General features: G+C 36.1%; 18 protein-coding genes and 4 long non-coding RNA genes across 25 annotated transcripts in view; 12 read left to right on the top strand and 10 right to left on the bottom strand.

Moving 5' to 3' along the window:
* Positions 1 to 6,425, top strand: part of LOC117327563 (2-oxoglutarate-dependent dioxygenase htyE-like) — a 12,024-nt gene extending 5,599 nt beyond the window's left edge. The window contains exons 4-8 of the mRNA XM_033884621.1: positions 1,549 to 1,894; positions 2,117 to 2,216; positions 2,447 to 2,535; positions 4,253 to 4,363; positions 4,662 to 6,425. Of these exons, the coding sequence (XP_033740512.1) occupies positions 1,817 to 1,894; positions 2,117 to 2,216; positions 2,447 to 2,535; positions 4,253 to 4,363; positions 4,662 to 4,838 (555 nt within the window). The 5' untranslated portion in view covers positions 1,549 to 1,816 and the 3' untranslated portion in view covers positions 4,839 to 6,425. The remainder of the gene's footprint in view (positions 1 to 1,548; positions 1,895 to 2,116; positions 2,217 to 2,446; positions 2,536 to 4,252; positions 4,364 to 4,661) is intronic.
* Positions 6,426 to 21,274: 14,849 nt separating this feature from the next.
* Positions 21,275 to 37,092, top strand: LOC117328366 (2-oxoglutarate-dependent dioxygenase ecdK-like). The gene is made up of 10 exons (XM_033885892.1): positions 21,275 to 21,586; positions 22,953 to 23,074; positions 23,453 to 23,519; positions 23,968 to 24,078; positions 25,353 to 25,452; positions 26,620 to 26,708; positions 27,061 to 27,171; positions 30,349 to 30,514; positions 32,080 to 32,083; positions 36,960 to 37,092. Exons 1-10 carry the CDS (start codon positions 21,413 to 21,415, stop codon positions 37,090 to 37,092), a joined length of 1,077 nt encoding a protein of 358 aa, XP_033741783.1. The 5' UTR covers positions 21,275 to 21,412.
* Positions 37,093 to 39,023: 1,931 nt separating this feature from the next.
* LOC117327564 (E3 UFM1-protein ligase 1-like) lies at positions 39,024 to 52,268 on the bottom strand. The gene is made up of 16 exons (XM_033884622.1): positions 52,184 to 52,268; positions 50,722 to 50,994; positions 49,651 to 49,765; positions 47,639 to 47,769; positions 47,209 to 47,267; positions 46,633 to 46,779; positions 46,154 to 46,329; positions 45,492 to 45,662; positions 45,090 to 45,231; positions 43,373 to 43,622; positions 43,020 to 43,186; positions 42,608 to 42,738; positions 41,761 to 41,841; positions 41,344 to 41,435; positions 40,792 to 41,003; positions 39,024 to 39,548 (listed from the first exon to the last, which is right to left on the bottom strand). The coding sequence occupies exons 1-16, from the start codon at positions 52,258 to 52,260 to the stop codon at positions 39,397 to 39,399; spliced, it is 2,376 nt and encodes a 791-aa protein (XP_033740513.1). The 5' UTR covers positions 52,261 to 52,268; the 3' UTR covers positions 39,024 to 39,396.
* A 10,667-nt stretch (positions 52,269 to 62,935) lies between these two features.
* LOC117327566 (trophoblast glycoprotein-like) lies at positions 62,936 to 68,225 on the bottom strand. Its single transcript, XM_033884623.1, has one exon. The coding sequence runs from the start codon at positions 67,953 to 67,955 to the stop codon at positions 66,771 to 66,773; it is 1,185 nt and encodes a 394-aa protein (XP_033740514.1). The 5' UTR covers positions 67,956 to 68,225; the 3' UTR covers positions 62,936 to 66,770.
* Positions 68,226 to 70,767: 2,542 nt separating this feature from the next.
* Positions 70,768 to 83,846, top strand: LOC117327567. The gene is made up of 8 exons (XM_033884624.1): positions 70,768 to 70,786; positions 73,272 to 74,281; positions 74,708 to 74,780; positions 75,713 to 75,942; positions 76,621 to 77,675; positions 78,636 to 78,744; positions 80,283 to 80,452; positions 80,944 to 83,846. The coding sequence occupies exons 2-8, from the start codon at positions 73,285 to 73,287 to the stop codon at positions 82,810 to 82,812; spliced, it is 4,503 nt and encodes a 1,500-aa protein (XP_033740515.1). The 5' UTR covers positions 70,768 to 70,786; positions 73,272 to 73,284; the 3' UTR covers positions 82,813 to 83,846.
* A 350-nt stretch (positions 83,847 to 84,196) lies between these two features.
* Positions 84,197 to 181,822, bottom strand: LOC117327569 (vacuolar protein sorting-associated protein 13D-like). The gene is given in 77 exon segments (XM_033884627.1): positions 84,197 to 89,656; positions 90,328 to 90,443; positions 90,807 to 90,970; positions 91,268 to 91,521; positions 92,294 to 92,497; positions 92,753 to 92,920; positions 93,320 to 93,393; positions 93,942 to 94,123; positions 94,265 to 94,413; positions 94,870 to 95,016; positions 98,196 to 98,345; positions 98,986 to 99,108; positions 99,708 to 99,868; positions 100,211 to 100,274; positions 100,424 to 100,645; positions 100,913 to 100,988; positions 101,232 to 101,388; positions 103,472 to 103,668; positions 104,033 to 104,211; positions 104,690 to 104,834; positions 108,186 to 108,329; positions 108,760 to 108,813; positions 108,931 to 109,097; positions 109,464 to 109,643; positions 111,650 to 111,848; positions 112,157 to 112,361; positions 112,536 to 112,710; positions 113,506 to 113,646; positions 114,186 to 114,321; positions 118,196 to 118,345; positions 118,643 to 118,736; positions 118,916 to 118,980; positions 119,121 to 119,320; positions 119,996 to 120,168; positions 120,409 to 120,544; positions 120,735 to 120,974; positions 121,362 to 121,460; positions 142,192 to 142,343; positions 143,383 to 143,610; positions 144,163 to 144,394; positions 144,615 to 144,854; positions 145,420 to 146,262; positions 146,598 to 146,778; positions 147,011 to 147,269; positions 150,581 to 150,749; positions 151,191 to 151,338; positions 151,937 to 152,914; positions 152,916 to 153,768; positions 154,162 to 154,306; positions 154,570 to 154,721; positions 160,077 to 160,259; positions 160,432 to 160,607; positions 160,941 to 161,106; positions 162,361 to 162,473; positions 162,803 to 162,966; positions 163,277 to 163,367; positions 164,367 to 164,501; positions 164,965 to 165,094; positions 165,843 to 166,023; positions 168,875 to 168,966; positions 169,141 to 169,262; positions 169,433 to 169,593; positions 172,291 to 172,466; positions 173,203 to 173,358; positions 174,246 to 174,513; positions 175,057 to 175,158; positions 175,481 to 175,649; positions 175,986 to 176,227; positions 176,870 to 176,920; positions 177,543 to 177,668; positions 177,916 to 178,032; positions 178,456 to 178,548; positions 178,901 to 178,978; positions 179,095 to 179,207; positions 179,699 to 179,776; positions 180,252 to 180,387; positions 181,718 to 181,822. Coding segments are annotated over 76 exon segments (13,740 nt in total). The 5' UTR covers positions 180,349 to 180,387; positions 181,718 to 181,822; the 3' UTR covers positions 84,197 to 89,566.
* Positions 122,240 to 125,122, bottom strand: LOC117327570. Its single transcript, XR_004532680.1, has 3 exons — positions 123,923 to 125,122; positions 123,691 to 123,776; positions 122,240 to 123,520 (listed from the first exon to the last, which is right to left on the bottom strand). It is a non-coding gene; the product is annotated as an uncharacterized LOC117327570 (long non-coding RNA).
* A 427-nt stretch (positions 181,823 to 182,249) lies between the features above and the next one.
* Positions 182,250 to 211,428, top strand: LOC117327568 (polyphosphoinositide phosphatase-like). Its single transcript, XM_033884625.1, has 23 exons — positions 182,250 to 182,405; positions 183,124 to 183,222; positions 183,535 to 183,664; positions 184,195 to 184,360; positions 184,766 to 184,816; positions 185,217 to 185,422; positions 185,922 to 186,053; positions 186,261 to 186,361; positions 187,068 to 187,230; positions 187,532 to 187,629; positions 188,206 to 188,339; positions 190,888 to 190,998; positions 192,300 to 192,435; positions 192,676 to 192,734; positions 193,192 to 193,358; positions 196,067 to 196,208; positions 196,931 to 196,989; positions 197,317 to 197,458; positions 197,818 to 197,892; positions 201,617 to 201,776; positions 204,076 to 204,167; positions 205,350 to 205,451; positions 208,811 to 211,428. The coding sequence occupies exons 1-23, from the start codon at positions 182,349 to 182,351 to the stop codon at positions 208,986 to 208,988; spliced, it is 2,760 nt and encodes a 919-aa protein (XP_033740516.1). The 5' UTR covers positions 182,250 to 182,348; the 3' UTR covers positions 208,989 to 211,428.
* An 18,906-nt stretch (positions 211,429 to 230,334) lies between these two features.
* On the bottom strand, positions 230,335 to 238,850 carry LOC117327571. Its single transcript, XM_033884628.1, has 3 exons — positions 238,835 to 238,850; positions 236,512 to 236,571; positions 230,335 to 234,279 (listed from the first exon to the last, which is right to left on the bottom strand). The coding sequence occupies exon 3, from the start codon at positions 234,116 to 234,118 to the stop codon at positions 232,136 to 232,138; it is 1,983 nt and encodes a 660-aa protein (XP_033740519.1). The 5' UTR covers positions 234,119 to 234,279; positions 236,512 to 236,571; positions 238,835 to 238,850; the 3' UTR covers positions 230,335 to 232,135.
* A 973-nt stretch (positions 238,851 to 239,823) lies between these two features.
* LOC117327572 lies at positions 239,824 to 252,728 on the top strand. Its single transcript, XM_033884629.1, has 3 exons — positions 239,824 to 240,178; positions 244,981 to 245,277; positions 248,654 to 252,728. Exons 2-3 carry the CDS (start codon positions 245,011 to 245,013, stop codon positions 248,942 to 248,944), a joined length of 558 nt encoding a protein of 185 aa, XP_033740520.1. The 5' UTR covers positions 239,824 to 240,178; positions 244,981 to 245,010; the 3' UTR covers positions 248,945 to 252,728.
* A 10,901-nt stretch (positions 252,729 to 263,629) lies between these two features.
* On the top strand, positions 263,630 to 284,420 carry LOC117328367 (X-linked retinitis pigmentosa GTPase regulator-like; the record flags this gene model as incomplete). Its single annotated transcript, XM_033885893.1, has 16 exons — positions 263,630 to 263,680; positions 267,693 to 267,818; positions 268,473 to 268,565; positions 269,071 to 269,133; positions 270,537 to 270,698; positions 271,243 to 271,392; positions 272,826 to 272,975; positions 273,437 to 273,589; positions 273,955 to 274,079; positions 274,669 to 274,872; positions 275,124 to 275,271; positions 275,977 to 276,104; positions 280,758 to 280,871; positions 281,940 to 281,993; positions 282,682 to 282,850; positions 283,726 to 284,420. Coding segments are annotated over exons 1-16 (2,565 nt in total), but the record flags the coding sequence as incomplete, so codon positions are not given.
* Positions 284,421 to 284,470: 50 nt separating this feature from the next.
* LOC117327574 lies at positions 284,471 to 293,066 on the top strand. The gene is made up of 4 exons (XR_004532681.1): positions 284,471 to 285,107; positions 285,524 to 285,628; positions 288,012 to 288,278; positions 288,315 to 293,066. It is a non-coding gene; the product is annotated as an uncharacterized LOC117327574 (long non-coding RNA).
* Positions 293,067 to 293,743: 677 nt separating this feature from the next.
* LOC117327573 lies at positions 293,744 to 297,034 on the bottom strand. Its single transcript, XM_033884630.1, has 2 exons — positions 296,886 to 297,034; positions 293,744 to 295,401 (listed from the first exon to the last, which is right to left on the bottom strand). The coding sequence occupies exon 2, from the start codon at positions 295,336 to 295,338 to the stop codon at positions 293,905 to 293,907; it is 1,434 nt and encodes a 477-aa protein (XP_033740521.1). The 5' UTR covers positions 295,339 to 295,401; positions 296,886 to 297,034; the 3' UTR covers positions 293,744 to 293,904.
* A 4,756-nt stretch (positions 297,035 to 301,790) lies between these two features.
* On the bottom strand, positions 301,791 to 305,682 carry LOC117327575. The gene is made up of 2 exons (XM_033884631.1): positions 305,519 to 305,682; positions 301,791 to 303,879 (listed from the first exon to the last, which is right to left on the bottom strand). Exon 2 carries the CDS (start codon positions 303,811 to 303,813, stop codon positions 302,539 to 302,541), a length of 1,275 nt encoding a protein of 424 aa, XP_033740522.1. The 5' UTR covers positions 303,814 to 303,879; positions 305,519 to 305,682; the 3' UTR covers positions 301,791 to 302,538.
* Positions 305,683 to 307,572: 1,890 nt separating this feature from the next.
* On the top strand, positions 307,573 to 358,502 carry LOC117327577 (popeye domain-containing protein 3-like). The gene is made up of 8 exons (XM_033884632.1): positions 307,573 to 309,137; positions 309,477 to 309,717; positions 310,039 to 310,228; positions 311,796 to 311,918; positions 325,600 to 325,705; positions 331,157 to 331,309; positions 338,863 to 339,094; positions 356,738 to 358,502. The coding sequence occupies exons 1-8, from the start codon at positions 309,102 to 309,104 to the stop codon at positions 356,881 to 356,883; spliced, it is 1,227 nt and encodes a 408-aa protein (XP_033740523.1). The 5' UTR covers positions 307,573 to 309,101; the 3' UTR covers positions 356,884 to 358,502.
* Positions 358,503 to 450,275: 91,773 nt separating this feature from the next.
* LOC117327578 (blood vessel epicardial substance-A-like) lies at positions 450,276 to 459,508 on the top strand. Its single transcript, XM_033884633.1, is given in 5 exon segments — positions 450,276 to 450,879; positions 450,882 to 451,023; positions 451,542 to 451,656; positions 456,367 to 456,655; positions 457,537 to 459,508. Coding segments are annotated over 5 exon segments (1,203 nt in total). The 5' UTR covers positions 450,276 to 450,305; the 3' UTR covers positions 457,620 to 459,508.
* A 4,329-nt stretch (positions 459,509 to 463,837) lies between these two features.
* LOC117327579 lies at positions 463,838 to 469,561 on the top strand. 3 transcript variants are annotated; one of them, XR_004532683.1, is made up of 3 exons: positions 463,848 to 467,215; positions 467,269 to 467,697; positions 467,751 to 469,561. It is a non-coding gene; the product is annotated as an uncharacterized LOC117327579 (long non-coding RNA). The 3 variants fall into 3 exon arrangements; XR_004532682.1 differs by having other exon boundaries at positions 463,838 to 467,697; XR_004532684.1 differs by having other exon boundaries at positions 463,838 to 467,648.
* A 5,939-nt stretch (positions 469,562 to 475,500) lies between these two features.
* On the top strand, positions 475,501 to 483,124 carry LOC117327580. Its single transcript, XM_033884635.1, has 9 exons — positions 475,501 to 476,025; positions 476,853 to 476,960; positions 478,862 to 479,010; positions 479,925 to 480,083; positions 480,403 to 480,512; positions 480,878 to 480,989; positions 481,824 to 481,951; positions 482,423 to 482,570; positions 482,752 to 483,124. Exons 1-9 carry the CDS (start codon positions 475,753 to 475,755, stop codon positions 482,780 to 482,782), a joined length of 1,218 nt encoding a protein of 405 aa, XP_033740526.1. The 5' UTR covers positions 475,501 to 475,752; the 3' UTR covers positions 482,783 to 483,124.
* Positions 483,125 to 484,572: 1,448 nt separating this feature from the next.
* On the top strand, positions 484,573 to 504,782 carry LOC117327581 (probable ATP-dependent RNA helicase DDX10; the record flags this gene model as incomplete). Its single annotated transcript, XM_033884636.1, has 19 exons — positions 484,573 to 484,725; positions 488,906 to 488,966; positions 491,247 to 491,377; positions 492,019 to 492,177; positions 492,960 to 493,080; positions 493,330 to 493,444; positions 493,671 to 493,767; positions 495,379 to 495,483; positions 495,798 to 495,960; positions 496,125 to 496,209; positions 496,445 to 496,546; positions 497,505 to 497,592; positions 499,674 to 499,762; positions 500,166 to 500,592; positions 502,325 to 502,456; positions 503,004 to 503,156; positions 503,399 to 503,458; positions 504,120 to 504,262; positions 504,528 to 504,782. Coding segments are annotated over 19 exons (2,589 nt in total), but the record flags the coding sequence as incomplete, so codon positions are not given.
* A 2,135-nt stretch (positions 504,783 to 506,917) lies between these two features.
* On the bottom strand, positions 506,918 to 510,357 carry LOC117327583. Its single transcript, XR_004532686.1, has 2 exons — positions 509,065 to 510,357; positions 506,918 to 509,010 (listed from the first exon to the last, which is right to left on the bottom strand). It is a non-coding gene; the product is annotated as an uncharacterized LOC117327583 (long non-coding RNA).
* A 161-nt stretch (positions 510,358 to 510,518) lies between these two features.
* Positions 510,519 to 516,194, bottom strand: LOC117327582 (achaete-scute homolog 3-like). 2 transcript variants are annotated; one of them, XR_004532685.1, is made up of 3 exons: positions 515,513 to 516,194; positions 511,175 to 512,619; positions 511,102 to 511,120 (listed from the first exon to the last, which is right to left on the bottom strand). XR_004532685.1 is itself a non-coding variant. In XM_033884637.1 (2 exons), exon 2 carries the CDS (start codon positions 512,582 to 512,584, stop codon positions 511,922 to 511,924), a length of 663 nt encoding a protein of 220 aa, XP_033740528.1. In that variant the 5' UTR covers positions 512,585 to 512,619; positions 515,513 to 516,194; the 3' UTR covers positions 510,519 to 511,921. The 2 variants fall into 2 exon arrangements, 1 of the variants encoding a protein (XP_033740528.1); XM_033884637.1 differs by having other exon boundaries at positions 510,519 to 512,619.
* A 21,408-nt stretch (positions 516,195 to 537,602) lies between these two features.
* LOC117327584 (steroid 17-alpha-hydroxylase/17,20 lyase-like) lies at positions 537,603 to 545,026 on the bottom strand. Its single transcript, XM_033884638.1, has 6 exons — positions 544,184 to 545,026; positions 542,381 to 542,467; positions 541,979 to 542,185; positions 541,608 to 541,777; positions 541,337 to 541,440; positions 537,603 to 540,249 (listed from the first exon to the last, which is right to left on the bottom strand). The coding sequence occupies exons 1-6, from the start codon at positions 544,889 to 544,891 to the stop codon at positions 540,014 to 540,016; spliced, it is 1,512 nt and encodes a 503-aa protein (XP_033740529.1). The 5' UTR covers positions 544,892 to 545,026; the 3' UTR covers positions 537,603 to 540,013.
* Positions 545,027 to 576,716: the final 31,690 nt, after the last annotated feature.

The following is a 576,716-nucleotide window of genomic DNA, read 5'->3' on the forward strand; positions in this document are numbered from 1 at the left end:
TGCTCGAATATAGAATCTACAATAAAACATATTTATTTCAAACATTTTTTTTTATTTTTTTTTTTTTATGGAAATCGTGAAATATGCTGGACATGGCGCGTCTGTAATTGTCTGATTTTAAGTTGTCGGAACAGAAATTCCCCTATTTACTCATCATCACATCAGTTGCCAATATTTGCGACATGTATGTTTGAGAGAACAATATCCCCACGGTGGTGATATTGACCTTTCCATAACCTCCCGGCAAATTTCATTAGTTAAAACTTCGTCACCGTACTTAGCATAGTCAGGCAGACTGTAGAAGGCGTTAAATAGACAGCTATATTCAGGGCCTAGGCTGAAACGTGTACTGACATAGTGTGTTGGTGTAACTTAGATCAATACATTATCATGTATGTATGTGTGAATGTTGATGAAAGTTTGATGTGAACAACACCTGTCCAAACCCTGTCCAAACCAAGGATGACATTCTCATAAATCCATTCAAACAGAGACAGATTGGTTTGTAAAAATAACGATATTCAAATTCAAACATATACAGCAATCATAAAGGACATGTACTATACATAAATATGATTTTTACAAAAGTAGAAAACAAAGAATGCAGTAGCCACTTCATTATAGTAAATTTATGATTATGACCTCACCTATACCAGCAGTTCAGAAACAATGCTGCTTACCACGTGTCTATATTTACCATTGTATGGCACTGCCACTATATAACCCTACCAATTCAGTTGCGAGTTCACCAGCTTATGAACTGAAATTTGAATTTGAAAATTTCAAAAAAATAGCATGACAAATAAAAAATCGCAGATGGTAAATATAAGCATTGAACGGTAGCGCGCTTCATGGAATTTGCCTCTGTCCAGTTGGCATTCATATTGACTATGAATGCCAACTGAAAGCCGTTCAATGCTTAAATATATTTTGTCTTATGTAAAACAAAACATTAAACAAAGCTCTCCAAGGAGGACAGAGCACTACAGAACAGTTTTGTGTCTGTTATACAACATTTAAACGACATAAACAAACACTTTGGCGGCATAGTAGGTAACTTGTTAATTAATCATTTAATGACCGTATATGTTCATTTCACCATTCTCATCTGTGGCGTAACTAGTCGAAAATATACATGGATGCTCTCCGGAAATGTGGATGTTTTAGCATGCAACCTACATGGCAGCTACGCCATAATACAAACACTTTAGGATAGTAACTGGTTAATTAATCATTCAATTCACCATTCCCATCAGTGGCGTAGCTAGGCGAACATATCATGTATGGATGCTCTCCGGAAATGTGGATGTTTTAGCATGCAACCATAGCTACGGCATTGCTCATTGTAATCACAATCTAATTGCAGACATGGTAATTCCTACCATTAGGAGATCATTAGACTGTAAGTTGTACCTAGCTCATTGTATCATATGTTTTTGATATCCTAAACCCGAACATATTTCTTGTCCATTTCTCAATTATTCTGCTGATTATTCAATCTTGTCATTAACTTTTTATAGATAATCACATCCTAACCTTTTTTGATAGTTTGAACCCAGAGAGACCAGGGGACTACAAAGAGGCCTTCAACTTCAACCCCAGTGAGGACAACTAAGGTGATAAAAACCTATATAGTGTAAACAAAGTGTTAAAGGATATATGGAACAGACTAAACTACTACAGTTTATAAGAATGTTTACTTCAGTGGGTCAACGTATGTATTCCTTGAACTTTTTATCCAAATTAGTTACCAAGTACTAGACGTGTTATATTTTTTTTACAGAACTGGCCAGATATTGATAACTTTGAGACAACTATGAAAGATTTCTATGCGTCTAGTCAAGCATTGGCTTTGAGGATATTTGACTTGGTGTCGATAGGACTTGACTTGGGAGTAAGTGCGTGTAACAATAGATACATAGTTTTGTTTCTTAGAGAAAAGCGGATAATGTTTGTATATACATGTAGGTTAATTCTGGAGAAATTAAATATTGACTATTTAAGATTTAGGACAAGGAATATTTAGTTCGTTTTCAAATTTATAGTAATGGAACTGAGAATCTAAGCGATTGTTTCAATAGCACAATTATTGAAATGTTTTTAAATTAAATTTCAGGATAACAAGTTCATGAGAAAATGTCACAGTTTGATTGGTCAGAAGGGGAACTGCACGGCAGTGCGAAGTTTATACTACCCTGCCTTATCACCAGATACAAGTAAGCCTATTTATCTTAGTACCAACAACACAAACAAAATTATGTAAAACATCGCTACCAGGGAAGCCTGATTTGCATATAAATGTATATTATTTGCTCATTTCATAAATTACCTTTCGCTACCAGCAATCAAAGTTAATAAATTAGATAACCATCTTACCTGTGAAATAAGGGTTAAATATGATGATCCACCTGGGTAACCTGTTAGAGTATTTGTTTTATATTTTTAGACATAAAGGCGAATCAGGTACGATGTGGAGAACATTCCGACTACGGGTCACTTACACTGTTGTTTCAGGACGATGTGGGGGGTCTGGAGGTATGTTCATCAGAGCAATGCTTTGTTGTTACCATAATGTACTTTATGTTATGGAAATCGAATTAAAAAACATGAATGCCATTAATTAAAACAATAAATAAAATGTACTTGTCTTGAAATTGACACCCAAATGGTATTTCAACTGAAACAGTTTCTGTCCGTTTTCTGGCTTTGCCGACTGCAACATATATACTTAATTCTAATTGCTAGATAAGCTTCCTGGGAATTCGTATAGGTATTCACAAACTTAACAGTTCGTCTCAAGAAAATCAATTGATAGACAACGAAAAGAAAATGAAAAATCAATATGACAAATAAACGAAATCATTGCATCGCATTGAACCAACTCGATTTCAATCTGATTTTAAATACCGTTGAATCATACAGAGTGAAAGGCGTTATTGACATCTAGTAGAATCTATCTTTTAAACCTACAGAGTAGAAGGCGTTATTGACATCTAGTAGAATCTATCTTTTAGACCTACAGAGTAGAAGGCGTTATTGACATCTAGTAGAATCTATCTTTTAAACCTACAGAGTAGAAGGCGCTCTTGACATCTAGTAGAATTTATCTTTTAAACCTACAGAGTAGAAGGCGTTATTGACATCTAGTAGAATTTATCTTTTAAACCTACAGAGTAGATGGCGTCATTTACATCTAGTAGAATTTATCTTTTAAACCTACAGAGTAGAAGGCGTTATTGACATCTAGTAGAATATATCTTTTAAACCTACAGAGTAGAAGGCGTTATTGACATCTAGTAGAATTTATCTTTTAAACCTACAGAGTAGAAGGCGTTATTGACATCTAGTAGAATATATCTTTTAAACCTACAGAGTAGAAGGCGTTATTGACATCTAGTAGAATATATCTTTTAAACCTACAGAGTAGAAGGCGTTATTGACATCTAGTAGAATATATCTTTTAAACCTACAGAGTAGAAGGCGCTATTGACATCTAGTAGAATTTATCTTTTAGACCTACAGAGTAGAAGGCGTTATTGACATCTAGTAGAATATATCTTTTAAACCTACAGAGTAGATGGCGTTATTGGCATCTAATGGAAGATACATTTTTTGCCTTCAGAGAAGATGGCGTTATTGACATCTAGTAGAATATATCTTTTAAACCTACAGAGTAGATGGCGTTATTGACATCTAATAGAAGATATATTTTTGACCTACAGAGAAGATGGCGTTATTGACATCTTTATATAGTCTTTGATTCCATAGCTATCTGGATTTTGTTATTTCCAAACATCCAACTTCTTGAATTACAGTCTTTCATGGCATCTCATTCGTCGGTTTTCATTTTACCAGCCTCTTATCCAATCACGAATATTTTCTCTTCAATTGGTCTGCCATCCCTTGTTATGTTTGTTAACACTTCCATACTCCGCAAAGACGACGTATGCTCAGATCTGTTGTCATTGTGTGAATGAAAGCGTTCGACAACCTACCTGAAAATAGGACAGTTTAGTGCTTATATAGTATTTTAAAGAATACACTACTTTCCTCACTTCATTTTGAAGACTAAGTCAATTTACTAACATGTCGAATGATGTTAAACTGCAGTGGGTTATTGGGCATGCCCTAACGATGCCTCTAAACCAATTAAGGACGAACGCTGACATACAAAATGTTCTCGTTTATTCTCGTAACCCTTCATATGCTGATATTTAAACTTATTGTAACAACAAACTGTTTCCCTGAATAGGTACGTAACCTTCACGGCGAGTACATTCCAGCTTCTCCAATCTCTGACACTATATTGATCAACATTGGAGATCTGATGCAGAGATGGACCGCCGATCGTCTCACAGCCACAGTAAGCTATAAACCAACTTCACCAGGTCTTATTGTCATGACTGTATATGCACGGTTGTTAAGTGTCATAACAAATGTAAACAATTTTTTTTTTAAAAACACACAAAAACAAAAATATTGTAATAGTGAAATAGATTTTCCTTTGAATGTTATCTTTTAGATACATAATTTATATGAAAAAGCGACTCTGCAATACAACACTGTTGTAATATCAGTACTCGCTGTAGTGATATATTCACTGCAATGCTACCATAGATTGCGATGACAGTTCTAAAATTTATCACTTTTTCTTTTTTTAGAAACACCGCGTGTTGATTCCTGAAGAGGACTTGGTGAGATGTAAGAGTCGACAATCTGTCGCGTTCTTTATACAACCCGACGATGAAGTAATGATAGAGTGCTTGGATAAATCTGATAAATACAAACCCATCTCAAGCTATGACTATCTACAGGAACGATTTGCAGCCACGTATTAACTGTATGCAATATTCGAACAAATTAACCAATTAATGGTATCTATGGAAACAAGTCCAATAGAAACAACAATATTTCTTATGTATGTCCAGTTAATCTATGAATGAGTGTCAATGAAATGAAAGCAGTGAAGATTTTAATTTCTCTAAATCAGTTCGTTATAGAAAATATAAAAAATAATTGTGTTTTTGGAAATTATTTAGCATTATGAAATGGCAGTGAGCGAATGACATTGCGTAAAAGAATTTGTAATCATTTGTTATCATAAATTTATAGTGGAAACTGGGAGATAGAATAATATTGAATATCAAAATAGAATTTCGTCCTTGTTGTAAAACATGAAATCGGTGATGAATTACCAAATGTTATCAGTTTTCAGAAATTATGGACACAAACTATATCAAAAAGTTGAGTAATTTGTGTAGATTTATCAAAACTATTTTTCAAAAATTCTCATAATTTGTCCTCCATTTATATCAAATTTGCTTTGTTTGCGTATTGTTGTAAATATGCTTTTTCTCTGTATATCTAAGTTTGTGGAGAGAAATAAAATATAGTTGAAGTTACACACTATTTTGTACGAGTCCTTCCGCCACCCAGGTGGGATTCCCTCATGACCATGCTGGCTACTCGGGCCAGGCAGTAAGTTGCCCATCCTCCTGCCACCCAGGTGGGATGTCCATATGACCTTGATGGTCAGTCGGGCGAGGCAGTGAGCTGCCGTCCTCCAGTCAACCAAGTGGGGTGCTGACATTACCTAGCTGGTCAGTCGGGCCAGGCAGTGATCATGAGCGACCTCTGTTCTCCCGCCACCCAGCGTGAATCGTCACGCAGGTAACTGTCAAGTAGTGCCCTATATTATTCTTTTCTTTTCGTCTTTTAGTAGGCGATTTCCCATATACATAGAAAGTGTACTTTTATAATTGTTTCACAGATTCACCATTGAGTATCGATTTCAGTCTCTCCTGATTTATCCTGGTCTGATCTTTTAACACAAATGCCTTTGTTTTTCAGGGTTCTCCTTGCTCGAATAATCTGTTTTACGTCTGTGTGAACTTCAAGTTTTATTCATAACTTTAGGCCGTTGGTCCATCAGCATAACATCTAAAATACCACAGAAATACAATGTAAATTAATGTATAGAAAAGCAATTTGTTATAACATACATATGAATCTAAATACCCTGAGAATTTTCCTCTTATTCCTGTTTTTTAATTTTTATACCAGAGTTTGAGCATGTTAATTCTTTCGAATGCATTTCTGAAATCAACTAAAGAAGTCGTTGATTTCGACTAAACGATTTTGTTATAACAGTATGTAAACAAACATTGAGTCAAATGTGCTAAGGCCTTGTCTGAACCCAAACTGGGTATTAGACGTAAATTATGACCATTGTAATAGTCTGTTATTTAACACTGAAGTGAACAATTTTTTCCAATCACCTTACAATAATTATTCCCTTATAATTATTAGGATCTGATATATCATCCTTTTTAGCTCGTCTCTTCGAAGAAGAGGGAGAGCTTATGTTGTCACTCCGGCGTCGGCGTTGGTTTTTCAAATGTTAAGTTTTTGGTGAAAGTGTTGAAAGGCATAGTACATTATGGTAACATGGTCCCTGTGGGGGTTAAACTATCCCCTGCTCTGGGGTTAAACTAAAAGATTTTTTTTGGGAAAAAAACAGATTTTTGAAATTTTTTGGACTTAAGTTTTTGGTGCAAGTGTTGAAAGGTATTAATACATCACTCTATAGTTATACTAGGTTGCTGATATTTGGCATTAGAGTCCCTCTGGAGTTAAACTATCCCCTGCCGGAGTTAAACTAATATATTTTTTTGGGGGGGGGGGGGGGGGGGGGGGGGGGGGATCCAGATTTTTCAAATTTTTGGACTTAGAAAATTTCTGGGTTAAGTTTTTGGTGCAAGTGTTTAAAGGTTTCAATACATCACTTTATAATTATACTAGGGTGCTGATAATTGGTAATTGAGTCCCTATAGAGTAAGGCTATTTCTTCCTGGAGTTAAACTAAAAAAGTTGGATTTTTTCTTTTTAAATCTGTTTCTTTTTTTTTTTTAAATCTTTGGACTTTTTTTTTAGTTTATGTTGTGAGTGTTGAAAGGCATAGTAATACATGGTATTATGTTCCCTTTGGGGGTAAAACTATCTTTTTCTGGAGTTAAACTGAGTTACATTGTCTTGAAAAAATGAATTTTAAAATGTATGATTTTTATCATTATCCCACTTTTACAATATAATCAGACAAAATACATATGCGACTACTGAAGTCACCAACTAACATACTATCCCATGAGGGGTTGTATTTACCAATATTGTTTTCATGTTAAAAAAAGGTCAACATTATACATATTGTTATTTACAGTTTGTGGAAGTCAGATATATCTCATCTTATCAACCACATTCTTCGTTGTTTTTATTCATATTATTTGAATAAAAGGGGAGAATCCCTCAATTGTAACAGAACAATCTTTGCTTATCCTTCATTCATTTAAATAAACTATAAGATAAAATATAGTTTAAAATTCAGTAGAATTTATTTTAGAGCTTAGTCCACCATTAATATTCCATGATAGAAGTTTAATGTAAGAAATCTCATTCTCCACATTGTCCTAACGACGGTTTCCTCTGTTTCCCTGATCGCCTCGCCCCTTTGCACGATTTCCACCACCACGAGTAGAAGTTGATGATTTATTGGAGGACGAAGAAGCTGACGCTTGGCAAACAACCGATGTGACTCTTTATATAGATGGCCATCAATATACTGCTTGTCGCGAAAGAAGAGAGCTTTATTCTCTGCATCCCTGGCTTTCTTACAGACAGGCCATAGATTTTTCTTGTGTCATGTACTTTCTAAAGGAATTGTTCGGTGATCCGGAAAGACGAATCTTTTAATTTGGTGGTGCTAGTTTTGTCTTGATTATTTTTCCTTTTCATTTCCGTTTCGAAATTTAGCAGCGATTGGTCTGCTTTTCCCTGGGATTGGGGCCCGATTCTGTGTGCTCTCTCCTGCTGCTCAATGAGCGCTATCAAACATGTTTTAATGACTTCGTAAAAAAACTATCACTTACTGTATTTATTATATTGTATTATTATTTTGAATTTAGATGAAATGCATTTTCTAATTGAGCTTATACTCTTTGATTTTGCAGAGCATTTTATACTTATGGTCAGAAAAAGGAATTGGCGGAAAACATCATGGATAAATATTATTGTTATGAATACATACTATTCCTTTTAGGGAGTTGATAACAATTCGAGTTTGTCCGACAACCTAGCACTTTTTAATTTCCATGTGCAATATTAAACGTGGTTAATAAGAGTTATTTCCCCTGTTCCTCGCCTACATGTAAACTAAAAATATTAAAATTCGGGCACATTTTTGGGCGTTTCTTATTTTTGGCATTTCTTCAGGGTTATCATATCTCTTGGTATGGTATTATCAGATTTGAAATCAAAGAGGTAAGCATTTTAGTTGACCTGTAAAGGCTTATATAATTTTATGATTGTTTAGTTAGCTGGTATTCCAACTTCAGAATGATATCTATTGTGTAACAACTTTCATACCAATGCGATTTTAAATGACCACTTATCAATTCTGGCCCATTAATTATTGTAAACTGTATGCGAATCCAGTTATCCAGTAAAGATTCTTGTATATGTTTCCAAACTCAAAAAAATATACCATTTAGGTGAAATGCAATGACGTGTTTGCAAATTGAGTATAATAAATTAAAATGTAAAATCTTGGTTTTAACTCCATTTTATTTATTTTTTATTTGTTCGTCTCCACCTGTTCCGTACATGTAAGTACCATACGTACCACAAAAATAAATTACAAAATATGCGTGGGGGTAATTTTCACGGCCGAATGGAATGTCTTTAGCTTAAAGCCCGTCCTGGAAATTGTAAGGAAAAGAAACGATTATTTGAACCGTATAATCTGTGACGAGCTAAAATTGATAGCTGAAGTAAACGCATAACAACCAAAATGACACAATAAACAACACATAAGCATAAAATAATTGTAATATCAGTCGGAAATATTCTATTTCCTTTTTCGATGTGAAATCAAACGTGCTCGGTGTGAAAGCAGACGATGTTCGATGTGAAATCAGACCTGTTCGATGTGAAGTCGGACGTGTTCGATGTGAAATAAGACGTGATCGATGTGAAATCAGACCTGTTCGATGTGAAGTCGGACGTGTTCGATGCGAAGTCGGACGTGTTCAATGTGAAATCAGACGTGATCGATGTGAAATCAGACGTATTCGATATGAAATCATTCGTGTTTAATGTGAAATCAGACGTAGTCAGACCTGTTAGATGTGAAGTCACACGTGTTCGATTTGAAATCAGACGTTCGATGTGAAATCAGACGCGTTCGATGTGAAAGAAGACGATGTTCGATGTAAAATCAGACATGTTCGATGTGAATTCGGACGTGTTCGATGTGAAGTCAGACGTGTTCGATGTGAAATCAGACGTGTTCGGTGTGAAATCAGACGTGTTCGATGTGAAGTCACACATGTTCTATGTGAAATCACACGTGTTTGATGTGAAATCAGACATGTTCCATGTAAAATTAGACGTGTTCGATGTGAATTCAGACTTGTTCGATGTGAAATAAGACATGTTCCATGTGAAATCAGACGTGTTTGATGTGAAGTCACACGTGTTCTATGTGAAATCAGACATGTTCCATGTAAAATTAGACGTGTTCGATGTGAATTCAGACATGTTCTATGTGAAATCAGACATGTTCCATGTAAAATCAGACGTGTTCGATGTGAATAAGACGTGATCGATGTGAAATCAGACGTGTTCGATGTGAAATAAGACGTGTTTAATGTGAAATCAGACGTGTTCAATGTGAAATCAGGCGTGTTTAATGTGATATCAGACGTGGTCGTTGTGAAATCCGACGTATTCGATGTGAAGTCGGACGTGTTCGATGTGAAATCAGACATGTTCCATGTAAAATCAGACATGTTCCATGTAAAATCAGACGTCTTCGATGTGAAATCAGACATGTTCGACGTAAAATCTGACATGTTTGATGTGAAGTCAGACGTGTTCGATGTTAAAGCAGTCGTGATCGATGTGAAATCAGACGTGTGCGATGAGAAATCAAGCGTGTTCGATGTGAAATAAGACGCATTCGATGTGAAATCAGACGTGTTTTATGTGAAATCAGACATGTTCCATGTGAAATCAGACGTTCGATGTGAAAGCAGACGGGTTCTATGTGAAATCAGACGTGTTCGATGTGAAGTCGGACGTGTTCGATGCTAGTTTATATGCCTAGTGTTTCCGTTGTCACCACCTTAGTTCTCATTTTGTGACCCACATTTTACCTTGATCTGTATGGCGGTTGGAGTTAAAGTGGCTTCGTTAATACGTCGGTTTTCTCTAATATTATTGTACAAATGACACTTAATAGTATAATCACGTTTCCCTTCAAACAAGAAAAAGGAGCTGCATCATATGTGTATTTCTTACGCCTAGGACTTGTTACTAGGGGCCTTAAAGTATTTATAAATGTGAGGCAACGGTGAAACCACAAATAAGGTTGACAAAAATGTCAAAATCTTAATGGGGATGAGCAATAGCCCCATGATTAAATAGACAATATAATATTCTTTAACTATGTTCAAAACAGATTGCAATAGCATGTTTATGCTTTGAAGTATTGACCATAGAGACAAATCATAGTTGATATTTTTGTAATAAGTTAAAAAAAAAAAACATCAGTAATGTGTCTGTACAGTAATAGATTGTTGTGTAAATACCACACTGATTATAGTTTTTATATTATGTTTACGAACCAATACAATGATATAATTCTTAGTAGTTTGTACAACAACGATTTAGTTGAATTCATTGACTTGATTTTAGGTAATCATCTCGTCGATAGTAAGAACATATGATAGTACATAACTAACATGTGCAGTAAGCAACCTTCTGAACAGATATGTATGTGTATCTAAACGTCCAAAGAACAATTGTTACGATACTGCATAAGTTATTTATATTGATATACAATATACGTCTACGCTCAGACGGTATATCCTGCATCGCTACTCAGTTTCACACTTTATTTGTTTGTTTATATACTCTGGGGGTTTTCATAATGTTTATATCTATACCCTGGTTGGTGTTATGATGGGTTTATATCTATACCCTGGTTGGTGTTATGATGGGTTTATATCTATACCCCGGTTGGTGTTATGATGGGTTTATATCTATACCCTGGTTGGTGTTATGATGGGTTTATATCTATACCCCGGTTGGTGTTATGATGGGTTTATATCTATACCCCGGTTGGTGTTATGATGGGTTTATATCTATACCCCGGTTGGTGTTATGATGGGTTTATATCTATACCCTGGTTGGTGTTATGATGGGTTTATATCTATACCCTGGTTGGTGTTATGATGGGTTTATATCTATACCCTGGTTGGTGTTATGATGGGTTTATATCTATACCCCGGTTGGTGTTATGATGGGTTTATATCTATACCCTGGTTGGTGTTATGATGGGTTTATATCTATACCCTGGTTGGTGTTATGATGGGTTTATATCTATACCCTGGTTGGTGTTATGATGGGTTTATATCTATACCCCGGTTGGTGTTATGATGGGTTTTTATCTATACCCCGGTTGGTGTTATGATGGGTTTATATCTATACCCTGGTTGGTGTTATGATGGGTTTATATCTATACCCTGGTTGGTGTTATGATGGGTTTATATCTATACCCCGGTTGGTGTTATGATGGGGTTTTATCTATACCCCGGTTGGTGTTATGATGGGTTTATATCTATACCCTGGTTGGTGTTATGATGGGTTTATATCTATACCCCGGTTGGTGTTATGATGGGTTTATATCTATACCCCGGTTGGTGTTATGATGGGTTTATATCTATACCCTGGTTGGTGTTATGATGGGTTTATATCTATACCCCGGTTGGTGTTATGATGGGTTTATATCTATACCCTGGTTGGTGTTATGATGGGTTTATATCTATACCCTGGTTGGTGTTATGATGGGTTTATATCTATACCCCGGTTGGTGTTATGATGGGTTTATATCTATACCCCGGTTGGTGTTATGATGGGTTTATATCTATACCCCGGTTGGTGTTATGATGGGTTTATATCTATACCCCGGTTGGTGTTATGATGGGTTTATATCTATACCCTGGTTGGTGTTATGATGGGTTTATATCTATACCCTGGTTGGTGTTATGATGGGTTTATATCTATACCCCGGTTGGTGTTATGATGGGTTTATATCTATACCCCGGTTGGTGTTATGATGGGTTTATATCTATACCCTGGTTGGTGTTATGATGGGTTTATATCTATACCCTGGTTGGTGTTATGATGGGTTTATATCTATACCCCGGTTGGTGTTATGATGGGTTTATATCTATACCCCGGTTGGTGTTATGATGGGTTTATATCTATACCCCGGTTGGTGTTATGATGGGTTTATATCTATACCCTGGTTGGTGTTATGATGGGTTTATATCTATACCCCGGTTGGTGTTATGATGGGTTTATATCTATACCCCGGTTGGTGTTATGATGGGTTTATATCTATACCCCGGTTGGTGTTATGATGGGTTTATATCTATACCCCGGTTGGTGTTATGATGGGTTTATATCTATACCCTGGTTGGTGTTATGATGGGTTTATATCTATACCCTGGTTGGTGTTATGATGGGTTTATATCTATACCCCGGTTGGTGTTATGATGGGTTTTTATCTATACCCCGGTTGGTGTTATGATGGGTTTATATCTATACCCTGGTTGGTGTTATGATGGGTTTATATCTATACCCTGGTTGGTGTTATGATGGGTTTATATCTATACCCCGGTTGGTGTTATGATGGGTTTATATCTATACCCCGGTTGGTGTTATGATGGGTTTATATCTATACCCCGGTTGGTGTTATGATGGGTTTATATCTATACCCTGGTTGGTGTTATGATGGGTTTATATCTATACCCCGGTTGGTGTTATGATGGGTTTATATCTATACCCTGGTTGGTGTTATGATGGGTTTATATCTATACCCCGGTTGGTGTTATGATGGGTTTATATCTATACCCTGGTTGGTGTTATGATGGGTTTATATCTATACCCCGGTTGGTGTTATGATGGGTTTATATCTATACCCTGGTTGGTGTTATGATGGGTTTATATCTATACCCCGGTTGGTGTTATGATGGGTTTATATCTATACCCCGGTTGGTGTTATGATGGGTTTATATCTATACCCCGGTTGGTGTTATGATGGGTTTATATCTATACCCCGGTTGGTGTTATGATGGGTTTATATCTATACCCCGGTTGGTGTTATGATGGGTTTATATCTATACCCCGGTTGGTGTTATGATGGGTTTATATCTATACCCCGGTTGGTGTTATGATGGGTTTATATCTATACCCCGGTTGGTGTTATGATGGGTTTATATCTATACCCCGGTTGGTGTTATGATGGGTTTATATCTATACCCCGGTTGGTGTTATGATGGGGTTTTATCTATACCCCGGTTGGTGTTATGATGGGTTTATATCTATACCCTGGTTGGTGTTATGATGGGTTTATATCTATACCCCGGTTGGTGTTATGATGGGTTTATATCTATACCCCGGTTGGTGTTATGATGGGTTTATATCTATACCCCGGTTGGTGTTATGATGGGTTTATATCTATACCCCGGTTGGTGTTATGATGGGTTTATATCTATACCCCGGTTGGTGTTATGATGGGTTTATATCTATACCCCGGTTGGTGTTATGATGGGTTTATATCTATACCCGGTTGGTGTTATGATGGGTTTATATCTATACCCTGGTTGGTGTTATGATGGGTTTATATCTATACCCCGGTTGGTGTTATGATGGGTTTATATCTATACCCTGGTTGGTGTTATGATGGGGTTTTATCTATACCCCGGTTGGTGTTATGATGGGTTTATATCTATACCCTGGTTGGTGTTATGATGGGTTTATATCTATACCCCGGTCGGTGTTATGATGGGTTTTATCTATACCCCGGTTGGTGTTATGATGGGTTTATATCTATACCCTGGTTGGTGTTATGATGGGTTTATATCTATACCCCGGTTGGTGTTATGATGGGTTTATATCTATACCCCGGTTGGTGTTATGATGGGTTTATATCTATACCCTGGTTGGTGTTATGATGGGTTTATATCTATACCCCGGTTGGTGTTATGATGGGTTTATATCTATACCCCGGTTGGTGTTATGATGGGTTTATATCTATACCCCGGTTGGTGTTATGATGGGTTTATATCTATACCCCGGTTGGTGTTATGATTGGTTTATATCTATACCCCGGTTGGTGTTATGATGGGTTTATATCTATACCCTGGTTGGTGTTATGATGGGTTTATATCTATACCCCGGTTGGTGTTATGATGGGTTTATATCTATACCCCGGTTGGTGTTATGATGGGTTTATATCTATACCCTGGTTGGTGTTATGATTGGTTTATATCTATACCCCGGTTGGTGTTATGATGGGTTTATATCTATACCCTGGTTGGTGTTATGATGGTTTTATATCTATACCCTGGTTGGTGTTATGATGGGTTTATATCTATACCCCGGTTGGTGTTATGATGGGTTTATATCTATACCCTGGTTGGTGTTATGATGGGTTTATATCTATACCCTGGTTGGTGTTATGATGGGTTTATATCTATACCCTGGTTGGTGTTATGATGGGTTTATATCTATACCCTGGTTGGTGTTATGATGGGTTTATATCTATACCCTGGTTGGTGTTATGATGGGTTTATATCTATACCCCGGTTGGTGTTATGATGGGTTTATATCTATACCCCGGTTGGTGTTATGATGGGTTTATATCTATACCCTGGTTGGTGTTATGATGGGTTTATATCTATACCCTGGTTGGTGTTATGATGGGTTTATATCTATACCCCGGTTGGTGTTATGATGGGTTTATATCTATACCCTGGTTGGTGTTATGATGGGTTTATATCTATACCCCGGTTGGTGTTATGATGGGTTTATATCTATACCCCGGTTGGTGTTATGATGGGTTTATATCTATACCCTGGTTGGTGTTATGATGGGTTTATATCTATACCCCGGTTGGTGTTATGATGGGTTTATATCTATACCCCGGTTGGTGTTATGATGGGTTTATATCTATACCCTGGTTGGTGTTATGATGGGTTTATATCTATACCCTGGTTGGTGTTATGATGGGTTTATATCTATACCCTGGTTGGTGTTATGATTGGTTTATATCTATACCCCGGTTGGTGTTATGATGGGTTTATATCTATACCCCGGTTGGTGTTATGATGGGTTTTTATCTATACCCCGGTTGGTGTTATGATGGGTTTATATCTATACCCCGGTTGGTGTTATGATGGGTTTATATCTATACCCTGGTTGGTGTTATGATGGGGTTTTATCTATACCCTGGTTGGTGTTATGATGGGTTTATATCTATACCCTGGTTGGTGTTATGATGGGTTTATATCTATACCCTGGTTGGTGTTATGATGGGTTTATATCTATACCCTGGTTGGTGTTATGATGGGTTTATATCTATACCCCGGTTGGTGTTATGATGGGTTTATATCTATACCCCGGTTGGTGTTATGATGGGTTTATATCTATACCCCGGTTGGTGTTATGATGGGTTTATATTATATCTATACCCCGGTTGGTGTTATGATGGGTTTATATCTATACCCCGGTTGGTGTTATGATGGGTTTATATCTATACCCCGGTTGGTGTTATGATGGGTTTATATCTATACCCTGGTTGGTGTTATGATGGGTTTATATCTATACCCCGGTTGGTGTTATGATGGGTTTATATCTATACCCCGGTTGGTGTTATGATGGGTTTATATCTATACCCCGGTTGGTGTTATGATGGGTTTATATCTATACCCCGGTTGGTGTTATGATGGGTTTATATCTATACCCTGGTTGGTGTTATGATGGGGTTTTATCTATACCCTGGTTGGTGTTATGATGGGTTTATATCTATACCCCGGTTGGTGTTATGATGGGTTTATATCTATACCCTGGTTGGTGTTATGATGGGTTTATATCTATACCCCGGTTGGTGTTATGATGGGTTTATATCTATACCCCGGTTGGTGTTATGATTGGTTTATATCTATACCCCGGTTGGTGTTATGATGGGTTTATATCTATACCCTGGTTGGTGTTATGATGGGTTTATATCTATACCCCGGTTGGTGTTATGATGGGTTTATATCTATACCCCGGTTGGTGTTATGATGGGTTTATATCTATACCCTGGTTGGTGTTATGATGGGTTTATATCTATACCCCGGTTGGTGTTATGATGGGTTTATATCTATACCCCGGTTGGTGTTATGATGGGTTTATATCTATACCCCGGTTGGTGTTATGATTGGTTTATATCTATACCCTGGTTGGTGTTATGATGGGTTTATTTCTATACCCCGGTTGGTGTTATGATGGGTTTATATCTATACCCCGGTTGGTGTTATGATGGGTTTATATCTATACCCCGGTTGGTGTTATGATGGGTTTATATCTATACCCCGGTTGGTGTTATGATGGGTTTATATCTATACCCCGGTTGGTGTTATGATGGGTTTATATCTATACCCCGGTTGGTGTTATGATGGGTTTATATCTATACCCCGGTTGGTGTTATGATGGGTTTATATCTATACCCCGGTTGGTGTTATGATGGGTTTATATCTATACCCCGGTTGGTGTTATGATGGGTTTATATCTATACCCCGGTTGGTGTTATGATGGGTTTTATCTATACCCTGGTTGGTGTTATGATGGGTTTATATCTATACCCTGGTTGGTGTTATGATGGGTTTATATCTATACCCCGGTTGGTGTTATGATGGGTTTATATCTATACCCCGGTTGGTGTTATGATGGGTTTATATCTATACCCTGGTTGGTGTTATGATGGGTTTATATCTATACCCCGGTTGGTGTTATGATGGGGTTTTATCTGTACCCCGGTTGGTGTTATGATGGGGTTTTATCTATACCCTGGTTGGTGTTATGATGGGTTTATATCTATACCCCGGTTGGTGTTATGATGGGTTTATATCTATACCCTGGTTGGTGTTATGATGGGTTTATATCTATACCCCGGTTGGTGTTATGATGGGTTTATATCTATACCCCGGTTGGTGTTATGATGGGTTTATATCTATACCCCGGTTGGTGTTATGATGGGTTTATATCTATACCCCGGTTGGTGTTATGATGGGTTTATATCTATACCCCGATTGGTGTTATGATGGGTTTATATCTATACCCTGGTTGGTGTTATGATGGGTTTATATCTATACCCCGGTTGGTGTTATGATGGGTTTATATCTATACCCCGGTTGGTGTTATGATGGGTTTTATCTGTACCCCGGTTGGTGTTATGATGGGGTTTTATCTATACCCTGCGTGCGGTTATGTTCTCCTCTATACCATGGGTAATTATCATTATAATTCTATCTATACCTTGGGTGTCATTTCATGTATTTTAGGTCACCAGAGACGAAGTGAACTATTCTAATCGCCTTTTGTCCGACGTCGTCCGTACGTAATCAGTTTATATTTTCGACTTCTTCTTAAAAACAAAGAGGCATGGAAACCTGATATTGGGCCTTAAGCATGCTGGGGAGGGGGAAAGGACTATCAAGATTGTTCAAATGAATGACATTGAACTTCATTCAATGTCACTGGGGTCAGATATGCTAACATCTTTAAACGACTTTTTCTCATTAAGCAAGATGCTCAGATACCTGATATTAGCATTTAGCTATCAAGATTGTCGAAATTGTTGACCTTGAACTTCAATGAAAGTCACAGGGGTCAAATATGCTAAAATCATATAAAACATTTCATCAATTACCCAAGGGCTACATGCCTGATATTGGGCCTTTAGCATACATCTACTTGGTTAAACGGCTACGAATTTTGTTCAAATGAATGACTCTGACGTTCATTCAAGACCACCAGTCTCAAATATGTTAAAATCTTAGTCTTCTTCTCAAGGACCAACATATTATAGTCTAAAACTCTGTTGTTGATCAGGCACTTGTCTCTCACCTGCATAGTAAAGAAGTTCTCATACATATTTAACAATGATTTGAAAATTATTATAAAGAAAAAGAAAATACATAAGATTATCATTATATATTATTCACAAATACTCTTTCTATATATATACTGTAATTTCCATTCTTGACTAATAACCTGATACTAATTATTTGAAATAAATGTAATATGTTATGGAGAGAACTTTAGGCTTAGCCTGATGTTCAATCCATTTGATTTCCAATAAAATATGTTGAAATGAAAAAAATGAGGACCAACATACTGATATTTGACCTGTACCATTGTGGGGTGAACGATATTGACCTCAAATGGAAGGTTACGGATACCAAATCTGCCAAAATGTGTCAAAACTCAGGTGACCGTCAAAGCCCATTGGCCTCAAGATCTGAGAAACAGTGCATACTCTTTCGGTGATGTAGCATCTTTAAAATTGACGGCAATAATTATTTGTTTATCAGGATCATAACACGATGTTCTAAAACACACATTGCTTAAATGGTCAGTAGTAGTTCTAAAATTGACGTACTAGTACTTGCTATCAAAAGTATAAAATCCTAACTCTGTCTATTACAAAGTCCAGATTTCGTGACGTTATTGTTTATATTTTTACATCTGCCTTCAAAATATTGAATTATAAATGCTTATAGGTATAAAGCCAAAGCAAGTACGATGTGGGGAGCACTCTGACTACGGGACCCTTACACTGTTGTTTCAGGACGACGCGGGGGTCTGGAAGTAGACTGATTTTTAACATTTAAAATGTTCAGCAATCTTTAAAAAAAAAAACACTAGAGGAATTACATCATATGCAATTGATAGAAATAAAAATCAAACACATATGATTCTGGAATGATTTTACCTTTCTCCGCAACCGATCGTTTGCTTATGATGATCTTGTGTAGTTATTAATGGTTAAATAGATATTTATTCCAAACGTCAAATGCATTCCGAGAATATATTAAACATGAAATCAAAACATCAAATCATGTAAATATGTTGAATCTCACGGTTTCAATATTAGGAATGTACTGTATCAATGTCTTTGTCATTTACTTTGGCGTCGATCAATAGGTGTGTGATCAGCGAGGTGAGTATGTTCCAGCCTCCCCGATTCCTGGTACAATACTTATCAATATTTGGGATTTGATGCAGCGTTGGACTTCTCATAAACTCATTGCAACAGTAATTTATTGTATAAATAACGCAAATAGTTAATTATTGATTTATTTTTTTTTTTTTTTTTTTTTTGCATGACTATCTGTTTTAAGATGGTAAAACCCGTTTGAAAAAAGGTGAACATGCTCATTACTTTTAAATATCTACTCCGTCACATGTCATGAATAGGTATATTTTCAAACTGCTAAAATTCGTCTGGACCTAATTTCAGAAACATCGTGTTTTGATACCCGAGGAGGAGGTGATGAAGAGAAGACTTCACCAATATGTTGCTTTCTTTATCCAGCCAGATGATGATGGAGTCTTGACCACTCCGACAAATACGAAGTTTGAAGTACTTACAGGAGAGACCTGCACCAACATATTATAATTTAATCGTTTATATATCGATATGTTTTTTGAAAGAACCTGTTCACTTCTAAAAGCAAATGCCGTTTTTATTCTGAATCGAGAAAACAAAAACAAAAATTACACAGACAAAGCTTATCAGTAGGGAGCGCTCGAATGATATTATATCAAACATGTCTTAAGACTTTATCAAAATTGGAACGAAAAGAACTCAACAATTTAAGTAATTTTGTATCTGGGATTACTTTCATTTGTATAAAAAGACAAAAACTATGTAGTTACAGGCAAGGTCATTGCTTATCAATCTGATTACATAACGATGTTATTATAGTCAGTGTACATAGGTCATATTCTTTGTTATTACATTTTTGCTCGTTTGAAAAATCCGAGTCAAACAATACCACTACAATCTGTTTTGAACAGCTTTTTTAGATGTTTTATTTTCATCACGATTAATGAGGTTATAATATACATATGCAATCTCTGCACTCTCTCAGCTTTGTTTGCAATGTATGTTACAAAGCATAATTGAGAATTTGCTTTATGAATCAAATTACTTATTTACTAGGTAAATGAAATATGTTTAATTGTCTTGCTATACTTATTGTGCTTTTGTTTATATCCCGTTATTCCTCACCAGAGCCAGCAATACTGTCAGAGCTAAATATCGTAGTATTTAATTAATAAGAGACGGCCAATTGTACGTGATATATTTAGGTATTTATCAAGCAATGCTTGTCGGAGCAAAGCTACGAAAAGCAACCGGTTCTTTTTTCCAATTTCGAAATGAGCTACGGGTATGTAAAATTCAATGTAAAATAATGATACATCAATATAAAGAACTGCAAACGACGATTAATATTTCATTTTATTCAATATCATTGTCAATATAAATTATTCTTTCTGTAGTGTTGAGTGGTCTGTGTTTTTCATACGTAAAGTTGCAGGAAAGAAATGAAAAGAAAAGTTATACATATCTGATTAATTGAGGGGAATATTAGGCATTACATATGAAATACAAATATGTCATTAAAATGTACAATTACACCTCTTAAAACACGCCATGTTTAAACACCTAAGATGTGTAATGAACAGTCATGATATTTCATTAATAGGATCACGCCCCATTTCATTTGTCACACAGAATAAACAAAAAAGTAATAAAAAGTTACAGGTACTATAAATATATTACCTCTATTTATGTTTAGCGAGTGGAAATATTATAGATCATATAATTGTGTCTAGTGTTCCATTTACATTCCACTCAGAAGAAAGAGTAAGTTATTATGCTTATTATATGATTGACAGCGTAATAGCATCAATGAATATATCACATTTCTTTGTTTCTGAAACATTAACATACTGACCTTTATATATGGAAAAATATTGAATGAATGCGTTGCTAGGTTTGCCGTGAACTTGCAAATGAAGCACTTTATCTAGAAACATAGGTATATGGTACAAGAATTGTTGTGTAAAGCAGTGATAGATATGCCAACATGAAAAAATAACTTCTAAGCTATTTCAACATCACTATATATAATACGATAAAGCTTGGATTCAAACGACGGAGAAATGTTGCCCTATTTCATAGCCTGCATAAAGTCCATTTGACTCGTACAGATTTAGATAGACATCTTTATCTGCAAAACAGGACTAGGACGTGTCCTTGCATTACTGACATGTATGACTTTGTAACTGTTACGTCACCAGACACGTTCATCCTACATTACATGTATACAGATAATTTGCTGGTTTTTATCAGGTCCGATAGAGTGTTGTATTGTTTGTGTCTAGTTCCTATATCAACTACACCCTGTCGAATAAAAGCTTGGCAAGACAAACGCTCTGGATTGTTTTGGTAGTCATGACCATGATGGCAGGGATTCCGGTAGTGGATATGTCCCCCTATAGAATTGATACTGTCAGAGAAGACGAAGTGGACATGGAAACTCTCCATTCTGTAGGGAACTCCATTTGCGCGGCCTTCAGGGACCTCGGCTTCTGTTATATAAAAAATCATGGCATTCAAAAATCTCTGGTATGTACAAAATGTCTGATAAGTCAGTCTTTACTGTGTAAACGGATTTAAGTTAGGAGAACGCTGTGGGTTGTTTTGGTCCAAATCGATTGAATGTTCAAATCACTGGATTTGTACTTTCCTGACACTATTTAGAAACCTGAACTACAGTTGAAGTCCAAGGTTGATATAGTTTAAGGTTGATACAACCACGTATTGACCGAAATCAAAAGGCTGTTATAGTTTTATTATAAAAAAAAAAGGACTGTTTGATTTTCAATAATCTTTAAACGAATGCAAGTAACACTGTACATGTAATGAGTGAGACTGATATTTGAAACATTAAAATGATTACGATGAAGCATCTTTCTGATCATGATTTGTAAACAGCATCCCTAGAAATGCCTTGTGATGATGCGAATTCGAAGTCATAAAGGTTTTGGAGATATCTCCGACCAGGGTTTGTTTAATCTAATTGCAAAAATGGATTCGGCTAGCGCAAAGAATGTTATAAAAAGGTCTGAAAAATTTCTAACAGCGTACTGCAAAGCTAAAGGAAAGTCAACCTTGGAGTTCTTAATTGCACCAAAGCCAGAATAAGATGTTTACAGAAGACTTTTTAGGCAGAGCTCAGGACACAAAAAGTGTGATATATGCAGCAAGAAATCAATACTGTATATCAGGTATGGATTACAAAATCATTTTTCTAAAGAAAAGGATTGGTTAAGATCCCAACATCATCCATAACTTACAGAGTCAAAGTGAGTTTGTTAGATAGAATTAAAAGAAAAGTTAAAGGCGAAAAGCAACCATGAATTGATAGTGGAACTTGCGGGAGTGTAACTCGCCGCGCGAAAGGTTGGTTCACGTTCTATTTTAAGTTGTTTATAGATATTTTTTGACGTAATTGTTTACGTAACTGGGCAGATTTGACGTAACTAAAATGAATATAAACCCACAAGGGATTATACAGTTTGATAAAATCTATATACAAAAACATATAGAGGCTTTATGTATTATAAACGGTGATCATTACTACGACTCTGCTGTAGCATCTTTAACAGATTGATATAATACTCCATCTATAAGTATTAGACATATTTGTAGCAAAACGACATACCCTTTGTAGCACAAAGGAATAATTTGTCTGTTGCATTAGTAGCATTAACAGCATACCATCGTGGGAACAACCTCATGTACAGATTTTAGATATTCAGATATTAAGCCATAGGACTGAATATATTTTGGCATTACACGAAAAGCATAAAATATCATATATATGATTTATATGATTTTTTGTTTCATTATCTGTTTGTAATGTTGGTTTTTAAATGCTTTCTCACTGTAATATTTATTTGATTATCACGTCAAGTGTTTTATTTTCAAGATTGATTCAATGTTTGCTACGAGTAAGACCTTCTTTGAAATGCCACTGGAGTACAAGAAGAAATACCGACGGGAACCCCATGTAAATTCTCTCTATGGATGGATACCACGAGAAGCTGAAAGGTATTGCCACCAATCCGATCCAAACTAATCATGAATCATATTATTCAGTTTACACTTTATTATAACTTCAACTTGTATTTACAAGTGCAAATAACGAATACAGGGTCTCCTAAAGAATAAGAGATTTTCTTCTGTGTCTGATATATAGGGACATTGAAAAGAGCATTATAGATTTGCATAACAAATGCTTAAATGGGTGTGGTTTCCCATTATTACTGAAATACCAGGTGATCGATGCAGGCCATTTGAGCATCTTGTTATCATGGTGTTGCTATGCATATAATATACTACTTAAACCTATACCTATTGATGATGTATGGTAATGCTCATATCTTAGTCAATTTGCTGAATTCCTAATAATTTGTTTTATTTTTAAAGTTTAAACCCAGAGCGTCCTGGTGACTACAAGGAAGCTTACAACTATACGCCCTGGGATGGGGATGAGGTATGATCATGTGTGATTAATGCTTCAAATCTACCACTTGGAAAACTATTACTGATCATTTTAAGAAAGGGCCCTTTAAGAAAATGTTACTGTGTTATATTGATCTCAAATGTTATTTTTTAATCAAAATATCAACTCTTACACAACTTCACCTTACGACGATCGTTAAGATTTTTTAACCTTAGATTTTAAATAATTTTGAAAATTGCTTGCTGAAAAAGCTGACATTGATATAGGTGTTTAAAATTTCACATGTATGTACATGACTTCTTGGTGTTTACAACACATCACTCTCAGTAGTCCGTTCAATACTATAGTGAAGGAACTGTTTACACAACGTAAAAACTTACAATGTCCCGATAGCATATAGTAACAGATGATGTTATTACACAAGAGTATTTCCAATGCACATTATGTGGTGCAAAAACATTGCCCTATTTTATTTCAGGTTCTTCCGGATTTGGACGGTTTCGAGGAAACTATGAAAAATTTCCGTGTCTCTTGTGAAACTTTGTCTCTGCGGATCCTTGACCTGATGTCATTAGGACTCGATCTGGAGGTTAGTTTCATTATGTTTTCTGTTTGTAATTCCGGCTGGTTTTATCGCAATGTAACAATGTTTATTTTGGATGCCAATGACGTCTGATTTCTCTGCATTATAAATGTGTTCTCTCATAAAAGTACAATCCGCGTAATTACTATTAGTTAGACCCCGCTGATATCATCCGAAAAGGACAAAGCATGAAAAGCCGTAGCTGCTACTAACACGCGATATATACTTGTATATTGATGTGGTGGACGATTGCTTTTAACAATTACTAACTATATGTCACAGATTATTTTCGTGTCAAATATCGACATGTTCTGCCGTCATTTGGGACATGATGTTCTCCGAAACTTTGACATTGCACAATGACAAGATAATTTACATATGTATCTGTGGAGACCCGTGTCTCTCCTCGAGTGAAATGTCGATAGAAAAACTCGAATTGTGGCGTTTATTATTATTTACGTTTACTTCAATTTTGGTAACAAATGAAAATATGATTAAATTTTTATCAATTTTGAAAGTAGATCAGTGACTGGTGAACGCTTAATCGTTAAAGGTATCGCCTAGTGTAGTATTATAATAATAATTATAAATACAGATTTATCTTAGCTGAACTGACTGATAATCAAAACCACCGCAATTTTGGTGGGGTGACCCATGGCAACTGTGAGTCTCTGGTAAAAACTCCTGGTTCTATTTCGAATGTTCATGTGAACATTTGTTAGCAAAATCAACCATGTACCTCCCAGATGTGAAACTTATTTAGGGACCATATATTTTTCGATACCTATTGTTATTGTAAGGAAGAATACCCTGTCTAACATATTCATATTTAAGTATGGTACATTCTAATGATATGAGGTTCGTTATCTAATGATCAACTGAAAGATTGGGTGCTAATACAAAACAAGAGGTCTTCTCTAAATAATCAACCTTTAGTCATGCAACAAAAATGAAGTGTACTGTAGCCAATTAGTGTTATGATTAAACGGACTGTTTCCTCTGGGGAATGACTACACAGCCCTTCAAATTCTAGTCAGTAAAAATCTAATCTAATAAGTTCAGAAAATGACCTTTGTTATATTACTTGATGACCTTATTTTGTGATCAATCTATATCCGCTAGTTGTGTTTACTTACAATTAGTCCATGTTTGAAAACTGTAACTGCTGCTTTTAACGATTTGTCTTAAATTATCCGTGTTTTTGTGTGGTAACTTCATTATTGTATAAATTAACACACTTATTCTTCAGAGGTAGTATTGCATCTTATCTTATTTTGCAGGACAAACAGTTCTTAAGGAAATGTCATGCATACTTTGGACAAAGAGGAAATTCTTCAGTACTAAAGACAATATTCTACCCAGCATTACCTCAAAATACAGGTAAGATTCAAAAAAGAAAATATTCGCCTGTTAGGCCTATCTCTCTATAATGGTTTTAACAACTTATTTATTTTTTATATTCACTATAATTTTCCTTTTTCACTCAATCACGGCCCAAGACTTGGCATGGATTCAATACCGCTGACCATACATACAAATATATATGCAAAATAATTAAATAGTTGTCGCCGGCCTATATGAGTTATTGCTAGTAGGAGCTTTATATCGCACTAGATTGTTTCAACCCATATGCAGTATCGCTTATCTGTGACATGACCGCCACCAACTACCATTAGTGTGGGTGTCTGACCTATATTGCTGGCCGTCAAATTTAGACTGTCAGCGTGATATCACCATAACCTGGTGCTTAAGTTTCTAAGTTATGATAACTATGATAGTATCTACCAAACATTGTTTTATTTAGGGGCCGCGGTGGCCGAGTGGTTAAGGTGTCCCGACACTTTAACACTAGCCCTCCACCTCTGAGTTCGAAACCTAAGTGGGGCAGTTGCCAGGTACTGACCGTAGGCCGGTGGTTTTTCTCCGGGTACTCCGGCTTTCCTCCACCTCCAAAACCTGGCACGTCTTTAAATGACCCTGGCTGTTAATAGGACGTTAAACAAAAACAAACCAAATGTTTTATCAGGTTTTACTAATATATTAGTGCAGACCACCAGTCACATCTTTCTTTCAGTACAAACTACTTTTTATTTCCCTTAAATCTTGGATCTGTACAACTTTTTATAAGCTATTGAAATTTCTTAAAGTTCTTGAAATAAATGTCATCAATTGGTTGATTGGTAGGCTACAGGTTGTGTGCAAACGAAAATCATCTTATTGCTAGCTGTACATACAATCAGCCTTTTTTATACGCATTGATATGCCGGTCCGATTGAATCCTGTATTAAAAATGTACAATTGTCTTTATAAACGCATCAGCTTTATCCTCGTGAATAATTATACCAAAAATGAGATTCGTTTTAAATCGGCAAATAAAATTGATATTCCGAATTCATAATGCAGACGGCAATTTCATGCTGCTTTGATCGGCTCGTTAGTTTGGGAAACATATAGACTTCAAGATTCAATCGAGTTACTACTATTGCTCATATATTAAACTTGCAGGGAAAAAACGAGTCTATCTTTATAGATTGAATTTACTTACAGATATCAAACCCAATCAATTACGGTGTGGAGAACACTCCGATTACGGGTCTCTAACACTACTGTTTCAGGACGACGCAGGGGGTCTAGAGGTATGTGACGAATAATGACATAATATCATAAGGTAACTATCACAGAATAGTGTATAAATTGTTCCTGATTAAAAACAAAAGAAAGAAATACTTCCAAAAACGATATAGGCCTACTGTGCTTATTGAGAATATTCTATGAAAAACGTTTGTGATCGAATTAACTATCGGCTATCAACATACAAATTTCAACATATAAAAGAAAGTCTCGTGCGTTTTTTAATAATATATAGTAATATGAATTAAAATAGACGTGATCATGAATAAATATCGTAGATCCTATGCTTTAATATGTTTGCAATGGAACACGTCATCCTATTAGTTTTGCTTTGGTTTTCCTTACTTGGTTTATTAGGTAAGAGACCTAAATGGTAAGTACATACCAGCGACCCCGATCCCAGACACTGTACTGATCAACATTGGAGATCTGATGCAGAGATGGACAGCCGATCGTCTCACCGCCACAGTGAGTTACCCGTTTGTTGTTGTATCAAGCCCAATAACCTATGTTATACGTTCATTATGTTTCTGTATCCTTTCATTTTGAGGATGTTACATTATTTATTTGTGCTGTAACTTAACGTCACGGATTGGTTTAACGTCCTTTCAACAGCTTGTGTGAAATACACACGTATCACGTTACAATCTCCTTTTGAGATATTTGTCCGTTTGGAAGTCCATTAACTTCACTTTATTGTGGTATTTGTTCGTTGGTAAGTCCATTTTAACATAATGTCAACACTTTATTGTATTATTGGTCCGTGTGTAAGTCTTTTGTAACATAATGTTTAATTATCATCCTTATGAAGAAACCATTGTTCGGGAAGGGATCAATGCAGAATGATACATTACTTTACGATTAGAGGTTGTTTAACATATCCATAAAATTAAATGTAACAGTTCACGCGGAGTATTCAAACCCAATCGAAATTACTTCAGAAAACGGGATATAGCATGATGATGCTTAAAAGTTGACAATGACAATCATGTCTGCACATTCACGTATACAAAATTAAACTCATATCATATGTATTCTTGTCATCATAAGCCGTGGAAAAGATATAAAGATATATATATTCTTTTTTTTTTTTCGGACGAGGAGTATCAGTCTAATAACAATTAACACTAATTTCGAAATACAAGGAAATGTACGAAAGCCGGTTGGGACCATTTTTGTAGAAGAAAATAAAAAAAAAATCGCGTTATTACGCGAAACTAACGCGTTATATCGCGAAACTTTCGCGTAATTACGCGAAACTAACGCGTTATATCGCGAAACTTTCGCGTTATTACGCGAAACTAACGCGTTATTACGCGAAACTAACGCGTTATATCGCGAAACTTTCGCGTAATTACGCGAAACTTTCGCGTTATTACGCGAAACTAACGCGTTATATCGCGAAACTTTCGCGTAATTACGCGAAACTTTCGCGTTATTACGCGAAACTAACGCGTTATATCGCGAAACTTTCGCGTTATTTCGCGAAACTTACGCGTTATTACGCGAAACTAACGCGTTATTACGCGAAACTTTCGCGTTATTTCTAGAAACTTACGCGTTATATCACGAATATATATTGATAGTTATAAGAAGTATCGGCTACTTTTGAAGAGTATTGACATGAGGCACGACAGTTTAGTGAGTTTTTATTCTGAGCTTAGCCTCCTATCCCAAGCTGAAATTTTGAGTTTTTTTAACAATAGTGGATAGTGCTGTTTTAAGCAATTCAACACGTAAACGAACTTTGAAACGATAGTGTTTAACAATAAGGAAATTAGTTCTCGGATATATACGATGTTGCATTATTCATTCTCAAAGAATTACAAAATTCTGGACAGAAAAAAAATCTTGGTTCTCGCCCTCCATCTTTACAGTCAGTATCTGATACTCTGAAACCATTTCATCGTCTGATATAACCTGCTGCGCATTATAACGCAAAAGTTTCGTGATATTATACAATTATCGACCTGTTTTCAGGTAAATATGATGATTTATAAACAACTCGAGAAAATGATATTTCCCGAGGCCGAAGGTCATCGTATTCACCTGAAAACAGGTTGATAACTGCTTTATCATATGACAAAACTGCAACATTTTCATATTACAGAATGATTATCATTACCTGTCATAGGATTGAAAAAATAATAGTGATCGACTGGAGAAAGGTTCAAAATGACATTTAAAAAGTCAAAGTCAACAATGAATTTAAACTTCATTATTTATTATTGCTTAAAATTCAACAAAATGTAAATGCTAAAACATCTAAAAATTCAGTCTATTAAACTCTGTCCGGGAGTACATACCTACACGTACATGTAAGTATACATTTGTGACGACACGGATAGTTGGACATTCCCTTGTTACTATATTTGGGTGTGTAATCGAGTTGTTGGATTGTTATGTCACCCTGGATTTGACGTCACGGATTGCGGGAGAGTCTCTGTTATTATATTTGGGTGCGTATTCGAGTTATTGGGTGGTTGTATCACTCTGTAGCGAGAGAGGGTACGGCCAAAGTCCCCCCCCCCCCCCCCCCCCCCCCCCCCCCCCCCCCCCCCCCCCCCCCCCCCCCCCCCCCACCCCCCTAGACATTAGCCCCTAGGACAAAAGCCCCTTCATACTAATCAAAAAGTGGACAAAAGCTCCTTTATATAAAAAAAAAATTAATTTCAATATATGTACATTTTCATTGATGTTGTATTCTTATGAAAAGAAATATATCATTAATGTCTTCATGTGTATCAACAGTGAAATGTCTTTATTTGCACAGGTATCAATTTGTTTTTTTATATGATTTCTTTGATTTTAATCATTCCTAAAATTAAAATGATTACAAGACAGAGCAACATGTTTGGTAAGGCAGTCATTATATTATAACTTGAGACACAGATACTGAAAAAGGAGATGTTTTAGGAACCTGATGGCACCATGTAATCGATGATTATTGATAAAATACTATTAAAAAATACAGATTTACTAATAGTATATAACGTACATGTATACCAACTAAATTTATATAGAAGGGGCTTTTGTCCGGGGGATGGGGGTAAGGGACGGGGGTGTTTTGTCCTACACTGAGGCACGGATTCGGGATTGATAATAATATTTGATCAAAGGGATAATGTTTAGAATTGCCCAATCTGGAAAGGGGGGAAATCACAGTCATATAATAATATTTCGCGTAATTACGCGTTAGTTTCGCGTAATAACGCGTTAGTTTCGCGTAATAACGCGTAAGTTTCGCGATATTACGCGTTAGTTTCGCGTAATAACGCGTTAGTTTCGCGAAATAACGCGTTAGTTTCGCGTAATAACGCGAAAGTTTCGCGATATTACGCGATAGTTTCGCGTAATAACGCGTTAGTTTCGCGTAATAACGCGTTAGTTTCGCGAAATAACGCGTTAGTTTCGCGTAATAACGCGAAAGTTTCGCGATATTACGCGATAGTTTCGCGTAAAAACACGATAGTTTCGCGTAATTACGCGAAAGTTTCGCGATATAACGCGTTAGTTTCGCGATATAACGCGATAGTTTCGCGTTATTACGCGAAAAAAAAAAAAAAAAAATTCTACGAAAATGGTCCCAACCGGCTTTCGTAGAAATGTCTTGGATCCACTAACGTAAACATGGTTTTGTTTCAGAAACACAGAGTGGTGATTCCTAAGGAGGAATTAAGGAAGATGATGAATCGACAATCTATCGCGTTCTTTATCCAACCAGACGATGAAGTGATGATTCGAAGTTTGGATAAATCTGATAAATTTGAACCCATTCAAAGTTTGCAGTACCTTCTGGACCGCCTGGGACGTACATACTAACAGTTGCTTCGTTTATCAGTAGATCAATGTAAAAGCATACTGGTGGTATTATAATAATGATAATATATATATATACATGATAAAACAGGAAAGCATTGTCATCAATGTAAGATATTCTAATCAGTTTGCATGTTGGATCAAATAAAATGGGAACTTATAATCACGGTATCTCCGTTGAGAAACTATCATAGCAAAAACGCTAAGATGCATGTTAGTCTGTATATTTTTATAAAGACGTTTTACTGTAATATGATGATTTCGCATTTAAGAAGTATATCATTATAGTGAGATTGCATATAAATTAACACTGTTATCAATGAATATTACAAGACGCGTTTAGTGATTTCAATATCGATTAAGAACAAAGAAATATATAGAAAATACACTACGATTCAATTTCATTATATTAATTCAAAAAGAGGCGTGTGTCTAAATTTCTGAAAACAAGAAAATGCAAATACTTTAATCAAACATCAAATATGTATATCAAGTAAGAAATGTTTTAGATGAATAGTAAGCAGAGAATGCCTACATGCCTTATTTTGACAGGAAGTTGAAGTATTGAAAGGATTAAATATGTATAACACAGACACACGTAGAACGTAGATGATTATTTGGTCTTGTTCCTTCATCGAACTTATTTTAAGAATCAAATTGTATCGCACAAACGCATCATTGGCTGCTACCGTTTACGTATCCATACTTATCCAAACGGAAGGTTGAGTTGAAGCAATACTCTCGACATAGCAATGGCAGATTTATAGAAGTGTTTCCTTTTTTCGATCAAAAAGTACAATCCATGGAGCTTGAAACCGATAATAGAGTTTTTATTCATATGTAAAATAACTAGATGTTATTAAGTTCTACCACTAAACAACTGTAGATTCGCTTCTCACGCGGATACTGATGTGTTGCCATACAACGTGGCTATTCAGCATTTGGCCTCAAAAACAGGACGTCAATACGTTGCATCAACTTAAACTTTATCAAGGGTAATTCGGTGAATTACTTTCTACAAGATATCGGTATACACCACCAACTTGCGAGGGCATCATCACTTCTGAATTGTATTTACTCAGGTAAGCTTATATCCAAACATTACGAACCTTTGTCCAGAAATGATACTAGAGGTAGGTGATATGTGCGAGCTGACGTGGTATTCCCAAGACGTAACCATAACATTTTATGATTTCATATTACGCTATAATCGAAACGTTGAATATTTTGCCTATTTAGAAATTGAAATGCTATCAAACGAGTGAGTTTTCAAAATGAAAATGCTATGTATGAGCTGTTAGCGCTGAAATGGCAGCTCCTGCTGTATGCTTCCCAGGTCGTTGAGAAAGACATTAAGTTTAAGGTCTTATTTGAAGAAAGACAAAAGTGTACATACCAGAAAGCTGTCTGTTTTACTGATTACGGGATTTTTCTTACCTTATGTGTGGTACATGAACGTTTTCTTTTGTATTCGTTTCCATTAAAAGAAACTGTTACAGGCTTTGTCATTGTCGTATCATTTGTCTCACTGTTTTTTATGATAACATGTCTACTCAGTTGCGTAGGCCGTGTCACTTTTAAATTACTCCATTACTAGGCATGCGGATAATCAAAGTTGGATTAACTTTTACAGACACCGTATGTTACCAATCAAAGTATCACTGAAAATATACTTTAGAAAAAAAAAATTGGGATTACACAGTATCTTTCATCATCACACAAATTCTGTCCCAGGTGCGATATTGGACTATAATATGACCCTGAATGATAACAATTATCAATTCAACAAACAAAAGGGTTATTGACATCAGCAGTGGGCGTTATATAAGGATGCTCAATAACTGGGGTCATGACATTTCACCACTTCTTATGAAGGTATCATACAATCAAGCTTGTGTTTTTTTATAATGGTAATTTGTCTGCCGTAAAGCACGTCAAATTAATATCTTAATTAATGATAGAATGTTATATTTCTAATATATGTAGTGATTTAATTTCCGATTTTTGTCTTTCCCAAAAGTCTAAACTGAAAAAAAATATGTTCATAGAAATTAAGAAATGTATCTTATCATTTTCTCTATTGTTCGCCATTTTAGTAAGGTGTTCCGACACTTTATCACTAGCCCTCCACCACTGGGTTGCAAATTCGAAACCTACGTGGGGCAGTTGCAAAGTACTGATCGTAGGCCGGTGGTTTTTCTCCGGGTACTCCGGCTTTCCTCCACCTCCAAAACCTGGCACGTCCTTAAATGACCCTGGCTGTTAATAGGACGTTAAACAAAAACAAACCAAACCAGTTTAGTATCGAAAATACCTAAACCCTTGTAATTAACAATCTTTTCACTGATCTACAGTAACGGAAAAACTTATAAAAAGCATATCCAATTATGTAATCAATGTGAAGTTTCATGTAGTTTCATTTTTCTGTTAGATGGAAATGGAATAGATGATTTAGTGACACTTGATATTTCTTCTAACCAGAAGTTTTGATTGATTTAAGTTAAATCCCATGACAAAATGTGAGGTAAATTACATTCGTTGTCGCATTATGATACTGGAGTATCCTGTATAATCATGCGACAAATTTATAGCAAATTTTATCGGATCACGTACACTCGCTCTGGTTATGAAGTAGTTATCAGGACAGAACCCAAAAGAAGAGATTACATTTTCCAAAACATCCTAAAAATGCGATATACTAACAAGCAATATTTTTTATATTACCCTCAAAACAACCTTATTTTACATCAAATGTAATCCCCGCTTATACATTGATTTATGTTGCATCGACATTTATAAACAAATGTTTAACTAAGGAGATCAATGTATGAACTGTGCATGTCGAAACTGATATTTCTTATGCCACTGGATTATTTATTTCCAATATCTGACAGCATTATGCCATCAAACATGAAACTTCCATTCGAAAGGCCTTTGTCGTACACCACATCCTGGTTTAAACGAAATAAAATGTATCATAACTGAACTGTGTTGTGAAATGGTTGCTCGCTTAAATATCAATTCAAAATATGTTTTTAATATAGTGTGTAATATCAAAAAAAGATAATAATATATATATCAGGGTAGTGACAGCGGAACCACGAGGCATACCGATATGTTTGATGCCAGTTTTTATTGTGAATTCTGAAATTAATTGGCAATGCAACTTTTCATGAAAATTAACACCGGTGACATTAAAAAAGTAGTTAAAAAGATGTCGCCGGATATAACACGACATTTTGACTACATCTCAAATCCATCTTTTTTTCTCTGCCTTCCTCTCTGAAGAAATCTTATTTGCTTTGCGCTTAAACTATTGATAAAGTATATCCATATGATCTGAATAATGTTAACTCGGTTCTATGACAAAATTATATTCCCTTAACTTTTCATACGAACCAAATCAAATTTATGTGACAAACAAACCTAGCGAGGTTTGTATTTCAAAAGCATGTGTTAATGTTGAAAGGACTAATAGTATCAATGAATTCAGCCGAAACATATGGGGCTCAAATTTCATTATTTTCACAATGACTGAAAAATGATATCAGAAATGATATTGCGCTAAAATAAAATAAAACTGCATGGTAATTAATTATCATTGCCCTCAAATGAAATATTATTGCTCGGCAACAAATTATTATAGCATCGAAATGAACCATCATGATGTTCGAACACGTGTCCGCGCAACATCGTTCCCTATTTGTAACGCATTCAGAACAAAGGATAATACTATTTTTGGCACACATTATTATTTGAATGCAATATCTGTATGATGTCCATACTCAAACACCAAGGTTTTCGGATAATCATCAGGAAAAAAACATCTCAAATGGACAAAGCTTTTATTCTAACACAATTGTCACGTGAAGTCATTATAGCTAGTTAAGGTAAACGTGCAGAAAAAGCGATCGTGTGACCAAATCTCATTGTACAATCGTTATACGTATATCCTTTCAGTCATATTTTTGAACAAATGAAACCATCTCATCTCGTAACATTCCATTGATTTGTACAACTCATATTCCATAGAAATAAAAGATGGCGCGAAACTTTTGATAATACTATAGGCCTATACAATGCTGGAATGTATTCTAACTTCAGTTTTGGCCTGATGTTATATTATAACTGTAGCTTTGGCCTGATGTTGATTCTAATTGTAACTTTGGCCTGATGTATTCTAATTGTAACTTTGGCCTGATGTTGTATTCTAACTGTAGCTTTGGCCTGATGTTGAGCACCTTGAATCAAGTGTAAAAAGAAGTCTACACAAATTCTCACAAGCTGTCCTTGAGGATACTGGACTTGGTGTCGATAGGATTAGAGGTAGGTTTTCCGCAATACATGTGCATGTTAATATTATAGAGAGAAAGGTATCACCTCTTAATATCACTTAAATGTGTCACCTCTTAATATGACTTAAAGGTATCACCTTTTAATATCACTTATAGATGTCACCTCTTAATATCACTTATAGATGTCACCTCTTAATATCACTTATAGATGTCACCTTTTGATATCACTTATAGATGTCACCTCTTAATATCACTTATAGATGTCACCCTTTGATATCACTTATAGATGTCACCTCTTAATATCACTTATAGATGTCACCTTTTAATATCACTTATAGATGTCACCTCTTAATATCACTTAAAGGTGCCGCCTCTTAATATCACTTATAGATGTCACCTCTTGATATCACTTAAAGGTGCCGCCTCTTGATATCACTTATAGATGTCACCTCTTAATATCACTTATAGATGTCACCTCTTGATATCACTTATAGATGTCACCCTTTGATATCACTTATAGATGTCACCTCTTGATATCACTTATAGATGTCGCTTCTTGATATCACTTATAGATGTCACCCTTTGATATCACTTATAGATGTCACCTCTTGATATCACTTATAGATGTCACCTCTTAATATCACTTATAGATGTCACCTCTTAATATCACTTATAGATGTCACCTCTTAATATCACTTATAGATGTCACCCTTTGATATCACTTATAGATGTCACCTCTTAATATCACTTATAGATGTCGCCTCTTAATATCACTTATAGATGTCACCTCTTGATATCACTTATAGATGTCACCTCTTGATATCACTTATAGATGTCACCACTTGATATCACTTATAGATGTCACCTTTTAATATCACTTATAGATGTCACCTCTTAATATCACTTATAGATGTCGCCTCTTAATATCACTCAAAGGTATCACCTTATTATGTCACTCTCAATATTTACATCATTTCTTTATTGTGGATTGTAGTTAAATAATAATTGAAGTCATAATACATCACTGCAATACATCCATTTATAGTAACACATGATATACTTATCCATTGTTAAGTCAATAAAAGACAATCATTTGAAACGGCCATTTCCTTGGATTTTTCGCCCCCAGGAAAAGAAGAGTTCGGCCTATAGATAATAAAAATACAGTGTATACCCATAATAAAGGGATACACAAGCCTTTACCTACAGCCTATTTCCAGGTTAAAACTCTTGACGGAGTATATGTTTCTGTCACTTCTGATGCCTTTGTAAGTTAAGACTATATATACCTATATGTTTCAAATCGCAAGATTTGTTGCCACTGCTAACAAAACTTTGGTGTTTTTGAATCAATCCCAAGAAAAGGTTCCTTTTTAAAGTTAACCAAATGAAGATGGAATTTAGTTTTGTTTAGTTGCAATTTGACACAACTATTTCATTGTATGATTTTTTAAAAAAAATTTTTAGATGCGCAAGAGACGTCCAGAATTTTTTTCAAAGTTCGGATCAAAGTACCGTGAAGAACATTTGAGATCTAGTAAGATCTAACGCGATATCATCTAAAATAAATTTAAATTCACGTTTAACTTGATGTAATGCCGCACACAGAAAGAATATAGAGTGATATTAGTATCACAAGTTGAAGGAAGCAGTTGAATGAATTAACACCAGTCAAAATGTACATGTATGAAAATTTGCTAAGCTGCATTCCCTACCTAGTATGTGCCCCAATTAATTTGATATTCAAAGGCTTATTCCCATTATCAGGTTGTCCGTGACAGATGTTGACTACCACGGAAATATACGTTGATGAAGACCATCGGGGAAGTTATCATCTCATTATATGAAGGTATTGCGTGTTTGATACTTGCTGATATACCAAGTGGTTCCATTATTGTGACAAAACCCGAATTTGATTTAGATTTAGAAGATTTAGAAGACGCTGACCCTGTCAGAGCACCTGGTCTTATTTTCCTTGTATTTTTCCTGGAGTCTCCATGCAAATCTGTATCTTTTATATTTTACCTCATTTAATCAATTTCGAGTTTAATTATGGTTTCATTATTATGTCGTTATTTAAAAAAACATGTTTAATGTAACAGAAACACATTGGGTGCTATTTCCCGATGATGGTGCCTGAAGAAGAAAACTTCGCCAATCCACTGCCTTCTTCATCCTGCCTGATGAAGAAGCCATGATCAAGTGCCTGGACAACTCCAACAAACATGACCCTGTCTCTAGTAAGGACATGACCCTGTCTCTAGTAAGGACATGACCCTGTCTCTAGTAAGGACATGACCTGTCTGTAGTAAGGACATGACCCTGTCTAGTAAGGACATGACCCTGTCTGTAGTAAGGACATGACCCTGTCTCTAGTAAGGACATGACCCTGTCTCTAGTAAGGACATGACCCTGTCTCTAGTAAGGACATGACCCTGTCTCTAGTAAGGACATGACCCTGTCTAGTAAGGACATGACCCTGTCTAGTAAGGACATGACCCTGTCTCTAGTAAGGACATGGGACCCTGTTCTAGTAAGGACAGACCCCTGTCTCTAGTAAGGACATGACCCTGTCTCTAGTAAGGACATGACCCTGTCTTTAGTAAGGACATGACCCTGTCTGTAGTAAGGACATGACCCTGTCTAGTAAGGACATGACCCTGTCTGTAGTAAGGACATGACCCTGTCTCTAGTAAGGACATTGACCCTGTCTAGTAAGGACATGACCCTGTCTCTAGTAAGGACATGACCCTGTCTCTAGTAAGGACATGACCCTGTCTAGTAAGGACATGACCCTGTCTGTAGTAAGGACATGACCTGTTCGTAGTAAGGACATGACCCTGTCTAGTAAGGACATGACCCTGTCTCTAGTAAGGACATGACCCTGTCTAGTAAGGACATGACCCTGTCTCTAGTAAGGACATGACCCTGTCTCTAGTAAGGACATGACCCTGTCTAGTAAGGACATGACCCTGTCTCTAGTAAGGACATGACCCTGTCTCTAGTAAGGACATGACCCTGTCTGTAGTAAGGACATGACCCTGTCTAGTAAGGACATGACCCTGTCTGTAGTAAGGACATGACCCTGTCTAGTAGGACATGACACCTTAGTAGGACATGACCCTGTTCTCTAGTTAAGGGACATGACCCTGTGCTCTAGTAAGGACATGACCCTGTCTAGTAAGGACATGACCCTGTCTCTAGTAAGGACATGACCCTGTCTAGTAAGGACATGACCCTGTCTCTAGTAAGGACATGACCCTGTCTCTAGTAAGGACATGACCCTGTCTAGTAAGGACATGACCCTGTCTAGTAAGGACATGACCCTGTCTAGTAAGGACATGACCCTGTCTCTAGTAAGGACATGACCCTGTCTAGTAAGGACATGACCCTGTCTCTAGTAAGGACATGACCCTGTCTCTAGTAAGGACATGACCCTGTCTCTAGTAAGGACATGACCCTGTCTCTAGTAAGGACATGACCCTGTCTCTAGTAAGGACATGACCCTGTCTCTAGTAAGGACATGACCCTGTCTCTAGTAAGGACTATCTCATCATGATAGCCCAAACTAACATACTAACTATGTTTGTCATAAAAATATTACAATTTGTGAAATGTGTTTCTTGATAAAATGATTAAAAAAACAAAAATCTTAGAAAGCTTCTTAACCATGATATCAAGAATTATATTCTTCAGAACAATTAACACACAGAAATATGTTGATTAATACTGTGCAAGAAAACCTGTTGCAAGTTATGTGAATATCCTAAATTATACAGTAAAGCCCATTATCATAGAACCTGGTTGCTATTTATTGTTTACAAATACATTGTATCACAATTAGAGTAAAAAATAACTAACTTTCAAAAAAGTACCCCACCAATAAAAAATGCCAACCAATTGTTCTACTGTGAACTGCTTCTTCAGTGTCAAATAATTCGTGATAAGACACTTCTGTCTACATTCTGTGGTACATGTACATAGAAGTTGTGATTTTCATGAGCAATGTTTCAGAGACTGATATGAGGACCTAGATGTCTAAACTATGCATAGTTTTGTTTATGTTACAAGGATTTTCCGGAATTTGTTCCATAAGCATAAATTAAACAGAAGTATTTAAGATACAATAAACAGTGGATTCTGTGGCTAAAGTATTTGTTGTTCTTCTGATTGAAAAAAATTGCTAAAATGATAATTTCAAAACTCTTTTTTCCTTTAGACAAAATAGATTTTATTACCAAATCAACCATTATGTTTGCATATGGTATTGCAATATACCATATATTACACATTCAGAAGTGTACAAATTTGAAAATCACGAAAATGCAACTTAAGAAGATTACCTCCACATAAGTAAATAAATAGAAATCAAGATTTAATGTTTGTTAAGATCTAGAAGTAGTTTATCACTTTCAGGTCTCCGTTAATACCATAGTGCTCCAGTCCTGATTTATACTTCAGGTCTCCGTTAATACCATAGTGCTCCAGTCCTGATTTATACTTCACAATGTGTTCTTTGTTAATTATGCACAAATACCTGATAATATCCATTAGTCAGTAACTCGTTTTTGGGTTTTTTTTATGAGGTTGTATCACTCTGTGCAGTTGTTTTCTTTGTCTTAGAAGCAATATCCTTTACTTTTGGGAGGAGTTCTTTCATTTCAGTAGTTAATTTTGCTTTTTCTTCTTCTGTATCTTCACCTTGCAGTTTCAAATGTTTTACCACTAAATCTGAAAAACAATTAACCACAACCAATGACAAGAATTACAGGTAATTATATGCTTCGCCCATCACGCTTAGCTTGTAAGTATAGCACCAGTAAGTTTAAAGTAAAGTCCAAAATTCACTAAAATTTCAATACTTTTTTCCAAAAAGCAACCAATACCCCCACACTATAACTGGATGTTTGTTTACTATCAAGCTGAAGTATTTTGGTTGCTTTTGGAAAAAAATAGTAAAATCTTAGTGAATTTTGGAGTTAAATTGAACCTTACTAGTGAAATATTAGTTAAGTTAGGAGTTTGTTTAAAACATAAAGTAAATTCCAAATGTAATTACTCCAGGAATTTACCTAAGCCTTCCAACCCTGGTTTTTTCCTTGCGAAGATTTTAGTTATCTGACCCACACAAACATATCAGGTGGTCTTTGTTACTGAGGCCGAGACCCCTATCAAAACTTGAGCATTTTAATATACATGTACATATTTGTAATTCATAAAACCACAAAGTACTGCATTATATTTGGATAGAAAAACAACCAATAATACCAGGTGGCCAGCCTTCAGATAAAGTTTAGTTAGATAGGGCCATAAAGGGTCATAACTCTGTATATGTATAGTGTAACACAAGGACATCCCATGAGGAACCAGGCAATTATAAATGATAAACTATCATTAGATGTACCATAAAAAAACCTAGCTCATAGTGAACATCCAGCCATAACACTGTATAAAGTGTGACACAAGACTCAAATATAACCTACACATTGTCAAGATGGTTAAATTAACCCATGGTTGATTACAGACTATAACACTGTATAAGACATGCATGCATATTCAATATTTAGTAACTGTAAGCATAGGAATACTGTACATGATATGGTCCGAAAATGACAGACAGAATAAAGTACACCCCTACAGTTCCCTCAGTAGTACTGATATGAGACTGCCAAACTTAATATAAAGACAAACTATATACATGTATATGGCTTGTTAAGCAATGATCATTTAAAGACTAATGGTATTAACACGTGTGCATCTGACTGATTCCGAAATGTAGCAAATCACCTATCTGAGCATGTAAAATCAATTCCTGAATTCATCTTCATGTGTGTTACAATGCCATATTTAATCATGGTTTGTTTAATAAATACGGTCAAAAAAAAGATCTTTACATAAAAAGGTCTGCATGATACATCAGTCCACCCAGTAACATTTACAGTAGCTAGGAAAAATCAGTACTCTCCATACATACCTTGAAGCGTGACCAATACTTTATGTTGTTCTGTGTCCATGTGCTCTTTGAGGAAGACAATGATCTGGGGCACAGATTTGCCAGGAGCATGAATCAGACATTGTGTGTAGGTCTGGAAGAGTAGGACAGCAGCCAAATGGAGGGCCATGGCAGGATCCGACTCCTCGTTCATCTGCTCCAGCAATACTTGGCGGTGGTTAAACACAAGTTGTCTATAACACCAGAAATATTAAAAATATAGGGTTAATATAATTGTACTTCAAATCATTAATTGTCTGCAACCAGATATGTTTCTGTCAATGTAGAGATGAGATAGCTTACAAATATTTTAAAATTATATCAGAGCGAGACTAAGTTAGTTTAGTAATGTGTTGAATGTGTGACAATTTATTTTAAAAATCATTAGTGATGAGGTCATCTAGATTCTTAAATCACTTCAAAGAGAGTGGTGACATATCAATGGACCTCTATCCACCCGATATCATTAACGTGGGCATAGCTCTTATTGAATCAACTCTCTCCATATACCCAACAGTGATAATAATATCATACCTTTCCTTCCTTTTGTCTGGTTTCTTGAGAATAATACTTAAATTTTCTGGTCCACAGAGTTTCTCAAGGAGCGAAAAGAAGTCTTCAAGACACTGTAAGATTAGAATAGAAGATTTGTTTGGTTATATGTGAACTTGGACTGGGATGGATTTGTAGATCCTATATTTGCAGGCATAGATGACAGTAGATAGACTTTTGTGAACTGGAGATATCTGACAGGTTGTCAGTTACATATTAGCTTTAATCATTATATACATGTACATAAATGCATGGCAGCAATCAATGAAATAAATGTTCTTAAACTAGGGCATGCAGCAATCTGATAAAAACAATGAAAGACGGATGAAAATCTGTGGAAATTATTCCAGTAATGACATAACAGCTGTTCTACAATAGGATTAGACAGCAGAAACTTACTTTTCCATTTAAGGAAGCGTGCAGCTTCGTTAGCGGGGGTTGTACACTTTCTGGCATTTTGCTGATTAATTTAGCTCGGCCCTAGAAAATAGAGACACATGATTCTTGTAGCCATACACCCATATGGAAATTATGTATTGCTATACCATTTGCTAAATGAAATATATATTAAATATTTCTAAGTGAAAAGTTACAAGAAATACTTTTATATAAAAAGGAAAGGATGTTGGGCTGTATCACACATCATAACATAGAATTTATTTTACAATAGACATAAATATGCAGAACAAGCATTAAAGGTTTGCAGAAAAATAATCTACCGTATAAAGGGAAATTTTAGCATTCATAAAATTTGGCGATTTGGTCATGAAAACTAAAAGTTAAATTTTGGCGGGTAAAATTTAGCTATTTTCCTTAAATCTAGGGTTTTGCTTTGAGTATATATATTACTTATGGGTATATTTAGATAATTATGCTAAGTACATACATCCTTTCCATGTTGATTAAGTGTGTTGTGTAATATCGATCCTCTGTTTCAAAACCGGAAACTATTACCAAAAATCATCAGACGAACACATACATGTAGATACTCATATGTACCAACCAGCATTTTGGCCGACAGTTGCCAGGCAACAACCAATATTACACACCACTCATTACTCTCGGGAGTTATCGGAGGTAAATGACAGTCGGAACGGAAACTATTGGCCAAAGTGAAATTTTCCCGTCTTTTTAATTAGCAGTGTTAAAATGACGAGTTAAATTTTGGCGATCTATATACGGACCCGCCAAATTAAAACCCCTCTAAAAGTTCCTGTTATGCAGTAAATAAGAAGGTGTTTCTCACATCAGGGGTTATTTCTGTTTCCTCCAGTACGGATACCATGTGATCAGTGGCAAAAGAGTTGATCACCATATTGGCTATGTCACTGCAGAGTGTCTTTAGTAAGTGTTTAATAAGTTGTGCCTGGCCCTCATCTACAAAATAATACAGTGTACTTTGATTATTGTTGTAACTATATTAAAGGCTACATGCAACCTAACCATAAAATCCATTCTGAAAGAGTTATAAACATACAGCCCATACAACTTATTTTGTGAATAGTATTTGAACTTGAAGTAGAGTTCAAGTTAATGGCTTAGAGATTTCTTATCCAAGGGAAATAACTCTAAAATTCAAAGTTCCCATTAATAAAGATATGATCACAACTGTGGCCTAATATACCCCACTATTGTGCACGATTTAATCAGCTGATCACCTTGAAAAAGAATTATTCCTTTCTCAAACAGTTTACAGTTAGTCCAAAGTCCAGACAGTTTCTCCTGTAATTCTCCGTGTGTCTTTTTACGACTGGCTCCAGATCCTGATCCAGACTGTGAGAGAAATATAGACTTTGCCAGCTCATGAAACTGCTTTGTTAATGGTCTGAAAAATGAAATGACTTGCGTAAGTTTAAAAAACACAATATAGAGCACAATGACAGGAGATACACATGGTGAAAAAATCCCTTGTCTGGATTCAGGGCAGCTGAGAAGACCCTACAACGTTTACCACTATTGACCACTTTGTAGTGGGGTGTAATTTAGCAAACAAAGAATGTAGTATATTTACCTATGAAGGTGTCGAGCAATCTCTGTGAGGAACTCGTCTGGACAGTCCCGTAGTTCTGTCTGTTTTCGTAAAACATCTTCCATTTCCTCTATAGACATAAAAGAAGATTCTATCTGTTTCCCTTTCCCTCCCATCGTGTCATCATCATCAGAATCTTCATGTGTGTCTCCTCGTCCTCTAGCCCCTTTCTTCTTCAGTGACTTGGTTTTCACTTCCCGACCCTGTGTTCCTCCTCCACTCTTGTTGCTACCTACAATAGTATACTCACTTAAACATACTCCCTCTAACAATCAACTTCATTCTTCTTGAACACCATATTTTTCATTGCCATACAATGAAATTCAAGGTGTAATTAAAGATTTTTAGTTTAGATCTGTTGATAAATGGTCAAAGGAAATCTTCTATATTTTCATCTTAAACAAGTTAGTTTTTTTCTGTACATGAAAGCTATACAGTTAATTGGTTAGTTTTGATTTGTGTTCAATGTCCAATCAACAGCTATGGTCATTTAAGGATGTCCTCCACCTTGTGCCATATGCATGCATGATGCGAGTATGCCTGTTTTGGGAGCTACAATATGTTCATCTCCTTGTGACAGCACAAAATTAATGTCAAAAGTATAGTGTTACCCCACTGAAACATGCTGCTGGAGACACCCATCAGACATCCCACACAGTCCCATTATAATGACAACGGGCAAATCAGTCATCCCACTCCAAAAATACTGAGCACTACAAACCAATATTTCTGGTATAAATCATACCGGTTCGCAAAGGAAAAATCTTATATTGGTACCTTTTGCATAATTGTTATTTTTATCACATGGCATTTAATAAAGCTTGAATAAGGCATCCACAATGGTGCTTTAAATATACAAATATAACCATGAAATTGTACAAAGTATGCTGCATGCAAACATACCAGTGAAGTTTTGTTGGACATTGAATACAATAGCTGGAGTAATGATATTGAACGTAACAGCCAAATAATTCTGTTTTGGGAAGTAGCTTCGAACTTGGATTCATCAAACCCATATCCAAACTTGTCACTAGTCTGTTAAATCAATGTAAAAAGACAAGACTTTTTACCCAAATATTAGTAACATTAATACTAGAGGCCCAGAAGGTATGTATTACTCACCTGGATATTTAAGTGATTATGGAAAACACTCTCATATATATATATATAATAAGTTACATTACAAACATTTCCTGCCTATCAGTATGTACCATGCATAAACATTGCTTTTAAAACTTTCCTTTAAATACTAGTAACATTTAGTTTTCAGACAATATAGCCAAATTGCCCCTTTTGGCCTCATTCCTCAGCTCTCTACTAGTCAGGTAAGGTTAAATTCCAAAGAGCAGTTAAAAAGGAGGCATTTGAAGAAATTGTTGATGGACATAGGAGAGGTCACCTTGGTCCAGCCCCAACATTTGTACAATTTTGAATCTCCACCATCTAGGGTGCTTCTAGTCAAGTAAGGATAAATCCAATCAGCAGTTGATAAGAAGTCATTTGAAGAAATTGTTGATGGACAGATAAATGACACAAAAGTACAGCATAGGTAAGCTAACCTTGCCCTTTGGGCCAGGTGAGATGATAATCAATTGGCTATAAGTCTGGTCCTTTTATATAAAACTTTAGATAAGATAAGTCTAGTCCAATATAGAACTTCTTTGGGCCATTATGTAAGGAACCAAGAGAGTATAATTACTTTGTGCTTTCTTCTTCCTCTGATCTTTCCTCTCCTCACGGCCAGTTCCTCCATCGTCCATGCCAGACAGTTTGGTTGAAGACTTTTTACCAGTCTGGGAATCACCAGTCTGTTTGAAGACATTGGGATTGTTTCTTGATTCCTACAAAACAAAAGGGTCCATTTGGAAAATTTTACTGTAAGCATGCTTAAAATGAATGTATGCAAAAAGACTTCAATTATGTTACCGAAAATTAAGCACATAAAGTGGCAAGATTTCAATGAAGGCTATCTCTCTTCAAACAACCTGAATAATCGGGATAAATATATGTCTCAGCTTCATCAAGGAAGCCAGGTACTATGTATGTAAAGACTATTATCATCTAATATTCTCTTATTGTAGAAGTGACAATATATTCCAACCTTTTCAGCTCTAGAAGCCACAATATCCTTGAAGTGTTCAGCAAAGCCTGTGATAAATTGCTGACTTGATACTATGGTGTCACAGCTGACCACAGCCAACTGGAACCGTTTGGTACACTCTGTCAAAAGCTGGTTAGCATCTTTCTCACTAAATATGGATGGAAGCAGGGGCTGAAACAAAGATATCCTTTTTTACAAATTTCATATTTTGATATGAAAGTTAAATCAGTATGAAATATTCTGCATATGCCTAATGAAAGATATACAATTTGGTAGCTGACACAGTAATAAAACTTGTTTCTAAGACACTTGGTTAAGACTTTCATTACATACAGCTAATGTGATTAAATATTAAGACTTGGCTATAAAGTTATGCATTCCCTGTAGAACCTCTTAGATACTAGTGACCATTTCTTTTTCTTATTTTATCAAAAAGCTTATTCTTAATATAATGATGAGTTTATAAGCTAACTTTTTGCAATACCAGTATCGAATACACATTTGTCATAAAGTTACTCCTTTATGTATGGGAGGTTTTATTCCACCAAATTGCATGTCAAATGTTTCTCCCTATGTTGAACCTCTGACATTGTTGGAGTATCATAAAGTGTGATACATAACTCTGGGAGTATCTCAAGACCTCATATTGATGTACAACATACCATGATGTTGACCCAGGAATTGTCCTGGAGAGCTTCCTCTACACTAGCCTCAATCTGTTCCTTGATTCCAACTCCAGCACAGCAGGTGCTTAGATATGTCAGAGGCTCAGACTTGAACCTTTTCTTGATGAATCCTTTTGGGTCTGAGATTCCAAGACGAGACAAGGAATCATATTCTACGGAGAACAGAAAATTAATTTGAAATATAAATAAATAAATAAATGTCAAGCAAACATGAATGAAATCATGGTACTTATATAATTAGATGAAATGAGAATACCTACCCTGCAAATCCCTTCTTCATTTAGCTGAATCAACAATTTTAAAACAGTAAGCTAACATTGGTTCACAAATATGCCCTCCCCTGATTTTAATACTGAACTTAAATCACTAGGGAGAGTTTTTTTAGAGTAAATATGGCATACTGTTGCCAATTATTCATCATCAGTCAACTATTTTTCCAGTGTCATATTTCTTACCTAAATAGCCATTTTGTTTGTAGAATGCATCAACCCATTGGTTCTGTGTCTTTGTATAGATATCAGGGATGTAGGCAGCATTTTCCTGTCTGACCCCACTCACAGTTCCTGCCAGTCGTCCTGTTTTAACCAGCTCTTCCATGATAGCTGCATGAAACGCCATTATTTCTATTACTTACTGGTATCTCAAACTAACAGACACACAAAATCAATCTGTCCCATGATATAAGTGATGTTGTGATATATGGTTACACCATTTTCAGATTGGTACCCTTTTCACAAAATAAAAGCACCAAGATGCAGAAAGAAAACGACTGAAGAAGTATTACATTATTTTTATCGCTAAAATTTGGGATCAAGTAAATCTCTGACCTGATTTTATAAGTTCTGTCTGGAAAAAAAAAGCATGTACTTTGTAATTCTCTTTTGATTTCATTGTCAATTACCAACATATTTATGATGTCTTTATAAATATTTTGATATTTTATAACATGGTATATAACTATGCAATTGAGGACAATAATAATTCCAATCAACAAGAAGCAAGAAATCCACCACTAAGATAAAGATACTCACTGAAGAAAAGTCTGTCCTGAAATCCATATCTGTGTAGTACAGTACCAACTGTAGTAGGCCTACAATATCATGTCATTGTTAATAAGTGTTAACAGAATGATCAAGTGTTTTAAGTGTATGTATCATCACACTGTCATTATAAATACATTGTATATCATTTTACTATTATTCACATTTAATTTGATGCAAATGTCTCCCCAACATCTCATGAACTAAAGACATTCTACTTGTAATGGAGATTAAATATACATGATATTAATTACTAGGTTATTTTTATTTCATCATTTGAAGTAAGGTAAGTTAGGAGACAATATCCCTGGTCGGTGTTTTGACACTATAAAACAACCTCTACCTTGTACCATCCAAAATAAATAAAATCAAAGGAAAAAATATCTTAATTGATAACAATTCAGCAAAAACTACAGCCAACCTTGTAATGGCACTGAACGCTCCCCTGATGTGAGCTTTCATTCTTGTGATGAAGGCATCTGTGAAAATGACATCTGGGTCATGTGTATCCACTTTCCCTTTAATGATTTTCCCCATTCGTTCATGTATATGCTGTAAACATGAATAAATTGACAGTCACTGTAGAGATAAGACAAACAAAAAGCAGAATTTGTTATTTATGATTTTGAACATTCCTTTCACAACAATTTCAAAATTCTGATGTGAAAAAGTTTATTGCAGATGTATAATGCAGTTTAAACAGTTACATATTTACTTTCAAGTGATTCCTAATCTTCTCGTTTCCTTCCACAATAAACGCCTCATATGTTTTCACTTGGGAATATGTTGATATAACTTGTTTCCCAGTTGTTGTAAGTTAAACATTATAGTACTAGTAAGTTTATTATTCTTTGTTCTGACAAGCAGATATACATCAACCAGAAGAATTAAAGCATCTCTATTCATGACATTTATGTATACTGAAAGGAAAAGGAAATGAAATTATAAATTGCCTGGCTCAAGGGAAACTAGAACACTGACACGTCAGAAAGGGCCCCGCTATGTGTCTGACCCTTCAGGGTAAATGTAATAATTATTGTCAGTGTTTTTCCTGCCTATATAACTGGGTGCGCCAAACGACCCCATTCTCAATGCATTTTAGCCTGATTTTTTCCCAAAATCAACTCGAAAATTCCCAATAATTTCAACCAATCAGAAACCTCCATTTGTTACCATGGCAACAGACGGTTTCATAAGTGGTACCATTGTGTTTGGCTTCCCTAAAAACCACTATGTACCAATTTTCACCGAAATCGAACAATATAGAAATTTCAACCAATCAGAAACCTCCATTTGTTACCATGGCAACAGACGGTTTTGTAAGTGGTACCAATTTTCACCGAAATCCTTCAACTCTTGTCAATAATTTGGCGCAAAAGAAAAAAACTGACAGACGGACGGACAGACAGACAGACAACCTGATTACTATAGGGCACCACATCTTCGATACGGGGCCCTAATAAACCAGGTTATTTATTAAACAAAATTACAGTTAACCTGGTTATTGCTACAAATTAAAATCAATCAGGTTATAAGATTAACCAGGTTATAAGTACAAACTTCAATAAGTTATATAATATTATATTCAACTTAGGTTATTAGTATAGGAGCAGTTGATGGTGATATCACGTCGGAAAACTAAGTAAGCACAAACATTTCATGTTATTAGATGATTTGTGCTGAATAAAGCCTTTTGAATAATGATAGGATTACATTCCTTTTCTAAAAAAAAAAGTAAATGACAATTTTAGACCTTTTAAATCCTTCAAACGAATTTAAATTGTTGAAGCAATCAAAGTTTCCAATTGAGAACAAGATCATTCATTGATAAGAAAATGTCAAAATTGTTTTGACTGCTAAAATCCAAAAGGGTCGATTACCTGGCATTTTGAAGCCGACCCAGGATGACCTTGACCGTTGACCTTTGAACTTGTGACCTTGAACTATGAGTTTGATCATTCTGTCAGTTAACTCTTGGTTTATTTCTTGACAATTTTGCATAATCGAATAGTGAACAGTTAAAAACAACAAAGATCCAGTATTTTCATGTTAGTGTTAAAATCCAATATGGCCGCCTAACAGCCATTTTGAATCCGATTTGCATGAAATACTACACATCTGATCTAGGATGCATGAGGAATCATCAGTTCCAATTTGATACAAATCCTTTATCTCCTTCAATCATTTTTGTGCAGAAGAAAAAAAACGGACAGACGGACTTACAGACAGACGGACGGACGGACAACCTGATTACTATAGGGCACCCGCATCTCTCGATGCGGGGCCCTAATAAATATTTGTTATGGAATGTGATAATGGTATAATTGAAAATTAGGGAACCACTCTGTCATCGGTTAAAATTTCATCCGTGTATGCCTGGTACCCACATAAAACTTTAGTATATTATCTATGCTAATATATTAAACCACCAACCTCTGACAGGAAATCAGCAGGAAGGTCATACAAGGTCGTCAGTTCTGCTATAGTCACATGACCCTGGTCCTGGAGTTTGTCATTTACTTCCTCAGCTAGGTTGTCGAGGTAACTTCTACAATCAAAAACAATGTTTTCTTTATTCAAATGCTTAAATTACTTGCAGAAAGTACAGATGTAAGCTAAAACTTCACATTGCTATATATACATGTACATTGAGTTAGTTGCTGAAGACTATTCCACTGGATCTTATAATATTCAAACTATCACATACTATATTGTTGTTCAGTTACAAATAATAGCAAAAGTAATCTCTGGATTGAAATGTAGATGGAACATACAGCTACACTCATTTCCTTTCTATAGTTACAAATATTTAATATTAATGAAGATAAAAATGTTTATTTTCAATTTCACAAGATTGAATAAAGTGCAAAATAAAGTACTGGGTATGGTAAGAGGGTAATTCATCATAATATCTCTGTTAAAAAGTACACCTATGGTTTAAAATGTTTGATTTTTTTCATTTCACACACACAAAAAAAACACTTTATTTGTGCTTACATCATTAAGAAGACATAGTGAATGTGCTCTAAAAGCACTTATAAAATCCTATATAGTATACTGAATACTTATTATTGATGGTGTAATTTGTTATAGTATGTATATATCTATATATATGATCTATGCTATTTGGGAGGTTGTTAAAGGCAATAGGCACTAACATATAATTAACTAAAAATGTCTGTAAGACATAAAAGCCCCCACTGCCACTTGACATCGACATCCCCAAAATACAGTTTGGTGAGGATCACATCAGGAGTTCCTGAGATTATAGCTACAAATGTAGTTATATTTCATTGGGACAGGACGGTGAGCGACATGGGTAACACTATGTCCCCCTACCCCCATTTCATGAGGAGGCATCAAAATCAAACATACATAATAAATTTTATAATTTTGATTAAGTCTAGGATTATACTTTTATTACACTAATGGTACAGAATGTATGTTCTACATTATGATTCACTTAATTGTCTCTGATAAATATATAAGAGTAATGCACTGTACCTGGAAATAAGCTGACCAAGGACCGTCAACAAATTATGGTCATGTTTGATCATCTCATTGACCTGACTTTCCACATGTCTGAAGTCAACATTCAGGATTTGCTGTAGTTCCACCAAATTAATTCTTCCACCATGAACCATAACTTCATCCTTGATTTCTTTAGCCAGCTCCTGAGGGGTGAGGTATTCTTTGCCATCGATGGTATATATCACTTCAATTAACTTCAACTCCACCAATTTGTTTACAATCTCAACAACATTTCTTTCTGATAGTCTGTAACACAATTATATTAGGGTAAAGCGAGAGAAAAACAACTAAATGGTTAACAGATTAAGATATTATACTGCAAAAGGAATTGGTCAGTGTGGCTTGTACATAGTGTTGAATATGGTCTCTGTCACTAAGCTGACACAGCATGCTTCTTCAGCTCAGCAGGTACTGGTAGTGCCAAGGATTATTATACTAGAGACCCAGGTTTGATTCCTATCAGGGCACTTGGCAGGAAAGTGTTTTCCCTGTTCTTTAACAATACACTTGAGAGTCAAATGATGTGTCTGAATGTAATTATATATAAGCTATATAAAGCTAGTTGCCATAATAAAATACGAGAGGTTACCAGAATGTTCTAAGTGTCATAAGGTGAAGGAGTCTCATTTGGTGAAGCAGAGACATATAAAAATGTTTATATATTGTTGGTTGTTCTACCTGTTACTTCTTTAGACCCATTAATATTGTTGATATGTGTTTTAGGCAATATGTATATATATCCACTTTAAAATACTGTATATTAAGCTGATAGAATCATTCGGACTAGGCTGAAGAATAAATGAAATTCAGTCTTTTTGATCCATTGCATTCATTGCACTGTCACTTACACAATGGCAGGTCAAGCGAGTGTCTATACTAACGGAATAGATACACTGATATGGGACTAAATGGGTGTTTTGGTGTAAATAATATTTCATTTATCTATGTATGTAAGGTAAGTGTTATGTCAGTGCCTTACGCCCGATTTTATTTTATATGTACCCTCAAGAAGAATCACTTGATTTTCATATAGTAGGGCGCGTTGGTCCTACACAGACATGGTGTCAGGACCAGAGAAAACTCGGGCTAAATTTACATTTTCACAACGTTGCGCAACACTTCTCTGGTTAAGTTACACCAGGCAATTATTTTACTGCTTCTTGATTTCTTAAATTATTTCAGACATGTATCCAACTTCTGTTTAAGTTTATTTTAGTCACACATTTAATGATATTTAAGCCTTTCTATCGATCAATGTTCGTAATAGGCCTAATTCGTACGTAATAAAATAAATGACAGCTCACCAGCATTTTTGTTCTTCCTGAGTGGGCGACATAATTTATGTAATTATTCACAAACAACAACATTATATGTATTGACATTAAATAAGCGGTAAAAGTAATCATTATGTTTTCTTTATGTAACCATTTCATACTTCTGTTTTGCACTTGTTAGCTGCGCTCGCTGGAAATCTGCTTGTAGACGTTTCACTTCTTGCCACAAGTCTGCCATGTTGACACTTTTCGTAAAAGAGTTCCAATGGGGGCAGATAACTCTGCGGAATTGTGTTGACGTTAGGAAAGAGTACCTGGTGAGGCATCGATTTTTGGAGTTCAAATATTGGGCAATCACTGCACTGTAATGCACTGTGATTGTCATTCAATTATATGATGCACTCATTAAAATAAATACCACGCCACTGCATACAAAAGCCTAACTACAGCCTCATACAGATACATAAAAGTATTGAGATTTTAACATGAACATTTCCAAGACGACAATAGGAGAGAAAAACATGCCTGCAATGGAACCAAATATACACTGTAACAAAAAATATTGCTTACATAACAATTTATTTCCAGACACAGTCAGATTATGATTTAATTGATGCGCAGACGCCACTTTTAATGAAATTTTAAAAACATATCCATTTGATCAGAGACATATATATGTCTCTGATTTGATTTATCGCTATAGGATTGGTGGCTCCAAAGAAACGCGTAGAATTTCTTATTTTGCAATTATTATTTTTAAAAATAAGAGAATATCGCTAACTCGACGGTTTTTTTTGTTTTTGTTTTGTTTTTTTGGGGGGTTTTTGTTGTTGTTGTTTTTCAAAACGGGAATCCGCTTATTTTTTAACGTACTTTCAAAAACCGATTAGCATTGCAATATATTCCAATGAAAACTCTTTAATTGTGAACGCTTTGGTACGCAGTGCTGAATTATGGAGTCTAGGGCGTAACTACTTCAACAATGTTAGAGGATTACATTGTGAAAAGCTTATGACGGACGCCATGTCAGAAAAAAAAATAGCCAGAGACCCTTTAGCTATATCTGAAGTAGGGCAGAACTACAGGTCGATGCATATCAGCATAATTATCAAAAAAGGGGAACTGAAAAGGCGAACCTCCCTTATACGATTCCCTTATACAATTAATATAAAAACATAACGCCATCAACATAATAATGCATAGCTCAATGCATGTAACAGGAGAAAATGATTTAATGATAATTAGATATCAGTTAATATGCAAGTAAAGAGACTATGAAATAATGCACGACATATCCGACGTTTACAGAATGCATTGAAAGGAAGGGCGATCCCCATTCCTAAATATCTGTGACAATATCATGAATTTTGGAGCACCGGTGTGTAAGCTTAATAATGATATGCATTTTAGGACGGACCATTAAATAAAATAATGACACCAATTTTACACCGACATCAATTTCCACCATAATACATGCCAATTTGTGTTGTGTATTAGGCATTATTCCTAATTGATTCCAAAATACATCGTCTGTTATTTTATATACCAGTTACAGATGACCGTGCGAACCAGTCGTACTCGTCATTTCTTATGTTTGCCCTACAAAAAGAACTTTCAAATTGGGAAGACTCCTTCATTAAGTACTGATTGACAATGTTCTTTGCATTACATAGAACAAAGGTTATTTTTTTACGTGAAGAAAATCGGCGACAAGACGATGTACTTGAAAGGTTGCGAAAATTATATACATCTTGTAGTCTATTTGAAAAATATTCTTTGTGCGACATCTGCGGGACAGAACCTTAATATTGAAAGTATGCAGATTTTGTGCCACTAGCTTAAAGCTGAAAGGCAAAGACCTCCGAATCTGCATTTCAATGTTGAAAGAGTGCCGACTACTTGGCAATCTAATTAAAATAAAGATGGTCATTCTCACTAAGTTAACGTAATGAGAATGACCATCTATATTTTAATTAGATTGACTACTTGGCATATGTTATACTTCTTTTTTATCTAGAGTGTGGTTGGTCGAGACTACAATCAACAATGTATACCAATGTAATGTCCACTATCCGATGTGTCTTTTACAGGAGGACAAAGAATGTGAATCTGAATGTACCATTCCTCCAATGAACGTCCGGTCTAACGTCCGGTCTAATATTTAAGTTGTTATTCAATAACAGGGGAAAAAATAATAGTAATGTACCAGTTAGGTTCCCAAACCTTGAACCGAAAAGATCTGGCGAAGAACAAAATCAAAGTGACAAGGCCACTAATAGGTGTTGTGCATGAGGTATCGAAATACAGGAGAAAAGTAAGTTCTAGTATATAAATCTGAAATGGCAGGAAATAAGACATTTTAATTGTTTTTAAGTGCATTCCTGAATGTTTTACTGATGATTATCCTATGTCATTTCAAGGAATTTTATTTACTTTATAATGGCTGTGGTTGTGTTAAAGTTGTGATGATCGTTGAATATATGATTAAGTCATCGTCAGAAACACACGGTTGATTGCACTACGCTACGTTACACTTACCACGTGATAAGTGAAGCGAAGCGTAGTGCAATCAACCGTGGGTTTCCGACGATGTGATTAAGTTTAATCCGTGATGTCCATCTTGTTTCTTGATTTCCCTACGTATAAGATTTCTCCCAGGTCCTTTTTCTCTCCGTGTATATTTGACAAATTTCGTTAGAAGAAACTCGTCTCAGAAATTTAATTTGGTCCCAATCAATAGGCCTACCTCATCTGTTCCGACGATATACTTTGTACAAGGGTGATTCTCCCGAAAAGGGAGTTTTGTCCTTGATTTGTCACGGTCAATATGTGATTAAAACAATTAAAATTCATTAAGGAAAATTACAAGTTTGACAAAATAAGGTAAACACTCTATAAATATGTTAAAATGTTACGGCTTGTCTAATATTTACGGGATGGCAAAAGTTGGATGACTATAAAAATCCGTAACGGTAAAATGTCCATTCCCTTAATATCAAAATGATACATGATTTTGTGTACCGTTATCGCACAGAAAAGAAACTTGTATTGGTCAATATGTTTAAACCAGATCCAGTTGTTTGTGTCTTAAACCCCTATAATTAATCCAGACGTGTATAAATTTACAGAAAAATGGTTTTAAACGATGTCCGTGAGTGGTATGTCCGCTACCGTTACGACGGCTAAAATTCCGGAATTTTTAAAGCCGTTTATAAGTATTGAAATATCGCGCCTTTTAAACTTTTAGAGGACACCCTTTCTTTTAAAATGGCGCCCAGTGTTGAGTGAAGATAGCTGCCGTGGTCTGCAATCGAACTGGATAAGTTCAGATTTTACTTTGTAACACTTTGTATGTGTCCGCACCGTTAACCATTGTTTCATAACATTTATAGCGGTAATAGAATTGCATTATACACTATTTATACACTTAACGCATGTAACTTTTATACACGCTTACATACATGATAAAGACCACGTGATTAAGTATATCGAGTGACAAAACACATGGAATTGTCCGTTCCGTTACGGGTGTCCGTTCCGTTATAGTTGATAATGCATTAATTTTCTTAATTATAAGTTGTGTTGACCAAAAACGACAAGAAATTCCACATGTTGGAGATATTATTCACAAACATTATGCATAAATTCTTGTTTTTAATGTGTTTCTTGTAATTAAATTGTTTTTCTATCAATGGAGAGTTTTTATTGTTTATGTATTTCCTATATAATTGTGATGCAAAACCGTAACGGGAGAGGACATATTGTTATGACATGGATATAATGACGTCATAATCATGACGTCATCCACGCGCGGAAAGCTTGGCACGTGCTATCACCAACTCATTTGGGTATCCTACTTTACAATCATACATGGTAAAATATATAGAGGATATTGAATGGTTTCCCGTTTAATATAACATATATTTCACGAGTATGACAGAATATCGATATTTTCACGACTGTGGAGTGCGAAGCACCAGTGAAAAATATCGAAATATTCTGTCATACGAGTGAAATATATGTTATATTTAACGGGAAACCATTCAATTGTCTTTTTATTGCATTTCATAAACTTAAAAACAAAGTTAAAAACATCGAAAAATTAATAGCGTCAAAAAGTGCGGGAATTAGTAATGACGTCATCTCTTTGTGACGTTACTCCACGTCAACTTGACGGCGCCATTTTGGAAGGACTGATCTACGCAATTTAAGCGTTTTCTGCTGTTATCGGAGAACCTGTGCATGAATAACTAACGTCAAGTGAGTATTTTGTCAAAAACTAGTCTGAAAATTTCAGAAATACAGCAAAATAACCAATTTATCTATCTCCGCTTCGGTTGGAAAACATCGGCAAGTTTCAACGAGGTGAATACAAAGTTCCGCTCTGATTGGTCAAAACGGAAAACTTATATTTTCACTGCAAAATCTTATATTTTCACTGCTCATCGCTGCAGTGAAAATATAAGTTTTATTAGTTTGATAAATTTCTTTATCCTGCAACTGCCACCGCATTGTCGGAATACACCCACCGTATATATTTTTGCTGACGGAAAACAGCTGTATTTTGGAATCTTAGCGCGTGCGTCAGTTCGACTGACCTACTTCAAAGTGAAACTACGTTTAAAAGGCGAACATATTTCTGTCATTTTTGACACCGTTTCACTTTAAAATGACTATTTTTGATGATTTTGTTTTTATTGTTACAGGATAAATAGAATACATGGTGAGTGTCTTAAAATATAAGCTGTATTTTTGGCTCGGGACAGAAAGACAAAAGTGGCTCGCCACTTTTGTCTTTCTTTACCCTCGCCACAATACAGCTTATATTTTAAGACAATCACCATGTATTCTCTATATATTTCACTGGCAAAAATGTAATAAAATTTGATCCTTTTCTTTTTTCGTAATTTAACCTTCCTTAATATCCCTTTTCGGGAGAATCACCCACAAACGTTTCACTATCGATTTAAAACATGCAACCTCCTTATTGCTATCGGAATCTCTGCTGTGGAAACAAGCTAACGTTAGGTTTCGCCTCATACTCACTTTGACAACTAGCTCAACCAGCAAGGTCATTTTTGTGTGGCCTAGTATTTCTTGGAAATGACGAACCAATCAGAAGTATTCTACTTTCATTTTAAGTATCAAATGTAAAAACAGTCGGAGATTTCATTTATCGATTTCCAAATCGAAAATCCGAGACTAAAAACAGTATTCGACGGTCGGGGGCCATTTTTACCAACCCATGAGCTCGAAATGACTTTCCAATGTCACATCAACTAGAGTGTATAAGAGTTACCTCCCCTCGCACAAACCAGGAAGCAAGGGTAATTGCACAGAAAATACTTCGGAATACTCAGGGATATAAAATTGTGTACGATTTTAACTGTGTTTCTACAGTGTTCTATAATTTATTTATCTTAAACATATGTCTTCAAACATATAAAAAGCGTGATTCACATTACTTTGTCACAAACAAATACTTCGCGGAAGGAGATAAGATTGTCTAGTGTGTTGTTAGCGATATTTTTTGGAAAATTATTTCCGGTCCCATTTTAAACTCATCCAGATTTATTATAAAATAAGAGATAATTTGATTCCGTCGAGCGTTCCGAATGAATTTGTTCTGGCGAAATTTGGCAATGGTCGCCTAAGGTGGCTGTTTCACCGCTGAGGACGACATGCTGACATCAGGGTACCGTAAAAACACACTAAACTATTTGGAACCTGTCCGTGTTTTGATTCACCGATGGGTCCCTCACAGGCAAGATTCTGACAACATGGAGTGATGTCAGCGCGACATACCAATTATAGAAAGTTCCAACACAGACGTGCAATTAAAATGATGTATACTTCATACCGCTCATAATATACAAGTGTGGTAGTACACCACTTATTAACAAATCCCATTTCACAGAACTCTAACCCATTCATGGATTAACATGATCAAACAGTGCAGTGGAGTGTAAGAATTACAGTAAACTTATGATATAATGGAAAGGATACATTAAATAGATGCAATAACACGTTCCACACATCAGGGACATATAATAAGATTAAGTTATATATGTCCCTGCACACGTAGAGCGAACATAATATTCAGAACATCTTTATTTTAATATGGTCTAATAAAGAGTCAACGAAAGTCATGGGATTGCTTCATTAGTATTGTCGCTGTAATTAAGCTATGCAAGGAGACAAAACTGTCTTATTAGGTATTTCTGCTGTCTCATGATTTTGTATCGATGTAGATTTGGATGCTGTTCAGCAGAATCCCTAGAGCAACCGCGTATAGTTAAAATAACGACAATAGTCACATGTACTTTGATCGGAACCCGTTATCTAGAATTAGGGGTCAGGCTGTGGTAGAATAGTAGGTTAGCGCGAAATAAGATGGCGTCGGCACTTCGTCGTATGTTTTCAATTATTCTCTACCGTCGTGTGGATAGAACACACATATATCGAAACACCGAACATTTTTCGACAAACCTGACAATACATAAACAGATTAATCTACTCATTTTATGATCCAACTCTGAGTTTCCTAACATTTTATCAGGGTGCTTTTAACACATTTTAACCCTGTTACCTTGAACAATGTCAAGGTCGTTCATTTGAACAAACTTGGCAGTCCTTCATCCCAGCATGCTACTGGCCCAATATCATGACCACGGACCACTTGTTTATTGAAAAAAGTCATGCAAAGATTTTACACATTTTACTTATATGAGACCTTCAAAGTGGGTCTAGTGGTTCATTTGAACAAACTTGGAAGCAACCTATTCCGCACACTTTTGGCCAAATATGACACCGGACCTCTTTGCCATTGACTTTCACATAGACTATTGGCTGTTGAGAAGTTGTTAAAAAGTGTTAACACATTTGGCCATTGTAATCTTGAAAGTAGGTCAAGGTTGTTCATTTGAGAAAACTTGGTAGCCATTAAGCCAAACATCCTACTTGCCCAATACCATGACCCTGGGGTAAATAAATAGCACACATCCAGACGTTACATTTGAAATCATTTCGTACATCTTAAGCAGCTCGATCCTCTTTCATTGGCCCCTAAGAGATCAAATAACTTCACTGTAGTCAACTGATCAGGTAATTGTATGTCAGTTTTCGTCAGGAGCAATATAAACTTCCGGTGTCAGTCTGTTCCAGTTTATATGCACTACTTGGTTTATTGATACAAAGATATCACCGAGAACCGATAACAGCTGTGTAGTTCACAAGAGACACTATTTTGGTTTTGTAGACACTTGATCGTCACCACGCACGGATAACGTAAACTAATGATGTACAATAGGACAAAAATCTTGATGCTTGTTTTCAGAACCCAACACAAATTGTACGTGTTAAATAACTCAAAACCTCTGTGAGGTCCTATCATTATTCCCTGTGGCGTGGTCAACCAGGCACACATGGTCGATGTCAATAGCCATTTACTCCAATTACATACCGGACAATACAAGTGTCACGTTTGACCTTTCCCGGTAAATTTGTGCCCTAAAGGTCGTATCAAAAGTATGTAAATTGTATAGGGTATCAGTCACTGTTCACAATATCATCATGTCTGGTCGGGAACGTTAAGAATGAGTTTACTTTTTCTTTGACGCACCTCATATGACCATGTTTAAACGCACACCTTGTCCTATGCGAAATGTGCACATATTGAAATGCAGCGGTCGAGTGAATCACGTTTATTTTATAGTTGAAGCATGGGGAAGCTATTGTGAAGTTATACAAGTCAGAATTTCAGTATAGACCTTCTAAAGATTAGACAGAACTCATCCTGGATGTCTCCGTTTATCCTTCAATAAGATTTTCGCAATGGCAGCCAAAAGGATTGCGTCCAATGCTTCATAAAGAATCAATTATTCACTATAGTAAAAGAACTGAAACAGTATTATCATTCATTCAAAAGTAATAGTGTTAAACTCTATTTCAAAATGGATGACGTGTATGCCATCTTGGTGCCCTTCGATTTCTTCGTGACATCCCAGGGTCCAAATATCAAGAAGTACCGTTTGTGAACCATGCATGTGTCAATAGTTTAGTATATTATACCTCATTCGTGTTTGTGTCTATATGATTCTAGTAGTTGATCCGGTCTCTATTTTTGTAAATAGGTCCAGAGTCGAGGACAACGGGCCAACGCTATATTAGACAGAATAACCTCCCTTTGCGATTTCGTTCCCGGTGAATGTCCTCCAATCGATTGCATATGTGGTCATGTTTGGTAGATTCGGTATAATATAACACAGGCGTATGCTTCTGTTTAGTAATTACAGAAGAAAAAAATAGCCCCTACTCTTACTATATCAACAAGAGTTTATATAATATCAGACGGGGCTAATATTTTGTTTACTAACCCGGAGCAGACGCCTGTAAATATAACAAATAATATTGCCATCAGTGTTATGCAATATTCGTTAAATATGGAAGCGTCATGGCTTTCTGTTCACGAAAAGTAGCGACATCTAGTAATGTCCACCCCACTAGATGAGACGTCTGAATCTGTCTCATAACGTGTAGCGATCAAAATAATTGGTCACAAACGGAGAGACACCAGACGTGTCGTGATTAAGCTCGTCTTCGACCAATAAAAATATATAGGTTCGTCGCCAAAAGATTCTTGCATATAAGGTTTTTTACTGTCATATCAACGCTGTTTTAAACTTATTGTTGAATTCCTCCCCTGGTTCTTTGCACAAGATGGTGGGGTGGGGTGGGGTAGTGGGATGGGGGTACAAGCAATCACATGTGGGACAATATGGGACCGTAATGATCAGCAGGCTTTTCAAATTTCATCAGCAATTATATACAGCAAATTGGATAAACTTGACCCCTAGCCCATTACAAAAGGAAAGTGTTTGCATTCTTCATTTTATTCTGTCACGCTGGCTAACGTCCTTTAATTAAATTACGCGTGTAGTATTACTGTAACAGAGTTAAGAGGAGTACTGTTATTATGGTCCAGACAGTTCACCATATAACGTATTACCGGTATAAACAAAATCCCGTGTTCTGAAACCTAGAAACTTGCAGGTCGTCGAGTTTGTAGACGAGACCAGACTTTTATTCAGTCCGCCCAGGTTGATCAGTCTAGACTCTACTAGTATGTTTATATAAATTTCCACCCGTCCATGATGTTTTCATAATACAGGTGTCATAATAGTCCCCTTCTAGTTCACATTACCTCGGCGATATCAAATTACTACCCACCCAAAACTACGGCGTCGTTGGTCTATGTAGACTATATATAGCCTTTATGTATGTATATCTTTTGTGTCGCTGTCAGAAAACGAGAATCGGGGGTTTGTCAGACAAGAGCTGTCTGGACAGACTGCATGTACCATACACGCTAGTTCCCTTATAACTGAAGCTATGCTTCAACATCAAAAGAAAACGGAAATGTCATCAAATCTGATTAAAATCATAAACGTAGAGTATGAGGATCTGTATTTTAATCAAGTTGTCCTCTGAAAATACGTAACTTGGACCTACCCTAAAGTAGTGTATACACCGCACTGTTGTACACTGGTTCAGGAATCTGGAATGGTCTTTTCAAGATGGCTGAACAAGACGATCACAGCTATAAAATCTTTCTTTTTTTTTTAAAGAAAAAATCAGAGAAAAGTATGAAGTCTAACTCAGAAACAGTTAAAAAATATATTTCAATGTATATCGGATGTACATAAGTGAGTTTAACTCCGTAACAAAAAAGAATATCCTTTTGGAAACAATCCGCAAAATTTTCGGCTGAACTTGCTAGATTTTTGTGAAACCAATCCGTTATGTAATAAAAAAAAAATATATGAAATATAACCAGCATCCGATAAATATTGTAATGTAAAGTTTACCTATTTCTGAGTTCTAATTTGTACTTGTCTCAGTCAGATTGTACTGATAAAGAAGTGGTTTTGTAGCTGTGAATGTCTTTGTTAGCTATCTGGAAAAAGGCCATTCCCTAACGGGCACACGACGGTGTATCCGTTTAGGTGAAAACGTCCCTCGGTGTTCATAATATAGTGGACATCCATCGGTGTCATGTTTACTGAATGCCCCCCCCCCCCAAAATAAAATGAATAATAAAAAAAAACCACTCTAAAAATAATCTATATACCATCTTAGGTTAAGTCAAAACACACAGACTTAACTAATTCCCATGTCCCTATGAGATGTAGACTAATTCCCATGTCCCTATGAGATGTAGACTAATTCCCATGTCCCTATGAGATGTAGACTAATTCCCATGTCCCTATGAGATGTAGACTAATTCCCATGTCCCTATGAGATGTAGACTAATTCCCATGTCCCTATGAGATGTAGACTAATTCCCATGTCCCTATGAGATGTAGACTAATTCCCATGTCCCTACGAGATGTAGAATAACTAATTCCAAATGTAGACCAACTAATTCCCATTTCCCTATGGTATGAAGACTAGCTTATTCCAATTTCCCTATGGGATGTAGACTGTAGACTTCCCATGTCCCTATGAGATGTAGACTAATTTCCATGTCCCTATGAGATGTAGACCAACTAATTCCCATTTCCCTATGGTATGAAGACTAGCTTATTCCAATTTCCCTATGGGATGTAGACTGTAGACTTCCCATGTCCCTAACATGACACTAGCACGGTGTACATAACATTGAAGACAATGTTTGTTTAGATTAAATTATTACTTGAAAATTGAAATATATACAAGCATTGTTTATTTTCCCAAATGGCAACATAAGATTGTTTTAATCTGAATGTATGCATCTCTTTCGCTCTCGTATACCGAAATTTCAAACGTAATTTTAGTTCACATATTACGTAATTGGAAGAATACAATTATCAAAGGTGTGGATTGGATTATTGTTATATATGGAATTGATTTATCAAATATCAACAAAGACATTATGAAAATGCATAGCAAGTTTTAATACAATGACTGGTCAGCGGCCTTTCATATGACAAACGTCCCCCGATCGTAACATATACAAAGAATGTACCACACTTATGGTGATCACCGACAGCATATTTGGAGAACTTCACCCTTATATGCCGCCAAGGTTATACAAGTCATTTCATCAGACTAATAGTGGCGTTATAGCGATAATAGATGTAAACTTACAAGCAACTACATTTGAAAACCCTGTACCGGAAATCCCTCTGAAATGGCACATTCAAAACAGTGTTATAATGATGATCTAAATAAACAGAGATAAAGGAACCAAACAAAATGCAGATTATAGGAACACAACCATGGAATGAAGAGACTTGTATATGAAAATATATGTTGGTACATACCGAATACAAAAGAAATCTAAATGTGTAAGGTCACAAAAAAGTGAAATTAATATACATGTATATAAAAATAACAAAAAAGTCCATTTAACAATACATATAAGTAAGTACATGTACAAAAATCAATGTCTGCATTCTAGAAATCAAAACAAATTTTGATTTCATACAAACTACTTTCAAAAAAAAAAAAAAAATACACAGTAATATTCAGTAGAATAATTTGTCTTGATTGGAACTAATGGCTGTACTGAGTGATGACCTCCAGTGAAAATGAAGCCGATTACACACACTGCTGTTTACAGACGTGTCCATATATGGAGAATGGGTGAATCTAACATCACCAGCAATAAGTATGGAATATCTTTGGTTAGCGAAGTTCGAGGTACAGTCGGGAGGATGAACAGATACCACTTGGATCTGGTATCTCCCCATAGCCTCAGTACAATAGGATATCCTGTTCTGAAGACCATATCTGGATTTATCCCAGAAAACCCCTAATCCAAGTGTACACGCATTAAGGGTAATGCTCTTTGGATAAGCCATTATCAAATAAGAACCCAAACGGGTTTGTTTAATCATTTGATTACTACAAGTATTTAAATATCACAAGTATCAAATTTACGCCGTACGTAAAATTAATCTGATCCCATACTACAAACAGGGCGGTGGACAACAAGTATCTCACCTGGTCATAGGTAGCGTTAGGTGTGTGTTTACATTATCTCACCTGGTCATAGGTAGCGTTAGGTGTGTGTTTACATCTATACATGATTTATATGAGTAATAAATGAAGTAAATTTATCATACTAGTGTTCCTGTCCATTACGGTTTGTTCATGAATTTGCCAGGGAATGGCTTGTTGCTGTAACCCACTTTGAAATGTCACATTTATAAACTAGCATACATACTTTTTAGGAGTGGGCAACTTGCCAATTATTTTATATAAAAATAACACGTAAATAGTGTAATATTTCATTGTCTTCATAGGCTTATACACATTCTCAAATTCTTTAGTGCGAGTGTGTGAAAAGGGCAGCTGCATGTAACTTTTAACAGTTGACGAGTTTCCCTTACTTGAATTCTACCAACAAAGAAAAGGGTAATACTCGAGAAATAGCAGCGGATTCCTTATGACGAGATCACACTCAACCATCTCCCCCAACTTTGCCAGCCAAGGTGTTCAATACCATACTCTCCTTTTCACTAGAGTATCGTATTGAACACCCTTGGCTGGCCAAGTTGCATCTCGATCCGACCCCTATAATAATTTATCGTATATATCGGTAATACGCATTGATCAATGGCCGTCTAGTGGTGTGCCGTTTATACCATAATGAATGTGATCTATTAACTTGCTGACACTCACAGTAGTATAGCTATACCACTCTGTATTGCAACTGCATACACACAGGTGTGCTCTTATTTTACAGTATTATACTCGCTACATCCAAAATATCAAAAACTCAATTGAACTGAAACGTAATATCGTTGTTTCATATCGCATATACAATTGTACTTATAAGAAAAACAATTCTACTAACCTAAAGCAGTCGCCTGCAAATTCCATTACCCTTTTTATAATGACGCCCTTTTAATAAACATAAATTGTACAGACGTAAATTTCCACATTCCTATCTACTGCATCAGCAAATTGCTCTTATCTCGTGATATTCGCTTATCAACCCAGTAAACAGTACATACAGTATGTAGACTGATATAGGAATTGATATAAATCCGTCTGAACATCTTACCAACCAATAAAATCGCTTTTTAGGGAAATCTATAAATTTATGCTTTTGTTGTCAGTGAAATTTTAATTTTGATACATAGATATGCGAGTTTTTTAAATTTAACTCCAAAAACAAGTTGTATACAGAGGTAATGTCAAACAAATACACAATACATGTACAGAGTAATGGTAAACTTCGGTTAGCTAAATACAAGTATTGGTTGGCAGACGAAACAATTGGCCCCTGTGTCAACCCGGTATACACATTCTACAATGGTTATACATACTATATAACTGCCATCTCGTAAAATAAGGTCGTGTTCGTTTTAACCGATCGTTGGTAACTTGGGCAGTTCTAAAACGATTATGTACAGACTCCGGTTAAGTTCTGTACAACGGGGATGTTTATTTAAACAGTGAACAATGTATTGATTGGTTTGATAGCGATTTCTCCAAAAGATTTAAGCTTTCATAAACTGATAGTACGATTCGTGTTGTGTACGTATGTGTTAGATTCTCACGTCTAGACCACCCACACATACAGCACGACTGAATCACGTTAACGTACATGTAGGACCTACGGTACCAACAAGCCCTAGCTAGGCTAGCTATAGGCCAATGTTACAATTTATATAGTAAATAATATACGTATACATATGTACGTAATTCGTGAATACTAAAGTAACACCGCTAACGTCACGAAAACTTCTTTTAAGATTATAAAATATCTATATAGGGCTGTGTATAGTACACAGAACAATTACAGGCGGCTGCATCTGGTTAGGATTATAGAAAAAAAATCTCTACACGTACTGTATCAACTATGCAGAGTATGGTTTATTTTTTTCTCTAACACAAACTAGATGCAGACGCCTATGGTACAATTAATGCAATGATACAATTGTAGTTGTATTTTACTGCACTCGTCAAAATGTATATAGACATCGCTTGATACCACAACCCGCATACCTGGCATAAATCTAGCACACGACCTAAAACATTAGCTCCGTAATGCTGATATTTATCAATAGTTAAGCTGATTATATAGTATATTGTACCATGGATATGTGTGAACCAGTGACACGCAACGCAGGGTCGCCGATTTCTCCCGTGTCCTTTATTATAAACCCGTCAAATCTGTTATCATAAATCTTATCGCCTAATTCTTAATCCAGTAGGCGTAGTGATCACGAAATACGAACTGTAAATCTAGATATAAAATATTACACTAAAATACTGCATAATTATACACTAACATTATACAATATAGCACCACTCAACACACTTGCTTTAAAGTATAAGGATCCCATGACATTCGAGGATGGATAATACGGCTACAACAGACATGCGATACTGAAAGTACCATAGCCTCAGCTTACCGCTGTGTTTTGCCATTATATGTACTCTATACCTGTAACTGATGATTGAAGAAAAAAGTGTGATATTAACATCAAATATGTTGACGTATGTCATGTTTTACAGCTCAGATCATTGTTTTCTTTTCACTAACCAGATAACGACACAACTTTGGACCAAAACCACGTCATAATACGTAACCGACAATTGCACTGCCTTTTGTTTTGACAGAGAAAAGCGTAGGTTTCTGTTGTTGAATCTCAATATAATTTGGGAAGACTTCTGCACTAACTAGATAACGGCGACATTGACCTATAAAACCGCCAAATCCTATCACCGAGTGATGCCATAAACTATGTTTTCTCAAACGTCAACGTTGCTATTGTTGACCGAAGCATAGCTGAATTGCACGTCTTTTGCGAAGTAGGATTTCTTAAATCCGGAATATGCCGCCTTGATGGAATCTCGCTTAATGATCACAACACCGATGACAACACAGCAGATGATAGCTAGAAGGACACTTATGACGATGACCCCTGTGTTGGCGGTTTGTGCAACTGCTACATCTACACACACCAAGTCACTGGGCGGTATATCCCACAAGTACTTGCCAAAGTTCTGACCATCATGACAAGTCATGTTTTGCTTGCCTCTGATAGTGACTTTAGTAGTCTTGACCCATTTAACGAAATCAACCAGGTTACAATCACAATCCCACTGGTTCTCGCGGAAATCGACAATAAAATTATTATTGTTTTCGTAAAGCTGGTCGAATATTTCAATCGTCTTCCTGGTAACTCCGATGAAGCTGTTGTTTCTCAGGTTGATAAGTTGAATTTTCTTCAATTGTCCAAAGCAAGAATCAAACACCAATTTTGCCAAATTGTTCGAATGCAAGTCTAAGATTCGAAGGTTCTTTGTTACCTGACATAGTGTTGATGACGCGTCTGAGGAAAAAGTCCAAAGATCGTTTTTTCCGAGATAGAGCTCCTCTAACGCTGACAAATGTGAATTGTTGAAAACAGCAGAAAGGCGCCTCATGTGTCGCTTACCAGAATAATGGTCTCTCATTGAATCAGTCAACTCCAGTTTCTCCAGTTTCTGGACACCAGAGAAGATGGCTGCATGCTTCACGTTACTGACGACCCAGCTATTTAGAGAAAGGTCTAAGTGCACAACATTTGGAACACAATGGAACGCCTGACCATGTATTGTATGGATGTTATTGTTTCTCAACACAATTTCTTTCAAAGAAGGGTGACTTTTGGAAGAGTCCCCTGCACATACCCCAAATGAGTTTTTATTTAGCTCTGATATGTTACCACCAGAAACTATCACTTGGGTTGTAGTGTTAAGGATAAAGTCAGGAAGCTGCTGGAAAAACTCCTGGTTGAGTCTTGTAGTCGCAAGTGGCTCGTTACTGTGGCATTTAATCGTGGTTTCATTGCAGTAGCACTCATCAAGTTCAAAACATCGTAGTTTGACAGCTGCTCCATGGCCAAATAAGATGACCAGCACGAGACAGAAGAATCGATGTACGGAGTTCATTGTCACGGTCTAGTGGTTTGTCTAGTGCAACAAAAGCTTACCTGTATAAGTCACCTGCGATTTATGAATGGGGCATCTTTTCCACGTGAAACTATCGAAGTTCCTTTTAGCATACACCACACACAATTAAAAAATCAGATAGTGTCACTAAATTTCGATGTGATTCCTTTTCTTTTTAACTCTGAAGCATACAATTTTTGATATTGAGTCATATCCCCGTCTCCCCCGCTCATGTGCCCTCGCTGGAATGAAACTTTGTAAACTTTTCCGAAGCGGTGCGCCGGTAAAATGAACACCCACATAAAGGTCCGCCTTGGTTCAATTCATTTATATACATGTATATACACAGGTTGGTGCACTCAAGCATGTGGTTTGTGTGAACAATATATCTATAGGTTTAAATGACTGGGTGAAGAGGAAGATAATGTAAACATGCTTTAGTTGACATAGGTTCTCATCATAAAACAGCCACGCGGACCGCCCTTCAGTTCTACATTTTTATAGTATGAAATCTAAGAATTTCTGAATCTATTTCCCTCGTTTTCCTGTGACTGCAATAAATAAACACCTGTACACATAATTTATTACATAAATTCACATCATCAACACATGGACAATCGTGACATGTATCTACTGGTAAGTGAACCCGTAGTTTGGTAACCATCTAGCAAAATAAAACCTTATAGTCTAATACGGCGCCGTGCATGTCAATAAAAAGTATACGACGGGACTGGTATACAACTAAATAGTAATGTATTGTTAGAATAAGTTATATACAGAATTACATTTCAATTAAAATCCGGTTTCCACACCATTGAATTGTTCTGACACCTTTCTCATCCGGAGTTAGTGTACCCAGTGATGGTTTCCCAACCAAGATGGCCGGCTATGATCTCTGGTTGGTCTATCATAAGGTATATATTATATTCTATCATTTAACACATTTTTTGTAATTTTGTCAAAATGTATATGTTACGAAAGCAGAGAGGCTTTATATGGACGGGACTACCTACGTATAAAACATGTTCGGTGTACCTGTGTATCACTGAGTAGAGCTAAGTATAGAGATAAATTACAAGACTCAACTCTTATTGATTAGTACCCGTGGAAACTAGAAATACGAACTGAAAACAAACTCTAATAGCGCTCGAATAACCAATTAAGTGTGAAGGTTTCCTGTCTTTATTTCAAGCATAACAAAATCACATTATTATCGCTTAAACATGACACGTAAGATAACTCTCAGGGACCTGATAATTTGTTAATTACAGTCTACGTGTATTTGGATCTTCACTAGTGTGTGTATATCACAGGGACCTGAGAATTAATTACAGTCTACGTGTATTTGGACCTTCACTAGTGTGTGTTATCATAGGGACCTGAGAATTTGTTAATTACAGTCTATATATACGTGTAATTGAACCTTCACTTGTGTGTGTATATCACAGGGACCTGAGAATTAGTTACAGTCTACGTGTATTTGGACCTTCACTAGTGTGTGTATATCACAGGGACGTGAGAATTAGTTACAGTCTACGTGTATTTGGACCTTCACTAGTGTGTGTATATCACAGGGACACGAGAATTTATTACAGTCTACATGTGTTTGAACCTTCCCTAGTGTGTGTATATCACAGGGACACGAGAATTTGTTAATTACAGTCTGCGTGTATTTGGACCTTCACTAGTGTGTATATCGCAGGGACGTGATAATTTGTTACAGCCTACGTGTATTTGAACCTTCACTAGTGTGTGTGTGTATCACAGGGACACGAGAATTTGTTGATTACAGTCTACGTGTATTTGGACCTTCACTAGTGTGTATATCACAGGGACGTGGTAAGTTACAGTCTACGTGTATTTGGACCTTCACTAGTGTGTATATCACAGGGACCTGAGAATTTGTTGATTACAGTCTACGTGTATTTGGACCTTCACTAGTGTGTGTATATCACAGGGTCACGAGAATTAATTACAGTCTACGTGTATTTGGACCTTCACTAGTGTGTGTATATCACAGGGACCTGAGAATTTGTTACAGTCTACGTGTATTTGGACCTTCACTAGTGTGTGTATATCACAGGGACCTGAGAATTTGTTACAGTCTACGTGTATTTGGACCTTCACTAGTGTATGTAGCACATTTTCAGACGCGTTGGGGTAAAATTACACTCCTGTGTTCATTAAATGGCCTACCCCTCCACCTCCACCGGACTAAGTATTGCTACTTAAAAAGTTCTATATACCAGGTATATTAGTTGAACAATGAGCTAATTTTATTTATAATGTACAAGTTAATCAATTAACAGTATATTTATCAAGTGGCGTGATTCTAACCAATGATAAGACAACAGACAATATAACATCACATATAACGTTACTCAGTTGCAGCGTTGTGAAATACAAATAATTGGCAGATTGTGAATTGATTACAACCTGCTGCTAATTATTTGTATAGGGACCCCGGATTGCTGGTACCTGTATAGCAGCAGTATATAGGGGTACCGATGGGTTCGCAGACGGAGGATAGTCTGGTTCCCTGACCCTTATTTCCGTTTCCGTTGGCCTACAATATAGGGGCCCTGCCCTATGACCCTTATTTCCGTTTCCGTTGGCCTACAATATAGGGGCCCTTAGGGCAGGGCCCCTATATTGTAGTCCAACGGAAACGGAAATAAGGGTCAGTTATTTCCGTTTCCGTTGGCCTACAATGTAGGACAGGGCCCCTATATTGTAGGCCAACGGAAACGGAAATAAGGGTCAGGGAACCAGACTACAAGACTAAGACGGAGGAAACCAGGCGTTCCGATTGGCAGACGGAGGAAAGCGAGGTACGTGTTCCGATTAATCTAAGTACCTATGGGCCTGATATGGGTTTATCAAGTACCATGTGTAATAAAACAACAGCATTTTGTCAACATATACATGTAGAGGATTTAAGTGGGAAATAACTTGTCTGTTATCAATGAATATATAATATCGGTGCATATATTTAAATGTTTTTATTTTCTTTCAAATTTTGACCCCCCCCCCCCCCCCCCCCCCCTTTCCCTGAATCCGCCACTGCATTTGAATATGCTGTGACCAATGAGTTAATTGTTTGACGCGTTAGTTCGACTTCATTTGGAACACGCTGTGGTCAAAGTGTTCTTCAAGCGTTAGTTCGACTCCATATTGAATACGATGTGAGGAAAGTGTTGTTTATCTAGCGTTAGTTCGACTTCGCTGAAAGCGTACATGTAATCCATACAAAATAGCAAGGATGAGGATGGAGATGATTGAAAAATTGCAGAGAAGAGAAACAAAACTAATTCCCGGGCTTAATAACCTTGATATTATAATCGTTTCGAGAGACTGAATCGTAATTACAACTTTTATGCACCGAAGGACAAGAGGAGACATGGTCAGCGTTTTCAAAATATTGAATAATATAATCTAATAGCAGAGTTACGAGAAACTGATTCCAGATAGAAAATATTCATAAAACCAGAGACCACTCTATGAAAATACTTTTATAATGATGTCGTTTGGAAGGAACAACGCGTTTCTTCGGCTTTTAGATTAGTATATCGTCGGATGCGGACACTGTTTAAAATGAAATACTGATTAGAATACTGGAAAGGCAGTTGCTTATATAATAATTTATGAAAACTAACTGGATACATTGCACCGAACTGATTAATGAAAACTTTATTGTGATACAATCCGGCTGTGCCCATAATGTATGGAACTGGGCGGAACTTCATACATGGAGCATGAATTTAGTGTAACACCGATAAGAAGTAAACATTTATCAAACTCTAGAATAAATAAACTCTAAATTTACCGAACATATAAGTTTAAGTTGTCCATATTTTAAAAACAAGAGAACTATGCCTTTATTATTTAGATAAATTCATATTATTTATTTTTGCTACAAGATTTTGACCAATCAAAATCACCCTTCAAATTCACTTCACATCCGATTGCACAGCACAGCTATTCCCGCGTCACTAAAGAAGATAGCAGGTTCAACAGTTAAAATACCGTGATGTAGATGCTTAATATTTGTAAAAATACATAATAACTGTACGACAAAAAGCTGACAGTTAAAAATATCAGGGTAGGTACAAAGGCGTCTGCTTCGTATTGTCAATCTCCTTACATGGAAAGCACAATCGGTCGTCCATATTGAATTTTCTTCCTCCCCACAGAAGATTTCCGCACCGACCAACAAGTTTACATTTTGAGTATAAACGTGATAGCTCCAGCCTATGGAATGCCACCTTTCTGTATTATATTAATAAAACGATGTTGTGGACATGTATTTGAGTGAACAAAAGAAATCCTTCAATAACTTTGATCCTGAGCGAATAGATCTGATTCCGTCCGTCGATATTATGTATATTGACAGTTTGTTTATCAATAATAAGACTGTAACAGGTTTACATCGCTCTGTATAAAATATCTAGATCCCCGCAGACAATTGTACCCGAACTAATAGTTGCCCTACGCTGGCTACATTGAAGTACTGTACGCGGCCTATAGCTACTGTACGTAGAGTTACCTTTCGAAGTTTACCAATTTATTCAGCGAATCGTTTCGTGATGACAGGCGCATACCAAATCTAAATTGTTTCTTTAAAAATGTACGTAACATAAGTAATTACATTGTTTTCCCACTTTACAATTGTAACAGAGTGTATTGTTAATTGAATATAATTCACTACCTCCACTAGGATTGAACCCGGAACTTGGGACCTCTGGCTTACTAGTCTTATATTCAACCGATCGAGCTAGAGAGAAGATTTCTCTAGCCGAGCAATGTTAATTGCAGTGTGTACATATTTACCAGGATTACATACCCCCACCCCTTCCAGGAAAGAACTTGTCTTCAAGTTTTCCAGGGGGTAACAACAATGTTTGTGGAACAAGGCTGAGTATTTCCCCTGGTTCCTTACATGGGCGCCAATGTAACAGAGGGCATGCACTTGATTAATTAAATTTGAATCTCTGTCTCTGCTGGGGATCAAACCAAGGACTTCTGGCTTACTAGCCTTACGCTAAACTGATCAAGCTAAGGAGAAGATCTCTCTAGCTGAGCAAGTGTTTACCAGGATAACATACTCTCCCTTCCAGGAAAGAACTAGTACTCTTTGAGTTTCCAGGTGTTACAGCGAAATATCAATGCTTTCACAAGTTTTAATATTAATGCTATTATAATTCCAGAGTCCCTATAGCTACATGGGTGCCAATGTAACAGAGCACATGAAATTCAAAATGAAAATACTTGGAAAGTGCTTTAAAAGATTTAATGCTTTTATTTTGTCTTTTGTAGGGTTTGTAATACAATGCCTGCCACAAGGAACCAGTCTCCTCAAGTTAAAGGGAGACTGACTAGAAATGCATCTCCACGACAGTTCGACCATAGTTTCCAAGACAACAGGACCAGGCAGGCTTCACCAAGAGGAACTGGAAAAACGGAATCCAAGGCTCCACGAGTGCAAGGGAATGAAAAATCTGCTGAGGTCCAGTCAAGGTCATCACTAAGGAAAGTGGGCAAATTTGAGCAAGAGAGTAATGCAAAATTGTCAAATGAAAAATCTGTGCTAAAATGTAATGATGCCACGGCCAGTGTCAAATCATCAAAATTTCAAAGGTCACAAGATGATAATAGTACAGTCGGGTCAAAAGAAATAGAAAAGGAGGTAAAAGGAACCGAGGACAGGACAGGGAGGCGGTTAACAAGACAGTGCAACGATGTTCCAGAATTGCCTGTAGCAGATACAAAATCAAAAGTAGTTGAACGGCCAACAAGTAGACGGTCAATCAGAGTTACAAAAGAAGTTGGCCATTCCGAAGTTGAGTCGCCAAAGGACAAACTTAACAGTACAGCAAATAAGGAACCTGTGCTTGATGATGAAAGTAATGAGTCCAGCCTGACCACAAAAAACAGGATAACGAGTAAGACAAAAGATGCCATGCAGAAGACAAGATCGGGGAAAGATCAAATTTGTGAGAAATATACTTCAGAAGTGTCACGAGTAGTGGAAAATTCAGTTTCAAATGAATATGGAGAAGAAAATGTTGCCCAGAGGAGAGGACAAAAAAGAGGAAATGATGATGACACGACCAACAAAGAGGAGAAAAAGAGGAAAAAGGTCAAGGAAGAATTTGGTATGGAGACTGAAGGAAAGAAAGGATCAGGGAAAACTACAGCTTTAGTCACTGCCCCTGGTGATGATACATTTGCACCTAGAAGAAGTGGCAGAGGTGTGGTTCCTAACCGGCGCTTCAAAGATATGGAAATGAACTTTAGTCCTGCAAGCAAGCGACGTCAAAGTGCTGGTAAGACATAGAACTTACTTTGTTATGATGCACAACATGTGCATTTATCAATAAACTTCATAAGTCAGATTTATGATACAAATTATTTGATAATTATTCTGTTTAGAATTAACCATGTAGCATTCCTCTTTTCATTCTTATCAGGTTAAGACGTACCAGGTACATATTTCTGCTTATTCCTATGTTAACTTTAATTTGTAATACATGCAAATCTGTTGTGATTTATAATATAATTACAGGGTTACAATGAAAGCAATTGATGTCAAAGAGTTGTTCCTGAATGTTTTGATAATTTAACTTTGCATTGCTTCACTGGTATGAAAACTTAATACAGAATTGTTTCAAAATTCTCATATATATGATTATGAGATAAAGATTGAAATGTTTTATATCTGTACAACATACCAACTGTTTTTACTATTTTAGATGATGGTGAAAAATCCAAAACAAGTTCTTCAATCAAGAAAAAAACTGACAAGTCTAAAGCCAAGGAAAAATAGTAAGTCTAGTCAAGATCAGGGAATGCATTACTCCCAACAATTTTAAAGGTTGACACGATGATAGGAGCCTTGTGACTTTTAACTTGGTGATTTACCCAATGCTGACTATAACATTTTCAAAACGTTTGGATTTTTTTTGTGTTTTTGCATAAACGTGAATCAAAGGAATCAGTTTCCACCACAAAGATAAAATCTTAATTATTTTGCGGAAAAATGGATGATTATTTTTTTCTCCTCCAACGTTAAGATGATGGAACATCAGTACTCACTGAAGAGATAATATAGGTCAAATTCGTGTAAAAATGGAATGCGTTTGATTTGAGGTATTAAATGGGATAATTAATGCATACACTGTCAGTACACATATTTGTCATCAAGGTTTAAGCTAAAGCAATTAAGTAGAGATATAATAAAATCTTTCTTTCTGCCCTTATTTGAGGGCGGAACATGCTTCAAACATATACTGTAGTGCTTGGGAAATAAGAGGTCGCAGTCTGCACAATATGTAAATACATGTATATATAAACGTCAGATAATAAATCGATGGACCTGTGATCGTTTATGTTATAGGTGTAGGAGTTCATTAATTTTGTTGATAGTCATTCTGCCCAAAAAGTAGAAGAAGAAAATAAAATAAAACTAGAATAATTAAGGTTATAGAGAAGTTGGCATTATTTCTGTTTATAAGACAGCTGAGCATGACTATCCATAGATCTAGACATGTATTTAAGGAATGATTATCAGATTTAACTTTTGATAACATGTAAATGTTGAAAATATTCAAAACATGTTAATTTTTATATGATTTTGGACAGGTCACTGTACTCGTATTTGTTGGACATTGGCTATAAATTAGAGTCTTTCTATTGCTACACTCTAAAAATTCACTGTGAAATATTTATCTACTTTAATGTTGATGTTGATTTTATAGCACAAATTCAGAGCCCCTGACATTACCTAACTGTGAAAATGAATTCCACAATAACAATCCCGAGCAGAAAGATGATAACAACAGTGATCAGAAAGGTAACCTCCACAGTGTTGAAGTGGACAAGACTGACCATCAGGATGTGGTGATGGAGACAGTGAACACTAACTGGGTGGAGGAGGAGGAGGAGGAGGAGGAGGAGGTTGTTGCTGGCAGTAGAGAACTTGTCATAGGTATCCTCATGACCAGCCGTTATCTTTTAATTCCTTCAGCCTTTTATTATATATAATTAGGTCACCTGAGACAAAGTCTCAGTTGACTTGTTGCGATCGCCTTTTATCCAGCGTCGTGTGACGTAAACAATTTACATTTTCAACTTCTTCTCAATTACCAACAGGCCCAGAGACCTGATATTAGGTCTGTAGCATGCTGGGATGAAGGCTGCGAAGTTTGTTCAAATAGATGACCTTGACCTTCATTCAAGGTCACATGGGGTCAAATATGCTAAAATCTTTTAATGACTTCTTCTTGATAACCAAAAGGCCCACAGACCCAATATTAGCTCTGTTGCATGCTGGGATGAGGGGCTAACAAGTTGGTTCAAATGGATGACATTGAACTTCATTCAAGATCACAAAGGTCAAATATGCTAAAATATATCAAAACTCAGGTGACCTAAAGGCCCATAGCTATAGGCCTCTTGTTAGTTATATATATTTTGTTCATTTTTTGTATGTTCGAAAAACGATATTTGGTGAAAAGTTCTATCTTGTTTACTTATTTATACTTCTAGATCTTCAAAAACAAAATGTTTCTGAAGGAAAAATTCTGTTAATAAAAGGGAAATATGATAGTGTATCCTACATATGTTATGCTTCCAGCAAATTGAAGTGAAGAAAATTTTATTGTAGAACATATGGAGGATAATACAACCACAACCACTGTAATTTTTGAATCAGCAAGTGAGGAACAAGCTACTGAGGGGAATACTGTCTCAGAGGAGCATAACACACCTGTCCTGGAAGGTGCTGAAGAGTTCGTGAGTGAAGATAACATGGGAGATATTGCCCAGCAAACAATGACTCTGCTTATGAGAGAAAATGTGTTAGGTAGTTCTGGAGAAAATTTTGTGGTAACAACTTCATCTGAAGCAATCGATGAATCCCAAATGACTATGGATGTTAAAACGATTAAAGAATCTGAACAAGTCAAAGAAACAATTGTTGTAGAAGGTACTGTAGAGGCGATCGGAGAGGATACTATGGAAACACTTGTGAAAGAAACTTTGACAACTACCAGTGAAGAGACGGATGCTCCTATAGAAACCAATAAAGACATTCTGGCAGAAACAGAACAAAATCTAGAGAATAATGTCACTACTACCAGTGGTGATAAAGTTACTGAAACAAACCATGGTGACGAGACAATTAAGAATCTGGAAAATTACAAAGTTATACGATTAGAAGACATGGTTCAGGGATTAGGTGGAAATTCTAAAGCATCCCAACTTACTGCAACAGCAGTCACCAATGTAGAGAAAGACGTTGATGAGGAAATCATACGTAAAATTCTGTTATCCAACAAGACTTTTAAAGATACTGACGAAATAGAAATTCAGTTCATCGGAGGTGATGATTCCCAGGGTGAAGTTGATGAGGCAAACATATTGTCAGAGAAAATTGTTGCAATGAGAAATATAACAAAGAGCAATATGTCATCAAGCTCAACACAGACACCAATTATTTCAAGCCGAGTTGCCAACCTGCCTGGGAAAGGGAAAAAGCCAGTTACACCAGTAGAGCCATCCCGGATGAAGACAATTCGAGTAAACATACAACGTCCTGATGGGATAGAAGAGACCAAAGAGCTGGAAACAGAGGAGGGAAAGCCACAAGAGTTTGTCATTGTCCACCTTCCTGAAGGCACAAAGGTTACAAGGCCACAGGTGAAGGAGGAAAAAGGCGAGGTAATTAAAACCTATAGCTAACACATATAACAATTCTTGTTGGTTGCTAGTTTACAGGTACAGTGTATATTGAATTGGCCCTCACATGCATGGAGACCAGATGGGTACTAGTATGGGCATATTATGATCATGCTGCATTATAAGCTGCTCTCTAAGGCATGGTTGCCAAATCCCTCTTTCAGATGTGAAATGTGATTGATATGGGGGTGTCACTAGACCATGTGGGTTTTACTAAAGGTTACTTCCACATTCAAATTGTTTTGAATTAATCTGCTGTACCTGATCATGAATGACTGAACTATGAGGTCTTTCAAGGGTTGGGAGATCAAGTGTTGTCCTAGTCATGTAACCTCATGAAATATATCTCTACCATATAATAGTAACAGTTGGGATAGGTTCAATTTTTGTACACGTCAAAATTTGACAGGAGTATTATATGATTGGGCTAGCTTCATCAGTCCTTTTATCAAATTTTGATTTTACTATTACTATCTTTGTGAAAGTTTTTCCCCTTTGTTTATTTCAGTTTTTGACATTTTTTCTGATACCTCATTCCCCTGCTACAATCAATTTTCAATCAATATTTTTGAAACTTATTAATAATAATAATGTTTTATATTTAAGACCAATTTCCAAAATTTGCAGTTTACTCTTCAAAAAAAGTTTTCTTCCAAAAAAGAGAGAAAAATGCCATTTAATTTCCAACCATTGAGAAAAAGCCCTGTGTATATATATATATTATAAATATAATCATGATATGTAGTGTTGTTTCCCTCAACAAGATTTTGATTGGACTTGTACTTGTATTGTTGCAAACATGCAGTTGTAATAACTTATATTTTATTCCATCTGCAGGTGCAGTATAATTTTGAAAAGTAAAATTATACAGATCTTGTGTCAAGTTCAAATACATGAGTTTTTGCATCTCTTTAGGACAAGTTGTTTTTTTATTTTGACAAGGAGACTGTGCCTTTTGACCTGAATGACGATGGGGATTTTGTCTGCGGTGTCTGCGACTACATAACACCAAAAAAGGCTAATTGGTACAAACACAAGAAAAAACACATGGGTAAGTTATAAGATTTAAGTGTCAATATTTACTGTGTAAGTTATAAGATTTAAGTGTCAATATCAACTGTAACTTGGGTAAGTTATAAGATTTAAGTGTCAATATTTACTGTGAAGTTGTAAGATTTAAGTGTCAATATAGACTGTAACCTGTGAAAATTACCTGGTAACGATGCTCTAATCAGTCACTATACTACCATATATAAATTCTCATGTTCACAGATTTCAGAAACAAATGTATGGAATATCATATATACATCCAGAATGTCCAATGACTGGAAATTAGGGATGCTGGAATTCTGGACTGTTTTGTGTTTTAACATACTTTATCAAAAAGTATCAATGTAATTTCAACCAAACCAGCCAGAATATAGTTCCATTGTTACCGTATAGTTTCTGAACGTACACACATGTACACCCTACAGAATTGTTCCCGCTACCAGTCTTAACTTTATTGTTGATGACGTCATTTGATTGTAATTTATGTATTACGTCATACATAATAAGTTGTTGTTACTGTTGCCAGGCTAGGCACCACATTTTGCACCTCATACCCGAATGTTTTTATTTTAAACTTGTTCTGATGATGACATGCCTTAGGGTCGAAACTAGTAAACATTTGGATTTTAGTCGAGAACCCAGCTAGACGTTGTCATGGTCATTTTTTTTACCTCTGACATCTTTCAAATTGTTTGAATTTCATAACTTTTTTTTTTTTTTTTTTGAGATTGCTTGAAACTTAATATACTGACAATTTAGTGACAAAATGAGGCAAACCTGGGAGAGACTTATGATTACATGTAGTTCTTTTGACCAGAAGACTATAACTATAATCACAGGTGGATACATGTATATGTTAAGCTATGTTAGATTATTATAATATATATAGAACATCTTACATTTGGACCTTGTTTACAGTTTATAAGTTACTTAGAAGCCACATTGCTGTGCCAGTAACATGTCTAGTGGACCACTCTTGATATAAGTTTATATACCTGTTTTTCCACAATTTATAGCAGCTGGTTTCCCTTTTGTTGGGGCCATTCTATCTCCTACAACTTCTAGTAGTATCAGGGTTTTGGGTCAAGGACAAGGTCATTTTTAGTGGGGGCTGGCCATAGTAGAGGACATATATTGCTGTAGCAATACATAGTATACTTGTTAGAAGTTCTTAATTATAATTGCTGTAGCAATACATAGTATACTTGTTAGAAGTTCTTAATTATAATTGCTGTAGCAATACATAGTATACTTGTTAGAAGTTCTTAATTATAGTTGTAACCTGTTTGTGGTAGCAGTCAAATCAATCTAATCAAAATTAGATGTACACTTGCACTATGCTACTCTCCGTATCAACGAAGAGTAGCGTAGTGCAAATGTACATCTGATTTTAATTAGATTGCAGTCTAATAATCCTTCTATAGATGGCATAGTGTTGTAGTTATGATACATCACTGCCATGTTTGGAATATTAACCGCATCACAAGCCTTTTTTGTGTAGTAGTTATAATTAATTCAATCCTTCTGTGGATATTGTAGCTCAAAAGCCCCACTGTTGTGGACAGTGTGGTTACCAAGCAGCCACCAGTAGTAACCTGAAGAGACATCTGGCCATACACGATGATATTCGCGATTTCCAGTGTGAATTCTGCTTCATGACATTTAGACAGAAGATTCATCTAGAGAGGCATGTCAAATACAGACATGAGGTTTGTTTAAAATATTATTTCTAACAGCATAATAAAAAAAAATGTTCCAAATTCACTAACATGTACCAGAACCATATGGACCAGATATGCTGGAATGTTTGTGTTAGCATTTATAACAGAATATAAAGTTGTTTTACCTTCCATTCAAACTTCACATATTGCAAAGATTTGCCAAAAATACTTGTATTGCTTGATGTGTAACTGTACAAATGTATATGGATTCAGATGACAATGCATGCTCTTTTTATAATCAGGTAGCCATAGGAAGGGCAGATATATGTTCATGATAATCATATAATTTCATGAAATTCAGATGTTGGGAATTTAAAAAAAAAAAATTAAACTGTAAATAATGATTACCAGTAACACACTTCAAGAACATGTACAGTGGCTACTGTGTTGTTTGTGATATAAAACCTCTCAGATAATAATCAATTAGCAGAAGATGTCAAGCAGTGATGTACTTATATTATTAAACCTTTGTGTTACAGGTAAAGAAAGTGAAGTGCCCTCTGTGCGACTATGTGTGTGCCAATGAAAATCCTGACCTTAAAGTTCACATCAAGAGACGACATCTCCCCCAGGACTCTCAGGATGGCTCTCTCCATGCTTTTGCTTGTGATGAGTGTGGAGCAATGGCAGTCAACAGAAAGGACCTAAAACAGCACATGAAGTTTCACAGGAAGGGTCCAGAGCTGAAATTGTATTGTGAGCACTGTAGTTTTGTGACAGATTGTGAAAGTCGCCTGAGGCGGCATATGTTCATACACACCAACGAAAAACCATTCCAGTGCGGTCTGTGTGATTATCGTGGCACACAGAAGGAGCATGTCCTCCGCCATATGAAGTCGCAGCACAATATTGACATACAGAAAAAAGGTCGCAGCTCTGATGAAGCGTCGGTGGATGGTTCAACAGACTCCAGAGATCTTCTGTTGGACAAAAAACCCTTCAAGACAGACTACAGCAGTCAGGAAAAAATATTTGCTTGCAACCATTGTTCAATGAAATTTGCAAAACTTTTAAATTTGTACAAACATTTACATGCTCAGCACAAGGCAATACTGCCTGATCAAGGAGATGATGAATATCTGTGTGTTGTTTGTGATTTCAGGACAGGCAGTAAAAAGAACTTGTTAGTTCACATGCGTAAACACAATGTTCAGGATCAGACACCTCCGTCACATGTCTACTCCTGTGTATTGTGCAGGTACATGAACCCAAAACGCAGAAATCTTTTCCAACATATGAAAAAGAAACACAACATCGAGATTGTGATGAGGAATGATGGTTCTACAAGTTGTTTTCTCTCAGACAGCAGTTCCACTGTGGCAGGTAAGGACGATAGTGTCCAAAACATTCTCACTGTCGGTGATATTGTCACAACATCGACTGACGACTCACAGTTACAGATAGTGATGGATGCATGTGAGAAAAGTGCTGTTCAGGTACAGAATGTGATCAATATAGAGGACATAGCTAATTGTGTGTCAAACCCCCAGTCCAATAGTAGTAACAATATCATCATCCTAGAACAGGGGCAGTCTAACACATTTGTTCAACATGAGGCAGCAGAAGCGATCGAGGGGCTCCAAGCACTTGCAGAACAGCCTGGCATTCTTGAGAGCCAGGAAATTATAACAGATTCGGACAATCAAACAGTAACTGTAGAAGAGGTGCAAACCTCAAAAGGTCTCGGGGAAAACATCATGGAAACAGAAATTGTTACCATGGAAACTGAGATATTAAAATCGTTTCAGCAAGAGAATGCACCAGACGTGAAAAAGGACAAAGAGTCAGACATACAGTTATCAGAGGACCAGATTATGAACTTGTCTTCTGGTGATTATGTTGAGATTAATGGTGAGATGTATAAGGTTGAGATTTCAGCAGAAGATGGAAATAACACTGAGAATAGGGTAGCAGAGGGAGAAGAATTCACCCCGGCACTTGTCCAGGTACCAGAAGAGCAGCAGATTGCAGTATCAGATGAAAATGCATTCCAGGAGTTTGTGCAGCTGATGACCGAGTGTACCGAGGACACCGGCACCCACACCACTCCAGTGGCTAGTCATACCGCCAGGAGTAGTGAGGTGTTGACAGAGAGTCAGACTGAGGGAACAGCCTTACAGATCATTTCATCAGATTCCAGTGTTAACGACAGTGGCGGCCACCACACAGTCACTTCAGATCATGACAGTTTAACTGTTCTTGCTGAAATAACAAATGCAGCTTCTGAAGAGTTCATTACAATACAAGGTCGTTCACTTACAGACCATACGGAACCAACCAATGTGATGACCATAGCCAACAGCACAAGTGTGGACGATGGCTCGGCAGATGTAGTGGACAGTCAATGAATTGACCACTGACTTTGTTAAATTTCAGACCCTCTGATTATTTAGTATATTTCATTTTAATTTGTTATGAGAAATACTTGATGGCACATTTTCTGAAATTTGATATCAGATATAAGGACATCTAGGCATATGATTAATCAATTTTTACTTTCTTAAATTATTCCCTTAATAAGTCCAATTGTATATTTCATGAAAACAGGTAAGTTTGTTATGTATGTAACGCTAAACTCATATCACATATACTTGGGTTAGTAAAATGGCTAATAGGCATCTTTTTTCACATTGTAAATTTATAACAGGAAACAACATCATGACACATGTTCAGTATACTGTACATGCAATAAAAATTGCATTATGAATAATCAAATGATTCAATTAAGGATTAGAAGGAATGACCCTTTAAATTTCAATACTAGTGCGTATACAGTATATTGATGTACACATACTGGACAAGTATCCTTTCTGAAATCAGTTCTAATTGGTGAATTTTTTGTTGAAAATATTTACATTTCCGGGTATATTTTGCTTTCAATTGCGAGTGTTTGTATAAATCTCTTAAATACCTGTATTTTATTGTGTCCAGTACTTAATTATAGACCTAATGAACCTTTGGTTGATTTTGTTCTTTTTAAGGTCGGAAAATGTATGACCTGTAGAGATAACCCTGGAGGGGGCTTCGATTTTATACTCTATTTAAATTGCTGAAACAGCTGCTTTCTCTTGGCCTCCTGCAGAATTTTCCCTAGACCTGTCGAATAATGTTTCAACCATAATCATAGATGCTAATGACTTGCTCAGTGTCTGCAGGTTATGTCTGGGTTGGAACAAAAATTATGAAATTTCAAGTAAACTTTAACTTATGAAAATTAATCATGCGTTTGATATATTTACCCTAGTCCTGTAATGATGATATTTCCCTTTGTATGGTTTTCTTTCAGGCAGTTTTCTCAGAGAATTGTGTTGTTTGAATGAGATTGTTACTTTTACATTTATTTTAACACATTGTTGAAAGTGATTAAAATGTGAAAGATATATATGAGAGAGTTTTTTTATTGGCTTGCAGAAAGTTAATTGAGTGTATTTATACATCAAAATTTGTGTACCACTGTCAATTTTCATAAAATATTGAGATTTCTTGTTTAGAAAATGGCCTCTGCCATCTGTAAATAAAACCTAAAATTTTGTAAAATACACTGCTAAATCATGCAGTTTACGAAACAGGATTAAGAGAAGATCAGGAAATGTTTTAATCTGTATACTTAATAAATAGCTTCCAACAGATATCTTCAGAGACTGATGTAGTGGATATGCCTTGGTCACTTATAAGTTTCTCTTGACAGCTTTTACGGAGAACTGGTGATAAGAGAAATAACAAAACACAAAATTTAGTTGATATACCCTTGTCATTTAATAACAATCCACATTTAAATTAAAATCTGATTCACAATTGATAAACAGACAAATCCATGAATCACAGTTATGGTATTTTGCATACAAGACGGCACAAATACGGTTTATGTGCGTGTGCTAATAACAAAATGACACGGACATAAACTCCCGACAGGTGTTGGACAGGAGTGGTAGAATAAAAGAACCTTTGAAATCTTGGTCTAACACTCACTAGTTAATTTAATGTTTTCCATTATCAAATTCTGTGACGGCAAGAAAAATGTCAATTAGAAACATGAACCCTCAGCTTAATGTCTTTTTCAAAATATTTTTACCTGACATCAACTTACTGAAGATTCTTTCAAAACATGCACACCTGTACATGACTTTTCAATTTTGATAACTTTGGCCGAATGTGTTGTATGAGGTACATTTTCTGTCCTATGCGTAGTGTACATGGATTCTGGAGCTAAAATTCTGAATTTAAAGGGCAATAACTCCAATAGATATTATTGAATTGCAAAGCCCTCCATGCTTAACTACATATAGCTGTAAGTGTCAGGGCCATAACTCCGGCAAAAACTACTGAATTGTAATTTTTTTTCTCCATACACTAATACATAATTATGATGTACCTTCATCATGGCAAACTAAGAGAAATTCAACCCATGGTTTAAGAGTTATGAGGTTTCAAATACAGATAGGATGGTTCCTGAAATATTGAGTAATCCCTGCTGGACAAACTTGTTCCTGCTAGGTATAAAATCAATCATGATATATAATTGAAAATAATTAAGACACTTTATGACAAAGTAATGAGTCTCAAATTAAAGTTATTGTAAAATTAAAAACTAGTTCACAAAAATATCAACATAATGTTTTTAAAAGTGAAGATTTTTTAAGAAATATGGCCAAATTAAAAAGGTTCTCATGTAGACTTAACAAGCTTGGGACAATATTGATTGAAAAAAAAATCTCAAATAAATCATTAGGATTGTCTAATACTGGTGGGATTAATTTGTGAAAGTTTTTTTTCCATTATATGATTTTATAATATGACAATCTAGCAGTGGCATACCTGGTACTGAATGCGTATTTGCAGAGAAAGGGTTTTCATATATCCATATACACAAAACTTCAGTATACACAACAAAATGCTTTAAAATGAACACAGTTTCTGAGCAAATTTCCTTGTAATGAAAACACAAACTTTCAACAAAGACAAGAAAATTAACATTTCTAGTAAAAATTAAAATCTGTCAGAAATGAAACAAGTACAAAAAAGCAATATTTGATGTGGTTGTGAAGTATTGCAAGATAGGAAGACTTGGCTAGTTGGACTAGTGCAGTACAGTGATAAAGACATAGATGATATATTGTTTAAATGGACACATGGTTTAATGATTATACAAACATACAATTGCAATGTACTATGAAATTAACAGAAATCATATCATTCTTTGCACACATATAACATAACGATACACAATTACATACAAGCAGAGGAATATACATAACCATTTGCAACAATTTTTACTATTTATTTATCACAATGTATACAGAATGTAATTTATTCACTATACTTTACACACATGACATGATACCATGGAAAATGTCTAGTGTATTGGTAGAGAGTCCAATACATTGGCGACTTCAGGGAATGTATTTATGAACAGACAGCAAGAGTTTGATGCTTATACATGACTTTTCATAGATACTATGTTGTTTTCAACTAGCAAGGAAGGAAAGTTGAATTATAAAAGTTCAAAATACTTTTCTTTCATAGAGTAATCTTCAACACTTAAAATAAATTATATTCTAATTTTAAAATATATCTACTCTTATTTTATGACATCAGTATATCTTGATCTTAGGAACAGGAAGGAGATATAGTGTACCATCCTCAATACTTGAAGGTTATGTTCACTTTCTCTCCTTTTCACCCCTTGGATTATGTCACATGTTTATGTCAAAATCGAAGGCATACAATATCACAAGCTATGTGATTGGTGTTGGGAAATAAAAACCTGACCAATCAATATGATGATGTATTAAAAAAAAAAATAATAAAAGATTTTAATGTTCTAGAAGAGCAACAACTAGTCAATATAATGATAAAGGGATCTTCAGATTGGTTTAATGCACCTCAAAAATCAATTCAATTTTACAGTAACATATTTTAGGGGTCAAATATTTTCTCAACTTGGAACTTATATAGCCATTACCTTTGTTTAGATTATTAAAGAGAATTCACCAAATCCGAATGCACAATTTATTTCAGTTACTGCATAAGACTATTCATAATTAAATCACTGTAAATCTTCTGATTTTGTTTTTGTTTGTATATTTTACAAAATGGCAAAGTTTCATCAAAATTGAAAGTTATGAAGCATAGTGTTGCCGAACAGACATACAGAAACATGTTCACCAAACTGAGATATGTCCTGTCATTTGTTAATGAATATAGCTAGTAGGAAATGATCCTTAATACTAGTAACAAGTTAATGGTTTCATGGTCATGCATTAAAGTGTGTAATCTGTATACTAACTACAAATATAAAAACTTTAAAGGAGAAGACTGGTCAAATCTGGGTCAGATACAAGTTTTAATTTCAGACTTAATTATTTATATAACCCATGTCCAATTGTCAATTGAAACTAAAACAAAAATACAAAGACTAGATCTTGGAAAGAAACTTAAATTGTTAATACATTCAACACTTTATGACACATTCCAGTGAGTATCAAAGCACTGGTTTGGTGATTTGTTTTCATAATTATATATTATATTTTGCAGGTTACAGTACTCTACAGATAATAAACTATATATTTGGATTTGCTTGATTTCATCTATGTATGACTATACTTGATCATTCTTGTAATTAAATTACCTACATAATACATAAAATACTCCTATACACTGAAGTGTACTAAATGATATCATAATTACTTGGTAAGACACAGTTCAGAAGTAGCAGAAGAACGTTTAGTTAAAACAGTGATCACTAGGCAATACAAAATATATATCTATCTCAAGAAAATTACTTTCTTATTAAATACTAATGGAATTTACAATGATATAATGTGATTGAATGAAAAAATTGGCAAATGAAAAATCGACAATGTGCACGTGCATGGCATTATACATGTAGAACTAAAACTGAACTGAAACAGAAAGTTTTCAAATATAGGAAAAGATGCAGTAGATTCATATTGTTGACAATACTTTTAAAATAACAGTTAAAAACAAAGAATATGTTCATTATGGGCACTGAGAAATACTTAAGGTAATATTCTTATAAAAAGTGAAGCAGAAAGTGGAAAACCAGCAGAGTTAAAATCTACAAAAGCTGCCAAAGGAAAGGTCTATATATACATAAATAAACAACATCAGCAGGATTTTAGGCAACGTCCAAGGAGAGAAAAATAGACAAAATGTTAGTTCATTAATTATAATAGTGAAAATATAATTCTTTATTTTGATCTATTAGAGATTACAAAGGAAAGATCAATTGTCACTGAATCTTAGTACATTGTAGTTGTAGATCTGCAGCAACCCAAAAAATGCCCAAGGTAGGTAATAAAAATAGTTTTTTTTTTTACAAAATATAATTTAAAAGAAAGCTAGACACAACCAGTGAAGGTAGAAATATAACTAATTGCAACTGTCAAAGCTTGTATACATTTAATAAATATCATATATATGTATGTATTAATGTGTTTACATGATTCACGATGGCTTGTCCTTGAATCTTTGAATTATACCTACAAACAGGTGTTTGTCCCTACTACAATATAAAATCACCAGGTCCGTCTTTATTTCATAAAGGAACAACACTGGTCCAACAGTTTGGACCGTAAAAACGAAAATGGCCCCAAGACAGCTTTTGTGAAATTGATTATTTATTGTTAATTAAGACCAGTATATATTAAAAAAAAAACCAAAAAAAAACCACACCCTGCAAAAGCAACTATAGTTATGTTGCAAACACAGGGACTTTGCACAATTTCCCTTCTCCAGGGCCTGTATATGTGTAATATAAAACACATATACAGGTGATATGATTGGGAATTTGTTTCAAACTAATGTAAAATAGGTATGATAAAATAACTAAATGTCAAGTCATGTTTTTATTATGGACCAATTGGTAGGAGGAGGCACAAAGCATAGCTGTGTGTAATACATCTGGATCGTGTAATGGATGGCCTATAATGTAGGTAGTGATACATTAAAGAATGAAGGAATGGGATTATGTATTGTCATATACTCTTGTCAAACTAAAATAAAATCTAACAGCTAATCTGTAATATTATGCACCAATAGTTGTTCATCACACAATACAAAGAATTACACCATGTCACTCATGTGTCCATAAATGTTCTAGCATCAATACAATCTACTTATGTCATTCATGTGACCATAAACCCTCTAGCACATAGTTTTACATTAAAGTGAATGTCTGTTCACCAATAGAAGTTAGCACACATGCAACTCTTACAAATATATACATAATGGTAGTTACTTGAATAGAAATGCTTTGATTATAACATTGGGAAGCTATATAACGTCATTTTAATATTGTTTCATATTCTTCAATGGTCCGTACACATCGGTGGGAACTAGGGGAATCGACAGTGAACAGCACATAGATTTTGTCAAATACAATTTATGTTATCGTCCAATAAAATCCAAGAATTTCAGTGAAACAGAAAGAGAAAATTTGAATGCATCCATTCATTTCTTCACACATAGTAGGACATCTGGCAAAACTTGGCACACTTAATACAGAGTTAGACAAATTTATCACAAAATCATACAAATGATAAGACATCAACTGTAACACAGATATTGGTCCAAGTTATAACTAGTTGTTCATCTAAAGTATGTCTAGTCGACATCAATCACAATAAAACTCACTAACCATACATCTCATTCGATGTACAAGCCATTATTAAAATATCACATTTGGCACCTTAACAGTACATATAAATGCTTATCATCCCTCTCCATATTTTTACCTTATCACTTCACAAATATAATTCCTATTATGCTGTATCATTGTTTCCACTAACCCTCCAAAATCGAAATTAATTCTACTTCATATTAAACAATATTGTCATTGTAACTCCTTTATCCTCAAAATAATTCTTTGACTTTCGAGGGAAAAAAATTCATTATTCGACATGTTCTGAATTAATTGTTCCTAATTTATAACAATATCTCACTAACAGTAGTTGTTTCCTCCTCTGATATCCTTGTCAATATAGCATGTCCTTATCTGTTCAGGATTCTCAATGCTGGATCCTGTCAATGATTTCCTACCATGTCTTAATCTTAGTATACTGATAGTCAGCTATCAACTGATTAGTCCTCCTCCTCTCCTCTCTCTCCCTCAGATAATGTGTGTCGTTGTTCATCGTATAAGTTTCTGGCATAGTTAATTTGTTGAGAGACCTGTAAAATAAACAAATCAGTGATATAACTCGGCCTGAAGTATGTTATACATACATGTACTAGATTACTGTATAGTGCTTTCAAATCGCGGGGTCAATACTTCATGTTTTTGTTTTCAAAACATATTTTCAGCTTCCTATAATTCTCAGATCTGTTGTTTATTAATATCTTTTTCAGGCGCAGATTTGTTGTTAATATCTTTTTCAGCCATCATTATTCTAGTTTGCTTTGCAATGTGTTCTTTTTCAAAGCTTGTTGGTATGTGTGAAAATCTTGCACTATGTATAAACCATCCTGACTGCTGTCATGCAACATGATTTCAGATGAAAGAATTGAGAGGTACCTTGTTAGCTCACCTGCTTAAAGCTAAATATTTCACTGGTGTTAAGAATTTGCAGATTTTAGCGACAACATGAATATAGCGAAAATAATCCCCCGCGAAATATATTAACTGCTATATAATACGTAGTTCCAAGACGTATTCACCTTGCAATCAGTCCAAGGGACAAGCATACACCAGGTTGCTGTTAACTCAAATCTAAAGTTAGGAGTGGGCTTATTGCAGTACAATGAGATAGCATATAATGACAATTCTGTTAGAATGCAATATACAGGTGGGGCTTATTTAGTAGGTATAGACTTGGTGGTATACAAATCATGTGGTTACTTACCCTCTGAGCCATGTGTCTTTTTTCACAGCGGATCTGGGGTCGTTTATATGCTGCCCCAGTCGACTTGTCACTACCATCATCACCCTGCTTGAAAAGCTCAATGTAATATCTGTCATCTGTGAAAGAAAAAGTTACGCTGTTAGTATCTGTATGATTATTAATACATGTACAATGTTTATATCTTTATTTATGGAAGAAAAAATAGTTGGTTGTTTATTTAGTGCTGTTTATATAATTATATGTTTCAAATAGAAAAACCAAGAGTTAATGTTTACATTCATAGTAAAATCTCTGTTATCATTTGGAATATTCGTTTCAGATTACCCATAATAACACTTGTGCCTGGAGCAAATTCTACACCTAAATATATTGGTTTTCAGTAACTTTGATATTGAATTGTGCAAAATATTTTTAATATCGAAAGTTCAATATTATGATGACTTATAGGCAATAATAAAGAAATTCAAATTTAAACTCACTGTTCTCTGTGATTTTACACTCTACAATTTCTCTGTGCGAGACTTGCAGTATGATGTTGTCTGGGTGTAAACTTCCCTTCCTCAGGAAATACACATGTTTACTCGTGATGAGAGCCTTCAAACCTTCCTCCATTCCAGACCGTACCTTCTCTAATGCGATAAAACTGGAACAGAAAAGAAGCATTTAATCAAAAATGCTTATCAACTAAAATATAAAACACTGATTTCGTCAGCTTTATACCATCAACATCAAGATTCCTAATGTCACCTGTCATTTTCATACATAAAATATCACTAACATTTTGATACTAACATTTCAAGCTGTCACAGATTTAATACATAATACATGCATAAGAATCTGAATACTGAAATTCCCAACTCCTTTCCAACCTTCATAAATACATCTGATTTAAATGACATTTTTTCTAGATTTTTTTCATCATCGTTTTATCCTTACTTACAATTCATCCTGTTTGTTCTTGTTGAACTTGTACATGAGTTCTTGTGACCTTGCCTGAAGGTCAGAGTAAGATGGCAGCAGGCCACCAGGACCATGACAACAGCGTGGCCATCGCACACGATCAGGACATTTGTGGGAACTACTGCTGCTTGTGTCCTTCACAGCATTTGCTGCACCCGATGCAAGATCGAGGACTCCTGCTACTGGTTTTGTTACTGTGCCTATCATACCCTTACCAAAGCCTGTGAATAGACCCTGCAAATAAATAAAGAAACCATGTTATTCATCTCTACACAAAAGGCGAGAAATTATTTAATTACCCCGAATTACATGATAGGATATAATACATATTGATGATTTGAAATTAAACAAGAGGTCAAAGGTCAAGGTCAGTAGTTCCATAAATGTAGTGCCAATGGAAGGTCTTGTCACAAGGAACGAAATGTCGAGTATGAAAACCCTATCTCGTACAGTTTACATACTGTGGTCAAGGATAAAGTTTTTCAAAAGTAGGACAAAGGTCATAGTTAAGATCACCAGGTCAACATATGTAATACCAATGGATGCCAGGGGAAAATAGCTCCCCTGGATTTCATCCTTGTAAGCCCAAAAACATTTGCACCAGGTGTGATGCTGCAATGTACATAATGTTCTATATACATGTGTAAATAGGTCTTAATGTAAGAGAAATCCTGAGTACCTAGAAATAATGGTCAGGCAGATTAGTCATATCTATTCACATCATATTGGTGAATGGATGTATATTATCCATTGCATTGTGATGGATAAGACAAAGTGTTACAAGGGCCATAACTCTGTATATTGTGGACCAACTAATTTTAATATACTATCTGGGTAGATATTTAACTGCAAGTATTATAAGCAATAGTCTGTGACTGAGTACATGGTTCTGTAATATGCCACAGAATAATGCAAGGATAGATGGTGTTGAAATCTGTAGTGCCCTCGAATAGTCTACATATTACTGGTGGAGGAATTATAATGTCCATGTTTCAGCCATACTGACCTCAACTCCTTCCTCCTTTACACCTTCATATGTCTGAGTGACGATACTGGTTAGTCCTCCATACAGACCGTACCCAAATCCTTTGATGCCAGCCACAAGATGGCTGCCCCCACCTCCACTGTGTGTTCGGATCTGGTCACGGGTATCATTGTGTTTTGTGTCCATGTTGAGTGTCCCAACACCATCGGATAGGGATGTTACAAACTGATAAGAACAATAGTTAGAAACTGTTCAAAATTGTGAATTTTAAATATAAATCTAAAGGAACAGTTTCCCAAATAAAAATGTCCAAAATAAATAGACTATTACCAATCATTTCAAAGTATGCATTATATACAAAGCATAGAATTAATAAGGCCATAGTTGATCATATTGATATTGAATTTATTTGAATCACATCAATCAAAAGACTAATTACAACTACATACCAGAAACTCTGTATGTAAACTGGAGACCTACCTTCGCTGCAGAGTTGGAAACGCCATGGGTGACATTTTTCAGCAGTCCACCAACATTTCCATCCTTGATCAGTCCAGATATACCCTCAGTGACATCATTGAACAGTCCCAGCGGATTGCCAAGGAAGTCGACAGAACCAAGGATCTTGGCAGCTTGACTTTTTAATTCCTGCGAGTCATTTCATGTTGAAATTTAAAAGTATGGATTTGAGAAACATGTACATGTTTAATTTTGTATAATTCAAAGTTGGCTAAAATTTATCAAGTTCACCAAAAGTCTGATGATATAGGGCACATGTTTGTATAATGAATTATTAGCTTATAAAACAACTAGTATTGCATGCACATGTGTTAATTTTTAAAAAATCAATTTTTACTTTCAAGGACATTTTTGTAATTAATCATTTATTCCACTTTCAAAAACAGAAAAGAATACATTGTATTTCCAATTTTATTTTAATCTCTCTCAAAAAAAGCATCCCTTAAAATAACAAGCTTTTAACTGTTATGTACTACAGTCTACTTTTCTAAGTGGCACCTGATGTCTTGATATCATTTTAACACTTACGTTGGTGTAGTGGATCATTAGTTCCCGAGTCAGGAAATCCATGGTTTCAAATGGATGGTGTCTGACAAAGGGATCTGAAAAGATGTATAGTATTGCCATATGACAAGAATTATGAGAAAAGAGCTGGAAAGACCCACTAGACAACTGCATCAAACTACTCTTATTGATTCAATCAAACAACAATAAATGCCTAACTGAATTTTTGCTCACAAGTGTAGTACTGTAGCTCTTTTTATCATTTGGTGTTTTACAATCACTTCAATTTAGTTTATTTATTGGGGTTTCGCCCTATGATCAGTACAGGCAGGGTCTCCAGTATTAACTGGCATGGCTACCTCACTGAAAAGCATACAGGAGCCTGTCCCATGCTATCCTGAACATTCGGGGTAAAAAACCTTGCTGCAGGATAAAACCACAACAACACAGGAGAGTCTGTAGTCTAAGTTTCCTGAGACAAAATGCCCGGAGTACGGATAATCAAGCCATACTCCTCAGATCTTTACCTGATAGTATTGTGCATGCTCTACTGCCTCAAGTATCAAGGTCCATATGTTGAGGTAACATGGTAACAAGATTACATACAACATTTACGATACTGCCGCAGCAGAAATGTAATTTTTACCCAAATCAACTTTGGCATCCTCAAACTTGACAAGCGGGATTGAGGTGGCATTTTTGATGTGCTGGAGATCTAAGGACAATTTATTAGCTGTCACCATACTGAGGCTCAAGCGACTCGTGTTGATCTTTAGGGTCCCAAAATAGTAACGTTTTGACTTCACAGATGTAGCGGCTACCAATGCTCTGGGGAAACAGAAAAGAAACAATGGCAGTGTTGGTTATGGTGATTAGAATATTCTAAATCACTTACAATTATTGTTGACACCAAATCAAAACCACAAACACAAATCACAAATATTCAGTTGTAAATAAATTATTACATACTTTCTGGTATCAAATTCCTTCTGGTCTGATTTTTGATCCACCCTTTCCTCGACTGTGTCTGCATTGTCAGATCCAATAAACTGGATAATTTTCCAAAGCAGGCGTTCCTCAAGCTGAACACTCATCTTCTTCATTGTGATAAACAAATGCTACAGAGGAAAAGGAAGCAGTTAATTGTTATTTATCATGGACAGCTAACACTGTTCTAATATCAACATATATCCACAATAAGTACTACCAGGTATTTGCGTTTTTTTGACTGTTGAATACCTTATACCTAGAAATGCAGTACCAAATAAAACAGGTTCTCCCCATACAACATAAATCAGGCTGTTCTAGTGTATAGTTGTTAATATCCACAGGGCTTTAATTTTGGTCTACTCACTGTCATTAAATATAACACAAATATACAAACATATGTATAGACTAAAGTGTTAACTGTAGAACACAAACTGTCTGGGAAACTGTAGAATATTAACAAGATGTGATTGCCCAAAATCTAATACTTGTGAATCAAATTAGGACAACTGCAAAATACTAGCCCAGTGAAATATAACAAAGACTAAGTATCAAGTCTATATCTGCTGTCTGTAGGGATGGCATACCTTGTAGATGTCTGCGTTCCACTTGGTGTTAGGTATCTTGTGTACAGCCATGTGTAGGGCGTAATTTTTGTCAGGCCCCTCCTGTTTGGAGGTCGGTGTCACAAAGAGCATCACTGGGCGCTGGGTACCAAACAACTGGTTGTCCATCTACAATAACAAATGTTGAATGACTACCTAGGAGTGTGAGTTACAATGACTACCTACGGAGTGTGAGTTACAATGACTACTTAGGAGTGTGAGTTACAATGTCTACCTACGGAGTGTGAGTTACAATGACTACTTAGGAGTGTGAGTTACAATGTCTACCTACGGAGTGTGAGTTACAATGACTACCTACGGAGTGTGAGTTACAATGACTACCTAGGAGTGTGAGTTACAATGACTACTTAGGAGTGTGAGTTACAATGTCTACCTACGGAGTGTGAGTTACAATGACTACCTACGGAGTGTGAGTTACAATGACTACCTACGGAGTGTGAGTTACAATGACTACTTAGGAGTGTGAGTTACAATGTCTACCTACGGAGTGTGAGTTACAATGACTACCTACGGAGTGTGAGTTACAATGACTATCTAGGAGTGTGAGTTACAATGACTACCTAGGAGTGTGAGTTACAATGTCTACCTACGGAGTGTGAGTTACAATGACTACCTACGGAGTGTGAGTTACAATGACTACCTAGGAGTGTGAGTTACAATGTCTACCTAGGAGTGTGAGTTACAATGTCTACCTACGGAGTGTGAGTTACAATGACTACCTACGGAGTGTGAGTTACAATGACTACCTACGGAGTGTGAGTTACAATGTCTACCTACGGAGTGTGAGTTACAATGACTACCTAGGAGTGTGAGTTACATTGACTACCTACGGAGTGTGAGTTACAATGACTACCTAGGAGTGTGAGTTACAATGACTACCTACGGAGTGTGAGTTACAATGACTACCTAGGAGTGTGAGTTACATTGACTACCTACGGAGTGTGAGTTACAATGACTACCTAGGAGTGTGAGTTACAATGACTACCTACAGAGTGTGAGTTACAATGTCTACCTACGGAGTGTGAGTTACAATGTCTACCTAGGAGTGTGAGTTACAATGTCTACCTACAGAGTGTGAGTTACAATGTCTACCTACAGAGTGTGAGTTACAATGACTACCTACGGAGTGTGAGTTACAATGACTACCTACAGAGTGTGAGTTACAATGTCTACCTAGGAGTGTGAGTTACAATGACTACCTAGGAGTGTGAGTTACAATGTCTACCTAGGAGTGTGAGTTACAATGACTACCTACGGAGTGTGAGTTACAATGACTACCTACGGAGTGTGAGTTACAATGACTACTTAGGAGTGTGAGTTACAATGACTACCTAGGAGTGTGAGTTACAATGTCTACCTAGGAGTGTGAGTTACAATGACTACCTATAGCTAGGAGTGTGAGTTACAATGACTACCTAGGAGTGTGAGTTACAATGACTACCTAGGAGTGTGAGTTACAATGTCTACCTAGGAGTGTGAGTTACAATGACTACCTACGGAGTGTGAGTTACAATGACTACCTACGGAGTGTGAGTTACAATGACTACTTAGGAGTGTGAGTTACAATGACTACCTACGGAGTGTGAGTTACAATGACTACCTACGGAGTGTGAGTTACAATGACTACCTAGGAGTGTGAGTTACAATGACTACCTACGGAGTGTGAGTTACAATGACTACCTACGGAGTGTGAGTTACAATGACTACCTTAGGAGTGTGAGTTACAATGACTACCTAGGAGTGTGAGTTACAATGACTACCTACAGAGTGTGAGTTACAATGACTACCTAGGAGTGTGAGTTACAATGACTACTTAGGAGTGTGAGTTACAATGACTACCTAGGAGTGTGAGTTACAATGACTACCTACGGAGTGTGAGTTACAATGTCTACCTACGGAGTGTGAGTTACAATGACTACCTACGGAGTGTGAGTTACAATGACTACCTACGGAGTGTGAGTTACAATGACTACCTAGGAGTGTGAGTTACAATGTCTACCTACGGAGTGTGAGTTACAATGTCTACCTAGGAGTGTGAGTTACAATGTCTACCTACAGAGTGTGAGTTACATTGACTACCTACGGAGTGTGAGTTACAATGACTACCTAGGAGTGTGAGTTACAATGACTACCTACAGAGTGTGAGTTACAATGACTACCTAGGAGTGTGAGTTACAATGACTACCTACGGAGTGTGAGTTACAATGTCTACCTACGGAGTGTGAGTTACAATAAGTGAAACAGCATACAATGTACTAGAAAGATCAACAAATATAATATCTTAGGTATTGAGAGGAAATTGAAAACGTAAATTGTTTACAACACACTATGCACAATAATAACAAAAGGCGAGCACAATATGTTACTATTTGTCTCAGTTGGCCTAAAAAGCAGCAAATAATTTTTCAAAACATACTAAAATGAAATACAGTAGTACATTTGATTGCAATTCTGTGCATTTTTGGGTACGGTATAAATTGCTTATCACTGTGACAGGATATTGTCCCTTATGATGTAACAAGATTGCTACATCATTAGGCCATGATAGGAGCAGATCAGTAATTATTTGGCTGCCTACCATTATACCGATGCAGCATGTTGTCATGATAGCTGATCAGTAACTGTTGGGCCGACTTTCATTGGATTGATGTAGCTACATTGTGTGGCTAAGATAGGATGATGTAGCTACATCGTGTGGCTAAGATAGGAGTTTATCAGTAACTGTTTGTTTCAGCAAGATATTTACTGATCATGGCTTCAAAGTGTAGTAAATTTATTTTTATTTTTTTTAGAAATTTTATTAAATTGAGAGCAAGTTCTCACAGAAATTAAAATAACTTGGAGGGATCATTCATTGAATGTAATGCTAATGTTCATCTTTTAAAAAAAAATTATCCTCCAGTGATCCTGCCAGAAACTTCATTTTCGTAAGGCTTTGCCATTGTCATGACAAATTGATAATCTTCAAGAAATTGCAAATTTAAGGTTTCTGATGATAATGATTATAATATTTCAACAAGTCGAAAGAGTTTTCATAGTTTTTAGTGGATTACAGTGTATATTGTAAGAAATAAATAATTGAGTTGAATTACCACTACAGTTAAAAGAAAGAAATGTAAACAATTCTTAGAGTGATCTGATGGTAGTAATAAACATAATTGCAATGATTCTATTCTCCTTCAATGTTTGATTATCCAACATTGTTACATACTTAGATCTTTTTCCTATTTAAATGCAAGCTATACTCCTGCAAAGTTTCTTTTCACTTTTCATGTACAGAGTGTTACCTGAACACTGGCCACACTGATGTCCATCATGATACTGGAGGGCATTGAGCAGTAGTCTATAATAATATTCCTCATAGAGATGTACAGTAGCTCCTCTGCATTCTTGTTCACCAGTGAAATCCCTAATCCACCCTTCAGATTCATGGACAGCTACAAAAGTAATGCTAAATTCAGGTTTGGAGGAAAACATTTTTATGAATAAGATGTGAATCGGAAAATGCTTAATCAACACAAAGTCAAAAAAACATAAAGATACTCAAGTACTCTTTATGGTAGATAGTGGTGTCTTTTGCTTCTACGACAAAAATGATATAACAGTAAACAGGGCATCATAATATCAAAATACATGTCTTGATCTTTTATACAATTCGATGACATGTAACTTTGAGTTAATTGATAAAACATCATGTGAGAGTACTAGAGTAGAACTAGAAAATGTCTTGTAAGACATAAATACCCTGAAACCTCAGCAGTTCCTGAGATTAGCTTGTTACATTGCATCGGGATGGGATTGGACGGACATGGTGGGGGCATAACTATCATGAAAAATTATCAAGCAGTATATTATTGTCTATTTAAGTTTAGGTAACTTATAGCTGTTTTGTTACAGAAAATGTACTGAATGATGGCAGTGTACTATCTGTTATAGATTGTTCTAGAGAGTATCATAACAGATGTATGACATTAACAGTCCTGGTCAAATCAATAATGAAAGAAATCGTCAGACTGAATGTACATGACTTTATCAATCAAGTGAACAGTCTAGCCTCAGAGGACCATAAATATTTACCTCAAGACTGGTTTTTGGTCCAATATGGTCCTTGGTCTTTCCTCGTTTATCATCATTCTCACCGATATCATATACTTCCCATCCATCCTCATCTACTGAACTCCTCTGTTGCACAACCTGCTGCTTATCACAAACCAAATATCATGTTAAATAAGTTTGACCATAAGCAGTAAAGTTAATCAATGAATTGAAGTAATTTATTGGATCAATGAATCTTGATAAATTTAGCCCCTAAGCAAAACAAACAAGGCACTTTTAATTGTAATGGGGCTCGTTACAGAAGTCCCCAAACTATCCCTAGAGGAAACTTCTAAGTCCATTGTTTTACTGGTTGAGGACTTATAAGTCCCTAAACTTCAGTCCCTTAATACAAGGGACATAACTCTTTATCCATTAGGCCCTAATTCAGTTAGAATACTAGAAAGTAAAAAATTCAGAAAGTACATGACAACATGATGCAAAGTGAGCACAGGATAATCACTTAATTATACTGTGATACACGTTTACAACATTTAATGGCACATGACCAGCTGTCATAGGTTCGTGACTAACATAGGTTTGTGACTAACAAACAAAATATGTTGAACTGGTCCAACCTGTGATCAAAAGAATACCATTACCTGCAAAGTAATTAATATATACTTCATAATTTCAATTTGATTCCAGGAATGATAAAAATATAACACAAGACTTGTACGTGATGAAAATCAAACCTACACTACCTTTTTCTGGGTGTCTGTAATTTCCAGCACTCTGATTGGACCATCCATCATGACCCTGACTGAGAGGTGGCCTGATCCAGGGTGGAGGCGCTGACTGGACATCTGGGCCTGTATGGGGACTGAGCTGGACGGCGGACTAGGACCAAGCACTCCTACAGCACCTGGAAACCATTACAAGGATATTTGAGATGGATGCTCATAGTTAACGTATGACTATAATGTCATGTGGACTGCAGTGTTGTTTATCTGCATAAAAGAATCCTTACATTTAACTCATGATATATTTCAAAGACACAATGAATTAGATGCATGTCAGAACAGAACCTTTGGATTTTAAAGAAGCATCAATCCTTCTGTTTTTGGGCCCATATAATTTCAATTTGAAGCATATATATATTTCTGTTATTCTCCATTAAATGAGTGTTTCTTATAGTTGAATTTTCTTGACATCCATTTGGTTTCCTGACTTAATATTTAATACAATTTATTGAAGTGTGTCGTACCATCCTGAAGGAAATCTCCAAGGGCCTGAACACAGAGCACACCACTTCCACAGCACAGCTTCCCCTACACAATCACAAGCCACACATGATAACATTAAAAAGACAACATGATCACAAAGTCATATAGTTATAGCAGAAAATCCTTAATCATCAAAACAACTTTTACTATGTCTTTATTATGTTTCAACAGGAAAGTTGTGATTAAAAACTTACATCCTTGAAGGACCATTTCTGTGTGGACTTCCTACGTTCATCTATCTTCCTCAAAGTAAGCAGCTCCATTTTGCCTGGCTGTCGGGCGATACCTGCAATATCCAGAACCAGGCGATTGGATGATGTCCCCTGTTTACGAGGATCACGAGGAGGCATGGAACCCTCGTGCTCCAACATTCCTTTGGTAGTCATACGCCAGAGCTGTGACCGCTTCCCATTTTCCTGCAATCAATTAAAGACTAGATAAAAATATGTATAATTTTGTAACAGCTGACTTGAATTTAAATATAAACAAAAAATGTGTCATTACAAACTATCATTTTTTAAATTGCCCTGTTTATAATATATATTACAGAATATCTGATACCCTGATGGCATGACTAAAACCAAATCACAGTTAGATAACAGTAGTCGGACATTTTTGGATTAGCTGATAACCAGATATTTTCCTGAGGGCTTTGTTTACATGTATTCATGTTTGTAACTTACCTTTTTCCTGAACACGATGTGGCTTTCATGAATACAATCTAGTACCAAGTCTTGCTTGTTCTCATCAAGAACAGTCCTACACACAAAAAGGAAGTATTTATTCAGCAATTTATCAGGGTGCAGCTAAACAGAACTGGTAAAAAGTGTTGCCTTTATAAAAATAAGACATTTACAGTATATGTTTCCTTGTCTGTCTTTAACAGCTGACAAAGTATACATACATGCATGTAACAAAATCAGCAAATTCCTTTAAATGTCTTCTCCAACTAGAGAGTTAATAAGTCTTGAAAGTATTTAAGACAATTGAGGAAATACTTACCGGTTAAAGGAGGCAGTAGCAGCAAGGTAGATAAAGTTTTGGTAGTACAGCTTTTCTCCCTCCACCAGTTTGTTCATGTCATAAGTAGCACTTGTTCCTCCCTGTACATTCAGTGAGATAGACGGGGCCAATGTTGGCTCGTCCCATCCATAGGCCACTGAAAAATCAACATCAGTGTAAAGTAGTTGTGAAACTAGCTTAAAAATAAAACCATAGAAAGTGGGAGCTCACATTAGGTAGGTATATAATACCCCCAACCCACTATCAATATCAAAAATAAGTTTGTCCAAGAGGTCATGACATTTCTTGTACACATACTTTGCACAGATGGACGAAGAGACACCCCCCTTCCTTTAGTTAGTGGGAGTATAATAAACTTTTATAACAGTATTACCTTAATACAACAACTGTTGACCACAACAATCCACAGAGATCTCCTACATTTGATTTGTAATATTACTGTTACAGTATGAACAGAGGAACACATATTCCTGTCTAGCATCTCAACAGTAATCTAATTCTAGTCTCTGGTATGATAATCCACAACTCTACCAACTGAGCCCAAAGCGACATACTCAGTCTGCTGAGTGTGTTATTCCAGCACTTTTTATTTTTCACATCTTCACAGACTTGTCTCCCTTTTCAAGATTTCTGTATCACCCCATAGGGTGTGCTTTCCCAACCTGTACGATATGACAGATATCGCGTGCTGGTAACAATACAATGATGTCACGATAAAAATACAATGACACAACAGCAACAAAACAATAATGTAACATCAACAATTCAATCACGTCACAGCAACATTGTGTTTGCAATATTTGTGAAAATACGTCAAGTACCCTGTGCAAATAAAATAAAATCGTGGGAAAAAAAATAATCATCCTCTATAATGAGGACAGAACAAAGAAGTCTCTAACCCTTGGTTAGAGAGTTGGACAAACAAGAATATCACTCTGTCAGGTTGGAGATTTCTCTATCATACCTTCAAGGTAGGGAATTATTCTATTAATCTTCAGCCAACTGTCAAGTTATCATATGCCAGAATCTAACAAACCACAATTTTATCTATAATAAATGATTTTTTTTAATAATGTCACTAAACAAATAAATTCTAGTCATCTAGTGGCAATCTTCTGCCCTAACTGTAGTCAGTCAGGGGTTACAGACTAATCTGGTGTGGGATTCAGTCTCATGACCCAGGGATTAACCCTAAGATGGAAGTTAGTTACGTGACCCAGGGATTTACCCTAAGATGGGATTTAGTCATGTGACCCAGGGATTAACCCTAAGATGGGATTCAGTCTCGTGACCCAGGGATTAACCCTAAGATGGGATTTAGTCACGTGACCCAGGGATTAATCCTAAGATGGGATTTAGTCACGTGACCAAGGGATTAACCCTAAGGTGGGATTCAGTCTCGTGACTCAGGGATTAACCCTAAGGTGTGATTTAGTCACATGACCCAGGGATTAACCCTAAGGTGGGATTCAGTCTCGTGACTCAGGGATTAACCCTAAGGTGGGATTCAGTCTCGCGATTCAGGGATTAACCCTATGGTGTGATTTAGTCTCGTGCACACAGGGATTAACCCTAAGGTGGGATTCAGTCTCGTGACCCAGGGATTAACCCTAAGGTGGGATTCAGTCTCGTGACCCAGGGATTAACCCTAAGGTGTGATTCAGTCTCATGATTCAGGGATTAACCCTAGGGTGTGATTCAGTCTCATGACACAGGGATTAACCCTAAGGTGGGATTCAGTCTCGTGACCCAGGGATTAACCCTAAGGTGTGATTCAGTCTCATGATTCAGGGATTAACCCTAAGGTGGGATAGTCTCGGGTAAGGGATTACCAGGATAACCCTAAGATGGGATTCAGACATGTGACCCAGGGATTGACCCTAAGGTGGGATTCAGTCTCGTGACCCAGGGATTAACCCTCAGGTGGGATTCAGTCTCATGACCCAGGGATTAACCCTAAGGTGGGATTTAGTCACGTGACCCAGGGATTAACCCTCAGGTGGGATTCAGTCTCATGACCCAGGGATTAACCCTAAGGTGGGATTTAGTCACGTGACCCAGGGATTAACCCTAAGGCGGGATTCAGTCTCGTGACCCAGGGATTAACCGTATGGTAGGATTCAGTCTTGTGACCCAGGGATTAACAATAAGATTTTATTTCTCATAAGACTATCGGTAATGAGTGTTATTTACCATACAACAGAATCCAAAAGACTTACCCGAGGTGTGTGGCTTTATGTTGGACATAAGAGTGACATCTTCTATGCCTGTCTGGTAGTACTTGATCGGCACTTCTGCTTTGTTGTCTATTCTGAAGGGTGGTGGCATCTCTTCAGCATCACCGAACACAATGAAAAAAGTTGACCCCTGCATAACTACCTCCACCTTTAATAAGTGTGATACGTCATCTGTGGTTCTGAAATCATGATATCATATAAGACCATTGTTAAATTTGAGTACTGATTAATGGCATTTCATGTTCTAACTGCAAGATTTTCTACTTACAAAAATCTATTCCATAACAAGATTTCAGATCTGTACATAAAGATTTGATATGTAACACCTTTATAGTTTATTTATTTATTTATCTGCTGAATACAATATTTTTGTCATAACAAATCAGTTTCTGTATTACCGGTAATATATTCAGACTGTTGTAGTAACACTAAAAACTTGAAACATGGGCTAAAACCATTGCTAAGGAGTGGATCTTGTCTGAGATTGATTCACATTAATATGTACATAAAAATTTTGTTTGCATTTCATCCTCCCTGACTGACCTCATGTTGATGTGGAAGGAGTCAATGCGGTCTATCCTAAATCCACCGGACCACCTACACTGGGGCACATCCATCAGCCGTACACACAACAGCTGGTCAAGGTCCAGTCTCGGCCAATGAAATGGCAGCTTACACCCGGGTAAAGCAGTCAGGTGACCATCAATACTTCTTGTTAATGTCTGGATCAAATGAACACAAAATGCTTGTTTCTGATTCTGCTGATTTAAGGGAAGTATTTCTGTTATAATGATTTCTATAGACATACCATGTAAAAGATGAAATAGTCTTTACAGTCAGTATTGATTATAACTACATTACTAGGAACAATTTAATATCCCAGCAGTAACAAACTTAAGACCTGATTTGCTGCACTATTTATCTTATGAACAAGGAACAACAAACTCCAGAAATACCAAAGGGTTTTTCATATTCCCTTTAAGTTAATTTTCCGAGAAGTAGACTGAATATTAATTACCTAAATGAAGCAGAAACTTGATAATCATTTGTCAGAAAAGGTAAAATAGCAAATGTTGCATTTGAATTAGTACTTCCATGCACTTTACATTACCTTTATTATTATATCACATTTTTTTCCAAATTCTTCACATTTTCTAGTAAGTGGGTTTTTTTAAACTTCAATTTTGTATCTTGACTTACCTCCCTTCTGCTAATATGCCTCTGTACTAGAGCCAAATTGTGGCTGGATTGATTGTCAATTTCAAACCTTGGGGCGAAGGTCACAATGTTTGTGTCTCGGTATTTTCCCTTTCCCTGTCTAACCTCTATACCTATGTTGTAAACCCTGCATTAAAAATACAAACATATTAATATACACTTCAATTTAATATATATTTTATCAATACATTCAAACTTTGCTATTTCCATACAGGTATTTATTAATAACGACATATTATAATTGTTTAGTTATACGACTATTCATAGAAGCTTTGTGTGTAATGAATTCAACTAAGACCTATAACATAAAATCATGCTGAAAATATTTTACTTAATATATACTGTATATAGTTTACATCAATGAATGTTAACTTATAATGGTTAAATTATAATTAGTAGATATTAATAACTGAATTGAGTTATTAATAATGATATAAAATATTTTTAAAAAGGGCATGGCATTAAATGTCATAACTTTTTTCTTTTTTGTGTGTGGACAAAACCAGTTAGGAACATACTGCATGATCTTTTCTTAACTGATTTATTTACATGCAAATACAAATCTAGCAACACTTATCATACCATGCAAAAATGGAAAAAATTAAGTGGAAATAAAAAATATCATTAATGTTGCATAATTAGTTTTACTAAGTATATTGTGTATCAGATATACATTTGATTATAAATTAAATACAGGTACATATTCGTGCCTTGTATACAGAGTGAATAAAAATGCCAGTGGTAAAGCTAACACTGTCTGTTTGTACTTAGGTGGATCTAAATATCCTTAAACCTTCAGTCGGTACCTGGAGGTATGAAGGGGCGAGGAAACTTTGTAATTTTGTCCTAAAGAAGCCCACAAAGGGATTAGTTTGTCCTAAAGAAGCCTGCTAAGGAGTAATTTTGTCCCACAAAAGCCTGTCAAGTGATAATTTTGTCCTAAAGAAGCCTACTAATGGGTTACTTTGCCCTAAAGAAGACTACAAAGGGGTTATGTTGTCCTAAAGAAGCCTGCTTAGGAATAATTGTGTGCTAAAGAAGCCTTCTAAGGGGTAATTTTGTGCTAAAGAAGCCTACTAATGGGTAATGTTGTCATGAGGACGCCCTCTGAGAAGTAAAACTGGTTGACAGAGACCAAATAAATTGAAGAAACCTACACAGCTGCTGTTGTGATTGATAACCCTTTGTGAATAAAACATAAAGGTCACAAAAGTGTAAAAGCATACAATGTGTATCGGGTATAACTATTAATACACGATTTGATTCTAAATCAGGTGCATATTTCTCCTCTGTATATGCAGTGAAGCAGCTTGTGAATGTGTAATGTACAATGCACTGTTAGGTTGTCTTCTGGTCAAAAGCATGGTTAATGTAACATTGTAAATGTAAATGTAAACTTTATTTGTTTTACAACAATTGCGAAACAAGTTGTATCAACTTATATTAATCACACTTGTTGGCCCGGATGGAAACGCACAAGGGGTCTTACTGTGGGAGGAAACCGGAGTCCCCGGGGAAAACCCATGTGGCCGGGTAGGTGACCTCATACCTTTTCACGTCCTATCGTAACATTGTACAATGCATGTAAATGTGTATAAGATTTTCATTTTTGTTCAAGAAACATGTCAAATATGTAAAAATAAGTGAAAATTAAACTGGTCACCTTGTGTTATAGGAGAGCTGGTAATGCAAATAGAACTGATAAAAAATTTCTATATCAAAAGTCATAGAATCTATGATATTCAAGTGAAAAATTCATAAGTCCAGCTTTCAGGGAAACAACTCTCAAGTTGAATAAATGAATTTTAGAAATACCATACAACATTTTGTTTTCATTGGCTTAATCTTAATCAAGGAGATATTGGTGATTATTTTCAACCAACTCATCATTATCATACCTATAATTAAGTAACTAGTACCGATTTTCGATACAAAATTCATTGACATAATAAAGTAAGATTCATACATAAAAAGGATTAAACAAAAGGTCTTGTAAGAAAAGTAAAGCAGCATTATCTCCATATAATAGATGTGGCATCACAAAAAGTCACAAAAAGATTTAGTTAAGCTGTCAACAAACAATGAAACTACATATGGGTACAAAGGGAAATGTTACAGTAACCACTCTTTCTAATTTACGTGTGAGAGTTACTTCCCTTTTTTCACTTTCAGTTGTTTAGGGATCAAAACTACGATCCATAATTATTCATATTTATTACCTTGTTGTCTTATATGTACTACTGTAACAGTAAGAGTTGTTATTATGGAGGTTATTGAGTTCAAGACAAACCTTTCAATGAAAGGTCAAAGGTCAAAATAGAGGTCATACTGTCAGAGTGACCAATTTTTATAATTGTTACATTTTTGTTGCCACACAACTGCATAAAATCTGCCTCAGCCCATAAGAGAAATATAAGGAGCACATCAGTTATAATTGCCCCTGTTAGTTAGGCCACACTCTAGCTTTATTGCAGCCAAGAGAGCAACAAAATGAGCATACCAAGGTACTGACCACTTGTGGCTCAGATTCTCCAATACTAGCCTAAATGTGGAAAATTGAGATGAAAAAAAATCTGTGTTAGCTGCTAATATATTCATGTATTAGTCGAAAATAATCTCCTTGCAAAAAGTAACCATAATCTTTTCTTCCATTTTTGCAACATACTCATAACAAGCATCACTAGTTAGTCAGAATTCTTTTGTTTATTGGTAGAGTAGTTTGGTGAGGCTTTACAATGACCGTGAAATCCATATACACAAATGTCTGATTTAAACCATGCTTTATTCACTTCAAGAATTTAAGGTTTGAAACTAACTTCAAGTTTATAGTCTAAGAGTGATCAGTCTAATTGACAATGCTGTATGTTGATAATTTATTTCTGGAGTCAGCCTGTTTATTCAGACATGAATCTCTAGCGATGTGAACAGAAATATCTTTTGATGTTAATGTTGTATCATTTATCATCCAACATTGTTATAGTAAAGGTAAATTTCCATAGGTTAATGCTATTTAAGACTTTATCTGGGAAACAAACACAGGTTCCGTTAGCAGGTTCATCCAATTTCAGTACATGAACATAATTTATATTTGTCACTTAACTGGAAATTTTACATTTAAGTATCATAAAAACTTACTGATAACCTTATAAGTTAACACAATTAACAGAGTGTTTGAAATAAACAAAATAAAATTCCCACAACAATTAATGAAAAGTACATGCATACTAAAAACAAATATTGACTATCTTAAAAATTATCTAAGGAAAATAAGATTGACAGAAAATTTAAGAAAAATAATTCCAACGTGCAGACCAGAACGCATGAACTTAAGATCGGCCCTGTCCAGCAGTCACCCTGATGTACAGCTTTCCCCTTATGAGGACAGTCTACTCCAACAGCTGAGATACAAGTCCGTGCAATGAAGCACCGGCACCTGGCTGTCCGCCACCAGAGGTAAGGGAGATAACTGTGGACTTACTGGAGTGCATTAGAGATAGCAATGGTAAACCTGCGTTTGGTCTGATGTTGTAGCTCTACTAACCAATCGGGACGATTCTGTTCTTTCGGCACCACGTACAGCTTCCGCATACCAGTACCACTCTCCAAAGAAAATCGGTGACACCTTGGGATCACAAAAGAAATCATGGCTCAAGTAATAGATAGGAAAGGTAATAAATTTGGTCTTCTATTTAAACAGCATTTTGATTTGATTTTGATTTGATTTGATCAACTTACTGATTAACTAATTTTGTAGAAAACCATTTATAAATTGATGTTTTGGCAATAAGTTCACATAAATACTGACCCCAGTGATATTCTCAACAACAACATAGTTTCTTCATTCTTTGATCATAATAGGTTGGATGTGTTCAACAACAAAGCGACTATTGAACTAATTTCTTTATCAAATTCCCTGAAAAAAGCTTAACATCCCATCCATCAGTTAGAAGGACTAATCCAGCTGAAAGCAGGTAAAACAATATAGGTTTTAAAAAACATCATGGTTTATATTAATAAATAAAGCTTTCTCTTGGATCTTTAAATAGTTTTACCAGTTAGGTATGGCATTTGGTCCATGAACTGACTTCCCAACTCTCATTGTACACCTGAAATACACAGAAAAGCCTTAATTAGAAGCAAGAATTTTTCAAAGCAATTTGTTGAGTTTTTCAAAAGTAAAATTTATGAATATTAGACTTTCTTTCATATCTGGTTAAACTTACAGATTTGACAGCTCTTTTTCGTGGTAGCTGAACAGCAATGGAGTAACACTGCGAGCAAGTTCATGTTCCTCAAACTGTCCTGCCGAGTCAATCTTACTGCTCTCCTGACGAAAGATCAGAGGCAGTCCAGACTTGTTCACCAACCAGTAGGCCGCCATGATGTACAGCTATGGGATAAATACAGATGATTACTGGGCATGTCAGTGACATTTCATAGAGATCTTTGACAGTATGATAATGCCAAAAAAGTGAAATTTAGCAATAAAAAATTATAACTTAAAATACATTTCAGTGCCACTGAAGATAGCACAACTACCTGCCATGGTTATTAACCTTTCCACTAGTGTTTCACTCCATCACTCTTAGGGAGTCAGACTCCCTGTCTGAACGACATCAAGTTTCCTTCACCTATTTATGCTTTGGATCAAACTTGATCACAATTCATCAATTCATATAATTATACAAGACTAGTATAAATTATATATTACAGAAACTGCAGAGGTTTAAATTTTCAACAATAATAATTTACTTACATTGACACAGCCACCTTTTCGGGACACAATTCGTACAAACAGCTCTAACTTCCGTTTCTTACAGTCAAACAACCTCAGTTTGACCTTGTAGTAAGTCGTGTCAGGGGGAACAATCAGCTCCGAGCAATTAGAGAAATTTTCCAAGAAGATCCCTAACTCCATAGCTTGACTTGGGTCAGCCTGTAGAGACAAACACACATTGTTATACCTCCAAGGCATTTTTCTAACTGGTTCATGTAGAAGAGGTCAAGTCTGTTTATTTGTTTGCTGAGATGATGACCATGTGGACAGCCAGGGTCATTTTAAGGTGTTGTCACCTTGTAGTATTTGGTGACCATCTCACTAAACAACATACGGGAGGCTAGTCACATGCCATCTAGAGCAATTAGGGTAACATGTCTTGCCTAAGGACACAACCATGATAGTACACACAGGCCCGTTTCTCAGAATCCGGAGAAACACAAACCGACACAGGTAGGGAGTGTTGGACATGTTCCTCAAATCTTCACCTGAGATTATGTGGTCGACGCACTAACTGACTGTGCTATCTGGGCTCAAGTCGCATGTGACCCTTTAACCTTGACCAATGCAATGATCATCAGAAGGCACCAATGCAATGATCATCAGAAGGCACCAATGCAATGATCATCAGAAGGCACCAATGCAATGCTCATCAGAAGGCAATCACTAGTAGAACTTGATGTTATGTAACATACTATGGTGTAAATATGAACTCATACTTGCCAACTTTTTAAAATTCTCATGGGGGAAAAAGTGTGTGAGCGACATTTTTGACCGGAAAACACATTTCACGCGCGACACATTTAGCAAACAAAAACTAAGGGGAGATAATTTGCTATTGGAAAATAAATTCCTTGCATGAACACTTACTTCCCTCACTTCAATAAAGAAAAGGGGGGGGGGGGGGGGGAACTTATTTCAAGCTTGGCCAATGATTTTTTTTATTCAAGTTTGGAAAGATAATTATATAAGCAACAAGTTACAAAAAAATAGATGCAAAATTACATCATTTTTAATTATTTCTGGAAATTATTTAACTCACTGTTTACTCTTAATAAAAATAATTACTTAGATATGTTATGAAAACTATGTTGTAGGATAGATGTCAGTCAATGAATGCAAATTATCATAATGATCTCACTTTCTAGCAACAATATAACAATATAATATCTGAATGAAATTTCAAATGTTTCCTTTGGTTTAAAACAAAGACAATGATACAAAAAAATAAAAAGGGCTGTACTAGCAGTTGTACTCACTATATAGGCCTACCTTTAACAAGACAGTATTTAGTTTAAGAAAGTGAGTATTTGTGGACATTTTTTTGTCTTTCAAAACGTGAATTGGGAAAGTTTCTGCCAAAATAAGTCTCTGCTAATTGACACTAAGTATGCTGATGATACGGTGATTGAAACGACCTGTTACCTACCGGCAACTAGGCAAATGGTCGTTATTGTGAATTTATTTCCATGTGCTAATTATTTAAAGATCAGCCACTGTTTAAATGTAGTTAACATTTCAATAAGTAATCTGTCACATTCGATACTCCGATGATAACATTGTCAGTGTTATTTTCACTTTTTCTGTCCGAGATATTACGGTGTCTGTTTACTGTCAAGTAGAGGTCGTTTATGCGCTTGACATCAAAGGCAGTATACGAAGCCATTTGCAAGCGTTTAATCAACCATGATCGACCTGCTACGAAACAATCACCACGCGTCCTCAGCTTAATTGGTTTTAATTAATTGTTTATTAATCGGGGTATTGTCACCTTTGCAGTCAGTGAAGTGTCAGAATTTCGTTACGGTCTGTGAGCAGGTCAGTTAACTGACCAATGCCCCACACATATGTCTTTCACCAGCCAGCAAGCGTTACCTGTCATAGGGCTAAGTGAAACTAACAAGATGAATAGGGGCTCCATACGGGGTTATCAAGACATATTCTCCAAAATCGGGAGAATACCCTATGTTTTATCTATATGATCGGGAGACGGGGCAGGGAGTCTGAAATCGCGAAATTCCCGACTAAATCGGGAAAGTTGGCAAGTATGTAAACTTGATCTGTTCAGGGGTTTTTGATTCAGAAATGGACAGGACGGGATGCATATGGGTGAAACAATGTGTTTGATATTAATTTTGCAAATGATAATAAGAATAAAGCCTCACCGCATGTAAAGCAGCACTCTTGCCAGGTTTGACTGTGCCTGATATCTCTGTGTCCTTTAGGTAATAGTTGAGGTCAATTGGCAACAGGCTGTGTATGATGACGGGAGGTTTCAGCGTGATCACATGACCAGGCAGTACCGGTACTTCCTGTGTAAAGTTCTGTTCTGGGTAGTGTTCTCTCTTCACTGCTGCACAGAACCTGACAACAACAATTCAAACATGTCATTAATTTCACAATACATGTTTTATACCATCTAATTCGCTTATTAATATCTATTATTAAATTGACAAAATTTATGAACATATGGATATGGACTGACAAGATAAACATTACCGGTTATCATATTTTTGTGACCAATTTGTGGTGGTGTTTAAAAAATCCTTCCTTAAAAACATTTAACTTTATAACATTTCATTCTGTACCAAGACCGACAGTCATGTATTAAGACAGTATGATTTTGCACTTGGTTGGAAAAGAAAAATAATGCATCAAAGTAACAAGCTTACCTGTATGTTTCAACAGCATCAGAAGTCTCACACTTCATAATCTTATCTTTAATCTGTCCGGCTAGGCCAACATGCTGCCACTGGATTGGCTGCTTACAAAACTTCACTGATGAATCACAGGGCTTCATGTAAAGCTGTGACATAATATAAGGTAGGGGAATGGGCACACTGTCCCCAGGGGGTATCGGCAAGATCTCAACATTTCCTGAAAAAAAAATACAGAAATAATTCTTCTACCATATAGAGACAATTAAAGCAATAACTTTCAAAAATTGACTCACATTAAATTATTGAAACATTTTAAAGCAAACTCTTTTTAAAATATTTTCTCAAATAGTAGCAGGATGAGACAATTATACTATTAGGTACATGCATATACCTTCAAACTGTGTTCCAAGCATCATCTTAAGGTCGACAGTACGGTCAAGCTTGTTGATGACCATGAGGCCTGATCGAACTGTGATGACTTTTCTGGCACTTCCTTCCTGATGCACATCAAACACTATTCGCGCAATCTGCTGCTTTGCAGGGTCGTGACTTGACTCAAAAGTCAACTACAAAGACAAAGGCCAGGTGTGTTATGTGTCTTTGTTATGTTACAAATCCCCCACCCCTCTCTCTCTCTAACATGCACTGATATTTCTGCAAAATTTATGGAAGTGGAAGGACATGTTACCAGGCATGAGCATATTGAAATATGGCAGTATAACCAACCCCCTATGGAGTACACAGTGTTTATCAGGAGACTTACCCCTGACAGTTCTGTGAGTATAATTACCCCCCTAAGGAGTACATAGTGTTTATCAGGAGACTTACCCCTGACAGTTCTGTGAGTATAATAACCCCCCTAAGGAGTACATAGTGTTTATCAGGAGACTTACCCCTGACAGTTCTGTGAGTATAATTACCCCCCTAAGGAGTACACAGTGTTTATCAGGAGACTTACCCCTGACAGTTCTGTGAGTATAATTACCCCCCTAAGGAGTACATAGTGTTTATCAGGAGACTTACCCCTGACAGTTCTGTGAGTATAATTACCCCCCTAAGGAGTACATAGTGTTTATCAGGAGACTTACCCCTGACAGTTCTGTGAGTATAATTACCCCCCTAAGTGGTACACAGTGTTTATCAGGAGACTTTCCCCTGGCAGTTCTGTGAGTATCATTACCCCCCTAAGGAGTACACTGTGTTTATCAGGAGACTTACCCCTGACAGTTCTGTGAGTATAATTACCCCCCTAAGGAGTACACAGTGTTTATCAGGAGACTTACCCCTGACAGTTCTGTGAGTATAATTACCCCCCCCCCCCCCCCCCCTAAGGAGTACACTGTGTTTATCAGGAGACTTACCCCTGACAGTCCTGTGGCAGACTTCCTGTCAGGTTCAGCATGTCTGAAGTACACGCCCACCTTGTCCACAGTGACTGGGGTCACTCGGTGCCAGCCCTCCACCTTCACTCCAAGCTGGTTGATCTGTAATTCGTGAGTTTTCTGAAACACAAAATTTTATCTGAAGTAATTGCTTATAAAAAATACAATATCTTGCCTGAAATAGTATGATGTGCTAAAGATAAACTTCTCTGGACCATGGATGGACAGATAGCCAGACAACTGACAGAATTGTGATGACCATAAGGAACTCATTGAATTTAGGCCCTGATAACAATTTAAATGACTGACAAATTGTAAACTTACTGATTTTGGTGTACTTAAATTTCAGCTACACATAACCGATTCAAAATTAAAACAGATTAGCAGAATGATGAATTGTAGTAACAATGTTTGCAATGTTTGCCACAGAAAATAATGTTAAGAACTACTAACTGTAACATTAACTGTAATGATGAGCACAATCATAGTTAAGCGAAATGATTCCAGTTGAAAATCGTCTGCATACTATGTACATTTACAGTACTGTTACTGTAGTATTACCTGGTAATAACAGAGTATAGAGAAGTGACAGGGAGATAACTCTGTAATATCAGAACATTAGTGTTCAAACAGACACCTAACTTTGACCTAGACCTCACCTTGTGTCTGATTTTCTCCTTTCTGTGAAACACAAATGACATTTGTTGCCCTGGTTTAACCTTTGTCCACTTGGAGGCATTGATGTAGGCACTGCCAGTCGTATGTCCTTCCTTTGGACCAGTGAGTCGGCTTGTCCTGTTGAAAAAAATACCTTTATTTTAATGGTTCATCATTAAAATCATATTGCTTATTCTATACAAGAGATCCCAAAGGGATCTTGGCGCCCACCATTGAATGATCTTTAAAGGTTCCATGTCAGATTGATCTTTTCTCTACTTTCCCCTTCCTCTAAGTCTTACTAATCTGTGTAAATTCAGAAACAGCCCTCTATAGCTAGTACTTTTCAAACAAGGGGAACCTATATATACAAGAGATCCCAGAGGGATCTTGGCGCCCACCATTGAATGTTCTTTATAGGTTCCATGTCAGATTGATCTTTTCTCTACTTTTCTCTTCTTCTAAGTCTTACTAATCTGTGTAAACTCAGAAGAAACCTCTAGTACTTTTCAAACAAGGGAAACCTATATATAAAATTTAAGATTTAGGCACCAAGGGGAACCTATATATATGGAATTTGAGAAAGATTCCTTCAGTGCTTTCTGAGAAATAGTGATAACAAACTTCAATTGTCAAAATCCAAGATGGCTGCTTGTCGGCCATGTTGTTTTCCGATTGGTCTCAAAATGCAATATGCATAACTAGGCACCTGGGGGAACCTACATATGAAATTTCAGGAAGATCCCTTCATTAGTTTCTTAGTAATAGTGATAACCAGTTTCAATTTTCGAAATCCAAGATGGCTGCCTGTCGGCCATATTGTTTTCTGATTGGTCTCAAAATGCAATATGCATAACTAGGCACCAAGAGGAACCTACATATGAAATTGGAGAAAGATCCAATCAAAACTTTCTCAGAAATAGCGATAACAAACTTCTATGGTCAAAATCCAAGATGGCTGCCTGTCGGCCATGTTGTTTTCCGATCAGTCCCAAAATGCGATATGCATTACCAGGCACCAAGGGGAACCTACATATGAAATTTGAGAAAGATCCCTTCAGTACTTTCTCAGAAATGGCAATAACAAACTTTAATGGTCAAAATCCAAGATGGCTGCCTGTCGGCCATGTTGTTTTCCGATTGGTCTCAAAATGCTATATGCATAACTAAGCACCAAGGGGAACCTACATAACAAATATGAAAAAGATCCCTTTAGTACTTTCACAGAAATAGCGATAACAAACTTCAATTGTCAAAATCCAAGATGGCTGCCTGTCGGCCATGTTGTTTTCAGATCGGTCTCAAAATGCAATATGCATAACTAGGCACTAAGGGGAACCTACATATGAAATTTGACAAAGATCCCTTCTGTGCTTTTTGAGAAATAGCGATAACAATCTTCAATTGTCAAAATCCAAGATGGCTGCCTGTCGGCCATGTTGTTTTCCGATTGGTCTCAAAATGCAATATGCATAACTAGGCACCAAGGGGAACCTACATATGAAATTTGAGAAAGATCCCTTCAGTACTTTCTTAGAAATAGCGATAACAAACTTCAATGGTCAAAATCCAAGATGGCTGCCCGTCGGCCATGTTGTTTTCCGATCGGTCCCAAAATGCAATATGCATAACTAGGCACCAAGGGAAACCTACATATAAAATTTGAGAAAGATCTCTTCAGTACTTTCTCAGAAATAGCGATAACAAACTTCAATGGTCAAAATCCAAGATGGCTGCCTGTCGGCCATGTTGTTTTCCGATCGGTCACAAAATGCAATATGCATAGCTGGGCACCAAGGGAAACCCACATATCAAATTTGAGAAAGATCCCTTCAGTACTTTCTTAGAAATAGCGATAACAAACTTCAATTGTCAAAATCCAAGATGGCTGCCTGTCGGCCATGTTGTTTTCCGATCGGTCCCAAAATGCAATATGCATAACTAGGCACCAAGGGAAACCAACATATGAAATTGGAGAAAGATCCCTTCAGCTCTTTCTCAGAAATAGCGATAACAAACTTCAATGGTCAAAATCCAAGATGGCTGCCTGTCGGCCATGTTGTTTTCCGATCGGTCCCAAAATGCAATATGCATAACTAGGCACCAAGGGGAACCTACATATGAAATTTGAGAAAGATCCCTTCTGTACTTTCTGAGGATTAGCGATAACAAGAATTGTTTACGGACGGACGGACGGACGGCCGGACGGAGGGAGGGACGGACGGACGGACGGACGACGGACCACGGACGCAGGGCGATTTGAATAGCCCACCATCTGATGATGGTGGGCTAAAAATTTAAGATTTAGCGATAATGGCTGTCTGTTGTTTTTTGGATTGGTCCCAAAATGCAACACCAGGGACCAAGGGGAACCTACATATGAAATTTGAGAAAGATCCCTTCAGTACCTTCTGTAAAATAGCGATAACAAACTTCAATTGTCAAAATCTAAGATGGCTGCCTGTCGGCCATGTTGTTTTACGATTAGTCTCAAATGCAATATGCATAACTAGGCACCGAGGGGAACCTACATATGAAATTTGAGAAAGATCCCTTCAGCACTTCCTTAGAAATAACGATAACAAGTTTCAATTGTCAAAATCTAAGATGGCTGCCTGTCGGCCATGTTGTTTTACGATTAGTCTCAAATGCAAAATGCATAACTAGGCACCGAGGGGAACCTACATATGAAAATTTGAGAAAGATCCCTTCAGTACTTTCTCAGAAATAGCGATAACAAACTTCAATTGTCAAAATCTAAGATGGCTGCCTGTCGGCCATGTTGTTTTCCGATAGGTCACAAAATGTAATATAGGCACCAAGGGGAACCTATATATGAAATTTGAGAAAGATCCCTTCAGTACTTTCTCAGAAATAGCGATAACATACTTCAATTATCAAAATCCAAGATGGCTGCCTGTCGGCCATGTTATTTCCGATTGGTCTCAAAATGCAATATGCATAACTAGGCACCAAGGGGAATCTACATTTGAAATTTGAGAAAGATCCCTTCAGTACTTTCTCAGAAATAGCAATAACAAACTTCAATTGTCAAAATCCAAGATGGCTGCCTGTCGGCCATGTTGTTTTCCGATTAGTCTCAAAATGCAATATGCATAACTAAGCACCAAGGGGAACCTACATATGAAATTTGAGAAAGATCCCTTCAGTACTTTCTCAGAAATAGCGATAACAAACTTCAATTATCAAAATCCAAGATGGCTGCCTGTCGGCCATGTTGTTTTCCGATTGGTCTCAAAATGCAATATGCATAACTAGGCACTAAGGGGAGCCTACATATGAAATATGAGAAAGATCCCTTAAGTACTTTCTCAGAAATAGCGATAACAAACTTCAATTATCAAAATCCAAGATGGCTGCCTGTCGGCCATGTTGTTTTCCGATTAGTCTCAAAATGCAATATGCATAACTAGGCACCAAGGGGAGCCTACATATGAAATTTGAGAAAGATCCCTTCAGTACTTTCTCAGAAATAGCGATAACAAACTTCAATTGTCAAAATCCAAGATGGCTGCCTGTCGGCCATGTTGTTTTCCGATTGGTCTCAAAATGCAATATGCATAACTAGGCACCAAGGGGAACCCACATATGAAATTTGAGAAAGATCCCTTCAGTACTTTCTGAGGATAAGCGATAACAAGTATTGTTTACGGACGGACGGAGGGACGGAGGGACGGAGGGACGGACGACGGACCACGGACGCAGGGCGATTTGAATAGCCCACCATCTGATGATGGTGGGCTAAAAAACTGTAAAAAGTATTGTTTACATACTTCAAAAAATCTAATACTGTCAGAATGATTAAGAAAGGGAGGATTTATCTTCATTTGTTTCAAATAACAAATGTTTTATTTGGCAAAAAAATAATGAAACAAATTGGGTACATTAATTTTTACTATCTTGTCTAATATTGACAAAGTATTAAGGTTCTGGTATCAGCTGCAATTCTTGGTGACTAGTTTTGAGCTGACAATCAAGCAGGCTGGCTTACTTGGAGGGGTTTGTTGTAACGGTGTGGAACCAGAGGGGACAACCAGTCTGGTTGTGGATTAGGAATGGCACAAATGGTATTCGGCGCCTCTGGCTAGCAGTGGGCACAGGATCCTGTGGTGATCCGTCGGTCTGGGGGATGTTTGTTGGCCTGTCATCAACAGGAAAGATGGTGTTAAGAAAAAGTGTCTTCAAATTGAATAAATTTCATAGTCTATATCCCATTTGAAATTTTTACAATTTAACTGAATTCCAGGAAAACACATATCAATATAGAAGGAATTTCTGGATGTTGTTGGTAAATTTATGAAATGATATTTTTCAAGAATGTTGAAAGCAATAAAATTATAATTTCTTCTTTAAATTACTAGTAAGAATGTTGTATTTTTGAGACTTATATAATATATCAATGCTGCAAGCTGATTCAATTGTATTTTTTATGACTCACATATGTTTATAGTAATCCTCTGTCCAGGTGAGCTTGGTTTTCCTGTACTGTTCCAGTAATGCACTGGTGATGTTGATATTCAACACATCTTGGGCTGCAATGGTCACAAGTCATATATCATTATAAAACATCCATGGATTCTACACTATTAGAGAAGCATTGAGACACAGGGTAAATATTTTACATTTACATCAAATCTAATTTCATTTTTTGAAAATAATACAAACTGTCACAATCAAACTGCTGCATTGAATATTTATAATGTATCCATACCATTGATCTGGAAATGTGTCTTTTCTTCATTATTCTTAACATATTTTTTCCACTCCAAATGGCACCTGTAAAAGACAACATGAAGTTATAGATGATCGCCCAACAAACAAAATTGTTTTCTAAAATATGATCACGAGATAGATAATAACCATACAATAGACATGTATCTATATATTAGTATCAACTAGATATCCTATCACGGTACCTCCACTGCTCTAGAAAGGGTTCCCAGCCTGACAGAGCTCGATTGTAGAAGTCACCAGTCAGTTGGAAGGATGCTGTACCCTCATGGACTGGACCAAGCCTCTGATGGAAGTTGATGGAACTGAATGCTATTTCACCCAATGGCACATCTGAGTCTCGGCAATCATCAATGAAGCAGAGGCAGAGACAATTAGCATTCAGCTGAAACAGACAATGCATATTTGGTTGTTCATTGTTTAATCACCCATCAACAGATATATGGTCATTAATTAATTTAAAAGGACAGACAATAACTGTTATAACTACATGTAGCTTGACCCATAATGGTTCCACATTCTGAAGTTCAGAGCCCTTGGTAATCCAGATATTGCAGCCCTAATAGTTTTAAATTCTTTTGGCCAGTAACTCCTAGCTGAGGTAGTATTAAATGTATCTGGTTGTAAGATACTGTCTGGTACATATTACTGCTTTTAGCATATGATGTACATCTACTTTTAGTGCATATATATATATACCTTTACAACTGTGTGATCTAGATTTTGTTGCCCCAGTGGCAGATCTGTTATACCTACCTTGACACACCTTGACACCTGTGAGGTCTAGATATTGTTGCCCCGGTGACAGAGCTGGTATACCTACCTTGACACACCTTGACACCTGTGAGGTCTAGATATTGTTGCCCCGGTGACAGAGCTGGTATACCTACCTTGACACCTGTGAGGTCTAGATATTGTTGCCCCGGTGACAGAGCTGGTATACCTACCTTGACACCTGTGAGGTCTAGTTATTGTTGCCCCGGGACAGATCTGGTATACCTACCTTGACACCTGTGAGGTCTAGATATTGTTGCCCCGGTGACAGAGCTGGTATACCTACCTTGACACCTGTGAGGTCTAGATTTTGTTGCCCCGGGGGTGGAGCTGGAAATGGTGTACAGTGTTTAGTTAACCACACAGCAGCATCATTCATGTCTCCATCTACAGCAGACCACGCTTTCTGACAGTCCTCCTTGCTAAATCCAAGTTCCTGTAGTTTCTGGATCTGGTGTCCTGTCAATACAAACAAAAAGCTCCATTATCAAAACTTGATTCATCTAATTAGAATTACAATGAGTTTAACTATAAGTATGACAAGAACATTTCTTTCAGAAACTGGTATCTCAGTAGAGACACAATCCTTCTTGATTACTATTTATTTTCTATAAAGTGTGGTTGATAAGATTTGCACAATCATATTAAATAGTCCCTTTACTGTATAGTAAGCCTATAAGAGATGGTAAGTAAACCTACTGGGGTACTTGTTGGAGGTCTTCTGTGAATCCCTGTTCTTGGCCTGAAGTGCTTGTTTAGGTAAAGAGTTTAATATAGCCAGAAACATCTTCATATCATGGTAGGACAACCGGATGTTCATCGTATTGAAAGAAACCTGTAAAACAATTTATATACAGTTATATAATCTGACTAATAGGTTGGATAGCAGAACAATCAATTAAGTGAAACACAGTTTTTTGGTGACAAGATTAATTAGGCTAAAATATAAATGTTTTCGTCCTTACCTATTATATCTATTGATAATTTCTATTACTAGTATGTACTACATATTTCACCATCATTACCTCAAGTACAAGAGCCCTGTCCGGGGGTGGGGCTGCATCCTGTAGCCCACCCGGAGAGCTGGGTTTAGGCTCTGGAAGGGGGTTGGCATTGAGGTCTATAGTGATAGTGAGAGGATCAATGATGGACAAAGCAGTTTCCTCCTCATTGACCAGTGAACAGGAGAACACCTCGATACTCTGCAGGCTACATGACATCAGCTTGTCCTGGGCCTTAGGGCGGTAACTCAGCACAGCTGTACTCTGGTGATTATGATTAGTATGTTAAAATATATAATTTGAGACATAATGAAAAATCATATTTGTCTTGTTATTATTATGAATTGGTCGCTGTTGAAAAATACTATCAGATGTTTTATGTTTAGCTTCAACATGAAAAAATGGTTCAATATTTTACTGGAGAACTTAAAATGGATGTTAATAAGATATCTGATTTACGTATGGGTTTCTTCATCACTTTAGAAGCAGAAAAAAATTTTGTCAGCTTTTTAAAACTATTAATTATTGAAATCTGATCACTGGAAAAAAATTGCTGTCAACTGCTATATCATGATCCTTCATATCATAGTTGTAAAATTAATGAAGTCCACAACCAAGTGACACTGAAAAGTTAATGACAGTGCTTCCTACCTTCAGTATGACAGCATTGGTGTCCCATGATGTACTGTCCTCTACCACAACAAACTGGGTATCTGTCACATTGAGTTTAAATTCAAAAGGCACCTCCAGCTATAACACATCATCAGGAAACACGAATATTATCATAACAGTTAATGAAAACACTGACAAATATCAATATATAATCTTATATTAATAAATCATATTTCTAAGATACAAATTCCTCAAAATGCTCATCTGATAAATCTGACAACACTATGTCACCAGGGCACTGTGATATTATGTTGCATATTATTACTGTGTCCAGAGTGTTGTCAGTATAAATTTATGCTGTGCTTCACTCTGATCAGTATACATTTATGCAGTGCTCTCTGATTGGTAAAAATATTTTCTAATGTGATTTCTGATTGGTCTAATTTTTACGAAGACTTCTATTCTGAGTTGGTTTTCACTTTTAATTATTTGATAATCCGTATATTTCACTGTTTGAAATGTAATACATGTAATTCAACAAGAGATCCCAGAGGGATCTTGGCGCCCACCATTAAATGATCTTTGTAGGTTCTATGTCAGATTGATCTTTTCTCTACTTTTCTCTACTTTTCCCTTCGTCTTACTTAGTTGTTTAAAATGAGAAACATCCTTCCAGTACTTTTCAAACAAGGGGACCCTATATATAAAATGTATCAATAATGGCCGTCTGTCTAGTTATGCATATTTTCATTTCGGGGTCAGTTGGAAAACAACATGGCCGACAGGCAGCCATCTTGGATTTTGACAATTGAAGTTTGTTATTGCTATCTCTCAGAAAGTATTTAAGTAAAACACACACAATACTAAAAATTGCAGGTATTAAAGCAATTTATGTGTTGTATGGCACCTCTTGCTATTACATTAAAATGATTCACATATATATTTCTGTAGAATATTATTGACCTTGAAGTGTTTTCTTTGAATTTCAAACTTGCTTGAGATATTATGGACCTCTGTGAAGAATGATAAGATTACCTCAATGAATGAATCCAATAGAGCACTGACAATCTTTAGTATTGTGTGTGTTTTACAAACATTCATCAAGAAAATGATGGTCTGTATTGGTTTCAAAGGTAAGAGTTTAATAGGAAAAACAACCATGATATTATTATATACACAATAAATATTTATTTACCATTAAAATAATGTAATAAAATTATAAATAAAATTAGCAATTAGTGAATGAACAATGATATAATGTGATGTTTCATAGACATATTTAGCACAAGATTGTATGATAGGTGTACAGAACTATACCTATGATGTACATACTTCATGGAAAGTGTATGGCTCATTTTCCCATATAAACACAATATGAATATTATCTTGTCTAATACCACACTGAGCACATATGAGTCAATTTGCATGAAATTGACAATATAGTTTAAGTTGTTTAAAAAAGTTTTATAAATCAGTTAGGTCGTTTTTAATGACACACCAAAAAATATAGAAGGCATGCCATGGAACTAGACCATGCGCACCTGATATGTCGTCATGAAATTACTCCATGTTCTTGAGTTGTTTGAGCAATATGACATGGAAAGAAAGGGTTTACAGGCATTTACTGCCATGCCAGTGACCCCACTTTCAGATACTTACCTGTTACAATAAATCAACATTAATTTGCTGAGAATCATGAGTTGCTGAAGACATCAATCATGTGCTTTTATCACATTCTTGTTTTAAGTCTTTCTCCAAATGGCAGAGGCTTATTTGCAAATATTCTAAGTGACTAACTGAGTTAAACAGATATTCAAGAAATGTTTTTATATACACTTACACAATATAAAGCACACAATTTAAGTGAATGGTATGAATAACACCATACAGCTGAAACATTTTGTAGTCCAGCTTGAATTAAAATTGAGACCAAATAATGAAAACACATGGTCTCATTGTTCAAATACAACAGCAGTGATACCGGGTATATGAAATATTGCAACTGTTGTTCATAACATGGTGCAGGACAAATCTAAACTTAATTTTGTGATCTACATGTAGAATAGTAATGTTTGCATTGTACAATTAGAGATGAATTGAAACCGACACGAGGACTTGTTTGGTCTTGCAGAACACAACTGGATAAATATTGATCAACTCCAAGAGTGATTTGATGTGGATTGCGTGTAGGGATGTACCTGTAATGAGAGAAAAGTTTGAATTGGCAAAAATATCAAATGGAACTTTTAAATAAATTTGATTCACACATAAAAAGCTTAATTAAAAGGGTTGTAACACATATTTAGCATGTGTCTGCAATGTATACATGTTTACTGAAAGCAATATAATTGCTTGGAAAATAACTTACGTCTTAGAAAACTGTTGTCCGTTTCTGGAATCTGTCTTCATACTACTGTTTTGTTTTGTTTTCATATTGGTTGGTCTGTTCTATTCCTGAAATTGATATGACCTGGTTCAGTATTGAGCAGTAAATAGATAACTACGACGCAAACTTGTAATAATACAAAAATTTCAATAATTGATTGATGATAGAAATACAAAATCAACAATTGGTGAACAAAAGAACATATTGGCATTACCTGATAGTGATTTAGGTCTGTGGCCAGTACAAAGGATCTGATTATTGGTGGTAGTTACATGGAGGAAACGATTGTCCAATACCCCAGTATTTCCAAATGTCTTGTGTAGTTTTGAAGTTTTTGTTTATTTTCTTGATATTCATTAGCACTTTGTTGTGGTTCTTTTTTGTTGATCAGTTTCATTATTCATCCGCACTTTGTTGTATCAAATGTCAGTTAATTGATATTTCCAGTGATACACTTTTCAGGTATGTCCTTGAATCAAAGTTGTAAACATGCGTCTTTTGCAATCGCTCTAAGTATCCGTACATGACAGGTCATACACATCAAAATCATTTAAAGTAAGTTTTCAAGTTTTAACAAATTTTCTGGCAAATATTTAACAATACATGAGTCATTGGTGTGATATAAGCAAGTGACTAACTTGGAAGAACAGTAAGTTGAATGTTCGTATCTGATCACAAATTCATACTAGTTCCATAGAATTCAATATTTGATTGATTTCAAAAACACTTAACATTTTACTTGCATATTGGAACGTAATGATTTCTGAAAAAAGAGTCAAGTTTGAGTAAAGCAAGTGGCAAAATCTATACAATGCTTGAAAGGTCATCAGATTTTGTACATCAATTAATTTACATATAATATCAGATACAGGAAGCACACAACTAAAAATACATTGATGTAATGATATTAACAAAATGTGCTCTCCCCATAACTATTTAGCCAGTGGGGGTAGTTTCTAGTATGTGATTAAATATGGTACAAATACCATATTTAAGCACACAATCACTACATTAATAATATGTCACATGGGCATGGTTGTTTATCTGTAAATTTGTTTGAAGTTTCTTAAATGCTCATGTCTCAGTTTAGGACATTCTTCAATATCAAAACTATTTCATGATTTTGATGAGTAGACTGTTTTGTAAATATGAGTTTGTTTTGGTTGATATTGCAATAGTTATAAGGTCAGCTTCGCTATGTTATGTATTAAACTTAAATTCTGCTAGTTCAGTAATTGATCTGTATTAGGTTTTTGTTTGGTTTAATATGTATTTATAACTTAAAATCTACTAGTTCAGTAATTGATCTGTATTAGGTTTTTGTTTGGTTTAATATGTATTTAACTTAAATTCTGCTAGTTCAGTAATTGATCTGTATTAGGTTTTTGTTTGGTTTAATATGTATTTAACTTAAATTCTGCTAGTTCAGTAATAGATCTGTATTAGGTTTTTGTTTGGTTTAATATGTATTTAACTTAAATTCTGCTAGTTCAGTAATAGATCTGTATTAGGGTTTTGTTTGGTTTAATATGTATTTAACTTAAATTCTGCTAGTTCAGTAATTGATCTGTATTAGGTTTTTATTTGGTTTAATATGTATTTAACTTAAATTCTGCTAGTTCAGTAATACATCTGTATTAGGGTTTTGTTTGGTTTAATATGTATTAAACTTAAATTCTGCTAGTTCAGTAATTGATCTGTATTAGGTTTTTGTTTGGTTTAATATGTATTTAACTTAAAATCTACTAGTTCAGTAATTGATCTGTATTAGGTTTTTGTTTGGTTTAATATGTATTTAACTTAAATTCTGCTAGTTCAGTAATTGATCTGTATTAGGTTTTTGTTTGGTTTAATATGTATTTAACTTAAATTCTGCTAGTTCAGTAATAGATCTGTATTAGGTTTTTGTTTGGTTTAATATGTATTGAACTTAAATTCTGCTAGTTCAGTAATAGATCTGTATTAGGGTTTTGTTTGGTTTAATATGTATTTAACTTAAATTCTGCTAGTTCAGTAATTGATCTGTATTAGGTTTTTGTTTGGTTTAATATGTATTTAACTTAAATTCTGCTAGTTCAGTAATAGATCTGTATTAGGTTTTTGTTTGGTTTAATATGTATTTAACTTAAATTCTGCTAGTTCAGTAATTGATCTGTATTAGGTTTTTGTTTGGTTTAATATGTATTTAACTTAAATTCTGTTAGTTCAGTAATAGATCTGTATTAGGTTTTTGTTTGGTTTAATATGTATTTAACTTAAATTCTGCTAGTTCAGTAATAGATCTGTATTAGGTTTTTGTTTGGTTGAATGTGTATTTAACTTAAATTCTGTTAGTTCAGTAATTGATCTGTATTAGGTTTTTGTTTGGTTTAATGTGTATTTAACTTAAATTCTGCTAGTTCAGTAATTGATCTGTATTAGGTTTTTGTTTGGTTTAATGTGTATTTAACTTAAATTCTGCTAGTTCAGTAATTGATCTGTATTAGGTTTTTGTTTGGTTTAATGTGTATTTAACTTAAATTCTGCTAGTTCAGTAATTGATCTGTATTAGGTTTTTGTTTGGTTTAATGTGTATTTAACTTAAATTCTGCTAGTTCAGTAATTGATCTGTATTAGGTTTTTGTTTGGTTTAATGTGTATTTAACTTAAATTCTGCTAGTTCAGTAATTGATCTGTATTAGGTTTTTGTTTGGTTTAATGTGTATTTAACTTAAATTCTGCTAGTTCAGTAATTGATCTGTATTAGGTTTTTGTTTGGTTTAATATGTATTTAACTTAAATTCTGCTAGTTCAGTAATTGATCTGTATTAGGTTTTTGTTTGGTTTAATGTGTATTTAACTTAAATTCTGCTAGTTCAGTAATTGATCTGTATTAGGTTTTTGTTTGGTTTAATATGTATTTAACTTAAATTCTGCTAGTTCAGTAATTGATCTGTATTAGGTTTTTGTTTGGTTTAATGTGTATTTAACTTAAATTCTGCTAGTTCAGTAATTGATCTGTATTAGGTTTTTGTTTGGTTTAATGTGTATTTAACTTAAATTCTGCTAGTTCAGTAATTGATCTGTATTAGGTTTTTGTTTGGTTTAATATGTATTTAACTTGCATTCTGCTACTTCAGTAATTGATCTGTCAGGATTTTCGTTTGGTTATTAACAAAGGATCCTTCTCCGATAAACATTTTAATCTGTTGCAGGCTTTACATTGCATCTTCATTTTGATTGCATTGTGTTACAAATGAATCTAAAATTGTTTAGTGCAGAAAGTAAGAGAATGATCAGACCAATATGTTGGAATAACTCCTGTCTGTACTCCAGTCTCTGTAGTGTAGATATGATCGAGTAGTGTTCCATAACATGTTGTTGGCTCTGTAATTACTTGTTTGCATGAGAATTCGCTTCGCATAAATCGCAAAAAGGCATCTGATATGTCCAGAAGATTGATGTTAAAGTCAAAAAGTGATTTATTTCTATCAATGCATGGTTTTATGTGGTCTGTTAAAGCTTTCAAAAATAACTGCATACCAAGTTTTGGTGTTTTATAAAGGTAGACAACTTGAATCTCTGTTTCCTTGACTTTTGCATCGATAGTCATGAATTCAATTCCATCATATCTATGGGGGTGTACTCTGTCCACAGTAATTCCATGCTTTACATACACAACTAGTCCATGGTTTGGCCTTGTTTTGCCATTATGATCTTCATCCAGTCTGTGTGCAGTAAAGCCAGGTAAATCATAACATTCCTGTCTGTCTGTATCAACAAGTCGTGATTCACAAATTCCAATGATATCTGCACTTTGAATGTTTGGTTCACGTCTTACATCATCTATGTGTTTGTGCAACGACCTTGCATTGTTGAATACGAGTTTCACATGTGCATTGTCAATGCTGTATAATGGAATATAGCATAAATGCATAGGTATTTTACGGAGTCTGTCCATTTCCACATGTACATTTTTGTCAACTGTTAATGCCTTGTCGTTGAAATCAAGGATGTAAAGATTTGATAATGTTCTAACTCGTGACAATGCAACATAGTGGATATGTGGAGCTTTGTAATTGGACCTCAGGTCAACTACCAGTTCATCAACAGTGGTACCTTGTGCTTTATGTACAGTTTTGGCAGCAGATGGGGCTAGAGGAAACTGGGTTCTTTCATAAGTTTTTCTATTGTTTAAAAATGACCGTTTCGTTTCAAACATTGGTGTCCACAACCTATTGATTCCTCTATGATATAAATGTTTGTATTTTGTTCTCCTTTTAGATCCAATGTTTTCATCAGTGAAAAGTATCCATATAATGCCAGGTCTTTCATGGTTCATTTCTTTGAATTCAATGTGTTTTACAATGCCTGAAGCTCCATTTGTTAATCCATCTTTTACATCAACATTCACCGTCACATCATATAACATTTCTTCTGCAAGTTTAAGCAAGCTAGGTAAGTTTCCAGTTTTGCTGTGATTTTCTTGCTTATTCATTTCTTTTATCAAGTGAAGTTTTGATTGCTTGCTTATATTTGAAGGGGCAATGACATCTGTATGAGCTGGCACATTCACCTTTGTGGTGACTAGGTCTTGTATCAACTCGTTGTTGAAATGATCAACTCGCTTATTTTCAGTAAATAAGTGCAAGGCATTTTTTGGATAAGTAGGTGATGCAGGTGTAATGGTGCGAGATTTAATAAGATCTCTGTCCTCTGGTAAGAGTTCATTTAATCTCAACCTGTTTAACATCTGAGCAAATTGTAAATCATCTTTCTGTCTCATGATTTCTTCAAGTTCAAATAGTTGAAAATGTTCTTTCCACAAGTTCCTTGCTAAACCTATCTTCAAATCATTAAAGATCCACGAGTCTGCCACAGGTGATAGTTGAAATAAGTCTCCAACAGCTATGATACTTATACCACCAAAGTCTCGCTTTGTGCCTGTCAGTTCTGTTAAGCGTTCATGCATGAAAGCAAACAGCTTATTACCAACCATTGAAATTTCATCTACAATGATGACAGAGAGATCTTTGTATGTGGTTCTGAAGGTATTCAGCTCATCACTGTGCATGTGTTGTTGTGTCTGAAACATTTTCTTATGAAATGCTGATGCTATTGTTACACCATTGATATTGTATGCTGCTTTTCCTGTAAAAGCTGTGAGCAAAATCTTTATGCTGTCTGGGTCATGACCTTCTTTTGAGTTCAACTGTCTTTGCAATGCTTGGAATAATGCTCGGATAACGACTGATTTTCCAACTCCAGCTCCACCAGAAAGAAATGCATAGATAGGTTCATTTTTTGTAGAAATCCATTTCACGACATGGTTGAAAAATTCCCTTTGCTTTTTGTTCAAAGAACGGAGCAATGTCATATATTCATCATCTGGCAAAAGTACTGATCTTGTTTCAACTGATACTGTACTTTCTGGTAGGTTTAGGTCTTGACCAATGTCTACAGTTCTGTGTGATGGTTCTGGTGGTACATAGTGAATGAACTCTTCAGACCGATCAACAGACAGTTCTGCATCTTCTGCTTGCACTTGTTCAGTGTTAGGTGCAACAGTATCAAACTCTGAGACTATGTCTTCCTCTGCCTGATGTCTAGCCATGTCTAGTTCCTCAACATGATGTTCATATTTGTCAATAATAGGCAATATCTGTTGTTGTCTGCTGTTGAAGTGTTCTTCATATGATTCATGGCCACTTAAAAGATCTTGCTCTTCATTTCTCCATGGTACAAACAGTAATATTTTTTCTCTGTAATGGTTTTCAGCATTAGTGGCTTTGCTATACCTGACATATCGAATAATTCTAGGGTTCTTGCGTTTCCTGATTGTAATGCCACCCCGCAACTTCATAATTGTGTTTTCATTATTGAATTCTGCATCACTCTCAGAATCTGAGTGGTCATCTTTATCTGAATGATGTCCTGTATCATCATCATCATTATGATCATTTTCTAAACTCTGCTTTGGTTTTTTGTATTTCACATCTAACTCAGAAACATAATCAGCAAAGCAATAGTTCTCTAGCTTTTTTGGTCTCCTTGCATACCGCTTGATGATATTGTCAGATTCAACATCTGTAGAGTTTTTAGGAAGATCTTTCAGTTGTTCTTGGCTTTTCAGAAGGAAAACTCTGTCTTTAGGTAATGACGTATTAATGAATACGACTTCACGAGAAGCTCGGGTCAAGGGCATTTGAAGTACAAGATATGATGCTTCTTGTGCACTGATTTCTACAAAATTGAGAAATTTGTTTCCAATATGTCTGACTTGACGTTTAAGATCCATGTTTCCTTCTGCTGCCTCTTTTGAAGCTTGTTCTAACATAGTGCTCATACCTCTTTGTGATTTGCTTATGTATGATACAATGTACATTGCACAGGCATATGGGTCCAAAACAAATTGCAAGTCGAGATTTGCTTTCCATGCTTGTAGTACTGTGGTATTGTAGTAATTTACCCTCATTTCTTTAGGTTCCCTTTTTAAAAATATCTTCGGTCCTTTCAGTGAACTTCTTATACACTTAATGTACTCTGCCTCTTCAATTTGCACAACTTCTGTTAGAAACTCTTCATAAGACATGTCACACCCATCTTTGAATTCATTCATTCTAGCATGAATTTCCGAGTATTTCTGTCTGTATTCATCAACATCTGTTTCAAGTGGTTCCAATAACATAGTGTTTGGAAGTGGGGGAAGTGGAAATCCAAATCTACACACAGATCTGCCACCTTTCTTGCAAGTTTTAGAATGTTTGTGTACTTGCATTTTAATAAATTCCTGCATGTCATCATCTACAGCAAGAGAACATGTCACATGTTTATCAACATATCGAATAATGTCTTCTTCTGAATCAATGTTGTATTTGGGTGCATTTTCAGTCCAGATCATCATGTGAACATGTGGAGAACCTCTGTTCTGAAATTCTATACGTTGAAATGTGTCTGTTACACTTCCAATTGGGGCATGTTCACTTTTCAAAACAGTATTCATAAATACTTGAACCCTATGGTCAAAATATCGACTGCATGTCACTGGATCTTTTTGTACAAGTTTAACTTTTTCAGACCAAGTCATATTTCTTATTTGTTGGTCAGAGCAAGGTGTGCCAGACAACACAGCAAGGGTTTTAAGCAACTCGTTCCATCGAGTATCGGCAGAAGACAATGACATAAACCATGTTGGTAATCCTATCTGTCTTATCATTGCGAAGACGTCTTTTTTTCTTGAAGAAAGATATGCTGGAGAATTCCTGAGAGTTCTGAAGATATAGTAACCTTCATTTAAGCTTACTATCTTGTCTGCTATTTCAGGATTTTGTGCTTCTGAAGCAGTAATTTTGTTTCCGTCACTCTTTTTTCTGCGGATTGCCAAATTTACTTTGTCTGCTACCTGCTTTCTTTGTATTTTGTTCAATTTGAAAAATATATTTGGAACAGATGCTGCAGCTCTTCTATCAACACTTCGAAGTTCCCATTTTGCTAAATCACTGTATGAAACAGGTGTTTGTCTCTCATTGTTTTTCAACCTTTTTTGTGCACAATATATTGATGGGAATGATAGGACCTCTGCATCTTCGTCATGATAGAGACCGATTGGTTGCTGACCTTCACCTGGTGCAAAGACTAGCTCTTTGTTTGTGTCAAGGTTGGCTTCATCAATGAGCGTATCAGAATTGCCTTGAACACATTCATCTTCATTCATTTCAATGAAATTATCATCTTTCTCACAAGCATTGCTGCTGTCATCATAGCTTTTATTATCTAAATTATTCTCTTTGAAGTGTCTGATTTTGAACTGATCAGTAGGTATAGAACTAGATTGGTTCTTTAGCACATTTGATTCATTATCTTGTGCTTTTGTGAATTCTTGAACAATTTCTTCAGCACTTTCAGCTGTTTTCTGAACCCAATCATCATCAATTTTAATACAAGAATTCTTATACAAATCACTGTTGTTCATCAACCAATGAAGGGCAGAGAGTACCATATTAGGCCGAACATTCTCCGACAAAACACATGATTTATATGTTAGTCTTTTTTTCAGTTTAACAGCAACTGTGAAATGTTCATCCATTTGTCTTGGTAATGCATTAATAGTTGGCTGAATATCTATTGGGACATTCACTACATTTCCTTTTACAGAGTATTGTCCGCCTCGTGGCAATTCTCGTATTTGCATAAATGGTATTCTCAATGCTATGAGGCGTTCTTCAAGTGGATGCAAGTCTAATTCTGGTGGTTTTTCTGGCCATTTCATTCCATTCTTGACCGACAGTTTTGGGACTTTGCATTTCTTCAATGAGGCATAACATGTATGACAAATCCACTCCTTACCATCTACAGATTTGAATCCTGTATAGAAATCTGTGTATTGTGGAAAAACAGGAATCGGGGAACTTTCTTTTACACTTTCACTAAACCATGTCTGTTGACAACATGTGCACACATATTCAGGCCCTCTCTGAATTTTTCTTTGGAAGACAGTTATGCATTCTGATATATCATTTCCAAAACGCCTCCTTTTGTATTGGTGTCTTTCATTACCACTAAATGTATCGTGGTTTCGATTATCTGCCTTTCGTTTTCTATCTAATGCTTTATGTTCTATTGTGTTTCGCTTCCTTCTTTCTACTTGTTTTAACCTTTCGTTCTCAAGGAAGTTTTTATTTAAGCGTAACTGCCATTTCCTAGAAACATCAGCTTTAGCTTCGGCTTGTAAAAACAATGGATCAAGTCTAGCTTTCTTTTTCACCAGCTGCTCTTGCTCGAGATATAGAGGATCTTTTCTTGCTCGTTGTTTGCTCTTTAGGTCAAGTTCCTGTAACTTTTTTGGATTTTTATCACGTGCATTGGCCTTGCTTTGTTTATCTATGGCACGGTGTTTTTCTGGATTTTGATTTCGTGCATTGGCCTTGCTTTGTTTATCTATGGCACGGTGTTTCTCTGGATGTTTATCACGTGCATTGGCCTTGCTTTGTTTATCTATCGCACAGTGTTTCTCTGGATTTTTTTCACGAGCATTAGTCTTGCTTTGTCGATCTACGGCCTTGTACATTTCTGGGTTTTTATCACGTGCCTTAGCCTTCTTTTCTACATCTATTAGTCTCTGTTTTTCTGGATTTTTATCACGTGCATTGACCTTGCTTTGTTTATCTATCGCACGGTGTTTTTCTGGATTTTTTTCACGTGCAGTAGTCTTGCTTTGTAGATCTACAGCCTTGTACCTTTCTGGGTTTTTTGCACGTGCATTAGCCTTCTTTTGTACATCTATTAGTCTCTGTTTTTCTGGATTTTTATCACGTGCATTGGCCTTGCTTTGTTTATCTATGGCACGGTGTTTCTCTGGATTGTTATCACGTGCATTGGCCTTGCTTTGTTTATCTATCGCACGGTGTTTTTCTGGATTATGCTGCCTTTCATCTCTCTTCCTTTTCTGGTCTTTTTTCTGAAAGCTTGCTTGTTTCGAACCCAGTCTAATTCTTCTCATATAGTTACGCATATATTCTTTCCTTGAACAGATAGAAACAGAAAAAGTGTCTGTGCTATTTCCCTCGTTCGTTTTCATTCTCCAACATTTTTTCCTCTTTTCCTGATCTTGGAAATATGACTCTAGTGTGATCCTTCTCCTGACTGAATCTTTTTCAGTATTTTTGTTTTTGTTTGATAATGAACTTGCACAACTAGTTCCTGATTCGGTGGAAGATGCTTTAGATACTATGACGGCAGTTATTTCAAAAACATCATTTATTTGGCACGCCAAAGATTCTGCAAGTTGAAGACAATGATGTAACACATTCTCAATATTTTGATAATGTATAACAGTACTAGAGCCATTTGGATCAACTATGCCAGTTAAATTTCTCGAGTGAGAATCGCATATACAGTAAAGGTTATCCTGTTTAATGACAACAAATGTATTTCCTCTAAATGTCACAAATGCACCCTGGCTATCATCCTGCATCAAAGATATTGTTAAAGCTTCATCCAGTGTATAAAACTGAAATTCATCTAAATTTTGTCCTGTACTATCAAGCGTACCCATAAGTGATTCTTGAAATGTGAAGTGGTATAGCTCATCATTGTACTCAACACATCTTGGTATTTCATTAATTGCTAGCAGATCATGCTCAATGGTACTACTACGCTGCAAAATTTCATACATTTCATTGCCTTTTGTAAGGATTTGATCTACATCAAATGGTGTCCAAGCTGTTGTATGTTTGTTGCAACTGTATATGAGAGCTGACAAACTATTCATGACACATTGCTTACCAGCATTGTCCAGAAACCTTGGATCGCTTTGGTCAAAGTGGCCTTGTACTGCCATTGGTACTGGCTCAGTTTGCTCTTTTTGCTGTTTTTCTTCTGTACTTTGAACTGCAAAGTAAATATTTTGTTTGTTTCCAGCAAATGTTTCAACAGAACAATCCTTTTCCATAACATCCAAAACAACATCATAATGAGCTTGATATTTGTGAATTAAGTATATACTTTCATCATGAACATCTACAAATGGATGGACTTGTTTTGCTGAAAATTTTAGCCAAGTAGACTGTGCATCATCATAGATATAGATATCCGTTTTCAAAAAGTCTGCTGCAGCTAGTATTTCTACCTCTGTTGCCCATGTACCATTATGCAACATACGTTTCTTAACCACATAATTACTTACAGACCGTTCACCTGATCTTAAGTGACTTCTAAAATATAAATCATTATCAATCATATGATTCACAACTTCATTTCTAAAGAACATGTGATTTTCTTCACTATCGCATAAAACATGAGACACAGCTCTAAAAAAGCAATTTCCATCACCACATATTGTTTTTGTTTGCTTTGGTCTGGCTAGTGTGCGACTTTCTTTGGTGATTTGTGTGTTACTATCCAAAATGATATTCTTAAATCCAAACTGCTCTACAAATGTCTCCTTTCATTTCAAACACAGTGGTGAAAATGGATAAATTTCAGGCTCAGTCTGTTGTACAAATATAACATCTGTTATATTATCATCAATAGTATCAGTGTATGCTTGATTATTATCAGAATCTGTTCTGACCTTGCTTTCATTTTCTATTTGAGATATTCTTTCAAAAAGTCCGTCTTTTTGTTCATTGGGTATTTGAGTGGGAGTATTATCTTGTTCTTTATGAGTTTTCTTATCTTTTGTTCTGCTCTGAGGTAAGGTTTTTGTTTCATTTTTTGAGTAGCATTTCAGTTTGTTCTTTGATTTGTTCATTAGTTTGTGTTTTGTTTCGTTCATACAAGTTCTTGTAACTTTTGTTTCAACATCTTCAACCACTGCATCACAGGTTTGTTGTGATGGCACGCGTGATGTGCAATCAGTAGGTACTGACCCAATGGTGTTCGTCTGCCCTGCACCATCCCTACCATCGGTAGTTACTGGTGGTACACGCGGTGGTGTACATTCGCACGGTGGCGAATCAGACCTCGGTGGGACATCCTTTTGGATGCACAGACTTCCCTGAGGAGTTACCAACCTCAGGGCATTTGGAGATTTTCCCGCAGTTGCCAACACTGGGGATGGTTCTCCCAAACCATCTGATGCCGAGGCATCGGGTGACTCTGCTCGTGCAGCTCTCCTTTCCCTCATCCTCTGCTTCTGTATCACAGCCGCCTGGCGGATACCACCTGAACGTCTTCGACCCATCACCTACAAGTTAATAAATAATACATAACAAGAATTACATCTAATTATATGTATCAGCTTCCTCACTTTGTCAATTATATTTAAGTCCATACTGAATTGCGAAAGTGAATTTTAGTGCAAATTCAGAAAGTCAAGTCTTAAACCTAAAAACTATGTAATCCTGTGATGATAGTATCAGTAACCTAACAAAGTTTCAATTCAAAGGGATACAGAAATTCAAACAACATTTCAGCAGTACTAAACTGCTGATAAAGACTGCAAGTATCTGGATGTAAATGATAGTCTGGACAGACGTCACAGAATTCAAATACTATATAAGTGAAATAAGCAGGGAGTGATGATGTTGTTCGCTTACGTACTAAAGAAAAGTGAATTTCCTCACCTACTTGTCGCTATGTTATCAGAGTACAGCAGGGCTAAACAATATACACCTGTCAAATAGCAAAGAAACAAAACATGAAACAAGAGAATGTAACATTAGATTTGAAATTAACCCTGCCTTGTATAAATCAACAATAATTTAATACCTGATGAAATTGAAGCAATTACTAAAGTAACACATTTCAACAGTTAGTAAAAGATAACACAAAGGAAGACCTGCACAACATAAGTGCAGTAATCTCCATATGAAAATATTTTAAATAAATTCAATCAGACTTGGACAAGGTTTCAACCAATCAAATCCTTTGGCTTGGCAATTGTGCCTTTCCATCCTACATATCGACATTGTCTCTGTGAGGCCAAACTATGTACAGATCAAATCTGTACAGTTGTTCAGCATTCTGTAATTCAAACAGTATTTTTTTTTAGTTTACAAGCAGTTTTGTCTGTTTTTCTTCCTCCATGTCCTCTATTAGTCCAGTGAAATTAGCTAAAAACATTCCTCACCGGGTCAAAATTGCAAAATTTATTTTTGTATTTTTTTAATGTTCCGTTGTATTCTGTCCAGGGAAAATTTTAAGTACGAAAAACCTGTTTATAGCGATTGGTGACCAAAATTTTGAGAAAAAAAAAATATAATGCACATCTACACATGGTCCTTTTTTTATATTTAAGCGAAGTTTCATTGAAATTGGCCCAGCGGTTTAGGAGTTGTGACGAAAAACCTGTTTAAAGTGACCAATTTCCAGAGCAACCAAAATTTTCAAAAAAAAGTTGGATGCACATCTGCACATGGTCCTTTAAATTTGTGTGAAGTTTAATTGAAATTGGCCCAGCAGTTGTCCGTACAAGATTATGGGACGACAGACAGGCCGATTCCAGTATACCACCCCTAACTTCGTTACGAGGGTATAATAACTTGTGTCGAAAAAGTGATTTAAAACCATCTATTCCTTGTGGGAAGGTACTCCAATAATATAATATTATTAGAGGTTTAACAAGACGAGAAAATTTTGATATGCGTCACGTTACAACCTCAAATTGCCACTGTACATGTTCACATTCCTTGCTGCTGGGACACAGCTAATCAGTTGTTCAAAATGTATTAAAGGGGCATTCCTTCGTTTGCACATCAGAAACATGCAAAATTTCTATTGTTGAAATTTATATCCTAACGAATATTAAATGGTTAGTGCCTACTAGTAATGAAAATGGCATCATAACATACTTTTATGCATAGCAAAATGACAAATTGTACAAAAATACTCCCAGTTTTTGTGGTAATTAGTGATACTTTGCAGCGAATTATGAATTTTAAAGACTTAATATTTGAAGAACTTTGGTTTACATTGTCAGTGAAACTGTCATATTATCGTAAACGTTTTAACTTCTACTACCTGGCAAAAATACATATTTTTCATACTTTTATTTTGATGACCTTAACTTTAATCAATGAAGGAATGCCCCTTTAAACTCACATTTTCCATAATGTGACTCACCTTGTTCTATCTAGGTATGATGAATACACATATTTACAAAACTTTTGTCCATATTTATATCCAAGAAGCAGCGATTATTAGAATTTCCAATATAAATATAAATTGAACAATTTCAAAACAAGTTATATTAACAGATATTAATCAATATTGTTTGTCCGGATGGAAGGCGTGAGGGGTTTTACTGTGGGATGAAACCGGAGTAGCCGGGGAAAACCCATGTGGTCGGAAGGTGACCCCCAAACCTATTCACGCCCTATCGGGGAATCAAACCCAGACCATCTTGATGAAAGGCAAGTGTGTTACAACTGTGCCACCGGACCACTCAATTACTTGACTCTCTTTCACTTGTAAATGCTGCCATACTCGTTTTCAATTGGGTTAATCAAAACAAATAGAAGTGTAATTTTTATGCATAAAAACAATCAGAACAGCATAAAATCATGGAAACAGACTTTCTCTGATTAAATCAATTATGTTTTGACATCTTATAGCAACATATTCAGTAGCATGTTTTATGTCAAACATCACTCAACATTTTGGACAGCAATGGACTAATTAATACATAATCAACAAGCTTAAAGGGACATCACGGTAAAAACGTTGTAATTTTCAATGAATGTACGTGTTTTGTTCCTTTCCAGTTATGTTTCTGTGCTGTCCCAATGTTCACAGTCGATCCGCATGTCCAGCTTGACCACTTGATTTAGTTGGGAATCCCCCTCTAAATTTAGCGTGGAAATTATTTTTAAATCATCACGTAACTGTTTTGAAATCGAGGCAACACAAACACATGATAGTTTACAAGGCGAATTGGATTAGTTGGACAACGATATTATACAGTGGTTTAAATGTTAAATAACACGTTCTGTATATATTCCGGCACATATATTTATGTGTAAATAAGTGTAAACACCGTACATATAGTATAGTGACAGTAGCGATGTACTGGTACAGACTGTATAGATATTACCGAGTTGGTGTAAATATTACCGAGATTGTCATGACCTACTATCCAGCAATCAAGCAGAATACGAGCAGCGTCCGTATTACTGCTGTTTTCATGTTTGAACTGTATTGTACTGCTTCCCCAGTTTAATTCTAGGATTGTGTTTGACCCATTTTCCAATTATTCTCTTCATTGCGGAAGCTGTTATCGTTTTCAACCGCAGTCGATTCACATTGGAAGCCATTTTTGTTTTCAGGTGTTTTAGTGTGTTGTGCGCATGCGTGTTATCGTATAATAACGTATATGTCACAAAATTTGCATATTCAGACTATTGATCAACGAATTGTGATAACCTTTTTTATAATTAATAATTGATGTTTTTTATATACATATATCATCAAATTCGAATGGTTATTGTTCATAAGGATATTATTTTTAAAGATATACCCAATAATATGAAAAATACAAAATAAAAATTGGTTTACCGTGATGTCCCTTTAAGTAGGTCTAAATATAGTTAACATAAATTATCGTTTTAGCTGGTTTTTGGCACATTTTAACCAACACTATCAGATCAGGGCGGGGACAGGGATCAGACAGTCTCTGGATGAGAACCACGGTCAAACAATGTCCGATCATAAAAAAGCCAACCAGTACTGGCTCTCATGTTATGGGAGTACTGGGAATGGAGAATTAAAGTGCAGAAAGTCTATTGTGACTTTTGCATAGGTAAGGTCATTCAAAATGAATTCAGATCAACAAAAACAATGCATTTAGAATGTATGTATGTACATTTTTTATTTGACTGTGCATGTATTAAATGATGCATCTTAAATTTTGTTGACATATAAGATATAAACAAATAATAGTATCTATTGTAATTTGATTGTACTAGATCTAGTGTGAGAAATATACATTAGAAATGATTGTGTAGGCCTAGGGAATCATACCTGTTTGATCTTAACAAGAAACAAAAGTCCTGATCAATTTCATGGTTATATGTATATCATAGATGAGGGAATTACTGTACAAAGAACAAATGCCCTACGATATTCTGACGATCGCCTTTAAAATTGCACCCATCACTAGTTCATGGTCTCGTAGGAGGAATTTTTCTTCTGTAAGAAATCACCATAGTGTGCCCTTGTCGGATCTTGAACAGATAATAAATCGGGCCTGAATGTAAGCACAATTTATCATGCACAGCTGCCTGTTATATAGGCCTATATATATATATTATATATAGTGTACTGCATCAATTTTGATCAAATACTCATGGGAAAAGTTTAGTAAACCCAATGGATCGCTTGGTAAATGCTAAAACATTGCTGCTAGCATCGTCTACATCCAATTTTATAAACAAAAACAATGGAACACTTTGTGCAACTGAGTACACATATTAACAAGGCTATTACGCAGTAGGGACCGGACTGTGTCATCACTCACCTGACAAGGCCATGTATCGTATTTACAATGTAAGAGCTCGAGGTTCATAACTACTCAAGAATGTAGACCATGTGTTATAACATATAAATATGTAGTGCAAACCAACGTAACAACTAGAGCAAACCCTATAAAGAAATCATTGAGGCAAATTAATCACGAAAACATAGGCCCGTCATTACCTCGCCGTATCCCAGATTGCACTATCGAATACTTCCGGTCACGTGATTCAGCAATATATGGGTTCGAATACCGCTGCCAACGATTATTTTAAATATAATTTTAATTGTAATTAGTGTTCTAAGAAAGATATTGTAGCTTTTAAATAAATATTCTTTGATAAATAATTCCTAAAAATACATTAATCATGCAATGAAACCATTTTGATAACATGTACTGTAGTATAATTCAATGCAGAGATCCAAGCTGTGCTACATGATTTATAACTCTACTTCATTAGAGTCTTATATAATTTGCAATAAAAAAACCCATTTCAATCAATGTTTAAAACATTATTTATGAAATGAAACAGTATCATTACTAGCATCTTTGATTTATAACAATACTTCAATAATAATTTGTAAAAATTATTTCAATGTTTATAAGTTTGAAAATATATGCTGTAAAGAGAAATGACTGCACAAATACATATAGTGGACAAATGGTGGTATTCCTCCAATCTTGTCTGAACTAAGGTGTTTCTAAGACTGAAAGATAACATTTTATGTCTGTAATAATAAGAAAACAAGAAAATAAATCATATATATATATTGTTTATACAGGATTTCAGACCAATATTAACCCACAATAAATGTATTTTGAATAATATTCATTCATAATTTGTAACTTTCTGAGAAATAGGAAATATATATAACACTATGTCATAAAATATAAACTTCAGATAAGAAAAAAAAAAAAAAAATGGACACATGTTAGCCATTTTGTTAATAAAACATGGACAAGATATTCGAACAAAAGGAACATTAAATGTACAATGAGGAAGATCCTTGATCAGGCACTTACACGTCAGACATTGTCTCTTCCCATCGATCAAACAATTGACAATTAGAGACTTCAAGTGTAAATATCCAAGATAGTCGCCTGTCAGCCATATTCTTTTCTGATCGCTTCAAAAATGGTATATGCACAACAAGGGACCAACGGAAAATTGCATGTGAAATTTTAGAAAGATCCCTTCAGTACTTTCTGAGATTAAGCGATAACAAACTTCAAATGTCAAAATCCAAGATGGCCGTTTGTCGGCCATATTCTTTTCTGATTGCTACCAAAATGGAATATGCACAACAAGGGACCAAGGGGAACCTGCATGTGAAATTTGAGAAAGATCCCTTCAGTACTTTCTGAGATTTAGCGATAACAAACTTCAAATGTCAAAATCCAAGATGGCCGTTTGTCGGCCATATTCTTTTCTGATTGCTACCAAAATGGAATATGCACAACAAGGGACCAAGGGGAACCTGCATGTGAAATTTGAGAAAGATCCCTTCAGTACTTTCTGAGATTTAGTGATAACAAACTTCAAATGTCAAAATTCAAGATGGCCGTTTGACAGCCATATTCTTTTCTGATCGCTACCAAAATGGTATATGCACAACTAGGGACCAAGGGGAACCTGCATGTGAAATTTGAGAAAGATTCCTTCAGTACTTTCTGAGATTTAGTGATAACAAACTTCAAATGTCAAAATCCAAGATGGCCGTTTGTCGGCCATTTTCTTTTCTGATTGCTACCAAAATGGAATATGCGCAACTAGGGACCAAGGGGAACCTGCATGTGAAATTTGAGAAAGATCCCTTCAGCACTTTCTGAGATTTAGCGATAACAAACTTCAAATGTCAAAATCCAAGATGGCCGCCTGTCGGCCATATTCTTTTCTGATCGCTACCAAAATGGACTATGCACAACTAGGGGCCAAGGGAAACCTGCATGTAAAATTTGAGAAAGATCCCTTCAGCACTTTCTGAGATTTAGAGATAACAAACTTCGAATGTCAAAATCCAAGATGGCCGTCTGTCGGCCATATTCTTTTCTGATCGCTACCAAAATGGAATATGCACAACTAGGGACGAAGGGGAACCTGCATGTGAAATTTGAGAAAGATCCCTTCAGTACTTTGTGAGATTAAGCGATAACAAACTTCAAATGTCAAAATCAAAGATGGCCGCCTGTCGGCCATGTTCTTTTCCGATTGATCCCAAAATGGAATATGCACAACTAGGGACCAAGAGAAAGGTGCATATGAAATTTTGTGATGATCCCTTCAGTACTTTCCGGGAAATAGCGATAACAAGAATTGTTTACGGACGGACGGAGGGACGGACGGAGGGACGGACGGACGGACGGACGGACGACGGACCACGGACGCAGGGCGATTTGAATAGCCCACCATCTGATGATGGTGGGCTAAAAATAGTAAGTTGTATCACCAAAACTTGTTGTTTCCATGCTGGAAGCTAAACAATTACAAATTGAATATACATTCAACAAAATAACAAGTTCTATGACACTGATTGACAAATATTGACACCTACCTGTTCCACGATGGGCCCACGCTTGGTCATGATTCCCTGGGAGACTGTGAGGGGACTGTAGGCACGGGATCCAGTGGACATTGAGTCTGAAGCCTGTTCTTCCTCTGATGCTCCCGAGGAGTTCTGTCTCTCCACGTCACATGCTTCTCTCTCTGAAGAAAAAATTCAATCCCTATACCTACTTTTACACAGAATATTTTGAAGTTTACTTTCGAAATGCATATAATTTCAATTTCAAGAACAACAATTAATGAAAGCGTAAATCTTTAAGCTAGATTATTGTGTGACTGGAATATGACTAATTTACTGTACAATGAACAGAGGAAATATTTTTCCACATCAATTCTGTAATATTGAATTCATCCTTTCTTTTTCCTTTCTTTGTAAGTGAATTAACATTGTTTCATTTTCCTTTCTTTGTAAGTGAATTAACATATCTAAAATCATGTAATTGTGGAGATACCACCATTTAATATTTAATAAACTGGAACCACAACTTTCTGCAATTTTTTTCCAGGATGATTCCCCCACTATGTACACAAACACCACATACTTGCCATCATATGAATATTCCTATCACAATCAGTGTATATATGTATAAGCAACCAATTAAAATTAAACTGATCCCAGGAAACTGTTTCTTAAAAACTGTTTTGCATGTCAGGTATTCTTGTTTTAGGTGTCTGGGACCTCAAATTATTCCATTTGCCATTAAAATACAGCTCTAAATTCATTATTTTTTAGCAATCCATAGTCCTAATAATTCTACTACAGGCCAATCTGGCTCTTGGAAATAAATAACTGATGCTTGAATGTACGTTAAATTCCTTTATATCTATTTAATAAACTCATCAAGTTTAACATCTTTGAAGATCAGCAGTATTATACCTTATATAAGGACTAGAATCCTAAATATTAGAACTAATTATACCTCAAGTGAAATTTGGATCGATGGATAGGCCACAGGCTAAGAAAGCCTGCTTCAGACAGACCCTCAACTGGAACTCACAAGGAAAGTGAAAAATAAGTACACTTGTCACCAAAATAGACTTGATGCAGGAATACTGAGACCATGACGACAACATTCAGAATGACATGGGAGAGATAAAAGAGGATTTCCAAGAGTCGAGCCCATCAGAGTTTTCTTGAGGCCCATTTGTTCCTTAAGGAATCAACAGGCATAAGTCATACCTGAAGCGAAAGGATCCTCTGGTTTGGTGAGTAGAAACTCCTGTAAGGACAGGAACCAATCAAACACACACATTAGCTTCATGTTATGAAGAAGGACTGAGAAGTGGTTTGATTCCTTGGTTGCCCGGTAATGAAGCTCTATTTGGAGACTGGTACTGGTACTGCCTGGTTTCTGGCCATTCTGCAGGATCTTCTCAAATACATTAGGACGGACATTGACTGGAGCATCTGGACAGAAATAATACAGTTTCTGTTGGTAATGAAGTGCTATATTCAATATATTCTCATTTCATTTTCAAATAGTTAACTTAAATTTGTAATTTACATTTAATTAATTCAAAACAGGTCTGGATCTTCAAAGGACCCCCTGCCCATATATTCAGTATTTCATGAAACATACCTACCTAATACTATGTGAATACCAAATACGATCTCCGTGCATGCATTTTTGGTCAATATATTTGACAATGATGAACCCACATACCAAATTTTGATATCCATGCAGAAAATATTTGCCATGATATGCTTCATAAGGACAAAGGAATCAAAAGACAGATAACTAGAAACTGTATTAATCCTCCTTCACATTGTATGTGTAGAAGGCCCCATGAACTTTCCTTATAAAGGTCAAATAGAGGTCATGGTGATGTCTGAAATCAAGGTAACATTTGACAATTAAGATTTTCAATGGGAAAGAATAGCTAAAAATTTCCTTTTCTTGACCAACTAAATAGTCTCATTGAAATATATACATTGAATTCACAATAATTTGTCACCTACCTCTGTATCTGGTATCATAGGCCACAATCTCGTGGGATACTAAGTCCACATCCTTAGACTGATCAGAATAGCTGTCGAAGGAGAAAGTAGAGGAGATGAAGTCCAGTCTGGCCACTGAAGACTCTGGACAATCATCCCCCTTTCCACTATGACACATCAGCAGTTCCAAGGTCACATTGTTAAGGTCAATCGTCATCGACATTCCCTTCCAAACTTTACCAGACAGGACAGTCTGAAAAACAAATTTAAGCATTTTTCATTCCTCCAATTCATAGTCATAGTGACCTAGTAAAAGTCATTGTTTTCATTTGTGGCAGGAGACTAATAAGATGTTTCAACCATGATAATTCCCAATCAGATTTGAACTATAAGGAAGTACAACTATTGAACATGGTTAATATACTCATTATCTGAATTAAATCTCATGACTGTCCCAGGTCTGGTGGTCTCACCTCAATCTTAGGATCCTGAAGATGTGACATCATTGGTCGTTTGAACTCCTCCAGTTTCTCGCCAAGATTGTGTTCCAGGATTCCACGGATGAGCTTGTACTGAACTAAATCAAGTGAGCAATGAACGGATGACAGAGCTCCCTGTATCTGCCAGTCTGGTGCTGAGTGACTCACAAGGTTTTCCAAGTTCCTCTCAATGTGAAGCTTCAAGAGAATCTTCTCTTTGAGAGCCCTAGCCCCCTGCCAAAATAAAAGTGTCTTTTTTATTGGTGTGTTAATGTTACTATCACAATATTAGTTGATAATGATTTGGTGAAGTTATGTGTCAACAATAGAATTCTGTTATCTTGTTATAAACACATAATTGCAATCACAATCAACTTTAATATTAATATTTGGTAAAATTCTCCTTTAACCACATATAGTTTTCACATTAAAATGAACATGAAATATGAGCGCTGAACCTTTTTTCTTTAACACTTAAAAAATGTTTCCTTAAAAAAGAAAGTGAAAAAAATCTTGAAAAACTACGCGTTAAGAATATCATTAAGAGCTGCTGCTTCAAGATTTTTTTTTCAATTTTGTTACTTTGTGCAGTTGTATCAAGCATTTCCAGCAAAAAAAATGCATTTTTGCAGTGAATAATGAAATTGACTATACATTTTCCATATTCGATGTGAAGATATCTACTTTTTGCAAGCTTTTTTAATTTCTACATCCCTGAAATCAACAAAAATTAATTTAAAACCTGTTGAAAATAACATCATTTAACAGAACCCTTAAATATTTTTATCTCTAATTTTACCTGTCGCTTGATTACACAATCTGTGAATTCCAGATCTTGATTCCAATCCACTGTAACATGTGAGGATTTCTCCACCCTCTCAGCAGAAAACAGATCCATGTCTGCCAGCTCCACAGCGAGCATGTCTAGAAGGCAGTTGTGACGAGGACTTTCGAGGAAGTCTCCTCCACTACTACAGGCTGGTGTAAGGTACTCAGCAGATGTCAGTTCTGTACAGCTACTGGCAGATCCTACACTCAGTGTGTTTTCCAGATTCAATCCCAAGCTTCTGGTGAATGGATTGTCCAGCATCATAACAGGAGAGGAGATACTCATGCTAGATGAGGGCGAGAATGCATCTACACTAGATTCCTCCGGCGTTAGATCTGGTGAGGAGTCTGGAGGAGACAGGTCTGTCGGGTCATAGGATTCCAAGGAGCTTTGACCACTCTGCATTGTGTCATCATGAATATCTCCACCCAGACTCCCGTAAACACCAGCTGTCATAGGATCAAGTGTGCTTTGTTGGGGAGGGTTAAATTCATCAAACAAACTCTGTGTCATCACATGTGTCTCTGAGTGAGGGGATTCACTACTGGGAGTAGAAGCTGTTGTGGCAGACTTTGAGCTGGTCGCAGGTTGAGAGTTTGTCTGTGTTGTGTCAACATTTTGTTCTCTTTTAACAGTTCCTGATGATAATGTACCCTTGTCACCATCATACACAAAGCTGTTATTTACAGTGAGATTTCCAAGATTCATCACCAGGATGTCGGTGGACTTGGAGCTGTGGGGAATTAGTATGATAGGTGCGTTGGCCTCTATGTCCAGGGAAACACGAGCACCTCTACTAGCCTTGTCTGCTACCTATATATCAATTTAAGTGTAAATGTCATTGCTGCTCTTTAATCTTAATGTTGATATCAAAACATTTTCATATTAAGCACGATCTAGTTCCTAAATACCAAACAATTATAGCCACTGAAGTTTGTCCCCTGGCCTCAAATTTCAGTACATATTCTGCAATAATTTTCTCATTCTTAATTGAATTTAACAGCAGAAAAATATCTAATTTTTAACTGAGTGAATTAAAACTCTTTGATTTACAATATGTAGCTTTCTTTGAATATTAGCATTACTTTTTATCAATTAACTATTAATAATCATAGTCATAGTAAAAACAACTCTTAGAATATAAATACCTTTTTACCAGCAGATGCTGCTCTCATTTGTCCGAGGATGTCCTGAAGCTGAAGGAAGTTTTGTATGAAAGCTACAAATTCCATCTGGAAGTGGTTTGTGTGTGTGTATCGCACTGAGGCCATGCGTAACTTCAGTGAAACATCTTCAGCTCTCTCCAAGTTTGGATCAGGTAGGCCATACCTGTGAAAAAGTGAGTTAAGGTATATGTGACCTCACAGCTAACTTAAGGTATATTGAAGTTATAATGATTAAATTTATAATAATGATGAAAAACAACACAAAAAAAGTATCTAACCAAACTGATAAATCAAGATGAAGAAAACTTTAAACTGATGTGATGTGAATTATGTAAACTAAATAATATTAAGATGACCTTTCATAAACTGACCTTACCTAGCTGTAAAGTACTTACTTGAAGAAGTCAAACACAAGTGCCTGTTTTCCTACAGTGATGAAGCGCTCCCTATAGAGGGCACCATGTGGAGAGCAGTCTCGTAGAGAGATGTTGCCTAGCTGCCCTGACATACTGAAGTTGCCTTCTCTCACCTGGATGTGAGACGACCACTCAGAAATGTTTGCTCGTGCCAGTTCATACTCAGGTTTGTTAAACATCAGACTTAGGCTCTTTACCTTCAGATTTATCACAGAGTTCACAAACACTTGTTCTGGCTCTGTCAACAAAAATTAGAATCATAGTTCATAAGTTTGAAAAAAGAACCTGACAAATTAATCTGTCAACAAAAATAGACCTGTCTTATAAGAAAGACACTAAAATCTGTTCTGTTAATGATCTTTAAAAAGAGAATTTTTTTTAGAAGATTACAGTTAAATAAACACCAATTTAAAGAGGACGCAAAATTTGAAAAACAAGACCCCCACCGGATGTGAATTATAAGGCATTTGCTATAAGAATGCATAAATGATAATTTGTAATAAGGTGAACCCATACTGCAAGTATGAAGTTCAAGTGACAATGTAGGAGATGGAGCCCAGGCTATCATTTTCTATGATGTAGGTCAAAGGTCAAAATTTAGGTCAGAGTGACAAACTTTTGATACATGACACACCATGGCAGTTTTTTGTTTTCGCAGTCCAAACAGTTTGACCATTTAGACTGGAGTTGTTCGTTTATGATTTGGCCGTTTTCATTTTTTGCAGTCGAAAACGGTTTGACCACTTAGACTGGAGCTGTTTGTTTATGAAATCAAGACAGACCTGATGATTTTATATAGTTTCCAGACAAACCTTGACAAAGATTGTCAAAGCCTGTAATAACATCTGCAGGTCTAGATATATGTCTGAAATATTACATTTAAATAACCGGTTTGTCCACAGAAACGAACAGGCCCCTCCTTATCTAGGTGAACCCATGCCCTAAGCATAAAGTTCCAATATCAAGCAATGTAGGAAATAGAGCCTGGACAAGATAATGTTAGGTAGGATAGATTGTAACAATGCAACAAGGGCCCAATGGGCCCAAATCGCTCACCTGCAATGCAGTGATCTTTTCATATATGGATCCTGCAGTTATTTGAAAGCATGCTACAGGACCAATATAATAATGTCTCTCTGCACTTTGGCTTTTCACTAAAAGTCATTCAAAGATTTAAGCATACTTGATCGACGTGACCTTGAATGCGAGTCAGGGTCATTCATTTGAACAAACTTGGTAGCCCTTTACCCCAGCATGCTACAGACCCAATATTAACTCCATGGGACTCTTGGTTATTGAGAAGAAGTCGTTTCAAGATTTTAGCCTTTTTGACTCCTGTGACCTTGAATGAAGGTCAAGGTCATTCATTTCAACAAACTTGGTAGCCCTTTACCCAAGCATGCTACAGACCTAATATCAACTCCCTGGGACTCTTGGTTATTGAGAAGAAGTCGTTTAAAGATTTTAGCCTTTTTGACTCCTGTGACCTTGAATGAAGATCAAGGTCATTCATTTGAACAAACTTGCGAGCCCTTCACCCCAGCATGCTACAGGCCAAATATTAGGTCTCTGGGACTGTTGGTAATTGAGAAGAAGTTGTTAAAATTTTTAGCCTTTTTGACCGCTGTGACCTTGAATGAAGGTCAAGGTCATTCAATTGAACAAACTTGGTAACCCTTTACCGCAGCATGCTACAGACCCAATATAAACTCCCTGGGACTCTTGGTTATTGAGAAGAAGTCGTTTTAAAATGTTAGCCTTTTTGACTCCAGTGACCTTGAATGAAGGTCAAGGTCATTCATTTGAACAAACTTGGTAGCCCTTTACCCCAGCATGCTACAGGCCAACTATTAGGTCTCTGGGACTGTTGGTTATTGAGAAGAAGTCGTTTAAATATTTTAGCCTTTTTGACTCCTGTGACCTTGAATGAAGGTCAAGGTCATTCATTTGAACAAATTTGGTAGCCCTTTACCGCAGCATGCTACAAACCCAATATCAACTCCCTGGGACTCTTGGTTATTGAGAAGAAGTCGTTTAAAGATTTTAGCCTGTTTGGTCCCTGTGACATTGAATGAAGGTCAAGGTCATTCATTTGAACAAACTAGGTAGCCCTTCACCCCAGCATGCTACAGACCCAATATCAACTCCCTGGGACTGTTGGTTATTGAGAAGAATTCGTTTAAAGATTTTAGCCTTTTTGACTCCTGTGACCTTGAATAAAGATCAAGGTCATTCATTTGAACAAACTTGGTAGCCCTTTACCCCAGCATGCTACAGACCCAATATCAACTCCCTGGGCCTCTTCGTTATTGAGAAGAAGTCGTTTAAAGATTTCAGCCTTTTTGACTCCTGTGACCTTGAATAAAGATCAAGGTCATTCATTTGAACAAACTTGGTAGCCCTTTACCCCAGCATGCTACAGACCCAATATCAACTCCCTGGGCCTCTTGGTTATTGAGAAGAAGTTGTTTAAAGATTTTAGCCTTTTTGACTCCTGTGACCTTGAATGAAGGTCAAGGTAATTCATTTCAACAAACTTGGTAGCCCTTTACCCCAGCATGCTACAGACCAAATATCAACTCCCTGGGCCTCTTGGTTATTGAGAAGAAGTCATTTAAAAATTTTAGCCTTTTAGACTCCTGTGACCTTGAATGAAGGTCAAGGTCATTCATTTGAACAAACTTGGGAGCCCTTCACCCTAGCATGCTGCAGGCCAAATACTAGGTCTCTGGATCTGTTGGTTATTGAGAAGTCGTTTAAAGATTTTAGCCTTTTTGACTCCTGTGACCTTGAATGAAGGTCAAGGTCATTCAATTGAACAAACTTGGTAGCCCTTCACCCCAGCATGCTACAGGCCAAATATCAGCTCCCTGGGCCTCTTGGTTATTGAGAAGAAGTCGTTCAAAGATTTTAGCCTTTTTGACTCCTATGACCTTGAATGAAGGTCAAGGTCATTCATTTGAACAAACTTGGGAGCCCTTCACCCTAGCATGCTGCAGGCCAAATATTAGGTCTCTGGATCTGTTGGTTATTGAGAAGAAGTCGTTTAAAGATTTTAGCCTTTTTGACTCCTGTGACCTTGAATGAAGGTCAAGGTCATTCATTTGAACAAACTTGGTAGCCCTTCACCCCAGCATGCTTCAGACCCAATATCAACTCCCTGGGACTCTTGGTTATTGAGAAGAAGTCGTTTAAAGATTTTAGCCTTTTTGACCCCTGTGACCTTGAATGAGGGTCAACATTATTCATTTGAACAAACTTGGTAGCCCTTCACCCCAGCATGCTACAGGCCCAATATTAGGTCTCTGGGCCTTTTGGTTATTGAGAAGAAGTTGCTTGAATGGAAAAGTTGACGCCGGACGGACGACGGACGGACGACGGACGCCGCGCCACGGCATAAGCTCACTTGCCCTTCGGGCAGGTGAGCTAAAAATTGGAACTGTCTCCCTCAGTAACTTGTGAGGGACTAAGAATGTTAAATAAGTAATTTAAAAGTAAGTTGCTGAATAATGGTCCAGACCTTGCTTTGCTGACTTCTTGAACCCTTACCTTTACTCGACATGACATCTTGCTCCTTGGTACTGGGAGTACTGGGCTCGGACACACTGACATCATGGACCTTTGCACCGAGTCCAAGAAAGTCGAGAAGAACCACCCATGTCTGCTGATTGATGTTAGCTTCCAGGCAATTGAAGTCTACATCTACAAACCTGTTGGTCTAAAAAAGGACAGAGTATCAACTTCTGTAACATGCCTCTTTCATAACTAAGTGCATGGCTAGATCTTTGATTTGTTCTTTAGCATTCAAATTTATTAATCAATATATTTTAGCTATCAATTTAAGCGTGGTTAGTTGGCGCAGTAGTAATGCACTCACTTTCCACCTGGCTAATTAGGGTTTTAATTCCCAATTGGACATGAAAATGTATGTGGGTCACCATGGTAAGACCCCTCATACACTTCCATCAAGTCAACAAATCAAAATGATTCTTAAATAAATATCAGTTGATGTAACTTGTTTCACAATGTAAAACATATAAAGTTTTTTGTTTGTCAATTTTATGTGATTACACAGCCTGAAGTCCCACGTAACTTGTAAAACCTACAAGAACCTAATATCCTGGTGTCTATCTCATGAAATGATGAACAAACCTCTCACCTTATCAAATTTGGAGACATACTCTGGAGAGTGCTTGTCCACCAGAAGCAAACTTATGTGTACTAGGGTGTCATCTCGAGTGTCACACAATGACTGTTTCCTTGACAACTGTGGTGAAGGAGGTGGAGTCTTGGGATACAAACCAGCTCTGTTAATTTGAAAGTAAGGGTGAATGTGACACATATCATATTAACATCACAACTTAAGATACCATAGCTGATCATTGTTACAGTAATATGGATACACAAGATTGTTTTTCAATGTATAATCATGTCATTGAATAACAAAAATTAAGGAGAAATGAGCAAATTTTAGAGTTTAGAATAAACTTTAATCATTTTATGACATTTTGAGAAAGAAATTTAGGAAAGAAAAAATGAATTGAGATATCTCCAAGATTATATTCATCAAACAACCAAGATTAGTTGCAAATATATCTACATGTACTTAGTAAAACAATTATCATATTATTCTAAATATAGCATCATTTTGATTCAAAGTCTAATTTTGTCATTTCCTAATAAATGCAGTTGAAATTAAACAACATTGGATCACTTTTATGTAGCCACTTTTGTTTAAAACTGAACGATGAAAATTAGCAAAGTGGCCTATCTAGAATGTGTTACTTTTATTATCATAGGTAAAACAATATAAGACTCCTGTATAAAAGCTTCATTGACATAATATTCGGATAGGACAGGTGTCAGTCTACACCACAATGTCTACACCACAATGTCTACACTTACTTTAAAGGTACATGTATAGCTGACGACTTGGACTTCCTCAGTATTCCTAAGGGCTCCGGAACTTGTTCGACTGAGGGTGACAGCATTGTGTGTGGAGGTAACTCTTGGTGAAAACTGGATGGAAGGGAACGGGGCATAATTGGAGTGGGAGCTATGATCATACTGTCCGGACAAGACCTGGACAGGAACTGTTTCGGGTCCCTACTCTTGTCGTCCTTGTCTGAGGCAGATCGGGATAGGATCAGGTACCTATGAGGTGAGTCTGGGTTTTCTAGCAAGTCCTCAACTGTCAATGACTTCAAGTGGACATTGACATTGGAACAATAACTTGTACTTTTTTCATATTTCAACAAGAAATTATTCAATTTCAAATCCACAAGCCCCTTCTCCCCTTCACCAAAGTCACCTTTCATTTCTACATTAAACACAGGCACTTCAAATTGAACTTGCTTTGTTGTTAGTTTTTCCGGGGTTTGTGATATTATCCTTGTAAAAGATGTCTTAGGTAAAGTTTCCTTGTCAGACAAGTCTGAAATCTTGGATTCTTGATCTTCACTGGTTTTTGGACTGCCAAACTGCCCCCCTACATTACTGGAAGACTGTTCTTTTGCCAAGTGAACACTGTAGGTCATGTTATCAATAGTCTGAAGAAGTTGTTCATATACAGCTTTAGACAATTCCACTTTTAGAGGTGTAGCAATTTTTGCAGATATGTTCAAAATGTTGCTTATTTCTTCCACTTTCGGAATATTTTTTTGGCCTTCTTCCTCAAACATATCCTCACCAAAACACCAACCAGCTGAGTTTGTGTCTTCCTGAGGAAGAACATTCACTGGCCCAGGCTGGATGTAGTCCACAACCAATTGTACCGTAGTGTTGTGTATTATTGCTATACCAAACTGGTCTAAAGACTCCATGAAGCTTTTGTCACACTGAGACACAGACAAGCCTTTAGGCAGGTCATTATCCAGATCAACCGGAACACAGATTCATATCTCGCATTTCCATCAGCATTCTGTTCCGGTTGATCCCTGCAGTCTCATCCTCATCCTGCTCTTCTGTAGATAAATCCCTGTTGTTGATGGATATTTGTCCAAGCTGGGCAACAAAGGCTTGAGGATTGTTTGAAGACCTAGGAAACACTATCACAGGTGATGCTAGTTGAATATTCATGAGTAACACTTTTGCTGGAGAACTGTCTGATGGTTGTTCATCTAACTCTGAATATGAAAATGAGTGTTGTTTATTCATAGAAGCCTGTTTGTTTAAACAGGCCCCAGACATTCTCTTACCCTCTGGGGATGTGATATCCCCTATCACAGTCTTACTTCCTATCACAGACGTGTCCAACTTACTGGTAATTATTTCCATGGCTACCTCTGCTGCAGCTGTTTTTATAGACTGTGCAAAAACTGACATGTATTCCTTGAATTCTGAAAAACACAAAGAAATCTCGTGAAGTATCCTAGGAGAATGGATGTATGACATTGACGCAACATGGAGCTCAAGATTTGAAATATTCTGGTCAAGTCCTATCTCATCATCTGTCTCCTCTACATCCATAGAAAAATCTTGTACAGTTTTGGATGTCTGTATGCCACGTGTATAGTGAAAGGACAAGGCTTTTGCATCCGACTCCTGCTCATCATCAAACATGGATTCGTGAGCAGTCTTGTACATGACACTCGGTTGGTAACAGGACATAGACATGGCTGTATTTTCCTCACTGGAGTCGTAACCCACACTAAACACTTGTTGATACTGGGGTATATCCGGTGTGATGTCCAACACATGGAAACCTCCTAAGGACCCGGACAGGTCCAGGTCTGTCCCTGTAATGTTACAAACATAAGATTTGATTAATTCAATTTTTGATATCGCCATTCAATTAATATGAAGCCTTTGGAAGTTAATACATTGGTAAGAAAATGTCAAGTTTTATTTATTAACATACCAAGAGCAATGCCAGTAAAATCTGTCTACAAGTTATTTTTTCTGTAAGATGTACATGTGCAGCTACCATATATTCAAGCATATCTTAATATGGTTCGTACAGGAAGTTAAATAACCTGAAATATATTTTCTAATCTATAAAATTCATATTTTTTTTTTTATAATTTGAAATTTCTAGAATAAATACTACTTAATCTCCTGACCATTTTATCATATACATGTAGTACATACGGTAACCTTATCTGAAACTGGTACCAGTATTGAACACCTACCAAGTGTTGCTTGTATTTTAGCTGATGACATTGTTGCCGTGGCAACTTTTCGGGCATGTTTGACCCCTCGGACATCCTCCAAGTGGATTAACAACAGACTGACACGGTGGAACTCTGCTGTCACTTCCTGATGTGGTTTTGTCCCCTGTAAAAAAAAATCAAAATTCACTGCAAACAATAAGGAAATCTTAAAATACTATAGCTACAAGTCTCCCCTTAAAATGTTGTATTAAGACTGAATCAATTTAACTTAATTACAAAATCTGTTACTTTAGCCATCATTGGCGAGAATTTGTATAGGATACCTGTTATCTGATCCAACTCATTGAACTGACTTGTAACAACTTTGTCAATAAAATTTATTGAATCAAAATGAAATTATGCACAGACAGACAAACTTCATTTTACCTGATCTGACAATGCAGAGACATTGGGACTCTGTGTGACGGTAGATGGCTGTGCCCTGGGCAAAGATGTGGAAGAGCTAGAAAATGAAGAGTCCTTCTCTGGGCTGATGGTCTTACAGAAACTCAGTAGCTCCACAATAGTCTCCTGGTTTCCTGAGGTAACAAATAACATGATTTATATCAGTAGAGTGACAAAAATATTGATAAGTCAATTACTGTAACATTGTTAACATTACTTGATCCTTATCAAAACCAATTACTTCTTGACAATAGATATTGATCGAAATCGCAATGTACAAAATAACTTATCTAAGTTTCTTTATAACTGAAAAATTTCAGAAAACCAATCCCTCTGAATAACAAACTGATTTTGTGTCTGAAATAGTTAAAATATACCCAAAATTACTTTTATCAGTGCCCATGACAGCATCGTGAAATAGTGAAATGATATCAGTTTTAGAACTAGTTCAGCTTATATAATAGATTCTGCATTCTATGAATTCTGTAACTTCCATTATTATATACTTACACATTGACTGCTTCAAAGATACAAAATTAAAACCAATCAATATCATCTCCAGACCATGACTGGTCAAATTTGATCACTCCCCCAAACTGAATCCTCTCTAAAATGACCAAATTTGTATGTACCATGCAATCCATGCACATTTATAGTTCACTGACTGTGCAGAGGCCAAACATTTGAATATGAAATTAATTTTAATGAAACATCAATCAACAGGTATCAAATTAAAACATATGTAAATGTCCTTGTCTATAAAAGTTGTTGAAATGTGGGATAGTCTGACCAGGGTATATCATTGTCTATATCTGACCAGGTAATCTTTGAAATATACGACAATCTGACCAGATCCTTACCTATAATATCTAGGGTATCTTTACCTATACCATCCGGTGATATCTAGACTTTTGTCAAATGAAATGACTAGGGTAACCTAACCTGTAATATCTAAATTGTTGAACTGTATCCTACAGCCTGACAAGGGTATCCTTACCTATAATATCTAAGTTGTTGAACTGTAGGACAGTCTGACAAGGGTATCCTTACCTGTAATATCTAAGTTGTTGAACTGTAGGACAGTCTGACAAGGGTATTCTTACCTGTAATATCTAAGTTGTTGAACTGTAGGACAGTTTGACAAGGGTATCCTTACCTATAATATCTAAGTTGTTGAATTGTAGGACAGTCTGACAAGGGCATCCTTACCTATAATATCTAAGTTGTTGAAGTGTAGGACAGTCTGACAAAGTAACCTTACCTATAATATCTAAGTTGTTGAACTGTAGGACAGTCTGACAAGGGTATCCTTACCTGTAATATCTAAGTTGTTGAACTGTAGGACAGTCTGACAAGGGTATTCTTACCTGTAATATCTAAGTTGTTGAACCGTAGGACAGTTTGACAAGGGTATCCTTACCTATAATATCTAAGTTGTTGAATTGTAGGACAGTCTGACAAGGGCATCCTTACCTATAATATCTAAGTTGTTGAAGTGTAGGACAGTCTGACAAGGGTATCCTTACCTATAATATCTAAGTTGTTGAAGTGTAGGACAGTCTGACAAGGGTATCCTTACCTATAATATCTAAGTTGTTGAACCGTAGGACAGTATGACAAGGGTATCCTTACCTATAATATCTAAGTTGTTGAACTGTAGGACCGTCCGACAAGGGTATCCTTACCTATAATATCTAAGTTGTTGAACTGTAGGACAGTCTGACAAGGGTATCCTTACCTATAATATCTAAGTTGTTAAACCGTAGGACAGTCTGACAAGGGTATCCTTACCTATAATATCTAAGTTGTTGAATTGTAGAACAGCCTGACAAGGGTATCCGTACCTATAATATCTAAGTTGTTGAACTGTAGGACAGTCTGACAAGAGTATCCTTACCTGTAATATCTAAGTTGTTGAACTGTAGGACAGTCTGACAAGGGTATCCTTACCTATAATATCTAAGTTGTTGAACTGTAGGACAGTCTGACAAAGTAACCTTACCTATAATATCTAAGTTGTTGAATTGTAGGACAGTCTGACAAGGGTATCCTTACCTATAATATCTAAGTTGTTGAACTGTAGCACAGTCTGACAAGGGTATTCTTACCTATAATATCTAAGTTGTTGAATTGTAGCACAGTCTGACAAGGGTATTCTTACCTATAATATCTAAGTTGTTGAACTGTAGCACAGTCTGACAAGGGTATTCTTACCTATAATATCTAAGTTGTTGAATTGTAGGACAGTCTGACAAGGCTATCCTTACCTATAATATCTAAGTTGTTGAACTGTAGGACAGTCTGACAAGGGTATCCTTACCTATAATATCTAAGTTGTTGAACTGTAGGACAGTCTGACAAGGGTATCCTTACCTATAATATCTAAGTTGTTGAACTGTAGGACAGTCTGACAAGGGCATCCTTACCTATAATATCTAAGTTGTTGAACTGTAGGACAGTCTGACAAGGGTATCCTTACCTATAATATCTAAGTTGTTGAAGTGTAGGACAGTCTGACAAGGGTATCCTTACCTATAATATCTAAGTTGTTGAAGTGTAGGACAGTCTGACAAGGGTATCCTTACCTATAATATCTAAGTTGTTGAACCGTAGGACAGTATGACAAGGGTATCCTTACCTATAATATCTAAGTTGTTGAACTGTAGGACCGTCCGACAAGGGTATCCTTACCTATAATATCTAAGTTGTTGAACTGTAGGACAGTCTGACAAGGGTATCCTTACCTATAATATCTAAGTTGTTGAACCGTAGGACAGTCTGACAAGGGTATCCTTACCTATAATATCTAAGTTGTTGAATTGTAGAACAGCCTGACAAGGGTATCCGTACCTATAATATCTAAGTTGTTGAACTGTAGGACAGTCTGACAAGAGTATCCTTACCTGTAATATCTAAGTTGTTGAACTGTAGGACAGTCTGACAAGGGTATCCTTACCTATAATATCTAAGTTGTTGAACTGTAGGACAGTCTGACAAAGTAACCTTACCTATAATATCTAAGTTGTTGAACTGTAGGACAGTCTGACAAGGGTATCCTTACCTATAATATCTAAGTTGTTGAACTGTAGCACAGTCTGACAAGGGTATTCTTACCTATAATATCTAAGTTGTTGAATTGTAGCACAGTCTGACAAGGGTATTCTTACCTATAATATCTAAGTTGTTGAACTGTAGCACAGTCTGACAAGGGTATTCTTACCTATAATATCTAAGTTGTTGAATTGTAGGACAGTCTGACAAGGGTATCCTTACCTATAATATCTAAGTTGTTGAACTGTAGGACAGTCTGACAAGGGTATCCTTACCTATAATATCTAAGTTGTTGAACTGTAGGACAGTCTGACAAGGGCATCCTTACCTATAATATCTAAGTTGTTGAACTGTAGGACAGTCTGACAAGGGTATCCTTACCTATAATATCTAAGTTGTTGAACTGTAGGACAGTCTGACAAGGGTATCCTTACCTATAATATCTAAGTTGTTGAACTGTAGGTGTATGACAAGGGTATCCTTACCTATAATATCTAAGTTGTTGAACTGTAGGACAGTCTGACAGGGGTATCCTTACCTATAATATCTAAGTTGTTGAACTGTAGGACAGTCTGACAAGGGTATCCTTACCTATAATATCTAAGTTGTTGAACTGTAGGACAGTCTGACAAAGGTATCCTTACCTGTAATATCTAAGTTGTTTAACTGTAGGACAGTCTGACAAGGGTATCCTTACCTATAATATCTAAGTTGTTGAACTGTAGGACAGTCTGACAAGGGTATCCTTACCTATAATATCTAAGTTGTTGAACCGTAGGACAGTATGACAAGGGTATCCTTACCTGTAATATCTAAGTTGTTGAACTGTAGGACAGTCTGACAAGGGTATCCTTACCTATAATATCTAAGTTGTTGAATTGTAGAACAGCCTGACAAGGGTATCCTTACCTATAATATCTAAGTTGTTGAACTGTAGGACGGTCTCACAAGGGTATCCTTACCTATAATATCTAAGTTGTTGAACTGTAGGACAGTCTGACAAAGTAACCTTACCTATAATATCTAAGTTGTTGAACTGTAGGACCGTCCGACAAGGGTATCCTTACCTATAATATCTAAGTTGTTGAACTGTAGGACAGTCTGACAAGGGTATCCTTACCTATAATATCTAAGTTGTTGAACTGTAGGACAGTCCGACAAGGGTATCCTTACCTATAATATCTAAGTTGTTGAACTGTAGCACAGTCCGACAAGGGTATCCTTACCTATAATATCTAAGTTGTTGAACTGTAAGACAGTCTGACAAGGGCATCCTTACCTATAATATCTAAGTTGTTGAACTGTAGGACAGTCTGACAAGGGCATCCTTACCTATAATATCTAAGTTGTTGAACTGTAGGACGGTCTCACAAGGGTATCCTTACCTATAATATCTAAGTTGTTGAACTGTAGGACAGTCTGACAAGGGTATCCTTACCTATAATATCTAAGTTGTTGAACTGTAGGACAGTCTGACAAGGGTATCCTTACCTATAATATCTAAGTTGTTGAACCGTAGGACAGTATGACAAGGGTATCCTTACCTGTAATATCTAAGTTGTTGAACTGTAGGACAGTCTGACAAGGGTATCCTTACCTATAATATCTAAGTTGTTGAATTGTAGAACAGCCTGACAAGGGTATCCTTACCTATAATATCTAAGTTGTTGAACTGTAGGACGGTCTCACAAGGGTATCCTTACCTATAATATCTAAGTTGTTGAACTGTAGCACAGTCTGACAAAGGTATCCTTACCTATAATATCTAAGTTGTTGAACTGTAGGACAGTCTGACAAAGTAACCTTACCTATAATATCTAAGTTGTTGAACTGTAGGACCGTCCGACAAGGGTATCCTTACCTATAATATCTAAGTTGTTGAACTGTAGGACAGTCTGACAAGGGTATCCTTACCTATAATATCTAAGTTGTTGAACTGTAGGACAGTCCGACAAGGGTATCCTTACCTATAATATCTAAGTTGTTGAACTGTAGCACAGTCTGACAAGGGTATCCTTACCTATAATATCTAAGTTGTTGAACTGTAGGACAGTCTGACAAGGGTATCCTTACCTATAATATCTAAGTTGTTGAACTGTAGGACAGTCTGACAAGGGCATCCTTACCTACAATATCTAAGTTGTTGAACTGTAGGACAGTCTGACAAGGGTATTCTTACCTATAATATCTAAGTTGTTGAACTGTAGGACAGTCTGACAAGGGTATCCTTACCTATAATATCTAAGTTGTTGAACTGTAGGACAGTCTGACAAGGGTATCCTTACCTATAATATCTAAGTTGTTGAACTGTAGGACAGTCTGACAAGGGTATCCTTACCTATAATATCTAAGTTGTTTAACTGTAGGACAGTCTGACAAGGGTATCCTTACCTATAATATCTAAGTTGTTGAACTGTAGGACAGTCTGATATCCTTACCTATAATATCTAAGTTGTTGAACTGCAGTGTAGCTATCTGTAGAGCTCCCTTCCCTGTAGTGTTACTTGGTGAATTCTCGTTAATGAGTTCAAGGTCAATTGATATAAGTGCCTCCTCCTCTACTATGGGTATCAATTCAGCCTGCTCGTCGTCATCTATATTTAGTCCAAGAGTATGAGAACCTGAAAACAACAGAATACAGACATGAGACCATAAATGGTAAATTAATAGTCATTAAATATTGCCAGAAAAGTTAAACCTGTCCAGTTTTTGCCACAGACAAGACAAAATAGAGTTGTTGTGAGTAACTTTTAGTAAAACTAAGTACTAATTTAAGAAATAAAAAAAACTCACCAGAATTGACAAGGGCCTGGAAGGTCTTGGAGATAGCCTCTTGTACCACCTTTAGACTGGTGCTGGATGCAGACTCATTAAGGCTCTCCACAGGAGAGTGTGGGGAAGTGGGGGACATCGGAGAACCAGGAGACACTGCCTCAGAGCCTCGGATACTTCCACTCCGACTGTCTAGTCTGGAAATCATGTACATAAATATATATGTATATATAGGGTCTAGTAAGTAATAACGACGGTATAATCCAATATAGGTACTGGATCCTAACAATATAGGTACTAGATCCTAATATGTATATATATATATATATAATCATGGTAAGAGAATAATCAATTGAATACTTAATGTTTGTTTTTATACTATTAATGACATCAAAATTTTATTCGACTTTAGAACTGAAGGGAATAAGCATCTATGGCTTAGGGGATATACACAAAATGGTGCCTTTAGTTCCAGATACATACTTAACATATATCAGATATTAATAATAACAAGGATTTTTTGCACTTACGTGACATTTTTGTGAGAAGCTACAAGCAATTCAAAGTCTGTTCCATACGGCTGCAGGGCATCCACAACAAGGAGACTGTGTACTGTTAGGCCAATCTTTGTATCGTAGGGACGTTTTGTTAGGTTGGCATTCACCTTTGTAACCTGAAGCTCCACAATAGGGCGTCCTACATCAACATGCAAATGGTAGAAATGATAGAACCGTTAAAAGAAATGTTAATCTTAAATAATAGAACATGCAGTATCAGAGCCATACAGAATGATACAGTCGTCTTTAAGTCTGAAAAATCAACATTAATCTTTTACATTGTATCTCATTTGCATAGCAATTAATTAATTGCAGCAGTGCTTTTCCACTTACAGTATAAATATAATGAAAATAAGGCACGGGAGGTTTAATTCTTTGTGACCATGATCACCTACATCAAACCCATGAATGTTTTTCAACCTTTACAACTGTATAGAGATCATTATGATAATTTATTTTCTTACAAGGCTCTAACCAGATCTGTGTTTGTCTTCTATTCATTCCCTAGTTTTATTCCCTAGTTTCATGGGTCTGTCTTTGTCTTCTATTTATTCCCTTGTTTCATGGATCTGTGTTTGTCTTCTATTTATTCCCTAGTTTCATGGATCTGTGTTCGCCTTCTGTTTATTCCCTAATTTCATGGATCTGTGTTTGTCTTTTATTTATTCCCTAGTTTCATGGATCTGTGTTTGTCTTCTATTTATTCCCTAGTTTCATGTATCTGTTTTGCCTTCTATTTATTCCCTAGTTTCATGGATCTGTGTTTGTCTTCTATTTATTCCCTAATTTCACGGATCTGTGTTTGTCTTCTATTTATTCCCTAGTTTCATGGGTCTATCTTTGTCTTCTATTTATTCCCTAGTTTCATGTATCTGTGTTTGTCTTCTATTTATTCCCTAGTTTCATGGGTCTGTCTTTGTCTTCTATTTATTCCCTAGTTTCATGGATCTGTGTTCGCCTTCTATTTATTCCCTAATTTCATGGATCTGTGTTTGTCTTCTATTTATTCCCTAGTGTGTTTGCCTTCTATTCATTCCCTAGTTTTATGCATCTGTGTTTGTCTTCTATTTATTCCCTACTTTCATGGATCTGTGTTCGCCTTCTGTTTATTCCCTAGTTTTATGGATCTGTGTTTGCCTTCTATTTATTCCCTAGTTTTATGGATCTGTGTTCGCCTTCTGTTTATTCCCTAGTTTTATGGATCTGTGTTTGCCTTCTATTTATTCCCTAGTTTCATGGGTCTGTCTTTGCCTTCTATTTATTCCCTAGTTTCATGGATCTGTGTTTGTCTTCTTTTTATTCCCTAGTTTCATGGATCTGTTTGTCTTCTATTTATTCCCTAATTTCACGGATCTGTGTTTGTCAGAAACTATTATCAATCAACAACACTGACCTCTACTCTGGACCTCAAGTGTCATAGCATTGATGGTAAACTTGGCCAGCATTAGACGTGAATCCTCCAACACCTCCTTCATCTTGTCACTCATTTTCTTCTCAGAAGCAGAACTGTAAAGGGTGGAACATAAGGCATGAAATTCTATCCTAAAGCTGTAAAAATAGGTATTGACTTTAATAATGTTCTAAAGCAATTAGAATTTTTGTTTTCATACACCATTAGCTGTTATGAAGACTCAAACTCCCAGCAACTAGAATTTTTCACTCACAAATATGAAGCTGATTTACCTGAGTAACTTGATCTATGGATAATTACTTCAAAAATCTTAATATTTTATTTCTGAATTGCATTAGTTTTAATACCACATTTTATAACATCATGATCAGATGCTGATAATTTGCTGAAGTTGTGGTATTAAACTCACCCTAGATCTACATACCTGGTGTTAAGTGAAAGGTTTTCAGTGTGTGAACTGATATCTACCCCAGACACAGACTCTGTCATGGATATGCCACTTCCAGAGGATGACAGATCAGGACCGAGTGGTGAGGAGGCAGATGTGGGCTGACTCAATATATCCAAACACCGGTGAATGGCCAGCATCTAAAGAATCATTCAGTAACAGTAACAAATTTGTCTCAGATTAATTATTTTTTTTAAACTGTAGTTAGTCCAAACATACAGAAAATGGTGACTATCATATTCCCCACTATGTATAATAAATCTTTTCACCAATATTCTCCCACCAAGCCTGGAGCATACAAAGTAAACCTTAGGTATTTCATTTAATGAAAGGAGGGTATAATGAACAATACATTAAGGGATTAAAGTCAAAATCCTTTCAGTGAAAAACTTAAGATAAATATGTGATCTTCACAGTCAACTAGACAGAGAAACTTAAGGTCATGCCCACCTTTTGCTCATTGATGTGGAGAGTGAGACAAGGCATGTTTCCACTTAAAGTTGTTGTCGGCCATTCTGGGTCAGGTGTATAAATCAGACGCCTGAAAAATTATAAATCTCAACATCGGATTTTCTAATAAAGTGAGTGAATCACAGGGTTGCCAACAACTAAAGATACCTAAGTGGGAGATCTCTCACCAAGGGATTGTTGAAAGTGGGATATTTAGCAACGATTTTCATCATATAGTACCCCAAAACTGTTTTATTAGTTTAACAGGATATTAAAGAATTATGATATTTTAAAATGCACATCTAGATGCCATGGTCATTGGTATTAAGAAAACTTGATTTAATCTTTCATTTTTAATGAACAGTAAATTGTTATCATAAAATACAAGTGGATATACAATACATATTGTTATATATATTGATATTAAGTATAATTACATTTTAGTATTCATTTTATTTTCAATCTTTTTTTGTTTTGTTTTGGTCTAATTGCTGTAATTTTTTATCTAATTATTTGTTAATCAACTCCCTTTGTTTCTAAATAATATATAATTGTGTTTGAAATACAATGTACTACATGATATGGAAATCCAGAATTTTTATAGCAGTGTCCAACGTTTCTATTACAATTACCCATGGCCGAACAAAGATGGTGGCCTGTACAAACTCTTTGCTACTGTTTAGTACGACGTTTCCACATTCATATCATTTTTATGTCAGTAAATCATTCTCAGTTATTACTAGTGTTTGTTTTCAAAATGATGTCCTTTACTCCTAAATCAAAAACCTTATTAATAAACACTCTTATTAAATCAGACTAATTGTTTTCATGTCACCTCCTTTGTATTCATAAACAATGCATAGCCCAAGTGTCCGGATTAATATGAGCCAGACATGATTAAAAATATTAGGCACTGCATTCCTTGCAATCTGGTACATTACTAATTATATGGCTTGATGTGTTTTAGAGAGTCTGAGAAATTTTTGAATAATGTGAGATTTTGTCTAACACCCCACGGAAGAGGTCTTTCTGGGAGAAACCTTTGAACATTGCGAGTCTCCCTTAATTCTTGTATTTGAGAAAAACTTACCTCTCAAACTGGAGGTTGAGACTGAGTTTGTCTATGACGTGAAGGTGGGTGGAACTACGGCTACCTCTGGTGTAACGCCAGTTATCTGTCATCTTGCCTACCATCACCTGGAGGTCTGACAGCTCCAAATTGTATCTGTAATAATATCAGAAGTTTGGTACGGAAATGAATTTAATGGGGGCATGACTGGCGCTTTTAAAAAATAGCGATGAAAATGACATTGAAAAGGATATTATATCACAGTAAGTTGACTGTAAATAACAATAGCAGTCTTACCTATATAACTGAAACTATCTAATCTTAAAAAGGTTGAAATCATTTTTTACATGTTTTTCTCTATTAGCCTTAACTTTAAATTCTCAACTCTACATTTGGTTGTTATCAAATAATTCAAAGATATTCTCATCAAATACAAACAGGTTAACATAATCTGCTCAAATCACATGAATAAAATGACTCCATATGAAAACCTAAGGAACAATAATAGTTGATTCTGTGCATTACACATTACAGTTTTTCTCGGAGTGACAATATAAGCACTATGCATATAAACGAAATGAATTGATTCGTTTCTAGTACATAATTTTCAGCCACATACTTGTCATAAAGCTTCTCAAACAACGATGATTCTGACAAGCTGTTGTCCAGAGGGATGTACTCAGGTTTGGCCTCTTCTGTCTCACCATCCAATTCATTGGGAGGTGTTGACAGGGGTGTTTGGAAGTCATCTGAAAAACAGGCATTATTTTTCTCTTTTTTTTTTTAAAGTTCCTTATTTTTTGCAATTCAATTTAACAGGATCCAGGATCAGGATTATTTGAAAATGATACATGTATGAGGGCTGATTGATAAGTTGTGAGCCTCATATTGAAGGATTTGAATTTTGCTGCACATATTGTATTATTATCAACATAATCACCTTCAGCATCTATACACTTTTGCCAGTAGTGTTTAAGGGCCTCAATGCCACTTTTATAGAACTCCTCTTCTTGGCTGTTCAGAAAGTCACCCACTGCATGTTAGGGTTAGTGTGCCTAAAATAGCTGTTTTCAATTTTGGAAATAGATGAAAGTCTGATGGAGCAAGATCAGGTGAATAAGCAGATGCTCAATCAATTTAAAGCCACAATCGTGAATGGCAATGACAAACTCTTTCACCCTAACCCTAACACTAAACGATTTTGTTCATTTTGCAAAAGCCGCTTGTCTTGTTTTCTTTAGAGTGCTACCTTGCCCATATAAACTAACCAAATGAATGAGACCAGTCCTTGGGCACACGGCCCTTTATAGTCAGAGAATAGAGTAGGACTTAAAAATAACATCCTTGAATACCTCCTTCAATATGAGGCTCACGACTTATCAATCAGCCCTCGTATCAGTATCAGAAAATAATATATTTATTCTCAGTTAATCAGGATTTTGTTTTTTTAACATTAAATTTAGATAATTTGACTTTGCTATTCTGACCCAGACTTACCATCATTGTCTTCCATTGGTTTCTCTTCCTGCTGTTGAGGAGAGGACAACTTTTTGTTGTAGACATGCAGATGTCCCAAATCTATAACAACTACCCGAGTGTCAACATCTGCAAGATTTTCTGGGACTATAATTTGTGGGGCAGAAATGTCTAACTTGATGTCCCATCTCTTTGCTTGCAACTAAAACAAAAAAGAAACAGATTACTGATATATGTGTATGGTTTTACAGTTTAAACAAGGTTTTCTTCTGGTCAAACTTTATTTTTTCTTTAAATTTCAAAAAAAGTTTTCATATTCTTGTATTAATTTTAGTCAGTTATCTGTTAAAATATATTTACTTATGTTTTTCCTGTCTAGATTATGACAGGATATCTATGTTGTCACACAGCTGTACCATTTTACATTATTATTTAATATTATTATTATTATAGTTTTCTTTTTTTTTTTTCATTTCAATTTTGATTTTTTAAAGGAAGTTGACTCAGATGAATAAATTGACAGCATATAATTAATATTAATATGACCCATACAATCATTCAATTGCTTATAAAATAATACATTCCAATCTTCAAATAAATTAAGTTAAAACCTACACAAGTCTTGTATTTCAAAACAAGAGGCCCATGGGCCTTAACGGTCATCTGACAAACACTTACACTTACAGCAGGGACACACCCCTCAATCCAGCATTATTACCATAAATTATTTATCGCAGCCAGTTATGTTTTAGATCAAATTTGGTTTTTATCCATTTAGCTTGTCCAGGAAGAGCAGCATCATAAAGCAAAATTTTAGCCAAGTTCCCATTTTTGGGGCATGCCCCTCTGTCCCAATGGGTCAGACAAGATTCATTTATATCAATTAGGATTGCCTTTCCCCAATGATGTTACATACTAAATATAGTTGTAATCAATTAAGGCATTAAGGAGGAATTGCATTTTAAAGAAATGTTTAACCTAAGCGCTCCTTTTGCCCCATCTTTTTTTCCCCAGGGGTCAAACCTGTCTCATTAAAAAATATGATTGCCGTCACCTTATGTTTCACATCAAATTAGGTTGTAATCCACCAAAAGGTTAGGGAGGATTAGGATTTAACAGCAAATATTCACCAAAGTTCCCCTTTTGGGGCCCTGCCCCTCAGGCCCCAGGGGTCACACTAGCCTCGTTTATATAAAATATGACCACCCTTCCCAAAGGATGTTTCACACCATATTTCGTATCAATCCACCCAAGGGTTAGAGAGAAGTAGGATTTATAGCAAAAATTCACCAAAGTTCCCCTTTTGGGGCCCCGCCCCTCTGGCCCTAGGGGTCAAACCAGCCTCATTTATATAAAATATGATTGTCCTCCTCCAATGATGTTTCACACCAAATTTGGTAATAATTCACTATGGGGGTTAGGAGGAGTAGTATTTTAAAGCAAAATTTCATCAAAGTTCCCCTTTTGGGGCCCTGCCCTTCTGGCCCCAGGGGCCACACCAGCCTAATTTATATAAAATATGACCACCTTCCCCCAATGATGTTTCACACCATATCTTGTTGAAATCCACCAAAGGGTTAAGGAGGAGTAGGATTTTATAGCAAAATTTCATCAAAGTTCCCCATTTGGGGCCCCGCCCCTCTGGCCCCAGGGGCCACACCAGCCTCATTTATATAAAATATGACCACCCTCCCCCAATGATGTTTCACACAATATCTGGTTGAAATCCACCAAAGGGTTAAGGATGAGTAGGATTTTATAGCAAAATTTCATCAAAGTTCCCTTTTTTGGGCCCGTCACTCTGGCCCCAGGGCTCACACCAGCCTCATTTATGTAAAATATGACCACCCTCCCCCAATGATGCTTCACACCAAATTTAGTTGTAATCCACCAAAGGGTAAAGGAGGAGTAGGATTTTATAGCAAATATCCACCAAAGTTCCCTATTTAGGGCCTGCGCGGCCCCTCTGGCCCTAGGGGTCAGACCAGTCTCGTTTATATAAAATATGATTGTCCTCCTCCAACGATGTTCCACACCAATTTTTGTAATAATCTACTTTTGGGTTTTGGAGGAGTAGTATTTTAAAGCAAAATTTCATCAAAGTTGCCCTTTTGGGGCCCCGCATCTCTGGCCCCAGGGGTCACACTAGCCTCATTTATATAAAATATGACCACCCTCCCCAAATGATTTTTCACAACATATCTGGTTGAAATCTACTAAAGGGTTAAGGAGGAGTAGGATTTTATAGCAAAATTTCATCAAAGTTCCCCTTTTGGGGCCCCGCCCCTCAGGCCCCAGGGGTCACACTAGCCTCATTTATATAAAATATGACCGCCCTCCCCAAATGATGTTTCACAACATATCTGGTTGAAATCCACTAAAGGGTTAAGGAGGAGTAGGATTTTATAGCAAAATTTCATCAAAGTTCCCCATTTGGGGCCCCGCCCCTCAGGCCCCAGGGGTCACACTAGCCTCAATTATATAAAATATGACCGCCCTCCCCAAATGATGTTTCACAACATATCTGGTTGAAATCCACCAAAGGGTTAAGGAGGAGTAGGATTTTATAGCAAAATTTCATCAAAGTTCCCCTTTTGGGGCCCCGCCCCTCAGGCCCCAGGGGTCACACCAACTTCATTTATATAAAATATGACCGCCCTCCCCCAATGATGTTTCACACCAAATTTAGTTGTAATCCACCCAAGGGTAAAGGAGGAGTAGGATTTTATAGCAATATTCACCTAAGTTCCCTTTTCGGCGCCCTGCCCTTCTGGCCCCAGGGGTCAGACCAGCCTCATTTATATAAAATATGATTGCCCTCCCCCAATGATGCTTCAAACCAAATTTGGAAGTAATCCACCCAAGCATTAAGGAGGAGTAGCGTTTTGAAAGAAAAAGTTTACGGACGGCGCACGGCGCACGGCGGACGGCGGACGGCGCACGGCGCACGGCGGACGACGACGGACGAAGCACGATGACTATAGGTCATCCTGACCCTTTGGGTCAGATGACCTAATAAAAATACTGTCCCAATTTAGGTTATATAACATTACCTTTTCATCTCCTTCTAATATCTGGTCCAGAGTTTGTTTCAGTTCTGCTTTAGTTTGTTCTTTCAGAAATTCATACTGACGTCTGGCAGCAGCTGAAAATAAATTAAACATTGTTATAATTGCAACAATTTGTGTTTCTACTAACAACTGACTTGGCAACTTTAAACTAAGGTTACTTTTTAGTGCTCCAATCATAACAACATCAGTGGCAACACACAGTTTTTCAATTTTTCCAGTGTAGTGATTGAGAATATTGTAAAACATACCAGTAAGACGTAGCTGTGAGGTGCGAGATGTTCCCATATTCTTAGTGGAGAAAAATTCCCGGATTTTCCTTATAGTACTTGGATTGTATACAATATCCAATGGTTTGGTTTCTATGATAACCCTGAAAAAAATAGAATAATAATCCTACATTAATGAGTTTCTCATAGTTGGACTTATTACAGTATAAAATCGCTTGTTCCATCTTTATTTCATAAACGAATAACTTTGGTCCAACTGATCCAACCATTTGTACGATAAGAAAAAAAGGGACGCTGGAAGATCTATACATACCGATAGTTTGCATTAGTATTAACAGGATTCTTTTCATACATCAGCTCAAATATTTTATCTTCAGGTACGCTTGAAGCTGATCCCTCAGGAGACTTGGGAAGACGCAGAGGAGGCAAGGAAAAGCTGGAGTTCGGGGACTTTGTATGGGATGCTAGGCGATCCTACACAACAAATAACAATTATAGAGGCAAGGAAAAGCTGGAGTTCGGGGACTTTGTATGGGATGCTAGGCGATCCTACACAACAAATAACAATTATAGCTGCTTTAAAAAAAATCTGATTCCTCTTGAAGTCCTCAATTTGCTAAATCAAGAAGGATTGAAGTCTGATCATAAAAAAGTTTTAGAATGCATAGTTATTAAATTAAAAGTATTTTTTTTTTAAATATGAGAACATTATTAACAAGAGGCCCATGGGCCTTAACGGTCATCTGACAAACACTTACACTCACAGCAGGGACACACACCCCAATCCAGCATTATTACCATAAATTATTTATCGCAGCCAGTTATGTTTTAGATCAAATTTGGTTTTTATCCATTTAGCTTGTCCAGGAAGAGCAGCATCATAAAGCAAAATTTTAGCCAAGTTCCCATTTTTGGGGCATGCCCCTCTGTCCCAATGGGTCAGACAAGACTCATTTATATCAATTAGGATTGCCTTTCCCCAATGATGTTTCATACTAAATATGGTTGTAATCAATTCAGGCATTAAGGAGGAATTGCATTTTTAAGAAATGTTTAACCTAAGCGCTCCTTTTGCCCCATCTTTTTTTCCCCAGGGGTCAAACCTGTCTCATTAAAAAATATGATTGCCGTCACCTTATGTTTCACATCAAATTTGGTTGTAATCCACCAAAAGGTTAGGGAGGATTAGGATTTAACAGCAAATATTCACCAAAGTTCCCCTTTTGGGGCCCTGCCCCTCAGGCCCCAGGGGTCACACTAGCCTCGTTTATATAAAATATGACCATCCTTCCCAAAGGATGTTTCACACCATATTTCGTATTAATCCACCCAACGGTTAGAGAGAAGTAGGATTTATAGCAAAAATTCACCAAAGTTCCCCTTTTGGGGCCCCGCCCCTCTGGCCCTAGGGGTCAAACCAGCCTCATTTATATAAAATATGATTGTCCTCCTCCAATGATGTTTCACACCAAATTTGGTAATAATTCACTATGGGTGTTAGGAGGAGTAGGATTTTACAGCAAAATTTCATCAAAGTTCCCCTTTTGGGGCCCCGCCCCTCTGGCCCCAGGGGCCACACCAGCCTCATTTATATAAAATATGACCACCCTCCACCAATGATGTTTCACACAATATCTGGTTGAAATCCACCAAAGGGTTAAGGACGAGTAGGATTTTATAGCAAAATTTCATCAAAGTTCCCTTTTTTGGGCCCGTCACTCTGGCCCCAGGGCTCACACCAGCCTCATTTATACAAAATATGACCACCCTCCCCCAATGATGTTTCACAACATATCTGGTTGAAATCTACTAAAGGGTTAAGGAGGAGTAGGATTTTATAGCAAAATTTCATCAAAGTTCCCCATTTGGGGCCCCACCCCTCAGGCCCCAGGGGTCACACTAGCCTCATTTATATAAAATATGACCGCCCTCCCCAAATGATGTTTCACAACATATCTGGTTGAAATCCACTAAAGGGTTAAGGAGGAGTAGGATTTTATAGCAAAATTTCATCAAAGTTCCCCATTTGGGGCCCCGCCCCTCAGGCCCTAGTGGTCACACCAGCCTCATTTATATAAAATATGACCGCCCTCCCCAAATGATGTTTCACAACATATCTGGTTGAAATCCACTAAAGGGTTAAGGAGGAGTAGGATTTTATAGCAAAATTTCATCAAAGTTCCCCTTTTGGGGCCACGCCCCTCAGGCCCCAGGGGTCACACCAACTTCATTTATATAAAATATGACCACCCTCCCCCAATGATGTTTCACACCAAATTTAGTTGTACTCCACCTAAGGGTAAAGGAGGAGTAGGATTTTATAGCAATATTCACCTAAGTTCCCTTTTTGGGGCCCCGCCCTTCTGGCCCCAGGGGTCAGACCAGCCTCATTTATATAAAATATGATTGCCCTCCCCCAATGATGCTTCAAACCAAATTTGGAAGTAATCCACCCAAGCGTTAAGGAGGAGTAGCGTTTTGAAAGAAAAAGTTTACGGACGGCGCACGGCGCACGGCGGACGACGACGGACGAAGCACGATGACTATAGGTCATCCTGACCCTTTGGGTCAGATGACCTAATAAAAGCCTGGCAAGTTTTTAACACATGATAAATGTCTGACAAACACCTTTGTTCTGAGGACCGAAAATAGATTATTCAAAAGTTATCATAATATTTTTATTTTAATAATTTCACATCCAGTATTTAGTTAGGTAGACTTCACAAGTAGGTTCCCTTTGGTCCTTAGTTGTGCCCATTTGACTTTGAGTCTGATCAGGAAAACAAAATGGCCAATAGATGGTATCGTTGATTTTGACAGTAGAAGTTTGTTGAGAAGTACTTTAGATATATTTCTCAAACTTTACATGTAGGTTCCCCAATTTGGACCAAGTTGTGCCCATTCAATTTTGAGCTTGATCAAAAAAACACAATTGAGGACAGATGGCTTCTGATTGTGACAGTCCAAGTTTGTTATTGCTATTTCTTGAAAAGTATTAAAGAGGTATTTCTCAAATTCAACTTGTAGGTTCCCTTTGGTCCATAGTTGTGGTCATTTAATTCTCACACAGTGACTCAGTATTTACTAGATCGGTAGACTTCGTTCTATTGAAATACACATAAAGAATGCCACTTGATTCAGAGTACTCTGCAACGCCACGGTTGTACTTACCTTAACCTGTGGTGATATCATATTCGGGAAGCTGGCATTTGTGATCATTTTGTCCCGTAGATACAGACCGGAGACACTGGCACCAAACTTCATGGCCCGAGTTCGCGGTCGAGATTCAAACATCATATTGATGGTGGTACACTCTAGCTCCAAAAGTGTCACCAATGGATGGTCATCTGAAATTATCATTTTATTGTAATTATTATTTAGATCATACATATCTTTCATACATTGCACATAGACACTGCAAAGGTTGTTTTCTTTCAAGTTTTTATTTTTTCTATTTCTTTTTTTGCTGTTATTGAGAAGGGAACAAAACTGCCAAAATACCTGGCATTGAAACTAAAAATTGCTTTTATTATAGATGAAATATTCAAAGTCTTTATCGCAATTTTGCCAGATAATATCCATCTCTATTTTTGCAGTGTTACTGCAAAAATCTGAACCATCAAGGACAAAATTTACAGTAAGCTATAATTTTAAAATCATATATTAATTAAGCAATTGGATTTATCTTCAAATCTGGGTTTACCTCTGAATTCTGGCTTTGTTCATTTTTAAATTCTGGGTAAATTGTGGGTTAAGCACCCAAATTCTGGATTTATCTTTAAATTCTGGGTTGACCTCCAAATTCTGGATTTATCTTTAAATTCTTGGTTTTTACCTCTAAATTCTAGCTTTAAATTAGTTCATTTTTAAACTCTCGGTTAACCACCAAATTCTGGATTTATCTTTAAATTCTGGGTTAAGCTCATTCTGAGTGAGGATGTTAAGATAATACAGATTACTTGAGTGTTTTCATAACAATGACAACTAATTTAAAAATTGTTGTATCTTTTTCTTCATATATTTCAATGACTAACCAACCAATAATCTTAGACCTTTAAAATGTTAATATTTGCTTGAACTTACCATCTGACCTTTGACCTAATACTCCATCAGGATTTGGACAGAGGAGCTTAAATGAGCCCGAGTCGAGGCTGAAATTGAGCTTGGCAAACACAGAATCTTTCTTCAGAAATGTCATGTTCTCTGAGGTGTCCTGTATAACATCCATCAACTCTTGTTCTGAAAACAAGACATAATGTATGATATTCTGAAACAATTCTTGAAACAATTTCATATAACTTTGCATCCAGTAGTATGTACTAAGCACCAATTTGTTTACAAATAAGTAAAGGATCATTTCTATAACTACAAATTACTTCTGAAACAAGAAAAGTTGCAAAATTCTACTCATGTGGGAATCTACTTTTTCAGACCTATACAGCAATACATGTCCCATACTGGCCCCTGCCAATGATAAAGAAACTGGGGATTTTCTAAAAGATAGTAGCAGTGACCTTGACCCCACAACCCTGCAACTGGAACTTGTCCGAGATCTTAAAGGAGATTCTTTATAGTTGTGTGAATCCTTCAAGGAACAAGCTTAAGCATGCTAGGTATTGCTAAAGCAAAACAAGTACCCTACCTGCCCCAACTTAAAATAGTAATAGTGACCTTGACCTTGCTCCAAAAACCCTAAAACTCAAACTCGATCTGCAGCTACACATAAAAGAAAGAAGTGAGAGGACGGACTGACAGACAGACGGATGCGGAGGAAATTTATAGTCCCTGAGGTTTCACCAGTAGGGGACTAATAAAGCCGCTAGATCGCTGAAAAACTTTGGTGTTATATACATACGTACATACAAGATGAAACCTATATTCACCCTGCTTAGTTTCACCAGTAGGGGACTAATAACTAACAGCATTTAAGTGTTTCCTGATGAAATATCAACACGTCATTAAATGTACTGTGACAATTTCAAATTTGCATACCTTCAACAACAATTAGTTAATTTTATGATTTATATTTGAAAAAGCAATAAAATATTCTTTTTAAAGAAGTGTCAAACTTGAGACTGATATACATGTATATAAACGAAGCAAATAATCTAAACATCAGCCTTTACCTAATTGAGATTCTGTTTTGTCTAGGCTCCCTCTAGTCTTAGCCATTTTGGTAGGAGGTTCTCCAGAGCTATCATCCAGGTTTTCCTTCTTGTCGTGTGACTGGGTTGTATCTGTTTTAGTGGCTCCACCCTCAGTTCCAGGGTCTGAAGTTCCATACCATCCACCCCACCCAGGGAACCAACGCTGTAACACTCCCTTCTGTTCTTCGGGTTTCTCATTCGGGGTCACAGCCACTGGCACAGGACTCACCTCTTTCTCAATAGCCACCTGGAAATATTGAATGTGAAAAAGAACAGATTTGTAAGTTCATTTGAACTGTTTTTGTGCAATGAATCTGTTAAATATCAAATTCTTAAATGCGTTTTGGTTGGCTGGATGGTCACTGGTTTACTGCCTACATGACATCTATTGGCAGATTTCGTCTCGCTAACTATAACCGTGTTCACCATCAATATAACAGCACTTCTTCTTCTAATTTTAATTTCACTATGATTATAATTGTACAATAACACTCAAGTTTAATCAATTCCATATTAAAGGAACCCAACTTTTTTGTTTTAGAAAACCCGGCTTTCAAATGTTTTTCATGAATTCATATATATCTTTACAGCAACAATTATGCAGGACTCATGTTTTCCTTGCATGACATCATTCAGGTAAGACATCACAATATAGTAATCCGACAACAATACTTGATTGCATGTTTACTGCACACATTCCATATCATTTTGAATGGCAATATTGCATGGTAAATAGCTTTGGCTATAAATTAAAGTTTGATTTTGCAATCAAATTAAGTATAGTATCAACCTGTTCAAGTTTTCCTTCTCTTTTTGCCCGTAGAAAGGTCACCTCTCTCAAAATCTTCAGCTCCTCAAATGACCATTCTTCATCCATCTTGTTTTTATGGGTCTGAAAGAATGAAATCAATTGTTGACAGAGCATTCATGAAAGACCACACATAATTAGAATTTTTGAAAAATAAAACTTGTCATTGCTTTGTTCATGTATTTATTTATTATATATATACTCAACAAACAGAGGACCTGTAAGTAATACATGTATATATTCTCATATTTTTTTTGTTACCTGGTACATTTAGTATATATGCCTATATTATTATATTAAAAATGAAATGGATACAAGATAGGATATAAAGGGTGTAACTAGTAACATTAATCTGAAAGATCACTGTTACTTTATATAATATGTAGTAACTGTCATGATCACATACCAGATGGTCAAGATCCAGAATTTCTCCGGCCAGGAAGGACATGTAGGCATGGTGGTACTTGACCACATCCTTGACCCGTTGTGTCAGGAATGCTTTTGTCTGATGCCTGTTTCTCTCACTGACAATGTGTAGGTTGACCTGAATGGCATAGTTCCACCACAGCTTACAACTGAAAGTTCACATGTTAATATCTCTTACTAGTCTAGATAACATCTGTAATACACAGTGAATGAAATGTAAATGGAAAAGACAAATACTGTACAATAAATAAAATTTCCTACAACCATGATTATTGAAATTGTCTTACTTGTAATTGTTTTCCTGGTAAATATTGGAAAATACCTTCCATTATTATTTGGAATTTAATTTTCTGCTAAATCAAAGTTTGAACTTCTAAAAAGTCTAGTTTTGATATTACTAATTTAAACTATATATTCTTCATTAGTGCCTCATCAACACATTCAGAAATATTCTGTAAAATGACATTCACAACGTTAACACTCACTTGTTTTTTACACCAACTAGAGGGCGCCACTTTCTGTGTTTGAGTCGCCGGTCATATCGCTCCAGTTCCTTCAGCCATTGAATGATACACCTATATTGACTCTCACTGAGACAGAAGGCCATCTTCTCCAGATTCATATCAAGGGCAATACGAGGCAGACTGGGTGAACGCAAGGGTAGGACAGATGTGTTCCTTTTCAAACGTGTCTGGGCACTGATAGGTGCTAGGATGTATTCATGGTCCTGTAAACAAGGCAATACGTGTGACTCGATGCTAGTCAAATCTGTAAAATCCTGCCAAAATCCTAATTCATTAAGCAAGCTTTGCTTGCAGTCTCAATATGAAGTTGAAACCAAGATTTAAGCTTTAAAAAAATCTTGCGGGTGGGTTTAAATTTGAAATCAAATTTTTTAAAGACGGTCAAATGAAAGTTAAAGTCAGCAGGTCTGCAAATGTAGTACCAATGGAAAGGTCTTGTCACAGAAGGTACACTTATATCAAATACCTGAGCTGTATCCTCATTAGTATTGACACAACACTGTTTTATAAAAACTTTAACCAAGGCGTCTACAGATGCTAATTTGGTGTATCTGACTACTCCAAGTGTATGTTACAGGAGATTTAGAAGCTTCATTGACGATTCAGATCCTTCAGTTGGTTATGGTTTTCATTGGAGATTAAGACTTTGTGAAGGTCAGCTGAGTGGTGTAAAAGTGGAGAGTACCTGGTGCACTAAATTTGGCTGGTGGAAATGTCTCCTAAGCCTAGTAGTAAGGTAATAGATCTAGATAGGCTTAGAGAGCAAAAGAATTGGTAAATCAGACCCCAGGGGGGGCAGGGTACTTATCATTGCTCCATCCATGTAATACTGAAGTGTAGCTTACCTTGATTTTGCCTGTTGAGTTGACCACATACATATCAGGGTTTAAGGCATTCTGTAACCAAAAGCAATTACAATGTCCTTATCTTTTAACATTATAAATGATAATCATAACGATACAATATAGTCTTATGTAGATGATTACACTGTAATATTATAACTTTATAACAAATCCACTATTACAGATTATCCACATTCAATAGTATATTACAATTGGATTGATTGAATTATCATTCAAGCATATATTCAAACCAAAACCTCCTATTTGGAAATCAGCAATATGATTTATTTACTGAATACTAATTTGCATATAAGGAGAAGTCAACTCCTTAACAGTACACAATATAAATACAGCCAAGAAAACCCTAGCAAAACATTTAGAAGACTTAGAGTTTGGTGTTCTTCTTTTGTTAGTTTTTTTTTTTTCGTTTTTTTTCGGGTTTTTTTTACCAATGCAAATGAATTTAGCCACTTAATCATAAAACAGCCAAATTTCAGGATCAATTCCAAAAAATTATTCTGGAATGTTTTCGTGTTAGTTGCAATTTTTTTTTATTTTGGATCAATCTTAAAAAAAAAACTTTTACGGAACCATTTTCAGAATCTATCCCAAAAAATTATTTCTGGAGAACAATTTATGGGACCAATAAATCATTCCAAACTGTGAAGAAACTCACTGCTAGCTGAGATATTGGGAGATCTCCAAGCATCTTGGCATCTGCATCAAGGTAGCATGAGAAATTCTGCAGATCAACCAGCTTATATACCATATCTGCTAGGCTGGTACTCACAAACTTAGGGGTCTGAGGACATAGAAATATTTAGCAAAAGGTATTAGTGAGAAAGAAAATAAATCGGCAATGAAAGAGAAAATACTTGGTAATCTTCTCATATCTATGCTTATCCTGTTCTTCGGCAGGTAGTAAATAGTAAAAGTTAATAACTGAAATGTGATTTCATCAAACTATCTAACACTGTCAATAAATACAATTAATGTCAGGAGAATATTACTTGGTTTGGTGATCATTATAGCAAATGAATCAAACTTACTCCTTCCTCATCTGTACTCTGTGCACTCAGACTTTTAATGGTCACACCGAATGCAAACGGACAATTGGGTATCAGCTCATCATCTTCATAGCGGATATGTACATCTTTTATTTTCAGCTGGAATAAGAAATTAGTAGGACTTAAAATGTTACAGAAAAAAATGAATAATTTGAAAAAAATATTTAAGGAAGAAATTCATAACGTAAAAATTACCTTAAAATTTCTTTTAAGTTGTCTCAAATCCTTTCTCTTTCGCATGTTTTTTCCAGTCAGTTAAATAATTTTATGTTGACAGGTACCAGTGCCTTATATTTATTTTATTTTATTTCTCAAATACCGACAAACCTACTATTTAATATAAAGAAAAGGTCTGTTTGATATTTTGTTGTTAACTTCCTTCACTGTTACAGTCGAGTGTAGATGCTGGAGAGACAAAGTCTAACTTTATAAATAAGATGGACCAGTTATATTTTCATATTGTAAAATACGATTTATAAGGCATAACCTAAATCATTTTTTTGGATTTTTCCTAAATCCTACCTGTAAGTTTTCGAGTATATTGGTGGCCAGCGAGGTACCGTAGGAGAACCAGGAGGCACCATACCCTTCTGCTGCCTTCTCAACTTTCAGCACCTGTCAATAATATCACGGTAATTAAGGTTTAATACATATAAAATGAAAATAAATTAAAAAAGCACAGCACTATCATTAATGAATGTGACAAGATTTTTAATTCATTATACCAATAAGTTTTTATTGGATTCAGTATCATGCTATATAACAACAATCCTATGTGATATTCATAGTAACATTTTTTTTAAGTGTCTGTCGTGTGTGGTATTGATACTTAGTACTTGTGGTGAGTGGTTTTAATATAATACTACAAGTCATTTTCTTGGTCTATATATATATATAACAAGTTGAAACTAGATGCATTTGATTCCTGACTAGAACATGACAAACATGAATAACCTTTATTCCATACCTGCCATTTTTTTTCTAAAGCTTCCAGCATGCTAGCCTTCTTGGCCTGTTCAGCTTTCTTGACTTTTTCTTCATTGTACTAGAAGCAGAAGATAAGGACAACATCAATGACAAAATTTTATCATAAAAAGTCACTCTTGACTGGAAAAAATATATATCAATAATTATTAGTAGTAAATATATCAAACGACCTACCTCTGAATGTTTCAAAGGCCCAGCTAGCAAATACAGCTTTTCGATCGAGACAACCCATGGCTCACTTCTGAGTCGACTTATTGGTATCTGTAGTGTTATTTTACCAATGAAACCTGTAAATATCAAAGCTCATACTTAACATGCAGTGATTTATATAACAAAAGGTGAACTTTCACAGCTTTCTTATACATGAAATGTGCATGTGTATCTTTACTGTCCTTGCACATATCTATGTACCAGCTATGAATATTTGTTATAGCATATATGAAACCATATTTTCAAATTTACCATAAATGATTTTATCTATATATTTGACACGTCATAACCTGTACTTTTACAAATTAAATGCTTGTGCAAGAGAAACACACTGATACATTTAATACCTTAAATATTACTTCAGTATGTGTACGTATACCTTAATAGACTTGGTATTGAATAAAACTGCATAAGCTGTTTAATCAAACTTTGGAAAAAACTGCTTATGTTAACGAGGACAAAAAGGGTAACTGTGCTATCATGTTTATGAGGTCTGATACCAAGATGATGAGAATTAATATAAATCTTCAGAAATACATTTCTTGTTATCAAGGGAAGATTTCCTCACCAGATTTGACCTGTAGTGGAAGATCAAAACTCTTCAAGGCATCCTTTTTAAGTGGAAGATTCTCAAGTTCCACAGCACCTGAAACAGAATTGATATACTTAAATATATAAGCTTAACTATTTCTAATTATAGCTGTTGTAGGTACGTATACTATGCTGCTAGTTTATTGTTTTCAAGGAAAACCTTTTAAACTTTAAAGGATATATAAAACAACGTAAAAGTATACATATTTTTTGAAATAATTCATAATGTAAATTAATTTAACCTTTTTAATGATAAAGTATAAAAATACACAACTTCTGATTATAAATTTACCTCTGGGTACTAATTGAAATCGTACACATCTATACATGGATACATATAATTTTAAATGCTTCCAAACTGAAATAAACAGCAGAAATTTGTAAATGTCCTAATCAAGATTCATCATCTTAGAAGACTTTTAATGAGGAAAAAAGTATTAATTAATTAAACATGATGTATGGACAGTATATAAACACTAACTATTTGATGCATGTATTTTTCTACTTGGCCTGTATGTTTGTTCACCTACCTTGTAGAAGGCCGATAGACAGCTGTGTGGTATTTAGATTCTCCACATATTCTCCTATATAGGTATTCAGTATCCATGCTGCTAAACCTTCAAGCATGGTGGTACTTGGTTCTACTTAGTCTTTAATATATCTTATCTGAAATTAAATTAAACTTCATGTCAAATTTTAATAAAAGTAAATAAGCTCAGTTAACTTACCTATAACTGATAATAAATGAATCATAAAACAAGTTATCCAGAACATAATAAAAGTTTTGATTATCTATGACAAATAATAATCATAACATTGCTCAGTGGCTCAGGTCAAGCAGACCTCATTGGTAGGGCTATTTAGATCTCCATCCCTTAAAAAGCTTGGCTTGTGCTATATTGATCCTTTTCTAATTGTATAAGTTCATTCATTTAACCTCCTTCATTCCTACTGATAAGTGCATTGTGATCTTAACTGTTAACTATTTCATGTAAAATTGTGAAATAATGTAGCATGCCACTTTTTACCTGAATTATCAATAAATGTTATCACGAACTCCTTTCTTTCCCAAAAAATTAACTTGACTGGATGTTTCTTCTTCATTCTGAATCAATTTTGTCAATGCATGTGCATGAACAGAAGTTATATTATCAGTTTTGGGTACTGAACCCCTTTTGGATCCTTGTTCTAAACTTACATTAAGATAATGTTTTGATCAGACTCCAATGGTTGAACTTGAGCAAGATATAACACACGTTTTCAACTTTTTGAATGCAGTTATTAAAATGAAGCTTGAACTTACATGTGTACAGTGGGAAACATCCAGTAAGCAATTGTAGAAGCAGACACAATTAAATAATTACTTTTCTCTGTAATAAAGCCATATAACAACACGAGTGATATGCCAGGCACATGGGGTGGATATATATACAGGTTCTCTTAAACTCTGTAAATTGACTTGTAAATTAAAGGTGTAAATCACATATAAACAATTTATGCAAGAAGGGATATGTTATTACATATTAATATGTTGGTTTTTTTAAATCAATAATATTTGTTTCCAAGGTCCAATCATGTCTTCAGGAGGACCCAGATAATCTACCTATATGTGAATTATATATCTATACATGTCTCACAGGTACACGTATCCGCCGATTACAACAAAATAAATGAAAACAACATCAAAAGTAAATCTGGTACCCATTAAACCTAGCGAATTTCATAACAGAAGAGCTGCTTATTTAGACAGTCAATTGCGGAAGTCTTACACACCAATACCTACTTATAAGTTACATGTACTTGACATGTGCACCTATATAGCTAGGCTTTAAGACCTATCGCATCTCCGTTTGCCTGGGGGAGCCTGGCATGGGTTACCCACCTCACCTGTCTGTGTACATATGTACTGAAATTTCTGCTGTGGGGAACTTCTCTAAATCCAATTTTCGTTTTCTGAAAAAAAAGTCGCCATTTGTTCATGATAAGAGTAACTTACATTTATATTTCGTCATGCTTGCTTGACTGATGTATGTAAGGTATCTACGCATGATTAATCGGCAAAATAATAATCCATTTTCTGTTTGCACAACATGACCTTCTGGTTAAGGGGAGATAATTGTCAGTGCGACTAACAACAATATATTGTTTCGATGACTGTCTAAGATTTCCGGATAGAAGGAATTGTGAAAGTGTTTGTGAAAGTATTTCCAGGCTTACTCAAAATCGAAAAGTAATATTTTACAGTAGGAGGCCTATGTTGTCCATTACATAATTTATAGGTTTTCTTTATTTCGCTTTATTTTTTTTTTATTATTATTCTCAGATACAGTATCACTTATTTTTAATCATTTCGGTGTCGTTCAGTATACTCTACAGATATTATATTTGAAATTTAATAAATGTAAGTATATGTGCATCGTGTACCTACTTGGTAGCTATATTTCTATGATTTGATATAAAAAAATAATTTTAGAATTATTTAACAAAAATTCCTACCGGAAATTGATGTACATTTTTCTATTATTAGTGTGTGCCTTGATCAGCGTCAACCAGAAGTTTTATGTCACAGGACAGACGGTTTTTGTTTATATTTTGTCACTTGTTTCTTTAATTTGAAGTTTCTACTTATGGAATGTCCCATCATTTCACGAATACAGAAAGTCATCCTCTATGAGACGAAGGCAGTAAGCAGACATCAGATTGTTTAATTAGATTTAAAGTCTGGCTGGTTCGAGCAGCTCTCTTGAGTTTTAGTCACTCATCTGTTTTTAGTGTTTATTGTTAAACTGATAGTAGGCCTACCTGAACATCTATACCTCGTTTGCTAAAAGTGATATCACAGTATACATCCAAGATAATACAAGATTAATAAGATATTTCTTTTTATATCTACTTTTTGCCAATTTCTATATGAAACAAATACAAAATAGTCATCATCATCATATCATCATCATCATCATCATCATCATTTGATATGATACCAAATTACTAAACAGGCTAGTACCCGGTACAATATATATATTTATGTAGGTGATACAATATATTAAAAAAGTGCCTTTGGACTATATTGGGCATTCAGAATATACTTAAGGTGCTCACCTCCAGTACTAGTACTAGTGATGGTTGCTGACTACTTGGAAAATTAAAGGAGAGCAGATGTTTTTGGACGGGGGTTTAACTGACAATTTCTGTAAAAAAAAGAAAAGTCTCCATTCTGAATAGAAAAAGGATGGTATATATATGAGGCTCCCTCAGAATCATTATCGAACAGATTTTTCCTGCTGGTAGCGGGCTATTCTATCTTGCAATTTAATTTAGTACACATGCACATTGATGTGAATCATGAAAGGTAAAATTGCATTTATGTCTACTACATTATACATAATTCATTCTTTTTAAAAGAGGTTCTACGTTGTGGGTTCAAACAAGACAGAAACATGTTATCGTGTCTTAAAAGTGGACAGAACGGAGCCAAAGGAACTGGTCATCCAAGATGACAAGGTATAGATAAAGGCTGAACCAGTAAAATAAAAAGTGTTAATTGAAAAAAATTCAAATACAATATTGAGGCAAACAATTTCTGCATGTGTAATTTTGGAATTATAATATGTTTCGGAGATAGAAAACCATTTCTACAATATGCATATACATGCATTAGTGTATAAAATATGTTAAATCTATTACTTTTATTTCATAACAGAAGCCTATTTACATGCAGTTTGATAAAAACATAAATAATATGTGCATATACGTTAATTAATCTTATAAACATTTATTTACTAAAAAAGTAACAAGTTTATTTTATTTTTAAAGGCAGAATACTCCATGGTTCAGATCCGAAATCTGTTGACAATGATCAAACATGGTAACATAAATAAGGACTCTAAGCTAAAGGCTGGAGACTCACCTCTGGCCAAATCTGTCTCAGCATTTGGTATATTTGGTAAGTATTCAACACTGTAGGAATCAACTTGAAGACACTTTATAATTAATTGAGGACAATGAAGAAAATTGTGAGTGGTCTCTAAACAAACGGTAAAGGTATTTTTGAAATCCTTTAGCTACATATATTCATGATATTCAGATGTAAAGGACCATGTGGTGAAAACAGGAAACAGGAAAATTTATACATTTATTGTTAAAAAAACTCTGAAAAATTCATAGATAGATGCTATATTTTCATTATTATTTTCATATATATGCTTTCTTGTAATTACATAATACAGCTGACCTCCCATTCTCTAATATGGGAAAGCAATTGGTTCTTTAAGATTGAAAAAAATATTAATCCCCAGGATGCTTATCTCTTCAAAGTCCAACATAGATAGTGATTTGTCATATAAGGAGTCAATGAAGTCTTTTGTTATACAATCAGGAGAGTACTCTGTATGTAAGTCTTCATCAGTTAAAATTTCTTACCCTCCTTGATTTCCCAAGGATTTTGAATTGTGTATTGGTCATATATCTTTGAAGGATTTGTCCGATTTCTGGAAGGATACTATATTGTGTTGATAACAAAGCGCCGAAAGGCAGCAGTACTAGGACCACATGTAATCTACAAGATTGAAGATACAGCAATGATCTACATCCCTAATGACAATATTCGATCGTCCAGTTACAGCTACTCTGAGGAACAAAGGTTTGTCTTAAGGAGGTAGTGAGCAGGGTCTAACTACTCGTACAATTACAAGTCATTCATTATTAGGTCAAATAGCTCAATAGGCAGAGCGTTTGTTTAAATTCATTTTCAGCTTTATAAATGGAAACATTAATTTTGTGATGGGGCTGAAATATTTTGAATTCATTATAATTTTAGTGAAATTTAGCAGAATAATGCTAAAACATAGATATCTTATTGATCATAACTTTAATGAAGTGACAATATTAAAGAAAGTTTACTGAATTCTCATATCACGTTTACTGAATTCTCATATCAGTTGCAATGAATACACTGTATTTTCCTGAAATTTGATAGAGGCACTGTAAAATAATAATAAAAAAATTATCATGTACATAAAATAACATTATTTCCTTTCCCCCCCAGATATTTGAAGATGTTTCAGAGCATAGATCTTTCAAGTAACTTCTACTTCAGGTTTGTTTCACACAAATATATTACTTCATTTACTCTTATTTATCAAAAGGTCGGACATTTCTGACGGTGACCATGCATCAAATTTTTGTAACCATTTGAATTAACAAGTTGAATATAGATCCATGTAAGTTTTTATGTGTGCTGGGAGATATATATATAAAGGGAGAATATGATATTATTCAGTGGTCTGATATCTGTTGAACCATTAAAAAGGACATTACAGTAAATTGAATTTTTATAGCCATATCTAAAAGAACTTCAAGGAAATATTAATTATGCCATGTTTTTTTCATCTTGATTGCATGTGAATTTTACAAATGAAGCAACTGCAGAGAGAAGGATCTTTCACAGAGGTCTTGAAAAAGCAAAATGAAAGAAATGGTTAATATTTGAATTTCAGCTATAGCTATGATTTGACCCATACGCTCCAGTATAATATGACCACTGCGATTGACCCTGTGACCTTAGGTCAGCCAGAGTGTACTGAATCAACACCACCCTTGAAGGTCTGGGAACAATCTGAGTCAGAATCAAGGCAAAAAACAGCAGAGGAACAGAAAGTTGACTCTGATATGGGGCAATCAGCAGAGACAAATAAAAAGGAAGGTATGGAGACAAAAACTACATGACAAAAAACAAGGTACATAGCCATATTAATCATTATCTTCTATAACTTTAAATACGTGTATATACAATAGGAATTTATCTATAAAGCAGTACATAATTGTACATAAGGATTTTCTCTGACTTTGATCCTTTTATTTGTTTACATATATGATAATGGTTTTTTTTATTTCAAAGAGCTATCAGTAATTAAGACACAATAATCTGTAAATGAACATTATAATTAACTAATAATTGGTGACAATTGATAAATAAGTAATCTTTTGTCAGTTGAGCAAATTAGCTAATTGTACTTTTTAATTAATTCCAATAATTATCTTACATATGAAAAAACCTACAAATTCATTATAGAAAAAAATGTTTTTTCTTACTTTTATGGGTACATACCCAGTGGTACATGACCATTGCTGAATACAAAGTTAAATGCAAAAAAAAAAAAAATATTGATAATTCAGAAGTTATTCCCCCTTTTTTTTTACAGAAGTTATATATGGTGTGCGGTCTGTGCCAGAGGAGAAATATGTTTGGAACCATTTCCTTCAACGAAACTGTAAAGACATAATACACAGAGACTGGTTGATTCTTGTTACACATGGTTTTGTAGATCAGCGCAGTATCCTTTGTTTGGTCTGTGAAATAAAATCAGAGAAGCATGTATTATAAGATTCTAGGTATTTGAACATCTCATATTCAATGTAAAGCTGCAACAAAGGAAGGTATTGCAATCTGAATACCGTGAAATACTTGGTTAGATCCATGATAATGTCAGATAAGATAGATTCACAGTAACTGTTTACTATGACCCTTGACCTGTCTACAGATATTTGTGTTTACGGTAAACCTTTGTACCTGACTTTGATTGCCAGAAGGTCAAATCAATTTGCTGGAACAAGATTTTTGAAAAGAGGAGCTAACTGCAAGGTACACCCTTAAAAAATATCTCGTTCTCCTTTGTCATATAGAATAGAAATATCTGAACTCATTGCAAAGTTAAGATCTATGTTATGAAAGTGTTAAGGGAAAAAAAACCTTTGTGAATTTACCAATATCACCTTAAGGTAATAAACTAAAGATAGATTTTGTAAATTACCTGTGAGCTTTTTCACTTACTCTCATTGATTGTTATAGCCCTAATTGCCTTTTTCTATGTACATGTATATGATCTACATCTCATTGATTGTTACAGTCTTAATTGCCTTTTTCTATGTACATGATCTACAGAGACAATTTCCTGTTGATATTTGGTAGGTGTGTGTCCCTTGAGTATACCATGTTCTTTAATCATAAAACAATCCAACCTCTCTATAAAGGTATTCAGATGGTCTCCAGTGTATAGAATCGTCAACAAATTGTGTTACATAGGGAGCCAAAACAGGTGGCCATTGTTTAGAGGGTTGTATACAATAAATTGTGTAATATTAGTAATAGAAACAGGTGGCCTTTATATAAAGTAGATATAGAACCAAATCAGTGGCCATTATAGACAGATTTTGTTAGGTACATGTGGTCCTTATGGAGAGTTTGAACCAAATCAGTGGTCACTTTAGACAGGGTTTAGACATGTACAAGTAACCCTTTACGTACTCTGAGTTATGGAAGCCCATATCTATATTGTGTACTTTTATAGGGAGATGTGGCCAATGAAGTGGAGACGGAACAGATCCTTCATGATGCATCAATCACTTTCCTAGAGAGGGCTAACATCACTTCCTTTGTCCAGATGAGGGGTTCTGTTCCTCTCTACTGGTCACAAGATGTGTCAAAGATGGTCCCAAAACCTCCAATCATGAGTAAGAATACTTCATCTGTCTTAAGGACAACATTAATAAGAAGTATTTGTGGTTATTCATACTTTGTATTATCTATAATTTATCAAATATGTACATAAAGTACTTATCTATTGTCATTGATTATGTTCAATTGAATGTTGTAAATAATGTAAAATGTTTACTTCATAGTGATGATCTCTACTTAATGCTCTACTCATTCAGGGACATTACCTCTGTTTGAGACATCTAAAGAAGTGTCAATTTCCACATTATCTAGGCTTAATTATAGTTTCTCATATTGATAAATGATGCATGTTTCTAGTTGACCAGATAGATCCATATGCGGGTGTAGCAGGAAGGCATTTTAATGAGGTACTCAAACGTTATGGAGCACCTGTCATCATCTTAAATCTGGTCAAGGTAAGCATACAGTTTGTAGAGTCATAGTATTGCTTTCTCATCCAAAAATAATGTCTTCAATAATTTTCCTTCGTCCTTTTCTCCTGTTCTCAGTTTCTCTTCTTTGTTGTTGGTGATGAAGCAATATCTATTTCTAAAACTGATGAATATAACATTTTAGTAATAATTAAACTAAAAATTGTAATTATAGTTTTCATGGATCTGTAAACATGTAGCAAATCCAAGAATGCAAAATGTGCTCAATATATGACCTGTTTATTTTATTTACATGTATTTCATCATCCTTGGCCCCAGGTAAAAATCCTAATACAATTAAGTGATTGTGTGATTTTTACCTGGGCTAAAGATGCTATTTTATTTGCATGTATGCTCAATTAATCCATTCCAAATTCAGTTGTCAAAATATGAAAAAAATTTGAATCAAAATCCTAACAATATTGGAATTAGCAAATTCATTATTCAAATTATCGTAAAATTGACATAGTAACTGTAACATTACCTGGTAAGACTTATAAAATATGGAAATTTTGTTGATGATTGTAAACCGAAAATGCCTGCTTATTATGTTTTGTGTAGAAAAAGGAAAAGAAGAGACATGAGAGTATACTCACAGATGAGTACAAGAAAGCTGTCAATTACCTCAACCAGTTCCTGCCTCCTGAACACGCCCTCAAGTACATCAGTTTTGATATGGCTCACATCAGTAAAAAGTAAGGGAGTTTTATCTTCTCTGTAATTAAACCTATTACCACACTTCAGTGTGTTGCTGGAAAAGAATCTACTGTATATAGACAGTATCAGGAAACATTCACCCTCTAACAGAAAATTTGTTTTCAACCTGTTTGAAATACACCTTGATCATATAGGAATTATATAGTAAATAATGTAATTGATAAATATAACAATGTTGTTAATAAATTATTTAAATGAAGTTTGTTGTATGATATAATGTTATATGATAAATGATGTTTTTTGTATTGTATGGTATATATCAAATTATTAGCTCACCTGGTCCGAAGGACCAAGGTGAGCTTATGCCATACTGTGGCGTCCGTCGTCCGTCCGTCTGTCGTCCGTCCGTCCGTCTGTCCGTCAACAATTGACTTCTTCTTCATAACTACTGATCAGAATTTGACCAAATTTGGTCAGAAGCATCCCTATGGGGTGGGGACTCAAAATTGTACAAATAGGGTGGCTGACCCCCCAAGGGTCTGAGGGGCGGGGCCAAAAGGGGTCAATTTGGCTCTGTTAATATAAACGACTTCTTCTCTGAAACCAAGCAAAGGATATTGCTCCTATTTGCCTGGTAACATCACTATGGGGTGAGGATTCAAAATTGTACAAATAGTGGGGCTGACCCCCTAGGGGCCTGAGGGGTGGGGCCAAAATGGGTCATATAGCTATATTGATATTAACGACTTCTTCTCTGAAACCGAGCAATAGATATCGCTCATATTTGTCTGGTAGCATCACTATGGGGTGGGGATTCAAAATTGTACAAATGATGGGGCTGACGGGCGGGGCCAAATGTGGTCAATTGGACTACATTGATATAAACGACTTCTTCTCTGAATCCGAGCAATGGATATTGCTCATATTTGCCTGGTAGCATCACTATTGGGTGGGGATTCAAAATTGTACAATTGATGGGGCTGACCCCCCAGGGGCATGAGGGGCAGGGCCGAATGTGGTCAATCCGGCTATATTGATATAAACGACTTCTTCTCTGAAATCGAGCAATGGCTGTCGCTCATATTTGCCTGGTAGCATCACTATGGGGTGGGGATTAAAAATTGTACAAATGATGGGGCTGACCCCCCAGGGGCCTGAGGGGCGGGGCCAAATGTGGTCAATTGGGCTATATTGATATAAACGACTTCTCTGAATCCGACCAATGGATATTGGTCATATTTGCCTGGTAGCATCACTATTACGTGGGGATTCAAAATTGTGCAAATGATGGGGCTGACCCCCCAGGGGCCTGAGGGGTGGGGCCGAATGTGATCAATCCGGCTATATTGATATAAACAACTTCTTCTCTGAAATCGAGCGATGGATATCGCTCATATTTGCCTGGTAGCATGGTTATGGGGTGGGGATTCAAAATTGTACAAATGGTGGGGCTGACCCGGGGCGCCATGGGGCTGAGGGGTGGGGCCAAAAGGGGTCAATTTGGCTAAATTGATTTAAACAACTTATTCTCTGAAACTTAGCAATGGTTTGACTGGTAGCATCCTATTGGATTGGAGTAGGGATTAAAAATTGTATAAAGGAAGGAGCTGACCCCCCAGGGGGCAGAGGGCAGGGTCAAACGGGGTCAATTGGTCTAAACAAGTTTTCCTCTGAAACTAAGCAATGGATATCACTCACATTTGTGTGGTAGCATCCCTATGGGTCGCGCCAAAAGTCAATTTCATTTCATGGATTAATGCACTTTGTGGCATTTTTAGTATTAAAATAAAACCAATGTACATGTACCCATATATGCTTATGATATATATTGACATACAATGTAGCAATACCAGCAACAAATATACTCAAGCATCATTCTTGTTTCATATCTCATGAAACCAGGTGAGCGATACAGGCCCTCTGGGCCTCTTGTATAATGTTGTTATACGGGAGGTGGGAGATCCAACGTCCGTGTAAAAAGTTAAGTGTGGTTCTGTGTTACCCATAATGTTGTTGTATTATGTTTGGCTCTATTATGTACAATTTAGAAACCTTTAACTTTGGCCAAAGTATGTTAGCTGGTAGCTTTACACGATTGCGCTTTCATATTTCAACATGCGTGTTCCTTGTAATAAGACCTTTCTACTGGCACTGCTGCCTTGACTGTGATGTTTGACCTACCTGTAATAATTCTGAATCTCAAGCCATTGAGTGAGCTCTGTTGTCTTCTGACAACTCTTGTTCGGTTAAAGTTTTGGTGCCAGTTTCTTCATTGGTCTAGCACTGTGACATGGATATACTTGTGAGGTCTAACAAGAACAATATTGATAGAATTTCTGGTGTAACAGGAGAGGAGAAAATGTAGCGCTCAGACCGGGGTTCGAACCCGGGACCTCCAAACACTACCTACCTGGTCCTTGATGATCGACCCAGTCCATTCCTGCTACACTGGAAATGATTTCTGTGATAGGCATATTATGCATTTGTTTACTGTGCTGTTGTTATTCATGTTTAATTATAAATGTATGTGACAAATCTCTAGATATTAATTGGTCTTATGATTTAAGTTATATTTAATCCTACCAGTAAAGATGTGCTACAGAGAATGGTGAGCTTCGCAGGCAAGTGTGTGAAGCTATGTGGACTGTTTGTACACAAATCTAAGAAGGTTGGGGAGGAGTTCTGGCAGTCCAACAGGTAAAACAAAGCAATTGTCAGGTGCTTACTGCTTTGTACTTTTGTATAAATGGTGCATGCCAAATCATATTATGTGTGTTTTAATGTTGGTGAAATGTGTCATTCAAGGGCAAAAGGGAGTTAACAGTATTATTTACCTTTATGTACAATGTAAGTCAAGGTCATATCATTAAGCACAGGATAGGTCAAGGTTATATACTTCTGATTGTGATTATTTGCTATTTGTGTGAGTCATGTTTTTCATGATACAAATGTACGATATATTTGTAGGTCAAGATATGTTGCTTTTTTTTTAGGTAATCTGACCCAGGCATTTTCACATTTTTGACTTCTTCCCAAGAACCCTTGAACAATTTTCAATTAAAATTTTGTAGAAGCCTTCCATGGCCAAATGACAAGCAGATTTCTGAATTATATTGTTCCCAACCCTAGAACCTTAGGTACAAGGCCAAAAAGGGTAAATTGACTGAATTATCAAAAATTGTCTTCTCTAGACCCTGATATGGTTGAATCAACTATTTTTCATTGGATTGGGATGAAATTTGGTAAAGGGAGTTCAGGTGATTAAACAAAATGGCCATCGTTTACTTGCTTGATCTGATTGGTCAACATTTGAATATGGTCCAATTTTTAATAGTACCCATTGCAATTTTTACTTGTTACATATTTTGTATTTTCAGTGAAATTGCAAAAAGCAATGAAAATTCAGATGACCATTAAGGCCCTTGCGCCAATTGCTATTAGTTATGATCATACTGTTTACCGCTTGTGTTAGCCAAGTATTACCAGGGTGATTATGGACCTATTTGTGTTTGTTAACACTACATGTTAGAATCAGTTTTACAAAACCTATTCTCAGAAGTATGGGCAGTATTAATACTGATGATCAATTTTCATGCTACATGTGGCTTTAAGATTGTAATGAGATATTGAATGGTTATTTTTATAGTTTACGTGGACTTCGAGGTGTGAAAACCGAGTAATATTGATATTTTACATGGACTACGAGGTGTGAAGTTACAGTAATATTGAAATTAAATGGTTATTTTAATAGTTACGTTGGCTTCGAGGTATGAAAACCGAGTAATATTGATATTGAATGGTTATTTTTGTAGTTTACGTGGACTTTGAGGCATGAAAACCGAGTAATATTGATATTGAGTGGTTATTTTTGTAGTTTATGTGGACTACGAGGTGTGAAGACTGAGTAATATTGATATTAAATGGTTATTTTTATAGTTTAACTGGACTACGAGGTGTGAAGTTAAAGTAATATTGATATTGAATGGTTATTTTTGTAGTTTACGTGGACTACGAGGTGTGAAGACTGAGTATGGCAGTAAGCAGACAGGTGTAGCACGTACCAACTGTGTTGATTGTCTTGATAGGACCAACACAGCACAGTTTGCCCTCGGCAAATACGCCTTAGCTTATCAGGTATTAAGATCTTAATGTGCATGATCCCTAATTGAAATAATTGATGTGAAAAGATCAGTTACTTTTAATTAACACCAGTTGGAATTTAATACATAAACATATTATTTTCCCATTCTTTGACAAAAGTGTATTTATTTGGAAAGTCTGAGACTAGTGTACCCCGGGTAGTTTGTGAAAATTTTATTATAGACTGAAGTGTTCTCAAAATTTCACTACTAGTTTTCTTTTCTTTTTTTTCAGCTTTACATTCTAGGAATTTTAAAAGAACCGAAGTTAGAATTTGATACAGTATGTACTAAGTAAGTACTATGCTTTTTATCTCATCTCCCTGAGGTACAAGTGAACTGATGACCTGATGTAGCATGTTTTGCTCCAAATTTGAACCAAAACTATCTAATATATATATATCTTGTTGAATAATGAGCCAAATCTTAGGTAAATTATATGAAAAAATAAATACTAAATTATATCAAGAAGACATTACTTATTAGTCGCAGGGAGTCTGACTTAATAACTCTTTAAAGAAAAGTATATACAGCCAAGTCTACCTGTATCAAATGTTCAGTGTGGAAGTCCAGTTCTATAGACCAGTCCCTGACTGACACCCACACTCAATGACAAAGGTATTGATGCAACAGTTTTACTGTATTTATCCCAAGCCCAAGGAGACAAACATAAACAATCATTCATACACTTATAACCAACCATGGTCTTCTTGCTGGATTATGAATTTACTTTTAGCTGTTTGTGTTACAGAATGTTAGAACAGTTGTACGAGGATCAGGGAGACACTATAGCATTACAGTATGGTGGCTCACAACTCGTCCATCGTATCGAGGGCTACCGTAAAACTGCTCCCTGGACAGCCCACTCCAAGGACATAATGAACACTATTTCTCGGTACTACAGCAATACATTTGCAGGTAGGATGGTTTTAACTTCAAAATATTTTGTCTTAATTATTTAAGAGTATCAACATATTTCTTGGTTCAATAAAGGGAAAAAATATCACCCTAAGCTACAAAGTGGCACATTTTTGGGCTACTACAAAACCAAGCACTTGCTGCATGTGTCATCTGCTTATATGGACATATAAAATCCATTGTCATTGCTGTAGTGGCACACCCTTTGTCATTGATATAGTGACACACTCTTTGTCATTGCTGTAGTGGTACACTCTTTGTCATTGCTGTAGTGACACACTCTTTGTCATTGCTGTAGTGACACACTCTTTGTCATTGCTGTAGTGACACACACTTTGTCATTGCTGTAGTGACACACACTTTGTCATTGCTGTAGTGACACAATCTTTGTCATTGCTGTAGTGACACACTCTTTGTCATTGCTGTAGTGGTACACACTCTTTGTCTTTGCTGTAGTGACACACTCTTTGTCATTGCTGTAGTGACACACACTTTGTCATTGCTGTAGTGGCACACTCTTTGTCATTTCTGTAGTGACACACTCTTTGTCATTGCTGTAGTGACACACTCTTTGTCATTGCTGTAGTGGTACACTCTTTGTCATTGCTGTAGTGACACACTCTTTGTCATTGCTGTAGTGACACACTCTTTGTCATTGCTGTAGTGACACACACTTTGTCATTGCTGTAGTGACACACTCTTTGTCATTGCTGTAGTGACACACTCTTTGTCATTGCTGTAGTGGTACACACTCTTTGTCTTTGCTGTAGTGACACACTCTTTGTCATTTCTGTAGTGACACACTCTTTGTCATTGCTGTAGTGACACACTCTTTGTCATTGCTGTAGTGACACACTCTTTGTCATTGATATAGTGACACACTCTTTGTCATTGCTGTAGTGACACACTCTTTGTCATTGCTATAGTGACACACACTTTGTCATTGCTGTAGTGACACACACTTTGTCATTGCTGTAGTGACACACTCTTTGTCATTGCTATAGTGACACACACTTTGTCATTGCTGTAGTGACACACACTTTGTCATTGATATAGTGACACACTCTTTGTCTTTGCTGTAGTGGTACACCCTTTGTCATTGATATAGTGACACACTCTTTGTCTTTGCTGTAGTGGTACACCCTTTGTCATTGCTGTAGTGACACACACTTTGTCATTGATATAGTGACACACTCTTTGTCTTTGCTGTAGTGGTACACTCTTTGTCATTGCTGTAGTGACACACACTTTGTCATTGATATAGTGACACACTCTTTGTCTTTGCTGTAGTGGTACACCCTTTGTCATTGATATAGTGACACACTCTTTGTCATTGCTGTAATGACACACTCTTTGTCATTGCTGTAGTGACACACTCTTTGTCATTGCTGTAGTGACACACTCTTTGTCATTGCTGTAGTGACACACTCTTTGTCATTGCTGTAGTGACACACACTTTGTCATTGCTGTAGTGACACACTCTTTGTCATTGCTGTAGTGACACACTCTTTGTCATTGCTGTAGTGGTACACACTTTGTCATTGCTGTAGTGGTACACCCTTTGTCATTGCTGTAGTGACACACTCTTTGTCATTGCTGTAGTGACACACTCTTTGTCATTGCTGTAGTGACACACTCTTTTGTCATTGCTGTAGTGACACACTCTTGTCATTGCTGTAGTGACACACTCTTTGTCATTGCTGTAGTGACACACTCCTTGTCATTGCTGTAGTGACACACTCTTTGTCATTGCTGTAGTGACACACTCTTTGTCATTGCTGTAGTGGTACACTCTTTGTCATTGCTGTAGTGGTACACTCTTTGTCATTGCTGTAGTGACACACTCTTTGTCATTGCTGTAGTGACACACACTTTGTCATTGCTGTAGTGGTACACTCTTTGTCATTGCTGTAGTGACACACACTTTGTCATTGCTGTAGTGGTACACTCTTTGTCATTGCTGTAGTGGTACACACTTTGTCATTGCTGTAGTGACACACTCTTTGTCAATGATATAGTGACACACTCTTTGTCATTGCTGTAGTGACACACTCTTTGTCATTGCTGTAGTGACACACACTTTGTCATTGCTGTAGTGGTACACTCTTTGTCATTGCTGTAGTGGTACACACTTTGTCATTGATATAGTGACACACTCTTTGTCATTGCTGTAGTGGTACACTCTTTGTCATTGCTGTAGTGACACACACTTTGTCATTGCTGTAGTGACACACTCTTTGTCAATGATATAGTGACACACTCTTTGTCTTTGCTGTAGTGGTACACTCTTTGTCATTGCTGTAGTGACACACACTTTGTCATTGCTGTAGTGGCACACTCTTTGTCATTGATACAGTGACACACTCCTTGTCATGGTCCCAGTGACACACTCAATTTCATTCAAACAACTCCTTAATTAGTCTTCATAGCCCATGAGACCTGATATTGCACCTCAGATGAAATCTACCAAGTGTGTTTCAATAAATGACTTTGACAAGGTAACAGGGGTCAAATTTGCTAAACTCTTTCACTGACAACTTTTCACTAACCATGAGACCCAAAAATCTGATATTGGGCTGTAGTATGCTAAAATGAAGGTCTACAGAATTTATTTCTTTTATATAATTTTATATTTGAATAAAGTGACAATCTGCATAGCTTCAACATAAGTGACCTCTAAAAGCTCTTTAATATGGCTTTCCTTATAGATCTTGAAAAACAGCAGGCCACCAATGTTTTCCTGGGTGTATTTGAGCCAGTGGAAGGAAAGCCAAACATATGGGAATTACCAACAGATTTCTACCTCCATAATAAGGATTTCGGGGCCAAACTGACTCAGATACGGAGGAGGTAATTATCTAATGTGATCCCTGTCGGTAGAAGTGGATTTTCATGTTAATAAGAGAAAAATTCAAAATCAGTAAGTGAAAAAATCTGACAGTGCCTGAAGAGATGTCAACACCAATGTGTATGATGTGCTGTGTAGTATTTGCCTGGCATGTATAAATTGTTGCAAAACATGTCTGAGTGGTATCTGATAAATTTGTATAAGATAAAAGAAATATTTTTTGCGTTGCAATGCGTTGAAAAAGTATTTTCAATATTTTGAGACAAATTACAGAGGCAATATATGTGGCCTTTGTATATCAAGTGCACATTTCTAAACAAATACAAGATTAGGAGACATGAATTTGTCATATTATTTCATAGGGTAATAAATTTACCTCTAAATCTTAAATAAGTATTGTATTTATTTTAAATTTGATAAATAATTACGACAATACCTCCTGAGACATCTCTACTTTTCCTAAACAGGTAGTTACCTGCCTGTTAATGTTTGTAACTTTTTCTTTTATATCTTATCCTGCAAATAATGTTACCTTTATAGGGTAACAATGCATGCCTGTTCTCATTACCTATGTAAGCTGATAACACATACTTTAGAAAATATATTTATTTAAAGAGTTTCCTAATTTTTGAACTGAAACATTTAATTACAATTTTGATATAGTGGTATTTATTAATAATTTAATTCAAGTGTTACATGCTAGTTTTGTTTATCTGATTGACAGTTACTCACAGTGGTGGGAGGTGCCGGTTTACAGAAGCTTACCGTTGCCATGGAAACAAGGTAACAGATGCATCCTTACCATATATTTATAACTATGACTGTATTAAAACAGATTGTCCTGATGCTAAAGAGGTGTAAAGAGAGGGAATGTTCAGAAATATTTTATTTCTATTTTTTTCTTACTATCATTGCATGTACTGTATGCCATTTGAGTTTGGTCTGATTTGTATATATTCTTAGGACTCTGTCATCAGATGATTAATTCCAAGATCCAAGGTCAAATTTAAAAGTGATTTAGGGTTATACCTGTATATGACAGTTCACATATCCATAAATAACTGAAGTGAGATTTTGATGGGGCTATAGTATAATATATTTGTGACTCAGTGTCCAAACCACAGACGTCTGAGGTAGTATGTGTGGACCAAGTTGAGGAGAAAGTGAACCTGTTTGAGGAGTACTACCGCACTACGGAACTGACCTTCTTCCAAGACATCTTTACACATTCTCTCTACCCAACATTCTCCAAGTATGTATAAAGCATTTTAACACAGTTGCACTTCTCTAGCGGCTGTTATACAAGTCTATGATGGAAGGATATTTTTGAAAATATTTGTGTTGTCTGACAGACAGGTCAGAATGAAACCTTGAAAGTAAAAACAGTGCCCTGTCAGATCTTGAAATGAAGTGCAATGACATGTTTGATTTTAATTACCTGATATGCCCTGAAACATTTCTTACCTATGAAGCAAAATACAGTATTTATACAGTTTATGAGATATTCTTTAGATCCACAAATCTGTTTCATCAGGAAAAGAAAAGAAAGATCTGAGCACGATATACATAATACTATATACCTTGTAAAGTACAGTTGTATTGGTTTTACAGGGATGTTAAGCCTCGGACAGCCAAGGTGGAGAGTCCCTTTACCAGGAGAGTTCAGCCTGAAAGGGAGAACACTGTGTAAGGAGAAACTGTGTTGTCCGTTAGCTCGAGACAATTTTGTTTTTCTTGTTGTAAATAAATATCATAGAATTTAAAATCACAAACAGTCTGTTTGGATTTCTGAACTTTTCAATATGGGAAATAGTAGTAAGTCTTCAATAAATTTCAACTACATGTAGTTAGATAAGACTGAATGGATTTTGACCAAATTTTGTGAGAAGCATCCTATAAGGGAGGGGGAACAGTTAGTTGCATAAATGGGGCCTCTGGTCCCCTCTAGGGGCTGGAGGGTTTGGGCCCAATTAGTGAAGTAAAGATAAGTCCTTTAAATCACTACTATAGTCATAAAAGACTTAATGGATTATGACAAATTTGGTCAGGAGCACTCTCGGAGAGAAGCAGATTTTGCATAATTGGTGAATCTGATCCCCCAGCGTCGGAGGGTCTGACCCAGTAGGGCAAATGGAGAAAATCCTTTAAATCACTACTAGTCATAAAGGACTAATTTGAGATGGATTTTGAAAACATTTGGGCTTTGAACCTTCTTTGAAACCCGAAAGATAAATGTTAGTTAAAGGAAAGTGAAAGTGTTAACTCTAATGTATGGTACTGAGAGACTGATCCCTAAAAGGGAAAAGTGTTTTTTTAGATTATTAAAAAATTAATATAACTTACAGTTTGCCTGATACCAGATAATCACTGAAATATCCAGGTGAGCAATGCAGACCACATGGGCCTCTCTTTTCTGATCAATATCACTGGCTTATTTATGCAAGACCACACCTTTTTGAAACACATACTGGAAACCACCTTCTTTTTGTGCAGTTTTTTTATTCAGTATTTTCAATGACCTATTTAACATCTGTTATCATGTCCACAGGCTGTATTCAGGCAGAGTAAGGAGGTAGTCTTTATCCCTTATCTCTTAATAAGTTAGAAATCCTATCTGTATGTTAGGACAGGACAGCTCCCTAGAACTGGCGGACATGGAATCTAAGGTAGACTTGACTGTCTGCAGGAAGTTCTTTTCAGTCCTATTATAGCAATCTGTGTAATTATGAACAATTAACTACCTTTGTCTATATCTGTCCACAGCCAGGAAGTTAATCCAAATATCAGTGGCAAGGATTCTGCCTCCTCAACCACCTCAACAGGATCTGAGTCCAGTGAAAGTAGCTCAGATGAGGTAGAGTTACTATACATTGATATCTCCAGCTCCCAGTCGGACTCATCTGCCGACTGTGAGGGATCACAGGTGCGTATCAGAACATTTGACTCAACAGTTCATCGTTGTTAGAAGTTATCCTATGAAATTAATCCAAATAAATATTTTTGGAAAGAAATTGAAATGTTACCGAAACAAAAGATACCACCACAGCAATATTTACTGCTGATTATGCACATGATCAGTAAATAAGCCCTCCTCAAACTTTAGTACTAAACTTTGCACTTGGTGTAGGGGCTTATTAGAGGATAAATACGATCATCATACAATTTATCTTGAATTGCTGACGACAGATAAATGACTCATATTTCCCAGTCTACATCAAGATTGACATATTTTTAGTATCTAGTAGAACTTGTATAACATTTTAATTATCCTAGATACATATACCCTGTAAGGAAGATTTTAATAACCGTTATCACATGGAAGTGAACAAAATCATAAGGGCTTCCTTCATAAGGAAGTGTTTTAAAGTAACTGTTGAGTCTAGTACACTTGTAGAGTTTGGACAGTTCTTCAAGAATCAATAGCATGATTAAGTGTTAGTATGAAATTCAGTAATTTTCTTTTGTTACAGTAATTTATTAATACTTCTGAATCATTCCATGCATTAAGGCACTTTTCCCTTCAGACAAATAAGGCTGTATGGTTCTACCAACATTTGATAACTATTATACATGACATACATGTACATAAAACTTTTATTCAATCTTATGAATGAATATTTGTAGAACCTACATAAGAAGAAAGATCTGGAGACAAAAAGTGACTACGGCATTGATCTCGGTGAACCACGCACTTACGACATGAACAAGTATAAAAGGTGATGTTTCAGGAATTCACGATTAACATGTAGAACATGAAAAGTTTAACATGTTGTATCTCAGATATGAACAAGAGTACAGTGTATTTTATCAGACGTGAACAAGTTTTACATGTAGTATATTGGATATGAACCAGAGTATTGGTATTGCATCAGACACAAACATGTATTAGAAGTAGCGCTAATGAAGTTTCCACTGATATGAACAGAGAAATTGGCGCAAGCTTAATATTGATTCATTTACAGTAAAACACGGTTATAATGAATCCCAGGGGACCAACTGAATCAGTTCATTATATTGATAGTTCGTATTACGTGTATTACGAATTTTATTGTTTTTTCCTAAAAACGTCGCTATATCGAGACCGCCTTGGGAAATTACCTGATGTAAGTAAAGCAGTACTTTTTATCACCAAGACTTGTTGTTATAAGATTCAACCGACAATTTCTTTTATGAATTTATGAAACACTTATAATAGCATGTAGGTTAGTAGTGCCGATATGTTCAGTATTACAAACGGAACTTAGCTCTTAAAAAAATGTCGGCGTTTGCCACAAATCGACGAAAATTATACTTCGAGTTATTCGAACATTTCAAGTAGGATTTTTATTGTTGGGACCAAATTTTTACTTCGTATTATCCGAGTTTTTCGAGTTATCCGAATTCGAATTATCCGAGTTTTTTTTACTAAGATAAAGAGAGAATTCGGCCGGGACCGGCGAGGTACTTCGAGTTAAGCGGGGTATTCGAGTTATCCGAGTTCGAGTTAACGAAGTTCCACTGTAGTAGTTAGTTTTTAATAAATTACAACTAGTTATAGGGATTGAATTGATTTTGACCAAATTTTGTGAGAAGTATCCTTTAAGGGAGGGGGAACAGCTAGTTGCATAAATGGGGCCTCTGGTCCCCTCTAGGGGCTTGAGGGTTTGGGCCCAATTAGTGAAGTAAAGATAAGTCCTTTAAATCACTACTAGTCATAAAAGACTTAATGGATTATGACAAATTTGGTCAGGAGCACTCTTGGAGAGAAGCAGATTTTACATAATTGGTGAATCTGATCCCCCAGCGTCGGAGGGTCTGACCCAGTAGGGCAAATGGAGAAAATCCTTTAAATCACTACTAGTCATAAAGGACTAATTTGAGATGGATTTTGAACACATTTGGGCTTTGAACCTTCTTTGAAACCCGAAAGATAAATGTTAGTTAAAGGAAAGTGAAAGTGTTAACTCTAATGTATGGTACTGAGAGACTGATCCCTAAAAGGGAAAAGTGTTTTTTTAGATTATTAAAAAATTAATATAACTTACAGTTTGCCTGATACCAGATAATCACTGAAATATCCAGTTGAGCAGTGCAGGCCACATGGGCCTCTTGTTTCAATATCACTTGCTTTTTTATGCAAGATCACGCCTTTTTGAAAAACATTTTTGTGCAGTTTTTTTTTTATTCAGTTTTTTCAATGACATATTTAACATCTGTTATCTGTATTCAGGCAGAGTAAGGAGGTAGTCTTTATCCCTTATCTCTTAATGAGTTAGAAATCCTATCTGTATGTTAGGACAGGACAGCTCCCTAGAACTGGTGGACATGGAATCTAGGGTAGACTAGACTGTCTGCAGGAAGTTCTTTTCAGTCCTATAGCAATCTGTGTAATTATGAACAATTAACTACCTTTGTCTATATCTGTCCACAGCCAGGAAGTTAATCCAAATATCAGTGGCAAGGATTCTACCTCCTCAACCACCTCAACAGGATCTGAGTCCAGTGAAAGTAGCTCAGATGAGGTAGAGTTACTATACATTGATATCTCCAGCTCCCAGTCGGACTCATCTGCCGACTGTGAGGGATCACAGGTGCGTATCAGAACATTTGACTCAACAGTTCATCGTTGTTAGAAGTTATCCTATGAAATTAATCCAAATAAATATTTTTGGAAAGAAATTGAAATGTTACCGAAACAAAAGATACCACCACAGCAATATTTACTGCTGATTATGCACATGATCAGTAAATAAGCCCTCCTCAAACTTTAGTACTAAACTTTGCACTTGGTGTAGGGGCTTATTAGAGGATAAATACGATCATCATACAATTTATCTTGAATTGCTGACGACAGATTAAGGACTCATATTTCCCAGTCTACATCAAGATTGACATATTTTTAGTATCTAGTAGAACTTGTATAACATTTTGATTATCCTAGATACATATACCCTGTAAGGAAGATTTTAATAACCGTTATCACATGGAAGTGAACAAAATCATAAGGGCTTCCTTCATAAGGAAGTGTTTTAAAGTAACTGTTGAGTCTAGTACACTTGTAGAGTTTGGACAGTTCTTCAAGAATCAATAGCATGATTATAAGACTCTTTCATATGTGTATATGTAGGATAGGGACATTCCACCCGAGGGGTCACAAAATGTGGTGAAACCCGAGGCTTGCCGAGGGTTTTACCACATTTTGTGATCCCGAGGATGGAATATCCCTATCCTACATACACACATAATGAAAGAGTCTTTTTCTCTCATATCATTACCGAATTTCTGGCGAAAGTGTCCCTCAGCCATCCATTTTCTTCAATTTTTTAAATTTCTTTATTTGACGTTTTTACTAAATATACTTGTGATATTCTGAAAGATCATACCCTATTTTTGGCAAACGATGTTTGCACAAAAATTTCATTCATTTTGTGGTTAAGTGATGAACGAATGAACAATTCGCCGATAAAAATTACCGTAACTTGACCGACTTTTACGTGGCCGTGATCAAATTGTCAACATCCGAGAAAAAGAAGTTCTATCAACAATACTGAAAGCCAACGCTGAAATGAGTTTCCCAACTTCACATATAATTTGATTTGCACCTCGACATATTTAATCATTTCACAGAACACACTGTACTTTTAAATGTCATGTCAAATTTTTTTTATAAAATACTACGTCACTGCATGACGTCACGACTGTCATTGGAATTCCATTCATAGTTCAATGAGAGTGATGTCGATCTCGATCGCCATGACGCGGCGATGTTTCGTGGCTGGTAATTTTAAATTCACTGTGATTTTGGCAACTTCGTGTGTGAACCAGCGAACAGTGACTCTATACGAGTATTCGATCTTTTCTGTGACATAGGATTATATGTGTTTAACCGGTTGTCTTGATGGAATGACGAAGGTAGGTCAGTCGATAGGCTAACGATGATCATATTGAAAGGCTAGGATGGCAGTTAGTTTTCATGGTTACTCTACACAAATATAGACTCGGAGTTACAATTGAAATAAATATTTTTTATATGAACATCGAGGGGTGTCATTTTTACCGAATGTTCGTTCATTTAAGAGCCAATTCCCAACTTCCAAATACACAGGTTACTGAGTAGGCCTAACAGTTACTGACAGTACCGTAGAGTAAACAAATTCCAGGGCCCCCTGCTGACGCAAACGGAACCATTTCATAGGTTGTGACGTTTGACATTTTCTTTTTTATATTTTTTTATGTATGGCTTTTATTTTACTTCCTGTCATTGCCAGGTGATTGTGTGTGTTTACATGTTTTTAATGACAAATGACAAATCTGTCGGGTAGGCAAGTCTGTATTGTACTGTAACTGTTACAACAGGCCTGTAGGCGTAGTCTAACTGTTTGTTACAGTAACGGAGTTATATGTTCGCTCAGATGAAATGTCTAATCGTTTAACCGTGTAGCCCTATTGATTTACTGCTGATATGATATATATTTATCTAAGAATGTATGTATTTTTATAGTTAAGTCCAACGTTTCAAAACCGACACCGACGATAAGGACTGTCGGATGTGAACACAAGCAGACGACGTTGTGAGAGTTGTCCCCCTTGAACGCAGATTAATCCGCGCGCGTGAAATGCTATGTAAGATAGATTTATCTTACATAGCTATCTTACATGGGCAAACTCTATCCAACATGGCGAGATATGAGAGAATAAGTGTTAGTATGAAATTCAGTAATTTTCTTTTGTTACAGTAATTTATTAATACTTCTGAATCATTCCATGCATTAAGGCACTTTTCCCTTCAGACAAATAAGGCTGTATGGTTCTACCAACATTTGATAACTATTATACATGACATACATGTACATATAACTTTTATTCAATCTTATGAATGAATATTTGTAGAACCTACATAAGAAGAAAGATCTGGAGACAAAAAGTGACTACGGCATTGATCTCGGTGAACCACGCACTTACGACATGAACAAGTATAAAAGGTGATGTTTCAGGAATTCACGATTAACATGTAGAACATGAAAAGTTTAACATGTTGTATCTCAGATATGAACAAGAGTACAGTGTATTTTAGCAGACACGAACAAGTTTTACATGTAGTATATTGGATATGAACCAGAGTATTGGTATTACATCAGACACAAACATGTATTAGAGGTAGCGCTAATGAAGTTTCCACTGATATGAACAGAGAAATTGGCGCAAGCTTAATATTGATTCATTTACAGTAAAACACGGTTATAATGAATCCCAGGGGACCAACTGAATCAGTTCGTTATATTGATAGTTCGTATTACGTGTATTACGAATTTTATTGTTTTTTCCTAAAAACGTCGCTATATCAGAGACCTATATAGGTCTCTGGCTGTATGAAAATATTAAGATAAAATTACAAGCAAGTACAAATTAAAAGCGATTCCATTATTTTAAGTCAGTTATAATTTTCTGCCGAAACTTTTCGTGCCAGGCAAGTGTGTACAAAGTACTAAAAGCATCTGACGTATCATTCAGAAAATTGCTTATCTCGTGTAAATAATCACTCGCCGTAGCACCACTGATTACGGAATGTTCCTCCTCTGTCTCTATTTTCTCCTCGTCGTCACTGTCCAAAATGTTCTCAATACTGACGAAATCGGTCGTGGTGACCTTTACCCCGGAAGTCTCGTTTTCACTAGCTCTTAATCGCTTGATGACAAAGCCATTGCGAAACAATGTACTGTACACACACTAATTAGACATCTAAGAATGGATTAATAACTTGACATAAACATCGACAAAACAACTCACTTTATTCAGAAGTCTTCGAAAACATAACTCACCGATTCAATAGCCGTACAAATCTATATACCCTGAAACATGCCCTCGGGTGCCTATCCATAACACGGTTTGGTGTTTCTTTTTAATCACTTGAATAAACTTTTATTGCATGGTAAAAGGGATAATTATGCCACTCTCAAACCATGGGTCTTGAAATCCCTGACACTTTAACTAGCAATAATTGATAGTCATGTAACTGTTATATGTTTTTCTATTCTTATTACTTCATATTGTTACATCATTCTAGATGGAAGATATCTTTTCCTTCAGCAACTGAAAATTTAATAATTGTTCATTATCAATATGGGAAATTTTCAAGTATTATGAAAGAATGTTCTACATTACAGATATGTGAATCTGGGTCGTGCTTGCTTGGGCAATGCTGACCTGCTAGACACTCGATATTGGACCAGGGATTGGACTCATAGGTGTAACAGGGTCATGGACATGTAAGTTTCTAGTGATAAAAAGTTACAGGTGAAAGGCTTTATACAATATGTATATCCAGGTTAACTTCTCTGGAACCCATCATATTAAATCTCTATGTTTTGTTCACATTATGTTGTAGAAAGAAAATCTGTACAGGTATATAACTTAACACAACTTGATTTACTAGACAAGAGGCCCAAAGGGCCTTAACGGTCACCTGAGATTTGAAATATTTCGGCCAACTAAATTGACCCTTTTTGGCCCCACCCATCAGTCCTAATGGGGTCAGTCTATGAAGAGTATTTGATTCTAACATATAGTAGATAAGAAGATTTTTGAAATTTCAGTCAATTTGACCCTTTTTGGCCCCGCCCACCAGCCCCTGGGGGTCAACCAGGGCCAACATGTACATAAAATCAAACTGTAATCCCATGCTGATAATTTGAACCAAGTTAGAATGAATTCCAATACAAATCCAACAAATAATAGTCAAAAATGTGATTTCCCTATATAAACTATAGTAAAGTTTACCCCCTCCCCAGGGGCAAACGTGAGACCCCAGGGTCATGAAATTCACAATTTTGGTAAAGCACCTAAAGAGCCTTCCATCTATGAAGAGTATTTGATTCTAACATATCTGAGAGTAGAGAAGAAGATTTTTGAAATTTTAGTCAATTTGACCCTTTTTGGCCCCGCCCACCAGCCCCTGGGGGTCAACCAGGGCCAACATGTACATAACATCAAACTGTCATCCCATGCTGATAATTTGAACCAAGTTAGAATGAATTCCAATAGAAATCCAACAAATAATAGTCAAAAATGTGATTTCCCTATATAAACTATAGTAAAGTTTACCCCCTACCCAGGGGCAAACCTGAGACCCCAGGGTCATGAAATTCACAATTTTGGTAAAGCACCTTAAGACCCTTCCATCTATGAAGAGTATTTGATTCTACCATATCTGAGAGTACGTAGAGAAGAAGATTTTTGAAATTTTAGTCAATTTGACTCTTTTTGGCCCCGCCCACCAGCCCCTGGGGGTCAATTAGGGCCAACATGTACATACCATCAAACTGTCATCCCATGCTGATAATTTGATACAAGTTAGAATGAATTCCAATAGAAATCCAACAAATAATAGTCAAAAATGTGATTTCCCTATATAAACTATAGTAAAGTTTACCCCCTCCCCAGGGGCAAACCTGAGACCCCAGGGTCATGAAATTCACAATTTTGGTAAAGCACCTTAAGACCCTTCCATCTATGAAGAGTATTTGATTCTACCATATCTGAGAGTAGAGAAGAAGATTTTTGAAATTTTAGTCAATTTGACCCTTTTTGGCCCCGCCCACCAGCCCCTGGGGGTCAGTTAGGGCCAACATGTACATACCATCAAACTGTCATCCCATGCTGATAATTTGATACAAGTTAGAATGAATTCCAATAGAAATCCAACAAATAATAGTCAAAAATGTGATTTCCCTATATAAACTATAGTAAAGTTTACCCCCTCCCCAGGGGCAAACCTGAGACCCCAGGGTCATGAAATTCACAATTTTGGTAAAGCACCTTAAGACCCTTCCATCTATGAAGAGTATTTGATTCTACCATATCTGAGAGTAGAGAAGAAGATTTTTGAAATTTTAGTCAATTTGACCCTTTTTGGCCCCGCCCACCAGCCCCTGGGGGTCAATTAGGGCCAACATGTACATACCATCAAACTGTCATCCCATGCTGATAATTTGAACCAAGTTAGAATGAATTCCAATAGAAATCCAACAAATAATAGTCAAAAATGTGATTTCCCTATATAAACTATAGTAAAGTTTACCCCATCCCCAGGGGCAAACGTGAGACCCCAGGGTCATGCAATTCACAATTTTGGTAAAGCACCACAAGACCCTTTCATCTATAAAGAGTGTTTGACTCCATAATATCTGAGAGTAGAGAAGAAGATTTTTGAAGTTTTAGTCAATTTGACCCTTTTTGGCCCCACCCCTCAGGCCCCTGGGGGGTCGGGACCATATAATTCACAATTTTGGTTGACCTTCAGCCATAGAAACTTTCTGCCAAATTTCATTGAATTTTGTTAAGTGGTTTTGGAGAAGAAGTCGAAAATGTAAAAAGTTTACGGACGCACGACGGACGACGCACGACGCACGACGGACGATGGACGACGACGGACAAAAGGCGATTAGAATAGGTCACTTGAGACTTCGTCTCAGGTGACCTAAAAATCTGTACAGGTATATCACTAAACACAACTTGATTTACTAGAACATCTGTACAGGTATATCACTAAACACAACATGATTTACTGATGGTTTCCTTGAAAAAATCAGCAGAAGGTTTAGATTCATATCTTTTCTTTGTCTGTCAAAATTGAATGGAAGTATATCTTGTATGACATTGTCCAGCCGATTTTCTATCCATTTGACCAGCTAAAACAATTCTTTGTCCTGTATTTTGCAACTGATTCTCTTTGATATTTAGCAGGCCTGCTAATCATGATACATATTATTTTCTTTTTCTGAGTGGCATTTCAATTGAACTATTTTTTTCAAAAATTACTGCCCTTTGTAAGCCCATCAGAGTGCTCTTTCTCCATCATCCATCGTCTGTTCATCCTTGAACAATCTTTTTTATCACAGTATTATTTCTTCAGAAGTACAGGTCTGGAGGAATTCTTCTCAAACTTTATAATAGGTTCCCTTGCTCCCTAGCTGTGTCCATTTGATTTTAAGTCTGACCCAGAAAATAAAATTGCCGATAGTTGAAGTATAGTATTGCTATTTCTAACCTCTCTTGTTACCAAATGTAATGTAATGTAAAATCTATTTATTCTACAACAATTGCGAAACAAGTTATATCAACTTTATCAATCATTCTTGTTAAGGGTGTTACGAAATCACTGAAGTACATGTAGGGAAAAGATATCAGTCTTAATTAAACCAGTAAAAATCATTAAATGGTTGGCTTCTAGTTCCCTCTGGGATCTCCTGTGATTGAATTATTTTTGCAAAAGTCATAATTGCTAATTGTTTATTTCAGTATTTGATTCCTGTGTAGAGATCTTGTCCAACTTTTTAACAAATCTCTTTTTGAAACCTGTTAGGGTTTTTACTTATGACATTTAATAATGTATACCTAAGAGGCATATTCTTTATTTTTATTGTTGCAAAATTTATTTACCTACATGTAGTTTGATTTTTTTAGTGTTTTAATCTCGCTGGTCAATGGTCATTCATGTATGTAGATCCTCTCACTTTTTTCAAAATGTGTAGACTTTGCTTCGACCTGAAGGCATTTGTTCTAAATGGCATTTTAATCAGTAGATTGTTTCCTTTCAGCATTAGATAATGCATCTCTCCTGTTTCAGAGGTGTTGCCAGTGTGTTCAAGCTTGGTAGTAGTTATGAAGTGGAGCCCCCACCTGTCAACAAACAAGACCAGCTACTCTACCACAAATATGTCATGTGTGGGGAAAATGGTGCAACTAATCCTTCAAAGGACCAAATCAGATTCTACAAACGTTATATCTCTAAGAACATGAAATGAGTTTTAACTTTCTTGGCTCTTTAGCAATTACACTTGTTCTCCAAGAGTGTTTAATTCATGCCTAGTAACTCTGGTCAGCCCATCTGATATCAGAGAGTCATCCCCCTACTGAAGGCTTATCACAGGGTAAATTTAATGAATACAGTACTGTATAGGCATAAATGAAGACATTTTTAATTATTTGGTTCTGCACTCCAGGATTTCATTTTTTTTGATGTTTTCTTTTTTTTTGTTTTTGTTTTTTTTTTTATTTTTGTACTATAAAATTTCAAATTTCATGCAGGTATTTTAAAATTAATAATGAGCCTTATGATTAATTCATCTAATGGACATTTATAACATTTTAAAACTGGCATGTAAATGTATAAATTTAAGAATATTACACATAAAGATGAACTACTGTGTGAAAATCTTACACAGTTTATACTTATGTTTCATGTTATATACGATTTTTTATAGTAAAGACATATGTTATCTATTATAATTAAGGACACATGTGATCCATTACAACAGTTTAAAGACATATTCTACCTATAACTGTTAAGGGCTATCCCAGTAAAATATCAACCCAACAGGTACTCTAACTTACAACAGAAGAGGCAGCTGGTTGGCCGATTTATTAGCTGATGTTATTGTGCTGATCGCTAACTCTTATTTCCTAGGCATTATTTCTTTGATGCTTGGAAAGAAAGAATTGATTTAATCTGACAAATATGTGAACTTACAGTATATGCATTAATGATCCCATTTGAATGCTCCGATCAGTATAAGATAGCATCAAAATGATTATCAAACTCAAACTCCCATGGCAGGGTTGACCAAGCTTTCATACATGTACAAAAGCAATTCTGTTTTATTTCCTTTGTGGATATGTACATTCCGTTTTTATATTTTTGTAGCTCTTCAGTGAAGTGTGTTAAAGTTCCGTCATCTTTACGTTGGAAGAGGAAAAAATGATTATTTATCCATTTTTTCGTGGAAGAATTTATATTTTGTCTTTGATTGGTGGCAAGGACTGATTCCTTTGATTAATACTTTGATCTTTTAACCCTTTTTATGCAAAAACTTATTGAAATCCAAACTTTGAAAATGTGACAGCCAGCATAAGGTAAATCACCAGAAGAAAGTTAGAGGTCACACAGCTCCTATCATAAATTTCTCACTTTGTCATTCTTATTATTGTTGGAGTATCCGCTGTGAGGACTTCATGTTTGTCTATCAGGGACAACCCATAGAAGTGATTTAATTCAAACACTGTCATTTTAGTAAGCATGTTTTGTCTTCAGTATCCACCATGTACACAGGCGCTTGCATAGAAAATGAGAATTAAGAAAAAATGATATCAGTGGTATGTGTAAAAGTGTTGTGCTTTACAGAGTACATATACCACTGTCATATAGAAAAAAAAAATGAAAATCACATTTTCTATGCAAGCGCCTGTGACCATGCATAGAATTTCTTTTCTTTGAGTCCATCCTTATGGTATATTAAATTTCACTGGAATAGCCCTAAGGACATGTGCTACCTCTAACTGTTAAGTATGTATGCTACCTATTATAAACTGGTATACAATTTTTGGAAAAAAGTCATCCGAGAACATCATATCAATATATAAACAATATAGGTTAGGATACACAACTATCCATCGGCATATATATCAACTTTCATTATGCAGCTTTTTGTGCTTTCACTTAACAATTCCATCAGCCACTTAGACAACTTAAGAACAGCCATGACTTGACCTCTCAGGAACATATCCAGGCTGAACAGGCTGAAGATTTCCCTCTTATAATTTAGACAGCAGTTATTCTGTTAAATTAATGGAATATTACTGTTATATCAACATGAAAAATGGAAAGATTGCATTTCTAATTAACTTAAGAAAGAAATCAATGAATATTAACTCCTTGAACCAGTGATGTCACATCTCATCCAGTCATGACTGGTGAGTTGTGTGTTGTACTGTATGTTATATACCAACATAATTACAATTTGATTTGGAGCCAAGATATGAACATTTCATCTGCTATCATGTGAGGGTCACAATCATTCATTTATTTACCACCGAAACATTATATGGATAAATATTTGAAGTCTAAACACAATTTAAGACTTGTTGTAGATTTTCTGTGAGACAATCTCTTGCAAAAGATAATCTTTTCACACTTATGGATTGCCCCTTAACAGTAATTCTTTGGAGATTTTTGGTTTTATCAATACTTTCATTCAATCATTTTATTTCATAAAAATACTATTATAACCCTGTGTCCTGCAATCAGCTATATGAGACCAAAATTTTGCATTTTTGCCAAAACTCCAGTAGATTTAAGGAGTATGCCTTGGTGATTTTGTTGAAGTGTTTTCAGTTTTGTCTTTATGTGTTAGGAGACAGTTTACAGGGATCTGTGCAATAAAATCTCTTAAAACATAATGGAAGATTCATGACATTGTATGTTTTATATGGAATTCTGTTCGTATTATACAATACCCAAGGATCAAGAAGGTTTGACAGAAGTTAGGGGTCCTCATGGTAACAAAAATCTGAATTATTCATATTAGTAGTCAGTAGATGTAAACATTGATGTATTAAAGTCCCAAAGAGGACTTGATGAAGATGATGATGATGATGATGATGATGATTGATGCTTTTCTTTAAAACTGCTAGCCATAAATAGATTAAATAACAATGAGCAGTAGCATGCTGGGATGAATGGTTACCATGTGTGTTCAATTAAGTGAACATGACCTACTTTCAAGGTCAAATGTTAAAGTCTTTGAATATCTTCCTCTTTTTCACCAAAAAGGGCCATGGTGCTTGGCTAATTGGTTTAGCTGAAAAGGAGACCTTTTTGAAGCATAATTATAAATAATATCAACAAAATTTGCAAAGGGAACGATTATTTTAATGTATGAAAATAATAGGAAGTGCAAATATGAACATTTAATACATACAAATATGTGAAACATTTCATCGAACTAAGCAATTAGATAAAATATTAAATCAAATTTTGATTTATTAAATCTTATATATAGCTTTACAATATCTAGTTTTATCCATTTCTACATATCTAATACTACAATTAAACATTTAATCTGTAATTTACATAAAAAAATTGCTAAGTTTATCCTTTACAAGAGATTTGTTTATTTCCCAATTATTTGTGAAAGAATAATAGTTTTAAATGAATGTTAATATCATTTTATAGATAAAAACATTAATTTTTCTATTAAGTGAAATCATTAAAATATCTTCTGTTACCTCAAATTCATTTCAAATTTGTTCTGATCGTCGAATTTCATTATATGACATCATATTTATATACCGGGCAGTCTAACCTTGTCAGCTACTGACTTAGGATTTAATCTGTTACTTCATTAGGAAGATATTTAAATATTCCATATTAAAGAATCATAATGCATTATGCCTCAATTCTATCAAGCAGTGGTGCTGTGTTTGTCATAGGAATATAAAACCTATGTAGGCAAAAAGATATGAAAATTTTCTGTAAAACAAAAATTACACACTGATCAAAACAGCATTTGTCTATACTTTAAATATCCTTTTTTGAAAATGAACATTCAGCTCAAATATTCAACATCACTAAATACAAACATGAAAAAAATGTAATAATAATGATGTACATGGTTAGAATGTTTACAATAAAGTGCATGGCTAGTAAACGGATTTGAAACAATCGGTTAGTTTATATGTACAAGATACTGTTATTTAGCTCCTCAGAATTTGAACATACATAGTAGGTCTAAAGGGTCTTTGACTCCATTTCACTTGCCATCCCACAAGATGGACAATTTAGAAACTTTTACAGGAACTTTTCACATGGAATCTTACTAAATGATAAGGGAAACAGTGTACTTCACTTCATCAGCCAAATATTTTTTTATGTCTTGATTTCTTCCTGATCATGTACCTTACATGGCTGTGTTGTAATGTTTTGTCTAATGTCATATGTATTTTATCTTTACCATATGGAAGATGAGTTACTTGCTCAATATGTTATCAGGTATGAATAAGCCAACTCATATTATTATGATTAATATCAAGTGATAGGAGTTATAGTGAAGGGTCTAAAATGTGGCTTGTGTCACGCCCAAAAAATACAACTCGAAAATAATCTGCTAAGTCACCTTTCAACAAGTTCCTATTGCAACAACTTCCACTATCCAAGCCATGCTATTAAACAGGGATTTCCCCATTATAGATACCCATGGAATCACCGGACATGTACTCGGATCAATTACAACATACTCTGCAAAGCGAACAGAGTGATGAAGATTATCACATCCCTTGTCGCATGAACGGACGATGTCCCCGATGGAGACGGTTGCTGCAGTGCTTGACTCTTTGGTTCTGTTCCTTGATGGGACAATGGGGTCTCTGCATCTGTTCCTTGACGGGATATTGGGAAACATTGTTCACCAGATTCTGAACAGTACTTGTACAGCATTATTTCAAAATTGCGTCTTTTCTGATCTTCTTTCATGATTTTGAATTCTTCATCATTAATTTGCTCACAACGCTCCATCGGTCTGAACTGGCTCAGCTTGTACATCCCATACTCGGCCTTGCCAGGGTAAAGGTCCGCGATTATGCATAGCATTTCGTGTTCTGTAGGAATGATGTCTAGGGCCTCCATGATAGGGTCCGACATCAATAGATTAGCAAAGTCTTTAACCATTGTTTCTGGATTCTCTTCTCCTTCCATGTCGACATGGTATCGTACATTAACTTCGAGTAATCTCTCTTTCCTTTGTATTAGTATATCCTGAAGCTGTAAGGAGTTCAGTCCACCTGACATACACTGATCTCTGATGACGTCAACGGGGTAATGATCATACACATCCATTTCGGAAGGGGCTACGGATCCAAGGGCACAGAGGAGCTCTTTAATTGGCCAGGTTTTCTCTCTCCTCACAGCGTCCATATCCAAGTCGACTCTGATATTCTCACATATAGAGCTTATAGGATCACCATACTGCAAGTGTTTCATCACCTTCTTTTCAAGATATTTTCTGAAAAATTCTGGACCTAGAAGTATATTGATCCTTGCTTTCTCATGTCTCCTGTCCATTGCCTCAGACTTGATTTGTTTGAATCTTCTTGTTGTTAAAAGATCGCAGCTCAACCTTGGTCTGAAGTCTGATAAGACATAGAACCCATACTCGACCTTCAGTGGAAACATCTTAGCAATGGTACACAATACTTCTTTTTCGTCAGGAAAATCTCCCAATGACTTCATGTAGCTGTCTTCTTTGAGGGAACTCAATATTTTATCCGATAATCTTGCAAGATCCTCTTTTCCATCGCGTTCAACAGTACGCTCTATTGTTTCTTGTATCATCGTGTTTTTTCTCTGCATAAGAACCGCGTCCAGAGGGAAATTTCCCTCTGGTTCTGTACAATAATCTCTGATTTCGGTCATGTTGTAATAGTCATACTCCCTGTGGTGTGGATGGAATATCGCCAGATTACACAGGACGTCCAGTATTGGCCAATGGACCCTTCTATCAGTAAATGATGTTTGGAAATCGAGGACGTCACACATATACGATATGGTCTTATTGCTCTCAATCCCGTCTTCTACAGCTTCAAAAACTTTATTTTCTGTGTCAACCCAAGATTTCATTGCAGTAAAATTAAATAAATCATCCTTCAGAATACGTAATAGTTGATCTTGTTTTACCTGTATATTAACCCTGTCAGTGTCGCTTAGTAATGCAGCTGACAAGTTGCGGTATAATGCAATTTTGTTTTCTGTTGTTGTCAGATTGGCTTCTTCCAAATCTCTTCTGTATTCAATAATGTCATTAAAGATATCGAGTGTTGTTACAATATTTTCTGTTAAGAGTCTGAACTGATTGACTAAACCATTTATGCTTGATGTATAATTTGTTTGTAGTTCTTTTGTCATAGCAATTTTACGGTCCAGTTCTTGTGTATCGTTTATATATTTCTGAATTGCCAACCTCATCTCATTTTCCACTTTACTGTATTGTTTCTGTTGCAAATATATAGAAATTCCCGAGGCGATACCTGAAAGTGCACCACTACCGAGTCGTCCAAGAAATGAACGAACAGAAAATTTTCTTGCATTAATGTTTTTGAAACGATGTGTATTTCCCTTTCTTTTGTGTACTAAATTAACCATTCTATGTTTTACGGATTTAAATCTATTTCCAATTTTCTTCAGTTTATGGTGTACAGTTTGTTTTGGGGACATGATACCGTTTCTTACTGAAATTAACTTTTTTACGAATGCACCTTTTATAGCTTTGCCTATCACTGCCTTTTTCCTTGATATGCCATTTACTTTACCATTTTGTTTGACTTCTAAATCATAGTTACTCTTTGATGACATTGCAATGTCCCCGGCTTCCTCGACAATTTTTCCGATAACATAACTGATTATTGCTTGTTCCAAATTCGATCTTTTCATAGTATTTAACTCGTTTACCATTCTTTGGTACACATATTCTATTGGTCTTATATCCATATCTAAACATTGCGAAGTATCGTTTGTTTTAGCGCAAGCAGAATAAGCATTTTCTAGTTCCTTGATAGCTGTGATAGAATCAAACAATCCATTTATATGCTCGAAATACCTAATTATTATGTCCGTTTGATGTTGAATCCGACTTGATTCATGAATCAAATCATTAACTGCGCTGTGTGTCTGGTCTAGCTCATCTGCTTTACTACGTACAGCTTCTTGCCTTTGCTGTAATGTTTCCTTTAGGTGGCATATATTGTTTGTTGGGCAGTCTGTGAATAAAGAAGAAAGTGATAAAACAGTTCAATTTATAACCGTTAAGATATTCGACATGAGGTATTATTGTTTTGAACAACACAAATGCATAAACACAAACGCACATCTACCTTTACTACATTAAACTTGCACGAATACGCATTTCTTTTCTACCGTGTAGAAAGCTACTAGCTTTTTGTCATTATCATACCTGATATCATTTGAACAATGGTAATTCCCAGCTCCACATAGGGTATGGCCTTTCCAGTTATCGAAGCTATCTTGGAAAGTGGCGACACAGCTCTCGGTACATTCTTGATTGCTGCATGACGAAATAAATCCAGTTATAAGTAGTTTACTACTAGAGAGCAGCTACGTTATGACCACAGCAAGATGCTCGTGGACTTTTCAAATTGTCCCAACACTGACCAATGAATATTTCTATGTTATAACTTATATATGAAACGTATTGAGCGATCTACCAAACTTTCGGAAATTGGAAATGTTCTTTAAACCAATATCGATACCAAAAACAAACAAACAAACAAAAAACCCAGCATAATCGACGAGGCCTCTTAGCTTAATTTAATAATTAATAATAATGATCGTTATATTATTTTGATTTTGTAAAAAAAAAAAAAAAAAAACGCACAAGGAAAAAGCATTTTGAAAAGGGAACCAAGTAACAGCAACAGTGTCAAATAATGAATATAAAACCTCATCATTCATAAAATCATCTCCGCATTGTGTTTGATTTGTGAGAGATTCACTGGATTGTGCTAGTTAAATACGAACATGTCGAGCCACTAGAATTTCAAATCCATATGTTTTATTTTTTTAATTTTGCAGAAATTTGACAAGATTTTTTTTTTTTTTTACCTTTTGTCAATATTTTAGGAACACTTTACAACGGTCACTTACCTTCTTTCGCTATTTGTGAAACAGTACGACGTATCGCGGAGAATATCCCTCTCTTATTTCGCACATTTTTGGTCATCTGATTCTCAGCATTGTAACCTGATTTGACGAAACAGAAATTATTTGAATTTTTTATTGTATTTATTTTGAAATACATTCAGTATAACCGCGATGCATTGAATCTGCACTAAAGCAGGTATACATTCAATGTAAAGCCAAACTTTAAAATAGGTATACATTCATTGGAAAGTCTGACTTTACAACAGGTATACATTCAACGTAAAGTCAGACTTTAAAACAGGTATACATTCATTGTAAAGCCAAACATTAAAATAGGTATACATTCATTGTAAAGCCAGACTTTAAAACAGGTGTACATTCATTGTAAAGCCTGACTTTACAACAGGTATACATTCATTGTAAGCCAGACTTTAAAACAGGTGTACATTCATGGTAAAGCCAGACTCGCATGCTAACATATATCACGCTGGTTTACAACAGATATGCAAATATACAATATACAATTTGTGTGTCCTAAGGATTTAAATATGTCTTTTCATATACATTTATTTTAGAGGATTATTTGATTCTAGAGCTCCAATGCCTCCCGCTCAATTTAGAACTCATAGAACTTTCATTAGTTTGCTTAAATGATGATGATAATAAGTTTATATATATTCATGAAAAAAACATGACACAGGCATTTGTAATTCTATATTGAATAAAAATAAAATACCCGGTAAAGGTAAAGACCTATACCAGGTATTTCATCAAACTTGTCTTAGAGACCACCTGAATCTAGCGATTCTCTCTCGTGTGGCCGCGTTTTCACCCCCGCAATGTTTTTATTTACTATACTACTTCCCTGAACAAAAATTAGAAACTACCTGTAATACGTGGCCTTTAAGACTGGAAGGTCACATATGACGGTATTATTCAATTTATAACTACAAAAGCCTGTACCACAATTTGCTTACTTCGTGTTGGGTCCCCGGTCCTTCTCTCACTTCGAGCTTGAATGAGTCTCCTACTGCCTTCGACCTCACCGGAATCTAAAATAAAGTAAAACAAGTAATAGAGTGGATAATTGCCAATTATGGCTAAATGCAGCACCTTTTGAAAAAAGCATGACACTTGATACACATATACTCTTGGCCAGAATCAAGAGATTACGAGATGGAAGCATCGTTAAAAAGTCTACATATATTTTTTTTAATATGGCTCTCATTTTGAACGCTGTTTATGAACTAAAACGATATGTTGGTATTCCCTATGTTCCATATATCATGTAAATATATCAAGGGCGTAGCTTCCTATACGCGGGAACGCGGTTGCGTACACATAATTATAAAAATCCGAAATTTTGATTGTCGTGATTTATACCAAGTACTGAGAAAGTAAACACGAAGACATAATTTTAACTTAATTTTGAAAATTGAGAAAGCGACAGATACCAGCAAACAGATAGATGAGTTTTTTAAAGCTAGTCAAAGAGATACTTCACAGTGGGAAAGGTATCATCATATATCGGATCCTGTTCTGGATATAGCGTTTGCCAACTGCGATGTGTATATACTGCAAAGCGCACGCTTTAAACTTAGCAATTGTTCATTGCTCAACAGACCCCAGATAGGAACAGTTCAAGATGTTGCCTTTCCATTCCACTATTCTACAAAGTTGAACAAGTATCAAATGAGCTAGCTTTGGATGCAGATGCACGGCAAAACTAAATTGAAACCCCATTGTTAAACCAGATGGATTTCGAAGCCGTATTCTCATTGTCGTCGGATCCCTTGAATACCTGTGAGATAGAAGGGACGCAGAATCTGGGCAGCAAGTAGCAAGTAGCACCACATCTGCGTACATCAGACCTAGCTACGCCACTGATAATATATCTGCAGGTAGGGCGTATAAGAATTGTACCTGCTGCCCCATTGCATGATCATATATTTTCTCTTCTTCATCAACAATGTTTCAACTGTCTTTTCCTAATGTCTCCCTTGACTTAATATAGTAGGAAGACATTCATCAAATAGAAAACAAACACAAAGATCACATTCAGGACAGACATTGTATTGAATTGATAGAGAAATTGCATGGTACAGATATTCAAGAACAATTCTTTAATTTTTCCGATAATATGCTTTACAAAAATGTAAATGTAAACTTTATTTATTTTACAACAATTGCGAAACAAGTTACATATATAAACTTATATCAATCACGCTTGTTGGCTGTAAGGCTTTTTATTTCAGACATATAATCATTTTAATTTAAATATGAACATGCACTGTCCATTCATCGTATTATTTGCATGATTAGTGCTAATAAGATGTATATGTGTACAATATTAATCAAGAGATAGATTTGGTGCTGAGATTGCTGAAATAAACTTTTCAAGTAAAAAAAATATTTAGTGCTATAATGGAACTTTAAGTGACAGATACAATAATGTACAACTTCTGTTATTACATGTACATGGTAAAATATTTTGTTTCTAATTTTTTTAACTGTGTTCTGTATTTCTTTTTTGCTTATTTTGTCAAATCCATGCCTGTATGTTCTAAGAAAATGTGTGAAACACAGGTAAATTTTAGGTGACTGTACAGGTTAAAAAAACAGCTTATATGAAGCAGTATATAATTACCTTCCCATTGCTTCATGAAACAACACCTTACCTTTTGATAAAAAAACTGTTGGCGTTCAGAGAACACCCCTTATTAACAATATTCGACATAATTGTATATGTCGTTTTACATCATTAATAACAATGGACATTGTTCAGCCTTTATTGTTGCGTGTACGCTATAATGACACCACCGTACATAAATGTACATCTATTACGTGTAACATATAATATACTTACTTGGGTAAGCCCACACCACAGCTAGTATGAGCAGCAGTAAAATACAGACGTACTTCATCTTTCTTGGCACAAAATACTGGAACGATGATGCTGAAAACGTAAAGATACTGATGATAATTGACCGTGATATGTTTTATTTTAGACGCATTTAACAGTCACAGTTCCTTTTTTAACTTAATATTTCTGTCAATGAATCTCAGTTATTAGGTTAAGGATCACACCTCATTGTATTTTAAGCTTTAAAACGCTCTCAATACTCAGACTCAAACATGAGTTTTCCCAAAATTCAAACTGATTTATAACATCAAATGTATGCCTCACCGATTTTCAATATTTATTCCTTACCTTGGCCTTTTATTCTAGCTTTGCGGCTGGACATCCAAGGCGAAATTGTATGTACACCTGCCGAACCCGACTTTTATGCTCAACCAACTCTGGGGAAACCAGTGTCAACCAAAACGCTGTCAACTGATTAGGAATTTATTTATATGGCTTTCTCTCTAATAAGTAGGAAACCAGGGTATTACGTCAACAGGAAATATCTGTTTACGATTCTAAAAGACAACAGTGAACTTAATGACATTGAGAACATATTTTGTAAAGAGGTCTTGTACATAAATTGTTATGGTAGACGAGTTTTTTGGTATGAACAGTTTATATTTTATAGTTTTCAATAGATAAACGCTCTTCAAAACAGGTATTCGTGATATATTTATTGTGTTTGTAAATCAATGTTTGTGGACTATAAGACAAGTTCGACTGAAGTACGAATCGTGATAATATTTCATTAAGACATTTTACGGAGGTAAGATTATCTTTCACCATATATTTAATGCATATGTAATTGATAACTACAGTAGTAGAACGGTATCATGCCTCTATAAAAATATAGCACATCGGCAGGAATACGGTGACACATCTGTACTCATACCATGTACATGTTGAGGGCACCGGATTGCCGCCGCTTCATTACGTACAACTGCCAATGAAGCACTTTTGCTTGAAACGACAGCGTAACGACCATCTTCGCTACCAAGGTTTCTGATTAAGGGTACAACGTAATCAGGAGCCTTGGCTAGCGAAGATGCGCAACGACATGATTTTATGTTTCTCTTGATGACGATTTAATACCGTTCCGTACTAGTACCGATATCCGAATGTGTAACATACATTGTACTTTTAAAGGTTTACCAATAACCAGACGTCTACAGCCTGCAAAATATGTATTTGTATACTGCATTTTAGTTAAATATGACTTCAGTAAAGATTGAGCTGGTGCTATATTTATAAGTGGGTTAACAATAGTTACTAAAGATTGAGTTGGTGCTATCTAAAGATTGAGTTGGTTCTATATTTATAAGTGGATCAACCGTAGTTACATGTCGTTTTGGTTTCGATACACTGCGGTCCCTAATCGAGTATCGGTTTCTGGTAGTCACTTCCTCTGACAAATTTGATATTTTAAGGACTAGGCACAAGTTACATCAGCTTATATATGTAAGCCCTTCTTAACAGTTGTTTATCACTTATATGAGATCATCATTAGATATAAATGTATAGATATATGTGAAAATGCTAAAAGTGATCCATACCGACGAAGTATTTCAGAAAGAAAAAAACCCCAACAAGTCTTTAATAGTACTTTTGTCTATAACCTTGGCGATTCTTCAGATACATAACCCTATAATTTATACAAGAAAAAAATACGATGACTTCAAATGGATGAATAAATTAAAAGTTTAAAAAATATTCATGGAAGCGACTGATCGACTGATATCATTCAGTATATAATATCATTTTACCTTAATTATGCCTGGCTACCCAACCCTAATCTGTAGAAACACTTCTGTTAATTATTCGTAACAACAGTTCACATCAATCTACGTACCGATATCGGGCAGAAAAGTAGTTACATTAAATGTAAAGGACAACAATAACAAGTTAGAGTTATGTGATTTAGATGGGGTAACAAGTGGGAGGTATATGTGATTTAGATGGGGTAACAAGTGGGAGGTGTGTGATTTAGATGGGGTAACAAGTGGGAGGTATATGTGATTTAGATGGGGTAACAAGTGGGAGGTATATGTGATTTAGATGGGGTAACAAGTGGGAGGTATATGTGATTTAGATGGGGTAACAAGTGGGAGGTATATGTGATTTAGATGGGGTAACAAGTGGGAGGTATATGTGATTTAGATGGGGTAACAAGTGGGAGGTATGTGTGATTTAGATGGGGTAACAAGTGGGAGGTATATGTGATTTAGATGGGGTAACAAGTGGGAGGTATATGTGATTTAGATGGGGTAACAAGTGGGAGGTATATGTGATTTAGATGGGGTAACAAGTGGGAGGTGTGTGATTTAGATGGGGTAACAAGTGGGAGGTGTGTGATTTAGATGGGGTAACAAGTGGGAGGTGTGTGATTTAGATGGGGTAACAAGTGGGAGGTGTGTGATTTAGATGGGTAACAAGTGGGAGGTATATGTGATTTAGATGGGGTAACAAGTGGGAGGTGTGTGATTTAGATGGGTAACAAGTGGGAGGTATATGTGATTTAGATGGGGTAACAAGTGGGAGGTGTGTGATTTAGATGGGGTAACAAGTGGGAGGTGTGTGATTTAGATGGGTAACAAGTGGGAGGTATATGTGATTTAGATGGGGTAACAAGTGGGAGGTGTGTGATTTAGATGGGTAACAAGTGGGAGGTATATGTGATTTAGATGGGGTAACAAGTGGGGAGGTGTGTGATTTAGATGGGTAACAAGTGGGAGGTATATGTGATTTAGATGGGGTAACAAGTGGGAGGTGTGTGATTTAGATGGGTAACAAGTGGGAGGTATATGTGATTTAGATGGGTAACAAGTGGGAGGTGTGTGATTTAGATGGGGAACAAGTGGGAGTATAGGTGATTTAGGATGGGGTAACAAGGTGGAGGTATATGTGTGATTTAGATGGGGTAACAAGTGGGAGGTATATGTGATTTAGATGGGTAACAAGTGGGAGGTATATGGATTAGATGGGTAACAAGTGGGAGTATGTGTGTGATTTAGATGGGTAACAAGTGGGAGGTATATGTGATTTAGATGGGGTAACAAGTGGGAGGTATGTGTGTGATTTAGATGGGTAACAAGTGGGAGGTATATGTGATTTAGATGGGGTAACAAGTGGGAGGTATATGTGATTTAGATGGGTAACAAGTGGAGAGGTATATGTGATTTAGATGGGTAACAAGTGGGAGGTATATGTGATTTAGATGGGGTAACAAGTGGGAGGTATATGTGATTTAGATGGGTAACAAGTGGGAGGTATGTGTGTGATTTAGATGGGTAACAAGTGGGAGGTATATGTGATTTAGATGGGTAACAAGTGGGAGGTATATGTGATTTAGATGGGTAACAAGTGGGAGGTATATGTGATTTAGATGGGTAACAAGTGGGAGGTATGTGTGTGATTTAGATGGGTAACAAGTGGGAGGTATATGTGATTTAGATGGGTAACAAGTGGGAGGTATATGTGATTTAGATGGGTAACAAGTGGGAGGTATGTGTGTGATTTAGATGGGTAACAAGTGGGAGGTATATGTGATTTAGATGGGGTAACAAGTGGGAGGTATATGTGATTTAGATGGGGTAACAAGTGGGAGGTATATGTGATTTAGATGGGGTAACAAGTGGGAGGTATAAGTGATTTAGATGGGTAACAAGTGGGAGGTATATGTGATTTAGATGGGTAACAAGTGGGAGGTATGTGTGATTTAGATGGGGTAACAAGTGGGAGGTATATGTGATTTAGATGGGGTAACAAGTGAGAGGTATATGTGATTTAGGTGGGGTAACAAGTTGGTGGTATATGTGATTTAGATGGGTAACAAGTGGGAGGTATGTGTGATTTAGATGGGGTAACAAGTGAGAGGTATATGTGATTTAGGTGGGGTAACAAGTTGGTGGTATATGTGGTTTAGATGGGTAACAAGTGAGAGGTATATGTGATTTAGGTGGGGTAACAAGTGGGAGGTATATGTGATTTAGATGGGTAACAAGTGAGAGGTATATGTGGTTTAGGTGGGGTAACAAGTGAGAGGTACATTAAATGTATATGTGATTTAGGTGGGGTAACAAGTCTGTGGTAAGTGATTAAGAGGGGTAAGAAGGTGGAGTTATGTGATTTGGATAGGGGAAATATGGAATAATGTATGTGCCTGTTCATCCTATCATCATAAATAACCTATGTTATTTTTCAATATTAAAATTCTGGCCCAAACCTTACGTAATTTATATTACATGTATATGGATCGATTAATCTTCATCAACTTAGTGAACACTCTGAGGTACTGGGATTAAAAAATGACTGTGGTCTAAAAAAATATTAATATCATTTGATCATTGAAAAGAAAATTATATATTAAGATACATGTTTGAGAAAATTAAGACGGGTACTTATTATTTACTGTCGGGTAACATACGGGATTCTGTGATATACAGTGTAGTCCCATGTACACGACTGGGAAAAGTCGAGGTAATTACTTTATAGTTTATGGTGTTTGGGCTTCTCCATGATACATTTCAACATATCTAGGTTTCGAGAGGTGCAGGTTGATGAAACTAAAGAAAAGTGTTTCATGCACATATGGTTTAAGAATTCAGTTGTTAAGTCTGTGGTGATGAAAGAACGAGTATCCATTAGATTTTTAAAATCATGAAAATAAGAAAAAAAATCATATCGTTAGAAAATCCAGTCATGTACCTGTATCGAGAAAATAAATATTACTGCAATTTTACATAATTTGATTTATGTTGTAATAATCTGTCATATTATACTTCAAAGTATTCTCCAACTATGTATCATTAACCAGATAGCTTAACAGGGACATATTATGTCCCTGATATATACTGCGGTGACCTAACGTCGTCTTTGTTTTAGTTATTAAGTCACATAAGTACAAGTTAAATACCTGTACACTGCGGTATATAGTTATGTCTGGTATTCATTTCCTCTGACACATTATATATTTTTAGGACTGATCAGAACACGTTATTTGTTAGCCATTACGTAAGCCCTCCTCGCCAACTGTATATCAACATTACAATATAACTTCCTTAGATATACTTGTATAGAGGGGGAAGACATTTCAATGTCTGGTGGAGACATTTTAAATGTCTTTTTGGCGGTTTTTATTTGGTTAACCCCCACATTGACTTATTATGTTATGTTTGATCAAAGTAATATTTTATATGTATTTGGTATATATGAGTAATTTCATCTCATAATCTTGTATGTTTTGTCACCTTCTGTGAGGGTGGCCTTATTCATTCAAATACAGTTGTTGAGTTGTTTCTTGTAAGTGTGTAGATGCATAAATATATCTGTATATAAATCATAACCATCAAAAACGATGATGTCTAGTATATCGTCAACATGATTTGCCTTTTGATAGGTATGGTCTCCTAGACTATAGTCAGTATTCTGTCGACTTTAATTAGTAACTGGTATACCGTCTACATAACTTGCCTATTACAGTCTCTTTGTCTCACCGACTAGTGTTTCTGTCTATTGATGGTCTTCGTCTCACCGACTAGTGATTCTGCCTATTGATAGTCTTCGTCTCACCGACTAGTGATTCTGTCTATTGATAGTCTTCGTCTCATCGACTATTGATTCTGCGCATTGATCGACTTAGTCTCACCGACTTCAGCCATTGTTATATTGACTTCAGCTAAACACTGATTTTACACATACACGACTTCACCTATTTCTACAGTATGTTCGTCTCACCGACTCTAGTTTAAGCGCCTACAGTATAGACAATAGATCATCAAAAAAGTAAATAAAAGTGAATAAAAATTAACATTTTGATTTGAAATGTCCTTATGGTTAATATAATCTAGGTGCGGGACCTGTCATTTCTAAGTTATACATCTGCTCGTAATATAATATCAGCTGCTATTTTTCGGTATTAATTAGTCATATTCTGGTTTGCATTGACGTCGATTCTAAAACTGAAACTGAACCGGCTTCCGGGAATCTATGACTCAAACACATGATTATCGAAATTATCGAATGCCAACAGCTCCTAAGTACCAGAAAACTGTTTGATAGACTGTCGAGATCCTTACCTATTCAAATACAGGTATTTTTTATATTCCAATGGTTTTATGGGAAATCCTAGCGGTTCAGAATAACAGGAAATAAAACATTCTACACATAATAAATTCATAAACACCATTGATAAATTATCTTTATTCTGTAATACATACAGTAAAATGGTACTTCAAAATAACTCGTATAGTTTTGTTATTTTTCGTCTAGCCCGTGATAGTCTTCGTATCACCGACTAGTGATTCTGTCTATTGATAGTCTTCGTCTCACCGACTAGTGATTCTGTATATTGATAGTCTTCGTCTCACCGACTAGTGATTCTGTCTATTGATAGTCTTCGTCTCAACGACTAGTGATTCTGTCTATTGATGGTCTTCGTCTCAACGACTAGTGATTATGTCTATAGCTAGTCTTCGTCTCACCGACTAGTGATTCTGTCTATTGATAGTCTTCGTCTCACCGACTAGTGATTCTGTATATTGATAGTCTTCGTCTCACCGAATATTGATTCTGTCTATTGATAGTCTTCGTCTCACCGACTTGTGATTCTGTCTATTGATAGTCTTCGTCTCACCGACTAGTGATTATGCGTATTGATAGTCTTAGTCTCACCGACTAGTGATTCTGTCTATTGATAGGCTTCGTCTCACCGACTAGTGATTCTGTCTATTGATAGTCTTCGTCTCACCGACTAGTGATTCTGCGTATTGATAGTCTTCGTCTCACCGACTAGTGATTCTGTCTATTGATAGTCTTCGTCTCACCGACTAGTGATTCTGTCTATTGATAGTCTTCGTCTCACCGACTTGTGATTCTGTCTATTGATAGTCTTCGTCTCACCGACTAGTGATTCTGTCTATTGATAGTCTTCGTGTCACCGACTAGTGATTCTGTCTATTGATAGTCTTCGTCTCACCGACTAGTGATTCTGTCTATTGATAGTCTTCGTCTCACCGACTAGTGATTCTGCCTCTTGATAGTCTTCTTCTCACCGACTAGTGATTCTGTCTATTGATAGTCTTCGTCTCACCGACTAGTGATTCTGCGTATTGATAGTCTTCGTCTCACCGACTATTGATTCTGTCTATTGATAGTCTTCGTCTCACCGACTAGTGATTCTGCGTATTGATAGTCTTCGTCTCACCGACTAGTGATTCTGCGTATTGATAGTCTTCGTCTCACCGACTAGTGATTCTGCCTATTGATAGTCTTCGTCTCACCGACTAGTGATTCTGTCTATTGATAGTCTTCGTCTCACCGACTAGTGATTCTGCGCATTGATCGACTTAGTCTCACCGACTTCAGCCATTGTTATATTGACTTCAGCTAAACACTGATTTTACACATACACGACTTCACCTATTTCTACAGTATGTTCGTCTCACCGACTCTATAGTTTAAGCGCCTACAGTATAGACAATAGATCATCAAAAAAGTAAATAAAAGTGAATAAAAATTAACATTTTGATTTGAAATGTCCTTATGGTTAATATAATCTAGGTGCGGGACCTGTCATTTCTAAGTTATACATCTGCTCGTTATATAATATCAGCTGCTATTTTTCGGTATTAATTAGTCATATTCTGGTTTGCATTGACGTCGATTCTAAAACTGAAACTGAACCGGCTTCCGGGAATCTATGACTCAAACCCATGATTATCGAAATTATCGAATGCCAACAGCTCCTAAGTGCCAGAAAACTGTTTGATAGACTGTCGAGATCCTTACCTATTCAAATACAGGTATTTTTTATATTCCAATGGTTTTATGGGAAATCCTAGCGGTTCAGAATAACAGGAAATAAAACATTCTACACATAATAAATTCATAAACACCATTGATAAATTATCTTTATTCTGTAATACATACAGTAAAATGGTACTTCAAAATAACTCGTATAGTTTTGTTATTTTTCGTCTAGCCCGTGATAGTCTTCGTCTCACCGACTAGTGATTCTGTCTATTGATAGTCTTCGTCTCACCGACTAGTGATTCTGTATATTGATAGTCTTCGTCTCACCGACTAGTGATTATGCGTATTGATAGTCTTAGTCTCACCGACTAGTGATTCTGTCTATTGATAGGCTTCGTCTCACCGACTAGTGATTATGTCTATTGCTAGTCTTCGTCTCACCGACTAGTGATTCTGTCTATTGCTAGTCTTCGTCTCACCGACTAGTGATTCTGTATATTGATAGTCTTCGTCTCACCGAATATTGACTCTGTCTATTGATAGTCTTCGTCTCACCGACTTGTGATTCTGTCTATTGATAGTCTTCGTCTCACCGACTAGTGATTATGCGTATTGATAGTCTTAGTCTCACCGACTAGTGATTCTGTCTATTGATAGGCTTCGTCTCACCGACTAGTGATTATGTCTATTGCTAGTCTTCGTCTCACCGACTAGTGATTATGTCTATTGCTAGTCTTCGTCTCACCGACTAGTGATTCTGCGTATTGATAGTCTTCGTCTCATCGACTATTGATTCTGTCTATTGATAGTCTTCGTCTTACCGACTAGTGATTCTGCGTATTGATAGTCTTCGTCTCACCGACTAGTGATTATGTCTATTGCTAGTCTTCGTCTCACCGACTAGTGATTCTGTCTATTGATAGTCTTCGTCTCACCGACTAGTGATTATGTTTATTGCTAGTCTTCGTCTCACCGACTAGTGATTCTGCGTATTGATAGTCTTCGTCTCATCGACTATTGATTCTGTCTATTGATAGTCTTCGTCTTACCGACTAGTGATTCTGCGTATTGATAGTCTTCGTCTCACCGACTAGTGATTCTGCGTATTGATAGTCTTCGCATCACCGACTAGTGATTCTGCGTATTGATAATCTTCGTCTCACCGACTAGAGATTCTGTATATTGATAGTCTTCGTCTCACCGACTAATGATTCTGTCTATTGATAGTCTTCGTCTCACCGACTAGTGATTCTGTATATTGATAGTCTTCGTCTCATCGACTAGTGATTCTGTCTATTGATAGTCTTCGTCTCACCGACTAGTGATTCTGTCTATTGATATTCTTCGTCTCACCGACTTGTGATTCTGTCTATTGATAGTCTTCGTCTCACCGACTAGTGATTCTGTCTATTGATAGTCTTCGTGTCACCGACTAGTGATTCTGTCTATTGATAGTCTTCGTCTCACCGACTAGTGATTCTGCCTATTGATAGTCTTCGTCTCACCGACTAGTGATTCTGCCTATTGATAGTCTTCGTCTCACCGACTAGTGATTCTGCCTATTGCTAGTCTTCGTCTCACCGACTAGTGATTCTGCGTATTGATAGTCTTCTCATCACAGACTAGTGATTCTGCCTATTGATAGTCTTCGTCTCACCGACTAGTGATTCTGTATATTGATAGTCTTCGTCTCATCGACTAGTGATTATGTCTATTGATTTTCTTCGTCTCACCGACTAGTGATTCTGTCTATTGATAGTCTTCGTCTCACCGACTAGTGATTCTGTATATTGATAGTCTTCGTCTCACCGACTAGTGATTCTGTCTATTGATAGTCTTCGTCTCACCGACTAGTGATTCTGTCTATTGATAGTCTTCGTCTCACCGACTAGTGATTCTGTCTATTGATAGTCTTCGTCTCATCGACTAGTGATTCTGTCTATTGATAGTCTTCGTCTCACCGACTAGTGATTCTGTATATTGATAGTCTTCGTCTCACCGACTAGTGATTCTGCCTCTTGATAGTCTTCGTCTCAACGACTAGTGATTCTGTCTATTGATGGTCTTCGTCTCACCGACTAGTGATTCTGTCTATTGATAGTCTTAGTCTCAACGACTAGTGATTCTGTCTATTGATAGTCTTCGTCTCACCGACTAGTGATTCTGCCTATTGATAGTCTTAGTCTCACCGACTAGTGATTCTGTCTATTGATAGGCTTCGTCTCACCGACTAGTGATTATGTCTATTGCTAGTCTTCGTCTCACCGACTAGTGATTCTGTCTATTGCTAGTCTTCGTCTCACCGACTAGTGATTCTGTCTATTGCTAGTCTTCGTCTCACCGACTAGTGATTCTGTCTATTGCTAGTCTTCGTCTCACCGACTAGTGATTCTGTGTATTGCTAGTCTTCGTCTCACCGACTAGTGATTCTGTCTATTGATAGTCTTCGTCTCACCGACTAGTGATTCTGTCTATTGATAGTCTTCGTCTCACCGACTAGTGATTCTGTCTATTGATAGTCTTCGTCTCACCGACTAGTGATTCTGTATATTGATAGTCTTCGTCTCACCGACTAGTGATTCTGCCTATTGCTAGTCTTCGTCTCACCGACTAGTGATTCTGTCTATTGATAGTCTTCGTCTCACCGACTAGTGATTCTGTCTATTGATAGTCTTCGTCTCACCGACTAATGATTCTGTCTATTGATAGTCTTCGTCTCGCCGACTAGTGATTATGTCTATTGATAGTCTTCGTCTCACCGACTAATGATTCTGTCTATTGATAGTCTTCGTCTCGCCGACTAGTGATTCTGTCTATTGATAGTCTTCGTCTCACCGACTAGTGATTCTGTCTATTGATAGTCTTCGTCTCACCGACTAGTGATTCTGCCTATTGATAGTCTTCGTCTCACCGACTAGTGATTCCTTAATTGATTTCTTAAATATGTTGGGAACCCCAATGGTTATATTCATGCAAATATATCATGTTTTAGATAAAAAAAATTAAAAACTTTCAGTGTGAATATTAGATTTATTATAAAAACATGACATTCGATCAACTATTTACATTGTTAAAAAATACAAAGTTTTCAGCATATTCGGATACTTAATATTAATGAACATTTTCTTTGTATTTCGAATTCAAATTGATGCAGTTTTATATCTAAATCAAAAACTAAATACATCTTAATTTAAGTCAAATCGATAAGTCTACAAGAAGTATGTCTATACATTATTCATGTTGTTGAAGAATGGCATAGCATACCCAATATGTACCTATTAGTGACGTGATAACCAAAAACAATACATTGCCTGATATTTCAAAACTTCACAATAATATAATTTTCAATGTGATTATTTATTGATAGTCCACCAACACGACAATAAATTTATCTACTGAAGTATTCATTGGTTTAACGTGAAAAAAAAATATCATGTGCAAGATACTGTTATAGAAAGGTCACAAGTTTATTTTGTGTGTATGATTTAAAATTACAGAAGAACAGAGTTAAATCAGTTAAAACAGATCTGTCAACCGATTTCAAAATCAATTAAATCCGTGGAAAATATTAACGAAGGAAAAACTGACATGGAAACAGATGCGAAGGTTGGAAAAAGTCTTAAGCAGTATAACACACCTACTAATTTATAAAGTATATTGAAGAGTACAACAAGTGTCCTTTTAATTCTTCTTGTACATAACTTGCAATAATAGTGATACAGTTATATAGAATGAGCTAACTCAACATTTATATATACGTAATATGAACATTAGCTTACAAAAATATATTTCAGTGGGTTAATTTCTACCCGTCTACATAACATTTTGTTTATCAGTCAATTCCTATCAATCTTGTAGTATACTTACCAATTCCTATCAATCTTGTAGTATACTTACCAATTCCTATCAATCTTGTAATATACTTACCAATTCCTATCAATATAGTAGTATACTTACCAATTCCTATCAATCTAGTAGTATACTTACCAATTCCTATCAATCTAGTAGTATACTTACCAATTCCTATCAATCTAGTGGTATACTTACCAATTCCTATCAATCTAGTAGTATACTCACCAATTCCTATCAATCTAGTGGTATACTTACCAATTCCTATCAATCTAGTAGTATACTTACCAATTCCTATCAATCTTGTAGTATACTTACCAATTCCTATCAATCTTGTAGTATACTTACCAATTCCTATCAATCTTGTAATATACTTACCAATTCCTATCAATATAGTAGTATACTTACCAATTCCTATCAATCTAGTGGTATACTTACCAATTCCTATCAATCTTGTAGTATACTTACCAATTCCTATCAATCTTGTAATATACTTACCAATTCCTATCAATCTTGTAGTATACTTACGAATTCCTATCAATCTAGTGGTATACTTACCAATTCCTATCAATCTTGTAATATACTTACCAATTCCTATCAATCTAGTAGTATACTTACCAATTCCTATCAATCTAGTAGTATACTTACCAATTCCTATCAATCTAGTGGTATACTTACCAATTCCTATCAATCTAGTAGTATACTTACCAATTCCTATCAATCCGAATAGTATACTTAATTTCTACCGATCTAAGTAGTATATTTATTAAATTTCCATCGACTCAAGTACTTAAAACAGTTAATTTCTTTTCATCTGAGTAATATGCGTACTTAATTTCTATCGATTTAAGTATTTAATCATTTAACGAAGTAAATTCTGTCTGAAAACCGTTGCGGAATTTATAAGTCATTTAGAAATAAATATATAAATCGAGAAGTAACTGCATTTGCAGTATCCCTAGCTAAAGATGATAAACTAACAGGAAAATTAAACAGTGGATGTTTATATGAGTTGTTGGTGCTGTAGAAGCTGTGTGATCTGCTAGTTGCTTTCGAGCTTGAAATATTGGTATGCTGTCTTTCTCGATTACAACATGTGCTCTATCTTGCACCATCACACTAGTGAAATTATCTACAGAAGATTTGTGTTCAACACAAAATCCATGGTTATCACAAAAGTGCTTTCGAAACCTTTGCTTCATATAATTGTTCCTTTGCTCGATAGCAAAGGATGACATTAAATCAAAGACATCTGCCGAAAAAGACTGATGATTCTGCTGGAAGAATGACATTTTATAGAAACCAAACTCTTCTCTTTCGGGATAAAGTCGAGAGATAGTGTGCAGTATATGTAACCTAGAAATACTCAATCCATATTTCCTTGACAACTCATCGTGTCTTAGTTTATTATAGATGTTATCAAAGACAAAACCGACATCACCGACACTTTGGTCTGAAACAGCTTCACGGACTTCCCGTTCAATAAGCACTTCTTTTCGTTGTTTAACGGTCTCGCTACAAAGTGTATTCGAAGGATGTTTCGAAGACCCGCATTTTTCTCTTAACATTTCGAGGGGATAAGAATCATAATCATTACAATCTAATCTGACTGTAGAGAGTGTACACAATACATCCTCTGATGACACAACCGTATCTAAACTTACAGATGATCCGCCATATTTGCAAATATAAACGCCCAACGATTTAAGGATATCACTAACAGAGTGCCTTTTGTTGGAACACCTCGAAACCTCCTCGTACAAGGATAATCGTGATTTCATCCAGTCTTCGAAACGTTCGAGATTGAAGTCAAACTTTATCCATGGAAGAAGCTTGCTTTCTTGATTTAAAAGCATTCTTGGATTTTGGAAATCTTTGGTTTGATAGGGAATATATTGTAGTTCTTCTAATGTAAATGTATCATGTGTTTCTGACATATGTCGACCCGTTGTCGTATTCCAAATGTTTTGGAGAATACTCAGGATGTCTTGAAATTCACAAGCACATTTTTCTGAAAGATTGTTTATCTCGGACTCGCTTGTTAACCGTTCGGTAATTATTCCAGTACGATAATCTTTCAACTCCTTGACAAATTTAGAATATGTGCTGCTCAGATGGTGCATTTTGAATTTTACTTCAAACCAATCCCTCTCCTTTGCTAATTGAATAATTCGCATCTCTTTCTGTTCAATCACTTGTCGTGTGTTTTTTATCCAATCCAGTCCTTTTAATGTGAAAGGAAATGTTGCCCTTAGCTTCACTTGGAACCACCCAAATTCAGAATACCCGTCTAGTGTAGAGCGTAATTTCGACAGGAATGTCTTGTAGATGTCTAAACCATCGGTCGGACGCCAAGTCGGTACCCTCTGCAATATCGTGTCCTGGGTATGTGTCCAGAGATGTGCGTTTGTGTCGTGGTCGTTCTGAAGGACATCGGGTATCATGTACATCACTACTCCCCACGTGGTAGGATATTTCTCAGCCCTGAGTCGGTACTTCGAGTATGTTACCGCGTATTTGGAGTGGTACGAGTTCACTAAAATTTCAGCATCAGATGATAATACGTTGTCGGAAAACATTTTCAAATAAAACGACACAATGTTTTTCTCTTTCTGTATCTCAACAAATGAAACGTTAAAATTAGCACAGAATGCTGACAACAGCTGGATTAAATTTTGAACCGACGATGTTTTGATTTCTCGAATGCCTACACGTTCCATGAATGACAATTCTGAATGAACGTCATTAACGAATGCTCCAATGGTAGACAGTTTGTATTCAAGCGGCTGCATGAGTTTATCCATAAACGAGAAAAAGGAGAACTTTTCCGACATTTTAGATCCCAGATACTGGAAAATGTGTTCTCTCATCAATGCGTCTAATTTGTAGTTGTCCTTCAGTATGATTGTAAGGCCTTGTAACGACATATACATCTGGTCAGCCATATGTCGGTTGTTAACTTGGACCCTCTCCAGCCATGCGGACCGTAGCCTAGAACGGTCATACTGGTGACAGTTGTGGTTTATGAGTCCAATCGCCTCTTCTCGGTAACGTTGAATAGCTACCAGGTACCTGCATATGATTGTTTGTCGTCCTTTACATCCTTCTGCAAAAGAAATAAGAACATTTGGGTTATGTTATAGATCTACATTTTTTTCTGTAGGCCTTAGCTTTTTAACACAATAACGACACAAGCTAGTTTTAATCTGTGTTGATATCCTGGATAGTGCGGACAATTCTACAACAAGCTCTTACGTCATGTCGTGAAGTATAACAGACGTAGTGCTCTATAGAACCTGTATTAAATTAAACATTTATAACATTGAGAATGATATGTAATGCATCTGAACATCAGTATTAATAATGCCAAATGAGTTGAGTCTTAATTACAAAATTATCATATCAATGTTAACTTAAAGAAGCACAACACAATTGCAGAAATGATATATAACATGGTAACACCAGAGACCTATATTAATAGGTCTCTGGTAACACTAATGACGAAGGAAGACAACTTTATGACTCGTGCCCTGACCGGGCCTCGAACTCACGATCTATGGCACCACAAATACCCGCAGCTTATACTGCTGCGCCATATCCGCGTTCTTAAATAAATAAATATATATATATCGTAGTATCTTCTTATCATACCATCACCTCAGACTTACGTATTTCCTATAATGCTGTTAATAACTTATTCTACACATAATATATTATTGTGTAGGTGTTGTATATGTATGTGTTATATTTTTACCAGACTTAGTGACACACGATGAAAATACCTAAGTGCGAAAAATGTAATGAGGACGTTATCAACCATATTCTACTTGTTTGATTCACTAGTTTTATGATTTGGAGAACGATTGTTTATCCTACGCTAGCCTGTTTGAGAAGTACTGGAAATTCCGTTATAGATTCACTTCAGTATATTATAGATTCACTTCAGTATATTATAGATTCACTTCAGTATATTATAGATTCACTTCAGTATATTATAGATTCACTTTAGTATATTATAGATTCACTACAGTATATTATAGATTCACTTCAGTATATTATAGATACACTTCAGTATATTATAGATTCACTTCAGTATATTAAAGATTCACTTCAGTATATTATAGATTCACTACAGTATATTATAGATTCACTTCAGTATATTATAGATTCACTTCAGTATATTATAGATTCACTTCAGTATATTATCGATACACTTCAGCATATTATAGATTCACTTCAGTATAGATTCACTTCAGTATAGATTCACTTCAGTATAGATTCACTTCAGTATATTATAGATTCACTTCAGTATAGTATATATACACTTCAGTATATTATAGATTCACTTCAGTATATTATAGATTCACTTCAGTATAGATTCACTTCAGTATACTATAGATTCACTTCAGTGTATTATAGATTCACTTCAGTATATTATAGATACACTTCAGTATATTATAGATTCACTTCAATATATTATAGATTCACTTCAGTATATTATAGATTCACTTCAGTATAGATTCACTTCCGTATATTATAGATTCACTTCAGTATATTATAGATTCACTTCAGTATATTATAGATTCACTTCAGTATATTATAGATTCACTTTTCACTTCAGTATATTATAGATTCACTTCAGTATAGATTCACTTCAGTATATTATAGATTCACTTCAGTATATTATAGTTTCACTTCAGTATATTATAGATTCACTTCAGTATATTATAGATACACTTCAGTATATTATAGATTCACTACAGTATATTATAGATTCACTTCAGTATATTATAGATTCACTTCAGTATATTATAGATTCACTTCAGTATGTTATAGATTCACTTCAGTATATTATAGATTCACTTCAGTATATTATAGATTCACTTCAGTATATTATAGATTCACTTTTCACTTCAGTATATTATATAGATTCACTTCAGTATATTATAGATTCACTTCAGTATATTATAGATTCACTTCAGTAAATTATAGATTCACCTCAGTATATTATAGATTCACTTCAGTATATTATAGATTCACTTCAATATATTATAGATTCACTTCAGTATATTATAGATTCACCTCAGTATATTATAGATTCACTTCAGTATATATTCACCTCAGTATATTATAGATTCACTTCAGTATATATTCACTTCAGTATATTATAGATTCACTTCAGTATATTATAGATTCACTTCAGTATATTATAGATTCACCTCAGTATATTATAGATTCACTTCAGTATATTATAGATACACTTCAGTATATTATAGATTCACTTCAGTATATTATAGATTCACTTCAGTATATTATAGATTCACTTCAGTATAAATACCTTGGACCAGGTCTGTTGTAATCTCTGCCGCATTACTTAGGTGAGGGCATTCAGTGTTACCTGTAAAATTGTAATAAAATCGGGGATACATGTGAAGCAAACATTATAGTTTGAGTAATTGGACAAGAGTTGTCTCCCTTCAATCACTTAGAAGAAAACATCTCTATTTTGTTCATAACAGACTGTTAGTGTTTTCTCTCCTCTTCTTCTTTTAGGGTAATGATCGGGGAATTTGTCGAACGAATGATATAAAATATCAAACTTTTATCAATAAATCACGTTATTCAATGGTCAATCAGCAACTCTCCAACCATTACTTTTAATTAAATGCTATTTGACATTAGGCTGTCGCTTTATTTCATTCCCCCTGCACACTCTCCCATCTACGGGTAAAAACTATCCCCAGTAAATGAAGAAAAGTAAGCGGGAGCTCACATAGATATACTATACCCCGTCATCAATAAAATATATGCGAGCTGTCTTCTGTTTTCAGAAAGAAAGCAAGTGCGACCATTGACCTTAACCTTGATCAATGACAACCCAAATATAACCAGGTGTAGAATTAGATGCTGTAATGATTCAAGACAATTCTGTACACTAATTTTTCTCTGGAAAAAATGGTAGTTCAATTTCCTAGTTATTCATTTTTTTCAATTTCAACAAGCTATTTACAATAAATAAATAACAAAAGCAAGAAACTCATACATAAATACAAACAAACATTCTTTCTGTCTTTTGATGGGTATAATGGTCGGAGTTGACCTTTCTCTCGTTATTGTACCCATCTCACCCACCTCTCATTATAAAAAAAAGAAAGAAAAAAATATCAAAAACAAAACATATTCATACGTCCCCTTTTCTGTCACCTGTCTCCCCTCGTTCCATCAATCCCTTTTTTCCACCTCAAGTCGCCTTTTCCCTTTCCGATCATTTTATAAATGAAGGAAAGGGGCACGAGAATCTGCTATATCTTTAAAAAAATAACCCCGTCTTTGCCGGAAAAAACTGTCTGTTTCAAGAAGTAGAAAAAGGATCTCACGATCGAGACCATATCCACTAAATTCGCAAATGTAAATCTTAAGGAGCAAAGAACTGTCACAAGTGCAAAAAAAATGTACTTCGACACGAAATTCTACCTTGTGGGAATAAAACAATTAATGCCTAAAGTACCATTTTTCCAATCCTGTCCCGTCTTTCCACAGAATAAAGATATCCATTTCTGTTCTCTGTATTACTGAAAACTTCCCAGTTTCGAAAACTTCTGTGTGGATTCGAAGAAATCTTAATATACCATATTGTTATTGCTTTCCCCATTAGTCAAATGCAATTGAAATTGATGGTCGCACATTTGTATCATTTCTCCGAGAGCTTTCGGGGGACTAGGTCCTAATCGCCTTTTGTCAATCGTTGTCCGTCGTCAGTCCGTTAGCAATTAACATTTCCGACTTTTTAGAAACCCCTGAATCAATTTCAATTTTTCCAGAAAGCCTTCCGTGGCAAGAGTTCAACCAAAATTGTGAATTATATGGTCCCCAACTCCCAGGGGATTGAAGGGCGGAGTATAAAGGGGTAAAATTGAAGGGAATTTCAAAATCTAACGAAGGCCAAAATAAGGTAAAAATTCTCTCCACTGACGGTGCTTATGGATGTCCCTGTGGAGGGGTTAAGCTTTACTGTAGTTTATATTGGGAATCACAGTTTTGAGTACCATTTGTTAAATTTTCTATTGGGTTGATTTGATTGATCATTACGGGATGGCATTTTGATGGTATGATATGTTAGTCCCGACAGACCCCAGAGGTTGGCATCTAAAGGGTCAAATTCGCGGAAATATTTCATAACTCAGGTGACCGTTTAGGCCCATGTGCCCCTTGTTTTCTGTCCCACATCCCACTTACGTCAAATTCTGTAATTTCAGATGCAACATTTTCGACTAAATTTACTCACGATGTCATACATAATACTACATGTTCCTTAGAAAATAAGTTATTATTTTGTGGGAAATATCCTGACAGCCTCAGAATTCAGGGATTTTGCAGCATTTCTTCAAGGGTTAGGCCCGCAGACACTTATCATATCTTTTGTCTCACGCCCCCAGGTAAATTTAAGCAGATCGGTCATTTCAATTTTCTGTGCTAATTCCACACGATGCCGAATTAAGGCTTCGTGTTGTTTATAACTTCTGTTAGCGTCCATAACATCATATCCCAAGATAACTGTGTCACTTCCTGTGACGTAATTGATGTCTCATGAGTTACGAGAGATATGCCTGGAAATAGCTACACACAAACAAAACGGAAACAAAAGATACACATATCCTTACCTGCCCAACAAGGCCCTATCTGTGTCACACTTATCCACAGAAATGATATCCGGACAATAAAGCCGGTGACACTGAAAGAAGATATGATAAAGTTTTGTTTTGTTTTTATAATTCTGAATTTTTAAAAGTAAACATTATTTTGATGTGTTAAAAAGAAGTGACATTTTGACCGTAACTTATCCGTCTATGATGATTGGAGCACAGGTATTCGCCTTGTATGTTAATATGTTAATACACATAATTAGGTGTATTCAATTACGTTACTCAAAATGGACTTATTTCACTGGCTAAATTTATTATTGATGTAATAGAGATAATTAATTTACAATACTGATGTCCATCCTGTGTGAAACAATTGTCATTGTCCTTGACAGACGAAGGACGGAAACATATGAGTATCAATTACAGCCTGTCCTGGTACACTGTAACCCGAATTATCATGTACCAGATATATTACAAGTACTTCCCTATGTACCACTTTATCATATGTAGTGACGATACATTACTTCAGACGGCACAGTTAAATGGTATAGAGAGAGACATTGTTTATTCTGATAATGATTGTGTGATCGGGGTTATAAAAACTATAAACAGCTACTGTGTTCTCGTGCTCATCACTGATGATAGGTATTAAAATTGTGGAAATCTAAAACATGGCCTAACGATAAATGGGGAGGTATATTAAGTGTGGATAAAATCTTACCTGAATAACCCCGAGATTCGCATGGTGCTTAATTCTGAGTTAAAATAAGCCACAATCTTTGTATTTATTTAGTTATATGTCATCTTATGGGATTTTCCTATTAAATCGCATTCTAAATTAAGCTCATGAATTATAATTCGGGCAAAGTTGAGTAAGCCTTTGTGTTAATGACTAAATAAAAAAAAGAAGGAAGGAAGGAAAGAAAAAAAACCCATCACGAAAATACTTAACAAAACTATTACAGAGTCCCCTGCACCGGAACTACGTCAAGTTATTGTCTGTACACGAGTGTTAGTATCCATGTGTGTGAGAATTAAATCAATACATGAAGAGCGCATGAACATTTAATTGAGCCATGGTTGTGAGCTTTTAAATTTTTTATGTATTAAAGCTTCAGTGTCGACTTATGGAAATCGATTGTCCGTGGTCCACGATACAGGTGTATGTATACACGAACAACCAGCCAGCTACACACGCCACGACCGTACATTGCGCCACAGGGTAAATATACACATGTGTGTTGGAGTGATCGCAGACGAAAACATTGAGTGCGTTGGTAAAAAGCTTTGTGCCGACCAAGATGAATTCGTGATATATGTCAACAGAACTGCTGTTAGGAGAATCACATCCCGTTATTTCAGGTTTGTATGTTACATTTATGTTTTACGTATAAGAATTGTGTTGTTGGGTTGGTTATAAATATTATAATATTCCTGTTTTGACTCGCTGTAACAAGGAGGGTAATTTGTCATCGTAACTAGGCCACTAGATCGTACGTGCCTCCTTGTCATAATATTAACCTTAACACACTGATAGTCAGTGTGACTGCCGACATGCCGATGGCGTAATTCAGCATTAGGTATCGGTGCCCCGATCATAGTGATTCCCCTTTAGCTTCATATCGCAGTGAAAGGAGGCGTTAAACCAGTAACCAACCAACAAGTTTCATATCAACGTCTGCTCGGTATCCCCCTAAGAAGAATATACTTAGGTCTTGTGAATCTTGTTGAAAAGCTGTCTGCAGCAGCACGCTGACACATGACTTTCATTCACTAAATGCTCCCAGAAGCCTAGGCTTAGTTAGTACTACAGCTGGTAATCGATAGTGTCCAACATTGTGACCGTAGCTACACCAGTGTCTGGTCCCCTCTCGGGTTAGTTCGATAGGCGATATGTCATATGTCAAATCAGAGACCTATATACTATATATATACTAGTATATAGGTCTCTGGTCAAATGTATCTATTTTTATCTCATGATCGGTCTGTTATCCAATAATTTCAATCGTGTAACATTTTTGCATTATTGATCTATGTCACAGAAATATATTATGACGTCATAATATGGATAGTGACGTGACGTCTTCATGATAATAGCACAACCAAATGGGTGTCTCCCTTCGATTTAACACTCCACATATTGACTAATAAAAATGTCGAAGTAATCTTAATAGCTAATCCATTTCATGTGATATTTTACTACTTGTTTCAAAGTTTTAAATCTTTACTCGCCAAGGTCCGCAAAAAAAAAAAAAAAAAATTCATATGGATGATAGCCTATATATTCAGTAAAACTCGGATAAGTCGAAGTCGACGGGACCAAGCAAAATATTCGACTTATCCGATGGTTCGACTTATCCGTGTTCGTCTGTATACAGAGACATAATGACATTTTACTGACCCGAGAATCATCGGTTGTATGCCGAATACCTGCCCTGCAGGTAGGGCGTAAGAATTGTACCTGCTGCCCCCATTGCATGATCGTAAGAGGCGACTAAATTTGGGATCTTATCTTTTCTCTTCTTTCTTAACAACTTTCTTCTTCCTAATGTCTCCCTTGACAATGCCTCACTTTTGGCCTTTAGTTGAGCGTTCGCTGCTGTGAGGAAGGCTTTGGGTTCTGTCCCCTAGCCGAGACATACCAAAGTCTTTAAAAATGGTAGTTTCTACTCCTGCTTAGCGCTCAGCATACAAGGAGTGGGACGACTGGTTCGCCCGTTGTCAGTATAATGTGACCGGGTGGGGTGTGCTGCTGGGTGTCTTCGGCTGTATGCTTCAGTGAGGTAGCACTATAAATCGGCAAAAGTTCCGGCCTATCACAAGGAGACTTGACACGAACATACCGCAGCCTCCCAAAACACACATACGCGCTCACCACACGCATGCATGTCGCACGCACGGGAGGCCGTCCTTGAATGACCTTGGCTGTTAATAGGACGTTAAACAAAATAAACCAAACCAAATGCCGAATACATGCTTGATCTAACGTGGTCTAAAGGAAGCAATAAATGATTAAAAGCAAATTAACTTAACATGATAACAATTATTAGTTCATTCAATAAACAAACAATATAATTATTCAAGGTTACTGATTAAAACAAAATACATATCCACTATCCAGTATAGAATTATCTTTCCATAGACACGTGATTTGCACACCGATAGTCGTACACATTACAGCTGCATACTACTATGAAAACGATACGTATATATGCATATACGTGTATATATTGCGCTCACATTATTTCTCTTCAATGTATATATAAAGACACTAGAACTGATATCTTTGGCCCAGAAACCTATTAACCTAAGCCTATGTCTCTCTATATGTTGGACAACATACCTTAATCATGGATCAGTGTTTATATGGAGACTTTGTTGGGCTACATTACTATGCCACATATTATCATTTCAACGGACTGTGCCAAAAAGTCTCTAGGTTAGCGTATGGGGACCTAGATTTGGCATGGAAGACCGGTTCTGGCTTCGAGCCACCACCGCTAATTAAAAACAGCCAAAATCTATCATCCTGATCTTATAAACCCGACGGAGAACTTCCATCTTATTGCACAGGGGCTTGGCACGATTTTCCAAATGATAGTCCATATATATATGTATATAATACCCCTGTGTCTTATTGATATAAATACATGTATAAGAAAATCAACGAATCACTATATACTTAAGGTCAAAAGTTTCGGTTTCTAGTGTAAACAAAGTGTATTTTTTTATTTAAAAAAAAGAGTGATTGTGTCACAAATTGCACGAGTTGCCTTATTTACCTTAATGCCTAATGTTCGGTATTGGAGTCGGAGGAAACCCGGACATAAGGCTATGTTGGTAAATGCACGTAGCGCTTTCATGCCATAGGACGTCCACTAACAGACGTTAACGTTGAACGTCCAATATTTCAATCTAATTAAATTTCTGTATTGACTGTATGGCCCATAAGTACCTGTTATAAACAACACAATACATACTATTGGTATAGAACAGCAATACAACAAACGTTCTTCTGTTCAGCTTAACAAGTGTAAGATATTCAAATGTAGTGTATGGCCGATAATTATATTTCGGTATAAAATTTGAGGGCCCTTTTTGAAGCTTTACACCTTTATGTCCCGATCTGAACGGTCTGTATAGGTGGACTTTAGCACATGCTACTAAACTTTTCTGGAATGTAGGCCAGACAGCGTGCTATTTTAATAAGTGTAGTCTAGTATTTATCTTTTCATGTTTCTGATAAGATTGAATCCGTGTACACTGTATATTCCTGAACATGTTCAATAAAAAAATACCTAACCAGTTGTATTGAATGTTGATAAGTGACGATCAGTTTTGATAACTTTTTCGCCTTACGGCCCCGAGGAATCAATAAAGAGTTAAAGATGGACAAAACAGTTGCATTATGTATTTTTCGACACATTATCATCTTTAGATTGATTCATAATTAAATATTTACCATTGTATGGCACTGCCACTATATAACCCTACCAATTCAGTTGCGAGTTCATCAGCTTATGAACTGCCAACTGAAATTTGAATTTGAAAATTAAAAAAAAAAAATCGCACGAGAAATAAAAAATCGCAGCGCGCTTCATGGAATTTGCCTCTATCCAGTTGGCATTCATATTGACTATGAATGATAACTGAAAGCCGTTCAATGCTTCAATATTTACATTTACACTGCAGCCCCACTATATAACCTTACCAAGCTCACTTGAAGTTTACGAGTCCATAATTTCCAAACCTTTATTATGACGTCATAATTGCCATATCGGCCATAACGAAAGATAGCTGTTGAAAAGGCTGTACCGTCTTTGACGATAATAATTCTACGTTAGGGGCAAAATTTCTGGATATAGTCTTTAAAAATCGTTGTCAGATGTAAATATAAGCACTGAACTGCTTTCAGTTTGATGTTATGGGCTAATGAATGCCAACTAGACAAAGGCAAATTTAATTAGCGCGCTAATGTGCAATTTATTTATGTCTTGTGTAAGTTCTAGAGGGGACTGTGGAGTAGTCGTGATTCTCGAATTTAGAAGTCAACTTCTTAATTTTATCACTGATTTCATTGGGTCTCATATATCAAACAAAACATATGGATATGAATAAGCTTTCAAAATGTGTTTCGGGGATATAGAAAGGATCTAGATTCTGATTGTCGATATGTATGAAGTATCTCTTGAGAAAAACCACACGATCTGTTGATGCACGATAAAGGTGTCAACACAATTCTTGATGAATAAAGAAACAATTTATCGGCATATTGATAAGGAAAATTAATGGAGATGTCTTTGTTACTCATATTATATGATATAAACAGTTCACAATATAGTATATTGTCTTGTAACAATGCTATCAATCAAGTTTTCTGTTCTTTTAAAGGAACGATGGCGCACATCATTGTTAAAAAATTGTATGTGTTTATTATTACATTGTCTTCTTGTCATAACAATAAACCTAAATGTTGTTATTTATTATAATCACATATTATTATTGATTTCCGGTCTGTTAGAACTTATATAAGAAAGTGAAAGTGTAGACGTCATTAAAGATGTGGGAAATATTGATTAGCAGCATCAGTTTGTAAGGTGGTAATTGGTATAACACAGTTACACAACTCTATCTTACGCTATGTACTGATGAGCTGTAAAGCTTAAAAGTCAATAAAATGAATTGAATTGAATATAGCGACATTGTGGTAATTGGTATGGGCGTACGACAGTTACACAACTCTGTCTAACGCGTATATTGGTATGACAGTGTATATCAATATGTGTAAGGTGGTAATTGGTATGGGCGTACGACACAGTTACACAACTCTGTCTAACGCGTATATTGGTATGACAGTGTATATCAATATTTGTAAGGTGGTAATTGGTATGGGCGTACGACAGTTACACAACTCTCATGCCTACATATAACGAGAGTCCCTCATTCCCTATTATAAAACTAACGATCTTAAGGCATACACTTCTTTGTATATTGATTAACGTTGAATAATTATAAGATACGCTAATCGATAAGCCATTCGGGTGTTTCAGCATTGCATTTGTTCCGGGAACTATCTGAATTAGAATTATGATGCTTTATCATTGAATTTGTCCCGGGAACTCTCTGAATATATATTTTAATTATTTCATCGTTATTACTTATAGGTTTCTAAGAACGTCTTCATAGCCTCCAGCATGTGTCTTTTGGAAAACGCCTGCGCCTTGCTTCTATTCACCATGGAGAGTTACCATGTGAGTAGTCACATCATGGTAATAACAAGAACTCGTCTCCTTCCGCGCAAAGATCTAGTCCGTCTCCGAATATATTTCCTCATCGACCTGCTAACAGTTTTCTTCTCTTCATTTGTGTTTCTACAACGACTCCAATGGTTGGCAGGCATACAAATTCTACAACATCTCTACTACTTTATTTTCTGGGAGAAAACGAAGCCAGCAAAGAAGGTTGGTAGCATCAACATAATACTCATAAATGTTTAGCTATTCATCGATACGTTAAAAGAACATATACGCTTTGGGTACAATTATCAATTTTGAAAGTCATATATCTGTTCCATAGTGAAATATTTTCTGTGTAAGCCTTGATGATTTCTTGACTTGGAAAAGCTAAAACTCGCCCATATCTCAATGCATATTTCAAAGATCTTTTCAATATCAAATCTCATGTACGTCGATGATTTTTCTTTTGTATACCATATCATTGAACTAGTATAATTTGTTTATGCTATATCACAGACTGTTGCTGGTTATTTTCCTTTAAAAAAAAAAATTATTGATCTTTTGACACCTCGATTGTATGTGAAGACATCTCCCCGAGTCCCTACCTGTATGTCCTGGGATGTTAAGACTTATAACCTTTGTTCCCATTGCATGATCGCAAGAGGTGAACCACGGAACGTTTCCCCTCCCAATTGTCGACATTGACATTGTCCATTGCTTGCCCTTTTAGCTAAAGAAGGCTATGGATTCTCAATCTAATTAAAACATAGATGCTCATTCTCACTATGTTACATGAACAACTAATGGTATCGTATAGGGGCCACTGTTATCTCAATATTTCACATTCAGGGCGAATTATCAAATTATTTGATGTCATTGATCTCACCAATTCGTAACAATAGGCATCTTAAGTTAACCATTTCGGTACAGCATGTATATGTTTATATGCTTCGTTGGACGAAATGACTTGACAAAATATGCAAGCTATGCACTCTAGTCATGTTATTTCGCACATACGTAATTCACTTACAACATTCTGTAAGCAGTAATTTGATTGTTTTATCGAAATGATCATCCTGACGTGACCCCTTATGCAATATTGTTAGATGTTGATGTAACGATTTTAATTAGATTGATGGATTCTGTTCCCAGAACGAGGCATGCCATAGTGACTATTCTGTACGGTGCTTGCTTGACGCACTAGAAATGTGCGTTCATTGTGAAAGGACGTTCAGATATTCAGTCTCGAACAGCCAAACTAACTTAGTACATCACTTCCTTGGGTCCGTGATATTCTATACACTACCATACAATAACGAGTGTCAGGATCACCACAGACTCTTTAACGCGTGTTGTATTGGTTTTAGAATCCTAGAACTAATCTCTTGACGTTTGGATAACCTCAAAAGCTGACAACTGATCTCATGTCGTCCGTCTTATCTAGAACCACACAGCTGATCTCATGACCAATCTAGAACCACACAACTGATCTCATGACGTCCGACTAATCTAGAACCACACAGCTGATCTCATGTCGTCCGTCTTATCTAGAACCACACAGCTGATCTCATGACTAATCTAGAACCACACAGCTGATCTCTTGACGTCCGACTAATCTAGAACCAGACAGCTGATCTCATGACATCCGACCAATCTAGAACCACACAGCTGATCTCATGACGTCCGACTTATCTAGAACCACACAGCTGATCTCTTGACGTCCGACTAATCTAGAACCAGACAGCTGATCTCATGACATCCGACCAATCTAGAACCACACAGCTGATCTCTTGACGTCCGACTAATCTAGAACCAGACAGCTGATCTCATGACATCCTACCAATCTAGAACCACACAGCTGATCTCATGACGTCCGACTAATCTAGAACCACACAGCTGATCTCTTGACGTCCGACTAATCTAGAACCAGACAGCTGATCTCATGACATCCGACCAATCTAGAACCACACAGCTGATCTCTTGACGTCCGACTAATCTAGAACCACACAACTGATCTCATGACGTCCGACTAATCTAGAACCACACAGCTGATCTCATGACGTCCGACTAATCTAGAACCACACAGCTGATCTCATGACGTCCGACTAATCTAGAACCACACAGCTGATCTCATGACGTCCGACTAATCTAGAACCTCACAACTGATCTCATGACGTCCGACCAATCTAGAACCACACAACTGATCTCATGACGTCCGACTAATCTAGAACCTCACAACTGATCTCATGACGTCCGACTAATCTAGAACCACACAGCTGATCTCATGAAATCCGACTAATCTAGAACCACACAACTGATCTCATGTCGTCCGTCTTATCTAGAACCACACAGCTGATCTCATGAAATCCGACTAATCTAGAACCTCACAACTGATTTCATGACCAATCTAGAACCACACAGCTGATCTCATGAAATCCGACTAATCTAGAACCACACAGCTGATTTCATGACGTCTGACCAATCTAGAACCACACAACTGATCTCATGACGTCCGACTAATCTAGAACCACACAGCTGATCTCATGACGTCCGACTAATCTAGAACCACACAGCTGATCTCATGACGTCTGACCAATCTAGAACCACACAACTGGTTTCTTGACGTCTGACTAATCTAGAACCACACAACTGATTTCATGACATATAATATGTTTACCCACATATAATGCCATGGCGTCCGATCAATCTATTCCAACAAATCTAATGTCATGACGTCTGACTAATTTATTACCCACATCTAATGTCATGACGTCACACTAATCTATTAACCCAACTATAATGTCATGACGTCTGATTAATCTATTAAATGTACCCATATATTATGTTATGACGTCGGACTAATGTTTTACCCACATAATAATGTCATGACGTCGGACTAATATATTACCCCACATATAATGCCACGACATCAGAACAACAAATGAACCAACATCTAATGTCATGACGTCAGACTAATCTATTAACCCAACTATAATGTCATGACGTCAGACTAATCTATTAACCCAACTATAATGTCATGACGTCAGACTAATATATTAACCCAACTATAATATCATGACGTCAGACTAATCTATTAGCCCAACTATAATGTCATGACGTCAGACTAATCTATTAACCCAACTAAAATGTCATGACGTCAGACTAATCTATTGACCCAACTAAAATGTCATGACGTCAGACTAATCTATTAGCCCAACTATAATGTCATGACGTCCGACTAATCTATTAACCCAACTATAATGTCATGACGTCAGACTAATCTATTAACCCAACTATAATGGCATGACGTCAGACTAATCTATTAACCCAACTATAATGTCATGACGTTAGACTAATCTATTAACCCAACTATAATGTCATAACGTCAGACTGATCTGTTAATATGTCATTACGTCTAACTAATCTATTCCCCACTCTAATGTTATGACGTCAAACAAATATATTAACCAACATCTAATGTCATGACGTCAGACTAATAAATTAACCAATATCTAATGTTATGACGTCAGACTCATATTTAACCCCACATATAATGTCATGACCTCTGCCTTATCTACAGTATTTATCTTCACTTTAACAGATAATCAGCTGGAGTTCTATCGACTGGACCAAAAGCAACTTCCAACAAGAATGGCACTTTGATTCCATCCTTGGTACTTTATTTGACATCGGCGTCCATTTGGCTTTCGCTGTACTTCTCGGGGAATATCTGACCACAGTGCAGATAGTTGTATCCTTGATGGTTGGTCACAGTGTCCTCTTCATGTTCCTATGGAGCCGAAGGTTTGCTTGGAGTAATCCCTGGTCTCCACCAAAATGGGTACAGAAGAGAATTCAGCCAGTTACACTGGATAAGGCCCGCTGGTTTTAATGAGTCTTTCAAATAGGTCGAAGTCATGGCATTGCGTGCAGTTGGTGTTTAGTTCAATGCATAGTAAATTTCTCAACTTTAATGAACTTCAAACAGGGAAACAATCAAATGAATAAGGGTAACCTCATTAATGCAGCCGATACCATTTTTATCTACAATGGTATAATAAAATGATAATTGTTACAATAATGGTAAACATTATATTGAAGTGAAGGATGTTGAAGGTGAAGCGTATATATGATTTGTATGTCCTCATTAAGACTATGATAATATAGAGTGTAGCTGAATCTCCGATGTCTATTTGAAATGTTTGTGTTAAAAATAGATTCAATATCAATTAAGATCTGATGTTACATATACTGTAATTTACGAACATAACACGTATCTAAGCGATTGTATCGGTAATCATTTAACATAATAGTGTGCGGAGAAGAGACTTACTGAATATCCTCATCCGACCACAGCTAATACATGTTGTACTACACAGTTAAAGATCCTAGCAGTCCTGTAATTATACCAACAGGTTGCTTTATAATTCTAACGTTGCCACATAATAAAAAAAAATATGCAATGCTAATATTAGTGTTGAATGATGTTGTCATTCAACAAGTGTATTTTTTTCAAAATGCAGCAAATTCCAGTTTAATTAGGCGATATTTTTTTTAACAGGAAAAATGCACTTGATATCAGAACAAAACTATCCATTATATATACGCAAAACTATAGGATTCGTGGTTAGGAATAAGATTCATCAGTTTGGTATGAATGATATATATAACAAGTTAATTTTGTACACAAACAAAAATTGAAAACTTTCTTTGAGAGCTTTCGAAAACGTCTGTTTACAACAGCCGAGTGTCGGTGTTCTGGCCGCTGAATGTTTACACCAGCCGAGTGTCAGTGTTCTGGCCGCTGAATGTTTACAACAGCCGAGTGTCAGTGTTCTGGCCGCTGAATGTTTACAATAAGGCTAGTGTCGGTGTTCTGGCCGCTGAATGTTTACAATAGCCGAGTGCCGGTGTTCTGGCCGCTGAATGTTTACAACAGCCGAGTGTCGGTGTTCTGGCCGCTGAAATCAGCTTACTTCCCAAAAAAGGCCGAGTGATTGAAGTCAAATTCGTAGAATGACATTTCGTCCAAATGGATACCAATACTGTAGGTAGGCAGAGGGACGGATAAGATGTTTACCCATTCCGCCACTTATTCTAAAGTGTTGGAAGGGAGGGAAACTCGAAAATAAGAAAAATTAAAGAATCCATATGGATAGCGAAGGAAGGGAAATCATTGAACAGAGACGAGGGGGAGGGGCACCAGTTGAGCCATTTTTATGACCCTATTTTAAGGGGTATTGCCAGGTTCAATGGCCGACAATATCAGATGAAAATAGGTTATTCAGAAAACATCCAATACGGGGCGGAATGTGAAAACATCATACCCATCCATCTGCCTATCTGCAGTTTTAGAGTGCAGTTGCGTTAAATGTCGCACCTTATGAAACAATTCCAAACAAATATTGAATACGTTTTCTGTACTTTAGTAGAAAATCAAACAGTATTACATGAATTTTCAAACAATTGTTCCTCATTTATTGTTGAATGGATTTTTGCATTATTCTTTTTAATTACTAATGATAGTTAGTGTGTATTTTTGAATAATTCTTTCCATTGTTATTTCTTAAATTACACAGGCAAAATGTCTTGAGGCAAGTTTGACCTGAAAAAATATTGATCTGAAATTGACCTGAATTAACAGGAAGACATTTTGCCTGTGTACTGTATTTGTTCTCTTCTCTCTGTATATATCAGTAGATCTTTAGAGACTTCTGTCTTAAACACAGGGGCCAAATAATAATGGCATAATATTATTGTCAGATATGTTCATGTTCAACACAGTCGGAGACATTATATCTCATCTTAGATTAAATATTTTGTATTTTACTAGATTCTGATTTTTTATATTGCTTTTAACAAACAGTGACTTGATTTTAACTGATTGAGTAATTTCATGATGACATGTTTATGATAATTTACATGTACCTACCAGTTGGTTTCTTGTTTTGAGCTAAGCTTGAAATATATAGGTTTTACAGTTGATGTAGAAGTACGGTCATAGTAATGTGTTGTTACTGCTAGATTTTACCTTCAAAGCCTTTCTGGTTTTCGTTTTTAAATATTTTTGTATGTCTACGTGTATCAAAACGAGACAGAGATCATTATTCATTAAACCATTCTCAGCCATGTATTTTGTTGTCCAGCATGTCAGTTTATGACAAAACAAATAACTTATTTCTAATAGTTTAGAATAAATTCTATACATGTGATTATATATTGATTTCTTGTTGCATATCTCAAACCTGTACATGAATTCGGTCAGATACCAGGGAGATAAATTGGATGAGAATGGTTTGATTAATAATTTTATCAGATAAATATATTAAGTGTATGTTATGTTCATTGGTGGGAGCTAGTCATGATATGCTACTGTGACAATCTTGTCAATCCACATATCCATTTCTGGACAACAGTATTTTGGAAAGACTAGATGGCAGTGAAGGATCAATGCAAGCATAATTGCTTTGTTTGAATTGTTTATTTTTATTTTTCATTTATATGATGAATACTTGTATTAGATTGATGAATGTTTCAAATTTATCCCACATTTCAGTAATTCTTCTGATGATTAGTTTTAGTTTCTCACTTATGTTTAATTTCTCCTGGTTTTCCACTATTAACGCATTTTAAACAGTAATTGTAAAATTAACTATTCCCATTTATATTGTACAGTATACATATACAGCTGTACATAACATCATGATTTCCATTATCTTTTTGATATTTCCTAATACGGTAAAGTTTGCATTCCTTTTTTAAACTTCTGAGAAATGATTGGATAAACTCGTGATTTAAAAGTTAATATCGCAATATATAAGATATAGTATGTGTATTTTGTGGCAGTACTGTCATATGTAGGAATTATGAGATGTGATTAAATGTCTGTGATTATTTTAAATGAGTGGTTTGAGTTTTCAGATCATCTGATCCGACGGATCGCGGAGCTTATAACATGACGCGATGACCTTCGTCCGTCATCTGTCTGTCAACTTTTCTATTTCGTTGCTACTCTTCATAAACGAGGGATGCATTTTACGAAATTTGGTTAGAAGCATCCCAGGGAAAGGGGAACAAAGATTGCATAAATTATGGCTCTGGCCCCTCTGGTACCGGAGGGGTGGAGCTAAATAGGGGAAATAGAGGTAAGTGCTTTAAATCGCTACTAGTCATCAATGTGAGAATGGATGTTGGCCGTATTTGGTCAGAAGCATCCTGAGGGAAGAGGGAACCAATTTTGCGTAAAGAGTGACTCGGGCCCCTGGAGCGGAGCCCAATATGGGAAATAGAAGCAAGTCCTTTAAATAGCCTCTTGTCATAAAGGGCATAATAGATTTGACCGATTTTATTCCGAAGCATCCTTTGCTGAAGTAGAATCATCTTTGTATAAACAGTGGATCCGGTCCACCAGGGGTCTTAGGGGCGTTCCAAAAGGGAGAAATATAACAAATTCTTCCGTAGAGGTTTTTGAAATAATCACTGCCATATCAAGGCGAGCGATACTGGACCTCATGTTAATGTAATGCTTTGTTTTTTGTTGTTGTTTTTTTTTTGTGTTTGATTTTTTAACAATTCGAAAAATGTTTTTATCATCAAATGGTTGATTAATTTAATCTTAAATGAGAACATGTCATCTTCCCATTTTGGATTTAGAATTAAAATTGCGTTTCTATAAATTGTGTTTGCTGTAATTTATCGCTACCATCTTTATCATGATTGGTCGCTGTACCAGTTATATAATGGGGATCGCACATGGATTAAAAATGATTAGTCTGTCTTCTTAGATTGGTTCGCTAGCGTTATGTATATGCAGCGATTGGATACCTGCTGTCTGTGATTTCACCATTCGTAGAGGTACCCTTTCGGAAATTATTTACAAACACAGACTAGTAAATCAAAAAGGATTGTCGGACATTGTTCTCTATTGCACGCAAGGTGTCGCTGTTGTTTGGTTATGGTTTTTAATCCTTCGATGGAAATTCACACGATGATCATTTTGCCGTGCACTGTTAAGTTGATGAACAGTCTGAGCATGTTAAATCGTTGGACGGAATAGAGATAAACTGATCAGAAGTTATTCCACAGATGTTATTCTTCCTTCCATTGACTGTCTGACTCTAAGTGAAGCTACACTGATAGATCGGAATGAAACTAAAAGTAACTAACAAGTAAAAACTTCCACGAAAGCTAAGAGGGGTACCAACACCATATTTATTAGTAACTCGTTATAGTAAAGTTTGAGATAAATGGGTATGTTAATGCTTGTGTAGTTATGCTGAAAATTTATTGATGTGAGATATAATTCGAAAATTAAATGAAACTTACATGTAAGTTGGAATTTGATTAGAATTCTATTCCACTCTGGATAGTACGTAGGGATCACGTGAGATGAGTGTGCGCATGTCATCAGTCATACAATGTACTTCAAAGTTGCGTGTGAACACTTTAAACCATTGATCGAAGGAGTTCCCACTAAGGGAGGGAACAAATTCGAACAAGGTAGAGCACGTGATCCCTACGTACTATCCGGAATTTTTCAAATTTCATTTTACAGGTAAGTCTCATTTAATTTTCGAATTCTGTTACCAATCCTATATAGCACTCTAAGATTACGCGATATATTCAAAGAGAGTGTTCACGTGCAAATGTACAAATCAAATAAAAACGTAGTCAGAACAAATTTCTAATCGCTATGTATTTAGATAAAGAGTAAAATATAGAAAGCTATATAAAGATAAACAGGTAAAATGCTCAAAAAACACAAACGAAACAAAGCCCATAATAACTTTGGCTATAGGACTGCAAAAAAAAAAAAAAACAATAATCAGAACAACTCTGGATGGACGTGATTAACAAAAGGAGACACAGATGTGTAAAAAGAATAGTAAGCGAATATCTATCCACACTTTCCTGAATGGTGAAAAGGTATGTAAAATGTAGAGTTTCAACTAATTATAAATTCTGTGTTCATTTATTGATGTGGAATACAATTACTATTAACAGTTTTATCATAAAATCTACCAAAGGTAAGGTAGATTTAGATGTTCATGCTGCTGATGTTGACGCCGCACACATTCATGTCTAAACCAGTAGTCTCTAATACAGTCTTAATCCAACGGGACATTGTTGCATTATTGACTGGTTTATGCGGCTTGTTCCAACTAATGAATAGCCGAGTACAATTACTTTGAAGATCTATTGTTCTCTCCAGATATCAATGCTAAGAATTCACAGGGCACAGTTTCAATTTTGCCTGAAATGCATCCAACGGAATTTCCTTTTGGTGGTATCCATGTCTCGACTTAAAGCGAGTGGTTAAGCTGGGCATAGGGACCGACTATGAAATTTGGGCCTCGTATTGAAGGAGGTATTGAAGGATTTTCTTGTTAAGACCTACTATTCTCTGACTATCCAGGGCCGTGTACCCAACGACTGGTTTCATTTGGTTAGTTTATATCGACGAGGTAGCACTCTAAAGACAACTAGACAATCCTAATGATAATGACATACTTTTTCTCCGAGAAAATTGTTTAAGTCAATGGTATACTAAACAGATTCTTATGCGTTTTCGATTTAAATGAATCTATACAAACCGACTACCTCACCCCTCTCAAATCCTCAAATCTCTCCCTTCTCATCCCGTTCCCCTCCTTTCGTCAACCTGGTATTAAGATATATAACCCCCGTCTCTCCTGAAAATAAACTTTCTGTTTCACCTGTGTAAAAAGGATCTCGCGATCGAAACCATAACCCACTACATTCGCACATCGTAAGAAACAAAAATTGTAACAAGTGAAAAAACTGTACTTCGACACAAAATTCCAGGCCTCGCCCCCTTTCTGTTCTCAAAGATATCCTAATATACAATCTTTTTATTGTTATCTCCATTAGTAATATAAAATTGAACTTGATAGTCAAGCATAATTTGGTGACAGTCTCGGAATGAAGAAGTTTACACCTTTTCTTCGAGAGCTTCTGGGGCCGCGCCCTTATTTTGTTCTGTCCCACCTCTCTCTAACATATCAAGCCATTGGATTTCAGACGCAACATTTGATGATTTTTTGTTTGACTCAATTAACCCATTATGCCAAACATAATACAGCATTTTCCATAAAGAGTTATTGTTTTTCGGGTTTAATTATTTGTTTGGCTTAAAATTGTTCACTGTCGCATCTTACCACATATAACCCAACAGAACAAGTTATCAACATACATCTTGTATATAGCCAATCATTGATGAAACGACACGACCGGAAAAACATTTGGGTAAAATTGTATTGGAAAGCTGGCAAACCATGCAGACTCATGCAGTTACTCCATGTTGACTTAAAAGTTGATGAAACGTGTGCGGGTGTGCTCCCCGAAAAAGAAAGAAATATATAAAGCTCTGTGGTGCATTATAGTGCATCATAAACCCAAAAATGGAGATTTACAAATTAAAACCTTTTGAAGGTTTTTTCCTTAAAACCTTTTTATTTTTTAAATGAAATCGTTGTGATCACCATCAGCTGAGTCTTGACATTTTAGAAGGGGTTGGGGGGAACACATAACATTACGTCGTTGTGGTTTGTATGATAATTAACAAATCTGGACGAAATATTGTCTGAAAAAAAATTGTATACCAGGTAGTAACTTTATTAGTTGAACAATAATGAGTTAATTTTATTGATAATGTTCAAGTTTATTCATTACCACCACACAGTGTATTCATCAAATGATGTGATTCTAACAAATGATAAGATAATAGACTAGTACAACAATATAATCACTTGCAAGTTCCAGCGTTGTAAAATACAAATTATTGTCAGATACTGAAATATGTGAAAAGGTATTAGAATGAGTCTGAGTTTGAAAATCTGTATTTATTTGCAAAATATCAAAGAGAACGGATGCTAGATCTGTGAAAACTCTATGAATGTTAAGCAAACGCCTATATATTACAATGTAATTTGGTTGAGGAATAGCTGGTCACAAAACAAGTTTTATCGTATGACCTGCTGACAATTCTTTGCTATTGTTAGGCTAAACAATTTCAATACATACAAGGATTAATACTCAGTATGAACAGTTACATATATAGAGGATATCTAACAGTGTCTTCAGTAATATCAAATATATTTCACGAGTGGGGCTAATATTTTGATATTATCAAAATATTAGCCACACGAGTGAAATATATTTGGTATTACTGAAGACACTGTTAGATATTCTGTTTATTACATTTTTTATCAATAAAAACCCTACCCGTATGCTAACTAGGACTACAGCGATAATTTGTAAACAAAAAAATAGTTTCCCCTGTCCAGGTGCTGACATATATGTCGGGCTTTCTGATTGGTCAATTATCTTGGTATTTTCTAATCATTGATTTGATTGGTCAAATCAGCAAAAGTGATATTTTTCACGAGTGAAAAATATGATATTTGTCACTAGTGAAAAATATCACTTTTATAGAATGAATAATTTTTGATATTTCACTGGTAAAAATGTAATAAATAATACTACTTGTGTACAATCTCGGCGAACAACAATTGATAAACTGATAAATGAAATATTTCATCACAGTATTTACGACAGAACATTAAAGCATACACACGTAATTTCACGTGTCTCTCTTGTTAAACAGTATTTCATTCCTTAATTCGTTTTCTTTGTAAATATACATAACCAGGGTTTGAAGGATGGTACAGTTCTCTGATGACATATAACATCTATTTTGAACATATTAGATCCAACTTTATATTTCCGATACAAAAGATTTGACCTAATTTCTGAGTATAACGGACATTCCATAAGAAAATGATATTCGTTTTTGATTTGACAAAAATTACAATAAAGCATTTCCAGAAGTATTGGAATCGGGCGATGCCATCTTCCCGCTTCTACTGTCTATTCAATCCTTGAGAAGATACCTGAAATCTTGGATTTTTGTAAAACAATATATTAAGAATTAACAATATCAAGAAATCTATTGTAACCCAATTCATTTGAGAAAAGTATATAACATCTGGCTCGTGGCGAGTCTACGAGCTCTCTATGCCAGTGTCTCGTACCCTTGATTGGAATAACGATAAAAATACATCAATATCTCCAACTCCTTGTCCAAGCCAAACATAACCAAAACCATGAGTACATGTTTTTCACTAGTTTAGCCCAATTTAAAGTACGAGAACTTTCCGCTTGCGAGTAAATCTCGTTATATATAGACTTAAGTACATTCTTTTGGTTATGGACAATTTTTGGTTATGCACGATTGTTAACAAATACAGTTGAGTGTAGACTAAAGGTTACACCCAAGTGCACTCCGAGTGCATTCCATTTGGACTTGGAGTGCACTCCGTTTGGACTCCAGGTAAACTTGGAGTGCACTCCAAGTGGACTCCGAGTCTACCTGGAGTCCTATAAGACACCATGCCTACCCAGTTCTATAATCAGACTATATATATATATATATATATTAATACTTTGATGCTTTTAATATAATTTACATATAAATAAATAGATTTTTACAAATTACTTTTGTTCTGTTAATATTACTATTAACATTTGTTTAGTCTACTAGGAATATTTCTTTTATTGTTAATACATGGTAATAATGCCTTCATGTTAAATTTATATTTATTAAGATCCATAAAAGACAGCTATACAATTTATGCTATAATCAGGTTTCTATGAAAGTTAATTGCTTATTATTTCATATTTCATTAAGATGTAAGTAAATTGTATTTCATTTTATTAAGGAATTGAAAATTATTTCAATTAGAAATATTACTGTACATATATCATGACTGTAAAGGAAGATTAGATAATATATCTATATTATGTTATTGAAAGTTTACAGTATTTAATGAATTATGTGTTTTTTTAATAAGACATTCTCTACATACATGTACTCAATTCAGGCAAGTAATTATAAAATAAACAATCATTTTAGTTTATATAGGTTATATATTTAAATGTATCATTAGAAAAATATACATTTACAACTGTACATATTTACGAGCATTATCTAGTTAAATTAATGTTCTGACAAAACGTACACACAAGTATGTAGTTCTGGACTACCCATAATGAATGACAGTATCTGTTTAATTGCTATTATTATTGGTCATGCATGACTGACTCTGGCCTGACACCCCTGATAACTGTGCCAGGTGAGTTTTAGGAGCCAGCTACAGGTACTGTCCTTGGTTCACAGAAATACCTGTGTCAATTTTGTCACTGTATGGCTTCAAATGATGAAGCTGTGCAAAGCAGGGTCACAGTGTTATAACCTCAGGCCAATGAACAGAACAGTAAGATTATCTCCTGACTTGAAGGAAAGGATTGTAGCTCTCCATTTGAGAGGCCTTAATCAGACCAAAATTACATGTATAAACGAAATACCAGTGTAATTAAGGTGGAAATGTCAAGATAAGTAGTAAAACCATTAACAAATTGGTTAACAGGTTTAAGAAGACCAACTCTATTGAAATTAAGTCATTCTATACTGAAATAAGAAAGTAAAAATAAGCTGTTTCTTATATTTATTACATTGTAATCTGTCTAAACAATAAGTCATTGAGACCAAACGTATTGGCTGGTTTATGCAGGTGTCCGGTATGTAGAGGTACAATGTTGAATGATATAAGTTCAAAAAAAATTAATGCAAATCAAATTAATAAATGATGCAGTTCTTATCTTGTTATATTCAAAAATATAAAGACATTGCTTTAAAAAAATAATTGTAAAGAAAGAGATTAAAGTAAAAAAAAAAATAATTTCAGTGTAATTCCAAATGGTATAATGAATGTAAATTCACCTTTTCCCAAACCAACCTATAGCCTTATACCCGTAATTAGTACACATTGTTCTCGTCCAGGAAATAAGATTATAGAGCCTGAGGTAAAATTTGCCTAAGGGCAGTTGGACACTGTCACACGGCAACCTGATGTGTTGGAACATAGAGGGCGTTATGGCCGAGGTAAGGACAAAAGCCCCCCCCGGACATTAGCCCCCCCGGACATTCACACTAATCAAAAAGTGGACAAAAGCCCCTTCATAAAAAAAATATATATTTTTTTATTTTTATTTTTTATGGTTTTATTTATTCATTTTTTTTTTAAATTACAATGTATGTTTTAGCATATGTAAACAACCAGTTCGAAAAACAACTACTTGAACTGTTACATAAACAATAAGCTGTTTCACAGGTGTTTGGTAGGTTTTTCATTGATTTTACTGTTACATAAACAATAAGCTGTTTCACAGGTGTTTGGTAGGTTTTTCATTGATATTGTATTCTCCTGGAAAGAAATATACCATTAATGGCTTCATTGTTTCTTTGATTTTAATTACATTGTATTCCTAAAATTAAACGTATTACAACACAGAGCAACATGTTTGGTTATAGTACATTATGTACTTATTATATTATAATTTGAGACACTGCAAATAGGGATCAAATGTTTATTGCTTTTGTAGACATTTCTTTGATTATCAATATTTGCAGTATATTAGGGAAAAAAATGACATAAGGCCAGCTGCAGTTGGTGTATGGAATGTTTGATAAGTATTTACTTAACTCAAACATGAAAATTATATTAATCTATGTTGATTTACATATTGACCTCTAATACTCTATACATGCTTCCATTATAATATCAAAGACATAAAGTAATAGTACCAGTTTGAATTTTTTTATTTTTTTTTATTTTTTATAATAATGACTTATAACTGTTTTAATAATACTCAAATAGGAATGGACAATCATATTATTTCAAAAGTGTCAGATATCGACCGTCACAAGTCTGTACCTATATTCTATATGACCTTGGTATAGGTCAGCCTGAGTTTCCGCTTGCCCTGACACCATACCAGACATGGTGTCAGGGCCAGAGGAAACTTGGGCTAGGTAAAGGTAAGGTGTGATGACCAGTTTCCATCTAACAATCAAGGGGGTCTTTATCTAGTTAGATGACCGTGTGTACACCTGTCCAGATCTTCACACAGTATGAGGTAAACTTGTAGGAAGGGGTCATTATTGGGGTCAGTGTAAGTCTGTCTTTTCTCCACACCCCTGTAATCATGCTTGATATACAGGTAAATATTTACCTGGAAGTTGGGGGGGGGGGGGGGGGGGGGGGGGGGGGGGGGGGGGGGGGGGGGAGATTGTATCTTATATAACTGTTAAAAGAACTCCATGTATGACCTGGATTTAATGAGGCAGGTATAACCAAAACAAAACAAAAGTTGGTTTACCAAATAGAAATGTAAGTCAATCTGATGTTAAACTGTAAATCGGAATTAGACATTAGATCCGGAATATGCTATCAAGGTGATAAAAAAAACCAACAACTTTCTTTTTTATTGTATGTTAAGATAAATATGGAAGAAAAGTATTTGAAATATATATAAAACAGTACTTAGTACTTCGAGTACAAGTTATGTCCAGTACACAATCAAACTCTACATTTTGAGAGACCACAAACTGCCAATTTTCTACTTATTGACGTGGCTTGTTAAAACTCTTCAAATCAAAGGAATGCTATCATACATTTTTCAACGAAGTGCCAGATCTATTCATTTTATATAGGGTTAACTAATAGAAAAAATCAATTATATAAGATGCTTTTTTTTATTTATTAAAACAATCTATGATTTGTTGATTTTTTTTATTTAGGAATATTTTGTGGTCTGATATAGATGGTTGTGACAGTTAATATTGAGCCGACAAGAAAAATAGATCTACCGACAAGAGGCTGCAATTACCGACAAGAAAGAAAATAAAAGATAAAACACGTTTTATTTATCAAAACTATGTTTGATTTGTTCATTTATTAGTTGTTTATTATCTATTTGGATTGTTTTGTTGTCTAATGTAATGTTGGCGACAGTTAATATTGAGCCAACAAGAAAAATAGATCTACCGACAAGAGGCTGCAATTACCGACAAGAAAGAAAATAAAAGATAAAACACATTTTATTTATCAAAACTATGTTTGATTTGTTCATTTATTAGTTATTTATTATCTATTTGGATTGTTTTGTTGTCTAATGTAATGTTGGCGACAGTTAATATTGAGCCGACAAGAAAAATAGATCTACCGACAAGAGGCTGCAATTACCGACAAGAAAGAAAATAAAAGATAAAACACGTTTTATTTATCAAAACTATGTTTGATTTGTTCATTTATTAGTTGTTTATTATCTATTTGGATTGTTTTGTTGTCTAATGTAATGTTGGCGACAGTTAATTGAGCCGACAAGAAAAAAATATGATTTACCGACAAGAGGTTATAATTAGTCTACCGACAAGCCGACAAGAAAATGAACAATACGATCTTTTTTATTTCTTGATTTATACTAATTTAATTACACGTACACTGTAGTAATACATGTATATATCGACAATGATTGCACTACCAGAAAATGATTGATACAATTGTTTCTGTATCTTCGTTTCTAATAATTTCACTGCATTGAACGGGAACCGACAAGAAGTTAGAATTACCGACAAGAAGCCGACAAGAAAGAATAGAAAGGTTATTTCTTCGTACATACTAATTTAATTATATGTACTGGAATATATTGAACAATTAACAATTTAATAATATGTATATATTTAAAAGAAAATTTATTAAATGATATGATAATGGAATAACTTCAATGTTAATTTTGTATTGATTAGAAAACTACCCATGATATATTCCAAATTTCGTACTAATTTTAAAAAGGTAAATCACAATTTATTTTTATTTTATATAAGTTCGTGTAGATTGATTATTAGAAATTGTTGCAATGAATTAATTCTGACACCAACTACCAGATAATGAAAAATAGTAATTGGCGATGTGGGCGGGCCCATATTTAGAAATTATACTATCATACCTTCACCTATGAGCCACGTGCCGATTGACCTTAGGGGACACACGCGTCCACGGGTAACTTGTATACACAAATTTCTGCCAAGAGTAATAATGACCAGCGAAATCTTACACAATGACAACATACACTTAACTGGCTGGCTTCCTATGCAGTGAAAACACATAATACCAGCACCCGAACTGAATATCTTTGAAGAACCGCGACAAAATATTAGACATGACAAAATATTTATATACATGTTTTTCGTCTGTATGTACAAGAAAGTTTAATACATGGTGCATTATACGGCCATGGGGACTTCGAGTTAAGTCCACCAGTAAGCAGCCTCCAATGTTCTAAATCACACTGCAAAGATTCCTAAGTCAACGGATGGTAGTCTCACAATCCCACAAACTCAATCTTTGGCACGTAAACATGGGCAAAGAAAACGCACAATAAATGCAAAAACTCTATCGCTTAAAAAAATAAAACTTCAGTGAGTCTGGTGGGACCGTCAGTGGTGGAATATTTAACTGTTGAGACCAAAAACATTCACCAACAGAATATGTTTAACTTCGAATGCAAAACAAATACATGAAAACAAAAACAAAAAACAACTAAGAAATAAAGAATAATATATACATACTTTGTCTCTTATCGTCATCTTGTCGGTAATTCCAGCCTCTTGTCGGTAGATCTATTTTTCTTGTTGGCTCAATATTACCTGTTGCCAACATTGCATTAGACCACAAAACAATCCAAAATAAAAATATAAACAAATCAAACATTGTGATAATAAATAAATTAAAAAGCAACTATTTTGTATTTCATTTTCTTTCCTATCGGCTTCTTGTCGGTAATTCCAGCCTCTTGTCGGTAAATCAGTTTTTCTTTTCGGCTCAATTACCTGTCGCCAACATTAGATTACATTAGACCACAAAACAATCCAAATAGATAATAAATAACTAATAAATAACCAAATCAAACATACTATTGGTAAATAAAATGCGTTTTATATCTTTTATTATCTTTCTTGTCGGTAATTCCATCCTCTTGTCGGTAGATCTATTTTTCTTGTCGGCTCAATTTTCCCTGTCACCACCATTGTATCAGACACCACAAAACAATCAAAAATAGAAAAGAAAGAGAGAAAAAAAAAGAAAAGAAAAAAAAAAGCATATCAAACATTGTATTAATAAATAAATTAAAAAAGCAACTATTTTGTATTTCATTTTCTATCTTATCGGCTTCTTGTCGTTAATTCAAGCCTCTTGTCGGTATATCTATTCTTCTTGTCGGCTCAATATTACCTGTCACAACCATTATTTCAGACCACAAAATATTCCTAAATAAAAAAATCAACAAATCTTACATTGTATTAATAAATAAAAACTATTTTATCTCTCATTTCCTTTCTTGTCGGCTTCTTGTCGGTAATTCTAACTTCTTGTCGGCTCTTGTCGGTAAATCTAGTTTCTTGTCGGCTCTTGTCGGCTCTTGTCGGTAACTAGTGAGACCCGATTTTTGTGTTACCTATATTGAATGGAATGTGGAAAATGTGTAGCTCAATATATATTGGATTAGAGATAAAATTCAGAAGGCAATCACTCTAAGTACATGTACGTAAAGCGTTGTTCTGTTTCCAAGCAAAAAATGTCAGACAATATTTATAAACAAATCCACGTGCTTTCAAACACCGGAAGAAGAGCACTTTACATCCGGGCATTTTGTAATGTTGTGTAGGAAAACAACATGGCGGCCGGAGACGACTCTGACATTCCAGGTGAGTCTGTGCATGTCGCATTTACCCAGTTAGATACATTTTAGTGTTATTTGGTCGTGTTTATGATGGTTTTGACCGTTTATTTTCTCCATCAGAGATAGTGGTAGAGTAAAATCGTCCAAAACAACTGTAAACAGCGTAGAAATGCTATTTTCTTCTGCAAAATTGACATTGGTCAATAATTTTGTTTAAAAACCGCGGTAACGCATATCACTGGTCAGCCTCTCCGTCTTCAATATATGCATCTTATTACAAATATATTTTGAACGATAAAATTCTTTCAACAGTGGATGAAAATGATGTGATTATCCCCATAATGTTCATACATTTATATATATGTATCTGCGGGTATCTGGCAACAGCTACATAATGTACATACTGATCATGAATGGTGATACACTCACTGTACTCACATTTTGATCACAGGGGTTCCTTTGCTTCTTTTACAAAAATACAAGAAAAATGTGCATCTTCTTAACATAATTAAGTTCTCTACTGATACTTTCAAAACTTTCAGTGGAAACCCTTTTTAAAGGCAGTGATATATATATGACAAATGTGGTTTTTTTTCACATATATTATATTATTAACCATCAAGTGTGTATCAGGAATTATACAATGTCATCTTTCTATGGTTGTATATTGTTCCGTAATTTGTTTCCGTCCATCACCAGAAGTTGTTTTGATGTTCAGTTGAGAAGAATAAAAAATATAAGTTGGAGGCAGCACGTGTTCGACATTTTGATATTGAATCACACAGCTAACCGATCCCCAACACAATAGTAGCTTGCAATCAAATTCCCAAGGTTTTGAGGAATTTTTTCTTTGTGCATACAGTTGTTGACTAGAACCTCTTGGAGGAAAGGTATTTGTAGTATATCACACTTGTATGTGCCCAATTCACAACCATTGGAGGCTTTCAAACAGGCTTTGGTGCAATAAATCTCATTAGTTACTCTCTATACTGTTATGCTAAGACTGGAAATGGATACTTATATAGACGTGTTTGGTGTATAGTTCTTAGTGCATTATATTGGCATGATGGTGTTTTGAATATACCGGATGAGCTGACTTCTCTAAGTGAGGTGTTTATGACAGTTCATCCCTAAGGTCATGCATCATGTTTGACTGTTCTAGACTATACGACGTTTACATGTACAGTCTACACCTGGTCAAGCTTGTATAGCGACATATCTAGTACCTGCACAAGCGTGATCTTAGACCACGTACTTGCATTGTCGGCATATTATACTCTGTTGCATATTATATTTGGTCATGTTTAGACTTTCATAACATTAATATTGGTGTAAAAAACCATACGTAAACTGGTAGTTCTTTTTATACTTTTGCATAAGCATGCAGTGGCTTTGAGTATCCGATTGCATCCAGCTATTTATAGTGTTGTCCACTGACCGTGTTGCTACTTGGTACTGTATCGGGTATAGACAAGCCTTTTATACTCTCTTGAGAAGCTGTTGCTGGAACTGGTGTGGAACTTATAATTATGCTAGCGGAAATGATATTTGGTGTTAGCAAGCTTTTTGCATCCTCTTGTCAGTCCTTGGCTGGGTTTACTTTTTACATGAGGATATATTTATGTTTTTGAAGGGATCACTGGAGTTAGGCCCAAGATAGCAACCAGTTGCTCCGAGCCTGTACATGTATATATATATATATAGCTGCTGAGTAAAATGACAACCCTAAGGTTTGTTTGTCTGTCTTGAAAGTATGCAGGGATCAGTCTTTGTGGTGCTTCATGGGTGCCTTTCTAGGTATCCTTGATGTGATTACTGATATCTGGCTTGGTGTACATGCGGTGGTCAGCAATTGCCTCCATGGGACAGTCTTCATGATTGAAGATGTTTTTACTGTGTCCTGGTTTTACACCTGGTTGTATGATCGTAGTGTCATTTGATCACTTATGGGATATATATATGATATTGGTCTCAGAAGTTGCAGTCCTGTTCAGTGTTGGAAGCTATTATGATCATGACTCTACCATTGGGGAAACAAGATTTGGTAATTATGGAACAGTGGACCTGTGGTTAAGTTGTTGGCCATGATTGATAGGCATCCAGGTCTGTGGGGATGTCAAAGCTGTGCTGTACTGATACCTTTCTATTTTGCAGTCTTGGATTTTGAAAATTGAAATTTGTTATCAATTGTTCTTGAAAAGAATTCAAGGGATGTTTCTCAAGCTTCACATGTAGGTTCTACTTGTTTTTTTTTATCAGATTATTAAGAGGAAAAGAAGAAAGAATGGGAAGTAGAGAGAATTAAGATCAGTCTGACATAGAACCAATAAAGATCATACAATGGTTGGCATCAAGATCCCTCTGGAATCTCGACTTGTTAATCGCATAATTAATTACTAAAGCATCAGATGCTCCATCAGAAGACAATCATTGAAAATGTAGAAGCTGCTTGCACACAATTTACTTGAGTTTTGAAATGAAACCTGTCAATGTGTCATTGTCTACCTTATATTAATAACTTAAGCATTTTGTAGGACTTAGTTTTGAAAAAGTAAACCCTGCATATATCATTATTTGTTAGAATTATTGAGTCATGTTACTAAGAGATCTTAGGTTTCCTGAATATGGGTGAATCATAGGCCTTGGTACAGCAAAAACATGCCATGACAAATGATAGAAGACTTAAAAATCACTAAAGCTAGAATTAATGATGGTGAGATTTTGAAATATAAAAATGACATTATGAGATAATGTTTCGTAGTTTGTTGATCACAGGACTGCCTGTGATAGAAGTCAAGAGTGAATTCTTCAAATATAAACAAACACATATACATATATATATGCCAGTATGTGTGTGCTTAATTGTGTCAATACTAGACTAATAGAAACATTCTGAGAAATATTTTTGAGAAATTAATCAACACAGCTGTATTGATTTAAAATCTTTTAAAGCAAACAATCAGCAAGAATTAGTTGGAAATTCAAGTTTAAGTAGCCTATGTAAATTAAAGGTTTATTTATGATAAATTATCTGTGGTTGTGTATTGGCCTAAACATCAGGATTAATTATATATAAGAGTACATGTAAAGATGTAAGATATATTGCATGGATACTGATTGTCTGAGTTCTGTACATGTAGGTACCATACAAGTAATGTTTAACACTAGATCTGGTACTGTACATACCTGGTGAGGTATTGATTATTGATCAGGTAAATAATTCATAGCCATCACATTCATTCTGTGTAATTAACCCACAAGCCTACCATCATCTTGTTTTACTTGGCATACTTTTAGTCTGTATGTGGAGCAACCTTTAATTTAAAAACAAGCTGTCAGTTTGAAAACTTTGATGAGCCTCATTAATTATTTGATGTAAATTCTCAAAATTTGGTCAAATCACAGAGGGAAGTATTCTAATTAAAAAATATCAAACATAGCTCTCAAAATTGTTATTTGTCATATTACATGACATTGTAATTTTGTACCAAATTTAAACAATAATTAAAAATTCATCATTTTTCTGAATTGTATCAATCTCAATTTTGAGTTTAACACTTCTTATTGATTTACTATATAGTATATATAGCTATGTACCCTACAGGGAATGGGGACAAACTATACATACTCATGTCTTTGTTACCTCATAATATATGACATATATGAAACAGTCAAATTATGGTACATATAGATGTGTATCAACCTTATCCCGAGAAAATCCCTGGCCCAGGGCTTTCAGTTGTATCTTGACTGTTTGAAATTTGATTCCAAATGCATGCAATGCCATTCAATCACAGTTTTTGAATTGAGAATATTAATTTTCTAGGTTTCATTAATGAACAGATTTGTGACATATGGTTATATGAAAATAAAATCCAACATTTCCAAGTTCAAATTTTTTCTTTATGAAACATTAATTGGACCAGGTGTTATGTGATTTTCTTGATAACATTTTTGTACTGTTTCTTAAATATTTCTCTTATGACACTGCAGTTAAAATTTTGAGAGTTTTCAATTTTATTTTTGTTTTGTTACAGAGACCGGTGCCGTGTTTACTTTTGGTAAAAGTAGATTTGCAGAAAACAACCCAAGTAAATTCTGGGTGAAAAATGACAAAGTTTTACAAGTGGCATGTGGGGACGAACACACAGTTCTTGTTGCAGGTACAGTACAATAGGATATTTACATGTAATTATATATTCTGAATGCATATATACATACACTGTATATACTATGTATGTTGGTCAGTGGCAAAAATGCGATATTGATTTGAAATAGAAGTCTGCTATTAAAATGATGATGATTTCACATATAACTTACCCTGGAGAATAGCTTGTGCAAATTCTTGGATTATACGTATACCCAAGTGAACAAATAGCTTAACAGAAGAATGCAGGCGTATATATACATATTACTGCACATATATACAGTTCATAGCAGGTTCACATACATTTGTTATTACAACTGACAAACACTTTGCATTACCCAAAATCTTTAATGATACAGATTGAATATTAATATCAATCAGAAAAGACAATTCAATAGGGAGGAAAGACTAGAAAACGTAGTATGAAAATAAATAATTAAGTTTTAAATTTGAACACATCCCCTGAGCTTGTTATGTATACAGGATTAATGTGGAAGAAGACTACATTTAATTGTGAGATGTATACATGTAGCTAACACTTGAAAAAATCATAAATTTTTGATATATTATAAATATGTGAAGTCTGACAAGAGCAAATTAAATCTAAAATTTAGTAATGCATGTACTTTTATCAGGACTGAGGAATCTTTTCATTATATCTTTGTTACAGAGAGTGGGCGTGTCTTTACCTTTGGAATCAATGATTGGGGCCAACTTGGAATCGGCAACAACACGACAATGCTCAAACCCACCTGTGTCAAAAGTAGGCATGCTCCCTTGTAAGGTTTTGATGTCAGAGACATTATTTCCCTGTGGTTATGGGATCTGTGGGTATAACTTTAACATGGACTAAACAAATGCATATACATTGTATTTTAAAATGAAAAGTGAGGACACAGATTTAACTTCTTGTCAGAAAAGGATGTGTATTTTTAATAAGAGTATTCATGAGGGTAGACTTTTACAGTAAAATACATTGTATATGGTTTGATTCTCATGTTGGAAAAACATGTCTATTCAGCAAGTGTTTTGATATACACATGACTCCTGTCAGTCCTAAGAATATTTTATGGAAATTCTATTTGACTCCTGAAGGTTTAGGTTCAGCTGCCAGATTTGATATGTTTTAATAAGTCTAGTAAAATCATCTGTTTACAAGCAATAAATGGTATATATATTGTATAAAACACATACACTTTGTAAGGGAAGGAGAAATAGTTAATTGGTCAAAAGAAAATCCTGACCGCATGATACATGTTTATTTGCAGAACTCAAACATGAGAAGGCTGAACATGTGGCATGTGGCCGGAGTCATACCATCATTGGTACAAGTAAGTATTTTAATCGCCAGATTTAATTTTTGTCACTAGTTGTCGTGTCTATAGATACCAGATTTAATTTCTGTCACTAGTTGTCAGGTCTATAGATACCAGCTATGATTTCTGTCTGTCACCAGTTGTCAGGTCTATAGATACCAGCTATAATTTCTGTCACTAGTTGTCGGGTCTATAGATACCAGATATGATTTCTGTCACTAGTTGTCAGGTCTAGATACCAGCTATAATTTCTGTCTGTCACCAGTTGTCAGGTCTATAGATACCAAATATGGTTTCTGTCTGTCACTAGTTGTCAGGTCTATAGATACCAAATATGGTTTCTGTCTGTCACTAGTTGTCAGGTCTATAGATACCAAATATGGTTTCTGTCTGTCACCAGTTGTCAGGTCTATAGATACCAGATATGATTTCTGTCTGTCACTAGATGTCAGGTCTATAGATACCAAATATGGTTTCTGTCCGTCACCAGTTGTCAGGTCTATAGATACCAGATATGATTTCTGTCTGTTAATAGTCGTCGGGTCTATAGATACCAGATATGATTTCTGTCTGTCACCAGTTGTCAGGTCTATAGATACCAGATATAATTTCTGTCCGTCACAGTTGTCAGGTCTAGATACCAGACAGTCTTCTCTACATCACATGATGAGCTTTTCAAATCCCAACATCTGTGGTCCGTCTGTTATCAATCCTTGTTATTTGAATTTCTTGAGAAGTACTGGAGAGCTATTTCTCAAACTTAATATGTAGGTTCCTTTAGGTCTATATATGTGCCCAATCATTTATATCAGGAAAACAAAATGGCGGAAAGATGGCCATCTTGGATTTTTACAGTTGAAGATTTTTATCATATAAGTACTGGAGGGATGTTTCAATCTTTGCATGTAGGTCCCCCTTGGTCCCTTGTGCTCAACAAATTTTATGTCAAAGTGGAAAAACAAAATGGATGGCAGGCAGCCATCTTTGATTTTAACAGTTGAACTTTGTTATCCGTATTTCTTTGATCGAGATCTGTCATAGAATTCATATGAAGGTTTGTTTTTCTTTGTTATCAAATGATTGAGAGGACAGAGGAAAAATGAAAAGTACAGAAAAGAAGAACAATTAATGGAGGATGACTAGATCCCTGTAGGACCTCTTGTATTTTTATGTTGTCATACAATTCTTTTATCAAGGGGATAATGTGATATGAAAGATCCGTTTTCCAGACTGTTTGTATCATCAACATGGTGGCATGTGGAGTGCCTCTGATTTTGTTTAATATATATAATACAGATATTGAGTAAAGTGATTGTTATAGACACCAGCCTGATTCTATTTATACTTATAGCAGACATATTCAGTATGTACTTTGTCCTATAGCTGTCTGTTAGTGTTCTCTTGATTCTGTATAACAGAGAGTGGGAAGATATACGCCTTTGGAAACAATGGGGAGGGGCAGCTGGGAGTGGATGATGACTCAGTCAACAGCAGTAACGACCCTATAATGGTTAAGGGACTTGAGCCAATGAAAATCAAGATGTTGGCTGCTGGTGCTGACCATACTGTGCTTCTCACACGTAAGTCTCCAAGGAAATGATTCTTTACTATTGCCATATGTTGAAATATTTATGAATAAATACAAGGTTATATAGATAAACGTTAAATACAAAGTTATATTTACATCTCTCCCTTCTTCAGATTAGTAAACTCTGACTGCATTAAAATTAGCGTAAAGCAGTGATAAAAGGCTCAGCGGATTAATTAGCGGTAACATAATCATGACATCGTCTCTTTGTGGCGTTACCGGAACGTCAACTTGATGGCGCCATTTTCAAAGGACTGATCTATGCAATTTTAGCATTGTCTCCTGTTACCTGATGATCTCTGTGCAAAAAGCTAATTTCAAGTGATCATGAGTGTTTTGTCAAAAACTGCAATGAAGATAGTGGAAATGTGTGAATTTAGAACAAGATCCAGAGAGCCATATCAGTATTCAAATTTTATTAATGATTGTGGTTGAAAACTTATTATTAAAGAAATTTTCACAATTTTTTTAAAGACATATGTTTTTAATAGGTGAAGGTGATGTGTATGGAATATAACTGGAAACTTTGTTTATAGGTGAAGGTGAGGTGTATGTTTGGGGTGGAGGCAGTGAAGGACAACTGGGATTGGCAGATGAGGATGAATGTCATAAACCGACCCTGTTAGACATTGATCAAGAGATCATCTGTATCGGATGTGGGTACTACCACACGGCTCTCGTTACAGGTAAGATACCTGTACACAGTATGGGTACTACCACACGGCTTTTGTTACAGGTAAGATACCTGTACACAGTATGGGTACTACCACACGGCTCTCGTTACAGGTAAGATACCTGTACATAGTGTGGGTACTACCACACAGTACTTAAGATCTTCGCAGGTGAAATACCTGTACATAGCTTGGGTACTACCACACAGTACTTAAGATTTTGCAGGTGAGATACCTGTACATAGTGTGGCTACTACCACACAGTACTTAAGATCTTTACAGGTGAGATACCTGTACATAGTGTGGCTACTACCACACAACCCTTAAGATCTTTGCAGGTGAAATACCTGTACATAGTGTGGCTACTACCACGCAGCCCTTAAGATCTTTACAGGTGAGATACCTGTACATAGTGTGGCTACTACCACACAGTACTTAAGATCTTTACAGGTGAGATACCTGTACATAGTGTGGCTACTACCACACAGCCCTTAAGATCTTTACAGGTGAGATACCTGTACATAGTGTGGCTACTACCACACAGTACTTAAGATCTTTACAGGTGAGATACCTGTACATAGTGTGGCTACTACCACACAACCCTTAAGATCTTTCCAGGTGAGATACCTGTACATAGTGTGGCTACTACCACACAGTACTTAAGATCTTTACAGGTGAGATACCTGTACATAGTGTGGCTACTACCACACAACCCTTAAGATCTTTGCAGGTGAGATACCTGTACATAGTGTGGCTACTACCACACAGCCCTTAAGATCTTTACAGGTGAGATACCTGTACATAGTGTGGCTACTGCCACACAGCCCTTAAGATCTTTACAGGTGAGATACCTGTACATAGTGTGGCTACTACCACACAGTACTTAAGATCTTTACAGGTGAGATACCTGTACATAGTGTGGCTACTACCACACAGTACTTAAGATCTTTACAGGTGAGATACCTGTACATAGTGTGGGTACTACCACACAGTCCTTAAGATCTTTACAGGTAAGATACCTGTACATAGTGTGGGTACTACCACACAGTCCTTAAGATCTTTACAGGTGAGATACCTGTACATAGTGTGGGTACTACCACACAGCCCTTAAGATCTTTACAGGTGAGATACCTGTACATAGTGTGGCTACTACCACACAGTACTTAAGATCTTTACAGGTGAGATACCTGTACATAGTGTGGCTACTACCACACAGTACTTAAGATCTTTACAGGTGAGATACCTGTACATAGCTTGGGTACTACCACACAGCCCTTAAGATCTTTACAGGTGAGATACCTGTACATAGTGTGGCTACTACCATTTGACTTTTTCCTTTACACATACACAACTTTTTAAATCAAGCATTGTTGTCAATACTAAAGAGATTTTAGAACTGTAATTTATTGTTTAAACTTCTTATTTTGATGATCTTGATTATTGAATAGTGACAGGTGACCTGTTTACATTTGGAGAGAGTGATGGAGGGAAACTAGGCCTGGGAGAAAACAAAGGGGCCAGTGTGCCTACCAAAGTCAACTTACCAGAGAAAGTTAAGATGGTGGCTTGTGGCGGTTCACATACAGTGGTGCTTACAGGTTAGTGTTGTCAAAGACTTGTCTAGGTAAACTATTAAATAGTGTACAAATTATTTACTATGGCACATTGTGGAACATTAAAAAAGTAAAGTTTCCCAATAATAAATGGAAATTTTGGAGTTATTAATCAGTGGTAATATGAAATACAGACATTTTGAATGTACGCAGTACTAGTACTGTGGCATTCCATGCGTGATATTTTTTGATAATTGTGTACACTTGTACTTTACTATTTCTTGGCACATACCCAAAAAATGTATGACCACAGGTCCCGACAAGATATGGCATATTATGAATTTCAAACTGAGCGGATAGAAGTTGTTTTAATAATCTTTTGAAAAATACTTACATTGTATACAGGTGAGTGTACATGTCATATTTTGATGATAGGATCTAATGTTAAGATCATACAAAGTATAAGTTGTTAAATAAAACATCCATTGTTCATTTGTTTTCAACAGTGAAGGGAAATCTGTACACATTTGGTGATGGTACAAATGGTCAGCTTGGTCAGGGCAATAGGGTCCTACAAGAGTTCAAACCTCAGCTGGTCAATCTCAGGTTCAAGGTCATTTACACTGCATGTGGAGAGAACCACACAGCCATTATAACAGGTAAGACCTTGTGATTGAGATACAACTTATTATGTATGTGGCCAGGATCAATTCTTTCATCTACAATGCCAGGATACATGGCTGACCATATGGGTTTTCTCATGGGTTTTTCTCATCATACTTCAGTTTCCTCCCACAGTAAGACCCTCTTGCACTTTCTTTCAGGCCAACATGAGTGATAAACATAAGTCAATAGTTTGTTTCACAACTGTTGTAAAATGAATAGTTTATATTCGATACAAATTAATTCATTGAATTTTCTGAACATTTAGAATTAGAAACCTTTGCTTTTTTCTGTTACTGAAACTGTGATTTGTTTAATACATATTTTCTCTGTGTTCCTGACACTATGTTGTATTTTACAGAGAAACATCAACTCTACACCTTTGGGGATGGCAGGCATGGCAAGCTTGGCCTTGGTCAAGACACCATGTCAAACATGTTCACAGCTACCAAAGTGGAAAGGTTTAAAAAATTTATAGTTGAAAATGTAAGTTAATACCTTTGTAGATGATATTTTGTTATGTTGTTATGTTTTAAATGTTTGTTTAAACCCACTTAAAGAGGATAAACTTGTTTGTCCAAGAAAATGATGAACACATGTAGACAATATTTAATCTTTGCATTAATACGCTTTGAGTAGACCTTTTCATTCAGTAGGTAAAATATTTACACTACTTACAAGTTTTTTGAAGAAACAAAAGGTTGCTGTTGACTCCATAATGTATTTTGATGACAAAACTGGTGGTAGCAGTTTAAATGAAGACTAAGGATGATTGTATATTAAGCTACTGGATGCAATTAATTTTTTTTTTTTATTTTTTTTTTTTTGAAAGATTTGCTCAGAAAAACATGTTACATACATGTATTTAGTTCAAAGATGAATATTCTTTTAACTCCTAACAAAAGCCACCTCTTTTATTTATAATTGTCACATTTTCTGCAAATTTAATGTTTTGTTCTTATCTTATCTTCTTATCACATTGAAGGTTGATTAAAGTTTTCCAATCTGAGTTGTTTGCCATGTTGGATTGATGTAGGCCTTAAACCCTATATCAACTTGCCAATTTTGTCACCAGGTAACCTGTGGAGGGTGTCACATGATCGCAAGAGCACACAAGAGAACGCAAGATGAGGAAAATGAAAGCGACGAGGAAGATGCAACATTAAATGATTTAGAGATGACTAAAAATAAGTTAAATAACTCCATCAAACCAGATGGTTCTATAGACCTGGATGGAACTTTCCCAGCCCGACAACGACGGCGAGAAACACTGAATAGGGTGGGTATGGCACTATTGTTGACAAAGCTGTTATAAAAATTCCATAAGGAAATATTTATATGAAAGCTTGTTTGGATAAGTATTGTAGGTACAAAATTTGTTAGTTATATCCTACCTTACTTGAGCATATGGAAAATTTTATGTGTAATGCAGCATATTTTATCAAGATCAGAATTAGGATAAATCACTGAAAATGATAATTACACTGACTCTTATTTCTTTAAGTAATATATTAATCAATCTTTTGACAGACGGCATCCATGAATCGTACACTTCCATCATTAGCGAACGGCAAGCCAGCTGGATCATCCCTTCATCACACTGTACCTCCACCTGTCAAAAAACCAGGACTTGCAGACCGTGCCTCTACCCCTCTTAGCTCTACACAAGTCATCAAAAGTCAGTTTATTTGATTGCCTTTAAACCTTGCTATGTCAGTCATTTAATACAAGCATGAAAAATTAAAATAGTTAATGCTGACTATTTAATATACAGTGCTTAGTTAAGTTATAGGTTATTAATGTGAGAAAAGAGGTGGGATGGTACAGTAAATTTATATATTTTGGAAAACTCACAATTCAAACTGGGATTATATTTTTTTATATCACATGGCAAAAAGTGCCAATGAGCTTATGGTATGGTGCAGGAGTGGTTGTCCATCGTCTGTCGTCCGTCTTCCTTTTGTGTAATCTTCTAGAGAACTATATAGAACTCAGTACTGATATTTAGCGACGAGAAGCATGGAGTATAGAGTACATTAATACCAGAAAGTTTCCTCATATGAAAGACTTTGACCTATTCACAAAGTCAAAGGAGGCAAATATGTTAAAAGCTTCAATAATCGTCTTCCTAAATTCCAAAAGACCCAGAGGCTTGATGATATTTTGCCAGCAAGTACCTAGCTATTCAGGGCCTCTGGGGTTCCTTTACAGATTAGTAAAGAATTTGCACATGCACAGTATTAATTATTTTGTTAAACATTTATGACCTTGGCTTCTTTTGATATCTTTTTATCAAAAGAAGGAAGGAGAGTTTCATCTTAAAACCTTCATAGATAAATGTAATGAACAACAGACAATGTAAAAAATATCTGATGTTGTACAGAGCCAGTGCCCAAACCAGTGGAATCATCCGAGGAGGAGGACAGCGAGGAGGAGGTAGAGGAGGACATGATTACAAAAGCCTCAACACTGAGGAGTGAATCATCAGTTAATCACATAGAGAAAATTGAGGTAATAAGGTTGGATAGTCAACTGTAGATCTCAACATGTAGCTTTCATGTTTGTTTTAGTGTGTCATATTAGCCAGTATCATACAATACATGGTCGGTTTTTGACGAGGAGTGGAGAAAACGAGAGTGTTTATAAATTACTGACAAGGGTTTAGGAAGACGAGATTGATTACCGACAAGGCTTGGGGAAGACAAGATTGATTACCGACAAGGCTTGGGGAAGACGAGATTGATTACCGACATGGCTTGGGGAAGACGAGATTGATTACTGACAAGGGTTGGGGAAGACGAGATTGATTACTGACAAGGGTTGGGGAAGACGATATTCGTTACTGACAATGGTTGGGGAAGACGAGATTGATTATTGACAAGGGTTGGGGAAGACGAGATTGGTTATTGACATGGCTTGGGGAAGACGATATTCGTTACTGACAAGGGTTGGGGAAGACGAGATTGGTTATTGACAAGGGTTGGGGAAGACAATATTCGTTACTGACAATGGTTGGGGAAGACGAGATTGGTTATTGACAAGGGTTGGGGAAGACGATATTCGTTACTGACAATGGTTGGGGAAGACGAGATTGATTACCAACATGGCTTGGGGAAGACGAGATTGGTTATTGACATGGCTTGGGGAAGACGAGATTGGTTACTGACAAGGGTTGGGGAAGACGAGATTGGTAACTGACAAGGGTTGGGGAAGACGAGATTGATTATTCAAAGGGGTTGGGGAAGACGAGATTGGTTACTGACAAGGGTTGGGGAAGACGATATTGGTAACTGACAAGGGTAGGGGAAGGCGAGATTGATTATTGACAGGGGTTGGGGAAGACAAGATTGGTTACTGACAAGGGTTGGGGAAGACGAGATTGATTATTGACATGGCTTGGGGAAGACGATATTCGTTACTGACAAGGGTTGGGGAAGACGAGATTGGTTATTGACAAGGGTTGGGGAAGACGATATTCGTTACTGACATGGCTTGGGGAAGACGAGATCGGTTACTGACAAGGGTTGGGGAAGACAAGATTGGTAACTGACAAGGGTTGGGGAAGACAAGATTGGTTACTGACAAGGGTTGGGGAAGACGAGATTGGTTATTGACAAGGGTTGGGGAAGACGAGATTGGTTACTGACAAGGGTTGGGGAAGACGATATTGGTAACTGACAAGGGTAGGGGAAGACGAGATTGGTTACTGACAAGGGTTGGGGAAGACGAGATTGGTTACTGACAAGGGTTGGGGAAGACGATATTGGTAACTGACAAGGGTAGGGGAAGACGAGATTGATTATTGACAGGGGTTGGGGAAGACGAGATTGGTTACTGACAAGGGTTGGGGAAGACGATATTGGTAACTGACAAGGGTTGGGGAAGACGAGATTGGTTATTGACAAGGATTGGGGAAGACGAGATTGGTTACTGACAAGGGTTGGGGAAGACGAGATTGGTAACTGACAAGGGTTGGGGAAGACGAGATTGATTATTCAAAGGGGTTGGGGAAGACGAGATTGGTAACTGACAAGGGTTGGGGAAGACGAGATTGGTTATTGACATGGCTTGGGGAAGACGATATTCGTTACTGACAAGGGTTGGGGAAGACGAGATTGGTTATTGACAAGGGTTGGGGAAGACGATATTCGTTACTGACAATGGTTGGGGACGACGAGATTGGTTATTGACAAGGGTTGGGGAAGACGATATTCGTTACTGACAAGGGTTGGGGAAGACGATATTCGTTACTGACAATGGTTGGGGAAGACGAGATTGGTTATTGACAAGGGTTGGGGAAGACGATATTCGTAACTGACAATGGTTGGGGAAGACGAGATTGATTACCAACATGGCTTGGGGAAGACGAGATTGGTTATTGACAAGGATTGGGGAAGACGAGATTGGTTACTGACAAGGGTTGGGGAAGACGATATTGGTAACTGACAAGGGTAGGGGAAGACGAGATTTATTATTGACAGGGGTTGGGGAAGACAAGATTGGTTACTGACAAGGGTTGGGGAAGACGAGATTGATTATTGACATGGCTTGGGGAAGACGATATTCGTTACTGACAAGGGTTGGGGAAGACGAGATTGGTTATTGACAAGGGTTGGGGAAGACGATATTCGTTACTGACATGGCTTGGGGAAGACGAGATTGGTTACTGACATGGCTTGGGGAAGACGAGATTGGTTACTGACAAGGGTTGGGGAAGACGAGATTGGTTACTGACAAGGGTTGGGGAAGACGAGATTCGTTATTGACAAGGGTTGGGGAAAACGATATTGGTAACTGACAAGGGTAGGGGAAGACGAGATTGATTATTGACAGGGGTTGGGGAAGACGAGATTGGTTACTGACAAGGGTTGGGGAAGACGATATTGGTAACTGACAAGGGTTGGGGAAGACGAGATTGGTTGTTGACAGGGGTTGGGGAAGACGATATTCAATACTGACAAGGGTTGGGGAAGAGGAGATTGGTTGCTGACAAGGGTTGGGGAAGATGAGATTGGTTACTGACAAGGGTTGGGGAAGACAAGATTAGTAACTGACAAGGGTTGGGGAAGACGATATTGGTTACTGACAAGGGTTGGGGAAGACGAGATTGGTTATTGACAAGAGTTGGGGAAGACGAGATTGGTTATTGACAGGGGTTGGGGAAGACAAGATTGGAAACTTACAAGGGTTGGGGAAGACGATATTGGTAACTGACAAGGGTTGGGGAAGACGAGATTCGTTACTGACAGGGGTTGGGGAAGACGAGATTGGTAACTGACAAGGGTAGGGGAAGACGAGATTCGTTATTGACAAGGGTTGGGGAAGACGAGATTGGTTATTGACAAGAGTTGGGGAAGACGAGATTGGTTATTGACAGGGGTTAGGGAAGACGAGATTGGTTATTGACAAGGGTTGGGGAAGATGAGATTGATTATTGACAAGGGTTGGGGAAGATGAGATTGATTATTGACAAGGGTTGGGGAAGACAAGATTTGTAACTGACAAGGGTTGGGGAAGACGAGATTGGTTATTGACAGGGGTTGGGGAAGATGAGATTGGTTACTGACAGGGGTTGGGGAAGACCAGATTCGTTATTGACAAGAGTTGGGGAAGACGAGATTAGTAACTGACAAGGGTTGGGGAAGACAAGATTGATTATTGACAAGGGTTGGGGAAGATGAGATTAGTAACTGACAAGGGTTGGGGAAGATGTGATCTATTAGTGACAAGGGTTGGGAAAGACGAGATCTATTTTTGAGAAGGTTCACAAAAGTTTGTGGCAAGTACCCTGTGCATCAGTCTCTAAAAAGCTCCAGTTCTGAGAGAGTAAATGTAAAATTGTGTTGTTCCGTCGTATTAATAATGAACTTGTAGTATTGCCTATTTATCAATGGAGGATCCATATACAGTGGACCCTCGATAATCCGAACACCTTCGTTCCCAGTCCAAACCGTCCGGATTACGAGTTTTCCGGACTGCCGAATTTCGTGTACCAGGTCAAAAAATTTGTCGTGTAAGAGTTATCTCCCTTGATTATATACAATCCGGTACGTTTCATAAACACGTCTAATTGTCAGACTTTTTTAACAATAAATATACTTATGTTTCTGATATGATTCTTGTTTTGTTTTGTAGAAAGTAAAAAATAAACTATGTTTTTAAAAGAACATGTAAAGTGAAAGTTGTTTTATTTATAGCGGGCATATGTGACCTACAAACAACACACATGTGTCACGTCCCGGAGGTTCACAAACAAATAGAAATTACAAACATTAAATACCTTAAACAAAATACCCGGATTTTACAACTTACCGTCAGTCCATGTTTTTTTTATGATTTTTACGTACCAGAAACCCCAAGTTATCTATTTAAAAGTACGCGACACCAGCGAGAACTACCCAATATGTCCGATAATTATTAAACCCGTATTCACTTAAAATGTGACGCTTAGTTAAGTATCAGACGACTATTGACTAATTTGTGTGTAATCAACCCAGTTCTTGTGATCACTGCTTAATACGTAAATGTGTATGTAATTAATAACATGCATCTTTCAATGAGTCGTCGTTTCACGTAACGGTGTTACAAAGCCGATATCCGTGTTTACCCAATACAAGTGTTAATGATGTTAATTACCGATCATAAATTTATTACATGTATTTGAGATTGATTAATTATCGTATCACGTACTGTATGTTTGTGCATAAATTCTGTAACATTTAGGTCGTAGAGAAAAAGCAATGTACCGTTATAAAAACAAAAGCTACACATTGTAACACAGGTAAACACCCGGGGCTATGACCTGGCAGCGGTCGCTATGACTACGCACGGTGTCAAGCGATAGTCTGTACAGCTGTCGACACGGGTGACTTGCCCCGACATTTTTTTCTCCTAGTGGTGAAAAAATCTTCCGGATTATTGAGGGAAATTTACTAATGAAAAGTATGATCCGTTCCCAAAATGGGCTTCCGGAATCGGAATCCGAATTTCCAGACTGGTGAGTACAAATAACGTTACGGAAATCCGTTCCCGTGCATTTCTGTCCGGACTGGGAGTTTTCCGGACTATCGGCGTCCGGATTATCGCGGGTCCACTGTACAGTTTGCAGTTCAATATTTTCACCTTCTTGACTGCTTCATGATTTGTTGTATTTGTGTGTTTTAGAAAGTGCATCAGAATAACAACAATACGAGAACATTACCCAAGCCATCACCGAAGCCCTCACCCAAACAGTCACCAAAACCATCTCCCCGGCCCAGGGGGCAGAAGAAAGACGAGGTAAGCCTAAATGTGATTAGGTCCATATCACCTTCATATAACATACCAGGATTAAATTCTTCTTTCAATGCTTGTATTGTCTAGATAATAATTGGACTAAAAGTCCAAAATGCTATATATAACTTACAATGCCACATGTGCTCAATTAAACACAATTTCCCTCAAACTGGTATGTTGTTTGATGATCAATATATACTGAATTTGATATCCACAATTATTATGGTATTGATAAACTGTTGTTAACTGTGTTGCATAACATTCTTCATCTATATTTTATTGAGAAATGAATTACTGACAAAGTACTTTAAGTAGGATAGGTGAGACATATAGTTATGCACAATTCAGCATGACCTATAATCATCATGCTTTGTCTGCTATCTGCCATTTGTGAACTTTTTACAGTTCAAACTTCTCAAGTTCTACTAGTGGGACTAGTACTCTGCTCTAACTTGCCTGAAATGATCCTGGGATGGGCCTGACCATGTGTTATTTTCAGGTTGCTCAGTAATTCAAGATGGCGTTATGGCCAACATACAGTATAGCACAATTCCATTTGTTGTCTATCACTATACACTGCTACTGAGTATGCATACTAAAAAGTACTAGGGTCTGTTTATGTCAGATGACCATTAAGACCCATGGGCCTCTTGTTTTTTTTTTTTTCTTTTAGTTTCAAAAATCCTATTGTTTCACCACCTCATAAACATTCAGCCTTGTTTATACTTCAAGTATATGTCCCTTTGGCTATATAAAAAAATACTTTAAACTGTGAGGCACATGCTGGTGCTGAGCAGTATAGATTTCGATTTAGAGAATATTGCTATAACTGTAGCATTAGATACATATATTTTTTTGTGGCTTTCAAAATAATGGATTGTAAAATACTGTAAAAATATTAAACAGTGTTATAAATTGATATTGTAACAAATTGTGTTATTATTATAGATATATATGCTTTATGGATTGTAAAATACCCTTTATGGATTGTTGAATAATGGATTGTAAAATACCCTAAAAATGTGTACAGAATGTTATAGAAATGTAGCACATTGTTATCATTATTAACAGGGAGAAGCGTCTGGGAAGTCTGAGGAAGAAGCAACACCTAAGAAAGCTCCCAGGGTAAGTTTGATGATGATCATTATATTATTAATCTTCAAATTTTAATTGTAAAAATGAAATAATTATAAACTGTTTTAAAACACTTTCTACCACAATACCCTGTGTTATTCAACTCTCAGACCATCAGTTAATCATTACAGCTGTTGATTAACAATCTGTTTATACCACATGTGGTATAAACTCTGTACGCATTTTGATTGGCTAACACGGTGAACTTTGACCCAAGCTGCAATTGTTATTGACGTCATCAATAATCTAATGACGTCACATCACCGGGTCCCGGACGTCACTGGTACACTTTATTTGCATATGCGAAATTATACTTGGCCACGTTTCCCTTTGATTCAAGCCGATATTATTGTGGTAGAAACAGGTCACACGACTCGAAATTGTTGGATATGGAATTTATTTCACACTCGTAAGTTATTTTTTAAAAGTTACAAAAGACACAAGCTTTAGCGAGTGTTTTTTGTAACTTTTAAAAAATAACTTACTCGTGTGAAATAAATTCCATATCCAACAACCACTCGTTGTGTAACCTCTATGTAAACAATCAATTTTAACACATCACTCCCACTCCTGGCCCAATAATTTGATTTTTGTAGAAGTGTTGTTTTTATGACTTATGTAATGGAATTTTACGATATCAATTAGTTATAATTACAAAAAAACTCAATATGTGTTCCAGAGTTTACCTTCAGCACCACTGCCGCAGCCACGGAAACCTCCTCCCAAGGTGGAGGATGATGATGAGGAGGAAGAAACAGAGGAAGAAGAGTCAGAGGAGGAGGAAGAAGAGGTCAAACCAGTCAAAGCTTTGCCACCCACACCAAAGAAAGATATCAAGAAGAAGAAAGGTACTTGTTATCTTTTATCACCTGGTCCAGTTAATTAGAGCAAGCTGGACAAAACCCAATTTTTGATATTCTTCAATCATTTATTTTTATTCTGATTTTTCTTCCACCATCATCAGATGGTTAGCTATTTAAATTGCTCATCCTCTGTGGTCAGCCTGTTTGTAAATGATCCAGTTTATCACCATTTCTTGAATAGCACCTGTGGTATTTTTCCATTGATAAGCATGTTAAATTATTTGAAAACAAGATGGCCAACAGGGGGCCATTTTGACTTTTGACGGTTGAAGTTTGTTATCGCTATTCGAAAGTTCTTCATGGATCAGTCTCTAATTTGATATCTAGGTTCTCCTTGGTCCCTAGTTGTGCATATACAACATTGAGACTGGTAGCCATTGTAAATTATAAGAGTTGTTGCTATTTCTCAGAAAGTTCTTCATGGCTCTTTCTCAGATTTTATGACTTGATTAAGTTCCTCATGTTTTCATATGATTAAAAGAAAGAAGAGAAAAAATAGAGCTGGAGAAACAGAAAGATCCAATGAATTTCATTCAGTGATGGTTAAATCTCAATCATGATCTTGAAAAAAAGATTTTCTAAATATTTGATTTTTGACTTGAACATATACCTTACAGCAGGCTTTTAACTACTGTACTAGTAACTACATACATTTTACAAAAAAAAAAAAAAAAAAATTAATCAAAATCTCATCATTATTTATACCCTTTTCCAATACAAATAGTAGTGCTATATCTTTAAATAGTTGTCATATCAAGCTTAAGTTATCTTAGACTTTAGTTTTGTATAACTATTTTGCTTATTGAAAATGTTAAAAAGCTGGCAGTTGATTCAAGATTTATTTTTTGTTTTTCCTGCAGAAAAGTCCTCAGGTTTCAATGTGTTTAGACGTAGACCTACTGGGTTAACAGATTCAGAAGATGAAGAGGAGGAAGAAGAAGAAGATGAGGAGGAGGAAGAAGAAGAAGAAGAGGAGATAGTGAAAAAAGTTGTAAAGACAAAGACTCCAAGAGAAGAAGAGAAGAAAAAAGAAGAGAAAAAGGATGATAAAAAGGACAAGAAGAAAGAAAAAGAAGACAAGAAAAAGGAAAAAGAAGAAAAGAAAAAAGAGAAAGAGGATAAGAAAAAAGAGAAAGATAAGAAGAAGGATAAGACAAAAGACAAAGACAAGAAAAAAGGCAAAGATAAGGATGATGAAGAAGATGATGAGGAAGAGGAAGAGTTAGAAGAAAAAGAAGGTGCCAAAGCTGAGAAAGATGAGAAAAAGGATAAGAAAGATAAAAAAGAGAAAGAAAAGGATAAAAAAGATAAGGAAAAGGACAAAAAAGATAAGGAAAAGGACAAAAAAGACAAGAAAGATAAAAGTAAAGACAAGGATAAAAAGAAAGAAGAGGAAGAAGATGAGGAGGAAGAAGATCTAGAAGAAGAAGCCAAAGCAAAAGATGACAAAAAAGACAAAAAGGATAAAAAGAAGGAAAAAGAAGAGAAAAAGAAGGAAAAAGATGACAAGAAAAAAGACAAGGATAAAGATAAGAAAAAAGACAAAAAGAAAGGAAAGATGAGGAGGAGGAGGAGGAGGAGGAAAAAGAGGATGAAGAAGGAAAGGAAGAAGTTGAAGAAGAGGATAAGAAAGATAAAAAGAAAGGTGAGAAAATAGCTTTTAATAGCTTACTGTTATTTTCCGAGTTCGATAAAGGATTATTATTTCTGTTTTGTGCATTTTAGAAGAAAGAGTGTTGGTCTTAGTGTCGGGTGAAACAAAGGTTCTGTATCAGGAAATATTAAGTAAAAGGAACATAATAGTCGTGTACTAATAATAATTAATTAAAATCTGATTGCACCAATGTCAGAGCAATTTCATCAATATACTTGATTTGAGAATGTACTTCTGAATCAATCTGAATGTACAAAATAAAGAACATTAATGTTACTGTACATTATTAGGCAGAAGTTCTGTGACACATTTGTTGGTGTTTGTTACATTGAAGAAACCCTCATGTCCCTTGTGGCATCAGGATGATGGCAGTTGTACAATGGAAATAGTGACAGGGATATAGGGTTGAAATAGTTTGAATTTGCCAGTCATAAAGTGTCAGTCATCTGTTAAATATTACAATGCCTAATCAATTTTCCTTATTTAGATAAAAAGGAGAAAGACAAGAAAGAAAAAGAAAAGGATAAAAAAGAAAAGGATAAGAAAGGAAAGAAGGGGAAAGAAGAGGAGGAAGAAGACAAAAAAGAGGTACTTTTTCAATTTTTTATAGACTTCAGGATAATGGTTTCAGACATCTGAAACTTCAAAATGCCTGAAATTGCTTTGATTTTGTGAAATACATTGATGTAGTTCATTGTACATTAATGCAATTATCTGTATTGTATGATAAATCTAATTGACTTGCACCCACAAATCAACTTGACTAAATGGAATAACTTTATCACACAAGTCAATGTTTTGTCCACCATTGATGTTTGTGGTTGATTTTCTGGAAGAAATCAAAGAAAGTGATTACATGTAACCTTAAGCAGAACATTTATCAAGTGATTAACACTAGGTTATGACCACATTGATGTTATTTTGGATGTGAGTGGAATGGGAGTATAAAGTGATATTAATGTTTCCACTAGGAATAGATTAATTTATAATCATCTGCTTTATAGGAGACAGAAGATAAGGATAAGGATGATGAAGAAAAGAAAGAGGAGGAAAACAGTAAAGAAGACAGCAAGGATAAGAATGCAAATAAGGATGGAGTGAAGGAAAAGGTAGGTACCACAAGATCGTACTGACAAAGTGGGTCTAGTTTATCAGTATATCAGTTCTGTGTATGTACCCAATAATATGCTGTCAAATAAGTAGGATGGGCATGAAGAGATATATACTTTTAGACTGTAGAAAAGGTAGACAGGGTTTGAAGGAGTCACACACACTATTAGAATTTTGGAAAAGGTAAATAGGGCCTGAAAGGTGCCACACTTTTAAACTGTAGGATAAGGTGCATAAGGCCTTCATGGTATCATACACACTTTCAGACTGTAGGAAAAGGTAGATAGGGCCTGTATGGTGTCACGCACAGTTTTAGACTAGGAAAAGGTATATAGGGCCTGTATGGTGTCACACACAGTTTTAGACTGTATGAAAAGGTAGATAGGGCCTGTATGGTGTCACACAGTTTTAGACTGTAGGAAAAGGTAGATTGGGCCTGTATGGTGTCACAGTTTTAGACTGTAGGAAAAGGTAGATTGGGCCTGTATGGTGTCACACACAGTTTTAGACTGTATGAAAAGGTAGATAGGGCATGTATGGTGTCACACAGTTTTAGACTGTAGGAAAAGGTAGATTGGGCCTGTATGGTGTCACAGTTTTAGACTGTAGGAAAAGGTAGATAGGGCCTGTATGGTGTCACACACAGTTTAAGACTGTAGGAAAAGGTAGATAGGGCCTTTAGGGTGTCATGCACAATTTTAGACTGTAGGAAAAGGTAAATAGGGCCTATATGGTGTCACAATTTTAGACTGTAGGAAGAGGTAGATAGAGCCTTTAGGGTATCACATACAGTTTTAGACTGTAGGAAAAGGTAGATAGGACCTGTATGGTGTCACACACAGTTTTAGACTGTATGAAAAGGTAGATAGGGCATGTATGGTGTCACACAGTTTTAGACTGTAGGAAAAGGTAGATTGGGCCTGTATGGTGTCACATACAGTTTTAGACTGTAGGAAAAGGTAGATAGGACCTGTATGGCGTCACATACAGTTTTAGACTGTAGGAAAAGGTAGATAGGACCTGTATGGTGTTACACAATTTTAGACTGCAGGAAAAGGTAGATAGGGCCTTAAGGGCGTAACACACAATTTTAGACTGTAGGAAAAGGTAGATAGGGCCTGTATGGTGTCACAATTTTAGACTGTAGGTAGAGGTAGATAGAGCCTTTAGGGTATCACATACAGTTTTAGACTGTAGGAAAAGGTAGATAGGACCTGTATGGTGTTACACAATTTTTGACTGTAGGAAAAGGTAGATAGGGCCTGTATGGTGTCACACACAATTTTTGACTGTAGGAAAAGGTAGATAGGGCCTGCATGGTGGCACACACAATTTTAGACTGTAGGAAAAGGTAGATAGGGTCTTTAGGGTGTCACACACAGTTTTAGACTGTAGAAAAAGGTGGATAGGGCCTTAAGGGTGTAACACACAATTTTAGACTGTAGAAAAGGGTGGATAGGGCCTGTATGGTGTCACACACATTTCTATACTGAAGGAAAAGGTGGATAGGGCCTTTAGGGTGTCACACACAATTTTAGACTGTTGGAAAAGGTAGATATGGTCTTTAGGGTGTCGCACACAGTTTTAGACTGTAGGTTGCTAGGGCCTGTATTGTGTCACACACTTTTAGACTAGGAAAAGCTACATAGGGCATGTGGGGTGTCACACACTCTTCTAAACTGTAGGGAAAAGGTAGAAAGGTCCTGTAAGGATTCTAAATATTTGATTCTGGAAATAAGTTCAAATAGCCTGTATGAGTCACACACTTAAATGATGTACATGTAGTGGTTTGAGAGGGGAAAAAACAACATTTTGATTGAATCTGATGGCGTTTAAATGATAGTTTTACATTCATACTGTCTAATAATATTTAAAACAGTCATGGTAGGCAGATGATGAGAGTCACCTTATATTAAAGGATGATGGGTGGTCAGATGGCACAGTGTTAACACATGTACACTTGCCTTTCACTAAGGCATCCAGGGTTTGATTCACCGTTCAGGATTAACTTCCCCACCCTGTGGGTTTTCTCTTGGTTTCATTCAGACCAACAAGAGTGATTAATGTCAGTTTATATCATTTGTTCTGCAGTTGTTTAAATCAATAAAGTTTACATTTCATTTATAAAGGAATGTTTGTACAAATTGTAAGGAAATATTTCAGTAAAATTTTTAGTCTAATTTATGACCTTGGTAAAATGATTTCTTACATTATTTTCATTCTTGAATCTTTGGTTTAGACATAGTATGAAGGTAAGATGAATCAGCTCTCTTATAGGACTGCTTATTATTGTACAGCTTCTCTTTGCTGCTCTTCAGAAAATAAAAAAAATTGAATTCTTACAAAACAGAACGTTTTACATCTGATTCCCTTGTTTTACAGGATTCAAAATCTTGTGTGGTGATGTGATGGGGACACTTACCAGTAGTGGTGAAGACACTAGGCTAGTATATGTGTATGTATGTGCTAGCCAGGTAGGAATGGAATCTTTGATCACCTCCAACAACTCGGCCAGGATTTGAGTGTCAGACTTGTGAAGGATCACCACTGAATGCAATTGCCAAGATTTGCTATACACATGTGTATGTTTAGTGTTATGTTCAGAAGGATACAGACCTACCAGAATACCCAAGGTATGGTCATACACATGTGGACGTACAGGTGGACGTACAGGTGGACGTACAGGTGGACGTACAGGTGGACGTACAGGTGGAAATACTTGAATGTGTAGTATGACAAGGAGTCTAGTTTTTAATGGAAAATTAGATAATTAAGGGTAAAACTTTGGTAATGGAAATTAATTCAACAGAAATGTTGCAATTTCAAATACTTGAACTATGATAGGCCTGAAGACATTTGACTGAACTGTGATGTTAGCTACACAGTGTACAATATGAAATGAAGGAAAGATGTTGTTGAAAACATTGAGAAGAAAAGCCGAGACTTGTGTTTTTGTAAACAAAGTTATATATGGCATAGCACATTAGCACACTTTCTGCATTGCTTTAGGATAGAATTTTGGCCCCTACTTGACCTCTGGCCTGCAGACACATAGAAGATGTGGTCAGTAGTGATCATGAGATGACCGCTGGTATCCTCAGCTCATTATCAATGTGGGTATTTGACCAGACACATGGTTCATTTTACTCAAACTTATCAAAATCTCTTTTAATTACAATTTAATTGTACAATGTAATTTTGTTTTTGTTTTTTTTCAATCTTTTGATGTTTTCTTTTTTCAGAGAAGAAAATAAAGAAATATAATAGATTAATCAGATTACATTATTTAGTGAAAAAAAAACCCAGTTTTAACCAGTAACAGTCATGAGAATAAGATGAATTAAATATAGCTTTTACATATCAGAGATGTGGGTAACATCCAAGTGATTTTAGTGATACTGACAGTTTGTCTGATTTGAAACTTGGTTGAAGAGATCTAAGTTATTTGTATCAATTTCGCCTCAGCTGTTTTGAACTTTTCCAAACTTTAATTTTTAATCAAAATAGTAAAAAGGGAAAAAAATGCATTCTTGCTTAATCAAAATTGTGTGCTCATAGTATCAAACACAATATATGTGTCACATATAGTGATGTTATGGTCAAAACACTTTTTTCACGAGAAGAATAATGATGCAGACTCATTTTCATCACATGTATTTTATATGCCTCCTGGTTTGCTATAGAACTTACTACAATTTTGATGATCACCAGAGATAGATTAGAACTCTATGCTTCATATACTAAATTTTCATTTGGAATGAGTCAAGTTCAATATTGACATACTTGTAGATTTCCATTAAGTAATTAGGCATGTTGAAGTTAAGTATTTTCAGCTCTAAAGAAAGTAAATTAAGTTCATATTTTAAATTGCTCATTCTCTAATTAGTTTTTTTATACTTGTCTATTGAAAAGGAAGAAGTATTACTATCAATATACAACCCCACCTTCCAGATATAAAAAGTTGTTCTGTCTTGAATGCTTTATACCTAATACATGTACTTAGTTAAATAGTTTTTTGGCCTGTAGCCTTTTGGCTAATCAGCATAAACATGTACACAAAATAATACACATGTTACAGTTAAAAATACATATAGTACCAGTTTGTTCACATAAATGATTAGGTCATAGTACCAGTTTGTTCACATAAATTATTAGGTCACTGATCATGACCACTTGTGTGAAATATCTACACAATTATGATTATATAAATGTATCTTTGTAATCTATGTATTAAATATGAGCTATATAGCATCACTTTAAAGTGATTTTCTCAATAAGACCAGGAGCTAGAGAGGGCAACTATCTATTTGAATATGTATCCGAATACACCTCTAGCTAGTACCAAGGGTATTTGTTGTAAGTTTAAAGTAGATTATATTGCTTGCAAAACAAATTTGTGTTACTAGGTTTGTTAGTTATATTTTAATTTCTTTTTATCTCAATTTTTGACCTTTAATTTGGTTTAAGATTTGGCATCCTATATCTGAGATGGTTGTGAAATATACAGAATTAGATTGGTGCTAATGTCTGCATACAGTGTATATTTAGCTACTTATTTTAAAGACAATTTTAATTTTCATTTATTACATTACCAGTATACTATTAGAAATGTAAACTTGTGTTAAAATTAATTTTTAATATTTCATCTTTTACAACATAGCAAATGTTAACTAGTACACAGTATATATAGTGTTTTCTTTTCTTTCGTGATTAATGTGAACATTTCTTTCATGTAGTACTATGTAAATTATATATATACAGTTGTACAAACCTTTTGGAGTACAGTACTAGTGGAATCCACTTATTTGCATGTGCTTTTTACACATGCATTCTATGACAGGCAAAAATCTTAAAGAGATGCTTTGATTTGAAAGAAATGAAGGGAAAAGATGAAGAAAAAGGTTTTATTCTCATAGTGTTGTTTTCTGTCCGAGACATTCTCATGTACATGTAGCTAGCTAAACAAGGGCTATAATCAATATTTAGAGGTTTATGTAATAGGAGTGTGAAGGATATCAGATTTGGTAGGAATGATTATGCTTAACAACTTTGTGCATGGTTCCTGTGGTACATGTAACAGTATAATTCCATAAAGCGATTCTGTGATACTAAATGGACCTAGAATATCTAGACATATATGGTATGGATGTGTTGTATTTACTATAGGCATAAAATCCACTATGCTCAGATAGAAAATAAGTAAAAGAGAAATTATAAATCGTGAAAATGTGTAACTATTTGACATGTTTCAGATGTTTATAATGTTGAATGAAAAGTGTTTGACTTAATGAACATTTCATTTATCATTAAAAAAAAAAAAAAAAAAAAACCTTCAATACATACTTGTAAGTAGATCTCTTATTTTATATCTGCCATAATTATAGTAGATGGTGTAATCTATCCTGTATTTAGATATTAAGTACTTTTGAAATAGACATTTGAACTGTCAGATATGTTCCAGTAATACATTGTGTATTTACAGAATACAGTTCTTTGTCTTTAGTCTTAGTCCCTCCCTCCATGTTTTGCTAATTCTTTTTTTTCCCTTTCCATAATGATACTCAAAGAATAAATAGATTCTGTACTTTCCAAAGGAAGAATGCTCATTGATTTTGAAAACTTATTAAAAAAATAAACAGAACCATATTATGCTGATACAAGTAAATACATTGTGTATATCAGAATTTAGATTCTTTAGCATTGCTATAAAGTTTAAACTGTTTAATGTTTGTTTTCGGTGATATTAATTTTTTGCTTCTAACATTTTGTCCAAGTTACCTTTTTTTAGTTAAAATGTGTAAATTATGATCAGAAAATTGTATGATTTTTCCACAATTAAATAATTTTATAAAAGAATCTTAAAGTTTATAAATGTGGAAGTTGATTGTTTGAGTGGGAAAATACTGATTGTTTTTCTTTCTTTTTTTTGTATTCAAATAGCCATATTACCTCAAAACACCATCTATTTCAGCACTGGAAATTGTGTGCCTGTGATTTTAAGAGAACATTTTCAATGACTAGGAATTTTTAGGTTTTTAAATTAAAAAAACTTTTTAACATAATTTCAAGTGAGGGCAAACACTTGAAATATTATATTTGTGGTCATTCTGACATCAGGTGATTACATGTGTTTGGATACATATCAAAAAATTAATTAGTAATTGTTTTTATTTTGAATAAGATGTGATTGTACCTTCCCTGAAGTTGTCCGTCCCCTGACTGCCTTATCCATTGTTGTACGTAGTATGTAAAACAAATGTTATTTCTGCATGTTTTTGTGGCCCTAGTTGCATTAAGGTTTAAAGTTCTTGTTTAATCCTTGTTCCTGTTAAAACTCTATGACCGTCCATCATTGTTTCTCTTATTCACTGTTGAAAAGTAAAATGTGAATTGTTATGATTACTCAGAAGTTTTTATGACGATCTATATACATTTTGTATATGTCTTTCTGTTTTATTGTGCGAGATGAGAGTGTCGGTATGTAAGATTTAATTAAACATATTTTCTGGGTGTTTTTGCTGTAGACCTCTTATATTATGTTGCTTCTAACTAAAAAAGGGGGAAGAATGAAAAATCCAGGATATGTTAAGAGAGTGTCTGTTTTAAGAGGATACAGAGGAATTCCAAAAATGAAATGATGCCAGCCCATGACAGTTTTTAAAGTTCCATATCATTTTCTTTAATGTCAATTGAAGTTTTAGTCCTTTAATATGTTATAAAAAATGAAGAAGGATGCTGACTGCTGTACCATTAAGTGCTTCATGTTACAGCCAAAGTATTAATTGAATTTCTTGTAGCTGAGGCCAACTCCTTTCTTTTTTTTTTTGAATTTAAAAAAAAAAAAAATTTTTTTAATAAGATTGGTCAACAAGACTTTTTATGCCATATACATCAGATAACTTCTCAAATTAAAAGTTCCTGAAACAGGAATTTAAAAATTTGTCCTCAATTTGATTTCCACTGAATTCAAAATTTCCCTATGAAATATAATATGGTAATTTTTTGTGAAGTTGCTTGATCGAAAATGCATGAAATTGTTTGGTGTATGACTACATTCTTAGGCATCAAGTGTTTTTGTATTGTGGTTGATGCGATGTTTACATGTTTACGGCATATGTTTGTGATATCTGTTATTTATTGATGGTTATCAGACCATATCTAACATTTACTTTTAATAGGATATTTAACCTATTTGTTTATATGTTTAGATAACACCTGTTTTAACATTTGAAAACAGCTGTTGTGTATATATATTAAATGTCTCATACATATAGTCTTGTATTATACCATATGTATCTATGTTTTGTAGATAAAACATATAGCCTCATATGTAACATAGACTTACCACTATCATATAGCTGTTTATTTGTATGAGCTGGTGAAAGAAGACATAACTTATAAAATGTCTTATGTATTAAAAGTTGATGAACACATTGATTTTTTTTTTTTGCGTTTTGATTCACAAACAAGGTAGTAGTATATTCTGTAAATATACTGGTAGGTAAGTTTTACTATAAATGTAAAATTAAAAGTCTGGAGGATATTGGTACTTCTGAAATAATCTCTGTATCCTTGCTTTTGGTCTGAATAATCTATAAAACCGAATTTGGTAGATAAAACACGTTTTTGCCATTTTGTGTTCATTTTTCAGCATTGAAAGGTTTTAATTATCTATTCATTTGTACCTTTCTTTGAAAACTAAAGTGATAAAAATAGGTTTAAGTATAGCAAAGAATTCTCAAATATGAATTTATTTTGAAATTTCTAAAACTTGACGACCGTAAATATAAATCATCCAGGTTTTCACATTCAATTCTTTGGAGGCTACATCCATACGAAGTTTAACGTCCACGTAACAGGTAGATTGGTCATATGAGTACGGGAGGCTATCACTGCAGGTTGTTAACAATAGCAAGATATAGGACTAAATCCTGATAATGAATCAAACATTTTCACAGTTGTAATCGTCTTGGATAGGGAGTATCTCCTGGGGAATCGGTATTTATTATAGTTGTATGGTAGAAAGGTTAAGTTTTGGTTTTGGTATCGACAAGAATTGAAAAGGTACTTTATAATAATTTTTGAAGACACTAAACAAAGAACAACAAATAAAAGTGATATGGAGTCAATTCATTCATATAAATAATTTTACAAAAATAGATTCTGGCGCCAATCCTTAATATATACAGTTCCAATAAATTTGTTTCATAAACTGAAAAAAACCTAGACAAATACAAAATAAAATCCCATTTATTCACCGGTGTAAATATTGTGTTCAGATGTATCGAATTGTACCATTATTGCTTTCATTGTGGGAATCTATCGTAACCTGAGATTTCTGATGTTTGGAATTTATAGTGTTTCCAATGGCAACAATTTCCGAGTCGCTGTTTGTAACGTCATTGACTGGAATTTCAAATGTTTTGTTCGGAACTGGGACGTCTGTGGTTTTCGTGTTGTTGTCTGGCCTACTCCCTCCAGAGGTACCTGGGAAATCGAAAAGAAAGATGTGTTTATTCATGCTGAACAGTCGAGTAAGAATAATGCTCAGGAGAGAACTGTCTGCCTTTTCGTCGATTTCCGTTGTCCCATTCTTCAGGATTCGCCTTCGCTCAGCTGGAAGAGACATATACGTGAATGCTGAAGCCACCCATGGTCGCATCACTGCATGCAGTGTGAAGTTATTCCGTCTGATCAGCATGACCTTGGTGTCTAGGACATTCTGCTGCTGATACAGACATGGTTCCTCGTCAAGTAAAGCAAACATGTCTTCCTTGATGCCGCGTTCTTCGATGGTTTCCTCGCTCATCGGCAACTGAATTGACTTGCCTTTAATGCCCTTGACAATTTTCTTGAATGTAGTGGAGGAATTGAATCGGATGCTTTCATTTATCCACATGACAAAGTCGTGATCTTGGAGGACTAACTGAATTAGCGCAGGTTTGTATAAACTTTCATACGTTCTTTTTCCAGGTCCTTGTACGGAAGTGAAGTTCTTGTTATTTGTTTCACAAATTTCAAGTTGTTTGGCCGGGTAGCTCTGAACATCACAGAAACTACAATTGCCAATTAATGATTTATGATGCTCCACTGTTAATCCGAAATCAAATAATACAGCTTGCATTTTTGGAAACGCTTTGTGCAGAACTGTCTTGATGTTCTCAACAAGACCGACTACCTCTAGAAAGGAGTGTTCTGTTACGGCAGTCACCAAAACAGGATACTTTGAAGGTTTATCTAACTTCTTCCTGATAGAGTTGATTGAAAAACCAGGTGATTTGGTTAGACTGGCTATTCCGTCTGCATCCAAAGACAGATTTCCCAAACATTCATCCTCGATTCCTAAAGAGTAATTTTCGACGTATGCAAGATTTTCCGTTATTGTTGCCTGAAACTCCACATGGCATTCCATTGGGAGGGTGATATTTATATCATGATTGTGAAATCCTTCGAAATGTTGTTCCCAGCTCTCCACTGCCTCGTCTGCCCATTTATCTCCGTTCCCGAAGCCGTAGCTGAAGTAATACCCAAGGACACAGCAGACAACAAAAAGGACCATGCGCAAAAAGACCAGAACCTTGAACCAGTTTTTCGATGTGACCTTTGCAAAGGTCAGTTCCTCATGTTCCTCTTCCAGATCCTTGCTGCATTTTCGACAACAAGACACAAGCTTGATGCCAATAAATACGAAGAGGATGAGAAAGAGCATATTGTAGGATGTCTGTCCCACGCCACTATTTTCCTCGGTGATTCTTCACGTGAGATACATCACCTGTAAATAGACCATGCACTCACTAAAAAAAGGATTGAAGCGATACTTTATTATTCAGCAGGTTTTCATGGACATATACATCGTACATGTGTAATTTAATTTTGTGATATCTATCATTTTTATTGTTTTTCTCAATTCCTTATAATGTTTTCGATAAATTCACAAAAAGACCTACATTCATGCATGATTTCCTAAACGAGTTAATAATGATGTCTTTTCTCTAAAATTTGCGGATAATCAAGAATGTATTGAAAGAAAAAGCAACAATATTCACATAAAAATGTCACCAAACCTAAGATATTGTTTGGCATACTCTTGTGTTTACGTGAGGAGTACTATAATTTAGAGAGATATACCAAGATCTTTTTTTATTGTCATTAGTGACGCTACGTTTAGATACAGACATGCTCCTTTATATACAGAGTTAGTTACTATGTTATTATAGACAATCCATTTAATACCGAGATATCGCCTTTATATACAGAGATAATCGTATCATTATAGAGTCTATTTTCATATCGAGATATCGCCTTTACATGCCGATATATAATTATATTATTATATAGACAATCCATTTTTATACCGACATATCCTTTTATATGCCGAGATAATCATTATATTATTATAGACAACACATTTTCATGCCGATATATACCTCCTTTATATGCCGAGATTTCTCATTATATATCGAGATACTCATTTTATTTCTAGAGACAATCTATTTATATACCTTGGTCCCCCTTTCCCCCTTCTGCAGGAGGTCGGTAAAAGTTGGACACAGGCGATTTACTTTTTATGAGCGATTTTATTCGAGCCATGATAGTGTACTCGTTGTGTAAAAAAATCAACATGTTTTTATTTAGCATTAAGATATATTTCATACGTTACATTTTTATATCGCATAACAGTTGATTAACTCACTGGATTGGGGGTAGGGTACAGTCAACAAATGAATAAAAATAATTATTGAAAATTGGTAAGCATTTGTAAAAGCATCTGACAACAAGTGATTTAAGTCACATCGTACTAACGTGATTAGTATTACCGACATATACACAGGAACATTTTACCAATACCCTGCTAATTACTTTGTTAATTTGCTGATCCGTTTATCTGTTGATTTGTTCAATAAGTCCTTTAAAATATCAGATTTATTTTTACTTACATTACATCCCCAGACAAAGGAAAAACGAAAAAGAAGTATAACTAAAACTCAGAAAAAAAACTATAATATAGAAAATATACACACACATTGGTATATTTGCTTTTTGTTTACTAGTATATCAATATATATATTTACACAATGTATTTTATAACAAAATGTCATTATAAAAACAAAGGACGATCCCATTACCATATGATATTAGTATAGGAAGAGACTGATATGGGGGAAAATGAAACGGAACGAAATGATAAAACTTAACAATTCAATAAAATGCCATAAAAAGAGCCCTCATTACCTTTAAAAACAATACATTACATACCTTGGTTTGTAGACGTAGGACCAGTTAGTCGACACCGTTTCGGCCGATGGGGGCCGTTACGATTGTCGCTAAGTCGTAATGAACACTCCCGTGTACGAATTCCCGTGATAATGCTGTTAGCACCAGTCTTCACACGGGTGCTCGGCCCCCGGGGACACGGGCCGCCCATCAATCATTAATCCGCGTACACATGACTTATAGGTACCTACACAGATGGTATTCTACATCTTCCGGGTAAGATTTGTGACTAACATAGGTGTCGGATTGGAGTATGAAATGAATGTCAATTTGACCTCTAGATTCGTGATATAGTTATCCGTCCCTATGAGGTTCAACAAGCCATTAAAAGATTGGTTACTCTATATTTTAACCTATGATAAGTCACTTTAATACACCCGTCAAAATGGGTTTTTCCCCTGTAATATGGGTGTTCCTCCGTCCGCACGTCTGGCATAATCTCGGGTTTCCACCAATCTCTTTGAAACTCGGTAGGGTATAATTCTCGAGCAGTATTTTGATTCGAAAACTTTTGAGCGTGTTTACGATAATTGGTGATGTTTTTTTCAGTATTTTGATCTTGTCCTGGGATCATCTGTCAAACCCACTTGATTTGTTTCCATGATAAATAGTTATGGTTTCTTACACAGCGTTTCGATTGAACAGTTATTTTTATTACATAATCACAGACGGACTATATGTGTTGTTCCTGTTCAACATTAGCTGATGGATATGTAATATCTTGCATTTATATATATTAATGGTTCGTATTAAAAGACAAACCAGGAAAATGCTTAATTTGATGTATTCAATACATTTAATTCAGAAATTCACAACATAAAAATAACACAGAAAGGGCACCACACGATAACCCCTCTCCCAACCCGACTGCGCAATAAAATATTCTAAAATAAAACTCTTTAAAAAATCATATACCGTGTTACTATACACGTATATATATGTAATGAGTCTGACAAGATATAACATTACATGTACTGGTGTGGTAAATGAAACATAAGATCACGACATGTTTAACACATTAACGGCAACATTTAGGGGCTCTCATTCATGGTTGCTATACACACAGCACAATTCATTCGTTTGGCCATTAGAATTCCAGGGAATTCTTTTTCCCCATTCAGATAATAACTACCTTTACAGGTTATATCAAAATTAATTAATGGGATCATGTGTTTTTAATATGAAGTTATGGTTATATTTTAGTAAATGTATACAACATGGTGAGTAGCCCCCAAGAAGAGCCAAAATTAAGATTGTAATTCATGTTGCTGAGGAATCTAAAAGTAATAAATCATATTCGAATTTTATCTATTACTTTTCTTGTATGTTGTGTATAAATTAATGTTTTGTATTTATCAAACTTCATGTATCTGCTCTCGATTTAAAATGTATGAACTAGTGACGTATATTACAGATATATTTCAATGTATCTTGTGTGCCTCATAGCCTCAGCTATTTGGACTTTAATGTGCTACATACCGCAGTAATACGCAAATGAAGATAACGGGTCTTTTTGTAACACTAATAGTTTAGCTACAAACGAAATTACAATTGACACGCTGTACATTAAATAACAAAATAGTATATATCTTTTAATAATTATCAGTTTTAATTCAATTCCCTGTTATATTAGGGATTAAAAATGAGATATGATGGGTTTAAATTGAAGGTCATTGTGCCGTTTTTGTGAGGTTTGTTGAACCTTTTATAACATCTAACACCCAAGTCTTCGAAATCGCTATTTTTTACCAATATACCTTTCCCTGTTTGTTTATCAATTATCACAAATATTCACGAGGAAAATTTTTGTTTTGTATTTGATCTGACACTTTAGTAAAAATGTTAAAACGATTTGAACAGGATTGCTTACCGTAGTACCCGTATTTGTGAAGCTTTGGTTATTGTTTTAAGAAATTATTAGCTGTTACTTTGAACCTATTACTCGTAAACAAATGGCTGGCTCAATGTAGTTTGACCATGATACCATTCAATGTCTGTATGGCAAGCTTATTTGTCGTTTGTTTTATCCACTTAGCGTACAAGGCCGATGTCCAAGAATAACTATCAATTCCTATCAAAATTATACCGATGGTGTCGTTTTTTGCCGGTAACATGACAATTAAAAATCCTTCAATAGTTTGTTAGCATTTGGCTCATCTACCTCTGGTCAGTGAAGCCTTTCCCTTCCGGCTGGTCAGTTAGAATATGAAGGTGAATATATGTGTAAATATATACAGTGTGAATTTCCGATACGAACTTGACATTATCTGCCACACCCATTGAATTGGCATTTCAATATGATCATAGTACCATCTTCTCACTGCGTGCTTTGATACATTTTGGTAGATATATTTTTGTTATCACCGATTTCATAAATTGAATAAATTTAAAATGGAACTCTAGGACTACCATAATAGTTATATTTCTTGATACATTGCATCTTAACATCTATATATCAATGTAAGAATAAATTTATCTTCTTCACTTTTATTTATTATCTACATCCCCAATTGTCCATCTCTTACCCCATTTAACCATTCGCTTCCATTTTGATAACAAGCCTATAAAATGCTATTGTCAGATTTTTTCTTATATTCACGATCTCATCGTTAATTATCTTTTTTATAGATAAAGTCAGGAGTGTGTAATGGTTGTTCACATTTTAATGGTTCCGTTGTTACCATGTTCTTGACTTAATCTGGATCTGTATTGCGGATGTCGTCGATAAATCAGAAGACGCTTTCCCTTCCGAAACACACGATCTTATTCTCCTTGTATATATGTTCAATGGTCTCTATGAACTTTGGGGCCGCGGTGGCCGAGTGGTTAAGGTGTCCCGACACTTTAACACTAGCCCTCTACCTCTGGGTTGCGAGTTCGAAACCTACATGGGGCAGTTGCCAGGTACTGACTGTAGGCCGGTGATTTTTCTCCGGCTACTCCGGCTTTCCTCCACCTCCAAAACCTGGAGCGTCCTTAAATGACCCTGGCTGTTAGTAGGACGTTAAACAAAAACAAACCAAACAAACTATGAACGAATAAATCGTAATTAGAAAGTAAGAATGTTTCAAATGTCGATATTCTCTGATGTTTTATAACAATAAATAAATATTGTAAATCTTGTTAACAAAAACATAGGAAACCTTCGAAAAAAATCTCCATAGATCACGAAACTTGCCATGGATTTCTTTTCGCCTTATACTCTTTTACAAATAACTAAATTGCAACCGTTCTATAACCTCAGAAATGCCTGCTTCGCTTATTCAAATTTGATGATGCATTGTGTTAAAATCACGCATGGTATTCCAACGAACGAAAACAGATATATGCTTTTTATACAGCAATATCATGTTATCAGACGAATACCGTGTTCATTTAAAAATACCTGTTCTACCAATTATTATTGATGGTGTCATGGTAACCGAATGTCCTCTAGCATAAAGATTAGATTTACACGTTAAGACTAAGTATGATATGTAATAGCTGCCCCTGGCTAGTAGTAACGGTACGTTTGATAGGTCGGAAAGACTTCCCGACTGTAGGCTAGTAGTAACGGTACGTTTGATAGGTCGGAGAGACTTCCCGGCTGTCTGTCACTTGTCCACATTTGTATATTAAGGTTTGGTTAGGAAGGACGTCCAGGACGTCCGCGTAGCAATACATTACGACAGAGAGTAAATGTTAATGGGAAATACAGAAATCTAAAATGAGTGGTTACAATAGCACTTTTTTTTATAGATTAAAAGGACTGAAAACAAAACAAAACAAAAACAAAAAAACACCTATCATGCTAGGGGCCAGATGTGTAATATTCTGGTCCCAGTTATCATCAATATTCCGTATCTTAAAGAAACTTAACTCAAATTTTTCCATGGGAATGCATTACAAAACTTTAATGTTCCTTCACTAAGATGTTTTCCTTAAATCAACTAATGCAAATACAACATGCACCTGAATAGCGTTTAACATGACAATAGACATTGTTATCAAATGTATCGTCTTGGTAATTCATTATCGAATCCCGTCTATTCATTGACTTTACACTATAACTACACTTTTTCGGTGTATACTAAATTTATAACCGAGTAAATATTAAATCACTTTATAATTCAGAGTAAAATCTGTCTCTCCGGAAACATTCAGAGCCGCTGCTTAATGAAACTTAGCAACTGCTGTATACAGCATTTACTGTTTGTTAGGTAAATAGTGGCTATATTTCACGATAATTGGCATGGTTTGTTTACTGTATGGGCACATCCATATACCTAGAAAGTGCGCTTTTTCTTCCTGGAATAGATTACGTCATCGTAATTCCAAACAGTGAGGTACACTTTTTTTTGTTAAAACTTCCAAAATGTAAAGGACTTTGTTAATACTGACAAATTGTGAAGGACTTTGTTAATACTGACAAATATAAAGGACTTTGTTGATACTGACAAAATGTAAAGGACTTTTTTAATACTGAGCAATTGTGAAGGACTTTGTTAATACTGACAAATATAAAGGACTTTGTTGATACTGACAAAATGTAAAGGACTTTGTTAATACTGACAAATTGTGAAGGACTTTGTTAATACTGACAAATATAAAGGACTTTGTTGATACTGACAAAATGTAAAGGACTTTTTTAATACTGAGCAATTGTGAAGGACTTTGTTAATACTGACAAATTGTAAAAAAAACTTTAATACTGACAAAATGGTAATGATTGCATAGTTCGTTATCATTGTTGAGAGGCGGTGATGTGTTTTGTAGTTGGTGCAGATTTATACCGTAGTATAATAATTGAAGGCCCAAATACACTGGTTAAATACTATGGATTATTACATTTGACATGAAAGACACAACTATATTACATATACACACAATACAAAACCAAAGCTATAATCAATCTAAAACACACTTTAAACCTTCAATGCTTGATCATACATTGTTCGATTGTTGAGGTAAATAACTTTTTGTTAAAAGGTGTTTTGTCTTATTTGTCAATATTCTTTATTCGTTATATAAATGTAACAGCATAAATATATGTCTTCATAAACTATTATCTTGGTTGATAATAAAATTATAAATGGGAATCTCAATACTTCATTGTACTTCAAGAGGAACATTTGAAAATATTCGATGTAGTTTTGCAAAAAAATATACTTACATATAATATGACCAAAAACTTATCAGAAATGTCCCGAAGGATGTACGGATAATCTCATGTATTGAATAATTGTTATATTTCAATGAATACATATATATGTATTACGCTAAATATAATATGTACACATGTATTTTATATTTGCCCTTCGCTGTCGGCGAATAATGCTATGAAAGTCAGTCATAACTTAATACTGTTTATTATGCCCTAACAGGTGCCATTCTATTGATATGTCACCTAGATTGCATTTATATTGACAATAAATACAATCAAACAAGTGTTTAATTGTTTAATCAAATAGCTAAATACAAATGACTATATAAAAGTTGTATTCAAAATTAATTTAATTTCTTGTAAATAATTTAATATATTATAAATACAACTGCATGATGAGACACTGCAACATTAAACAACACATATATTTCGCAATTCAACAGCATTACATGGTAAATGTTCATATGTGTTGGTACAATTGGAAGATTGCGATTACTTCTGATTTTTAAGTGTTTCAAAATAATTTGAATGCACATTTCGTTGAATATGAAGTATTGGTGCCACATCAAATTCCACTACTCTCCGCTGTTTATGGAAAAGTCTGTTAATTATAATACCTAATATTGATTGATCAAATCTATGGCATCTGTGGAATTTTGTACTCCCGAGACATCCCAGATAGAAATTGCTACTCTTAAAAGTCATACAGTTGTACGAGAGACCACAGGAAACCCAGGGTTTCATGATGTACTCCAATGTAAATCTATTCCTGCTTATAACAATCCATGTAGCTTCAACTTCTGGTAGATTAAACAGACAAGGGTTTTCTTTGAGGAAGTCGAAGCTTTTCTTCGCCGTTCTTTCACATACTGCTCCAGCGCCATGCATTGCCTGAATTCCCCTTTGTCTTGTACGAAGACTCACCTCATCCAGTGAGGTTCCCTCATAAACTACAGAAGCATCCATCCACATCACCAAATCGTGTTCCTTCAGAACTGTTTGTATTATAATTGGTTTCCAAGCGAAACTCCTTTTTTCTGCAGCATGAGGAGGATACTTTTCTGACTCGTACATCCTTACTTCACATTTACAGTATCTTTTCAATTCCGTTTGTTGTGCCTTTGTAAGGCCGATATCAAAGTATATCAGTTTTAGTTCAGGATGGATATTAAGGAGCCGGTGATAAGTTTTTATCATTCCTTGAGATTCTCTGTAATGATTTGACGACGCGGCAGTCACAAATACGGGATATTTGCTTGGGTTCAACACTGGTTTTGAGAGTTCTTCAATACCGGCTTCGTCTAGGGATAATTCCTTCATGTATTTCTCGGGCACATTCAGTGGATAGTTTGAAATGACGTCCATATTTTCATTGAGAGATTTTTTGAAATTTTCATCACATTTTATATCTGGGTAGCTGTTGCTGGTCCAGTTCATGTTGTACTTCCTAAACAGGTCCTGGTAGTGTTGGTGCCACGACTCTTTAGGCTTATACCCCCATGCAGACAATTTAACGAGATCTAAGTCCTGGGTAAAATCGGGCACAAAGTTAGGATCTTCGTAGAGATTAATATCTGTTTTAAAAGAAACAGAATGTTTGACTTTTGAGATTTCATCAGAGTTCAGTCCCGAATTAGCTAAGACATCATCACTGCTATCACTCTGGAACCTTGGGGGAAACTCAATCAGGAAAAACAGTACTATGGTTGTACACGTCAACAGTAACAATGTGTGTCTTTTAAGATACCGACTAAATCGAAATCTCATTTTTGTTTAGATCGGATTTGATCAGAACCCTGGTCTTCAACGTTATCAATCTTCAGGTGATCCTTTCTGAAATAAAAAATTGATTGTTATTACTAGTATTACAATTTACCAAAAATCTTTTTGGGAAGAAAGCAATATATATCACGGTCTCAATTTTGTATAAAGCTCTTACATCCTTGATATATATTATTGGCCATCCATTTATTGATCCGATAATGTATTTATAAGATAATACGTGTATATATAACTGGGTTTAAATCCTGTTCCATGGTGTCATTTCCCGCCGAATTGCGCATGCTTCTCAAAAAAAAAAAAAAAATACAAACTTGTTTTAATGGAAATTCATTAAAAAATATCAGGAAAATATATGAATATCTGTTTACTGTCCTTTTTCCATCCCTGTGATTGTGCAGTAATTACAATTATCGTTAATATTTGTGTGCAGTAATTACAATTATCGTTAATATTTGTGTGCAGTAATTACAATTATCGTTAATATTTGTGTGCAGTAATTACAATTATTGTTAATATGAGTGTGCAGGAATTACAATTATCGTTAATATTTGTGTGCCGTAATTACAATTATCGTTAATGTGAGTGTACAGGAATTACAATTATCGTTAATGTGAGTGTACAGGAATTACAATTATCGTTAATGTGAGTGTACAGGAATTACAATTATCGTTAATGTGAGTGTGCAGGAATTACAATTATCGTTAATGTGAGTGTACAGGAATTACAATTATCGTTAATGTGAGTGTACAGGAATTACAATTATCGTAAATGTGAGTGTGAAGGAATTACAATTATCGTTAATATGAGTGTGCAGGAATTACAATTATCGTTAATATTTGTGTGCAGTGATTACAATTATCGTTAATATGAGTGTGCATGAATTACAATTATCGTTAATGTGAGTGTGCAGGAATTACAATTATCGTTAATATGAGTGTGCAGGAATTACAATTATCGTTAATGTGAGTGTGTGAGAATTATAATTATCGTTAATTAGCAAACTGTACATATGTGTGATACTTCCGTTATAGAAATGACAGAAATTAGTGCAATATTATCAATGCATGCTCAGGGTCAGATTTTCGAACATAGATAATTTAACTTCATAGTCAGGGGGGGGGGGGCATGATTTCTATTATCAAACAATATATGTATATATGCATGTTCAGACACCATTCTACCAATCTATCAATTTACATGGTCAAGCATTCTACCGTCAACCAATTTAATCCAATGGTCAGATTTCCTGTCATCGAATAATTTATTTGAATGGAGACACTTTACTCTAAAACAAGTTATACGGTTAAATTTCCTACTACCAAACAATTACTTGCACGGTAAAACTTTCAATTAACAAACAATTCATTTGACATGAAAGCATTTTTACATGGCGGATATTCCTGATGATACATCATGTAATAAATATTATGTTAGTGATTACCATGTAAATAACCATTCAATTAAAACAAATGTAATTAATATACATATATCACATTCACGCCCTTTGTCAAAAAACCCAAATGACCATTATTTAAACATTTAAATATTGAAATCCATCGTAGTTATATATATATGTAAAACAGAAATTTGTCAGATTGTTTAAAACCGTAATTGATAAACCTTATCAGAGAACAAATTAGATAAGAAATTGATTTAATAGTTTAAATTATTATGATCAATATGAACTTACCGCATTTGATATTTACAGGACCAGCGTTACTGCAAGGTGAAATAGATACGGATAAGTGATGACCACGAGATGACCAGTACTGACCATCCAGTCGGTACCCGGTAGTGGTAGCCGAGGGGTCTTTAGCTTGGTGGACGTGTCTGACATGGTCACGACCTGAAGCTATTCATAAACAAGTTAGTGGAAACAAACTATCTGCCGTTCGGTCACTCAAAGCTGTATATATTTTCTGGGTTTAACAGTGGAGCACGATGCCTTCCTCTTTATTAATGTCTCTTCTCTTGTGATGTTTTTCGTGACATTTTTAAATTCCTATGAATTCCAACAAATATTTCATCGGGAGTTCCCATAGTTTTTCACGCTAGTTATCTGTAACGTTTTGGCACTACATTTAGATGGCATTAAATATAAAAAAAACATTGACAAATATAGGTGAAATAACCTGTACTTAATCAACCTCCAATAGGCTTTTTAGCATTTGAAGGAAAATAATATCATTGAGAATTTTATAAAAAAAAATAATAAACGCCTATCCTTTTTTTTTTTTTTACTGTTTACCTTATCAAATCTTTTTGAATTTTGAATATCTTGAAAACGGTTCGATTTTCAATCTATCTAACGTAACCTATAGTGTACGAATTCCCAATTATGTTTTAAGGGCCGCGGTGGCCGAGTAGTTGTGGTGTCCCGATCGCGACACTTTATCACCAGCCCTCCACCACTGAGTTGCGAGTTCGAAACCTACGTGGGGCAGTTGCCAGGTACTGACCGTAGGCCGGTGGTTTTTCTTCGTGTACTCCGGCTTTCCTCCGCCTCCAAAATCTGACACATCCTTAAATGACCATAGGTTTTAATAGGACGTTAAACAAAATAAACCAAACCATTTTTATTTTTTCCCAGTGCCGATGTCATCCAAGGCATGTCATTTGGCCTGATAATGACTTACTTAGAAGGTATACACATTGCAATAAATTCTAAAAATACTTTAGTAAAAGTTTCACAAACATTATCCTTTTAATTCAATGACATATCAGCAGGCACAAAGAGTACGTATAATCGTATATTATTACAACATGTTTCACTTACATGTATGCCATCTCTGTTGGTGTCTTAAATGCGTCTGCTTGCCTTTTCTTGGACCAGTTTAACCACGGGAAAATCTGCTTTCTTTTGCGGGTCGTTTTGAAAAAAAAAAGTGATTTTTATTTTTATAAGGAGACTTATCTTGTTAGTCACTGCACGCATATGGCAAAATAATGTCTTCAATTCGTAAATATTAATGAAACCGTGTTTATATGTAAATTATAGTTATGGAAGTAGTATTTGTAGAGTTTATGTGGTTGTGAGAGGGCGAGTAAAGTTAGAAGACGGAGCCAATGGTCATTTCGTCCCCTGGTCGCACTGTTGGAATAACTGCCGTGCTTTTCTCTTTACCAGAGTGACATCCTTTATATCCCGAGAGGACATATTCTCTCGAATTTGAAATTTCATGAACATTAATTATCTGCTGCAAAACTCTCAACAATTATCCATGCAACTACCCTTGGTTTGTGGCATGGGAAAAGGGATGACGTTGAATATTGCGGTTACTTCAAAACACGTTTTTAACCTGTGAACGCTATACATGTATCCTTTTCCTAGTATAGGAAATTCACAGAGTTCCTGCGGTAAATACATGTATCATGGCTCTTTTTAAAAATCATCCTCCCCGTTGAATATTTTAAAACCGGCATGAAAAGGTGTGTGTAGCCTGAGAAATTCGCAGCAGAACCCTTTCTTATTTAGGTCTGTGATTCGAAGACATGGCTAGAACTAATTTGGCTTGAAACATGGTTGAACTTGATTGTATCAGAGAAATATAAACGTATTTAACAAGAATAGCTGATATCAACACTACGATAAGGTCTGGAATGGCATTTGTAGCAAGGGGCCGCGGTGGCCGAGTGGTTAAGGTGTCCCGACACTTTAACACTAGCCCTCTACCTCTGGGTTGCGAGTTCGAAACCTACGTGGGGCAGTTGCCAGGTACTGACCGTAGGCCGGTGGTTTTTCTCCGGGTACTCCGGCTTTCCTCCACCTCCAAAACCTGGCACGTCCTTAAATGACCCTGGCTGTTAATAGGACGTCAAACAAAAACAAACAAACATTTGTAGCAAATTTATAAGTTGCTGTTGGTAGTGATGTCGCTTTTTATTGGCTATGAGTTGCTAGTGGTTTAAAGGAAGTCCTAAATCTTTCAGTTATGAATGTAATCAAATGATTATAATTACCTTGTATTCTATCTTTACACTATAACGTGAAAAAATCATGTCTAACACAATGTTGTACTTCTCTGATTCAGGATGAGTCTCTGGATTAATTTGACCGAACTCGAGGGGCGGCAGCAAATGTATATTGCTCGATAATTGCTAATTTATTTGTGTCTAGTATATTAATACAATAATGAAGACGCGTTCGACTCTCCTCTAGCCGAACACCGCCTGACATTCTGTACGTACACAGATGTCTGATGTGTTGTATTTATCCAGTGTCATATTTGTCCCTTAAAATTTATCCTGCAACTGTCATCGCATTTACGGCAGTGACGGAAAACAGCTGTATTTTAGAATCTTTGCACGTGCGTCAATTCGACTTACCTACTTCCAAGTAAAACAACAATTAACTAAAGGCGAACATATTTGGGACATTGTTGATACCGTTTTACATAGAAATGCTTATTTCTGATGACTGTTGCATGATAAAAAGAATATATGGTCAGTGTCTTAAAATATAAGCTGTATTTTTGGCTCGAGACAGAAAGACAAAAGTGGCTCACCAATTTGCAAGGCTCGCCACTTTTATCATTCTTTACCCTCACCCAAATAGAGCTTATATTTTTTAAGACACTGACTATGTATGCCCGATGTCCGATTTTAGGGCCAAAGGAAACTCGGGTTATCCATTCAATTATCCAATGGGATAAACAACACAAAATACAGAAATGTATTTCACTTCGACAGATTTATGTAACAAATAATTTTCTACGCAACAATATGGACATAAAACATGTATGTCCTACAAACAAAGGATTTCATTTGATTATATAAATTGATCATAAACTTAATTCGTTTTGAATACACTTCCAGATTCCTCCCCGTACCACTGATTACCAAAACATTTGTATATGCATATCATTTCTGAAATTAATATAATCTTTTGAATTCTATTTCCGCCAAAACTCACATTTTTTTTTTATATTAATGTAAACATTAAATACATACGTCTCTGATGACACGTACACTTACGGGTAACACGCGGTGAGGTCATCACGCCACCTATTGGGCACTTCATAACACAGAGAACATAATTTCACGCTAAATTTCTAACCGGCAAACGGTTGACATTATATCTATAGTATCAAATTAAACACTAAGCTATGAGCGTTGCCTCCCTTCCCACAGCCAAAAAACCGCGGGAACTCGCGATCGACAGGAAGTTGATGTAGCTGCAACAAGACATATGGCGGGAGCTGTGTGAGGCTGGACTGTCAGTTTCTTGAGCTTTTGGCTCGTCTACATCAGTGCAATTGAAAACAATAACGATTATGGTATTGTTAGAATTGGCAGATTCTTTAACTAAGGTAAGGGAATGGTTTGATTAAGTTTTTTTACCCTTCTTTATATGTATACGTTCAAGGCGAACATTTTGTCAAGGGAGATAACTGATGATGGTCTGTATCCTAACCAGGGCAGATTAGTTGTTAGTCCGAACAGGATTTTATTCGGCGGATTTCATAGTGTATTTTTTAAAAAAATACCATGTTCATTCACAATCCATTTGTATAGAAATATGTAATAATTATATGAAAACATAAAAAATTATTTGAATCCATGTTTATTAGAAAAAGTGAAATCCTGTCCACAACGTTAATTGTAAATCATCCTAGAATTTAGATTTTGTTTGTTTGTTTACCAATTAGGAGATGTTTTCTTACGACACTGGGAAGAACAGCACCAAACCCAACCTCCTCATCTTTGATGCCATCCTTCCCAATGCCACTGTATTTCTTGGAAATATAACTGAAACTGTGATTGGCTGTTTTTCCTGGTCGTCGTCCAATCATTTTCTGTTCCAAGTTGCCAATGTTGTGATTTTGATTGGCCTATGTTTACCAGATAGGAAAAATGGAGTTCTCTTTATGCACAGTAGTTTTGTGCTGGGTAAGTATTTATGTACATTAAAATAAATCTAGAATTTTTTAAAGATTTTTACCTTAATTTATATTGTGTTAAATGTTATATTAAACTGTCATGATATTTGTATTTAGCTCTAAAATACTTGTGTAGCGGGGATGGACTGGCATGGGTCGATCATCGGTGACCAGGTAGCTCAATTGGTAGAGCATCCGGCTTGTGGTCGGAGGTTCCTGGTTCAAACCCCGGTTTGGCCGCTACATTTTCTCCTCTTCTGTTACACTTGTACAAACTTGCATATATATCAATGAGTATAAAACAGTTTAAAAGTTAATTATTATGTTACAGGTTTCCTGTTGCTCTCGGTGTGGTCCTGGGTGATTCTGTGTGCTCCAGACTTTTTCTCCTGGAACTTTGCGTTCATGGTGATCAATGCTTTCCAAGCGCTGTTTATCATGTATAATATCCGACCAGTCAAGTTCTGTGTGGAGCTGGAGGAAATATATGTTCAGCTGTTTCAACCACTAAAGATACCTAGGTAAGATTTGTGGTCATTTTCATTTATTTAAAAAATAAATAAATACCTGGTAAATGTAAACAGAATATAAACTAAAATGGACTCTATGATCTTGATCACCTGCTCATTGTCTATCAAAAATGAATTTTAGTTTTAAAGTCTTCATTTAAATGACTGAATAGCAAAATGTTAGATTGAATGTTTTAGACTGATTTTAGTATGATAATCTCATTTCAATCCATGTAGGTCAAATCTGAATTGTTGTAAACTTAATTTATTTTACTACAATTATGAAACAAGTTATAATAACTTATAATTATCATAATTGTTGGACCGGATAGTAGTGTCAAGAGGTCTTTTATCGGGAAAAAATCCCATACCTTTTGACATCCGAATGGGGAATGGATGAAAGGTGAGTGTATGTGTGCTACCACTGTGCCAGTCTACCACTCTGACAGTCTACCACTGTACCAGTCTACCACTGTGACAGTCTACCACTGTGACAGACTACCACTGTGACAGACTACCACTGTGACAGTCTACCACTGTGACAGACTACCACTGTGACAGACTACCACTGTACCAGACTACCACTGTGACAGTCTACCACTGTGAGTCTACCACTGTACCAGCCTACCACTGTGACAGTCTACCACTGTGAGTCTACCACTGTACCAGTCTACCACTGTGACAGACTACCAATGTACCAGCGTACCACTGTACCAGCCTACCACTGTGACAGACTTCCAATGTACCAGTCTACTACTGTGACAGTCTACCACTGTGACAGCCTACCACTGTGACATCCTACCACTGACAGTCTACCACTGTGACAGTCTACCACTGTGACAGACTACCACTGTACCAGACTACCACTGTACAAGTCTACCACTGTACCAGCCTACCATTGTACCAGCCTACCACTGTGACAGCCTACCACTGTACCAGTCTACCACTGTACCAGCCTACCACTGTGACAGTCTACCACTGTGACAGCCTACCACTGTGACAGCCTACCACTGTGACAGTCTACCACTGTGACAGTCTACCACTGTACCAGCCTACCACTGTACCAGCCTACCACTGTACCAGCCTACCACTGTACCAGACTACCACTGTACCAGCCTACCACTGTGACAGACTACCACTGTACCAGTCTACCACTGTACCAGTCTACCACTGTACCAGCCTACCACTGTACCAGTCTACCACTGTGCCATCCTACCACTGTACCAGACTACCACTGTGCCAGCCTACCACTGTACCAGACTACCACTGTACCAGACTACCACTGTACCAGCCTACCACTGTACCAGCCTACCACTGTACCAGACTACCACTGTGTCAGCTGCAGCCTACATCACATCTGTTTTGTGATACGACATTTAGCTTAATTTCCAAATGTGTAAAACATGTAGATGTTAATTTTATTTATAGAGTCCATCATATGTAGGTGGATGAGATAGGGAAATTTTACTTGAGGGTGTAGAGTTATCCGAAATGGGTGTTCCACATGGGACAAATACATCTTACATATATATAAAGGTGTGAGAAATTATACAGTAAGAAAATCTTGATTTTTCTTCAGGTCGCTGTTCAAGAAGCTGATCTGTGCAGACTTTTGTACACTGACCACTCTTCATGAAGGGGAAGCATACTGTTCTCAGGCCATCAGTAAGACTGACCGTCTCGGGCTTCTAATCTCTGGCAGGTAAGGCCAAAAAACAGTAGAGTGAGTAGGCAGACAGGGGGAACAGGGCTTCTCATCTCGGGCAGGTAAGGCCAAAATCAAATGTTTAGCAGGGCAAAGTGGGCAGGTAGGCGGACATCTTTCATCTCGGGCAGGTAAGGCCAAAATTGAATATTTAACAGGGTAAGGTGGGCAGGTAGGCGGGGATCTTCTTATCTTGGGCAGGTAAGGCCAAAATCGAAAACACAGTACATGTGTTTAATGGGACAAGTTGAGCAGGTAGGCGGGGATCTTGTTATCTCGGGCAGGTAAGGCCAAAAACAAAAACACAGTACTGATTAGTTTACATGAGTACCGTAAATATTCGCGTATAGTGCGCACTTTTTTTCAAAAATTGACAAGTGAAAAAGACCACTGCGCACTATACGCAAGTACAAGCCTTTTCCCAGTCAGAATGAATGTGATTTGACTGAGATTTGTGATCGTTTCCTTTCACAGCAGGATTGATTTAATACTTATATATATATATATATATATAAAGCATTTAGAAAGTAATAGTTAACAAATAATCAAAGAAATGAATAGTTATTTTGATGTTTAATTCCTTGAAATTGTGTATTTATAAGCAATTACGTGGATTTATCTAAGTCGATCGCGATCGTGAGCCACACGTTCCGTACACATACGATCTCACTTGAGCATGTTCCCGTATTCAGGTCCAAAACGATGTATAACATCTCAATTAACATCAAACAAAACTTGAAATGATATAGCAGTACTTAGTTATTTCATACTTCTAAATTAATCATCTTATTAATCCAGAGTGCTGCCAGAAACTGATAACGTTCAACTTGTTTATTTACGGAAGCTGTAACAGCACGCATGCGCAATTAGGCAAGGGTAACACTAATGCCTTGATCTCATGCGGCAGTCACTGACCAACTGGCCATATAAAATACGATCTGACTGTGAAAACTACCGGGGTACTCTTATTTATTGTCTGCACTGTAGATTTATCCATTACATATGTTAATTCATTGACATAAAAGTTGTGACCAGCACGACGACAGCAGACTTGTTTCCGTACTGTATACAAAATGGCGGCCTGTGTTACATTACGTAGCAGTCAGCTTACTAGTCAATCTTGTTATAATTGAGCTTAATTAGCTTTGTATGTTCGTGGACAGACAACACTTGTAAGAGATCATACCTGCGTGAAAATCACAAGGTAATTGAGGGTAGGATTAATTATTTTGTTTGTACAACACCGTAGATGGCACAACTACAATTTGCAAGCTGACTAGGCCTGTCGCGGTATAATGTAAACAACCTGTCAATCCAATGTGTCAAATCTGACCGGTGATTCCAATTAAATGTGGTAAATAAGCTTTCATAAGTTACAAATTCCTATCATCTCATGCTTTAGAATTCATCTAGATTTCTACTGCTCAGTTGAATATTGAAATTTTTTTTTTTTTTTTTTGAAAATGAACCTCAAAAACGTACCTGCGCACTATACGCGAGTGCGCACTATACCCGAATATTTACGGTACTTCATACACTACATTGTTCTGTAAAGTGTTATATATTTAAAATGATATTGTCATTTGATTTTCAATATATGTATAAGGTTTGTTTGATCAGACTTAGGCATCAGCATCTGGTTATAGTATTTATAGAAAAAAATATTAGCCCCTACTCCTACTTTATCAACAAGGTGTAACCCTGAAGATGGGAGGATGCATCAACTGTCGAATCGAAGTAGCTAGCTATCTTAAAGTTGTTTTAAAACAGACAGACTGATTGGTCGACAATTATAGTTACTATTGTGTACAGAGCTGTTCAATTTTGACATCATAAAATGACCAACAGTGGACATACAACTTGATTTTAACTTTGTAGAGAAAAAAAAATGACACAAATCATTGTTCTACTTATAAGTACTTAAATAATTCTTTGTTATAATATCATAAATATTAAGTTGAAAGTTTATCGTATCGTGAATTGAGAATGTATTGTTGTACCCCAATATGTAAGCAACCATTTCTTGGGATTTAATTAAGTTTACATAAACTACTTTTTAAAGACAGGTGTGATTATTTGATGGAATAAGGTATTGAACAAAAAGATGTTGGGTGTAAATAGAGGTTACACAACGAGTGGTTGTCGGATATGGAATTTATTTCACACGAGTAACTTATTTTTTAAAAGTTACAAAAGACACGAGCTTTAGCGAGTGTTTTTTGCAACTTTTAAAAAATAACTTACGAGTGTGAAATAAATTCCATATCCAACAATTTCGAGTCGTGTGACCTGTTTCTACCACAATAATATCGGCTTGAATCAAAGGGAAACGTGGCCAAGTATAATTTCGGGTATGCAAATAAAGTGTACCGGTGACGTCCGGGACCCGGTGATGTGACGTCATTAGATTATTGATGACGTCAATAACAATTGCAGCTTGGGTCAAAGTTCACCGTGTTAGCCAATTGAAATGCGTAGAGAGTTTATACCACGTGTGGTATAAACAGATTGTTAATCAACAGCTGTAATGATTAACTGATGGTCTGAGAGTTGAATAACACAGGGTATAGTGGTAGAAGAGTATTTCAGTAACCTTACAGGTTATGCATGGTTGAGTTTAAGAAACAAGTTTGCAAATGTGTAACAAGGTACACTAGTTTGTTGTCATACTTGCCAACTTTTTAAAATTATCATGGGGGAGAAAGTGCGTGAGCGACATTTTTGACCGGAAAACACATTTCACGCGCGACACATTTAACAAACAAAAACTAAGGGGAGATAATTTGCTATTGGAAAATAAATTCCTTGCATGATCATGCACTTAAGCTTCCTTCCCTCACTGAAAAAAAGGGGGAAAAATTTATTTCAAGCTTGGCCAATGATCTTTTTTATTCAAGTTTGGAAAGATAATTATATAAGCAACAAGTTACAAAAAAATAGCAACAAAATTACATCATTTTTAATTATTTCTGGAAATTATTTAACTCACTGTCCACTCTAAATAAAAGTATTTACTTAGATATGTTATGAAAATTATGTTGTTAGATAGATGTCAGTCAATTAAATGCAAATTATTACAATGATATCACTTTCTATCAAGCTTTCTCTCCAGCAGTAAACTTCAAAAGAAAATACCTTAAATGTCACGATAAATATCTAGAGTACAATATAATATCTGAATGAAATTTCAAATGTTTCCTTTGGATTACAACAAAGGCAATAATACAAAAAAAAAATAAAAAGGGCTGTACTAGCAGTTGTAATCACTATAGGCTTACAACTCCGTGCTTTGTAGACCTGTGGTGACTAATACTTAAATTCAAAGTTTTAACATGACAGTATTTAGTTTAAGAAAGTGAGTATTTGTGGACATGTTTTGGCTTTCAAAATGTGAATTGGGAAAGTTTCTGCCAAAATAAGTCTCTGCTTATTGACACTAAGTATGCTGATGATACGGTGATTGAAACGACGTTACCTACCGGCAATCAGGCCTTCGGTCTATATGGTCGTTATTGGCAGGTAGGCGGACATCTTTCATCTCGGGCAGGTAAGGCCAAAATTGAATATTTAACAGGGTAAGGTGGGCAGGTAGGCGGGGATCTTCTTATCTTGGGCAGGTAAGGCCAAAATCGAAAACACAGTACATGTGTTTAATGGGGCAAGTTGAGCAGGTAGGCAGGGATCGTGTTATCTCGAGTAGGTAAGGCCAAAAACAAAAAACACAGTACTGATTAGTTTACATGAGTACTTCATACACTACATTGTTCTGTAAAGTGTTATATATTTAAAATGATATTGTCATTTGATTTTCAATATATTTATAAGGTTTGTTTGATCAGACTTAGGCATCAGCATCTGGTTATAGTATTTATAGAAAAAAATATTAGCCCCTACTCCTACTATATCAACAAGGTGTAACCCTGAAGATGGGAGGATGCATCAACTGTCGAATCGAAGTAGCAAGCTATCTTAAAGTTGTTTTAAAACAGACAGACTGATTGGTCGACAATTATAGTTACTATTGTGTACAGAGCTGTTCAATTTTGACATCATAAAATGACCAACAGTGGACATACAACTTGATTTTAACTTTGTAGAGAAAAAAAATGACACAAATCATTGTTCTACTTATAAGTACTTATATAATTCTTTGTTATTATATCATAAAAATATTAAGTTGAAAGTGTATCGTATTGTGAATTGAGAATGTATTGTTGTACCCCAATATGTAAGCAACCATTTCTTGGGATTTAATTAAGTTTACATAAACTACTTTTTAAAGACAGGTGTGATTATTTGATGGAATAAGGTATTGAACCAAAAGATGTTGGGTGTAAGAGTATTTCAGTAACCTCACAGGTTATGCATGGTTGAGTTTAAGAAACAAGTTTGCAAATGTGTAACAAGGTACACTAGGTTGTTGTTCCTGATGATCAGCAAGTGGGACTAGTTTTGTAATGACTATTTATGAAGTATTGATTTGATGTAGTATTCTGATACTGACTATAGTGTATCAGAACTGGACTGAACTCCGGTGATCACCAGGAATCTCAAATGGTTTAAGTGTTTGTCTAGAGTTCGGAGGTACCGGGTTCAAGTCCTACTCTAGTCGTTGTGTTTTCCCTGTCCTGTTGCATTTGGTGCCCAGCTGGACACCCAGAGTCTTGTGTGGGTCTTCAGGGTCCAGGAGGGAAGGGTTGTGTAGTGGAACTGGACTTGGCTGAACACCGATGGCCATGCAGGTTTAACTAGCTCAAATGGTTAGATCACCTGTCTAGAGTTTGGAGGTTCTGGGTTCAAGTATGGTTCACAGTGTGGTTGTTGCATTTTCCCTCTACTGTCACAGTAGTGTTTATACTATAACTGCCCTCCTGTGACCCTCACTTATGAGGACATAACCTCAAACACCTGAATACACTGATGGTTTCATCAGATTTCCTCTATAACTGCCCTCCTGTGACCCTCACTTATGAGGACATAACCTCAAACACCTGAATACACTGATGGTTTCATCAGATTTCCTGCACACTCTGCAGAATCAAAGTCCCATTTAATGCAAGACTCATAATGTCTTCAGGGGAAGGCCGTGTACTGTGGTGAAAATTCTGTTAACGCTGATGACAATGGAGATAAAAGGCAGTTTGTCTGTGCCAGTGTTTAGATCAATGTTGTGATGTACATACACAAACATGTGTAGGTATTCTGACTTAAAGACTTAATTGTAAACTGAGCCATATCATTCAGAAGCCTTTGACTATAGTTTGATACATCCATTCAAGAATTGTTTACTAATAGGACTTGTGTATCTTGAGAATAAACAGTATCAGGTGTTATACATTCTGACATGTAAACTACAAACATAATGAAGTAGGAGTGACAGTGATCAGAAGTGTGTTGGATTTTAGTGTAAATTAACTAACCCTTTCAGCATGCCCATTCACGTCGTACTGCAGTACGAAATTCACGTGCGGGAAACTAAATTCACACAAGATATTTAATCTGCTCAAGTGCAAAATACGCAGAGAAATAATATTGTACATACGCATAAATTTTGACTTGTTTACTGTTTATTTGAAGCGACACAACGAGTTCACCCGTGTACGGGGGAATCCCCTTAGTAAAGGCAGTATGGTTTCTTGCTGCTATCGCTCAATAGCATAGTATTCGCAGTAGGAAACCAGACTTCGATAGTTTCCGATCGTTTACGATTGTTACCCAATGACCAAATTTCTGGAATGAACACACAGTGATGTCCACAGTCACGTAGTCACACGTGTATATCATCAATAGGTCTTTGCTGCACAGGGCCCAGTGGGTCAGTGTTAGTGAAGCGAAATGTTTGCCTAATGAATCTGATTGTGATGTTACTGACTGTTAGTAGTTGAAGTGTAGAACTTGCATAAATGATAATAGTGAATCTTATCAGGATCAAAGCCTTCAGGTAATACTGAGATACTCAGCCATTTTACCTTATAAATGATAATAGTTACTTGTATTTGTCTTTAATAAGTCAATACTAGTACACATTGAAATGGAAAATGTCTGACAGTCACAGTCAGTAGTAACTGTATATATTCTGATTAAATGCTGTCAAGTAATAATTGTGTTTTAAAATGGACCTTCAGAACTTGTAATGAGAGTATCGTAAATAATAATTAAATGCATTATCGGAAGTTGATTGTTAGACTTATTGAAAAAAAAAAACCCAAAACAGAAAAGATCGAATTCTATGATATTTTGTACTTTATTTGCAAAGACAGCTATCAGTTATCACATACTAGGTCACAACCCATCTCCTGTTTTCACAGATATTATTTAAGGAAAAATGGATAAAAAAAACCCCCAAAAATATTTAAAAAAAAACTGAAGAAAAAGTGGACAGGGAAGTCTCCATAAGTATTAACATACACAAAACTAGCTTAAATATATGTATGACATTTTGAAATAAGTCAAAAGTCTACCCCCCCCCATTTTATTGTGTACCCTCTAAAAATCAAATGTACACCCTGCAGATTTATTTTATTTAACAGGTTTTTCATCTGCTATTACGGCCTTGCGGCCTTTCAGCTGACGAGTCCAGGGGGTACAAAAGAAAGTTTAAATACCTGGTGGGCATGCTGCCTTGGCCAAAAAAACAAATGCTGAGGTCATTACCTATATAGATACATGGTATATTAGTCAAAGAGTAAAACATTAAAGTCTGTTCTAATTTTTTTTTAAATCTTGTGCTTTGTAACTGAACCGTTCCCATTAAATACTAAAAGCAAATACGTTGTTGTTTTCTGCAATCTAACTTGGGCCAGGAAAACTGCTAGAAAACTTAAGTAAAATTCCTGGATTTTGTGCAGAAAAGTGTGTATGGAACCTGAGTAGGGTATAGAAATGATCATTATAATATTAGTTTATTCAACATAATATGTCACGAAATAGTTTCAATAAATATTTTTTTTTAAATCCCCAGGAAGAATTTTGAATGATGGATAACAACAGTTTTAATTGGAGTGATGAGGTAATAATTGTTATTGATTTATAATGTAAAATGTTACAGATGATGTAATGATACGAAACCAATATCTCATGATGGTTCAAATTATGGAATCTGAACGATGTCCTGTTGTTTTCCATGATTGCGGTTTAAAATAAAAGTCGGTGAATGTTATAGTCATGCAGTGTGTAATGATGATCCTGATTGTTTCGTTTTACTTCATGCAGAAATTAAATTTGATGAATGAGGCGCTGTGGGGTTCAATTCATTGCAATAAAAATGCTGACATGGACAATCAGAATAGTCTCACATTGACAGTGAACAGAGGTCAGTAGAGTCACACATTGACTGGGAACAGAGGTCAGTAGAGTCACACATTGACTGGGAACAGTAGAGTCACACATGGACTGGGAACAGAGGTCAGTAGAGTCTCACATTGACTGGGAACAGTAGAGTCACACATTTACTGGGAACAGAGGACAGTAGAGTCACGCATTGACTGGGAACAGAGGTCAGTAGAGTCTCACATTGACTGGGAACAGAGTACAGTAGAGTCACACATTGACTGGGAACAGTAGAGTCACACATTGACTGGGAACAGAGGACAGTAGAGTCACGCATTGACTGGGAACAGAGGTCAGTAGAGTCACACATTGACTGGGAACAGTAGAGTCACACATTGACTGGGAACAGTAGAGTCACACATTGACTGGGAACAGTAGAGTCACACATTGACTGGAAACAGAGGTCAGTAGAGTCACACATTGACTGGGAACAGTAGAGTCACACATTGACTGGGAACAGAGGACAGTAGAGTCACACATTGACTGGGAACAGTAGAGTGACACATTGACTGGGAACAGTAGAGTGACATATTGACTGGGAACAGTAGAGTGACACATTGACTGGGAACAGTAGAGTCACACATTGACTGGGAACAGTAGAGTCACACATTGACTGGGAACAGTAGAGTCACACATTGACTGGGAACAGTAGAGTCACACATTGACTGGGAACAGTAGAGTCACACATTGACTGGGAACAGAGGTCAGTAGAGTCACACATTGACTGGGAACAGAGTACAGAAGAGCCACACATTGACTGGGAACAGAGGTCAGTAGAGCCACACATTGACTGGGAACAGAGGTCAGTAGAGTCTCACATTGACTGGGAACAGAGGTCAGTAGAGCCACACATTGACTGGGAACAGAGGTCAGTAGAGTCACACATTGACTGGGAACAGAGGTCAGTAGAGCCACACATTGACTGGGAACAGAGGTCAGTAGAGTCTCACATTGACTGGGAACAGAGGACAGTAGAGTCACACATTGACTGGGAACAGTAGAGTCACACATTGACTGGGAACAGTAGAGTGACACATTGACTCGGGGAACAGTGACTGGGAACAGAGGACAGTAAGGCTCTGAAGGCCATGATGTTTGTTAAGTAGCATGCTGGGATGAGGGTTACAAATTTTATTCAAAATGAATTACCTTGACCTACTTTGAAAGTCACGGGGGTTAAATATAATAAATTCTTAATTTGTAATCAAAAATCAACTATCAGGACATAATTGAGAATTCAGAATTTCAGAATACAGGCGACTGTTAAAGCCCATGGGCCCATTTTTATAAAAAAAAAACATTTCATTTACGATACCATCGAGTTACAATTACAATGTAAAAGAGTAACTACAGAATCTCCAATTTGTGTGTGTACCCTTCTCTCCTGTAGTTTGATGACCCTTCAGTAAAATTGACCTTTTCTAAAAACATATTTGTCCATGTCTGTCATCATGAACTTGTTTGACTGTTCTACAAATTACTCGGCTCAACATTTGAACCCTTTTCAGACATGTAAATTTGATTGAGGAAAGTATATTTAATCAGTAATCACTCCAGTCAGGAAGAGGCTGAACCAAGCTAGAACGCTGTATGTGTTATATAACTTCATGATCTGGAATGTTCCATCGATTCTGTCATCCTGGACACTCCTTGAGAAATGGTCCGTGACTTCTGGGTACAAGTACGCAGTTAGGACATTATATGATGTATTGGTCATCAGCTTGTAATCATATACCCTGGGGATTTATTATAGTCGGAAGAGTGTCTTCCAAGGCATGCTGTAATGAATACAACGGTCAATTTAACAATCTGATGTATTTATGTTAGAAGTGGAGGAGAGATGTTCAGTCAGACAGATATTGGCAAAAAAGATCTTGCTATCAGTAACGATGTGTAATTATTCACTTATATCCTTGATCAAATCTGGCTGCATGTCACAGCAGAAAATAAAAACTGATTAAAATGTGTGGTGAAGAAGAAATATTTAATATTGATGTATGGTAAATGTCCTGTGGTTTTGATATAAATAAAGGGTTTTCTTCATCAAAGCAAACTACATGCATATATATAGTACAGAATAAAATAATTAATCTTTGACATCAGAATTCATCCACATTATAAACTTTTGAACATGGACTTTTTGATTTCCAATGCCTTGATTTCCACCTGAATTGAATTTGTTTTACTTAGATGTATTGTAAGCTTAGCTGTTTTGGGAAGATAAACTGATATTTTTCTGTACTGTCACTTTTTTGGTAGTCTACTTCCAAAGGACAGGGGCTGTGATAGACCAGTCTGTTAGAGAGCCTGCCACGTAATCTCAGATAAAGGTCTAAGGTGTGTGGTTTTATGCACCCTTTAAGCTACCCATGCTGGTTTGTTTCCTGGGAAGATGAGATATGGGCTACTCGATCTGTTGTGGTTGTGTCCATGGGCAAAGACACTTAACCTGTAAAGGTCATTTGATCAAAAGTAAAAATGTTGCTTATTATTACAGTTTCTTTAACTTTCTACATTAGTGTAAAATAGGTTTTGTTCTATTATCTTTGAAGTATCGCTTCCATGAAGCTACTATATATAAGTAACAAGCTTTGAGAGAAATAAAAGGAAAATACATATAGATACTATTAATGTTGTTCCGATCAATCAGTTTAATCGATGATTAGTCGTTTTACCTCTGACAATGACTAATCAATCATGGTTTGACTATAACATAGAATTTTTCAAGGTGATCAATAGCCAACTTCAACAATTAATAAATAAACAATATCACTGGTAAATTATAATAAAAATGCATTAAAAAACATAATTTTCAAAACATTGCTAGATGACTTGAAACAATCATCCACAACATTTCCCCCTATTTTGGTTGTGTTTTTGCAGATATTTCACTTTCTGTACATGATCATTACAATAATCAATCATTGATTGTTTAAGAAATGGTGATGATCGATCATGAAAATTATAGTGATTAATTCCCAACACTATAGATAATATATATAAATTCAGTGTATAGTGTCTGAAAAAGATCATCAGTGCATTGGTAAACATATATCTTTGGTGTCAAATGAGCTTGTCCTCCTTTGAATTGGTGTATGAATTATGATGGCTGCCAAACTCTATTTGGAAATATACAAGATTAAGCTGTACAAGATAGGAATTATTCATTTATTATTCATCTGTTACACAATGTATTGAAGTAACTTGATTGAGTGGATTTACATACACTTTGTCATTCCCCACCCTTGTCTGATGTGGAACTGTCTATGGAAGAAGTCATTTATAAGTTAGTAAAACTTACTGACTAATCCCTTTGTCATTTTATGTCAATAAGATATGTTTAAACTAAACTGTCTAATAACAGAATCACACTGGCCTGGGACAACTCTGTATAATTACATGTACAATATTTATATTTGTGGACTCTCAGGTGAGCTGTGGAGGTGATCCTTGTAATTACATCTGAGAAAATTTACTCGTGAGTCTCTGTCTTACAAGTGTAGATGAAGATGTGAAGTGGGTGGATGTTATATAATTACATCTCACAATTGACCAGACATTGAACCTTGTAGATTAGTTAGGAAATCTTGTGTCTTGGCCTTTCGTGACCTTGACCATTCCACCTTCCAGTTTTAAAGTGGCAGACACAGATGTTGCATGATTACTGTTTAGGGGGCAGGTGTTGATCAGAGTTGTTTGCAAAATAAGTTTTAGAACACGTACTGCATCAAAATGTAATTGAAGGGCTATTTGGGGTATGTGGAAGTTCACATTTGATATCTTCTGTGGGTGAAAGGTGGCATTCGATGTATATTTTCATGTGTTTTCTGAATATAGGTCACATTGATGGATAATAACTGTGTGTGAAAGGTTGCTTTTGATATCTTCTGTATGTGGAAGGTCACGTTTGATATCTTCTGTGTGTGAAGGTCACTTAATTTTGATATCTTCTGTGTGTGGAAGGTCACATTTGATGTCTTCTGTGTGGAAGGTCACATTCGATATATTTTGTGTGGGAAAGGTCACATTTGATATCTTCTGTGTGTGGAAGGTCACATCATTTGATATCTTCTGTGTGTCAAAGGTCGCTTTTGATATGTTCTGTGTGGAAGGTCACATTTGATATCTTTTGTATGTGGAAGGTTGAATTTGATATCTTATGTATGTGTAAGGTTGAATTTGATATCTTCTCTGTGTTGAAGATTGAATTTGATATCTTTGTTTGGAAGGTCACATTTGATAATTTCTGTATGTGAAGGTCACATTTGATGTCTTTTGTATGTGAAGGTCACATTTGATATATCTTCTGTATGTGGAAGTTCACATTTGATATCTTCTGTGTGTGGAAGGTCACATTTGATATCTTTTGTGTGTGAAAGGTCGCATCAGAAAATAAACCCATTCCTGCAGGTAATAAGCCCACCAAAGTCGATTAACCTCAGCAAAAATGATAACGCTCAATTGTTATTTGATACGTCCTTTAATATGCCCATCTCAAACTTTGAAGTTTATAGATATTTCCTCTTGGTTCTGTACAGGATCATGCTCTAAAAACTAATAATTCAGGTATATCAGTATCATATATACTTCAAAGACGGGTAATACTGATTTGAACTCTATATAGGATTACCTAATGCATTTTTACATGTGAAGTACCAAAGATTATCTCATTGTGGTTGAAGTTATTAATCCTGTACGTCATTGCCCGAGATCTAATGTAGAACACGAATTACAGAAAGATTAGTTGTAGACGTGACAGTGTCGTGATCAAGTGTCATAGCGGTTCAGTTTCTACATTGATTGAGTCGGTAATGGTGGGTTGCTGAAGCACATGATTGACTTAGGTATAAATTATATTGTTGAAGTGGTTTGATAATCATGTACAGGTATAACCGACATCACTTTTCATAGCATGACAGATTTCTAATAAATGATGCCTATTACATATCATTTGTATAAGCTGTATACTAACTAATGTCAAGATCATTTTTCAGTAATTGCATATATATATATAGATATGTAGGAATACTGATATAAAAAATGGGTGACCTGTTAAATGTATGTCACTTGTTTACAGCATTACTTGTATTATTTGTTCTTCGTCATGAGTCATCTATTCTTAAACAATTTACATTTTCAGCTTTTTTTTTTTACTAACCAAGAGGCCTAGATAGACATAATATTGGCCTATAGCATGCTTAGGTAAAGAGCTATCATGGTTGATCAAGGTAGCGACCTCTTCTCATTAAGCAAGAGGCCCAGAGACATGATATTGGGCCTATAGCATGCTGGGGTGAAGGGCTATACGATTTTCAAATGAATGACCTTGACCTTCATTCAAGGTCACATGTGTCAAATATGCTAAAATATTAAAACAACTTCTTCCATTAACCAAGAGGCCAAGATACAGTATCTGATATTGGGCCAATAGCATGTTTTGGAGAAGGGCTAATAAGTTTGTTCAAATGAAGACCTTGAACTTCATTCAAGGTCACCAGGGTCAAATATGCTAAAATCTTTAGGCAACTTCACATTAACAAAAGATGCCTAGAGACCTGATAACGGGCCTATGAAATGTTTGGGTAAAGGGTTAAAAAGATTGCTTAAATGAAAGGGTTAAAGAGATTGCTTAAATGAATGACCTTGTCCTTTCCAGGTAACAGGGGTCAAATATGCAAAAATAATATTAAAAGCAGTTGAGGTCTCTTCCTCATAACCATATATAGCATTGTTTGACATAAAAAATAAAGCTTTTGGTCAAATCCAACTAGGTGAGCGACACAGACCCTTTGAGCCTCTTGGCATTAAATTTATGGTTTTGATAAGAAATTATTTGCTTTTTGTGTTGCCTGCAAAATCACTTTGTCGGGTCGGCAGCGGTTACAATGTCTGCGCTGAGGTTTCTGTGCATTAACTGACAAGTTCCCTTGGCCTGATCAAACTCAAACTTCTTGCAGATCTTCCTTTTCACATGTACTTGCTTGCGATTGCATTTCAGGTCCGAAACTTGGGATTACTTTTCAGGTTTTAAGGTCAAAGTTCAAGGTCAGAGTTACTAAAAATAGAAAATTTGTTTCTGTGCAATAATTCAAGTTTTTCTTTGGTCAATTAAACTAAAACTTCATGCAGATCTTCCTTACAACAAGTGCTTGTTCATGATTGCTTTTCAGGTCAGGAGGTCAAAGGTTAAGGTCACTTTAACTAAAAATTTGTGTTTCTATTAATAGGAAATCTGTTGCAATAACACTTGTAATCACCCAACTTTCAGTGCAAGCAAGACATCCACTTCCATTGAATTCCTGTCCTTTGATTAAAGGAAATTTATTTTATTTCATAAATCTTGTTTCAGAATGAATGTTTACCATCATCACAACTTACTCCACCAGATACAGGAGATGGAGTTTATTGATTCTCCCGAGTTTGAGTCTGGAGTTACTGGGGATGAAAAGTATCAGGTAAACATCATCTATATATATATCTAGACATAAAACAGGAAATAAGACTATATCAAACTTTGCATAGCTATCAAAATTTCAATAAGATCGATGGGAAGTATTGATACCCTTTTGTTTGTTATGTTGGGAAAGGTCACATTTGATAATTTCTGTATGTGAAGGTCACATTTGATATCTTTTGTATGTGAAGGTCACATTTGATATCTTCTGTATGTGGAAGGTCACATTTGATATCTTCTGTGTGTGGAAGGTCACATTTGATATCTTCTGTGTGTGGAAGGTCATATTTTATATCTTCTGTGTGTGGAAGGTCACATTTTATATCTTCTGTGTGTGGATCGAAGGTTACATTTGATATCTTTTGTATGTGGAATTTCACATTTGATATCTTCTGTGTGTGGAAGGTCACATTTGATATCTTCTGTGTGTGGATCGAAGGTCACATTTGATATCTTTTGTATGTGGAAGGTCACATTTGATATCTTCTGTGTGTGGAAGGTCACATTTGATATCTTCTGTGTGTGGAAGGTCACATTTGATATCTTTTGTGTGTGAAAGGTTGCATCAGAAAATAAACCCATTCCTGCAGGTAATAAGCCCAACAAAGTCGATTAACCTCAGTGAAAAATGATAACGCTCAATTGTTATTTGATACGTCCTTTAATATGCCCATCTCAAACTTTGAAGTTTATAGATATTTCCTCTTGGTTCTGTACAAGATCATGCACTAAAAACTGATAATTCAGGTATATCAGTATCATATATACTTCAAAGACAGGTAATACTGATTTGAACTCTATATAGGATTGCCTAATGCATTTTTACATGTGAAGTACCAAAGATTATCTCATTGTGGTTGAAGTTATTAATCCTGTACATCATTGCCCGAGATTCTGCTGAAATCCCAGGTACGGGATCTAATGTAGAACACGAATTACAGAAAGATTAGTTGTAGACGTGACGGTGTCGTGATCAAGTGTCATAGCGGTTCAGTTTCTACATTGATTGAGTCGGTAATGGTGGGTTGCTGAAGCACATGATTGACTTAGGTATAAATTATATTGTTGAAGTGGTTTGATAATCATGTACAGGTCACTACTGCATACCCAAGCCCTTAAAACGGCCATTAAAAACCCCATTAAAATTTCCCATCATAAAACCATCAATCATGCTATTAATTTTGTACCTTTAATTGCTATTAATTGAAAAATTTTAATACAAGTTTGATAGTCTTTAAATGTGACAGTTTTCAATTTTAATGATCATCAAAGGGTTGAAACAAATCAATTAGTTCATGGTACTTAATTAATATATTTTAATGGCTATTAACAAAACATTTATAATGATCAATAATTATTTTAATAATGGCTTTTAATTTAACATTAATGACTATTAAAGGTACAAAATTAATGGGTCTGAAAAAACCCCAATAAAATTTAAATGCATTTTAAGGATTTTAATGGTTTGTCAAATTGCCCATTACAAACCCATTAAAGTTTTCACTAAGTAATTGCCATTACAATGTAATAGGGCCATCAATAATTAGTTTTCAATGTAATGGGCATCAAACCTTATGGTGTAACGGGCATTAAACATTTTGGTGTAATGTAATGGCCATTAGGTTTGGAGCAAAACCATTTTTGTAATGCCCATTAACGGTGTCATTACTTTCTGAAGTGTACTCTGTAATGGCCATTACATTTCGTAAGAAAAGGTGTAATGGCCATTAAAGGTGTACAAAACTAAACGACCATTACAAGAAAATACACTTTAATGGCCATAATTTTTACAAATATAATGAACATTACTTTTAAAGTACAAAAACTGTTTAAAGATCGACACAATGGTAATGGCCATTACGTTTTTACAAACAAAAGTGTAATGGCCATTATATATATACAGGTTTACAAAATTAACGGACCTACATGTGACCATTATATATACATAAGACGCATTCAGAAAATTTAGAAAATGCATTTTACCACTTAATTTCATCAAAGTTCATCATGAACTGTATCACTATGCATGTTTGACAATATCCTTGTACATGTAGTCCTTCCATTAAAAATTGCATTCAAAGTGATCCATCATTTGTTTCAAATTGATAACTGCTTCAAAAATGGATATTCACAGTACACAATCATGTGGACCCAAAATCCTTTTAATATTCTTCAGATACATGTAAGAGTGATTTATGTTCATTATTGCATTAATTCTCAATGTACATATGATGTGTGTTTGTATAATTTGGTTGAATAGGCAATACAATTTAAGAAATGCCAAAGCTGTTTGAATATAATGTACACTATGTAAATTTAGGTCACATGCATGGTGATTGGTTTTAAGTTAATTCTTACCTATAAACAGGTTGACATACTTCCAGAGTTGAATATTTCATTTCCTGGTAGTCTTGTATTAATCATGAACCAGGTATTAAAGATAAATACTTCCCTTAATTTGTAAAATAACATGTTGTTCATATGTGTGAGAAAAGCCTCATGGCTGCCATGTATTGGAACTCTCCTGCTTGAAGTTATTGGGCGGGAAAAATTTGGCGGGAAAATTTGGCGGGAAATTTGAAGTTTTTTTTATTGTGAAGGGGTTTAGTAAGCCTGTACAGTTTCCTTATTCTTCTTTAAGCCAACAAAAAAATTGTAATATAGACATGGAATTCAACAATAACAATATAATGAAAAATAAGATACTGAAATAATACATTAATTTAAGGTCAACAATTCATGGTAGTATATTAAACATTGTCATATATATTACAATATGATGTGATAGTATTTGTAATATTTGTAATGGCCATTACAAGAAAAAAAATGTCACTTATGAGGAATAACAAATGTAATGGCATTACATAAAGGTACCATTAAGTAATGGCTATTGCATTATGACCATAATTTGTTATGGTCATTAAATGGTAAATGTAATGGGCATTACATGAAGGTACCAATAAGTAATGGCCATTGCATTGTGATCATAATTTGTTATGGCCATTAAATGGAAAATGTAATGGGCATTACATGAAGTTACCAATAAATAATTGCCATTACATTGTGATCATAATTTGTTGTGGCCATTAAATGGAATATGTTATGGGAGTACATAAAATCCACAGTTAGTAATGGCCATAACATTATGATGACTCCACTCTAATGGCCATTACAAACAGAATAAAGGCCATTAAGAAAAATACAAAACATGAAGTAATGGCCATTATTTTGTTAATGACCATTACAAAGAAAATATTAATAGGAAAGTAATTGAAATTTAGAAAAATAATGCCCATTACATTACTTAACTCCAGGTTTGTCCCAAAAATGGAAACGAGAAATAATGGCCAATTTTAATGGAATCAGTGTTTTTAATGGTTTTGTAATGGGTTTGTAATAGATTTGTAATGACTTTGCTGGGCAGTAGTGGGTATAACCGACATCACTCTTCATAGCATGACAGATTTCTAATAAACGATGCCTATTACGTATCATTTCTATAAGCTGTATACTAACTAATGTCAAAATTATTTTTCAGTAATTGCATATATATATATAGATAGGTAGGAATACCGATATAAAAAATGGGTGACCTGTTAAATGTATGTCACTTGTTTACAGCATTACTTGTATTATTTGTTCTTCGTCATGAGTCATCCATTCTTAAACAATTTACATTTTCAGCTTTTTTTTTTACTAACCAAGAGGCCTAGATAGACATAATATTGGCCTATAGCATGCTTAGGCAAAGAGCTATCATGGTTGTTCAAATAAATGACTTTCGATTCAGATCAAGGTAGCGACCTCTTCTCATTAAGCAAGAGGCCCAGAGACCTGATATTGGGATATAGCATGCTGGGGTGAAGGTCTATACTATTTTCAAATGAATGACCTTGACCTTATTCAAGGTCACATGTGTCAAATACGCTAAAATATTAAAACAACTTCTTCCATTAACCAAGAGGCCAAGATACAGTATCTGATATTGGGCCAATAGCATGTTTTGGAGAAGGGCTATTAAGTTTGTTCAAATGAAGACCTTGAACTTCATTCAAGGTCACCAGGGTCAAATATGCTAAAATCTTTAGGCAACTTTACATTAACAAAAGATGCCTAGATACCTGATAACGGGCCTATAAAATGTTTGGGTAAAGGGTGAAAAAGATTGCGTAAATGAAAGGGTTAAAAAGATTGCTTAAATGAATGACCTTGACCTTTCAAGGTAACAGGGGTCAAATATGCAAAAATAATATTAAAAGCAGTTGAGGTCTCTTCCTCATAGCCATATATAGCATTGTTTGACATCAAAAATAAAGCTATTAACAAATTGAACATGAACACATTTTGACTTTTGGTCGAATCCAACTAGGTGAGCGACACAGATCCTTTGAGCCTCTTGGCGTTAAATTTATGGTTTTGATAAGAAATTATTTGCTTTTTGTGTTGCCTGCAAAATCACTTTGTCGGGTCGGCAGCGGTTACAATGTCTGCGCCGAGGTTTCTGTGCATTAACTGACAAGTTCCCTTGGCCTGATCAAACGCAAACTTCTTGAAGATCTTCCTTTTCACACGTACTTGCTTGCGATTGCATTTCAGGTCCGAAACTTGGGATTACTTTTCAGGTTTTAAGGTCAAAGTTCAAGGTCAGAGTTACTAAAAATAGAAAATTTGTTTCCGTGCAATAATTCAAGTTTTTCTTGGGTCAATTAAACTTAAACTTCATGCAGATCTTCCTTACAACAAGTGCTGTTCATGATTGCTTTTCAGGTCAGGAGGTCAAAGGTTAAGGTCACTTTAACTAAAAATTTGTGTTTCTATTAATAGGAAATCTGTTGCAATAACACTTGTAATCACCCAACTTTCAGTGCAAGCAAGACATCCACTTCCATTGAATTCCTGTCCTTTGATTAAAGGAAATTTATTTTATTTCATAAATCTTGTTTCAGAATGAATGTTTACCATCATCACAACTTACTCCACCAGATACAGGAGATGGAGTTTATTGATTCTCCCGAGTTTGAGTCTGGAGTTACTGGGGATGAAAAGTATCAGGTAAACATCATCTATATATATATCTAGACATAAAACAGGAAATAAGACTATATCAAACTTTGCATAGCTATCAAAATTTCAATAATAGATTCTTCCTGAAAAGTCCTTGAATTTAAAAGCACAAAGTCTTGAAATTTGATGTTTCGAAATTGTTATGAACCATATATGATCCAAACAGGATTGAACACAAATGATAAGAATTAAATGTAAATAAGGAAACATTAATATTGCTGAAATGATATGAAAGCAGTATTTTTACTGGTTGATACTAAATGTGATATTCAAATATCTTAATTGCATTGAAAATGTGTTATATCAAAGTTAAGTTTCAATAAATTGCTAATATGGATTTTCCAAACCTGAGGCACCAGTGAATGTTTGTGTGATTTATTCATTATAGGTGTCTATTTTTGCTGTATCCACCTGTCGGTATATTTTCTGGCCACGACAAGGTCTGGAGTACCTGTTGATCAAAGAACCTTACCTGGCCAACGTCATCAACGCCATGCTTGGCCGTGATATTACCACCAAACTCTATGCCTTGAATGAAAAGGTATGTCTTCTATGATGCTTGTGTTTGGATCAGGTTAGTCGACCTTTACTGTAGGTCAGTGTGGTGTTACTGTACCGTGTCTGTCGTCAGGTTAGTCGACCTTTACTGTAGGTCAGTGTGATGTTACTGTACCGTGTCTGCCGTCAGGTTAGTCGACCTTTACTGTAGGTCAGTGTGGTGTTACTGTACCGTGTCTGTCGTCAGGTTAGTCGACCTTTACTGTAGGTCAGTGTGGTGTTACTGTACCGTGTCTGTCGTCAGGTTAGTCGACCTTTACTGTAGGTCAGTGTGGTGTTACTGTACCGTGTCTGTGGTCAGGTTAGTCGACCTTTACTGTAGGTCAGTGTGGTGTTACTGTACCGTGTCTGTCGTCAGGTTAGTCGACCTTTACTGTAGGTCAGTGTGGTGTTACTGTACCGTGTCTGCCGTCAGGTTAGTCGACCTTTACTGTAGGTCAGTGTGGTGTTACTGTACCGTGTCTGTCGTCAGGTTAGTCGACCTTTACTGTAGGTCAGTGTGGTGTTACTGTACCGTGTCTGTGGTCAGGTTAGTCGACCTTTACTGTAGGTCAGTGTGGTGTTACTGTACCGTGTCTGTCGTCAGGTTAGTCGACCTTTACTGTAGGTCAGTGTGGTGTTACTGTACCGTGTCTGTCGTCAGGTTAGTCGACCTTTACTGTAGGTCAGTGTGGTGTTACTGTACCGTGTCTGTGGTCAGGTTAGTCGACCTTTACTGTAGGTCAGTGTGGTGTTACTGTACCGTGTCTGTCGTCAGGTTAGTCGACCTTTACTGTAGGTCAGTGTGGTGTTACTGTACCGTGTCTGCCGTCAGGTTAGTCGACCTTTACTGTAGGTCAGTGTGGTGTTACTGTACCGTGTCTGTCGTCAGGTTAGTCGACCTTTACTGTAGGTCAGTGTGGTGTTACTGTACCGTGTCTGTGGTCAGGTTAGTCGACCTTTACTGTAGGTCAGTGTGGTGTTACTGTACCGTGTCTGTGGTCAGGTTAGTCGACCTTTACTGTAGGTCAGTGTGGTGTTACTGTACCGTGTCTGTCGTCAGGTTAGTCGACCTTTACTGTAGGTCAGTGTGGTGTTACTGTACCGTGTCTGTGGTCAGGTTAGTCGACCTTTACTGTAGGTCAGTGTGGTGTTACTGTACCGTGTCTGTCGTCAGGTTAGTCGACCTTTACTGTAGGTCAGTGTGGTGTTACTGTACCGTGTCTGCCGTCAGGTTAGTCGACCTTTACTGTAGGTCAGTGTGGTGTTACTGTACCGTGTCTGTGGTCAGGTTAGTCGACCTTTACTGTAGGTCAGTGTGGTGTTACTGTACCGTGTCTGTCGTCAGGTTAGTCCACCTTTACTGTAGGTCAGTGTGGTGTTACTGTACCGTGTCTTTTGCCAATTTCAACTTTTTCTTCAAAACACTTCTTCAATTTGACTAGAAGTGTCTTTGGATGAATATTTGAAAAATAACCTTGACTCTGATATGAGGTTGTAGGTGTTGATTTATAAACAAATAGTTTCTCCCTAATATTCAATTGATAGAAAGCATAATGCCTTCACCCAAAGATTCAATTCATAAACACTCAAATTCTTTTCCCTGAATTTGCATATATTTGATCTAAGTTTTAAAATTTTTGATAATACGGAAGATTTCTATGAATGTACGTTAAGCTGATCATGTTTTTGATTATGGCATGAGATCATTAACACAACATGCCTGTATAGGCAGCTGTGTTTTCTTTGTCATCATTTCCATCCTCTCTATTTCCTATATATGTCCTACATGAAAGGCATTGACCAGGTGTATATGGTCAAAACGGATCTAGTCTTAATGTGAAGGTACGCTATTGGTTGTTAAGCTTTTACTAAAATTGTCTGAAAGTGATCGTTAGGTTTTGAGCTTGGAATGTAGATTGTTTGTGACATATCAGGTTTATTTGATTGGTATCGACATCAAAGACAGTATGTGTGTGTTTTTTTCCATTTTCAATCCCTTCCTATCACGCCTGATTATTTCACTATATTGTGTGATATAATGTTTCATATTAAATGTCATTAAAAGCTGTAATTATTGATTTTTCATTTAAACTAGTTTCCGTCCATGAATTTCCTTGGTACGATTAAGGTGAATATTTAAACATTAGTGAGCTGAGGTTTTGTGTGATTAATAGGGATCCCTCAGTAATTTCATAGCTGATTTGGTATTATTTTTCAAAAAAACATCTCACTAAAGTACATATTTTGAATTTCATTAATATCAGCTTTCAAACTAAGGATCATTTAAGAAATGAAATTCCAACATCATTGGAATCATTTTGTTTGATGTCTTAAATAGTAATATGCATATTTAGAGGAAATCAACAACATTGAAGTACATTAAAATGATGTTTAAAAAAACGTACTCTTACAGAATATTATAGAAATATAATCAAATTAATGAAATTCAATTTAAAAACCATTTGTGGAAAAAAAACTAATTTTTATCACACACTAAAAACCTATACAGGTGATATGTACTATCAGGGTCAGACAGAAAGCTGAGAAACAGTCGGTCTGTGCTGCCGACTGGTTGTGTCCTTGGGCAAGACATTTAACCTTATAGCTCAACGCATGGCATGAGACTGCATGGTTTCTAGTTGTTCAGTGAGGTAGTCATCAACTACTACATGGAGACCACTGCTTCAAAATGACCCTGGCATTAAAACCAACAAACAAATGGGTTATAACAACAGAGTTTTATGGTAAAAACTGTCCCAAACGGGTTCCCATGCCATTTGTCCACCATACATACATCTTGCTGCCATTTCGACTATAACAACGTTAAAACCACTGTTCATTGCTTAAATGACGTCATCAGCTCCATTAAGTATTTATGATGTGATAATAATTTTATCACACGCTTGTCTTATGATATTGATGATATAGCCGCATTACACGGTACAACAGACAAGTCATGTGATACAGATAATTCCATTTAAAACAAAAACATAAGATACTGTAATGTATTAAATCAGCTGTGTTTAAACATTACATCTAAAGGCCATTGATCTGAAGTATTTTGTTTGAAATTGTGATCAAGGATGCAAATCAATGGCTGATAATATGATGTGTCGTGGTTTAAATAAATTGAATACAACATTAGTTTGACATGTTTTGATATTTTCAGTGATTATATTTGCCGTAAATTAATTGTGTTATTGTGTTTGATTCTGTGTCTCGCAGTGTAATATGGGAAGAATTCCCGATAACACCCCCTATGTGTGCTACATTACCATGCAAAGTAACAACTCAGTTTAGTATTGGACTTTCATGTTAACAAAGTTCATGGATGGTTGTCTGATACATTTTAAAATCTCCTGTTTATCGTTCACAATTCAGCTTTCCTCTCGTGTATCAATTATTGTATAAAAACAAAACTGAAGATCCTGGAGCTTTTAAAATGTTGTCTTTCATGCATGTTTTGAAATAAATCTTAATTTTGTGTCCAACTATTAATAACAAAGCCAGGCTTTTAATTACTTTCAATAAGATTGTAATGCAGATAATTAAAAATATTTTTCTCCTTCACTTTTGACTATCCTGCCACCAGTAGGATGATCATAGCTTATTCAAATTGTCCTTAATCCTTAATTGGTTCATCCATCCTTAAACAACTTATATGTAATCACTATTTCTACTAGAACTATTTAGTTTACTTCAGTTTCATATGTTGGTAATTCTTAAATTTGGTCCCTATTTATTCTTGATCAATTTTGAGACCAAAAAACAATATGGGCCATGATGCAACCATCTTGGATTTTAACAGTTGAATATTATTATGGACTATATATTTCAAGAAGCAAAGGATACATATTTTTCAAATTTGATATGTAGGTTCCACTTGGTCCCTTGTTGTTTATATACAGACTAAAAGAATAAGAGTACTAGCTGTTTCAACAGAAAATTAAGATGATCAGAAGAAGGAAAAAATAGAGAATGACTCAAACTAAAACTGATAGAGGTCATGATAGTGGTTCCAAATATTGAACAACCTTTTTAGGTCACCTGAGACAAAGTCTCAAGTGACCTATTCTAATCCCCTTTTGTCCGTCGTCGTGCGTCGTGCGTCCGTAAACAATTTACATTTTCATCTTCTTCTCCAAAACCCCTAAACAAAATTCAATAAAATTTGGCAGGAAGCTTCTATGGCTGAAGGTCAACAAAAATTGTGAATTATATGGTCTCCACCCCCAAGGGGCCTGAGGGGCGGGGCTAAAAAGGGTCAAATTGACTAAAACTTCAAAAATCTTCTTCTCTACTCTCAGATATAGTGGAATCAAACACTCTTCATAGATGGAAGGGTCTTAAGGTGCTTTACCAAAATTGTGAATTTCATGACCCAGGGGTCTCTGGTTTGCCCCTGGGGAGGGGGTAAACTTTACTATAGTTTATATAGGGAAATCACATTTTTGACTGTAATTTGTTTGATTTCTATTGGAATTCATTCTAACTTAGTTAACGGTATCAGTATGGGATAACAGATTGATGGTATGCACATGTTGGCCCTGACTGACCCCCAGGTAGCACACCACAGTAAGACAGCCTGGCCATGGGCAATTTTTTTGTTAAGCAAATAACTCCTGTATTATGATATGTATAAAAAATGAAAAAATAAATGTACACTATAATTGGTATATCCAGTATGAAGTAGTACATACAGGCTTCACATTTATTAAAACAAAAATCAATAAATTGGTTCCGGATTTTAAATATCCGGATTTTCCGAACGTGTGTTTACACAGGAAATTTAGTTTCGCCTACAGCGCAAAATGGAAGCCCACAGAAAAGGTAAGATAGCGGAAAAACTTAATTTACAACATATGTCCAAACAAGATTAATTCTGTCTTTGGGATAGAGATATTTAATTTTAAATAGGTTTCAGAAAAAAAATTGTGTAGAGAATTGTGCCATTTTGGGTCAAATATCATAATATTTTGCAATTTTTGAGAATTTTTTAAGCTGTTACCATGGTATTCACAGCTCTGAAAATCACAGAAAATATCAGTTTACTTATCCTTCAGAGCTCTATTAAAATTGCAAATGTTGTACAGATTTCGAATATATATACTTTATTAGAGGTTATATGTAAGGTTAACTGGCAATGTTTACATATCTAAAGCATGTGCCATATTTTTCAGAATTTGGCATTTTTACTGTACACTGCTACCCCAGGGGCTGATGGGTGGGGCTAAAAAGGGTCAAATAGACTGAAATTTCAAAGATCTTCTCAAGACCCAATTAAAACAGAACCAAATACTCTTCATAGGTGGAAGGGTCTTATAGTGCTTTACTAATGTAATGAACTTCATGACCCTGGGGTCACAAGTTTGCCCCTGGGGTGGGAGTAGATGTTACTATAGTTGATATAGGGAAATCACATTTTTGACTATTATTTGTTGGATTTCTATCGGAATTCGTTCTAACTTTGTTAACATTATCAGCATTGGATGACAGCTTAATGGTATACACCTGTTGGTCCTGACTGACCCCTAGGGGCTGATGGGTGGGTTAAAAAAGGGTCAATTAAATTAACTGAAATATTCAAATCTCAGGTGACCGCTAAGGCCCATGGGCCTCTTGTTGAAAAAACAAATCCCAATTTAAGGTCTGCATTAGTTCTATTACTTCATGAACTGAGAATATCAGAAGCATTAAAAAGATTTCCTTGAACTTAATATGAATCTCCAAGTTTGTCCTGATAATTTTTTTAGAGTTAAATTCAGCAGGTTGTTTAGCTGTACGTATCGAAAGCTCTGCAAGAAAACATTCTTCAATGATACAGTACTTCAATGATACAATACTTCAATGATACAATACTTCAATGATACAATACTTCAATGATACAGTACTTCAATGATACAATACTTCAATGATACAGTACTTCAATGATATAGTACTTCAATGATACAGTACTTCAATGATACAATACTTCAATGATACAATACTTCAATGATACAGTACTTCAATGATACAATACTTCAATGATACAGTACTTCAATGATACAATACTTCAATGATACAGTACTTCAATGATATAGTACTTCAATGATACACTACTTCAATGATACAGTACTTCAATGATATAGTACTTCAATGATACACTACTTCAATGATACACTACTTCAATGATACAGTACTTCAATGATACAATACTTCAATGATACAATACTTCAATGATACAGTACTTCAATGATACAATACTTCAATTACTTCAATGATACAGTACTTCAATGATACAATACTTCAATGATACAATATTTCAATGATACAATACTTCAATGATACAGTACTTCAATGATACAATACTTCAATGATATAATACTTCAATGATACAATACTTCAATGATACAGTACTTCAATGATATAGTACTTCAATGATACAATACTTCAATGATACAATACTTCAATTACTTCAATGATACAGTACTTCAATGATACAATACTTCAATGATACAATATTTCAATGATACAATACTTCAATGATACAGTACTTCAATTACTTCAATGATACAGTACTTCAATGATACAATACTTCAATGATACAATATTTCAATGATACAATACTTCAATGATACAGTACTTCAATGATACAATACTTCAATGATATAATACTTCAATGATACAATACTTCAATGATACAGTACTTCAATGATATAGTACTTCAATGATACAATACTTCAATGATACAATACTTCAATTACTTCAATGATACAATACTTCAATGTTACAATATTTCAATGATACAATACTTCAATGATACAGTACTTCAATGATACAGTACTTCAATGATACAGTACTTCAATGATACAATACTTCAATGATACAATACTTCAATGATATAGTACTTCAATGATACAGTACTTCAATGATACAATACTTCAATGATATAGTACTTCAATGATACAGTACTTCAATGATACAATACTTCAATGATACAGTACTTCAATGATACAATACTTCAATGATACAGTACTTCAATGATACAATACTTCAATGATACAATACTTCAATGCTATAGTACTTCAATGATACAATACTTCAAGGATACAGTACTTCAATGATACAATACTTCAATGATACAGTACTTCAATGATACAATACTTCAATGATACAGTACTTCAATGATACAATACTTCAATGATACAATACTTCAATGATATAGTACTTCAGTGCAGGAAAATGTAAAAAACCTGTAAAGAAGGAACATTATCTTGTTTGTGAAAATGGCTTGGTATAGTTTTAGATTTTGTTTTATGCATTAGTTTACTGTAAGAAAATAAAGCTAGAAATATGTTTTTAAGGTTATCATTTTCAAGACTTATTTCAGCATTCCTGATTTATTAGAACAAAACAGACAGAGAACATGTTAATGAGTGATATTTAGAATTCTGGAACTTTAATAATCACAGACATAACTTTAATACAGAATTCCAATGAAATTGTTTTAGTGTGGTGACTGAAAGACAATCTATTTTGGACGTTTTAAATAATTAGATATATCTATCACTCCAGGTTACTTCTCCTAAAGGAGCGAGGATGGATATCCGTCTACCCACGGTCTCATCCACCATCAAGGCTAAACCAGACCTTCGCAAAACTGTGGTCGGGATGATTGAGGATCTATCTCAGAATGAGGCTAGACAAAATGGCAGCAAGACTCGGAGCAATAAAAGGGATGTCGCTGAAATCAACAAACTGACAAAGCCAAATATAGAGGAGGAGGAAGATGATCCGTATTTAGACGGTATGTGAAGTGTTGATAAATTAGGTACTGTAATCGGTCTTATAAACCTTCACATTCAGTGCTTGATAATCTTTCTTTGTCTAATATTAGATTAGACAGACCTTTTTCTGACAGAGAACAAAGTTTATTATATGGATTATGGTATTGTGTTCATTTCTCCTAAATATTCATTTTTCTTTTTGAAAATCTGTTTCTTGGTTGTGCATGAGTTTTATTTTTGTTTGTTCAGATGTTATTCAGACATGTATATATGTGCATGTATTTGTTTTAAAAATAGCAGTTTCTGGTGCTGGTATTTATTATCTTTTTGTGTACATTAAAGAAATAGAAGTGCATGACTTAAACTGCATAGTAACTTGTATTAAACAACACATGCCTCCAGAGTAACTTGTATTAAACAACACATGCCTCCAGAGTAACTTGTATTAAACAACACATGCCTCCAGAGTAACTTGTATTAAACAACACATGCCTCCAGAGTAACTTGTATTAGACAACACATGTCTCCAGAGTAACTTGTATCAAACAACACATGCCTCCAGAGTAACTTGTATTAAACAACACATGCCTCCAGAGTAACTTGTATTAAACAACACATGCCTCCAGAGTAACTTGTATTAAACAACACATGCCTCCAGATGCTCACATATATACACCGGTACCATTTAACATTTGATCTGGGAAATGAACCCAGCAGGTTGGCTTGGTAAAATGTGATCTGCATTATCTACAGGGTACTAAACTAGGTACTGGTATTACTGAGATACATTAAAACATGGAAAATAAGTTGAAGTGAATGGGATGGAAACAAATTTATTCTACTCATCCCATAGTCAGCTTTTATACTGTTGTATAAAAGGGGGGGATCTCCCTATCCTGGAGCAGGCCTATCTTTTAAAGGAAATAAATATATATAAAAAAGAACGTTTTCAATTTCTTTGCCAAAAAATTGTTTTTAAGGATCAGTAAATCAAATATATATATTTATTGCATGACAAAAATGTTTTCACATGATTGTTGCATGTATTGTCAATGTGAGTCATGCAGGCCCTATGTGCCTCTTGTAAGAGAATGTGACAATTCTGTCTTGATATTGGTACAATGTTGTGTGTATCATGAGAGATATCAATCTTTAAATTTTCATAATGAGATACATATGTAGAAGACAAACATATATGTGGAAATGTAGCTGGAGGTATCTAGGAAATGTAGCTAGAGGTATCTAGGAAATGTAGCTGGAGGTATCTAGGAAATGTAGCTAGATGTATCTAGGAAATGTAGCTAGAGGTATCTAGGAAATGTATCTAGAGGTATCTAGGAAATGTAGCTAGAGGTATCTAGGAAAGGGGAAAAGGTCATGTACAGTGATGTATAAGTGTTTCACAACTAAGGGACATTTACATCTCTCACCAGTTAACAGGAAGATATTTGTATTCATTATCTATCATGATTGTCCTTACAACTTCAATGTCTTGGGATAAGATGGCTGGAATCGGTACTATGACAGTTTGGGCAGAAATCAAATCTTTCTCAACAGTGGTCTGCATGACCTGCATTCTTAACTAACAATATGAATTTCTGAGTTATGTGGTGCCAATACAAGACTTAATAAAACACATTTGTTACATCTGGTGCCACAGTATTCATACAATAATGCTCTTAATCCGTTTGTTCTCATATAATTTACTGGCCTTTACAAATGCTTCATTCCAAGGTTGTTAGGATCTGTATAATGATACGGGAAGCTGTCTGATAATACAATTTTACTCTAAAAAATTGTTATCAAATGTCAAGGATGTTTGTTCATTTAGTTGAAAGAGGAGAAATTGTGATAATAAATTTTCATTTTATGGAATTATATTGTCAGAAATTGTGAATTCATTCGCTTAATTTTGAAATGGCAAATTAACTCTGTACTGCTGTTTTGTAGTTCAGAGTTCAGTAGAAGAGCCATATTTATTCCTTAAGTATCATTTTTTGGGTTATTCAGACAGTAAAAGATAGCAAGTGTTCACAATTTTATTTTGTATTCCCTGCTAAAAGTGATTCATTATTGAAAGAGAGTGAGGCGTGTTATACTGGAATCATCAGGTATAGTCCTTCCGTCTGTATACACTTGATGATGATGATCCTTTTGAAAAGTAATGCTTACTCTCTTGACCAAATTATATGAATCATTATACACACATAGATCAGTACTTGAAATTACAATGAAAATTACAATTTAAATTTCATTTTTATGTATTCCCTTATGTGTAAAGCCCCTAGCTTTAAACATTTTCTTACATGAATTATGATGTGGGAGCCGACAATAGGACTTTTCAGTTTGTCTTTGACTTAATTCTTATCTAGTTTCTTTTTATTGGTCAAGAAATGATGAAATTAACAATAAACTATATTTTCTGTAGGTCTCTGTGAGAAAATATCTGGTGGGTAAAGCTGAAGGTCAGAAATTGCAGGATGATGAAAATGTGTTAACTGTGTATTCTAATATAAAAACACTTGTTGCTTGATAAATAGTGATGATCCTGACCTCCAGACAACATTTCTGTCTGTAAGTCAATGATTCTTCCTCTGCGTCAGGATAAGGCTTGTGTGGTACTTGCCTATAATCCATGTGATGGGCTCACACAGCTCACTAATTAACACCAATACTCCATAGGGAACTGCTTCTATAACTTACTGGACCACAATCCATGTGATGGGCTCACACAGCTCACTAATTAACACCAGTACTCCATAGGGAACTGCTTCTATAACTTACTGGACCACAATCCATGTGACTGGCTCACACAGCTCACTAATTAACACCAATACTCTGTAGGGAACTGCTTCTATAACTTACTGGACCACAATCCATGTGACTGGCTCACACAGCTCACTAATTAACACCAATACTCCATAGGGAACTGCTTCTATAACTTACTGGACCACAATCCATGTGATGGGCTCACACAGCTTACTAATTAACTCCAAAACTCCATAGGAAGCTGCTTCTATAACTTACTGGACCACAATCCATGTGACTGGCTCACACAGCTCACTAATTAACACCAATACTCCATAGGGAACTGCTTCTTAAACAAAAGTGCATCATCAGCAGTCTTGTGCTGTCAGTCTTTTTTGAGGGCATTTAAATTAGATTATTTTTGGTGTAATATAAATTAAATAAAAACAAATATTAAAAATGGTGAATCTTCGACCTCATCATTTGTTTTGATACAGGATGAGAGCTACTTTCATCCCCATAAATATTATCTACCCCACCCTCCCCATAAAATACTCATCTACCCCACCCTCCCCCTAAAATACTCATCTACCCCACCCTCCCCATAAAATACTCATCTACCCCACCCTCCCCCTAAAATACTCATCTACCCCACCCTCCCCATAAAATACTCATCTACCCAACCCTCCCCATAAAATACTCATCTACCCCACCCCTCCCCATAAAATACTCATCTACCCAACCCTCCCCATAAAATACTCATCTACCCCAACCCTCCCATAAAATACTCATCTACCTCACCCTCCCCATAAAATACTCATCTACCCCACCCTCCCCCTAAAATACTCATCTACCCCACCCTCCCCATAAAATACTCATCTACCCAACCCTCCCCATAAAATACTCATCTACCCCACCCCTCCCCATAAAATACTCATCTACCCAACCCTCCCCATAAAATACTCATCTACCCCACCCTCCCCATAAAATACTCATCTACCCCACCCCTCCCCATAAAATACTCATCTACCCCACCCTCCCCCTAAAATACTCATCTACCCAACCCTCCCCATAAAATACTCATCTACCCAACCCTCCCCATAAAATACTCATCTACCCAACCCTCCCCATAAAATACTCATCTACCCCACCCTCCCCATAAAATACTCATCTACCCAACCCCTCCCAATAAAATACTCATCTACCCCACCCCTCCCCATAAAATACTCATCTACCCAACCCTCCCCATAAAATACTCATCTAGCCCAACCCTCCCAATAAAATACTCATCTACCCAACCCCTCCCCATAAAATACTCATCTACCCAAACCCTCCCCATAAAATACTCATCTACCCCAACCCTCCCCGTGAAATACTCATCTACCCAACCCTCCCCATAAAATACTCATCTACCCCACCTCTCCCCATAAAATACTCATCTACCCAACCCTCCCCATAAAATGCTCATCTACCTCACCCCTCCCCATAAAATACTCATCTACCCAACCTTCCCCATAAAATACTCATCTACCCAACCCTCCCCATAAAATACTCATCTACCCAACCCCTCCCCATAAAATACTCATCTACCAAACCCTCCCCTTGAAATACTCATCTACCCAACCCCCCCCCATAAAATACTCATCTACCCAACCCTCCCCATAAAATACTCATCTACCCCACCTCTCCCCATAAAATACTCATCTACCCAACCCTCCCCATAAAATGCTCATCTACCCCAACCCTCCCCATAAAATACTCATCTACCTCACCCTCCCCATAAAATACTCATCTACCCAACCCTCCTCATAAAATGCTCATCTACCCCAACCCTCCCCATAAAATACTCATCTACCCCACCCTCTCCATAAAATACTCATCTACCCCACCTCTCCCCATAAAATGCTCATCTACCCCACCCCTCCCCATAAAATACTCATCTACCCCCACCCCTCCCCATAAAATACTCATCTACCCCCACCCCTCCCCATAAAATACTCATCTACCCAACCTTCCCCATAAAATACTCATCTATCCAACCCTCCCCATAAAATACTCATCTACCCCACCCCTCCCCATGATATACTCATCTACCCCACCCTCCCACGTAAATCTGATACGTAACAACGGCGGACTGAACAATGGCACATTTATAAGTTGGTAAAATGATAGTATTTTATTTAATTCAATGTTAATTGATTGTTAAACGTTCTTCATTTCGTGATAATTATTTGATTGTTAAACGTTCTTCATTTCGCGATAATTATGATGGTTATTGTGCGAAGCCGCTCGGTTAATGCGTAGCTAAAGTAGGCCCCAAAACAGTACAGTACACATTTCATTTGTGACACAAAAGTTAAACATTTGTACAGTATAATCTTTGCATGGCTAATTTTATCTGAATCAGAAACTATGGCTATGTTATTGTAATAAATGGTCTCTTTAATACATCAAAAGCAGTCTACATAACATGTTGCGTTTACGAAAGCACTACTGTAAAAATAGGCGATATGTGTTGGTAAAATTAGGTCAGAACATCAACATGTCTAATAAGCCCAGTCGTATTATATACCAAACATAGTTGATACCTGCAAAATTATCCATCACTAATTGGGACACCTGTGGATTGTTTTGACTGGATATGAATGTTTTTCACATCACTCAGCACGATCGGGCAGCCGATCCTTTCAATTTTACCGCAAGGGACACCTCGCGGACCTGCTTTCCTAGCGTGAGGTCGCAGGTTTTTATAGGTAATACCTTGATTGGCATTACTTAACAGATGTCTAGTCACAATTAAATAATCATAATGCTAAGTTAACACTAGTTATATGTGAAAATACACGGACGATTTCTTAGTTTGCCAAGTTATTTATACATTGTCGGGGCCTAAATTTGCAATCAGCTGTCTCGTGCGTGGTGTATTTTGCAATGTAAAAAAACTGAATTAACGCTAAAATATGTGGCATATATTAAATCACAGACGCATTCTAATGATCACGCATACAATCTAATAACCTAAACATGCTTGCTGATCAAATTAAAATCTTGGCATTTTTTCTGGGCTGGTCATCTGGGCCGAGGCGTCGCGAGCTTTCAATGGAGTTTGCCAAAAAGAAATCTTTCTTTACGTTCTTCATTTGATAAGTTCGAACTATCTGACATGGTGTCAGTTATAAACAGCCAGAGTTCGAACTATTACTATATATAGCTAAAAAATTATTGTTTTTCTAGAAAAAAATGTATGTTCGAACTATCCACGTGTTCGAATTAATCGGAGGTTTACCGTAATTGGCATTCATATAATTGGGTCACTGTGACCTAGTTGTTGACTGTTTTTTTTTCCAATTGGTTTTATTTTCAACATGTTACTGAATCATAATTATGAAAAAAATCCAAAAATGTCATTAAGTTTTTTTCAAAATTGAGCCAGTTGGGATATTGACCTCAACTTTACCCTTTCATAGCTCCAAATGGCCTCTGACCTGACATTAATTACATGTCATATAATGACCACCTAACCTCTAGGTATTTATACACAAAAAATTAAACTTTTTGTTGATAGCAAACCAGAGGGCCCAACTTTACACTCCTCCTTTACTTGTTACCATATATATATAGTGTAAGATATTAGGTTGTCATCAAATCCAAACAATGTATTTTACTAGATGACTTTCATTGCTTCATACTTTCCTGAAGCCCCATTTCGGGCATGAGTTATTCTTTCAGATTAGTATTAGATTTTGATGACAAAAGTATTTCTTTTAGAAAGAAAATTATGAAACAGAAAAAAACACAACATTGTAATGAATGAGATATATAACACCGCTTTGTACACAAGATGTATGAGTTTGCTTTTAGTCCAAGAAAAACCTGATATTTTGATGTGCTTTTTGTGTTTGATATCAAGATTAATTTTCAAAAGGCTTTTATTTCACAGATAAATGTCTGTAATGCACAACACAGTAGAAAATCTATTGTTTAATTCACTCGTGTGATTCTGTCTGTTGAAAGCCTTGAAAGCTTTCAGCCCAAACATAAAATTGAAAAAAAAAGAGGAAATAAAAAAAGAAACATTTTTTTTCAACTAGATACAAATTTACCTTACAATTACAACTTTTGAACATTATGAAAATCTCTGATGACAGGTCACATAAGCTGTTTGATGCGAAACAAAACTGAAATATCCAGGGCTTAAATAATCAGCTGTTTGCAATTTATAAGAGTTTTGCTTGATTAAGCATGTGTATAGGTAGATTATAACTTAAAGTTAGTTACACACAAGACAGTACAGAAAGCCTATCTCGGCTGTCCCCACAGATGTTGGGGGTCTTTTATGTTACATCAACTTATCTGCATAGGTGTTACATTGCCATCAAAAAGGGGTCAAGATAGGGTCAATATGGAATGCTTGTTGTGTCTTCCTAGGTTTTTCAGCCTTTCAAAGTATCATTTGTATCTGAACATCATCAGATGTATTCTTTTCTTCTTTCTACATATAGTGTAATATGTATAATTTATATTTAGTTTGACAAACCATCACTTCTGCCTTTTTTTGAAAAAAAAACCCACTGCAACTCCCAAGTTTATGGTAAGATTGTTGATGTATAATATTATGACATTAAAGTAGTATTACATGTTACAGTTGTATGGGTATAACTGGCATAATGTATCTTAAAATTTGATAATATATATATATAATTTAATTTTGTATGAAACACGCATTTTCATTGGCTGAAATAATTTTGTTATACCTCCATAACAAAATTTTTGACGTTGCGAAATGTAACGTCATTTTTGATTGGCTGATGACGTTGCGTAATAATTTATCACAGAAAAGAGTTCGCCAAAGAAAGTGAAATATCTTGGTGTGTATAAGACGAAATTAAGTTATAAGAATTAACGTAAATTATTTTTTCTGTTATACAGTCATAACATAAAAAACTGGAGTGTACTCTCTTCATAAACCGCTTCGCGGTTTATTTAGAGTACACTCCAGTTTTTTCTGTTATGACTGTATAACAGAAAAAATAATTTATGCTAATCCTTAAATATACCCATTGAGCTGTTTTTAGTTGGCATTCACATTCGTTATGAGTGCCAACTGGTGAAGGGACCATGGTAGCTAAGATAGCTGGTCAAGAATAAGAGGATGATAAACAGTGAAAAGAAGGATATATCACGATCTCGGCAACCTATTGCTCTCTAAGCATACATTCTACAACTATAGGCTGAAAGGAAATTCTGGCTATCTTGAGCTTAGAAAGATCATCGACCTATATACTCTCCTCTCTTTTCTCTAATGTCATCTAAAAACAAACAAGCCGATCGTAATTTTGTAAATTCAACAGAGGACAGGTTGTTCTTACAATGCTTTTAAAATGTACATATACATTACATGTTATACATGTGTTAATATTGAAAATATTTGACAGATCATTGAGACTATGATATATAATCTGTCTACATACTGTGTAAATATGTATACATTGGAAATATTTTACAAATTGTGAAAATTGATGGGTATATATATTTAGCTCACCTGCCCGAAGGGCAAGTGAGCTTATGCCGTGGCGCGGCGTCCGTCGTCCGTCCGTCGGCCGTCCGGCCGTCCGTCCGGCGTCAACTTTCCATTCAAGCAACTTCTTCTCAATAACCAAAAGGCCTAGAGACCTAATATTGGGCCTGTAGCATGCTGGGGTGAAGGGCTACCAAGTTTGTTCAAATGAATGACCTTGACCTTCATTCAAGGTCACAGGAGTCAAAAAGGCTAAAATCTTCAAACGACTTCTTCTCAACAACCAACAGTCCCAGGGAGTTGATATTGGGTCTGTAGCATGCTGGGGTAAAGGGCTACCAAGTTTGTTCAAATGAATGACCTTGACTTTCATTCAAGGTCACAGGAGTCAAAAAGGCTAAAAAAAAATTAGACGACTTCTTCTAAATAGCCAAAAGACCCAGGGACTTGATATTGGGTCTGTAGCATGCTGGGGTGAAGGGCTACCAAGTTTGTTCAAATGAATGACCTTGACCTTCATTCAAGGTCACAGGAGTCAAAAAGGCTAAAATCTTTAAACGACTTCTTCTCAATAACCAAGAGTCCCAGGGACTTGATATTGGGTCTGTAGCATGCTGGGGTGAAGGGCTACCAAGTTTGTTCAAATGAATGACCTTGACTTTCATTCAAGGTCACAGGAGTCAAAAAGGCTAAAATCTTTAAACAACTTCTTCTCAATAACCAAGAGTCCCAGGGAGTTGATATTGGGTCTGTAGCATGCTCGGGTGAAGGGCTAGCAAGTTTGTTCAAAGGAATGACCTTGACTTTCATTCAAGGTCACAGGGGTCAAAAAGGCTAAAATCTTTAAATGACTTCTTCTCAATAACCAAGAGTCCCAGGGAGTTGATATTGGGTCTGTAGCATGCTGGGGTGAAGGGCTACCAAGTTTGTTCAAATGAATGACCTTGACTGTCATTCAAGGTCACAGGAGTCAAAAAGGCTAAAATCTTTGAACGACTTCTTCTCAATAACCAAGAGTCCCAGAGGCCTAATATTTGGCCTGTAGCATGCTGGGGTGAAGGGCTCCCAAGTTTGTTCAAATGAAGACCTTGACTTTCATTCAAGGTCACAGGAGTCAAAAAGGCTAAAATCTTTAAACGACTTCTTCTCAATAACCAAGAGTCTCAGGGAGTTGATTTTGGGTCTGTAGCATGCTGCGGTAAAGGGCTACCAATTTTGTTCAAATGAATGACCTTGACCTTCATTCAAGGTCACAGGAGTCAAAAAGGCTAAAATCTTTAAACAACTTCTTCTCAATAACCAAGAGTCCCAGGGAGTTGATATTGGGTCTGTAGCATGCTGGGGTGAAGGGCTACCAAGTTTGTTCAAATGAATGACCTTGACTTTCATTCAAGGTCACAGGAGTCAAAAAGGCTAAAATCTTTAAACGACTTCTTCTCAATAACCAAGAGTCCCAGAGACCTAATATTTGGCCTGTAGCATGCTGGGATGAAGGGCTACCAAGTTTGTTCAAATGAATGACCTTGACCTTCATTCAAGGTCACAGGGGTCAAAAAGGCTAAAATCTTCAAACGACTTCTTCTCAATAACCAACAGTCCCAGGGAGTTGATATTGGGTCTGTAGCATGCTGGGATGAAGGGCTACCTAGTTTGTTCAAGTGAATGGCCTTGACTTTCATTCAAGGTCACAGGGGCCAAAAAGGCTAAAATCTTTAAACGACTTCTTCTCGATAACCAACTGTCCCAGAGACCTAATATTTGGCCTGTAGCATGCTGGGGTAAAGAGCTACCAAGTTTTTTCAAATGAATGACCTTGACTTTTATTCAAGGTCACAGGAGTCAAAAAGGCTAAAATCTTTAAACAACTTCTTCTCAATAACCAAGAGTCCCAGAGACCTAATATTTGGCCTGTAGCATGCTGGGGTGAAGGGCTACCAAGTTTGTTCAAATGAATGACCTTGACTTTCATTCAAGGTCACAGGAGTCAAAAAGGCTAAAATCTTTAAACGACTTCTTCTCAATAACCAAGAGTCCCAGAGAGTTGATATTGGGTCTGTAGCATGCTGGGGTAAAGGGCTACCAAGTTTGTTCAAATGAATGACCTTGACCTTCATTCAAGGTCACAGGGGTCAAAAAGGCTAAAATCTTTAAACAACTTCTTCTCAATTACCAAGAGTCCCAGGGAGTTGATATTGGCTCTGTAGCATGCTGGGGTGAAGGGCTACCAAGTTTGTTTAAATGAATGACCTTGACCTTCATTCAAGGTCACGTCGATCAAGTATGCTTAAATCTTTAAATGACTTTTAGTGAAAAGCCAAAGTGCAGAGAGACATTATATTGGTCCTGTAGCATGCTTTCAAATAACTGCAGGATCCATATATGAAAAGATCACTGCATTGCAGGTGAGCGATTTGGGCCCATTGGGCCCTTGTTACTGTATGTCACGGGTCTCTCATCTCATGTCAACAAAAAATAGATTTTTTATCGTGTCTGTATACAGCAAGCACAATGCAGGTGAACATTTTATTATCTAAGGACAGAAAGTTAAATTACCGCTCACCTTCTGTGAAACAAAAATGTGGTATTTGTCAAGAAAACATGTATTGAGCTAAATAACAGTGATATTTCATGAATCTCAGAGGACAGAGAGGGTAGGAAGGTTTGAGCCGTATATGTCAATACTATATGCGCAGATGTGTGATATGCCTTATTTAGATATCTCTCTTTGCTTACAAATTGGGTTTTCAAAATAAAGTTGGAGGAGGATGTTGAAATGTCAGCTTTGTTTGGTGAATAATAGACATCATCATACATCTATCAGAAACAGTCTGACAGTGTATACCCCTGTGGGGTAAGGTTTGTGATATCATCAGTTGACGGTGTATTCCCCCTGTGAGGTAAGGTTTGTGATATCATCAGTTGACGGTGTATTCCCCCTGTGAGGTAAGGTTTGTGATATCATCAGTTGACGGTGTATTCCCCTGTGAGGTAAGGTTTGTGATATCATCAGTTGACGGTATATTCCCCCTGTGAGGTAAGGTTCATGATACCATCAGTTGACGGTGTATTCCCCCTGTGAGGTAAGGTTTGTGATATCATCAGTTGACGGTGTATTCCCCTGTGAGGTAAGGTTTGTGATATCATCAGTTGACGGTGTATTCCCCCTGTGAGGTAAGGTTTGTGATATTATCAGTTGACAGTGTATTCCCCTGTGAGGTAAGGTTTGTGATATCATCAGTTGACGGTGTATTCCCCTGTGAGGTAAGGTTTGTGATATCATCAGTTGACGGTGTATTCCCCCTGTGAGGTAAGGTTTCACTACAGGTCTGTGATATCATCAGTTGATGGTGTATTCCCCTGTGAGGTAAGGTTGTGAGGGAAATGGAGGAGGATCTGTAGTCAATCAGTTTTTCGCTGATTTATTTCTTTATGATATACTTTATTTGGGTTTGAGCTATTTTGTTAAAAAGTTGATTAGGGCCCCGCTCAAAATGGTGGGTGCTCTATGGTAATCACTGTGTCTGTCTGTACATCAATCTTTTTGGCAGAGACTGTCTGTCAGTCTGATTGACAGCACTTTAATTAGGTCACCTGAGATGAAGTCTCAAGTAAGATATGAAATCTTTTGTAACCTATACTCATCGTCTTTTGTCCGTCAATGTGCGTCATCTGTTTATATTTTCAACTTCTTCTCTAAAACCGCTGAACCATGAAATTTGGCAGGAAGCTTCCATGGCCAAAGGGCAACCCAAATTGTGAATTATATGTTCCCCACCACCAAGGGACTGAATGATGGGGCAAAAAAAAGGTCAAATTGACTAAAATTTCAAAAAACTTTTTCTCAATTTCCAGATATGGTAGAATCTTATACCCTCTTCACAAATAGAAAGGCCTTAAGTCTCTTTACCAAAAGAGTTATTTCATGACTCTGGGGTCTCATATTTTCTCCCTGGGGAGGGAGTAAAGTTTAATATAGTTTATATAGGGAAAACTCATTTTTGACTTTCATTAAATTTTTTTTGAATTAATTCTAACTTGGTTAGAGGTTAGAATTAGCAGTTTTGGAATGAAGGCAGTTTGATGGTATATAAGGTCACAGAGGTCAAATATGATAAAATCTTTGAACAACTTAAACAATAACAAAGAAACCCAGGGAAATGGAATGGGGCCTGTAGAATGCTTTGTTCAAAATCGTTCAAAATCTTTTTGCTGAAATAAAGGCTTACAATATTTACTGTAAGTGTAGAATCTGCATATAAATGACCAGCATGATTGACTTAAACCTATTCTTGAAGTAGGTGAGCAATTCAGGTCCATTGGGCCTCTTGTTAGGTCACCTGAGACAAAGTCAGGCATAGTGCGTCATTAACAAATTACACTTTCATTTTCTCAATAACCAATTCCCAAATGACCTGATATTGACTTTGTAGCATGCTGGGATGAAGGATTATCAACATTGTTAAAATGAATGGCCTTGACCTTCATTCAAGGTCATGGGGGTCAAATATGCTGAAATCAGTATTATAGGTAAGATGAACAGGTCAGTCAGTATTTATAGGTTAGATGAATAGGTCAGTATTCATTAGCTCACCTGCCCGAAGGGCAAGTGAGCTTATGCCGTGGCGCGGCGTCCGTCGTCCGTCCGTCGTCCGGCCGGCCGGCGTCAACTTTTCCATTCAAGCAACTTCTTCTCAATAACCAAAAGGCCCAGAGACCTAATATTGGGCCTGTAGCATGCTGGGGTGAAGGGCTACCAAGTTTGTTCAAATGAATAAAGTTGACCTTCATTCAAGGTCACAGGGGTCAAAAAGGCTAAAATCTTTAAACGACTTCTTCTCAATAACCAAGAGTCCCAGGGAGTTGATATTGGGTCTGTAGCATGCTGGGGTGAAGGGCTACCAAGTTTGTTCAAATGAATGACCTTGACTATCATTCAAGGTCACAGGGGTCAAATATGCTTAAAAATCTTTAAACGACTTCTTCTAAATAACCAAGAGTCCCAGGGAGTTGATATTGGGTCTGTAGCATGCTGGGATGAAGGGCTACCAAGTTTGTTCAAATGAATGACCTTGACCTTCATTCAAGGTCACATGAGTCAAAAAGGCTAAAATCTTTAAACAACTTCTTCTCAATAACCAAGAGTCCCAGAGACCTAATATTTGGCCTGTAGCATGCTGGGGTGAAGGGCTACCAAGTTTGTTCAAATGAATGACCTTGACCTTCATTCAAGGTCACAGGAGTCAAAAAGGCTAAAATATTTAAACGACTTCTTCTCAATAACCAAGAGTCCCAGGGAGTTGATATTAGGTCTATAGCATGCTGGGGTTAAGGGCTACCAAGTTTGTTCAAATGAATGACCTTGACCTTCATTCAAGGTCACAGGAGTCAAAAAGGCTAAAATCTTTAAACAACTTCTTCTCAATAACCAAGAGTCCCAGGGAGTTGATATTGGGTCTGTAGCATGCTGGGGTGAAGGGCTACCAAGTTTGTTCAAATGAATGACCTTGACCTTCATTCAAGGTCACAGGAGTCAAAAAGGCTAAAATCTTTAAACGACTTCTTGTCAATAACCAAGAGTCCCAGAGACCTAATATTTGGCCTGTAGCATGCTGGGGTGAAGGGCTACCAAGTTTGTTCAAATGAATGACCTTGACCTTCATTCAAGGTAACAGGAGTCAAAAGGGCTAAAATCTTTAAACGGCTTCTTCTCAATAACCAAGAGTCCAAGAGACCTAATATTTGGCCTGTAGCATGCTGGGGTGAAGGGCTCCCAAGTTTGTTCAAATGAATGGCCTTGACCTTCATTCAAGGTCACAGGAGTCAAAAAGGCTAAAATTTTAAACAACTTCTTCTGAATAACCAAGAGTCCCAGGGAGTTGATATTGGGTCTGTAGCATGCTGGGGTGAAGGGCTACCAAATTTGTTCAAATGAATGACCTTGACCTTCATTCAAGGTCACAGGAGTCAAAAGGGCTAAAATCTTTAAACGACTTCTTCTCAATAACCAAGAGTCCCAGGGAGTTGATATTGGGTCTGTAGAATGCTAGGGTAAAGGGCTACCAAGTTTGTTCAAATGAATGACCTTGACCTTCATTCAAGGTAACAGGAGTCAAAAAGGCTAAAATCTTTAAATGACTTCTTCTCAATAACCAAGAGTCCCAGGGAGTTGTTATTGGGTCTGTAGAATACTGGGGTAAAGGGCTATCAAGTTTGTTCAAATGAATGACCTTGACCTTCATTCAAGGTCACAGGAGTCAAAAAGGCTAAAATCTTTAAACGACTTCTTCTCAATAACCAAGAGTCCCAGAGACCGAATTTTTGGCCTGTAGCATGCTGGGGTAAAGGGCTCTCAAGTTTGTTGAAATGAATGACCTTGCCCTTCATTCAAGGTCACAGGAGTCAAAAAGGCTAAAATCTTTAAGCGACTTCCTCTCAATAACCAAGCGTCCAAGGGAGTTGATATTTGGTCTGTAGCATGCTGGGGTGAAGGGCTACCAACTTTGTTCAAATGAATGACCCTGACTCACATTCAAGGTCACGTCGATCAAGTATGCTTAAATCTTTAAATGACTTTTAGTGAATAGCTTAAGTGCCGAGAGACATTATATTGGTCATGTAGCATGCTTTCAAATAACTGCAGGATCCATATATGAAAAGATCACTGCATTGCAGGTGAGCGATTTGGGCCCATTGGGCCCTTGTAAGTTAGATGAACAAGTCGGTATTTATAGGTTAGATGAACAGGTCAGTATTTATAGGTTAGATGAACAGGTCAGTATCTATAGGTTAGATGAACAGGTCAGTATTTTTAGGTTAGATGAACAGGTCAGTATTTTTAGGTTAGATGAACAGGTCAGTATTTATAGATTAGATGAACGGGTCAGTATGAACAGGTCAGTATGAACTGGTCAGTATTTATAGGTTAGATGAACAGGTCAGTATTTATAGGTTAGATGAACAGGTCAGTATTTATAGGTTAGATGAACAGGTCAGTATTTATAGGTTAGATGAACAGGTCAGTATTTATAGGTTAGATGAACAGGTCAGTATGAACAGGTCAGTATTTATAGGTTAGATGAACAGGTCAGTATTTATAGATTAGATGAACAGGTCAGTATCTATAGGTTAGATGAACAGGTCAGTATTTATAGGTTAGATGAACGGGTCAATATTTATAGATTAGATGAACAGGTCAGTATTTATAGGTTCGATGAACAGGTTAGTATTTATAGGTTAGATGAACAGGTCATGAACTAAAAATAGAGAATCGATCAATATAGATATCAATTTATATATACTTCATTGTTTAAACTTTAAATAATGCTTTCAGATATATAAACAGATAATTTTTAAAGGATTTAATAAAAATGTAAACAAAAATTCATCTTCATTGAAATGTTTTAAATCTAACTAATTGGAAGTTACTAATGTAATGTCAGATTAGTCAGGGTGTTGGAAAACTTGTTAAAATGTTTTATTCAGGGCTGTGATAATGTATAAAACTGCTGTGGTGAATTAGGGTTTTAATTAAAACACATCAAAAATATATTCTGACAAGCAAAATGGTAGAGATGAGATAGTAAATCTGTTAACCACAGGAGACAATTTGTAACCATTTCATTCTGACACAATTCTCATAAAAATGTTTCTTTGAAATAACTATCAATAAATGTATACACCAATTACTGATAGGATTGTTAAGTTTATTTCATTATAATGGTACACATGCTGGCATGAACAATCCGGCCCGGCCCACCTATCAGTGAAGCTACTCATTTGGCATATATATTTGTTCACTTACTGTAATTATTTTTAACTTGTGTTTTTTGTGTGGTGTTGAACCTCAGCCACCTATATAGCTATCACTGCAGACTTTCGCGATGACAAATTCATTCAGAACTCTTGGGGGATTCAAAGTGTCGCTTATATCTATGAAAATGCTGATGAGTTCAGGATAGGGACCGGAAATTATTCTTCCCCCAAAAAAACTCCTTCCGCAAAGTATTTGTTTGTAACTCAGTAATATGATTCATGCTTTTAAATGTTTGAAGACATCTGTTTAAGATGAAAAAATTATAGTAGAAATGTTCACAATGACTATTTGACATTGAATATTCCAAACTATTTTCTTTGCAAATTATTACGCTTGCTGCTTCAGGTTTGTGCAGGGCAGGTTACTTGTATACACTCGAAACGATGCGACATTGAAAAGTCACCTCTTCGATTGATAAAAATACTGATCACCTATCAAAGACTGTTTTAAATCTCGGATTTTCCAATTGGCAATTGACAAGTGAAATCTCTGATTGTTTCTTCATTTGATCCTCAAAATGAAAATAGAATACTTCTGAAGTTCTGACGTCATTTCCATAAAATAGGACTAAAAAATGGCGGTGCTAGTTGAAGTGATGATGAGGCAAAACCAAGCTTTTTCTGCAATGTAGATTCTGATAGCAATAAAGAGGTTGTACAATATATATAACATGTATGCGCGATTCAACAGGTCACCGTAATAGATAAGGTAGGCCCATTCATCGGTAACAAACAAATTTCCGAGACAAGCTTCTTCTGACAAAAGTTATCAAAGATCTCATATCTAATCATAATTCAGATCAATTAATATATGGAGAAAAAAGCTGTAAATAGAGGGCTTCTTAAAAACATGGAACCAAAATATACTGGAATAGTAATTCATGGGAATCTTCTACGTAAGGAATCGCCATATGGTTTACCAAGAACAATGATGGACGTCACGAGATTAATCAATCTAAGAATTTAACTTAATCATAGTATGTCAGTTCAAGTGATCTTTAAAAAAGTATTTCTGCATCTTTCAGCAGAAAGTTAACACAACCACAGCCTTTTTAATGTAAAAACAATTCCTTAAAATGAAATAGGATCGTCCTCAGTAAAACATCCAGGAATGTGCACTGAAAGAACAAAAACTAAACTGTTTTCTTATTTCCTGCCATTTTGTATCAATATAATACTTGCTGCCCTCCTTTAATTTGATTCCTCATGCACAGCACCTATGAGTGGCCTAGCCTTGACACTTTGATTTAATCATGCACTCTAAATTATTTTTGTACATGTAATTGTATGTGTTTAAATGAACATTACTGTTTGTTGTGCATCATTACTGCAAGTAAATATTCAAAAGTCAACATTAATGTGTTTTCTTGTTTGGTTGCTATAGTTGCAAGCACATTGAATTCTGTTCTGATATCTATGAGACATTGAATAAACAGCTAGAGAAATGAGGAAATTGTTAAACTTCATTCTTTTGTCATAGAATGGCTTTGGAATGTCATATTGAGTTCTTGAATTAACATGAATATCTGATGCCGAATATACATCAAAAGTTTTGAACAGATCTATTTTGTGATTTGACTTCCAGATTCTGTTGAGGAGAATGAAAAGACAGAGTTGCTGAATGGCCATGTGCGCCCTCCATTGTTTGGGGGTCCCAGTCTGTCAACCTGTAGTGAAACACCGTCGGGATCTCGAGGATCTGTAAATTCAGGACTACATTTCAACATTTGAGCAATCAAAATACTGATCCTGCAATGATGGATGGAATTTGACTTTTTGTGTTTCAATATTTCTTCATCTTAATTGTTTTTAAACAAATCTGAAATTGACAATTTAAAAACATGTTTGGCAATCTGAAAAAAAAAGTGTTTTCATGGGGAAAATGAGCATGCTTAATTCCCCTGTCAATGATTGTATCATTCAGCTTGAAATGGTGAAAATTCTTTACAGGAAACTGCATTTTTTCTAAATCAATTTCCTCTGTAGGTATTGGCTTTCTAATCCTCTTTCTGGTTCATCGTTATATTCGGTTACGTTGTCTGGTTGTTAATTCTGGTTACGTATTTTGTAGATGTGTGATGTGATTTCCCTCATGCATACATCTTTGGCCTTGTAACTTCCATTATCTGATACGCTTAAACACCAAACCCTCTTTAAATTTCAGTGTTAGGATACATTTGTGCATTACCTAATGAAGCTGTGAAATGATTATCATTTCTGTTCATTCTGCTGTGAAGAGCGTTGTTGTCAGCTCTCAGAACTGGAGACAACAAAGAGATCAAGATTACTGTAATGATGTGCAGTAACTATAGTTTTTACATGTGTTATTGTTATTTATTAACACAACACCCGCATCTTTGTGTCAGACTAATGCCATCACAAGACCGGTGCCATTTATAATAAGGCCTTCCTGGTATTCCCTGATGAGTATATCATTACGTTCACTTCCTTTTTTTTTAGTATTTTGGAAGATTTTTTAGCAGTATAGAACAGAATTGTCAAAGAAATAGCATTTTTCTTTCCCATACAAACCATACTTAGCTATATGAAGTCAAAGAGTAGAAAAACTCTTAGCATTATTTGATTGTGCAAACGTATTACAGAACACCGTTTAAGCTACTCGCATATAACTTAGAACACTCTGTGCTGTGTTCAGAAAGAAAGATTAGATGACAGATTTAAGGTGATTTACATCCACTTCCTGTTAGATAAGAGTTGTCAACCTATGATTCCCATCAGATGATTACCTAATCTGGTATGATAAATCCACTTCCTGTCTAATAAGTGTTTTCATTATTAGGCCCATGATATGATTTCCAGATTGAGTGCTAATCCACTTCCTGTTAGATTTCTGTTATGATGTCCTTAATGTGATTTCTTGATTGAGTGTAATCGATCCACTTCCTGTTAAATTATTGTTGTTATTATGAGGCCCATGGTGTGATTTTCTGATTGAGTATAATTAATCCACTTCCTGTTGAAATATTATTGTTGTTATGAGGTCCATGGTGTGATTTCCTGATTGAGTATAATTATTCCACTTCCTGTTAGATTACTGTTGTTATTATGAGGCCAATGTAATCCACTTCCTGTTCGATTACTGTTGTTATCATAAGGCCATTGTTCTGATTTTATGAATGAGTGTAATTAATCCACTTCCTGTTCGATTACTGTTGTTATTATGAGGCCAATGTTCTGATTTTATGAATGAGTGTAATTAATCCACTTCCTGTTCGATTAATGTTGTTGTTATTATGAGGCCCATGATGTGTAAAAGATTTGTGTATCATCAGCCTCTTATATTTGTTGTTTGCTTTGTTTGTAAATAAATTAATTTGTTGTCTATTTTACTTATTATCCATGTTTTAAATTGTCATATAAAAACTTAAATCAAGATGCCTTGGAGCAATTCTTCTTTTAGAAAACTATACTGACATTTTCACAACGAAAAGCATTCAAGGATAGCAATAAATTTAAAATCACTGCTTGGCAGTAAAGGAATGTTAAAGAGATTGAACACATTGCTAGGCAATACAGGAATGATGAAAGATTGAACACATTGTTAGGCAATACAGGAACGGTAAAGAGATTGAACACATTGCTAGGCAATACAGGAACGGTAAAGAGATTGAACACATTGCTAGGCAATACAGAACAGTAAAGAGATTGAACACATTGCTAGGCAATACAGGAATGATGAAAGATTGAACCATTGCTAGGCAATACACGAACGGTAAAGAGATTGAACACATTGCTAGGCAATACAGGAATGATGAAAGATTGAACACATTGCTAGGCAATACAGGAACGGTAAAGAGATTGAACACATTGCTAGGCAATACAGGAACGGTAAAGAGATTGAACACATTGTTAGGCAATACAGGAACGGTAAAGAGATTGAACACATTGCTAGGCAATACAGGAACGGTAAAGAGATTGAACACATTGCTAGGCAATACAGAACAGTAAAGAGATTGAACACATTGCTAGGCAATACAGGAATGATGAAAGATTGAACCATTGCTAGGCAATACACGAACGGTAAAGAGATTGAACACATTGCTAGGCAATACAGGAATGATGAAAGATTGAACACATTGCTAGGCAATACAGGAACAGTAAAGAGATTGAACACATTGCTAGGCAATACAGTATTGATGGAGAGATTGAACACATTGCTAGACAATACAGGAACGGTAAAGAGATTGAACACATTGCTAGGCAATACAGGAATGATAGAGAGATTGAACACATTGCTAGGCAATACAGGAACGGTAAAGAGATTGAACACATTGCTAGGCAATACAGGAATGATGAAAGATTGAACACATTGCCAGGCAACATATAGGAACAGTATAGAGATTGAACACATTGCTAGGCAATACAGGAACGGTAAAGAGATTGAACACATTGCTCGGCAATACTGGAATGATGAAAGATTGAACACATTGCTAGGCAACATATAGGAACAATAAGGAGGAGATTTAACACATATTTTGCTTGGCACATTGGTAGGCAATACATAAATGATAAGGAGATTTAACACATTGCTAGGCAACACAGGAGCGATAAGGAGATTGAACAAATTGATTGGCAATACAAGATCAAAACAAGATTGAACACATTGCTTGGCAGCAAAGTCACAAAGACAAAAGCAAAGCAGCAAAATACATAGTTATACAGCACTGCACGATTACATTAGTTTGATGTTAACCATTGAAGACAACGGACATAATTATTGAATTTAAATTGTAAACAAATAGGCAATGTTAATTTACTGTACTACTCGTAGATGATCACGTGATTGATGAAATCCTGTTGTTTTGTGTAATGAAGATGTAACAAATATAGAATGTAATGTACATTATGATGACAAACTTTTAACGATCATACTGCTGCAGTGGCCTAGGAAGAAGAAGGTTGAGTATTTATAAGTCAGACTCATTGAACACTTCACATGGAATCATCGACTGCACCATATTGCACTCCCCTGATAACAGACTGTCTCACTTGGAATCACCTGATGTTACGAGCTTTACATTGTCTTTTATCAGCAATTAAAAGGACCGTTGATAAGGGAATCAATATATAACATCTTCTTTTGACGCAGCTCTGTGGAGATTCTGATTTCTTGTTAAAGGTGTACTGGTGTTGTAGATACTACTGTCACATAATCATTGCTAGTCTAGACCGCCGTCGCTATCACCTTCATCTTCCAGACAGGTAATTAAAGACCAAATAGAACTTTACTTACCTTAAATAATTGTACGAGTATGACCCTTTGATTCCCCTTTTAATGGTACACAATTAGGTTTTGTCTTTTATATTTCTCAATTACCTCTGTAATCATCTCGAAATATTAAGATTGAACCATTTTAGACTCACCTGGTTCGATGGACCAAGGTGAGCTTATATAATTCATACAAATGATAGGGCTGACCCGGGGATCAAGGGCCAAAAAGGGTCCATTTGGCATTATTGACATTAACATCTTCTCTGGAACTAAGCAATATATAATATTTATATTTTATTGGTAGCAGCCCTAGGTGGATGGATTCAAATTTTAGCAATGATGGGGCTGACTTCCCAGGAGCCTGAGGGGCCTGAGGGGCAGGGTCAAAAGGGAACAATTTGCCTGTATTGCTAAGCAGGACTAATTCTCTTGAACTAAGCAACAGATATTACTTATATTTGACTGGTAGTATCCCTTAAAAGGGGTTGGGGATTCATAAAGCTACAAATGACTGAGCTGACTCCTAGGGGCTGAGGGATGGAATAAAAAGTAGCAATTTGGCTTTATTTCTTCTCTGGACCAAAGGGATTTAATATCACTCATATATGACTGGTAGCATCTTTAGGTGATGGGGATTTAGATTCTTTGATATATCTTTGAAACCATTTAGATCCCCAACCATTACCGTATATAGCATTGTTTGACATCAACAAATAAGCTATTAATTTAACCTGAACATGCATATGTTGATGTTTGGATGAAACAAACCAGGTAAGCAATACAGGCCCTCTGGGCCTCTTGTTTTAATTTACCAAATGCTCTATAGAACCTGTAGAATGTTATAGTATATTATATGTCTTATAATTTTTTCTATTCAATTGATGAATTATGTCTTTTCAGGAAACAAAAAAACATTATATAGGTTTCTTCTTCCTTCGTTTTGTACTTATGTATGTAACACCAAAGTTTGTCCGTGCTCTAGCAGTTTTATTCCTTAAGGGAATTTGGCCGATCTTCACACAATGATAACGGACCATAATATATCAGACAAGTTTGAGTTTTAGGATTTTTGTTAAAGTTTAAGCTGGTCACCATTACTATGTTTAGCAGGAGCTGGTAGGTGGCATGTATTGCTTTAGAATACCCTGTAACTGCTTGTTATTTTGAAGCCTAAACTTCTCCATATTTGCGATCAGTAATATTTTTTTAAATCAATGAATTATAGTGATAATCTGAAACTCTTTGAGATACATATCCTTCCATGATCAAGTATGACATCACAATGTGTAAGTTTTATTATATAATAATTAATTTTTCTTTGTTTTCATGGTAAATACTCAAATGTGATTGGTCGAAAAATTCTTTTCATTATTCTATGAAAGAAATTCTGAGAATGGTGCGAAAAATGTGACGTCACAATACGACAATTGACGTTGCGTATTGATTTGAGAAAAAGAATCCCATTTAAAACCAGTAAAATTGTACATAAAACATGTTTTAAATTAGAAAATCATTTTCAAAAATTAATTATAAGCGTTGATGTCAATTATTTTTTAGTTTCATCGGGGTATGAAACAAATTTTGTTGGCAACTTCTGTAAGAATCCGCTATGCGGATTCATACAGTTTGCAAACAAAAATGCAAAATGGCTAAATGTAAAAAAAAAAATGACATCAATGCTTAAAAAGGCATTTTGAGTGTAATAATTCCGTCCAATAAAAATAATATGGCACATATTGCACATTGAACATATAAACGAGCCTTGTCACCATGGGAACACTAATGTTACATACAAAGGATGCTGTACATTGTCTTTCGTTTTTTGTCCCTTTATGGAAAAGAAAATTCATTTGTGAAGCATGTTTCTGAAGTTGTGTAATATCTACTGGCAGTAAAATATTTGTGTTTTATATAATATTGAGTTTATTTAACTTATAATCTCAAATGAAATGAATAAACTTTTAAATAAATTCATTATTGAATGAGCACATTGATAGATCCTCTCTGTATCAGGTGGCGACATGTATTTTGTTGGGGATTCTGTAGATTGATGTGTTTAAGTCAGACCCAGCATAAATACTTATGAGATATTGTTGGAGATTGTAGAGGTGACCAAAAACTTTACTTAAATCATTGGAAAAAAATATGACAGCTGTCTGTTGGATTGATGGAGTGGTGAAGAATTATTGATATAAGGGTTTTTTACGATAACTGATTGAGATCTCGTCTGCCACACTAGTGATAAACCTTAACTCTCTATTGATTAGTTAAGTGAATCACAAGTTGGATGTGTTTAAGAAAATTCATTTGGACTAGTTTGATAAATTGTGACGAAATCAAGGAGACATGATGGATGTTTGCAGTGATCCTTCTTCAGATAAGCGAGGATTTTCGCATGTTGAAGATTGACGAATTCAGACAAATGCTTGTCTCCTACATTCTCCCAAACTATCATTAACCTGTTGTGGATGAGATCTGTAAGATATGGCCTGCCCTCTGTATTCAACGAAGAACAATTTACAATGCTTCCTTGTTGCTTTCATGGCTTCCCATGATTCTTGGAAAATAACTTCTTGTCACTGCTATAATCTTCTTTAGAAAGAATTAATGTTCAAGGTCAGGTAAATCCTTAAATTGTATCATAAGTTGGCCTTTGTCTCTATAGGAGGTAAATTGTTGGTAGTTTAATATATTCTCATTGTAAGAGCAAACATTTTCCTGTGTACATTTTTTTTGTACTTTTGAATTGATGATAAAAACAACATGAACCCCATACTATGAAGCATTCAGTTTTTTCAAGGAATTTTTCCATATTAAACACATCTTATGATGTATGTCACAGAATTTTGTTACAAATGTTATTGAAACTTCAGTAGTTGAAAACAAAAAAATAAAATCTACTGACTGCCAATCAAATGACCAACATCAAAATGGTCGACAAATACATTGGCAAGGGAAATAACTCTTAAGCAATAAATACATAAATATTTATTTATTTATTTTTAATTTTATTTCATTAATATCAAACCTTAAGAATTTCAAATTATTTTGCGTTTTGTAGTTTGTCACCCTTTATAATAACAGTATAGCAAATGGTACAGCTTTATGAATTATTTTCTATATGATATTATATATACACTGTTTTAAAAAAGTCCTATAAATAATTTTGTTTTTGAGAAATAATGATCTGAGATCACATTTAACTGATGATGCTGGTACCGGACATTTTGAAGTTGCATTTGGTTTTTATTCCAGAGATCTGTTGTTTGCTACCGCACTTCATTTCAATGTGTTGTCACATGTAAATTTGGGCTATGCTGGTCTGTTACGAGTGTGCATAAGTGTATTGGACACAACATGAAGTAATGTACTGTCAATATTATGGTGCAAATTGGTAATGATTTACTCCCAGGTCTGGAAGAAGTGATCGATTCATGATTACATCATCGTTTCTTACTTTTTTTTTTATTCTCGTCTGCCATACCTTAGAGGAAATTAAATATGCATAAATATTTGTGATTTTCAGGCTTGACATGAAGCAGTTATGATTGTGGAGAGATGAGAAAAATTAGTGGGTTTCTATTTGTTGATTTGTCTGTTCATCTGAGAATGAAATCCCATATATACTGAGTTAGCAATGCAATGTGAGCTGTGTATCACTTTAGGGTGTGTATGCCAAAGGTCAAGGTCATATTGAGCTCAAACAGCAAGTCATTATTTGGACCAAAACTTCTTATGCTCTTGTGGGTGAATGAATTTATATATGGATGTCATTTAGATAGAAAGATGCCATGTTGAGTTCCATTTTCTGGTTTATATAATTTGACTGATATTTCTACTCTACTTCAATCCTATATACTTGTTTGTTATTTGAGAATTTTTCTTTGTTCTCTGAAAATCATTACATGGTTTATTAGTTCCCTATAGGTGAAAAGAGGAGAGTGGCTATAGGTTTTCTCCCCGTCTGTCCATCCGTTCATCCACTCAATTTTTCCACATCTTCCTCAGCCATGCTTCAAGGTAAATGTTGGTGAAAGTTGGTATGTAACTCAGTATGAATAGCTACAGATTAAATTCGAGTTTCAGGGTTTTTGGGTCAAGGTCAATGTCACTTGTTATTTTTAGCGAGGGCTTGTAGAGGACATGTGTTGCTTTAGCAATACCCAGCATGCTTGTTATTTAAAAAAAATATTAACAACACTTACGCATGTAATTTTTTGCTATGAGTTTTATTTTATATATATCATAGAAAAAAAAGTTCAATATTTACGAGGACATTCAGGTTTTGACTGCAGTGGTTCAGGATGAATTGCTAAGTCTCTGAAAATAATATGTAATACATTTCATAAATTTTATACATACTTTGTACATCATATAATGTTAGATTTCTAAAGGCATTGCATTAGTTCTGATTTACAAGCCTCACATAATGTCAATGTCCTAATTTTTGCGTGTCCTAGAAGTGATCTAATGGAATGTCTCGACCTATATTTGTTTCTCAGCAAATTGAATATTTCCATCAATATTCTCAAAGTGATGCGGAAGATGTCTTAGCTTGGATACCCAAATTCTGGGAGCAAATGCCGTTAATGGTCTTACATATTATACTACACTTAAGGTTAGGTTTCAGATTAATTTTGAAATCCACTCTGGGGTTTATATGTTACTACAGTAACAGGTTTATATATAGTAAGCCAAGCTTTTAATGCCAGTAGGTGAAAAACTACAAGTCACAGATTTTGTTTGTGCTTTATAGAATGAAAAGATTTGCTGGATTTGTGATTCATGGCTTTATAGAAACAAGAAAAAAACATAGTGGGAGTAATAATGAAGTGTATTGAAAGCCTTAGGCAAACATGTACTGCTGCAGAGATAGGCCAATGTTACGCGATGACTGACAAACTAAAAAACATTGTGATTAACGTATAGTTCAGTTGGGGATGGTCTATACAAAATATCATTCATTCGTTCTGTAGAAGGTTTTCTGATTGAAAATGAAGGAAAACGGTGTGGGAGCAAGCTATTTTAGGAAACAGGATTAAATAGTCGTAGTTTATCCGCTTTTCTGATTTATATTACATTTCATGTGTTTGCCAAGACGTAAAAGTTATCAGAATACATGTATTCCTTGCCTTTCCTCCATTTAGTGTGGACATGTTGGAATTAAATTTCAGTAAACCATTTTTATGCACGCAGACTATCTAAGGGAAATGTATCTGGTGGAAAGGAGTGGTGGTGTCTGGTTAAAACCCAGGTAATACTGATAATGTCTCTAGTCCTACTTGACGGACAAGTAAATTTCAGATCAGAGTTCAACTGAACCATTACCTATGTAATGGGAGTGGATTTTGTGGAGTTGTGTCCCTTTGTTAGAAATGTGTATTTTTGTACAGATGGAAGGGTTTTATTAAAATAAAAAGAATTGATGTTCAGTGTACATTTTTTGTGTCCAGAATGTAGGTTATATGTAGTATAAGATTTTTATCTAGTTTGGGAGAGTTGCGAGTGATAATGTTTGAGTATTTTACAGTGTTACAGTGTGACAGTTTATATATGTAAACGTAGTGGATGACAGCGTGGAGGTCTACTGATTCCGAACTTCAGTGTTTCCATGCTGCTGTTAGTCTTTCTCTAAATTAAGTCCTTTTGTCTTGTATTTGGTGCCAGAATCCCTGTCGTCTATATGGTATATCTGTTGCTCAAGGAAATTATACAAAAAGTCTCCTATTTCTGTATCACTTGTCTGCCGTTTTCTTAGTAATATTACTATGTGTATGAATTCTGATTTTATCCATTTCTCCAAGAACACATTCTCCGAGTATTGGTGTACTGCAGGTATTTTATGCTCTATCCAGGAGGATAAACTGGTAACTTCCTTTGTAATGTCATGTGAAATCTTGTGATATTGCACTTTCTTGAAATGCATTACTTGCTTAAGTATTTACTTGTTTTGGTGTTATATTAAGTTAAATTGGTACTCTGTTTATATTTTGATTTTTCTGTAAATAAGAATTGTTTTCAAGCTTAAATAGAATTAATTAAAGAAAGGTGATGTAGTTAAACCTCTCTGATAGTGGGAGTATAGGTTTTAATCTGTGGCTGTATTTATGTTGTAATTGTTTACAATTCATTGAATAAAGTAAATATCTTATTTCATTTTTGCCATATGCAAGTTCCACATAGTTTCTAGTTGTGCATTTTAAATTTTGGAAGCAGATTGAAATGAAATGACTGGCAGGTGGCCATTTTGAGTTTAACAGCTTGAAGTGTTTTACAGCTATTTCTCAGAAAGCTTTTCATGGATATTTTTCAAATTTGATATGTATGTTCCCCTCGGTCTCTAGTTGTGCATATTGAATTTTGATGGAGAACAATCGGAATCAAAATGGCCATTGGCCAAATTGATATGTTGAAGTTTGTTGCTACTAGTTCTCAGACAGAACTTTTTATTTATCTCTTGCTTTCATTGAAACAGGAGATATTAATTTGGGTTTGTCCGTCCTTCTCTCACATTTCGTTTCTATGCAATAACTGGCCCCTTCATTAATTAATGCGGATTCCCTGAAATAATTGGAACAGTTGTAAACATATTTTCTTCAAACTTGATAACAAAATTAAATGCCTTAATGGCTCAGTCAAGTTCAAATGACACTTTTGCTTGAGGTTAGTTGGAAGAGTTATGGCCACTTGAAAATTAAGTTTTCTCCTGTTTCCTATATGATAACTCAAACAAATATTATACGATTATCATCAAATACATATATATGTAACTCTCCCAAATATTTAGAAAGTCTTCAAACTTACGAACATGATTCAATGTATGAAGGGCTTAGCCACATTCATGATAGGGTTTGGTAATGGCAGATGAGAAAAAAAGTTTTGCAAATATGTACATGTTTAATAAATCAGTGAGGAAATAAATTCAATGAATTTGCTTGTTGTATTTACATTCTCCTATTTTATATGTAGGTTCCCCATGGTAACCTAGCTGGGTATATTAGATTTGGAGACTGATTGGAAAACAAAACATTTAACAGGTTGCTACTTTAGTTTTTGATACCTGAAGTGCATTTTCACTTAATTTCTTCAGAAGTGCTGGTATGATATTTCTCAAACTAGATGTGATACATTAGGGAGAAAAGACAAGAAAATATCCTATGTTTAGTCAATTTGATCCATATTCAAGGTAACAAGGGCCAAATTTGTTGAATCACTTCTTCTCATTAACTTAAAGGCCCTGAATCAAGTTCTTTTATTAACTGAACAGCAGAGAATGATTAAAAGAAGTGAATCTCAAGTGTAAGCCCATTGGGCCTCTTTTTTTTTTTTTAAGAAAAACTTTGTAATGACTTTCATGTCTCAGCTTTGTCTGGATAAATCTTCATATCTGGGTTAAGTACAGGTTGAATAATATCTCAGGCATGATTGCTTTTCAGGGCAAAGCACCTGAGGCTAACTAACCTCACATATTGTTTTCATGAGAAAAAAACTTGCTGTCAAGTGTGAGGCCGGGGAGGTATGTAAAACCTTACTGTCAAGTGTGAAAGGCGGGGGAGGTATGTAAAACCTAAAACCTTACTGTCAACTGTGAATGACCGGGGAGGTATGTAAAATCTTACTGTCAAGTGTGAAAGTCCGGGGAGGTATGTAAAACCTTACTGTCAAGTGTGAATGACCGAGGAGGTATGTAAAACCTTACAGTCAAGTGTGAAAGGCCGGGGAGGTATGTAAAACCTTACTGTCAAGTGTGAATGACCGAGGAGGTATGTAAAACCTTACAGTCAAGTGTGAAAGGCTGGGGAGGTATGTAAAACCTTACTGTCAAGTGTGAGGGTCCGGGAGGTATGTAAAATCTTACTGTCAAGTGTGAAAGGCCGGGGAGGTATGTAAAATCTTACTGTCAAGTGTGAAAGGCCCGGGAGGTATGTAAAACCTTACAGTCAAGTGTGAAAGGCCGGGGAGGTATGTAAAACCTTACAGTCAAGTGTGAATGACCGGGAGGTATGTAAAACCTTACAGTCAAGTGTGAAAGGCCGGGCAGGTATGTAAAACCTTACTGTCAAGTGTGAAAGGCCGGGGAGGTATGTAAAACCTTACAGTCAAGTGTGAAAGGCCGGGGAGGTATGTAAAACCTTACTGTCAAGTGTGAGAGTCCGGGAGGTATGTAAAACCTTACAGTCAAGTGTGAGAGTCCGGGAGGTATGTAAAACCTTACTGTCAAGTGTGAGAGTCCGGGAGGTATGTAAAATCTTACTGTCAAGTGTGAAAGGCCGGGGAGGTATGTAAAATCTTACTGTCAAGTGTGAGAGTCCGGGGAGGTATGTAAAACCTTACAGTCAAGTGTGAAAGGCCGGGGAGGTATGTAAAATCTTACTGTCAAGTGTGAAAGGCGGGGGAGGTATGTATAACCTTACAGTCAAGTGTGAATGACCGGGAGGTATGTAAAACCTTACAGTCAAGTGTGAAAGGCCGGGCAGGTATGTAAAACCTTACAGTCAAGTGTGAAAGGCCGGGGAGGTATGTAAAACCTTACAGTCAAGTGTGAATGACCGGGAGGTATGTAAAACCTTACAGTCAAGTGTGAATGACAGGGAGGTATGTAAAATCTTACTGTCAAGTGTGAAAGGCGGGGGAGGTATGTAAAACCTTACTGTCAAGTGTGAAAGGCGGGGGAGGTATGTAAAACCTTACTGTCAAGTGTGAGAGTCGGGGGAGGTATGTAAAACCTTACTGTCAAGTGTGAATGACAGGGAGGTATGTAAAACCTTACTGTCAAGTGTGAATGACTGGGGAGGTATGTAAAACCTTACAGTCAAGTGTAAAAGGCCGGGGAGGTATGTAAAACCTTACTGTCAAGTGTGAAAGGCCGGGGAGGTGTGTAAAACCTTACTGTCAAGTGTGAAAGGCTGGGGAGGTATGTAAAACCTTACTGTCAAGTGTGAAAGGCCGGGGAGGTATGTAAAACCTTACTGTCAAGTGTGAAAGGCCGGGGAGGTGTGTAAAACCTTACTGTCAAGTGTGAAAGGCTGGGGAGGTATGTAAAACCTTACAGTCAAGTGTGAAAGGCCGAGGAGGTATGTAAAACCTTACTGTCAAGTGTGAGAGTACGGGGAGGTATGTAAAACCTTACAGTCAAATGTGAAAGGCGGGGGAGGTATGTAAAACCTTACAGTCAAGTGTGAATGACTGGGGAGGTATGTAAAACCTTACTGTCAAGTGTGAAAGGCCGGGCAGGTATGTAAAACCTTACTGTCAAGTGTAAAAGGCCGGGGAGGTATGTAAAACCTTACAGTCAAGTGTGAGAGTCTGGGAGTAATGTAAAACCTTACAGTCAAGTGTGAATGACCGGGGAGGTATGTAAAACCTTACAGTCAAGTGTGAAAGGCCGGGGAGGTATGTTATTTGTGGTGTCTTGTAATAGGTTTTGCTAATGGTTCCCTGTAAACAAAACTACAATATATGGAACTTTTAATATGGTTGATAGTGACATTACAAAAATACCCATGGCATATATATATTTCAGAATTTAGATTCAATATGTCATTGTTATAGAAAAATTTTAACGGCCATTGGCAGATGTGAATTCTCCCATAACAGTTTCAAAAGGTTGCCAGAGTTATGAACATTGTTGGTTTTTATTGTCAGTGTGAACATGATCATAGCATGACATAGTGCTATTACAGTCTCCTTAGTTATTGGTCCCCTGGGCCTCTACAATATAAATATGTGCTATATGACAGGGGAGAGTAGGTAATGCCCATTCTCATAGATCTTAATTGGTCTGGGCCATCCCTGTGATAAAATGTTGAACATATATTTTGTAGTGAAGCCCATCTGTTTGTCAGTCTAGTCGATGATTGCTTTGTTAAAGGGTCATCTTGTGTGTTCAGTGATTATTTAAAGGTACCTAGCAGTATTTGATAGAGCCTGCACATGTCTGTTGCCTTCAGTAATACTCTGAGGACAGGCTGCTCTGTTTGTCAGGGTTTCCTGGAAAATCCAGAACCATGTTCAATGTGGGCGTCTGTGAATAATGCAATTGCATTTAAGAATATGAAGTTATTGTTTTATTTTCCTAAAATAGAAATGGGAAATTAACAACTTTTGAAATGAAATAACAATCATACACAAACTTTGAGATGTATTAAAAAATCACATGATTCTCCTCATAACCTCATAAACCCCTCTCCGTCAAGCATAAGGAATTTTGTATTACAGATGACTAATTCTGCTAATGTAAATCTAGGTTTGGGATATCACATCAAAAATCGTAATCATGAAAAAAAGTGAATACATGTTCAGTTTAGTGTAGTTTTCGGATTATTGATAGAGAAAAATGAAATGAATCATCCTTGGGGTCAAGAAGTCAGATGTAATGTAGAAGAAGGGTATGTTTGCTCAGCCAAAATTGATTCATTTCTAATGTTACTCTAGAAATAAAAATGTACAAGGACCTCATTTCATTAAGGCTATATGCAATATCACATTGGAGAACATTTGCCCTATGACTTTTAAATTAGATGAACAAAAATTACCAACCATATAAGCTTAGCTAATTATACACACACAAACACCTTCGATGTAAGAACTCACTGTCTTGAAACAAGGGCAAGATTACAATTGGGGGCACTAATGCTGTCTTCATCACAAATTCAATCTAATACCCAGGTTGTCATGACGACTATTCTTAATCTTTCTATTTTGGTAACTATGCATGATGCTGTTTTAGTGATAAATAGTAACATTGAAATGTTAAAAGTTGAGAAAGTAATTTAAATTAGAAACTTCCTGATCGGGAAAGATTTTTCCAGCTCTTATGGAAACATCCAGAACATGGTAATCACATCACATTTTGAAATGTTAAAACTCTAATCCCTGGCTGGGATATACACCAATTTTGTTTCATTGTAAGTTACAAGCTATTGGTACCATTTAAAGGTTAGCTAAGGTTAATTATAAAGACCTGGCTGTATTTGGTAGTAATTAACTGAGAGGAAAAATGTATCTGATAATATATCATTATAATCAAACAAACAGTGACTAGATAATCAACATCATAGAGGGACATTGTAATCAACATCATAGAGGGACATTATCATCAACATCATAGAGGGACATGGTCATCAACATCATAGAGGGACATATCATCAACATCATAGAGGGACAACATCATAGAGGGACATTATCATCAACATCATAGAGGGACATTATCATCAACATAATAGAGGGACATTCGTTATCATCAACATAATAGAGGGACATTATCATCACATCATAGAGGGACATTATATGATCAACATCATAGAGGGACATTATCAACATCATAGAGGGATCTGATTATCAACATCATAGAGGGACATTATCATCAACATCATAGAGGGACATTATCATCAACATCATAGAGGGACATTATCATCAACATCATAGAGGGACATTATCATCAACATCATAGAGGGACATTATCATCAACATCATAGAGGGACATTACCATCAACATCATAGAGGGACATTATCATCAACATCATAGAGGGACCTTATCAACGACATTATAGAGGGATCAAGAATCAAGTATTGGGGGTGTTATATAGAATCAAGTATTGGGAGTGTTATATAGAATCAAGTATTGGGGGTGTTATATAGAATCAAGTATTGGGAGTGTTATATAGAATCAAGTATGGGAGTGTTATATAGAATCAAGTATTGGGAGTGTTATATAGAATCAAGTATTGGGAGTGTTATATAGAATCAAGTATTGGAGTGTTATATAGAATCAAGTATTGGGAGTGTTATATAGAATCAAGTATTTGGAGTGTTATATAGAATCAAGTATTGGGAGTGTTATATAGAATCAAGTATTGGGAGTATTATATAGAATCAAGTATTGGGGGTGTTATATAGAATCAAGTATTGGGGTTGTTATATAGAATCAAGTATTGGGAGTGTTGTACAGAATCAAGTATTTGGAGTGTTCAATAGCTGCTGGCAATAAGAGTGACATTAGTATGATGCCTACCAAGACCAGCCTGGACAGCTAAACTAAAGGCTGTCACTATAAAGCTGACCAGTTATTAGTGAGGAAAGCAGACAGGAAGATGGAGTCTGATAAATTTTCAGTGAAAGTAATATAACAGAATGGTTCCATTTCATTGGGAAGAGGGGGCTAATTGTTATGGGAGAGGGGTATATCAAATGAGACCAGTAAATCTCTAAAGTAGGTCAGACTCGATCCCTTTTCCCTGTAGTTGTATATGTTTGGTTTTGAAACAGATCAAAGACGAAATGCATACAGGTAGCCATCTTGGATTATGATAGATAATCCTTGTAATCTACATGTACATAGTCCTCCATTAGTTGTTGCATTCAATCATGTAGTGGTATATAGTTAACTTTTCTCTTCTAGACAGTCCTTCCCTATAGGCTCGATTGTGCTGGTCCAGATCTGGATAAAAAAGTGTTCCCTAAATTAAAATGTCTGTTAAAGAAAGACCGTAGTGAGAAAGCAAATCTTTATTACATTACCTGTTCAAAAAAACGTACAACATTTAAAAAAATAATTTCACATGTAGGGATTATATAATACTTTCATTCGATTCTAAGCAGAAAAGTTCCAGATAAGATGGGTAACTTGGTACGGTTACTGTTTGAGTTAAATGTCTACTGATGTACATGTTAACCTACTACGGGCAGCAGACGGAACATACATCATACTGCTAGACAGATGACACACTGTCAATACCATTACAAATCTCTACAACAAATTTTCTCCATTTTGTTTTCTCTGGGAATCGTGTTATTTTAAAAGGCCATCTGTCTGTCAAAACAGAAATACCTGACATTTATTCTACAGAACTGAAAGTGGACGAGGAACAACTGAGAATATTTTATGGTGCCAGATTTTATTAGCTATCATCCTTGGTGGAAATAATTGATGTTATTGTCCCCAAACATAGAAAACTAACGTAGACATTGTAATGACACCCCAACAGTCAGGTAGTATTATCCCTGCTAAACTTAAAGTACATATCATCTTCGCAGAAGTACCTCATAACTTGTTCTGCAGGGCTGAAGGTGAAGGTTACTAGTACCAAAAATAAAAAAGAACAAGTGAATTTTAAAATCTTCCTAACTTTGTACAAGATTTTAATGTTTGAGGTACTTATTGACTGGTGTTTTTAAGATCAGAACTTTTTTAATTATTATACTTTCTCTCTCGGGTAGAAATCATGAAATGTTTATAGAAAAACAATGTGTGAAAAAGAAAAAGTAAGAGATGTGGGTTAGTGCAATATGTTTTGTCAAATCAGTTCTAATGCCTGAGGGTTAGGAATGTTTTTACCAAATCACATGTAATGGTTGTTTGAAATTTGAAAATTAAAAAGGAACAACCAATTCCCTGGTATAGGGAAGAGAAAAGGATGACAATCTCTCAATCAAGTCATTTACAGATATTGTTAAGTCTAGCTTTAGAAGTTACAGGTTAGAAAAACAAGTTAAAAGTTAGAAAAAGAAGTTAAGAGTTAAAAAAAAGAAGTAAGGAATGAGAAAACATACAATATTTACATAATGACAAGGTAATCTATCAAAATGGGGAGTCAAGAAGAGAAGATCATTGCCCCTAAAAAAAACTGTTTGTGCTGATGATGTGCTGATGATGTGCTAATTAACTCCCAGAGTCACACATCCTAGCCTTCCTTGTGTTCTGATGGAGACTTCCTGACAGATCATCTAGTGTCAAGTTTTCCAGGGTCGCTACAAAAATCCACCAAAGTGGTAGGAACTGCTTCTTATAGATTTATTGTGTGAAAAAATGTGTTCTTTTACTAATTATAAAAAGTGTTGGAGCTTTATTATTTAGGCTTGTGTATTGTTCCTAATGAAGGCCCCTGATAATTTACATTACATGCTATCTATCAGGGCAGAGGTTTGTTGGGAATTGATATTCATTGAAAAAGAATTGTGCATATAAAAAGTTTTGTAATATAATATGGCAAAAACTAGATTTTAGATACTAGGCTACCAATGAAGGTCTTATGGGGGCTCTGGTTCACCACGGACGGCCTTAAGGGGCTCTGGTTCACCACAGACAACATTATGGGGGCTCTGGTTCACCACGGACGGCCTTATAGGGGCTCTGGTTCACCACAGGCAACCTTATGGGGCTCTGGTTCACCACAGACAACCTTATGGGGCCCTCGTTCACCATGGACAGCCTTATGAGGGCTCTCGTTCACCATGGACAACCTTATGGGGCTCTGGTTCACCACAGACAACCTTATGGGGGCTCTGGTTCACCACAGACAACCTTATGGGGCTCTGGTTCACCACGGACAACCTTATGGGGCTCTGGTTCACCACAGACAACCTTAAGGGGCTCTGGTTCACCACAGACAACCTTATGGGGCTCTGGTTCACCACAGACAACCTTATGGGGGCTCTGGTTCACCACAGACAACCTTATGGGGCCCTCGTTCACCATGGACAGCCTTATGAGGGCTCTCGTTCACCATGGACAACCTTATGGGGCTCTGGTTCACCACAGACAACCTTATGGGGGCTCTGGTTCACCACAGACAACCTTATGGGGCTCTGGTTCACCACAGACAACCTTATGGGGCTCTGGTTCACCATGGACAACCTTATGGGGCTCTGGTTCACCACAGACAACCTTATGGGGGCTCTGGTTCACCACAGACAACCTTATGGGGCTCTGGTTCACCACAGACAACCTTATGGGGCTCTGGTTCACCACAGACAACCTTATGGGGCTCTGGTTCACCACAGACAACCTTATGGGGCTCTGGTTCACCACAGACAACCTTATGGGGCTCTGGTTCACCATGGACAGCCTTACGGGGGCTCTGGTTCACCACAGACAACCTTATGGGGGCTCTGGTTCACCACAGACAACCTTATGGGGCCCTCGTTCACCATGGACAGCCTTATGAGGGCTCTCGTTCACCACTGAAGGCTTTAAGGGGGCTCTCGTTTACCACACTGAGGCTTCATTTAGGGGATTCTCATCACCACTATAGGCCTTAAAGGGGCGGGGGTCTCTTCCACCACTAAAGGCTTTAAAGGGATTCTTGTTCACAAAAAATGCCTTATGGGGCCTTTTTTTCACCAATAAAGGCTTTAAGGTGACTTTTGTTCAACATTAAAGGCCTTAATGGGAACTTGTTCATTAAGTTCATTTGTAATGATGATAAAAGATATTTTTCAATATACTTGTACTATCTTGGAACATTGCTATCTAGCAATAACAAAATACTTTCCATTAAAGTTTTAGATGTTGGCGTCAGATTACAGTGAGCTGTCCTTCCTTAGTAATGATTCTTAATTGATCTGCTGGCTCTAAGTTTTGTGAGTCATAAAAAGTGCACAGCCATATTACACTATCAGAGCCTACTCGGAGACCAAAGTGGACTTTTATGTGAAGTAATACCTTGACCAAGCTATAAATTTTAGAATGCTTTTAATTACAGTTTTACATGCAGAAAGTATATGTTTTATTTCCAAACACACTGATGTTTTCCCAAGTTTCTCCTGTTTTATCTCTATAGAAGGAAGAAATGACAGAAACACAAAATTATCCAATTTTGTTTGAAAGCAACAAAAGACAATCAATGGTTTTAAGGCAGGATGTACCACTATAGATTTCTGTTGGAGAAGGAGAGTATGACGTAACTTATTTACGGACGACACTTTAATTCCTCAAACATTGTCTGTTTAACCTTTACTTACTAATGGCTATTATTGATCAGTGTTTCCTATCATAGTCTCACGCCAGAGTTAGGGGTGAACTTGATGAGTACAGACCTCAGGCCAGATTTATTGGTGAACTTGATGAGTGTAGACCTCAGGCCAGAGTCAGTGGTGAACTTGATGAATCTGTAGACCTCAGGGCTGGGTTAGTGTTGAGGTGAATGAGTACGTCATCAGGGCTGGGTTAGTGTAGAGGTGGATGAGTGTAGACCTCAGGGCTGGGTTAGTGTTGAGGTGGATGAGTGTACATCATCAGGGCTGGGTTAGTGTTGAGGTGGATGAGTGTAGTCATCAGGGCTGGGTTAGTGTTGAGGTGGATGAGTGTAGACCTCAGGGCTGGGTTAGTGTTGAGGTGGATGAGTGTAGACCTCAGGGCTGGGTTAGTGTTGAGGTGGATGAGTGTAGACCTCAGGGCATGGTTAGTGTTGAGGTGGATGAGTGTAGACCTCAGGGCTGGGTTAGTGTTGAAGTGGATGAGTGTAGACCTCAGGGCTGGGTTAGTGTTGAGGTGGATGAGTGTAGACCTCAGGGCTGGGTTAGTGTTGAGGTGGATGAGTGTAGACCTCAGGGCTGGGTTAGTGTTGAGGTGGATGAGTGTAGACATCAGGGCTGGGTTAGTGTTGAGGTGGATGAGTGTAGACCTCAGGGCTGGGTTAGTGTTGAGGTGGATGAGTGTAGACCTCAGGGCTGGGTTAGTGTTGAGGTGGATGAGTGTAGACCTCAGGGCATGGTTAGTGTTGAGGTGGATGAGTGTAGTCATCAGGGCTGGGTTAGTGTTGAGGTGGATGAGTGTAGACCTCAGGGCTGGGTTAGTGTTGAGGTGGATGAGTGTAGACCTCAGGGCATGGTTAGTGTTGAGGTGGATGAGTGTAGACCTCAGGGCTGGGTTAGTGTTGAGGTGGATGAGTGTAGACCTCAGGGCGTGGTTAGTGTTGAGGTGGATGAGTGTAGACCTCAGGACTGGGTTAGTGTTGAGGTGGATGAGTGTAGACCTCAGGGCTGGGTTAGTGTTGAGGTGGATGAGTGTAGACCTCAGGGCTGGGTTAGTGTTGAGGTGGATGAGTGTAGACCTCGGGGCTGGGTTAGTGTTGAGGTGGATGAGTGAAGACTTCAGGGCTGGGTTAGTGTTGAGGTGGATGAGTGTAGTCTTTAGGGCCTGGTTAGTGTTGAGGTGAATGAGTTTAGTCATCAGGGCTGGGTTAGTGTTGAGGTGGATGAGTGTAGACCTAAGGGCTGGGTTAGTGTTGAGGTGGATGAGTGTAGACCTCAGGGCTGGGTTAGTGTTGAGGTAAATGAGTGTACGTCATCAGGGCTGGGTTATTGTTGAAGCGAATGAATGCAGATCAAATGGGACAGGCTTTGTGTTGAGGATAAGGTAAACCAGTTTGGCATGAACAGTGTGTCTGGTCCCCCAAGAGGCCCAATTGTTGAAATATAGCAAATTATTTGATTCTTCTGTAGGAATGGCTTGATTTGGTCCATATGTTACCTAAAGCAATATTCTTTGGTGAAGGGGAATTTTGTTTAAACAGTGGGTTTTGCCCCACCTTGGCTTCAGGGGTGGAACACTATAGCTGATATATAGCAAATTCTTTAAAAGTCCTTCTTTCATAGGAATTAAATGTTTTGGTCAAGATTTGATTTGAATCATCCTTGGATGAAAGTAAACCAACTTTTTATAAAAGATAGGTGTTGCCCCACAGGGGTCTGTGGGACGGGGCCCAATAAGGGAAATGTAGCTAATTCTTTAAAATCCTTCCTCGGTAGAAATGTAGAGTACTAATTTTGCCGTCATCACTGCAATCTACAAGTGAGCTATTCAGGCCCTCCAAACCTCTTGTTATATATACAAGTATGAAAAGAAGAAATTGCCAATGATATGTGAACATTTAGTATCAGAAAACAAAGAAAAATAATCAATTTTAGTACATGCATAAAAATACCATATAATATATCTAAAAAGTTATTGCTATGTTTGTGCCAAAAAAAGTAACTTTTGATATATCTACTGCCCCAATTAGGTTTGATCTAAAAGCAACTTTTATGAGTTGGTTCTATCTTCCTGTCATATCAGGGGAAATTGTGGAACTGTATCTTCTCAAACTGTCTGATAAAAAAGCAACAATATAGTACCCATCTTTGAAATCAATTTTTAATTTTCTATGGAACATAACATAGTTGTTAGCCGTTTTCCATCATAATTTTGTTTTTATTATAGGAAATATATTTTTGTAGTTCCCAAACAATTGTGAAAGGTTAAAGTTCAGGTATAGTTTCTGAAACAGATTGCGTCCTGCTTCTCCACTAGACCCTACACAGGAACACAGACATGGTTTTTGGTGCTGATAAAATGTGTATGTATAATAACAATTTCAAATACATCCCTTATCTGTTATGTAATTGCTGGTTTTGTGTCAGTTTCAATATACTTCCTGTATTCCTAGGTAATCCTTATAGAAATCCGCGAGGGAACATCAACCATACAATAAATAAAATGACTTTTCTAGTTGCATATCCTAAAGTTTTTCTTAAGAAATCCAAATTCTATTGATGTTAATAGAGAAACAGTCATCAGTATTGTTATGTCAGCAGACATTTAAAACCATTTGTCCGTTAATGTCCGTGAAGTTTGTTAAGAGATCAGGTTATGAGGATTATCAGACAATGAGATTCCACTGGAATCAGGTTGTCAGTCCGTGTCCATCCACACAGATAGCCACCACAACCTGATTGGCTCAAAAATTTAATTGCTATAACTCTTTTACTATTCGATGGAATTCAATAAAACTTTGCAGGAATGATGGTTACTTTTTGGCCGAATAGAGATGACTTCTAATTGGTCTAAATGTAGATATTATATGATTTCGATGAAAACAAGTATGTATAGGTGTAGTGTGGCAATGCAAAAACAATGGTGGTGTTTATCTTTTGGGAAAAAAGACAAAATTGCTGCCTTTACCTTGGCTCTGATCAGTCAAAATTAGATATTGACCAATTGGATGAAATTTGGTATATATGTTCACCATGGCACACTGTTCGCTTTTGCAACCTCAGTTTTACTTTTTAAGAAAATGGCAACAATTTATTGGCTTCTGATTGGTCAAAAATAACATATTGTTCGATTTAAATGAAAATTGGTTTATGTATTGAGGGACTGCAAATTCATCGACATGGGTTTCATTGCCATATACATGTATATAGTTGCCACACAGAGGCTTCTGATTGGTGGAAATAAAATATTGTCCAATTTTGATGGAAATTTGGCTATAAGGGCCAAAGGGGCAACTGTATGAGTTACTTCTGATTGGTTGAAATGTAGATATTGTTTGATTTTTATGGAAACCGAATTGTTTTATAGGGGTTTTATAGGCAGCAAATTCCATTGCATGGGTTTCCTTGCCATAATAATTAATTTGCATCTTCGGGAATATGGGAAACATTTGGGGGACTTTTGGAATGGTTTCCCATTACAATTAGTACTTTCATATGAATGCAATAGAAACGTAATTACCACAATAATCCTTATACAATGTAGATGTGCATAATCTATTAGAGGTAAAAGACCCCCCCCCCCCCCCCCCAAAGTTTAATAAGAACACTAAAAGATGTTTTGTTAAAGTTTTTGCCCTTGCTTATTACATTTAACTCACCAAAGACAAAGTATCAAATGACCTTTTCTAATCCGTCCTCATGTGTCAGCCATTACTTCTTAAACACTTTACTAAATTTTGGACTTCTCAGAAACCCCTGAACCACTTTCAATGAAATTTTGCAGAATCCTACCATTGCCAAAGGTCAACAAAAATTGTGAATTATAGTGGTTTCCACCCCGCAGGGTAATGAGGGGTAGGGCAAAAGGGGATCATATTGACTGAAACTTCTAAAACCTTCTTCTCAAGACCCCACAATAAGGTAGAATCAAATACTCAGATGGAAGGGTCTTAAGGTGCTTTATCAAAATTGTAAATTTCTGGAGTCTGATATTTGCCCCTTTGGAGGGTTAACTTTACTATGGTTTATATAAGGAAATCAATCGGTCATTTTTGACTATCATTTGTTTAATCTTTGGTTGGAATTCATTCTGACTTGGTTAACTTTATCAGCAGTGGATGACACCTTGATGGTATGCACATGATGGCCCTAGCTAGCTGACTGACCCCAAGGGGCTGATGGGCGGGGCCAAAAGCAATCATATAAACTGAAATCAAGTTGAGGAGTAATCAGTCTGTAGTATATCCAATGAAGAGTTGGCGAAGCGAGTACTGGGCGTGTTTATGTACAATGAAGAGATGACAAGTACTCAGCATATATGTGTACACTGAAAAGTTGACAAGTACTCAGCATATATGTGTACACTGAAAAGTTGACAAGTACTCAGCATATATGTGTACACTGAAAAGTTGACAAGTACTCCTCGTGTATATGTACACTGAAAAGTTGACGAGTACTCTGTGTGTATATGTATGCTGAAGAGTTGATGACTACTTAGTGTGTATTGGTGAGGAGTGGAAAAATGCACGGCCAGACTGGGGTTCGAACCCAGGACCTCAGAATACTAGCGGGATGCTCTACCAATTTAGCTACCTGGTCGCCGACGATCGAGCCGGTCCAGTTCCGCTACACTCTTCCCTCCCTTTTATAGTCTTCGACCCCGAAGACCTAACAACTCACAACCCAGGTTCGGGTATCCCCTTGTCAAGTATTCACCTCACTTGAAACAAGGTTTGGTCACAGGCAACAAATGTAGTAGGAGTGGAAAAATGCACGGCCAGACAGGGGTTCGAACCCGGGACCTCAGAATATTAGCCAGATGCTCTACCAATTGAGCTACCTGGTCGCCGACGATCGACCCGGTCCAGTTCCGCTACATATGTATATGTACGATGAAAGTATGTTGACTAGTACTCGGAATGTTTATATACACAGAAGATAACTCATTGATATAAACCAATAGACCTGCCACTTCTATACATCCCCCTACACATAGAGCATTTGGTTAGGACAAGCTTGAACAAATGGTAGCACAGGGAATAACTACAAAGGCACAGAAAGTTATAAACAAATATAAAACCTATCAGGGCTTAAGTCGCTTTCCTGTCGGCTCATACAAACATATCAGCCATGCTTGGTAAATTCCACAAGTGGAATTGAATTTTGTCAAATTATATACAATATATTTGCAAATAATTGTTGGAATTCCATATTAAGTTTGTCACTTATTTTACCAACACATATCTGCAGACTCCCTGTTCAATTTAACATCCTCATGGAATAGAGTAATTTTTTTATTTTAAAAGTATACATGACCGTTTAGCACTGCTCCAGACCAATATTGTCAAACACATCCTCACTGATTGCATGTCTTGCATTGCAATGGTATAGCCAACTTTAATGGAACTGTCCGTCTGATCATTTTGTATAGGCTGAAAAAGCAGTGATTAGCTGATAATTGTGGAGAAAAAAAATGATAAAAACAACAACAAGTTTTTTACCGTGTCAGTGGCTTCTGCCAAAGGTTGCATGGCTGTCGTAATGGTGTGGTCTGGTATATATCAGAGTGTGCAAAAAGATACAAGTTTTACTTTAAAGATTGCTCCCAGCTCTGCATACATAACGAAATAAGTATGTTAGACCCACATCTTCTGTAAAAAGAGTCAATTATTATGTACAGAGAAGACAGATTGAATTAAAGATATGAAGACTTTTTTAAACAGATTAGAATTATAGAAGTCATGGTTTCTTTGTCCAGTAAAATAAGATAAGAGATAGTCTCTTTAGAAAGGTGGAATTACAGAAGTGGTGGCCTAATTAGACAGGTGGAATAACAGAAGTGGTGGCCTATTTAGACAGGTCAAATTATTAAAGTGGTGGCCTATTTAGACAGGTGGAATTACAGAAGTGGTGGCCTATTTAGACAGGTCAAATTATTAAAGTGGTGGCCTATTTAGACAGGTCGAAATATAAAAGTGGTGGCCTAATTAGACAGGTCGAAATATAAAAGTGGTGGCCTATTTAGACAGGTCGAAATATAAAAGTGGTGGCCTATTTAGACAGGTGGAATTACAGAAGTGGTTGCCTATTTAGACAGGTCGAAATATAAAAGTGGTAGCCTAATTAGAAAGGTGGAATTATAAAAGTGGTGGCCTATTTAGACAGGTGGAATTACAGCAGTGGTGGCCTATTTAGACAGGTCAAATTATAAAAGTGGTGGCCTATTTAGACAGGTCGAATTATAAAAATGGTGGCTTATTTAGACAGGTGGAAATACAGAAGTGGTGGCCTATTTAGACAGGTTGAATTATAAAAGTGGTGGCCTAATTAGACAGGTGGAAATATAAAAGTGGTGGCCTATTTAGACAGGTGGAAATATAAAAGTGGTGGCCTATTTAGAAAGGTCAAATTACAGAAGTGGTGGCCTATTTAGACAGGTTGAATTATAGAAGTGACAGCCTATTCAGACAGGTCAAATTTCAGAAGAGACCAAGCCTATTTGGAAAGGTAGAATTATATCAGTAATGACAGAAATGATGAGTTATGCAAGTGATGGCCCCTTTTGACAGGTAGAATTTCAGAAGTGATAATGTCTTAAGACAGCTTGAAATATACAGCTAGAAGCGGTCGCTTTTGACACGATTGTAATTCAGTGGTAATTCTTCATATAAAGGATTGATACAGAAACAGTGATAACCAAGGTATTTCTGAATTATTTAAAGAAGTCTTGTTCAAGTTAAATAGGATGGAATTGTAGTCAGTATTAAATTAGAGATTTGATATCTGCAGTTTACAAATTTGAATTACAAAAGATGTTTTTCTAGACAAGTTTGTAGACTGGTGTAAAGATGTAAAGTACATGACAGAGAGAGCTGTTACATGGTATTAGGCTGACTATGGAGCCATAGTAGTGGGGATTATATCACTGCTTGGAAATCCTAACTGACAATGTGTTAATTAGCCTTGCTGTTAAAGTGATGGTCACTAGCTGTAAACCTGACAACATCTAAAACAGGTTTTACGTCACATAAACCTCTAGGTACAGTTACACCCAAAAATGTGTGAGGAAATGGAGAACTACATATAGATATGAGGTAGGATTGGGACGGAGAATTACATATAGATATGAGGTAGGATTGGGACGAAGAATTACATATAGATATGAGGTAGGATTGGGACGGAGAATTACATATAGATATGAGGTAGGATTGGGACGGAGAATTACATATAGATATGAGGTAGGATTGGGACGGAGAATTACATATAGATATGAGGTAGGATTGGGACGGAGAATTACATATAGATATGAGGTAGGATTGGGACGGAGAATTACATATAGATATGAGGTAGGATTGGGACGGAGAATTGCCTGTACAGGAACAGATATAGCAGTGTAACATTGTAATTGTGGAATGTGTAAAAACAGATTCCGTGTCTTTCAGCCAATGTGTGCCATTTCACATCACCGTTTGTCCTAATTAGGCCGTAAGTCTATTGCTTTCCTTATATGGATATAGGTAGTTAATATAGGTCAGCTACTGGTATTGTAGATCCAAAAACAACTGATATAGATGAATACAATTCTATGAATCACTCATGGAAAAAATATGTATATTGTTCCCAAACAGAGCCTGATACATCTATTGTTGGACTATACATATTCCAAAGGAAGATTTTTTCTTCCAACACCTAAATGAAAATATTCCCCATTAAAGAACAGGATGTCTGTTAAGTATGTAAAACAATCAACATATTTTTTGTAGAGTTGACCATTCTGCATGCATGTTATACATGTATACAATCAACATATTAAACAAGTATTGTTCTAGAGTGGGGGTACGTAATTTCGCACACTTTCGGTATGCATTTAAATACATTTCCATCAAATCAATTCCAAATCAGGAAAGAATACCTCACATTGTTAGATGTACAAATGCTTCGTAACATACAAGTGTGCAACCCGATATGCGCACACATATCACTGCGCAAGGGAGCTGTTGTTAACTTGTGTTTATTGCTGGGTTTGAAGACGATCGGGAACGTAATTTCGCACACCTATCTAACTTCTTTAATTTTGTTGGTAAAAAATAGTTTCAGGCCATTTTGTATACAAACAACATCATAAACTAAGATAAAGCCCAATGCCATGATTAAAAAAAATCTTTAAAAACAAAATAATGTAAAATTGGAAAGTGTTAATTTACCGCCATTTTTGCTTTTAAATAATGACCGCTCCCTACGGAGGTAATGTAAACAAGGCGGTGAAAATGACGGGTTGTCTGCAGGTCAGCGCTGTTATTAGTTATACTTGGTGGATTTGTATTCAGTTTTGTTTATAATCTGATCAAATGATATTTTCCCTAAATATTTGCAAATTCACATGCCAATCAACAACTGGGATTATTTTTAATAAAATATTTACTCATCCGGTATCAATTTTATCGGAAGTGAGTCGTATCAGTTAAAATTTGTTTTCAAAACAAACTTTATCTGAAAAGATGTACTTAAGATGGCAAATGTTCCACTAAAGGTTGGCATTAGTCAACATATAAACAAAAAAAACACAGTCCTCGACCACCTGGAGGAAAAACGCAAAAAAATCGTCAGGTGTGCAAATTACGTACTGTGTGAAATTACGTACCCTTACTCTATATATCTTGGCAAATTGATCGACATTTATGAAAAAAATTTAAAAAGAAAGAAAAAAGAAGAAGAGAAAAAAAAAGTGTTGTACATGTAGTTCATTAAGAACGACAAAACAATTTTCTGAATGATTGATTTACCCCAGATTTGAATGGAGAAATAACTGACCATGTGGCAGTTGACATCATCTGCTCCTTAAAATACTGTGTTAATGTGATTGGTGTATGGAGAGCACCTTGTGTACACATACTTATACAGCAGACATCTGGACGGGTATTGATCTGCCTTATAGACAGTCTTGGGACTGGACATCCTGTGTGCACCAATCCAGGTGTTTTGTGCGTATTGTAACTGACAGTGCAAGAAACTGACAACGCTCACTTGTGAAAATGGCAATTGTTAAGGTAAGTGTCGTTTTGAACTTTACACATATTCAGCTATGAGTTTTGGGTTTCAAAATATATTCCTTCTGGTGATCGAGCAACATGGTTTATCACAATGGTACAAATTTGACCATGAAGGCTATTATATATTATCCAAAACTGCAGATATAGTGAGCTTATAATTTTGTGTAGGTTGGAGGGACACAATCTGAAAATTATTGTAGGTCAAGGCCAGAGGTCAAAGTACATTGTAATCATCATAGTTCAAATTACAAAATGGGCATTGGAGGACGAGACCAAAGATGCAGGATGTGCTTTGTGGGCCAAAAACAGAGGTAAAATTACAAAGTTGTCATTGCAGAGCAAGACCAAAGGTCAAATTGCTAGAATACTTAGGTGAAAATCAGAGGTAAAAATGCTAGAATACTTAGGTGAAAATTAGAGGTCAATTTACAGAAAGAGCATTGTAGGTCAAGGCAAGAGGTAAATTTCAAAATGTTTCATGACTTCAAAGACAGCAATATAGTAACATTTATGATATAATTAATTTGCATGCTATTTGATTTTACTATCTTTGTTGTCACTTAATGGACTGAAATCATTGTCCATCTACATTGTACCTAGCTGTCTGTGTCGAAACCTTACCCACCAGGAAACCCAGAGCTTATTTAGACTGCAGCTTGCTGAGATAAAGCCATCTTTGATTTAATTAACAAACCTGACACAATTCAAGAATAAACAGGTCTATAATTGCATGACATTCTTTTCTCTGAGTAAAAGTTCTTGGGCAGTGATATGGTAAAGTTCTTGAAGAACAGTCGAATCTGTCCAAACAACCATCTCTATTAATAAAAAAGCGACTCTCTGTTAATTCTAAGCGACCATTTCAATTCCTCCCAAGCGTTTTCACTATATATTTTAACTCTATTAAGCGACCCTCTGTTTACGCGACCAGCGACCGCAATTTTTCATTCCTGTGATAACAATAACTCTCTAATAAGCGACCAAAAGTCTCCAAAATGCCTTCCATTACCATTTTCACCTTGATAACACCTAAGTAGTTTTACTTTTCATGAAAAAGGAGGGGAGAGGAGGCGAAGAGACGATCTAGAATTATGACCATTTTCAGATGATTTATAATATGATATATAAATTTATGAGAATATAACAATGAAGGAATCCATAAACAGTCCACTTACAGTTAAATCGTTTTGTTATCTTTTTTGAGACATTAAAACAGATATTTGTCAGTGAAAAAGTCGTTGTTTATAAAGTAGGAAATTCAGTAATGTAACTAATTATCGGGGCAGACCAAGATTTCAGGAATTTAAAAAAAATACATAAATAATTGGAAAGTAATTTAATTAACCAATAAAATATATTTCTAATGTTAAATCGATGTGTTTTGCTATGCTAAAAGAATTAAAAATATATATATATGATGATAAGAAATTAGCATAATAAACACAGAACAAAAAAATGTTTGTTTTTGTTCAAATGGATGGTTTATTTTTCATATACCGTATTTATTCTAATAAACGCCCCGGGGGCGTGAAATTTTTCCAAGGGGGGGCGTTTAATGGAGATCAAAATTTCAGAGTCGGTAAGTTGTGAGATATGTTGTATGTACCCATTTCACGCCATGAAACATGTGTATATGTATCCAAAACATTGTAAAACTAAGTGACAAACATTTTGTGTATGAAATTGCAAGAAACATAAACTTTGTTATTTATACTTACGGTAGTTGTACATTACGTACAACATATACATTGTTTGAAACACGGGGTCGAGTGTGTTAAATTGCGTCATAAACCGGTCACGATCCAGTTTACTCTCATCACTTGTAGTTTATTATATCTGCTATCAATCATGTCGGGTTTGAAGTGAAGTTATATGAAGTAAGTTTCAAACTGAAAGTTGTAAACTACGCCGAGCAAAAGGGAAAACATGCGGCAGCTACTGTGTTTAAGGTTGACCGGAAACGAGTGCGGGACTGGTGCCAAAACAAACAAAAACTAAAAAACATTTCTAAAACATCAAAACGCTGTAAGGGAGGAGGAAGGTCAGTAAAATTCCAAAATATTGACGTCCAGGAAGCTGAGGATGTACTGGAAAATTTAATGGGAGGTGCAGTTGAACTCGGTGAAAGTGAAAGTGAATCCACCGGAAGTGATGATGACAGCGAGGTCAGTGGCGCGTATGACAGCCCGGGACATTAACGTTTGTTGATACGATATAGTGGTACTGTGTATATAGTTACTGAAACTTTGTTTTGTGGTTTGTGTTAGTTTTATGTTGGATATCCTTTAAATAATTACCTCTGGACACACGTGGATGTGCCACGGTAAGTTCTTTTTCTCGAATTGAGGAATTTTCTTTCCAAAAAAAGGGTGGGGGGGCGTTTATTAGGGTGGGGGCGTTTATTAGAATAAATACGGTATATTATTATTCATTATTGCCAATTTATAAAGTGAATAAAAAGCTTATGAATATTTATTAAATCTAAGATACCATCTCTATTAAGAGACCATTTTTCAACTTCCCTTGAGTGGTTGCTTAATTTACATCATTTCATGATGTGTAGAATACCATTCTTAACCCTATTTCATTACTGAACTTGACCTTGATTTGTCATGAAATTCATGGAAGTCAGAGTTAAACGACAAGTGAGCAACATGTACAAGCCCATTTGGCCTGTTGTTCAATTTGAAACATGAAATGGTCTTTTATGGACAATTAAGTAATAATTGGTATAACCTTTCCTAGATTGGTAATAGTATTATCTATTATTTAGCTTGTAAACAGCCATGCTCCACTTCAACATATCCAGACTATGGACCAAGGTGCTACACCATGGGACGGTTATAGTAATTACTACCATTCATTAACACACCTACAGAAAGCCTGTATATATATAGGACAGCCAAGGATAATAGCCTGTAGCCTTTAATTATATTGGCTTGTGGTGAAGTTGTAAAACAGAGGAAGCTTATCAAAAAGTCATTGACCTCTTCATGTGCTTATAGCTGTGTACAAGATGTCTCATAGCTTTGGCAATGTACCCAGCGCCATGTGTAAACACACCAAGTTGTGGCTGTAGATATGTCAGTAATCACTGGGGTGGATCAGGGCACCAACATTTACTTTACAGAAGCTGCTATGTTCTGTACTTATCATTGTATTCCTGTCATTGAGATAAATGCCTTGGGTATAAAACAGCTGTCACTTTCATCATTTTGTGCATAATTATCAATTTGTATCATCCCTGCCATCACATTCAGAATATGGTGTGGCCGATTCTATATATATTGATCCTGTAAGCATTAAATGTCAAAGGTCAAGATCTTATCGTCTGGATGGCTTTATTTATCCAAGTGTTGAAAGTTAAAGATCAAGATACCATCACCTGGTGCTTTATATATTTATCTTATGGAAGGGGCTATCCTCTTGTGTCTGCGGCCTATATCAAACCTGGGTTGGTTGGAAAGCCCTGCTGGTGATTTGTTAGTCCCCAAGGCTTACCATAACTCTACATGTGATGTATATAAATTCTTTGAATGATAAAATTGGTTCAGAATATATACCCTATTTTGAATTCCATGACTTCTGCTGGGTTTCTGCATATAAAGTTGGCCCCAGGTTTTGTCAAGAGAAACAGCTGTATGATGTAGTTCCATACATTGTTTGGTACATGTCGGACTCTGTTATGAAATTCCATCAAGAGTAGAAAAAAGGTGATTTGGCATCATTGTGGCATAGGTATATTACAGGTGAATTTTCACAAGTAAATTTAACCTATCCAATGGTATGGTTGTCCATCGGTGTCTGTCCATTGGTGGTTGTCATCTGTGTCAGTATTGTCTGCATCTCCTGAACTTTTGGGCTGTTTCCAATGAAGTTTATGCATAACCCCATTTAGTCATATAAATATGAATATTATTTTGATAATTTTTGATATTAAGGGGGGGTTGGGGGGGGGGTTTAGATTGGGCTCTGTTTCCAAAGCATTACCCCAAAAGTGTTAGAGATAAATGTGTACCTTGTACACGCATTGCTCTAGTGGTCTAGTGGTGTCTGTTTTTTTTTTCTTTTTTTTTCTGTAACCATGGGAACAAATAGTTGAATACCGAATTATTACTATTTCTGAACATAACTCCAAAACTGGCAAGGTGGGAGTTTCAACTCTTCTATGTACAATAATTTCCATTGACAAAATTAGGGCCTGAATTATTGTGGTGTATATTAAATTTATATAGGTCCATTTGCTAATGAATGAACATACTTTATATTATCAATTTTATTTTCCTGTTAAAGACAACATAATTCAGAGGTTTATTGTTGATTTGGTTTTGTTTTCAGATTCTTACTTTCAAAGTGATTGCTTATACATGTATCCATAAAAAACCTAATAGCCACTGCTTTAAAATTTATGGATTTGAAAAAAAATTCTAGGATATGTTTCTAGGATACATTTCAATTCCCTGGGTAGTCATAAAATATTTGAATGTCAGAATATTCTGAAACTGAATCATTGAAAAATTGATTTTCATCTTCTTGAAATTCAGAATTGGAATCACATTGCATAAGTTGATGTTCGAGTGTAAACTATGACTTGTGTTTATATATATATAAATAAAATGATAGTTTTGGAGATTGATGCAGTCAGTATAGAGGTATTATATTAGATTGTTTGTTTGTTACTGACACTATTTGCAATAGAAAAGTGTGTGATTTATCTACATTTTTACTATATAACATTATAGTCTATAATTCTGGGCTAGTCTGCTCTGTGTATAGTCAGCCAGATCTCTTTCTACTCAGATTTCACTCAACTCATTTAGTCAACTGAAAGAAAGAATACTTATAATGGTCACAGATATTTAAATACAATTGTGATAGGGGAATCATAAGTGGAAAAGAAATTAACATTTTGTTTGTTTTAAGCATAATTCAGTTGAGATTAAAAGTTTTAAATCATTATTCTAAAATAAGCATAAAGATAAAAACACAAACACAAGACTGAAAGATGAACAGAAACAGTAACAACTGTTATGTTTGTGGAATGAACAGAAACAGTAACAACTGTTATGTTTATGGAATGAACAGAAACAGTAACAACTGTTATGTTTGTGGAATGAACAGAAACAGTAACAACTGTTATGTTTGTGGAATGAACAGAAACAGTAAAAACTGTTATGTTTGTGGCCTGTAGTACAGAAACAGTAACAACTGTTATGTTTGTGGAATGAACAGAAACAGTAAAAACTGTTATGTTTGTGGCCTGTTGTACAGAAACAGTAACAACTGTTATGTTTGTGGAATGAACAGAAACAGTAACAACTGTTATGTTTGTGGAATGAACAGAAACAGTAACAACTGTTATGTTTGTAGCCTGTTGTACAGAAACATTTTTGTGACACAACTCCAATGGAAGCATCCCATGCTTTGAATACATATCATATGTTTCTGTAGACTATTGAACTAATATGAAGTACTTCTTTGTTTTGCACTGTACTGTGATCCTTGGGCCCTTGCACTCCCTCCGAATTACGCCATCTTATTCATGGATCATTTGGAAACGGCCTTCCTACAATCACAACTCCTGTCCCCGCTCGTGTGGTGGCGATATATTGATGACATATTTTTCATCTGGACCCACAGCAGCGAGTCCCTTGACTCCTTCTTGGGAAACCTTAACGAATTTCACCCTACCATCAGATTTACCCACGAGCCCAGTGAAACACAGATAAACTTTCTAGATACCACCATTTCCAAACTAGAAGACGGTACCCTGAAAACCTCCCTTTACACCAAACCTACCGATGCACTCCCGCCATTTTACGTCAGACAATCACAACATCGATGACGTCAAAGTAATTGTTATCACCACGACGACGTCCAACGTCAACAACCGCCTCAGAACGGAGAACACTACCATAATTCCACATTTTGCCAGAATGAAAAACCAACTTACCTGAGAGACGCGCAAGTCGCTATCTACAGTGTTTATGGCATCTTTGACTCTGTTAAATCACAACAAAACTAAAAACTGTAACCTATTAATGTAATTTTATTCAACAGTAATCTTCTATTTTTAAATATCCCAAACATAAACATATTTCCATTATGTCCATCACAAGTTTCTTTGCCTTTTCCCGGCACTTTATTATACCATTGTTTAATCACGTGACAATGTAACAATCAGATTATTGAACCGTAATTTGCACCTTAGCTATCCTTTTACCAATGTAAAATTGTTCTGATGACGGTTGGCCTAGCCATCCGAAACATGTAAACATATTAAAACCTACAAGTTTACGGAATCCTTTGTGTTGATGCTCCATCCCTTATCTACTTGTGATTACCTTTCGTCTATGGAGCTCTGCTAGAATACTTTGGTATCCACCTAGGATTCCATCACCGAAACATCCACCTACCTTTACTGATAGGACGTTGGACTCCTCCGCCTCCTGTGTTGGTTTTACCACACTACCTTTTAACTGTTATGTTTGTGGAATGAACAGAAACAGTAACAACTGCTATGTTTGTGGAATGAACAGAAATGGTAACAACTGTTATGTTTGTGGAATGAACAGAAACAGTAACAACTGTTATGTTTGTGGCCTGTTGTACAGAAACAGTAACAACTGTTATGTTTGTGGAATGAACAGAAACAGTAACAACTGCTATGTTTGTGGAATGAACAGAAACAGTAACAACTGTTATGTTTGTGGCCTGTTGTACAGAAACAGTAGCAACTGTTATGTTTGTGGAATGAACAGAAACAGTAACAACTGTTACGTTTGTGGAATGAACAGAAACAGTAACAACTGTTACGTTTGTGGAATGAACAGAAACAGTAACAACTGTTTTGTTTGTGGAATGAACAGAAACAGTAACAACTGTTATGTTTGTGGAATGAACAGAAACAGTAACAACTGTTATGTTTGTGGAATGAACAGAAACAGTAACAACTGTTTTGTTTGTGGAATGAACAGAAACAGTAACAACTGTTATGTTTGTGGAATGAACAGAAACAGTTACAACTGTTATGTTTGTGGAATGAACAGAAACAGTAACAACTGTTATGTTTATGGCCTGTTGTACAGAAACAGTAACAACTGTTATGTTTGTGGAATGAACAGAAACAGTAACAACTGTTATGTTTGTGGAATGAACAGAAACAGTAACAACTGTTATGTTTGTGGCCTGTTGTACAGAAACATTTTTGTGACACAACTCCAATGGAAGCATCCCATGCTTTGAATACATATCATATGTTTCTGTTGACTATTGAACTAATATGAAGTACTTCTTTGTTTTGCACTGTACTGTGATCCTTGGGCCCTAAACAGAATTTGCCCCTGGTGTGTGATGAAGGCTGGTGTCTGTAGAATATTGATATTAAACAGAACCTCGCCCTTCTAAGTTGCGATATAGGTATTACAGTAATTGTAACCATGGATACATACAGAGAAATATATTCTTTATCAATATTTTTGCATCATATCTTTACTTTTGGTCTTCATGCTCTGTATTATATATATGGAGGAACTTATTATTGTCTTGAGCTTTCAAAGTAATGGAGTGTTGGGCAGCTCTGCTTTTGACCAGCCAAACCTTAAAGACTGGTCAGCAATGGTATAATACTCTTTAACTCACCTGTCAGTGTCTGATTAAATTTGTTTAAAAAATTACCTTGACTTTCATTCAAGCAAAAGGTTAGGGTTATAATGGTGCAATGTTGTATCTGCATGGTCCAAGTAATGAGGCAAGAAATAGAAGTTACTTTCTGATAAATACCACTGTTGTATGTTTGGTTAATATAAGAGGGAAACCTGCAAATGTACGATATATACATTTATGTCCTTGACCTGCACTGAAGGCCACAGGTCAGGAAAGTTTTTAAATTGCAAAGCTTATTAAAAACTAGATAGTATTACATATAAAAATCATCAGATGCCTGTCTTCATAAGAACCATGAAGCTAAAGACTAAAGCTAAAGACCAGCTTCCTGGGCTGAAAGTCATTAATGTAGATGGATCAAGGTCATAATATGTAAATGCTGTAAATAGGAAGTTAAACTTAACAAAACATACTAAACATTTAACTTTATTTTTTCTGCAGATCAAGCCACAATGTTTATTCTCATATATTGTTTATAGCTTGTTGGAATGGAGTGATGCCATTTTCAAATTCAACTGGCTTATCCTTCTTGAACACCTGGTCATATTAATTCCCCTGCATGTGAAACTGATGCGACTAAAGGTTTCCCTCTGTCCGTCTGTCTGTCCGTCTGTCCACTCAGTTTTCAGCACTTTTCTCAGCCATACTTCAGGGTATGATGGTATATATGTATTGTAAACATGAGAAGCTACAGATCAAGTTTGAGTTTCAAGGTTTTTGGGTCAAGGTCAAGGCTAATGTTAATATTTTAAGTGGGGACCAGTAGCGGACATGTATTGATTAAGCAATTCCCAGCATGCTTGTTTCTTCTTTTACTTTTTGCAATGGTCTAAAGGGAAATCTCTATTTAATTCGTATATTGCCCTTGTATTAATTTAAAGTCTGAATTACAGTTTTATTCACAATTACCGTATTTTACTGGGTATAAATCAATTCTCAGAAGTAAGCTAACCCCCCTATTTTTAGGTCACCTGAGACAAAGTCTCAAGTGTCCTATTCTAATCATCTTTCGTCCGTCATTGTCCGTCTTCTGTCCATAAACAATTTACAAGTTCAACTTTGTCTCATAAACAGCTTAACAAAAATTCAATGAAATATGGCAGACAGCTTCTATGGCTAAAGGTCAACCAAAATTATGAATTGTATGGTCCCCATATAAGATAGAATCATATACTCTTCATAGATGGAAGGGTCTTTTGGTGCTTTACCGAAATTGTGAATTTCATAACCCTAGAGTCACATGTTTGCCCCTGGGGAGGGGTAAACTTTACTATAGTTTCCAACTATGGAAATCACATTTTTTACTATTATTTGTTTGATTTCTATTGGAATTAATTCTAACATTGTTAACAGTATCAGCATAGGATGATAGCTTAACAATATGTACATGTTGGCCCTGACTGACCCCTTGGACTGATGGGTGGGGCCAAAAAGGGTCCAGGGCTATTTCTCACTGGTTTGGGAAGGGTCCTGTTTGTCTCATTTTGGGAAGAAAATTGGGGAATTGGGAAAGAATTTTTCAGGAGTAAACTGCAAATTTTGGGAAATTGGCTTAAAGATGAAACAATTCCAATTGAGAATAAGGCCCAGTAACGGCCCCAGAAAGCCCTCAGAAATATCCCTTGGGTCAATTAAATTAGCTGAAATATTTAAAATCTCAGGTGACCGTTAAGTCCCATGAGCCTCTTGTTCACATTTACTCTGCATTATGGTCCATAATTGGGAATAAGCTCGTCCCCCACCTTTGAATGTCTAATCCACAATAAGAAAAAAACAAATTCTGTTTAAAAACTGATTTGTCTACCGAATGAAAATTGATTTTTCTGATGAAAACAACCTTTTTGGAGTGAGCATTGATACTTATTTCATTCAGGATAAATTACAGACTTCTTAAATGTACAGTATCTCTTTTTCATATTTTGAGAAATAGGCCCAATGTATATTTATTGGGTCCAAATGCTGCATACCGACAAAGTCAATTACAAATGAGGCTACAACGTGAAAGTAAACAAAAAACAACGGATTGACATGGTATTTCCTATTGATTTTTCATATGTATTATAATTCCTCTTCATCAAGCTGAAATAGACAAACACACCAAAGGAATTTGTACTTGCAATTCATAAACTCTTTGTTTACATCTAAGTCAATGCACAGCAACAGTCCATACTTTCTCAACCACTTTACAGAAACAAATCTGTTGCCCATGCCCATACCACATTGTGCACGTAAAAAATGGCAGCAACGCTTGAAGTTTGTAAGAAACTGCGAGACACGATATAGGTCTAGTACTTAATCTATGTTATGATGTGATAATTAAGTATAATTTCAAACAGATAGATCAGGTAGTAGCCTGTACAAAACACTGACTTTATTAGCATTATCCAGGAAGCCGAGTATAGTCTACCATGATTCGTCCTTCCAGTAGATGCTGTACGTATATTCTATGAAATATTTCCTCTAGTTTTTACTGCTTATACTTATAGGGCCTACTTGTGTTGAAATAAATGAGAAAATTGTTCATTTATTTTTGTCTTCACAAATTAGATGATGACTGAACACAACACATTTTCCTAACCTTGTAACATATATAATTACGAATTTACCTATCATCTTTAATTAATTTGTTGTCAAGATCTGAATAGAACAAACGATGTATTGAATTATATTTTTTAAATCTTTCGGTCATAGATCATTGATATAGGTGAGGTTATCCTCTTCCAATGTTGGTGTACATTGGTGTCACTGCAGAGACAATTGCAGAGATGAGGTTTTCCCTGCTTGTCTAAGATGGATCATGCATATACAAGACCAGCCTAAGTGCATCACATGCAATGAACCATTACTGTTAGCATTATATACAAAATGTCTAAAAGCTGTTGGTCTATATGGTCTGTAAAAGCAACGTTGAACTGGCTACTCCTCCTAAACTACTAAAGAAATTTCAACGAAACTTGCTGGCAATAATCCTTATACATGTACATTGTAGATGTGCATCATCTATATTGGGTTGACTGACGTACCTCTCCTTTTCTGAAAGTTTTGTCTGGCCCTTTCGAGCGGCAGGCGGGCAGCCATTGGTTCCCCTTCAATATCTTCAGTAATTTATAAGAGATTAATGCAAAACTTCATAGGCAAGAACACAAGGTTCCATCATTGTAAGGAGATGTACGTGCAATGGACCCTTATTTTTTTCTCTTCGATTTGTCAACAAAGATGGCCACTTTGGCCTCTGATTGGCTAAAACTCTTTTACTATTAAGTGGAATTCAATAAAACTTTGTGGGAGGGATGAATTTTAAATTTGTATAAAGAAAATGGCTGCCAAAGAGATGACACCGGTCACTTTCGTAACCTCAGCCACCATTTCCTTGCCTATGATTGGTCGAAATTTAAAATATAATCTGATTTGGTCTAAATTTAAAATATAATCTGATTTCGATGAAATTGGGTATGTAGGTACACAATGGCACAGGGCACTGTCACCTCGTAACCTCATGTAGTTTCACATTGAAACAAATTGGTCACCATTTCATGGCCTCTGATTGGTTGACTTTAAATATTGTCCAATTTTGATGATCATTGGTCCAGGGCACTGTGACCTCGTAACCTTGTGTAGTTTCACATTGAAACAAAATTGCCGTCATTTACTGGGCTCTGATTGGTTGAAATTTAGATATTGTTTGATTTCAATGAAAATTGGTTTATAGGGGTTTTAGGGACAGAAAATTCAACTGCATAGATTTTGTTGCCATAGAGACCACATTTGCATCTTGGAAATATGGGAGGCATTTTAATTTGGGGAGTACTTCTGTAATGGTTTCCCATTACAATAGTACTTGTCATATAAATTCAATGGGATTTCTCTAAACTTTAATACCAGCAATAATCCTTATACATTGTAGATGTGCTTAATCTTTAAGAGGTAGAATTTTCCTCCCTGTTTTGGAAATCTAAATTGACCCTGACCCTGTACGTGTTACAAATTAACAGTTAATTTCATTATTCCAAAAATAACCTCATTGGCGGCAGCAGATGTATGAGTTGGCCCCTAGATGACAGTTCTAGTTTAATGCTGTTTCGTTTTTGCCCAGTATTTACTCACCATTTTTTGGCATTAATGACCTATATAGTGTTGATTGGCCAATAAGAATTCATAACTAACGAACTTCAGTATTGGATAGGGTCTTATCTGGGGATAAGGCCACCCCCCATTTTGGCCATTTTCATTGCACTATAGGTAGTCCCCAATAGGAGTACACCCAATAAAATACAGTAAGCCAGTATTCTCTTTGTTTTGACATAAAGCAAGTGTCACCTAATTCACTACAATTAGCTGCATGAACAAATATATCATTAGCATGATTAACACTTGAAGTGATAAAAGCTCATGTGGCCTGTCTTTGTAATGATACGTGAAAGTGAAAATTATAGGGATAGAGTTTTATAAGTTAATCATTTCCGAGCTAAAACCATTAAATCTGGTTGTTATAAATCTTAATGAAGAATTTGATTTCCGAAAAATTCTGAGGTACATCAAAATCTCCTTTGTTCTTCACAGGGAATGTCTACTCTGACCAATATCAGTTTAACATTGACAGTTTTCATTTTACTGTAGTCAAGTCTTACATTGATATCTGCATTTAAAGTCCAATTGAATTTAACATGTAATATTTGTTTGTAAAATATCATCGAAAAATTAGACTAAAATGATAATGAGAAGTTCAGTTATATATCCCTCGGACCAGGATTTACGAATCGAGAAGAGGAAAATTTAAACCAGTTGTGGAAGGTAAAGATGTTTATAATGACGGGGAACACTATGCGGTTATTCTCTGTTGTAATAGGAAAGTTGTTTCTCTCTCACATCTGGCACATGTAGTAGTGTTATAGCCTTATTAAGAGCGACATCAATGGGGTTTTAGGAATGATAAATTTACCATAAAATACACACTGTTAAGGGCAGTGGGATATGAATGAAACCAATGTTACATGTATCAATATGTAATTTTCTGGACATTTATGTAAAATATAAGGAAATTTGCAATTTGTTTTTTGCAGAATACTGCAAAAAACCTGAGACTATAACATTAACTAGGAGCGTCAATATTTCCATTTGGGGTTGATACAGAAATTAGTGACAGATATAATTAAATGATTGACATGCTGATAAACATATAAATATAGGTATGTCAGTTGCAGGCTGTCACTAATTGAATTTATCAGTTTGAGACACTGTAGATTAAATTAAAGTATATTACAAATTAGTGGATAATAGAAATCTCACAGATTAATGGATAATAGGAATCTCACAGATTAGTGGATAATAGAAATCAAACAGATTAGTGGATAATAGAAATCTAACAGATTAGTGGATAATAGAAATCTAACAGTTAAGTGGATAATAGAAATCAAACAGTTAAGTGGATAATAGAAATCAAACAGTTAAGTGGATAATAGAAATCTAAATCTAACAGATTAGTGGATAATAGAAATCTAAATCAAACAGATTAGTAGATAATAGAAATCTAACAGATTAGTGGACAATAGAAATCAAACAGTTAAGTGGATAATAGAAATCTAAATCTAACAGGTTAGTGGATATAGAAATCTAACAGATTAGTGGATAATAGAAATCAAACAGATTAGTGGATAATAGAAATCAAACAGTTAAGTGGATAATAGAAATCTCACAGATTAGTGGATAATAGAAATCAAACAGATTAGTGGATAATAGAAATCTAACAGATTAGTGGATAATAGAAATCAAACAGATTAGTGGATAATAGAAATCTAACAGATTAGTGGATAATAGAAATCTAACAGATTAGTGGATAATAGAAATCAAACAGATTAGTGGATATTAGAAATCAAACAGATTAGTGGATAATAGAAATCAAACAGTTAAGTGGATAATAGAAATCTATCTGATTAGTGAATAATAGAAAACAGGTTAGTGGATAATAGAAATCTATCTAGAAATCAAACAGGTTAGTGGATAATACAAAACAGGTTAGTGGATAATAGAAATCTATCTGATTAGTGGATAATAGAAATCTATCTGATTAGTGGATAATAGGAATCTAACAGATTAGTGGATAATAGAAATCTATCTGATTAGTGAATAATACAAATCTGTCAGATTAGTTGATAATAGAAATCTGTCAGATCAGTGGATAATACAAAACAGGATAGTGGATAATAGAAATCTAACAGATTAGTGGATAATGGAAATCTAACAGATTAGTGGATAATAGGAATCTATCAGGTCAGTGGATATAGAAATCTAACAGATTAGTGGATAATAGAAATCTATTTGATCAGTGGATAATAGAAATCTAACAGATTAGTGGATAATACAAAACAGGTGAGTGAATATAGAAATCTCACAGATTAGTGGATAATAGAAATCTATCTGATCAGTGGATAATAAAAATCTAACAGATTAGTGGATAATAAAAATCTAAAAGATTAGTGGATAATACAAAACAGGTTAGTGGATAATTGAAATCTAACAGATTAGTGGATAATAGAAATCTAACAGATTAGTGGATAATAGAAATCCTACAGATTTATAAGTCTCTTTAACAGATTAGAGGATAGATTTGTGCAATGCATTCTGCACATAGAAAAACATATTTTAAAACACAAAGTGCTGACATCATGTACTCTGACTTAAGTCATCCATACAGTGTATAAAATTTGCTCTTTAATGTAAGTCATCCTGGTCTTTAATGAGGGGCTCATGGACTAAAGTTCTTGCTTGGACACAAAGTAAGGTCAATCTTTATAATACCTATAACTCCGTTATACATATGGGTCTATGTATGCTATAAACTTTCTTTTGTGTGTTCATCTATAACACATTGTTTTCAGTGATATATGGAGCTTTGTATCCACATAAAACTGCTCTGGTGTATTTGACTTACTAGCTCCATTGTTATCCCTTGGGACAAAAGGAAGGCATAAAACTTGTAGAAGGATAAACAACTGATGTCTGAGGATAAATTGGAAGAAGGAACATCACCATCTGAGATTTGCATCTTTGAGTTGACCTCAAAAACTGAAAAAATGGCTTTAAAAATAAAATCATTTGTGCACCTTTGCGTTTAGTGAAATATGTGATGCAACTACATTGCACTAGATATACTTTTGCTGTCTAAGTGGCAATATTTTGATTTATTCTGATGCTTAAAATATTGATTAAATTAGTGTTGAAAATCACATTATATTTAAAAACTGTAATCAATATTTCAGCAAAATAGTGAATGATTATCTAAAGATATTTTCATTGATAATGATGTTGTTTGTCATTTGGACACTATAGCCAGAAGCAGGCCTGACCTAATGGATAACAGTTTAATACATTTATTCTGCATGATTTGGTGTAGCTTGTGATTACCTGCCATATTATGGAGGGAAAATGTCTGTCGCATGCCATATAACATGCATCGGAACAGCATGCTTAATGGCCTAGACTGAATGACCATGAAAAATTCATGGAAGTCAAGTAAATCTATAGTTAGATTACAAACCAATTCGTGGGGTCATTAAACAATTAGTTTTTAAGAAAAACGTTTCCAGTATATAAATGACTGAAATAAAATCATGCCTTGATATTCCATTTACATGGTGGTTTGTGTGGGAGGAATGCTTTTAATGGTTTTGTGTTATTTCTCCCTATGGTCAAACTTGATCATGTTTTATTTCATATAAAGTTACTGACTTGATGTATTGTCAGGGCAATACCAAAGAACAGGAAATCTGCTTTGCAGCTCTGATTCCTTTTTTTTAGAGATTGAGAATTCTGGGTGGTAATTGTATGGAAACTCAAAGAAGACCATAAAATGTATGCTCTAGACAGATAACTTAGAATCTCAACAGTCAGTATTGAATTCAAGCAAGTTAAAATCTGTCAAATTTTTAGGTCACCTGAGATGAAGTCTCAAGTAACTTTTTCTGATCGCCTATTGTCTGTCGTCTTTGTCCGTTCAATTGTTTTTAAACATTTTTGACTTCTTAATAACAAAGAGGCCTACAGACGTATCATTATGCATATCACAAGCTTGAGTGAATAGGACTATCACAATTGTACAAATTAATGACCTTGGCCTTCATTCAAGGTCACAGGGGTCAAATATGCTAAAATCTTTTAAATGTCTTCTGGAGGACCAACACACTTCAAAACCTGATACTTGGCCTGTAGCATGTTGGGGTGAACACGTCAACCTCAAATTCAAGGTCACAGGAATCAAATCTACCAAAATATATCAAAATTCAGGTGACTGCCAAGGCCCATGAGCCTCTTGTTATTTTTTACCTGCCACAATCATATGGATGGCTTTTCAAATTACCCTTGGTCCCTCAGCTGGTGTTGTCCGTGGTTCGACTTTCCATATAAAACTTTTATTATTGCTTTTTCTCAAGAAGTAATTTAGAGTTGATCACACTCAGATTCAAGGTGTGTATTTCCCTAAGTCCTAACATGTGCAGAGTCAGTTTCTTGGGCCTTAGGTTTTGATACTTAAAATGTGCTATCAGCATTTTTCATCAAATATTGGAAGGATTTTTCACCACTTTGGTTTGAAGGTTTTATTTTACAACATTGAGATATGAAGATTTGAATTTAAAAATCAGTAATGGACATTGGACATAGAGTCAGTGGCTTTGGAACTATCAATATTGAGTCAGTGACTTTGAGACAGTTTTGGACAGTTTTGACCTAAGAATAACATTGACTTAAGGACTTTGAGCCTAAGAACATAGAGCTATGGACTTTTGAGCCTAAGGACATAGAGCTATGGACTTTGAGTCTAAGAACATAGAGCTATGGACTTTGAGCCTAAGAACAAAGAGCTATGGACTTTGAGCCTAAGAACATAGAGCTGTGGACTTTGAGCCTAGGAACATAGAGCTATGGACTTTGAGCCTAATAACATAGAGCTATGGACTTTGAGCCCAAGAACAAAGAGTTATGGACTTTGAGCCTAAGAACAAAGAGCTATGGGCTTTGAGCCTAAGAACAAAGAGCTATGGACTTTTAGCCTAAGAACATAGAGCTATGGACTTCGAGCCTAAGAACATAGAGCTATGGACTTTTAGCCTAAGAACAAAGAGCTATGGACTTTGAGTCTAAGAACAAAGAGCTAAGGACTTTGAGCCTAAGAACATAGAGCTATGGACTTTGAGTCTAAGAACAAAGAACTATGGACTTTGAGCCTAAAAACATAGAGCTATGGACTTTGAGCCTAAGAACATAGAGCCATGGACTTTTAGCCTAAGAACATAGAGCTATGAACTTTGAGTCTAAGAACAAAGAGCTATGGACTTTGAGCCTAAGAACATAGAGCTATGGAATTTGAGCCTAAAAGAACATAGGGCTATGATGGACTTTGAGCCCAATTAAAGAACAAAGAGTTATGGACTTTGAGCCTAAGAACATAGAGCTATGGACTTTGAGCCTAAGAACAAAGAGCTATGGGCTTTGAGCCTAAGAACAACGAGCTATGGACTTTGAGCCTAAGAACATGGGGCTATGGACTTTGGACCTTAGAAAATTGAATTAGTGACCTTGGACCTAAGAACAATTGGACATAAGAACATTGAGTTTGTGACTTGGGAGCCAAGAACATTGAGTTTGTGACTTGGGAGCCAAGAACATTGAGTCAGTGACTTGGGAGCCAAGAACATTGAGTTTTGATCTTGGACATACCTGGTCAGAACATTAAGTCAGTGACTTTGGAAGTCAGAATTTTGAGTTGTGGATATTGGACCTGAAATCATGGATGGTGTAGACCTAAGTCTATATATAGAGAATTTTGGTTGCTTAAGAAGTTGTAGATCATGTTTGTCTGTAGTATTGACAAGATATACCACAGTGTCAGACTTTCCCAGTAAACAGATGTGTGTTGTCAGTATCAGACATTTATTGATACAGATTGAGTCATTAGTAGGCCGATGGAAGTAAAATGGGCCCCTTGGTGTGTCAGATGGTGAGGATAGGGATTGGGGTACTTTTAAAGTTAAGACAACACAGATCCTGGCATTGATGTTTTCACTTCTCAACATATTCAGTCTTCATTACTATAGAAACAGTTGAACTGGATGTGACCCTGTTTGTTTCGTTGGCTAATAGCCTATTCCACAGTTACAGCATTTATTCTGGACAATAGGTTTCCTTCATATCAATGGATTTTGACAAGACAATGATAATTAGGATATGTTGTGATTATCTTATAATTCCAATCTGATATAGTATAATCGAGGTACGGACAAAAGCCCCCCCCCCCCCCCCCGGACATTAGCCCCTAGGACAAAAGCCCCTCTAGACAAAAGCCCCTTCACACTAATCAAAAAGTGGACAAAAGCCCCTTCATAAAAAAAAATGATATTTATTTTTTTAATGATTTTTAATTGCTACATATGCATAAGTCATCAGTGGCTTCGGCAAAAGCCCCTTCATAAAAAAAATGATATTTATTTTTTTATGATTTTTAATTGCTACATATACATAACATATATATGTCATCAGTGGCTTCGGCAATGTAAACAACCGGTTCCAACAACAACTACTTGAACTGTTACATAAATAATAAGCTGTTACACAGGTGTTTGGTAGGTTTTTATTGATGTTGTGTTCTCCTGGAAAGAAATATATCATTAATGACTTCATTGTTTCTTTGATTTTAAGTATAATCCTAGGGGCTAATGTCCGGGGGGGGGGGCTAATGTCCCGGGGGGGCTTTTGTCCTACACTCTAATCGAGGTACGGACAAAAGCCCCCCCATCAATACTTAATAACAGTTCATGCCTTCAATTATATCATCAGTACAATTCTTATGCTTTATACATTTAATAATCAGTCATATCCAGTTGCCTGGAAACAAACATGTTTATGAAATATGGAGCTAATTTTGTTTGTCACAAAGAAGGTAGGATAGACCCTTAAGTCAGTTTCTAACATATGTGTATATGCAGGGAAGATCAAATGGTGACATGCCACCTGCCTTACATCTATGGCTGACTACTGTGTTGTTACCACCTGTGGCCAGGAGGGATGGTACCAAATGAAAGCTCAAATTACACGGAACAATTTTCTTATAATTTTAATTCTTTATTCTCATCATTTGTGTGGGGTAACACTTTCTCCCAAATAAGCAAAGGCAATGTAGGAGGGCACACTGCAAATAATTTTGATGTGACTATCAATTTTAATTAGTTCTGTTATGAAGATTTCTTAGTCTGTGTCTCCTTTAGGCCTCCATTTAAAAAAATGTTGACCTCACAGTCTCATATGTATTGCATTCAGAGAAATATCTCATTATGATTAGGTTGTATAAAGAAGTGTTCCTTACAAAGAAATCCAAGCCCCTTGGGCCTTTTGTCAAAATAATGACTTCATCTGTTGCATTGGAGAAAAAAATGTCAACAACATTTCATTACAGCTTGCTGACTTCCATGGTCGTTCCTAATTACTGGAGAGATGCTGTATTGGAGGACTTCCCCAGACTGACCAGTTTGATGCGCTTACACTGTTAGCAGGCTGACATTTGGACTGGGCCTGTGGACATATAGCTGGCATTGAGAAACTATATGTGGACAAACTGCTATCTTAATACAGTATAGACAAAAGGGACTCTATATACAGGCATCTTAGTACACAGGGCAAGAAGGTCTCTATAGACAGGTATCTTAGTACACAGGGCAAGGGGGACTATATAGACAGGTATCTTAGTACACAAGGTAAGGGGGACTCTATAGACAGGTATCTTAGTACACAGGGTAAGGGGGACTCTATAGACAGGTATCTTAGTACACAGGGTAAGGGGGACTATTAATACAGGTATCTTAGTACACAAGGTAAGGGGGACTCTATAGACAGGTATCTTAGTACACAGGGCAAGGGGGACTCTATAGACAGGTATCTTAGTACACAGAGAGAGGGAGACTCTATAGACAGGTATCTTAGTACACAGGGCAAGGGGGACTCTATAGACAGGCATCTTAGTACACAGGGCAAGGGGGACTATATAGACAGGTATCTTAGTACACAAGGTAAGGGGGACTCTATAGACAGGTATCTTAGTAAACAAGGTAAGGGGGACTCTATAGACAGGTATCTTAGTACACAGGGCAAGGGGGACTATATAGACAGGTATCTTAGTACACAGGGTAAGGGGGACTCTATAGACAGGTATCTTAGTACACAGGGTAAGGGGGACTATTAATACAGGTATCTTAGTACACAAGGTAAGGGGGACTCTATAGACAGGTATCTTAGTACACAGGGCAAGGGGGACTCTATAGACAGGTATCTTAGTACACAGAGAGAGGGAGACTCTATAGACAGGTATCTTAGTACACAGGGCAAGGGGGACTCTATAGACAGGCATCTTAGTACACAGGGCAAGGGGGACTCTATAGACAGGTATCTTAGTACACAGGGCAAGGGGGACTATATAGACAGGTATCTTAGTACACAGGGTAAGGGGGACTCTATAGACAGGTATCTTAGTACACAGGGCAAGGGGGACTCTATAGACAGGTATCTTAGTACACAAGGTAAGGGGGACTCTATAGACAGGTATCTTAGTACACAGGGCAAGGGGGACTCTATAGACAGGTATCTTAGTACACAGAGAGAGGGAGACTCTATAGACAGGTATCTTAGTACACAGGGTAAGGGGGACTCTATAGACAGGCATCTTAGTACACAGGGCAAGGGGAACTCTATAGACAGGTATCTTAGTACACAGGGTAAGGGGGACTCTATAGACAGGTATCTTAGTACACAAGGTAAGGGGGACTCTATAGACAGGTATCTTAGTACACAGGGAGAGGGGGACTCTATATACTGGTATCTTAGTACACAGGGCAAGGGGGACTCTATAGACTGGTATCTTAGTACACAGGGCAAGGGGGACTCTATAGACTGGTATCTTAGTACACAAGGTAAGGGGGACTCTATAGACAGGTATCTTAGTACACAGGGTAAGGGGGACTATATAGACAGGTATCTTAGTACACAAGGTAAGGGGGACTATAGACTGGTATCTTAGTACACAGGGCAAGGGGGACTCTATAGACTGGTATCTTAGTACACAAGGTAAGGGGGACTCTATAGACAGGTATCTTAGTACACAGGGCAAAGGGGGACTCTATAGACAGGTATCTTAGTACACAGGGTAAGGGGGACTCTATAGACAGGTATCTTAGTACACAGGACAAGGGGGACTCTATAGACAGGTATCTTAGTACACAGGGCAAGGGGGACTCTATAGACAGGTATCTTAGTACACAGAGAGAGGGGGACTCATAGACTGGTATCTTAGTATACAGGGAGAGGGGGACTCTATAGACAGGTATCTTAGTACACAGGACAAGGGGGACTCTATAGACAGGTATCTTAGTACACAAGGTAAGGAGGACTCTATAGACAGGTATCTTAGTACACAGAGAGAGGGGGACTCTATAGACAGGTATCTTAGTACACAGGGTAAGGGGGACTCAATAGACAGGTATCTTAGTACACAGAGAGAGGGGGACTCTATAGACAGGTATCTTAGTACACAGGGTAAGGGGGACTCTATAGACAGGTATCTTAGTACACAGGGTAAGGGGGACTCTATAGACAGGTATCTTAGTACACAGAGAGAGGGGGACTCTATAGACTGGTATCTTAGTACACAGGGTAAGGGGGGCTCTATAGACAGGTATCTTAGTACACAGGGCAAGGGGGACTCTATAGACAGGTATCTTAGTACACAGGGAGAGGGGAAACATACACTGGTGTTTGGTACAAAGGGCGAGGAAGGCTTTATTGCCTTGAAACATTGCTGTTTATAGAAAAGGAAAATGGCTAGATAACAAATAGTTAGTGGGAATTTTACCAAGGTTAGTCTGAATTGTCCTTCAATTTTTATTTTGTCCATTTGCTGGAATACCTAACTATCTGTCTCAAGGTCCCAGCTGCTCCGGACCCTCCATTTACATGCAGACTCTTTCACCAAGAACATTTTCAGACCAAATTTGGCTTAGGACAGAGGAGCAGTTTCCTCCCAAAGTGAGGGTAGATATTGAGTATCCTTCTCTTTCAGTATAGATTGAAGGACTTTTAAAAAATTCGGTTTTAGACATTATTTGGTAAAATTTGGCACAAAACTCCAGTTTGTTTAAAGAATAGGATCTGATCCTCCTTCTGATATTAGATTGTACTGAAGGATTAATATCCCCTGGGTAATGAAGATTGTTATCCCTTGGGCAATGTAGGATTATTATCCCCTGGGTAATGAAGGATTATAATCCCCTGGGTAATGAAGGATTATTATCCCCTGGGTAATGAAGGATTATTATCCCTTGGGTAATGAAGGATCATTATCCCCTGAGTAATGAAGGATTATTATCCCCTGGGTAATGTAGGATTATTATCCCCTGGGTAATATAGGATTATTATCTCCTGAGTAATGAAGGATTATTATCCCTTGGGTAATGAAGGAATATTATTCCTTGGGTAATGAAGGATTATCATCCCCTAGGTAATAAAGGATTATTATCCCCTGGGTAATGGAGGATTGTTATCCCCTGGGTACTGAATAATTATTATATCCCCTAGGTAATGAAGGATTATTTTCCCCTGGGAAATGAAGGATTAACATCCCCTGGGTACTGGAGGGTTATTATCCCCTGGGTACTAAAGGATTATTATCCCCTGGGTACTGAAGAATTATTATCCCCTGGGTACTGAAGGATTATTATCCCCAGGGTACTGAAGGATTATTATTCCCTGGGTACTGAAGGATTATTATTCCCTGGGTACTGAGGATTATTATCCCCTGGGTAATGAAGGATTATTATCCCCTGGGTACTGAAGGATTATTATCCCCTGGGTACTGAAGGATTATTATCCCCTGGGTAATGAAGGATTATCATCCCCTGAGTATTAAATGGATAGTTATCCCTCAGGTACTGAAGGATTATTATCCCCTGGGTAATGAAGGATTATTATCCCTTGGGTAATGAAGGAATATTATCCCCTGGGTAATGAAGGATTATTATCCCCTTGGTAATGAAGGATTATCATCCCCTGGGTAATGAAGGATTGTTATCCCCTGGGTACTGAAGGATTATTATCCCCTGGGTAATGAAGGATTATAATCCCCTGGGTAATGAAGGATTATTATCCCCTGGGTAATGAAGGATTGTTATCCCCAGGGTACTGAAGGATTATTATTCCCTGGGTACTGAAGGATTATTATTCCCTGGGTACTGAGGATTATTATCCCCTGGGTAATGAAGGATTATTATCCCCTGGGTAATGAATGATTATTATCCCCTGGGTACTGAAGGATTATTATCCCCAGGGTACTGAAGGATTATTATTACCTGGGTACTGAAGGATTATTATCCCCTGGGTACTGAAGGATTATTATCCCCTGGGTAATGAAGGATTATTATTCCCTGGGTAATGAAGGATTATTATCCCCTGGGTAATGAAGGATTATTATCCCCTGGGTAATGAAGGATTATTATCCCCTGGGTAATGAATGATTGTTATCCCCTGGATAATGAAGGATTATTATTCCCTGGGTACTGAAGGATTATTATTCCCTGGGAAATGAAGGATTATTATCCCCTGGGTAATGAAGGATTATAATTCCCTGGGTACTGAAGGATTATTATTCCCTGGGTAATGAAGGATTATTATCCCCTGGGTAATGAAGGATTATAATCCCCTGGGTACTGAAGGATTATTATCCCCTGGGTAGTGTAGGATTATTATCCCCTGGGTAATGAAGGATTATTATCCCCTAGGTAATGAAGAATTATTATCCCCTGGGTAATGAAGGATTATTATCCCCTGGGTACTGAAGGATTATTATCCCCTGGGTAATGAAGGATTATCATCCCCTGAGTATTAAATGGATAATAATCCCTCAGGTACTGAAGGATTATTATCCCCTGGGTAATGAAGGATTATTATCCCTTGGGTAATGAAGGAATATTATCCCCTGGGTAATGAAGGATTATTATCCCCTTGGTAATGAAGGATTATCATCCCCTGGGTAATGAAGGATTGTTATCCCCTGGGTACTGAAGGATTATTATCCCCTGGGTAATGAAGGATTATAATCCCCTGGGTAATGAAGGATTATTATCCCCTGGGTAATGAAGGATTGTTATCCCCTAGGTACTGAAGGATTCTAATCCCCTGGGTTATGAAGGATCATTATCCCCTGGGTAAGAAGGATTATTATCCCCTGGGTAATGAAGGATTATTATCCCCTGGGTACTGAAGGATTATTATCCCCTGGGTACTGAATGATTATTATCCCCTGGGTACTGAGGATTATTATCCCCTGGGTACTGAGGATTATTATCCCCTGGGTAATGAAGGATTATTATCTCCTGCATGGGTAATGAAGGATTATTATCCCCTTGGTAATGAAGGATTATCATCCCCTGGGTAATGAAGGATTATTATCCCCTGGGTACTGAAGGATTATTATCCCCTGGGTACTGAAGGATTATTATTCCTTGAGTAATAAATGGATTGTTATCCCCTGGGTACTGAAGGATTATTATCCCCTGGGTACTGAATGATTATTATCCCCTGGGTACTGAGGATTATTATCCCCTGGGTAATGAAGGATTATTATCCCCTGGGTAATGAAGGATTATTATCCCCTGGGTACTGAAGGATTATTATCCCCTTGGTACATTTTTCTTTCTCTTACTAACAGCACGACTTATACTCTCATTCTAATGACACAACTCATTGTCATACTTATGACATGACTTATTCTCTCATGCTTACAACATGACTGAATTATTTCTTCATACTTACAATTAATTATCTCGTAATTATGATTTATTATCACATTCTTACAACTTATCATCATGTACTTAACATTTAGTCAAAGTGAATGCTGTATGAAATTATGATCGGAGATTAGATCACAGGCAAATATCATTGAAGTAATATTTTCATGAATATATATTTCCTATGTTATTTTAAGGTAGTTTACATGTGTTGAAATTATTAATGTCATCAAAATAAAATCTACATCATCAGTCTTCAACTGAAACAATACATTTTAGATTCACCTCCATCATGGCATGCTCATTTCTTTAATTGAAAACACAAAGTTGTTGAAGTGTGTAACACCTCTGAACTTCATTACTGATTTAGTGTGGTACTTTCTGTATGTAATATTCATGTATGCTTCTTGAAAATTTGGAACTTGATCTTGGAACAAGACACTTCTAATGATAGGCATTAGTCCATTAACACTTAAATAATTTCACTTATATGAGATATGTATATTGGTTGGTAATATGGAGCCACGCCGTGTCTTCGAAGAGTGTCTCTGTACGTGTACTCGATTCTGCTGCACCAGTCAATCCGATGCTGCAGCACACGCTCGCTGTGTATGTAGTTACTGTATTGGGAAGTTGACTGATAGCTTGGCTGGCTGAGCAGTTGGCAATGCAGCTTAGTGGCAGATAGAATGACTTGAGGTTTGTGGTGACTGAGGGTAGTCTCGAGACAGACACTCAACAACTTTAGGGCACTTCAGCTATCTCATTGATGACAGAGCGATGCACTTAGTGGTATTGATCCAGTTTTAAAAACAGAAAAATGTTTGACAAAAAAAAAATCAAATTGTCGTACCCTGTATCAGTGTATGGTAGCAGTGGTTTATTGTATACAGTGGACAGCAATGACTGTGAATGCATAGATCACACTTCAACAGTTCAACTTGTGACACTCTGGCAATTGATCTCCCGTGAGATTTAACCTACTGTTACCACGGATACAGGTAAGTATCTCTTGTACTGCTGTCTATCAAAAAACCAACACTCATGTGTTTATGTCAAAACTTCAATACAACATTTCATGTTTATTGTAGTAAATATTCCAGAATGTTGATGACAGATTTTATAAAAAAAAAGGATTTCTTTATATTCTCCAAAACTTAAATTCAATATCATATGCCATTGATAGATTTGAACTAGCTGCTACATGTTTTTTATATTTGTTTTTAAAACAATGTTTAATTCTTATGTAATTATTATCTTAAATATTCGATGTATAGGCACACTGCATCTTCATGCTTCTTTAGGCAAACTGCTGAACTTGTTGATTTTCTTTTTTATACCCCTGCCATGAAATTGGATTGGGGGGGGGGGGGGGGGGGGGGGGCATGTAAGTGTTACCCATGGCTATCATGTCCCATCCTGAACCAATGTAATTAGCTAATCCCAGGAACTGCTGATGTGATCCTCACCAAACTGTCTTTCAGGGTATTATGTGCCAGTGCATGGGGGCATTTATGTCCCATAGACATTTTCTACTTTATTTTACCTTTTTATATGAATCATTCTAGCAAGAGTCAAAACCTGTTAAATGCTTGTCAGTTCACGTAGAACACAAGCACTGTTTACTGATCAGCTAAATTTTTATCTAAAACCAATTTAAAGTGTGACCTTGACAAATCTGTGGAGATTTAAAAGCAATCTTTGTTGCAGCAGACAGCACGCTTTTGCAGATATCATTGATTGTCCATTTAATCATAGATTTAGATAACATTTCCCTTGGTGTTTATTTATATGGTATACAGGTGTATGCAGTATCAAGATCAGGTGTGCCAATTTTCATTCTCGATATAAGGTTATTATTTTGTAACTATTAAGAACAATCATTTTTTAAAAATCTATTTTGGTATTTCTTGACTTAATTACAAATGAAGATTGAAGACTGTCCTTGAGTAAAATGGCTCCAGAGTCCAACTGGGAAAATACAGCATATACAACTTTTCCTTCAGTTCCATAAAATTATCTTTGAAGCAGTCTTATCAATTATCTTCCCATAACTTACATGCTGCAAGTCATAGACTCTGTGTCATTACGATGTGTAAAAGCACCATTGAGTACTTCCTTTAAAAAGTTCTTTTTTGGGATTGCTTTTCAGGTGAGAAGGTCAAAGGTCAAGGTTTAATGTTATCATTTATAGATAGAAAATAGGTTACCGAATAACATCTTAGTTCTCTTAGGCTGATCAAACTAATAGGTTACCGAATAACATCTTAGTTCTCTTAGGCTGACCAAACTAATAGGTTACCAAATGACCTCTTAGTTCTCTTAGGCTGATCAAACTAATAGGTTACCAAGTGACATCTTAGTTCTCTTAGGCTGACCAAACTAATAGGTTACCAAATGACATCTTAATTCTCTTAGGCTGATCAAACTAATAGGTTACCGAATAACATCTTAGTTCTCTTAGGCTGACCAAACTAATAGGTTACCGAATAACATCTTAGTTCTCTTAGGCTGACCAAACTAATAGGTTACCAAATGACATCTTAGTTCTCTTAGGCTGACCAAACTAATAGGTTACCAAATGACCTCTTAGTTCTCTTAGGCTGATCAAACTAATAGGTTACCAAATGACATCTTAGTTCTCTTAGGCTGACCAAACTAATAGGTTACCAAATGACATCTTAATTCTCTTAGGCTGATCAAACTAATAGGTTACCGAATGACATCTTAGTTCTTTTAGGCTGATCAAACTAATAGGTTACCGAATAACATCTTAGTTCTCTTAGGCTAAAACTAAAAGATATCGTAGAATACCGACATAAAACAAAACCATAATTCTAACACAAAACCTTTAAAACAAAATATGAAAAAAAGATAGATTGACAAGGAGACACTTGAAAAATTACAACGAGAATAAGACTAGATGTTTCCAAAGCATCTTTAGATTCATCCATGATACCTGCCATACCAATCAAGTTTAAAGTCAAGGTCACTGGTACTGCAAAGAATGTCATTTTATGTACTTTAATTTGACCTGTTGATGCTGATCAAACATAACATGTATATATGTCATACATATGGATACCAAGTCTAGCTATCACCCCAAGAATTAGCTAGAATGTTTGGTTTGGTTTAGTAATGCTTAAAGTCCTAATCAGTTAAGGCCTCCTCTGTGTGGGAGATGCATGTGGAGGCTGTGGTATATTCATGTTTGTCTCCTCGTGATAGCGTGGAACTGATGCTAGTTTTTATAGTGTGTGATTATAACTATAGCGAGACATGTCAACGTGACTCCTAAATGGTTGTCAACTGATGCTTCAGATATCAGGAGATTTGGCATTGTACAGATATTATTGTGTAATGATTGTTCCTGTGTGTAATTATCATTCCTAATTGAGATTTGAGACGATTAGAGAAATAACAAAATGGCTGTCATGGCTGTCATCAGAAATTCTTTCTTGAAGGTATGTTCTTTATGGACAGATATTGTATCATTTATAGAAAAGAGTTATCTATATTAAGGTGATCTTTAAGGACATGCAGTTATCATTGATAGACGACAAAAAAAATTTTTTTTGTTTATACAGTAAACTCCGGTTTTCAAGAAGTCAGTCGGACCATGAAAACAACTTCGTAGAAACCGGACTTCGTGAAACACGACCAGTCCTCCCTGTCTAAAATTAGTCTCGATATATATACCGTTCACCAGCTGGCTAGCTAGGCCTAGCGTAAATGTGTAAACACGAACTGTATGATCAGTATTTAAAAACAACAATCACTGGACATTTTGTTAAACTTGTGTTACATTTTAATTATTATTTACAAATTGTTATTAACACAACGTAAGCTAAACGCATGCATTGAATCATGTGTACATTAGCCTATATACAGTACATGTGTACGTATCAGTTACACAGGAAAATATACCGGCGAGCGATCATCGAACTTTTTTTTTTCATACTTTCGTAATTTAGTCAGTCATTTGTTTCTGTTTTGAAGAATTATGACACTTGTCAGCAAAGTCAGAAAGTTTGGTGATACACGCAAACATTGTTTCATCGACATTCTCGCGTGACTCTACGAACATTTTTATTTTGTCAAAACTGTCCACGAACTCTACGAGAGTAGGAATTTTCAATTCAACCCCGGTATCACTATCGCTGTCCGACTCAGAGTCTTCCGATTTGTTATCCATTTTGTTTTTATCACGCACATTGTAGAACCATTTAAAAAGCGCTTCCTCAATATCTGAGTGGTTTGCTGTCCGTAAATACTTGCGTTTTGGACTGAAAGTTCCAGTATTAAAAGCTTTCTCTATTTGTGCCCGATTTTTCAACAACGTACTCAACGAGTTTTGCGGTATGCCATAAGCCTCCGCTATGTTTTTGTTTTTGATTGAATTCCTTTGTCGACATCAATCAAAATTTGGTGTTTCGTTTGAAGATCCAATATCTTTCTCTTTTTCGGAGTAGCCATTTTGACACCTTCCTTCGTGTATAAAGTGACAAACAAATGAACAGTGACTTGTTTTTACAGCGAGTTATATCGGGTAGGGTTAATGAGTTGTTTTCACAGTTCGTACATACAGGTAAATTATCCCGTGGGGACCCCCAGACCATATCGCACAAAGCGATAGTTCGTACATAGCGACTTCGTGAATACAGGATTAATTTACAAAGGTTTATATAGAGGCTCAGTAGGGGATTTTTAAAGACTTCGTGAAATGCGGTATATCGTTAAATCCGACTTCGTGAAATGTGGAGTTTACTGTAGAAGGATTTTTTTTTCTGGGAAATTATGAAACAAACTATAATTTTCTCCATAACTGTGGTTTCAAGGTATTTCTTTTTTGTGACTATTCCTTGAAAATAATGAAAAATAAGACCTCTCAAAAATTTGAAAGCTCCAAATAGACTAGCACTTAATAGATGTCTTTCACTGATTGAATATTATACAATCTCCAATTTTATAAGGATCTACTTAATTTAACGGAATTCCTTAACTTAAATTTTCCTCCATAGGAAAGCAATTTATTGTATTCAAGGAAAAATCTTAGATAAAGGAAACTTTCCTCAAATTATGTAATGCTTTCAAATGGAAAGTTTTAAGTTAAGGAATATTGATGAAACTGGGATCAGAAGGTGAAAGCAAAAATTGATATGATATATCGCAACATGTCTTGATACATTGTATGTGTCGATATAAGGTATGGATATGTTTGGACTGCCAAGTTATGTCTACCAAATAAACTGCCCAGACAAATCCTTGGACTTTTTGGCATACTTTGATTTTTTAATACTTTTGAATAAGAACAAGAGGAGACAGTCAGGCCGGGACCTCTGCCAGATTGGTAACACCTTGTGTGCCAAAATGTCAGTCGGACAGAAAGAACCTTGGAGATTTAAAAGTGTACCCAGCCATATCTATCTGGGATTACTTTGTAGACTATATGTACCTATGATAGTGATCACAAGTTTCTTTCTAGGTTCCCATATGTCTGTCACTCAAATATTACTTAGATGTTATGATGGTAGATAATTTCTGTCAAATCGCTTTGGATAACATGAGTTTTTGTGACAGAATATTTTCTGATGAAGTGATCTTTTTAAATCTAGCAAAAACTATCCAAATTTGAATCTCAAAATCAAAGTACCATGCAGAAGGTATTTTAAAGATTTGAATGCTTTTCCATATAGGGTTTACATATACAGACTAACATTGAAAGTGTGAAGAGATTTATTTATCTGATTCCAGGGTGACATGAAAGCATTCTTGCATATAAGGAAAAATCTTCAATGGAAAATGTTCAATCAAGGGATATTGATGAAACTGGGATCAGAAGTGAAAGCAAAAATTGATATGATATCTACAACATGTCTTGATATGTGTTGATATAGGGTATGGACATGTTACAGCTCAGATGATTAGAGCAGTTCGCCTTACGAGTTCAGGGATTGTAGGTTTTCAAGTCTCAATCTTGTCATTTCATTTTTAGCCGATCAGCATCAGATGGTGGGCTGTCTCAAATTGCCATTTGTCTGTGGTCCAGTGTCTGTGGTCCATCTTCTGCAGTCCATCGTCTGTGGTCCATTGTCTGTGGTCCACTGTCTGTGGTCCATCACATGTGGTCCATCATCTGTGGTCCATCCTCTGTGGTCCACCGTCTGTGGTCCATCGTCTGTGGTCCACCGTCTGTGGTCCATCGTCTGTGGTCCATCGTCTATGGTCCACCTTCTGTGGTCCATTGTCTGTGGTCCATTGTCTGTGGTCCACCATCTGTGGTCCATCGTCTGTGGTCCATCGTCTTCGGTCCATCGTCTGTGGTCCATCTTCTGGTCCACCGTCTGTGGTCCATCACCTGTGGTCCATCATCTGTGGTCCACCCTCTGTGGTCCAATTTGTCTGTGGTCCACCGTCTGTGGTCCATCGTCTATGGTCCATCGTCTAGGGTCCACCTTCTGTGGTCCATTGTCTGTGGTTCACCGTCTGTGGTCCATCATCTGTGGTTCACCGTCTGTGGTCCATCGTCTGTGGTCCACCCTCTGTGGTCCATTGTCTGTGGTCCATTGTCTGTGGTCCACTGTCTGTGGTCCATCGTCTGTGCTCCATCGTCTGTGCTCCACCGTCTGTGGTCCAGTGCCTGTGGTCCATTGTCTGTTGTCCAATGTCTTTGGTCCATCATCTGTGGTCCATCGTCTGTGGTCCATCGTCTAGGGTCCACCTTCTGTGGTCCATTGTCTGTGGTCCATCATCTGTGGTCCATTGTCTGTGGTCCATTATCTGTGGTCCACCATCTGTGGTCCATCGTCTGTGGTCCATCGTCTTCGGTCCATCGTCTGTGGTCCATCGTCTTCGGTCCATCGTCTGTGGTCCATCTTCTGGTCCACCGTCTGTGGTCCATCACCTGTGGTCCATCATCTGTGGTCCACCCTCTGTGGTCCAATTTGTCTGTGGTCCACCGTCTGTGGTCCATCGTCTATGGTCCATCGTCTGTGGTCCACCCTCTGTGGTCCATTGTCTGTGGTCCATTGTCTGTGGTCCACTGTCTGTGGTCCATCGTCTGTGGTCCATCGTCTGTGCTCCACCGTCTGTGGTCCAGTGCCTGTGGTCCATTGTCTGTTGTCCAATGTCTTTGGTCCATCATCTGTGGTCCATCGTCTGTGGTCCATCGTCTAGGGTCCACCTTCTGTGGTCCATTGTCTGTGGTTCACCGTCTGTGATCCACCGTCTGTGGTCCAGTGCCTGTGGTCCATTGTCTGTTGTCCAATGTCTTTAGTCCATAGTCTGTGGTATGGAACCCACAACACTAAAGCATAGAGGTGAACACTAGGTTTTGGGAGGTGAGACATTCATTGGTATTCTTGCCATTCAGTAATAAAGTTGGTTCATATGGAAAGGTTAGCTCATTTTAATTATGAAGGGATCTGGTGAGGTATCATGCTTAACCTTGTCCAATATGGCATTCCAGTGTGATGACACTAGATATTATGTTCCTGAATGTGGCCTAGTTATTAGTTGATGTACGTGTCTTCAAGATTGTAGAACACGAACTGAACAAAACCCATGGCTATCTAGTACTAACAAAGATATGAAGAATTCATGTAGAGCTATAAATTATAGCTACCATAATAACAAGACAATTCTTTCTCTGTTGAGGAAATAGGTCTCACAAAAGATTTATATTACTGAAAGTGATGAACAAAACAAAAATTTAATTTTCTAGAGTAACATTAATGGCTTTTCATAAGAAAAACAAAAAATTGTCTGAAACAGGAAAAATATTGAAACAGAAAAAACAGATGTAATATTTTGTATATTACCAAGACATTTATAGACAGCTGTCAGGCAATTGGTAGGTCTTATTGGTTGTCTGTACTCTCTACCCACATGCCAAGAATTATACACTAGAGATCGAGCCATGCATTCTAATGTATTGCGTCTTAATTGAGGTGATACATGTTCTGTTTACTGAGTTTTCTGAGATTATACCATTGATCGTTATACATATTACCAAACCAGTCTTTAAAGAACTGAGGCTTTCCTTGTTTTATTTCTACAAAGCCCTGTGTGAATATTACTCTGATAGATGTGAAGAGGTACAAAGTAATCCCCTTTTGCCTCCCAGAAAAAAAAATTCTGTGCAAAGAATCTGCATTATGATCATAGAAAGATAAGTGTGTACTTTTGTTGTAATGCTGTAAAGGTAAAGGCTGATTTAGATTCTCTTTCTGGGGGAAAACCTGAAAGTGTGTGTAGTTTTTCTCAGCTCACAGCACATGATATTTAAAGGTTTCTTTTTATCCTTTTACTTGTTTTTTGATATCTACGTTGAATGCTGCTTTTTAAAAGAATGTGTCAAAAATTTATTAAGAGTAAAAGTAAAATATTAGCAATTCTAAAAACTTGGATACAATAGTAATTATCAAACAAAACTGATTAATTCCACTTTAACATGTGATAGACATTTTGAAAATATTTCTATCAGGGAAAACCGTTTAGAAAATATTTCCATCAGGGAAAAACCGTTTAATTTATTGTCTTGTAAATTTGAAGGGACAATTTCAGACAACAATATGATTTAAGATACCTGATTCATTTATTATGAACATAAGTGTAATATTACACAATGGATAATTAAAGTGAAAAGATCAAACTTATAGCATAGATTAATACCAATGGAGATCATTATGGTGATAACAAGATACTCCTCGGATCTCTTATCCAGGACAGATTTCATTGATAATGTAGTAATTCTTTATAGGTATGTGGTGAAAATATTGATCAATCATCAGAGGGATTTGATTTTAATCAAGAATAAATATTGTTTCATGAATATATCAGAATTAAAACTGCTTGCATTAATTTTCAAAATGCTCAGTCTGCATGCAATATTGACAACCTAGGCTTTGAGAAATAAAACTGTTTCAAGCTTTCTGATGATCATGAACTTCAGTTGAGATAAACATTTGACTGACTTGTTTTGACGAGGGTCAATGATGTATAGGAATTGGACATCATGTTCCAACCAACAGCTGTCTACATCATTACAGAACTGTAATAACAAGTGTCCAGAAAAATTGGAGCAAACAATGACTTAATTGTCTACTGGAGCCCAATGCCCTTCTCCAGCCACAGACTGAGACATGAACTCAGCAAGTTTTCTTCCAATGTTCCGAGTAAATGCATCAAGTTACAGCAGGTACACTGCCACTTGGGTCAACTGTGATGTTCTAGACTTCCCAAACAACTGTTTAATTAATATAATATCACAAAGTCCGCAGTAATAGGAGTAGCACTTCATGTTAGACTCATAGTATTTTGACCCAAGTCAAGTTGTGGTCGATTGTTCTGTGAAGACGATATGATTGACTCGTATCTTTGGTGGTCAATAGTTATCATATTAACACACGGTAACTGTTAATGAGGAGTCTATAGAATCAACACATCATCAAGAACTACATGTTATTGACAGCTCGTCTTTTATCACTGTGTGTTGGTAAGTTAGAATTTCAATAGACTGTATCGTCCGATCGACTATTGAGTTCGGAGATCCATTATTGATATACAAATATAGACATTAGTTGTATCATTTTTATATGCCCTTCAGACAGATGTAACTGTGGTATGGTGTTGTTTGTCCATCCGTAGTAAACTTTGGATGGTCCAGAGACCACTCCTAAATATTTTATCAAATTCCTTTGAAACTTGGTAGGATTTATAATCATTATATGATACATTATTAAACCCCCCGCAACGAAGTTAGGGGGGGGGGGGGGGGGGGGGGTATACTGGAATCACCTTGTCTGTCCGTCCGTCCGTCCGCCTGTCACAAAATTTGTCCGGCTATGCATGCTCATTTCTTTATGGATTTCACTCAAATTTGGTATATAGTTAGAAGACCATATGAACTTGTGTCCCCTGCAGTGATTTTGCGATTTAGCCCTTTTTAACAGAGTTATGCCCCTTTTCATACAAAATGTGTCATAATTTTGTCCTGCTATGCATTCACTTAGTTTTTGATGGATTTTCTTGAAACTTTATACGGAGTTGAAGGACCACATGGAATTTTGCCGCCAGGAACAGCTTTTTCCTATAAAACCCAGAGTTATGACCCTTTATGTAAGAAATGGTTACAAGTTTGTCCCGCTATGGATTTATTTTGTTTTCAATGGATTTTCTTGAAACTTTTTACAAAGTTGAAGGACTGCATGTACTTGTGCCTCCAGTAAATGCTTTTTCTGAAAAAATGCTTTTTACATAGTTATGCCACTTTATTTGAAAAATGGTTATAATTTTGTCCAGTTATGCATTTCCTCAGTTTACACAAAATTGGTGTATAGTTAAAAGACCATATGGTGTTGTGATTTTCCCCAAGTAGTCCTTTTAAACAAATTATGCCACTTTTAACAAGAAAAATTGGTGAGTTTCATCCAACTGAGCAAATGTTCAGCTATGCAATCTGGCTATGAGAATGTCAAGTAATTTTCAATGAATCATTTGTCGTGACTTTTTGGAATGGCTGCCAGCTCAAGAGTAGTTACTGGATACAAAATCAAACAAAATTGAAGACAATGTAAGTGATTATGCCATAAATAGGCAGCTTCACAAAGTATCCAAACCAATCATGGAAAAGCGGGGGGTATACTTGTCACCCCCTCGGTGACAGCACTAGTTGTGTTTCTTTGAAGAGGAAGTTTGATTAGACTATTTTTGCCAAAGTTATTGCCCCTTAATTACTTCAGTATTTGATATTTTGTTCGGAGCTCTACTACATTTTTCGACTAATTTCTTTGAAGCTTGGAATGCATTATAGTCATGATATCAAGTTATGTTTATGACTTTGTAGTGAAAGGTAACATTTATATCACGCCAGCTAGCCACTCTTAACGTCATATGAAAGATAGTATATAACACTATATGGTATTCGACAAGTGTGTAATGTTCAGCGCCCAGTACTGTTGGTCTACTGTGGTCTGTGTTTGAAGAAATACTATAAATTCTGCAAGAGGTTGACCTTAATTATAACTTTTAATGAAATCAAGTTTACAAAACGAAAAAGATGAAAAACAAACAGAACAAAGAGATTACATATTATCAGGGCTTGAAAGCCTGGAATTCCTTGTGGATACAATATTGTATACGTCCTCTCACCAAACCATTATAGTCATCATTAAATGATTTTGAAATATTAAGCTGCAGGTGTACTGCACATCACCATTATATATGTCTTACTGATATGATGTGTCACGTTTTAAATGGATCTGCCGTAACAATTGTAGGATTTGATTCCACAAGATTTGTATCAGTGAAACACTGCAAAACAGGCAATAGTCCTTTTTGAAAGAGATGAAAACAACATGAAAATCAGGAAAATTTTAGGAGGAAATTGCAAACATAATTGGCAGTTATTTGTGACATGTGATAAAATTATCATGTTTTTACTACTACCTGTCAGTGAACTTAGAGCAGGGGCAAATCATTTACTTATGGATATTTATGTATATTTATTGGATAAAATGTGAACACGATGTATACTACCAATCATGTTCAGTCAGTGTATGGTCATCGCTCCTCTGCTCACTAATATCAGTATGTTACCAATTTCTAGTTGGATTCCATTACACTTAGATTAATTCATGTTGTATAATGGTAGATCTATAAAGAGCTATCAATATTAAGACCAGAAGTCACAATCTTTGATCCCTAAAATACATTATGCCAGGATCTGTTTCTGATACCATATTCAAAAGGTTAACAAGAATTCACATAAAATGTAGACCTTTTGCACTGATTGATAAAATCCCTCATCCTGAAGGTCTCCTTCAGGCGTACATACTGATTGTATTACTATTACTTTATGTAGAACTATAGTTACTGGTAAGATGAGAAAGGATGTACGAGGGTTTGTATAATTCGGGTACAGCACTTTGCCATGTTACCCAAGTAAATTACAGTACAATCAAAAAGCTTATTTGATTTTCCTCAATGATAAAATACAACACATGCTATTTTTAGGCTTGAACGTTATAATATTACTGAAGGCTTTATCTGGAGTTATTGGTATTCTTATAAATGCTATTGATGTCTGCAATACATGCTTGAATACATATAAATGTAAACACACAGTATACTGGTGGACTTGGATAGGGATTGAATGGTGTTTTTATTGCGTTAACGGTGGTATGAACGCAATGGGATACAGACATATTCTATGTAGTGTGTTAGATCACTAGATTACAGGGCAAATTTCCTTTTGATATTTTAAAAGATGGAAGGCAAGTGCTAGTACAAGTTCATTGTTTTTGATGTACAGGATGTTACTCTTGCTAACACATTATTGTACATAAATCTGCACCATCTTGTCTAGATAAATAAATACAAATGTTACATGTGCTCTGTTGTTCCTCATGCATACATATGTGTAACACCAAAGTTTGTTAGTGCTGCAGCAGCTTCAGTCCTTGAGAGATTTTGATCAAACTTAACACAGTCATAAATGACCATAATATCTTTGACAAGTTTGACTTTCTAGGTTATTGGTCAGGGTCAAGGTCACTGTTACTATTTTTGGAAAATCTTTGTCCGAGCTCTAGCAGCATTATTCCTTGGAGGATTTTGATCAAACTTACAAAGGACCATAATATCTAGGACAAGTTTGACTCTCTAGTGTAACGTATAGGGTTCTGTACGACAAAGAACAAAGTCTCTGCGATTAGTTTCTATATTTATTCCGTTGTAATGTAATGTAACAGTGACTTGCGCCACCTCGTGGACATGTATAGAAAGGTGTTATGCCGCCGGCACCTGACGCCAGACCCCGGCACCACCGGTTCAGTACGCCGGCACTTTTTAACCTGCTCCGGTATGCCGGTGCGTACCACCAGAGTACACAGGAATACCTGCCAAGTCTTCCCAGACTTCCGCTGAGCTACCTACATGTATCAAGTCTTCGCAGACTTACCTGCTCATATTAATCCTCGTACGAGAACGGAATGTCCCGTGCCGGCGTCGCCCACGTGTTTATACACATGTCCACGAGGTCGCTTACAACAAGGAAAATACATAACGCTTATATCCTGCAAAATAATGTACAATTTAAACCACAAGTTATAAAACTGCATAACGCTGATATAAAATGCATAAAGCTTATTTCAATAAATTACAGAAAGAGTTTACTAATGTGAATAATAAAAAAAAATATACTTAATTATTGCTTCCTTCACTAATGCTAAAAATAGATCGCAGTACGTAGCTGTCAAATGATACACATTATGTTTCACTAGGTTATTGGTCAGGGTCAAGGTCACTGTTGCAGAAAATGCAAATTTCTTTAAAAAATAATTACAGTCTAATATCAGAGGGAAAGGGGGGGGGGGGGGGGATTTAGGGGCCATGCGTATACCATCAAAGTCTTGTGATGTAGAGCATACAAATAAAACAATGATAGCTGGCTAATCTACTGAGAAAGACAATACTCTGTTTACTGATACAAAACCCCTATGATATGTCAGGTAAGTTACAGATGATGATGCTAAGTTAGCAAACCCATTACAGCTATAGGACAGGATCAATTGTATAACAATTACCCAGACTCTGCTTCCTTATAGTAGGTATGATTTCTTTATGGAAGTAATTATGGTTTCTAAATGACTAAGAGGTCATTCACTTGATACAGATTCTGCTTCGTCTCTCTCAAGACAATGGTGAATTAATATGTAGTGAAGTGTTGAGGAGTTCGATATAAACAAGTGATACTTGTTATCTAAAAAAGACTTGCCAACGTAGACGTAGTATGTCAGACTGCTACTGTGGCCCACTTCTGTTATGAAGAATAAAAAATGAGGCAAATATCATTTTCATGTGGAATAAAAAATGTATTTTCTTTGTATAATTATAAGCTGAAGCAAATATACTAATGGTAATGTGAAATGCTACTTTTACGATCTGTACTTTGTGACTCACATAGAAAAAAAAGGTATTTCTATCAATCAATTTGTGTTTGAGAAACCAAATTAGGAAATGCAAATAAGTTAGAGTATGGAGTTAATCTGACAGATCGCCTGTCTGTCAGTCAGTGTAGATATGTGTTGTATATAATATGTCCCTGTTGGTGCTATATATCTAATCATTACATCAGTATCTGACCAACGGCTGATCAATCTGTCTTTAAAAATGTGCACCAAAACTCGCTTGGCAGGGGTTCAAAACCTATTACCAGCCTTACTATATTCTGATATAGCCCTCTGGGACCAAGACTTGTCAAAATTAAGCCTTCAAAGAATTGATATTTCTTGACTTTGGACTTGATAGAAATAAAACCTAATGTTGTTTGCCCTTGCCTACATAGAACTTGGAAGTGATGGTAATTATATGACATATATACAATATTTATCCTCTAATAAGCCCAGGGGTCTTTTTTATGCACATAAAATTTGACAACTTTGGAGCTGACCATTCATATTGCAGTATAGACATTAATGGTCATATAACTAGGCATCAGCTCGATAATTACGGTAATATGGATTAGGTTACATTTTTAGTCCCCTACCGATGAAACCAGAGAGAACTTGCACAATAGGATTCCTCTCCATCTGTCTTGAACATGTGTATGTACCTAACACCAACGTTTGTCAGCGCTCTAGCAGCTTCATTCCTTGAGGGATTTTGATCAAACTTCACACAATGATAAAGGATCATAATTTGTCAGCCACCTTTTGTTTCAGGGTTTTTGGATCAATATCAAGGTCACCATTACTATTTTTAGAAAATCTTTTGACAGCACTGTAGCAGCTTCAATCCTTGCGGGATGTTAATCAAACTTCACACAGTTACAATGGACCATAATATCTTGGACAAGTTTGACTTTTAGGGTTTTTCGGTCAAGGTTAAGGTCACCATTACTAATTTTTAGAAAATCCTTCTCAGTGCCTTTAACATCTTAATTCCTTGAGGGATGATTAAACATCACACAATTACATTAAAGCAATAATTTCTCTACAATTTCTAGTTTCAGGTTTGTTCTAGGTCAATGCTTCATTCCTTTAGGGATTTTGATCAAACTTCACCCAATTATAGAACCATGATATCACAGACAAACAGTGATGTTGGGGTTGTTGGATCAAGGTCAAATTACAATTTTTAGAAAATTAAAATTGTCAGTACGTATACCTTGGAGGCTTCATTCCTCAAGAGATTTGGATCAAACTCATTCAGACACTTGTAAAGGACCGTAATAGCTAGCTATAGGTGGGGCCAGTTGCTTTAGCAATATATTAATCAGTATGCTTGTTTCATCTAATAAACACCATGTAGGAAAACTTAAAACTTTCCAAATTAATAGATATATAATGCTGTAAACGGGAAAGTCTGTAAACTATGGTGAAGTGATGACACACATGAGCCACAAAAGTGTGTATAGAAATCTTCACAATAATTGATAATACTGATTGAGTTGAGTGCCGTTTGCTGACTCTAAGTATAAATAAACATTTGTGAACCCACAGTTTTAGCTTGACATGAAAAAAGTCCAGGGCAGCTTTAATTGCTATACCCCAGCTTCAGCAGCGTCCATGGACAGCTAACTTCTTAAGTTTTTATAAAACAGTGTTGTGTCAGTACTGATAAGGACACAGCTTCAGAATATGGCATATGTGTCCTTGTGATCAGACCTTTGCATTGGTACTTCATTTTCAGACCAGCTGACTGTGACCTTTGACCTTCATTAAAGAAAACTATAAGCTTGGCCACTGTATATTAGCCATATGAGACAGCTAGCCGGGGCTTTGATATTTGACATTTGTGTTCATTGTGACTAGATCTTTCCATTTGTTCTACACTTGTGGACCTTAATGTGATGTTTGACCTAAGTTAAAAAAAACAAAATAAATTAGGAATTTCAACTCACTCTGTGAGCTGTGTTGAACTCTTGTTTGAGATAATGGTTTTGGTTTTTTTTGGACTGAAAGATATATTTACTGTCTAATACTGCATGATCATATGAAGAGGGTGTCAAAGATATATGTTTTATATAACCAAGCATACTTGGGTGCCAAAGACTACCATTATAGTTCTATGAAAGAAGGAATATTAATTTTGGGATCCACATCAGTAAGCTAAATCTACTTCAGTTGTAGCATGGATTAAGTCTTCCAACAAAGTCTGTTCTTCGTAAGCTGTAGAAAAGTTGAATTCTACATGCAGGCCCATTGGGACTCATTTCACAATAAATTTTTGTCAATGATAATGGAAGTCCCTCAACGAAGAAATCAAACATTAATTAATTCTTAGCCATGTTCTGACATCACTAATTCATTAATGAAGAATTAAAAACCAATCCTTGTAATTTAGTGGATTTATAGATCAAGCTTGATGATTAAAATTATTCAGTAACAGCTATATAAATCATTCAGTCTGCCTGATTAGATCTAATCTGAGCCAACTATAATTGCATTCCTACATTAAAACATATTTGTTGCAGATCATTGACTCGTACACATTGTTATGAATAACTGAAACCTTGATATCATTAATTCCAGGAGAAACTACCTGAACTTACTACAGCTAGGGGAATTCCGGGGCCATCTTCATTTCTCCAGTTGTTCAGCTTTAATCATCATTTCAAGTCCATTTATAGGAAATTAATATGATGCTCTGAATAGAATGCTATCAATCAGCAGATTTAAGTGACATATGAACTCAGATTTTACCATACTTGATTAGGTTGAAGACTTGGGTCCCTACGTCTGTACTATCAGAGGAAGCTGTCTGTCGATCAGGTTGAAGCGACCAGAATTCCACTGTGACCTCCTACAATCCTCCAATGGTTCTCAACTTGACAGGAACCAATTCCAATTTACGTAATGAAGTTTTAGATGATTCTTTAGTCCAGAGATCTCTCACTAGGTGGCCATGGTTGTAGGAAATCTCAGATTCTAGCCTTCTATGTTAACATACTCTTGTTCCCCTGATGAAAAGATAAAACTGTGTCTGCAAGTGTAGTTCTTAAATTAAGTTAGCAAATAATGTTCCATTGCTTTGATAGACCATTTTGGATGTCTTATTAGATCTGACAGGAGCAGCCAGCTCACAATGAAACGAAATGTTGTGTCTAATTGCCACCTTTCAGTTTTAATGTGCAACATCACAAATGAGACCATGCAATGATGTCTATATAAGGTACAAATGTATACTGAGACAAGACCATGCAATGATGTCTATATATGGTACAAATGTATACTGAGACAAGACCATGCAATGATGTCTATATAAGGTACAAATGTATACTGAGACAAGACCACTCATTGATGTATATATAAGGTACAAATGTATACTGAGACAAGACCATGCAATGATGTCTACATAAGGTATCCTGAGACAAGACCATGCAATGATGTCTACATAAGGTATCCTGAGACAAGACCATGCATTGAGACAAGACCATGCATTGATGTCTATATAAGGTATCCTGAGACAAGACCATGCATTGATGTCTATATAAGGTATCCTGAGACAAGACCATGCAATGATGTCTATACATAAGGTATACTGAGACAAGACCATGCAATGATGTCTAAATATAGAGTATATACTGAGACAAGACCATGCAATGATGTCTATATAAGGTATCCTGAGACAAGACCATGCATTGATGTCTATATAAGGTATCCTGAGACAAGACCATGCAATGATGTCTATATAAGGTACAAATGTATACTGAGACAAGACCATGCAATGATGTCTATATAAGGTACAAATGTATACTGAGACAAGACAACCCATTGATGTCTATATAAGGTACAAATGTATCCTGAGACAAGACCATGCATTGATGTCTATATAAGGTATCCTGAGACAAGACCATGCAATGATGTCTATATAAGGTATCCTGAGACAAGACCATGCAATGATGTCTATATAAGGTACAAATGTATACTAAGACAAGACCACTCATTGATGTCTATATAAGGTATCCTGAGACAAGACCATGCATTGATGTCTATATAAGGTACAAATGTATACTGAGACAAGACCATGCATGCAATGATGTCTATATAAGGTACAAATGTATACTGAGACAAGACCACTCATTGATGTCTATATAAGGTATCCTGAGACAAGACCATGCATTGATGTCTATATAAGGTATCCTGAGACAAGACCATGCAATGATGTCTAAATATAGAGTATATACTGAGACAAGACCATGCAATGATGTCTATATAAGGTATCCTGAGACAAGACCATGCAATGATGTCTATATAAGGTATACTGAGACAAGACCATGCAATGATGTCTATATAAGGTATCCTGAGACAAGACCATGCAATGATGTCTATATAAGGTATCCTGAGACAAGACCATGCAATGATGTCTATATAAGGTATACTGAGACAAGACCACTCATTGATGTCTATATAAGGTATACAGAGACAAGACCATGCAATGATGTCTATATAAGGTATACTGAGACAAGACCATGCAATGATGTCTATATATAGAGTATATACTGAGACAAGACCATGCAATGATGTCTATATAAAGTATACTGAGACAAGACCATGCAATGATGTCTATATAAGGTATCCTGAGACAAGACCATGCAATGATGTCTATATATAGAGTATATACTGAGACAAGACCATGCAATGATGTCTATATAAAGTATACTGAGACAAGACCATGCAATGATGTCTATATATGGTATACTGAGACAAGACCACTCATTGATATGTTTATATACTGTATAATGAGGCCATTCCTTAGAAAACAATTCTTTTCAGAACACATTTTGGTCCTAGAGAATTTAAGGCTTGTGAGAATTCTGCTTTGCTTGATAAACAAATCTTGTTTTAAAATAGCCCGACAGCTAGCTTGAATTAGATATTCCATATGACATCCTCATTATAAGACTTTTATAAAAGACTAAATATCTGGAATGTTTTTTGTGAAATTAACTCTTTAGATGGATAGGTGCAATTAACTTATCTTACTTATAGTTAGAGTTTGATCGTTCGAAAGAGTAAAAAGTGAACAATTCTTGATATAATTTTCCCATTGCAAAGACTTAATGTATAGAGAATATAGCATCACAGCTGTCTATCAATCCATCCTCTCTGTGTAAAGTCTTGTTAAGTATAGATGATATAGAATCACTGCCATCTATCAATCCGTCCTCTCTGTGTAAAGTCTTGCCATTGTTGATAATCTGTCATACATTATTCTCTGCCATGAGAGGAGTAATTATTACCTACTGATTTTCAAACTCAGATCACTTAAGTCATTTATAATTAACATGTCTGTACTATACAATTCAGAGAAAGCCACTCTGTATATATTATACCTAAACTTAACATGCTTATGTCATGAAAGGATGACCCCTTATGGTTTTGATATCAAAGATGGCTATTTGGGATTAAGTCAGATGTTTGTTGCCATGGGGATGTTCTGTTTATAGTGTAAGTCATTGTTTTCCTCAGCTTGTTTCGCTACACATCAACATCCTAAAAAAAACAAAAAAAAACATTAAGTATAAAAACCTGTGTTCTCAGTCCGATTTGATCTACTGTTCTCTCCAAAGTATATTTGTCCGGCGTTGTGCGTCCGTAAACAATTTACATTTTCTACTTCTTCTCCAAAACAACTGATTCAAATTCAATGATATTTGACAGGAGGCTTCTAATTATTGGCCAAAGATCAACCAAAATTGTGAATTATATGGTCCCAACCCACCAGGGGCCTGAGAGGTGCAGGGGCCAAAAAGGGTCAAATTAACTGAAATTTCAAGAAACTTCTTCTCAAGACCTAAAGAAGGTAGAATCAAATACTGTTCAAAGATGGAAGGGTATTAAGGTGCTTTATTACCAATATTGTGAATTTCATGACTCTGGGGTCAAATGTTTGCCCCTGGGGAGGGGGTAATTTTTACTATAGTTTACATAAGGAAATCACATTTTTGACTTTGGCGACATATAATATAAGATACAGATCATTTGTTTGATTTCTATTGGAATTCATTTTAACTTTCTTAACATTATCAGCACTTGATGACAGCTTGATGGTACTGTATATGCACATGTTTGCCCTGACCAACCCCCCAGGGGCTTATGGGCGGGGCCAAAAAGGGTCAAATTAAACTTCTTCTCAAAACCCAAATCAGGTAGAATTTGACTCTTCATATATGGAAGGGTCTTAAGGTGCTTTACTTAAATTGTGAATTTCATGACCCTTGGGTCTCACATTGGCTTGGCGAAGGGGTAAACTTCCCTAAAGTTTATATAGGGAAATCACAATTTTGACTATCATTTGTTCGATTTCTATTGGAATTTTTTAACATTATCAGCATGGGATGACAGCTGAATGGTATGGACATGTTGGCCCTGACTGACCCCCTGGGCTGATGGGCAGGGCCAAAAAGGGTCAATTGAATTAACTCAAATATTTCAAAACTCTGGTGACCATTAAGGCCCATGGGCCTTTTGTTATATGAAACAGTTTCAACATTGTTCCAAATGTGTTCACCTTCACTTGGAAGTAGGTCAGTCGAATTGATACACATGCCTAAAGATTGTAAAATACAGCTGTTTTCTGTCACTGCTAAATACAGCAAAAATATATGTAGACGGTGTATTCTGACAACATGGATGCCATTTACAGGATAAATATATATGTATAATTGCATGTGTTTGAACTGACACAAAGTGACAAAACACTACAATATTGATTGAGACCGGTGAATCGGCCACACCTGATCAAGTCAAAATGGCACTCATTATAGGCGATCCTTTTAGCAATTCAATGTTGCCAATGTGTTGCTCATAATTTACGTGGGAAGCCAGAGAAATTAAACTTTCTATTATCATTCGGTAGTAGTGCCATTTTGACATTGATAAAGGAATCAACCCAAATTTCTGATGTGACCTTTTCATGTTGTGTATGATTTGTGTTTAATTTCCTGCATTCTATTCAGTCAAGAGAAATGTTTCCGTCAGATCAAGCTCTCCCTGGCTTATGTGACTTGTTGTCTATGATTAGGTATAGAAACTATAATTGCCAAAGATTAGATGCAAATTGGAAGTTTCAAGCTCCACTAACAGAGCACAGTTTTCAATTATGTTCTTTAGCCTAAGCACTCTCTCAACGGGCAAATTAAAACTTGTGAAAAATGGAAATACCAAACAAGGTAAAGATTTTCTCTAAAAATTTAATTGTGATCTGAGCTGAATACCTGTGAAAGTCTTGGTTCCACTATACAACATCAGGAGCACACTGTTAAGTATAAAATCTACCCCACAGCATGTCTGACTCTGACACTGCATTTGTAAAGCAAGAACAGAAAAGCTATAGTACTGGCCAATTCACAGACACAAAGTATGGCCCACACTTTGCATATCACAAAAAAATGACACTAGTGTGATCCATACTTCATATATCACAAACACAGACACCAGTGTGGTCCATACTTTGTTTATCAGAAATACTAATGCCAGTGTGGCCATGTATATCTACTGGTACATGGCTGTCTTGGCCCTAATATATATATATACATGACTGTATCAACAACAGTTGTGACAGTCTGGGCCCTAATATATATATACATGACTATATCAACAACACTTGTAACAGTCTAGCCCTCTTTTTATTGATCAGCAACAAATGAATTCCTCCAATGATACATCAGAAGTTCAATTTTTAACCATTAACCATGTGTATGATGTAGGCCTCCTGCAGTTCAAGCATATTTGTCATTTTTGATGAGAGAGTATGACCACAGTCAGATGTCTGTGATTTATAATTCATAACCAGAAATTGTCTGGCTTTTCTAACCTTTGCCTTTAGTTCAGATCCATTGATATAGCATGCAATTGAACTAGTACATTTGGTCCAATTTCCATTCTGATTGAAAATGAGTACTTTTATGTTTGATCATAACATCAAAATATGGTTAAATTTGATACAATTTGGAGTGTATCAATCATTTATATTAAATTTTGTTCAGAAAATTTGTGTAAAGTTTGTACAGAAAAAAGTTTAATATATATATATATATATATATATATTTCATGGTATGGCATTGCATGATTGGGACATATCATAATCTTTCTGGCTGCAAATCTCCTTGTTCAGTTTTCTAGATTGTGTTTTCTTTTCCAAACCACAAATTCAATAATATTTGAAAGAGTTATTTATAATTCTTTGATTTTTAAGTATTTTCACTTTGTACAAAAACTCTTCTCCTTCTCAATTTTTGACTGCAGATCTCTTTGAGACTTTATAGTCTTGATTTATAGTTTTACATTCCTGATACACAATTTCATGTGAAGTTATTGACGGAGTTATTGACCTTTGATTACCGGGGTATTTCAGTATGGACTGAAGATCTCCTCCTGTCCAGGTTGGCTACATTTCCATACGTTAATGTATTTTGGTAGAAGAATGTCTATATGTAGAATTAGATGAATGTGTGATAATTACTCTGCCTATGGTTCTCTTTGCTATCTAAGCTTTCACCGTATTTTAAATTGCATGCATTTTGTGAAATGTAAATTATTGTATTAAATCATGAATGGAAATTGACAAGGAAATTAAATATTTAATGAATATATAATTATATATTTAAATATACATCCGAACAATTATTCAAATACCTCCTGCATTAAACCATTGTGAGTTAGCCACTTGTGCACGCTGATCGTAAAATTCAGTCTCCATAAAAACGAGTTACTGCATGACCTCCAGTTTGTGGAAATCAAATTTATAAATAAAATTGAGCTTTATGATTTAATTTCTTGAATATGTCTTATTCTAAATTCTTGTTTCAAACTAGGGGAAGATAATCTATTATTAGAATTTTTGGCCAATTTTCTTTACAAGAACTTTGAGCTGGTAGCCACATTTAAATGTTAAGGAGACATCACCATTATTAGGACATGTCCCAATTATATATTCTGCAAGTTTAAATTTCATTTCCTACCAAAACCTTTAACTGCAGGATGTCATTAACAATAAAATCTATGTTTCCTGCTGTTAATTACCTGTTAATTACCTGTTAATTACTACCTGTTCATTGTATCCTCAATGAAGTTTTTGGGTTTTTGGTTAGATGCATATGGAATTAAAATATTACAGTTCAGATTTGGAAGATGAATAGCAACCTGAGCATTTCAAATGAAGTATCTGAAGTTTAGGAGACAACACATAATTTATTTCCTAAGCTATCAGTTTTACTTGTCCTTAAATAGATGTGGAAAGGTTAAGAGGAAGACGATTAATTAACTCACTGTTTGAAAAACAAATTGGCTTTTCAATAAAATATTGCAAGTGTTCCTTTAGTTCTAGGGTTAAGGCTTCAGAAAGTACATTTATTCAGGAGAATACATCTCCATCAATCACGTCCCACAGGCATGAGGCCCAAATTTCAATTTGTTTCAATTGATGAATGGTACATTCATGAGGATTTTGCACGATCTGGGAAGTGAGCGATGGCATTTCATGTTTACATAATAGCATAAAAACTCATGTATAAAAAAAAATGCAATTCTATGAGTAAACTATTTTTTAAGGAATTTTGTTTTGCTGAAAAATTGGCAATGGCATTATACATTTCATCTAGTAAACATTTGATGTTACTTCCTCATTTCTTTGTAAGATATATCTTCATATCTAAATGTATTGCTTAGAGGGTAATCTGACAAAAAATGAAGCATGTCTTCTTAAGAGAGCTGATCCCAAAATGATATCATTATCTTTACAAAACTTCATGCAAAAAGTAATATCAATCATGCAAGAGGTTGCTCTGAGGGGTTTTCAGAAAGTTGCTGACACAGCTTAAGATTACACTATCAGAAAGAATGGTCTATTGTTTTCTAATCAATTGATTGTCTCTTAATCTTATGACTGCCTCTGCTTGGGTATTGGGAATTTGATAGAAAACACAGTTATTGCAGTCCTCAACAAGGTCTTGGGAAAACAATCTGGTTTCAATGAAATCTTAGCCATTGTCTTGATGAATTCTTCAATCTTTTTGAACTTAGACATAAAAATGATTGAAAAAAAATCAATTAATTATTATAGCAAAAGTTAATTACTCCTGTCCTTTGAACGCTTTTAATGTTGTTATTTTGCAGGATCGAAAATCAAGGTTCATGCAGAGTTATGTCCTATTTCAGACAATAATAAGACTTTACTCATTTTTCAAACGATAGCTGAATGGCCTTCTGGATCAATAGACAGTATTAGGCCACTATAAATACTTCAGGGACTTCAAAGGTGCTAGTTGTCTTCCTAATGGTATTACATTATGTTTATATCTGTCTTAGCGTGTAATCAAATAGAAAAGAATTTGTTGGTAAGAAAATCAGGAAAGGTAAGAATTTGCCCTTGGCACTTTTCTATATTAACAAGGAAGATATAAGAGGTAAAACAGTGTATAAAGGTCAAGGTAAGGATGCATTTGTCAAATCGAAGGTCATCAGGATAATTGGCTGAAAATGAAAACCACTGTTGATCATTCTTTATTATTTACTTAGAATAAATTATTTCATGAAATTTAGAATGATGAATACATTTTAAGTAAGTTTCTGTAGATTGTCTCAGAATCAAGTTGTCCAAAATTTATGAAAGATCACATGGTGATGCTCTGTGATGGATGTACAGATCTGTAAATATAGTTATATAGATTTCTAATGTCTAAGATAAATAGAATCGGGAATATACTGTCAAAGGTACATCAAGGCCCTTATCAAATGTCAAACCTTTACATGATGTTACACTGATTTGCAGATGTGAAGTTAATTTCTTAAAAGTTCACAGTTATGTCAGGTCAATGCCACTATTACTATCAAAAGAGCCAGGAATAGAATTTCAAAAAATACATTGTATCAGATAGGGTCATGTTGGCCGAGTGGCTAAGGTGTCCCGACATTATTCACTAGCCCTCCACCTCTGGGTTGCGAGTTCAAAACCCACGTGGGTCAATTGCCAGGTACTGACCGTAGGCTGGTGATTTCTCTCCAGGTACTCCGCTTTCCTCCACTTCCAAAACCTGGCATGTCCTTAAATGACCCTGGCTGTTAATAGGATGTTAAACAAAATAAAACTTAACTATATCAGACTCTTACACTGAAGTATAAACTTTCTAGAATGTCTCATTGTTAACTGTGATTACCTCACCTGCCCGACATTTGAACAACTTCTTCTCAAAATCCAAAATCTAAGAGGCCTAGAGACCTGATATTGGTCATGTGTCATGCTGGGATGAAGGGGTACGAAGTTTGTTCAAATGATTGACCTTGACCCTCATTCAAGGTTACAGGGATCAAATATGGTGAAATCTTAAAACAACTTCTTCTTCATAACCAAGAGGCCCAAGGACTTGATATTGGGCCTGTAGCATGCTGGGGTGAAGGGCTACTGAGTGTGTTCAAATGAATGACCTTGACCTACATTCAAGGTCACATATATCAAATAGGCTGAATTCTTCAAACAATGATTTCTCGATAGCAAAGAGACCTGGTATTAGGCCAGTTGTGTACTGGAATGAAGAACTAGAAAATTTATTAAACCTAGCCTCACTGATATTTGAATAAAGTGGTCATCAGCATAGTATCTCCAGAAATAATCTAAATCAACTTCAAAGTTACTGTAGAGCCAGGTGAGCGGTACAGGCCCATTGGGCCTCTTGTAATGTGGACATAGATACCTACATTGCCTACTCGTGTAGTCTATATTTTCACTTACGGTAGGTTGTAATGAGGACATATTTTCACAGGAGATGAAGTCAAATCTTTTAAAGAATACCAAACCTAATAGACTGGCTTCTCAAGCCATTTGTTATGAACTACCCATGATATTAATCTCCGATTGTGGATAAGATCTGAAGAGAGATCCTTCTGTTTGTAGGCCATCCTGGAGCTCTAAAGTAGCATTCCACTCCCTTAAATCCTCTACTGATGTAACATTTTCATTAGTGCAGACTTGTTGCAGATAGCAGAGGGATGAGCTTTTGTATAAACACAAGTTGTTCTGTATATGACCATCCATTGCATTTATGACCCTAACAAAGTTTCTGAATGAACATTTCATGTTCTACAGTACAATATCAATATCATAATTGTTTTTGGCCTGTTAGACCAGATATACAGAACATATTGTTTGTCAGTGTGGATCCAAAATCAACACTTCTTTTACTGTACAGTGTGTGTAAGATTTAGAATAATAATTCAATTTTGTTCAATATTCTGTTTGCTCAATGTGAAAATTGTCTGACATTAATGTAGATATATCAACTCCCAAATATAAATTGTTGGGGAAAATGGCTGATTTGCATGCCATAGCAGTATATTTTAGTCCAAAGTACACAAAATGAAACCAAGCATTTTGTAGATTAATGTTTATGGCCTATTATATTGATAGTTGTACAATTCTAGGCTGCAGAGCCTGACAACATGGAATGCTGTCCTCCCATAATGCATGTTCACACTGCAGCAAAAGGAAACTAGTGATAAGAGCGCCCTCTATTGGATGTGAAATGTAATACAACAGGACTTCCTGGGGTATCATGTTAAGACTGGGCTCTCTGTACTGCAATACATGTACTTAAGATATTTACGGTGTCACTTTTCCATTTTGATAGGAATGCTGTATAAGTTACTAAGATATTTACGGTGTCACTTTTCCATTTTGATAGGAATGCTGTATAAGTTACTAAGATACTTACGGTGTCACTTTTCCATTGTGATAGGAATGCTGTATAAGTTACTAAGATATTTACAGTGTCACTTTCCATTGTGATAGGAATGCTGTATAAGTTACTAAGATATTTACAGTGTCACTTTCCATTGTGATAGGAATGCTGTATAAGTTACTAAGATATTTACAGTGTCACTTTCCATAGTGATAGGAATGCTGTATAAGTTACTAATATAAGATATTTACAGTGTCACTTTCCATTGTGATAGGAATGCTGTATAAGTTACTAAGATATTTACAGTGTCACTTTCCATTGTGATAGGAATGCTGTATAAGTTACTAAAATTATTATGATACACCATTGTATCAGAAGTTCAGAGATTTGCTTTTAAATTTTAAATTGTTTTTATTTTGAGTCAAATCATTACTTATACACAGGTTTGTAGATCATGTGAATGATATCGCATTTGTATTGTTATATAAGCCTAAAGGGGCCAATTCAACAGTCATTAATCTCTGACTCAAGTCATTTAGGACCAGACAATGAAATAGGCCTATAGACAGGGATTGGCTTAATTATTTCTAGACTATGAGAGCTTATTGTTAGAAAGATATGTTAACTTTCAGCAGTGTATTGAGGATCTAATGCCTGTACTATTGTGAAAGTTTGAAAACTTAGCACAAAATAACAATTAACTTTTAACATTTAAAGGGGAAATGACTTCACTTAATTTTTTCTGTTTTCATTGCTGGTCAAATTCATTAAACTAATTTTCTCACTGCGGGAAGCTTTAACTGCAGTTGTTGTATATCTCTACAAAATCAATGTTTCAAGTCTCGGGTGGTGATATTGTTGTGTTAAAATCACAGGGTTATGGTGCTTGTCATGTACTAAAAATACTATTGTTATACTAGAGTTGAAAATTACATTTCACAAGCTGCAGAACATGTGGGTGATGCAGGCCCATTGGGCCTCTGTGTTTAAATCATATCAGAAATAGAAAAATGTCGGCCAGTATTTAGGTCACTGATGGTGATTTATGATACATATTCACAATGTTGCTGATATTGGTTTTATAATATTAAGTTAATCCCTATATACACTGAAACATTAATCTGATCGGGATAGACAATATACCCTGGTATATATATATATATATATACACACTCATTAGTGAGAGGAATTACGATATATTTTTGTCCCATAAAATGTGATGATCTGCGACACTGATTTCCGTACTAATAAATTGTCAGCCTAAATGAACCTGTACACACACCACATCAAGGCATGGGCCATTTTGTTTATCCAATATTCCTGATAGACCCATTAGCAGCTGGTAACAGCGTACAATACTCATTTAATATTAGATTATTGTTGACGGTGGGTGGCTATAGACTGACAGCGATCCTAATAGTGTCGTTCTGTTGAGACAGAGATGTAGGCAGGAAGCTAGTCAGAATAACAGCTTAAGTTTTGTTGTTATATGAATTACATCTATATTGATAATGTTGAATGTAAATGCCACTTCATATAAGTATTTTAGTAAACTTGTGTCATGGATTTAGCACACTTTAGTCCAAAGAACTAGTGAGTTAAGTATACACCATGGCATATCAACTGGTGTCTGTCAAAAGGCGTGTATGTTAGGAACCATGATTGGAATTTGATCAAATTTGGTCTGGAGCAGACTGGGGATAGGAACCATTACTAGGAAAAACCAAGGTAAATCTTAAAGTCCTTCTCCTGTAAAATGTGAAATAAACATGTTTCTCTTCTGTAAAAATAAAGGAATAGTGACAACTGGTTGGATCATCATTGGGTGAAAGTAACTGAGGGGCAGGATAAATAAATTAAGTGGTTTTACACTCATTCCTTTTTAATAGAGGTATAAATTTTACCAAATTTGGTCATAAACATTTTTCGATTCAATGGAATTACAGTTATAATATTTAAAGCTTCTGATCCTCCTCTATAGGCAAAGAATATGAGGTTCTAGATATAAAACATTTAGATTTTCTAGCTTTAATTCTACTGAACAGTAACTAGGAGATTCTTAATTGCTACACATATGAGTGTTTAGACTCAATTGCTAATGTGCAATAATTGAGTCCGATGTTCTAGGTACTGACATAGATTTGATTTAAATTTTATTGCTACTGACGAATAAGTTTGATTAGGAATAATATCACACATCTAGTCTGATTATGGGATTCTTGTAACGTTTAGCTTCAAGTGTAATTTTTACTGCAATGAGGTACTTCTGATACTTAAATCTGCTGAACACTTTGCCTCACTCACTACTAAGATAACCAAACTTTCAGCCAGTGTGTGATAGCTCTTACATGTATAATTATTGTTCACGGCTTATCTCCAAGCCTTCCCCAAATTGGTAATGACATTAGAATGTTCTCCGGATAACCAGGTAATCGGTAAAATAAGCAAGCCATATTTAGTGGGATTCATGGACCAATGTGGTGATAACTCTCGCCTGATTGATATAGAATAGATAGACTTTATCACATGCATCCTAATGTTTCATTAAAAGCGGGTTAACTGAATCAATTTACTGGCCTGTCGAGGTACATATAGTGAATCTGTGCTTTACTGATAAGAAATTCAATTTGTGGTAGTATTGGGGATAGTTTTAGTGCATCAAATTTGTCTGAAGGAAACGCTAATTTGTGGTGTTCAAATGATGATGCCATCTAGAACTGCACCCGAAGTATGGGATTTATTTTCTGTTTAATCTATAAATAGGTTATAGACACTGACAGTTTTATAAATAAAGATAAGGATTCTGAAGGTGACCTTTATTAGACAGTGCAGGTAAGAATGCAATCTTGCACTAAACATTTTTGTGAAGTTTTAATATTAAAATAAAATCACATATACTGATAAGACGGACACTATTTTTTACACATAACTGGTTATAGTGGTTATTCATGGTTGTTCCTGTAGTAGTAAAGAATAGTGAGTTAAAAAGTTTATTTGGAGAAAAAAAAAAAAAACTTGTAAATTGTATGTTGTCATGCCTTTCAGTGATATATGTTAATAATAAACATATCATGCCATTCTTTCAGTACAAAGAACTAGATTTGTCAATGCCATGTAGTGTTTTAAGGAATCGTATGAGAGCTGGGGTTGTTGATGGCAGTTAGTGTTTTTAGTACTCAACCAGGCATGTAGTGTTTTTAGTACTGGCATGAGATCTTGTTGATGGGGTGCTTAAAGGACTAATATGAAAGCTGTTGATGACATGTGCATGTGTTTTGAAGACTTATCTGAGAACTTGTTTTGTTGATGCCATGTGGTGTTGACTAGATAACTGGTTTTGTTGATGCCATGTGATGTTGACTAGAGAACTTGTTTTGTTGATGCCATGTTGTGTTGACTAGATAACTGGTTTTGTTGATGCCATGTGATGTTGACTAGATAACTGGTTTTGTTGATGCCATGTGATGTTGACTAGAGAACTTGTTTTGTTGATGCCATGTGATGTTTACTTGATACCTGGTTTTGTTGATGCCATGTTGTGTTGACTAGATAACTGGTTTTGTTGATGCCATGTTGTGTTGACTAGAGAACTTGTTTTGTTGATGCCATGTGATGTTGACTAGATAACTGGTTTTGTTGATGCCATGTGGTGTAGACTAGATAACTGGTTTTGTTGATGCCATGTGGTGTTGACTAGATAACTTATTTGTTGATGCCATGTGGTGTTGACTAGAGAACTGGTTTTGTTGATGCTGTGTGGTGTTGACTAAATAACTGTTTTTTTGATGCCATGTGGTGTTGATTAGATAACATGTTATGTTGATGCATGTATGTGGTGTTGACTAGATAACTGGTTTTGTTGATGCCATGTTGTGTTGACTAGATAACTTGTTTTGTTGATGCCATGTGATGTTGACTAGATAACTCGTTTTGTTGATGCTGTGTGGTGTTGACTAGATAACTAATTTGTTGATGCCATGTGGTGTTGACTAGATAACTCGTTTTGTTGATGCTGTGTGGTGTTGACTAGATAACTTGTTTTGTTGATGCCATATATGTGATGTTGACTAGATATCTGGTTTTGTTGATGCCATGTGGTGTTGACTAGATAACTCGTTTTGTTGATGCCATATGATGTTGACTAGATAACTCATTTTGTGGATGCCATGTGGTGTTGACTAGAGAACTGGTTTTGTTGATGCTGTGTGGTGTTGACTAGATAACTGCTTTTGTGGATGCCATGTTGTGTTGACTAGATAACTGGTTTTGTTGATGCTGTGTGGTGTTGACTAGATAACTGGTTTTGTTGATGCCATGTGATGTTGACTAGATAACTGGTTTTGTTGATGCCATGTGGTGTTGACTAGATAACTCGTTTTGTTGATGCTGTGTGGTGTTGACTAGATAACTGGTTTTGTTGATGCCATGTGATGTTGACTAGATAACTGGTTTTGTTGATGCCATGTGATGTTGACTAGATAACTGGTTTTGTTGATGCCATGTGGTGTTGACTAGATAACTCGTTTTGTTGATGCTGTGTGGTGTTGACTAGATAACTCGTTTTGTTGATGCCATGTGATGTTGACTAGATAACTCGTTTTGTTGATGCCATGTGATGTTGACTAGATAACTCGTTTTGTTGATGCTGTGTGGTGTTGACTAGATAACTCGTTTTGTTGATGCCATGCGATGTTGACTAGATATCTGGTTTTGTGGATGCCATGTTGTGTTGACTAGATAACTGGTTTTGTGGATGCCATGTGATGTTGACTTGATAGCTTGTTTTGTTGATGCCATGTGATGTTGACTAGATATCTGGTTTTGTGGATGCCATGTTGTGTTGACTAGATAACTCGTTTTGTTGATGCTGTGTGGTGTTGACTAGATAACTGGTTTTGTTGATGCCATGTGGTGTTGACTAGATAACTAATTTGTTGATGCCATGTGGTGTTGACTAGATAACTCGTTTTGTTGATGCTATGTGGTGTTGACTAGATAACTGCTTTTGTGGATGCCGTGTGGTGTTGACTAGAGAACTAGTTTTGTTGATGCCATGTGGTGTTGACTAGATAACTAATTTGTTGATGCCATGTGGTGTTGACTAGATAACTCGTTTTGTTGATGCTGTGTGGTGTTGACTAGATAACTGGTTTTGTTGATGCCATGTGGTGTTGACTAGATAACTGGTTTTGTTGATGCCATGTGGTGTTGACTAAAAAACTTGTTTTGTTGATGCCATGTGTTGTTAAGGCCTAGAGAACTTGTTTTGTTGATGCCATGTGATGTTAAGGCCTAGAGAACTGGTTTTGTTGATGCCATGTGTCATTAGGACAAGTGAGCTGGTTTTGCCATTATATTATGTCAGCAATGCCACAAGAGACAAGAAAGACTAGTTAGATTGTTATGGTAAATGATGTAGAAATCACTGATTTGACAGAGAGACAGTGATAGAGAGACAGTGATAGAGAGACAGTGATAGAGAGACCGTGATAGAGAGACAGTGACAGAGAGACAGTGATAGAGAGACAGTGACAGAGAGACAGTGGTAGAGAGACTGTGATTATAAGAGAGACAGTGGCAGAGAGACAGTGATAGAGAGACATGCAGTGATAGAGAGACAGTGATAGAGAGACAGTGACAGAGACAGTGATAGAGAGACCGTGATAGAGAGACTGTGACAGAGAGACAGTGATAGAGAGACATTGGCAGAGAGACAGTGACAGAGAGACAGTGACAGAGAACGTGATAGAGAGACAGTGATAGAGAACGTGATAGAGAGACAGTGATAGAGAGACAGTGACAGAGAGACAGTGATAGAGAGACAGTGACAGAGAGACAGTGATAGAGAGACAGTGTCTGTGCTGTGTGGTGTTGACTAGATAACTGGTTTTGTTGATGCCATGTTGTGTTGACTAGATAACTGGTTTTGTTGATGCCATGTGATGTTGACTAGAGAACTTGTTTTGTGGATGCCATGTGATGTTGACTTGATAACTTGTTTTGTTGATGCCATGTGATGTTTACTTGATACCTGGTTTTGTTGATGCCATGTTGTGTTGACTAGATAACTGGTTTTGTTGATGCCATGTGGTGTAGACTAGATAACTGGTTTTGTTGATGCCATGTGGTGTTGACTAGATAACTTATTTGTTGATGCCATGTGGTGTTGACTAGAGAACTGGTTTTGTTGATGCTGTGTGGTGTTGACTAAATAACTGTTTTTTTGATGCCATGTGGTGTTGATTAGATAACATGTTATGTTGATGCATGTATGTGGTGTTAACTAGATAACTAATTTGTTGATGCCATGTGGTGTTGACTAGATAACTCGTTTTGTTGATGCTGTGTGGTGTTGACTAGATAACTTGTTTTGTTGATGCCATATATGTGATGTTGACTAGATATCTGGTTTTGTTGATGCCATGTGGTGTTGACTAGATAACTCGTTTTGTTGATGCCATATGATGTTGACTAGATAACTCATTTTGTTGATGCCATGTGATGTTGACTAGATAACTCGTTTTGTTGATGCTGTGTGGTGTTGACTAGATAACTCGTTTTGTTGATGTCATGTGATGTTGACTAGATATCTGGTTTTGTGGATGCCATGTTGTGTTGACTAGAGAACTGGTTTTGTTGATGCTGTGTGGTGTTGACTAGATAACTGCTTTTGTGGATGCCATGTTGTGTTGACTAGATAACTGGTTTTGTTGATGCTGTGTGGTGTTGACTAGATAACTGGTTTTGTTGATGCCATGTGATGTTGACTAGATAACTGGTTTTGTTGATGCCATGTGATGTTGACTAGATAACTCGTTTTGTTGATGCTGTGTGGTGTTGACTAGATAACTCGTTTTGTTGATGCCATGTGATGTTGACTAGATAACTCGTTTTGTTGATGCCATGTGATGTTGACTAGATAACTCGTTTTGTTGATGCTGTGTGGTGTTGACTAGATAACTGGTTTTGTTGATGCCATGTTGTGTTGACTAGAGAACTTGTTTTGTTGATGCCATGTGATGTTGACTAGATAACTGGTTTTGTTGATGCCATGTGGTGTAGACTAGATAACTGGTTTTGTGGATGCCATGTGGTGTTGACTAGATAACTTATTTGTTGATGCCATGTGGTGTTGACTAGAGAACTGGTTTTGTTGATGCTGTGTGGTGTTGACTAAATAACTGTTTTTTTGATGCCATGTGGTGTTGATTAGATAACATGTTATGTTGATGCATGTATGTGGTGTTGACTAGATAACTGGTTTTGTTGATGCCATGTTGTGTTGACTAGATAACTTGTTTTGTTGATGCCATGTGATGTTGACTAGATAACTCGTTTTGTTGATGCTGTGTGGTGTTGACTAGATAACTAATTTGTTGATGCCATGTGGTGTTGACTAGATAACTCGTTTTGTTGATGCTGTGTGGTGTTGACTAGATAACTTGTTTTGTTGATGCCATATATGTGATGTTGACTAGATATCTGGTTTTGTTGATGCCATGTGGTGTTGACTAGATAACTCGTTTTGTTGATGCCATATGATGTTGACTAGATAACTCATTTTGTGGATGCCATGTTGTGTTGACTAGAGAACTGGTTTTGTTGATGCTGTGTGGTGTTGACTAGATAACTGCTTTTGTGGATGCCATGTTGTGTTGACTAGATAACTGGTTTTGTTGATGCCATGTGATGTTGACTAGATAACTGGTTTTGTTGATGCCATGTGGTGTTGACTAGATAACTCGTTTTGTTGATGCTGTGTGGTGTTGACTAGATAACTGGTTTTGTTGATGCCATGTGATGTTGACTAGATAACTGGTTTTGTTGATGCCATGTGATGTTGACTAGATAACTGGTTTTGTTGATGCCATGTGGTGTTGACTAGATAACTCGTTTTGTTGATGCTGTGTGGTGTTGACTAGATAACTCGTTTTGTTGATGCCATGTGATGTTGACTAGATAACTCGTTTTGTTGATGCCATGTGATGTTGACTAGATAACTCGTTTTGTTGATGCTGTGTGGTGTTGACTAGATAACTCGTTTTGTTGATGCCATGCGATGTTGACTAGATATCTGGTTTTGTGGATGCCATGTTGTGTTGACTAGATAACTGGTTTTGTGGATGCCATGTGATGTTGACTTGATAACTTGTTTTGTTGATGCCATGTGATGTTGACTAGATATCTGGTTTTGTGGATGCCATGTTGTGTTGACTAGATAACTCGTTTTGTTGATGCTGTGTGGTGTTGACTAGATAACTGGTTTTGTTGATGCCATGTGGTGTTGACTAGATAACTAATTTGTTGATGCCATGTGGTGTTGACTAGATAACTCGTTTTGTTGATGCTATGTGGTGTTGACTAGATAACTGCTTTTGTGGATGCCGTGTGGTGTTGACTAGAGAACTAGTTTTGTTGATGCCATGTGGTGTTGACTAGATAACTAATTTGTCGATGCCATGTGGTGTTGACTAGATAACTCGTTTTGTTGATGCTGTGTGGTGTTGACTAGATAACTGGTTTTGTTGATGCCATGTGGTGTTGACTAGATAACTGGTTTTGTTGATGCCATGTGGTGTTGACTAAAAAACTTGTTTTGTTGATGCCATGTGTTGTTAAGGCCTAGAGAACTTGTTTTGTTGATGCCATGTGATGTTAAGGCCTAGAGAACTGGTTTTGTTGATGCCATGTGTCATTAGGACAAGTGAGCTGGTTTTGCCATTATATTATGTCAGCAATGCCACAAGAGACAAGAAAGACTAGTTAGATTGTTATGGTAAATGATGTAGAAATCACTGATTTGACAGAGAGACAGTGATAGAGAGACAGTGATAGAGAGACAGTGATAGAGAGACCGTGATAGAGAGACAGTGACAGAGAGACAGTGATAGAGAGACAGTGACAGAGAGACAGTGGTAGAGAGACTGTGATTATAAGAGAGACAGTGGCAGAGAGACAGTGATAGAGAGACATGCAGTGATAGAGAGACAGTGATAGAGAGACAGTGACAGAGACAGTGATAGAGAGACCGTGATAGAGAGACTGTGACAGAGAGACAGTGATAGAGAGACATTGGCAGAGAGACAGTGACAGAGAGACAGTGACAGAGAACGTGATAGAGAGACAGTGATAGAGAACGTGATAGAGAGACAGTGATAGAGAGACAGTGACAGAGAGACAGTGATAGAGAGACAGTGACAGAGAGACAGTGATAGAGAGACAGTGTCTGTGCTGTGTGGTGTTGACTAGATAACTGGTTTTGTTGATGCCATGTTGTGTTGACTAGATAACTGGTTTTGTTGATGCCATGTGATGTTGACTAGAGAACTTGTTTTGTGGATGCCATGTGATGTTGACTTGATAACTTGTTTTGTTGATGCCATGTGATGTTTACTTGATACCTGGTTTTGTTGATGCCATGTTGTGTTGACTAGATAACTGGTTTTGTTGATGCCATGTGGTGTAGACTAGATAACTGGTTTTGTTGATGCCATGTGGTGTTGACTAGATAACTTATTTGTTGATGCCATGTGGTGTTGACTAGAGAACTGGTTTTGTTGATGCTGTGTGGTGTTGACTAAATAACTGTTTTTTTGATGCCATGTGGTGTTGATTAGATAACATGTTATGTTGATGCATGTATGTGGTGTTAACTAGATAACTAATTTGTTGATGCCATGTGGTGTTGACTAGATAACTCGTTTTGTTGATGCTGTGTGGTGTTGACTAGATAACTTGTTTTGTTGATGCCATATATGTGATGTTGACTAGATATCTGGTTTTGTTGATGCCATGTGGTGTTGACTAGATAACTCGTTTTGTTGATGCCATATGATGTTGACTAGATAACTCATTTTGTTGATGCCATGTGATGTTGACTAGATAACTCGTTTTGTTGATGCTGTGTGGTGTTGACTAGATAACTCGTTTTGTTGATGTCATGTGATGTTGACTAGATATCTGGTTTTGTGGATGCCATGTTGTGTTGACTAGAGAACTGGTTTTGTTGATGCTGTGTGGTGTTGACTAGATAACTGCTTTTGTGGATGCCATGTTGTGTTGACTAGATAACTGGTTTTGTTGATGCTGTGTGGTGTTGACTAGATAACTGGTTTTGTTGATGCCATGTGATGTTGACTAGATAACTGGTTTTGTTGATGCCATGTGATGTTGACTAGATAACTCGTTTTGTTGATGCTGTGTGGTGTTGACTAGATAACTCGTTTTGTTGATGCCATGTGATGTTGACTAGATAACTCGTTTTGTTGATGCCATGTGATGTTGACTAGATAACTCGTTTTGTTGATGCTGTGTGGTGTTGACTAGATAACTCGTTTTGTTGATGCCATGCGATGTTGACTAGATATCTGGTTTTGTGGATGCCATGTTGTGTTGACTAGATAACTCGTTTTGTTGATGCTGTGTGGTGTTGACTAGATAACTGGTTTTGTGGATGCCATGTGATGTTGACTTGATAACTTGTTTTGTTGATGCCATGTGATGTTGACTAGATATCTGGTTTTGTGGATGCCATGTTGTGTTGACTAGATAACTCGTTTTGTTGATGCTGTGTGGTGTTGACTAGATAACTGGTTTTGTTGATGCCATGTGGTGTTGACTAGATAACTAATTTGTTGATGCCATGTGGTGTTGACTAGATAACTCGTTTTGTTGATGCTATGTGGTGTTGACTAGATAACTGCTTTTGTGGATGCCGTGTGGTGTTGACTAGAGAACTAGTTTTGTTGATGCCATGTGGTGTTGACTAGATAACTAATTTGTTGATGCCATGTTGTGTTGACTAGATAACTCGTTTTGTTGATGCTGTGTGGTGTTGACTAGATAACTGGTTTTGTTGATGCCATGTGGTGTTGACTAGATAACTGGTTTTGTTGATGCCATGTGGTGTTGACTAAAAAACTTGTTTTGTTGATGCCATGTGTTGTTAAGGCCTAGAGAACTTGTTTTGTTGATGCCATGTGATGTTAAGGCCTAGAGAACTGGTTTTGTTGATGCCATGTGTCATTAGGACAAGTGAGCTGGTTTTGCCATTATATTATGTCAGCAATGCCACAAGAGACAAGAAAGACTAGTTAGATTGTTATGGTAAATGATGTAGAAATCACTGATTTGACAGAGAGACAGTGATAGAGAGACAGTGATAGAGAGACAGTGATAGAGAGACAGTGATAGAGAGACCGTGATAGAGAGACAGTGACAGAGAGACAGTGATAGAGAGACAGTGACAGAGAGACAGTGGTAGAGAGACCGTGATTATAAGAGAGACAGTGATAGAGAGACAGTGATAGAGAGACAGTGATAGAGAGACCATGACAGAGAGACAGTGACAGAGACAGTGATAGAGAGACCGTGATAGAGAGACTGTGACAGAGAGACAGTGATAGAGAGACAGTGATAGAGAGACCGTTGCAGAGAGACAGTGACAGAGAGACAGTGACAGAGACCGTGATAGAGAGACAGTGATAGAGACCGTGACAGAGAGACAGTGATAGAGAGACAGTGACAGAGAGACAGTGATAGAGAGACAGTGACAGAGAGACAGTGACAGAGAGACAGTGATAGAGAGACAGTGACAGAGAGACAGTGGCAGAGAGACACCTGTCAGAGAGACAGTGACAGAGAGACAGTGACAGAGAGACTGTGACAGAGAGACAGTGATAGAGACCGTGATAGGGAGACAGCAACAGAGAGACAGTGATAGAGAGACAGTGATAGAGAGACAGTGACAGAGACAGTGATAGAGAGACAGTGATAGAGAGACCGTGACAGAGAGACAGTGACAGAGAGACAGTGATAGAGTGACTGTGATAGAGAGACAGTGATAGAGAGACAGTGACAGAGAGACAGTTATAGAGAGACAGGTATAGAGAGACAGTGATAGAGAGAGACCGTGACAGACAGACAGTGATAGAGAGACCGTGACAGAGAGACAGTGACAGAGAGACAGTGATAGAGAGACTGTGACAGAGAGACAGTGACAGAGACCGTGATAGAGAGACAGTGACAGAGAGACAGTGATAGAGAGACAGTGACAGAGAGACCGTGGCAGAGAGACAGTGACAGAGAGACAGTGATAGAGAGACCGTGACAGAGAGACAGTGACAGAGAGACAGTGATAGAGAGACAGTGACAGAGAGATAGTGACAGAGAGACAGTGACAGAGAGACAGTGATAGAGAGACCGTGATAGAGAGACAGTTATAGAGAGACCATGATAGAGAGACAGTAACAGAGAGACAGTGATAGAGAGACTGTGACAGAGAGACCGTGACAGAGAGACTGTGACAGAGACAGTGATAGAGAGACAGTGATAGAGAGACAGTGACAGAGAGACAGTGATAGAGAGACATGCAGTGACAGAGAGACAGTGATAGAGAGACAGTGATAGAGAGACCGTGATAGAGAGACAGTGACAGAGAGACAGTGACAGAGAGACCGTGACAGAGAGACAGTGACAGAGAGACCGTGACAGAGACAGTGATAGAGAGATAGTGATAGAGAGACAGTGATAGAGAAACTGTGACAGAGAGACAGTGACAGAGAGACCGTGACAGACAGACAGTGATAGAGAGACAGTGACAGAGAGACAGTGACAGACAGACAGTGACAGACAGACAGTGATAGAGAGACCGTGATAGAGAGACAGTGACAGAGAGACAGTGATAGAGAGACAGTGACAGAGAGACACCTGTCAGAGAGACAGTGATAGAGACACCTGTCTTTATTGTAATTACCATGTAATTTGACAAGAAACTAATATTTGTGTTATTTTGGACACAATTTAATTTTACTAATTGAAATATATCAACTTTTAATTTTCAACATGAAACTAAGTGAAATTGATCTTCCTTTCTGAACACTTGCCTTGGAATAAACTCCACATTTAAGAGGTAATAAAGTATGGGTATTACAATGTACAGTGCACAGATCAATTCCAATTGTCTGTCACTAAAGTCTGGTGAGCTGAGGAGTTCCTACACCTGTGTGTGACAGGCTGTACGACATTGTCTAGCTATCGGACTGGGACAACATTACATAACCTCCATGTTATTCTCTCTACATGTACCTTCAATAAGCAGAGACTATTGTCATGTAATTAAATTGGATTTTGTCTGATTATATACAGAGATTTTATCCTTTGTTTATTTCGTATACCGCAGTGATTTTTTTATACAACATTTCCCCCCCTATTTTCTTTGGCATATATAAATGTTGATATATATATATGTTCCTAATAAACAGTCTTATACTGACATCCTCTTAATTCAGAGTTGTTGTTCCTAATAAACAGTCTTATACTGACATCCTCTTAATTCAGAGTTGTTAGATTCTTTAACATCAATCTTTAACAGCTATCTTAAAGATCTTCAATGTCATAAGTCTTGTAAGACACACTTGTAGTAACACTATCATGATGACATGAATATATGATTATAGTTATCTGAATTGAAATTAATTTTACAAAATGCTTGAAACGCCTTGTTCTAAATTCCGTGGGCTATACACCAGTGTGGGTAGTATGCCGGACATTACAGTATTATATATCATGGGGCCTCTTCACATCATTGAAATAATACGCAAATGTTTTATCATCATGCTGACTCGTTAGCGCCATTTCCTTGATGGTGAAGCCAAGGAAATAAGTTTTCCAGAGTTAGAAGTAAAAATGAGATATGATGTCTGAGATACCTTTGAATGAGAGGTGATTTTGGTTAATGATAAAAGCTTTAATTGTGAGTGTTGAATTGTCAGAATTAGACATTATAATTATTGTCATGATGTTGAAAGGAATGTCTCCTTTAACAATGATTTTTTTCCCTTTGCTTATTCAGGTATGCTACAATAATGATAATGTTATGTATTTAATGTCCTAAAATAAATCCTTTTATTTATTTTTACAGAACTACAGGGACGTCCACAAAATTGACCTTCACCATGAGGCTAAATACAACCCTGAATTACTCAGGGGAGACAACTCAAAATTCTGAAAACTATTCTACAGTTACTCTGCTGTCAGAATTGACTTCCAAAGTGTTAAGAGAAACAGACTCTACACTGCCATCTACCTGGCAGACATCTTCAGTACCTGCATTCTCATCAACACCTGTACAATCACAGGTGATACAACAAACTGTGGCCAGTTTTACTACAACAACATTTGTTCCTCTTCTCATGAATTCTACAAATGTGACAGGGTTACCCGACAATCTGGGTCGGTGCAGTGATTGGCAGGATGTCCAGCATGCACTGTTCCAGTTAGCCAATCTGTGCCTAGTTTTATCTTTCCTAACACCAACTAACTTTCAACACCATGCATTCTTTCTTCGCTTCATTCTGGGCTTTGGATATTTGTTTTTCTCAATATGGGCGGGAATATTTGTTTGTATGCCGGATGTTCTCAGCTGGAATTGTTTATTCTTTGTGGTGAACACAGGACATCTGTCCTATCTTATTTACAGAATGTTTCCAACGAGATTCCGCAGTGAATTAGAAGAACTATACAGCAAAGTATTAAACCTCTGAAAGTGACACGCCAACAATTCCGAGACATCAGTAACCAAGGTGAACTTTATGTGTTAACACGAGGGACTGTTTATGCAAAGGAAGGCTGCACAGAAGGGGGACGCAAGCTCTCAATACTCGTAAAAGGCAGGTATGTTCTTTTGTCTCTGGACTGTAGTGTGACAATATCTTTAGTATTTTACACTTGATTTGTCAATTTTAGTTACAATATTTTTTGTTTTGTTCAAATGTTGATATTCTCTGTTATTGTTTAGGCGTCTCGTTGAATAAAATGCATATTTCATGAGAAATGTGAAATAATATTGATAACATTCAATGGGAGAGAGAGCCATCAAAATTTTTGAGATATAATAATATTGGTTTTAAGTACATTGTACACAGTAAAATGCAAAAATTTGCTGCATAATATTTGACACCATATGCCAAATTGAATGCTGACTTGACAGCCAGGATCAGGCTGCACACCATTTTGAATGGAATACAATCTACAGTTAAAATACAGCCTAGTTACTTTCTGTATATATGCTTGTAATCAGATGCTTTGAATGCAGCAAGTAAACAAAAATGAATTTGTTCTGATTGGTTGATTACGTAAACAGATAAAAAAGTATTGCTTGTCTGAAGAAAATTTTCTGTTTTCTTCCATAGGTTAAAAGTGCTGTATCAGCAGTTATTTCTACATTTCATAGAGGCTGACCAACTCGTGGACTCGCCGGAGTATGACTCTTATCGTCTTAGTGGTCACACAACCACGACCTACCAGGTGGGCAAGAGAGCATTGACTGGGAATGTATAATATTTGGAGGAAACTTAAGTATTGGGGGGATAAATGAGGGATCGATGCAGACCATTCAGGGGATAAATGAGGGGATACAGACTGTTCAGGGGATAAATGAGGGGCGCTACAGAGCATTCAGGGGATAAAGTTTGTTTGCTGGGTTTATTTCCCTGTAAGCAGTCATGGTCATCTTGCACCTGAGGTCTTCACCTGAGGTCTTCACCTGAGGTTGCTTGGCCGGTTCTCACCAACTGAGCTACCGCAAGGGAAAACAGAACATTGAGGGGATAAATGAGGGGATACAGACCATTCAGGGGATAAATAGGGGATACAGACCATTCAGGGGATAAATGAGGGGATACAGACCATTCGGGTGATAAATGAGAGAATACAGACCATTCAGGGTATAAATGAGGGGATACAGACCATTCAGGGGATAAATGAGGGGATACAGACCATTCAGGGGATAAATTAGGGGATACAGACCATTCAGGGGATAAATGAGGGGATACAGACCGTTCAGGAGATAAATGAGGGATCATAACAGACCGTTCAGGGGATAAACGAGGGATTGTTACAGACCATTCAAGGGATAAACGAGGGATCGATACAGACCATTTAGGGAATAAACGAGGGATCGATGCAGACTGTTCAGGTGATAAATGAGGGTATACAGACCATTCAGGTGATAAATGAGGGGATACAGACCATTCAGGTGATAAATGAGGGATCGATATAGACCATTCAGGGGATAAATGAGGGATCGTTACAGACCGTTCAGGATATAAATGAGGGATCGTTACAGACCGTTCAGGGGATAAATGAGGGGATACAGACCGTTCAGGGGATAAATGAGGGGATACAGACCATTCAGGGGATAAATGAGGGGATACAGACTGTTCAGGGGATAAATGAGGGATCGATACAGACCGTTCAGGAGATCAATGAGGGATCGATACAGACAATTCAAGGGATAAATGAGGGGATACAGACCATTCAGGGAATAAATGAGGGATCGTTACAGACCATTCAGGAGATAAATGAGGGATCGATACAGACCGTTCAGGAGATCAATGAGGGGATACAGACCATTCAGGAGATAAATGAGGGGATACAGACCATTCAGGGGATAAATGAGGGATCGATACAGACCATTTAGGGGATAAATGAGGGATCGATGCAGACCATTCAGGTGATAAATGAGGTGTTACAGACTGTTCAGGAGATAAATGAGGGGAAACAGACCGTTCAGGTGATAAATGAGGGGAAACAGACCGTTCAGGAGATAAATGAGGGGATACAGACCATTCAGGGGATAAATGAGGGGTACAGACCATTCAGGTGATAAATGAGGGATCATAACAGACCGTTCAGGAGATAAATGAGGGATCATAACAGACCATTCAGGAGATAAATGAGGGATCGATACAGACCATTCAGGGGATTAATGAGGGGATACAGACCATTCAGGGGATAAATGAGGGGATACAGACCATTCAGGTGATAAATGAGGGGATACAGACCATTCAGGGTTATTAATGAGGGGATACAGACCATTCAGGGGATAAATGAGTGGATACAGACCATTCAGGGGATAAATGAGGGATCGATACAGACTGTTCAGGAGATCAATGAGGGATTGTTACAGACCGTTCAGGAGATAAATGAGGGATCGATACAGACCATTCAGGTGATAAATGAAGGGATACAGACCATTCAGGTGATAAATGAGGGGATACAGACCATTCAGGTGATAAATGAGGGATCGATACAGACCAATCTGGAGATAAATGAGGGATCGTTACAGACCGTTCAGGTGATAAATGAGGGGATAAAGAGTGATTCAGGGGATAAATGAGTGATCAATACAGACCGTTCAGGGGATAAATGAGGGGATACAAACCATTCAGGGGATAAATGAGGGTATACAAACCATTCAGGGGATAAATGAGGGGATACAGACCATTCAGGGGATAAATGAGGGGATACAGACCATTCAGGGGATAAATGAGGGGATACAGAACATTCAGGGGATAAATGAGGGGATACAGACCAAGGGGAATTAATTGATGATCTTAAGAATGAAATGGGTAGAAAATGTGGTGGGTGGGAAGGTCAGAAAGCTAGTAAAAAAGGGATCAGATTTGTTTGGAAAGGAAAGTATAGTATTAAATTCTTGACCAATCAAAAGACGTGGAAGGTCTGATATTCCACTATAGTGGAATATAACATATATTTATCCAACAGTCGGCACATTTATACAATGGCTTGAGAGTGGAATAACACAGGGTATTGTGGTAGAAACGAAAAACTACAATTGATAGTATGAGATAAACTTTTGGGTAAGTTTTCCTATATAAGAAAGGCCAAAAAGATTACGAGTGGGAGTTTTTTTTTTATAAGATAGGTTAAGGCAACAGGAAGGTAAAGGTGGGAGTTAAGTGGATCATGGTTGTAGGCTAAATATACATGATATTCAATTAGACACATAAAACTTCATCAGTATACCATTATCTTCTGATAGAGAAAGCTTTTTACTTTCCCGTGGTAATAATGACAAGGGAACTTGAGTTTAGAACGCAGTAATATAGGTAGACATTAAGAAAGTGGTGAAATGTATATATGGTTTACAGAGTATTGATAAACAAAGGAGGAGATTCTGTCGTAATTCTGTTAAGATGCTGTGTACTCCTAAAGGAAATTGTCCATTATATGTCATTTTATATTCTTAGAAAGACTTATAATCATAGAAGCCATTAAATTGTGTGCTCTCTCACATACTTCTTTCATATACATTCAGAAATATTTAGAAATTATAAGAGAACTCCTGGGAAAAGATAGTGGTTCTCTATAAAGGATCATATGGTAATGAGGTTTGACCTATATTGTTATACTTATCAGTAATGAGACATACTTCCATACCAAAAAGAATCAATATTCACTGATTACTAATAAGGGGTACATATGTACAAAGGATTTTTTATTGACGAAGCAAAATTTTCAATAATCATTACTTGTCATTAATGGGCAATGCTATAACAAGGAAGTTTTTTATCAATTACCCAGGCATAGTAGAATTAATAACTTTCATCATCTGTTCACCTATATCAATGACCTTCACCCAGATAGCCTGTTGTCATGTGACTAGGTGGGGTATATATCATCATGTTACTCTCCCCAGGTAAGGCATTTTCATTTGATGGCTGAGGTGTAAAACCATCCATTTATGGTCTTACCTATTGCAAACACCATCCTTAATTCCCTCATATTTACATTTACACTGCAGCCCCACTATATAACTTTACCAAGCTCACTTGGAAGTTATGAGTCCATAACTTCCAAATCTTTATTATGACATCATTACTGTAGTATAGTGATGTCATAATTGTCATGTTGGCTATAACGAAAGATGGCTGTTGAAAAGGCTGTTCCATCTTTGACGATAATAATTTGTTCATTCATCGTCGGAGCAAAATTCCTGGATATAGTCTTTAAAAATCGTTTTCAAATGTAAATATAAGCATTGAACTGCTTTTAGTTGGAAGTTATGTGCTGATGAATGCCAACTGGACAAAGGCAAATTCAACATGAAGCGCTAGCGTGCTTCATTAAATTTGCCTTTGTCCAGTTGGCATTCATCAGCCCATAACTTCCAACTGAAAGCAGTTCAATGCTTAAATACGACCTTCCCTGTTTTGAGCCTCCAACCAGCGATATGCTGTCCATGACTTTCCCTTGTTCAATGTGTTGCTGTCATATGTCTATGAACTTCAAATTTATTACTATATAGGCATGACCTTCAACTGTTCAAGGTAGTGTTATGATCTTTTACCTTTTTTTGTCTTCTGCTGATGAAACAAGGGACTATATTGTTCCTCTCTGTATGTCTGGTAAAAACGTATGTAACACAAAAGTTTGGCACTTTGGCAGCTTCATTTGGTCAAGGTCACTGTTTTTAGAAAATCCTTGTTGTTATGTGTCTTACAATGATCTTCAGTATAAGTGGTATATTGTTGTGACCATCACCTGTTCCAAGGTTTTGTTTTCTATGATCTTCAGTATAAAGTGGTATATTGTTGTGACCATCACCTGTTCCAAGGTTGTTTTCTATGATCTCAGTATAAAGTGGTATATTGTTGTGACCATCACCTGTTCCAAGGTTGTTTTCTATGATCTCAGTATAAAGTGGTATATTGTTGTGACCATCATTTGATCCAATGTTATGTTTTCTATGATCTCAGTATAAAGTGGTATATTGTTGTGACCATCACCTGTTCCAAGGTTGTTTTCTATGATCTCATTATAAGTGGTATATTGTTGTGACCATCATTTGTTCCAAGGTTTTGTTTTCTATTATCTCAGTATAAAGTGGTATATTGTTGTGACCATCATTTGTTCCAAGGTTTTGTTTTCTATGATCTTCAGTTGTGCCGTCCTTAAATATAACCATAGTTGTTGATAATGTTTAATAATACTAAACCAAACCAAGCCCTCACGTGTTCATAGTGATATGTTGTTGTGTCTGTGACCTTCAATGTAGATCAATGACCTTTACCTGTTGCCTTTGTTGTCCAGTCCATCTGAAAGGGAATGTTTTGGATGACACCTGAGTTTGTTGATATTTGATGAGCCGCTCACTTGTTGATATTTGATGAAATGATCACTATTGTTGGTATTTTTTTGTCTTCATACCAGGTTTCAATAGAAGCAGCTGATGACAGTCTTTTACTAACGTGGCCCATCCCTCAGCTGAGAAAACATCTTGATACAGACAGTTTTATGTCAGCTATTCTTCACGTCCTTGTGGGGAAGGATGTCAGTACCAAATTATACCAAATACAAGAACTTTTACTGACCAATCCAAACTATATGCAGTCAGTGTCCAGTCGGCGGTCATCCCTGGTCAACGTCCGTAGCGCAATTGTAACAAATAAATCCAATCCCGACCTGAATAGACTTAACTGCTTTGGTATTGATCTCAAAGGTAATTAATGATAAAGTTGTATGTTTTGTGTAATTAACCTTTCTGATATTGCTACACCAGGGCTACCATGGTTCAATATTCCTCATATTGATTACCATTGACATAAAATATGATTTATTTGGGAGGTCTTATCAAGGCTTTTTCTTACTGGTTTGGGAACAGTCATTTTTGTGATCATTTTGGGAAGAAAATTGGTGTATTGGGAAAGATTTTTCAGGAGGAAACTGCAAATTTTGGAAATTGGGCTTTAAAATGAAATCATTCCAATTGGGAATGGGGCCCATTAATGGCCCTAGAAAGCCTTCAGAAAAAGCCCTGCTTATTCTCCTGTTTTTTCACATCATTATAAGATAGAAATATTGGTGAGGCTATAACATCATTATAGATGTGACACAGTTGTTACTGCTGAAATCTTACCACTCTGTGCTTACCTCTCTGAATTTCAAAGTCATAAGGTACATTGTAGCAAATGTGATAGGAACAAATTTAAACATTATATCTAAAGCTATGTTATTCTTGACTTCGAAAACAGTGCTGAACTTGGCTAGATTTGGCAAGCTACTTGCAATATAATTTGTTTGTATGTCACTTCAATTTTACACAAAATTTAAACTTCATATATGGTTTACTTTCCTTAGGATGAGACAAGAACCCTTTTGATTTTGAGAGTGATTAGACAGAGGTCAAAGTCACAATCTTACTGAAGGTCAAATTTGCAGTTATAGAAAAACAATATAATTTGTGTGCTTCTTAGTTAGAAAAGATTACCTCAGGGCACATAGTTTTCAGTCCTGTTTTACATCATATATTTAATTCTTTTAATCTATTTAAGGCTTCATGTATTGCGTAACTATTTTCTTTTTTATTTTTTTTTTACACAGGTTGGCCTTCATCATCTTCAGCATCCAATTCAAACTTTGATGCCTCACAGTATCCAAAAGACACATATGAAAGTTGTGTATGACATCATTGGAATTGTATCTAGCATTGTACATCAGCAGCCATCATATGAATAATGATGACATCATAATTATTTGTGTATTGCATCATCATTCTCTGCGTAGATTTACACTACTCCATCAGTTTTGTAGTGTCTTTGAACAATGTTTATATGTAGAAAAAGAAAAAAAAAATCATTTGAAGATTTAACCATGTGAATCATCACAGTAGACAAACACATTCCCATCTGACATAGTGATAGTTTGTCTTTGTATTGCAGAAGTAAATCTTTTGTTCTTAAAAGTGATGTTTTTGTTTCCCAAAGTCCACTTGTCTAAATTGCGATCTTAATAAAATACAGGTTAAATTGATAAAACTTCCCACAAATATTCTTTTCATAACCCCTTCATATTTATAAGTGAACTCTTGTTGCAGGAGGTGTTCATGAAATAAATCTGTTATTTTTCAATATTCAAATCAATTCATCTGTGGTCCGTCGTCTATTCATCTGTAAACAGTTCTCGCTACTGCTATTTCTCAGAAAGTACTGAATGGATCTTTCTCTAATTTCATTATATAGTTTCCCCTTGGGCCTTAGTTGTGCATGTTTAATTTTTTAAAATGATCCGAAACAAAATGGCTGACAAGCGACCATCTTTGGTTTTAATAGCTGAAGATTGTTATTGATACATATACTTAGGCTTCATATGAAGGTTACTGAATGATTTAGAGGAGGGGAAAGAAGGGAAAACTAGAGGAAAGGACAGGCTTTTATAGGACCAATATAAAAAGATCAGTCAGTTGTTGATGCCAAGATCTTTCTGGGATCTAGCTCTTGTTACATGACTTTGTCAAAAAAAAACTTTATGAATAAACTAAACGCTGAATTGGAAATATTATGATTCACAGCAGCTCAATTACCATAAAAAATTAAGATTGTCAAAATATTCAGTTAAGTATTTTACCTGTAGTATATGGGACATTTCTGGAGAGTTTCTGTATTACAGAATCTTTACTTTTTTATGGGATATTTTAGGCAGTGTCTGTATAACATAATTCGTACTCTTTTTTATGGGATATTTTAGGCATAATGATAACAAAAACATATTCTCACTTGTACCTGTCAATGGCTAATATCATATCATTATGTTTCACTATAGGTATGTTCAATGTTATATAAAAATCTTTAAGTTTTGTCACACTGAGTAAAAATTCTGCAGATAATTATGTGGATTTTTTTTTCTTTATAGTCAAATGATTTTTTTTTTTTAACTTCAGTGAAATTATAAATGAATTATTTTTTGACAATCAGAGTGGAAAACTAGTTTCAAGAAAGATAACTCTTGGAAGTGAATGGAACATACCGTATATGGAAAAGCCAAGGCTCCCTATCTCATGTACATGTAAATTAAAGCTTATCTTGGTTTTTAAATCCCTCTGTCACAAAAATAACATTGTATCAGCATTTTTAAGCCCCCAAAAAGGGAAGAAAGCGCAGCAATTATGAATTAATTGTGTATGAAATTTTACCTATTTCCTTATTTGATTGGATGTTAAAGGCTTAATTCTGAAAAACACAATTGTGATTGTTACTATTGGGTTAATGGATGTCATTTTGCCATTTCCCCAGTTATGGATAGTAACACAGAATTAACTGTACATGTGACTTCATATAGCTGGAATACAATGTATAACAGTTACCTGGTATAGTGTACATTAGTTACTGTCCTAATGTGAATCTGACTGTCCCAGTGTGATCTAACTGTCCCATTGTGATCTAACTGTCCCATTGTTATCTAACTGTCCCATTGTTATCTAACTGTCCCAGTGTGATCTATCTGTCCCAGTGTGATCTAACTGTCCCAGTGTGATCGAACTGTCCCAGTGTGATCTTACTGTCCCAGTGTGATCTAACTGTCCCAGTGTGATCTGACTGTCCCAGTGTGATCTGACTGTCCCAGTGTGATCTAACTGTCCCAGTGTGATCTAACTGTCCCAGTGTGATCTATCTGTCCCAGTGTGGTCTGACTGTCCCAGTGTGATCTAACTGTCCCATTGTTATCTAATTGTCCCAGTGTGATCTATCTGTCCCAGTGTGATCTAACTGTCCCAGTGTGATCTAACTGTCCCAATGTGATCTAACTGTCCCAGTGTGATCTAACTGTGTGATCTAACTGTCCCAGTGTGATCTTACTGTCCCAGTGTGATCTAACTGTGTTATCTAACTGTCCCAGTGTGATCTAACTGTCCCAGTGTGATCTTACTGTCCCAGTGTGATCTAACTGTCCCAGTGTGACCTAACTGTCCCAGTGTGATCTAACTGTGTGATCTAACTGTCCCAGTATGATCTAACTGTCCCAGTGTGATCTAGCTGTCCCAGTGTGATCTAACTGTCCCAGTGTGATCTAACTGTCCCAGTGTGACCTAACTGTCCCAGTGTGACCTAACTGTCCCAGTGTGACCTAACTGTCCCAGTGTGATCTAACTGTGTGATCTAACTGTCCCAGTATGATCTAACTGTGTGATCTAACTGTCCCAGTGTGATCTAACTGTCCCAGTGTGATCTGTCCCAGTGTGATCTAACTGTGTGATCTAACTGTCCCAGTATGATCTAACTGTCCCAGTGTGACCTAACTGTCTCAGTGTGATCTAACTGTCCCAGTGTGATCTAGCTGTCCCAGTGTGATCTAACTGTGTGATCTAACTGTCCCAGTGTGATCTAACTGTGTGATCTAACTGTCCCAGTGTGATCTAACTGTCCCAGTGTGATCTAACTGTCCCAGTGTGACCTAACTGTCTCAGGGTGATCTAACTGTCCCAGTGTGATCTATCTGTCCCAGTGTGATCTAACTGTCCCAGTGTGATCTAACTGTCCCAATGTGATCTAGCTGTCCCAGTGTGATCTAACTGTCCCAGTGTGATCTGTCCCAGTGTGATCTAACTGTCCCAGTGTGATCTATCTGTCCCAGTGTGACCTAACTGTCCCAGTGTGATCTAACTGTCCCAGTGTGATCTAGCTGTCCCAGTGTGATCTAACTGTGTGATCTAACTGTCCCAGTGTGATCTAGCTGTCCCAGTGTGATCTAACTGTCCCAGTGTGATCTAACTGTCCCAGTGTGATCTGACTGTCCCAGTGTGATCTGACTGTCCCAGTGTGATCTAACTGTCCCAGTGTGATATAACTGTCCCAGTGTGATCTATCTGTCCCAGTGTGGTCTGACTGTCCCAGTGTGATCTAACTGTCCCATTGTTATCTAACTGTCCCAGTGTGATCTATCTGTCCCAGTGTGATCTAACTGTCCCAGTGTGATCTAACTGTCCCAATGTGATCTAACTGTCCCAGTGTGATCTAACTGTGTGATCTAACTGTCCCAGTGTGATCTTACTGTCCCAGTGTGATCTAACTGTGTGATCTAACTGTCCCAGTGTGATCTAACTGTCCCAGTGTGATCTTACTGTCCCAGTGTGATCTAACTGTCCCAGTGTGACCTAACTGTCCCAGTGTGATCTAACTGTGTGATCTAACTGTCCCAGTATGATCTAACTGTCCCAGTGTGATCTAGCTGTCCCAGTGTGATCTAACTGTCCCAGTGTGATCTAACTGTCCCAGTGTGACCTAACTGTCCCAGTGTGACCTAACTGTCCCAGTGTGACCTAACTGTCCCAGTGTGATCTAACTGTGTGATCTAACTGTCCCAGTATGATCTAACTGTGTGATCTAACTGTCCCAGTGTGATCTAACTGTCCCAGTGTGATCTGTCCCAGTGTGATCTAACTGTGTGATCTAACTGTCCCAGTATGATCTAACTGTCCCAGTGTGACCTAACTGTCTCAGTGTGATCTAACTGTCCCAGTGTGATCTAGCTGTCCCAGTGTGATCTAACTGTGTGATCTAACTGTCCCAGTGTGATCTAACTGTGTGATCTAACTGTCCCAGTGTGATCTAACTGTCCCAGTGTGACCTAACTGTCTCAGGGTGATCTAACTGTCCCAGTGTGATCTATCTGTCCCAGTGTGATCTAACTGTCCCAGTGTGATCTAACTGTCCCAATGTGATCTAGCTGTCCCAGTGTGATCTAACTGTCCCAGTGTGATCTGTCCCAGTGTGATCTAACTGTCCCAGTGTGATCTATCTGTCCCAGTGTGACCTAACTGTCCCAGTGTGATCTAACTGTCCCAGTGTGATCTAGCTGTCCCAGTGTGATCTAACTGTGTGATCTAACTGTCCCAGTGTGATCTAGCTGTCCCAGTGTGATCTAACTGTCCCAGTGTGATCTAACTGTCCCAGTGTGATCTAACTGTCCCAGTGTGATCTAACTGTGTGATCTAACTGTCCCAGTGTGATCTAGCTGTCCCAGTGTGATCTAGCTGTCCCAGTGTGATCTAACTGTCCCAGTGTGATCTAACTGTCCCAGTGTGATCTAACTGTCCCAGTGTGATCTAACTGTCCCAGTGTGATCTAACTGTCCCAGTGTGATCTGACTGTCTCAGTGTGATCTAACTGTCCCAGTGTGATCTAACTGTGTGATCTAACTGTCCCAGTGTGATCTAACTGTCCCAGTGTGATCTAACTGTCCCAGTGTGACCTAACTGTCTCAGTGTGATCTAGCTGTCCCAGTGTGATCTAACTGTGTGATCTAACTGTCCCAGTGTGATCTAGCTGTCCCAGTGTGATCTAACTGTGTGACCTAGCTGTCCCAGTGTGATCTAACTGTGTGATCTAACTGTCCCAGTGTGATCTGACTGTCCCAGTGTGATCTAACTGTCCCAGTGTGATCTAACTGTCCCAGTGTGATCTAGCTGTCCCAGTGTGATCTAACTGTGTGATCTAACTGTCCCAGTGTGATCTAGCTGTCCCAGTGTGATCTAACTGTGTGATCTAACTGTCCCAGTGTGATCTTACTGTCCCAGTGTGATCTAACTGTCCCAGTGTGATCTAACTGTCCCAGTGTGGTCTGACTGTCCCAGTGTGGTCTAACTGTCCCAGTGTGATCTAACTGTCCCAGTGTGATCTAGCTGTCCCAGTGTGATCTAACTGTGTGATCTAACTGTCCCAGTATGATCTAACTGTCCTAGTGTGATCTAACTGTGTGATCTAACTGTCCCAGTGTGATCTGACTGTCCCAGTGTGATCTAACTGTCCCAGTGTGATCTAGCTGTCCCAGTGTGATCTAACTGTCCCAGTGTGATCTAGCTGTCCCAGTGTGATCTAACTGTGTGATCTAACTGTCCCAATGTGATCTAACTGTCCCAGTGTGATCTGACCGTTCCAGTGTGATCTAGCTGTCCCAGTGTGATCTAACTGTCCCAATGTGATCTAGCTGTCCCAGTGTGATCTGACTGTCCCAGTGTGATCTAGCTGTCCCAGTGTGATCTAACTGTCCCAGTGTGATCTGACTGTCCCAGTGTGATCTAACTGTGTGATCTAACTGTCCCAGTGTGATCTAACTGTCCCAGTGTGACCTAACTGTCCCAGTGTGATCTAACTGTCCCAGTGTGATCTTACTGTCCCAGTGTGATCTAACTGTGTGATCTAACTGTCCCAGTATGATCTAACTGTCCCAGTGTGATCTAACTGTCCCAGTGTGATCTGACTGTCCAGTGTGATCTAACTGTCCCAGGGTGATCTAACTGTCCCAGTGTGATCTTACTGTCCCAGTGTGATCTAACTGTCCCAGTGTGATCTAACTGTCCCAGTGTGATGTAACTGTCTCAGTGTGATCTAACTGTCCCAGTGTGATCTGTCCCAGTGTGATCTAACTGTCCCAGTGTTATCTAACTGTCCCAGTGTGATCTAACTGTCCCAGTGTGATCTAACTGTCCCAGTGTGATCTGACTGTCCCAGTGTGATCTAGCTGTCCCAGTGTGATCTGTCCCAGTGTGATCTAACTGTCCCAGTGTGATCTAACTGTCCCAGTGTGATCTAACTGTCCCAGTGTGATCTGACTGTCCCAGTGTGATCTAACTGTCCCAGTGTGATCTAACTGTCCTAGTGTGATATAACTGTCCCAGTGTGATCTGACTGTCCCAGTGTGATCTAGCTGTCCCAGTGTGATCTGTCCCAGTGTGATCTAACTGTCCCAGTGTGATCTAACTGTCCCAGTGTGATCTGACTGTCCCAGTGTGATCTAACTGTCCCAGTGTGATCTAACTGTCCCAGTGTGATCTAACTGTCCAAGTGTGATCTAACTGTCCAAGTGTGATCTAACTGTCCCAGTGTTATCTAACTGTCCCAGTGTGATCTAACTGTCCCAGTGTGATCTAACTGTCCCAGTGTGATCTGACTGTCCCAGTGTGATCTAACTGTCCCAGTGTGATCTGACTGTCCCAGTGTGATCTGACTGTCCCAGTGTGGTATAACTGTCCCATTGTGATCTTACTGTCCCAGTGTGATCTGACTGTCCCAGTGTGATCTGACTGTCCCAGTGTGGTCTAGCTGTCCCAGTGTGATCTGACTGTCCCAGTGTGGTCTAACTGTCCCAGTGTGATCTAACTGTCCCAGTGTGATCTGACTGTCCCAGTGTGATCTAACTGTCCCAGTGTGATCTAACTGTCCCAGTGTGATCCTACATGTGAGCATCTTAAAAAACCATGGTTCTGTTCTCAATATATATGTAAAGCGTAGGGTAAAGCCTTTTGATTGGGTTTAGATATAAAACCCAAACATCTTTCCTCTAGAGACTATAAAAGCACCTGTTTGAAAGTTTTAAAGGAATCTCTAGGTATTCCTGAAGGTTACACATACATTATGGAGCCTGTGAGTGTGAAATATTGCACATTTCTGGGAAAAATCATCAAATATGAGATATCATGTACCCATCTAGCTAGAGATTGATCAATTTTCAGCCAACACATATACGTTATATGAAAGTTTATGCAAGCATGGTTGATACGATATATTGGTTGATGTATACAAATGTTTGAAATAATGAATCTCTTGAAGCAGTTTACTGCAAAAAACAATTGCCAAAAGGAGTAATCTTCATGTTTCTCCAGTTTTGAGGTATGTTTACAGGGTTTTTGTTGGAATTTTAAATCTTACCTTCACATTGATGTATCAGAATAAAAAAGCAACACAAATAATTTGATTAAAATTTTAAAGAAATATAGCATTATATATATATACAAATAGGAAGATATTTGCTGTTAAGGACATACACAATGTATACAGCATGTATATGTTTTACCTATCGTTAAATTCAGCTACTAGACTCTTATAAATTTTCTTCATTGAAATTTTTTGTTTGATCTTGGAAAACCCTGATGTCAGGGATTTTGTCAGGTATTCATTTTGTATGTTGATATGACCCATTCCCAATGGAACATTGAATTGGTATCAGCCCTTTTTTTCACTTAAAAAAAAATATAAAATTCTAGTAGCAGCAGAGCAGGTGTTTGGTAAGGTCTTTATCAGAAATTTGAGATTTGTGGAATTCAACTGGTGGTAATTTTTCCAATTTTGTGCAATAAACCATTATTTCCCCCCAATTCCTGCATTTGCAACATTCTGTCAAGATTAGCTGGCAAAACCTCTGCTGACATTATATCTGTAAATTTGTATGGAATATATCTATTCAGATATCGTGTTGTGTATAATTGTAGAGACAGAGAAAATATCATTGTCTGTACAGTCAGCTAATAGAAATTTCTTTAAGCAATATGTTTACTGTTAAAAGTCTTAAGCATTAAGGTACAGCACTGAAGTAGATTTGTTAAATTATCTTCGACTAGCTGAATGATTTATGTAAGGGGTTTACCCCGGAGTATTTGGACAACTTTGATGATTACACTACACTAGATTCTCCAGAGTACCAGGAATATTGTCGTTATCATTTAAACCTTATACATTTGGTTAAAATTGTAGACTTATTGCAAAGTATTACATTGAAAATTGTTTGTGAATGTGCCTGTCATATTTTAATAGAATCATTCTTTATGTACATTTTGTTTTGGGTCTTTATATTACCTTAATGGGCTTGGTTTGTTTGTTGTCTTTATCACCACATAAACAGCCAGGGTCATTTAGAGGTCAGGTGTCCTTGTAGTAGTTGGTGGCTACCTCACTGAACAATATACATTAATGATATTGGAGGACTTTTGCATGCCATCCAAAGCAAAAAAAGGTGAAGTGTTTTGCCCAAGGACATAACCACGACAGCACAGACCAGTCTATTTCCCAAATTCCTGAGACCCATAATCTGCCATGGATAGGAATTAGGGAGCATCAAGCTACTCACATTGGATCAATATTCACCTGTTGTTACGTAGGCTGATGCTCTAACCGACTGAGCAATTGCAGCCCTTATACAGGGGATATATTGCTTACTAGTCTTGTTAGGGTATAATTCTTTATCTGACCTGTTTTAAAGGTTAACAACCACCAAAATATGAAAAAGGCCAAATGTTATGTCAAAATATTAACAATCCTTAATGAAAACATGTTATACATTCATTTTATAAACAAAACTTTATTTTCATGCAGTATTCATCATTTGAAAAACCACATATTTCTGTATGTCGGAGAAATCATATCGTCTGCACAGTTATCTCCCTTAGGTGTGACGTCATTTGAGATGATCGGAAAATCGTGTCAGCTGTCAGTGTACACAAACGTAAACAAACATGGTACTGTGTGCCACGTTGACCTGTATGGACAGCTCCAATGATGACAAAAAGATTGGTATGTTTTGGTTCCAAAAGATAAGATGTTGAGGACAGCATGGACAGTAGAAGTGTAAAGGGACTGATTTTCTCCATCATCACGGAGTCATTTAGAAGTGAACTTTGCCTATTATGAATACCCAAGACCAAACTGCGATGAATATCACCATCAAAACAAAATGAGAAATATGCCGCAATAATGTGAAATTTGTGTTATGAACATATAAATTAATAATATGTTTTACTGTGAAGGTTGTTGATGAAATTGTTTGCAGGAGAATTTTACTGGTGTAATGATTTTACAAGGGTTCAGAATTGGTTCCTGTAAAAGTGTGTTAATTAAGATGCTGCTGTGGGTATCTACACAAGTAAAACCTGTTTATTTTAAAAAGTTTTTGGGAGTATCTACTGTTTATTTCTCAGGGGCGTTAACCATGATGTACAATGTTTACTTTAATTGTGTGTTAAGCAATCATGACTGGATGGTGTTTATAATTATGTTTATAGTATAAATGTTACTTCAGCGATTTGTCTATGGGAACATTTACAGTGTAAACTATTTACATTGATGGAATGTTCATAAGTGTCTACAGCATATAATATTTACATTTGCACTAAGGACAAGTGTCTTTTTGAACATTTACAGTATAAACTGTTTACAGTGATTTAAGGATATCATGTCTAATTAAACTAGATGTGTTTACTATGGATGTGTGTTTATTAGAATCTTTACAGCAGATAGTGGCTATAATTGCCTGTGTTGGGTGTTAATGAGAATCTTTACAGCAGATATAGGCCAATTGGCTGTGTTGGGTGTCAATGAGAATCTTTACAGCAGATACAGGCCAATTGGCTGTGTTGGGTGTCAATGAGAATCTTTACAGCAGATATAGGCCAATTGGCTGTGCTGGGTGTCAATGAGAATCTTTACAGCAGATACAGGCCAATTGGCTGTGTAAGGTGTCAATGAGAATCTTTACAGCAGATATAGGCCAATTAATTGGCTGTGTAAGGTGTCAATGAGAATCTTTAGAACAGGAAGTAGATACAATGGATGTATGTTTATGAGAATGTTTACAGGAAACTGTATCCAGGTTGGGTGTTAATTAGAATATTTACAGCAGATACAGGCTATTTGAATGTGTTAGGTGTTAATGAGAATCTTTACAGCAGATACAGGCCAATTGGCTGTGTAAGGTGTCAATGAGAATCTTTACAGCAGATACAGGCCAATTGGCTGTGTAAGGTGTCAATGAGAATCTTTACAGCAGATATAGGCCAATTGGCTGTGTAAGGTGTCAATGAGAATCTTTACAGCAGATACAGGCCAATTGGCTGTGTAAGGTGTCAATGAGAATCTTTACAGCAGATATAGGCCAATTGGCTGTGTAAGGTGTCAATGAGAATCTTTACAGCAGATACAGGCCAATTGGCTGTGTAAGGTGTCAATGAGAATCTTTACAGCAGATATAGGCCAATTAATTGGCTGTGTAAGGTGTCAATGAGAATCTTTAGAACAGGAAGTAGATACAATGGATGTATGTTTATGAGAATGTTTACAGGAAACTGTATCCAGGTTGGGTGTTAATTAGAATATTTACAGCAGATACAGGCTATTTGAATGTGTTAGGTGTTAATGAGAATCTTTACAGCAGATACAGGCCAATTGGCTGTGTAAGGTGTCAATGAGAATCTTTACAGCAGATACAGGCCAATTGGCTGTGTAAGGTGTCAATGAGAATCTTTACAGCAGATATAGGCCAATTGGCTGTGTAAGGTGTCAATGAGAATCTTTACAGCAGATACAGGCCAATTGGCTGTGTAAGGTGTCAATGAGAATCTTTACAGCAGATATAGGCCAATTGGCTGTGTAAGGTGTCAATGAGAATCTTTACAGCAGATACAGGCCAATTGGCTGTGTAAGGTGTCAATGAGAATATTTACAGCAGATACAGGCCAATTGGCTGTGTAAGGTGTCAATGAGAATCTTTACAGCAGATACAGGCCAATTGGCTGTGTAAGGTGTCAATGAGAATCTTTACAGCAGATACAGGCCAATTGGCTGTGTAAGTTGTCAATGAGAATCTTTACAGCAGATATAGGCCAATTGGCTGTGTAAGGTGTCAATGAGAATCTTTACAGCAGATACAGGCCAATTGGCTGTGTAAGGTGTCAATGAGAATCTTTACAGCAGATATAGGCCAATTGGCTGTGTAAGGTGTCAATGAGAATCTTTAGAACAGGAAGTAGATACAATGGATGTATGTTTATGAGAATGTTTACAGGAAACTGTATCCAGGTTGGGTGTTAATTAGAATCTTTACAGCAGATACAGGCTATTTGAATGTGTTAGGTGTTAATGAGAATCTTTACAGCAGGAAGTAGATACAAAGAATGCGTGTTTATGAGAATGTTTACAGTAACGTTATCAAGGTTAGATGTTAATGAGAATCTTTACAGGAAACTATCCAGGTTGGGTGTTAATCACAATCTTTACAGCAGGAAGTAGATACAAGGGATGTATGTTTATGAGAATGTTTACAGTAACTGTATTCAGATTGGGTGTTATAGAGAATCTTTACAGCAGGAAGTAGATACAATGGAAATGTGTTCATGAGAATGTTTACAGGAAACTGTATCCAGGTTGGGTGTTATAGAGAAACTTTACAGCAGATATAGGCCAATTGGCTGTGTTGGGTGTCAATGAGAATCTTTTCAACAGGAAGTAGATACAATTGATGTGTGTTTATGAGAATCTTTACAGCATGATGTAACCAGGCTGTGTGTTTATGAGATTCTTTACAGCAAATGTTAATGTTGATGTTAATGAAAGCAGAGCATTATTTACTACTTTTGTATGTACAATTTTTTGAGAATGATGAAATTGGTTACTTGATATGGTACATGTTGGTGAGAATGTTCACTAACTACTTTGTATCATATAGGGGAAGTAGAAAGTAGTTAGTGTGCAGAATGTTTTAAGAATGTTGTATTATGTAAGGACATGCACCATTGGGCTAGTTTGAGAAGAAAATGGTGGATGTTGTTTACAGAAAGTAAATAATAGAATGTTTATGAGGGTGATACTAATAGAGCTTCTATACAAATGTTTACAAAAGATAGTAGTTAGTATGTTAAACCTAAAGCATTAACTTATGAGGATCTGTTGAAGTGTTAGGACATGAACAGCATGCTTAAAGTTGAGGGTTGTTTATAAGATCATTTACTGTATAAAACATCATTGATATTCTGGTAAATGTCTTGTTGTTGTTGAATATTTGTGAAATAAAAAATATCAAACAATCAGTATGTGTTATATGATGCAGACTTGGTTTAACTTTTGTTCACCTTCCCGGTGAACATTAGGGACTGATAAATATTCTATGTTAGTCGCTAACCTTGGCCTTTTTGGTGATTCAGAAGAATATTGATAAAAAAAACTCTGCCGGTGTAACGTTGAAAATGGACCCCTGTAGAAAATAAAACCGTGATGCCGTGGAAAACGGAACCAAATATTAAATTTTCTTTACATACCCTGTTGAAATGGACCCCTTGAATAGTGAACCACATATAATGTATTGGATCTCGGTACCAGTTTACATTGTCATAGACGTTGCGATAAGATATGCTTACATGATACAATGTATAAACGATATTGAAGGACACTGGTAAAATAAAATGGCCTGTGACCTTAGGTGACCTTTGATATCACATTAGGCTGTTATGAGAAGTGTATATAAAATGTACATTATTTGTACATTGTATATAATACTTATGTACATTGATTAACACTTTAACTCGTGAAATCTGTTGACCCAGATATTGACCATTAGCATCACTTTAAATAAGATATCCCTATACATGTATACGATTTATCGACATTGATTGATAATTTGACCCATGACCTTTATTGAACCAGATAATGACCTTTTGTATAACTTTACACTGTTTTAAGAAATGCATATAAAATGTGTACGATATTGATTGACATTGATTAATATTTTGATCTTTGACCCTTGGTGACCCATATAATGACCTTTGAAATAACTTAACACTGTTACAATTGGTTTGGTTTGGTTTATTTTGTTTAACGTCCTATTAACAGCTAAGGTCATTTAAGGACGGCCTCCGTGCGTGCGACATGCATGCGTGTTGTGAGTGCATATGTGTGTTTTGGGAGGCTGCGGTATGTTCTGTTCGTATTAAGTCTCCTTGTGATAGGCCGGAACTTTTGCCGATTTATAGTGCTACCTCACTGAAGCATACTGCCGAAGACGCCCAGCAGGACACCCCACCCGGTCACATTATACTGACAACGGGCGAACCAGTCGTCTCACTCCTAATATGCTGAGCGATAAGCAGGAGTGCAACTACCATTTTTAATGACTCTGGTACGTATGTCTCGGCCAGGGGACAGAACCCAAAGCCTTCCTCACAGCGGCGAACGCTCAACTAAAGGCCAAAAGTGAGGCATTGTCAAGGGATACATTAGGAAGAAGAAAGTTGTTAAGAAAGAAGAGAAAAGATAAGATCCCAAGTTTAGTCGCCTCTTACGATCATGCAATGGGGGCAGCAGGTACAATTCTTACGCCCTACCTGCAGGGCAGCACTGTTACAAGACATTCATGTAACATGTACACGATATTGATCGACATTGATTAACAATTTGACCTGTGACCTTTGGACTTTGGTGACCCATATAATGACCTTTGCTATAACCACTGTGAATGTCCTACTAACGCATGGTCATATGGATGTCCTAGGTGAGTTTTCATTTTACATGAGATTGATGAAAACCGTCTGAAGATATTTTTTTTCACTTTAGCGAGGCTGTTAGTTATTGCATCTAAACGTCATCACTGCTAAATCAAAATATCGATTTGTTTCTTTTCAAAACACAAAGCGTTATGATCAGTGGCCCAAGATTGGTAATTAAAATCGTCTCCCGAGCCGTTCTATCGATGTTGATCTATATGTCGAAAGCTAAGTGCATTTGTGCATATGTATATGTTGGGGGTTCAACATCCATCACTGGGTTATATGAGGATGGGTGGTACATTGGTATATATTGTTTTGAAATGCATTTATACGAAGGTTGATATCCAAACCCCCATTTCTGATAGAGGACAAGACTTTATAAACTGTTCTGTTTAATATTCTAAATTATCAAATATCCTAACTCTACCAGATATGGTTTTTTTTTTGAAGTATGAATTATTTTAATTGACTCATTATTCCTTGCCTTAGTTCTGAATTAATACACTTTGGTGCCTGCCAGGTGGGCGAGGCCACAGTATACCCGGCCGCTCAGTCGGTCCGGGCAGAAGGCTGCCCGTACGCGTCCTCCCGCCTGCCAGGTGGGCGAGGCCACTATACCCGGCCACTCAGTCGGTCCGGGCAGCAGGCTGCCCGTCCTCCCGCCTGCCAGGTGGGCGAGGCCACACTACCACAGAATCAATTTGTATAAACACAGGCCAGATGGGCGAGACCTAATGGGGAAAAAGACAATTTCGTTAAAATCCTACTTCGCCTATAGTAATGAAATGATGTGTCCCATATATTTGGTCTGAAACATCCCTGGATGAAGGGAAATCATTACCATGGTGATAAAATAAACCAAAGGTTATCATATGGGTCACCAACGGTTAAAGGGTTTATCAATGTTGTTCAATATCGTATACATATCATATTACAGTTTGTCTGTGTCTGCAATTTTAATTTCGACTTCTCCGAAATTCCCGGACCTATTCAATGTAAAAGTAAACCCAAAATTATGAATTGTACGGTCCCCACCCCCAGGGGCCTGAGGGGCGCGGCGAAAGTGGTCAAATTGACTGTAATTTCCTAAATTTCCTGTTGTGTACGAGGGGTAAAGGAAGTGTTTTAAATTACTACAAATTGTTGGCGTTAGATATTCAAAGAGATTTTCCAACTTTTGACTCGGTGACATATCAGGACACTGCATTCAAATAAAGGTCTACAGTAAGGTTTATTACGTGATGTAGGGGTACAGGTGTATAGTAATTAAGTACATGTACGTATAAACCGTAACAAGGGTTGCAAGAGCGTGTGCAATGGAAACGGTTTTCAGCTCTACTGTCAATAATCACTTACAGAAATAGACTGGACAAACTCAGGATTGTCCTCGAAATTATTTATAGGTCATTCCACACCAACACTACTACTGTGACAAACAGATGGCTAACAATATTAAGACTGGGACCCAAACTGTTTTGGAACTATGTCTGCAAAAGAGCTGTAATAAGCTATAAGTTAAACGGAGAGCTCACAAGGTAACGACAAAGAAAAGACAGAGACTCTAAACCTACACTATGCGAGTGTGTTCATCATTAAAAAAGGCACTCCCTTATAGTTTGTCACCGCCCGCCAACACAGAATATCATCAGCACAATCAACCATTATAAACTAACACATCACCACGACCCGACCAAATGTACCAACATCTAATTCACCACGACCTGACCAAACGTACCAACATCTAATTCACCACGACCCGACCAAACGTACCAACATCTAATTCACCACGACCCGACCAAATGTACCAACATCTAATTCACCACGACCCGACCAAACGTACCAACATCTAATTCACCACGACCCGACCAAACGTACCAACATCTAATTCACCACGACCCGACCAAACGTACCAACATCTAATTCACCACGACCCGACCAAACGTACCAACATCTAATTCACCACGACCCGACCAATTGTACCAACATATAATTCAACACGACCCGACCAAATGTACCAACATCTAATAAAAAAAAAATCGAATGAATCCAACGAAGTTTCCTGCAGAATGGAAGCATGCAATATTGACTCCTATCTTCAAATAAAGGAACCAAAAATAACACAGGGAACTACAAACCGATTAGCCCCACAAAAGTTGTTGGGAAACTCTTAGAAAGATCATAAATAATGTTTCACACGTTTGAATGAAATGAATTAGTGTGAAATTACTTTCTCCTGTGGGTGGTCCGCTAGGTGGCGGTGTGCAATCAAGTACGTGTACCTGAGTATAGTCGGGTGCACGTGCTGTGTGATCAGTTCAGGCGGCGCACCGGGCGAGGACAGACGTTCATTTTCGTCTTGTTTAATTTTTTGTGTAATTGAAATGTAAGAATCTATAAGGTTAGGTTAGGCTATCAGTTACCATTTCATGTATAATTGAATAGCTTGGGGTTGCGATTTGGTACATGGATAATTTGATTACAAAATTGTAAATTGTATTTGTAAATATCATATGATTATTATTTATTATTAATGAATTGTTCATTAAATTCATCGCACGGTGCGTTGTGGACAGTCTGTGTTTGTTGTTCATTGCCACCTGGACGGTGGCCTACGGGAGAACTTACCAGTAGGGTTTAAGAAGCGGACGATCGTACGTAACAAGTATTGGATACACTCGAGAACTGGACAGATGCTTTAGACCAAAACAGTGAGATTGGTGCAATTTATTTAGACTCAGGGGAAAAACTCTAAAATGTCAACTGATAGAGTGGATGACAGAGGGTCGTCGTAAACGGTCAGTGGATTCCCGCGGGTCACCTACATTAACGACTTACCATACATGTATCTTTATGTCGGTTTAATGATATTTGAAACGTCTAATCAACATCTATGGTCATTGAATCTCTTGAAACCAATGATACGAGTCGTATCATATGGTCGCCCATTGCTGTTATGAAATTCAAAGGACAACCAAACTATAGTTCCGTCCTAAAAGATATCTCGTAAATGTATTCCCCGGCTTGATCACCAGAATACAGAACACAATTACCAGAAACAGCATAGATACATGTATAATAAACGTATTAGTCCTACCTGCCTTTAGCAATCTGAATACTATTTAAAAGACTTGTTCTTATAATTAAGCGTTAACTTGCCAAGAAAATCGTGACATTTGTTAGTATCATGGTCAATCTAATCAAAGTTAGACTTGTAATTTCCACTACTCTACGATACACTGCAATACCTGTATTGTAATATACATTGTATCGTAGAGTATTATAGAGCAGTGGATACAGTGTATCGTAGATCTAGAGTATTGTAGAATGGCGGAAATTACTAATCTAATTTTGATTATGGCAGCATTAATAGTTGTTTTAAAGGAAGAATTTTGTAACGTAGCTTGCGATACAATATTGCTTTTGTGAGTGAAATTAATTTGTACTTGGCGTCGATTCAGCTGTTGTAATAGTTTGTGTGTAAGTTGCATTCGTTACTGGGTGACATCAAATTCGTTTAGTTCAAGAGACGTTGCACTTATTTCGATCGCTGTCAAATTCCAAATCTTCTGACATATAGGAATGTTCCTTAATATCTACCGTCCTTACTCTTTTTAGCTCATCTGGTCAGAAGAACCGATGAGGGAATGTCATGGCACGGCGTCCGTCCGTCCGCCGTCCGCCGTCGTCAACTTTTCCTAAAAATTCGCTACTGAACAACGGAATGGGATTTTGACCAAACCAGGGGCCTATTCGTTTATGCGGACAAACCGGTTCGTCAGTTTTTAGATGTAATATTTCAAACATATATCTTGATGGACCTGTGAATATTAATACAGGCCTTGTCAAGACTCATCTGAAAACAATATAAAATCCCTAGGTCCGTCTTTATTTCATAAACGAACAACACCGGTCCAATCGTTTGGACCGCAAACACGAAAACGGTTTTGGTCAGAAGCATCCGTGCGAAAGTGAAACAAATACATAAATGGCGACTCTGGACCCCTGGGGTCGGATCGAGATCGAGGCGGGACTCCATAGGGGAAATATAGCATATTCCTTTAAAGTTCCCATCTTTGATCCGCAGGAAGGATACATTTTAAGTATCTATTCTTTAATTATTTCAAAATGTAGAATAGGGCAGAGACCTACAGTATATACTAAATTTATTATTTAGGTCTCTGAATAGGGCTATCATATAGATCTACATATGTACGTGTATGTTACGTCGGACAGTTGCTTTTTATCAATTTCAAGTAAGCTTACACTAGATATCTAGTTACGTACATCTGAAGCTTTACACTTGTTTTCCGATCCCAAATTATAAAAAAAATGTAACAGTTATGTATACTTGAATGAATATTGAATAAAATATTGTTAAAACTAGCCTAACTATAGACTTACATATACAACAATATTGCAGTCCATCAATCTGTGACCCACCATCTGTGTTATTCGTGTTTTATCCGTGTTTTACCCCGCGCCTCGCCTGTGAGCCGATCGAGTATTCGCGTGAAGTAGGCCTAACGTTAGGCTAAGTTATCATGAAACGGAAGACGAAGTATGAAGGAAGTACGAGATAGCATTGTATCGACATAAGTACGAGATAGCATTGTATCGACATATCAAGTGTAGGCAACAGTATACATCTACATGCAACGTCTTTCTGCATTGCTTGTACTTTAGACCCATTGCATCGTCTGTCATTTACAATAGGGGAGGTAACTCGAACAGTAAAAGTCATGATATTGTATGTGATAGGAACAATTTTAATAATTCTGCTTGTGGGCTGGTTCTCAAAATCAGATCCGCCGGCAAAATGTGGGATTTATACACAGCCGAACAAATGGTATCCTCTCAAGTACCAATTTCTTTTATTCGTGTTAAAATTAAGACGCCGAAAGAATGCGAAAATGGACACTGCGACAGGTGAGAATGCTGGATATGGCGTGAGGTCCAGGTCCAGTGCGGCAGACATGGAAAAAGTCCAGACACTACCTCTAGATAAACCAAAGGTAAGTCAAATCGTGTGCTAGGTCGAGATTGTATCTAGTCCATCAAGGTCTTATTGTCACACCACAATAAGTGTCAATGTCGCTAAAATCTGAAGAAACGGAGATTTATGACATTAATTACACTGGAATCTGGTACATTGTATAACCTCATGATCATGTAACAGTACAGTACAGTAGAATCTATACATGCATGGAAGGCTGAACTGTTTTACCTTCCTGATCAAATTAAAGCTTAGATATACTGACTATATGTGTGTTCAATCGCACAATATACAAATAATGTATGTCACAGTCACTGTATCATATGTACACATTATTTTACATCTTTATTGTATATTATAACTTATTGCAGTACATAATGTATATGGACATGCAGTTATGGCAAGCCGTTTAAACATTTAATCCCATTTCCTCTTAAGGTAAAAAATATGCTTCAAATTTATTTCACTTAAGTGAAATACATAAATGTACTTTTTACCTTAAGGTTAAAAGACTTTTTTTGCATTATGTTTTATTTCACTTAAGTGAAATAAATTTTATTCATCTTAAGGGAAAATCTTTTTCACTTAAGTGAAATAAAACATAATGCAAATGCTGCTGTTGAGTAAATCGGACACCCACTCTCATGTATCAGATATGGACTAGTCCATCTATTGACCAAGCATTGGGTGTTTAATTTCTGACCAATTCGAGACCTTTTCCCTACTTCATTTGTTGTTGGTAAATGTCTGGCTTTCAGTTGTTGTTTTTTTGTATTGTGCCTAATTATAATTGATTGTAAATGCTTCATTGCCTATGTACATCTGTATTAATCATTATCATTACAGGCAGTTGATGCTGTTTACTTCAATGGAGGGAACAAGGATGGTCAATATTTTGTGGCTGCCACAGCCAGGAGGCAAAACAATGTAGTCCAGACTGTCCTGTACATCAGAGTAAGTCTCCTCTCCCCAAATTATGTCAATAAGCCTCCCACATCTCGTGTATCTTTACATCAGAGTAGTCTCCCTTGTCACACAGAGATCTGTATTTTAATATTAGTCCCTTTTGTTCCATTTCTTAGTCACCCCTGTCCAACCTCTATATATCTGAGTATATTTGACCTGTCATACATCCCATAATACACCAGAGTGTATATATATAGCTGCCTCTCCTTTTTAAAGTAATCACTCCTGTCCCACCTCTATATCTGAGTAGAGGTACGGACAAAAGCCCCCCCGGACATTAGCCCCCCCGGACATTAGCCCCTAGGACAAAAGCCCCTCCGGACAAAAGCCCCTTCACACTAATCAAAAAGTGGACAAAAGCCCCTTCATAAAAAAAAATGATATTTATTTTTTTATTGATTTTTAATTGCAAAAAAAACATGTCATCAGTGGCTTCGGCAAAAGCCCCTTCATAAAAAAAATGATATATTTTTTTTTTATGATTTTTAATTGCTACATATACATATGTCATCAGTGGCTTCGGCAATGTAAACAACCGGTTCCAACAACAACTACTTGAACTGTTACATAAACAATAAGCTGTTACACAGGTGTTTGGTGGGTTTTTCATTGATGTTGTGTTCTCCTGGAAAGAAATATATCATTAATGGCTTCATTGTTTCTTTGATTTTAATCATTCCTAAAATTAACCTTTTCTTATTACAATGCAGAGCAACATGTTTGGTTAGGTACTTATTATATCATAATTTGAGACACTGCAAACAGGGATCAAATGTTTATTTCTTTTGTAGGCATTTCTTTGATTATCAATATTTGCAGTATATTAGGAAGTCAAAAATTATGTGTAATCAGTAACAATATGTTCATCATGGAGAGTTTTCCTGAAATATTTAGCCTACTTAATAATATAAAGTTTGAAAAAATAAATTATGATGTTTAACCACAGACATATAATGCTACACTGACATTGAACCAAGGACCTTCATTTTCCACACAATTATTCTCCAAATTTCAGAGATAAAAACAACAATATATATATATATAGTTTCTGTTTTTCAAAAGTACAGATTTATATAAAGTATACCAGCTAAATTTCTAAAGAAGGGGCTTCTGTCCGGGGGGGCTAATGTCCGGGGGGCCTTTCGTCCGGAGGGGCTTTTGTCCTAGGGGCTAATGTCCGGGGGGGCTAATGTCCGGGGGGGCTTTTGTCCTACACTCATCTGAGTACTCTCTCATATCTCATCTCATCATTAGAGTAGTCTCCCCTCCACTCATATTTCTACATAGAATAGTCCCCTTAATTTATCCCATCTTAACACCAAAGTACTCTCCCCTTATCTATACTGTACATAAAAGGGCATTGTTGGAAACCCACGGCCGGTTGATTGCACTGCCACTATAGTCTCATCTGTCCTATCTCTACATCAGAGTAGTCTCCCATGTCCCATCTCAGCTTCAGATCAGAGCTATCTCCTAAGGTCCATATTCACATGTACGTCAGAGTATTCTCCTCTACTTTATCTTTATACCAGAGTAGTCTACCCTGGCATACCGCTACATCAGAGTAGTCTCCCCTGCCACACAGATCTCTACAATAAAATAGTCATCTTTATCCCTTCTCCACAGCAGAGTAGTCTCCCCTGTCACATATTATCTCTATAATTGAGGAAGTTATAAATGTATGCTATATCTTAACCTCTACCTTAGAGGAAATCTTATCTCCCTTTCTCCATGCATCCTCCTCCTCCATACATTTGTTTGTCATTGTAAATGAAGTTCATCTTTTTTACCCTAGCAGCACATTAATTGAATATTTTTTCAATATTATGAATGTCTATATGAGTTTTTAACTGACAGGAGTTTAATATGGTGCTGATATATTGTTGCAGCTCCCTGGTGTTGGTCTCCTGGAGATTCCATCTAAACCAGACACCAAACTGCACAGTACAGATCCACAGGCCTTTGCTGCTGGGGGACTGAAACTGGAACCAGTAGACCCAATGAAAACCTGGAAAATATCTTACAAAGGTAAACTAAGGTGGGTAAGTAATATTTCATATAGAGTAAAACTCGTATAAGTCAAAATGTATGGGACCAAGCAAAATATTTGACTTATCCGATGATTTGACTGATCAGTGTCTTTGTGTATATGGAGACATAATGACATTTTACTGACCTGAGTATCATCGGCTGTATGCCAAATATTTGCTTGATAACATGATCTAAAATAAGAAATGAATGGTAACAAACAAATTAATTTCAAATGATAACAATTATTCATTTATTTGATAAACCATATTATGCACGGTAACAGATCATAACAATTAAACATGTATAAAATTGTGAATGCAGTTAAAGGTTAGGAGGATGCATAAGTGTTAAGATACATTTTCCATAAGTTAATACAGAAGTGTTCATCCCTTCACTCATTTAGGATTTTCCTCAAATTGTAACGTATGGTTTATCCGAATTACGACATCAAAGTTTGTAACCTTCAACCTGATGTGTTGTGTATGATTCATAGGTGTTTACAGGAAAATCAGGCTCAGGTGGCATCTCCTAGCTATTATCAGATTTATTTAGGATGAGCTAATATGCTGTAGTTTCCCCAATAGAAAAGTTTCAGGGCCCTATGGGGAGTTTAGGGTAAACCAATACACATAACTTGACATAAGGTCACTATAATGTTTAGTATCAATGAAGCTTTCCCCTGTCCAAGGATGAACCCCATAAATATATTAAAAATCATGATCAAATATAAAATTAGATATGAAGAATAAACACATTATAAAACATTAAAATTGTGGTTTAAAGGTTTCATTTACATTTACAAAACAAATCAAAAGCCAGAGATATGTTTTCTCTATTTTAGTGCAATTATTTAAAGAAAGTGTGCTAAAGAAACTAAAAATGTTAAACTCTGTACATTTCTTTTCTTTGATATTATTTCAGAAATCATGAAACTCTTGAAGAGCTAGAGGTGACCTTTGACCTCACCTGGACAGCTTTCACTCCGTACTTTGATTTTGACACTGACCTTCACCCAAACGTCATGGCGGCATCTATTGCTAAAGAAAAGTGGTCCAGAAACTATTTTGATGTCCTTAAAAGGTAAATAGCCATGCAATGTAACACACAGTGGTATCATACATTTGGGAATGATTGAATCAATCACTGACAAATTCAGTGGTTGGAGTTCCTCCTGTATAGATAAAGTATAACCTTTGTACAAAAGATAACCTTCAGGAATTGATTCTTGAGCTTCTTAAAATTTTATTTTATACCTGTTTTTTAAAAAATGATCAGTATACAGTGTAAATATAAGTGCTTTTACTAAAAAAAAGGAGGCAAATTAAAAATTCTATTGAAATTAAAAGTAGGGTCCTTTCCTACAGAAACTAGATTACTAATGCAATCTTTTTCATTGCAGTGTCCATCAAACACACTATGAACAGTTTGGTGAAATAACAGGTGTAGTCAATATAACAGGAGTAGGGGATAAGATGGTTAAAGTTCAAGGGGTCAGGGACCACTCTTACGGTAAGTATACTATAGTCAAACAGGCATGTCCCTCCTTTGGTAGATACACAGCCATGTATCAACATTGTACAATCTTTGCAGTCAAACCCAAGACCAGCTATCGTGAAAGTTTTAGGAATGAGACAAATAATGATGAGCATTTCATAAAATTTCATAGTGTACATGCACTACAGGTAGCTACAGGGTCAGAAGCCATTAACTATTTTCACTCATCGCAAGTACAGACTGTACAATACTGACAGGGAAGCAATGTCATCTCTGATAGATCATATAGAGATTCAAAGTAGCTTTTAATGCAAATTTTACATTTATTATATTTATTTATTATACATTACATTTATAGCATAAGTTTTGCTTGTTTCCAGGAAACATCCGTGATTGGCGGTACTTCCATAGGTATGCCATCAACTATGCTACATTGTCTGACAAGACAGCAGTCTGCATAGGCTGTATATCCATGCCTATCACCATGACCAGGTAATTAGGCTCATCACCTCATGATCAGTGGGTCAAGGTCACTCATTCACACAGAATGAATGACCTTGACCCACTTTTAAGGTCAGTGCAAATGTGTTAAAAACTTTAAACAGTGTCTTCTAATTTACTAAAAGATTCAGGATAGCAGTAATTGGCCAGTAGCATGTACATATTGGGGTTGAAGACTTTCAAGGTACCACAAATATCTTACCAAGGTACCACAAATATCTTACCAAGGTACCACAAATATCTTACCAATTTCTTATTACCAGGTTATAATTAAGATGGACAGCATCACAATTTATACTAGTCCAAATTTTCTGATGGTCTTACTTTGTAGATACGTCAGAACTTCTCACATACAAAAAATGAGCATTTTTTTCCGACCCACCTATGGTCGGCGTTCGAACAACATTTACTCCCATTCCCTTCAACCTGTGCCAGGTTGAAGGGAATAAGGGAAATATTGTTTAAACGTTGACCTGAGAGTGGGTTGGAAAAATTGCTCGTTTTTTGTATGGCGAGAGTTCTGATGTTATTAACATCAGAACTCTTTGGATTAAATTTACACATCACTGTGACATATGCTGAAAGGAAGGAGAGTGTTATCTGTACATTCATTATATTCTATGTAATATATATATTTTTCCAAACTTCTTAATTAAATCAGCTGGAAATTCAAGTATATGTAGCATGCAAGCAATTCAAATATTTTCTGTTATACAGACAAGTTTATATGCAAAAAGCATATCTCTAGTTATAAAATATATACTGTCTGTATCATGGTAAACATGAAATATTAAACTTTCATTCTAAAAAAAATTTGTGATTCAGCTTAACTATTGGCTACGTAATCCACCCTGACGGTACCAAGGAATCTGTGTCCTCCTCGGAGTTCCAGTTAGCTGATCATGGAGAAGATGGAAACCCACCCAAACAGACATCTTTTAAATTCATAGCAGGTGTGTATTGATAAATATCATATAAACTGAAGATGTGTCTAGTTTCTTCATCAATGACACTTACTCATATGTCGCTAGTAAAATGAATATGTTATTGTTTCTCAAAAGAACATAATAGGGGAAAATAAAGATAAAAATACTTCCCACAAGTAAGATATTCACTGCAAGATACAGAATGTAAGCTTCATTGTCCTTTCACTAGGTTGTCTCGGGTTTGGGGGCACAATGTCCCTACAAAGTACCTGTAAATATAGTATCGTGTTGGACTCCATCCTTTCAAATATTAACTTGGTTTTCCTTTGTATGTACATTTGTATCTACCGTTTTACAAAATGTACTAATGTTGATGTGCCATATTATATTATTATAAAATTTTGCTGTATACATAGCTTTGTATATATATACTGTAGCAATTGAAGAAAATATGAGGCTACTGTACTGACATTGATATTTTTGGGTATCTATTGTTAGGAGAGAAAGAGTACAATGTGACATGTACTGTCCAGGAAGCACCAATCTTCTACATTGGTGAGGGTCGGGATGCCAAGATCCATGAACGTATGTGTACCTACGACATCAATGGTCTACCTGGCTGGGGTGTCAGCGAGTGGGACTACAGGTAAATTTACAATGTATATTTGATTATGTTATGTTCTTAGTCTGATAAAATATAAAAAGGATAAAATCTGCAAAACACTAGTTCAGGTTGCAAGATCGTTTCACTTACCTTGAGAATTAAACCCTCGTGTTACCGGGTAATCTGAATAATATTTCTATATTAACGTTTTGTCTTGTTACAGAAATGTTCCATTTGATGACGGCAGAACGTGATGAAACAAGATACCTAGGTACTCCAGCTAGTGAAAGTTAATGTCAGAATGTGCTATTTTATAATTGTGTATTGTCTGTATATGTTTTACAAGTAATAATAGTATTGATATAGCCTATGTGTACTCATATTTATTCAATAATGATCATGTGCAAATGTATTTTGTCGAATCTAAACTGTATGAAGGTGGTGAAATCATATTTAAAATCAAGTACTAGTCATATCATAGAGATTTCATGATTATCTTTCTGCCCTGCAGACTTGCCTGTTTCTTAATATATGTATTATTTTCTTGAATTTGAAAATAATGTAATTTCATAAATAAAAAGTGATTAAAATAAAATGTCAAAATTTGTTTTGAGTTCCATTTTTAGCTCACCTACTGTTCAGATAGGTTTTTCAACACCCTTGATGACATGGACTTACATATTAATCCAGTAATGCTAGGGTGAAGGGATACCAAGTTTACAAGTTCACAGGGCCAAGAGGCCCAGGATCATAATATTGAGCAAGTAGCATGCTGATATGAAGGGCTACCAAGGTCTCTTAATTAAGTCAAATATGTAAAAATCTTTAGATGACTTCTTTCCAATACCAGTTCAAGATGTTGATCTAGTAGCATGCTGGGATTAATTGCTACCAAGTTTGTTCAAATAACTGTTCAAATAACTAGCCTTGGCCTACTTTCAAGCTAACAGCTGGTCAAATGTGTAAAAAATTGTAATGACTTCTAATGATTAACCAAGGGTTATGATATATTAACCAAAAAGCATGCTGTGAATACATGGCTGACCTCTACCTACTTTAATGTAAGGACGGTCAAAGGTGTTAAATTCGTAACAACTTCTCATTAACCAAGAGGTACAGGCTCATGATATAGGGCCAGTAGTATTTCTCCAACTTCTTGCATAGGTTCCCCATGGTCCTTAGTTGTGCCAATTCAATTTAGATTTTTGATCAGAAAAACAAAATGGCCGACTGACGCCATCTTGGATTTTGAGAAATTATGTTTGTTATCGCTATTATTTTAAAAGTTCTGGAGGGATATTTCTTAAACCTCATAAATAGGCTCCACTTGTTCTTGTTATCAGATTATTAAGAGGAAAAGTAGAGAGAAGATCGGTCTGACATAGAGGGATAGAACTAATAAGGTGGATGCCATGCCAGATCCCTCTGGGATCTCGTTTTCCCATGAATTACCTTGGCCTACCTCCAAGACCACTTGGATAATGTGTGTGTAATATTTTTTATCCTGAATAATCCAGAGAGCTAGGTACATGATATTTGGCCGGTAGTATCTGGGACAAAGGGCCACAAAATTTATGTAATTAATTAAATTAACAAGCTATTTGAATAGTTATAATCAGCTTAGCATCCACATGCACATACATGACCTGAATCAATTTCATTGTTTGATTTAAAGGAATCATGTGGTGAGCCATTGAGTGTCTTAATTGTCAAAACTATTGACAGGGTGTATTTTGTTGTAAAAGCACTTCATCATAGAATTTCTCTTACATTTGATCAATTTTAATCTATTAAGAAGATAAATCTAGTCAATTATACAAACAGGAAAACGAATATTTCTTAATTGTTGTAAAATAAAGTCACTTGTGTTAATTAAAAGAAAACAATTAAATTCAATAAAGTTAATCGTCTGCGGGCTGAGCGAATCACGTACATCCCTGCCCTGAACCGGGAACGACGCGTGAGTACCCTGGCCCCTTGGAGCTCTTCACAATCTGAAGGTAATTTTGTGTAAATCCGGTACTTCCGGCAAAATGAACACTAAGTTTGGGAATCTAATTTCGGAAAGAACAAGAACAAGGACGCTTTTAGGGGACATTCTGGAAAAGTAAAAAAGAAACAGCTCTATAACTCTAAGGAGAAGAAATGGAAAACAATCGATGCTGAGATAGCGTCTCTTCAGGAAAGATACAACCAGGTAAATGTTGATTTCAGACCACGTGTTTTTATTTACATGTCGCTTCGCACACCCATTCTTTGGGGGTATTATATCATTCGATGTACATGCTGATTCACACTTTCGGCAGTATAGTGATTATACAGTCACAATCAAACAGATAACTTGCTGTATTTCATTCATTATGCTTTAAAGTGGTGATGATTTTACATTTGAATTTCTATTTCCACTACAAAAATACGTCTGTTTTTCACTAGATTTACTACAGAAGCTATTTTAATGTACACATATTTTCAGAATTTCTGAGAAATCGGGATCACTTATATACCACGGCGCTAATTCGTTTGTGCAGATTAAAGCAACTTAAAAGTAATAACGAAGCAAACTCTATTTACAAGCCCAAGTTTCTTCTGGTCCGACATGTGTACACCAGACTTTGACATTCTGGCAGATGTCTGATGTATGCTTTACTACAGCTAGCTAAAGGTCTCTGGCCATTTTTTGGTTCTGACGCCAACCGACCTTTAGCAACTGAACCCTATTTGACACTGTACAATTTCCGTCCTGATTTCAGGGTGGATAGAAAAATACAATAGCATCAGTACTTAAACTCTCAATGGTGTGTACCGCATACTTATGTAAGAGCACATGATAAATTAATTTAAATCACTGCCTCCACTAGGGATCGAACATTTGACCTCTCGCTTATACTAGTCTTTACGCTCTACCAATCAAGCTAAAGAGAAGATATCTCTAGCCGAACGGTATATTGCAGCTAGTATTTACCAGGGTTACATTTACAGTTTAGGTATTGGAGTTGAATCACTAATTCACACCAAATTAATAATGATTTGCCACAAAACACTTTGCTACATCATTCCACTGCTTCAAGCTTAAATTTTTTTAAGTAACTTATTTCGAACATGGCGGCATTGGTTGTTAAAAATAAGGAATGTATGTACCAAGCAGAACAAATACAAAGTAAATATCTTTTCATTGGTTAACAGGAATAAAGCCTTGAAATGTAAATAATCACGATTTTGCCTCTTTGATTGCTATTTTTGTTTATTTAAAGCTGGATTCATGAAAAATAGGTAATAACATGACATTGTTAATCTTTTAAATGTAATTAAGCTGTTTAATATAATCAAAATCCTAGCTTGGAATACAGTACTGTATTCAGAAAGTTCAAGTCTGGCCTCAAGTCTCTGTCTAGTGTCAGAAACAGCGGAAACTCAGGATAACTCTTACTTCAGCATATTTTTCATCTGATATGCTGCCTGTGACTCGGTGCCTGTCAATAGTTTCTCACCATTTGAACATCTTATACACTATTGGAGTTAGTCAGAGTTTCCTCTGGCCCTGACACCATGTCTGGTGTAAGGCAAGATTGCACTATTATATGAAAGCATTGAATTCTTCGACACCTTTTGGTGTTGCTAAGATTTTGGTGCAGCTCAAATGATATCAGGAGCAACATAACACCTTCCTTACATTTTTAGGTCATCTGACCCGAAGGGTCAGGATGACCTATAGTCATCATGCTTCGTCCGTCGTCGTGCGCCATCCGCCGTGCGTCGTGCGTAAACTTTTCACATTTCAAACTTCTTCTCAAGTTCCACCAGTGGGATTGAGCTGAAACTTGCCTGAAATGATCCTGAGATGGTCCTGACCAAGTGTTGTTATTTTTCGTGTAGGTCCGAAATCCAAGATGGCCGCCATAGCCGCCATTTTGAAAACACATTTTAAACTTCTTCTCATGTTCCACCAGTGCTATTGAGCTGAAACTTGCCTGAAATGATCCTGAGATGGTCCTGACCAAGTGTTGTTATTTTTCGGGTCGGTCCGAAATCCAAGATGGCCGCCATAGCCGCCATCTTGAAAAACACATTTTAAACTTCTTCTCAAGTTCCGCCAGTGCTATTGGGCTGAAATTTGCCTGAAATATCCTGATATGATGCCGACCAAGTGTTGTTATTTTTCGGGTCGGTCCAAAATCCAAGATGGCCGCCATGGCCGCCATCTTGAAAAACACATTTTAAACTTCTTCTCCAGTTCCACCAGTGCTATTAAACTGAAACTTGCCTGAAATGATCCTGATATGATCCTGACAAAGTGTTGTTATTTTTCGGGTCAGTCCGAAATCCAAGATGGCCGCCATAGCCGCCATCTTGAAAAACACATTTTAAACTTCTTCTCCAGTTCCACCAGTGCTATTGGGCTGAAACTTGCCTGAAATGATCCTGATATGATGCCGACCAAGTGTTGTTATTTTTTGGGTTGGTCTGAAATCCAAGATGGCCGCCATAGCCTCCATCTTGAAAAACACATTTTAAACTTCTTCTCCAGTTCCACCAGTTCTATTGAGCTGAAACTTGCCAGAAATGATCCTGAAATGGTCCTGACCAAGTGTTGTTATTTTTTGGGTTGGTCTGAAATCCAAGATGGCCGCCATAGCCGCCATCTTGAAAAACACATTTTAAACTTCTTCTCAAGTTCCACCAGTGCTATTAAGCTGAAACTTGCCTGAAATGATCCTGATATGATCCCGACCAAGTGTTGTTATCTTTTGGGTTGGTCTGAAATCCAAGATGGCCGCCATATCCGCCATCTTGAAAAACACATTTTAAACTTCTTCTCCAGTTCCACCAGTGCTATTGGGCTGAAACTTGCCTGAAATGATCCTGAGATGATGCCGACCAAGTGTTGTTATTTTTCGGGTTGGTCTGAAATACAAGATGGCCACCATGGCAACCATCTTGAAAAAACATTTTAAACTTCTTCTCCAGTTCCACTGGTGCCATTGAGTTGGAAATTGGTGAGGATTTTAAGGAAGGAGTGCCAACAAAGTGTTAATATTTTTCCGCCTTGTAAAATCATTGACTTGGCAGCCATGGTTGCCATTTGTAACATGATTGTGCAATCATGGTTTTCCTGAACAATGCCTATTTTAAACTTCTTCTCAAATTCCCCCAATGGAATTCAGCTGTAACTGTAACCAGAAATGATCCTGAGATGGTCCTTACCAAGTGTTGTTATTTATTGGGTCGGTCAGAAATCCAAGATGGCCACCATGGCAAACGGCGCCACTATATACTTGCTACAGAGAATACATACTACAACGGTATATTGCAGCTAGTATTTACCAGGGTTACATTTACAGTTTAGGTATTGGAGTTGAATCACTAATTCACACCAAATTAATAATGATTTGCCACAAAACACTTTGCTACATCATTCCACTGCTTCAAACTTAAATTTTTATTAAGTAACTTATTTCGAACATGGCGGCATTGGTTGTTAAAAATAAGGAATGTATGTACCAAGCAGAACAAATACAAAGTAAATATCTTTTCATTGCATTGGTTAACAGGAATAAAGCCTTGAAATGTAAATAATCACGATTTTGCCTCTTTGATTGCTATTTTTGTTTATTTAAATCTGGATTCATGAAAAATAGGTAATAACATGACATTGTTAATCTTTTAAATGTAATTTAGCTGTTTAATATAATCAAAATCCTAGCTTGGAATACAGTACTGTATTCAGAAAGTTCAAGTCTGGCCTCAAGTCTCTGTCTAGTGTCATAATCAGTTGAAACTCAGGATAACTCTTACTTCAGCATATTTTTCATCTAATATGCTGCCTGTGACTCGGTGCCTGTCAATAGTTTCTCACCATGTTGAACATCTTATACACTGTTGGAGTTAGTCCGAGTTTCCTCTGGCCCTGACACCATATGTCTGGTGTAAGGCAAGATTGCATTATTATATGAAAGCATTGAATTCTCTGACACCTTTTGGTATTGCTAAGATTTTGGTGCAGCTCAAATGATATCAGGAGCGACATAACACCTTCCTTACATTTTTGGATATACATTTACCCCAAACCACCCATTTAGTCCCACATCAAGGTTCTATTCCATCCGTTGCAGTAATCACCTGTATAATACTCATATATCTGCACATATTTGATAATTTTAATTGGAGGTGATCAGATATAAAATGTAATGTTATTGTATAAGCTATTGATTTATTGCAATACACCTATATATGCTTTGTACTGATACATCTTCTAATTACATTATTAAGTTAATTAACATCTTACAATATCATATAAAATTTTGTTATGATAACTGTCGTGTTATAAGCATCCTTGATATGTACATGTATTTATTATCTGATATTTCTTATTTTATTAGTTTGACTCCTCATCTGTAGAGAAATTCACAGACTTTCCACTTTCCAAACGGACACTACAGGGTAAGAGAAAATAAATGATGTTCACAAGACAGATATTTTGCTCAATGTTTTAACAGTGTAATTAATATATATATTATGTTATAATGGATTGACAAAATATGAAAAACCCATTACATATCTTTATGCACTCAGTATAAAGAAATGAAAATCATGCATGCATGATCATCATAAAGAAATGATAAATGATGATCTACAAATTAAACATCACTGAATTTTTAATTTTTAGATATGTAAAATAAGTTTCCTTAATTATATAATGTCAACATTATGGTGAATATTATATATTTTGAAACTCAAGCAGTGTTTGAAATTATATATGAAAATTCCTTAGACAATATGTCTACGGAAAATTGAAATCCCATAGCCCAAGTCATTTTTCCATAGACCAATTTTTTTAAAACATTGTTGAAAGTAGCATAACTCACGCAAATGTTTGCATCATCCAGTAATAACACGCTGTTATGGGTAAAATAAACTCTATTGATTTCATATGATCATTTGTCAGTAAATAATGGAATGTTGTTTTCATGAATTGTAATGTATGTCAGGACTCAAACTTTTCATAGCCAATGGGGCCAACACTTTGAAATTTTACATAGACCGACCAGGTTTTCTATAGCCTCAGACCATCGGACCACCTTTACTTTCGAACACTGCTCAAGACACTATTATGAACATGAAGCTAGATTTTTTTGTTGAGTTTTTCTTATTTACTTACACAGATAGCATAGTCCACCTTTAGGAGAAAAAACTCATCAACTCAAACATATTCCTGTGACAATGTCATTGAATTCATTGTATTACAGATACAAAAAATATATTAGTGTTTATTATTAGTCCCCTGCCGTTTGAAAAAGGGGGGACTTTAGGTTTACCGTCCGTCTGTCCGTCCGTCCGTCTGTCTGTCTGTCACGCAACAGTTGTCCGGACAACTCCTTCTAAAGTACCACTCCGATTTTAACAAAACTTGGTATACATGATCAGTATAACATGTAGTTGTGCGTCCCACATTTTTTTCTCAAAATTTCATTTTTCAAAATGGCCGCCAGCTTCTCATTGGTTGAGGCTTGTCCGGACAACTCCTCCTAAAGTACTACTCCAATTTTAACGAAACTTGGTATGCATGATCTGTATAACATGAAGTTGTGCATCCCACCACAGGTGCCTGACTCGTTTTATAAAATAATAACATATAAGAGTACATATAAATGAGAAAGGTTCTGAACTCCCCCAGGCTTGAAATCTGATGTATTTATTTCTAAGTACCGTAGCTTCGGTTGTATTGGGTGGATTTTTTTGAAGTAGGCCTTAAATTAAAGAAAAATGGTCAATCTTTAAAATAAGCCATAACATGTTGTCGATTTCTCGATATTAGTTTACGAAATCGGGCGTGAAACTTCAAAATTCTCTCGATTTTGTTTACTCGGACAAGTTGACGTATCGGGGTCACCACACTTTGACTCTATTGGACATAGCTTTAAATACGAAGTCCACGGGTTAATCAAGAGGTACGCTTCATCAGATCACCGAATACAACTATTAAATACACTTACTTTATGTATTCGAGCACCCTATCGACGGCCCCGGGACTTTTTATGCATACTGATAGCAGATTTTCCCCTTGAGTAGCCATGTTGTGCCAGCCGCGGTAAATTTAAACAAGCATTCTGATTGGTTAAACACATTTCTATAACCAATCAGAAGGCCTACTTCGAAAAAATCCACCCAATACAACTGAAGCTACGGTACTTAGAAATAAATACATCAGATTTCAAGTCTGGGGGAGTTCAGAACCTTTCTCATTTATATGTACTCTTATATGTTATTATTTTATAAAACGAGTCAGGCACCTGTGATCCCACCTTTTTTTTTCTCGAAAATTCATTTTTCAAAATGGCCGCCGGCTTCTCATTGGTTGAGGCTTGTCCTCACAATTCCTCCTAAAGTACTACTCCGATTTTAACGAAACTTGGTATACATGATCAGTATGACCTGTAGTTGTGCATCCCTTATTTTTTTTCTCGAAAATCCATTTTTCAAAAATGAATAGGTGCACTTCTAGCTCAGGCAGGGGACTTTGTATTGCTGTTGCAATACTACCCACCCTTGTTTTGATGAAGATATGTATATACATGTATATCCAAGTTCTGAAATTACAATACAGTACAATTATACAATTTTGATACATTTTATTTAAGTGCCTATTGATCAAGTATAGAATTTTTGATAATGAACACATGTATGAGATATTATTGATTTATTATTGTCTTTACTCGACAGGCCTGGAATTAGGCAAGTATGAGAGTCCAACAGAAATTCAGAAGGAATCAATTGGCTTAGCATTACAGGGAAATGATATTCTTGGTGCTGCAAAAACAGGATCAGGGAAAACTCTCGCTTTTCTTATTCCGGTAAGTTAACTTACTTATGAATATGTTTTCTTCAAAATATAGTTATATATATATATATATTAGCTGATGATGTATAACAAAAAATGCAAAAGTTGTTTTTTGATACCATTTATTAATAAAGTGAGGCAATGTTCCTTATCATAAATCCTACAAGTTTTCAAACTTTTTGATTTGCTATTTGATTCTGTTCTATTTCTTTTCTATTCAAAATTATATCAAGCCACATAAAAGTATATTGTAATCATCCCTTAGAGAATTAAAGATCATCAATAACATTTTCAGTTATCTTTGTTTGACTTTATTGTGGAATGTTAATGATGATATAAAAGAAGGATGAGTTACTATACCTATATGTACATCAGAATAAAGGTATTACAGACACCTAATATAGGTGGATGGGAAATCAGATTTGTATCATTGGTCGTTAGTAAGTCATGCAGACTGATGTTTAATATCTCCACTGCTGTGTAGGAAACATCTGTATAGACTGTTGTAAACAACACAGACTTTGTGAAAAAAATGATGAAGTTCAAATCTATAACGTACAATAAAATAAACATAAAGAAAAATAAACTATTTCACTCATTTGATATACAATGTAATATACATAAATACTCATAGCCACCTCTTCAATTCTCCAGGTATTAGAATGTTTATACAGACAAAAATGGAGTCCCATGGATGGTTTAGGAGCATTGATTATCTCCCCTACCAGGGAACTTGCCTACCAAACGTTTGTTGTGTTACGGAAAATTGGAAAATTTCAAGACTTCTCAGCAGGACTAGTGATCGGTGGCAAGGTAAGAATTCATCTCTATTTTAATAAGAATTATAAACTTTATTTTACAACATTTGTGAAATAATTTATATCAAGTTGACTATAACTACTGTAATCACTGTTAGCCTGGACAAAAGCACTGAGGGATTTCACTATGGGAGGAAAAAAAGAAGAATGAAATGCCAGTCATCTAGCAGTGATATTGCTTGTTTGTTACAGAAGATGACAGGGTGTTTCAGTGTTCGAAAGTAAAGGTGGTCTGGTCTGATGGCCCGATGCTATAGAAAACCTAGTCGGTCTATGTAAAATATCTACATGTTGGGCCATGTTGGCCCGATTGGCTATGAAAAGTTTGAGGCCTGACATACCTTATGATTCATGTAAACAACATTCCTATATTTTCTGACAAATGATCAAATGAAATCAGAGCTTAGAATCGAGAACAGTGCATTATTGGCTTCAAATATTTCAGTGAGTATGAATTGGACTGTTTCCCCAAGATGAAATATATTATATTTCCAGAATGAAAGAAAACACCATGCCACAGTCAGATGTCTGTTAGAATAACACTGTCTAGATGGAAGTCGAGTGTGTTACCACGGTACTCCTCGACCATCCTTTTAAATGTGGATACTCATATTCTTCATGATTGTTGGTCATACACATACAAAACTTATATTGTTATATAGATCGTTGCTTCTAGAGACTATGGTCATACACATACAAAACTTATATTGTTATATAGATCATGGCTTCTAGAGACAAATGAAGTTAGCCCAACATCATTTTATTTTTTGTTTTTAGCTGCTGTCGGATGAGATTGGACGCATGAATAGAACAAATATTGTGATCTGTACCCCGGGCAGGTTACTCCAACATATGGACGAGACAGCTAACTTTACTGCTGACTCTCTACAGATACTTGGTAATGTACACATCATACCTACAGTTAGTCATACTCCTTGACCTGTTGTTACTGTATCTGTAATAGGTGTTTTAGGCTACAATGAAGCTAGAGATTGGAAAGCATAACATAGTGTTTATAATAACATGAAAACCAGTTCCTTGTAATATTTAACCATAGAGGTTATGGGAGAAATGTACTTGCATGTGTTAAGTTTGTGTTCTTTTTTTGTTTGTTTTTGAACTGTTCTGTTTCTTTTGTTTTATGCAGTTCTTGATGAGGCTGACAGAATACTAGATTTGGGGTTTGCTCAGTCCATGAATGCTATTATAGAAAATCTTCCCATAGCACGACAGACTCTCCTTTTCTCTGCTACACAGACAAGGTAGGTTTCTGCTGAAGGATTGTTGTTAAGATTTTGTTTGTTTTTAGGCAGATTCATTATTCACAATTAACCAACAGATTTGTTAAGAGCTTTCATGTGTTTACTCTGAATGGTGATTATTAAATCAATGTTTATCACATACAAGTTCACTACACTATGTACATAATAAATGACTTTTATAACCAATTGTGACTTTGAGTCATATGACCATATTTGTTTGTTTCAGGTCAGTAAAAGACCTGGCCCGACTCAGTTTACAGAATCCTATGTATGTGTCTGTACATGAAAATGCTCAACACAGCACTCCCACTCAGCTGGAACAGGTAAAAGTGTATTGTAAAATTCAAACAATGAGATGTAGCTAATCAAGTGATGTACATGTATACATACTGATTTTTTTCCCTCTAAAATGTATAATTTACCTCTATTAATGACATTTTTTGAGGAACAGATATTTTTTTGTCATTTTATTCTGTCCTTCAAAATAGTTAAAATGTTCACCACTTAAATTTAAAGGTGGTTTTGATAGGTAATACAGGTGTATAAAATGTGGTGTTATTCATGTGTTCAGTAATTAATACACGGTTATTTATCAGTTACAACTAAGTGTTGTCATGTATAGCCAATATTAGGAAGTCAATGATAGACTTCACTTTATCATACTATACAACATTATACAGTGTAGTCATATCAACTACAGTACAGTGGACCCTCGATAATCCGAACACCTTCGTTCCCAGTCCAAACCGTCCGGATTACGAGTTTTCCGGACTGCCGAATTTCGTGTACCAGGTCAAAAAAATTGTCGTGTAAGAGTTGTCTCCCTTGATTATATACAATCCGGGACGTTTCATAAACACGTCTAATTGTCAGACTTTTTAACAATAAATATACTTATGTTTCTGATATGATTCTTTTTTTTTTTTTTTTGTAGAAAGTAAAAAATAAACTGTTTTTAAAAGAACATGTAAAGTGAAAGTTGTTTTATTTATAGCAGGCATATGTGACCTACAAACAACACACATGTGTCACGTCCCGGAGGTTCACAAACAAGTAGAAATTACAAACGTTAAATACCTTAAATAAAATACCCCGATTTTACAACTTACTGTCAATCTATGTTTTTTTAATGATTTTTACGTACCAGAAACCCCAAGCTATCTATTTAAAAGTATGCGACACCAGCGAGAACTACCCAAGATGTCCGATAATTATTCAACCCGTATTCACTTAACAATGTGACGCTTAGTTAAGTATCAGAAGACTATTGACTAATTTGTGTGTAATCAACCCAGTTCTTGTGATCACTGCTTAATACGTAAATGTGTATGTAATTAATAACATGCAACTTTCAACGAGTCGTCGTTTCACGTAACGTTAACGGTGTTAGAATGCCGATATCCGTGTTTACCCAATACAAGTGTTAATGATGTTAATTACCGATCATAAATTGAACTGAATGTTCATAAATTCTGTAACAATTAGGTCGTAGAGAAAAAGCAATGTACCGTTATAAAAACAAAAGCTACACATTGTAACACAGGTAAACACCCGGGGCTATGACCTGGCAGCGGTCGCTATGACTACGCACAGTGTCAAGCGATATTCTGTACAGCTGTCGACACGGGTGACTTGCCCCGACATTTTTTTCTCCTCGTGGTGAAAAAATCTTCCGGATTATTGAGGGAAATTTACTAATGAAAACTACGTTCCGTTCCCAAAATGGGCTTCCGGAATCGGAATCGGAATTTCCGGACTGGTGAGTACAAATAACGTTACTGAAATCCGTTCCCGTGCATTTCCGTCCGGACTGTGAGTTTTCCGGACTATCGGCGTCCGGATTATCGCGGGTCCACTGTACTTATTTCATTAGGAAAGTATTTGTGTCATTTACCCGACTAGTGAAGATAAATTGGTGTGTTTTTACGCTTCAGAGTTATATTGTGTGTGAACTACATGACAAGATCAACTTGTTGTGGTCGTTCATCAAGAACCATTTGAAGTCTAAAACCCTAGTGTTCCTATCGAGCTGTAAGCAGGTAAGTCATATTTTGAGAGTTCTCTGTTTAAGGTACATGTATTTCATAAAAAGAAACTGGATATTTCTGTACATTGTCCCTTCAATAAAACACAACATTGTGTAAGTATTACCTATACTGGTAAATGTTTGATAAACCGCTGAATTTCAGACAAAAGTAAATGCCACAATGTAACCATTATTTGTCAAACTGTTTATTTATGAAAGCATGCAATATATTGTTTCCATGATTTTAATGTTCTCAGTCTGAATTAAGAATTAAGCTTCACAGTAGATAATCATATATTTACAACATTCACTAATTTCTATTTTTAGGTGCGTTACATCCACAACAGTATCTGCCAACTCAGACCTGGTGTGTCCGTCCTGGCACTTCATGGTGCTATGAACCAGTTAAAGAGGGTCGCTGTATACAATGAGTTCTGTCGCAAACAAAATGCCATACTCCTTGCTACAGACATAGCAGCCCGAGGACTAGGTATGACTGTACACTGAAGATCATTGTTATCAACCACTAGTACAACCTTTATCAAAAGCTATATGTATTAAAACCGTACTAAAATTATTTTGAATATCACAAGAGCTTCATTTTGTTGTTCAGTTGGAGTTATTTAATTGTCCACATACATCTATTGAATCCAGATTTTCCAGCCGTGAAGTGGGTGTTACAGTTGGACTGTCCAGAGGATGCCAACACCTACATACACAGGGTCGGAAGGACAGCAAGGTAAGGGGAGACAACCTAAGGCATTTTGTTCATGATCAAGGATAAAATATTTGTTGCTTTGTTATTTTCATATTAAACAGAAAAAAAAGGATGAAGGAAGAAAAAAAAATGTTAAGTATTTATTATATCAACTTTCAGGATTGTACTTGACTTATGGGAAATAGCTTCAGTTCTAATGAAAAATGATATTTTTATTTAAAACCTCGTACCAAATCTTATTATCAATGTCTCACAGATATGACACAGATGGCGAGTCTCTACTTGTCCTGTTGCCTTCTGAGGAAGAAGCCATGGTCCAGCTGCTCGAGGAAAAGAAAATACCAATTGAAAAAATAAAGTAAGTACTTCTGTATGTTTGGTTATTCCAAAAATACCTTAACTGTAACAAGTTCTGTGGTCCCTCTGAGCAAGAGGGCATGTACTTATTGTACATTAGCATTATGGGTGGTTATTAAGACAGCTTCTGGTCAGGCACGGCTGTAGATAGTGTTGTAAGGATTTACATTCAGAATGAATTTCGGTCATTTGACAGTCATTTCCATTCATTATGTAAACAAACAAAGAATATAAGAAAGTGATTCCCGAACTTACTTGGCAACATCTTGGATAATTCCAATTTGAATCCAGTAAAAATCATAATTCAATAGGTTATTTAAAAAATGATGTATTCTTTCATTTGGTGACACATCAGCATCTGTTTTGTCAATGCCAACCCATAAAGTTGTCATATGTATATTATGTAATTAATGTAAATCTAGGTCATTATATGATTTGTTTTATTTGTATGGTGAAAGATACGATATTGGCTCTTCATACCTCATTGTTATAATTACCTGTGTGACAGGGCTATGTTATAATTACCTGTGTGACAGGGTTATGTTATAATTACCTGTGTGACAGGGTTATGTTATAATTACCTGTGTGACAGGGTTATGTTATAATTACCTGTGTGACAGGGTTATGTTATAATTACCTGTGTGAAAGGGTTATGTTATAATTACCTGTGTGACAGGGTTATGTTATAATTACCTGTGTGACAGGGTTATGTTATAATTACCTGTGTGACAGGGTTATGTTATAATTACCTGTGTGACAGGGTTATGTTATAATTACCTGTGTGACAGGGTTATGTTATAATTACCTGTGTGACAGGGTTATGTTATAATTACCTGTGTGACAGGGTTATGTTATAATTACCTGTGTGACAGGGTTATGTTATAATTACCTGTGTGACAGGGTTATTTTATGATTACCTGTGTGACAGGGTTATGTAATTATAATTACCTGTGTGACAGGGTTAATCCAAAGAAGTTATGGAGTATACAGCCCAAGCTGGAGAATATGTGTGCTGCTGACCCTCATGTCAAGGAGTCCGCACAGAAGGTAGGTACATCATACCTATAAGGTAGGTACATCATACCTATAAGATAGGTACATCATATCTATAAGATAGGTACATCATATCTATACGATAGGTACATTATATCTATACGATAGGTACATTATATCTATACGATAGGTACATTATATCTATACGATAGGTACATTATATCCAAAGAAGTTATGGAGTATACAGCCCAAGCTGGAGAATATGTGTGCTGCTGACCCTCATGTCAAGGAGTCGGCACAGAAGGTAGGTACATCATATCTATAAGATAGGTACATTATATCTATAAGATAGGTACATTATATCTATACGATGGGTACATTATATCTATAAGATAGATACACCATGTCTATAAGATAGGTACATTATATCTATAAGATAGGTACATCATATCTATACGATAGGTACATTATATCTATAAGATAGGTACATTATATCTATAAGATAGGTACATCATATCTATAAGATAGGTACATTATATCTATACGATAGGTACATTATATCTATACGATAGGTACATTATATCTATACGATAGGTACATCATATCTATACGATAGGTACATTATATCTATAAGATAGGTACATCATATCTATACGATAGGTACATCATATCTATAAGATAGGTACATTATATCTATAAGATAGGTACATCATATCTATAAGATAGGTACATTATATCTATACGATAGGTACATTATATCTATACGATAGGTACATTATATCTATACGATAGGTACATCATATCTATACGATAGGTACATTATATCTATACGATAGGTACATTATATCTATACGATAGGTACATTATATCTATACGATAGGTACATCATATCTATACGATAGGTACATTATATCTATACGATAGGTACATTATATCTATACGATAGGTACATTATATCTATACGATAGGTACATTATATCTATACGATAGGTACATCATATCTATACGATAGGTACATTATATCTATACGATAGGTACATTATATCTATACGATAGGTACATTATATCTATACGATAGGTACATCATATCTATACGATAGGTACATTATATCTATACGATAGGTACATCATATCTATACGATAGGTACATTATATCTATACGATAGGTACATTATATCTATACGATAGGTACATTATATCTATACGATAGGTACATTATATCTATAAGATAGGTACATTATATCTATAAGATAGGTACATCATATCTATAAGATAGGTACATTATATCTATAAGATAGGTACATTATATCTATACGATGGGTACATTATATCTATAAGATAGATACACCATGTCTATAAGATAGGTACATTATATCTATAAGATAATTACATCACATCTATAAGTTGTCAGCACAAGATATCATCATATCTATAAGTTGTCAGCACAGAAGATATCATCATATCTATAAGTCGTCAGCACAGAAGATATCATCATATCTATAAGTTGTCAGTACAGAAGATATCATCATATCTATAAGTTGTCAGTACAGAAGGTAGTAATCTTTGAATCACCCGCTTTCACCGAATTTCTTTTCTGCTGTTTGCATACAATTACTCCCACTTATAATATCTGATTATCATCAAACAGTAACAGAGTTATTATTCCTTGATTTATGAAAACACTGGTATTTGCCGTTAAATAACACTCCCGAACATTTACCAAAGGACTTCAATCTTAGGAGTAGGATTCAGTGTATTAAGGGCTCAGCCAAATTCCCGATAGGGTTTGGTAATGGTAGAGATGTAGAGATGTCTTGCAAAATCAGTGTACTTTTTCCTGTAATACATGTTCAACTGGGGTATATAATTCCATGAATTTGTGCCAAGAAATTTCATTGAAAAGTAAGTTTGAAATTGTTAACCTGTGAACTTTAATTATAACCTTCTAAATTAGATATGCCATAGTAAGTAAAGAGTTTGTATTCTACCCCATGAAGTAACCAACATGTTACAGATAGATTTGTAAGTTATACATTATTACAAATGTACAACTGTCTTTCTGACATCGAAAGACAAAAATATTTTAATGTATGTCTTTAATTTTAAATAACAATATTTGTGTTTGTAATTTTCAGGCATTCCTCAGTTATCTCCGATCAGTCTTCATGATGAGCAACAAAAAAGTTTTCAATATCCATGCACTTGATACAGAGAAGTTTTCAGGGTAGGTAAAGCTATCATCTGATAATACTTTTACAGCAAAACATTTGTAACAATTCCAACACTTATTCTTTAAATCTAGAACTGCATGGTGTTATATTGCATTTTTAAAGTGAAATTATAATTCAAATTTTGATATTTTCAAGTTGTCAATGGGGTTGATAAATCTATGGATAAATCACTACTGTCAAGATGTTGAATGTATGTCAGTAAGGTTTATTAATGCAAGATGAGAATTCCTTTACAGAATTAACTTAAGCTCTAAAACCTAAAACCTGGAATTCCATTCGCAAAGATATTGGTAGATAAAAAAAAATGAACCTTAAATAATAAAAAAAAAATCATTAAATGCATTCTGTATATTCATTTGATAAATCTGTCAATAATGACACTCTTTTTGACAACAGGTGCTTAGGTTTGGCCTTTCCCCCAAGGATCAGGTTCCTACAGCGGGAAGAGAAACGGTTAGCAGAGAAGGCAGCAAGCCAAGCCTCTGTGCTCAAGTCAAAAGATAATCCTGGGAAGTCCAGGGTTCCTGATTCCGGGGAGGAGGAGGGGGACTCGGCTGTTGGATCTGACAGTGATTCTGATATGGCTGTGAATAGTGATGACATAGGTGTCAGTAGCAGCAGCAGTGAGGAGGACTCAAGTGAAAGTGAAAGTGAAAGTAAACAATCTAAAAATAGAACTGAAAAAAATAAAAAGACTAGAAATACTTATCTTGACAAAGAGTCCAACGCTGCTAATTTTGATGTGGAGGAGGAAGATGAATTTCTTACAGTGAAGAAAAAACATCTACCATCTGAAGCTAAGGAAGACAAGAAAAAAGCTAAGGTAATAATATAAGTATTAAACTTATTTTATGATGAGTCATTTTATTAGCTCACCGGTTACGAGTAACCTGTGAGCTAATTCTGTACCCCCAGCGTCGGCGTCCCAACCCACTTAAAACATTTTGGGGTAATTTTTTGGAAAGCTTGTAAGTCTAAAAGTATACACCTCACACCCTTCTCATTTGGTTTAAATATGCATTAGAGGTCCAGGAGTGACGTTATGGCAAAATCATGCAGAAAAAAATTGTGATTTTTTTCGCAATTTACCACTTTGTGGACTTAACATGTGTGCACCAAAACCCACTTTAATGTTTTTTGGGGTAAGTTTTTGTAAAGCTTGCAAGTTCACACTCTTCTAATTTGGTTTATACATCCATTAGAGGTCTAGGAGTGATATTATGTGACAAAATGACATACTTGTACATAAATAACAAATGAGTGCATAGTGTGATTGCTGCTGCCGGTGAGCTTTGCAGTCATTGATTGCACTTGTCTATACTGTACAAACAAACAAACAAACTGGTTTGGTTTCACACTTAACCTGTTTTTGGGTAAAGCTTGAGAGACATTAAATGTAGATGAAGGCATTAAAGGTGGTCGTGATATCACTTCTGTAATAAAATGTCAGAAAAATATCTAATTTCTCACAAATAGTTTTTGACTCCTGATAACAATTTCTACTGCCACATTGACTTCTTTGGACAGACTAGTTTCCAGCTTGACCCGGAATTATTTTCGTGGAATGGAAACAATATTTGACAGAGTGACATGACACCATGGATACATATCAAAAGTGATGAAACATCAACACCTCTATATGTAGTATTATTATTTAGTCTGTGTGACATTATGTAAGTCCTGGGCCAGTGTACAGTACCCAGACCGTGAACTATATTTTCATCTCAACAATGGCTTTATCAGAGATCAAGTATTTTATTCAGTATTTTGCAGCAAGTTTTATTTTCTTTCAATAAGCTGATATTGAGATAAAAATGAAAATAAAGTTCATTGTGGGAGGTATAGGGAGTGGTATAGGATTTTGTATTTCTCTTTTAAATGTAACGTTTCAGGCATACATCTTGGACTAGGAGATCTTTCTTCAGACCTTGAAAGTCTTTGTCAAGGCTTGCCAGAATATGACAGAAGACCAACAGGTCCATCCTTTACAACTCTGGTCTAATTTGTCAAACTGTTACAGTTATATTACTTGTCCAGTATTAACTACTGGATACCTTTGGAATTCATGCCTAACTCATTATACAGAATAACATTACAAACAAGTCATTTAACCAAAGGTCATGGACATTGGCCTGGGTCAAAGGTCAATATCGCATTTTAAAGTATATCTTTACTTGTAAATATTAAGTTTATGACATTGAATTTGACCTAAGATAGAGGTCAGATTCTGTCTCTCTGAACTGTCTGTAGATATTTCATTATGTGTTGTAAATGTAGAGAGTAAATTTGTTCTAAGTCAGACCATTTCATCCTCAAAGAGGCCAGGCCAAGGAGGCCTAATCAGTTCATTATTGCCAAAAAGGGTTGTTAACTGGTTTCTAAAAAGGTTTTAAAGATATTGTCAATCCCAATATGTTGTTGTTTGTAATGTATCTGTTGTGGTAAATGTTTCCATCTATGATTATAATTTAAATGTTTATTTTTTATAATATACATAGTGTAATTACAGAGATACTAATTTGTAAAGCTAATACGTACTGCTCTATGATCCACAGTCATCTGAGCAGAGCTTTGAGATCCCAGAACGTCAGAAAAAGAAAGCTCCTACCAAGTTTGCCATGGCCAAAATGATACAGAAGAAGAACATTATCGTCAACCAGAAGATCACATTTGATGAAGAGGGACAGGTAGGGACAAATAAATTATTGGACAAAGGAAATCATATACATTTTGTTTCAATGTCTTTCATGCTCCTAGCTTGATTGGAAGCGTAAATTTAAACTTGATACCAGGCATCACTGCCATGAATGACAGCTGACTTTGTCATAAATGACAGCTGATCCTGCCATAGATACCTGCTGACCTTTCCATGGATTACAGCGACCCTGCCATGGATACTAGCTGACCTTTTCTTGGATTACAGCTGACCCTTGCCATGGATACTAGCTGGCCCTTTCCATGGATTACAGCTGGCCCTGCCATGGATACTAGCTGACCTTGCCATGGATGAAGCTGACGTTACCATGATTGACAGCTGTATCATGACCTTTACACTTTGATTTGACCTGTTACCTATACAATTTTTCATGTGACCTCTGACTTTAGTACATTGTGGTTTGACCTCAGATTTGATTGATGCATGTACTGTTTGGTCTGACCCCTGACCTTGATACTGTTTGGTCTGACCCCTGAACTTGGTACTCTCTAGTTTGACCCCTGACTTTTACATTGTAGGCTGTGGTAGACGTGATGAAGCAGTCCAAGGTTGATGAGGAGCCAGATGAATACGAGGGTGGGATCAGCATCAGTGCTGCCAAAAAACGCATGGAGAAAGAGGACAATTTTGACAAAAAACTTGACAGGGATCGTGTCCTTCAGAAACACAGGGTAGGAAGTTGATTAATTTTGAATATAGAGCCAACTGATATGTATACTTTGATCATGTCACTCAGAATCATAGAGTATGAAGGAGGCTATACATTACATACAATGTTAATGTTTAATATGTAATAATGAGTTAACACAGATACAGCTAAACCAGTATCTTTATAGGGATCTGGTCCTTTAAACAAACCTTATAGAAACAGGCTAACAAAGTATTTTCTGAAATCATCAATCCTTGTTTACAGGAGAAACGACTAAAGCTGAAGGAAGAGATGAGAGCAAAGAAAAATAAAAGGAAATATCAGGTGAGCTTTTGGGGTGTATAGATCATTAACGACCTAAGTTTTGCATAGTAATGATAATCTAAGCCCCCATAACACTATGAGTTACAGGTTACAATATTTGTTACAGTGTTTGAATAATATACCAAGGTAATTATATATAATATGTCCTGTCAGATATGGGCTTAACATCTGAAGTATTGTCCTGTCAGATATGGGCTTAACATCTGAAGTATTGTCCTGTCAGATATGGGCTTAACATCTGAAGTATTGTCCTGTCAGATATGGGCTTAACATCTGAGGTATTGTCCTGTCAGATATGGGCTTAACATCTGAGGTATTGTCCTGTCAGATATGGGCTTAACATCTGGAAGTAATTAGTTTCTGGATAAGTTGAATTTTAAGGAGAACAAACCTCCAGGATAATTTGGAAAAATAAAGCTCCACTACATAAAATTTACTAACCCCGAGTATCGGGGGAGTTGAATTCTTGTCAGAGGCTTGATAAAAGGAGAAATTTCCAACTCATTTCATGAATCACATATAAAATGAAATTTGTTGCAAGGTCCTCTGTTCTTTTATAACCAGTTTGGTTGATTAGATATTTAAGTATTTGTCCGACATTTTTGTTGTTATGTACATAATACCAATATTTGTGTCTGACCATTTTGTGATGTTTTGACAGGATGATGAGGAAGAAGGTGAGGCTGTGTTGGGAGGGGATGAAGATGGAGCAAATCCCTTGGACTTCCTGCCTGACCCTGATAAAGTGTATGGCCCTGGGGGTGATAGTGAGGAGGAGGAGGATGAGGAGGAGCCAGAGTTTGAGTATGTACAGGCTATTTTGAATTTTAAACCATCAGTTTACTAGGTTAATACATGTATATGCTAATACATTGTACCTCTCTGCCACCCATGATCATTTTCTTGTGTAGTACTTCATTCAGAACAGTGTTTGATAGGCTAGAGTCTAATACTGACATTATAAACCGGAATACTTCTATTGGTAATGAGGCTGTGTGGAAAATAACATTCTTCAAAGTTACCGGGTATGTGTAATGTTTACTTATTCATGTAAAAAATGTGTTTTTAGGCCAGTTACCAAGAAACAGAGATTGTCCAATACAATGGATAGTGAAAGTGATGAGTATTCTGGTGATGAAGATGTGGCAAGTGGAGATGATGACGATGAGGATGATGATGATGAGGATGAAGATGATGATGATGATAACACAATGCAGTCGGCATACACATTAGAAGACGATGAAGCACTAGCATTAAAGTTACTTGGAAAATGAATTGTTGATTTTTATACATTGAAAAAATAAATATTTATGGCAGCAGAAAATGTTTTGTTATTAAGTTATTTGTGAAATGATAAATGATAAGTACTGTAGGATGCATGCTTTCTCCGAGTGCTTTATCTCCAAAGATAATGGAATCAGATTGGCTCTGTCTGTGTCAAGATTATATTAAGTCCCGACTTCTCCTCCCACAGTTTTCATCAAAACTTTGTGGAAATAAGTGATAATACACAGAAATTGTTCAATTAGACTTTTTTTTTTATTCCAGTTATGCCACTTTTACTTAGACAAGATTAAATCTTGTGCAGATAACTATGGTTTTCTTCAAGCTTTTGAATCTTCCCTAATGTAGTCAGCAAACAGTGATGACCTGCACCTGTACACTGTACATTGTACATACTTTTTGTGACCCTTGCGAAAGCAGGAGACATATATGGATCACAATGTCGGCGTTGGAGGCGGTGGCGGCCGCACAAGAGATTTCCGTGCGATAACTCAACTTTCCTTGGGCTGATCAAACCCAAACTTCATACAGACCTTCCTTACCAAAAGTGCTTGCATGGGATCGCTTTTCAGAGCCAAAAGTCACCGCTTAAAATAGAAAATTAGTTTCTGTGCCTTAACTCAAGTTTCCTTGGGCTGATCATGCTCAAACTTTATACAGACCTTCCTTACCAAAGGGGCTTGCATGGGATTGCATTTCAGGTACGGAGATAAAAGGTCAAGGTCACTGTTACTGTATATAGAATTTGTGTTTCTGTACGATAACTCAAGTTTTCTTGGGCTGGGCTTGTCAAGCTCAAACTTCATACAGACCTTCCTTACCAAAAGTGCTTGTTTGTGATTACTTTTCAGGTCCAAAGGTCAAACTCGGGGTCACTTACTAAAAATAGAAAATTCGTTGACTTGTGATTATCACCAAACTTTCTGAGTAAGCGACAGACACATCCACTTCCATGGAATTCGTTTTTATCTGTCTTTTTTTCATTAAGGCATTTATGCCCTTTCTCGTCAGTTTTTAGACAGAATCTTGTGTAGTCAGCAGGCAGTGAAGATGTGCTCTTTTCAACCATTTTATAGCAGTTATGCCCCTTCGCTTGGTTAGAACTCGTCCCAATGCAACCGTACTCGAAGGCCTAGGGCTACATTGGGAGTAAAGACATGAGAGTTGTGCCTAGTCTGCCTATTTAGATATTCAAATACCATCCAGACGTTATTGACCCGGTAATTGATTTATGGGTAGATGTTTCAAGGCTTTAACATCCGACCCCATGGGATACCAGCCAGAGGACTGGCCTGAACAGACCTGCTCTGAAAAAATCAGTTTAGTAATTACGGCAGGGTAACTATTCCAGACAGGATATGACTATTTGGGAATAAATATGTCATTCAGAATTAAAGCCCGGGCAAGCTTAATAGTAGCTGTCCCCTCACTTGGACCTTGAATGTTACCTTGTAGATCGGGACCCAAAAGTATGGGGCGCTTGACCTTGAATGTTACCTTGTAGATCGGGACCCAAAAGTATGGGGCGCTTGACCTTGAATGTTACCTTGTAGATCGGGACCCAAAAGTATGGGGCGCTTGACCTTGAATGTTACCTTGTAGATCGGGACCCAAAAGTATGGGGCGCTTGACCTTGAATGTTACCTTGTAGATCGGGACCCAAAAGTATGGGGCGCTTGACCTTGAATGTTACCTTGTAGATCGGGACCCAAAAGTATGGGGCGCTTGACCTTGAATGTTACCTTGTAGATCGGGACCCAAAAGCTGTTAGAGTTGCACGAGTATTCGTTTGCCTGGTCAATATAAAACTCCTGAATTGAAAGTATCGAAATAAAAGTCTGATTTTTACTAATGAAATGTCCTTAATGTTAAACGCGCCCCTAAATATACCACTGTAATATCCATAAGCGGCTCCACCACCTCCTGGCTAGCGGGAATACTTCCCGATCTTTTCTAATGAGCAGCAGACCTTGCATGCTTTCTTATTTGCACCAAAAACCAAAAAAGAATACCGACATAATTACGAAACCAAAATTTAAAAAAAATCCAAATCGAAAAAACGAGAGCAAAGTATAAACAAAAACAGAGATTTGCCAGGAGACTAATGAAGAAGTTCACGATGTTCCGAAAGGGTAGGCCTGTTAGATGACGTCCGGTATACAAATTTAGGTCAAATCCTCGTTAGGCCACAACCACAAAAGAGAGTTGGACTTTTATTACGTTAAACCTTGCATTTAACAGTTCAAATACATACAGTACATACATGACAGATAATTACATACAATACAGACTATGGACTCATAAGGAAATGCCATCAAAGTTACTGACGTACTCGCTCAAATCCTACGAACTAACACGTAACAAAATATGGGGAAAGACGAGCATATCTTATACTAAATTATGTAATGAATATGACGTTGCTTATCTAGACCAGATACATATATACTATTAGTATATAGGTCTCTGTCTTGACGTAAATACCAGGACCTTGGGGGACGACATGAGTCCAAGATGATGGCAACTCCATTCCTGAGCGCTAAGGCATACGCTTTTTTCTCAGCCGAGGACAAGATGTAACGGAACACATTTTATTATTCTTATTTTGAATGTAACAGACTGTTTACCGATTTCCGTGTAGTTATTACTTTGATTGTTTTCGTTATCACTTCAAGAGAAATTAAAGAATGAATTTGCCCAACCTAACTACAGTCACGCAATTCAGAAATCAAATTCCCATCAATTTCACTACATACTACCACATGGTGTGTGTGCTGTAGATTCTTTAATCGGTGAACAAACCAATTAACGCAGTCGCCGCTGTCATCTCGTTTTATTTCGTAGAGCTTACATAAACTAAGCTACTGAAACTTAGATATTATACACTTAGATATTACCCATAGCTCACTGAGACTTCACCGTGACTTAGATAATACACACTTAGATATTACCAATAGCTCACCGAGACTTAGATAATACACACTTAGATATTACCAATAGCTCACCAAGACTTAGATAATACACACTTAAATATTACCAATAGCTCACTTAGACTTCGATCCTACACACTTAGATATTACCAATAGCTCACCGAGACTTAGAAAATACACACTTAGATATTACCAATAGCTCACCGAGACTTAGATAATACACACTTAGATATTACCAATAGCTCACCCAGACTTAGATAATACACACTTAAATATTACCAATAGCTCACTGAGACTTAGATAATACACACTTAGATATCACCAATAGCTCACCGAGACTTAGATAATACACACTTAGATATTACCAATAGCTCACCGAGACTTAGAAAATACACACTTAGATAATACCGATAGCTCACTGAGACTTGGATAATACACACTTAGATATTACCGATAGATCACCGTGACTTAGATAATACACACTTAGATATCACCAATAGCTCACCGAGACTTGGATAATACACACTTAGATATTACCAATAGCTCACCGAGACTTGGATAATACACACTTAGATATTACCAATAGCTCACCGAGACTTGGATAATACACACTTAGATATTACCAATAGCTCATTGAGACTTAGATAATACACACTTAGATATTACCAATAGCTCACCGAGACTTGGATAATACACACTTAGATATTACCAATCGCTCACTGAGACTTAGATAATACACACTTAGATATCACCAATAGCTCACTGAGACTTAGATATTACCAATAGCTCACTGAGACTTAGATAATACACACTTAGATATTACCAATAGCTCACCGAGACTTGGATAATAAACACTTAGATATTACCAATAGCTCACTGAGACTTAGATAATACATACTTAGATATTACCAATAGCTCACCGAGACTTGGATAATAAACACTTAGATATTACCAAAAACTCTCTGAGACATAGATAATACATACTTAGATATTACCAATAGCTCACCGAGACTTGGATAATACACACTTAGATATTACCAATAGATCACTGAGACTTCACCGTGACTTAGATAATACACACTTAGATATTATCAATAGCTCACTGAGACTTAGATAATACACACTTAGATATTACCAATAGCTCACTGAGACTTAGATAATACACACTTAAATATTACCAATAGCTCACTGAGACTTCGATAATACACACTTAGATATTACCAATAGCTCACCCAGACTTAGATAATACACACTTAGATATTACCAATAGCTCACCGAGACTTAGATATTACCAATAGCTCACTGAGACTTAGATCCTACACACTTAGATATTACCAATAGCTCACTGAGACTTAGATAATACACACTTAGATATCACCAATAGATCACTGAGACTTCACCGTGACTTAGATAATACACACTTAGATATTACCAATAGCTCACCGAGACTTAGATAATACACACTTAGATATTACCAATAGCTCACTGAGACTTAGATAATACACACTTAAATATTACCAATAGCTCACCGAGACTTAGATAATAAACACTTAGATATTACCAATAGCTCACTGAGACTTCGATAATACACACTTAGATATTACCAATAGCTCACCCAGACTTAGATAATACACACTTAGATATTACCAATAGCTCACCGAGACTTAGATATTACCAATAGCTCACTGAGACTTAGATCCTACACACTTAGATATTACCAATAGCTCACTGAGACTTAGATAATACACACTTAGATATCACCAATAGCTCACTGAGACTTAGATCCTACACACTTAGATATCACCAATAGCTCACTGAGACTTAGATCCTACACACTTAGATATTACCAATAGCTCACTGAGACTTAGATAATACACACTTAGATATTACCAATAGCTCACTGAGACTTAGATAATACACACTTAGATATTACCAATAGCTCACTGAGACTTAGATAATACACACTTAGATATTACCAATAGCTCACTGAGACTTCGATAATACACACTTAGATATTACCAATAGCTCACTGAGACTTCACCGAGACTTAGATAATACACACTTAGATATTACCAATAGCTCACCCAGACTTAGATAATACACACTTAGATATTACCAATAGCTCACCGAGACTTAGATATTACCAATAGCTCACTGAGACTTAGATAATACACACTTAGATATTACCAATAGCTCACTGAGACTTAGATAATACACACTTAGATATTACCAATAGCTCACTGACACTTAGATAATACACACTTAGATATTACCAATAGCTCACTGAGACTTAGATAATACACACTTAGATATTACCAATAGATCACTGAGACTTAGATAATAAACACTTAGATATTACCAATAGATCACTGAGACTTCACCGAGACTTAGATAATACACACTTAAATATTACCAATAGTTCACCGAGACTTGGATAATACACACTTAGATATTACCAATAGCTCACCGAGACTTAGAAAATACACACTTAGATATTACCAATAGCTCACTGAGACTTCGATAATACACACTTAGATATTACCAATAGCTCACTGAGACTTCGATAATACACACTTAGATATTACCAATAGCTCACTGAGACTTAGATAATACACACTTAGATATTACCAATAGCTCACTGAGACTTCGATAATACACACTTAGATATTACCAATAGCTCACCGAGACTTAGATAACAAACACTTGGATATTACCAATAGCTCACTGAGACTTGGATAATAAACACTTAGATATTACCAATAGCTCACTGAGACTTAGATAATACATACTTAGATATTACCAATAGCTCACCGAGACTTGGATAATAAACACTTAGATATTACCAAAAACTCTCTGAGACATAGATAATACATACTTAGATATTACCAATAGCTCACCGAGACTTAGATCCTACACACTTAGATATTACCAATAGATCACCGAGACTTAGATAACAAACACTTAGATATTACCAATAGCTCACTGAGACTTGGATAATAAACACTTAGATATTACCAATAGCTCACTGAGACTTAGATAATACATACTTAGATATTACCAATAGCTCACCGAGACTTGGATAACAAACACTTAGATATTACCAATAGCTCACTGAGACTTAGATAATACATACTTAGATATTACCAATAGCTCACTGAGACTTGGATAATAAACACTTAGATATTACCAATAGCTCACTGAGACTTAGATAATACATACTTAGATATTACCAATAGCTCACCGAGACTTGGATAACAAACACTTAGATATTACCAATAGCTCACTGAGACTTGGATAATAAACACTTAGATATTACCAATAGCTCACTGAGACTTAGATAATACATACTTAGATATTACCAATAGCTCACCGAGACTTGGATAATAAACACTTAGATATTACCAAAAACTCTCTGAGACATAGATAATACATACTTAGATATTACCAATAGCTCACCGAGACTTGGATAATACACACTTAGATATTACCAATAGATCACTGAGACTTCACCGTGACTTAGATAATACACACTTAGATATTACCAATAGCTCACCGAGACTTAGATAATACACACTTAGATATTACCAATAGCTCACTGAGACTTAGATAATACACACTTAAATATTACCAATAGCTCACCGAGACTTAGATAATAAACACTTAGATATTACCAATAGCTCACTGAGACTTCGATAATACACACTTAGATATTACCAATAGCTCACTGAGACTTAGATAATACACACTTAGATATTATCAATAGCTCACTGAATAACAAGGTATACAGCTGTTTTGGTTCGTGTTTAGTCACTCTTAATAGACCACATATAATTCACATTATGTGGAGAAAGGTATTATCTTCTAGATAACAACTACGTGTACCTAAAATTTCACCTCAGACTGACAATGTGATCATGTATCATTGTCTGTAGAAATTGCCATCTTACTGAAATATACAATTACATCTCTGTATTCACGTGGTGTTTGCTTATATTACATAAAATAACGAGCAGAGAATGGAACTGATGAAGTGTGTCGTTACTTAAATAGTTATTTTTAACTTTGGTCCAACTTTCGTGTACGTGCAAGGATTACAATCCATTTAGTATTGAGCGCACTTCGAATATGACTAGTTTGGTGATCGCAGAATACAACGTCAATTCACAATACCTTCACAACACACAGTATGGAGATGAAACCGTCACATAGGTGAGAAGCCATTTATATTGCCATCGCTCAATAACCACAGAATTCACGCGTTATGAACACACTTCCGTTTCTCAGAACATTGTACATGGCTGTCGGCAACAACGTCACTGACCTCTAGAGGTCGCTTCCGGTGGTAGGAATCGGATATGTCCGTGATATTGCTATCTGTGTCCGAGAAACCTTCACACATTTCTTCATCAAATCGAGATCGGGATGGCGAACCGACTGATCGCGAGTCGCTCTCCGCGAACGAATCTGGTGTGAAGCCGTGATTATGGACATTGCCATCTTGGGCGAGGATGTCCTCAAGATGTTTGATGTAGTCTATGGCCTTTCGTAACGTATCCACTTTACTAATTCGTTTGTCTTTGCGTTCCAGTGGCAAGTGTTCCCGTAACCTGCTGTAGCCTTCGTTCACACACCGCACGCGCTCTCGTTCGCGCTCATTTCGTTTCCCGATACAGTTTGGTTCGCTGTGTTCCGCCATGACGGAAGGTAGGGGGATTATACACAGTGGAGAGAAAGGGTCCCGTTTTGGGAGCACGCCCTTGATGGAGGCTTCATACCTTAACCCATCGAAGTGCAGGGAAGGGTTTTTGATTATCCTTGCAGACGTAGGAAATATCGGAACACACGGGTGGTCGTCACAGTCACGTGGAATCCCAAGTTCTTCACATGTCGGGGACGAGATCTTTATAGAAAACATGATTGTTGAATTTGTCAGGCAATTGCCAAAGACATCTGTAAAAAGAGATGGAAAGCATAAATTGTATTTCCGGTGATATGTAATTGAGAATATAGGTTAAAGATGGGTGCATATTATTTGCTCTTACTGGTGAAGATATTTTGCTTTTGGTGAAAACTAAGTTCTGTGTTGTAGCAGTATAAATTGTATTAATTTTATTAATTTTAATTTTATTAATTTTACATATTTTCCCCAAATCGGCTAAACCACGACTTAACTGATGACATTTATAGAGATACACTACAAGCAATGCCTCGTATTATATAGATACATGTATCTAATAAAGCTTATTTACGTTTAATATTTTAAGATTCAATCCAATTGTTGCAAGTCATTTAAAGGAAAGTTGAAATAAAAATAAACAGTGTTTTTTTTTTTTTTTTATCTTGCAATGTCAAAGTGAAAATGAAGTACGTTCAAGTAGTGCCATATGATATACAAATATACGGTAAATGAATGCGACAGGATTTTCCTTGGCCCAGGTTTCAATACGTTGTCTACATTGCACGCACCCTTTTCACGTATATGTACTTTTAGACACGTATTTGTCATGAGGCAAGGCGCTACATTATCGCCACTTTCTTCAATTTCAATATTTTGATAATATTAAGTTGATGTGTACGTATTTCAGTTCCGCGACTACAAGCTTTATAATTTAGCATAATCTCGCCATTTGATGGTCGGGGCATATAGTGTTACTGTACCACTGGCCGTGATTCCGTCTTAATTTCGTCCTCGCTCATTTACGCTTTAACAGGTAGATATAACACTGTAATTTGGTTTGTAGTTGTATAGTTGTCCGAATTTCCGGACTGGTGAGTACAAATAACGTTACGGAAATCCGTTCCCGTGCATTTCCGTCCGGACTGTGAGTTTTCCGGACTATCGGCGTCCGGATTATCGCGGGTCCACTGTATTATGCATGTCAAGTTCTAATTGGGTTATGGTCAATTCATTAGGTCCAGAATTATGACAAATTTTAATTGAAATTTTCCCAAACACATTCGGGCCAAACTTGAAGATCTCTGACTATCTCCAATAGGAATAATTAAGAATTAACTTGAATGCGTGTACATATCATTATATTATGGATACATAACAAAAACAAACAAACAATCTAAATAAACCAGGAAGCGGTTTATGATGAGAGTACACTCCGTTTTTTTTTCTTCTGTTTTTTGTTTTTGTTTGTTTTTGTTTGTTTTGTGTGTTATAGCTCCATGACAAAGAATGTTTCAAGTTAATCCAAATAATTTAATCTTTTATACACAATCCCTGTCGATATGCACAATGACTGATAGACTGGCGACGTCGGTTTTGTACGTTATGTGCTGATTATATATATTTAAGTCAATAAAATGTTTGTTAGAAGCAAGACAGTAAAATAAGTAAACAAAAATGTATAATCTCCTGGCCGATGGAACAATGCAAATGGCAATACCTGGGTTAAGTTGCGACTTCGTAACTAAATCTCAAATGAAACTTGCACCAGACCAGTCGGTAGTTACTTGGTCAATCAATACTTTAATTTCTGAAAAGTCATGGACATAATGCTTAACAAAGACGATACATATAGCACTAAAAAGTTCCAGGATTTTCTTTAGTTACCGGTGGTGCATTCGTGACGCTCCGACACATCTAGTTTCCAAAATTTTCAAAATTAACGCTATCTTTCTACTTATATGATTTCAAAATATCTTTCTATTTATATGATTTTGAAATCTAAAAAGATTTTGTGCCTTTCCAAATTCACACATGGATGGTGCAATATATTAAGATATATAAGTATATATATGAATATATATTGTAATACCGCGCAAATCGTGTATAAACCCCAATTTAGTCAGTTTCGATAACTGGATGAGACTCAATGAATTATAAGCTAGCTCGGTAATGTCAGGAATCGTGTCCTGGACAACAAACACACTGTTATATGTTGATTGTAGTATGGTGGCATTATCAAAACCAGTAGAAAGCAAACCGTTTTAAAATGGTCAGGTTTATATTCTGTTCCTGTGTGTGATTGACGGGACTTGATTAATACCCCTGACACATACGACAATGTCCGACACTTCAATGGGTATTGCTGATTATAGCTGTTGTCTATGTAGTATCCTTCATTTTAGTTTTTGTTAAAAATACTCACATTTATGAAATAACAATACAATACCCTGACACTCTATTATAATACAATTGTTTTAAACATGTCTTCCTTTTAACAATGACCGATGAGTGTGGCATGCGTCTACAGCTTAACATCATCAACTTTTGTTTGTGTTTAAATGAAAATACATTTTCATCTTAAAGTTTATAAAAAAAATAAAAATAAAAATATGTATATTTTGTACTGTATTTATACATGAAGAGTGTAATGTGCAATTTCAATAACAGTTCCGACACTTTGTGATGTTAAAGTGGTATTAGTTTTAAGCGAAACACTGTTTCCTGTAATATCCCTATGATTGAAGAGTCTAATTTAAATACTTAATTGCATTTAAAGAACAATGCAATAATTAGGAAGTATATTGCGTTATTTCTTTGTTTCTGCGATCAATATTATTTTTGATTTAGAGATTGAGTTAATCATTTCAGTTTACTAGTTACATTATATTAAATGTTAGGATATAAATTCTGCCTTGTGTCTGGTATTATCAATAAGGATTGTGTAAAGTAGATGAAATAGTTTGATTTATACAAAAAGAGGTATTAAATTATTCTACAATACAGCATAATAAAGTTATACATAAGAGTGGTAGGTATTTTGCATATTTCCTATCTGTGATAAATTACTTTTAAAATAGTCTGTCTGAAACAGCCTTGTAAAGAGATAAGTACATTGATAGATACGTTTTGTCTAGCATCTGTAATTTGTAATTAAATTATACATACCCAAATTTAGATAAATGATTCGTCCATTTCCAACTGTTCACCTGAACTGTCTTTCAATAAATGACATCTAATTGTCCTTTGATCTGCTGTCATATTGATAACACTCCGGTATTTTTTCTGGTATATGAGAAAATTCTCGCCTCCGAACTGCTTATGCAAATAAGCTTCTGTCTGGCGCGTGTCGCGGGCTTTCAAGTGTCATAAGGGATTATCTCCCCTCGCCAATCAGTAAAACTCGGCGGATTTTATCACTTGAACGGGGATATATCCTTTTAAAACACGTCACCGTTTAAAACTGTCTTGTAGTGGAGATTCATGGGGTAGTTGTATTAATTATATAGTATTCCTGTAATCGTTAGGCAAGGTTCTTTATGTTAGTAGTCTTTTCTAATTTCCGTTAAATACGATACGATTTGTGTCTAACCGTTTAGTTAGAAATATGATAAATACCCAAACACAACAAAGTCATAGTTGACTTAGCTTTGTTAATGATTTGTCCGTGTTTAAACTCGAGTGTTACACACGGTCCAGTGACCTTTTTGTGACGAGATCATCCAGGGTTGTCAAAATAGTGTTCAGCTAACTCTCTTCTACAATTTATACTTTTCCTCAGTTAAAAAATAAAACATGTCGAATGAAAAAATAAACGTTCGTTGTTTTAGCCATGTTTTCAAAAAGTAACAAAGCAAAACTGTTTTGTCTCCGATTATTTTTATTTCTATATTTTGCATCATGGTTGAGAAATTGTATGATACATGTACTACTTTGAAATCCTGTCATTTGAAATATCGTTAGAATTAACAGAAAATTCCGTTCGTCTCCGTTCTACAGAAAAGTTAACGATCTGATATACACCATGTATCTACATTGTGTTTTCTTTGTTGTAATCAGTAAGTACGTATACCTACATGGTCTGATCTTATCAAAGCTATATCAAATATATTAAATTCCTTTCGTATTTCGTCACAGCCAAGTAATGTATAATAGACATGAAAGACTCCCATTAACAATACATTTACACTGACTAGCTATTGTTCAATATTATTCTTTTGAAACGGAACATACATGTGTCGAGTGGACATTACATTTCCCGCATTAAACGTCAGAAACCCAATATTACGTCATACCGGTACTTATAAGACGTTGTATTAAGTAAACATTAAATAAAGGATTAATTCTTGTATTGAAGTTTAATTAAGTGAGTGATTTAATAGGAATGCATTCTATGGACATGTCTATACATCCTACATATACTTAATACTCTGTTATTCTGAGTATTGACCATCGACTTAATCCAATCTCTATATTATTCGTTTACCAGTAATCATTTCGGCCTATCTCGGATGTTTACCAGTAATCATTTCGGCCTATCTCGGATGTTTACCACTAATTATTAAGACCTAGCTACATTACATCCCGGACACTTATAATTACTAGCAATCATTTCGGCATATGTTGGATACTTATCAGTCATTTTGCTATATTTCGTTATATGACCGCGAAAAGCCGATAATGATGGTCTCGTATGGTAGATCCCAACCATCATCGCTAACTATATCGTACGATAGATCTCAACCACAATCGCTAACTATATCGTACGGTATATCCTAGCTATCATCGCTAACTATATCGTACGGTAGATCCCAGCTATCATCGCTAATCATATCGTACGGTAGATCCCAGCCATCATCGCTAACTATATCGTACGGTAGATCCCAGCCATCATCGCTAACCAAATCGTACGATAGATTTCAACCATCATCGCTAACTATATCGTACGGTAGATCTCAACCACAATCGCTAACTATATCGTACGGTAGCTCCCAGCTATCATCGCTAATCATATCGTACGGTAGATCCCAGCTATCATCGCTAATCATATCGTACGGTAGATCCCAGCCATCATCACTAACTATATCGTACGGTAGATCTCAACCATCATCGCTAACCATACCGTACGGTAGATCCCAGCCACAATCGCTAACCATATCGTACGGTAGATCTCCACCATCATCGCTAACTATATCGTATGGTAGATCCCAGCCACAATCGCTAACCAAATCGTACGGTAGATCTCAACCATCATCGCTAACCATATCGTATGGTAGATCCCAGCCACCATCGCTAACCATACCGTACGGTAGATCTCAACCTTCATCGCTAACCATATCGTACTGTAGATCTCAACCATCATCGCTAACCATACCGTACGGTAGATCTCAACCATCATCGCTAACCATACCGTACGGTAGATCCCAGCCATCATCGCTAACCATACCGTACTGTAGATCCCAGCCATCATCGCTAACCATATCGTACGGTAGATCTCAACCATCATCGCTAACCATATCGTACGGTAGATCCCAGCCATCATCGCTAATCATGCCGTACAGTAGATCTCAACCATCATCGCTATCCATATCGTACGGCAGATCTCAACCATCACCGCTAACCATATCGTACTGTAGATCGCAGCCATCATCGTTAATTTACTGAGACTTTACGATGATCTCCATGACCGATCTTCTTTCGGGGAATTAATTTATGCGCCTCATCATATAGATTTATATGTGTATTCACAGCACAAACAGAATATTTGATTTTGCATGGATTGGTTTATGTAAGTAATGTAATAAAAAATAAGTGGCTCATCACTACCCAGAATATTGATTTTAATAGTTTGGGCCACCTTTAAAAATATTTTGGTTTGCTGTAACCCGATCAAGGGGTTTTATATATGGGTAGGTAGGTAGTACTGAACTTTTGTTTTATTCAGTTCTGAAAACAGATTTTCGACCTTCAATACAAAAAAACAAACCAGAATATAAATCGTTTGGAAATCATCATTTATTTTCTGTTCTTAAACAAAAGAAACACACATGAAGCTATTTAGGTTTGCGAGACGTATTTTCAAACTTGCAAAGCAACTTTTGGACTTAAATGTCCTGAGTGGTCAAGTCGTTAAAAAAAGTTTTATTTTTTTACAATAAAATGTTATGATTAGGCGTATTTGTTTCTGGGTCGGACGGGTTACGCCACACCAACTATATTTTTATTTTGGCCCTGGTTGGCGTATTCTGGTGTTAGCGGTCTGCACACCTGTCAGATGTGTAAACAAAGAGATGGGTCACAGAGGAAACGATAGTTCTATCATATTTAGTAACGTAATCTTAAAGCCCAATAATAGGAGCATCCTCTAAAACAGCTGTGTATCTCTAGGTATTTAATAGGGCGAGTCTTGTAATTAAATATTGATGACAACATTATCTCAAAGTGGTGATATGGAATTGGCTGTTAATCGGTTCGAGGCTTACCCCGGCTTCAAGTGTCTTTTGCTTGACGAGAATACCAGTTAGCGCCCAACTCTTAAATCAAAGTGTTCATCTTTAATTGTTTTATCTCTAACTGATACAGAATGCGCACGCCCGATATTGTCCGGTTACCATGACAAGTTAATCCCGTGACGTCGTTCAGTGTTTGGTTTGTCCGTCAATGGCAGCATAGTCTTTGAGGAAAGGAAGTATTCAACAACATCGTGATAAAATATTTATAACACCAAGACAATGTCCGTAAGTCCCGAAATATTCCGTAATTGTTAAAACAACGGAAACTAGGAAGTTGTCTGTTTAAAGGACATAAACAATGGCTAACTACATCTACATACAGATGACTTTCTCTTCCTGGTATGGGAACATAACTCACCAATATTATGTCATATAGTTTCAAATGAGATTACATAAATGATACATTAATCGTTTATAGTGGTATGTCCCTTTTACATAGACTGTTAATTAACACTGGAGAATCTTTGTCAGGGCCATAAAAGTGCTGATATTAGCTATTCATGATGGCCTCTTCAACAGAGTGTAGCGCTGTTGTTATGCTTTCACTGTTGTCAGAATGAGATTGTGTTGGTCACGTGGCACTGGAAAGTATAATATATAATTATTACATTCGCATGATGAAAATAATTATGGTCTAGTTATTCAAAATGATTCCATTGCTAATAAGTATGACATGTCTGTTAGTTAGAAATTCTTGGTCCGTTCGTTTGAAATGCTTTTCCCATAAAATTGGAATAAGCTAAGTTCAACATTCTTCGTGAATGAATCATTATTACAAGGATATGAGATATCGATGAATATGTCAACGCTATTTACCTTTTGTCTGTAAATACTATCTAAATAGAGTCAGCACCACCTTTAAATTGTACGTGTCCCTCCAGCGGTTTCAAAGTTAAACTTCTTATTATAGCTAAACTTACACGATCTATGATGTATATAAACGGAAATGTTTTCATTCGCACCATTTAATTTAAAAAGAAATTGCAAAAATATTTGGGATTTAAAACTGACATTTTGTCCACACTGACACTCCGTCGTGATAATCCACGTTAACGCCGTGAGCGAGGATTGTCTGTGGTCAATAGTCAGCTCGTCACAAATATCGAGCTTTTACCCCGATACCTTGTATATTGAAGTAAAAAACTAATACAAATATATGGCGTGCAATTAGGCTTCACATGGTCAAGCTCAAAAATGAAAACGTTTTATAAAAAAAAATGGAAATATTTCGCATGTTTGAAGGGACGTAATGATGGCGACTGGGGGATTGTGGCGTTGTGCTTAATCCTTTCCAAGTAGGACAAACACACACAGGTCATAGACACTAATTGCAATTTATTCTTGTTTTATTCAGTAAATAACAGTTCAGACACCAGATTATCTGTTAAATACCTTACTGCGGACAAATGATTGTTTTTATTGTGACTTTATTAACGATTCAGTACTTTTCAATGGTTACGGTCTAATGTGTTTAGGTTTGTATTTGTACAAAGCCTACTTTCAATGAAAAACTTGTCAATCTGCTGAGTATTGACAGTTATCACACATTCTCTCTCGATATATATCTACATATGATATCCCTCAAATAGTATTCCGAAACGAAAAAAGGGAGAAATATTTCCTGAACTATTATTAATTGACACACCTATACAACTTCCAGTATAATAGAAATGTATGAAATGAAGATTGTATATTTATATTATTTATGATCCGAGAGAAGTCTAAGTATATTTTATAAATAACATTTATCACTGTTTTCAAGATTATAAGGTACGTTTTATTTTTCCTATTTTCTAATTTCAAGTGAACAAATCAACAGGGATTAGCGATATTAAAACGAAATCATAATTCTAGCTAAAATACGAACAAAATATATATGTACACCGAGACCCTTAAAACAAGGATAATACGACCAGGTGTTCCGAGAGGGTAGGCGTCCAGTTCATACTTTATACATTTCTTCACAATGAAAATCGAGGTCAAATCTAGGTTATATCACATCGAAATGAAAACTAGGATGGTGACAGAGTTTTGTTACAAAACTTTGATGTGTGTTACCGTGCCGTTTATCTTATTGACACCTAAGTTATTTTAGTTATTTTGTTTGGTATGATAGTTATATAGTTATGATAAAAATAATAACTTCTGAAAGGGTAGATGTGGAGTTAATAATGCCAAATTGCTTGAAATAAAGTTTAACTTCAGGTTTGGAAGGCTTGAATATGAACATGACAGCTCGAAGAACAAACTATCTTAGTTAACTAAATATGAATATGCATGACAGCTCGAAAAACACACTGCCATATTTAACTAAATATGGACATGAGATATAAATGTGTCTGGTCAAGTTGACCATCGTATATTACAGCATTACCAATCTGTAAGTACCGTTCTACACCGTTTACATCCCTGGTACAGAAGAGTGGATCAGTTTCTGTTTGATATGGACACTGCACGTGTTCAGACGACGATATCACAGGCCAACTCCTCCACGTTTCTGGCCACGCTTTATTAGGGATTAAGACTGTTTACCATGAGATAGGACGTTATCTGTTAACAATAGAAGTAAGGGAATAATTTGTCAGACAATGGCACGAAAATGTTCTTCACGGAATATCAATAATAAAGAAAAGCACACGACCGACTGGTAGGATATGAGGCGAGTTATACACATAAAGAGTTAACGTCAGTTATACTTAATCTACTCTCAAGTTACCATTTTTTGTTAATTACGTATAATTAAAGGAATAACTACATTCAAGACGTTGTGTAAGTGTTTAGTTTTTTCATTATACTACCAGAAGTAATCATATTAATATGTATAATGATTTCATATATTCTGAACAAAAGTACCCAGACTTAATTTATATTAAACCTTAGTTAATTCCATTATTATATATTATACAACATATACATGAATTAAAAGCAGATAAACACTCATTCAAATTCGATTTAAAACCAAGTGTGCGTACAACTGATAATGAATTGTCTTATTATAGGCTCGGGTAGTTTTATATCAATGAAGACAATTATATAATATTATATACTAGCATATTATTAACTTCAGATATGTCATTACGGCACTTTGATCTAATTGGTGCATCTAGCAACTTTTCATATTTTACGCTCATTCCATGCCTTTTCTACAATGGAATATATGTAACAGACTAATAAAGCAATTCTTAGACTACAGACAAATTAGAGTCCTAGAAGGAGGAAGCAGTTTTATATTCATTATTGGACGCACTCTGTATCTAATACTTAATTGATACTTATCATAAATAAAGTATGCTATATAGTTTAAACTTCTTAAGTAATGTCCTTGTAGATACATGTCACATCATGTTAATTTTCATTTGAAATGTCTACGTGGTAATGGAATACAATACAACTGATATATTTCGTTCGGTATAGGATGCTGATCCTCTAGGTCAACAGCTATTGGCTATTAGCCCCAATACAACGGTTACCCATTTACATACAGGCGGTAGATTTAGTGTTTATCGTCACAAATAAACACAACTTACTTACAATAATATTGATACTTGGCACGAGGACAAAACTAACAATCTCGACAATAAAGTTAATGCTATTGTTAACGGTAGTTTATAGTCATACATACAAGAGGATTTTTATCGCTTATTTAGAGCTATACCTACTGTGGGTTTTTTTTTCAAACTTATATTTTTGATATACAATGCTGTAAGTACATGACCTTACGGTATATATTCACCATGTTTTGACCCTGATGAACTTTACAGTATTGATATTAACAGTAAACGAAATACAACTCTGTAGTTTAATGCGTGCTACTACTCACTGATCTTTTCGGATTTAATTTTACCCGCAACATTTTTACCTATGTTTGAATTCCGTTGATAAATATTATAAGCATTTCAAAGTAATTTTCTGCTTAGATTCATTTACCACGAAACAGTTTTACACGAATTTCTGTCTTAATAGATTTCTGTTACAAAATTATTGATAATAACAAAAAAAAAACAAGTAAGAAATGAGAAAATCAAGTCTACAATGCATTGTTTTGTTTATGTAAAACAATAATGCTACATGGTTATCTTTGAATATTCGTAATATTATGAAAATATTTAATAAGTTTATGTGAATAAGACTTTAGGAGGAAAATCCTTTGTAACATATTAACATAAGAACATTGTAGTTATACAGACCACGATGCGGTATTTGGACCGTGCTTGATCGAAGATTAATATACATCAATGTATATCTTATTCAACTATCTATGTAGGCATACCACTGTAGTTTACTCAATATCAGATAAATGTAAATATTCCAGGCACATAACATTTGTAACTTCTACGTTATATCGACTGATCAAAATAACTTTTTATATTATAATCAATGCTGAATCAGATAATGAAAATGTTTGTAACGTATCATAAATATACTACCTAAAATCACACAATCATTCATGATGTGGGGAGGTTTAAATTTGATTTTGTTTATGCTGGGATATGTTGGGATATGTTGGGAGAATGCAATTTACAGGTGTTTTAATATGTGCCCGTATTGACAAGTTCTATCGAATAACTTTTTAACAAACTCCATTTGTTGTATTACCCCCATGTACTTCTTACTACACTATTGTATGTCTTTATTATAAAAATGAAAAAAATAGGAAATATAAATAAAGACATTAACCTGAATAGCTTTAAAACAACAACATATGAGTAAAAAATCTTTATACAATATGCTTTTGTCTCATTTATATATCCGATATTTACAAGTTTGTTTAAATGAAATAAACAATATGGAGACGTCATAAATTGATATCAAAACCGAAGTTGGGAAAATAAAGTAACTTTGATTTTATATTTCATATGAATTTCCCTATTTCTTGTTTATGATGAGTAACTTAGATATTTAAAAGGATGAAATATGAACATTTTCGAAACATTTCATTGGTCTACGGAAAGAAAATATATTTTGTTAAAATACTATGTAGATAAAATAGATTTCAAAATAATTAATTCACATTCATTGCACGCAAAGAGATTCACTAAGTGGCTTTAATACAATACAACTTCATTCTACATTTGTAAATATGGATACTCTTCTAAGTTTTGTTTAACGTCTTCGACTGTAAACAAAAAAAAATGGCATATACGTCCAATTATTACTTTCTAAACTTCCCAATAACTAATTTCGGAGTTAATTAAAAAAAATGATGCAGGAAAAATCATAAAACTTATGTCAGTAGGGCAACACAATAATCAAAAGATTTTGTTGATCTATTGAACATAATCATATGCCAGCAAACATTGCTTATCACCATTCATGTAAGCATACTAATGCAAACTGTTGACAGCTTTTTCGTGTTTGTTATTTTCTTTATGTTGTTTGAATCTATATCTTTGTTACTTTATTGATTTTAGAAACCAGGTTTGTTACTCTGATTATTGATAAAACAATACACATATATGTCCATTATGAAATACAATAATAAATACTTTTTACAATGCACATGTAAAACATTGATAATATATTACTATATCAATTCCCAAACAGACAGCTACATGTATGTATACGCAACTTTGAGCTGGATACCTGTATAATGTAAAGTTATTAAATACAGTACGAAGTTGCTGTAGCATTGTTATAACAACAAAAATTACCTACAAATGTAATCCCAGAAGTTAACACTATGATATATTAATAGCTACACTAACTTAAATTAGCAGACGGTTGTTATCATTCTAAAGGTTTATTCTAGGAATGTACTTGATATTCACATTGTATTCAGTAATATATAGATTGTATTCAGTAATATATAGACAGTATTCAGTATTATATAGACAGTATTCAGTATTATATACACTGTATTCAGTATTATATACACTGTAGTCAGTATTATATACACTGTATTCAGTATTATATACACTGTATTCAGTATTATATACACTGTAGTCAGTATTATATACACTGTATTCCGAATGATGAATATAAAAACGTCACAATTCCACAAATATAGTCACACCTCAACAGCTGTCGCTACAAATGGCTCTATGTAAAACAATCGTTTGTAAATGTTTAGATGAAGGAAACTGACTTTTCCAAATTAGAGTAAAACATTTGCCAAACGAATAAAAACTCTTAGAATCATAATTCCATATACTTTCCACACATATAAAACGCCGTTCTTGCTGTAAAAATGAACGAAACTAAATATCCTCCCTTATATACTCTGGGCCAAAGCCATATTTCAATATCTGTCTTAAACAGTAATGATAAGCCTGTAGATTGCCACAGCTGGTGGATGATAAACAAAAGTTGTTTATTGGAAATATTGGTGGAATAATGACTTGTTCATTGACTCCTTCACAATACACTGACCAATAAGTTTGGACAAACTGGTCAGTTTGTGGTGTCAGGTGTCCAGATGAAGAAAACAATTGTCTGGTTGAATGAACAAGTGAATATTGTCTAAGTAATGGTCATTGTTCAGGCGAGAACATGTCCGTAAAAATAAATACTTAACATAACTCAGTAACGAATACACTTATTTAATAGATATCCCCTGGTAATACTATGCTGGGTTATATCTAACATGTATGCGTGTTGGCTACTTATGATAATTTATTTTGTCACCTGACTCTTTATGTAAATATAAATTACTTTTTAGTGAGTAATTTTGACTGTTGACCGGTCAATAATCTTGATTGCTTGTAGATTATTGTGTGATATGTAGTCCCATGGGTTAATGAGTGTTTATTTGTTTTATCTCATTGTTAAACATCTATTGTGATAGAATTATACTGAAATAAAGGCAGGTTGGTGCGCTTTAGATAACATTGGAAACATGCACTTCCTTCAGTGTTATTTACAGCTTTTGCACTAATGATACACATACGACATTTACGGATGGTTTTAGGGAAAAAAAAACAAAACTTGTGAATTTGGCTTTTAATACTCCAATATTTTCACGAATGGGCAACCAATACATATACAAGGGAAAAGAAAGAAAGATAAGGGCTCTCGTCCGAAGCAACACATTGGTTGCCCATTCGTAAAAATATTGGAGTATTACAAGCCACTCACAAATTTGGGTTTTTTTTTTACAACAAAGATGACTCACGCCTATCAGCTCATAATACAATGTACATGTACGTAAAATGGTCGATATATTGAGTCAAAAATACATCTATAATAGTAAAAAAAAAAAAAATAAACACAGCATAACATATATTTAACATATTGTGTCGAAATTATTTTGCATCTTATAAGACTTAGTAAAACTGACTGCAAGGAACCGGTGACGATGTAGCTCGGGTTATATATTTGATGTACTAAACATCAAGCAAGTAAATATAATTTACGAATTTTTTTATCAATTTAAATTGAAGTTCCTCAAGTCACCAACCCAAATTATTGTAAATATAATCATGTGTAAATATATCCCTTCAAGATGGTAGTTTTTTTTTATACCAATCGTTATTCTAATTTATCCAATTTTTATTCCAATTATAGGATGTTTTCTATGTCCTATGTTTAGTCTAGGTCTATTTATACACAATTGTCTTTGTTATCCACGAGTTCTATATATAGCAGGCATTCAAAAGCCCTAAGATCTTAGTAGAGATACAGATCTCCAGTAGATCAAATATCGTGTGTAAAAATGACAAGTCATCTAATGTTCTGTTAGTCTATTAATATTCTGGTTTAACATATCAGAGAAATGTCGACTTCGTATTATAATTAGAAATGTCTTCAGTTACTATAGACTGCCTGAAACCTTTCCTAATGGCAAGACTGTTTGTTATTATGTAGCTTTTTAAATGGGCATTCCTTCGTTCGAACGCTAGATGTGTGTTGTACAGTAATTTATAAGATTGATGAATAAAAGAAGCGTACACTCATATTTATGTTTAACTGTAATGAAATAAATGTCATATTTGAACAGAAAATCCGAAAAACTCTGCCGCTCTACATCCGAACTAGAATATCTAACCAAGCCGCCTACGCTTCGTTTATATATCACGTGAATAACTCCAGCTTATATGTCGTATAATATTGATAAATTAGTAAATATTAAGTTTTTTTGGGCTGTTCACTTCAATTGTACAGAAGTTATTGTTACTCAGCTCACATAGAATAATAATAAAAAAAACTAATGTAAAATGAAAAATAAACTTAAAATTAATAGTTTGTATTTTCAGACTTGAGAAATGGATTTTTTTCTGCCATTTTGCCTGTCCAGTGAGCGGCATCTTCAACAATGACTTTTTTCATTTGTTCTGTTATTATGTGAAAATATAGATTTTCGTTTCAGCATTTAGAAAGCAAAAGTTCCCTCCCTTTGACCACCATTTATGGAAGGTTGTTTGTAGGTGGTAGCCGCTGCTGGTCCATAAGTCAAGTTTACTGTAACCTGCAGGGTACGTTTAATCCAAATGAATGGCATGGTCCGGAATATATACATGATATGTACATTATTATACTTGATATCACATGAAATAATTCAACATGATATGTTAATTTTGAGGAAGATTTGACTTCCTAGAAGGACGACACAGCTGTATGATGCAGTAAAATGCACTTGTTGCACATCTGTATCAGAATATCTGTTTGTATTGAATGGTGTTAGTATCTTGTGTGCCTTTTACACAATCCTAGCTCGAATAACTCTGTTTGTCCATTTCGACGGACATTTTTGATAAAATGGTCGGACTATCGCCTATCCGAAATCTGTCGCGGATTAGAACACTCAGACTACACACTCCTTACAAGACAGCCGATTTGCACCTGACCTGTATCTCTAGCACGATATAGGTTTAAATGGAGTCAATAAATTTCAAAGGGAAGTATTTTCCCATGCATACGGGTGTGGCGTCTCTATACATCTGTACATGTATAATTGCGTTGGTATTATTGCGTAATTCGTTTTCCATTTCACATGACATTTATATAGCCTTAAGCTTAACACATTTCCATAAATCTTTTATGAAATAGATATAGATATATCAGATTCCAAATCCAAGTCCATTACTTTGGCTTCATATTCATCGTCTCATTATGAATTCAAAGTACACTCAACCGAATATCACATTTAAAAAATATGTATTTACTTATATGGTATAGTACCCGAGAAAATAAAACCGAACCACATTTAAGTTGTTTGGACATCTAGGACGTGTGCTGCCAAAAGGAGATGAAACCCAGATGGAAACTTATCAAAATAAAAGGAGACTTAAACAGATGTAGAATAATAAAGGGTTATTTGTAGAATAATTAAGGATTATCTTTAGAATAGTAAAGGGTTATCTGTAAAATAATAAAGGGTTATCTGTAGTATAGTAAAGGGTTATAAGTAGAATAGTAAAGGGTTATCTGTAGAATAGTAAAGGGTTACCTATAGAATAATAAAGGGTTATCTGTAAAATAATAAAGGGTTATTTGTAGAATAATAAAGGGTTATCTGTAGAATTGTAAATGGTTATCTGTAGAATAATAAAGGGTTATCTGTAGAATAGTAAAGGGTTATCTGTAGAATAATAAAGGGTTACCTGTAGAATAATAAAGGGTTACCTGTAGAATAATAAAGGGTTACCTGTAGAATAATAAAGGGTTATCTGTAGAATAATAAAGGGTTACCTGTAGAATAATAAAGGGTTATCTGTAGAATAGTAAAGGGTTACCTGTAGAATAATAAAGGGTTACCTGTAGAATAATAAAGGGTTATCTGTAGAATAGTAAAGGGTTACCTGTAGAATAATAAAGGGTAACCTGTAGAATAATAAAGGGTTATCTGTAGAATAGTAAAGGGTTATCTGTAGAATAATAAAGGATTATCTGTAGAGTAATAAAGGGTTACCTGTATAATAATAAAGGGTTATCTGTAGAATAGTACAGGGTTATCTGTAGAATAGTAAAGGGTTACCTATAGAATAATAAAGGGTTATCTGTAAAATAATAAAGGGTTATCTGTAAAATAATAAAGGGTTATTTGTAGAATAATAAAGGGTTATCTGTAGAATTGTAAATGGTTATCTGTAGAATAATAAAGGGTTATCTGTAGAATAGTAAAGGGTTATCTGTAGAATAGTAAAGGGTTATCTGTAGAATAATAAAGGATTATCTGTAGAGTAATAAAGGGTTACCTGTATAATAATAAAGGGTTATAAGTAGAATAGTAAAGGGTTATCTGTAGAATAGTAAAGGGTTACCTATAGAATAATAAAGGGTTATCTGTAAAATAATAAAGGGTTATTTGTAGAATAATAAAGGGTTATCTGTAGAATTGTAAATGGTTATCTGTAGAATAATAAAGGGTTATCTGTAGAATAGTAAAGGGTTATCTGTAGAATAATAAAGGGTTACCTGTAGAATAATAAAGGGTTACCTGTAGAATAATAAAGGGTTACCTGTAGAATAATAAAGGGTTACCTGTAGAATAATAAAGGGTTATCTGTAGAATAATAAAGGGTTACCTGTAGAATAATAAAGGGTTACCTGTAGAATAGTAAAGGGTTATCTGTAGAATAATAAAGGGTTACCTGTAGAATAATAAAGGGTTATCTGTAGAATAGTAAAGGGTTACCTGTAGAATAATAAAGGGTAACCTGTAGAATAATAAAGGGTTATCTGTAGAATAGTAAAGGGTTATCTGTAGAATAATAAAGGATTATCTGTAGAGTAATAAAGGGTTACCTGTATAATAATAAAGGGTTATCTGTAGAATAGTACAGGGTTATCTGTAGAATAATAAAGGGTTACCTGTAGAATAATAAAGGGTTATCTGTAGATTGAAAAAGGATTAAGGTACTCTGGCTTTCCTCCACCTCCAAAACCTGGTACGTCCTTAAATGACCCTAGCTATATTTCTGTTAGATATAGCAGCAACACTTTACAATATGGATATTAAACATTAAGTATTAGGTTTATTTAGACTAAAAAAATGACCGTCTGATGTTGTGTGTATGTCTATGTGTGTATGTCTGTATGTTTATTCTATATATGTTTAGTCTATATATGTTTATGTCTATATGCGTATGTGTATGTCTATATGTGTATGTCTATATGTGTGTCTATATATTTGAATGTCTACATGTGTATGTCTATGTGTGTATGTCTATATGTGTATGTCTATATGTGTGTTTATATGTGTATGTCTATATGTGTACATTGTATGTCTATATGTGTATGTCTATATGTGTATGTCTATGTGTGTATGTCTATGTGTGTATGTCTATATGTGTATGTCTATATGTGTATGTCTACATGTGTATGTCTATATGTGTATGTCTATATGTGTATGTGTATGTCTATATGTGTATGTGTATGTCTATATGTGTATGTCTATATGTGTATGTCTATATGTGTATGTGTATGTGTGTATGTCTATATGTGTATGTGTATGTCTATATGTGTATGTGTATGTCTATATGTGTATGTCTATATGTGTATGTCTATATGTGTATGTCTATATGTGTATGTCTATATGTGTATGTGTATGTGTGTATGTCTATATGTGTATGTGTATGTCTATATGTGTATGTCTATATGTGTATGTCTATATGTGTATGTCTATATGTGTATGTGTATGTCTATATGTGTATGTATATGTCTATATGTGTGTGCCTATATGTGTATGTCTATATGTATGTCTATATGTGTATGTCTATATGTCTATATGTGTATGTCTATATGTGTATGTCTATATGTGTGTATGTCTATATGTGTATGTGTATGTCTATATGTATGTCTATATGTGTATGTCTATATGTGTATGTCTACATGTGTATGTCTATATGTGTATGTCTATATGTGTATGTGTATGTCTATATGTGTATGTGTATGTCTATATGTGTATGTCTATATGTGTATGTGTATGTCTATATGTGTATGTCTATGTGTATGTGTATGTCTATATGTATGTCTATATGTGTATGTCTATATGTGTATGTCTATATGTGTATGTCTATATGTGTATGTCTATATGTGTATGCCTATATGTGTATGTCTATATGTCTATATGTGTATGTATATGTGTGTATGTCTATATGTGTATGTATATGTGTGTATGTCTATATGTGTATATCTATATGTGTATGTCTATATGTGTATGCCTATATGTGTATGTCTATATGTCTATATGTGTATGTATATGTGTGTATGTCTATATGTGTATGTATATGTGTGTATGTCTATATGTGTATATCTATATGTGTATGTCTATATGTGTATGTCTATATGTGTATGCCTATATGTGTATGTCTATATGTCTATATGTGTATGTATATGTGTGTATGTATATATGTGTATGTATATGTGTGTATGTCTATATGTGTATATCTATATGTGTATGTCTATATGTGTATGTCTATATGTGTATGTCTTTATGTTTTGTCTATATGTGTATGTCTATATCTGTGTCTATATGTGTATGTCTATATGTGTATGTCTATATGTGTATGTCTATATGTGTATGTCTATATGTGTATGTCTATATGTTTTGTCTTTATGTGTGTATGTCTATATGTGTATGTCTATATGTGTATGTCTATATGTGTATGTCTATATGTGTATGTCTATGTGTGTATGTCTATGTGTGTATGTCTATGTGTGTATGTCTATATGTGTATGTGTATGTCTATATGTGTATGTCTACATGTGTATGTATATGTGTGTATGTCTATATGTGTGTTTATATGTGTATGTATATATGTGTATGTCTATATGTGTATGTCTATATGTGTATGTGTGTATGTGTATGTCTATATGTGTACATTGTATGTCTATATGTGTATGTCTATATGTGTATGTCTATATGTGTATGTCTATATGTGTATGTCTATATGTGTATGTCTACATGTGTATGTCTATATGTGTATGTCTATATGTCTATATGTGTATGTCTATATGTGTATGTGTATATCTATATGTGTATGTCTATATGTGTATGTCTATATGTCTATATGTGTATGTCTATATGTGTATGTCTATATGTGTATGTCTATATGTGTATGTCTATATGTCTATGTCTATATGCGTGTTTATATGTGTATGTCTATATGTGTACATTTGTATGTCTATATGTGTATGTGTATGTGTATATGTGTATGTGTATATGTGTATGTATATGTGTATGTCTATATGTGTATGTCTATATGTGTATGTCTATATGTGTACATGTATGTCTATGTGTGTATGTCTATATGTGTATGTCTATATGTGTATGTCTATATGTGTATGTCTACATGTGTATGTCTATATGTGTATGTCTATATGTGTATGTTTATATGTGTACGTCTATATGTGTGTGTGTATGTCTATGTGTGTATGTCTATATGTGTATGTCTATATGTGTACATTGTATGTCTATATGTGTACATTGTATGTCTATATGTGTATGTCTACATGTGTATGTCTATATGTGTATGTCTATATGTGTGTCTATATGTGTATGTCTATATGTTATTTCTGCTTGCGCTGCATTTACTTTGATTTGAATTGTGTGAGTGAAGTTGTTGTTCTGAAGTAGTCTGGTAGGGCAACTAGATTCTGCAGTGTTGTGATATTTGAATGTGTAAAATGCTTTTTCTGTGATATTGATTAAGTCATGTAAGTATGTTGGTGTTTGTTTGTGATTTGAAAGACTTCTATTGCAAAACCCCTGACCCTCCTTATTCTGAGTGATGATAATTTTGAACGGACTAGTGCCATGTGAGTGGATAGAATTTGAAGTTTGAAATGATAAATGCGTGATATATTGTGAGTCCGCCTAGTTTGTTTATGTATTTGCCAATGCGTTTAGTGTGTTAAGCTGTCTTGGTGCTTTTTTTTGCAGATATATGCTACATGTGTGTGAAAATTTAGCTTGAAATCTAATTTGACCCCTAAAAGTTTAACTTCTGGTTCGCATTCTATAGTGTTATTTCCTACATGAAAAGTGTTGTTGTGTTTTGTTACCTACTGCCATCGTTTGGAATTTGTCTGGATTAGCCTTCATGTTCTTATCTGCAAACCAGTGAATAAGTGAGTTGCTATCTGTTTGTAGTGCTGTATTTACTGTGTCCAAAGATGTGTGTGCCTTGCTTATAGTATTGTCATCTGCATAGTTGTATAGATTGCAGTATTGAATGAAGTGGAATATGTCATTTATGAAGATGTAAAAGAGGATGGGGCCTGAAATAGAACCTTGTGGGACTCCTTTGTATATGTTCTGAAATTTACCTGTGAAAGTTCCTAGTTTGATGTTTTGTTGTCTGTTTTTTTTTAGATAGTTGGATAAGAGATCTATGGCTGAATTTGAGAGTCCATATTGTTTTAGTTTTAGAAGAAGATTGTTTGGCAGACAATCAAAAGCCCTTGAGAGATCCATTATTAAGTATGCAACCTACATACTTATTCTGGTCGAGTGCCAGTTTCCAGTCCTCTATGACCCGCAGTAATGCCATCTGACATCCATATATCAAGCTCTGAAAGCAGACAGTTACGATGAAAGACACCATCAAAGAACTCACCCAGTTGGGAATGTATGGTTCTCTCAAAGACCTTGGAAAGTGCTTGGAATATACTTACCGGTCTATAGCTTCCTTTGTCAATAATGAAATACCTACGATTTAAAAAAAATCGTTAACTTTTGACAAAAACACATCTATAAAAAACATTTTTCTATTATTTATTCATAGCAGTCGGACAATTTGTAAAGACAGATTAGTGAATGGTTTATCAACATGTTATATCTTTCTGTTTAGGGGATATGGAATGTCAACGCTACAGAGTTTTAAAAACCGTACCACACGAGTTGTCGCCCTTTGATTGATTAAAAAAATCTACCTGACACACAGTAATCCCACTTAAATGGACACATCCGTTTCTCTCCTTAATTAGTTTCACTACACCGGATGTTCACATTGTAATTTCTGCATGAAACGTGACTCACTGACATGTTATCTACCCTGAAAGATCTTTATGCACCAACAGATAATTTACAACTGCTATAAACCTTGACATATAGGTGTGTTGTTTACATAACGAGATAGGAATGACAAATAAAATGATTATTTATAGCCAGATATCCTAAATATGGAAGTCTAAGGACGTTCACCATCACCAATTATCGATGTTATCTCATATTAACAGTAACACACATAAATAGACTTACTGTAGATGTTGTTTACTGCGAACGAAGTATGTTTGTATAACATTTTATAGAAAATTTTATATTCGTTTTCATATAATTAATGAAATTCATGGTATTTCTTTCTTCATTTCAGTTCGCAAGAAGCTCGATTAAATATAAATATCTAACACTAGTTTTCATAAATCTTATATGGAATGAAGAGAAATGCAAGGTTCTTTTCATCAAATTGTGGAAATAGTCTAGTAACAAAATATTTTCAAAATATGATAATGATAAAAAATAAATAGATAAATAAATAAAGGCTTTATTTATTTTCACGTCATCCCTTTGTCTTCTGTAACAACACAATGCATGATAAAAGTCGTGCCGTCTGATTTGAAACAATTTTAGCTCCACTAGTTGTTGATAAACATGTGTTTATTTAAGCAATGAACAGTGGTTTTAATGTTGTTATAGTCGATATGGCAGCAAGATATATGGTGGGCAAATGGCATGGGAACTCGTTAGGGTTTCCATACGGGTTTCCATGCTACATGTATAACAACATTAAAACCACTGTTCAATACTCATATTTACATTGTCTTACTATATTTGTCACCTTTAAAAAAAAAACTAAACAAAAAAATCCCGCCTTTTTTAATGTCACATGACCCACTTGGTGTTATAGCCTGAGGCACTGGGTGTTATAGGCGTATGGCGGCAACTGCCTCTTAGCATTGTGTCAATGGGGAAATGTGGAGCAAATGTAAATATTTATTACAATGAATGCAATGTGTGAGGATTGTGCAAAATAAATAGTTTGTTTCAAATATGAATTTAGCAATAAATGGATCATACATCTGTTTCGTCATTCTAGGACTCGTCAGCTATGCTAGGGACATAATAATGCTGTTTCTTCCTTCTAAGATTCGTCAGTGATTCTAGGAACACCATAAAACTGCTTCGTCCTTTTGGGACTCATCAGTGATGTAAGGGACATCATCAAGCTGTTTCGTCCTTCTAGGACTCGTAATTGATTTTAGTGTTTTAATTAAGCTGATTCGGCCCTTCATAACTATTCAGTGATGTTAGGGATATCATAAAGAGTATTTCGACCATCTAAAACTCGTCAATCGTGCTAGATACATCATAAAGCTATTCCCTCCTTCTATCACTCGGCAATGATGTTAGCGACACTATAAAGCTATTTCGTTCTACTAGGACTCGTCATTAATTCTGGCGACGTCTTAGCTGTTTTGTTCTGTTATAACTCGTCAGTGATGTTAGGGGCACCATAAAGCTATTCCGCCGTTCTAGAACTCGTCAGTGATGTTAGGGGCACCATACAGCTATTCCGCCGTTCTAGAACTCGTCAGTGATGTTAGGGGCACCATACAGCTATTCCGCCGTTCTAGAACTCGTCAGTGATGTTAGGGGCACCATAAAGCTATTCCGCCGTTCTAGAACTCGTCAGTGATGTTAGGGGCACCATACAGCTATTCCGCCGTTCTAGAACTCGTCAGTGATGTTAGGGGCACCATACAGCTATTCCGCCGTTCTAGAACTCGTCAGTGATGTTAGGGGCACCATAAAGCTATTCCGCCGTTCTAGAACTCGTCAGTGATGTTAGGGGCACCATACAGCTATTCCGCCGTTCTAGAACTCGTCAGTGATGTTAGGGGCACCATAAAGCTATTCCGCCGTTCTAGAACTCGTCAGTGATGTTAGGGGCACCATACAGCTATTCCGCCGTTCTAGAACTCGTCAGTGATGTTAGGGGCACCAAAAGCTATTCCGCCGTTCTAGAACTCCTCAGTGATGCTGGGGGCACCATAAAGCTATTCCGCCGTTCTAGAACTCGTCAGTGATGCTGGGGACCAAAGTAAAGAATTCCAGAAGGGAAAGTAGCCTAAGTGTTACAACTATGACTCGGTTGTGTGATAAGTATCGTTATGCAAAAACCATAAAACAATTACAAAACATAAATTCGCCTCTTTAACGCCATCAAGCCATGGCCGCCCATCATTTTTTGTATTCTCCTGGTTACTCGATATGGAACTGCGTTTGCCATATATTTCCTGCTTTTATTTAGAACGCGTTGCTTCCTTCAATTATTTCACAACTAAATTTCAGATTAAATCCCAAATTAGTTTGTAGCATATCATTAAGTAATTATGAAGATTGGCAGATTCATGTCATAGTGACATAGAAGATATATAATATACCACAGTGTCTTCAGTAATACCAAATATTTTAGTGTGGCTAATACATCATGTATTTTGAAATGCGTAGCACGAAAAATATCAAATATCAGCTCAATCTCTCCTAGAATTCTTGCTATCTTGTGGTTTTTTTTTTGCATTCTGACGTCATATAACAGACGGAGAGCTATATGCAAATTTTAATTTTCCCCATTGTCGTTTGTAAGTAATGTCTGATTGGTCAAATCAATAAAAGTAATATTTTTCATTAGTGAACGTGAAAAATTTCAGAAAAAGTGACATTTTTTCTCTGGTTAAATGATCAATTTTATAGAATGAATCATTTTCGATAGATCTGTGGTAAAAATGTAATAAAACGGTTTCTTTTATGTTTGTATTAGGACAATCACGAGATATGGAGCATTATTTCGTGTAACCATCACCAAATAGAGTCTAGGAGGCGAGGAAAGGTGATGTCATATCCTACATTTACACATGGCGATTCTAATCACACATAGATTGGCCACGAACAGGGTTATACGAACAAGTTGTTGTTGTGTGTTAATATAGTCACTCCATGCATGACCGATACTTGATTGGTTATGCTAGTTAGACATTATATTGGCGTTATATTTGTATATGGTTTTACGATATAATCATATTGTTATGAATGTATGAAACACACGTGTATTTAGTAATATATCCTTATATTATCATTTCATTTTCAAAATTCATGTTTTAAATAGACTACCTATTGGCTCAACGTTTTCCATTTATAGAATATATATTACTTCTGTTCCTTTTTTTGGTAATTCGTCTGCATTCCGGTATTCTTCAAAAAAATTATTCACCAAAAAGACATGTTGTTATCTTGGTGGGAGTATGATATGTCGTTGTCCGTCCGTCTGTCTCTTTACATTAAAACATTGATTGAACGGAACTCTTTTAATTTCGGTAAGTACGATGTATGATTCTATGCGAATTATTGCCCTTTACGCTTTTATCATTTTATTCTTCTCCGGAAATGTTCAGTTTTTTACTCTTCACGTTAGAAACTGAGATGTTTTATCATGATTTCATAAACACCAGTTTCCCATCGATTTCTTTGTTACAATCAAAATTATTATCACGAAATGTTCTTGCTCTTGCTTCTGTAACATTTTAAATCGACTTTTGTTTTAAAACAGGAATTGATTTCAATTTTAATTTTTGTTCGTTTTGAAAAAAATAGTAGGTTTTTGTTATCGTAATTTTGTATTGTGTGTTCCTGAGCTACACTTTTGTTTGATGATTCTTCTTGACAACGTCTCGATATTTGTGTGGACTTTGATACAATCATGTACGGCATCGACCTTTTGTATCCTTCAGTACTCCTGTTGTTTAGTTCGTCAACAAAATCGCTTTCCAACAATGTATCTCTGAATAAAATCACCATTAAAATTGTATACGTAATTTAGCTGCTTTATTTCAATAGGGCTGAACAACAAAACAGTAATGATAAAGTATACATAATAAGAAAGTATTACATCATAGACGAGGGTTAACACTTATATAATAAAGTATAAATACTACAATACTAAACAAACAGTTAATAACAATGTATATAAACTTAACAGGATAGAAGTATGATTATTTGTAATAAACCTTTTTACATTATATACAGTACAACACATTGTCTTATTTAACTTCTGATTCAATCACCGGGGACTAGCTCTATCCCGAAACATTGAAGTTATTTGTTTTCCTGTATTTATTATTTTACTTAAGCAATTCTTTTGATGTGATCTTTTTTGAGTTCCGAAATATAAAGGTTTTCTTTGCACTTCCTGACTGTAATAATGACGTAATTATATACAGACATGATATATGACATATTGCACATATAACCTTAACATACATGTACAAACGATATATATACAACAATTAAGAGTGTCCTGTTGTCCTATCGAGTCCATGATTCTTTGAAGGTTCATATCATTGCAAGACATTGCTTCTGAAGCACATTTCATCCGTATGTGCAGTTACATAATAACATGAATATTACAATAATCTTATGGTAAAAAATGGACGGATTCTAGTATTATTATAACGACAACCATCAGCATAATACACAGGTGAAGCACCCTTATTCTAACTACTTTGTCGATTTGATATTAAGACAGATATTTAACAGTCATTCAGTTTCCAAACTGTTTATCAATGATCTCCTTAAATCACTTTACAAAACTTTAACGTGAAGCTCTGCGTTCGTTTATGAAGCTTTTGTGTTGACCTTTTAAAGTGATTTCTTTTGTGTGATTATTAGCATTACTGATTTGGGATCAAATAAAAGAGAGAGAAATATTTAGGTCAAGTTCCTATCATATAACAATCGTAAAGGTGAGTCTTAGACAAATATTTAGGTGATATACATGCCATTCATCCAAAACCCGATGCGTCTGTATTTACCAGCTAGCCAACATGTCGACAATAATGCAATTAGCTACACTGCGAGTTTGAACAACAGCAGAACAGAGAACCAATATTAGGTGTATTCAAAATGAGAAACATAAATACTATCTATACACAAAACTTATTGATGGTAATAACTATGTAACATACATTTAATACACATCCTTGACTTAGGCAAGGGGATGAAGACTGGCTCATTAGGGATAATTATCCCCAGATTTTTATTAATTTTTGCTGAACGTATTTGTTGTAATTAATTAGTCTCTTCGGTAGTTTTCATCAGCACGTACATACCACTACCTAAATTGCCGTACACAAACAGACAAACTTCAACAAGCACATAGATCAAAAGAGAGCGCCGCATTCTTTTATATCTAGTAGTGTATAAACCGCAGATGTTGACGAGTTGTGTCAGTAGACACACTGTACCGTGATACACTTCCCCTATCTGGAAACTATTTTCCTTGTTATATATATACATGTTTATAGATATATATGTGTGTATTTTATGCCCTTTCTACACTGGTGATACACAGATGTAAACAATCGACCAAGTTGCACGGTGACCTAAATGCGTGTACCAATTTAATATAGTTGGAATCGTGCCAAACTTTCACGTGGTAATAACACACAGACAGTGCATTTTCCCCCCAAATCCGACTGGCAAACATAGATTAGTTTGGGATAGGTATGCATAATGCAGTAGGTAGAGGAACAAAAACGTACATGAGCACAATTTTACTTTAACATTCGCACTACTCGGAAGGAATAAATGGTTTGACATTATTCATGGTATATTCGTTTATGCTATATAAAGTTAATGGTTAAATACTTATAATCTTAAGCACAACATTTCAACGATTATCGCAGTTAAAATAATTAAAGTAATAACAACGCTTTGTTCAAATAAACATAACGCAGAAGTGGTGTTAATTTCACAAAATCTAAAATCTTTGTATACATGTTCATTGTACAAGATGGATTTGCCACATATAAAATAAACCATTTACATCTTGATCCTAGGCATAAGACAAAATAATAAAATCTAGTCTTTCTTAGACGATCTTAAAAGCAAACGTTTTGTCAATGGCATGGTGACAGCTATTGGGACTTAAAAATAGCCTATCAAAGTAGCCCCCGAGGATCTGATATGACATCTAAACCAAAATTGGTGCCAAGTCTTAAATCTTAAACAGGGCAATTGAATCGATTTAAAATATCACAGTTCCATTCCTGTTGTTGCTGTGGTTTACATTCCTCTGTTTCGCTGCGGAATCGATCTGGCGTTTTCCAATGGAAATGCTTACTGGCGGAATCGCGGCGCTTGTCAAGAAACTGAGGAATCTGATATCATGGTAAATGCGTTCACCATTCAGTTCTGACTTCAGAGAGAGGTACTGTTAGTTTACCTCTCAATTAGCTTGATCTTGAACGGTTTTGGTCTCAGTGTCAGTCCAGGAATGCCCGTCACATCCGGCAGTGGTTCTCCATCCGGACAAGTAAGCTCGTACTTGGAGAGGAGACATGCGCAGTACATGAATATTTCCATTTTAGAAATAGAAGATCCGAGGCACACACGGTTTCCTATCCCGAACGGTAGGTAACTGTACCTCTCTCCCGGACATTCATCAAGGAAGCGGCCTGGAAAGAGAATCATTAACATTATAATGTGCATATGTAAAAGATAAGCAACTCCAAAACTATTATAATATAGCTTAAATTGATCTTGCATCTTATAATTTACAGACAAGTACATATTTAGGTAACGCTACAATCCTTTCATGATTTTGAACGTTCAAGCTTTTCTAGATCGAACAACAATAAACTCCCCAGGGAATACTGAAAATTTGTTATCTTAAAAGGTTAATATTTCCCGCTATTTTTGGGGACGGAATGAAATTCTGAAAAGGATCAAGTTTAAACTAGTTCAAACTATATAAAGAGATATTAAGGGTCATTGATTAGTTTCCGAAACACACGAGGCCGGATTCGACGCTGTATCGAAATTAAACATTTGGACGTCACATTTCGAAAAGCCACTACATGCATTTTAACAATAAGCATTGGGTTAACAACTCGAACCACACTGGAATGATTTTCGTCGAATTCAATTTAAGGATTAAATTGTCTTTTTTGTGTGTCTATGAAAAAAAGACATCTATGAACAACCATGTCATATTGTGCTAGCGCACAATATGACGTTGTTCGCAAAGCTCTGGCATCTATATCGACCATAGTCACCAAAAAAAAAAGACAGTTTAATGCTTATATTTACATTCTCGACATATTCGTTTTGTTATATTTGAAAATTAGCATAAAAAATGCCAATATTCAGCGATTTCGTCAATGGGGTTCGACAAATAAAACAGCCTATTTTTTTCAAAATTCATTTGTCATGTGCAGATTGGCAAACAAAAAAGTGCATTGAAATAATACGAAATAAACACAGTCTGTTCAATGTTTTTTTTATTATTTGTGTAACAATATTGTATAAAATGTCTTTTTGATACTTTTTTATTAACATAAAAAACGATTTATGTTAGTTACATGTAGTTCCGGTGGGTGAATATATTCATGCGCGGCATGGATTGATGTCACGTTTTGGGTGTCAATTATGCATGGTCACATATACTGCAAATCTTTTTACTTAGTTTGTATCGTGGCTTTGCCACCAAAATGTAAATATAATGTATTAATGATTTACGCATTATCAGTGCGATCTACTTACCGGGGTTAAAGTAGTACGGATCATGCCAAGCTTGCTCGTCATGGTGAATAGCCCAGACGTTCATCAGTACCATGGTGTCTTTAGGGACATGGAATCCAGAAAGTCTATGGATGAAAGGCGTTTAATTGTTAAACACAATGGTCTAGAATGATATATATTTTTAACATCAACATGTTAGGTATATACCTCATCAAAGTATCAATGATTTATCTCGATATATATAGAATAAATAATAAGTTATACAATTGCTGTGATATGTTTGTTTACTCACTGTGTATCCTCCATAGTCCTGTGGGGGAAGCCAACAGGTAAGACGGCTGCCATACGAAGTGTCTCCTTAATGGTGGCCTCCAGAACGGGGTAACGCGAACGGTCAAATGGTTTCGGTAATGTGTTTTGGTCCGATACGCTGTGAATTTCCTCATAAATTCGTTTCTGCCACTGTAAACAAACATATGTGTAAAGGTCGCTATATAAACTAACGTAAATAGCGTGTATAAAGCACCAACATTCATTCTAAAACTACATAAAAAAAGTAATAACGGATACTAAACAGAACTTTGAATCAGACGAGAACAACATCTCCTATAGCAAGACGTTATACCTATCGTGATTCTCTAAATATATATGGCCTAAACCTACCTGTGGATTCCTTATCATGTAGATAATAAACCAAAGAATCGCCATGGTTGTAGATTCGATTCCACCGCCGAACAATTCATAAACAATATGGCCGATGCTGACGTCACTGAGAAGAGCCAAACGTTCGTTGTCCCCTTCATTCCGAGCTTCCTGCTGTTCCTTCAGCAAGATGTCAAGTAAATCACGATTGTTGTCACTCAAAGTTTCCTGCAACAAACACATTTTCTTTAATTCATCGCCCAAACCGGAGACGTTCACTCATATAAAACTGATACATCCCCACATATCTTGTAAGGTTGTCATATTAGTATTTTCATGATATTTAGTCTGATACTTTAATTACATGTGGTTAATGCTATTTCCGTACTCAGTTATCCTATATGACGTCATACATGTACTTACCCTATGTTCTGATATGACTTGGGAAAGCCATTGGTCCCTTCGCTTCAGACTGTCCAGGAAGCGGCGCCAGCTTGGAATAGGGAATCTCTGAGGACAGAAACAGACCATGCATTATATACGATGAAATCACCGTGTGTTGCAAGAATATATAACTGATCTTATAGTTATATGTCTTGAATGTATCTCAGTTTCATGTAGTATAATCATGTGACATTTCACAAGACTTTGTAAATGTACAAGAAATTGTAAATGGCGATACTTATTTGATACTATTATATATAAGATACCTGTACTTTTAATTATGTAAATGCTAACAATACATATGAATGTACTGAGATTATGATATCTGTGACCTACAAGTAGTATCCAAGGCCCTACATAATGTACCTGGTATACATTGCTGTGAGGAGCACATATCAACACGAGACTATTTGGCACGTTTCCAAAGACATTAACCCAGTGTGTTACACACTTTCTGCTCCCTATTCATACTTCATAGCATGTCGATTTCGTTGATGATGAGATGACATTTCATAATAACGAAGTGCTAGAATACAACACGATGACTTATGCCACGTGTGAAGATAGGCATTATTTTACTGCCTATGTTTTATTTAATTATAGAAACAATGACAAGCCTAACAGACGGTTATACAAAAACAACAAACTAATTGCGGAAAGAGTCTTTCATAGCGTCAAAAATTTGGCAGTTGGCCAGGAATATGATAGGAAGCAGCTAGGTTTAAAGTGAAAACGAGTTTTTAGCATACCAACCGGTCGCTATGGTCCATATTACATCATTATTATTGCTTAGGGATAGTAACCTGAAGAACCTTGCATCCAGTATTGTATACGATATGTTACAAAACGGTAATTAGAGAAGATGGTCACTGTAATATGTTAATACGATGGTCTACGTGATAGTCTGGGTACAGTCTGGGGGCGGTAAACATGATGCCCGTTCTGATGTCAAAGACCGCTCAGTGCAATAGAGTGCGGGGCAGTGTCACCCTATTTACTATCGGGCAAGCTTCCCATCCTTAAAACCCCATCCTAGTATATTAACATATCTTGTGTAAGCAGATACTTTTACTGAATGGACCTGCCAAAACAAGCATACATGTGTACGTTAAAACGTGTACTAAATACATACCGAAGCACCTACTTTCTGCTAAACATTTCGTTACACTCAAGGAAAGGAAAGTTGTTTGTCTCCTGGAGTGTAAATGAAGGATCTTGGTATTTAAGAATGTAAGGAATGTGACCTTTGGACTTCCAGCATTGCAACCAATCATCGTTAGTGTACTTTACACACCCTCTGAATTTGATAACAGCCACCGAGAATGTTCTATTCAACTGGTACACATTCATGCCGAGCTAACTAGGTCACACACCAACGTTACGACGGAAAAGCCAAACTGCCCAACCTTGGTACTCCAACGAAACCATAGAAAACTTTATATGCGCATAAAAGTAAATAAATGCCAGAATCAAATACGCTATGGCAGCCCATAAGGCTTTCTGTAGAAAATGAAATAAATGTTTTGCAAAAAACAAAAACAAAAACAAAACATCATTTTGTACTCCGACACTCTCTTACAGTCTTATCAGTGTGTTAACATCAACGTGTTGTTTCAGTCGTGTAGAAATAGAAAATGGTAGGTGTATTAATTACTCGTTGGACACTTTATGTCCATATAAAGCTGAAGATCCATGGCATCGGCTACGGTAACATAGTAAACACAAGTATATAATGCTACAGAAAAGAATGAATTAAAATACGAAACTGCTAGATATACATACCTCAAGAAATGGAAATACGTCAACAATATTGAAACTCTCTATGTTGTCCACAATATCTTGAATAATATTAAGCTGATCGAGAAAGGCATCGTCAACGTCCTCGAATCGCCGGTCCAAAATGCACATGCATAACACGTTAGCAACGACTCTGGATATGTCAAGTTTGGGATCAAATGACTCGCCCTTCTTACACACCTTTGCCAGTTTGTCACTCAAACTCTCCGTTTCGAAAATGATCATATTTTCTAGGTGAAGCTTACCACCTCGTGTCTGCGAGGACAAGAACGAGTGTACAATTTTCCTGTGAAACTTCAAGTCGGGTCCAGCATCACTCATTACAATGTCTTTACCCTTGCCAAGAAGAACTTCAACAGTCTTGCGTTGTTTCGGTCTACCAGCAAATACTCGACCTTGTCGAACGAAACTTGTGATTGCAGAATCAATAGTGTTAACCACCAAAACATTCTCTCCTCCCATTTTTAACCAGACGAGCGGCCCGTATTGCTCGCCTAGACTGGTCAGGGCCAGATGGAGTGCCTTTCCAAATATCTGTGGCATGTTCCCAATAAGAGGCCAAGCCATTGGACCCGGAGGGAACCGTGGTTTCCGATACAGTTGCAGTAACCAATAAGTCGACAGGAAACCAACCAGCGAAACTAAAACAGTCGACATATCCAAATTGTGTAGAAATCGTTCAAGCATGCCCATCTTGTTTGCCGAATTTTTCTAATAAAGTTAAAATAAATTTTTACTAAGATAACTATCACTTCTTGAACATATACTGCCTTTTTTTTCGTCAAAACCTTATTCTGTTATTCCGAACACGATATGTACACATGCGTGTGTCTTCCTCCTTACTATGGTTGTAAAGCCACGAGGGTTTGTTTATGTACCGACAGACACTCCTACTTACTACGTATGGCCACGTGACTTGTGTTTACAAACATTGGTTCGTCGCCTCTCTAGGTCACTGGGACGAAGTGTATATTAGCAAGGCCAGTCTGAAGAAAGCATTGCGGGCAGCCAGTTCCTTTCCCGCTTAATATTTTCTCAATAACGGCATAAAACGTCCTTCTATTTCACATCTGTTATCATTAACATATCGATATACAAACATTACTTCAGTTTTATTATGAATATTTTTATTTTATTATAGACGTTACAGTAATACGTTCCCTAATGCCATTAGTTGCTGTTAACAAGGCTTCGGTACACTCAGTGTCTATTACGGAACAGATAACTGATGCATGAAATTAGTGTTGGGAACATAAAAGGATATATTTATTTTTAGCTACTGCTTTACAAATACACGCAAATATTCGACATATGTAGGACACAAAGTCCTGCTGATGTATGTTCCGGAAACTGATCTATGATTACATGAAGATGACCTAAAGTAACTCAGTGGCCTAAACAGTCACAGTACAGGCAGCTTTACACAATAATGGTACTCAATCGCGCTGTCTTCACAGATGTTTTCTCAAAATCAATATCAGCCTATCTCTCAAAGAATGAATCTGTATTGGCCATTTGTTCACGGTCATCATGCGGAATATAAAGTTAATTCTACACGCATTCAACGTTATAACAAAATTTGTTCTGCTTACAAAGCTAAAATTCTAAACAAAAATATCAAAGCTTGATTGTATACCTTCTGGGAAGAAACAGATTGGTATTTAGGCCAATGTACACAAAAATAGAACGGTAACGATTTCGTTTGCAAAGGAATGGTGGCGAGTACTGAAGCATTCGATTGGCCAAAGCTCTATAGCGCATTTAGCTTTTCAAATTAAATTTCATCTGGAAAATCATGTTTTTCAAAGAACATTATAAACGTGTTCAATATAATAATAGACTTCCTGAGCGAATATACAAATTTTGGGATTTTTGTTTTCCATTCTTGTTGGCGAGTGGGTAATCAAGATGAAGATATTATGTATACAAATTTAGATATTAAACTTTTTATCTTAATAATATATTGCATATTTGACACAAACAGCAAGCATGGGAATGTTTGTGACTTTTAACAAAAATATGTAAATCGTCTTCAGATCGATACATGATGTATGTATATATATATAGTGAAAGGTATATCACAGTCAACACTTGATTTAAGTCTGACGTTTCATTGACTACACTTTGTCACCGTCATTAGACAAATGATCAGTGAAGTATACATACACTGAAGTGTGAAGTAGGTGATTGTAGTGAAATCATCACGTCTTTTTCGGCTTCACTATGTATGGATAAAACCTATGGGTCCCCTCGTCTCGATTTAGACCCAGTCAGCTTAACAGCTGCTTGGTGTTGCTTCCTCTATCAGCCACTTTTGAATGGTTCAAGTTAACGTCATGCTTTATTGAAATGTTTAGGTTTTTTAAGACAATACGTCTTATATGCGATGCTACATCTACAAGCACAAAGGCAACACAGGTATGTGTCTTGGCTTTCAAGCTGCTAATTCCTTTGTGAAATATGGCCTTGATAAATTAATATATTTCGAAAGTGAATTTAAATCAGCTACCTCCATTTTGCCCATTCTCGGGTATAGTCTTCCAATTACTACCAGGTATGTTGAAATTGACATGCCAACTGATTGGACGAGTCTCTCAATGAATCAACTGGAAAGTTTAAGAGTAATGGACATACCAAATTTGCCTACCTAGCTAAAATGTTAGGAGAATAAACTTTGACCAGGTATATGTACACACGCTACTATCTGTGTTTATTTAACAGTTGATAAAACCGTAAAAGGGGTCATCACACGCCTACACAATATGTTATACTGATCCTATATTCACATGATGCATTATCTATGTATGGGATTAACACCTTTCTGCATTTTAAGTGTCGGTTGTCAGCATAAAATGGATAATTGTTTACATCTGTTAGTGTATTATAAACGTGGGTTAGCCCCCCAAAAGAACATCTAGATATGTGTAAATTCTGATTAATTGTTTATAATTATATATTCATATATTTCATAATAAAGAGCCTATGTTACCTTAATTGTATGTCAATTTGCACTGTAGCATCACCGATATAAAGATAAGAAAATACTGATTTAAAGCACCAAACACTACCACAAAAATAACCAGGACCTACAGAACACAAAGTTTTCTGATGAACGAACGAAAACATTTGACCGGTAAATATACCAAAATACAATTGTGTTAAACAGTAAAGATGATCTTTAGACAAATACTATTTAAACTGATACTATTCGAGGTTTCTGTGCAAAATAAGTACAGATTATAAAGGAGGGCGATTCCAATGAAGGGTGCCAATTTGGGCCATTCTGCGGCCACTCAGTGATAAGAACAATATTTTGCAGGAAGACACTTACAACTCAGCTGCATATGATATGCTGTTCAAAACATTAGATTTATTTCTTGTCTCTGAGTGTAATTAAAACTGTAACAATAAAATATGAACAAAGGCAATATTAACACAGAGGCTCATGAGAGAAAGTGTTATATACGACGCGTGTTTACATGTATGAACTCTGTTTGACTTAGCTACGTGATTTGTTTTGACGGCGAGTCTAGTCTGTACTTTGTGGCGTCACAGTCGAAAGCATGTGATGGGTTCAATTGCATCTTAGCATCTATATATGCGCACGTGCTACGCTACTCGTACAATTCGACACAAAAAAAAAGACCGTTAGCCTCAATCGGTATGCACAAATGACGTCATAAAAGCATTTTTAAAGAAACATTATACACACTTGACGTCAGAAAGGGATAGCATTCCTTTATTCCATTTCACGGCATGTCGGCTTGGCATGATAACACTTTGCCTGTTGCTAGTGTACAAACTGACAGTTACTTATGCGTATGTGTAGATATTTTGGTCGGTCAATGTTTATGACCTTAGCAAGTAAATATTTACAAAGAACATTGCTCTCCGGTGGTCGAATAAAATACTATCTAGGATGTTGCAAATGCTACACGTATGGACAGGACATGTTTTATTCATTTTCTCCCAATACCAATTTCGCTGTAATTAAATTGGAATTGAGATGGTAACACATTTGGTAATAATGTGGTTATACGTATTTTGTCTCTCAAAAAGATATAAAAAAACTATGTATTTCATTATAGATATAATGTTTCGGTTCGTAAACTCATCCATCACCATTTTGGCTTACAACCCTACTGAAACACCATGACGATATTGTTCAACTATTCTACATCCAAGTGTCGATGTACCTCTCGAGTTTGGCGTGTCTTTGTTGCATTTGATTATTTTCAAATGCCTATTTGTTTGGCGACTGTTTTAATCAATATACTTCCTTGTTGAAATTGAACAATATTACATGTATATCGCCAAATATAAATTTTAAAAAATAATATCATAATGAAAATTTATTTTTACTCTATGGAAAAAAATAACGCTTAGCAACAATGACGTCTATTCTGACATAACATGAATCATTGATTTTGTTGATGCCAGTGGAGAACCAGGATCTTGTGACTATCATCTTTCACTTCTCACACTCTAAACGTGACCAAAAACACTTGATAATAACGTTTTATTACCTCATGTTTCGTGAAATATAGCGTGAACGATTGATTAAATGTTATGAAGCGTAGCCATTGACGTGTTAGTGCTATAAAGGGAATGGAGATACAATCGTATTAAATGACTAATAAAAACATCCTAAATATATATACGTGGTCAACGTGGTTAGTTTTAATTCCCTACGGAGTAGGAACGAACCAGGATACAGATGTTGACAACATATTACGGAATCTGAACAATTCGCAACATCCGGTTCGTCATTTAAACTATATTGTATCTGACTACTGATGAACGCATTGTGTATATATACATATGACTAAATTAGTTTAAATGTACATTTAAAGAAATCCGAAATGTTTCACCACTACACACTGTACATGCCATACTTGAGTTTTATATACTGATGTTAAATTACATATTTTAATAGCCTCGCATGGTGCCATTTTAAAGTGTAGACAACCCTGTTCATCGGGAATGGAAAATGATACACTCACTCCTACCCGCTGCATGTCCTTGAAATGCGATGCATTGAAAATCAAATACAATATTGATGGAACATAGAATCAATCCACCAACGTCTGCTCATCCCTTGCAGCATTAGGAGTTCCACTCTCCCTTGGCTAACTCTCCTTTCCTTTCTAATACAAGTCATCCAAGCGAGGAAGGATCTGCTTTATCTCTTCTGACTAAACAAACAAAATAAAAAATAAACACACTTAGTAAATAGTCCTTGTTTAATGCTCAACATCGATACTATACTGTGATCTGGCATGCCCAGACATAAAATATATAGATAAAACAATACTTAGATAAAACAATGCATAGATAAAACAATACATAGACAAAATAATAATACATAGACAAAACAATATATAGATAAAACAATACATAGACAAAATAATACATAGACAAAACAATACATAGACAAAATAATACATAGACAAAACAATACATAGATAAAACAATACATAGATTAAACAATGCATAGAAAAAACAATGCACAGATAAAACAATGCATAGATAAAACAATACATAGATAAAACAATACATAGATAAAACAATACATAGACAAAATAATACATAGATAAAACAATACATAGATAAAACAATACATAGACAAAACAATACATAGATAAAATAATACATAGATAAAACAATACATAGATAAAACAATACATAGACAAAACAATACATAGATAAAACAATGCATAGACAAAATAATACATAGATAAAACAATACATAGATAAAACAATACATAGATAAAACAATGCATAGATAAAACAATGCATAGATAAAACAATACATAGATAAAACAATACATAGATAAAACAATAAATAGATAAAACAATGATACACTTATGTAATGTTATTGGTCGCATTATGAAAACAATGACTTGACAAGTCTTATTTCACTTTTAGCCATTTCAAGGATTTCATATAGAAGATAACAGGTAATGAAAATGTATTGACCATCGTGCCGACCCTCATTAACTTAATTATCATTGATACTAGAAACTCTCCTTACAAACAGCGAGACAACAGCGAGATTTCATCACTAAGCTGTATACGTGATGACTGCAGTTCACCGACAGTTAATTGTGTTTTTTCGTTACATAATAACTCTAATGAAAACTACGCATATTATTTAATTTCTGACGTTCCTTAGCCATCAGAATTACGGCGATGTATTAAAATGTTGGCGCAAAAACTTGTGAGAAATACAACCATGAATAGAAGAACTCTGGTCATGAGCCAGATAACATGTGATTCCATTGTCTCGGTGTGTCCATGTGATATTGTGATACTACCTTAACTTGACCTTACACGAAGGGTGTATACCACAAGAGGCTTACCCTCGAAAATACCAGGTCATAGTCTCCGTGTACTTTACAAGGGTCTCCAAATCTTTCGATTTGTAGTTATAATCAAGTCTTTATTTCGACAGCGTGAACCTGTTGTTGTCCTACATATTTATTGCTTCTATTTTTATATATCTTTACGGTGGCATTACCTTAGGTATACAACGTTTCTATATATTTAGTATCAGGAATTGAGGTGACCTTATAAGAACACTTGAAATCCCTTAACCACACCTCATTGTGATCGTCTGTAGCTGTCTACATACATACAATAAAGAAACAAATATAGGTCATCTAGACAAAGAATACTGGCAGTATCCCAAAGACAGCTTACTTAAACATAAACATTAAGCTTATTAAGTTTTTTTCATAATAGGCAAAATAGCCGATGGCGACCAGATACATTTGAAGCATTTATATTTATTTTAGGTGTACGCTTTAAGAAAGCATGGTACATGGACGATGTTTTTATTTTTATTTCTCCACCCCTGTACGCATTTCTGTAGATCTCAGGCGGGATTTCTACATCAAGTAATTTTAGTCTCTACATCCCTTTGTACTCATTCATAAAGATCTTAGGTGGAATTTCTACACGAAGGTTTTTTTTAGTTTCTTCACCCCTTTGTACGCATTCCAGTAGATCTTGGGCGGAATCTCTACACCAAGTATTTTTAGTTCCTGCACCCGTTGTGACAATTCATATAGATCCTAGGCAGGATTTCTACTTGTATTTTTAGTTTCTGCATCCTTTGTACACATTCATGTAGATCTTAGGTGAATTTTCTACACCAGGTTCCTTTCCTTAGTACTGTTTTGTGATAGACGCTTACGTTACACATGCTATTGTACATTTCACTGCTTATAAGCCGAAATCGACCTTGGTACACTGAAACAGCCATAAACTATCCATGACATCTCATGGCCACACAATGATGAACTATGATACAGACAAAATATATGTATCAAGGTTCCATTTGTGTATCATATACATATGTACATGTACATAACTACATCATAGGTCTGTATAAGCTTCCTATGACACCGCAACAAATCAAACCCGGATCACTAGTGAATTCAATGAAATTCTCATTTTTTCGAGTTGGTAAGCCGCAGCTAGCTTTTTGTCTAGGTTTACATACGCAACTGCCAATTTTACAGAGATGCTTGGCGTTGCTCATGCAGCAAGTCTAAGAAAACAGATCAGGGTTTGTTAGAGTGGGCAGGGTACCATAGAGAGATAGGCGAAGAATAACTGTATCAATCTTGCAAGCAGAATTAGCATTTATTAAAAAGAGACATCTCAAAAAATGTTGTAAACGGAATCTAATAATTAAAATGATATCTTGTAAACTCATATAATTCAAATTGTTCGACACCACTTAAATGTTAACTTTATCTATTTGACGACAATTGCGAAATAAGTTAAATAAACTTATATTAATTAATCTTGGCGGAAGCGCACGGGATGTTTTCCCGCGGGAGGAAACCGGAGTACCCGGAACAAAACCGCGTGATCTGGCATGTTATCCATACCCTTTTCACGTCTGATCGGGGAATCGACCGCCTAGGTGAAAGGCGAGTAAGTTACCACGAACCTTGTCTGATAAATTAAAACGTGTCAAGCAGATAGCATGGTAACATTCTTGACTTTCTACTGAGAAATGAATGTTAACTTGACTTGCCATCAATTATCTCTGTCTCGCCTACTGTGTGTCACTTATTTGCATCTTGCATATACTGTGTACTATGTATTATTCCTGTCGTCAACATTTCTAAGTAAATCTGTCTCTTACCTTCACATTGGTTCTCGTTTTATTGAGCCACATTCTCGTTAACATATCGGCATTCGTTTGTTGTTGTTTCTGAACAGTCATTTCTGAACAAACTTAAGTAAAAAAAACTCTAAATTCCAACACCTACAACATCGCTCTGTAGGACTAAACCAACGACACGGCTATTTAAACTAATAACATGGCTATTTATGTTGAACTAAACAAACGACATGACTATTTATGTTGAACTAAACAAACGACATGACTATTTATGTTGAACTTAACCAACAGCATGGCTATTTATGTTTAACTAAACCAACAGCATGGCTATTTATGTTTAACTAAACCAACAACATGGCTGTTTCAGTTAAACTAAACCAATGGCCTGGCTATTTATGTTGAACTAAACCAATGGCCTGGCTATTTGTGTTGAACTAAACCAACAATATGGCTATTTAAACTGAACTAAACCAACATGATTGCTATTTATGTTTAACTAAACCAACGCCATGGCTATTTATGTTTAACTAAACCAACGCCATGGCTATTTAAGTTGAACTAAACCAACGCCATGGCTATTTAAGTTGAACTAAACCAACGACATCACTATTTAAGTTGACCTAAACATATTACAGCTAATTGCCTCTTCCGGTGTCTCTATTATCCAAAGTTTAGTTTGTCTTGGTACATAAACTAACCATTATGCTGTTTTTACATTTTTGATATATATTTTTAAAGTGATCTATTCACGATGAGCAGTAGACCATTGCTAATCCCTAGGTTGGAATGTAATCGTGGCGTCCAGGCGATATACTCGGCCTTGACCCTGAGTTTTAAAAAGTACTGATAGGCCAAATACTTTTACAGTTAATTAACTGTATGCTGAAGTAGAAATGAGGAGCGGCCAGAAGAGGAATTCAAAAGAAAGAAAAAAAACCAGTACATGTAGGAGTTCCTCACGCCTCATAAAACCCTTCGAATAATACAGATGGAAATGATAATTAAGAATGAAACCGGACCTGGTCCGGATTTCACCGGAGTACTTAACTTAAGGAAATCACTTAACTTGTTCATGTAGAAAATTAAAATTTTCATTCAGGAATGTTGGTGACATTGGGGCCTCAAACATTTACATAAAAAGCATTTTTGACACAGAAAATATTGCTGAATAATTCCACTAATTACACACGTCACATTCCAATAACTAATTATATATCTCATCCTATAATACACAAACAGCATATATCTCACTCTATATACCACAGCCCACTTTATATAATTGTATGTTTTGGGCTGAAGTACAGTTATACATGGAGGTAATATACATATGTCATTTTAGCTTAGTCATCGATTATGGTGCATGGTGTTTTTTGCATTAATTTCATTTATAAATATATACGATTTATAGATTATTTAATTACAGTCACACCCAATACATTAATAATCACTATATAATTTACAAGCATTAACTGTTCATAGAGTTACGTATACATGTGTGTCTGTTTATTCAATATAATTAAAGTTCTTTTGAATCCTAACAAATAAGAGCAGTTTATATAAACCACAACTGTTTAAAACTGCTGACTTTTACTCTGTTATATGTCAGTTGAAGGTTTCCTGAACACAGAATGTTTTGGATACATTTGGTCAGCCTTCCGCGAAAACTAACGCGTAGGTAGCCTAACAAGAACTTATTTCATAGTGTTTCTGGCATGTATAAAACAATAGCCAATAGGTTCCCTATGTTCACGTGTTCTAAATATTTACACCTTTCCTGAAGTGCAATGACTTTGTTTCGAGTAGAAATTCAGATAACCAGCGATTGCCAGCTACATGAAGTTCTGAAATGGTACTAGTAGACCCACTGCACGTGTGGCTCACGTTCGACTTTATGGTTAAGTCATTGTAGTCGTTTTGACCACTTAATCGAAAGCAATTAACTGACGTTAGTTTAAAATCGGAGGTGCATTGTCCTTTTGAAAACCAATACAAAGGACACATGATATGTCGACGTCACATAGCGATATCATACAGTGTATGTAAGATGTCCTGCGATATCCCAATCATATCAACGAACAAATATTTCGACCATTCATTACAAATTCAAACGATCAAAGTAATTAATGTTTGGTTATGTCAAATGTAGAATATCAAGGCTGATTTCAAAAATAAATATATCACTCGAAGCTTACGTGAGATATCAACTAAACTCTGTGACGTCACCAATTATCTCGTTCCTCTGTTTTTTTTTCTTTTTCAAAATGCCGAATAGAGCGGATATCTTTTTAAATACTGTTACTTCAAATGAATTTTGGCTGTAAGTCGTCATTATTGCGTATTGATGTTTTAAAATTGTATGTATGAAGAGAGAGAACATCTATGGTCTAGAATATTTTCTTTTACCCAAAAACGAAAATAGAGCACGCGTCATCTAGGTTAAAGGTTTGGTTTAGTTTGGTTTATTTTTGTTTAACGTCCTATAAAAAGGTAAACAACTTTGAATCATAAGGACTTTGATTCTAAGGCTATAATATAAATGTAGATTGTGGACAAAATAGAGGATCTGAAACAACCCAAATGATCCGTATTAGATAGTATCTATCTACTTTCGTTCATCTGTCTTTACGTTTGATAAAATAAGAAAGAAGGGAGGGGAGATCGAAACAGATTTTGGGATGATAACTGGTTGAATGCAATTGGTATGGTGAAAGATACATTTCTGCAAAGGAAAAGTGGTGAGAGTATAAAGTGTAATACGGTATCGAGTAGGTGTTTCATGTTAAACGTATATATATATATATATCTATATTTATAAGCATTTATTGACATTAACACTCCGATGAGGATAATCGAGCAAGACTTTGATAGTTTGTCTAATAATCAGTCCAGATTATTCTGTCATAATGCCTGATAAATCAATGCTTTACAAATGACCCATTAAACATATAACAGACTGTTCCAGTATAAGCTTGCCGGAATACTCTCCCTTGGTAGCGGATTGTACAATGTAACAACACATCCCCCACAGAGAATGAAGACTATACTGTTATTATTATAAAGTATATCACTTTATGTATAATACTGTAACTAATCTAAATGAAGGCATTGGAAATTGATCAGGGTTATAAGAAAATAACTAAATTACATTAAACCTTTCGCCGTTTCGTTTGTGAGCTATGGACAGTTTTCATCTGTTCTAACGTCTGTATAATCTGTGTCCATACAATATTATGTTTGTTGTAGTAAAGATATGGCTGTCCCCAATTTTGCCTGTTACCCAATTAATGTTGTATCCAAGATCCCCACAATGAAATATTCTTAGATTAAAATAAGCGTATGTTTGATAAGTTCGACAACCCATGAAATAAAATATGGAGTGGACAAATAAACATGAATTTCATAATAAATTAATTTAGTATTTGTATAACTAACGAAGCATCGTAGTTTGCTGAATGCTGAAAATATACCTATACAAATATAGATTAACTATCTATGATCATAAATAAGTACATTGAATTAATGTATACATGTGTATATGTAATCACTATGTCTGTTATTATGATCATATACATATAATCATCATTCACTAGTAAAGTAATAACATAACAAAGTGCCAGGTAACATATATATATACACATATACATATCACTATGAATCTGTGCAAACTATCTCTTACTTTATAATTAAATAATCATATAATATGTATATAAATATTCAATTACGGACGCTGTCACTGTGTACGTGTGATAATTATTTTCTGCTTTCTATAGTAGTCACTGTACATCTATTAAATAATATTATCAACACATAATATATATATAAACAAAAGTGAATAGTGTCAATGTGAATCTGTTTTAAATGTGGGCTTACTACGGCGGTGCATTAGGGTCACTGCAGATACTAAGTTGTACGTATAATATACTAAGTTGTACATACAATATACAAAGTTGTACATACAATATACAAAGTTGTACGTACAGCATACTAAGTTGTACGTATAATATACTAAGTTGTACATACAATATACTAAAGTGTACGTACACTATACTAAATTGTATGTACAATATACTAAGTTGTACATACAATATTCTAAGTTGTACGTACAATATACTAATTTGCATGATATAAATAATGTTTTGAAATTGCCCGAGAACGCCGCAGTACATTTTGTATAATTCTTTACATAAACAAAACGGGAGCCCACAAACCTTTGATATTGAGAATTAATCATAATTCAAACGGACGTGTCATTTACGTTAATCATGTCGCTAAGGTATCACACCACAGTACAACAGCCTGGCCATGGTGATTGTTTTGTTAAGCAAATAACTCCTGTATAATGCTATGTATAAAAAAATGAAAAAAATGAAAAAAAAAAAATGAAAAAATAAATGTACACTATAATTGGTGTATTATTAATGAAGTAATATATACAGACTTCACAGTTGTTAAAAAATAAATAAATAATTGGTTTCGGATTTTGAAATTTCTGGATTATCCGAATGTATTTACACCGGAAATTTATTTTTGCTTTCAGCGGAAAACGGTACGTTGCATATAGGGTAAGATAGCAGAAAACCTTAACTCACCGTAACTCACCGTTGGTAACGTCATTTATTAGTCTTCGATTACTATCGACGCCTCTAATGTAATGTCTGGTGTTGACCTCCGGTCATTTCCTGCCATATAACATTCTGGGTTAACTTTTCCTGGGTGGTGTTTCCAAGTTCTGTTCAGGTCTGATTTAAAGGTATTCAAAGTTGGTGCCATGATGCCATGACTGAAGACTGTGCTAAAGGATTCCACGAATCAACGACTCGGTTGGAGAATGCGCATCCTCGAATTCTGGTTCGTGTTCTTTTCTTGAAAAGTGTCCTACTATGCCCCCGGGGTGTTATGGATATTCTGGCCCTTAGCGAATTTTACAAACTTCTCAGGATCTACATCTTCGAGCCCACTACAGATCTTATAAAGATTGATCATGTCTGACTTCTCCCGTCTTTACTCCAAACATGGTATTCCCAGTTTCCTTAGTGTTTTATCGTACGGAAGATTTTTAAGATGGGGAACCAATCGGTTGGCTCGAATTTGGACATGTATTCTTGTACTCTTTTTATTGACAGGAAACCATACAGATGCGCAGTATTCTAAGTGAGGTCTTACCAAGGCTTTGTAGAGATTGGAAATCATTCCCCATCTATATATAAGAATTTCTTGATGACTAGACCTACCATTTTATTTGCTTTCTTTGCCTGGATGTTGATATGATCCGCGAACTTCAGGTTGCTGTCAAAATTGACACCCTGATACTTTTCCGTTCCAACTTTCTGAATGAAATATGTGTTGTTCTCTTCACTAAAGCTGTATTCATGATTCGATGGTTCATTTCCAGTTCTAATGTTCATACACTAGCATTTCTCCTTGTTAAGCTTCTGTAGCCAGGTTTTTGTCCAGTTGTTGACATTATCGATATCTTCCTGCAGTGAGTCTTTATTCATTCCTGACGATATTTCTCAGTATATCTTGGCGTCGTCCTCAAACAGTTTAATGTTGGAGTTTACTACATCAGGGAGATCTTTCACATAGATTAGGAACAAATTAGGGCCCCAACACGCTACCCTGGGGAACCCCGCTTGTCACTTGTACTGTTGTAGACTTTTCCCGTTGATGGTGACCTGCTGCTCCGTACCACATAAACATCCCCTATCCATTTCCCTGTGTTTCCCAAGATGCCGTATCCCTTGACGTTCTCCAGTAATCTTTGATGTGGAACAGTACCAAATGCCCTCCTAAGTTAAGGTATACTGTTTCTATTTGTTTTCCATTGTCTAATGCATCTGTCCAATCTTCCATGACATCTCGTAGCTGTAGATTGCAAGATCTTCTGCTTCTAATTCCGTATTGGTGTTTTAAAAACAGCTCATTCCTGGTCATATGCTTCGTTACCCTATTTCTTATTATCCTCCGGCGCATTTTACCAGTAACTGATGTTAAGGTTATGGGCCTATATTTATTACACTCCTGTTTACTTCCTGACTTATAGATCGGTATTACGTTTGGCTTTTTCTGGTATTTTATGAACATATGTAAAAAAAAAATCTTTTTGATAGAGATATTTACTTTGAAATAGGTTTCAGAAAAAAATGCGTAGGAAATTGTGTCATTTTTTGTCAAATATCATGATATTTTGCAGTTTTATGTTTTTTGAAGTGGTTACCAAGTTATTCACAGGTGTGAAAAAAATATGCATACTTTTCCTTCACAGCAGTATCAAAATTGGATCTGTTGTATAGATTACAAAAAAAAAAAATATAAAAAAAAAAAATAAAATAAAATAAAATAAAATACCAACCCCCCCCCCCCCCTCCCCCCCAAAAAAACAAACAAAACAAAAACAAAAAAACTTAAGTATAGGTAATATGTAGGGTTAACTTGCTATGTTTACATATCTAAAACACGTGCCTCATTTTCAGAATTGAGCATTTTTACTGTATACTGCTATCTTAACGTGCACCAGCACTCGAGTCTCATTTTACTTCTATATACGTAAAGATTTATACAACACAATTAGTGTTTATTGCAATCATTACATTTCGGTAGATTATAATCTCCATGCATATCAGATGATATAATTTGGATGATTACGGCCAAATAAAATAACTGATGAGAAAAAATATACAAATACAATGTAGCGTCCAACTTTAACCATCTCTTACGATCATGTCATGAGAAAAGCAGGTCTTTAGAAACTGTACATGAACAGTATATATCCACCAACATTTAAATAGACTTCCAGACGTGTGCTGACTAAATAGTTACGTTACGGACGGGCCTGTGAGTTATATACTGTTGATCTACCGTTACTAATACGTCCATTAGTCAGTAATCTATTTATTTGATGTTTTACGGTTGTAAAGAAATAATTTCTTGTAGAATACTTGATTTTGTCTTGTTTTTAAATTTAACGTTACACTGGATGCATACACTAATCAACGTTTTTTTTTTTTAATTCTTCCGGAATTTAAGGTTTGGGACGACGATTTGAAAAGATACATGTACACACACTGGTTAAAAAAGGTACTTTGTTAACACATAGTTTCCTACTTCAAATTAATAACGTGTATAAGTTGGAAATTGATATAAAATAACATTTTCAAAGTATAAGTAGATGACGAGAGGATCACCAAAACAGGAGTTGTCTCTCTTTATATACTTCATGTAATAACGCAGACGGTTATCTAATTGACATATCTGACATATTGAGCCGACATCTGATGTGATAGTGTGGTTTATATTTTTACATGTGATGCCGTATATATCGTGATTAAATGTATTGTGTGTAACGTTAACCAAGTAAAAAGGTTACAAAGTTGAAAGCCATTAATATATGTGGATTAAATGATCAAAGGTACTTACATATATGTATAAACAATCCTAATGATTTTATCACGATAAACTCCTACCAATGAGCCCTGAAAGATTTTATAACAGAAGATACAGAATATTACCTTTAATGATGGATTTAGGAATGGATATGATACATCTCGAATGATAAATATAACACTACACCACATAACTAGTCCGTCCTTCCAAATGTTAAATAACAAGGGGAGGTGTGTTACGAGGACTTATTGATAAGTTCTGAGCCTCATATTGAAGGATTTGAATTTTGCCGGACATATTGCATTATATTTCAACATGATACCCTTCAGTATCTATACACTTTTGCCAGCGGTGTTTAAGGGCCTCAATACCACTTTTATAGAACTCGATTTCTTGGCTGGTCAGAAAGTCATCCACTGCAGGTATGACGTCATCATCGGACTGAAAGTGGGTGCTTGAAATAGCCGTTTTCAGTTTTGGAAATAGATTAAAGTCTGATGGAGCCAAATCAGGCGAATAAGGCGGATGCCCAATCAATTTAAAGCCACAACCGTGAATGGCAGTCATGGCAATGACAGACTTGTGAACAGGAGCATTGTCCTGATGGAATAACACACCTTTAGTGAGCTTTCCGTTGCGCTTATGTTTAATATTTCCCGTTACTGCCTCAGAAGTGATGCATAATATGTACTATTGATTGTTTGTCCCTTTTGGAGATAATCTATCAGCAGAATGCCATCTGCATCCCAGAAAAAAGTCTTTGCCTTCTTTGGCGGAGGAGAGCCAAGGTGCTTCCATTGTTTCGATTGTTGTTTGGCCTCGGGGTAAAATAATAGACCCATGTTTCATCCATAGTGAGAAATTTCTAAAGAAAGTTAGCAGGATCTTCCTCAAGAAGGGTAAGATTAGCACGCGATAATGTGCGCCTGGTGTGCTTCTGATCAACTGTCAGAAGTCTTGGTACCCATCGGGCCGAAAGCTTTCTCATTGCAAGATCCTCGGTCAGAATGGAAGGTACTCTTTCTTGTGAATGCCAACTCTATTGGCTATATATCTTTCTGTGACTTTTCTGTCAGTCATACCAATATCTTGAACTTTATTGACCATTTCTGGGGTTGCAACATTGACAGGCCTTCCAGGACGGGGGTCATCCTCAAGGCTCGGTCAGCCGCACTTAAATCCCGCCACCCACCTTTTCACTGTAGCATATGAAGGGGCATCCTTCCCTATTGTTGCTACCAGTAAACAGTGGTTTTAATGTTGTTATAGTTGATATCGACTATAATAACATTAATATCACTGTTCAATACTTATGTTTACATTGTCTTACCATTTGCGTCAAATTTGAAAAAAACTAAACCCCCACAAAAAAAAAGATCCCGCCTTTTTTTTTTAATGTCAAATGACCCACTGGGTGTTATAGCCTGATGCACTGGGTGTTATAGGCGTATGGTGGCAACTGCCTCTTAGCATTGGGTCATTTGGGAAATACAGAACAAATGTAAATATATTGTTATGGATATCCTTAGGTGTAAACTTTTTTTATGCAAATATTGGATCACTGCTCATTCACCAACTTTGTCCATTTTGCAAAAGCCGCTTGTCTTGCTTACTTTAGAGTGCTACCTCGTCGATATAAACTAGCCAAATAAGATTAGTTCTTAGGTACACGGCCCTATATAGTCAGAGAACTAGTAGGACTTAAAAAGAACATCCTTGAGTACCTCTTTCAATACGAGGCTCACAACTTATCAATCATCCCTCATAACTCCACAGTTTGACCAATGTCATATTTTTAAATATTCAATATGTTTATTCCTGACCATTTTGAACTATTCGGAGGAATTTTGATTAAACGTGACACTCGTGTACCCAAAGTTCCATCGGCGGAAACCAAGCGGCAAACAGGGTGGTCAAACACACACAAATAAGTAGCGCCTTTCAATCTAGGTCGGGCTAAAGAACTGTACCTGTTGCCCCCATTTTATGATCGTAAGAGGCGACTAAAATGTGACGTTATCTATACATTTCTTTTTCCTAGTGTCTCCCGTTGACAATGCCTCACTTTTGGGCTGAAGTTGAGCGTTCGCCTCGATTAGGAAGGCTTTGGGTTATGTCCCCTGGCCGAGACATACCAGAGTCTTTAAAGATGATAGTTGCTACACCTGCTTAGCGCTCAGCATATAGGAAGTGGGACGATTGGTTTGCCCGTTGTCAGTATAATGTGACCGGGTGGGGTGCCCTGCTGGGTGTCTTTGGCAGTATACTTCAGGAGGTAGCACTATAAAGTCGGCATAAGTTCCGCGCTATATGTACAACTGTAACCATTTTTCCTTAATGAAATAACGATAAAGTGTCGTCAATAAGCTCAACCAAGCTTTCAACGACACCAAGACTGTGATTTTGTGATAAACATACCACAGCCTCCCAACATATACACGCATGCACCTCACGCATGCATCTCACATACGGAGGATGTTCACATTAAATGAACATAGCTGTTGATAGGACGTTTAACAATACTAAACAAAACCAAAAACCTTTCAATGTGATTGTGAAATGTCACTGTATCGTATGGAATGTCATTACTGCCACATCTGGTATAGAAAATACTGTATGATTTTTTATTTTATTTATATTATATTATATTATTTCACACTTATATTATGTATTAATTTTTATAATTTTATTCAATGTTATGTGATTTGATTTTACCGATATTTGTTTATATTTTATAGTAAAATTTTTCAATGTCAACATTATATGACATGCTTTGTTCATTATATGATTCATACAATCGTTAGTTGTGACATCATAAGGCAAAATGGTAAAATCATACCCGTAATGATGAAATTAAATAATATATCACTCAAATCAAGTCCTACACGGGCAAAATGTTTTAATGTGAATTTCAGGTCAATTTCAGGTCAAATTGAAATGAAAAGAGCAGAATAGTCAATTCATGTCAAGAAATTGATCTGAATTTGACCTGAAAATTTCTTCATATGAAATTGACCTCATTTTCAGGTCATTTTCAGGTCATTTTCAGGTCATTTTCAGGTCAACATTTTCAAGTCAAATTGACAAGAAAAGAGCAGAATAGTCAATTCATGTAAATTCTGAAAATAACCTTGATACGTCTTCATAAGAAATTGACCTCATTTTCAAGTCATTTTCAGGTCGATGTCATGTCAATATATCTTAATAAGTTCGTAGTTCCTAGTTAGTATTTTGTCACATTCAATCCATTCCGCCTCACCCCCCCCCCCCCCCCCCCCCCCTCCATCATATATATATATATTAATTTACATTTGTTGCCGTACGGGTATCGTCCTTGTGAATTGAAGATGTAATTAGATGTTTTGTTTTGAGTTTTCTTTATTTTGGTTAATGTTATTGCTGTTTTATAACGTTAACGCATGCGTAGAAAAGGGCTGACTACAAAGAGCTGTGATGACGCATAAAAGAGTGCTTCTAAACTTTTGATATTTGGTCAATTGCTCTGTGATTCTAAGAACAGGACATATTTTAGCAGCTGTTGAGGCAGAGTTGGACTATTAATATTGATCTTAAATACTTGAGGATGTAATATCCCTCGTGTCATTATCTAATCAATCATATCTTATTCCTGTCTCTGTGCGGTTTTAATCATTTCCTTTCCAGGTACTTTTTTATTCTCTTAAAAGGCGGAATGTTATCAATCATCAACAATCGAGGAGTCTTAAGTCTCCAACAAGTTAATAACATATTAATGGATTGGACGGATTTTGATGATCGAGTATATCACAAATAGCCGCGGTGCGTAAGAACGTCTGAGGTTCTTCCTCTACCTTTATCGTATATATTTGAACAATAACTTGTTACGAAGATGAATGTACTAACATATGTATTATGTCTATTTCTATCTGCCCTCTAAAATACACAGGTGTGTCTCCTGGATTGACATGACAAAGTGACATGTACGCTAATGATTGCTTTTGCTTATGGAATAATCTTGTGAAGTTACTCAGGATTCGTAGCAAAAATTGATTTCGTTATATTTGTACTGAATTCAGTTTAAATCTCATTAATCTAAAGACCGTGCTGGATTTGAAAAATGAGTTCAATATCCATTGAATGCGGATCATTATGTAGTTTATCTGGATCGCAAAGGTCACGACCTCTAAATGAATAAGTTTTCCGGAAAAAATAAAGAAAAAAACATTAAGGACCCCGGATTATCGCTCCATCACAGACAACCTTCAATGTCCTTCATTTCCGGTTTTAGCTGCTGGAAAGCCTATTGTGACTTAAGTCTGAGATTAGCCGACTCAATAATCACAACAGACACAGCGCAGATTCGTCACAGTCACATCATTTGTGGAAAAAACGCGACGCAAAATGAAAACCATTTACCAGCATGTAGCTATTTCTGTGTTTCCAATTATTATGGCTTTTATTTGTAAAGAGAAGAACGAATTCGTGTGAAATTTCTTTCAGAGCAGAAACAGATGTTATTATTAACTCGACAAAGACACAGATTACTGAAGTTCAACAGCCTTCAGAAACTACCAAAACAGGAAATAGTCTTCATGTATTCAAGCATTGTGTATACCATTGATTTTGGTACATTTCCCCATATTGTTGAGGACTCCAATAACATCATTAGCTGAATTTATCAAACATCACAATAAAATCAATATATTAATATGATATTCCGTAACGTCGGGTATCGTATCAAATGCTATTTTTTTTCTATAGTATGCTTAACAAAGAACCAAGTGAATTTAACCTTTTGAAATCATCTGCTTGAAGCCAATAAAGAATAAAACAAAGCATTGTGTCGATGGTGTACCTTGTCTATTTATTGAAGCGCGAGACCATGTGTTCTTAAGTTCATAACACTTAACAAAACTGAATGTAGGCACTGGTGACGATGTTTCGTAAAACGACGCGCTATAAAGTTACAGAGAGTGATGATAGTGAATGGTTCAAAATCAAAAATCCTTAAAGCGACGTGTGAGAATTATAGTAGTGATGTCAAATAGGAATTCGTCAACTGCTGAATTTAAAAGGATGGCAGATATTTACTATTTACAATTAAGTTCCGACAATATCAGGAACCTATTTCGATCGTTCGCTAGAATTTCTTTGTGCGATATGACACTAGACGTGTTCGATGTCTGCTGGTATACCTGGTGGTTGTGTTGATATACCTGGTGGTTGTGTTGATATACCTGGTGGCTGTGTTGATATACCTGGTGGTTGTTTTGATATACCTGGTGGTTGTGTTGATATACCTGGTGGCTGTGTTAATATACCTGGTGGTTGTTTTGATATACCCGGTGGTTGTGTTGATATACCTGGTGGTTTCGTTGATATACCTGGTGGTTGTGTTGATATACCTGGTGGTTGTTTTGATATACCTGGTGGTTGTGTTAATATACCTGGTGGTTTGCTACTATACCTGGTGGCTGTGTTGATATACCTGGTGGTTGTGTTAATATACCTGGTGGTTGTGTTGATATACCTGGTGGTTGTGTTAATATACCTGGTGGTTGTTTTGATATACCTGGTGGTTGTGTTGATATACCCGGTGGTTGTGTTGATATACCTGGTGGCTGTGTCGATATACCTGGTGGTTGTGTTAATACACCTGGTGGTTTCGTTGATATACCTGGTGGTTGTGTTGATATACCTGATGGTTGAGTGTTGATATACCTAGTGGTTGTGTTGATAAACCCGGTGGTTGTGTTGACACACCTGTTGATTTCGTTGATTTAACTGGTGGTTGTGTTGATATACCTGGTGGTTGTGTTGATATACATGTACCTGGTGGTTGTGTTGATATACCTGGTGGTTGTGTTAATATACCTGGTGGTTGTGTTGATATACCTGGTGGTTGTGTTGATATACCTGGTGGTTGTGTTGATATACCTGGTGGTTGTGTTGACACACCTGGTGATTTCGTTGATATACCTGGTGGTTGTGTTGATATACAAGGTGGTTGTGTTGATATACCTGGTGGTTGTGTTAATATACCTGGTGGTTGTGTTAATATACCTGGTGGTTGCGTTGATATACCTGGTGGTTGTGTTAATATACCTGGTGGTTGAGTGTTGATATACCTAGTGGTTGTGTTGATATACAGTAAAACTCACTTGTGTCGAACACGGTTGAGTCGAATACATACGCATCATCCCATTGTTTATACAGGTGCTCAGGTGAAGTAAAACGTTCAGGTATACATAACTAAGAATAAAATGTGCACGTTTTAGTCTACAAACCAACAGTGTGTTCTGTTTACTGTTTTGATGCACACGGCCGCCGAAAAAAATAAGTAAAAAGTAAACGATAAATTACATATCTTCCATCGAAAAATGAAAAGAAAAATACCTGTCTGTCATTGATTTATTTATATATGCCTAAATTCGGAATACGACGATGCAATAGTAACAATGATATGCGGGATGTTTTTACTCTGTTCAAAAGATTGTGGTAATGCATGATCATGCAGCCGATAAACACTGACCGCGGCCTTCACCTTTGATACAAAATCAGCACGTGTACGGTCGATCAATTTTCCCGGACTGTTTATTGTTTAATATTGTTAAATTGGAGAACAATATAAACGGACTTAAAGATAAATAATATGAGTGAAATATATACATTTATATTCTTATAATATATGTAACGTTTTCATAGAATATTATGCTGTCATTTGCGACTCCCGTGTGTAAATCGTGTGTCTATGTCAATGACTATTTTACGCATGAACTTTGTTTTTATCTGTAACTGTGCACAATATTGTTTATTAAATAAAGGAATAATTGTTATCATGTACAGTTAATTAATTAATTTCTTATTATGTATTACTTATTTTCGACTATGTTATCACGCAAGTACTTGTTCTGCATACAACCGATGATAGTCGGGTATTTTGTCTCCGTATACAAACACGGATAAGTCGAACCACCGGATAAGTCGAATATTTTGCTTGGTCCCGTCGATTTCGACTTATCCGAGTTTTACTGTACCTGGTGGCTGTGTTGATATACCTGGTGGTTGGTGTGGTTATACGTGTTTACACCTAACAGGTGTTGTTATTCGTGTTTACACCTTATAGGTATGGTTATATGTGTTTACACCTAATAGGTGTGGCTATACGTGTTAACACCTTATAGGTGTAGTTATACGTGTTTACACCTTATAGGTGTGGTTATACGTGTTTACACCTAATAGGTGTGGTTATACGTGTTTTCACATCTTGTAGGTGTGGTTATACGTGTTTACACCTAATAAGTGTGGTTATGCGTGTTTACACCTAGTAGGTGTGGTTATACGTGTTTACACCTAATAGGTGTGGTTATACGTGTTTACACCTAATAGGTGTAGTTTTACGTGTTTACACCTAATAGGTGTGGTTATACGTGTTTTCACATCTTGTAGGTGTGGTTATTTAAGCATTGAATGGCTTTCAGTTGGCATTCATAGTCAATATGAATGCCAACTGGACAGAGGCAAATTCAACATGAAGCGCTAGCGCGCTTCATGGAATTTGCCTCTGTCCAGTTGGAATTCATATTGACTATGAATGCCAACTGAAAGCCGTTCAATTCTTATATTTACCATCTGCGATTCTTTATTTGTCATGCGATTTTTGTTTTGAAATTTTCAAATTCAAATTTCCCGCGCTTACCAGTAGCAGAGATCACTTCCTGTTGGCAGTTCATAGGCTGGTGAACTCGCAACTGAATTGGTAGGGTTATATAGTGCCAGTGCCATACAATGGTAAATATACGTGTTTACACCTAATAAGTGTGGTTATGCGTGTTTACACCTAGTAGGTGTGGTTATACGTGTTTACACCTAATAGGTGTGGTTGATACGTGTTTACACCTTATAGGTGTGGTTATACGTGTTTACACCTAATAGGTGTGGCTATACGTGTTAACACCTTATAGGTGTAGTTATACGTGTTTACACCTTATAGGTGTGGTTATACGTGTTTACACCTAAAAGGTGTGGTTATACGTGTTTTCACATCTTGTAGGTGTGGTTATACGTGTTTACACCTAATAAGTGTGGTTATGCGTGTTTACACCTAGTAGGTGTGGTTATACGTGTTTACACCTAATAGGTGTGGTTATACGTGTTTACACCTAATAGGTGTAGTTTTACGTGTTTACACCTAATAGGTGTGGTTATACGTGTTTTCACATCTTGTAGGTGTGGTTATTTAAGCATTGAATGGCTTTCAGTTGGCATTCATAGTCAATATGAATTCCAACTGGACAGAGGCAAATTCAACATGAAGCGCTAGCGCGCTTCATGGAATTTGCCTCTGTCCAGTTGGAATTCATATTGACTATGAATGCCAACTGAAAGCCGTTCAATTCTTATATTTACCATCTGCGATTCTTTATTTGTCATGCGATTTTTGTTTTGAAATTTTCAAATTCAAATTTTCCGCGCTTACCAGTAGCAGAGATCACTTCCTGTTGGCAGTTCATAGGCTGGTGAACTCGCAACTGAATTGGTAGGGTTATATAGTGCCAGTGCCATACAATGGTAAATATACGTGTTTACACCTAATACGTGTGGTTATGCGTGTTTACACCTAGTAGGTGTGGTTATACGTGTTTACACCTAATAGGTGTGGTTATACGTGTTTACACCTTATAGGTGTAGTTAAACCGGTTTACACCTTATAGGTGTGGTTATACGTGTTTACACCTAATAGGTGTGGTTATACGTGTTTACACCTTATAGGTGTGGTTATACGTGTTTACACCTTATAGGTGTGGTTATACGTGTTTATACCTAATAAGTGTAGTTATACGTGTTTACACCTTATAGGTGTGGTTATACGTGTTTATACCTAATAGGTGTGGTTATACGTGTTTATACCTAATAAGTGTAGTTATACGTGTTTATACCTAATAAGTGTAGTTATACGTGTTTATACCTAATAAGTGTAGTTATACGTGTTTATACCTAATAGGTGTGGTTATACGTGTTTACACCTTATAGGTGTGGTTGATACGTGTGTACACCTTATAGGTGTGGTTATACGTGTTTACACCTAATAGGTGTGGTTATACGTGTTTACACCTAATAGGTGTGGTTATACGTGTTTATACCTAATAGGTGTAGTTATACGTGTTTACACCTAATAGGTGTGGTTATACGTGTTTTCACCTAATAGGTGTGGTTATACGTGTTTACACCTGATATGTGTGGCTATACGTGTTTACACCTTATAGGTGTAGTTATACGTGTTTACACCTTATAGGTGTGGTTATACGTGTTTACACCTAATAGGTGTGGTTATACGTGTTTACACCTTATAGGTGTGGTTATACGTGTTTACACCTAATAGGTTAGGTTATACGTGTTTACACCTTATAGGTGTAGTTATACGTGTTTACACCTAATAGGTGTGGTTATACGTGTTTACACCTAATAGGTGTGGTTATACGTGTTTACACCTAATAGGTTATAGGTTATACGTGTTTACACCTAATAGGTGTGGTTATACGTGTTTACACCTTATAGGTGTGGTTATACGTGTTTACACCTAATAGGTGTGGTTATACGTGTTTACACCTAATAGGTGTGGTTATACGTGTTTACACCTTATAGGTGTGGTTATATGTGTTTATACCTTATAGGTGTGGTTATACGTGTTTACACCTAACAGGTGTGGTTATACGTGATTATACCTTATAGGTGTGGTTATACGTGTTTACACCTAATAGGTGTGGCTATACGTGTTTACACCTTATAGGTGTAGTTAAACCGGTTTACACCTAATAGGTGTGGTTATACGTGTTTACACCTTATAGGTGTGGTTATACGTGTTTATACCTTATAGGTGTGGCTATACGTGTTTACACCTTATAGGTGTGGTTATACGTGTTTACACCTTATAGATGTGGTTATACGTGTTTATACCTTGTATGTGTGGTTATACGTGTTTATACCTTATAGGTGTGGTTATACGTGTTTACACCTTATAGGTGTGGTTATACGTGTTTACACCTTATAGATGTGGTTATACGTGTTTATACCTTATAGGTGTGGTTATACGTGTTTACACCTAACAGGTGTGGTTATACGTGATTATACCTTATATGTGTGGTTATACGTGTTTACACCTAATAGGTTAGGTTATACGTGTTTACACCTAATAGGTGTGGCTATACGTGTTTACACCTTATAGGTGTAGTTATACGTGTTTACACCTTATAGGTGTGGTTATACGTGTTTACACCTTATAGGTTTGGTTATACGTGTTTACACCTAATAGGTGTGGTTATACGTGTTTACACCTTATAGGTGTGGTTATACGTGTTTACCCTGTCAGCCATACCGTCAGTTCTATCTAGGTGGCGAAATCAGGACGGATCCCCCCTGAGATATGTTTCTTGTAGTTCCCATTCTATTTCATGTTTAGTCATTACGAACGTATCATGGAGGCCCGTATCTGATTAGTGTTGATGACTTCTGGACCCTTCTCTGGTGTTAGTGACAACCCTCCACTCTCTCAACTGACACAATCCGACATCTGTCATCAACGATAAATGCCAGAAAAGTCAATGTCCAGACAGGACTGTATATAAACAGTTATTCTGTGTTAGTTACCATTATCTTCTCTGTCAATACATTTATTTTTGTTGATCACTAAAACGTTTTACTGTAGGCGACAAGGTTTGGATACAATCTTCTTCAGTTCAATATGTATTATACGGAAATGTGTTGTGAATGTAAAAGCTGTTAAGAGATTGTATAGAAAAGTGATAATTGTATCCTCTATATTGTGTCTATGTATTTCTCTTGCAAAACAATCTTAACTGTGTGTATGTATCAGCGTATGCATATGCAAAGCAATGCCATTTTGAACGTTATTTTGGTCTGGGTATGTCTTGATACAAAATGCATCTTTTATGCAAACGTAACAAAAATTCTAACATTAATGGCAATTTAATGATAGGATACATCTTTATTTCTAACACAAATAACAGATAAATGTAAGCATAAATCCTTCCCTCTAAGATAGATGACAGGTAAATGAGGCATACAATCTTAACCCTTACATCAATAACAAATAAATGTTAGCATGCATCTTAACCCTAACATTGACAAATGAATGGTAGCATGCATCTTTAACGCTAACATAATTGACAGAAAAAAGGCAGAATGCATCCTTAACCCTAACATAATTGACTGATAATTGGTAGCATGCATCCTTAACCCTAACATAATTGACAGATAAATGGTACCATGCATCCTTAACCCTAACATGATCGACAGATGAATGGTAGCATGCATCCTTAACCCTAACATGATCGACAGATAAATGAAAGCATGCATCCTTAACCCTAACACAGTTGACAGATGAATGGTAGCATGCATCCTTAACCCTAACATTGACAAATGAATGGTAGCATGCATCTTTTACGCTAACTTAATTAACAGAAAAATGACAGGATGTATCCTTAACCCTAACATAATTGACTGATAATTGGTAACATGCATCCTAACTTATTAGACTAATTAAAGATAAATGTTAACAGGAATCCTCAACCCTAACATAAATGATAGATAAATGGTAACATGCATTCCTACCCCTAGGATTAATGACAGATAAATGGTAGCATGCATTCCTACCCCTAGGATTAATGACATAAATGGTAACATCATTCCTACACCTAGGATTAATGCCATATAAATGGTAACATCATTCCTACCCCTAGGATTAATGCCATATAAATGGTAACATCATTCCTACCCCTAGGATTAATGCCATATAAATGGTAGCATGCATTCCTACCCCTAGGATTAATGCCATATAAATGGTAACATCATTCCTACCCCTAGGATTAATGCCATATAAATGGTAACATCATTCCTACCCCTAGGATTAATGCCATATAAATGGTAACATGCATTCCTACCCCTAGGATTAATGCCATATAAATGGTAACATCATTCCTACCCCTAGGATTAATGTCATATAAATGGTAACATCATTCCTACCCCTAGGATTAATGCCATATAAATGGTAACATCATTCCTACCCCTAGGATTAATGCCATATAAATGGTAGCATGCATTCCTACCCCTAGGATTAATGCCATATAAATGGTAGCATGCATTCCTACCCCTAGGATTAATGCCATATAAATGGTAGCATGCATTCCTACCCCTAGGATTAATGCCATATAAATGGTAGCATGCATTCCTACCCCTAGGATTAATGCCATATAAATGGTAGCATGCATTCCTACCCCTAGGATTAATGCCATATAAATGGTAACATCATTCCTAGCCCTAGGATTAATGCCATATAAATGGTAACATCATTCCTACCCCTAGGATTAATGCCATATAAATGGTAACATCATTCCTACCCCTAGGATTAATGCCATATAAATGGTAACATCATTCCTACCCCTAGGATTAATGCCATATAAATGGTAACATCATTCCTACCCCTAGGATTAATGCCATATAAATGGTAGCATGCATACAAACTAACCCTATTAACATTAATGACAGATAAAATGGTACAGCATACATCTTGAACTTTATCATAAAGGACTGATAAATGGTACAATTTAGCATAAATGTGAAAGAAGGACACGTCATTTTATGAAAGAAAGACAAACCAGTATCTGAGAGTCAAATCAGTATCTGAAAGAAAGACAGGTGAGTATCTGAAAGAAAGACACATTAATATGTTATAGAAAGATAAGCCAGTATTTGAAAAAAGCCACGCTAGTATCTGAAAGAAAGATACGCGAGTATCTGAAAGACACGCTAGTATCTGAAAGAAAGATACGCGAGTATCTGAAAGACAAACATGTTAGTATTTGAAAGAAAGACAAACCAGTAGTATCTGAAAGAAAGACACATTGATATCTTAAAGAAAGATAAGCCAGTATCTGAAAGAAAGACACGCGAGAATCTGAAAGAAAGACAAGCTAGTGTCTGAAAGAAAGATATGTCAGTTTCCGAAAGAAAAGTTAAAAAAGGAGTATTTTTTTGCCGATTTCTCAATAAGTGTCCTCGATACTTACACATGTACACTGTGAAGTGTACGTTTTTATAGTTACTGTGTGTTAGTTGTCAATTTCCATCTAACAATATATATACAACATATAAATGATACAAAAATGAATCAGAAATAAGTGTCAAGATACGTATACATCTGACACCCCCCCCCCCCCCCCCCCCCCCCCCACACACCCACCCACTTATATATTTATATATATAGGTTGATGTTACATAACAGCATAGACATGATGAAACACATCGTATCATAATGACAATAGAGTGTAATGTGAAAACATCAGTTGAAATTTGATCACATTGTTGTTATTTAAAAGGGAGAAAACCGTGAAGTGGGATTTGCTATCTAATGTGGTATATATTGATCTCAAACAATAGATGTACATGCTGCGTTAGCATTGGAAATCTGTTTGATTTTATAAATTTTGTACAGTAAGGATATCCTCGAGTTTTCGTCAATGGAAAGAGAAGCATCTCCAGACAGTAATAAACTTACAGTTATGTTATGTAGTAGGGTATTATTATCAGATCACCAGAAATGGTGAAAAAAAACTGTAAATGATTATTTTTGCAAATCTTAAAATCATCATTTTTCTTTTCATGTCTGTTCTTCCTGCATGGCTGCATGCAAATACTACATTGACAAAAAAAAAAAAAAAAAAAAAATTGAATAAACAGAACAAAAGTGACGGAAAGGAAAATCGTATGACAGATTGTTCTCAGTTACACGCCATTTCCCCCGGTTTTCCCCGGTTCTCCGATGACAACTGCCTTTGCAGGTGATGGTAATTTTCTGTATATACGTCGGCTATCGTTGGTAATGGAAATGATCTAATTTGTTTAAGGTATGAAATTTGTATTCCGCAGGGAGATATTTTCCCCCGACTCATTAATCTGTTTTTTATTGGAATCGTTTAAATACGATATTGTTACTGCATCTCACCATTTGAGAAGCTGAAAACTAGAGGTGTTTGATATATTTAACACTTTCTGTCTTACTAAATCGAAAAAGAGGTTTTTGCGTATAGGATTTTGGCCCAGTAATGGGTATCATGTGGAGTTGATATTGGTATAATATGAGGTCTTATTTCTGACTACTGAGCTGTACATTCAGCAAATTCATTTTTGGGATTCATCAGTACCCGTAAATACGGCAATGCATGTCAGCAAAAAGCAGTTTTCCTTCGGGAAAAGATTTGTTGGAAAACTTACTCAGTCATGCATCATGCAACCACACCGATAACCCAGTGTTATGTTATCAGACGAGCACTGCCTAATAATAAAAAAACCACTTATGCCTGCTAATATCTGTAGCTTGCCTTAAACGGGCTGCTCAGGGGAGACATTAATAAGTGATGACGTCATTGGATAAGAGATGATTAGCTCAACAAACAATCCACGTAACTGATATTAATCCATTCAATATATTACCCAGCATTGGAGCTTGACACGGGTGAAAACAGAATAACCAATATCAATATCATAGGTTTCCGTAGTGCATGTACACGGTAACCAGTACACAGTAACCAGTACACAGTAACCGGTACACAGTAACCAGTACACAGTAACCAGTAAACAGTCACCAGTAAACAGTAACCAGTACACAGTAACAAATACACAGTAACCAGTACACAGTAACCAATACACAGTAACCAATACACAGTAACCAGTACACAGTAACCAATATACAGTAACCAATACACAGTAACAAGTACACAGTCTCCAATACACAGTAACAAGTACACAGTCTCCAATACACAGTAACAAGTACACAGTTACCAGTACACAGTAACCAGTACACAGTAACCAATACACAGTAACCAGTACACAGTAACCAATACAGAGTAACCAGTACACAGTAACCAGTACACAGTAACCAGTACACAATAACCAGTACACAGTAACCAATACACAGTCACCAGTACACAGTCTCCAATACACAGTAACAAGTACACAGTTACCAGTACACAGTAACCAGTACACAGTAACCAATACACAGTAACCAGTACACAGTAACAAGTACACAGTAACCAATACACAGTCACCAGTACACAGTAACCAGTACACAGTAATCAGTACACAGTAACCACTACACAGTAACCAGTACACAGTAACTAGTACACAATAACAAGTACACAGTAACCAATACACAGTCACCAGAACACAGTAACCAATACACAGTATCCGGTACACAGTAACTAGTACACAGTCACCAATACACAGTAACCAATACACAGTCACCAGTACACAGTGACCAGTACACAGTGACCAGTACACAGTAACCAGTACACAGTAACCAGTACACAGTGACCAATACACAGTGACCAGTACACAGTCACCAGTACACAGTCACCAGTACAAAGTAACCAATACACAGTCACCGGTACACAGTAACTAGTACACAGTCACCAATACACAGTAACCAATACACAGTGACCAGTACACAGTGACCAGTACACAGTAACCAGTACACAGTGACCAGTACACAGTACACAGTAACCAATACACAGTAACCAATACACAGTAACCAACAGATATTAACCAGTACACAGTAACCTGGCCCCGCTTTCACGAAACTTCTCAATTCTCAATTCTTAATTCTCAATTCTCAAGCTAAGTACGTACTTAGCTGAGAAGTTCTTAAAAATGGCTTTCACAAACACGTTCTAAAATATTTGAGAACGTTCTCAGCTAAGAACGTATTATTTGGTCCGTAAGCGGCCTCGCAGGGAACTCTTTTGTGAAAGAAGACGCGATTGTTAAAAAACTACGGGAGCAATGGTATAACGATTCGGAGGTAAGTGTCTTAATATTTAGGCCTACACATGCATTACATACACGCAATTGTATTTTGTCTACTTGGTACATATCAAATAATAGAGCTATGGCGTACAGGAATCGCTTCCAGTGCGTATAGCGCGGAACGGGGTTGGCATGTAGGGGGTAAACTGGACGGAATGCAGAAATACCACTCGATCTCGTGGAAGACGTTTTGATGAGTGAGGATGTACTGTACTGTACTGTACAGTGGACACCTGTACATGTATATGATACATATGTACTGTACTGTACTGTGGACACCTGTATATGATACACATGTACTGTACTGTACAGTGGACACCTGTATTTGTATAGAGAAGCTCCTCTTACATGATAAACAGGTACAGTGAACCTGTTATATAACTACTGTAGTTGGTTAATAGGACATGGCATTAACTTAAAACTTTTCCTTTTATCTTTTTCAGGTGTACAGCCTTCATGCATCTGCAGTGGATTATTTCATTGTGGCAGATCCCAGGCCACCTTGCTACATAGCTGGTTATATGAAAATTGGCATCACATGTTGTCTGAATAAAGAATTGCATGACTGTGGATATCTGTTAATTTCTTTTATGAAAAAAGTTGATAAACACAAATAAAGATACACTCTAGTTACTGTATATTGATAACATAACAAATTCAAAAGTATCAATAGAAATTTAAATTTTTACTATGATCCATAAGTTATAGGCCAGTATATGTAATGTTAATTTGGTTTGTTTTTGGCCAATTTTCAATTTTAAAAAGATAAGAAAACTCTAATTTCTTGCATTTTAGGGCATAATACCCATTTTTTGTGACAAAGACTTTTTTTGGTCATGTATTCTGATAAATGTTCCATTCATGCATGCAACTATATGCAAAGCCATTTGTGTTTTCACTTATTTAATTCCTGTAGGCCTACATGTATTTAAATACATATCTGTACTCTTAAATATTGATATTTATTTCAATACAGATTTCTGTATTTTGTCAACAAATAGAGATATCTGAAATAAATGGGTAAAAACTAAACTGACTTTATGGCAATTGAGCCATGTGGGTTTTACCTATTTTAATTTGGGTATATATTTCAATTGAGATAGATCCATTCAAATACATATATTTTTCATAATTAG

Source organism: Pecten maximus, chromosome 5, assembly GCF_902652985.1.
Source record: "Pecten maximus chromosome 5, xPecMax1.1, whole genome shotgun sequence".
Taxonomy (NCBI): domain Eukaryota; kingdom Metazoa; phylum Mollusca; class Bivalvia; order Pectinida; family Pectinidae; genus Pecten; species Pecten maximus.

What these genes read in the sequence shown, in the direction of transcription:
- LOC117327575 (XM_033884631.1), bottom strand. Translation starts at nt 303,813, where the DNA reads ATGAGATTTCGATTTAGTCGGTATCTTAAAAGACACACATTGTTACTG.
- LOC117327572 (XM_033884629.1), top strand. Translation starts at nt 245,011, where the DNA reads ATGTGTCTTTTGGAAAACGCCTGCGCCTTGCTTCTATTCACCATGGAG. An exon ending in AAACGAAGCCAGCAAAGAAG is followed by an intron (nt 245,278 to 248,653) that starts GTTGGTAGCATC and finishes TCACTTTAACAG; the next exon opens with ATAATCAGCTGGAGTTCTAT.
- LOC117327567 (XM_033884624.1), top strand. Translation starts at nt 73,285, where the DNA reads ATGCCTGCCACAAGGAACCAGTCTCCTCAAGTTAAAGGGAGACTGACT. An exon ending in TGAAGGAGGAAAAAGGCGAG is followed by an intron (nt 77,676 to 78,635) that starts GTAATTAAAACC and finishes TATTTTGACAAG; the next exon opens with GAGACTGTGCCTTTTGACCT. An exon ending in ACACAAGAAAAAACACATGG is followed by an intron (nt 78,745 to 80,282) that starts GTAAGTTATAAG and finishes TGGATATTGTAG; the next exon opens with CTCAAAAGCCCCACTGTTGT.
- LOC117327568 (XM_033884625.1), top strand. Translation starts at nt 182,349, where the DNA reads ATGGAATGTCCCATCATTTCACGAATACAGAAAGTCATCCTCTATGAG. An exon ending in CCCAAAACCTCCAATCATGA is followed by an intron (nt 187,231 to 187,531) that starts GTAAGAATACTT and finishes GCATGTTTCTAG; the next exon opens with TTGACCAGATAGATCCATAT. An exon ending in CCTGAAAGGGAGAACACTGT is followed by an intron (nt 197,893 to 201,616) that starts GTAAGGAGAAAC and finishes ATCTGTCCACAG; the next exon opens with CCAGGAAGTTAATCCAAATA.
- LOC117327577 (XM_033884632.1), top strand. Translation starts at nt 309,102, where the DNA reads ATGGTATTGTTAGAATTGGCAGATTCTTTAACTAAG. An exon ending in GGGCTTCTAATCTCTGGCAG is followed by an intron (nt 311,919 to 325,599) that starts GTAAGGCCAAAA and finishes ATCTTGTTTCAG; the next exon opens with AATGAATGTTTACCATCATC. An exon ending in TCTATGCCTTGAATGAAAAG is followed by an intron (nt 331,310 to 338,862) that starts GTATGTCTTCTA and finishes CTATCACTCCAG; the next exon opens with GTTACTTCTCCTAAAGGAGC.
- LOC117328366 (XM_033885892.1), top strand. Translation starts at nt 21,413, where the DNA reads ATGACCATGATGGCAGGGATTCCGGTAGTGGATATGTCCCCCTATAGA. An exon ending in ATGGCATTCAAAAATCTCTG is followed by an intron (nt 21,587 to 22,952) that starts GTATGTACAAAA and finishes TTTATTTTCAAG; the next exon opens with ATTGATTCAATGTTTGCTAC. An exon ending in ATACCACGAGAAGCTGAAAG is followed by an intron (nt 23,075 to 23,452) that starts GTATTGCCACCA and finishes TTATTTTTAAAG; the next exon opens with TTTAAACCCAGAGCGTCCTG.
- LOC117327580 (XM_033884635.1), top strand. Translation starts at nt 475,753, where the DNA reads ATGATATTGTATGTGATAGGAACAATTTTAATAATTCTGCTTGTGGGC. An exon ending in AGACTGTCCTGTACATCAGA is followed by an intron (nt 476,961 to 478,861) that starts GTAAGTCTCCTC and finishes ATATTGTTGCAG; the next exon opens with CTCCCTGGTGTTGGTCTCCT. An exon ending in GTCAGCGAGTGGGACTACAG is followed by an intron (nt 482,571 to 482,751) that starts GTAAATTTACAA and finishes GTCTTGTTACAG; the next exon opens with AAATGTTCCATTTGATGACG.
- LOC117327571 (XM_033884628.1), bottom strand. Translation starts at nt 234,118, where the DNA reads ATGGCTGACCAGATGTATATGTCGTTACAAGGCCTTACAATCATACTG.
- LOC117327584 (XM_033884638.1), bottom strand. Translation starts at nt 544,891, where the DNA reads ATGGGCATGCTTGAACGATTTCTACACAATTTGGATATGTCGACTGTT. An exon ending in AAGTCATATCAGAACATAGG is followed by an intron (nt 542,186 to 542,380) that starts GTAAGTACATGT and finishes TGTTTGTTGCAG; the next exon opens with GAAACTTTGAGTGACAACAA. An exon ending in AGGACTATGGAGGATACACA is followed by an intron (nt 541,441 to 541,607) that starts GTGAGTAAACAA and finishes TTTCATCCATAG; the next exon opens with ACTTTCTGGATTCCATGTCC.
- LOC117327566 (XM_033884623.1), bottom strand. Translation starts at nt 67,955, where the DNA reads ATGAACTCCGTACATCGATTCTTCTGTCTCGTGCTGGTCATCTTATTT.
- LOC117327564 (XM_033884622.1), bottom strand. Translation starts at nt 52,260, where the DNA reads ATGGCAGACTTGTGGCAAGAAGTGAAACGTCTACAAGCAGATTTCCAG. An exon ending in ATTCCTGGGTCAACATCATG is followed by an intron (nt 45,663 to 46,153) that starts GTATGTTGTACA and finishes TCTTTGTTTCAG; the next exon opens with CCCCTGCTTCCATCCATATT. An exon ending in CCAGACAAAAGGAAGGAAAG is followed by an intron (nt 41,004 to 41,343) that starts GTATGATATTAT and finishes CTGGTGTTATAG; the next exon opens with ACAACTTGTGTTTAACCACC.
- LOC117327582 (XM_033884637.1), bottom strand. Translation starts at nt 512,584, where the DNA reads ATGTTTTCTATAAAGATCTCGTCCCCGACATGTGAAGAACTTGGGATT.
- LOC117327573 (XM_033884630.1), bottom strand. Translation starts at nt 295,338, where the DNA reads ATGCTCTTTCTCATCCTCTTCGTATTTATTGGCATCAAGCTTGTGTCT.